A 411,915-nucleotide genomic window follows, 5' to 3' on the forward strand; every position below is an offset into this window, starting at 1 on the left:
ACTGGAAGTTCTGGACTGAGAAGTTCTTCACAGAAATTAAAAATTTGTCTTTTTTCTTAAAGTGTGGTGCAATATTCAAGGAAAACACTTTTTCAGGCATGGCAGCATTCCTGAAGGGACTGAAGGTAAAAGGTTGCCTTGCTGCTTTCTAGGTCTGTGACATTAATATATTGGTCATTGTTTACATTGTATCCATCACCTGCATTTTTCTAAGAACTTGCTCTCTGAATTCAAACAGTGCAGCTGTGTGGTTATGTCTCAACGTATGTTATGAATTTACAGAATGTATGCTTTACTGCCCCTATGTGTATGTCTGCAGCCCATCCCTTGATTTGTGTACAAACACACATCCATCCATCATCTTCTTTTGCTATACACCACTACAGCAGGTGTATGGACTTACATGTGTCACAAGCAGAGAAGATTTATGAATAACATACACAACTCTCTGGGTCTGTATTAAAAAGCTCCTGATATCCCGGTATGCATCTGAGCCTCTTTAAATGTTAAAAAGCAATAGTTTTATTATTAAGCAAAATTGCACCTGCTATGTTTATCTACATATTGTTATGTAAATTTTCAGGGAGCTTCTAAACTTTCTTTGAAATCAAGCAAAGGCTATTCTGATATATAATATCCAGTCTACATATGCATGCTTCCACAAACACTAACATGAATTTCCCACTAACCTCTCTGCTAATAATATAATAGGACCGTTTATTTTCTGAATCAATGATGATTTGTGATGCTCTGAAATAAACACCGAATCCTTTCAGACGGCAGCAATTGATGATAATTGAATGAGTGTAAATCGATTTTTGCTCATCAACATGTCAATCATCTGGTAGAACCTGCTGTCGATACACTGACATGGCTTAAACACTCAAATCTCTGTGATTACGTTTGTTGTGTCTTCTCTCTCTCTCTCTCTTTCTCAGATTCTCTCTTTCAAACGCTCACCAGCACAAAGGCTAGAAAATCGACTATTCTGTTCTCAGTGCAGTCTAAAAGGTCAGCTGCTGCCCTGCACATGAGCTGATAAGGTAAAACAGCCTCATGTAGAAATCCTGTTTGAGAACCAACAATCAGAGGGCATGCTTTACCAAAGCATTTCGTAGTCACTCATAGAAATTACTTCTTAAGTCATACAGAATATATTTGATGTACATCATTAGTAGTGGCCCTTTAATTTGATTTGTTTACAGTCTGTTTTGGTGTGTTGGTTCATTCAATGTCAAAATTTGGATTGTGTGTTGGTTTAAAAGCTCTTTTTTTAACTCCACAATAAAAGCAACCTGTCTTTAATCATGAAATAAACTGCCGTTTATTACATACTTGTTTGTATCTTTCCATGCTATTGTTCATGCAATTCTCATAACGTGAATAACTGGCAGTTTGCATTCTTCACATCTCTTCACTGCAAAAAAAAAAATAAAAAATAATATCTAAAATATCCCTATAAAACAGAAATACACTTTAAAAGGGTACTTATGGATATAATATACTTTAAATATGCTTATAACTATACCTTAATGAATTTGCAATCCAGTAAATTTAAATTATATAAAAATGTAATATCCAAAAACACAGTAATGCTGTAGTAAACTACAGTAAAAATTGTAATCATGTATTTTACATGTGCTTTAGGTTGTTAGCATGAACCCATTTACTTGAAATTGTTTAAACTATCTTGCAAAGTATTGTGCTTAGTTGTGCATGCAAATGTTTAATTTGAACATTTAAAAAAATAAATTCTTGATAAATCCAAAGGGACAAATACTTAACGCAATAGAAAGTGAGACACTTGGTGAATGGCATTCCACAGTTTAGGATGAATTTTAAGATTTTTAGCACTGGAAGAAAATGCACATAATGATAGATCATGCTTAATTATGCTTATTATGCTTAAGTGTCCCACCTTACCCTGTATTCACTGTGAATAGGGATGTGTGAAGGCCGGGGAGGACAGTGGGATTGAATTCAGGTTTGGACCAAGCAATCAAAACAAGTGTGAAAACAGCCTGAATCCTTATATCTCTCATGCTTTCGATAACATGGGACGTTTACATATAAAAAATATTACTCTAAGATAAGACAGTTGAGTATTTTAACAGAAATGCTGGTCAAAATGCATTCGAACACATCAAGCCAGCAGTTCTTTGCGGATGTGGGATCTGCTCCTTATTTTGTTTCACTTTCCTCATTTAATAAAACAAGTTTGAACTGTTTTGTTTTGTCTTTTACGACATAAAGACGACGACGACGAAGCAATGTGTGGCTTGGTTACTTGCTCAGCCTGAGTGGTTGTTTGAGGGATTGTTTTTTTAGAGCATACATAACCACAGTCTGAGCTGGAAGGATTAGCTTAGCTTAGCCCAGTCACCGAGCAGTAGGGCTGGAGCGCAGGAGAGCAGGGAGTGGCTTGAGCGCCGAACACACACATAAACACACGCTGTGGCCCAGGCCCTCAAATCTCTCCTCTCCCGCTGCGTGTCATGTGATCCGGGCTTAGGGAGCCAACCAGCTAAAGAAATGTGGTCTCTCGCGGCCAGCCAGGAAACCTTTGTGACCATACAAGGCACTTCCTTCCCCAACTCTTGTCTTCCTGTTGGCTATGTATGGAGTTTCCTGCCCTTTCACTCCCTCCCTTTTCACAGTATTGGCTGCCTGCCCTGGTAAACTGGCTGGGTGAAATCTTTTTTTCTCTCTCTCTGGCAGTTGCCTTTTTTCTGTGTGTGGAAAGCAGGCCAGAGGTTTCTGATTACTGATTGCTGCTGTGTGAAGGAATGGCGGCCGTGTGTGTGTGTGTGTGTGTGTACATGCATGTTATCTTAAGCCATGTGAGATCAGGGTGTGGGGGTTTAGGCTAGGGAGACATATGTAGATATATTACTAAATAAAACCAGAACAGTCTTAAAAGTTGAAGAAAATGTAAATTATTATTACTCTTCATAGATATATGAAGAGTTTATTTCCAAAAAAAGATAACACCATTTTTTTTTTAAATCATGTTTTTTATTATGGTATCATGCTTTTATTGTGTTTTATTGTGTTAGGTAGCTGTATTTTTTTTACCGAAACAAAATAACCCAACTGCAGTTTGATTGAGATTTTTTTTTTTTTTTTTTTTTTTTTTGAGTATCATATTTTATATGATTTCATACTTGAGGAAAAATTACTTTTTGTCATGCAATTTGGTGTCATTGCTGATATTTATATGACCAAAAAGTAAGATTAAATTCTGGTATCTCTTAATGTATATATGAGATCCCTATAACTACAGTAGCCACATAAAATGCATAAAATAAAACATATAATGGCTATAAATATCAGTTATCACCTTATATCACCCAGTAATATGTCTTATTAATATATTATTTACATTTTTATGATCAAAACCTCTAGTTTTTACTGTGGAGGGCAAAATGCAATGCAATACAAATATTTCCTCAAAAGACTGATAGATTTTATTTGATACATTTCCACAATTTTTCCAAAAAAATAAATGAATTTAAAATAAAAAATAAAAAACAACACAAAATTAAATAAAATGTTTTGAGGATAATCAGGTAAACGTAGTTGCTTTAGCTCATCTTGAAATATTACTAACAATAAAAGTTATTCTTACATTGTTAATTTATTGATTTATTCATTCATTCATTTTTCACAGCATAAAAAATTATGTCCCTCTGACAGAAAACCAAATACATTCCTCGTGTAGGCCTAGTAGACACACAATTACATCACACGTCCTAACGTGCACTTTCCTGCACCAATAGCCGTACTAATCCATTACTACCACAACCCCCATCTGAGCTACTGACATCATGGCCTGCTGAGCTCTGGACCAATAGCGTCCCGCGATCCAATACTGACATCACAAACCGGATGAAACTGATTCCTCTGGCCTTGTGTGAAGAACTTCAGTGCTTAAGCGCAACAAAATACAATTCTTTAGTTACTTATCCATGTATTATGGAGTTATTGATTTCATTTAAGTCTTGAAACCTGTCTTAATAGCAAAAAATCTAATTGCTGACATACAGAATTATGATAATATTAGTAAATTTAATTTGACCCAATTTCAGCTAAATTCTTCTTGTGATCATCAATTAATCACAGTGTTGTCTAGGAAAATCAACTGAGATATTAAAGAGACCAGATATCTATTCAGATAATATAAATATAACTCTATATATTAATTCAACCATAATGCACGTAATACTCAAAATGCTGTGACTTCAAATCATGTTCAGAAAATAAACTGAAATCTGAACGCATGGTTGAGTGACACACTATTATCAAAATAAAGACTATATCTTTTTTTTTTTTTTTTTTAAGGTTTCCTGATGTATGCCTTCACTTAAAGTTCTCTGCGGTGCTCAAAATGTGACAGACGCAGTGCGATTGCATACCTGGCATAACTGCAAATGTGGAGTTTGCCTCAAGGTTGTTTTTTGTTTATTTGGCTCATATCAAAGCTTTATCTGCAGAGTAGCTAAACACATCGAGGCCATCAAGGAAAACAGCAACCAACTCTAGTTTCAGCTTTAACGTTTTGAGTCTACCAATAAGCTTTACCGCTATTATTTCAGATTTCAAATACATTTCATTTAAAATAAATTTTAATAATAAATAATATCTAAAAAAAGATTCCCCCTGGAGTTTAGGAAGTAAAACACCAAAATTTAAAGTATGATTGGTAAAATAAATATTCAGTCATCATTTGCTCACCAAGTTGTTATATGGCTTCAAAAGACTTTAAATACAGCATACTGATTGTATGACCCACTTTTTATGGCCCATTTATGGAATTTTTCTACTCACTTTGATCACTATATACAGCACCACACTGTAAAACTGTGTGTAAATGTAAAAGTGTGTAAAAATGGTTAAGAAACATTTATTTACATTAAACCTTTTAAAAACCCTTCAAGGGGATATGGTAACGGTAAATAAAATATATTTCAATGCTTTTGCATTCTCTCACAAAAGTATTGCGCTCCTCCAAGAAACTTTACAATCGTTCACAAAACATCTGTGATATGAAGTGTGTGTGGGGGGGGGGGGGGGGGGGGGGGGTATTTCAGTGCTTTTGCGTGTGAGTAAGGTGCGAGAAAGTTTTTCAGGGGAACTGAAAACCTTTGCAATAGAATGTGAATGATTTGCAAGAAAATGCTATGCAATACCTTTGCAAAAAATACGCAAAAGCATTATTTTTCTCCCATCTAATTTTTTTTTTTCAATCCCTTTCTGGCTTCGTAAAAATTTAATGCATTCAGAATTTTAGGTTCTCTTAACTATTGCCTTAAAAACTGTCCTAAATTAGGGTGTAACTAACTCTAATAACTAACAATAATGACAAAACAGCAGATAGTGAAACAACAGTAATATTAGTAATATTCGTAATATATTCAATCTGCAATGCATCCTGCGAAACTCACAAAACTTTTCAGCAGTATTGTCAATTTGACATTCTTAGTTCAGATTACTGCGTTTGACAAGTTGGGACAACATTTGGGGGATTCTGTTGGTCTAACATGAGTTATTTTGAGAGCGCTCTTGTGAAAATGCCTATAAATAGTACGCCAAATAAAAACTCATGGTATTGATACGCAAAAATGGACTTTGGTGTTCATATGATACACATGTGTTTGGCGTGCATATAATATGCAGTTTTCGCGTGCATATGATATGAAATTTGTTTGTGTACATATAATACGTATCTACCCCACAACCCTAATCCTACCCATCGGGTAGCATATACACGCCAAAGTCCATTTTTACGCATCAATACCACAAGTTTTTGTTTTTATTTGGTGTACTATTTATATGCACTTTCATGAGACCAGGTTGGTTATTTTGTGTCGTTAATTCACATTTCGGTAACACTTTATTTTGATGGTCCCTTTTGAGCAATTTTTTGACAATAAGTAACTTTTCACCTACACGTCAACCTACTTTAATTAGAGTATTAGTAGACTGTCTGATTACTATATGCTAACTCTTTATTGTGATAGTCTCCCAAAAGATATTCTACTGACTTTGCATGGACATGTCATCTTATTCTAACCACTAACCCTACCAGTCAACTAATACTCTACTAACACTCTAATGAGAGTTAGTAGTAATGTAGGTGCAATGTTGCTTATAGTCAACAGAATGTGTTAAAGGGACCATCAAAATAAAGTGAAACCCAAACCCACATTTCTTCAGCCGATGCACAAAGTGTGATTTTGGCCATAATTTAGCCGAAGATTCCTCTGATCCTAGACAAAAATCTGTTTTACATGGCAATTAATGACCATTGCGATCAAACTTATGTCTATATTTTTGTTTGCTTGCCACCATTTCCGTTCCAGTTCTGATCGATGATGTAAAACTCCAGACGAGTCCGTTAATGTCATAGAGTCTGACATCAATGACAACTGAGATCCCCCAGAGTGACATGGCTCATAGCTGGGAACATGCTCATACGGTCTGAGAAGCAACAATCATATAAATGTGCCCCCAGCCTTAGTATCTGTGACTCAAAACATCCCTTAATCTGGAAAAAAAAAATGTAGGTGCAGAGATACCCAATCCTGATCTTGGAGAGCTATCTTCACTTCCAACCCTGCTCCAGCACACTTGTCTGTAATTATCAAATGTTCCTAAAGAACTTAATTAGTGGGTTCAGGTGTGTTTGATTAGGGTTGGAGCTGAACTTTGCAGGAAAAGTCTCTAGGAGCAGGATTATGCACCTGCACTATATACTAAAAATATATTTGAGATATAATAATATAATATAAAAGAGAAGCAATAAAACTCACTTCTGTTGATCTTGTTAAAATATATTTATAAATTGAATTAGGTTTATGCTGGTTACTGCGCACTGAGTTCAGTCTTATATGTGATTTTCAGTGTCTGTTTGGGATGAGATGTGCTCAGGGTTACTGCTGATATGCAGTGTGACCTTCAGGTAAACACCACGGCTGTCCATGCCAGCACTTCCATAGGAGTCTGGCAGTCATCCACACTGCTCTCTCTGCCTTTCCCTCCCTCTCGCTCTCTAAAGCACACACACATGCAAATCCACATACAAGCACAGAGCAGATGTGGCCACATCAATTATATATATAATGTGCACTTTGTGGTGTGAACCTTTCCAGGTCTGATTAAATGCACATCAAGAATTCTGAGATGCATCCAAACCAGAGAAAAGATCTGGATTTTTTCTTTATTTCTTAATTATCAGTTCACCCATACATAAAAATACTTCCATTTTTGTAAATTACAGAATAAAGGTCAGTGGTAACCTGTTACAACTTATATTTTACAACTTGTAATGCATGGTATATGACGCTACATGTAACGTGTTACAACTTGTAACATATTTTACAACTTATAATACCCCCAACATTGAAAGTAAAGTGTTTAAGTAAGCAATTTAGCAATTTATGTTTATACAACAATGAAAAATGAAAGTGTTTTTCCTTTGCGTATAGTATTTATAAAAGTTTTGTGTACAGATGTCAACATTGTTAAAACAATCCGTGACTAAAAATGTTGTATTACACATGCCAGGCCAGTAGTTGGCGATATTTTTACGTTGCATGTCTGTGCACAAACAGTAACACCATGCGTCGGCACACATAATTATAGATTGAACACGTAATACGCATGTGCATGATGCCCCCGTGTTCACAAATTCGCAAAACAATAACAGTATCTTTTTCCAAAACTTTTCAAAAAGTTGTTTTTAGCCCCCCAAAATGCCATTTTCATGTAAATGAATGTGTAAATGTGCTAAAACACAAAACGTTTTCCATTGTTGTGTAAACACTCATTTACTTGTAATGCATGTTACGTATGTTACAAGTAACACATACAACACAAATGCTCATAGATGTTACATTTACTTTTATTTTTTATGCACTGCATATTTTTCACGTAATAATCAGGGGTGTAATATATTCATACCAAAAATGTCCTGTATGGGTCTTTTGGGGTCGACACGCATGTGTACCAAACAAATTTAGCATTGTTTTGTTTTAATTAAAGATTACAAAGGCACATGAATTTTCAAACCATAATGATAAATAATTTATAACACATTAAAAAATAAGAATAGTTCATTTTGATTTCATTGTAACTTTAATGCTGATCAATATCATCAATTAAGTAGACGAAACTTAAAACACACTTTGAATGTAAATGAGATTAACTTTATGTAACCAAAATTAAGAATTAGTTAAGCTATTTTATTAAACTATGTACAAATCGCGCATTAAGCTCTGGTGCTCGGCTTCCAATCCCTTTGATTTGATGTTTTCTTACACAGATATTGTGAAGTATTACTCCATTAATTCAAGAAAGTGTACATACACACACACACTCGATCTCTCAGAGAAAGCAGTGAGTTTTCTCATTTGGCTGCCTGTCTCACAGCAATTACATGATGTGCGGTAATTGCCGGTCTTTCATGCATCCTCTTCAGACATACTTCAAAGAGATCTGAACACATCCAGAGCCGCAATTAGCAAGCACAGCGCAAGCCCCAGAGAAGCAGCACGGCCGCCGCAACGATCCCATTGTTCTCCATCTCCCCTCTCAATACGCACTCACGGTCTGCAGGAGGACACCTGCGCTCCTGCAGTGCCACTGACAAACATCCTGGTCAGGCACAGCTCAAATCATCTCAGCTTTCTCTTTTTTGAACATTGCATGCAATGTTGGGGGGGAAACGTTACATGTAACGTGTTACAACTTATAATGTATGTTATGTGTAACACTTTACACCCAACACCAGAAGAATGCGTCAAAGTAAACACTTTACTCATAACGCAAGTGAGTAACAAGTAACATGCATTATAAGTAACACATCCTATAAATGCAGTTACAGTTTATTTTAAGGTGTCCTTGTTACAGTGTAATTATACATTTAAGTACTGAGTAATATTAATTAACTACATGTACTTATTATATGGGTGGCATTAGAATTAGGGTTTGGCTTACTTGCATGTAATTAAGCATAATTTATTGTTATTATAATAGTATGCACATGTACGTATTATGTGTATCAAAACACCTCAAAATAAAGTGTTACCATAAATGCATTTACTTGTACCTGTTACATAACAGTGCGCATATTGGTACCAAAAATACAGTTCAATATAGTACTTTTGCGATCACATGCTTCACAAATGCACAGTTTTAACCAGTGCACATGCAGAACTTCCAAACTGTCCTAAACATAAGACATGCTTTATTTTAAGTGCTTCAGACTCAATTATAACATGCCCTCTTGTCAGATGCATGTGCTGTTTTTCTCAATGCATAAATTACATCTTACTATATCCTTTATCTGTAAATATTAGAAATTCATGCAAGTGTTTGCATTTTGCATAAAGGCTCATCCTGACAGCAATAAGGTCTCCGTTGAACTTCACAAACTGAATGAGTGTGCATCTTCGTCAAACAGACAGAGTGCTTTAGAATGGGAGCACAATCAATTCTGACTGTTCTAAATATTCTGAAATATTTTGCATCCAAAAAGTGGAAGCTCTTTATAAAAAAGGGCAAATTAACCCGAGACTGCAATCCAACGGGAGTGGAAAGCTCTGCAGGTGAACTACTGACAATGCACAAATTAATGAACACAGACGCAGCCGGATCCTTTTTATAATGACTAACACAACCTACCAAAAGCAGTGCAAATTAGCAACTATCATAATCATGTCAAGTGCAACATGGGTTAAGACATGCTTTTTTGTTAAATAATGGCGTAAATACCAGTAAATAGACTACCAAATACCTTTGTAAATCACCTAGCATTATTCATTTAAATACTTTCCTTCCATACAGTTTGCCTCTGAAAGGGAAACTTTTATAAATGCATGTGCAATAAGGTCAGCCTTGTCTTGCTAATTTTTCAGTCTTCAGTAAATCCTGATAGTAGATTTTTAATGTCACAAGATGGTTTGTGATGGTATATCTGACCGTAAATCTTTTCTCCCGCTCTACTTTTTCAGACAGCTGTGTGTTACTTTTCTATTACTTCATTTATTTACTGACAAATAAAATAAAAAAAATCTCTCTCTTCACTATTATGGCTGAAACAGGGTCAGGGGACAGTGAGAAAAAGCAATGCAAGCGTAATAGATCAACACGATGAGAAGAACGCTTCAAAAGAACTTCAAGGTTCTTTATAAAAGCCCAAACATTCAAGAAAACCTGTCTGCCTTCATCCATTTGTACGGGTTCAAAATGGCACAGCTGAAGGTTAAACAAAGATGATGCTCTGTGTGTGTATTTGTTGAGCGGTGTTTGTGTATTGCTACGAACACAATGAATCATCACCGACAGAAGCACAAAAGTCTCCACAGCAACTCGCATGAAGCTTTCAGCGGGTGTAAGACTAATAGTTCTGCGTAATAGTTGCACAACATATCATCTCTGCCCCGATATTCTACACTGAGCAAACATACACGGTACATCCACAGATGTCCAAATGACTGACAGCTGATGATGGCCTCAGAAAATGACCCGGCTGTCATGACCGCATCTGGCTCAAAGCATCGCAGCAGCATCCAGACAGACCACATGGTAACACACAGCTCTGCTGACACCTACAGTAAATGTTGGGGTGAACCTTCAGTTCCTCATTCACTGAGATGCTGCAGTCCTGCTGGAAAACAAATGTGCAAGTATGGACTGGTATATGTAACTGAGTGGGCTTGTGAAATTCAGTTGGTCTTACAAAAAAGAACAGTAATTAGTAGTGTTTTCTTATGCATTAGTATTACTGTTGTTTGAACTGAAAATCAGTGATCTGAACAAACCTCTGTCCCTGATCATTAAAAGAATCAGGTTCGGTTACAGCTGAGTTCGGTCCACCACAAAAGGGAAAATGCAAACCAATTTCACTTCACTCCATGGGAATAATTAAATGAATATATTTGAAATTAGCAGAAATTATAAAATAATAATAGTAAATCATTATTAATTATTCAAAATATTATATTTGGATTCAAATTAAATAATAGAAAAAAGTAGACGTTATTTGAAATGTGCAGACATGATAAAATAATATTTTTCATTATTAGTATTATCCAAAATATTTGATAAAACATTTAATTAGTAGAAACTATTATTATTATTATTATTATTATTAAGATTATTATATTTATACTCATTTTGAATCATTTCAATTTTCTACTCATTTTATTAATTAATTAATCATCTAAATATTTCATTAAATATTAAATGAGTAGAAATTAAGTAATAATAGTAATAATAATAATAATAATAATAATACAGTTGGTGTTATTATTATTATTATTATGCAAATTAAATTAGTACAAATCAGTAGAAATAAAATAATTATTGTTATTAAAAATTATGAAATTATGAGTTATGAATTTGTATAAATTATTTAATATAATAATAATTATGACGATAATGATGATGATGATGATGATGATGATGCGACTACTACTGCAAAAATATTTGATTACAAATTTAATCATGACATTTTTGTTTTTTTTAAACAGCTACATAATTTTTTCTGACAGTTTGGAGAAACTCTCAGCGAATTCCAAATGGCTTTTTTGCACCTTTAAAGGCACTTCGGGAAGGAGACGTCATTTGAGCAAGCAAAAGTGGACAACTGAATCCCTTCACGAAGGACCCTTACAGAAGTCTGTTAGCGAAGGGAAAACGTGACGGTCACTTCAGGGAAGGGATGTCCATTTGACATCAAGTGATGTTGAGTTAAGAGTTCTCGTAAAGAATTTTGAAGCAAAGTTGGGGTTGATGTTGACATCGACTTCGTTAATTTAATGCAATACAAAATATTTTTTGTCAGCGATATAAATATGATTTAAGAGGAAAAATGGAATTCCAAGCACTTACAAGAGACAGTAATGCCCTTTACCCTTCAAAGAGGTTTACACAGGAGCACTTACATAATAAAATCTCATTTCATAATAACCTGTCGCTTTGGATAAAAGCGTCAGCTAAATGAATAAATGTAAATGTAAATGAAATGTAGCCTGAAATGAAGTTTGATTATCAGAAAGAGAACAGAATGTGAGCGATTTCAAATGTTCCCACCCTTCATACTCACTAACAACTCCTGCACTCTAATAATAACACACCCAAAGTGCCAAACGTCTCGCTGCCGTTTAAAAGACAAGCTCTGAGCAGAGCGTCTATCCTTATTCAGAGAGAATCTTGATTTTGTCAGAAAACATCACAAACTGTGTGAATTGTTTGTCAGAAAGGAAAGGAATGACTGTGAAGAGCAGATGTTGAGGAACACACATGAAGCAGAGTAGTCAGTGGCTTTGCACTTTGATCCCGCTTGCACTTTGATTCTTCAACTGTAGTGAACAGTTGAAGAAATGGACTTTGAGAAGCCTCTTGAAGTTACACACGCACACACACACACTCAGTACAAAGTACACACTCAATAGCAGCGTGCAGAACAAAACAATGAAGACCACAACTATGATAGCAAGTGTTACGAAGCACTCCATCATCAGAAACAAACGCTTTTAAAACAGGTAACAGCGTCCAAACGCAGCACAGGATGAGTGTGTTATGTGCTATTATAAACCTGTCAATGAGAGCTTGTTATATAAGGCAGTCAGGCAGCGCAACAGCAGCCTTCTGAGAACATCAGAAATGGAGTGTGTAGAGAAACAGACCCTGTCTATCTGACCACAGTCTAAGCCTAGCCTAAACCAGCGGGCTCCAGGGAGAAGTGAGACAGGATGTGTAAAATAACAAGAGGCTCTTGTAAAGACCCCGGTCCAAGGGCTGCATCACAGTTTTGGAATATATATAGATATATTATTTAAATTAAGCCGCTTAACAGAAAAGTGGTGTAGTTTTCTTGTAGAAGAGGCAGCTTGGAAATACTTCACTTTAAACTTGGCAGAGCAGCACGAATTGGTTATAGTATTAGTGTGCGAGTCCCTTGCTAAAAAAAAAGTGTGTTTAATTGTATTGAATGTGCACTTCAAATCTTAAAAAAATTTTTTATTTTTTTTTTTTAACCTATAAAAAGGGGGAAAGGGAAGTGATGTGTGGCCAAGTATGGTGACCCATACTCGGAATTTGCCCAGATGGCCCAGAGCAGTGGGCAGCCAATGCTGCAGCGCCCGGGGAGCAGTTGGGTTCGGTGTCTTGCTCAAGGGTCTCACCTCAGTCGTGGTATTGAGGGTGGAGAGACTCCCCCCACCTACAATCCCTGCCGGACCTGAGACTCAAACCCACGACCTTCAGGTTACAAGTCCAACTCTCTATATAGGCCACAACTGCCCCCTTAATATTAATAATGATATAAAAGGCCATTTAAGTGTACTTAAAGAGAGCACACTTTCCTGAATGCTTTTCTTAAAGTACACTTACTTCAAGTACACTTTTAAAATGTCGAATTAAAAAGTTTTAACGTGCATTTTAAATCATTGTTTTAATACTCTTTTGTCATGCTTTAAAAAAGTACACTTGTTTTGATGTGTTGACTTATAATTTTAACTATAATGTGTTATTTGACATTTAAAGCAAAAAATATTATAAATACACTAAATACAGCTTCACCATTACAAATGTGTAAAATATATTATATATTATATATTTTAGTTTAAAAGCTTGTCATTCACTTTAGCCATATTTAAAAAAAATAATAGAAGTAGTTATAAAGAATTACATATAAATATGCTCTTTAGTCTTAGTTAAGTGGGTCAAAAATAACTCTAAAGTCCAGCTAATTGCATTTAATATATTTAGACCATTTTAATTTAATTGTAAATAACATGTAATTAAGTGTCTGAAAACATTACATTCCGTTCACACTTAAGTACATTCTTTTTAAATATTATTTCCATAATACGTTGTCACACAGGAAGTAGTCCAAAGTGCTCAGTTCAGTGTTATTTTTCCTGTAAGAGCGATTTGGGCCATTTGTAAATTTAATGTGTCTGGCTTCCGGTCTTTTTCGGTTTTAGCTGTAAAAACAGCTCGTTTTGCTGTGGTCTTACTAACGTATTATCTTAATTATGAACTCACTGGTTTGTGGCACAAACAGATTTAATCTTTACTAAACTCTGGTTCATTAGCCGCTGCAGGGAAATAACGAGAAGAATAACAGAGTCATTCACAGAAAACAACTTATTTCTGCATCGAACAATAAAGTGGATAAGAGTCTAGCCAAACATCCAATGACACAAATATTTTGGCAGTGAATTTGTATGATGTTTTCTAACATCATGTTCAAAACTGGCTTGAAATGCAATGCTTGTGGATTCTGTCCTTCCTCCAATATTGTCATCTTTTTGTAAAAGCTGTTGGGTAACAAGCAAACACAGGTGTGTTAAATCAAGGCTCAGATATTATATTATAAAGCTTGTTGTCACAAAAGGTCTAAGTGTTCAATAACTAAGATTTAGTTTTCCTTTTATTTTTAATGTTCCTTTGGGAAGTTTGACATGCTGAATACTTTCTGTGCTCATGAAAACGAAAAAATATATAGCGACAACTCATACAAGCTAATATGTTATTACTCTTGCATAAAAATTACATGCAATACTGAGTTTTACATATACAGTTACCAAAAGCGAGTCGTGCAAAACTTCAGAACTGTATGTTGGATGATTTTTGTCTTTTATGACTAGTCCCACAATGTTCTGGAATGTTCCAGAAATGTCTAGAATGTTCCCATTCTTGCAAAAGCAAAATATCTATAAGAAAAAAAAACTGTACAAAAACTGTACTACACTGTAAAAAAAAAATAGTTGAGCCAACTTAATATTTTAAGGCAACCAGCTTCAGCAGATTTTTGAGTTCTCTCAACTTATTTTTGTAGGAGATTCTGTTTTTGGTTGTATAAGCTTAAAACAACAAGTTGATAAAACTCAAAAATATGCTGAAGCTGGTTACCTTAAAATCTTAAGTTGGCTCAACTTTTTGTTTTACAGGGTATCTGTACTAAACCAATGTTTCATGATTGCTGATAGAAGTTCTAAAATTGAAGAACATCCATAAAAACTAATTGTGAAACCAGAACGGTAATGTGTTGCATCAGTGGTGGAAATGTTTAATAACTTTTCTGTTTGTAAAGACATTTTTTAATATCTCAATGGCAATCTCTCAAGGACAAAAAGGCGAAACTGTGACAAATTGATAATTATATGTTTTGTTTATGAGATTATGATGCAGACATTTCTAAGAAACCAAATTCCAAATGAGTAAAATATAACCAGATGTGTTGTACCAAAAAAAATCTACAACAATTCCACAAATTCTCTTCAAAAATAAAGCCTGCATGTGTTTCCAGACAGATCCTGTGTAGTGTGAGTTACTGGCCATGTGTTTATTTGTCTTCTTTTGTCTCTCTCTGTTTCTCTCTTCACAATCACACACACAATTCATCGCAAAAGTAGGGCAGAAGTTTATATGTAACATTTAGATAGATAGATGTGCTGTAAAACACACACGTCTGTTGTCCAAAAGCAATAAATGAGCGCTAGAATCAAAGAAGTCACTCAGTGCACCATAAATATCCTGAGATAATCAACTCGCAGAAAACCAAAATAAATGGTTCCAGTTCTGGAAATCTTGGCTCTGCAGATCTGACGTCATTAAGTCTGTCTGTCTGAAAAACACGATTTACAAAAAAAGGTTATTGTCTGTAAACTTGTGCAACGGAAAAACAAGTTATTTTTAAAAGAGACGGCATTATGTAACACGTTTTAACAGGTCTTTTATTGTTCTAGACAAGTGTTGTGAAAATGGAGTGAAAAACACAGTTTACATCCTCGATGGCATGTGTTCATGTGTGTGCGGGGCAGCAGGCAGATAGTTTAGCTCAGCCAGAGTTTAAGAGGCTGGTAATTATGGCTAACCGCACTCACCCATCACACTCATATTTATAGAGCGCCATCAGCACGGTCCTGTTTTTCTCCTCAAAGTGAAACAAAAGTTATTTCAGAAGCTGTGTTGGTTGAATTCCATCGCTCTGTATGTAGAGCAGTGCAAAAGTACATTGGTATGGTTTGTGTGTGATCCCTGATAGCAAACATTCAAAATATGTGTGTTTACATACACTATGCAAGATGTTATTTTCAAATGTCAGATCATTCAATGGCATTATATCATTTAAAATGTATTTTTATTGTGCACCTGTGCATCAAATGATTTGAGTCCCAGCTCAAGGTCTCTTTTTTGTGTTTTGTTTTGTTGTTGTTTTCACTAGCAAGCATACGTTAAATTAATCAAAGCTGACAGAGACATTTATAATGTTACAAAAGATTTCTAAAACTTACTTTTCCAAAGAATTCTCACAAAATGCATCACTTTCCACAAAAATATTAAGCAGAACAGCTATTTTTAATACTGATCATTAGAAATGTTTCTCGAGCAGCAAATCAGTATATTAGAATGATTTCTGAAGGATCATGTGACACTGAAGACTGGAGTAATGATGCTGAAAATTCAGCTTTGATCAGGAATACATTATAAAAAAATATTAAAATAATAAACTATAATAATATTTCACAATATTACTGCCTATACTGTATTTTTGATCAAATAAATACCGCTTTGTTAGCATAAGAGACTTGTCTCAAATTTTAAAGCTTTATCCTGTATAAAATATTTATTTTATTTAAAAAAAATAAAATAAAATTCCTGTAATTCTAATGACATATATTGCCCTATATCAAAAATAATGTTGCCATATATGTTACCTGTAAGGTGATAGGCCTTTATAATTCATTCATTATAGACCATCTGAAAGCTGAATAAATAATCGTTCCATTGATGTATGGTTTGTTAGGATCGGACAACATATGGCCGAGATACAATTATTTGAAAATCTGGAATCTGAGGGTGCAAAAAAATCAAAATATTGACAAAATCCTTTAAAACTGTCCAAATTAAGTCCTTAGCTATGCATATATATATATATATATAAATGAAGTGTGGTCACGTGATTCTCAGTAGTTCTGAAAGTGATTTGAGAGAACAGATCACAAAACCTTTAAGACGCTGTTTATGCATATTTTTAGAGCTGACTCCTTGTAATCACCAGTGCAGATGTGTATCAGATGTTTGTAGACAAATATGACACTTAAAATAGAACATAATGCATTCCAGATGATGCTTTTTTCACAGATGTCTTGGCAATGAATGTCTGCTTACTGGGAAAGACTCATTTAAGTCGTAGAACAGCAGTTAGTGGGTCCAAGTCGAAACCTCAACAAGCGACTCAGATCTCCTGCTCCTTCTCTCTCAGCACCATTAAAGATTGTGGTTCACATCCTCATTCTTGCCCCCGGACCGAGAGACCAAGTCAGTTCACAGCGTAAACAGCTGTGTGACTGAAAGCACGTTGAGGACCAGGGATGTGCCCTGAGGACAGGATCGATTGTCAAGAAGAGTTGGCTGGAGCTAAACCGTACCGACAGGCCTCATCAAAGAAACATGGCCGTCAGAGTGGCTCTAAATCAAAGAGTGGGCCAAACTGAAAAGTGCCAAGACTGTCCTGTGTCTGTCTGGCCAATCCTCAACCCGCCCTGGACACATTCACTGGAGTGAAAAACCCTCAAAGTCCCTTTTTGCCTTCTTTCTCATTCCCCGTTTCCAGAAAACAGGTGGAACCGTACAGGAAGTGGAACAACATTTGCTTTTTAATGAGCCTCTGGAGCTTGTAAAGGATTCTTAATGGAAGAAACGTGAATATCAGAAACTGAAACATGTGCAGCACAAATGAGGGAAGTGTAAAACATAACGACAGGATATCCGGGTTTGATTGTCATGAGAGGGTGCGGTCCCCTTAGATGTGGTCCTTCACTGAGCCATTCAAGTGACACATGCTACAACTATAGGCAGCAGATTTTGTGATCACATATGGGGTTAGATACAGTATGGGTCTTTTGTTGGCAATGCGCCCATTCCACCCTAGTAAATCTGGTGGTCTTGGTCCTGAGACTACTAAAATCCACATGAACATGGCCTTGGCTTGGGCCTCAAAGCTTAAAGGGTCCCATTCACTATTTCACACAAATGTTATAACTTACTGTATGTGTGCAGAAAAGTCACAAAAGCAGCGCAGATTTAGAGAATGTGCACAGTTTGCAAGTACGATAATACACGCCCAAACATCTCCATATATGGGTTTTCCTTTTCCTTTTTCTTGAACAGCCAGTCATTACTCTTTTCAAATGCATGCTTTATTTGTTTTCAAACTCGAGTGCAAAGTCAAGTTCCTTCTGACCTCCTGACATCTTCATCTTTTGTTGTTTTTTGTTTACGATGCTATTTTACATCTTCTTCTTCATAGAATTTTTAAAAGCAGTAGCCAAACTTTGAGTGTTGCCACCTAGTGGACCAACTTATCTACTACTACAATAGGATCCATTGTTTGAAAAATGTATTAGTGATTAACCAATCCTGTAGAAACATGGTTGCACCTCTGTCATTTGAACAACGCTGGTTCAAAAATATATAGCTGTCATTAATGTCATCACATGTAGGTGGTGGAGTAACTTCTGCTAATTAATCAACATGAAACAGAACGCCATTCACTAATTTTTAGTTATGTTAACATGCAGTATGTAATTGGTATACTGTATGTTAACATAAAATAAAATATGACTTTATTCAATGATTTCTTCTCTTCCGGGTCCATCTCCGCGGCACGTTCAGGAGAGTACCATGATGCATGTATGCAACACGTGTTGAAGACTGACACAGAAGAGAATTAAATTGTTGAATGAAGTTATTTTAGTTTTCTTTGCGCACAAAAAGTATTCTCATAGCTTCATTAAATTAAGCTTGAACCATTGATGTCGCATAGACTATTTTAACAATGTCCTTACTACCTTTCTGGGCCTTGAACGTGTCGGTTGCATCGCTGTCTATTGAGGGTCAGAAAGCTCTCGGATTTCATCAAACATATCTTAATTTGTGTTGAAGATGAACAAAGGTTTTACGGGTTTGGAACAACATGCGGTTGAGTAATTAATGACAGAATTGTAATTTTTGGCTGAACTAGTAATTGTAGGTTCCCTCTTGCATCATGCTCTGGGGTATAGCCTAAACGTGTACTTTTCAAAAACACTGATTATTTACACGTTGAAATATATAGACTGAAATGTATATATGTTTAAAATGGAATTAAATATATACAGTGTTGTGAAAAAGTGTTGGCCCCTTCCTGATTTTTTTTTTTTTTTTTGCATGTTTGTCACACTTTAATGTTTCAGATCATCAAACAAATTTAAATATTAATCAAAGATAACACAAGTAAACACAACATGCAGTTTTTGATTGAAGTTTTTTATTATGAAGGGAAAACAATATACAAACCCACATGGCCCTGTGTGAAAAAGTGCTTGCCCCCTAAACCTAATAACTGGTTGGGCCACCCTTAGCAGCAACAACTGCAATCAAGCGTTTGCGATAACTTGCAATGAGTCTGTTACAGCGCTGTGGAGGAATTTTGGCCCACTCATCCTGGCAGAATTGTTGTAATTCAGCCACATTGGAGGGTTTTCGAGCATGAACCACCTTTTTAAGGTCATGCCACAGCATCTCAATAGGATTCAGGTCAGGACTTTGACTAGGCCTCTCCAAAGTCTTCATTTTGTTTTTCTTCAGCCATTCAGAGGTGGATTTGCTGGTGTGTTTTGGATCATTGTCCTGCTGCAGAACCCAAGTTCATTTCAGCTTGAGGTCACAAACAGATGGCCGGACATTGTCCTTCAGGATTTTTTGGTAGACAGCTGAATTCATGCTTCCATTTATCACAGCAAGTCTTCCAGGTCCTGAAGCAGCAAAACAGCCACAGACCATCACACTACCACCACCATATTTTACTGTTGGTATGATGATACTTTTCTGAAATGCTGTGTTACTTTTACGCCAGATGTAATGGGACACACACCTTCCAAAAAGTTAAACTTTTGTCTCGTCAGTCCACAGAGTATTTTCCTAAAAGTCTTGGGGATCATCAAGATGTTTTCTGGCAAAACTGAGACGAGCCTTTATGTTGTTTTTGCTCAGCAGCGGTTTTCGTCTTGCTCTGCCATGCAGGCCATTTTTGCCCAGTCTCTTTCTTATGGTGGAGTCATGAACACTGAAAACACTTTTTCACACAGGACCATGTGGGTTTGGATTTTGTTTTTAAAAAAAAAACCTTCATTTAAAAACTGCATGTTGTGTTTACTTGTGTTATCTTTGATTAATATTTAAATTTGTTTGATGATCTGAAACATTAAAGTGTGACAAACATGCAATAAAATAAAAAATCAGGAAGGGGCCCAACACTTTTTCACAACACTGTAGATTGTATTGAAAATTAGCTTGCTTGTTTTGATCTAGAGCATGATCTACTGTTCGTACTAGCAAGAAAATTGACCTATCGGTAAGCCCCTCCCCTCGAATGCAGATTAGCCCATGGCAGTCGAGTATCAGTTGCACAGGGAGCAGAACTCGGACATGTTTAGGTTTCAGCGCCATAGAGAAACATTAGAAGATCTGAAGCTTGCATCAGTTTTATGGGGGTTTTTTGCTTCAAAAATGGAAAAACGATGTGCCTTACTTGTAACACTGATTCCAGGTATTCTGAGAGGATGGGCAATATAATTTATTTTATTACATTTCCTGAATCCAAAGAAAACAGAGCAAAATGTCCCTAAGTATTCAACCCCAATACAAATGAAGACAAAAACGTTCATTTTCTGGTGGTCATGCATTCATTAAGTTACAATTTTCCACGTTAATGTTATCTTGTGCTTTAGCAAGGTATCTCTGGCTACAACTAGCTAAGGTTAAAGTTAGCGAGTCCATGCTAACGTACAAACCTAAATAGCGGACTGTTCTCACGTCTTGTACAGTGTAGGTCAAAAACACATAAACAAAGGTCTACATTTCAGTGTCTCTCCATATTAAACTGGTTAAATGTCCATTAATTTAATCGTAGCCTGCGATGCACAGTGTTGATCCTGCATGTTGTCATCCGCGATCGTGATGACCGACCGTAATATGAGACTTCTCCCGCTTGCGTTGTGATCTGTAAACCCTCGCTTCGAGTTACCCATGTATATATTTTTAAATATTTTATAAATCCCTCCATGGAATATTTAATTCCCATTTAGTGGCCTTCTGTGTCCAAAATTGTGCAAAAACATCGTGGGACCAGGTTTTCACATAGCGACTGCCTTAAAAGTCTCAGAGTTTCAAATCAAATCTCTTTATTGTCACACATCATGTACACAAGTGTACCGATGGTGAAATTCTTAGGTTCAAGACTATGTGCCATGGCAGTACAAGCAACAAGATATGAAAAATGTACAATATACATAAACAACATTTATACAACAATATACACACTTAACACAATATACACATTTGCACAATATACAATAAACAATGGACAATTGTACACAGTATACAATACACATATTTCCATAATATACACAAGAGACTTGTGTATGTATACAGTATATGTATGTATAGCTTTTATATTGGCTTACAGTAATGTATACTGTTTACTGTGAAGTTCAGTGCAGTAGTTGTTATTGCAGACGAAGATGGAGCTGCATGTGTTCTACGCTGTGCAGTGCAAGACAAGCTACAGTGCTGTCAGAGTCAGTGTGGCTGGTGTGTATATGGAATCCAGTGTGAGGTAGGGGTAGGTGGGTGAGTATCGTTGCTATCTGGAGTTCAGCAGTCTGTTGGCCTGCGAGAAGAAGCTGTCTCGTGTTCTGCTGGTTCGGGTCCTGATGCTGCGGTACCGTCTGCCTGATGGTAGCCGCAAGAAGAGTTCATGGCTCGGGTTATCCATTTTGTTACGAGTGCAGTGTGCTTCCAGAGAAGGCCCGCCCACACATGCTTTTGATTGGCTGTGATATTTCATTGATTCTGTCGCGTCGCGTCTGGTGTGTACACCCAAATTGCTTGTCACTGGAATCTTGTCACATCGCGTGTAATTAGGACACGGTGTAAGAAGCCTGGACACGTTAATAATAAAATTGTGCTTATGTACAAGAATGCAGATGAAGAGCCTACTTTGAAAGGACACAAACTTTAGATGTAGTGCCACGATCTTGGCCTCACCTGCACTTGTGTATGTTGGGCCATTTAGTGTAGTGTATATGTGAGATGGACTTTACCCTCTTTAACCATCAGCAGAACCACAAAACCAATCTACAAAGAGCTACTCGCCACTGATGGGAAATTTCCAACAACAAACTTGAAAATGTCAACCAGCTCTAGTTTCCCTGGCCCAGTGCACCTCTGGAACTCCCAGAAGCTTGATTTTGGGTGCTGACCGCCATATGACCACACGACCACCTGTCTCTCATCGACTGCACCAGTGCCCACAGAAAAAGACAAGTTTCTCACTCTTCCTGATACGACTGCAGCTGACAGAGGTTTATAGCACTGTCCAAAGAAATACTTGAGGTTAGAAGAGTAAGCATAGAAACCACTAACAACAAATAGACAAGAGGCAGTCTGTCTGTGTCAATATGGTATACACCACACTTCTGAAACTACAGGAGAGAGAGTTCAAACCATGAAAACTATGAGTAGATGGGAAGAAAAGAAAAACAGAGGGAAAATAGTCATGAGAAGAAGCAATGAAGCAGATTATAAGACTTTAGGTTTTAGGGTAAAACATTGGTTAAAAACTGGCATGTAAATATATATATATATATATATATACTGTATATATACACACACACACACATATATATATATATCTCTCTCTTATTTTATTTTATTGAAACCATTTAATATTTAATTGAATTTAACTGGCCATATTAGAGGCACAGATATAAAATAATATAATATAAAATTTTTTAAAAAAAAACAGGTAATGACAAAAAATAAACTCAGGGAGTGGACTGGTTACTGACGTGAGCAAAACCTGAACTCACATTACCTGTATGAACACCATTTGATTTCACTAACAGTAAATAAATTAAAGTTATTTACTTAAGCTATTTACTGAATTATCAATTTATGTGGTAATAGATAAATAGACAAACTATCATCTCTTGGGTAATAAAAATGTCTGGCTTTTCGTCAGATCAACCCATCCTGAGTTCTCCTTCTTGTGTCCATTTCACAGCTGAGGCAAATATTGACTGAGCTGTCTTCTTGGCTTGCCATAAGTGACTGTGGCTTTTCAATTCTCCTCTTGTTGTTTATTGCAGAAAGCATGAGGTGAAATGGAGCCTGCGGCGGAGCCATGGCTAGCATTCATACGGCAGTCCATACGTGTGATGACGGGCCCCGTGGATAGAGTCTGAGTGGGGGCCAGAGAGGCGGTTCAGCCTGGGTCTCTTGTGTTTGTTCTTCAGGTCTTGGCTCCACGGAGGCTGGTGGTCAGACAGAAACCTGGGTCATACCTGGACTGTTCTCTGCCAGTGACCGGAGCCGTCTGCCCCGGCGCAGAAGTCCCCGAGGGGCTCTTCTTAAGACAGACCTGAAACCACACACATGACTAATAGCTCTGCGCTTTAGGAGGCTTTGTGGAACTTTGGTGTGAAGAGCAGTTGACCTCAGGGAGACGATGAGAGCCGGAGACGCTTTCTCAATCACTTCTTTTCAGAAGAAACAGAAGCAGAAACAGAAGCAAGACCCTGGAGAGGAACCGGCTCCAAAACGGCCCTCTCTCATTATCTGATGAACCTGATGCTGAAATCCTTTTGGATACCACAAGGACACACGAGACTACAGCTTTCGTTTTGTTCAACTCTGTTGGTTTAAAGGGTCTCGATGTTTGACAAAAGAAAAACACGGAAACAAGACAGTTGAAAAGAGCTGTGTTCCTCTTTTGATCCTTCTGCTCTGCGAGAAGGAAAAGAAAGCGACCACCAGTCAGCCTCGTTTCCAATCCTCCCAGATTAGAGTTCCCTGTTTTAAACGTCTTATTATTCCAGTCTCTTTGTCCCAGTCCCCCTTCTCTAATTAGCGCCTGTTCTCTTTCATTCCCAGTCATGTCTTGTTTCCACCTGTGACATAAAGAAAAAGTGTGAAAAAAAGAGAAAAGAATGGTGGAATGAAGATGAGAAAGGCAAAGCGCTTGGCCCCACAATGCTAGAGCGGAGGGGAGGATGAAGGAGCTTGTCATGTCTCATCTGCGCTTGGATACAGAGACACGCAGCATGGAAACACACACAGACTTGCGCTTCTGTGCGACGCGGATGCCTTTGAAAGAAGAAAGCGATGTGGAGAAATGAAACAGGGAGGGAGAGAGAAGCTCAGGTTTTGGCACAGTGTTGGGTATTTCATTGTGACCCATATTTGTCCCGGTGTATGATTCAAACAGAGGAATCCTAATAAGTCTCTAATTTCTGTAAGGGCATCGGAAATGCATAAAATACCTTTTAAAGGCAACAAAATCTAAATAATTTACTCTGTTTATTTCCTCTTGTTACTGTGTACAATCCATTTCTGCATGTTACTCCACAAAAAAAAAATTGAATTTCCCTTTCAATTACTGGCTGACGTCACCAAGCACTTTTATTTTTCTACACCTTCCCTCCAACTACCTGTCGTATAGAAATCACTTTTCACAGTCCAATCATTTAATGAATGAAATCATGTCATCTCCTGTTAAGAGAGAAATATATAATATGTATTACGGCAGTAAAATTGGTTGGTTTTTGGTGCCATATAAGCAGTGTGGGCTACTGAAAAATGTTAACTAACAGACAAATAGCTAGTGACTGTCTTTCTATGAGTGAGTCATTGAATCATTAGTTTATCCAGCTTCATGCCTGAATGACACAGCTAAGAGTCTTTATGAGTGAGTCATTGAATCACTCACTCAACCAATTTTTTTAAAAAATTTACATTTATTCCTGAACGAAACAGCTATAAGTCTTTATGAGTGAGTCGTTGAATTATTCACTCACCAATTCATTTAAAACCGCTGATTAGTTTACGAACTAAACAGCTATAAGTCTTTATGAGTGAGTCGTTGAATCATTCACCCAGCAGTTCATTCAAAAATAAATGCCGATTAGTTCATGAACTAAACAGATGACAGTCCTTATGAGGGAGTCATTGAATCATTAACTCAACCTTTTTTTAAATGGCGATGCATTCCTGAACGAAACAGCTAACAGTCTTTATGAGTGAGTCATTAAATCATTCACTTAATCAGTTTTTTTTTTTATGGAAATTAATTCCTGAACAAAACAGCTAACAGTGTGTATGAGTGAGTCACTGAATCATTTACTCAGCAATTCATTTTAAATTGTCGATCAGTTTATGAACTAAACAGCAGACAGTCTTTATGAGTAAGTCATTGAATCATTCACCTACCATTCATTTACCATTCTACCATTCTAAATTCATTTTAAAAAAAATTTAACGTTTTTAAATTTCTGGTTTTATTGTTGTGATTATTTTTATATGATTATTTTACTTTGTTTTATGTAAAGCACTTTGAATTACCATTGTGTATGAAATGTGCAAACTTGCCTTGCCTCACCTCGCCTCGCCTCACCTCACTGAATCATACACTCAATCAGTTTTAAAAAAAAATGGAAATTAATTCCTGAACGAAACAGCTAACAGTCTTTTAGTGAGTCATCGAATCATTCAGTAAACAGATTTGTTCAAAACCACTGAGTCATTCATGAACGCCACTACTGTGTGTTGCTCTGAGATCCAATTATGCTATGGATTTGTTTGTTTGGAACTATTTTCATTGGCTGAGCAAAACTATTGTGTCTAAAATGTAATTTCTTTTTGATTGAACTGTTGTATAAAAACAATGAAGCATGCCTAGTACTGATAAGGTATCTGATCAAACTGTGCAATATAAATTTAGATGTGACGTAATATATGACCTCCAAGACTGAGTGCTCTCTGAAGCTTTTTGAACATTATAAAAAGCAGAGGGGACAGCCACATTAAATAATAATCTCAACGTCTGTACCTAGTAACAGGTTTGGATGTTACTCTAAAGAGAAAGTAGCATAATGCATTCACATTCTGAGTGCTGCGGTTTCATAAACAGTTATTTCAACTCAAATGTTGCTGACTCACAGCATTTATAAACGTTTGTACTATTCAGAAGCATGTTGAATAAGCAGATCACAACCTTCTTGTGTCATGCCTTTAAATAAAGTGATTCTGTTTAACATTGACCGGTTTGTGAGCCTTGTGGCAGTGGGCCAGTGTAACTGCGTGTAAAAACCCAGAGAGAGGGAGCCGGGGTCGTGGCACTGACATTCCAGGCTGTTTTTGCCAGATGCTGGCCTGGGGCCAGTGCATGCGGTCAGGCCATGTTTACATCTGTCTGGGCTTCAAGCAGCCACAGGTCTCAGAACAGCACAGTGGATTGAGACAGAGCAGAGGACGACACCCAGACTGTAAACATCAACCATACGCTGATGAACGTGTTGAAATCCAGTGGCCATGAACATTGCTCCTCAGCCCTTCTGGTTTATTTTTCCTCAGGTTTATTGATAATTTTTTCTGGTTTGAGCTTGCAAATGGATGCAGAACGAACGGTTAGGATTTGTGTTGATGCATGGCATGCATTAATACCTGGAATTCAGTTGTCTGTGTGTTTGTTAAACAATAGGCGGGGTGAGACCGAAAAAAAGGAAAAAGAGAGAGACAGAAGGAGGTATAATGTGTTATTTAAGTGTTAAAGCAACAGTTCACCCAAAAATGAAAATTCTGCCATTATTTACTCACCCTCATGTCGTTCCAAACCCATATGGAACACAAAAAGAGGAATTTGAAGAATCTTGCCACAGCTCTTTTATATGTTTATATGTTTGTCAAGAGACAAAAAGAATAAAAAAGCTTCAGAAAACAGTCCTCATGAAGCAGATAAAATAAGATGCTTTTTGACGTCAGTGGCACCAATAAACACCGCTGGTTCTTGTGTTTTTGACCAAACATCAGTGTCGTAAAACCTGTCACCTTATTCCATATTTGTTTTTAGAGCTTTTGTGAAAAAAAAAAAAAATTCTCACACAAGCTATTGACTTCAGAGGACTTGGAATATAGCACATGAGTCATATGGACTGCTGTTGTGATTCTTGGCAGATATGGAAAAAGCTGCATGAGGATTCTTCAAAAATTCCCTTTTTGTGTTCTAACAGTGTACGCTTGGCAATGAGACTCTCAGGGCTTAAGATAAAAGGCAAAGGCAGATATACTGTAGAATTATTGGAGGTTGAAAAATGATAAAGAAAAGAGTTTGTTCATCTTATTTCCATAGAGACCTGAGGGAAAGCATAAGAGCAAGCAGAGGGTGGGGGAGGCAGATGACTAAGGCGAGGCGAGGCATCATTTCTTTAGCTTTCTGTGATTCATCTGGGGAAATGATACCAGAGCGGATCAGAAGCTAGAGAATGATGGAAGAGTGGCATAAAAGAAAAAAAATAAACGATTAGAACAAAGCAGCTAAAACAAAATCGAGACCGGCCAAGATTGTGATTCTCTCTCACACCTTTTAACTTTTTATTTCTCACTCCATGTTTTTCATTTCTCACTTCGGTATCACTTGGACTCATTTATTGCACTTTGTTCACCCAATGTTTTTGAAACGAGAAAAAAAACTACATTTTAACACTTGAAGAAAGTGAGTGGTGCTTGCCCATACAAGAGTTGCCAGCATGATGCACGGTTGTTTGCCGTGGCATTCTAGGTGGTTACTTAATATCCCAAATTATATGATGTTCCCCACCTCCATGCTTCATGATATTCTGATTTATAAATTTGATTCAGATCCTTCCTTAAATGTAAATCTTTGGGATTTTTGCCCCATTTTATTGCATGTCATCACTACTTCCAGTGCAGTGCGGTGTGTGGAAATTGTGATGGATAATGTTTATAATATACTATAATTATTTGTGATCAGGAAGCGCTTTCTTACAGCACGTCCACAAACCCGGTATATGAGAAATAGTAATAGTGATGCATGTCTTGCCAGGTATTGAATGCAGTCACTTTCAAAATTAAAACTCAGTAATATGTTTTCAATATTAAAATCTTTATTTTAAGCAGGTTCATCTTTATAGGTCAGCCTAAAACAACTGACATGCATGCAATCTAGCACTAGAGGGCAATATGAGACATCGGAGAAAAGGTACCTAGCAAGCACAACACAATCAGTGTACAGTATTTTCAACATCTTAAACCTTAAATAGCATTTTGTAGCAATGTTTTTGAGGAGAGGTAAAATGCTTGGACGCAGATCCCAAACAGTGCTCATGATGTGTACAAGTAATGTGTTAGTCAACAAACGAAACATTGAGATATCATACAACAAATTGAACTTCCAACACCAGAGAGCAGTCTGTTTCATAGTCCACCGATGCCCAGATAATCAAATCACAAGGTCATAAAACACCACCTTTTCAATGAATGATGAAGGATGAGAAGAAAAAGAAAGGCTCTTCAAATAAAAATAACATCCAACAATTTACACCCAGTATGTTTATTCCCCAGCAATCCACTTCTCTGGATCATAAGTCTCTGTGAGCTCCAAGTCTGCACAGCCTTTATTCCCATCTGCAGCATTAGTGGGTGAAGAACGCCTCCTCTGGTCAGATCACTCCATTGACAGCTGCACACTCTCTGACTGCGACTGCTGCTGCTGATCATATTTACGAGCTGGGACAAACACAAAACAAGGATTTGAAAAGATCCTGATTACAACAAATACAACAAATTACACAAATACTGTAAAAAATTAATAATAATCGTGCCATGATGTTCTCTTCAAGTTCCAAGATCTAGATTATATAACATTAGAGTGGTAGATTATATCTATATTTGGCATAATTGGAATTGTAATATGTTTTTGAAACAAGTCTCTTATGCTCACCAAAGCCGTTTTCTATTGTAATATATTTTAATGTGTAATTTATTCCTCTGACGCAAAGCATCATTCCTCCAGGCTTCAGTGTCACATGATCCTTCAGATATCAGTCTATTTGCTGCTCAGTTATTAATTATGGCTCTTAATACATAAATGCAGTTTTTGCTGATTTGTGGAAACCGTGACCTATCTTTTTCAGAATTCTTCAATGAATAAAGTTCAAAAGAACAGCATTTCTTTAAGATAGTTTTTTTATTTGTTTGTTTTTTGAAACATTATAATGTCTCTACGGTCACGTTTAATCAATTTAACGTGTCCTTGCTGAATAAAAGTGCCTTTCTTTTCTTCTGTTTTAATTGTACTTACCCCACTGCATCATGGTTTCCATAAAAATATTAAGCAGCACATCTGTGCTGAATATTTCTTGAGTAGCAAATCAGTATATTAGTATGATTTCTGAAGACTGGAGTAATGATGCAGGAGTAATAAATAACATGCTAAAAATATAAAAATATTTAATATATATAAATTTCTGATCAAAGGCAACAATTTTATATTTGATGTATTTTAAAAAGGATATTAAATGTGCATTATTAATTAAATAATAGAACCAAATGCATTTACAATAGAAGGCTTTAATATGATATATCCTTCACACAGAAGCTGTCACAATAATCTATCTGGGGTTTTGTTATTATTATTATTATTTAGTCGTATAATTTACAGTTTTTGCCAACAATAAGTGCACAAACTGCGTGGTACTTTGATGGTAAATTTTGGAAAGGACAAAAAAACACATATTTAAACAGAAAATGATCTGAGCCCACCGAGAGAATACATGTCCAGCTGTTGTCTCAGCCGGACCTTCTGCAGACTGTCGTAGAAGCTGGACTCTGAGGAGCTGTCCACTGATGGAGGCAGAGTAAATATACGCATGATCTTCCTCTTATTTCTGGATCACAACAGAAGATTTATAATCATAGACGTGCTGTGTAACACAGATTACAATGGACTGACATCAACAGATTCAACTGATCGTGTGATGAATGATGGACGCTTACTTTCTGGCGTACATAAGCAGGGCGAAACTGACCAGAATAACCAGCAGGTAAACATTAGTGGCCTCATTCCAGGCTTCATGCACGGAATAATCCAAAGACTCTTCATCTGCCATCACCCCGTGCACACCCATAAGGAGATTAGTATGCGTTTATTTAATATACTGAAGAAACTCTGATATCAAATGGATACAATTTTAACAGCAACCCAAAAATGGAAAAAATTCAGTTCCGGATGTGTGCGCTTAAAGATGTAGAGAACTTCAAAATAAAAGTCCCTCTGCGAACTTCGCCTTTTATCACTAGCGATAGTATTATTGTTATTATATTATTATATATCTGAATAATAATTATTATTATTTGTTGTTGTATTATGATCGGCTCTAGCAATTAAGCAACTGAATTCTCCAGCATCCCATATTAACGTGAATATATTTATTATTATATTACATTTATTAATGTTTACATATATTTATGTCAAAGTTTCTATTTACAAACATTTATCAAATAACAACATTGCAATATTTTATAAAGTTTATTTTTATGTTTACAGTTTAATATAAAACAAATTCGATATATTTTGGTTTTTAAAACGGGTTTATTTATTTATTATTTTCCTGTCTGTCTTTCACGCGCTTTTACTTTGACGCTAAACTTCGGTGATTTCTTTTATTATGCTTTGCTTCATGTCCTTCTGCGCCGTAAACAGGAAGTAAAACTCCATAAGATGGTTTCATTGGTCGAATGTTCATGGGGCGTGTCAGAATACGACTCTCTGATTGGCTGCCCTTTAGAGCACATGACTCTGAAAGCTCTGCCAATGTAAACATACGGAATACAGCGACATTACAGGATAAAGTTGAACAATGTGGTTACGAGGCGTTTTGAAGCTTAGTCGCCGCTCAAATTTTGGGTTATTGGTAAGTATTCTGAACTGTGAATTATTCATATATTGCTTTAAAGCAGCAGTAAATCTAATGTCATGCAAGAAAACACCTTTATATCTTTCTGTAAATGCTTAAAATCACTGCATTGTAATCATAAACATGTGTATCACTCAGAACAGTTGTTTATTAGTATGAAATGAATATTAAAACTGTCCTTTGCAGTACTCCCTCACCCCAGCAGCAGCAGCAGCTCCTCACAGCAGGCCCAGCAGCAGCAGCCGGTATCCAGCGCCAAACAAGAAGGACCTGCCATTTGATATTGTGGAGCTGATGGAGGAGGTTGAACAGAAGGTTTGGAAGTTCACCCCAAAATAAAACTGCATATAATTTCTAAAAATATGAAGAAATGTGTCTCGTGTCACTAGTAATAGAAGATGTGCATGTTCATCTACAGGGAGGGTTTCTGCCCAATGTCTTCAAGGTTCTCGCCCATCGCCCTGCTGAATTTCGGGCTTTCTTCTCTTATTATAATGCCCTCATGAACAAGGAAAATGGTATGTCAGTATGATCACAGTAGCATGCTTTATGGTAGTTAGTAGTTCTTTTTTATTATTATTAATCCATCAATACAGCATATCATTTTTAAAATTAGTTTTTAATTAGTTTGCAACTCGAGCAAGATATGGATCAGATTTTTACTTGCGTAATTAGGGTTAGATTTTGGGAAATAATTCCATCAAAAACTATTTTAAACATGATTTTGGTAGTTATTTTATAAATATAATTAGAAACCACCTAAAAACACCTAAAGGGTGATTAAAAAGGGGGTGGAAATGACATATGTTCAAAAAACACATGGTGACTATATAGGAGACCTACGATCTACACCTTATTTCATTCATTTGAATTAGTGCTGTCAAACGTTTAATCGCATCCAAAATAAAAGTTTTTGTATGTGTGCTGTGTATATTTATTGTGTATATGTAAATACACGCACATGTATATATTTAAGAAAAATATGTTGTTTATATATTTGTATATAATATAAATTATGTTGATATGAATTTATTCATGTAAATATTTTCAAAATATATACTGTATGTGTATTTATACAGTGCCCTCCAAAAGTATTGGAACAGTAAAGCCAATTCCTTTATTTTTGCTGTAGACTGTAATCATTTGGGTTTGAGATCAAAAGATGAATATGAGATGAGAGATTAACATTTCAGCTTTTATTTACAGGTATTTTCATCTGGATCTGATACACCACTTAGAAGATAGCACCTTTTGTTTGAACCCACCCATTTTTCATGTTACCAAAAGTATTGGAACATGTGACTGACAGGTGTGTTTTGTTGCCCTGGTGTGTCCAATTAATTAATTATTCAAACAATAAATAGCACTGAATGTCTGCGCTCAGTTTCAGATCCGTGCAGACTGCATTTATAGTTAGACGTGTAACCAACATGAAAACCAGAGAGATGTCTATGGGTGAAAAACAAGCAATTGTGAAGCTGAGAGAAGATGAAAAAGCAATCAAACCATTGCACAAACACTGGCAATAGCAAGTACAACCATTTGGAATCTCCTGAGGAAGAAAGAAACCACTGGTGTACTGAGTAACACACCTCAAACAGGTAGATCAAGGAAAACATCTGCAGTTGATGACAGAAACATTGTGACGGCTGTAAAGAAAGACCCTAAAACAACATCAGCAACAACCTCCAGAGGGCAGGAGTGAAGGAATCACAATCTACTGTTCGCAGAAGACTTCATGAACAAAAGTGCAGAGGCTACACCAGAAGATGCAAACCACTCATTAGCAAGAAGAATAGGAGACGAGCCTCAAAAATTCCGGGACAAGGTTTTATGGACTGATTTTATGGACCAAAGTGATGGAAAGGCTAAAGTTTGGAGAAAGAAAGGATCTGCTCATGATCCCAAACATACAAGCTCATCTGAAACACAGTGTACACAGGTGTACATTATAGTACACATTACACAAGTAATGTAATGGCTTGGGCTTTCATCGCTTCTTCTGGGACAGGCTCATTAATCTTCATTAATGATGTAACTCATGATGGCAGCAGCTAAATTAACTCAGAAGTCTACAGAAATATTTTGTCTGACAATTTACAGAAAGATGCAACCAAACTGATTGGGAGATCCTTCATCATGCAGTAAGATAATGACCCAAAACATAGCGCCAAAACAACAAAGGAGTTCATCAGGGGCAAGAAGTGGACGGTTTTAGACTGGCCAAGTCAATCTCCACACTTAAACCATGTAGAGTGTGCATTTTACCTGCTAAAGAAGAGACTGAAGGGAGTAACCCCCCAAAACTGAAAGAGGCTGTGGTGAAAGACTGGAAAAGCATCACAAAAGAAGAATGCAAAAGTTTGGGGATGTCAATGGGTCACAGGCTTGATGCAGTTATTGAAAGCAAAGGATTTGCAACTAAATATTAAGTCTTTTTCACTTTAATCTGTTAATTCTGTCTGTTCCAATACTTTTGGTAACATGAAAAATGGGTGGGTTAAAACAAAAGGGGCTATCTTCTAAGTTGTGTATCAGATCCAGATGAAAATACCTGTAAATAAAAGCTGAAATGTTAATCTCTCATCTCATATTCTTCTTTTAATGTCCAACCCAAATGTTTACAGTCTACAGCAAAAATAAAGGAATTGGCCGTGCTGTTCCAATACTTTTGGAGGGCACTGTATATACATAATAAATAAACACAGTGCGCACACATATATTATGTAAACAAAAACTTTTATTTTGGATGCGATTAATTGTTTGACAGCACTAATTCAAATGATATTTTTTACATAAATTTGACGTTAAATGTACAATTTTAATGCTTTAAGGATCCAAGGTTTATTTGACTTTTGTAACAGGTGGTCTGTCAAAAGCGGACCGGGAACTGATTGTGGTCGCGACCAGTGCTCACAATCACTGCTTGTATTGTGTGGTATCCCACAGTGCATTGCACCAAAAAACCCATGCTGGCTGATCAGGTACCTAAAAATTTCACAAAACATGACGTGAAACTGTTCAACAACCTCTCAGACTCAATATTCCAAGACTGTTATAAATAATATGAGTGGGCTTCTAATTGATTTTACTGGTACCGTCTCGTCGCACAGGTTGCAGTTAATTACAGGGTTGCGGAGCTGAGCGCACGTGAGAAGGCCATGCTGGACTTTGCTCATACAGTCTGCAGGAGCGAACCCGTAACTGAAGAACATCTCAGCACCCTGGAGGCTCATGGTTTTGACCGAGAGGATATTTGGGACATTGCTGCCATTGCTGCCTTCTTTGCTCTGTCCAACCGCATGGCCCATCTGACTGACATGAGACCTAACGCAGAGTTTTACAATATGGGGAGAGTGCCGAGAGACAAAGCAAAAGCCTCTGATGGACAGGTCAAGGACGAATAGACTCATATCAGACTTTTTTTTATAACACCAAATCCTTCCAAACTGTGAAATAATCATGAAGATGATTGCTAAAACACTGTTTTGCTAAATATCCCCCAAAGTTCCTTCTCTAACCCTTTCACTAATGTTTAGTCTTTCCCCGGGTTTCACAGACAAGGCTTAAGCCTAGTCCCAGACTTAAACTTAATTCTGAGCTGTTTCAACTGAAAGAAACTTGCACTGATGATCTTAAAATATATCAGTGCCTTTGTTTTGTCTCAAGATGAACACCAGTAGTGTTTTTTTCTAAGGCACGTTTATAAAAATCACTTAAATGTCCTAATTGAACTATGACCTAATCCTGGTTTAGTCTAAGCCCTGTCTGTGAAACCAGGCCTTAGTTTATTTATTAAAAGAGAGAGATCTGAATATCCACTTGCACAAATACATTCACAAATCACTATAACATACAGCTGTGAGCAGGGTTATTGTTATCTAAAAACTAAAACCATAACAAAACATTTTAATTATTTGACATGAACCTGAAATAAAATTATATATAAACTTTAACTTATTTTATTTTCATTTAGTTTAACTTGAAGTACTGAAGTATCTAAATTACCTAAAATGTGTACGCTATACATATTTAAAAACAACAAAATCTAATAAAAATGACAGAAACAAAAACGAAACTTAACTAAAGCTAAAAATTTTAATTAAAACATAAATTAAAAATATTAACAATAACTCAGTGATAGTAAAATAACACTGGTTGTAAAGACAAAGCTTGGATACATTTTTCTTTTGCAATCAGATAATCACCTAATTTATAAGTTATGTGAACATTTGTTACTGATATTATTAGCTGCATTTAAGTTTATTAGCTTAACTGAATAATAGAGCTGCTGATCAGGCCAACAAACGTTTTGAGAATTTATTGTTACCATCTAAACCCATTTGCTTCAGAGCATGTGTTAAAACCTGGAAACATCACATTTGCATTAGAGGTTAATAAATAATCAATTTATAATTTGTGCAAGCTATTTGTTTGAGTGATACAGACATTAGTGTATTCTCTGAAAGTGCACATTAGGATTTTAAATGTTAGTCTGTAAATACTTGGCTGAATCTATCCAGTGAAATTTCCATGATGTCTACTGAGGGTTTGTTGACTTGGAAAGAAGAAAAATTACATTGTTAATATGTGCATGTGTTAAAATTACCATTAAACATTTTGAGAGAGAAAAAAATCATGACAAAATTCCTTTACAACATGCATTCACAGATTTGGTTTTCAAAAATAATGTATTTGTTTATTGTAATATTAAAACTATTTACATATTTATAAAAAATATATTTTGGTTTTCCATATGCCATAATCCAATGTGTAAACGCCAACTGAGATCTGGTTCATCTTCTGGTCTGTAAATCTTCATACTGCAATAACAAAACACAGTGTATCAGAGCTGCGCAGTACACAAATTACAGCATGTTAGCATGTAATTATGATTGAAGATGGAGATTATTTATACAGTGGCATGCGAAAGTTTGGGAACCCCTTGCAGAATCTGTGAAAATGTGGATAATTTTAACAAAATAAGAGAGATCATATACAATGCATGTTATTTTTTATTTAGTACTGTCCTGAGTAAGATATTTTCCATAAAAGATGTTTACATATAGTCCACAAGACTTTGGGGAAGTCGTGGCCTAATGGTTAGAGAGTCGGACTCGTAATCCAAAGGTTGCGGGTTCGAGTCTCGGGCCGGCAGGGATTGTAGGTGGGGGGAGTGAATGTCCAGCGCTCTCTCCACCCTCAATACCACGACTGAGGTGCCCTTGAGCAAGGCACCGAACCCCCAACTGCTCCCCGGGCGCCACAGCATAAATGGCTGCCCACTGCTCCGGGTGTGTGTTCACGGTGTGTGTGTGTTCACTGCTGTGTGTGTGCACGTTGGATGGGTTAAATGCAGAGCACGAATTCCGAGTATGGGTCACCATACTTGGCCGTATGTCACTTCACTTTTTCACTTTTTTTCACTTTTTAAGACAAAAAAATAGCTGAAATTATTAAAATAACCACATTCAAAAGTTTGGGAACCCTTGGTTCTTAATACTGTGTGTGGTTACCTGGATGATCTACGACTGTTTTTTTGTTTTGTGATGGTTGTTCATGAGTCCCTTGTTTGTTCTGAACAGTTAATCTGAGCACTGTTCTTCAGAAAAATCCTCCAGGTCCTGCAGAATCTTCAGTTTTCCAGCATCTTTTGCATATTTTAACCCTTTCCAGCAGTAACTGTATGATTTTGAGATCATACCTTTTCACGCTGAGGATGATTGAGGGACTCAAACACAACTATTAAAAAAGGTTCAAACATTCACTGATGCTCCAGAAGGAAACACGATGCATTAAGAGCCGGGGGGTGAAAACTTTTGAACAGGATGAAGATGTCCAAATTTTTCTTATTTTGTTGAAATATCATATTTTTCCATTTAGTACTGCCCTTCTGATGCGACAGAAGATACTTGCATGTTTCCTGGAAGACAAATTACAAAGTACAATTTACCTTGAGCTTCAAATTCAAAAAGTTTTCACCCCCGGCTCTTAATGCATCGTGTTTCCTTCTGGAGCATCAGTGAATGTTTGAACCTTTTTTAATAGTTGTGTTTGAGTCCCTCAATCATCCTCAGTGTGAAAATGTGGATCTCAAAATCATACAGTCACTGCTGGAAAGGGTTCAAATATGCAAAAGATGCTGGAAAACTGAAGAATCTGCAGGACCTGGAGGATTTTTCTGAAGAACAGTGCTCAGTTTAACTGTTCAGAACAAACAAGGGACTCATGAACAACCATCACAAAACAAAAAAACAGTTGTAGATCATCCAGGTAACCACACACAGTATTAAGAACCAAGGGTTCACAAACTTTTGAATGGGGTTATTTTAATAATTTCAGCTATTTTTATGTCTTGTGGACTATATGTAAACATCTTTTATGGAAAACATCTTACTCAGGACAGCACTAAATAAAAAATAACATGCATTGTATATGATCTCTCTTATTTTGTTAAAATTATCCACATTTTCACAGATTCTGCAAGGGGTGCCCAAACTTTCGATCCCCACTGTAGAATTTTCATTTGTATGAGCCATTATAAATAGATTTCCTACAGTTACTCAAAAATGCTCATAATTACCTCATATGCTGGTGGAGGGGCACTTGGAACTGGACCGTAGTTTCGTGGAGGTGCAGCTGAGACCTGGTCGTAGGCTGGTGGAGGTGTATTTGGTACTGGACTATAATTTGGCAGAGGCACAGGTGGGACTGAGCCGTGTGCTGCTGGCAGCATGTACATTACTGAACTAATGGACTGTACCACTCCAAAGGGATCCGGCTGGCCCACAAGCACAATATGGTTGACAGGCAAATCTGCGTTCATATAACTGATCTCGACATGTCTTGACTGTGAGAGAACCAACATTATATTTGTTACACATCTATGTGATTCATTTTTTCAAGATGAGAAAATGTTAAGTTCTTGATGGTGCTTACATTTGGTCTGCAGCAACAGGAACAGGAGGTTAAAGCAACAGTGACAGAGAAGATGAAGATGAGAGTATCAAAGGACATAAGGAGAAAGCAGGGCACACCCTGATAAAATAATAGACACACAGTGATTATGAACTAAAATATGAATCAAAAACCGGTTGCCAGATCTAAACAGTATAGAGGATGGGCTATGTCAAATTGTTGTAGACAAACTGCGTCACAGTATATAAGCACTTTCATCAAAGTCTTGTAAAACAAGAAATTATTTTAATCTAGACATATATTTTGTACATGTGTGAGTTTCAAAGCAACCACTTACCCAAGTGTTATAAAAGTGAAAAGGGAGAGACAGAGCAGCTGCTGCCGCATTGAAATAGCTCAGCATTTGTGAGGATTTGACCTATAGTTCAGAAGATCCGGTTTAAAATAAAACCCAAAAGTTCTCCTTAAGCAAAATTATTACACTTTTTTTTTTAACTGACACTAACCAGACATGGTTTACATGTGCTTGCTGCCGAGACTGTTAATACTCCAGTTAAAATGAACTGTAGAACAGAAACGGAACAGAATTCAGTATTTGTTCAGTGTAATATTGTTCAAATATTAAAATGATGGACTTACGCTGATTGGTGACCAGAGAAGAGAAAATCGAACATTCCAGATTGTCAAACAGAGTCCCAATAAGCCAAGCAATAATTCCAAAATCTGTGAGACAAAAACATAACATATAGTGCCTGTTTCTTCACACACACTGAATACTTCTCTTGATGTGGAACAGTGTGTTTTTACCCCCAAAGCCAGTGGCTTGATCTTCAGGAACCTGGAGACGTCATACTGCTGTTGCTGGTATACTGGCACGGTTGGCATCACATCAGCGGGTTTTGGCATCTTTGAAAATAAAGAGAGTATCTTGTCTTTGCACATCTTCTCTTTCTTGTCAGCCAAAGCTTACTGAATGCAGAGAAACCAGGTTTCACAGATCATTCTTTCATTCTCAAAGCTGAGAATCAAGATTTACCTGAAGAGTTGCTTAACAACAAAGAGAAAGCGTTCCTACGGAGTTGAAGAATGTCGAGGGCTGCAACATTATCCTGCCAATCACAATCATATCCTATATGCTTACCCAGCGTCACATGACCAAAGAATGCTGAATATCAGCATGGCTGTAATATGACCATGAAGCCACAGGTTGTCACAGATGTGTATATATATACACAGAACAGCATGATTGCTGTTAACTGAATATGTGAGACTGCTTCTATAACAAGTGACCTAATGGTTAGAGAGTCAGACTTGTAATCCAAAGGTTGCGGGTTCGAGTCTCGGGCCGGCAGGGATTGTAGGTGGGGGGAGTGAATGTCCAGCGCTCTCTCCACCCTCAATACCACGACTGAGATGCCCTTGAGCAAGGCACCGAACCCCCAACTGCTCCCCTGGCGCCGCAGCATAAATGGCTACCCACTGCTCCGGGTGTGTGTTCACGGTGTGTGTGTGTTCACTGCTGTGTGTGTGTGTGTGTGTGTGTGTGTGTTCACTGCTGTGTGTGTGTGTTCACTGCTGTGTGTGTGTGTTCACTGCTGTGTGTGTGTGTGTTCACGGTGTGTGTGTGTTAACTGCTGTGTGTGTGCACGTTGGATGGGTTAAATGCAGAGCACATATTCTGAGTATGGGTCACCATACTTGGCAGTATGTCACTTCACTTCACTTCTTCAGCTATGGACACTCTATGTCCCAGCCGGGGTTAATTAGTATTAAATCACTTATAAATTTGTTTCATATTAGAAAATGTGCCAAATGTGAACACAGTCAAACCAGGGGCAAGGACAGTCCAGGCTGGTGCTGGTCCATCCAGTCGACATTACCACAATACACTAATATGGTCTGAGGGAAAGTGGCAAAATAGGTGTGTTTACATAGTTTATAAAGTGAATTTTCATAGATTGATATAACATAATGTTTATTTATCCACACATGTAACAGATCCGCTTTAACCATAGTCTTATGATCTATGCTTAAACAGTGTGTGCAAAATAAATGGATGACTAGGAAATCACACCTAAACTTTACCAGTGCTAGTTACTTTTGTAGTCAATTTTCCATCTGTTTCCAATCAGCAAGACATTGTAAAACGTGAAATGTGAAAAACACCTATACTGCCTTAATGTATTAAAACAGTGATATTAAAAGATCAAATTCAGTATGCACCTTGATGATGCATACTTAATTTAGGCAAGTAGATTAGCCTCGAATATGAATGCAAAACTTTATGTGAAACGCATTGCGTTTATATTCTGGGTTCATCTGCTTGCTATACAATAAAAACTATATTAAATTGTTGGCGTGCATATGATACGCATCTACCCCACAACCCTAACCCTACCCATCGCGTAGCATATACACGCCAAAGTATATTTGTGCGTGTCAATACCACGAGTTTTTGTTTTTATTTGTTGTACTATTTATACATACTTTCATGAGATCAGGTTGTCATCTGACGCTACGAAAAGATGTTATATAAGGAGAATGTGGAGCTCAAATATAATTCTAGAGCCCTGAATGTAAAGGTAACATTAATTATGATATCGAGCGATTGCTTTACCTGATATCAGTGTTGCTATTGGATCTTGCTGTTTTCGTTTTCACTTTCATTTAGTGGGTCCATCTGTGTAAAAAAAAAAACTCCTCCCCTCCAGTCATTGTAAGAGGAACTCAAAGCACGTCTGAAACATTATTACAATAAACAGATTTAACATGGGGTTTTTTTTCAGCTTATTTTCTAACATCACCAGTTGCAGAATATCTGTATACCATCTGACACCACAGCACTACATCTACAGTCATTATGAAACATTACAGAATGTTGCAAAAGATCCAAATAAAAGCAGTATTTACTGCTATCTGTGCAGACCAGGAAGTGAATTCAACAACACCTGATGTGTTTTATTCCCAAAGCCAGACCTCATCAGCAGCTGAAATACAATTCAAGCAGTCTTCATTTTTTTCAGGATATGAAATGATTCATATCAACTGCTTAATATCAGCAGAGCTGGAATCTATAAAGAAGTAGCTCATTTTAATTAAAACATAATTTCCATATTTCTGTTTGTTATTTCATATGATGACTTTCCCATTATTTGCAAATGTGGTAATTAGTTATGAGAAAAACTGAAGGTGGCAGTAAATGAATATACACATGAACCATCTTGAACAGTAAATGCTGAAAATCACTGCATTGTAAATATAAACACATGTATTTATTCCTCTGTAACTGTTAAACTTGGAAAATGACTTCAAGTTTATTAATATGAAAAATCAGCCAGTATCGAGTGCCACATAAGAAGAGCCTGTGATTTGATATTGTGGATATATCCTGATATTGCAGGAGGTTGAAGTCAAGTCACCTGTATTTATATAGCGCTTTTAATAATACAAATTGTGTCAAAGCAGCTTTACAGTATCAAATAGGAAAATAGTGTGTCGGTAATGCAAAAGGACAATATTAAACACTCAATTTTCCTTTCAACAAAAGGTTTGGCATAACATCTATGTTAGTTAAACCCTAAAATCTGTCATCATTTACTCATTTCAAACCCATATGGCTCAAAAATACACTGTATGGGTCAAAATTATCAATTTTTCTTTTATGCCAAAACTCATTAGGATATTAAGTAAAAATCATGTTCCATGAATTTCCTACCGTAAATATTTTAAAACTTAATTTTTGATCAGTAATATGTATACCTAAGAACTTCATTTAGATTTTTTTGCACCCTCAGATTCAAAAAAGCATACATCAATGGAAAGCTTATTTATTCAGCGTTCAGATTATGTAGAAATCTCAATTTCCAAAAATTGACATTTATGACTGGTTTTGTGGTCCAGGGTCACAAATTTGAATATAAAATTGTTAGTCTATTTTCAGACCATAATTCTAGAAGTTAATGAACAGTCAATTTATAACTTGACTGTGCAAACCACTTGTTTGAGTGATACAAATTTCAACATGACTTTGTTTTTTAAAATACACACTGAACACTTTGATAGGATTTTATATATTAAGGCTCAGTCTGTAAATGCTGAGCTGAAACAATCATGTGGACTTTCCATTGTGCTGTTTACTGTGTTGAATTAAAAAAAAACTGCACATAACTTAAGAAAACAACAAAAAACTATCAATTTATTATGTGAAATCAAATCAAGCAACAATCGTTTGGGGAAAAACATAATGAATGAAACAATGAAAACGTAAGATTCGTAATCTGATGCATGTTTCTCATCCATTCGATTTACAAACAAATAAGTATAATTTTTGGTTTTCCATATACCGTAACACCATAAATTGTGTAAACGTCAAACATTCCAATTTTTGTCTGAGATATTATTCATCTTCTGGTCTGAAAATCTTCATGCTGCAATAAAAAAACACAGTGTTTCAGAGCTGTGCAGTACAGCAATTACAGCAGGTCAGCAAATATAATTGAAGGTTGAGATTATTTATAGGATTTAGATGTGTATTAACAGTTTTTAAATATATTTTCTGATTTAGTAGGCCTACACTTACTCAAAAATGTACATAATTACCTCATATGCTGGTGGAGGTGTACTTGGGACTGGACTGTACATTGGTGGAGATGCATTGGGGACGTGACTGTAATTTGGCAGAGGCGCAGGTGGGACAGAGCCGTGTGCTGCTGGCAGCACAAACATGACCGAACTAGCAGGCTGGCCCATCTGCATGATGTGATTGACAGGCAAATCTGTGGTCACATAACTGACCGTGACAGGGGTTGACTAAGAGAGAACCAACATGATGTCTGTTATACAAATGATTTCATCTGATTTTTTTTTTTTTTTTTTTTTGAGAAGAATGTTTTAATCTTTTGATAATGTTTACCTTTTGTCTGCAGCAGCAGCAACAGGAACAGGAGGTTACGGCAACAGCAAGAGAGAAGATGAAGATCAGAATATCACAGGTGACAAGGACATAGAAGGACACATCCGGAGTAGCCTAATTAACAGACATACAGTGATATGAACTAAAACATAAATATGAATCAAAAACCAGTTGCCAGTTTAAAGACAGATTAGACACTGTTAAACTTTTGTAGACCATCAGTGTCACGATATACAGTGTATATACACACACATACATACATATATACAATATACACTCCTGAACAAAATCTTAAGACTGGGGGAAACATTACAAGTATTTGCATTTCGCGCTGGTGGATCGTAACCAGGCTGAAAGTACTGCTTCAAAATGCCAAAAGAAGAAAGAGGAGCAAGAGACAAAAAGTAGAGAATAAATAGGCAATTTATTGAAAACTTCATTTAAACTCAAACAGGCTGTTTATCAGCTGATCAAAAGTTTAAGACCATAAAAAGTTCAAATCTGCACCAAAATATGGCTTTTATGTCATTGTCCTTCAGGCAGTCACACTGTCATGACCTCCTGTCCTGATGGCAAAGGCAAGAAAGCTTTCTGTCTTTGAACGTGGCAGGATTGTTGAGCTGCACAACGCACCATCGCTGCCGAGGTTGGACGCAGTAAGATCCTGAGAGTTATGGGACAAAAAAGTCAAGTGGTAGAAAAATTCACCTGCACTGCGCCAGAGGATCCGACGGGCTGTCTGTGAAGACACAGGCCGATCCTTGACCCAGATTAAGGCCCTTACTGATGCTGACTGCAGCCCAATAACCATAAGATGCAATCTAAGAGAGAAGGGCTTCAACAACAGAAACCATCTTCAAAGGCCACATCTCCTCCCACGCCACAAACTTGCCCGTTTGGAATTTGCAAGGGAGCACCAAACATGGGACATTGAAAGGTGGAAGAAGGTTTTATTATCTGACGAGAAAAAATTAACCTGATGGCTTCCAACATTACTGGCATGACAAGGAGATCCCACTGGAGATGTTTTCTACACGGCACAGTGGAGGAGGCTCCATCATGATCTGGGGTACTTTTCCTTCAATGGGAAAATGGATCTTCAGGTTGAGCAGGGGCATCAAACGGCGGCTGGCTATGTGGACATGTTGCAGCGGGCATCCCTCTTGACTGAGGGCCCTCGTCTGTGTGGCAATGACTGGGTTTTTCAACAGGACAACGCTGCAGTTCACAACGCCTGCCCAACGAAGGACTTCTTCAAGGAGAATAATGTTGCTCTTTTGGACCATCCCGCATGTTCCCCTGATAATTTTTGGGTCTACCACTTGACTTTTTTGTCCCATAACTCTCAGGATCTTTTAAGAAATGTAAAATGACTGCCTTACTGCGTCCAACCTCGGCAGCGATGGTGTGTCCTTGCTTGTGCAGCTCAACAATCCTGCCACGTTCAAAGACAGAAAGCTTTCTTGCCTTTGTCCTTCAGGCAGTCACACTGTCATGACCTCCTGTCCTGATGGTAATGACATGAAAGCCATATTTTGGCGCAGATTTTAACTTTTTAAGGCTATGGTCTTAAACGTTTGATCAGCTGATGAGCAGCCTGTTTGAATTTAAATGCAATTTTCAATAAATTACCTATTGTATTCTTTTTGTCTCTTTTGTGTCTCTCGTTTCTTCTTTTGGCATTTTGAAGCAGTATTTTCAACCTGGTTACAATCCACCAGCGCGAAATGCGAATACTTGTAATGTTTCCCCCGGTCTTAAGATTTTGTTCAGGAGTGTATATGTACTGTATACACACACACACACACACATATATATATATATACACCTGCACAGCCCTACGCTCAATCAGTGTTTCAATTGCAGAACAAAATAAATAAACAGCTTGTAAACAATATATCACAATGAACCTCAGAAAAGCCAATGGCCATAAACTAGTTACTCAGCTGGAAAAAATAGACTACTCTGGAGACGAGCATTTTTATAAACATATGAACTATATTCTACTGTAGTTCAATATGTTTGAATAAATCCATCAGGTTTTTTTTTTTTTTTAAATGACAGCCACCATTTAAATATTTGCACTTTCTAAAATGAATTGGAGTAGAAACATAATATTGTAATTATAAAGTAAGTATTATACCTTTATTATTAGAAAAGCTAATTTAATTGTTTGTTTACAAATCAGTTCCCTTTAGCCTTCTATATTATAGTAGTATATTTTTTATAATATATAGTAGTATATTTATCTGAGCAAATTTGAAATGAGCTCATTTTGTGCATAAAATTTTCAGTTTAAACATTAGTTATGTTATCTATGTTCTATTGTAAATAAAATATTGGCTCATGTGATTTGAAATTCTTTTAGTTTTAATTTTATTCAAATTTAAAGGGGTGGTTGACTGGTTTTTCTCTAGGCTTGATTGTGTTTATGGGGTGCAGTCAAGCATGTGTTCATACTTAGTTTTTTTTTTAAAAACGCATTATTTTTTACATAATTTACCTTTATTCCACACCTCTCTGTCCCTTCTCTGATAAACGCCCCGATTATTTCCTGATTTTATGAAGCCCCTCCCTCAGAAATACGTGACTGGCTCTGATTGGTTAGCTGGTCCAGTGTGTTGTGACTCACTAAACCGCCTATACAGCACGTCTAAACATCCCACCCAGCAGCTCAGCGGCATGTGCTCCGGTTGTATTGTAAACAATGGCGTACTACACTCACCAGTCACTTTATTAGGTGCACCTGTTCAATTGCTTGGTAACACAAATTGCTAATCAGCCAATCACATGGCAGCAACTCAATGCATTTAGGCATCTAGATGTGGTGAAGACGACTTGCTGAAGTTCAAACCGAGCATCAGAATGGGGAAGAAAGGGGATTAAAGTGACTTTGAACGTGGAATGGTTGTTGGTGCCAGACGGGCTGGTCCGAGTATTTCAAAAACTGCTGATCTACTGGGATTTTCACGCACAACCATCTCTAGGGTTTACAGAGAATGGTCCGAAAAAGAGAAAATATCCAGTGAGCGGCAGTTGTGTGGACGAAAATGCTTTGTTGATATCAGAGGTCAGAGGAGAATGGGCAGACTGGTTAGAGATGATAGAAAGACAACAGTAACTCAAATAACCACTCGTTACAACCAAGGTATGCAGAATACCATCTCTGTACGCACAACACGTCGAACCCTGAAGCAGATGGGCTCCAGCAGCAGAAGACCACACCGGGTGCCGCTCCTGTCAGCTAAGAACAGGAAACAGAGGCTACAATTCACACAGGCTCACCAAAATTGGAAAAACGTTGCCTGGTCTGATGAGTCTCAATTTCTGCTGCGACATTCAGATGGTAGGGTCAGAATTTGGCGTAAAGAACATGAAAGCATGGATCCATCCTGCCTTGTCTCAACGGTTCAGGCTGGTGGTGGTGGTGAAATGGTGTGGAGGATATTTTCTTGGCACACTTTGGGCCCCTTAGTACCAATTGAGCATTGTTTAAACGCCACAGCCTACCTGAGTATTGTTGCTGACCATGTCCATCCCTTTATGACTACAGTGTAATCATCTTCTGATGGCTACTTCCAGCAGGATAATGTCACAAAGCTCAAATCATCTCAGACTGGTTTCTTGAACATGACAATGAGTTCGCTTTACTCAGAGTAGGGTCAAAAATCAAATCGCAAGCTTTTGAATTAAAACTGAATTGAAATTTGTGTCAATACCCAGCCCTACTAGACATTCTCACACATACTGTAGGCAGTGTAAACACTTACCAGAACGTAAATAAGGTGACAGCGGAAGGAGAAAGTAACTACTGCAAGATTTACATAGCTGAGCATTTGTGAAGTTTTGACCTACAAATACAAAAAACAAACAAACAAACGAATGAATTAATAAAATTCCCCTATAATGTTTGTATTCTTAAACATATTGCTTCTTCTCAAGATAGTAAAGTTGACACTGACCAGACGCGGCTTACATGTGTGTGCAGCCGAGACTGTTATAGCTCCAATTATGATGAACTGCAGAATAGAAAAGAGCAGAAATCAGTATTTGTTCACTGTATAATGTAGCACTGATACTGAAATGAATAACTTACAATGATTGATGACCAGATAACGTAAAAACTCTCATTCCAGATTGTCAAACCGAGTCCCAGTAAGGCTATCAATATTTCCAAAATCTGCAATGCAAAAACATAAGATTTAGTGCCTGTTAATTCATACACACTGAACACAGGTGAGACAAGAAGAAGAGATGTATATCTAAACGCAGCTTAGTTTATTTTCCAGCTTTCCACACAAATATAAACTCAATACTTGACAGACAACTGAGAAAACGAGGAGCGTCTCGCTGCAGCCCACAAGATCCAACTCCTCCCACCTAACATATACCTAAACCTACCCATCTCCACCCCCTGATCCCTAAACCTACCCATCTCCACCCCCTGATCCCTAAACCTACCCATCTCCACCCCCTGATCCCTAAACCTACCCATCTCCACCCCTAGATGTGGATCCAACCACGCCCCCTGGGTCTTGTGGACTGCAGCGAGCCCTACTTGGTAGGGATGGGCGATAACTCTTATTTTATTTTCGATCCGATACCGATATTTTCAAGCCCAGTATCATCGATACCGATACCGGTACCTCTAAACTAAACTAAACTGATATTTTAAATTATTCAAAGAATATAATCAGTAATTATACTCACTTAATATTAGATTTTAAAGCCTTGTTTGTTTGGGTTTTTTTTTTTTTACATTTCATAGGCCTTTTTTTGTTTGTTTTGTTTACACTGTCAGAAATAAAATATACTAAAATTGTATTTTAGCCCTTTACTGGGGCAGTAACCTCAAAGGTGCACCTATACCCCTAAAAGGGAGCATATTAGTACCATACAAGTATGCATGCTATAAGGGTAGATAAGTTACAAAGGTGCACTTTGAGGGTACCTCATGTTGTTACATAAGTACTAAAATGTATTATTATTATTATTACCATGGTAAATTTGTGGTTACTGCAGTTTTACTACAAATACTGTAATAAAATCATGGTTAATTTTTGTAAAAGGCTGCCAGGCTGCTGTACTCCTAAATGTGAAACTTTAGCATATTTTTTTCTGACAGATTTATTAACAGCAATTACAGAACCTAACACAATCCATTTGAACTTTTAACAACCAGTTTAAATAAATTTACTTGCACAAACCAGCCTATTTAAAATAAATAATACATAAATAAACCAAGTTTGGTGTTAGTAAGATTTTGTAATATTTTTTAAATAAGCCTCTTGCTCACCAAGGCTGCTCTTATTTGAACAAAAATACAGTAAAAACAGCAATATTGTGAATTATAACCATTAAAATAGCTATTTTCTATTTTAATATATTTTAAAATGTAATTTAAAATGCATCTGTGATAAAAGCTGAATTTTCAGCATCATTACTCCAGTCTTTAGTGTCACATGATCCTTCAGAAATCATCTAATATCATTTGCTGCTCAAGAAACATTTCTGATTATTATTGCTGCTTCATATTTGTATAGAAACCATGATGCATTTTTCAGAATTAAGTTTATACATTGTAACAATGATGCAATGTAATAATGTGGCAATGGTTTCTTAAGATCTACTTATGCTTCTGATGCTTTTGGGAAACAGCTTGGGAACCGTGTTTTCACGGTGTGTGTGTGTTCACTGCTGTGTGTGTGTGTTCACTGCTGTGTGTGTGTGTTCACTGCTGTGTGTGTGTGTTCACTGCTGTGTGTGTGTTCACAGTGTGTGTGTTCACAGTGTGTGTGTGTTCACTGCTGTGTGTGTGTTCACTGCTGTGTGTGTGTGTGTGTTCACGGTGTGTGTGTGTGTGTGTGTGTGTGTGTTCACTGCTGTGTGTGTGTTCACTATATTTTAAGATCATCAGTGCAAGTTTCGTTCAGTTTAAACAGCTCAGACTTACATTTTAGTCTAGGACTAGGCTTAAGACTTGTCTGTGAAACCCGGGGGTGAGTGTTTTTAATACAAAGATAAACGAGGACTTTAATGATAGATGATAATGGAAACAGGAACAAAACACAGGGAAATAAGAACGTACAAACAGGAAAAGACACCAACACAGGACGTGACAAGTTTGTTTTACCCCCAAAGCCAGTGGCTTGATCTTCAGGAACCTGGAGATCTCATACTGCTGGTGCTGGTAAAATGGTGTGGTTATCATCACATCAGTGGGTTCTGGCATCTTTAAGCACATGGAGATGATCTTCTTCTTATCAGCCAAGGCTTAGTGCGTGCTTCATTGATCACACTTTGAACATAAAGTGTATATTTACAAATAGATACAGATATAATGTATGGCTACTAATGCAAGCCTATGACACATATTCATATTTCGTCTACATGTGGTTTTGACTGAACAAAATGCTCACTTTGTTCTTGTAAATGAAGAGATTACAAAAAGACTCGAATCTCTACGTGACATTTAAGGTCTGCTTTGGCCAACAATTAGTATTCAGTTACAATAATTAAGCAATATTTTATTTTTGCAAATATTTGTAAATATTTATTTTATATTTTGTGTATCTGTTCAGTCCCGAAAGTGGATATTTGCAACTTATTTTGCTTATATTTTGCTATAAACAGTTCAAATCGAATCTGATTCAAAGATTGTCTCGCAAAATTGACCAAACGACACATAAATCAGTTTTGCTCAACTCGAGTGAATGATTCAGAAACTCATTTACAGGGACTGCTGTTTGATATTATAAAAGATACATGGGCTAGAAGAGTGTTGTGCCTCATGTGTAGTTACTCTCGCAACACACAACCTTTACAACTAATCTTAAAGGAGAATAGTTCTCAAACATCATTCTACATCTGTAGGTAAAGAAATCTGGGCACATGAATATAATATTGAGAAACGGCGTACTTTACCTAACGTTGAAGTTGCTCTTGTCTCGGATCTTCTTATTTTCACTTTAATCCAGAAAGTGTATCTGCGTGAGAAGAGACTCCTCCCCTCCAGCTAGTGAGTGTAAATGAAACATGGCAGAAACTCCAAAATATGGCACAGCAGTTTCAAATAATTAAAATTATTTCAGTGTTTGCAATTAAACATTCGTTTTGTATTTTTATTTCTGTAGGCTATTAAAAGAAAAATGTGACAGGCAGTACTTTTAACTGCAATTATCAATCATTTAAATGGCTGCTTTTATTTTTTATTATTATTTTTATTTTTTTCCTTTTTTTCTGTTCAATGAATATACTTTCTTTTTTGAGGATTTTCAATATCCAATTAAAATAGTCACAGATTTTGATATTTTACTCTCTAAAATTATGCATTGAATGCTTGAAAAAACAATAACAATAACAATGGTAACACTTTCTATGAAGCCCCTATTTATAATACATTATAAAGGTATTCTTAAGGCATAATAATGAATGCATAATGCATTGTAAATAATCTAATGAATATTCATAAGAACAGTTTTAATGTGTTATTATAGTTATAGTTATTATAGTTATAATGTATTATAAGTCTCATATCTTGCCACGTTACTTATGTTACTTTACTTAAAGCAGACAAAGACCACTTATAAGTAATAATAATAACAATAATATATTTTTTTTTCTCAAAAAGCCATAAGATCAGATATCAGATCAGATGAATGTGTAATATGACACATGCTTTGAACATTTTTTTATATATATATAATACCAGTTTGATTATTTTAATGAGACCCTTTAGACAGCTATTGATAAGTAACTCTGCAACTACATGTCAACTAGCAGTCATGAGAGTATTAGTAGTGTGTCTGCTGAATATACTGTATGCTAACACTTTATTTTGATGGTTCCTCAACAGACAAACTGAGTATAGGATACTTTGCAAGTTTGTGAACATTCTACCGACCCTACCTAAGTCTACTAATACAAATAGTTATATATATATATACAGTTGGGCAAAAAAGTATTTAGTCAGCCACCAATTGTGTAAGTTGGAAAAACCCCCAACTGCTCCCCGGGCGACGCAGCATAAATGGCTGCCCACTGCTCCGTGTGTGTGTGTGTGTGTGTGTGTGTGTGTGTGTACGTGCACGTTGGATGGGTTAAATGCAGAGCACGAATTCCGAGTATGGGTCACCATACTTGGCAGTATGTCACTTCACTTAAAAAGATGAGAGAGAGGCCTGTAATTTTCATCATAGGTACACTTCAACTATGAGAGACAGAATGGGGGAAAGAATCCAGGAAATCACATTGTCTGATTTTTAAAGAATTTATTTACAAATTATGGTGGAAAATAAGTATTTGGTCAATAACAAGAGTTCATCTCAATACTTTGTTATATACCCTTTGTTGGCAATGACAGAGGTCAAACGTTTTCTGTAAGTCTTCACAAGGTTTTCACACACTGTTGCTGGTATTTTGGCCCATTCCTCCATGCAGATCTCCTCTAGAGCAGTGATGTTTTGGGGCTGTCGCTGGGCAACACGGACTTTCAACTCCCTCCAAAGATTTTCTATGGGGTTGAGATCTGGAGACTGGCTAGGCCACTCCAGGACCTTGAAATGCTTCTTACGAAGCCACTCCTTTGTTGCCCGGGCAGTGTGTTTGGGATCATTGTCATGCTGAAAGACCCAGCCACGTTTCATCTTCAATGCCCTTGCTGATGGAAGGAGGTTTTCACTCAAAATCGCACGATACATGGCCCCATTCATTCTTTCCTTTACACGGATCAGTCGTCCTGGTCCCTTTTCAGAAAAACAGCCCCAAAGCATGAGGTTTCCACCCCCATGCTTCACAGTAGGTATGGTGTTCTTTGGATGCAACTCGGCATTCTTTCTCCTCCAAACACGACGAGTTGAGTTTTTACCAAAAAGTTATATTTTGGTTTCATCTGACCATATGACATTCTCCCAATCCTCTTCTGGATCATCCAAATGCTCTCTAGCAAACTTCAGACGGGCCCAGACATGTACTGGCTTAAGCAGGGGGACACGTCTGGCACTGCAGGATTTGAGTCCCTGGCGGCGTAGTGTGTTACTGATGGTAACCTTTGTTACTTTGGTCCCAGCTGACTAAATACACAATTGGTGGCTGACTAAATACTTTTTTGCCCAACTGTATTTATAGAGAGAGAGGGGGAAGTCGTGGCTTAATGGTTAGAGAGTCTGACTCATAATCCGCGAGTTTGAGTCTCGGGCCGGCAGGGATTGTAGGTGGGGGGAGGGAATGTCCAGCGCTCTCTTCATCCTAAATACCACGACTGAGGTGCCCTTGAGCAAGGCACCGAACCCCCAACTACTCCCCGGGTGCCGCAGCATTGGCTGCCCACTGCTCCGGCTGTGTGTTCAAGGTGTGTGTGTGTTCACTACTGTGTGTACTTGGATGGGTTAAATGCAGAGCACAAATTCCGAGTATGGGTCACCATACTTGGCCGTATGTCACGTCACTTTCACTTTCATATATATATATATATAAACATTGCACTCAAAAGATGTAGGAAGGTACTGTGCAGATCTTAAATAAACAATGTCAAGCTATGATATAGCAAATGAAGTAGATTTAATATGGTGTTCATTGTGTGTTATAAATAATCATACTCTTAAAAGTTATAACCACAAATACGTAAGTACTATAATGTGTTATAATTGTTGTTATGATTATTCATGAGATTGTAAATCACATTATAAGGTTTTTTTAAAATGCCTTATGCATTCATTATAATGCTTTAAGAATACCCCTATAATGTATTATAAATACGGGCTTCATAGAAAGTACTTTAGCAAAGCCATTGTTCTTTTCTTATTGCTGTTAAATTTGTAGAGAATTCAACTGATTCACATTTTCATTTCAAGTTTGAATCTCAAAAAAGAGGTTTGCATTTAGAAAATTTACATTTAAGAATATGATATTTAGTAACAGGAAAATAAGATTTATGAAGTGAAGTGAAGTGACATTCATCCAAGTATGGTGACCCATACTCGGAATTCGTGCTCTGCATTTAACCCATCCAACGTGCGCACACACAGCAGTGAACACACACACACACACACACACACACACACAGCAGTGAACACACACACACCGTGAACACACACCCGGAGCAGTGGGCAGCCATTTTATGCTGCAGCGCCCGGGGAGCAGTTGGGGGTTCGGTGCCTTGCTCAAGGGCACCTCAGTCGTGGTATTGAGGGTGGAAGAGCGCTAGACATTCACTCCCCCCACCTACAATCCCTGCCGGCCCGAGACTCGAACCCACAACCTTTGGATTACGAGTCCGACTCTCTAACCATTAGGCCACGACTTCCTACAATTATTTATTTATGAAATAAGTATCACATTCATGAAACCTATAAGTAAACTCAAAATTAGGATTCGCATACCATTTGATAAAATCAAGAATATCACACCAAAATAATGTTGTGTAACAACAATTCCATAATAAATATAAAGAGGTTTCAGAGCTTTTAAACAGAAAGAACAGTTAATATTAATATCATTCTTAAGTCTTTAAAGAGAGCACTTATGCGGATCAAATCTATGAATCAACTTAAATGTAAGTTCTCTCATTTTGTTAGTAATAAATTATTTGTGAAGTAATGACCAAACTTTTTTTTCCAGGGAATATCGCTTACAAAACCATTCCAATATGCGAATGAGGCCCAGAACTAGACTCCATCTGAAACAAAAACTCTAATTTTCTTATTGTTTTTCTTTATTTAGATGACGAAAGGCACTGTTTAACAGCAAATGTTTTACAAAGATCCACTGAGTGAAAGGGAGATTGGAAAAGAAAGGCCTCTAAAAAGCATGAGAACTTCATGTGGCACTGCATCAGCAACAATTGCAAACAGCGTTTGGCTGCTGATGTGATCATCAAATCACAAGTGGATTCACAGTATTCCACATAGTTTATTATTATTGTTATTTTTTTAAATATAGTTACATGTATTGGGTTAAAAACAAAGGGAATATGGCCCATGAAAACTGTTTCCTTTACTCTCTCCACTTGGTTACTGAAAGAATGGTGCAGTCTCATGGTGACAAGAAGATAATACAAAAAAAGAAGTTTCAATGTTTAGTCATTAAAAAAATGAATTATTATTATTATTAAAGTGGTCACGAATCTCTGTGTCTGGACCTCTGTGTATGGACCTTTATTTTGATATTCTTTGTTTATATTCTGCTTAATAAACTACTTGATTGAAACTTTGCCTGTCTTCATCTTCACTGGACTTTAAATGTGACCAAATACTAGACCTAGAAAAGATATGGAAATTGCAGCTATTAATGTTGTCCCAGTGGGGAGTATTAGTGGGTCTGGATGAAGACGATTGGTTGACTGGAAAGCAGAGGAACAGCTTCCCCCCGATTCCCACCCACAAACATCTTCCGCCTCTGGTGATCCCTCCCTGCTCAGATTTTTCTTCATCGTTGTTGATCCCATCCAGCACAAAGTTTTCTTCTTTGCCACTGGGTCCAATCCAGCACCAAGTGTTTTCACCCGGCACCTGCTCAGTGACATTAGCCTCTTTCACACATACAGACTTTACTGTAAAATTACCAGATCATGTGTGAACACACCCAGCCTTCCTTCAGCCGCTTCTTCGGCCCCACCTCCTCTGGCTCCTTTCAGTCTTTCGGCTTCTCTATTGGCTCTGCCATGCAACCTGGATCTGTCTTTGGGCTTCCAGTCTCCAATTCCGCTTTGAAGTGTAGATCCCCTGGCTTTGCTTGGGGCCACCATTCCCATAACTCCACCTCAGCCCTTTTGACCATTCGGCTCCACCTTGGCTCCTTCCCTGGCTCCAACTGGGATAGTCATCCTCACAGCTGGCTGGTACCATGGCTCCACCTCAGGTGCTATTAGCTGGAGAAGCCACTGGATCATGTGGTGTCGTCCGGTCCTGTCCTCGCCTCAGCTTTACCTGGGTCTCCAAGATCTCTGTGCTCCAACGCTGGCAGTCGGACCTCTAACTCCACCCTGGTTCCTCCCAACATCAATTCCACCATGGGCCTTTGTACTACCTGTGCTCTGGGCTTCCACCTGCTTCATCCTGCCATCTCCTCCTCCGTGGTTCCTCCCGCCATCAAGTTCTTTCCTCCATCTGCTCTGCTGTGGTGGTTTGCTTCTCAGGCTTCTCCGCCATTGGTAGTTTCCAACCCTTACTGCTCCACCTTGGTACCCTGCTCCAGTCCTGTCCCCTTCTCCTTTTCCTCCTCGTGGATCTGGCTCTACATCCCTCCTTCCCTTTCAGTCTGCCTCTGCTCCACCAACCTCCTGAACCTCCTGTGTTTGTGTCCATGGACCTTCATTTTGATATTCTCTTGTCCTGTTTTGCCTGTGTTCAGTTCAAGTGTGTTTAGTTTCTGCTTCCTTGATTACCTTAGTCATTCATTGTCTCAATGTTTAATCGATTAGAGTCTCACCTCTCCCTCTTTACCCCTGTGTATTTACTTCAGTTCAGTGTCCGGTATTGGTTGTGTGTATAGCATGCTGTTTCACTTGCATTTTATCTTTTTGGATTACATGAGTTTGCTTTGTTAAATAAACCATGCTACTAATTTGAAACTTCACCTACCTTCATCGTCAATGGACATTAAATGTGACAGTATTTTTATTAAGAAATTAAATTAAATTATTCCATTTAAGTTGATTTTGCTAAAAATTTGTCAAACAAAAGAACCCTAAAAGCAGTTATTTTAAGTCCATTCTGTCTGTCTTACAGAACAGGTTTCTCACATCTTTATGTAAGCATTGCAATGCCTCATGTTTCCTCCTTGACTTGTGCTCTGCTCTCACAGACAGATGCGGTTACCAGGCAACCGCTCTTGTAGCTGTATCAATATGAGGCTGGAGTGGGGGGTTGCTGCTCAATGTGATGCTGAGCCGCTCTCCCATTGGCCACAACTCGCTGACCAGTGACATGATTGGACGAGAGCGTGTCAATCAGCATCTCTGTGTCTCCCTCTCTCTGATATGCTTGGGAGGAGGAGTCTATGCAGCAGAACAGACAGAATTTTACCCCTCCCTCATTCTTTTGCACAAACATCAGTATGCCTACGCACAAGTCAAGCTGTCATGTGTTTACCTCTGATTTCAGGAAAACCCAACAGGAATGAATTGACAGGAAGAGTGTAGATACATCCCAGCTGAGCCAAGAGAGTTTTCTGAGGATTTTATATCATCAGCCTCTTCGTGTGGACTTACTGCTCATAAACCCCATGACGCTTTGCAGCAGACCTTCATGCTGATGGCTGAAAAATGGATGGTGTGTTGCTCATCCAACAAACAATCACGCACCTTCACAGACACCTTTTGTACAAACCAACACAGCAATGGAAATGAATGAATATATCAGCAACTGAACTAGGATTGTTAGCACAGCAATGTGACAGAAGGTAAAAGAGTGTTTTTCTAAGTATGTCTTGTTTTTCATTTGAATTGTCCTTTTCGTTCAAGCTGTCTGAATGTTTACATGCATAAATGTGCTTTGTGATCCTCTTTATTGGCTTGTTGACCAGATAGAGATGTTTATATGCATATGTGGCAGATCTGGGATTTTTTCCCCCCTGATAGTCTGATATAGAACAGGATTAGATCCACTAATCTCACATCTAGGCCCATTTCAACACATCAGGACTATACTGTAGATCTGGATGATTGTGGTTTATCTCTGCTGGCGCTCATGTGACCTGCATGTTTGAATATCAGCGTCTGGAATCGTTCTAGCAGAGAGTCTGTTTGGCATACATCAAAACACCGGTGGCATGTTGTAACCCATCCACTTAGATTTTAAGGCTCATCATGGGACTCTGCCTCTTTGCAGGATTGGTAGAGCTGCAGCCCCGCCCTTGGTTCCATCCCAGAATGCTGAGCCCGGTTCTCTGTTCCGATCTCGCAGCCTTGGAGCCAGAGTACACAGAGGGTAACACACACACACACACACACACACTCTACAAACGCTCACAGTAGCTACAATGCCAGTCAAAAGTTTGGACACACTTGACTGAATTTTTTTCTTGTAAGGCTTTGCTGAAATGCTTGAAATTACTTATACAATGATAAGCATCTTTATATGAAGCAGTCAACAAGTGGGAACTAGTTCAATACTGATTACAACCATCCCAAGATGCACCTCATGACATTTTGTGAGAGAGCAAGCAGTGTTATTTTATTATCAGAGACTATTAAAGTTTTTAACAATTTTAATAATTTGTATATTTTCCTTTTCATTTAATTTCGTTTTTTGTCATTTTGTTATTTTTATTTCAGTTTTGTTATTCGTAATTTTAGTGCATAAAGTTAAACTATATGAAAATGAGAAATGCTTCAGCAACATATATATTACTTATGAATTTTTTGCTGTTAGTTAGTTTGATGTTCAAATACAAATATTGCGTTAGTTTACTTTGACAAAGCAGTATAAAGCACATCTGATCTTAAACAATAAATAGAGAAATGTGCAGGATTTTACCAAAACAAAGTCCCATTTTTTTCTTTTTCATTCTTGTCTGTGATCCAGCGGATGTCATCTCTACGGTGGAGTTCAACCAGACCGGAGAGTTCTTGGCCACGGGTGATAAGGGTGGGAGAGTCGTCATCTTTCAGAGAGAACCACAGGTCAGACAAATCTCTGACTAACACATTTTTTATGTTCCCTTTTTCACAAACTTCCTACAGGAAACTGGAATAGAACACTGGAGTTTAATGTTTGTTTTGTTTTCTTTCTTTTCTTTTTTGGAGAGCCATAGAAATGCTATTGTGATTTTCATTTTCTTTCTCTTTTCTTCTTTTGCTATTGGAGCAAATGGGAATGCAAAAATAATATCTGTTGTAGTTTCCATTCACCACTATAGCAGTTTAGTTATCTATGATGCTGTAACTTCCACTTCTCTGGAAATGTGAAAAGTCCATTAATTCATTCATGCAAACAATGTCACTATTTTCTGTTTTCTTGTTCCGTTACCTCTTTCTTTTAGGGCGAATATAATGTTTATAGTACATTTCAGAGTCATGAGCCTGAGTTTGATTATCTGAAAAGTTTGGAGATTGAGGAGAAAATCAATAAGATTCGCTGGCTGCCTCCGCATAACCCCGCCCACTTCCTCCTCGCCACCAATGGTAAGAGCTGAAACCCTTGCTAACATAACCTAATATCGCTCAAAGCCAAAACACAGTACTGTTTCTTTTAGAATAACATACTTTTTGTATTTCTTTCCAGACAAGACCATAAAGCTGTGGAAGGTGAGTGAGAGAGATAAGCGAGCAGAAGGCTACAATCTGAGAGATGAGGAGGGCAGACTGAAGGACCTCTCTACAATCACCACTCTACAGGTGTGTAGCGTTTCTCCTTCTGTTTTCTTCTTTCAAGTTTATACTTGTGGGCGAAGTCTTGGCCTAACGGATAGAGAGTCGGACTTGTAATCCAAAGGTTGCGGGTTCGAGTCTCGGGCCGGCAGGGATTGTAGGTGGGGGGAGTGAATGTCCAGCGCTCTCTCCACCCTCAATACCACGACTGAGGTGCCCTTGAGCAAGGCACCGAACCCCCATCTGCTCCCCGGGCGACGCAACATAAATGGCTGCCCACTGCTCCGGGTGTGTGTTCACGGTGTGTGTGTGTTCACTGCTGTGTGTGTGCACGTTGGATGGGTTAAATGCAGAGCACGAATTCTGAGTATGGGTCACTATACTTGGCTGTATATCACGTCACTTTCACTTTTTCCTGATGTGAGTTACTGCATTGTCCAGGTCCCTGTCCTGCGGCCGATGGATCTCCTGGTGGAGGCGTCCCCACGGCGTGTTTTTGCTAACGCACATGCATATCACATCAACTCCATCAGTGTCAACAGCGACTGTGAGACATACCTGTCCGCCGATGACCTGAGAATTAACCTGTGGCATCTCAACATCACTGACCGCAGCTTCAGTATCCTCATGCATCGTACTGTAAGACAGAAGTACACCAAGAGATATGGGGTTTTATAATTGTTTATTAAGCGAAAATGCAGTTTCCAACGTTGTTGGGCACCAAACATGTTTTTAGATAAAATATAGAAGAAAGAATTTTACTAAGATGACCACAGATGTAAATATACATAGATTTCTCATTAGCAGCTGTTTCTATAGGCCGCTGTATGTAAGCTGTCTGCCATATTGAAACGGTCAAAGACGTAAACACTCGAGAGCAAGTTGTCTGTGCATCTGCAACCGTAGCTTTACGCATGTATGAATATCTATATCTGCAATAGACTTTAGTGGATGATTTTGCTACACTAACACAATACAAGACAAAGCTGTTAGCTAACACAACATTAAAATGTTACCTATTAATATTGAGTTAATGCATATAAAAACATAAACCAATGCATTCTCACCTGAGAAATGTTATCCCATTTCTTTTGAATTGAAATCCAGAGGTTGCAACATGTTGAGTCCTCTTGGAAAACTCATTGATTTTAACTATGAGTGACGACATGTTGACCGCTCCAAGATGGCAGATGCATCAACATGTCTGGAGCGGTCGATTGTGGTATCTATGTATATATATCTGTATTCCACGGCAGATGATGGTAGCGTTGTTATTTTAAGCACACACTACAGTTTTTCATCTGTTGCTTTAAATGCTTGAGCTCTTTAAAGTCAAGTGAATTCTGATTGGCTTTGAATGTTTTTTAGCGTTCATCAGCTGGAAAAAAAAAAAACATTCTGATACTAATTCTAACAATATTGTTGCTTTGTGTCGTAATTTACAACTTTTGTGAGTTTGTATCTCGCAATTCTGAGACGTAAACTCGCAATTGCGAGAAAAAAGTCTGAATTGTGAGATAAAGTCACAATTACCTTGTTTTATTTTTTATTCAGTGTCTACAAAAGGCTTCCATACTTAACAGTAAAGGCCCTTAAAAGTAGATTCTGATTGCCTGTTGATGTTTTTATCATTCATCAACTAGAAAAAATCATTCTGAAAAACGATATACGATATCGACATAACATATATTTTCTCTGTTATTGTTATAGTTGTGGTGTGGACTTCCCTGTTGTTGTTTGATCATTAAAAATGTATTGTTATAGTTATCGTCCTTGCTGTGAACTGGCCTTTAAAAATGTTATGAATAAGTGGTGATCTAAAACCTCAGAGTGTTGGGTTTCCTCAGTGAATTTCTCTCAGATATTGTGGATTTGAAGCCAGAAAACATGGAGGACCTCAGTGAGGTGATCACGGTGGCCGAGTTTCACCCTCATCACTGTCACCTGCTGGCCTTCAGCAGCAGCACAGGAACCACACGCCTCTGTGACATGAGAGCCCAAGCACTCTGTGACCAACATGCCAAACGTGAGCCATGCATACAAGATACCTCCAAGCAGGACATTTTCCTGGATGAACATACTTTGTTGGTCTTGCAACAACATTCCTGTCAACCATAACCATTATCTACTCAGAGTGCTGTTCCAAGACTTACAAGGATGTTGATCCAGGGACATATCCACTAAAACACCCACATTACAAGCCTTCTCAACAAAAAATTAAATGTCAGTTAAACTTTCAGATTTGAAACCCAATTTGCCATTGTCAGTATTTAATGTAAGGTGGTTTACTTGTTATAGTATTAATGTTCTAATAGTTTATATTTTGATATTGTAATGCCGTGTGTATATGTGCAAACTCCATTAGTGTTTGAAGAAGCAGTGGATCCATCCCACCGATCGTTCTTCTCAGAGATCGTTTCCTCAGTGTCAGATGTGAAGTTCAGTCATAGCGGCCGCTACCTGCTCACTAGAGATTACCTCACCGTTAAAGTCTGGGACCTCAACATGGAAAATAAACCCGTGGAAACATACCAGGTCTCTCACCTACTCACTCATTCACAGATATACACAAACTCACACAGTGTTTCAGTGAGGAAATATGCAAGCTTCTCTGGTTTGGCTTCACTAACACAAAATGAGAGAAAGTACCATTGCAATACTGTGTTTATTGTACATCCACAATGGTGTTACCAGTGAGACTCGTTCCTGTAAAAATAGAAATAGGAGTGATATTATGAAAATAAAATGTTGTTTGCAACATTAAATGGATTTTGATATATTTATTGCACTGAAGCTAAAATAAATTATTAAAATATGTGGAAAATATTTACGTTTTTGCCTTCTATTAAGAATACATATTTATTTAAAAATATATGTAATTAAAATAAATAATTATTATCAATTATTAAACTATACCAGTGTTGCTATTGTTAAATAAAACTAAAACTGTTATCAAAAATAATTGTTGTTAATTAAAATGAATTAAAAATACAAATAAATCTAAATATTAAATGAAAAGCTAACATCAAAATAAGTACTAAAATGATAACTAAAATTAAAATAAATTAAAGCTAAATAGGAATAATTATAACAATACAAATACTCATAAATATATAAAAATGACTTAAAATAAAATGAAAAAATAACAGCTAGTAAAAATATTAAATACTATAATATTATATAAATTATACTCAAATACATATACACAGCGATATGCACATTATATAATGTAAAATTAAGTAGATTTACCATACAATTTCTTAAATATTATATATTTCTATTATTATTGCTATTATTGTTCTTTTTTATTAATTTATTTTTCTAGTGATTTTTTATATATATATATATATATATATATATATAGTAATATAATGAATCATTTTCTTGGGCCCCTGGAGGACTGTACAATATAAATAAATCTAAACAAATCTTCAGGCAACAGTGAGGGCAGCCAAAGTACATTTCTTTGATGAAATGTAACCGACTCTTGATGTGGTTAGACAAAAAGTAAGGTCAAATCTTTATAAATGCCATTCATTCTCTATTGGAAAGCAGGAAAAGTACAGTTTTTACATCTACAACAAGCAACATTCCTGTTATACGGTTATATATAAAGAAGCTCGTTTGCATGTATCATGAGCTAAACATGACTAACCTTAACTCTAATGGTTTTGTTCAGAATTCTCTTGCTCTTTCTGTCTCATGTTTGCTTGTGTTTTTAGGTCCACGACTACTTGCGAACCAAATTGTGTTCTTTGTATGAAAGCGATTGTATTTTTGACAAGTTTGAATGTGCCTGGAACGGAACAGACAGGTGAGGCCAGTCTCCCTCAAAACATCACCTTTGACCTTTGAAACATAACCTGAGCGGATCCAGCTACCCTGCATCTGTTCCCTCTCAATCCCTCTCTTCCTCTGCAGCGTGATCATGACAGGCGCTTACAACAACTACTTCCGAATGTTTGACCGGGCGAGTCTGCGCGACGTGACTCTGGAGGCCAGTCGGGAGATGTGCAAGCGGCGGGCGGTCCTGCAGCCGCGCCGGGTGTGCGTGGGCAAGAAACGGAAAGAGACGGACGTCAGCGTGGACAGTCTTGACTTCAGGAAGAAAATCCTCCATACCGCCTGGCATCCCAAAGAAAACATCATCGCCATCGCAGCCAGCAACAACCTGTACATTTTTCAGGACAGACTGACGCCCAACGGATATCACAACACGCCGGAAATACAGAGCGCGCCTCCCAAATAGCAGACGCAGCCAAACCCTCCCACACACTAAATTCAGTGCATTTCTTGCCCTTTATGATCACATTTCCCATCTGGATTCAGTGTCGCCAGTATCACAACAATCTCATGAACTATTATGAACACATATAACCCTCAAAATTGAATAATGCAGACTATAACTGTGGTCCTGAATATGAATGTATCGCTCAGATTCTATAGCATGGCATGCAATATGAACACTGGGGTTAGATAATGTTAAGCTACCCTGACACATTCAGATCGCACATGCATGTTTACAAAGCTGTTGGACAGGGCTTATTTAACAATGATGATTGTAAACTAATCAGATGCTTTATAACGCTCTGCAGTGCTTGTGTAGAATTAAGTGTCTGTTCTTCTCAGGCTCGAGTTTTCTTCAGATTTCTTTGGTTTGGCAAACCGCTCAGGGACTCTCTAAGGCCTCTTCTTATGTTCAATGGCAAAACGCCCCAAAACAAAATCCAGAACAAGCGGAGGACAAGATTTATGGAGGTCTGCTGAGAGACATTGCTGGAAGGAAAACAGCATGTGCAGGGATCAGTTTCAATGCTGAGTCATCACCACCCCCACCTCAGTGTGTAATTGCTTCCCAATTCAACGCTTCTGACCACGTACTTTAAGGTGCTTGCTAGCTAGTGCACTGGTTTGATGATGTTATCTTGTGTGTTACAGAAGTAGATCAACCAAAAATGACAAAATAATTCCCCACCCTCATGTCGGGACGAATCTATTGTGGAACACAAAAAGAGAAATTTAGCAGAATGTTCATGCTGCTCTTTTCCACACAATGTAAACACACAGTATCTTCAGTATGAGACAGGCAAGGTGTAATATAGTTTGTCGTTGATGTCAAACCTAATATGTGCGAGTATTAATGAGATTTTAATGCTATTGTGGAAGCAGAACATTTTCCTTAAATTTGCGTTGGAAGTTGCGACAGATCCTACTTCCATATCGTGATGTACGTTGGTGTGAAACGGATTATTGGACAATCGAATAAAATACTCAAAGTGATTCAAATTTAGTCCAAAATTTGAAGTCGGCATGAAAATTCTACTTTCTAAATCCTAAATCGAAATTATTAAATTACAAATAAATACACACACATGCATGCATGTATATATTTAAGAAAAATATGTTAAGTTTATATATTAAATATATTTATATATAATATAAAATAAATTAATATAAATATATTCATATAAATCCATGTAAATATTTTCAAACTATATACTGCATATGTGTGTATGTGTGTGTGTGTGTGTGTATACACACACATAATAAATATACACAGTACACTTTAAGTACAAAAAACTTTTATTTTGGATGCGATTAATCACGATTAATCGTTTGATTGCACTAATATATATATATATATGTATGTGTGCAGTTTGTTTACATATGTCTGTACTGTGTATATTTATCTTTATACAGGTGCTGGTCATAAAATTAGAATATCATGAAAAAGTTGATTTATTTCATTACATTGCACACAGACTGATATATTTCAAATGTTTATTTCCTTTAATTTTGATGATTATAACTGACAACTAATGAAAGTCCCAAATTCAGTATCTCAGAAAATTAGAATATTGTGAAAATGTTCAATATTGAAGACACCTGGTGCCACACTCTAATCAGCTAATTAACTCAAAGCACCTGGAAAAGCCTTTAAATGGTCTCTGTCTAGTTCTGTAGGCTACACAATCATGGGGAAGACTGCTGACTTGACAGTTGTCCAAAAGACGACCATTGACACCTTGCACAAGGAGGGCAAGACACAAAAGGTCATTGCTAAAGAGGCTGGCTGTTCACAGAGCTCTGTGTCCAAGCACATTAATAGAGAGGCGAAGGGAAGGACAAGATGTGGTAGAAAAAAGTGTACAAGCAATAGGGATAACCGCATTCTGGAGAGGATTGTTCCTATTTAAAAATGTGGGGGAGATTCACAAAGAGTGGACTGCAGCTGGAGTCAGTGCTTCAAGAACCACCACGCACAGACGTATGCAAGACATGGGTTTCAGCTGTTGCATTCCTTGTGTCAAGCCACTCTTGAACAAGAGACCGCGTCAGAAGCGTCTTGACTGGACTGCTGCTGAGTGGTCCAAAGTTATGTTCTTTGATGAAAGTAAATTTTGCATTTCCTTTGGAAATCCAGGTCCCAGAGTCTGGAGGAAGAGAGGAGAGGCACATAATCCACGTTGCTTGAGGTCCAGTGTAAAGTTTCCACAGTCATTGATGGTTTGGGCTGCCATGTCATCTGCTGGTGTTGGTCCATTGTGTTTTCTGAGGTCCAAGGTCAACGCAGCCGTCTACCAGGAAGTTTTAGAGCACTTCATGCTTCCTGCTGCTGACCAACTTTATGGAGATGCAGATTTCATTTTCCAACAGGACTTGGCACCTGCACACACTGCCAAAGCTACCAGTACCTGGTTTAAGGACCATGGTATCCCTGTTCTTGATTGGCCAGCAAACTCGCCTGACCTTAACCCCATAGAAAACCTATGGGTTATTATAAAGAGGAAGATGCAATGCGCCAGACCCAACAATTCAGAAGAGCTGAAGGCCACTATCAGAGCAACATGGGCTCTCATAACACCTGAGCAGTGCCACAGACTGATCGACTCCATGCCACGCCGCATTGCTGCAGTAATCCAGGCCAAAGGAGCCCCAACTAAATACTGAGTGCTGTACATGCTCATACTTTTCAGTTGGCCAACATTTCTAAAAATCATTTTTTTTTTTTGCATTGGTCTTAATTGATATTCTAATTTTCTGAGATACTGAATTTGGGACTTTCATTAGTTGTCAGTTATAATCATCAAAATGAAAGGAAATAAACATTTGAAATATATCAGTCTGTGTGTAATGAATGAATCTAATATACAAGTTTCACGTTTTGAATGGTATTACTGAAACAAATCAACTTTTTCATGATATTCTAATTTTATGACCAGCACCTGTACATGTATATATTTAAGAAATAATGTAATATACATTTATATTTATGAATATATATGCACATACATATTTCTTAAATATATGCGTGTATTTATATACATATAAATATACACAGTACACACTTATATATATTATGTAAACAAACTTTTATTTTGGATGCGATTAATCACAATGAATCGATTTGTCAGCACTATGTATACAGTACATTTGTTTTATTAAATAAAACGTTTTTGTAGTTGTATAACCCCAGATGAACATTCTTCAAAATTTCTCCCATTTTCACATGGGTTTTGAACAACATGAGGGTGAGGAAATGACATTTGTGTGAATGAATCTTTAATACAAATTCTTCAGCGCGCGCTCGATCACAGCTTTGAGGTAAAATCCCAATTCCCCTGTATGTATGAAGTATTTTCAGCATGTTGCCTTGTTGGTACCTTTTGATCTGCATATTACAGAAGTAACGTCCTGTTTATATCCTGAAATGGGTTCAAATACAAAGGAAACCTGAACCTGCACTATTTCTGTTGTCCTGGCATGAGAGCAACTCACAGAAACGCTGCCGTGTCGTTTAACTTGGACTTTTATTTCATTTAAAATAATTCATACAAATGCATACAGTCACAAACATTTCTTTTTGGATTCTGTTTAACAAAAAATATTAATATCTCATAGTATATATAGTATGTATATTGCTAGCCTACCACTTTACCAGGAAGGAAACTATGTAGGCGATGGAGAGCTGCAACTATCCCGGCATCCTTGAAAAACACGGTACAATCAAGTCACACAAACAGGCAAGCATTACGCCAGCTTTGCACAAGACAAATTGTTTTTTTTTCTCTTTGTTCAAAAACTGAACTTTTCTGTTTTCTTTTTAACCTTTGACACATAAAGTAATACATGCTCCAAAAATAAAAACATACTGAGTGTAGTTCTTTAAAGTACTGTACTGAATTTGGACTACAAAAGACAAATGGGTACAAAAAACAATGCACTATGTGGTTTAATTTAAAAGGAAGTGAGGGGGGGGGGGGATACATTTTCCTGAGAGGGTGTGCAAATCCCGCCTCTTTCGGGGCTTTTAAAATCAAACGAGCGAAACTAATATGCTTTTATTTTTATTTTTTTATTGTATCTATAATCAGGTGGTAAGATGCCTCCCTTAATGCTGTTTCAGTTTTTTTTTCTCATCTACAAACCATTGATCATGTCCTAAAAACTGTACACAAACAGGTTACATTCATGTAATAGCTACTTTTGTTTTAACAATGAAACCCATTCGACAGATAAAAAAACGGATAAATGTTCGCCCACTGCACTTGGACAGACTACAATCTAAAACAGCAGGATTTTGCATCAGGGAGAAGTTTGAAATCCACAAAATTTTCTCTTTTTTGTAGTTGTTTTTTCCCACTAGATACTTCAAAGAGCGCAGTCCACCACCTTCAGTCAAAGAGTTGGCTGCTTCGGAGTCGTGGTTGTTTTCAGTGGCTGGTTCTGAGCCCGGGAGCCTGTTTCCGCTCCTCTTCTTTGGGGTAAAGAAGGACCAGGAGAGTTCTATAGTGGTACGGAGAGCCTTTGAAGAGGGGGCTACAACTGTTCGTTGGGGTGCTGCTCTCTATCGGGTTCGGCTTTGCCGGTTTGGCCGGGTGATGGGGCATGTGGAGGGTGGACTGCGGTGGGTAGGCTGTGGGTGATGGGCACGGTGCTTGGCATGATGCCCTCCACTGGCGGAGGTAGACCCCCTGAAGCCAGACTCACTACGCTTTGGGGGTACCTGAGGAAGAGGAAAAATATTAACGGTGGCGTCAGCAACACCTGCAGCACAGCGACGGCCCCAACAGTACAGCCATCCAAGCCTCTGTTAAAATCTCTATTAAATTGTGGATTGCAATAAGGTTGGATTATAAATGGAGCGTTACTTCCAGCTCTACAATCTGATTGGATGAGCCACGCTTAAATATGCATCATATTCTACAATCTTGATTTAAAATTTTTGGGGTCAGTACGTTTTTTTTATTAATACTTTTATTCAGCAAGGTTGCATTAAATTGATCAACAGTGACAGTAAAGACATGAATAATTTTCAAACAATTCCAATTTCACTCATATAAATGCTTTTGAAATCTCTATTCAGTAAAGAACCCTAAAAATTATCTTTGCCATCGCAGGAATAAATTGTATTTTAAAATATATTTAAAAAGACCACAGTTATTCAAAAGTGTAATAATATTTCACAATTTTAATGTTTTTACGGTATTTTGGATTAAATAACTGCAGACGTGGTTGAGCCTAAGAGACGTCTTTCAAAAACATAAATATTAAAAAACTTTACCGCAAACTTCTGAACGTGAATATTAATACAGCAACTTGCACACCAACCGTAAACACCCAACACTTAAGCTAATGAACCATATAACTAAACATTTCTGTATTACTGTAAGAATTTATTATTATTATTTTTAATTATAAATAATAAGTATATTATATATGTTTATTTTATTTGAATATGAACATTTTATTATTAAAGTGTGTGTGTGTGTGTGTGTGTGTGTGTGTGTGTGTGTGTGTGTGTGTGTGTGTGTGTGTGTGTGTGTGTGTGTGTGTGTCTTTTATAAGCCATGTGTCAGTGATTTTACCGTGGCATGGAAAAAAATGTTTCTATAAAACCAGGTAAAAGTAATGAACATTTCAAACATTTCAATCGTGAATATGCATTATAGTTATACACTAGACTCTATAATAGTTATATAGTCATATCGATTCATGAGCAAATTGTTCACTTGAATAGGTTCTTTTCAATTAATCAGTCGAACAGATTCACATACTGGTCTGAATGATTCATTAGTCTGAATCAAAACTATTTCAAACATTCTTATCCAGTAATCATAATTGAATCAAATTTCGAAAAAAGGGGAACCCTTTAAATATCCTGTGTGTCTGTTTTAGAAATGAATTACTTTGTCAGTAGATATGAATTTCTGTTTTTAATTTCTAGATTATTATTATTCTATTATTATTTATTATATACAGTAGGGGTGTAACGGTACACAAATACGACGGTTCGGTACGTACCTCGGTTTTGACGTCACTGTTCGGTATGATTTCAGTACAGCAGGGGGAAAAAACTAAACATAAAATTGCTTTTTTTATTAAACAGTGGTTTACTGAACAAATTGCTCTTTCTTTAAATAAATTCAATTATAATTGAAATTTTCCTAGGGATAAAAATCTACCTCAGCTTATGCTCTAAACTATAGGGAGCTCTTTTACATTACTACAAGGGTACAATTAACAACAGAGCCCAAGCTTAAATTTAATTACTTTTTTTAATATATATATATATATATATATATATAACAATACGCTCAAATTGTATAAAAACATAAATTTCACATAATGCAATTTTTAAATTAACTTCTAAATTATAAAATTTCTATTTGCTGCTGAAATATATTCAATTACACAGTGGCTGTCTTAACTTGTTTCATAACAGATTTATTTAAACACACAATAATTAAGACATCACTAACAGGTAAAGTAAATATAATGAATATATTCTTGAATTAAGTAATATAGATATTTCTCTAATTAACTAACAAGCTGTGGACACTGAAGACTTGCCTGAAGTAAATGAAATGCTTGTGCGATTACATGAGGCGTGAGATGTTCATTCATGTTTATTTCACGTTAAAACTAGTAGTAAAGAGGAAGGGATGATCGCGCTCTGCGCTGCCGTTTGAGGCTTAATATAGCGATCTGTCACGCCACAGGAAAGAGTGTCAATTTATTGTTTAAATATCCTGAAAAAATGGACGTAATTTGAAAGGTGAGATTTCAAAAGTAACAATACTAAAAAGTATGTGTACCGTTACACCCCTAATATACAGTACAGCACATATAATTAATACTGGCTACTGTCCACTCTGGATATTGTAATGGGCAATGAACCCTTATCGGTAAATTAACTCATTATTTTCCCAACACGCACGGCATAGGCATTTCAGAGGCTTTACAAGTTACGACATTTATTTAAGAAAGATTAGAAGAATTTTCTAATAACATGCAATAAGACCAGGAACATGTATTGAGAAATCCAAAGTATTGATTTTAACCATAGTAAAAGTAATCTTACATGGCCATGTGTGGATTATTCTTTTACTTAGAAGTCCTGGTAAAAAAAAATTCTGTGCAAATACAAAACAACAGCACCACCTGTATCCTTCATTCAGTTACGAATGTAGGATACAGTTATGAATATGAATTCAGCTACGTTGAATGAATTATTCAGTAGTTTGTTGTACCTGTAGGCGCCGTTGAGTTCTGGATGAACCACGGCCGGGTCCATGCCGGCCCAGTGCGTGGTCTGTGTGAGGAACTCTTTGTTGACGCAGTTCTTGAGGCTGTCTGGAATGCGACCTGGAGGAGGAAAACAGCTTTATTACAGCAACCCCTGAGTCATTGATCACAGCACATCAAGCCTGTTAAATTAAAGAACAGTTAAAGAACAAGGATTTCACTCGGCTGATGAAAGAGGTCAAACACCCAGCGCTCTTGAATGATTTGACACATGCAGTACAGAGTGATACTCTGTGTGTCGTGTGCTGACGTACCGGTAATAGCCCGACGGATCTCCCGTGCCGCCTCCTCGCGCATCTCAATGGAGGCCTGCTCGCTGTACCAGGCCGCGTGAGGGGTGCAGATCAGGTTGGGCGCGTCTTTAAGAGGACCTTGGCTGAAACTGACACAAACATACAGCTGTGTAAGAGTCTGACACGCTCATTGGGTGAGAGTGACCTCAGTGGAAGGACATTATACACCATTATACCATTCAAAAGTTTGTAGTCTGTATAATTGTTTTTTTTTTTTTTTGAGAAAGAAATTATAAAAAAAAGTAATACTTTTATTTAGCAAGGATGCTTTAAATTGATCAAAAGTGATGATAAAGACATTTCTAATGTTACAAAAGATTTCCGGATAAATGCTGTTCTTCTGAACTTTCTATTCATCAAAGAAACCTGAAAAAATTCTACTCAAATTCTACACACAAACGGCTGCATTCAGTCTTCAAGGCATTTTAGGACAACATAGTCAAATAAGTAACTTTAACAAATGTTACAGTATTCACTGTAGTTGTCCGCTACTAAAAACATAGTTTTATCAGTCATTATCCGTGTAGGCCATTGTTTTACATTTACTACGGTTCAGTGTGACTGAGTGGAGGCGGGGCTAATTTGCATATTCATAGCTCAGTGTATAGTAAATGAGGCAAGGGTGTAGAGTTACATTCAAGCTATTTTAAGGCATGAGAAAATTATTTTCACAAGAAAAAACATTTAAATGTGTAATTTTGATGATCAAAGATGAGTTTTGAGGGATAAAATATTTGACTACAGAGGGGCTTAAAGCTACTGTAATTGTAATGCCTATTCCAAGCTTTTCTTAACACAATAAAGACTTTTGGTGGTCATTTCTAAGCCCAAATTGATGTGCGATTAATTTGTGAATAATTTAGGAATTATTGCAAACTTTTGAGCAATAAGGTCTACAGCAGCAACAACAACAACAGCCTCTCCCAGGTCCTAATGCCCATCCGGTTAGGTGTTTATTTACTTAGGGGGCGCTGTTGGCCTTTTGTAAATAAAATAAAGGTAAAATACACAAATAAATTTAAGATTGTTTATGATTAAATAAAGCAGTAATTGATATCATAAAATTAGGTCAGAAGCTATAGCTTACATGATTAAAAATTACAAACATGGCACTTGTAAAAAAAAAATTATTAAATAATTTTATTATATATATACAGATTTATTAATTAGTGTAATATGTTTTTTTTTTAAACTGATTATGAAAACTTGAATACAAGCTTTCTTCAACTGTTTTGCTGTAGACCATCTACAAATGTTAAATCTTCAAACAAAAATATTAAGGTTACCACTGCATCTGTCTGAAAAATAAATAAATAAATAGTTGATAAATAAAAAAAGCTTTCAATGTACTCTCATTATAAAATAACTTCATTATTGTTTATTTAATTCGTTGTTAAAAACTAACCAAAATTTAAAAAATAACTATTATTTATAATCTCTGCACAGGAAGAGACTTGGTGTTGTTTCTCAACAAAAGGAAATATATCGGTATCGGCAAAAATGAGCTGAAAAATAGTGAATATCGGCAAAATCCAATATCGTGCATTCCTAGAATAATTCAGATTTAATTAATCGGCAAATATTGTCATTTTAATTGCATTAAAGACCTAATTGTTAACTGAATCTAAAGCTACTAAAAACATTTTTGGTTATTTTAAATAAATCTGAAATAAAATAAAATATTAATATTAAATATAAACATTATTACTAAAATAAGCTGAAGCACTGAAATTACTAACTGGAAATTAATAAAACATGAAACTAAAACTGAAATTGAAAATAAATTAAAGCTAAATAGTAATATAAAAAAAAAAACATTAATAAAAATGACAAAAGCGCATAAAGTACTAAAAATTAAACTGAAATTAAAATATATAGAAAATATTAATAAACAATTGTAATAGTATATACATACTAAATAAATATATATACATACTACAATACTAAAATAACACTGGCTTTCACAATTGGTATGAAAGCAATTTAACCTCATTTTTAAAAGCAAACAACTATTTATGGCGTAATTTCTTATTACTGCTCGTCTCCTTTGAAACTGCATTTGGGAAACAGCTTACATTCTTTGCAAATATTTGTAGCAAACAGACGCATGTTTTGTAGGGTTTGAAGCCAAATAACAACGCAAAAAAAAAATGGTAGAGGCAGGGTGTGGAATAAAAAAGGGGCTTGGAGCAAGCAATCCATCCAAATGTCAAAACAACATGATTCTTAAACATCACATGTTGCTGTTATTCACCTGAAGGGCTCTGTCTCATGGACATCTAGTGCTGCTCCCCGTATTCTGCCCTCTTTCAGAGCCTGGGCCAGAGCCTTCTCATCCACCAGACCGCCACGCGCCGTGTTCACGAGGAAGGCGCCCTGACGCATCTGCGATCAACACACAGTAATGATGATACACAGTTGTGGCTCCAGCACATGCATGCTCTTGAGCTTGTGAGTGGCTGCAGGCGGCACCTGTTTGATGGTGAAGTCGTTGATGAGATGGTGGTTGTGCTCGTTGAGGCTGCAGTGTAAGCTGACGCAGTCACTGTGGAAGAGCAGGTCCTGTAGGGTGTTGACTCTCTGCAGCCCCAGGGCTCGCTCCATCCCGTCAGACAGGTACGGGTCGTAGAAGATCACGTTGAAGCCGAATGCTTTGGCCCTCAGCGCCACCGCCTGTCCAACACGCCCTGAGAGCAGACATATCACTTCAGCCATGAATTAAAGGACTTTTTTAGTATTACATTAGTTCAGTGCAAAGCCTCTCACTGTCATGCCATGACAAAATGACAACTCTACAAAAAAACAAAAACAGGTTTCATTAAAATGAGTGTAGTTATGTTACTTTTCCTACAGCCTGGGGGAAGAAAATGTATTTAAAAGGTCCCAATATTACACTATGAGTCCTTACGAGCCTCTGTGAGCTTTGTTTTATTGTTTTGTTTTGAATTTCAAGCACAAGGGTGTTTAGGAATTAATTGAGTTATATTATAGCTGTATTATTTATACAGTTTATTTTATGTATTATTTCTTCTGTGTAATAGTTTGAGCTCAGGAAGACTTTTTTAATGTTTTTGAAAGAAGACTCTTCTGCTCAACAAGACTGCATTTGTTTCATTATGAAATACAGTAACAACAATAATATTATGAAATGTTATTAAAATTTAAAATAACTGTTTTCTATTTGTATATATTTTAAATTTATTTCTGTGATACAAAGCTGAATTTTCAGCATCATTACTCCAGTTTTCAGTGTCACAAGATCCTTCAGAAATCAGTCTAATATGTTGATTTGCTGCTCAAAAAACATTTATTATTATAACAAATGTTGAAATTATTATTATCAGTTGTACTGCTTAATATTTTAATGAACCTGTGAGATATACATATATATATATTCAATAGATATTCAAATAGATATATTCGTTAAAGAATAGAATTAGAATTGTTTGACATATTCTTTAATGAATATATCTATTTGAATTATTTTACTTTTGTTTAATTGAAGTATTTGTTTCTTTAAAAAATCTTACTGATATATTTTTTTTCTTTGTATATATATATATTTTTTTTTTCATTGTGAAGATATATACATCGATATATACACATACGGAAAAAAATACATTGCTAAAGATTAATTCTTCATAAATAAATAAATATAAATAAATGAATACAATTTCAGTGACTGCAGAAGTCCACAGACCAGCAGAAAAATAATCCTTATTGCTGAGCGATGAATTCTGTAATGATTACAGAAATGCAGATCACATAGTCTACACACATTAACAATAGTTTCCTCTCTGTTCTCTTCATAGCCACCGGTGGCTCCATAAATAGAATTTCAAATGTTCTGGGGTTTTTTCTGTCTGAACCAGTGTATTCAGATTCACAAAACAAACAGCAGCTGGTTACATTATATCTCGTTCCGAGGATCTCTAGGTCTAAGTGGGCGGTTCTTGGCCAGAATATGGATCAGACTTCATGTCGAGAGTCAAACATCTGGCTATGCGAGACAACACACCTAGGCCAATGATCCCCAGCGTCTCTCCTCTGATCCGGGCTGCCCCAGACGCGACCTCCCGGATCTGTTCCACGCTCTGGACCCGCGTGCCCTCCCGGAGAGCCTGGTGCAGCCAGGTGGTGCGTCGGTACAGGTTTAGGATGTGACACATGGTGGAATCTGCGGTCTCCTCTACTGAAGCTGCTGGCATGTTGCAGACTGCTATTCCTGAGGAGGAGGACAGGTTACGGTCAGACTCTTTATTCAACAAACACACACACACACACACACACTGTTGTGCAATGTGTAGGATGTAATAGAAAACCTTCTTAACCATTACCTAAGTCTCCAGCAGACTTTATGTCGATATTATCAAAGCCACTCCCAATACGGACAATTATACGAAGTGCTTTGAACTTTTCCAGGTCCTCCCTCATCAGGGTGATGGTGTGGTACATGAGAGCACCCACTGCTTCATTTAACACCTGAGAGATTGGACACAAACTACAGTCAGTCTGTGCAAAGAAGACAGTCACAAGTAGAACTACTACTATGTTGTTCCCCCAACATAGTAATTAGTTCCCTCGTTTAAGTAAATCATGAAAATGTTGTACTTATCCAATCCCTGGTTTTGATTTAACTAAAATGAGAGAACAAAGTAGCACAATATGCCCACAATTGACTAAATCAAGGGAATGGATTTTTAATTTGGGGCAACAATTTAACTTAAATGAGGGAACATGAGTCATGGTAATGAATTCCTAATTCATGGCCATAACATAAATAAATGTATGTCACGTGCAATGCTCCTTAAAATAAGGTTTTTCTCTATTATATATATTTATTAAAATATTCAAATGCTCACAATGTGTGTTATTTCATTATTATTATTTCATAATATAGTTTTAATATGCATAGCATCACAGGCCTGAGCCAATTCCACCCTAGTCAAGAAGCTTCAATTAAATTAATAAAACTGGCTGCATTGATATGGGCTCAATCCCAGAAGATCATTCAGCTGCAACAAAGATCTGATCACACATTTAATGGGCGGCTCTCACCCCGTCAAACATGCCCAGGCTATATTTGACCCCAAAATTAAAGTGAGGGGGGGGCATATATATTATATTGTATTATAGTATTGTTTGCATTTTTATTTGCACACATATTGGAAAGTTCAGAAACAATTTATGATTTAATTAATTTAATTTTTATCATTTTTATATTAATTTAGTTTTTTTGCCATATGTATTAGTTTTTGTTTTTTTAAAGAAGCATGTCTCTATATACTGTATTTATTAATATTTACCTTTTAGTTTTAGTTATTTTACTTCAACTGTAAGCTAACTGAGAAATATTACTTTGACAACTAGCTGAAATGACGATAATAAAAACGATAATAACCCTGGCAATGAGAATGTGGGGATGTGTTTTATTGTCATGAGCTAATTATGCACTCCAGGATCATGTTTTTGCATTGTTAATCTGATTAGAAAATCCTGAGGTAGAGGAAAACTCTTTAGAGGAAAGTATTATGCCAAACACTTCAGTCTTCAACATGATTTGCTGTTAATATGACTCAACATATTTAGTTTTCTGCTGATGACCAAAAACAATAACTTCACTTGGCATAATCTAATAAACCAAGATCTGGAGTAACACAACATAAAACAGATTTATCACATTATAACTGTGGTTGATGATGAAAAACATCATTTGGTTTGACACCCATCAAGAAAAACCACCGCATTAAGCAATCAGTGTTGTTTATGAGAATGAAACAGAGATTTTTACAGCCATTTTTTAGTAGACAGTTTTCACGTCACTTTATCATCCGCTAATAATTTCTCTCCCAGACAGACGATTGATTTTCTATCTTATCTGAAGCTAGTTTCTGTCCATTCAACAGCGGTTAAAGCAGTCAAATGCGGAGGCTCTTTGTAGGTTTGTGGGAAGGGGCAGAAAGGGAGTGCCATCTGTCTGTGCAGGCCTGGGGAGTGTTCTTTGAGAATCAACCTGGCAGCCACCCAGAACCACACAAAACATGCCAACAGCAATCCACAAATCAGCAGAAAAAATGCCACGGTCTGAATGAGCACGAGTGCATCAAGAGGGAGCAAATGTTTATATGACATGGAATTAAGCGAATTGTGTTGAGACTGAGAGTGAATGATTTATGGTGGCCTGCGATGGCTGGTCTTTCGTGTGTAGCCAGATGAATGAATGGAGCAAATGAGCTTAATTTCGGTTCATGGGTAGAGTGAAAAACAAAACAGTTACTCTTGATAATACCGACAGCAGAAAATCGACTTTCCTCTGTGTATGAACTAGGGATGGGCAGATTCCCAGATTCACTTCGGCATAAAAAGTTAACGATGCGATGCATCGGTTTAATAAGTGTGCATCGGCTACAAGTTAGCATTTATATCGCGATGCATCTTTTCTAACATATTTGCATCTGTAAAAAAAAAAAACGATTTATTTATATATAATTACTAGTGGATGTGCTATAGGCCTACTTTTATTATTTAGAAATTGACCAATAATCTGTGACCAATATTTATGTAGATTGATTTCTCCTCTCTAAACTGTGTCTCGAGCGCGTTCTCTCTCGTGAATATGACGAATCACAACAACACTAGGAGACCTGAGGAAAAGCGGGGATTAAAACCTGACTTGAAATAACCTAACAAATCAATCGGGGCTAAAGCGGCTCCATAAACGACAAATTAAGTTCACACAATCTCACTAATTTGTACACGCTTAAGCAGCCCTTAATGCCGATCATGGATCAGATCAATCTAGAATGGCCAACAGCAAATGTATTTGTGCTGTTTAATGCATTTGTCACAGATATGTTTTTCATCTGTAAATGTTAGAAATTCATGCAAATATATCCATTTTGCTGTCAGGAGTGGGCGAGGCATGCGATAATAGAATAATATCGCAATAATTAATAATTAATTAATTAATAAAATAATTTAACCGAGTCAAATATGCATTTTGCATTAAATGTGTCTTTTGTAGAATTTTAAACCTACATATAAGTGTATTTTTATGATAGCAGTAACTGTAAAGGGACTATTGTAATAGGTAGATCAAATAGTACAGTCCTAACTACTAAGCTCAAATGAGTTAATGTGTGTTTCTTATAGCAGTTAAAATATAGTCATTTTATGTATTATTTATTTTTAATTCAGTGATTTTAGCTTTTAATTTAGCTATTTCAATGCTTTAAAGAGCCATTTTAGATTGTAATGTTCTAATGTTCTGCTATCTGTTCTATAAACTATAAAAGGTACAGCTTTCATAAAACCAGAGAAAAAGGCTGCATGGCTAGTAACTGTAAAATAAAAATCAAATAATAGTATGTGAGCAAGGCAGTGATAATATCATTGTGCTCCTATTGGTCAGTGTTAGAGGAACTCTGCTTAGTCTGACAGTTAGCCTGCTTTAGACCAGATTAGTTTCCCAGCATAAGTTGCCACAGTGACTAAGCTTGATCTAGGCCTATGTTAAATTTGCTTTATGGAACCAAATCATTTGACAATGAGTCAGACTAACTGAAATAAGCCTGGCTTATTTGGTAAACTTGTTTTATGAAACAGGCATCGAGGCATTAAAATTGATCATATTTTCTCCATTGCATCGTATTGCATCGTATTGCATCGAATCGCATTGTGAGTAGGGGTGAATCGTATCGCAATGCATCGGTAGCTGCTTCATACGTATCTTTAATGTATCGTATCATTGGCTATGCATGAGATGCACATCCCTAGTATGAACACACTATCAAACGGTGCACTTGCTCTTTTTCCAGCCAGTTCTATTTGATCCACATACACTTGTATGGAGTGCTTTTTTCTCACTACTGGCCAAAATTTGCGTTTTCTTATTTTTTTTATTTATTTTATTGTATCCTTCAGATTTGGCATATTGCAAGCAAATAATACCGGATGTATTTTTTCTAACTGAAATTGTAGTTACAGTAAACTGTTAACTACATTTTATATTACATATAATTTGCATATAGAAATTTCTGTTTTTATAAATTTACAATGAGGTCCTATACATTACCATTTCTTGATGCAACTGTGAAAATGAAATAAATATGAACTAAATTTTACAGCATTTATTAATCTCGCTTAATGTTAATTTCTACATAAACTCATACATTTTAACATCCGAAGTTGTATAAATTAACATTAACTAATATCTTATGAACAAACATGAATTAACAATGAACAATAGTATAATTATAAATATTAAATATATTCTAAATATAAAGAAAAATGTACTAGCATGCATTACTGTTTACAAGTTTGGAGTTGATCAAATTTGTAAATGTTTTTGAAAGTCTCTTATTCTCACCAAGCTGCATTTACTTAAATCAAATAAATAAATAATCTGTAAAATTATATATATATATGTGTGTGTGTTTCAAGATTCAAGATTTTTATTCGTCACATACACAATTATACAGAGTATAACCAGCAGTGAAATGTAAGTACGTGTGTGTGTGTGTGTGTGTGTGTGTGTGTGTGTGTGTGTGAAATATGAAATCTATCTCTATCTGTCTATCCATCGATCTAAAAAAAACTGTAATTTTGTGAAATACTCTTAAAATTAAAATAACTTTTCTATCTGAAGATATTAGATTTGATAGATTATAAATGCCATTGTAAATTGCATTCTAAAAGTCTTTAGTTTATGGTTTATTTTTGACCATATGACACTAGAGTCAGATAAAGTTCATTGCTGAGAAACATGTCAAACATTATTCTTAACAACTGACAAAGAAAAATGTGATCCTCAGAAAATGACAGATCTGATTCCGCCCATCTAGCTTTAACAAATGCTAAAGAAAATGATTGATCAATAGCTGCGAGCAAGTGAGATTGAGAAAGAAAGAAAGAAATCACATGAAGTACAGCGGGAAGGATGGCTGTGAGATTTCATCATGCTACCCAGTGAATTCATCTAATGAATCATTCTACTCATTTCTGGCAAAAACGTTCACAGCCTCATAAATATTACCCCATTGTGCAATCTACTTTTTTAGACTGTGAGATGAAGTGCTTTTTCCATGTAACAAAGCCAAAGAGGCTCCATCACGTCGAGCCAATGGGATCGATGATGTATTGCAGAATCATACTCCAACATATATTACATGATATATTAATCTGTACGAACCAGTGGTGAAAAAACACCACTCCACACAGTCGTAATAAATCTTAAACACATGAACAGCACTCGCAATGCATTTTACTTCTGTGGCAGGACATATTCCTTAGTGAAATAGTGGGAATTAATGAGCAGGAATTTGTTTTATTCATCTAGATTGGATTGGTGAAAAAGTAGGCTGAGATATTATCGGTTTATGTTACTTTTCTCTGCCCACACGGTCTTGGTTCAGCCAACAGAAAATAAAAGATATTTCAAAGGTGGAGAAAGTTACATTTGAACATTTCTGGCTTCATTTTGAACTGTGAAATTTACATTTATTTAGCCCATGCTTTATCCAAAGCAATTTAAAACAAGAATAAAACAACAACGAAAATGAAAAGTGCTACCGTAGCAAAACAGCAAGTGACATTAAGTGCTAGATACCTTCTCGTGGATCTCCTGGGTGGACTGGGCATCACAGAAGGCCACAGTGGCCACGTCCTTCAGGATGGGCATCTCCACCGTACAGTCCCGGCCATCCAGCAGCGCCACCAGAGGACGAGGGTGCATGGGGCCATTCATTATGGGAGGCCTGATGCCTACAGAGAGACAGAAATCACATTACACATCTTGATCTTGTGAGCACTGACAGTAAACCTCATTTTGTCTGCACAGGTAAAGGCAATTCACTTTTATTGTAAAGGTACTTGCACACTGAGTCCGAAATTTTCCCATGCGTTTTTTTCCGTATTCATCATCATTTCCTATCAAAATGCTTGCTACGGATGCGAAAACACAGAAAATCGAACCTAATCCATATTTTTTTACGACAGACGAAAGTTTCGGAGGCTGTGTGTAAAGGTGATTGACACAACGTGAAGTCGTATTTATTTTTTAACGTGCGAAAAAATCGGTGTGCAATGGCCTTAAGACTGCTTCCAAATGATGAAACACAATACTAGATTTGGCTCAAGGTAGGGATGTAACGATTACTGGTTTGACGATAAATCATGATAAAATTTCCCATGGTTAGTATTACCGTTTCATATTTTAATTATCATTAAAACCATCTTCGATTAACGCAATCTGAACAACTCATGATAAATAGATTCTGTACAGCATAAAGCACCGTTTAAGTAACAATCTTGTCAATTACTAGTCAGTAACATTTTGCCAAATAGTTATATGATATATATATAATCAGCCAGACTCTTGATATCAGTCCCTTTATAAGAGGACTGATGGCATCATGATGAAATACACAGATAATCGGTTTAAAGGAGAAAACAATGAATGAATGATCTTAACGTAACCGCAGCTGATGTAACACAGATGATGTGCAATAATAAAGTCACGAACACCTGGGGCTTCTTCTGCGGGTCTGATTTTGTCAGTACCTCAAACTGTGCTGTTTAAAGGGGTCATCGGATGCTAAATTCACTTTTCAAGTTGTTTGAACATAAATGTGTGTTGGAAGTGTATGTACACATCCATCCTATAATGATAAAAATCCACCCAGTGGTTTTTTTTAAAACCCCTATTTTAAAATCCCCTTTCTCAAATCAGGCTGTTATGAAGTTCCTGTCAGAATGATGTAGTTCTGTACAGACCGCTCCCACGAGAGTTGATTGACAAGACCGTCTTACCTAAGACCCGCCCTGAGTGAGCTGAGAGCTGTCTGCCATTGTGTCAGGTCCGGTGCAGGGGAAGACAAGAATGTCTCCGACTAAGCGATTGAAGTGTTTAGTTGTTGGATGTAATAATGAATAAAGCAGTCGTCATTTACTCCTGACATCTGAGCCTCTGAAGACGCAGAGGATTAATGTTACTTTCGCTTTGAAGTGAATGCGCCGATCCCCGATCTGCCTAAATGCGTCTAAGTTCGCGCGAAGTGAGTATAACATTTTTTTATGAATCTTTGTAAATCGCCTTTCCTAATATGTGCTAGTTAGCCAGCCAGTTTCGCGGCTAAAGTAAACAGTACTGCTCGTCGCCCCACAGAAGAGAGGGGCGGGGTCAGAAGAGTCATGAGCATTTAAAGGAACATGGACTAAAAAACGGCTTGATGAAAACAGAGCTGATTTTTCAGGGTAAAGAAGGTGTTTTTTACACTACATTGAGAATTTTTAACCAAAGTATGTTATAGACTTTTCATTAAGACCCTAAAGAATCATATCAACTTATATCAAAGGGGCATCCGATGACCCCTTTAAGCTCCTCGACATTTACTGATCTAAGACTACCAACATTTTCAGACTTAAATTATCAATTCATAGGGATTACCCAATATATGCTGGTCAAGCTAATCAACTTCAAGCCAAACGCCCACTGAAGACCAAAATATGTTGATGCTACCATAAAAAAAACACTTCCAAAGGGCTTATCAGCAGCAGCCCACTTCCATGAATCACTGCAAATACTGCAATCGACTGCACTCTCAAACTACTTATATATTGGTATATTTAAATATTTCAGAATAAATCTCAAATTAAACATATTGTATTGTATATTATCAATGATAATGAACTAGTTGTATAATAAACAAATTATAAGATTTGTTTTTAAATAATAAAAAATAATAGATTTAAAAAAAAAAAAAAAAAATTCAATTCAATTACAGCATTTTCAGTGTTTCGTGAGACTGCAGTTCATTCACGTACAAAACCGTTCAGTACACAGTCTTGCCTTTGTCTCTATTTTTTGCTTTCAGTCAGTGTTTGTAATGTTGATTCATCCCAGAGCTGGTTGGTTTAAGTCCCTATGGAGAAAATGAATGGGAAAAACACTTCCGGAACCAAGGCTGCAGAAAAGGTGGGCAGTGACTGTTGCACTGTATTGACATTGGAGATAAGTGCGCTGCTTGGCTGAGTAGCAGAAGTTGGCATTCTGCCTAGTGTCAGTTAAAAAGCATCTACCAACGGACTTGTCAATGGAAAGTCCAAGTATATGTGTAAACTACCGTTCACAAGTTCAGTATGATCATATGTCTCTGAAAGAAGTTTCTTATGTTCACTGGAGCTACACTTATTTGATCAATAATACAGTAAAAACAGTAATATTGTGAAATATTATGACAATGTAAAATAAACATTTTATATTTTGATATTTTAAATGTAATTTATTCTTGTGATGCAAATCTTCAGCATTTTTAACATTATATTATAACATTGTCCTTACTGTGACTTTAATCAATTTAATGCAACCTTGCTGAAGAAAAGTATTAATTTATTTAAAAAATCTTACTAACCCCATATATATATATATATATATATATATATATATATATAGTAGTCAACATTTGAAGTGGATCAAAAAAATGCATTTTGGTTTTAGGTTTTAGGAGAACTTTAATGAAAGGCTTTGTTGACTAGAGTATATATTACATTTGAGAAATCTTTTAATTTGGTTACATTTTATATACCCCATTTTATGTAAAAAAAATAAATAAACATCTACACACCTCTTAGATAATTCAAACTTAATCAGTATGTTTCAGGTGCAAACATTTAGGTAAAAATACGTAGCTATTTGTTAATGATATAATTACAAAAGTACAATATGTGCACCTGCGACCTCTCCCAAGTTTACCCTATACAGCCTGGCAAGTGCAGACATGGAGTAATCATGCCCATAAGACACAGACACACCCACCTCTATCAGCACCACCCACCCTGCTCTCAGGAAAGTCTTTCACACACACACACACACAAAATACACACGTTTATGCACAAACAAGAGCTCTTTACCTCTGTGAAGAGATCCCTGGCTTTCACATATCCGTTCCCACACAGAACCAGCTGTTTTCTCCATTTGTAATGAAGGTGAACTTCTACAACCGTAAATTATGTGTTAGTGACATCTAAACCATCCCAGCAGGATCCGGTTATCTTGTAACAAAGCCACTGTTATCTCTTTTTTTCTGATTGGGACAAACTGCCAACAACATGAACTAGATGCATCCAAGCATGCAGCTCTGGGATCAAATGCTACAATCAAGAAAAAGCACTGTTTTGCTCCGTCTTTGCATGTAAGACCATAGGTGGGTAAATCAAGATGCCTGCGTTGGGAAAAAACACACGGTAGTTTCTCACACCACACCGTTCTGTCAAAATCCCTCGGCGCTCTCTGTTCATATTGCCCTGCCCCGAGGGTGAGCTGGATCTGTCTGAATTAGCTAGTTCATAGCAACACGAACCAACAGGGTCAGTCACACACGGCGTCTAAAGACCTCGACTGCCCACGGGCGATAATTCAAGCTGACATCCCCCCTTTGTTGCCTTCTGGTGAAAATGAAAGCCAATTTCAAATCCCAGCTTCACGTTCACCGTGCGACAAGAACAAAACCTGTTTTTTAATGACATGCTTTTGCTCGTCACAGAGTGGGGTGAATCTTGTTTTTTGTAATTCGTGGAAAGCCACAATGCATTGTTCTCAACCCAGATTTCCTGGAAATGTGCACTTGGGATTTTTCAAAAAGGTGGAAAGGGAGTCACTTGAACACTGTAATGACATTAATAGGGATTTTGACTTTCACTAGTCGATCTCCTCCTAAAAATATGACAATGAAAATGTACTTTTTGGGTCCATCAGATCAGAAATATCTTACGAATACATGTTTATTTTACAATATTAAATAGTTGCCCATTAGCCGTAACTATTTCCACGAAATCCTGAAACACCCTGTTCTTCCTACGGCTAAGTATTCCCTCTTTTGGACTCTTCTAGAATGAGAATTTCCTTCGAAGAGACTGAAATTAGGAAGCAAGTCAAGGCCGGAACTGGAAGCCACATTTCCACTGCACAATGTGAGGGAGGGCCATAGCAGAGAGAGAGTCATGTCCTTGCCAACCCCTCAAATTTTCCAGAGTGGATAGTGTGTGGTTTTTTTTTTAATCTTTGGAGCTCGGAAAGATTAATGCAGTTAATAAAGCGAGCCATCAGAGGTCCCGGCTCTCGGACGAATGCTGTCTTTGCACGGGAAAGAGAGAGCAGAAAGCAAGCAATTGTGCGTGGATGAATGGTTCAGATGAAAGATAATAGGAAAGAGGGAAAAGCAGAGCAGAGAGGAGGGGAGGAGGAAAGGAAGAGGGGGAGGGGAAGCCAGAATACTGTACGACAGCCGAGCGAACGCTCAAATATCCGCAGATTTCCGTACAACACTTTCACATGTGGCCCCATGCAGAAGGAAAGGTAAACGTTTACCTAATGGCAAGCCTTTGTTCAGCAAATGTGAGCTTCCCATCTCTTAGTATCCGCCGGAAAAAAGAGCGTGTCTCCTCAGCAAGGCATTCACCAAAATCCTCAGCATATGGCGGCTACTTCAATTTTCTTATTCCTTCTTTTCTGTGAGTAGCTAGCTTAAGCACACACAGGCTCCCACCCCTCCTTGTCTTTCTCTTTCTCTCTAACTCCCTCTCTCCCCCCCCAGCTCCCTCACTTTCTATTTCGACTCTCACTCGGACAAACACGCATGCACACACAGAATGCAAGTGTCACTGCATTTAGGGGAGTGGGAGAGCGAACCAGCTAGAGAGAGAGAAACGAGTGCGAGGTGGCTACAAGAAAGACTGAAGAGGAATGGGGTGGAGCCTAAGAGGGGGCAAAAAGAAAAAAGATAATGGAAAATTGCGAAAGAAAAAAAGAGATCGGGGGAAGGAAGTCTGGCTGTGTGTTTCCTGTTATTAAAAATGCATGATAGTCTTTTAGAATGAAAAAAAAAAAAAAAAAAGACAGCAAATTATTAAGCAACAAACAAACCGGGTGTTTTTTTGGTCACTTCCCACTGTAGATAATTAAACGCCTCTGACAGTGATGGTTCTGGGTTATTTAGCTCTCAGAAAACCAATTACTGAATCCTACAGTTCTGACGGGCAGCTCAGAGACGTCTCCAAAAATAAGTACAAACAGGGTCGGGGGCCGCACACACAGGCCACTCTCTGTTAAAATAGACGAAACGTTTATTCAAAATCAGCACAAATGTGTGAACATTTCAATTCGAAACCATTTCACTACTTTTCTCACGTTTTCAAAAGACATTTTGACCTTTTGCTAAATGAGTCATTTGCTTTAAGTGGTAGAACAGAAACTGTTTAGTGTCTTTTACCGCTGCAGCATTCATCAGTGACTGGCAAATTCAGCTGATTCATTTAGATAGATGCACAATCAAAAGCATCTGTTAACACAGGCCACGTAAACCGTGATCCAATCTTGTGCAAATGTGCTCAAATACAATTTGTCAAACCATGTTATGGTATCAATACAGCTTAAGAGCTATTCACACCATCTACATGCTGCTGATTACCACATGCCGCAGTATGTAAAACAAACAAAAACTAGGCTACGTTTACTACAGTGAACTTGCCATGAAAGTCAAGACATTTTGGAGGCTTAAAAGCAGAAGTGAGGTGCTTGAATCTTTGTTAATATCACTTAAAGTTCAGGGTAAATTGTTTTTGGTTGTTGTTTTTTTTTTAAGAAATCAATGCTTTTATTCAACAAGGACACATTAATTGTTCAAGCATGACAGCATTATAATTTAATTTGGCACAAACGATTTCCATTTCAAATAAACTTTCTATTTATCAAAGAATCCTGAAAAAAGAATCATGTTTTCCACAAATATTGAGCCGCACAATTGTGTTCAACACTGCAAATCAGCATATTAGAATGATTTCTGAATTAACATTAGTCTCATTTTACACATATAAAGCTTAAGTCTTTAGGAGTGGTCAGGATAACTATTTACTGGAAATTCAATCCCAAAATGTACAGTATTCATGTAGAATTACCATGTAGTAATAACTATATTAAAAATATTCACATTTCAGATACTATTATTCAGAACAACTCAAGGATAATCCTGGCATTGTGCAAAAAAAACAGCTTTACATTATGAAACACTTTAGTCAACCCCAAAACAGTAACACATGATGACTGAATGAGTGGTGTTGGAGGCTGTTGTAAATATATGCACTCATATTCATCTGCTGAATTCTGAACTAATGCAACAAGTCATGGAGCTGCTCGGCAACTGTAACCAACCATTACATCATCATTACTCTGGAAATGTGTGGCACAGTTCCTCAAAACTACACCACTCCCATTAAAACCAACAAAGCTGTCTACACTGGAAATAACCGCCTATTTTGCAGAATAGTTTTCTGCTCAGTGTGGGAATTAATTATTAATTACATCACACATAAATCGCAGTATAAACAATACAGCTGCATCTCTACTGGTTGTTACCTGTATATACAACCACATATTAGATGTGTTTCAAACCATTTTTATTTTAACATGTATCCTAGAATAAGATCTTGCCCCAAAGACTTCAACTGCAAGAGATTTTGAATTTGATTTTAAAAATAAGTTAAAATTATCTTCTGTGGCAATTAGAGATGCTGCCGATCAAACTGATCAATTACTCTATATTTGCTATGTTCTGAAGCTATATTTAATTATTCAATAATACTCAAAGGGATAATTCACCCTAAATAAATTAATTAATTCATTTAAATATTATGGGAAAATGCTATGGAGGTAGTGCTGTCAAACGATTAATTGCATGCAAAATAAATGTTTTTGTTTACATAATATATGTATGTGTACTGTGTTTATTTATTATGTATATATAAGCACACACATACAGTATATATATTGTTTCAATTTATTATTAATTTGTAATTATTTTAAAGTGGACTCAAAAAGTCAGTAAACTCATTAATTAACAAGAAAAAAATCAAAAATAGATCAAGAATCAGATCTTTGGGTGCCTAAAGATTCCCATCACTGACATAAACATACTATTTAAATCCTATTCTCATATATTTAATGAATTGCTGAGTTTTCACAAAGCATTTGTAGGTTAACTCACATTACATCTAAAGGCTGAAGGCTACATACTGTATGTTGAGTGACGTACTGTACTACATTTCTGCTATCTGCCAGGCCTCTACTACAGTATGTGAATAACAAGCCAGGCTGGGAACACAGACATACTGTATCTTGCGTGTGTGCGCTCCAGTGGAGAAGTCAGATGGATTGGCACTCAAGCAGAAGAGCCCCATTCTTTGTGAATTCATTAGCGCTGGTCAGGACCTCAGGGGAGCGCTGGTTTTGGCAAGTGAAGCACACAGTATGCGTCACGTATGTGATCCGAGCGCTTTGGCCACATTGAATAAGCTGGCTAATCACGCCTGTGCCATAAAAGTGCATTGATCCAAAAGGAAGATTAATGGAAAATCTATGATGTGTTCAGGAAAAGTCAGGTTTGACTAGCTTCTACCTAATCATTAAACCTAAAGTAACTAGTTTTATTACTCAATATAACATTCCAGACACCAGACGACAGAAAATGCTATCTAACGAGTTATAACACACCCTCAAATCAGTAATAACAATAATCGCCACACCACACAAACTTGCGGTACAACTTGTTCCCTAAAGCATTCTTTCATGTGATTAAGCAAGTCAAATCGACTTGAACTAACTTACATAAAGAGCTGCTCAATTTTTCTAACGCAAAATCCTAATAGGAATATATCTTAAAACCAACCGGGCATATTTCCTCCTTGTAAAACGGCGCAAGGACAAAACAAGGTGAAAACCATCTCGACACCAGACCACACATCCACCACAGGCAAATCAATTCTGAGCTACAGTAAGAGGACAGCTGGGAAAAGAGCCTGTCAGAGGACACAATCTATGATGAATGAGGAATATCGCAACTAGCACCAGTGAAAACCTCAAAAACCCTTTGAAAAAGACAATGAAAGAGGGAAAAATAGAAGTGGGGAGAGGCAAAGAGCATAAGAAAGATGCCCCTGAGAAAGATTGCGCTGCCTCAGACACACACTGCTGCTGCCGCCTCCCTGCCAGCACACACACACACACACACACACTGCAGCGTGGCGAATGGGTGAACTCCCTCACATCGCCTATCTTGAAGGGAAGAGGGTGCACGGATAACATTTTCCTAAATAAATTCAGTGTGGCTGAACGCATCCTATTAAACTTGGCTGCAAATGGGGACTGCAGAAGCAAGAAAATGTCATTAAAACACCCTCTGAGACCTAACAGTCCATCATTAGATCAAAGTCCATTAACAGATTGTATCTAAGGAATATCTAGATGGTGGATGCCAGAGAACAGGCAGTGATTCGATCAAGATTATTCTCAGAGTCTTGGCGCAGGTCGCGCTGTGATTCCAGTCGACCATGTTCTCAACAACAGACAACATTCTACAGGATCCTATGAAAGCACTCCACGTTCTGCTCAAATACAAACCAAACAGACACTACAAATATGAACAAAGTAAACTGCACAGAGTAAATAAACATGAATATAAGACAGCTGACTAAGCATGAAGGTAGACTAGAGTAACTAGACACCTACTATATTAGGTGACAATACCTTGAGGAAGTTGACGTGTGTTGTAACATGCCAGATTTCCTCATTTTTTTAACTCATTAGACTACATGGAATATTTGAAATGCATAAAGCAGGAATTGTGTGCGCTCAGAACAAACAAAATAAAGGTTCTCCAGGTATCAAAATGCAATGGGATAAATTGGTGCATCCACTCCTGGGACCCTCTCTGATGCCCATGGAAATTTTCAGTGTAAAGATTGTGTTGCCTGTTCGCATTATTTAAAATGCAATTCATTTACACATCCACAAATGGGTAAAACTTATCAAATTAAACAAGTGATCACATGTAAAACAACACATGTGATATACATAATTTTGCGTTCTTGCCCTTTACTGCATGTTGGAAAAACAAAATGTGCATTGCACACTAGAATTGTTGAACATATGAGCGCTATCAGGAGACAGGATCATACTTCTCGGTTTTTTCGTCATTTTGAGTTTGCAAAACATTATTTTTCTGATTTCAAATTCCTGGGCATTGAGAGGGTTCTTTTACACAGGAGAGGTGGTAAGGGGTGGTGATGGCGCAGTGGATAAGACACATGCCTTTGGTGTGAGAGACCCGGGTTCGAATCCACTGTGAGACACCAATGTGTCCCTGAGCAAGACACTTAACCCCTAGTTGCTCCAGAGGCGTGCGACCTCTGACATATATAGCAATTGTAAGTCGCTTTGGATAAAAGCGTCAGCTCAATGAATAAATGTAAAATGTAACCGTGATAGAAAATTGGTACAAAGAGAGGCTTTTTGGATTTTTTTGTTAAAATCATTAACCCCAACAGGATTAAATGAAGAGATGTGATTTGTGAAGGGAAATTGTTGGCATGACAATTATCCCTCATTGATTAAGATCAGCTGTCTACAATTTGCAATTGTGTCTATATATAAGTGTGGTGCTGCTTTTTGCCTCATAAGCACTGAAGAAAGCATGGGCTGAAACGTCTGCTCTCTGGTCTGTTTTTAATACGTTTTGCACTTTTGCATATGAAAAATAAATAATGGGATTTTTGCTAGATCTTTTTTGGTCAGTTTTGTTTTTTTTTTTGCAATATGCAGACAAATTCAGCTACCTATTGAATATTTGAAATGTAAAAATAATAATAATACTCATTTGTCACACCACAGGACTTCAAGCGATTAATCGCATCCAAAACAAATGTTTTTGTTTACATAATATATGTGTGTATACTGTGTATATTTATTATGAATATATAAATACAAACACATGCATGTATATATTTAAGAAAAATATATTTATATATTAAATATTGTATATATAATATAAAATAATGTATAAACTTGTAATTATTTTCAACATATATTTCTGTATGTGTGAGTATTTATATATTATATACATAATAAATATACACAGCACACATATATTATGTAAACAAAAACATGGATGCGATTAATCGTTTGGCAGCACTAGAATAGAATGGTATATATGATAAATAGAATTATTAAAGCACTTAATTTTATTCGCACACTTCCTATTATTATACATTAATATTTCGTATAATTTTGACAAACTCTTGATGTTCAATTAAAAATTAAGTACTAAACTTCAGATTGCCCATGAATACTGATTATTTTTTTCATAACCAAATATTTGAGAAATAATATATTTATGAATTTATTAAAAGTGTTACTTTGTAGGTATAAAATACAGGTAATATATAATAAATAAGCCGCAGTTTGACATTCAGTGACTATATAGCCTATACAATATAATATTTTATATATTATTCTTCAATCCTTTAAGTTAATAACGATATATACAGATACACACACACACATATATATATATATATATATATATATATATATATATATATATATGTATATATATATATATATATATTATGCACGTATGTAATGCATGACTGGATTCCTGCATATGTTGCATCTCCACCAATAAATCCCTAAAAAAAATCCCTAAACTTTTAAAGCTATTGTCGGGATTTTATTTGTTACCATGTGCTCTGGAAACGCATTCCAGCTATTATCTCACCGCTAATTAAGCAATACTAATAAATTTACAATATGAAGTGACTGTGACTTACTCATAGTAACCCGAATTCTGCCACAGTGTTGACAACTAAGTGCCCTTAAATGCAAGTGTGTTAGCTAAGAAAGCCAGCCCCTCTGAAGCCCTCCACAGGCGCCTTCATCTGCCTGACAGAAATAAAAAGAGCAAGTTAAAACAGCGCGGTTTGGCCTCTACTGACAAGCATACACCAAGCTCAAAGAGAAGAGCAAAACAATCACAAACCTTGCATCACCCGCTTTGAAGGCTGAAGAATGTGCCAGGGATTCGGGTAAAACATGCAACGAAAATGTGACCAATCAGAGCCGTGTGACCGGTGAGGCAGCCAATCAGCGCAGGCTACGCTTGTTAGAGAGCCAATCATATCAAAACTCATTGCTCCTGCGGACGCAGAGGGGTGGGGGAGGGTCCAGGAAGCAGAAATGTGAGCGTGATGTGGGGTGAGAGTGTGGGGGGATGGTTAGGGAGGGAAAAATAACTTTTTATAGCCTAAAATAACGAATCGCCCTGAAATCTGTGATTCTTGAGACAGGCAAAACACGACCCACACCCTCCATTAGTTTATAAAATAGCAATATTTCTATTTTGAAATAATTTACTGAAGATCACTAGAATATTCTATTGATAATGACATTATTAATGGGATAGTGTACGGTGGCCGAGAAGTGCAAAACTAATCACGATTCTGAAAACAAAATTACAAACGCAAATGCAAATCTAAAAAACAAAATAACAATTCAGAAAACACAACAACAATTCTGAAAACATAATAACAATCAGAAAACACAATGACAATTCAGACAAACCGGAAGAGGTAGGTATAGTTTGAGACAGCGCCATTGGACGAGACATCTATCAATCAAGGTGTACAGGAAGAACGAGAAGAAGAACAGCAGAGTCAACTATTAGAAGCATTGGTTCCAGTGGTACAGATAATAGGTCATGTCATTATGTTTTTAGACGCGACCGACCTGGGTTCGTGTTCACCTTTTGCCGAACTTTTTTTTCTCCCTTTTCAAATCTCGTATCGCATCGGAAAGGCATTTATTTTCAATAAAAATTAAGGAAATAATCCAAAAGTTGAAAATAAAGTATCGGGTAGGGTTAGGGTGGGTGTAGAGAGAGCTTTATTGTACCAATAAGGTGGCATCCATTTGAATTAAAATTATAATTTACACTCAATACGGTATTATTGCATACTGTTTTTTTTACTACAATACTGAGGTGCAGATAATTGCCACTATTTGCAACAAGTAGTATACACAGCCCAAAATCCTGCTATTTTCACTCAGTGTAAATACGTTAGCTGCTATCGCTATTTGACAGAACTACGTCAAATTTACCATAATTCCCATAGACACTGTATTAGAAACACCCTCACATTAGCGTTAACAAGTTTTTTTTGTATTCTGATTCAAAGGTAATATAATACAGAGTACAGTGTTGTAAATGTACATGCATGTATATTTTTATGCAGCAGCTATTTGCACTGTGTAAACAGCGATAGAGGCTATTTAACCAATACCTATTTACACAAATTATCTGCACCTCAGTATTGTAGTAAAAAAAACAGTATGCAATAACATACCGAGTGTAAATTATAATTTTAATTCAAATTATTAAATAGATGCCACCTTATTGGTACAATAAAGCTCTCCCTACACCCACCCTAACCCTACCCGATACTTTATTTTCAATTTTTGGATTATTTCCTTAATTTTTATTGAAAATAAATGCCTTTCCGATGCGATACGAGATTTGAAAAGGGAGAAAAAAAGTTCGGCAAAAGGTGGACTCGAACCCGGTTCGGTCGCGTCTAAAAACATAATGACACATGACCTATTATCTGTGCCACTGGAACCAATGCTTCTAATAGTTGACTCTGCTGTTCTTCTATTGCCAAACCAATGGCGCTGTCTCAAACTATACCTACCTCTTCCGGTTTGTCTGAATTGTCGTTGTGTTTTCTGATTTGTTATAATGTTTTCTGAATTGTTATTTTGTTTTTTAGATTTGCATTTGTGATTTGTTTTGCACTTCTCGGCCACCGTAATAGTGCACTCAAGAAGATATCTTTCAGAAATGGGTCATCAAACAGTTGCTGGTCCCCATTGACTTCTATAGTCTGTAAAAACGACACAAAAAAATAGATATCAATAGAAACCAGACACTATTTGATTACATTGTACACATTTTTCATATTCTTTTGTGTTCAACAGAAGAAAAAAACTCAAAATACAGGTTTGGATCAGCTTGGGGACGAGTAGGCCTAAATAAATTTACATTACATTTACATTTAGTCGATTTTAACCAAAGCAATTTACAAATGAGGACAATGGAAGCAATTAAAATCAACAAAAGAGCAATAATATGCAAGTCTCATTTAGCCTCAGTGTATGCAGTACACGTAGCAAGGATTTGTTTCTAATTATATCATAAATAAAAAGAAAACAAATAGATAGAATAGAAAAAGATAAGAGAAAGCTAGTATTAGAGTAAAATTTTACTTATAGTTGATACTTTATATATAATGAAATAAAATGTAAATACACCTGTTTATAATACTGCATGTGCTTCTTGTCAGCACTGTCAAATGTTTAAAAGTCTGCAAAATCACAGCCATGCTTTATCTTGAAATGCTTTAGGTCTTGAAAGCTGCTATGAGGTCAGGTTCATACACACACTCCTGGTGAGTTTTGTCGTTTTTTAATAATTTTGAATGCATTTATTTGCACATATACATGCTTATATTTTCTGTTTCAGAAAAAAAAATTCTGTATATTCTTATGTGACATGTTTTGTCGTTTGTTTTGAATTTAGGAATAGAATCTATGAGGTGTTTCAGCTTGATATGTTTGTTCTCACACCAACATAACATTCAAATATTTAGCTGAATATTTAAAAGATGTAAACTTCAAAGTGAATTTGCAGTTTGGTTGTGCGACAAACCATAATATTTTATAGAATTGTAATACAGAGCCCATGGTAATCATTTGCTGCCATCACATACTTGGTCATCTGAGACTACAATCTTAAACTAGAAGGAATTTTTAAAGAGAGTTGCACCCAAAAAAGTGCTAAGATGGATATTTAAAGGGATACCAAGATATATATGACCTTCTTTCTTCAGATGAACACAAATGTTTTTAGAAAAATAATCCATCTCTGCGAGTGCATATAATGCAAGTGAACATTAACCTTAAGCACATTAGTATTTGTTTCAAACACACCTAGTTTTGCTTCAGAAGACCTTGATTCATCCACTTGAAGCATCAACTTTTAAAGTTATTATCCCCTTGCATTATATGCACTCACAGAGATGGAGTAAATGAGGAGAAAATTCCCATTTTTGGTGGAGTATCCAATTGTATTACAATCTTAAAAGTGATGAAGGATTTTGAAAGTCTGACAGTAATAAGTGTTGAGCACTACTGTAATGTTAACCCTGCCTGGTTTACAGGTTTCAAGTGAAGTGAAGTGACATTCAGCCAAGTATGGTGACCCATACTCGGAATTCGTGCTCTGCATTTAACCCATCCAACGTGCACACACACAGCAGTGAACACACACACACACACAGCAGTGAACACACACACACACACACAGCAGTGAACACACACACACCGTGAACATACACCCGGAGCAGTGGGCAGCCATTTTATGCTGCGGCGCCCGGGGAGCAGTTGGGGGTTCGGTGCCTTGCTCAAGGGCACCTCAGTCGTGGTATTGAGGGTGGAGAGGGCGCTGGACATTCACTCCCCCCACCTACAATTCCTGCCGGCCGGAGACTCGAACCTGCAACCTTTGGATTACAAGGCCGACTCTCTAACCATTAGGCCACGACTTCCCCACAAAATGATTCAAAATGATTAACAGTTGAAAACATTCAAATTTCAAATTTAAATTTCAAATTTCAAAATGATCCAGTGGCACAGATCATGTGTCATTATGTTTTCAGTACACGTAAAAAATGTATCAAATGTAATCAATTAAAAGTAATTCAATTACTTTAATAAAGTAATTGAAAAGTTACACTACATTTTAAGTAGGGTAACTTGTAATATGTAACCTATTACATTTCCAAAGTAACCTTCCCAACACTGGTTATTTGTAAATGTTAACTTTAACGGACGAAACCAGATTGGCCGATGGACGATTTGACAGGATTGTATAATAACGTGTATAGTAAAGACAAAGTCACCGTGTCTATCTAGTCATGAAGATGTGTATATATATATATATATATATATATTTCAATTTCAGCAGGCAACTATTTTTACAGCTACATTATTATTCCAGCCACAATTAATCACAATTAATTGTGGTTAAACACAATTAATCACAATTAATCACAGTTTGTATATACAATTACAAATGATTAAGCATATAATTCGTCAGTTTGTTGTTTTACACACATGTACACAGACATTATTTCATACACAACATAGCATAAGAAATCTTTAGATGCGCGCTAAGTGTGCGCTGCAAAGGCGAGCATTTTTGACGATCGTTTCTGTCCAGTTTTATCATGTTTAACCACAGCTGTTGTCAGTTTTTTTGTCTGGCAGTGGCAGCAGGTATGCCTTAAAATGTCAAATTGAAGCCTCTACTATATCGATTCGGGTACCCAACATCACAACAAGATGATATTTTAAGCTCCTTATGTAGCCGAATCTGTGCTGGTTTGAATTGGCCGCCTCCAGTTTTCCCTTTGTTTTGCCTCCAGCTAGCGCTGTGACGTAATTGTGACGTCGGCCCTAAAAGGGTCTATAACATGCTAAGAACTGTGGTACATTTTCATAAGAGCAAGTCCAAGTCAGAATGGCGAGCCGTGTGTAAAATGGGTTCTAAAACTCTTCAAGAGATCTTCAAGAGTGTTACAAGTCAGTCAGGTTCACCCCCCCAACCAATCACAGCGCACCTCCTCTCCTGAGTACTGATCACCTGCACCTGTTCCTCATCACCTCACCCATCAAGCACAGTTTATAAGCACACACCTCAGCTACATTCAGTGTCCGATCTCATTTATACGAAGTGGACTCTACCGTTGGTTCTATCACCTTGTACATTCGAAGTGACTTACCTGTGGTACTTACCTGAATTCTCTTCCTCCAGTTGTGCATTCCATCTGCAGCTCCAACCCCCACGCTGAGGTGTGTGCTTCCAGTCCTCCAGTCCTCCTGTTCTCCTGGTCCCCATCTCCTCAAGTTCCTGTAAGCCAAATAGTTCCTGTTACTCCCAGTATTAACCTCCTTGGACAACTCTGTGTTGGATTACTCACCCGAAGTTCCCTGTCTTCATTCCTGAGCTCCCCTGTTCAATAAACTACTCATTGTTTGATACTTACCTCTGTGTCCTGTTCAATACACGTAACAGAAGATCGGACCTACACTGAAGTGGCAGGATGAGCGTGCAAGATCCCTTCCAGGAACTTGTAGATTCCCTTAGACGGGTATTGCTCAACCCACCAGCACCTCCGGCACCCTCCGCTCCAGTTCCACCACCTTCTGTCAACATCACTAGCTCTCCTTCACCCACCGTGTTCGCCAGTCCCATGGCCCGACCAGCGCCCTTCTCTGGCAGGGCGGAGGAGTGCAATGGCTTCCTATTGCAGTGTTCGCTCACTATTGAGTTACAGCAGATGTTCTCTACTCTACAGTCTAAATTTGCTTTCATAATCTCCTCTCTGACAGGCCCCGCTCTTCAATGGGCAGAGACGATCTGGAACCAGGCTGGTCCTGCTACTCAAACACTCACGAACTTCACAGCCCATTTTCGACAAGTTTTTGGCAGAGTCCCTGGAGATTCGTCTATTGGTGAGCAACTTTATCGATTAAGACAAGGCTCTATGTCTATTAACCAGCATTCGCTCAAGTTCAGGACTCTAGCGGCTGCTAGTGGTTGGAATGAGCAGTCTCTCCTAACGGCCTATCGACAAGGATTGGATCCGAAACTTCGACTGCACTTAGCAGCTTATGACGACTCCATGGGACTCGAACGATTTATTCAACTTGCCACTCGCTGTTCCAACCTCATAGCATCATGTACACAAGACCTTCCCATAGCCATTGCTACTCCTCCCAATCGCCGGCAAGAGAACAGTAGCCCTCCAGAACCCATGCAAACAGACTCCTCCCGTTTATCCCCAGCTGAGCGGTGGAGACGGCTTATGCAGAGGCTATGTTTGTACTGTGGCGCTAATGGACACATGATCCTGGCATATCCCCTTCGTCCTCCACGGCCCATGGAGAGCGCTATACAACCTTCTCTAAGGGAGATGAATCCACTCTCCACATGCGCTCAACTTACTGCCTCTAATGTCACCCTTTCAGTATCTGTCCTCCTTGACTCCGGCTCAGCGGGCAATTTCATTGCCGGAAGTCTCTGCCGCCAGCTCCGACTCCCGACCTCGGCCACCGAAACCACCTATCAGATCCAATCCATAACTGGTAGACCGCTCACTCGACGTCACGTCAAGAACAGTGTGGGACCCATTCAACTCCGGATAGGGCAACTTCATCTTGAGACGTTGCATTTGCTGGTTCTGGAGGGCTCCACTGTGGATATCATTCTCGGACATCCTTGGCTGGTGCAGCATAACCCCATACTCTCATGGAGCATGGGTGAAGTCCTAAAGTGGGGTGACAGCTGCTTCTCACAATGTTTCCCGGATCTCCCTCAGCCCTCACCATCGGTTCCTGTTCCATTAGCCATTCACTCCACCTCCATCAAGAGCCCCGTTGAGAAGCAGTCTGTCGAAGTTACACCCCCTTTAGCGACGTCTTCTGCCCTAAGAGAGCTGCACAGCTTCCACCACATCGGCCATGGGACTGTGCCATCAACCTCATTCCGGGTGAGTCTGTGCCCCGCGGCAAGATCTATCCTTTGTCACTCCCTGAACAGAAGGCCATGGAGGAGTACATTGAGGAGGCCTTGAAGCAAGGATATATCGTTCCATCGACATCCCCTGCTGCTTCCAGCTTCTTCTTTGTGGCAAAAAAGGACGGAGGCTTGTGCCCATGCATTGATTACAGAAAACTCAACGACATCACAGTTAAGTTCCGGTATCCTCTCCCCCTCATCCCAGCAGCCCTGGAACATCTATGCGGTGCCACCATCTTCACAAAGTTGGACCTCCGCAGCGCATATAACCTCATTCGCATTCGTCAGGGAGATGAATGGAAGACTGCCTTCGTGACCCCTACTGGCCACTATGAGTACAGGGTAATGCCGTATGGACTAGCCAACGCTCCCTTAATCTTCCAAGATTTCATGCATGAGGTGCTCCGGGAGTTTCTCCACCGCTTCGTCATCGTGTATATAGATGACATCCTTATCTACTCCCGGAGCCTGGCCGAACATCGCCACCACGTTGTGGAGGTCCTCAAACAGTTAAGGAAATTCCACCTGTACCTCAAAGCTGAGAAATGCCTTTTCCACCAACCCACAGTTCAATTCCTCGGATACATCATCGACAGTGGTGGCATTCGCATGGACGAGGAGAAGGTGGAGGCTATCACATCCTGGCCCATTCCCAGCACCATTAAAGAATTACAACGCTTCCTTGGTTTCTCCAATTTCTATCGCCGTTTTATTATGAATTACAGTGCCATCACCAGTCCACTCACCGATCTCCTCAGGGGGAAGGCTAAGTCTCTGTCCTGGAGCCCCGCTGCCACTGAAGCTTTCCATACCCTCAAGAAGGCATTCACCAGCGCACCGCACCTTGTCCATCCCAATCCGGAACTCCCTTTCGTCGTGGAAGTTGACGCTTCAACCACGGGAGTAGGAGCGGTGCTTTCACAGCAGCAGGGGACTCCTCCCAAACTCCATCCATGCGCCGCCTTCCCCCGGAAACTCAGCCCGGCGGAGAGAAACTACGACATCGGCAATTGCGAACTTCTAGCCATCAAGTTAGCTCTAGAGGAGTGGAGGCACTGGTTGAAGGGAGCAACACATCCCTTTCTGCTGCTAACCGACCATAAAAATCTGTAATATCTCCGTGATGCAAAGCGACTCAATCCACGTCAGGCCTGTTGGGCTTTATTCTTCACCCAATTCCATTTTAAAATTTCCTATCGCCCAGGCCCACGTAATGTCAAGGCCGATGCTCTGTCATTCATGCACCCGAGGAGGCACAGGAGCAGACAGAGGGGATCATCCCCACAGAGCTCATCACCAGCCCGATCCAATGGACTTCTCCACCAGTTGCCATGGTCACACCTAGGAGTAGATTTCATTACGGATCTACCCGCCTCTGATGGTAACACTTGCATCCTTGTCATCATTGATCGCTTCTCAAAGTTATGTTGACTGATCCCCCTCAAAGGTCTTCCCACAGCACACCAGACAGCAGAACTTCTCTTTAATCGAGTCTTTCGATATTACGGCCTCCCAGAAGACATAGTATCCGACAGAGGCCCACAGTTCATTTCAAGAGTTTGGACGGCCTTCTTTACACTCCTAGGTGTGACCTTAAGCCTCACCTCGGGCTATCACCCACAGTCTAATGGGCAAGCCGAACGTAAAATCCAGGAAGTTGGGCGCTTCCTGAGAACCTTCTGCCACGGCCACCAGGACTCTTGGAACCAGTTCCTAGGCTGGGCCAAGTACGCCCAGAACTCTCTGCGACAGGCCTCCACTGGACTCACTCCCTTCCAGTGCGTGCTCGGTTTCCAGCCTCCTCTATTCCCTTGGTCGGGGGAACCATCTGATGTCCCCGTGGTAGATCACTGGTTCCGAGAGAGCGAGAGCGTCTGGGACGCAGCCCACCATCAGCTGCAGCAGGCAGTGCGCAGACAGAGTCTGAAGATCAGCCACACCCTTATATCAGCCGGGACAGAAGGTATGGCTGTCTACCCTGGACATCCGACTGCGCCTGCCTTGCCGGAAACTCAGTCCCAGATTTATTGGCCCCTTCACCATCCTGGAACAGATAAACCCCGTCACCTATAAGCTCAAGTTACCTCCAAAATAAAAAATTCACCCCACATTCCACGTGTCACTACTCAAACCTTTCTCTCCTCCTGTTTCCCTAGAGCCTAACCGGACAGAAGAACCCCCTCTCCCACTTATCGTGGAGGAAGGCACGGTCTACAGGGTTAAGGAAATCCTGGAATCCTGACGTTGTGGTGGTATCTTGGAATATCTGGTGGACTGGGACGGTTATGTCCTGAAGAACGCTCATGGGTTCCTAGGGCTGATATTCTTGATCCTGCCCTACTCGTAGAATTCCACACAGCTCACCCTAATCGTCCAGCACCCCGGGCCTGGGTAGACCACCACAACGCCGGGGTCTGCCCTCAGGAGCGGGCCGTGGAGAGGGGGGTACTGTTACATGTCGGTCAGGTTCACCCCCCAACCAATCACAGCGCACCTCCTCTCCTGAGTACTGATCACCTGCACCTGTTCCTCATCACCTCACCCATCAAGCACAGTTTATAAGCACACACCTCCGCTACATTCAGTGTCCGATCTCATTTATACGAAGTGGACACTACCGTTGGTTCTATCGCCTTGTACATTCGAAGTGACTTACCTGTGGTACTTACCTGAATTCTCATCCTCCAGTTGTGCATTCCATCTGCAGCTCCAACCCCCACGCTGATGTGTGTGCTTCCAGTTCTCCTGGTCCCCTTCTCCGCAAGTTCCTGTAATTAAAATAGTTCCTGTTACTCCCAGTATTCACCTCCTTGGGCAACTCTGTGTTGGGTTACTCACCCGAAGTTCCCCGTCTTCATTCCTGAGCTCCCCTGTTCAATAAACTACTCATTTTTTAATACTTACCTCTGTGTCCTGTTCAGTACACGTAACAAAGAGATGGCATAGTTTCTTAATTAAGAGCCTGATGAACTGTTAAGGAGGAAGAAATAAATAATATCAATATAAGAAAACGTTAAGTTAGTTTGACTTCCTGTGGCGTGTTGAATTAGAACATTCTGTCACAACTATAGCCTAAGTGTCTAAATAATCTAAAATACATTGATTATACATCCTATGTAAACAAGTGATTGTTAACTAAGCTGTTACATTATTGCACTTATGTTATCAACCAACTTTGCATGTGGATGATAGCACAAAAGACCATTTTACAAAAATAAATATATAAACAAACAAAGCTTCACACTTCAACCCCAAACCAAAACTAGTAAATACGCAAAAAATATCTGTAGAAATTTGAAATTAAAGGCATTTTAATCACGAAAATGCTTCATGCATGTTGCATTAGCTCTAACTCTACAAATCTCTATTCTAATTTTATTTGATCTATATGTCTTTTTATTTAAAAAAAAATAATTTGTAATAGCACTTGCACGTTGTTGCTCTTTTGTTGGTTTTGATTTGGATAAAAGCGTCTGCTAAATGACTAAATAAATAAATAAAATTAGCAGTGGTTTTTAATTTAACGATTGTTTATTTTCAAGCAAAAACAAAAACCGGTTTTGTGGCGATTCTGAACCGCACCGTTACACTAGGAGGCAGTATCGAGCGCTCGAGCCTCACTGCCGCACGAGGACCAAAGCCGAGAAGAAGACGAACAAACGCTCCACAGTTTCCCAAAGTAAGATGGCGGTGCAGGAGACAGCAGCTCAACTCTCTATGGCCCTAAAGGTGCAAGAATACCCAACTTTAAAGGTCTGTCAAGCCGTTCTTCACCATGCTCTAAACGTGCAGTCGAACAGATCCCGTCTGCGTTATATAACCGTCTAACAGAAGCGATCGATCAGATGGATAGTATGTGACTGTATTTAGACAGTTAACTGGTTAGCTCTAGGAGCTAGCTAACTTAGCAAAACAAGTCCCACACTTACAGATCTTACCGAGGTGATCGCAAACTGTCGACATCGGCTGTACAGTTATATATGGACGGGTTTATAAACGAGAGTCAGTCTGATGCCTGTCACCACAGTATTATTTTATTAGGCGCAGTTTTATCCCATCACAGGTTTGTCCACTAGTGTAACCAGCGAGTAATGCAGATTAACGAATAGTAACACGAATCGTGTCGGATTTACAGCTAACGTTACTGTATAATCGAGTATGCGTTTGATTGCGCCGCTGTCGTCTGAGGCTATGATCCAGACAGCATGATTTTCGTGTGTCTGGATAAACACATGTCAATGAAGACCAGAGCTCGGTATGCATGCGGTTTATGCACCATATTAGGATCATATTGCATCATGTTGTGTTGATCAGTGGCAGCTGTTAGCACGTTTATAGCTCAGATGAGCGCTTATTATTTAATGGTTGGCATACAGCACCTTTGTTCTCTGCGTCACTGGTTTCTCTCGATTGATAGCGTCGATTTGGATGAATGCTCACGTGAATCGATTGCTTTGACTGTATGGTGATGAGTTGAATGCTTTGTAACCCGATTAGCTCATGCATCTGTAAAACGACGCCTGTTTATGTACACGCACTCTGAATGTCAATAATATATGGTCTTCGCTGCTGTGTCAAGGGCATGTTGCGTCTGAGCATTGGGAATGATTTCCAGTACCTGCTTGATCATTATCTAAACATATATGAACTAGCCACTATATTCTTTTCGTGCAAAATCTTAAGTGATTATGGAATTATGAATAAAATGTATGGGCCAATGTATTTTGGAAGGTACTGATTCTTGTCATATTTTAGAGAGTCAGAAATCATTAAAATTGGCATTTGTTTATACAAGCAAATTGTGCAGCAATACATTTTTCGTTTAATTGATGTGTATAGGCTGTAGTTTATCTTCTATTATTTGATATTGAAAGAAATCAATATTTTAAAACTGGAAAGAAATATTTGTTACGGTATGATTTTGCTCGTTTATGCATCAGTGCTTTTTTCAATCATTTGCATATATTCTGGCTTGCATTGAGGACCTTTCACTTCTCGCTGCCAAATTAGGTTGCACCTTGTAATCCAACAAAGGTTAAAGCTGCAATAATAGCATTGACTGATGCAGGGTGTTTATCTACTCTAAAACATCTGTACATGAATAGAGCATTGCAAATGTTGATGCTACTTATCTGCCCTGGTTGCAAGGTAACAGATGGCCTGATCAAAATAAACTGGCGGATGCTGAGAGATAAGATTGAAGGTTTATGCATCTCTGCCTCTTCCACAGCTGCTCATCCTGGCCTAATGGCTTTCCTGTTTTCCAGCTTTCCTGTAGCTCAAATACTAGAGCATGGCGCTTGCAACGCCAAGATAATGGGTTCGATTCCCAGGGAAAGCAAGAGCTGATAAAATGTAGAAACTGTAACTTAAATGCAATGTAAGTCGCTTTGGATAAAAGCGTCTGCTAAATGCATAAATGTAAATGTCTAATGCTCATGTCCACCTTTATGACCTTTTCTCTCAAACGGACAGCTGAAAGAACAAGTGCACCATTGTTAGACATCTGAAACTAACTACTTACTGTACTAATGTCATACTTTATTTACTTGTGCCATGTGGAAGATAAAACCTAATTGGGGAATTTTCAAAATTGAGCTTTTTTTGATAATGAATCAAATTCAGCATATGAATCAAGCTGTTTAATCCAAGTCTTCTGAAGAGTCACAATTACTTCACATGATTAACCGATTTAATTTAGGCTTGTATTCACATATAAACATTGATTAATGCACATATATGGAGCAAATCAAATATGATCATTGGCGGCTCAGCTGTACTCGCTTGACACACAAGAACAAACCTCATTGGTTCTCATGCATCAAGCAAGTACATTTCCATGTTTACCATATTTGATGAGCTCTATGTATTGCTATTGATCACTGTTTATACGTGAATAATCTGTTTATCATTTAACACGATCATGTCTCTTCAGAAAACTTGACTGAAACTGCTCAATTCACTTTTTAAAAGTTTTGGATGAATGCACTGTTTGTGAAGGGACGGAAATCTCAAGTTTCATTAAAAAATATTTCCATTCGTGTTTCGAAGATGAACAAAAGCCTTAGGAGTTTGGAAATGGCGTGAGAGGGAGTAAATGACAGAATTTGTATTTTTGGGTGAACTATTAGTAACGATTCCCTGATGAGACAAAGTGCTTTGTGAACCCACGCCATGAAGAATGATATTACTGAGCTTACCAAATCTGTGCCTGCTAATGAAATGCAGTTGTTTATCTCAACAGGTTCCTTATGAAACCTTGAACAAGCGCTTCCGAGCAGCTCAAAAGAATATAGACCGGGAGACCAGTCACGTGACGATGGTGGTGGCGGAGCTGGAGAAAACGCTCAGTAGCTTTCCAGTGGTGGATACCGTAGTCTCTCTCCTGGATGGAGTGGTTGAGAAGCTCAGCGCCCTCAAGAGAAAGGTATGCCGAGGCGTCATGTTGAATAGATTCAATTTTACCACATTTGTACAATTTACGCTAAAGAGTGAAATGGTTTCGTATCTGATAGGCAGCTGAGTCTATCCAAGCAGAAGATGAGAGCGCCAAGTTATGCAAGCGGCGCATAGAGCACCTGAAGGAACATAGCAGTGATCAGCCAGCCAGTGTTAATGTTTGGAAGAAGAAGCGCATGGACCGCATGATGGTGGAGCACTTACTACGCTGTGGCTACTACAACACCGCAGTCAAGCTGGCCAGACAAAGCGGGATTGAGGTGCGTCTCCAATTTTTCTGTGCGGCAAGTAAGATGCTTGCGCTGTTTCTCATCTGATGTTTTGTCTTTGTAGGATTTGGTCAACATAGAAATGTTTCTTACTGCAAAAGAAGTTGAAGAATCTCTCGAGCGTCAGGAAACGGCAACCTGTCTGGCTTGGTGCCACGATAACAAGTCTCGCTTACGGAAAATGAAAGTAAGAAACTGGGCTCAGCTGGGTTTGTTGTTCTCTCACTTGCTGTTTTCAAATATGTACTTGTGTTTTAACTGTCATTATGGAGCCACATTGTGGTTATATTTCTTGCAGTCTGGGTTTTCATTGGCTTTCATTTTTCATTTTGTCATTTCCTGAAAACCATGCAATTTAAAAGGTAAAGTTTATTCAGTTATGTTGAAATATGTCCCTGTTTCCAGAGCTGTTTGGAGTTCAGTTTAAGGATCCAGGAATTTATTGAACTCATTCGACAAAACAAACGGATGGACGCAGTAAGGTATGAGATGTTTTTTTTTTTTTAATGCATGACATGACTGTCATACCAAGTTTCTCTGAATTACTTGAATTTATTGTTAAACAATTCATAGTTGGTGTTATTAAATCAAAATGAATGTGCTTTAGACATGCACGCAAACACTTCAGCCAAGCAGAAGGAGGGCAGTTGGACGAGGTACGGCAAGTGATGGGCATGCTGGCGTTTCCCTCAGACACGCACATTTCACCGTACAAGGTAATTTGCATTTCTGTTTGTATATTATCTGAAATGTGTCTACCACTCCAAGGAACTGTTTTGATATTGATTATTAATTGTTTCTGAATATGCCATCGTAGCAGGTACGAGTTCAGTGGTCCGTAACATTTCGTGTCTTTCCTCCCAGGATCTTTTGGATCCAGCTCGCTGGAAAATGCTGATCCAGCAGTTCAGATATGACAACTACAGATTACACCAGCTGGGGAACAACTCCGTGTTTACCATTACCCTGCAGGCAGGGCTGTCTGCCATCAAAACCCCGTATCCTCTCTGCAGAAGAACATTCACCATCCTTAGGGTTTTCAGATTGCATGTCCAGCAGATCATTTATGAAACTCGGGATTTTGAGTAATATTGGGCGATTTCAACATACAGTGACAAGGGTCATTATTTTAAATGACTGTTAATGGTTCTCAAGTTGTTGAGTAGTTGTTACCCTTAATTCCAAGTTTACAGGCAGTGTTACAAAGAAGATGGCACTTCCAAAAACCCAGACTGCCCTGTCTGCAGTAAGGCACTGAACAAATTGGCTCAACCTCTTCCCATGGCCCATTGTGCAAACTCAAGGCTGGTGTGCAAAATCTCTGGCGAGGTCATGAATGAGAACAACCCACCCATGATGCTGCCTAATGGCTATGTTTATGGATACAATGTGAGTTTTGAAGCTAGTTTTGTGTTCTGCTCTTCAGTTGTCTGTAAATATGCTACCAGTGTATTCTGTATATTTTCTATGTATATATAGTGATTAACATTCCCTTGCGTCTGGTTTTCAGTCTCTCTTGTCCATTCGTCAAGATGACAAGGTGGTATGCCCCAGGACCAAAGAGGTTTTCAACTTTTCCCAGGCTGAGAAGGTTTACATAATGTGATGGGAGCTCCACCTAAGCTTTGGGACATTGTAGGCTGGGCGAATTTCACATTGACACCATTTGTCAAAGGGCGTCAATCCTTCAGCCCTTGTTCCATGCAAGTGAATCTCATTGACAGTATGTCCTCGCCCTCAACTGGCCTGCAAGACCTTCACTGAAGTGATTGTTCCAAATCACAATGGAGTCGCTAAACGGACTATTGTGATGAGGGATTTCTTTTTGTTGATGTTTTTAAAAGGGTTGATAGTTTGGCATTTATTTAACTGGTTTCTTTTCAGTAGTCTAAAACAAACCAACACGACTCCATATCAATCTCAAAGGAGCTTCTGCCTTGTAGTATATTATTCATTGCTGTTTTTTTAACAAGGGCACCCATTTAGGTCATTATTTTTTAGATAGATTGTGTGTAGGTAGTAGTAGAGAACACTCTCCGATGCCTTGCTTTTGCGCCTGTGAAATCTGTGACAACTTGCATTTATGTTAATGTGATCTTTTTTTGACTGACATCCTCCGTTCGAGGCAACAAAAAGTTGTAGCATTTATAGCAATACTGCTCTTTATCCGAAGTCTGTGGATGTACAGACTTAGAAAGACATGGCGGTGTTCTTTGGTGTCAGGCTGGTGTTAAAAAATCACATTAGTTTACACTTCAACAGTAAATATACTGACTTACTACAGACTTCAGCATCATTCATCAAATAAAACATTCTGTGTATGACCAAAGTCCTTTAGGACAAATATGCAAGATTGAATTTTGATGGATATGCCTAAATTTGGAGCATTTTTTTAAACTAATGGTATGTTGTGTTATATAAACAATATCATATATTGTAATTAATAAGGTCATGCTACATTTAGTGCTGTTTTGTGACTAAAGGTTAAATAGCAAACTTAAAGCAGTTTTTGTTTTGGATCTCTGGGTAGATTCAAATCTCGCACAGGAGGGTTTGTTTGTTTTTTCCTGTCCTCCATTTGTTAAAATCTGTAATTTTCCAGCCTTGATACCCTCATTTTGTGATGTAAATGTCTTGTGTGCGTTTTCTGCTGCAAAATGGGTTAATATGGATCTTTCCTATATATATATATATATATATATATATATATATATATATATATATATATATATATATATATATATATATAGACTAGTTTTACATAAGTCTTACATTATTAGAATTTCCAAATTCATTGTAAGTAATCTGTAGAGTCGTTTTGAGCACAATTTTCAAAGCAGGAAATTGTTAAAAGTACGTTTTGTTAATGTTCCCCATGTACACATCCCTAGAATGTCTCAGGTTTCACAGGATCCAACAGCAGGTATGAGTGGGATCTTTGAGAGGCCCTCTGGTCTTATAGGTTCACTTTAAAGTACACCAACATCCGTTCCTGTTGGAAGTGATTCTCCAAGTATGTGTTTAATTGTAATTGTGGAAAGACTTGCTTAGAAACTACGCATGCATGTGTATTTTGGTAGGGTAGATGGGTTGTTCATGTCCAATTGCCAATAAAGATTGATTTGATTATGTATTGTCATTGTCTGCCTAAAGCACACAGGTGAACATACACTGGAGAAAAACAAATTTCTTACAAAATATTTAAGTGAAATACTACTATTACTTATTACATATAAGAAATTGTAATGAGTATAGCAGTAGTGTGCAACATATATATATTTTACCTCCTAGATTGGGAGCTTTGTGGTTTTGCAGGTATATTGTAAGATAACTTGTCTGATCATTAAAATAATTGATTCGGAAAAATTACTATATGCAAAAAAATAATTATTGCAGAAAAGGGTAACATTCAAATAATGCTCAGTCTTGGCTGGCTCAAATACAAGACCTTTGAAGTGAGCTTACAAGTTTAGCATCCTCTATTCTCTTTATTATTTTATTGAGTTGATTCAAGTGATGTAACGTCAAATGTGACCTTTTTTACCCAGGATGTCAATGCAATTGCGGCCTTGTTGCAGATGCATAGACAACAACGACTTGCTGTCTTTGCAAGAGATTATTGTCACAGTATGAACGATCATGCATATTAGATGTAGAGTGCATTTGACAATTTTTCTACACTTTCATGTGACCTTTCCTAATCCATGCTTTAAATTCCTCATCTTTTATTCAGATGGAAATAAATGCTGGAGATTATGATCAAGCTTTTGATAGTGGAAGGAGCCACAGTGAGTCTAAATCCTGTGCGAGTTGGCATGGAACTCATCAAGTCAGTGTTTCTAACTAAAAATGAACTTGTCAGTCTGTTGTAGACATTTCTCTCATTTAGGGCGGTTCTGACTAAAGACTGTCAGCTTTTGCAAGCATGGTACTTAGCTGGTGCAAACATGAACCAGGGTGATTATAATGGATAGACCGCTTTGCATGCAGCAGTGGAGAAGAGGGACAAGAACATGGTGTCCAAACTTCTTGAATATGGCGCCACCCCAGAGGTATAATAAAAGCAGATTTTTGTCATCATATTGTTCATTATGAAAACATATTGTGCTTTTTATTGTTCTGATGGATTGCATTAACAAGCTGAATGTTTAATAACCCATAACTGGCAACGTGTAACATGTATGGTTTGTCTTTTCTCTATCAGAATAGGAATATGTGGGGAAGGACAGCAGAAGATGAAGCAAGACAGAAAAATCTTCATGACATTTTGGTGCTCTTCAATCAACTTTACTCTTTGTAACTCACCCTTTAGCACCTTGCTGTGTAGGACCTAGTCAAGCGGACCAGCATATATCAGATACAAATGCATATCACTTTCAAGTTGTATACCTTGACAACCAAGTTAATTCTTAGTAAAGAAATCTAAGTGCTAGTCTAAGCACTATAAATGGCTGACAAATCTCAACTCTCCTCCTAATGTTTACACAAGAAATCGACTCAAATAAAGCTTGCATTTTATCCTTTATTTCAAAATGAAAAGCATAAACTGGTGCAAATGCATGAAAAGTTAAACTAATCCAGGGTTAAAAGAGTCTAGTTGAGTGCATGAACATATTTAATTTGTACAATTAACACATGTACATGTTGTCATGTCATCTTGAATATCCTTTGCATGTAAATTTTGTACTGTCCAGCACAAGTTGCTGTCGTTTGTTGTTGAGTTTAGTAGACATAGCTGGCGGTAAAGAGGGACTGTGTAGATGCTTGGTCAGCCTGACCTGAGGGTTTGTATTCACCTTTTGATGCAAGACTATTGATCTGAAGGGGGAAAAACAAAAATGATCAATATATGCAGCTTCAGCTGATATAGTAGCCCTATAAACTGACAACACAGTAAAGCACAATATAATTTAGAAGTTTTGAAAAGTTGCACTATAGTGACTTGATTGCCCACATGCAGTATTTTTAGCTTGAATCATAACATCATTGATTACCTTGGCACGTGAGACAAAGGCGTCCTGTGCAGCCTTCTTGTTTGCTGCTTGTCCCTTCCATGCAGCAAGAGCCGAGGCCTGGAGTGCACGGCCATAAGAGAAGCTCAGCTTCCAGGGTCTGTGCAGAGGAAGCTGGTTCATGGCGTTCAGATTCAGAGAGGCCTCCTCCTCACTTTGACCACCAGAGAGGAAGCAGATGCCTGAGAACCAGAAGAGAGATGTTGAACGCTTGAAGAGCACTCAAATGGACACCATCCTCTGAGGACCAGTGGAGGACTGCCTTACCCGGTACAGCAGCTGGCACGGTGCGTCTGAGAGCAGTAACTGTTGCCATGGCAACCTCCTGAGGGGTAAACTTCTTGGCACAGGAGTGTCCAGCGGTGACCATGTTTGGTTTGAGCAAAGTTCCCTCCAGATACACATGGTGGTCAGAGAGAGCCTTGTACACAGCCGCCAGGACCTTTGGATGCAATTTTTTGGAAATTAGTTTTGATGGATAATTTGGCTTTGCTCTGCTTTTATTAGTTATTCTGGGAGGAAGCTTACCTTCTCAGTGGCATACTGGCACCGTTGCAGATCATGATCTCCGTCTGGGAGGATCTCAGGCTCTACAATAGGCACCAGGCCATTCTACAGGAAAAAGGAAGAGTTCATGAGAAAAAAGGATCTTGTGGACAGTGAAGAAGACTAAACAAATTACTGGCATGCTATAAATTGTTTATGGACAATAAATAGGATCCAATAAACCAAGCACATTCTAATAGACATACCTGTTGGCAAATGCTGGCATATCTGGCAAGAACATTAGCATTTTCAGCAATTGCAAGAGCAGAGGGGCAGCTTTCAGAGATCTTAAGTACACAACGCCACTTGGCGAAGTCACAACCATCCTTCTTGTATTGGGCACAGCGTTCAGACAGACCATCCAATCCTGAGTGAAATGGATCAAGCAAAAATAGCTTTCTTTAAAATGGATACAAGTCAGGACTGATTACTGTCATGTTAGGATGCATTTAAAGAGATTCACCCCAAAATGAAAATTCTGTCATCAATTACTCGCCCTCATGTCGTTCCAAACCCGTAAGACCGCTGTTCATCTTCAGAACACAAATTAAGATATTTTTGATCAAATCTGAGAGCTCTCTGCGCTTTTTCCAGAACATAAACAATGCTGATTACATTCAGGGGAAAGCATGTACATGCATACTCTCCAAAATGGTGGAAGACGGTAGCTCGTGGGAGAAGAACTGTTGAATAAATTGTTATTTTTTTGTTTTCTTTGCGCACAAAAAGTATTCTCATAGCTTCGCAAAATTGAAGTTGAACCACTGATGTCACATGGACAGTTTTAACGATGTCCTTGCTACATTTCTGGGTCTGGGAACATTTAGGTTACATTGCTGTCTATGCAGGGTCAGAGAGCTCTCAGATTTTATAAAAAATATCTTAATTTGTGTTCCGAAGATTAACGAAGATCTTACGGGTTTGGAATGACATAAGGGTGAGTAATTAATGACAGAATTTTCATTTTTGGACGAATTAACCCTTTAAGTAAAAATGTACCCTGTGTGGTTGTCTCTCCATCTGTACCACCCAGTCCTGCTGTGCCTTTGTCCACCTTCAGGCACAAAGCACAATTAATACTTTTATTTATAACATTACATGGCAAAACTAGTGAAAAGACCATGTGTTTGTATGCAGAAAGAAAGAAGGCTTCAAGCAGTGCTTTGGTTATCTATAGGGCAATATCAAGCATTTACATTAAGTCTTCAAGAGTGCACCTAAACCTCACCTTGATACCAACTACGATGCCCTTGTCCTTGATGACTTTTGGAAATGGAACTCCCTGGGCTGATTTCTGGTACAGTGTTTCATGGAAAAAGATGACACCACCAATACATTCAGAGATTGAATTGTCTACAGAGAAGAGGGTGTCGCGAAAGCTGCGACGGTTCTCTTCACTGTTCTCCACGTTTATCTTCTGAAAACGTTTTGCCATGGTGCCTAAAACATGAAACACACATCTAAGAACATCTGGAATGCAAGCTTACCATGACAATACAATCATAAAGCTGTTAGAGGACAACACTGTTAAAAAAACAATTATAGTACCTATTCAGCAACATCTTAAGTATTTGTATTGCTTACTGTTGATCACTTAATATATGATATAGTTGGTAATCTATTCCATGCAAAACACCACACATTCTTACCTGTGGACTCATCTGCAGCCAAAATGCCTTTTCCAGTAGCCACAATGCGCTGGGCAATGGTGGCAAGCTCCTTCTTCTGCTCCGTAGAGAGAGCTGGAAACTGATGTGTCATGCTGGGAAGAGAGCAGAAGACCAAAATTGACCAAAATCTGTCATTTACAGAACTCTTGTTATTTGCATCACTGGGTTATTCACTGCTGTAAATATTTGCCCTGACTGTTGAACTTTAGTCCAGAGAAACACACTGGCTCCTCCCACTGAACAAACAAGTCCAGGGTTCAGTCATCTGCTAAACTTGCAGTTTTCGTTGCAACTATGTGTAAAACGTTTCACACATTTGTGCAATATCGTTAAGAACTGTACAAAAGTGTCTCTGTATTTATGAAAGAACATTTCGCAGTAAACGAAAATGCAAACGTATATAAAAACTGCAAAATGCAGTGCCTGCATTCATAATTTGCCAAATTGCAACATACAACCAAAACAGTTCTGTAATTTTAAAGAAATCTTTGGAATATTTTTACAGTGATTTATAACTTGCATTAAAGAGTAGAGTCTGAATATTTACGGAAATCATTGCATTGACACATCTGCAGTTTGTGAATTCAGTTCTACGTGTTCACGTTTTACTCTACCCTTCTAAATAAATAATAATACTTATGTGGTAGATGCGATGATAATGACAAAAACAAAGATTTAAAACTTTAAAAACCATACTTACTTGACTGGTCTGAAGGCGAGTAGCACTATAAACTACAGCTGAAGTGGCCTCGGTGGGTTTTAGTGAGTCGGGACCGAGGAATTCGAGGGGGTCGGTATTTATCCGCGCGCAGAGGCTGGACTAAAGTGATGCGACCGGGCGTGCTCTGCCTCCAGGAACGCCATTGGCTGGGATATTGGACGGGTGTGGGAGAATATCTGCGTATGTGGACTTTGGAAGAGGGGTTTTAACTCCAAAAGTCCATCCCTGGCCTTAGTGTTACACATATTTAAAATGAGTTATCAAAATCTTTGGAAAGCATTGAATCAAGTGTGAAGAACAGGGCTGGAAACGTGAGATCTGTGACAAGAGTTGATTTTCAGGTTTCTTCAGTTTCCACTTTATCAAACACAAGTATGTTCAGTTTGCAACCTTCCTGTGAAAGCCACACTTCTGGCAGAGAAAGTGTAATGTCCAGTGGGCAGTAACTAGTTACTAGTAACTTAATTACTGTAATAATATTACTTTTTTGCAGTAACTAGTATATATAATAAGATTCCAGTAATACAGTTACCATCCATAAAACAGCTTAGTTTTGATGCCTCACTGATTTAAAATCCAACAATCAAATAATTCCTAGATTTATTTTCATAATTTTCAGGACTCGCACATGCATGTGATGTCCCCGGTGCAGCAGGCAAGCTTGGACTATGGAAAGGCTTACATTGAGCAGATGTTCGAGCAGAAATATTACATTATATTGATTTGTTGTCAGGAAAAAAGATGATCTGACACTGTGTAAGTTGTGGCTTTACTTTACTCTGGCATTACATCCCACATCCCTCTGATCAGCATGTGCTACATTATATTACTCTAATTAAAAATATTTTTGGAAAATTAAACAGTTTCTTACAAACTTATGTGATTTGATATGAAATATAATAGTATATGGGTAACAGAGAAATTACAATTAGCTTCAAGCAACACATGACAATCAATGAGATGAATACAACACTTCTACTTGAATGTCACTATCAATCACTATTGAGTGTTTGTAATAACTTCTGACTGCGATCCGTGTGGATTTTGGTCAAATGATGAGGCAGAAATATGTTGTTAGCATGTGGAAGATACTCAACTTCTGTGGTGCGTGAAGAAAAAGTAATGTAACTAGTAGTGTAAGTAAAGTAACAATATTGCTTTTGAAAGGAGTAACTAGTAATGAATAATATGTTACATTCTTTGAGATGCCCCACTGCAATATGATTTTACACAGGCTACAATACATAGACTAGTGAATGTGAAAGAAAACACTGTGACAATTCTCTTTATGAACAAAAACCCCTGTTATTATAGATCCTGGCGACAGAGATATGACATCATACAAGGCCAACAGATGTGTTAGGTTGACACAGGGTGTACTATTAACTGTGTTAGGATGTGCAGAGGTAGTGGGGAATCATTCAATTGATGCTTTTAAACTATAAAATGCATGCTGTGTTTTTTAAACTCCGACACATACCCTCACAAACCTTTTCAGTAGGAGAACACCCTCAGATGTGCACTTTATATAAATTATGCACTAAAGGTAAAACACCATACCCAAATAATTACTCGCTCTCTACGCTCTCTGCACTGTGTGTGTGTGTGTGTGTGTGTGTGTTCTGGATGAGACTGTGTGGTTAACAAACGTGTCTGATTGAAAGTGAGTGCTGGAGGGGGGGAATTACATCAACAGCAGTTGATGAAATCATTTTGGCAGACAGAGAAGATGAGGTCTGATGAAAGGGTTTGAGCAGTCCGGCCATTGATAAACTTGCTGCATGATGTAGACAAAGACGTGCACTGATGCACAGCAACTTTGAACCAAGAGAACAAAAATCAGGGGATTTCACAACATGAACTCTGTATTCAAAAGCAAGAGTGTCAAATGCATGCTCAAGGACAGAGTCCAAATAGTAGTTCGTGCACAGAGCGTGACACATAATTATAACTGCAATGAAGTAAGTCTTTGAGTCAAAACACACACACACACAAACAAATGATGCTACCCGCACATTACCAGGAGTTTCCATTAACTTTATGGTTTTTATACTGAGCTAACAATATTGTCTCCTCCAGTGCTCACAGAAACCTTTCTGCTATAGTTTACATTTTCAGTAAATGTTTCGAATTTCATTTAGTCGTTTGAATTACAGGGACAGTCTCAATGTAGGTGAAGTCAGATTTTCTTACATTGTGAAGCCATTTTTGGTTTCATAATGTAGATCAAACCACACACACACACACACACACACACACACACACACACACACACACACACACACACAGATGAACACATAAAGAAAAGGCTGCTGTAGTAAATACAGCAACACATTTAATCTGGAAACATCACTACTTCACTCAGTTATTTACAATAACAAATACATTTGTTGATTTATTTATAATATTTTAGACTTTAACTAGTGTTACGTACTTAACTAGTTAAACATACTTACGTTTATTCCATAATATATACAGGCCTACATTTTCAGCATCATTACTCCAGTTTTCAGTGTCACATGATCCTTCAGAAATCATTCTAATATGTTGTTTTGATATTGAACATACTTAATGCTTAATATTTTTTGTGGAAACTGAGATTAGATTCAGATTATTTGATGGGTAGAAAGGTGATGAATATAATAGCAGAAAATACAGCATTTATTTAGGCTACAAAATTAACTGATTTGCTTGAATATCTCATGCTAAATTAATCAAAACCAAGTCTCCTCTAAACTACAGGGTTAAGTTGTGTTGTAATTTGTAGTTTTTCCGAGTTTTAGCGCTGTAATCAAGTAGGGCTTGCTGCAGCCTGCGGTGGACATCCAACCCCGCCCACATCCAAGTGTGACGCCACCAAGCCACGCCCATACAAATACAGCCACGCCCACATCAAAACGTTACGTCGGAAACCACGCCCCTGTCATATATGTCACCTCTTGTGATTCCGGAAGTAATGTAATGTTAAAGCAATTTACAGCCGTTTCAGGGATCTAAATAAAATAATGTTGCCTTTCGTTTTACTAATACACGTTTTCTTATTTCTTTAAAGGATGTCTAGGCTAAAATGGCACAACTTAAATCTAATATATTTAATATGTCTAATGTACAGAGCTGATTTCTCATCACAACAGCCTGTAAAACACTTGCATTGGTTGATTACATTAGGCTAATTGTAATAAAAAAAAAACTCCAAACCTTACCTTATTCAACCTTATTGTAATGAGATAAATTCTCATTTATTACTATCGATTTTAAACTAACTAAGACACCTTTTAGATTGATCAAATTTAAAGAGGACAATTAGATTGTTATTGTAAAAGTCACAACACATTTTTATAATTTATAATCGTCATTTAATTTTCTAAAGATGTGTTCCACTTATCATAAATTGATTGACAGTTCTCCATATGCAGTAGGCCACACATAATAGAGATTGCTTGCTCTGATAGATTATACAAGTAACATGGCATTGACATTCAGGCCTTGTTCATCAACAAAACTTCATATGAAGTGTGTCCAGGTCCTCCACGTATTTAAAGATGAATAACCAGACATCCCTTGCTTCATTAGGTATTTTTGTATTTATTATTTTATAAAACTTTTACAAAAAATATATGTTCTATAAGAGATATGTTCCAACTATCATAAATGAACAGCTCAATGATCAAATAAACAGTTCTTGAAATGCAGTACACATACACACATAAGCTACATGGAGAGATTCCTTGCCTTGTTAGATTATTCACAGAAACATGGCATGGACTTTCAAGCCTTGTTCAGCAACACAATTTGAGGATGGATTCGATGATGGCAGAGTAGAACTGTTCCAGTAAGTCCTGTGGCAGGTTGAACTTCCTCAGCTGGCGAAGAAAGTATAACCTCTGCTGGGCCTGTCTGACAATGGAGTCTATGTGAATATCCCACTTCAGGTCCTGAGAGATGAATAACAAGACATCTCTTGCTTCATCTGATTCGACCCCAGGTAGTCTTTGATGACATTTGTTGATTTTTACTGTCCATCTGGAGTAAGGCAGGCCCTTTCACCTCCTCACAGAATAACTCACGGTGACTCTGTATCCAGCACAACACTGGGACAATGTCTCTTACAAACTTCCACTTTATGTCCTCTTGGCACTCCTGTTAAAAATTCAGAATACGTGTGTGTTGGTCCACTAAATATTTGTCATACTAAATAGTATTTACCTCATCATTTTGCATACAATAATATTTATGATTTATGATATCACTACAGTATACCTTTCTTTACTGTTGAAACAGCAGCAGGAACCCCTCATCCCGCAGAACTGCTCCACATCAGGCTAGGACCAAAAATGCGTAGAATGCTGTAAAACATGACAAACAAGATAATTTGTCACAAACACAGAGTTATCCAGCAATTCATAGTGAAATGATATGGTTGCTCAACCAAGTTACTTTGCAAGGGTACTGTGATCAGTGTATATCATTAAAAATATCATATGAAGTGAAGTGACATACTGCCAAGTATGGTGACCCATACTCGGAATTCATGCTCTGCATTTAACCCATCCATAGTGCACACACACATAGCAGTGAACACAAACACACACACCTTGAACACACACACAGCAGTGAACACACACCCGGAGCAGTGGGCAGCCAATGCTACGGCGGGGGGTTCGGTGCCTTGCTCAAGGGCACCTCAGTCGTGGTATTGAGGGTGGAGAGAGCGCTGTACATTCACTCCCCCCACCTACAATTCCTGCCGTCCCGAGACTCGAACCCGCAACCTTTGGATTACGAGTCCGACTCTCTAACCATTAGGCCACGATGTATGTGTGTGTGTGTGTGTGTGTGTGTGTGTGTGTGTGTGTGTGTGTGTGTGTGTGTGTGTGTGTGTGTGTGTGTGTGTGTGTGCGCGCGCGCGCGCGTGTGTGTGTGTGTGTGTGTGTGTGTGTGTGTGTGTGCGCGTGCGTGTGTGTGTGTGTGCGTGTGTGTGTGTGCGCGTGTGTGTGTGTGTGTGTGTGGGGTGGTACGTACATATGTGTGAGTTGGTGACATGACTGTTATAAAAAAATTGCACATTCAGTCAACACTCATTATATATTGTAAGAATCAGTGCACTAATAAATATATAGTGCACTGATTTTTATGACATAAAATGAACTCTAACTGAATGTGCAATTTTTTTAATAACCCTTTTTTTTTTTATAATAGCTACATAACACTCTTACCTACTCATATACACACTCTATCCCTCTCACATATGTATTTACCTCTTCCCACACACATGCTATTTTTAATGACACTGATCACAGAACCCTTGCACAGTATCTTGGATGAGGAACCACATCATTTTACGTGACTGTCTTGCTGGATAATACTCACACACACACACACACAAACAAACATGCATACATATTTTTATGTTAGTGATATCTAAGTAATAACGCGCTTGGATGTGGGCGGGGTTCGATTGTGCATATGGGAGGTGTTTAGAGAAACGACTATAGGGAGTGAACATTATACTATAGCAGTTGAAGTAAATTTCAGTAGAAGAATATTATACGGTATGAGTAGATAAATGTTTTTTTGAAAATGCAGATTGGGAGGCATTAGTGAACAAGAAATGGAAAAAATTAAAGTTAAAGGAGGGTTTGATAAGGTTAATAATGATATTTGTAATGCAATATTGTTAGCAGCAAGTCAGACTATTCCAAAGAAGGGAGGTAAGAAAAAGAAGAAGATTGTACCATGGTGGACAAAAGAATGTGATAAAGCAATTAAATCTCGAAATAAGCTTTTAAAATGTTAAAAAATCATCTCAGTGAATGATCTAAGGATGTTTTATTAAAAATGTACAATAAAATCTGTGAGGAAGGAAAATTACCACAAAGTTGGAAGGAGGCGGTTATAGTTCCAATACGTAAACCTGGGAAAGATTGGACAAATCCAGGAAATTATAGACCTATTGCTTTGACATCTAATATTGGTAAATTAATGGAAAAAATGGTGAATAAAAGGTTAATCTATCATGTGGAAAATAATAAATTTTTCTCCAAATATCAGAGTGGTTTTAGGAGAGGGAGAAATACAATGGATCCGAAAATAAGAAATAAGAAAAATAAGAAAAGCACAAATAAATAGAGAGAGTGTAGTGGCTGTCTTCTTTGACATAGAGAAAGCATACGACATGATGTGGAGAATCAATGATGTTGTTAATCAAATTATGCATTAAAGGTATTAAAGGTCAAATGTATAGATGGATCAAGAATGTTTTATCAGGGAGAGCAGTAAAAGTGAGAATAGGAAACAGTTATTCAAGAAAAGTTTGTGATCGAAAATGGAACTCCACAAGGAAGTATAGTAAGCCCTTTATTGTTTTATATAATGATAAATGATGTATTTGAAGATTTGGATAATGGGCTATAGGGTTATCACTCTTTGCTGATGATGGGGCAATCTGGAAAAGGGCAAGGAATATTGGTTTTATTGTTAAAAAATGACAGGAGGCTATAGTTGAAGTATAAATGAGGTTTTAAATTCTCAGTTGACAAAACAAAGATAATGTTTTTTACAAGGAAAAAATTGGAAGTGAGGTAAAACTAATATTATATAATCAAGAACTGGAAAGAGTTAAACATTTTAAGTTTTTAGGGATACGGTTTGATGAAAGAGTTACATGGGCGGTGCATATTCAGAATATAGTGAATAAATGTAAGAAAATAATAAATACAATGAGGTGTTTAGTTGGTAGTGAATGGGGAGCAGATAGGATGGCATTAAAGGCCATGTATAATGGATTGGTTAGATCCATGTTAGATTATGGTTGCGTGGTGTAAACGTCTTTTAGGAAGTTGGATTATATACAACATCAGGTGTTGAGATTATGTACAGGACCTATAAAAACTACACCAATTACAGCACTACAGGTTGAAATGGGGGAAATGTCATTAGAAATGAGAAGGCTACAGTTGTAAGTGAATTATTGGGTTAATTTACAAGGCCATAGTCAAGAGCATCCAACACTAGATACTTTAAAGCCCTGCTGGGGAAAAGAGAGGAGGAAAATTAAAAGTTTTGGATGGACAGTGTTACAGAAAGCAACAGAACTTAAAGTTAATCAGTTCAATGTTAGTCCAACTGTACCGCTACCAGTAACAAAACCTTGGTTACTTTTAGATGCTACAGTGGATTTTACATTAAAAACAAGGGTAAGGAGTGTAATTTATATAATGTGCAGAAATATATTAACCAGTACTGCAGCTATGTTCAGATCTACACAGATGCAAGAGTTTAGACAATGAGTAGCGTTTACTGTTCCAGAATTTAACTTATCACTAAGGAAAAGGACCAGTTATCTGTTTATACAGGGGAAATGATTGCACTATTATTACCAATACAGTAGATAGAAGAGATAAGACCTTTGAAATCAGTTATTTGTTCAGATTCATGTACATCATTGGCTAGTTTACTCTTTACATTTACATTTAGTCATTTGGCAGACGCTTTTATCCAAAGCGACTTACAATTGGGGAATACAAGAAGCGATTCATCTTGAAGAGGCAATCAGACAGAGGAAGAGCTCGTAACACCAAGTCTCCGTCATTGTTCAAATAAGTACAAGCTAGCAAGGGAAGGAGAAAAAGATAGAGGGAAAGATTAAGTTTAGGATGAAGTCATGTAGTGCCGAAAGAGATGAGTTTTCAGTTGTTGCTTGAAGATTGACAGGGATCCGGCGTTCCGGATAGGGGTGGGAAGATTATTCCACCAGCCAGGAATGGTGAATGAGAATGTTCTGGAGAGTGATTTTGAGCCTCTCTGTGATGGTACCACAAGGCGTCGCTCACTAGCAGATCTCAGACATCTGGAGGGGATGTAGGTTCGTAATAGTGAGTGGAAGTATAGTGTGCTGAGCCTGTGGTAGTTCTGTATGCAAGCATCAGTGTCTTGAACTAGATGCGAGCTTCCACTGGTAGCCAGTGCAAGGAGATGAAGAGAGGTGTAACATGGGCTCTTTTGGGCTCGTTGAAGACCAGTCGTGCCGCTGCATTCTGAATCATTTGTAGAGGTTTGATTGTGTTTGATGGCAGACCAGCCAGAAGAGCATTGCAGTAGTCCAGTCTAGAAACAACAAGGGCCTGGACACGAAGTTGCGCAACATGCTCTGTCAGAAAGGGCCTGATCTTTCTGATGTTGTGTAGTGCAAACCTGCAGGATCGAGCAGTCTTTGCAATGTGCTCTTTGAAGGTCAGCTGGTCATCAAAGATTACACCAAGATTTCTGACCGAAGTTGATGGGGTAATCATTGATGAGCCTAACTGAATCGTGAAGTCATGCTGTAGAGTCGGAGGGGCAGGGAAGACAAGAAGCTCCGTCTTTGCCAGGTTGAGCTGTAGGTGATGTTCTTTCATCCATGCCGAGATGTCCGCCAGGCAGCCTGAGATCCGTGCAGCTACTGTTGGGTCATCTGGTTGAAAAGAGAGATAGAGCTGTGTGTCATTGGCATAGCAGTGATAGGAGAAGCCATGTGCATGTATGATGGGACCCAGTGATGTAGTGTATGTGGAGAAGAGGAGGGGTCCAAGAACCGATCCCTGAGGAACTCCAGTGACCAGTTGATGTGGTTTGGATACCTCCCCTCCCCAGGCCACCCTGAAAGATCTACCGGTGAGATAGGATTCAAACCAGCGAAGTGGAATCCCAGTGATGACTATACAGTCACTCAGAAAGTAGACCAGACATTTTAATAGAAATAATGCAAACTTTATACAGAATTCAAATGATGGGTATTACAGTGGTATTTTTATGGGTGCCTGCACATACTGGTATCCAAGGAAATGAAACGCAGATAAAGAAGCAGTTAAAAACAACGACATTAACTTAATTGTTCATCTAAGTAAGAGTGAAATCAAGAGTATTATTAAGAAAAGACTGAAGGAAAGGTGGCAAAAACAATAGGACAAGGAGAAAAAAGGTAGATGGTTTTACAGAATTGAAAGGAAAAACAGGAGAGATGAGAAGGATGAGATTTGGACAGACAAGATTAAATAGTACACTTTATCAAATGGGTAAACATGATACGGGAAAGTGTGAATTTTGTGGGCTAGAAGAATCAGTGGAACATGTTATTTTGTACTGTCAGAAATACTAATGCAAAATTGAGAAAAAATACAAATGCAATTTAAACTGAGAGATATATTACAAAATAACTCGAGACATTAATGCTATAGTTTTATTTTTCAGTACCTTAAAATAACAAAATTATGGGAGAGAATATAAAAAGAAAAAGTTAGTCAGTTTGAGCCACACTCCATACCAGCTGCTGGCGAAAATACACCATTTTGTTGTTTGTCAACCGCCAGTAAATTTGAAGAAGAAGAAGAGACGCTCCTCCTTCCGCCGAGAGGCGGCGCTGCACTTCCGGTGACAGCAGCAGCAGCAGGAGAGAAGCAGCGCTGTGTTTCCGGTGGAGGCTCGCGACAGATACATCCTCAAAACCATTTCACAGTCAATAGAAATCAAAATTAGGTAAGAAATGAACACAAGTGCATAGTTCGAGTTATTAAACAATGCACCGCGCGGAGAGGCGTCAGTGTTTTCGTAGATCGGTGTTGTGCTCGGGTTACACCGGCTCGCCTACAAATGATATATTTTCTTACATTTGCGTGACTGTATAATATATGAATGAAACTATAATTAATAATTAATAAATAAAGGAAAATCTGAAATGTTTAGATCCCTCTGCCATCATATTTAAATGTAAATATTAGTATAACGTAAGGGTTTCAAATATTTCTGTGTTCTGTTTCTATTCTATCTGTTTGTTTTCCATTTATTCATTATAAAATTCACAAAAAAAACTTGTAAGTGTTGATTTTGATTGCTTCTCATTTGTAAGTCGCTTTGGATAAAAGCACAGTGATTCTCTTAATCGAGGGAGCTTCTCTGTGTAAAGGCCATTTATTGGTACACAGTTGAGATGCTCAGCACTTTATAATCATTCAGTGCCTTTGTGATGATTTCTGATGGTGTCTGTTCCACAGTGATGTCAGGTCAGAAGCGCCCCAGTGACCCCAGCTGCTCTGCCACCCTCGGCGCTCCTCCAGAGAAGAAGAAGGGCGGTGAGGATGGAGAGGGTATGAGCACTGGATCTGGAGGAAGCACTGCTGTAGAAACCGTCATCAAACTGGGGGGAGGGTCCAACCAGGTGAGATGCTTTCTGGGGTCTCAGTCTGTTTCTTTATGTTGCCCCAATGCTTTTTGTCCTGAGCCTGTCTGTGTCAGTCGTTTGAATTTCTCTGTTATATGAATGTGTGGCATTGTGACGGAAAAATAAATTCTAAATCATTTATGAATTGTGGATCTCAAAACTGATTTCTGAATCTGGTCCCTTATCACTGTATTTCGTTCTTGCAGGAAGAACAAGATATTAAAGCTCTGCAGATCAAAAACAGGAAGTTGGGAGAGTCCCTCGATCAAAGACAGGTAGATACACACCTTTATATTTATGTATAGTGTTACAAAAGATTTCTATTATAAATAAATGCTTTTGAAATTTATATTAATCAAAGAACCCTGAAATGACTTTTTTTCTTTTCTTTTTTTTCAACATTGATAATAATAATAAGAAATCTTTCTTTAGCAGCAAATCAGTATATTAGAATGATTTCTGAAGGATCTTGTGACACTGAAGACTGGAGTAATGATGCTGAAAATTCAGCTTTAGCATCACAGGAATTAATTGTTTTAAAAAAGTGATTTTTAAATGTAATAATATTTCACAGGATTACTGTTTTTACTGTATTTTGATCAAATAAATATAGTCTTCGTGAGTTTTCAAAAATCTGATCAACCTCATGGACCATATAATGTTTTATTAAACAATTATTGTTATACATTGTGATTTTCCACTGAAAAATGTTGCAGGAATCGGTGATACAGGCACATTAATACACGTATAGATGCAAACTGTTGTTGTTGTGTTGCTGTAGGTGATTGAGGATGAACTGAGAGAGAGAGTTGAGAGGTTGGAGACTCGTCAGGCGACAGATGATGCGAGTTTGTTGATTCTAAACAGATACTGGAACCAGGTAATATTTTAGTTTTTATTTACAGTCTATATAATTTGAAGCTACATTTCTCTCAAATGCAACCATATTTAATCTTGATTTTTATTCCACCTTTCTCTTCCAGTTCGATGAAAATGTGCGGTTAATTGTGCGTCGCTATGACCAATCAGGGAGCGAGCCTGTGGAAAGCCAACCTCCTGAAGGGCGGAGCTTAAAACCTGGAACACCAGAACCGGATGGAGACTCAAACCCGGAGAGAGCAAAAGACAGAGGTACCAAAAACCATTGTAGATGGAAATCAACGGATTGCACAAATCTGTCAAATTCTTCTTACCATTTTGGAAAAAAAATAGCTTGTCTCAAACCTAAAGTCTTGATCTGAGTTTTGGCTCGGGGCCTCAGACAAACAGCAGTCCATTTAAATAATATTAAAGGTCATAATTACCTCAATGACAGATTAGTACAGTGTCTGCTTATAACAGAAGTGTTAATTACCATTTTAAGAGGTCTGACATTTTGGGATGTAAAAACATTAATCATGATACAGATTAATGTGTTAAATTTTACAAGGCTGTGATTTAATAAAATAAATGTCAGGGTTGCATTTATGGTTTCAGAGCTGTTTGCAATCACTAAATACTGCAGATTTATGACAAGTGATTGCATATGAACTACTAGCTGTGTTTCCATCACCTTGTTTTTAAAGCATCGCATCAGAAACGAGTAATGGAAATGCCAAATTTCGAGAGAAAAAAAATCCCTTGATGTGCAAAAAAGTTTATACGGTCGCTTGACGTGGTTTTGACTAGAGTTAATGTGAATAATAGGAGATTTAAACACATTTGCCGAATAAATTCCTACATGCGCATCAAAAAAAGTCTTTTTTTTTTGCGCGATGAGATGGCATAACTTGACTGACCAGTGGTCCGATCTTGTGGCACAGCATCTGAAATGTTGTTATGAAATTAAAAATTAAAAAAATAAAATAACACACACACACACACACACACACACACACACACACACACATATATATATATATATATATATATATATATATATATATATATATATATATATATATATATATATATATATATACACACACACAAACATAAAATGTAAAATAAAATTATGCAGCAGAATAGAAATATAAACTATGTATAGATATAGAAAGTTTAAACTATGTACATCTGTATGTGCAAGTGTACAATAATAACGTATGTGCAAAATAACAGTACTGTGATATGTGCAAATTGAGATGCAGCTACTTGATAATAATAGTAATGTTTGATACAGGTCAACAGGGGGAGGGAGTAAGCTCTTTTCTGGCCATGTTGGCCAGCAGCAGCAGTGAGGAGATAGACGCAGAGCTGCAGGAGCGATTGGAGTCCAGCTGCAAACAGGCCAGACGTGTGGTAGAAGTCTACGAGAACCTGAAGAACACAGTAGATCAACTAAAGAAAGATGTGGAGTCTGGTGAGACAAACAATCCATCAAATAAACTGAAAAACGAATCACGTTTTAACTTGCTGTTCATTCAGCGTCTAATATGCATATTCTTGTGACTTCCTCCAGATGGCAGTCTCTGGGATGTCGCTGTCCGCCTCAACACCCTCCTGACCAATGAGAATGAACGTCTCTGCCAGCTGACCGACAGCCTCCAGCAGAAGCATAGTCACATGACCAGCGAGGTTGGTGGTTGATTCGTTGACATGTTTATCTGGTACCGTGTCATATTGAGTGCTCACTATGTATGTGTGTTTAGTCTCGTCCTCTGGGCCGTGCTGCGAACCGCGCTGATAACAGGATCAGTGAGCTGCAGGTTCTTATTGAGGAGCTGCAGTGGGACATGGAGAAAATCAGACGGCGAGAGAATCGGCTCAACGCACACCTTGTAGAGGTGCTGGAAAGGGTAAGTGCTTTTTGCCCAACAAAGTCAACATGAAATCATAATAGACCCTTAATAGAAGGTTATTTTCTGTCCTGCTTTTATCTCCTTTCATCAGTTTTAATAGCCATCTTTATCATTTTGTTTCTGCGTAGACCTGCACGTTCGCCTCACTGGTTAACACTATGCATGAATCGTTGGGCGGGGCTAAACAGGCAGTGATGTTGATCATCTGCATAGGCGGGGTTTATCCACACTATTACATCATAGATAGGAATATTAAAAAAGCTGTTGTTTTAGCAGACTGCCTTCAATATAAGCTGTTTTAGACTAATGACAAAGTTTTGAGCTCTGAAACTTACAGGATGTTTTTATAGTACACTGACCTTCAAAAGGGAATTTTGGTTTATACAGACTTTATTTTAATGAATTTAACGTCAGTTATCAGTAATCTAGATTACTGCAATAATAGCAAATGACAATGGGTTTTAGAAAAAGCCACTGCGATATATCAAGATGCTCTTGAGGGGGAACTTATTTGTAATAGTAAACCCAAGATATAGTATACAGTATTTATTGTTTTACAATGTGTCATAACTGAAATTGTGCTGTTCCATCATAACCAGGTAACCAGTAAAGGTTATAAGGTGTATGGCGAAGCAAGCAGTGTATGTGGAACCATCACAATTAACAAAAGAAAGGTAAATGTCATATGAACATTTAGTGTTAATATTTGCACTTGGTGTGAATGAACATCACTGTAAACATGAAGCAAGCAGCTATTTGCACACTGTAGAGTTGAGCACTGGGGTTGTTTAGTTTTCAAGCAGGTGCATCATATATTTTTTTATATATATGTTTTCAGCTCTAGCAAATGTACTCTATCATTCAAAAGTTTTAAGATTTTTAAATATTTCTGAAGAAAGTCTCTTAAGCTCACCAAAGCTTCATTTATTTGATTAAAAATGCAATAAAACATTGTAAGTGTCTGTCCTGTCTCTTCCAAGCAATTTAGTGCGTCCTTCTTGAACAAAAATGTTAATTTCTGTCAATAAATAAAAACTTTTTCACGATATTCTAATTTTGAGATGCACCTGTATATTGTTGACATTGGTAGAGTCTTGACAAAATGATTTTGTTATAGAATGTTTTGTTGTTTAAAGTGTTTTGCGTGTCATATAAGGGTACCTGTACAATGTCTTAACATTGATGCATAGTTCACCATTAAATCCTTTCTCGTCTCTTGTTAGTTTGACGAGATGAACAGTGAGTTGGAGGAGAACAGGGAGCTGGCGGAGAATCGGCACAGTGAGCTCCAGAAGCTCCAGCAGGACCTGCAGTCGGTTTACCAAGAGAACAATAACATGAAGGTAAAGCCCTCGAGACCACATACACCATTAACTTGTTAGATCCATCTTATGTTTATCGTGATTATTGCTTCCTGTTCAGGCAATACCAGATTAAATTTGATGTTCAGAGCAGGGCCGGTGCCAAGGGGGGGCATTCGCGGGCCGTGCCCCCCCCAAACGAATTGCCCCCCCACTTTCCATCCTCTCTCCTCCTCGCTGAACGTGATCGATTTTGGAAGCGAAAGTACCGATAAAGCAGCGCACATAAGAAAGCGATTGTACTTTAGCAAGTGTCAGCAACTGCACGCGATCACAGATTGCACAAAAGTTGATGTTTGGGGTCAGTAAGATTTAGGGCTGCCCTCGACTAAGGATTTTTCTGGTTGACTTGTAGTCGTTCATTTTAAGCATTCGTCGACTAATTGCACATTTATTAATAAACCACTTATTCATCATTATTAATGAGCCTTTAATTGCCTACATAGCCTAATAAGCACTCAAGCACATGCATAAAGAATTGCCACAACGCACCGGCAGAAGTAATAATTATGAATGTGTCAGGGAAAAACTGCATTAACATTTTAATAATTTGTTGATAAACTCGTGCTTGCTTTGTTTCGGTTTAAGAGATGAAGTCAGCAACACTGACTCGTCATCTCCGCAGTAGTTATGCGCCTGTATGCATGTTTCATACGGATTACATAATCTGAGAATATTTGTTTTCCATTTGAATTGGTTCATTTGAAAGTAGGCATTTCACTCTCTATAGATATATTTTTAATGTCTGTAAGGCAAAGGTTTACAGGGAGTTTCACGCTGAAGTTCACAGAGACGGCAGAAAGCGCATCCTGTTGCTTTCATTATTTTACAAAAGCACCATGTTTTGTTTTTATTGTGAGTGCACACAAATAAATGTAGAAGAGTCTAGTGTTGTCACGGTACCAACATTTTTGTATATTGTAGGGGTGGGGATGGGTAGGTTTATGGGTGGGGATGGGTGGGTTTAGGGGTGGAGACAGGTAGGTTTATGGGTGGGGATGGATGGGTTTAGGGGTGGAGACGGGTGTTTTAAGAGATCAGGGAGTGGAGACGGGTAGGTTTAGGGGTGGGGGTGGGTGGATTTAGGGATCAGGGGGTGAAGACGGGTAGGTTTAGGGGTGGGGATGGGTAGGTTTAGGGGTGGGGATGGGTGGAGATGGGTAGGTTTAGGGGTGGGGATGGGTAGGTTTAGGGGTGGGGATGGGTGGATTTAGGGATCAGGGGGTGGAGACGGGTAGGTTTAGGGGTGGGGATGGGTAGGTTTAGGGGTGGGGATGGGTGGATTTAGGGATCAGGGGGTGGAGACGGGTAGGTTTAGGGGTGGGGATGGGTAGGTTTAGGGGTGGGGATGGGTGGATTTAGGGATCAGGGAGTGGAGACGGGTAGGTTTAGGGGTGGGGATGGGTGGATTTAGGGATCAGGGAGTGGAGACGGGTAGGTTTAGGGGTGGGGATGGGTGGATTTAGGGATCAGGGGGTGGAGACGGGTAGGTTTAGGGGTGGGGATGGGTGGATTTAGGGATCAGGGGGTGGAGACGGGTAGGTGTAGGGGTGGGGACGGGTGGGTTTAGGTAAATGTAAGGTGGGATGTGTTGGATCTAGATCCAACCACATCCCCTGGATCTTGTGTTCTGCAGTGATAAGAAATGTTTCTTCAAATCAGCATATTAGAATGATTTCTGAAGCATCATGTGACACTGAAGACTGGAGTAATTATGCTGAAAGTATAGCTTTGCATCACAGGAATAAATTACATTTTAAAAATGTATTCAGATAGAAAACAGTTATTTTAAAATGTAATAATATTTCATTATTACTGTATTTTTGCTCAAATAAATGTAGTTATAAAAGATTTCTTATTGAGAGAAATCATACTGACCCCAAACTTTTGAACATTAGTGCACTTTATATGAATAATGCTGTTAGAATCATTCAGATTCACTAATAAGAAATGCATTGTTGTCTCTGTCAGGTGGAGCTGTTGTCCAGGGCTGAGGAGGTGGCCAGAGAGAGCGCAGAGTATCGCTGTCTTCAGTCTCAGTTCTCTGTGCTCTATAATGAATCACTGGTGCTGAAATCTCAGCTGGACGAGACCAAATCTCGACTCAACACGACCAGGACCGCCCGTCTGCGCCAGCTGGACCACATGGAGGTACATGGAGTGATAATGTGAATAAATAGTGAATTCAATGATGTTAGATGATGCAGGCTCATATACAGAGGTTGGTTGGTTGTACACCTTAAGTGATGGGTCACAATTTGTGGATGTTATTGTCATTAAAGCATGAGTCAGATGATAATTTATGTGTGTTTATTTCAGAATGACGAGGTGTCCTTGCAGCGTAAGGTCCGTACTGAAGTGATTCAGTTGGAAGACACGTTAGCACAGGTGCGCAAGGAGTATGAGATGCTCCGGATCGAATTTGAGCAGACATTAGCTGCTAATGAACAAGCAGGTAAACATCATCTGCTTTCTTTTATAATTGTTTTGGTCTCTTTTTGCTCAGATCAGCTGTTGGAGTGACTCTGTAGTACTCTCTGGTTTTTTCTCAGGCCCAATAAACCGTGAGATGAGACATTTGATTAGTACACTGCAGAATCATAACCAGCAGCTGAAGGGAGAGGTGGTTAAATATAAACTCAGACTGAGAGAGGCTCAGCAAGAGCTCAACCAGGTTAGAGCACAAACTTACTGACTCTAATATGTTTTGTTAAAAAATAAGTAGTTGCTGAAGTTTCTGTCCTCTCTTATAGCTGCGTGCTGCCAAAGGTAATGCTGCTGTCCAATCACAGTCCAGCACAGAGATAGATGTGAAGGAAGAGACCGCCTCCCCACACACACCTGCCCCGACGGGTGACGTTACTATGAAGACCGAGTCAGATAGCGGCTCTACCACATCCAGCACCACTGGTACACACTGTTATCTTTACCTGATGGTGTATGCTAAGTTATTAACACTGTTAATTTTGTACTGCACCATTTGTGTTACGGATATGGGTAATTCAAATAGTGCAGCTTGGTCAGAAGTAGGGCTGTGACGGTTGCCGTGGTGGTCGGTTGCCATCGCAGTTGCACGTCACTGCTCCGGATGTGTGTTCACGGTGTGTGTGCGCACTTGGATGGGTTACAGAGCACAAATTCCGAGTATGGGTCACCATACTTGGCCACACACCACTTCACTTTTTCCATTTTCATACTGCCAAAATAAAAGATTGATGGTTTCAATGTTTGAAAATAAAGAAATTAAGATGATAATATTAGTGTTGTGATTTTACAGTGTAAAATCACACAAAATTTGTTACTTTCTATTAAGAATAATTCTATTGCAATATATTCCTCATTTACTGGAGTGTCTATTTGTTGGCAGAGGCTATTTACACTAACTCCGCCCACCAACATGTGATTGGGGTAGTCAACACTACAAAAGAAGATCGAGTAACAACAGCTCCAGTGGCGTAGATGGTAAAACTCGTGCCGTAGTCTTTTTTTTTTTGGAGTCACGCCTTTTGCCGAACTTTTTTCCTCTCTTTTCAAATCTCATGTCACATCAGAAAGGCATTTATTTTCGAAAAAAATTAAGGAAATAATCTAAAAGGTGAAAAAATTTGTTGGGTAGTGTTAGGGTAGGTGTAGGCATCCATTTAAATTTTTTTTATTAAAATTATAATTTTCACTCATTATTATTGCATAGTATTTTTAATGTACTACAATACTGAGGTGCAGATAATTGCCACTATTTGCATGAAGTAGTATAAATAGCAGAATTTATTCTATCCTGCTATTTCAACATGGTGAAAAAAGTATCTATAGCTATTTGCACTTCGTGTATATAGCATATCGCTAAGAAAATACAGCTATTTTCACTTGGTGTAAATAGAATCCATTGCTTTCCACTGATCCATTGATTTTTCTTTTGTTAATGAAAGTGATTTGAGTTTTTCTAAAGAGTAAATCCCAAATCGTTCGACCCCAAAAGGATTGTTCACGCTCAAAAAAGACTTGAGACATTTTTTTATGATTTTTATTTTCTGTGCAAATGCACTTCTCAGCAAAATTGCCCTAATCATTCTCAAGACATCTTTAGAAAATTGCTGAATATTTTTATATCTGTAAAAATATCCTCCTGTATGTCTTCAAAAAATAAGCAATGTCCGTTTTTTTTCCCCCTGTGTGGTGCTGCTTTAATGACATGCGCTATATTGTTTTACATTGTAGAGATGTTATAGTTGGAAATATATTTTTCTTCTATTTTAAGAATTTACATCATAATTTTCTCTTCAGCTGTAACAGTAAAGACTGAACCAGGTACAGACACAGAGACCGTAGTGAAAGAGGAGGAGAAAGAGAAGGACCAGAGAGAAAGAGAGAGGGTGACTCGTGGAGGCGTAGCAGTGAAAGAAGAGCGAGAGAAAGCCAGCACCAGCAGCAGCCAATCGGAAGACCTAGCAGCTGAACGCTGCGCTGTGATTGGAGGACCCAAACGCAAGGAGATGGATCAGCTGAAAATAGTGCGGGTGGACCTAAAGTAAGTCATTCTGCTTGACATGTTAGGGTTAGGTTAGGAAAATGACTCAAGGAAGTGCTAATAATGATAATAAGAAAGCTGATAGTAATGGTGTGATCATGATACAGGAAAGCCCAAGAGTCCCAGAGGGAGATGAAGCTGTTGTTGGATATGTACCGCTCAGCACCGAAAGAACAGAGAGATAAAGTACAACTGATGGCTGCGGAGAAGAAGGCAAAGTCAGAGGTAGAAACCATATAGAGCTCAATTTGTACACTGTTGGAAGCACAACATTTTAGAATATCAGATTAATTGAAGAAATTATCAACAGATTAATCATTTATCAAAGTAGTTCAGCCATGAACTGTTTATTCTCATATTGTGTGTGTTTGTGGAGGCCGAGGAGCTCCGTCAGCGGGTGCGAGAGCTGGAGGAGAGGGAGAGGAGGGAAGGGAAGAAGATGGCTGATGAAGAGGCCCTGAGAAAGATCCGCTCGGTGGAGGAGCAGATCGATATACTCAATAAGAAAGTCTCTCTTGCTAAGCAGGTAGAGCTGTGATTTACAGAGTAATGAATGACAAACATTCTGCTGGAAAATTCTCAATCGGTCTCTCTCTCTCAGGAGGAAGATGCTTTGCTGAGCGAGATGGATGTTACTGGCCAGGCGTTTGAGGACATGCAGGAGCAGAACATTCGTCTGATGCAGCAGCTCAGAGAGAAAGATGACGCCAACTTCAAACTCATGAGCGAACGCATCAAATCCAACCAGATCCATAAACTCCTCAAGGAAGAGAAAGAGGAGCTCGCTGACCAGTTGCTCACGCTCAAAACACAGGTGGGTGGACTCTGAGTTTTGTGGTGTTTTCATCTTTGAGTGAATCGTTTGGATTACGGTGATTTGTTTTTATGATCTTCAGATGGCACAATTGTTCTGGGAAGTTGGATAGGGTTTTTTTTTTTTACCTTTAATGGTAAGGTTTTTTTAACATTATTAAATGTATGCATATTTTTTATGTGGACATTTCTTTAGGGCAGTGTTTCTCAAACCTGTCCTGGGGACCCCCAGCCACCACAAGTTTTGTATGTCTCTCTCTCATAGGCCACACCCTTTTCAAGTCTTGCTACTCTACTAATGAGCTGATGAGTTGAACCAGGTGTGTTAAATGAGGGAGACATCCAAAATATGCTGTGGTTGGGGGTCCCCAGGACAGGTTTGAGAACCACTGCTTTAGGGAATATACATTTCTCAAAGAGATTTAATTTATTGTAAATTACCCCTCATGAGTGTAGTTACCATTTCCTCCATATAGTTTCCATCAGCACTTTGTCATTTGTCAAGCTCTGCTAATGAATATCAATGTCTGATTTTCATCCAGGAGGGAAATGTGATGTTTACATCCACGGTTGTCTTTTTGCTATATGACTTTGCAGGTCCGAATTGACCAAACTTAAACTTTAGTATACAGCATGAGACTGAAATCCTCCACATATGTTCTCCACATTTGCAACTGAACAGTACATAAGATGTTATTTTTCTCTTTCTCTTAGGTGGATGCGCAGCTGCAGGTGGTTCGGAAGCTAGAGGAGAAAGAGCGCCTCCTGCAGGGCACCATCAGCGCTGCAGAGAGGGAGCTGGGCCTCCGCACACAGGCTTTAGAGATGAATAAACGCAAGGTACAACCACATACCAGTTGCAGATGAACTCAAATATATGCAATTTGTGTACTTGAAATAACAAATACTATGTGGGGAAAGTAGCAAACTCTTAATTCTGTTGTAGGCGCAGGAGTCGGTGCTGCTGTCGGAGGAGGTGCGCACTCAGCTGGAGGGGGTGCAGCAGAGGTTGAGTGCGGTCAGAGAGGAGGTGATCGAGAACAGCATTTCTCGAGAAAAGGAGTCTTTCAATGGCCGACGTGCACAGGTGCGTTCATGATGGTGAACCGCTGATCAGTGTTCAATACACGTCATGTGTAACAGCCCAGCATTTTGAAGGAAAAAAGATGCTGATTTGACCTAATATTGCATAGTTTGAGGATACTAGGTTCAAAGATACCAATAAATATCTAATATCTATCTATATGAATGTATGTTTGTAACGGCTTTAATGCACTTATCAAAAAAAAGTAGTCAAATGTTGAATGTTTTGGTTTTAATGATAAATATGTATTCCAATTGTATCATTACATATGCTTACAATATGCAAAGGAATGGGAAAAAGTCCAAATCGGGATTAGGCTTAAAAATCATGTCTTCACCTTACAAATGACAAAAATGCTACAAAATGTATCGTATTTTGTAATAAAAATGACAGCACCCCAAAATTAAGAAGCAAATATTGGATTTGATTCTGCAAATATGAAGGCAGTTTAATCAGGGGTTTAATGATGTTGAATTACATACTGTTGGTCATCTATCGATAGAAAGTGATAGACTTTGTGAATAGGGAGTAAAAATGGCAATTTTTGTTAAACCTGATGTTTATTTTACCTCATAGGAGGACATATCCAAACTACGCAGGAAGATAGAGAAGGCCAAGAAGCCTGCGGAGAACATCCGAAATGGAGATGAGATCCTGAATGAAGAAATAAATGACTACAAGGTCATTTATGTTGTCCAGTTGTATGGTGTTCAGAAAGAGTTTTGTGTTCATGTCTTTGAAGGATCTTTTTTTTTCTGTTTCACAGGCCCGGTTGACGTGTCCATGCTGTAATTCACGTGTAAAGGACGCTGTTTTGACAAAGTGCTTCCACGTTTTCTGTTTTGAGTGCGTGAAGACGCGCTACGACACCCGTCAGAGAAAGTGCCCAAAGTGCAATGCCGCATTTGGTGCCAACGATTTCCATCGCATCTACATCGGATGAGACTTGTGATTCATGGCATCTGCATCTGTTTGGTCCAGTTGCTCAACATTGTTCAGATGGTGGAGTTTGTCCTGTAACGTTGGGTGAACATCAACAGTTTAACATTCCACTTGTTTTTCTCTTCAAAAACATCCAAAGTGTTCAGTCGATGTTCCAGCAGAACTAACCTGGTCACATTCCACAGGGTTGTCCTAGCCAATATTTCTCACAACAAATGCTGCTGCTTGCTTCCAGGAGTGTCCTGAATGTTCGCTGACATCATTTAAGTTAATACTGCCTTGACCACCTCAACTTTATATTTACAACCCAGAGCCAATGTGAACCCACCAACATAAGCAAGACCTGTCGTTGAAAACAAACCGCCTAGTCAACCAGGCAGTAGCTCATTTGTGTTCAGTTTGCTGAACAGCTGGTATTGTATTTTTTGTACTGTCTACTTTTTTTGACTGCCTGTAGTGATGGTTGTGCAACTGCTTTATTGAAATCAATTAAAATATTGAAATGTATTGTTTCTTTATGCTTTATTTAAGTTGTCACTAATGTGATTTAGCTTACTTTTATAGTATATTCTTCTGGATTTATGTTAGATTAAGCATTTTATGCAATGGTGATAGTTCATAAATCAAAACGTGGAGTTTAAACCTGCAACCATGTTTCGTTCCACAGTTTTTAAATCGAAAATGGTATGATTATAATTGGCAAAATGTATGAAGTAATTTAACGTAAAACAACAACTCATTTGACTAGTAAATTTTAAGTTGCACTGTAATTTAAGGTGTCCTTGTTACAGTGTAATTATACATTAATACAAGTAATAATGAACAAATTTAGGGTTTGAATTGGTATTAGTTGCATGCAAATAATGCATAGTTTACTGTTATTATTACCAATGCATTATCAAGTAATTACTGTAAAGTAATTAGTTTTCCCTTGAAAAAGTAAGGGATTACAATTCTTTTTTGTAATTTGTTACTTCTGATGTAATTGCATTAAATTCTGTATAAAACAATAGTGTGTTTAACAAAATCTAACCTCTAAATTTAAAATGCATGTTTTTAGTCTTTCCCTTTAAATATTTGGTCAATTCAACTTTTCAAATTTAAAATGTTATTTATTTGAATTAAAAGAGCAATTACATGTCAATCCTTGTATTGTTCAAATAGCTAAGGTTGATGTCGAATTTAGAAAGTAAAGTTACACTATTTTAAGGTGCCCTTTTTACAGTGCAATTATATATTTAAGTACATGTACTTACTCTATGGTTAGGCTTAGGTTGCATGTAATTATGCATAATTTATTGTTAGACTATTTATAAATTAAACTGTATCTTATTTTATCTTTATCGACTTGATGCTGTGTTGTATGATACCATATACAGTATAGGCGCTATTTTTAAGTGCCCTTGGCAAGAGCTCGTGCTTGAAGCGACTGTCTTTGAGAGCTCAGTTTTAGTCTGTTTATGAGGAGCTCAGTGTATAATATCTAATTGTTTGTTCAGTTGGGTTTTCGTTTGCTTATTGTTTTTTGACAAGCCTGAACTTGTACATTTGTTCAGCCATAGGTTTAGTTTTCTCATAAAGAACCTATTCATAAATTTTTTTTTTTTTTTTAAGGTTAATGAATCGCAAAGACACATCGATTATTGAGTTGTTTAACATGACGCTCGGGTTTTTAAGGATGTCTGTTCACAACGTTGCCTCGAGAAGTTCAGAAAAGCTGCTTTTCTTTGGGGTTCTGGTTGTGGTTCGGTCAGTCTTGTGTCATGGGTTTGCTGAAGAGTTCACCTCAGGCTCTTATGATTTGGGCTCTTTTATTCTTGAGCCTCTGGACGGGTTGAGAAAATACGTGGAGTCCATTGTTGGCACCCACGTGATTGAGATTTGCGTTGAGGTAACTTTTTTTATTTGTAAAATGATCTAATGACTCATTTTTCACTTCCCACAGGAATATAGGCCTATTGCTCATATGTGTTCACAAATATCCCATAGAGGTTGCTCTTCCATAGTTTAGGCTACTTATTTAACAGAGGTCTTGATTATTTTTCATTCATGTTTCCTGCACTTACCGTGAAAATATGACTCTTAAAACTCTTACATTGATTGTTCCATACTATAATGTGTTATTTGAGCTATAAAGTTGTGCACATTGTTGTCTCAAGTTGTTCTAAACTGTTTTGCTTCAGGACCCATATTTTATATTAAAAATCAAGAGATGAACAATGAAGTAGCTACCACATTAAAACTGACTATTATTACCAGGAAATGCAACAATATTCAAAATGATTCATTTGAAATTGGCTAAACTGAAGTGCAACTACTTTAAATGTAAAAGTTACAGTGGAAATGATTTACCAGCCTAACATGTAGCTATAATAAACTAGGAGCCAAATATTGTATTCGAGTCAGTAACATGACGGTCACCTATTTAATTATTTCAAACATACATTAAAAGCGCAATTTGTACACAATGACTTATATACATTTTAATTAAATTATTCATTTTATCATTATTAGGAGTATAAAGGAAAAAAATGTCAGGATGGTACAAATGTCCTAATATTAGCAGAAATTTTTTTCTCAGAAAAATATCAATTGTGAAGCAGTTTTGTTAAAATATCAGAAATATCTTGAAAAAACGTTTGACCTTTTCTTCGGTCAAAAGACAAAGGAAATGTTTATTCCATCCTTTTAAAAACTGATATACCTATTATTTTTTTATTTTTTTGCTATGTATGATATAGTTATTTGCATTTATAATTTGCTGTGTTTTCCTTGCTGTCTCTGAGTCCACTTACTAAATACCTTACTGTAGGGTTGCACGATACACCGGTACTACGGTAGTATCACGATACTAAAGCTTAAAAATACCCGCAGTGCTATTGCATTTTTTAAACGGTAGTATCGTCCATTCGGTAGTACCGTAAGATACACTATATTGCCAAAAGTATTGGGACACCACCTCCTAATGAACAGGTTTGACTACTTTAGTCATTTCCATGATTACAAATCTTAATGTTTAAGCATATAATGGTATTCTAGGGAACTGTGTGCTTATAATTTTATAGCAACATTTTGGACAGGACCCTTTTCTATTCTAACATGACAGTGCCTGTGTGTATAAATCAAGAGCTGATAAAATGTAAAAACTGTAACTTGAATGCAATATAAGTCGCTTTGGATAAAAGCATCTGCTAAATGCATAAATGTAAGGCAAGGTTCAAAAAGACATGATTGATTGAGTCAGTGTGGAAGAACTTGACTGGTCTGCAGAAAGCCAAGTCCTGATCCCAGACCTTGAGCCGAAAACTCATCACCAAACACCAATGATTTATACATACACTATATGGACAAAAGTATTGGGACACCCCCTTCTTTAGAACAGAAGGCGGCACTAACAAAACTGTGGCAACAAAGATGGAAGCATAATTCACGTATTTAAACACTGTATTTCCATCTCTGCTGCAACAGTTTTGGACGTGTCTAAAATGACTGTACCCATATACAAGTCACTGGTGTTTGGTGATGAGTTTTCGGCTCAAGGTCTGCATATAAAGTCACACCAGAGGAGTTCAGCTGGGATCAGGACTTGGCTTTCTGCAGACCAGTCAAGTTCTTCCACACTGACTCAATCAATCATGTCTTTTTGAACCGTACCTTATACACAGAGGCATTGTTATGTTAGAATAGAAAAGGGTCCTGTCCAAACTTGCAATAAAATTAGAAGCACACAATTCCCTAGAATACCATTATATGCTTAAACATTAAGATTTGTACTCATGGAAATGACTAAAGTAGTCAAACCTGTTCATTAGGAGGTGGTGTCCCAATACTTTTGGCAATATAGTGTATGTTGTATGCATGGCAGTAACACTGTATTAAAACGTTCATTTGAACATGCATGCCAGCAGAAACATTACAAGTTGATTGCCAAATGTCTTTCTGCTGTGCTCTACGTATACGCTTTATATGGTATTGAGTGTTTCCCGACACTTCAGTTCAGTTTGCAATGAGAAGTTGCACTTGCAGGTCGTTGTTCATGCTGCAGTTTATCAGAAGAAAGAGTCCGATTCAAACCGTCTGATGTCATTTTAAAAAATTCTATTTATGAAGTTTTGATTCATTTTGTAGAATTTTAAATGAACACAATACTGCATGGTATCGTGATACTTCAGCTGGTATAGTATCGTAAGACATTTTTATGGTATCGTGACAACCCTACCTTACTGTCATGTTACAGTGTTGTGCCCCGTAGATATACATTGTTAGTGAATTAATGCAAACATGATTTTTGCAACCAACAGCATGTCATTTACGCTGTCTATAGAATTCGCATTGAACCCTGAAACATTGCTTAAATTAAATCGGATGTGCATTGTGTCACACTGTCAGTCAGTTAATGATCAGCTGTGGCCAGTGATCTATGAGCCGAGTTCAGATAAAGACCACGCTCTGGAAGAAAAACAATGTGCTCTACATAGACAGGTTCTGGAATCTAATCACTTTTCTTTTTCTTCATTTTTTTCTTTAGTTTGTCGAAATGTTGCTGCAGTTTATTGCTGAAGGAGCTGCCAGTGGACTGAATGTCATTGCTGTGTATGTATCGGAGATTCTCAGAGCTACAGGAGTGAACGGTGAGTAAAGGACGTCTCTAGGTGTCTAGATCTAAATCTAAAAACTTAAATATGCATATATATTCTCAAAGATTAATGCAGTGTAAAGCCACATGAAGGGTTCCCATTTTTTGGCAAGATCAAGCTGTAACTCTGTTGAGTACTAACCTCTGAATGCTGATATAAATGCCTGTGTGGCTTAGTATGTGTGGAATGTCCAAACAACAGTATTAGGAGAAAATGGGGAGAAAGAAGGTAGTATTTCATCTCAGAAACATATGGGCCCATATACAGAACACGCAGTTGTCCCACTCTTCAGTATATTAGTGGATCCTAAACCCCTACTCTAAAGGCCTCTTCACACCAGTGACAACAATAAATATAATTATAACGTTTTAATAATAGTTTTAATCTATGAGATTAGGGAAGTTCACAGCTATAACGATAACAACACATAAATTATATCGTTGTAGTAACATTTACAAAAATTAGCCATGGTTTTTTTTTTTGGTTGATTATCATTTGTATAACCACAGTTTTACTCGAAATACCATGGTTAAACTATTGTTAGTGTAGCAAAACCATGGTTAATTTGTGGTTAACATGGTTTAACTACATCAACCATGGTATTTTCTATAGTAAAACCATGGTTAATTTTCATAAGGGAATTTTACTGTACTATTTTTAAAGTGATGTTCAACTGTCTTGGTTAACAACCTGTCTAAATATGTTTACTTTGGTCCATTTATGTACATAATAAAAAGCATAAACTATGTATAAAATGGCATCTTTTTTTTTTTTTGGAACATTATCGTTAAGTATTCAAGTAAGTTGAAACCCAATACTTACATTTTAAAGTGAAATTTTCTGTCAAAAAAATCCTGCCATCAGCAGCGTGCAGTGAATCTTGGGATAGTTTGGGGCGTGAAGGATCCATCAGTTGTAGGACGCATTTCAAGGCTGTATTTGAACGAGCCCCTGTGACATCAGGTCTGTCGAATCCACCCTTCAAAGGATGCAGCCTCTGAATTGAGACACAGCAAATCAGAATCCATTTGACTTTAAAGAGCTTGAGCATTTAAAGCTTATCATAAACATAACATTACCTTTTGTTGGTGTGGATGTTGATGTAGTTATTCTGTTCAGAGGGTTAGATCAAAGTCATATACACCTAAGATGCCTCGAGGGTGAGTAAATCATGAGCTAATTTACATTTTTGGGTGAACTAACTTAAATTTTTACACAGCAGATGATAAAATGGGGCAAAAAATGCAATAGACTGACACCCTAGCCTAGCACCACCCAAAACATCAACCAACCCCTCCCTTTAGCAACCACTTTAAACACCTTAGAAACTGCTACACCCAATTAACATCTGTTCTTTTTTCTTTCTGTCTGTGTCCTATTCAAAGAGTCGATATCAGTGCCTCATTTCACCGCCGAGGGCGTGTCTGCTGTGACCAAGTGGGCTTTGCTGGCTCTGATTGGATACTGGCTCCTGTCCTTGCTGCTGCGAGTCACCGTGGGGCTTGTAAGGCGAGCGTTTTGGTTGATTAAAGCGGTCGTAGTGCTGTGGCTGTTTGTGCGGATCGTCGGTGACCCCGCCGCCCCCACTGAAGTCACTACAATGAGACTGACTCTACTAGTGCTCATCTGTGCTGTGTTTGGGGTCGCTATGAGCAGCGGTGGTGGGACAGGGGGCAGTTTGGAAAGCCGAATCAGCAGACTGGAGGGACAAGTCAAAGGCCTGGAAAAGAAGAAAACACAGCAACGAGCAGCTCAAAACAAGCATACGGACTCATGATAACTGGGAGATGAGGACTCAGGGATGACATCTGAAGTGTTTTATGCAACTCACAACAGCCTTAGGAGTATTTATATCTGATTAAAAAATAAATCTCCAAAATTGTTTAATTATGACAGACACAGCAATGCATCATGTTTGAGGTGTGTTCAAGGGGATTAAAACGTACAATATATATTTCAGACCTAACGTTACTGGAGGAGTAAATATGGGAAGTTGCATATGCTCATCATAATTATAGTGTCATATCCATATAGGCTAAATCATTATTATGGTTTCTATGGCTATAGGACCAGCAGTTCCTAAAAGGATTTAAGTTCACTATTAGGTTAAAGACAGTGCTACATCCCACTTCAAAACACAATATACACTTGTGTGTAGGGTCTTTGGGAAAACGATAAAAGGCCAGATTTTTACTGTCACACTGATAGTTTTTGCAGTGTATTTCCCAACATTGAGTTCTTTTATTCCACTTTGACTTGTTATTCTGTATTGACCGGTTGAAATTTTCAACCCCAAAATGGCGGCCACTCTTCTACACACTTTGCTGTGAGCTTTGACACTGCGCGTGAAGGAAAAACTGTGCAAGTTAACAAACAGAAATGGCGAGGAGGTGCGTTTTAGGTTGTGGTTCTCCCGAAACCCTTTTCCCAATCCCCAAAATACCCTGTTCGAAGCACTTCACACGCGAATGCTTCAAGAATTGGACAACACGAAATGGGTTTTGTGAAATATCTGTCATTAACAGATACGGCTGTCCCATCAGTCTACACCAGGGCTGTCCAAACTCGGTCCTGGAGGGCCGGTGTCCTGCAGAGTTTAGCTCCAACCCTAATTAAACACACCTGAAGCAGCTAATCAAGCTCTTACTAGGCATGCTAGAAGCTTCTATGCAGGTGTGTTGAGGCAAGTTGGAGCTAAACTTTGCAGGCCACCGGCCCTCCAGGACCGAGTTTGGACAGCCCTGGTTCCTCACAATTTAGTTTGAAGGTAAGTGAAACTATCTTGCAACCAAGCTTCTTCAGACGCTAAAACATAACACAGTTCTGCCAGCAGGCATTCTCGTCATAGTACGCACAATAAATTAAACCTTTCTTCCATAAATTATTAAATCACAAAGTAATATTTTTTACATGTTTGTTTTTACTTTTAAACAAGGGAAAATCATGCCACTTTTGTCCATATATTTTATTTTGAGAGAGTTACATATCTGTCCATTGTAGTAGCATGCATAAAAGGTAGGCTATAAAAAGTGAATCAAATGTTTTAAAACATTTACTATGAGAAAATGGTATGAATATACATAAGTACATTAAATAAAAACAAGCAATGTCATGAGAGCAAAGAAAAGTGAAGTGTAACAAACAAAAGGTAAGAGTGTGTGTGAATGGGTCAGGGGTGTTTGGGTGGTGGGCTATTCATACATGAGAGCACAAATACAAACACACACACTCGAACGCAATCATGCACTCACATATCTGCACTTATACAGTGTACATGTAAACATGCCTGCACTTTTATATGACCTAATAAATAAATATAGACTGTAATCATTTAAATAAATGATCAAATCTGAAGATTATTTCATATTTCTGTTCAACAAAACCATTCAAGTGTAAATTATATTGTAATTTTAATAAAACATACAAAACAGTCCAGAAACGTCCCGCCCCTCACCTCAGTGGCGCTCGGGTAAGGCTAGAAGGGATACATATGGCGCTACAGGGCATGTGCACATCAATACAGCGTAATTTTTGTCACGCTGTACAACAATAATTACTATTTCTTCATTACTGTAAGGGGTAGGTTTAGGGTTGGGGTAGGTGTAGACATTAATGTAACACAATCTAATAGGTAGAAAATGAATTTCATTGTTCATTTCCGGTCGGAGCTGTATCCCTTCTAGTCACAACCGTGGCACTCCGGCGTTATATTGTAAACAATGGCGTCGTCAATATTGCTTATCAATTTGAGCAGAAAGCGAAACACACCAAGCCAACGGAGAGCGACGGTCGGGCTAGTTTTTTTTGGTGTGTTCTACTCGTCGGCGGTCGGCCTGATTCAACATGATTCAGCACGAGAGAGAGAACTCTGATTGGATGTTCAGTATTGCGAACGAGTAGTTAAATGAAGACAAAAGGCTGTTTTTTGATGTTACATGATCTTGCCCAAGCATTCCAATATGAGCTGCTTAAAATAATGAAAGTTATCAACGTTACTGATATTCAAAATGGTAAGCAAGTGCTGCTTCGTTTACGTTTTGTATATCTGCATTTATCTCGTATATATTTGTTTTGGTTTCTCCTTTTGAATAACGAATATTTATTATTGATAGCTGCTGATATAGACAGCTAACTCCTCATGCAGGCGCAGAACGCACGCGCTCAGTTTGCATGACAAAAATCATAATCACGGTTATTTTGGTCAATATTGTAATCACGATTATTTAAAACGATTCTTAGTGGGCCATGTGACCAAAACTTTATATGAAAGATGTATTTAAAGACAGTGATATCAAATATATATTTTCTCTAAATAAGGTTGCTATGACAAATACATTTTAGAGACCAGCGAAATGTCACAATTCTCAGTACCACAGTAACTAATATTAGTTAAAAACAACATCAACGGTCCTTAAAATTATTGAAAATAATTAAACTGCCAGTAATAAAAAAGCAAAATAATACAATAGAATAAAAAAGACAAAAGAAACAAACTGTGCTTTAATGTTTTTAAAGTAGCTATTCAGTTAACAGCCCACTAGAGAAATTGAATAACCTAATGTAAAATAAAACAGCATAGTCTTCACGTTCTTTTATCACATAACAGACGAGGGTTTACATGAATAATCATTAAACGCCGCATTGACACATTTTTGCGAGTATTTGAGGTGCTTAAAAGATGACTTTACATGTCCGTGTTGTGTTCTCTGAGCGCATGTTCTCTGTCACGCGTTTAAAAACAAAAATAAATCTAATCAACTTAAATCAAGCACGTCCCAGTCTCGTTACATGATTTTGAAATTGTGAAGTTGGCCTTTTATGGAGGAACAAAAGGGCACCGCTGGAAAGGGGGCGCAATAATAGTTTTATCTCGATTATAGGCTACTATATTTTCATAATCGTTGGAGGCTGAAATCAAAATTGAAACACATTTTCAAGAAGCTTTTTTGTCGTCTTGTCCTCTTTCACCTAATATATTTAGCTACTTGAAGTACACCTGAGATTTTAAAATAAATATTTTAGTAACACATTTGCATGTTCACGGTTGTCTCACATTGGTTATGGTCACATGACATGCAGGTAAACAAATATAACAATTTCATTTTCTTAGTAGGTTTTTTGATTGATTTTAAAATGATTTATTTTTATTTAACATTTTATGATTTAAATAATAATTAGCTTTTTATTAAACTCAAACCCCCTGCAGCTCCTTCACAAACCCAGTTTGGGAAACCTTGACGTAATATAATGTTTAAAGCACATTGTGGTAATAACAAATGGAATATATTTTCTTACTCTTTATATTTTTATATCAATATGGTACAAGCTTATCCTATTTAAATCAATATGATAAAGTTGGGACAAAAGTAATCTAAATGTAATCTGATTATATTACTTAGTAACTTAATCCATTACGTTACACATTTTAACTACCATTTTTGTCATGTAATTTGGAATCAGTGACGAATTACAATTAGTAAGTAATATACCCAGCTCTTTCTGCCAGAAATACAGTATATTTAGACAGTTCTAGGCTACCATTATATTTTAAATCAACATAATATATAATATAGTGTTACCATTGGGAGACATCCAGAAGCACTCGGGGGTGAACCTGCTTCACGTCCAGGTGGCCGTTGGTACTCCATGTTGCCAGATTGGATGGACGAGCCCAAAAGCTCACAAAAACCCGCCCAAAACCTTAACTGTCAAAATAATGTGATGAATGTAAATCAAGGTTGTGAAGAACCATTTTTAACTCCTTATAACAAAATAATGACGACAAAATAATATAAATATAATGCTAGCTAAATTTCCCATGGATCAAATCAGGGCAAATGCATTGAAGAGAACTACCAAATGATTAAAATATGCAAGCAAGCACTGTCAAAATGTCAATCAAGAAATTAACCGATACCCTCAAAAAACACATGCATCATTTTCAACGTCAAGAGTCAGAATTTAAATGCAAAAAAGTGCCCAATGTACAGTATCTCACAGAAGTGAGTACACCCCTCACATTTTTGTAAATATTATATCTTTTCATGTGACAACACTGAAGAAATGACACTTTGCTACAATGTAAAGTAGTGAGTGTACAGCTTGTATAACAGAGTACATTTGCTGTCCCCTCAAAATAACTCAACACACAGCCATTAATGTCTAAACCGCTGGCCACAAAAGTGAGTACACCCCTAAGTGAAAATGTCCAAATTGGGCCCAATTAGCCATTTTCTCTCCCCGGTGTCATGTGACTTGTTAGTTTTACAAGGTCTCGGGTGTGAATGGGGAGCAGGTGTGTTAAAGGGGTCCTATTATGCTTTTTCACTTTTTGAATTTTAGTCAGTGTGTAGTGTGTGTGTTTGGGCATAAAACGATCTACAAAGTTACAAATCTCCAAAGTCCACTCCAAAGGGAGATATTTCGTTTTTAAAAAATCCCTTTTCAAGAACTACAGCGAACGGCTCGTTTGGACTACAAAGTTGTTTTCCTGTATTTGTGATATCACAAATTTAACATTTAATCGTGCATATAATGTCTGATAAAGCAGCGTTTGTGAGCGGAGCTCTGTTTTGTGTACAGCGTTATCTCTCCTGCTCCAACAGCGCCTCCTGCTGGCAGAGAATTAATTTGCATATATATGCAGCCACAAATAGTGTAAGTCTGTAAGACTATGGTATAAATAAATTCAACTGTATAACAGTTTCAGTGCAATTCATGTTATAATGTTAGAATTAAAGAACAATAAGCAATACATATTACCGTTGCACTTATCTGTACATACTCAATGCAGTTATTTTTAAGCTGTTGTTGACATCCCATCTAAAACGTGATTTAGCCAAAAAAAAAAAAAAATACAACAACTATAACATATCACTTTAATATGTCTTGCAATATCCGTGCATGCAAAGGTTCTGCACGATCCTCTTGTTCAATATTCTCGGGGTCTGAACTGATATGGCAATATTGACGAACTTGCTGTTCTGGCAAGGGTCGGGGCAATATTGAAACGCAGTCTAAGCTGTTCGCCAATCACAACGCACTGGGAGAGCTAACCAATCACAACACATTTCGTTTTTCAGAAGGCGGGCCTTCATCAAACCCGGAACTAATCGAGTCGTTTGTGTCAGGCTGGGGAGAAAGGTATTGTAATAATGTAAATTATGTGAAAAATAATGTGATTTTCAAACCACCAAGAATGAGAGCATGTTCTAGTACACCCCAAAACAAAATCAAGACTTTGTAAAAGAGCATAATAGGACCCCTTTAAATTTGGTGTTATCGTTCTCACTCTCTCATACTGCTCACTGGAACATGGCACCTCATGGCAAAGAACTCTCTGAGGATCTGAAAAAAATAATTGTTGCTCTACATAAATATGGCGTAGGCTATAAGAAGATTGCCAAGACCCTGAAACTGAGCTGCAGCACGGTGGCCAAGACCATACAGCAATTTAACAGGACAGGTTCCACTCAGAACAGGTCGACCAAAGAAGTTGAGTGCATGTGCTCAGCGTCATATCCAGAGGTTGTGTTTGGGAAATAGATGTAGATAAACTTATTTGGTTCAGATGGTGTCAAGCGTGTGTGGTGGCAACCAGGTGAGGAGTACAAAGATAAGTGTGTCTTACCTACAGTCAAGCATGGTGGTGGGAGTGTCATGGTCTTGGGCTGCATCAGTGCTGCCGGCACTGGGGAGCTACAGTTCACTGAGGGAACCATGAATGCCAACATGTACTGTGACATACTGAAGCAGAGACTGGGCCGCAGGGCAGTATTCCAACATGATAACGACCCCAAACACACCTCCAAGATGACCACTGCCTTGCTAAAGAAGCTGAGAGTAAAGGTGATGGACTGGCCAAGCATGTCTCCAGACCTAAACCCTATTGAGCATCTGTGGGGCATTTTTGTAACATCCACCAGCTCCGTGATGTCGTCATGGAGGAGTGGAAGAGGACTCCAGTGGCAACCTGTGAAGCTCTGGTGAACTCCATGCCCAAGAAGGTTAAGGTAGTGCTGGAAAATAATAGTGGCCACACAAAATATTGAAACTTTGGGCCCAATTTGGACATTTTCACATGGGGTGTACTCACTTTTGTGGTCAGCGGTTTAGACATTAATGGCTGTGTGTTGAGTTATTTTGAGGGAACAGCAAATGTACACTGTTATACAAGCTGTACACTCACTACTTCACATTGTAGCAAAGTGTAATTTCTTCAGTGTTGTCACATGAAAAGATATAAAATATTTACAAAAATGTGAGTGGTGTACTCACTTCTGTGAGATACTGTAAGTGATCAGAATAAGCAACGTAATTATAGGTATTTCACACTCGTTCATGCACACTCCTTGACAGTCAAAACTGTGTCATTATGTATGATAATTCGACAATAAAAAAAAATAAAAAACAATAATGTTTTTACTTTTGTGTCACTCTATAATTTCACACAGAAATAATGCTGAGTCCCAATTCGCCTACTTATACTACGCCCTAAAAGTATGTACTCTTTTTGTGAAGAAAAAGTACATACTTTTGAGTATGTAGCAGAATAGTAGGCAAGCTTTGGGACATACTACTTCGTCATAATGCTCTGTTGCTAAGTTACATGCATCCTGGAACTGTTTAAACTGCCCTGTCAATCATCTTGTCACAGTTAACATCATCCACATTTCGTTTAATTTGATTTCCTGCCGTATTGGAGAGAAATAAAGAAACACAATGCGTGTCTTTCATGCCGAGAACTCTACTCATGTGTTTTCATAATGATGCATTTAAAAGCTAATGACCAAATGTATCATATATATTTCATCTGAGTGTTGCTGCAGATGAAATATAACCTAGATAACATCAAATAAATATTTTTCATCAGGTTAGACATTGATTATTTATCACTCAAATCCCTTTCTCTACCTGTCTGTCGGTCGCGCATATCCGCCATGTTTGTAGTTTTTTTAAACACTTTTTATGCGTGTTTGTAGTTCTAATCGAATCCTCGTCCACAGCGCAATGTGTTGTGGGCAATATTAGCCATTAGAGTGTGCATCAATCTGCACTTCAAATTCTTACCGGAAGTAGTAGACCGGTGGTCGGCAACAGGCGGCCCACGGGCCAAAACTGGCCCGCTAGCAATAATATCTGGCCCGCATCCAGATTATTTTGATAGCGGCTGGTTCTGAAATAGATCTTTCATGACAGCAACAGTTACTCACAATCAGAGTATGTGAGCGGAGTGAATTTGACTGGAGCGAGGAGCGGATTTTTTAAAAGTCGGAGTGTCGTGGTTTTCACTCGCTCCATCACGAGTACAATTCATGCCAACAAATATAACTGCATATTTAGCAAGAATTCACATGTTAAACATATTTAGCTCGCTAGATAGAAAAGGATCACTCAAATCAGAAAGAATGTGAAGGCTGTGATGACTGCAGTGGACATGAGTGGGAAGTTATAGTTCAAGGAATTTATTTGTGCCGAATATTTTCAGCTGACAGCTGACTTTATTTTTTCTCAGAATTGCGTGATATAAACTTGCACTTGCGAGTTAAAAAGTCATAATTCTGAGATATAAACTCGCAATTCTAAGAACATATCAGTCTCAGAGTATCATACTCTTAATTTGGTTTGGATGTTTTCTGTATTTTCTAGTTCGGGGAACAGAAACAGTCTCTATAGTGTGATATCTAGGTGAAGGAGTCTCTATGTGCTGAGAATTAACTGATTCTGTGACACGAGGCGGCTAGCAGACGGTCGGTTTAATCAGTCTATCTGCTTCCTGACCTGGGCCCCAGGTAGTCAAGTACGAACTCTAAGACTATGTGGCATATTTCTAGAGAGAAGAGCGGCACCACCCCAGGAGGGATGAAGACCATCTCTTTTCAACAGGTCAGGTCTGCTCCAAAAATTCTTCCAATTGTCTATGAAACCTATGTTATTCTGCAGGCACCACTTAGACATCCAGCCATTGAGTGACGACAGTCTGCTATGAATCTCATCACCACGGTAAGCAGGGAGCAGACCAGAGCATATTACAGTGTCTGACATAGTACTTGCAAGTTCACACACCTCTTTAACATTATATTTAGTGATCTCCGACTGGCGAAGTCAAACATCATTAGCGCCGACGTGAATAACAATCTTACTGAAGTTACGTTTAGCAGTAGCCAGCACTTTTAAATTTGCCAAGATGCCAGGCACTCTGGTCAGAATCAGCTTTATTCGCCAAGTGTGCGCAAACACACAAGGAATTTGTTGTGGTTTTTAAGAAGCTCTTGGTACATACATGCATGGTGGCTGGTGTCTCTATTTTCACGTTCCGTACAATAGAATCGCCAATAACTAGAGCACTTTCATCAGGGTTCTCAGTGGGTGCGTCACTGAGTGGGGAGAACCTGTTTGATGTTTTGATCGGAAGAGCGGTGTTTTGACCCGCAACTAGGCCGCCTCACAGTCACCCAGTTGCCCTGCTGCACGGACTCTACCGAAACCGAACAATGTACAGGACTTCCTGAGCTAGTCAAGATTCAAGATTTTTATTTGTCACATACACAATTATACAGGGTATAACCAGCAGTGAAATGTAGTCGCATCCAAAGCAGTATCTACAGCCCTCACATTCTTACTGTCCTCAACTAAAGTTTGGATCTGCGTCTCTAATTCTGAAATCTTCTCTGTCAGCCTAACTATTTCCCTGCATTTATCACATGTGAATCCCTTGCCACCGACAGAGAGAGAGAAACTGTGCATGTGGTGCAGGTGACAATTCAAGGAGAAGCCATTTCTTACCATGATTGTAGAGTAATTCTGACTCACCACAGTTGATTGATGGACTCATTAAAAAAATAAAAAAAACCCCAGCAGTTTCATGCTTTCGTTTGATAGTACAGATGAACATAACACACACTGGCAATTCAATGCCACCCGTGTCCTTATAAGTAAAATCCAAGCTTTTGATATGTTTCTAAATACTTTCTGGACTTAACTCGATTGTGTTTGGCCGGGGCTTCTGCAGCGGGTTTATTGTATCCACATCTGGATTTGCACCAGCTGTTTCTGAATAGGCAGAAGAGTCACTTACTCGGGGTGTAGATATTACAAAGCGATCCATTTTGTAGAGTTAAATTGTATATAAATTATTAGCATTTTCAAATAAGTGCGCTCCAGTTTGTTTGTTTGTTTGTTTTTTGGCATGCTCAGTCTACTTTTATGTAGGCTATCGTACATCCATGTGACTGCGTGACAAGGGTTTTATTAAAGCTGTTAATGTAGTAATTATAATATTTTTTAAATTAAATATTTTATCTTTGATGTTTTTACCCGTTTTTTTTTTTTTTTTTACAAAAAAGGACTTCCAACATTATTCCAACATTAATTAGTGCAGTACTGTCGCGGACCCCCCGGTTGAAGCATTTATTCTCCTTTATAGATACACCTAAAATAATAAATTATAAGAGGTTATGTGTTATATTTTGGGTTATGACAGTAAACTCACCCTCGCTCCTCGTGATCTCGTCACAGTCCAGATGTACTCATATAATTTTTTCATTAAGGGAAAGTTCTTTTTTAATCTTGAATTTTTTTTTCAAACTATGTTAAAGCTGCAGTTCGTAACTTTTTGCCCCTTCGTCGCCATCTCTGTTTGAAAACCTGGAATTGCAGCTTTTTGCGGAATTATCTTGCTTGCGTGGGTTGTGGGATGAATCTAATGTTTTGAGGTGAATGTGTGGCTGTCAGTCACCACACCGGTGTGGATATTTACTGTACTTTGCAATCACAAGATCCACAAGAAGACGTCCTGTAGAGAAGTCTGATCTAAAGACAGCAATATCAACCAAACGCTTGCTTTAATAAACTAATATCAATAAAATATTACATACTCATATTAATTCTTCAATAAGGGGAAGTTCTGGTTACTTGAAATAGTTTTGAAACCAAACTATTTTAAAACATTTATCACATGTAGTGGAAAAAACATGCTCATTTGCATTTGCATGGTGGTGTGTGTAAACAATAGGCCTTTATCAAGTTCTTTTACCCTACTATTTGAATCTTCCGCTTTTTGAATGCGTAAGTGTTATAAAAGGCCTATTAATAGACTTTTTGAAGTTCAGAGCTCATTATTTACCATCAGTACAGCTCCTGGATGGAGACGCATCAGTGTCCTGCTCCTCCTCACTCTGCTCCACCTGCTCACTCTGAGCTTTGGTGGATTTGTGGGGAGAGAGTCCAAAATCTGCTCTTTTTCTGCCTCTTCTTGGTTTTGTCTCCTCTCTCCTCCTCACTGATATCCACAGGCGTCTCGTCAGGAGAAGATGGAGCTCCTCTATGTGGTCGGTGGGTGTCAGTGTTGTCCCTCCACGAGATTTGTCCTCGAGACATCTGGGGCTTTGCCAGGTATTTCAAATCATATTCAGGTTTAAATTTCCGTATTGTTTATTCTCTCTCTATTGGCCCATTAAGATTATTTCATTCATCTGTGTGTTTTCTCACAGCCACACGAAGGCGCAAGACATCGCTTTCATCATGAAAATTTATGTGTTTCATCATACCAGACTACACTTCAGAAAATACTACTTTACAGGCTGGTTCTTTGGCCCAAAACATACTGCGAAATGTACTTGAATCTCATTTTACCCCTAACATTAAAATAATAATACAAAATATTAAATTCAGTCTGGATTTTGAGGGGGCATTTCCTGCTGTTCCTCATAATCTTAGGCCTAAATGGTCATCTGCATCACAGAAAAGGCCTAAATAATTACAAGGGCAATTCTGGCTTAAAGTTTACACCATATAGCACCATTTACATCATTTAGACAGTTTATTTACTGTATTGAACCAAACCATTTCAGCAGATTAATTTGTATTTTTAAGCAGAACTGAACTGGAAGTGAACAGCTGGGCACTGGTTTATAAGGTGCCTTCATTCATGGTTAAGGTTTCTGTTTCTTGAAACTATGGCCACTCTGGCAAAGTTCAGGAAACCTGGAAAAATATGAAAAGCGTTAAAAATCACTGTTTTCTTTGTTTGTGTTAATATTTTGCTGTGAATGATAAGTTAAGGTTTTTCATATTTGCTAATACAGCATCTCCAGACACTGTAAAATCTGTTTCCTCCAATAGATGGTAGCATTTCAAAACACAATCAAGCTGGTTTAATAGGATAATGTTGTTACATGATTATTCCTAAATAATTAAATGACGTGATGATAATAAACACCAAAACCTTGATTCATCTGTCCATCTAATTCCACTTTGTTCAGAGGAAGGAGATAAGGACATTTGCAAGTGAAACTCACCATAAATTAATGTTCGTTCATCAACTGTAATCGTGTTTATAACAGCAGCTAATGTTTTTAAATGAGTTTGTGTTTTCATACGCACCAGCTGTGAGTTGTCTCTGAATAATACTGAATAATGTCTGTGCCATGTGATATTATTATAACCCTTTTTATTTAGTACATCACCTGAAGGGAAAATCAACCACACATAATCATGCCATTAACGTGGGATATAGATCTAATTATAGAATCTGAATTAGAGTTCAAATAGCGAAAACGCTCCTGTTTGCCATTCTTTTCTAATTTAATACCACATTATATGATCAGTACAACAGTGAAAAGTTTCGCTGTATGAACTTCACAAAACCAGATGATTCATGTTATCAGCAGGATGTTTCAGGTCATTGATTACTGCTGATAATGCTAATACTATTAAGGAAAATTATATATATTAAAAAAAAGGAGGAGATGATTTAATAGAGAATTTCATTGTTTATTATTAGAAGAAACATAAAATACAACAATCACTACCGGTCAAAAGTCTGGAATTATTTTTAAATGTTCTGATAAGAAGTATTTTGCTCTCACCAAGGATGCATTTATTAGACATTTAAAGCAGTAATATTGTGAAATATTATAAAATGTCAATTATTCCTGTCACGGAAAAGCTGAATTTTCAGCATCACTACTGAAAACGGTTGTGTTGCTTAATATTTTGGTGGAAAGCATTATAATTAAAAGGTCGGGGTAAATAAGATTAAAAATAAAAGAAATTAATACTTTGAGCAAGGATGCATTACAAGTGACAGAGACATTTATAATGTTACAATACATTTCTATTTAAAATGAATGCTAGAGAATCAAAAACATTAAAGCAGCACAATTCTTATTATCCGATATTGATAATAAGAAATGTTTCTTGAGCAGCAAATCAGCATATTAGAATAATTTCTGAAGGATCATGTGACACTAATGATGCTGAAAATATAGGAATAAATTACATTTCAAAATATAGGCTATTCAAATAACACATTAAATTAATATTTCACAATATTAGTGTTTTTACTGTTCAAATTGATCAAATTGCCCAGCATAACTGACCCTTTCAAAAAAATTATTACAAACTCTTCACCGGCAACATCTAAACGGTCCCTTATTTGATAAATGACATATGACAGCTAGTTTTGTGCGATTCCTCACAAGATAATATTGTAAACTGTATGTATACTGCATTTTGGACATAGTTAAGCCTGTAAGAGAGGAGCTGGGGTGTCTTCAAGTGTTACTTTACTACTAATGGACTACTAGTTGACCTCTACAGCCAACTACCGCACCATGTGTCAAATCACTCAACTCAAAAACGGTTGCTATTGTTGTGAGATCAAGAGGAAGGCTTATGTTAATTCATGTAGTTATGTTAAAATCAGTGGTCGGGCAACTGCAAGTCTTCTATTCCACAAATCTATATTGGCAAAATAGTGTGCGATTACGCAAAGATACACTGAGATTACTGCGAATACAGCACCCATAATCAAAGTCTCTATTAACAGAATACAAGCCGTTCTTTTCCAGCGAGGAGAGGAGCCAATGCAGCTCACTGGACGTCCAGCCAGGCGGCTCTCCCACATTCTGCGGCAGTGACTCAGCATTGGCATGAGGTTAAACTCGGCTCTCCACTTGGACAGCGTCAAAGTGTCTATGCCAGCGGTGTGACCGGCATCACTGATATGCCAGGCAGTTGTGCGGCGTGCACTCTTCCTGCTCCTCCAGCTCGGGGCACGGCGTGCCGCTGTTGGCGGGTTTGAGCAGGATGTAACGGGTGCGATGGCGCAGGCCGCCCCGAGAGCACGGCCTCAGACACAGGCCCCAGGACGACCACATCGACACCTCGCAGTCCAGCGGCGTTTCTGCAAGACATGCAGGAGTCATGAAGGGATCGCTAGCCAAAAAAGCTGTCTGGAAGCAATCCGTCAAGAGATTATGTTTATGTGCATGTTTATGCATGGTCAATTAACAAAAAACAGACCACTGGAGTACTTGGGCTGTAGGGCCGAGTGGCTCAGATAACAAATGTGCATTTTTTAGTAGGTTAGTGGGTCATTTTATAATTTAGGGTATACAGTTCATGTCCATTGATGACAATTATATATTTTTTCTTAAGATATATATAATATTTTATCCATTAAGAGAATTTCTACTACAGTCTCACTCATATATTTTGCACCCTGTTTTACAGTTCGGCTTAAATTTCAGTTTTTGCAATGTCCGCTTTTTAAAATAAAAATGTTAAAGTCTGTATTATCTGTTTTACATTCATTTCTACAGTCTAAACCTTAGAAAAAATAGATTGAGTTGAGATTTCGTTTTCTTTTAAATATTTAATTTACTCATGTTGAAATATTTATGGGGAATGTCGTTTTAATTTTTTTCTACATTTTATCTCTAATGACATTGTCAAGGAGTATATTAATTGCCTGTCAACTATATTGAGTACATAGTTATGGTTTGCAATATTTTTTATGATTGTAATTTAAATAAATATTAAAGGGGTCATATGATGCGATTTCAAGTTTTCCTTTCTCTTTGGAGTGTTACAAGCTTGTGTGTAGATAAGATCCCTGAAGTTGCAAAGACTAAAGTCTCAAAACCAAAGAGATAGTCTTTATAAAAGTTAAGGCTCGTCCACACCCTCCTAAAATGGCTCAATTAAACATGCCCCCAAATGTCTACGTCACGATGTGGGGAGATTTGCAAAACACCGCTCAAATGTTTACGCAAAGAAAGGGGGCGTGATTTTTATTTTCGCTGTAATATTGTTGCTGCCAAATGAGGACACAGCTAGAAATCAGTGGTTAAGTTGTATTTACAACACTGTTCCAGAGCAGTACAACGCAAATATTAGAGTGTGTGCAGCGCAATTTGCGGAGGACTATTTCCTGAACCTGGCAGGAGAGTAGCCTACAATGCAGGCGTGCACAAAGGCTGTTTCTATAAAGTGGGGCAATTCCAACTTTGCAAGGAGAGTCTGGCTCTTCTGATTCACAGCCTGTAAGTATGTTTCTGCTACTGACTATTCAAACGCTAGTTTTGAGCAGTGTAGAGTAGTGCTTGTTGTTTGTTTCTCCGATCACAAATGCAGACGCGCTGCTTGAAAAGACAGTATAAGTCATTATAATCAGTAATTATATCCACACTGGATGCAACAAATGCCTCGTTTGTAATGGGTTTTATTGTTTTGGTCTCGTCGGCGTTAGGAAATGTCATCACAATACGGTGAGGGGTGTAACATTTCCATCACACGCTTGAGATATTCGGCCAATCACAAGGCACTGGATAGCTGGCCAATCAGAGCACACCTCGCTTCTCAGAACGATGAGCTTTGTAAAAATCGATGCGTTTCAGAAAGTACAACAATAAATGTACAGTATGTGGAAAATAGTGTTTTTTTTACTTTAAACCACATAAACACATTTCATTACACCAAATACTTAGAATATTGTTCTTTTTAGCAATGTCATATGACCCCTTTAAAAAAATTTTATAATGTCATAATGTTTTTGTAATTTTTAAAATGTATCTATAATTAATGTACTCTAAATCGTAGAATGACTCCTATGTATTCAGTTTGAAATCCCAATTTAGGTGTGATACTAGCAACGTGTCCTGGAAATTGTAGTAATAAACGCAAAGAAATGCAAGTTAGTGGAACAACACATGCTTAAATTTTTGTGGAAGCAAATAAAAAGTGTTTACCACATGTGGTGCATTAGGGTTCATCAAGTTTCAACTGTTTACTTCCCCGCAAAAAAACACTGCAACGTGTGAAATCGTGCACAATGCTGCAGTAAACCAAAAAGCACATAGCGCTTCTTTTTTGGATTTACCAGCCAAATGAAAATTGAGGATTATGATCAAGAGACCGAATGCTCTGCGATTGAATGAGTAAAACGTGTATGCAGATCTACCTGAGAATCTGTTGGGTTTGGTTGTGTCAGGCAGGATGTGATTGGACACTCGGTTCTGTTGCCGGACAGGTGTTCGGCCCTGCCGCTTCACCCAAATGGTGGCCAGAGGCGGGAGTTCGGTTAGCCGAGGGTAATAGAAGGAATTTACCGGGTGGTTTGGCTTCTGAGAGGTGATCTGAATGAGAATAAAACAGATATTGATGCAGTAGAGCGGTGATGTGCATCTGCCAAAATGTAAGACATTGATTTCTAAATGTAAACTTTTAAAAATAAAATCTATAACACAAAATATATGAAATTCATATGTAAACCATTTCCTGAATCAACTTAGAATCAGGACTCAGCTGGAAAACCTGGAGTCTGTAAGTTTTAATGTTTTTGAAAGGCATTTCTTAGTCTCAAAGCATGCAATCAGAAATACAGTAAAATATTTTTAATTGTTCAACTAACACTTTTCTATTTTAATATATTTTAAAATGTAATTTATTCCTGTGATCAAAGCTGAATTTTCAGTGTCACATGATCCTTCAGAAATCATTATAATATGCTAAACACAAAAAATGTCTTTACTATCACTTGTGATCAATTTAATGTGTCCTTGCTGAATAAAAGCATTCATTTTTTTTTAAATCTTACAAACTCCAAACTTTTAAACGGTAGTGTATAGCTGAATCATGGGAAGCGTATCTTACCATGGTGATATTTTCTGGAGGTGTTGTTGGAAAGTTTGGGGAGGAGAAAGTAAAGCCGCTATCTGTGCCAGCATCAAATGGGTGCAAGTCAACAGTCACTTCCTGTTTCCATTGCCCACCCTCACACAGGTTCAGACTGTCCACCCCCACAAACCAGTCAGGACTAGGGATCACTTTCACTATCAGAGACAGCTGTGAGAGAAAACACAACATGATCAGTCACTCTCGTGCTGAAAACATACACACAGACCTTATCAGCGCTGATTTACCCAATGGCAATGTACTTGCTTTCTCCAGCATGCTCTGCTAACATAATTGGCTTCATAAGTCACATCTGTAACTTTTCTTTGTTGCCATTTCCAGTATTTTCCACTCCTTCCTGTGTATGTTAGGTTAGACCATCTGTTTTTTTTTCTCTAAATGGTGATGAATGTTTCCTTTTTGACTATGAGCTCATTCAGGAAGAGCCCTTGGGTCAGAGCAGGATGAGGGAACAGCCACACCACGCAGTCGCAGAGAGAAACGAGCCATGGAGCGACATCACCTATTTTAGGACCAGCACAAGCCTGATGCTAAAGATGATTCATCAGACATATAATAAATCCTAACAGATCCTGTCTGCTTGAGTTCACACAGGGTATATCAGTCAAACCTCCCCACAAAAAAAGAAATCACAAGGTAGCAAAACTACTGCTAACCCTGCTCTGGAGGAGGATAACCCCGCTTACCCCGTTTCTAAAGTACAAGTGTGAAACTTACCTTTATCTGGGTTTAAAAGCAGGGTTTACAGCAATAATAACCCTCAGTCTAATGGTGTCAAAAGCCCTTTAAAATCTCTTTAATACCTAAACTGTTTTTCTCAGACAGCATTCAGATTAAATGTAGAGAAAATGAGATTTTATGAAATGTCCTGCTAATTAGCTGTTTCTCTCTCCAGAGTTTCAGAAGAAATCTTAAAAATGTCTCAAAAGGAAGAATTGCAATCCAAATACTGTATCTGTAATAAAATATTAACAAACACGTCCACAATTTTATTGTTCTATAATCTGTTAAGTGTTTTTATGTCTCATTGGAAATTGTAAGAGAATCATTTGAGGCAAAGTCATTAAGTCTGTGATTCTAAACCAGGAGCTCAAAATTTGTTTAAGGGGGTTGCAATTAATCAAATATTTTAAATAACAAATAAATTAAAATGTTAAAACTCCCCAAAATCAATTTCTTCAGAAACTATTTTTCTTCTTAATTTGTCCCCTCAACAGCTGTTGTTTTTCCTTGAACACAACATAACAGTTTTATACTATGAGGGCTCTGGAGTCAACATGTTTGAGCACCACTACATTAAGCCTGTTGAGCTATGGAAGAGCAGACAGAGCCATTAAGCAATACTGAATCACTTTCTTAAAATAAAGGCCACTTTGGTTCCTCAAAGAACCTTCCATTGAACAGTTCTTAAAAGAACCATTTTTTCTTAAGGTCACTGCACACCGAGTCTGAAATTTCCATCAATGCCAATAAAGAACCTTTATTTTTAGGAGATTATTTTAGTGTGAATTACAATAGGTCATTCCTAAAGCAAACATTAAAAGCCGAACAGATATATTTGTAGTCTGCACTTTGCCTCCATATTTGGGCCACAATTTTGGTACCTTCTGACAACATCCAGTCTACAGCGGACTTTTCTCCAGACTGGATTTACTCTCGTCTCTCCCTCACATCTCTTCTCATTCGGTGGCTTTTCCAGGAATACCTCCTGCTATATCAATTTCTCTGGCGTGAGAGGCAAGCGGTGCCTGTCTGTTCCGGCCCTGCACTAATAGAGCTCAATCTCTCTTCAGAGCACAAAGTCACACTAACACATAATTGCCAAACCAATGCCCTGATTTGCCAGAATAGTGTGTCAGGAAAAATAACACACAACTCATCTATTCCTCTGTCTGTTTGCATGCACAGCTGGAACGTGCTGTGGTTTCTTGCATGGCTCACTCTTTGTAGAAATCCACATCGCTGCTGCTGTCTAGATCTTATTAAATGCAAAAGAACCTTGATTTTGGGCAGCGTTTTGCTTTTTCTGATTTACTTATTTTCCTGTTGTTTTGAGGGTGTTGGTCATGCATTTGCAGGAATCTGAAATTTGATAGTGTCTGTTTTTTAGAGATCTTAATTAAACACACTGCAATGTCAGCTGTGGCCCAACGGTATATTTAGGTAGTTTCTTGGAAAATGACACAGAAGGATGATAAATGCTGCTTTCACAGGCAGTATACAGAGGTAAGAAGGCATCAAGGCGCGTTTAATCCAGTGTTTGTGTAACTTCTTGTCTACCGAGACGCCTATAAACCCACAATCCTGTGGTAAAAATGTTATTTAGTAGATAAACAAGAAATAGACTGAAACAGAGTTTTGCATTTTCTAAAGAACACACGAGTTGTGCAGTTCTGAGTGTTTTTATTGCATTGCTAATGCAGTTTCTATGGTTTTCTGACTTTAAACTGCATGTCAAAAAAGCATTTTCAGTTGCTGTCGAGTCCCTCACTGTAAAGAAAATGCTGTGATTAGTTATCAAAACTTCAAATTCAGCATTAGAATAAGTAATGATGCATCGTTTCAACTTAAAAAGTAAGTGTTAATGCTTTACTTAAAATGATAAGTTTAGTTAACTTAGTTAAATTGGATCGCATTACAAGCAATGCAAGTTATGTAATCAGATTAAGTTACTAGTAAAGTAATATTACTTTTAAACAAACAAGCAAGCCCTGCATAGATTTAAAAAGTAACTCAACATCACCGTAACACATTACTTTCCATGAAAAATAACATAATTAGTTACTTTTTTTAGGGAGTAACGCAATATTGTAATGCATTTCATTTAAAAGTAACTTTCCCCAACACTGGTAATAAACTGCAGCAGCATTTTTTTATTTTGCTTCTTCAATGTACGTTTATGGGATTTTTAAATCTGATCATTTAAAGTTCATCTCTTCTCAATAAACCACATAACTTGAGACATAATTCATGTCTGTGGCACAAATGTGCCGAACAAATGACTCACCACTGTTTAATGTAATAAATATGCCCAAGCAATCAGACCATCAATAATAAGTGAACAGACGCTCACACACATACACAGCCAAATTAGACCTCACAGTCTCATCCCAAGGCCACATTCATACTCAGATCCATACTGCCATGCGGATCTAAAAACAGCAGCGCCACAGCAGACATCCCGCCATGCTGTGGTTAAGTACCAGCAGGAGTGAATGCCAGGCGCATCTGAGGGTAGTTGCCGTTTTTAATAGGTCTCCTTTGTATTCCAGACTTTGGCAAAAAAATATATGTAGGTCACCAGCAGCACCAGCGCTGCCTTTAGACCCTATAACCAACTGACTCATGGCTAACAGGAAAATAAATATTCCAGAAACTGAGAAGGAAAGGTTCCAGCCTCTCCCTATCTGCAGATCTGGCGGGTGCAGGAAACGCAGCACAGGAGCCGGAAGGGAGGGAGTGAGGGTTGTGGTCTGGAGGTCCTGGGACTCTGGATGTGGTTTTGGAGACCTGCGCTCTGGTGAAGTCTGTCTTTGTGCAATATATCAGTATATTGTATCATTAAAGTAAGTTTGAAGTGAATTTTCATCCCACGTACTTTCTGAATGCATGTTATAATTCATCTGTGCGCATATGCTTCATTTTTTTAAACAAATTTTGACCTCATGGGGTGAAACATCCCACATCACTCATACTTTATTTGAAGGTCCAATTCTCACTTCTTAATGGTGAGTAAGGTAGTTAAGTTTAGGTATGCGGTAGGATTTAAGGATCTAAAATATGGTCATAAAACATGCAGAATAAGTTGTGCTTTATACGTACTAAAAATCAGCCAATATGCTAGTAATCTACATGCTAGTTAAAAGAGAGAGTACCTCCATTACTTTCTGCTGTACGTCACAATACATAAGAAAAGATTAATCGCTACTTCCATTTTGTCGCGACTTTAAGGATGTCTTCTAGGGAATGCACCCTTCTGAGGATAAAGCTTACCATAGTCTTTATTCAGGTTGTTTTATGCTCTATTAATTTGATGACTTTACCTTTGTGCAATGAAAATGTCTGAAACTAAACAGTCCAAACCGTGGGATGGGAAATGTCTTTGGGGAAGTTCCCTTCTTGCCATCCAGAAAATCATTATTTCTAAAGAAGTTTTCATTTCAATTCCAATGTAAAGTCAGCATATCATTGACAAGCAGGTTTACCTCCTCCTCTACTGGATAAATGAAACCAATCTTCAGTTATACTGATACGGTTGTACTCTATCATCGAAGCTCTTTCATTAATGCATGAACTGGCATACCCAATGGTTTAAAAAACAACAACAACAACAACAACTAGAAGCGAGTAAGCATTTTAGTGCACCTGGTTCAATCATCCTGAAATCACTAGGTTTTTTTTAATGAGTTTTTGGTTAAATGTCTGAAATAAGGTCTGTGGTTAACACAAGCTCAAGTTATTTTCATGCTTTATTCTATTCTATTCCTTGCCTTGAAAAAGTCTGTTGCTAACCCTAGAGAACAAATATACTTAAATGTATATGAAATACATTTATTTCATGCTAAGTATACTACAAATGCATTTACATATTTATGTACTTAATAAAAACACCCTGCAATTGTATTTTTGGTATAGTAAACTACTTGAAGTCTGCTAAATTGGAACAATTACTTTTGTACTTAATGCACTTTAATTGTGCAGAAATAGTGCTGGGGTCCAACTAAAGATATACTGGAGTATATTTGATTGTGCTAAAGTGGGACTGTTGCAAGTATACCTCAGGTACACTTGAAATATCTCGAATTTAAAGACCAATATTATTCAAAGATCATACAAACCTCATCGATAGTGACATTAAAACACATTTTAGGTTTAATATTAAGAAATGTGCATTATGCACAAGTAGTACTCTAAATTATTCATTATATTTTTATACCAATAAGTCTAAAGTGATGTGTCAGTAAATATGTTAGATTTGAACTAGACTTAGTATGAAATAAATGTAGGTTGTTGGGGTTATTAAATGTCTTTTTTCGTCAATTTCACAGCCTCATTGTGTTTATAATCATGCTCTTGCATACTATTCTAACTCAAACCAAAAAAAGTTTTTGGGAAGTTTAATTGTGGTGCTTTTGAAGTCTTGAGACCGTGGTGTACTTGATCGTGTTTAGGCTTCAAAATTCATAAAAGTTGTGTTTATTTGTGAAGATTATCTTAATGAAAACAAACTTTTGCTCGTCACAGAGCTTATTTTCTGCAATAATTCAACGGCCAGTAGAAAAATCCTATTGGGTTTTTCTAAAGGTGATGCTGACTTCTGGGTTTGCCTACAAAAATATGTCATCACTGCAGCAGTCTACTTAGGAATAAAACAATGGGCCGTTTTGAGCAGTAACTATGTTCATCTTACCAGCGGGGTCCTGGGCGTCAGGAGCAGCTCTGTGGAGCTGTGGCCGATGCCTGAGGGGATCCCGGCTGTGCGGTACATGGACCCCACCTCTCGCCTCTTCCTCGCCTCCTTCGCATCCTTCACCAGATCCACTGTGAGTCCCTGCTCAGCAAAGCTCTTCATGCCATCGCTCGCCAGTGCACCCTCCTGCCACAGCCGGTACTGCTCATTATGGGTCACGGCTGCACAGAAGTAAAAGCAGCCCATTAGTGAAGGGTAAACTCAGAGAAAACATTTAAACTGCTCATGTTTTCATCACTTTTCAGTCAAAAAGAAATGACTTTTTTTGAGGAAAACAGTCCAGGATTTTGCTTCATATAGTGGACTTCAATGGGTGCCAACGAGTTGAAGGTCCAAACTGCAGTTTCTATGTTGCTTAAATGGGCTCTACACAATACCCACGGAGGAATAAGGGTCTTATCTAGCAAAACAATTGGTAACCCCCCCCCAAAAAAATCTATACTTTTTAACCACAACTGCTCGTCTTGCACTAGCTCAAAATCACACAATAACGTAGTCACGTTGTAAAGGTCATGTGTGACGTAGGCAGAAGTACCAACCCAGTGTTTACAAAGCGAACGTGCAAAGAAAGTCAAAGGCCCTTTACAACAAAAGGTAAAACAACGAAGTCGGGCGAACCTTTTACTCTACCTTTTTGAACTGAAGTACACAGATGAAAACTAACGCGGGTGACTCTTCCACCGTTATTAAACGCAATGCTTGAAGACAGAGCTATTGCAAGATGAGTATTTGTGTGAGTATATACATTTTTATTTTTTAGTAAATGACCAATCATTTGGCTAGATCCTTATTGCTCCGCTGGGATCGTATAGAGCCATTTGAAGCTACACTGAAACTGCAATTCAACACGTTGATCTCCATTGAACTCCACTATATGGAGAAAAATCCTGGGCTGTTTTCCCCAAAAACCTTAATTTCGTTTTGACTAAAGAAAAAAAAAAAAAAGACATGAAAATCTTGGATGACATGGGGGTTGAGTAAATTATCAGGAAATATGTAATCCTTTAAATACAGATAGAATTTTTGTTTCAAGACAAAACGTGCCTAGTTTGATAATTCACCTATTAGCTCTTGATATCACAACAGCCTCTCTTTAACGTCCCACTGTGTTCTTCATAACTACAAACCACTTTGGTCTGGCAGACCCGGAGAAAAAATGAGAGAAAAATGAGAGAAAAAGATACAAGTAAGAATGACAGGACAGCAGGCAGCACATTTGGCACGCTGACACGTCTAGTCTCTCCCTGCTACACGTCCGGCCCATATGTGGACAGAAAAATTTAAGAGACCTGACCTCAATCAGCTAAACCACAAACCGCAACCATCACCAGCGCTTTTATCTCTCTATCTCCGTCTTTCCCCTAATAGTCTCATCCTTCATATGTGGAGTTCATATATACAGCGCAACCTTTTGATTACATACAAAAATGTGTGGTTTCTGAACATAATTGCGATACAACAGTGATAAATGGATAAAGAGAGGGCCGGAAAGCCATCCAGGAGGCAGGAGAAACCGCACAGACATCATCTCAGCGCTCCAAATCCATAGCCTGAACTTTGAGGATCTCTGGGTTGTAAATGTTTTGGCTGAGGCAGTCCACATCTGCTGCTCGCGTGCGGTGGCGTGTGACGGCCGGCATACCGGCGACACCCAAAGAGCTCGTCCTCAGAAAAAGCCAGCACACAGTGATCAGTGATTAACAGGACGAATCTGAGCCCGTGTCATCTGGCGACGGCTATTACTCCTCGACCTCGCTCTCGTTCTGCTTTCCTCATTACACTGTCCCGCTCCTGTGGTGTGGCAGGTAATGCGTGTATGTTTGGAGGGTCATCGGGGCAAATCTCACGGTTAACAGGCCAGCTGTGAGTACTTAGCGTCCTGACATATGGTGAGGTGAAAAACTTTAAACATTCTCATCTCTAACACACGTGGAGCCATCGCCGGCGGCCAGTGTTGGGAAGTAACTAGTCACATGTAACTAAATTTCGTAATTTAATTACAAAATAAATGTGATTGTTACAGTTACTGAGAAAAAACTTGTAATTAAATTACAGTTACTTATGAAAATGGTAACAATTACAAAGGGGGTTACATCTGAATTATTTTCACACACACACCCAAATACAGACTTCATTGATTTCTTTCATAAATTGCAGTGATTGCTCTAAAATATGAGACACCAATGTTTCAGGAGTTTAAGAGACAGAATAGGACACATGCTTATTCAATAACGGTTTTATTTCCTATTTGGATTTCTGTACTTTATTTTTTAAGATGAACTATTGGTTATACTTTATTTTAAGGTGTCCTTGTTACAGTGTAATTTTATATTTAAGTACTGAGTAATATTAATTAACTACATGTACTTACTATATGGTTAGGGTTACATGCATGTAATTATGCATAATCTATTGTTATTATAATAGTAAGTACATGTAACATGTAAAAGGACACCTTATAAAGTGTTACCTAACTATGCCAGTGTTTTCTGTCATAGCTATGCAAAAGTTTGATTTCATAATCAATATCATAGCTACTAAACTATTTCTTGTTATGGTTTTAAATCTGTATTTAAGCTCAGAATGATCTCAAAGTAAAACGAGGTGCTAAAGTCTGATTTTGGTGGTGGCTGTGCATTAAAATTAATCTTAATTCAAGTGAAGAAGAATTTTGAAAGTCTGACAGGGATCAGTGTTGATACTGTAAGGTGAACCCTTCCTGGTTTTAAATGATTAACAGTTGAAAATATTAGAAATTTAGAAAAGTAATCAAAAGTAATCTATTAAAGTAATTGAAATAGGTTACAGATTACAAATGACCCTATCAAAATGTAATAAGTAAAATAACTATTACAGTTCCAAAGTAACCTTCCCACAACCCTGCCGGTGGTCAACCTCAGAGAACAAGATGTTTAGCTTCTAGCAATCTACGTTTGGCTCATCAGCCCGACACCTCGTATTATCAGGAGTCTTACCCATGAGTTTGGACCACTGCGCAGGTGGTCGGAATAAGGGATACTGTTTGGGGAAGGTCTGTGGGCTCCAGTGGCCGGTGAACACCAGGATGTAAGAGGCGGGTCCTCGAGCGCTGCACTCGGTCCCATTGGTCAGATTCACCGGGGCTGTGCAGGACAGGACAAACCTGAGCAGCACGACCAGCAGCTGCTGCAGCCAACCAGGAACAAAGACCTCTGATGGCATCATCTGCGTCAGGGGAAAAAGAGCAGGAAAAGTCATTAGCCAAGTTGAGGGAAAACAGTTTGTTTCCTTTTTTATTTTTTTTTTTTTATTTTTTTTTTTTTTTTATTGTTAATATTAGTAAAACGGTTATGTAGATATTATATAAATTGCCATTTCAGTTTCTTGTCCTACAGTAACTCTGATCCAATCATGCAGCAAATATGTATTGCAAGAGGAAATTACATAACTTTGGTTCCTGACACCTTAATCCTCTGTCAAGGGAAGCATCTGAGATTTGCAGCTTGCTCCGACAAGAGTGCATTCAAAGACACTCACCAGCTGATATTACAAAGAAACCCTTATGGTGGCTTGGTTTTAGCTAATTATTTACATCTGTAATGCATAGTTTATCAAATTGATTCTTAAGTTTGCTTATCCTGGATGACTGTACTTTGGCATTGGTTTGCAGCCGCGTGTAGCGAGTGAGCGTGCAGGACCGTTTGCCTGAGGCTAGATAGATTAAGGTAATAATGCTGTAAATAAAGTTCAGTGTCTTACACAGTTTTCGTTAGGTTCATAAGATCTGAATAGCCTATATCATCAGGAGCCTCTGGTATTAATTATGTTATTGTCTCTGCTTTTTTCACTCTCAAAGTGACTTTAGCCATTGACATGCATTTCATGAATCACCAAGGACCACGGATTCAGCTAAAAATCTTCTTTACTGTTCTACAGAAGAAAAAAAGTCGCCTACATCTTGAATGGCCTAAGCATGAGTAAATTAATAGCAAATTTTCATTTTCACTTTTAATGGACAGGTCATCCAAAAATGAAAAGTCAATCATCATTTACTCTGGTCATTTTGTTTGAAACATGTATGAACCGTATGCTTCTGCTAAAAAAACTAAAAAAAGCATGTTTGACCACTTCTTTGTATACAGTGAATGTGTTAATCACAAAACTACCAATATGGAGGAGGAGCAAGACGTGCCGCACCAGGTTTGGCCAACTTGTGACATGCATAAACCAGTTGACAACGGATGTCATTAACATTAAACCTGGTGTGACATGTCTTGATGTGGCATGTCTTAACGGGCACCCATTAGGTCGAGGACGTTTAATTTTTTATTTTTTTCGCTGTGAGGGAGAATTTTTCCTACCTAAGCCATAGTTACCATAGATATAATACTGTATACAGACGCTCATGAAGACTCAGGAGCATCTGATTGTGTTAAAATTGTTACATCATAACATACTGGGCCTGCTGACCAATCAGAGCAGAATTGGCTTTTCAGAAAGCTGAGCTTTTCAGGCAAAGGGTAAAAAAAGTGTATAGTATGAGAAAAATAATGTTTTTTTTTTTACTTTTAATCATGTAAATGTATTCTAGCAGACCCCAAAGGTAAAATGATGAAATTTGGAAACTTTAAAATTCATGGACATACATGAGATTTTATGGATCTTTTTTTTGTGATTTTGGAAACCTGACAGCCTCCATCCCGCTTTTACCGAATCAAAATTAGTAAACATTAAAGATTTCTTGTGTGTTTCATAGAAGTTATTTTTATATTAAGTAAATTTTTGTGTGAACTATATCCCTTCAAAGCCAGACAGTCGAACAGTCTGCAAAGCCAGTTTAATAAAACTTTAGATGCTTTAAATAAAACATAATTAACAGCTGCTGAAGGGATATATGATGAACTCAACATCACCACGGCACAGATTTACCTAGAACCCCACAGTCCCATCCCAGCCGACCCCTTTATCACAACATCCATAGGGCTTGCCGTTTATTCCCAACTAAATTAAAATAACACAACAGCAGGGTTGTGTGACTAAGTTATTTTCATCCCTCATAGCCTGTGATTGAATGTTGAGCATGTTACGCAAGACCAGTTTAGACCCCGGCAGAAGGTCTAGAGCGTGACTGCATGAGATACTGGGATCTGCACCGTCTGCCATGGTCTCTTAATAAAGAGGCGAAGTGACAAAGGGCAGAAGTTCATCACCGCAGGCTCAGACTATTGCTCTGGCCCCGTCCACTGGGTCCCCATAGTTTATAACGAGCCACGATCATATGACAGACCAGCAGATCAAAGACACAGGCTCACTGCGTCCCGCGCTGGAGTCATTAATGTAGGTTTAGGTTGGACCGGTAGCTCATATATATATATATATATATGCATCTGAGATATTTATATATATATATATGAGAGGGTGTCTCTGATGTTATTGAGGAAAAGCAGTGGACTTGGTTATAATAGTGCTCATGATGAACAGATATATTAGGATCCATGAGGAGAGAGGTCTTGAGTCACCAGAAATGACCTCATGTCTAATAGACATACTTCTGGAGTGAGAAAGCAGCTAAACGCTCCTTGCTTTAAAGCCGGCTAGACCGCAGGTTCAATGGGACATGGATAAAATCTTACGAGCAAGGACTGAACGTACACTCCTTTTGTGGTTTCCTTTCTTTTTCTTCAGAACTCACAGTCTCTTTCTCCTTTATTTGACAGATCAAGTTTCCGCATCTTTTGGAAATTCTGAAGTGTCACAGCACTTTCACACATGCAGCCCTTTCCAACTGCATTTTTCCCTTTGGAGGGGAATGATGTGTGACTAGAAATGCCGGCAAATGAGTCTTGGCATTTTGCCAGCGTAACCTTGCTTGAAAAGTTCCATATTGATGCTATTTGTTAACAAAACCCATGGTTTGAGGAGCTCTGACATGTAAAAAAAAGCATGTATTTCTTTGCATATATGTCTTTATGTTGGTTTCCGATGGTTTTAGAAACTTATTTTCAAGAAAATGTAAAATTTAAGTCAAGACACTTCAAATAAAATATTTTTCATGCAGGATTTTTGGGCTTTTTTCCCCATTACTTGACTTCTTTCAGGCTTGTGGGAAGAATACATCCAAAATAAACAGTTTTAAAGTTCTCTCAAAATTACTATTTTTCTCCTGCACTGAGCCAGGAATCTCCACTTCAGCAGAAGTTACATACACCAAACTATAAAACATGAAATGTATATATAACATAACTTTTTTTTAAAAATTAAACGATGTAAATTTTCTTTCTGGCTGTTGACAGTATTTTCAGACTTCTCAACATCTCTAATACATCAACAAAATGAAATGAAAAATTTGAACCTCTATCCAATGTTGCGATTTATGTTCTGGAAATGTATGCAAATATGTGCATATTTAATTAGATAATGCCTCAATTCCATATTTAAACATAACATTAAAGAAAACTTGGACAAAACAACTGTCCAAATGTACTGTGATAAATCAAATGGGGAAGTATGTTGATTATAACCACATTCACCTGGTGTCTTGCCTTAACGACTCTACAAATGTCATGTGGTGTAACCATCAGGTACAAAGTAATATTAATAAAAGTAATAAGCAATTAACTGAATGTACACATTTTAATCTTTATTTTCTTTTTAATCTAAAATGCTTTCTTTTAAATGAATTATTCATAAATATCAAGTCTTTTGGGGAGATGCACCACATGACATTTACAGCCTGAACTAATCTTTCCCTCTCATAAAAAAAGGTTAAGTAATCAGATATTTTAAGAGACTTGTTGACCTTGTCTCACTCACAAGGGTCAGCTGGGGTCGTCTCCATGACATCATTTCCTGTTTTAGGTTTTGTTTTTTCATGCATGTTGGTCGCACCACATGAAAATCATTATCTACATTTACAAACGTCAAATTGTACAAACGTTGAAAGAAAAGAGCTTTTCTCCATCTGGGTAGATGAAGGAATTGATCAACAGATCCTGGAACAGTTTGCGATTCTAGATTTGTGGCGTAGCCGTTTAAAAGCCATTTCCACCAAATGACATCAGAGTTTTAACAGCACTGATGGTGCTGATGTGTGAACGGGACCCAAAAAAGCAGTTGGACGTGTGAACAGCAGATAGGTAATCTGGCTGTTTTACTGCAGTTTACTGGGTTTCGTGTTTGAAAGTGACTGAAACATAAGCATCAGGCACACATGCTACAATTGCTCAATAATGTTTGTCCTCAACACAAACAGATCTGTTTGTTCGTGGGAGACTCTGTAAAGCATTGAAGAAACAATGCTTCATCTATCCAGTGGAGTCATCATTCCCAAACATCATCCGCTGACTATTAAAACTTAATAAATATTTTGATCTCCCATCTGGGCTGACATTTTGCACGCGTGCAGATGCAAATTCCCACGTTTTCCACATTATCTCTGTCTTGGACTGTGAAATTAAATCAAACCTTGTACAAAGTTATGGCAGATTGTGGGATGCATTTCTGCTGCCCTGCACTTGCCAGTGGTTGCAGATGCTGACCTAAAGCAAACCTCCCTATGTTTGCCCTCTTCAGCGCAGTCAAGACACACACATTTCTCAAACATCCAACAGACACAGCAAATCTCTGCTCCTAGCACGAACGAGACACATTAAAACCAGGGGAGACAGAAAAGTGCCAAAGAAAAGAGCTTGCGGCTTTTTGCCACTTAAGCTTAAACTTACAGGGAGAGCAATTATAAAGCCGCAGTGAGCTTGTCCTGCAGGAAAAAGGTCAGGAGTCTTGCATTTCAGTTGCATGCAAACGCAAAAACCACGCGGGCAGAGTTCAGAGTAAGAAATGAATGAGAAGAGGGGGGAAAATAGTTAAATAACTCTTAAGAGTAGCACATGTGTTAAAATACTTGAGCACGGCAGCATTGTTCATCAAAGAGACATCAAACCTGCAGAAGATGAGTGTGGGAAGGTTGTGGTATAGAGGCATAGCGGGAAAGTGGAGAAGCAGAAAAGCAACCCTTGTCTTAACCTTTGCCACAGCAGCCAGCATGAGCGCAGGACACACACACACACACACACACACACACACAGACAGTGGATCACATGCTAGCGAACAGCTCACTCTTACCTGGCTGTGATGGTAGACAGCAGGACAGGGTTTGTGGAGATGTGCACTAGAGATCAAGATACCTCACTTTCATGCTCTCTTTCCCCTCCTCTCTTTTTTTCTTTCCTCTCTCTCCTCCCATTCTTCACCCCCACCTCTTCATGTATGGGTACACACACGCACACACGCACACACACACACACACACACAGTCTTGCTCTTTTTCCTGTCCTCTCCTTTTATCTCTTTTCTTCTCCTGTGAGATCACAGACTGTGTAACTGGAAGTTGATGTGCTCATATATGAATAACTCAAACCATAAGAATGAACTCATAATAGTTTGTGAGCCGTGGGTTTCTGTTTGTAGCTTGGAACTTCATTCTCAGCCAATGGTGTGAGTTTAGGGCGGGGCTCTCTGTTTGTTCACCCAATGGTATAGGAGGGGAAGTGCTTGGGAAACCTGTCTGAAAACAGTCATCAGATGCATTCAAATATGCTTCTCTACTTGAAAAACGTTTGGTGAAAAGAGCATGTCCAAATTCGCAGTATTTATAAAGTATCTGAAAAGTATCTGTATGACCTAATTCTTCCAGTGAGATTCTGAAAACGTAATATTACACAAATTTATACTATATATAACTGTGTCCATATTACACACAAAATCTTCAGAGCTTTGCATAATGTGAAAATAAATTATTCATATACAGGCTGCATCTAAAAGGTGAAAAATGCCTCCTTTGTAGGCAGCATTGGGATGGGGGGGGGGGGGGGGGGGGGGCAACAAGGCACATCCGAATCCAGTGATCGTGTCACATCCAAGAAAGCTGATCATCAGCAAATTTGTTTTTCACCCCATTTTCCCACTTTAAATGTAATTTCTAACCAGATCAATTAAATTACTCTGTCCAAATTAAATTACTTAGTCTTTCTGAAATCAGTTTCAGGAGGCAACTTCATGTAAAAGCTGCCTGCAAAGTCATTGACAGAGCAACGAAGCAACAAGTCAGCTGCCTAAGCTTTCGAACACAGCCCTAATTTTATTAAATATAACAAAATGATACATTTGATCTGACATATGCTTTTAAGATCTATACAGTAGTCTTTCTCTTCCTTTAAAAAGCCTCAAAAATTGATGAGTCAGCTCAGAAGTATAACCAAATTTGTCCAATTATTCAAATTTTCTTAAAAATGAGAATGTCCCTCCCTCTAATACCACTTAAAGCTGACTAAAAATAGCAAGCAAATCATGATTCAGGATGTGTGCTTTTATCCATCAAACAACTGTTTCCAAACAGTGCAACACGTTTTTTAAACTGAACACCCTGTTCTGATGACGCAAGAGGTGCAACTATGGCAGCTGAGAAGACCATTCTTTGTGTTCTTTTTGAAGAATTCTCGGAGCCTGATGAAATCGGTATAAATACGTGTTTAATACTGCAAAATACGCTCGATGTTACAGTCACTGCCCTTGCCGCCCAGAATAAAAGAGAACATCCCAATCGAGTGAAAGGATTTGTGGAAACTGTGGTTCCTAATTATTGTGATCCAACATTTGCCTCGCAATTCAGGACGAAAAGACAAACATTTCAGGTGAAGGATGATCCACTTCTTACCTCCAATCTATATGACCTTATATTTATTGTGAGTATTAGGCTTATCATTATTGCTGATCACTGTTGTTGTGCTATGATATTGTAATATTTACCAGTATATAATCAGACGAGCATAGAAATGTTTATGAAAGTGTCACTCCACAATACAATAGCAAAATATATAAATATGTAATCTTATTATTTCAGTAATTTTGCCTTTAATGTAAATAAACATGTGCAAACAATTTACTTGCTCTTGTGAATTTATTTTGATGTTAATTACATTTACTTACAAATTCATCATCATGTTGATATCATGCTATGTTACTATAAAACTCTTACAACAAACATGTCTTCAAATATCTTCAATTGTTGCGTATACCGAGCTAGAGCGGAATGCAAAACCGTAGCAAAATGTTGGACACCAGCAGTGTGAGCCTGAACGTGCCCCAGGTTTCCCTAATACTTCCTCCATTCGTCATTGATCAGACAAATAGAAAGCTACGCCCAAAACTACGCCATTGGTTAAGCAATTATTGCCATGTCAGGCTGCACATATAAACCGAGCCATGTTTCAATAGCACCAGAGTGTGGAAATAAGCCTAAAAATAACAATTAACTTCATATTTTAATGCATTGCTTTGACTTGCATTGGATCAAAATATGAAAGCTGACAAATATAAAATCCTAACCTTTTACACACAGAAATGATAAAATGGCATGGACATTACTGGTACCCTGGATTTAGAATTTGGCAGGACAACCGTTGGACAGAAGTACCGTATCTAACACCTTCCACTACTTCAGTTTATAGGTCAGCCCATACAGCACCATGCAAAACTTACCAACACAATGCCAGAGCGCCGCTGTGGATTTGAGTGTTTTCTGTAGCTTGTTGCCATGTGGTTCCCAAGGGATTCAAATGAGCCACAAAATTCATTCCATATATCATATCAATAGGATAAACAGTCTGGGACATGACATTCAATACTTAGGGTTAGATATTCAAACAATAACAATAGTTGTTTTAGCAATACTGCACAGATATTGCTGATCTACAGCAGCTCACACACTTGCACAAGAGGCCTTAGCACAGGAAGAATGGATTTCATAACACTCATAGAAGTGAATGACTTCTGGGAATTATCTGGTTAGAAAGCAGTCAGTCCCTGTGAGAGTTCACGTCGGTCCAATATAAGAGACATTTGTCATTGATTTGCCCATCAAGAAAAGACACTAACAGTAATACAGCTGAAAGCCAAGAGGTTTTACCAGTCACTATAAATCAAGGTTGGCATTTACAGGAAAAGTCCCATGTAAAAGCATCTATTCATCAAATTTGGTAATGTTTACTGCGTCAGGCGAAGGAAGTCATCACTTCATCAGAGGCCAGATTCAACGGCGATTCGTTTGCATTGACGCAGATGGGATCGGACTCCAGAAAGTGATCGGTGTCTGTCTCAATGAGTGTTATGTACACTCTTGAGCACACTGACCCTAACATGAACCTCTCTTGGACAAAAGCCTTTAAGAAATCTTCCAATGGACAGGCTGATGAAAAAGAGCTGATGAGACCAAGAATGTACTAGAAACTTAACAGGGTGTATAGGTTCGTGTAGCATTTCCACAATTGTTGCAAAGTGCTTCCCAATGCAGCTAAAACTTGATCTGTTTGCCAATATTTCACTAGTACACTAAGATTTCTCAGTAGGTCTATTTGTATTTATTGACTTGTTTACTCGTTTTGAATAATTGAGGTTACGAAACAGCCAATATAAAGTTTTGTAATCCAACAATTTGATCGATTTTGGGGCATTTTGGGTAAGAGTGACGTAAGGTAAATGAGTCATCTAAGCACAACAAAAATTTAGTATCCAAAAAGGTCGTTTCTGCTCAGTATTTCAAGCGCAGCTGTCTACTTCAACAGCTCACTTTTTCCCTGCCAACTTGTCAGTGGGACGCGGGACGCATGACGTCATTTTGTGGGATTAAGTGGAGATGCGTTGAAGCCATGTCAAATAAACTGGCAATGACTCTGAAACGATCATCTGTAGAAAAACATTTACATGGGGACAGAGTGCAGCATAAACAGCCATTCTCTGCTGAGCGACTCCCATAAACAGTGGAACCTACTTTTACATCTTGTCTGAGGGAAACGGTTTTAGACATAATACATGGTCACCTTCTCATCTTGAGGTGCAGAGCAGACATACGATACAGCATCTCGTCTGTAATCGGCCTCTGGGTCACTGACGCTCAAACACACACTGCATCACAGAATAGAAGTTTCCACTAAAATTCCACTGAAATTAAGGTTAATGTGGGGGGGAAACATGGGTAACTTGACATTATGTAACCCATTAAAATGTAATTGTGATGAATGAGGACATGCAAATTTGCTTATGAAATGAAAAACAAACAAAGTTAAAATGGTCAGTATAGCAACAGATTTAAATGTCTAGCTCAGGGATTTGTTTCTTACAAACATGCAACTTTTCAATTCACAAGGCGAAAAAATGATGGACTGGAGTCGTTAGGATTACTTGTGGATTATATCAGAGATTGTTTTACTATTGGGAGATGAGAGGGTCTGTATTATGAACTATTGGAGAAAGTGTAAGTTGGATCACATGCGCCTTGATAACCAATCATATTAAAGCCTTGACGTCAATCAGAGTTGTGCGACACTCAATCGTCATTTAATGATACCATAGGAATGAGTGAGAAGTGCCGTAAACTGAATCCCACCTGTCGCAAAAAGCTTGTGACTTCTTATAAAACAGCATTTTTTGGTGTAAATTAAAAATAGTTGGATCCAAAACTATTGTTTAATGTAAAACATGTTGAAGATGATTGTTGATTATTGTACATGTCGAGTCATTAAATGATAGGCTGTTTCCTCAAAAAAGCTGTATATTCAGCATAGTGAAGCCTCTTCTCCATTGACATCCAAAAAAGTTGTCTGGACTCCTTCCCTGCACTGCAGCGTTAGCCGTTATGCTTTTTTAGGCTAAAGGTTGTAGGGCTTGCCTTCCAGTGGCTTTGATTATACTACAGCTGTTGCATTCTTGAATCTGATTGGTTGACGAACATTCCAATGCGTGCAGTTATTTTCAGTAGTAGTTCTGAATATAACAAAATAGTTCCAGGCAGGTCTTGACTGCATTATGTCTATTTCACTTCGCCAAATGATTTCAGTTATTTCAAAAGGCCTGCAACATCAAACCACACAAAGACACTGACCAAGCTAATAAATATAGTAAACAACAAGATAAAATGTCCATCGATTTCCATGTTTTTTTTATTTTGTAAGGAAAGTAATATTCTCTTTGTCCTGCACTCTCTGTCCCTTACAGATGCACACAAATACAATACAGACACAGAAGCATGCACGCACACAGCACTGCTCTGACAATTTGATCAATTAGTTCAACTTAAAAGCTACATGTTATTTCTCACTAGCAAGGTAATAACGCTGTTGTTCTTGAAACAAATAAACTTACAGTGTCGCTATTTGTAGAGATGCTGCTGCCAAACACTGTTGAGAGAAACGCACACTCAGGTAATTCACACAAGCTTAATCGGCCTCTCATAACTGCATTAAGTCTGCTATTAACAGCTCAAGCCTCCGTTATTAGGTCTAAAATGACATTTTGGATTTAGCAACGGAGGCGTTGGATGAGATGCAGAAGAAATTAATCCAAGAGCGTTTTCAACGGCTCGTCATAAATTATTCCTTACCTATTGTGATGCTTTTATCAGCTGTTTGGACTTGATTCTCATGGCACCCATTCACAACAGAGTGAGCAAGTGACGTAATGCTACATTTCTCCAAATCTGTTTAGATGAAGAAACAAATTTAACTCGATCTAGGATGGCCTGAGGTGAGTATAATATCAGCAAATTTTATTTTGGGGTGAACTATTCCTTCAACTTAATTAGCAAATGTGTGCAATAACTGGACATTTTCAAAGCATGCAATTAAATCCATTTTATTATTGAAACTGTTACATCATGGAAAAATATGAAGAGGTAAGACACTTTGAAACTATATGGTGTCTGTTATGTAGAGTTGGAAAGTAACGAATTACATTTTAAAACACATTAATTACGGAATAATAATAAAAATAAAAATAAAAAAAAACAATCGCTCCCTGGAAACTACTGCAGTGAATAATCGGCAGGAGAACAAACTGGTGCTAAAATCACAAGAAAGACGTAGACCGATAAGACGGGTGTTATGGTGCAGACCCAGTTGAAAAGCAAACCCAGTCGTATTCTGCTGAAGTTGAACTTGAAGGAAATAAAGTGAACCCCTGGCCATATTTATACTCTATAATGCAGTGTAAGCGGTGTTTGCTTAGGGAGACCAAACTAGCAGCTGCAGCTTACAAAATCTCAACATTACCCCTTCGCAAGCATGTAGAGGTACGCTAAATACTTGCATTGGTGGTTAAAATGAAACAAAAGGTTTTGCACAAATTAGCCAAAAACCAAACAAAACACTCCTACGGTGTGTGAAGGGTTAGGGTTTCCTCTGCATTGCAAAGATGAATTTTGTTGATATTGATTTAATTTGCCTGGTAACAGCCCAAATGTCTTATTCTAAATAACTGACTCCTTTAATTAAAAACAACTAGTTTGAGATTTATAGGCCTATCCCAGGGGTGTTGAACTCAGTTCCTGGAGGGCTGCAGCCCTGCTGAGTTCAGTTCCAACCCTGCTCCAACACACATACATAGTATAGATATAACCCTAATTGATTAGACCTAAATGATTAGTATAGCTAGATCAGATGTGTTTAATTAGGGTTATATCTATACTGTTGTAGGGCTGTGGCCCTCCAGGATCGGAGTTTGTCCCCCTTGGTCTATCCCATTGTTGTGTCCCTCCCATTGTTAAAAATCAAGCTATTTTGACGTTGAGTAAATTTTAAATGAGCTACTTTTTACTTTAACTTGAGTAGATTTTTAGACTTTTACTTGTACTTAAGAAAAATTTAATTAAGGTAATGGTACTTTTACTTGAGTAAAATATTGTTGTACTCTTTCCACCTCTGTTGTTATGCATATACTGTAAAATAGGGCGTCTTAAAATTGAAAGACTGTTTCAGGTTAATAAACAGAAAAAACAAAGGAACTTGCTAAATTAAATCAACAGCCTTTAAAGGTTCAACAAGTTCGTAAACATCATTGTGTTGCGCAATCCTTATGGGACTTCAGAAAAAAAAATGGTGAATCACTGCAATGAAATTCAATTTCTTGGTTTCTTCACTTTTCTGACTATCATCCAAACGTCATAAAACATCAATAAACGTACACCATTCCACTCAACTATACAGAGAAAGCTATATATATATATATATATATATATATATATATATATATATATATAGTGCATAAGTATTGGGACAGTTGAACATAAGGCAGATATAAAAGATTAAAAGCTATTATTTAGTTGAAGATCCCTTGCGCACAATCACAGCAGTGAGTCTGTGACCCATAGACATCACCAGACTCTTGGTCTCATCCTTTGAATTACTTTTCCCAGCCTTTAATGCAGCCAATTCCAATTGTTGCTTGTTTTGGGGAGTTTCTGCCTTTACTCTCCTCTCCAGCTGGTGAAATTCATTCTGCTACTGCCATCATACATTAAGTCATCAGTAAAGTTGAGAGGGCCTGTTCCAGAGACAGCCATGCATGCCCATGCTATGACACCACCTCCACCATGCTTTACAGATGAGGCTGTATGCTTGGGATCATTGCAGTTCCCTTTTTTCTCCACATTTTTGCTTTCCCATCACTTAGATAAAGGTTCATCTTTGTCTCATCGGTCCATAAACACAGTTCCAAAACTCTTCTGGCTCACCTTTGTGCTTTTTTGCAAACTCTAATCTTGCCTTTCTATTTTTGGTGCTGGTCAGAGGTTTGCATCTTGCTGTATAGCATCTGTAATTCTGTGTCAAAGTCTCCTGAGGACAGTAGATTGTCAGAGCATCACCCCAGCTTTCTGGAAGTTGTTGGTGATTTTACAGACACGTCTTTTAGGGTTCATTTTCACAACTTTTATGATTTGTCTGTCATCAACTACTGTTGTTTTCTCAGCCGATCAGGTCATTGTTGGTTGCTGGTGTCGCTGGTGGTTTCCAAACTCTTGATTTCTCCAAGCCCTTTGTTTTTGCTAGAGCTATAATTGACTTCCTCTTTTCTTTTAGCATCCAAATTGCTTGCTTTTCTCTCAAAGTCAGCTCCATCATCTTCATCCTGGTTTGTGTGTGTCATCATCGAATGCAAGATTCAGAATACAGAAGTAATGGATATAACTGATACGACACATTCCCTGCTTTTAATATCTGAAGAATTAATGCAACAGGACACAGCTGATCACTTAGAAAGACCTGTGAGGCAACTGATCCAATAATTATGCTCACATCAGATAGAGGGATGAAACTCTAAAAGTTCTGAACTTCTTAGCTGGTAAAACATCTATGTGTTGAATCACCCAATAATAAAATGTGGCATTCTGTAGTTTTGTCTCATTCATCTTTTAATCATATTTGTAAATATCTTGACTCCACAGCCAACAGAGCAATTTTGTCTTTACTGTTCCAATACTTATGGAGGGGACTGTATGTGTGTGAGTGAGAGTATGTGTGCATGTATATGTATATACGGTTGAAGTCAAAACTTTACATACACCTTTCAGAATCTGCAAAATGTTAATTATTTTCCCAAAATAAGAGGGATCATACAAAATGCATGTTATTGTTTATTTAGTACTGACCTTAATAAGATATTTCACACACAAGATGTTTACATATAGTCCACAAGAGAAAATAGTTGAATTTATAAAAATAAAGTTTACATACACTTCATTCTTAATACTGTGTTACCTGAACGATCCAAAGCTGTTTTTTTGTTTAGTGATGGTTGTTCACGAGTCCCTTGTTTGTCCTGAACAGTTAAACTGCCTGCTGTTATTCAGAAAAATCCTTCAGGTCCCACAAATTCTTTGGTTTTCCAGCATTTTTGTGTATTTGAACCCTTTCCAGCAATGACTATGATTTTAAGATTCATCTTTCCACACTGAGGACAACTGAGGGACTCATATGCAACTATTACAGAAAGTTCAAATGCTCACTGATGCTCATGAAGGAAAAACCATAGTAAAATAATTAGCATTTTGCAGATTCTGAAAGGTGTATGTAAAGTTTTGACTTCAACTAAGTGTATGTGTATGTATATACACACATACATTTTTTTATATATATACAAATATACAGAAAAACAATATACATTGTTTTTCCAAGACAGCCCATTTAAACAAGTTTCCTTTATTTACAAGACAAAGAATGTTTACTGCCAAACCTTTATGGATAACCTACACTCCTAAACTTCAGTTTTCAACAAACTGAAATGGCACGAACATCAGGCGCCACACTAAAAAAAACACTAACACTACAAAACTCATTTATGCACAAGTGTTTTCCTGTCCTTAACGGATGACAACAGGACTTAATGTGTGGCAGGAGGAGTTCCTCAGAGACATTTGGTAACAATTTCAGCTAGCAGAGGTAGGGGGTATATGCCCTGAACACCTCATTAACCAGATTGGCAACATCAGCACCTGGGGCCATTAGCTGATAAACCACCATCAGGACACATTCTGAGGGAGAACCCTGCTAAAAATACACTACTAAATACTTTCCTCCCTTTAATCACCTCAAACTGTGCTTTCTTTTCCCTACAGCCAAAGATGTTGTATGAACAAAACTGCTAACACCTGAAGAGCAAGTCTGGAAAACTCGTGTTATGAGCGCTTGGCTAAACTCACACCAACATTTAAAATAAACTAAATATTAAAGAGAAATGACATTGTTAGAGTTCAACTCAAACTGACATGACTCAATTCATGTTTCTGGTATTACGGTGTACGATGTTACTACACAGAAAACCACCCATCTTTGTAATATTTCATCAAAAATATTATTTACATAAAGTCTCTACAGGTTTACACACTGTTTTAGCAAACTCACACACATTATTCTGGAATAGAAAATCACTTTCACCATCCAAACAATTCCTGATGGATAAATTGGTTTAATTTTCCTACTTGAAAGTACAAAGTTCTTGCTGCTCATTTAAAATAAACTACCATTCAAAAGTTTTTTATATACAAGCATTTTAGAAGTATCTTCAGTGTCACATGATCCTTCAGAAATCAGTCTAATATGCTGAGAACTTTTTATTAATCAAACAATCCTGAAGAAAATGTTTTTTTAGGAATCTTTTGAAACATTAAAAATATATTTACTGCATATTGACTTAATTTCTCGAACTTTTGAATGGTCGTGTATGTCTTGACTTCATGGTTCAACTTTAATTCAGGTTATAAAAGAGTGAGCGACCAAGGGTTTAATCTTTAGGATTTTATTAAAATACCTTGTGGAATTTCCCATCAGAGGTTACCATCACAAACATGATTGTTTTCTAATAAAAAAGTAAACAAAAACAAAAGTAAAGCTTAAGAGCCTAGTTACAGGATTTTTTTTTTTTTTTTTTTTGTGGCTTTTACTTTTTTGCAGTCTGGTGATGGGGAGAAAAAAAATAAATCAATTCACAACAAAAAGAAGATAAAAGAAAGGAATAAAAAGTTCACATGTTGTAAAAATACATTTCCCAACTTCAACGTTACACGCAGTTCTATTAAAACATTCATTCTTGTTGTTGTTAGGTGTCAGTGCGACAAATACGCAAAAAGTAAGGAGAAAAGAGCGATAGAAAGGAAAAATATCACAGGACACTCACTGTTGAAAGATGGACTGTGTAGGAGAGCTCTGGAGACCTACAACACGACCTTCGTTGGGATGGAGGAAGAGTGTAACTGGCGGCTGTAGGATGTGTGTGTATTAGAACCCTGAGAGAGAACCCGACTGCTGCGAGTCCATATCTGTCCTCTCCAGCCTCCCTTCACAGACTAGATTTAACCACATCGGCGGCTCCTGAAAGGGTCTTTCATAGTGCCTGAGCATTTCACACCTCAAAGTGAAAGCCATTTGTGTTCTCCACAAATATGCATCAAGCACACAGAGCAACATATGGCTAAAGAAACAGCCTCCTCTCTCTTGCATGTGTGTTTGCGGGGGGGAAAGAGGTTTTGTCAAGGAAAACGATTCACCGCAATCTACGACATTAAGGCAGCGAGGGGACCGCAGGACGACGAGGGTGCTGAGGGCGAAAGGATAGAACGAGACTCGTCTTGAAATGTTTCAATACAACATGTTGAACACTGAATGACACAAATTAGATCGAAACATCTCATTTCTTTGTTAACACAGTGCACATCTCATATCAAAGCTGGATAATGCTGACGGCAAAGAAACACCACGATAATGCTAGAAGAAACTCGAAAAATTCAAAAACGCTGTAGTACGGAGAAACTTTACAGAGCAGCTATAAAGTCTTGATGAGAATAAAGGGCATCACTTCAGTCTAGGAAAAGCTGCACGTCACTCAAAATTTAACATCAAAAACGTGGCCAATGGGAAGCGAGGGGGAGGGGCCTGATAGGTACGACCATCTCGTTATCATGCATGAATCCATGAGGATCTGGGACACTTACGACAACATCGGCTATCACGAAAGCATCCTCAATCGCGTAGTTTCAAACCTCCTCCGTTTATTAGCAGACATCTCGACGAAGACGTCAAACTGCTCCTTTATACAGAAAATTACAAAAATCACAGATCAAGAACTTCCTAAAGCAAAAGCCTGAGATTCAAACTACGTCTAATGAAACAATATAATAGACATCCTATGCAGTTGGAGGAATAATGAAAAAAAAAAAAAGCTTTATTTTGTCATTTGCGAATAACTGATGCACTGGATAAGCAGCCACACACGGTCACACATGCAAACGCATACACACCCCCTCAGAAATAGGAACCTAAGATCTAAAAAAGCTGTACAAAGCGAGAAAGTTGAGCATACATTCAATATCTGTTACTGAGGTACTAGAAAGGCCTTTCTCTTCAGACAGAACGCTATCCCGAGACACTCTCCTACCTTCTTTGGAAAGCAACCAGCGTTCCAGTGACCTAGCTTTTACATTCTTTCCACCTTATCTTCTGTGCTCTAAATGCTGAAAACAGAGAAAACGAAGGCTGGTATCATAGAAGACGCCCATGAAAATGTCAAGCTCAGGGTATATGACCTGCATTAATTCGCCCATCCTGAGTATCTGGAAGTGTCGACAGATGGTGCGGCCCACAACAGGTCTGATTTTCCACTAAACCTTCACTAGAGGCTCTCTGTGCAAGCGTCAGCTGAGCGGGGATGAATTCATCAGCAATGAACCTGGGGGCTAGCGAGTCGGCGCCACCTGCTGGCCTTCAACGCTACTGCAGCCTCCAGAGCACCAGGACCTCCTCACAAAAAGGTGGTTGAAGCGCAGTTTGTCAGGCCTGTATGAAAATGTGTTTGAGTGGGTGTTAAGAGTTTAAGTGCCTTGTGGGAAGGAGGAAGGGCAGGGCAGACGGGCGGATGCGCTACACAGTGATTTCATGGGAATCGACGGAGGACGAGCGTGCCTCGCCGCGACACAAAGAGAAGGCCTAATCGGAAAAAAGGAGGCACAAGGAGGAAGTACAGCAAGAGATAATCAAGGACAGAGAGAACATATGGAAAACAAGGCAAATATTCTTCAAACGGATACGAATAAAAAAAAGGTGCCAATGTTATCAGCTTAGCTATGGTGGATCTCAGTATGAGTCAAGCGGAGGTCAATGTTGTACGCACACATTGTAAAAATAACTTTTTTTTTTTTTGAGTGTAGGTTTAGGTCAAATCTTGCAGATATGTCTTAAGTTAGAGATGCTATACACTATGAATATGGCTTTGTTTGAAATTTCTCATTTATGAAGCTGGCTGCCTATGAGCAAACTCCCATCATCATTCGCAAGCAGCAAACAAAATCTCACGTATGCGATTTCAATGACACTGTTATGCAGACCTCAGGCAATACGGACGCTGTAAATCTTGTGACTAAAGTGGAGCACATGATCACACCCCCAACAGCTCTGGGGGTGAAGATCTCTTGTTTCTCTGCAAAAAGAAAGGGAGAGAGAGGATGGACAAATCTAGAAGATGCCTTCCACATGAAGAGAGAGTGAGAGGAACGCGAAACATCTGAGCTCTTCCCATGGACTGTTACTCTTAGCCACGGGCCACAACCATTAGCCTTGATCTCAGTTATTGAACACCAGCTGTGAAATAATTGCTGATGGCTGCTGAATTTAATCAAAGACGTTAGCCAGCTGTTGCTTTGTTTTGATGATCAAACGTTTGCTAAGATAGGACAGGTTGAGAAGGTTTTACAAATGTATGCTAGGAGAATGATGGGCAGGGGACGAAGGAAAGAAAACAAGGTCCATGCGTTTATTTCCACGCTGTTAAAACAGGTAAGAAAAGAACAGAAATGTAAGAAACACTACTCGGAAAAACAAACTCCAACTAGTCCAGAGCAGATACAAAGCAAAGGAACTGGGATTTCGTTGCTTAGAAATAGTGTGTGTATCAACCCAATTATTGAATCCTTGAGAGAAGTTATTGCTTTCTGCCAAAGTGAACCACAGAGGAGACAGCGAGTGGAAATGAGGGGCACGCTCGGGGTATAGGGTTTCACTCCTGGGTTTGTACACGTGTTCTGTTGGACTGGGGTGACCCGAGGTCACGTCGAAAGCGGGGGCGTCAGTCCCCCCCCGGGTGAGGTGAAAGGGCATCGATCAGGGCAAAGATGGAATGTGCTGGGATGCTATTGGTCGGAAGGGATGTCTCTGTCCGCCTCGGCCTTGGAGGGCTGCCCGGGCGAGGGGGTATGAGGCGGGTGTGAAACCGGGGCGATGCCATGGGCCAGGGGCAGAGATCCAGCCACAATGCCCTCCACTCCTGCCCCGGCTCCAGGCAGCCCGCCCGCTGCTACGCCAATCAGCCCTGCAGGGAACCTACGACAGAGACATGTTTTCACTCTCTCAAATATGCTGACATACAGTAAAAGTGAAGGCTGCGAGGATAAATTGATGCAGAATCGATTCGTGGATCGTTTCTGACATCATCTGAATGCATCGCGATTCTCTCTGGAATCGATTCTAAGAGCAGATGGCGCTCTAATCTACTTTTTATCTGTACACTCAAATGCTCATGAAGAAGACCGCTTCGGCTGAGTCCTGTATTTCACCTTGACTCCGAATGCTTATGACGCGAGATCAGAGTTTGGTTAGTAGTCATTAATTACTATTTACATCATCAATATTGTATTTAAATTACTAATTACTCTGTCTGAAAAGTCATTTAGTTCCTCAATAAGTAACTTAATTCAAATCGCTTATTAGGCTACATCTTAAAATCCCTATAAACCTTAATAGAAATTAAACTCTTTATTCTTCCAATTTGAGTCAAACAGAATAGTTTAGCCTTTTAGCTTTAAAACAACTGTAACTCAAACATTTTTATAAAAAAAAATAAATTAAATAAAAAAAAAAAAGTAACCTTCTTTGGATAACAAATAGAAATGCTCAAGATGTTCAGGAAAAGCCCAACTAGTAAAATCCACACAGGTTTTTGTAAAAATAACTAATTAGTTAACACGTTAACTAATGTAGGTAAGAATAAATTACAGAAATGATCTTCTCTGCTGAATAAAGCAGTGTCAGATTGCACTGTTCTTCTAAGGTAAATTATTGCCAGTGTACACAAATAAAAGTAAGCCCTTTTTTAGATTCGTATGATTTTAGTCTTATCTGTATCTGAGTATTTCAGGTTTCTCTGTGAATCAAGAAAAACTGAAAGTGAACACGCAGGGTTAAAGACGCTGCATTCAATTTTATCTTTAGACGGTAAATTTAGATTTCAAATTCAATATTGATTTTAGAACTGTTGAAATTATTTACATTATGTAACGCAAGAACTTTATAAGTAACTAATTAAATTACCAAAAAATTAACAGTAATCCCTTACCTTTTCAGTGGATAAGTAATTACAGTAACGAGTTACACCCAACACTGCGCAAGATTAATGGAAACAGAGCCCACTGTGAACACCCCTGTAACTCGCTTTAACCTTTTCGAATTTTATGAATGATTATTTTAGGTTCAAGTGTGTGTAAGGATTTGGAAACAAGCAGAGTACAGCTGTTTCCAAAGCATGCAGTGTCATCTGCTCTTCAAAACTAAGCTCAGAATCGACTCGAGAAAATTGATTCGCGATGCATCAATTTATTTTCACAGCCCTAGTAAATGCACTAATGGCAGTCAGGATGGAGGTGTAGTTACCTATAGGCTGCAGCTCCGTTGAGTTCAGAGTGAACGGTGGTGGCCTCCATAGACGGCCACTGAGAGGCTGCCATCAAATACTCCTTATTCACACAGTTTTTAAGACTGTCTGGGATACGACCTGCATGGACACAAGAGAACAGTGTCATTCGTACCCATGCAAAAACTTGCTGGAGTTTAATTAGAACTGCACATGAATACTTCAATGTTTTGTATTACTCTAGCATGCGTTGCAACACTTACATGGAATGAATAATACACAAAACAAATTATTCACAGCAGGCACAGGTTGATAACAAACACCTAGTGTTTTCTGACCTGTGATGGCCCTGCGCACCTCCCGCGCCGCCTCCTCTCTGGCCTCAATGGAAGCCTGTTCACTGTACCAGGATGTGTGTGGGGTACAGATAAGATTTGGGGCATCCTTCAGTGGGCCCTGAGAGAAACTGGTGAAGAAAATGGAGTTAGTGTCATGATAGAAAAAAAAAAAACCTCCAGCTTTGACAGGTCAACGGTTGAATGTGGATTAGAAAATTATTTCATCGTAGTTTAGTGAAACTGAAAATGACTGTACCAGTAACATGTCAGAATAATAATGAAAGCAAACAGGAAACTTGTGTCCCTCACCTGAAGGGCTCTGTCTCATGGACGTCCAGGGCTGCTCCCCGTATTCTGCCCTCTTTCAGAGCCTGGGCCAGAGCCTTCTCATCCACCAGACCGCCACGCGCCGTGTTCACGAGGAAGGCGCCCTGACGCATCTACAAATAAAAGCATTGATAGAAACTAAAAGGAAGCCAAATTCAACTTGCTATAAGAGTTCACACTTGGTTCATTTCCACATCAATCTCCCAGGGTTCCTAAACACTTTCCATTTCAAATATCCAAACTTTTCACTAGATTTTCAGACAATATGTAACAAATGGTTCTCACAGCATTATTTTCAGCTTTATATTTTGTATATAGTAGTCATCTGTAAATATTTTAATCTCAGGATTTTTTTTTTTATTGATTCTCAAAGTGACAACATAGAGCCCCTAAAACAAACAAACACACACACACACACACACACATATATATAGTCAAACCAAAATGTATTCAGACACCTTCAACATCTCACAATATCCCAGTTTAGAACAAATTCATCTTGATAATGCCTGATAACTTTGATAGAAAGGTATGTAATGAATTAAATTTAACAGCTGACAGCTATTCAGCCCAAGTACACAATTAGATAATACCAATTTAGGCCTACCAATTACCAAGCAATGCTTAATTTTGTTCAGTTTGTGGTCTAAAAAGGTTGCATTAGCAATTAAAGAAAAAACACTTAAGCAAAACATGGTCAGGTCAAAGTGTCTGCATATTTGGTCCCAATTTGTTTGTTTTTTTAACTTTACTGGTAGTCCACTGTATGAAGAATTGTTGGTATAATGCGTCACAGTTTACTTTATTTTGCCATCCTCACTTACATAAATGAACTATAGTGTCCTGCACCAACAGGTAAAAAAAATATGCTGAAACTCTGATCTCCTGAAAACACAGGCCTCTTTTTTACAGCAAGCTATTTTGCACTCAAATACAGTGGGTTTCCTAGTTGTGCAAAATAAACTTTTCCCCATTTATCTTGAAAATAAATGTGTAATGCACATGGCATTGACAGTTTACTTCTGAAAATCAGGCCGGATTGTCGTCATACCAACTGCGAGTCCACATGAACCATAATCCAACAATGGGTGCGGTTCCGTTGCGTAAACCCAAGTTCAAAAAACAGCTTTCACATGAAGCAAATGAATCAAACTCTGATGTTCATACCAAAAGCAGTCAGAACACCTTACGGCTCCAACAGTGCTGTTTTATGAGAAGAGAGTTGTGTTTGTACCTGTTTGATGGTGAAGTCGTTGATGAGGTGGTGGTTGTGCTCGTTTAGGCTGCAGTGTAGCGAGACACAGTCCGAGTGGATGAGCAGGTCCTGTAGTGTCGCCATGCGCTGGAGCCCTAGTGATCGCTCCACCCCATCCGGCAGGTAAGGGTCATAGAAAATCACTCCAAACCCAAAGGCCTTTGCCCTCAGAGCAACTGCTTGACCAATACGTCCTAAAAACAGCCATCATAAATGATTTTAGTCTCAGTTTGGACCACATTACTAACCTCAAATCAGTGATTAAACCTGAGATTAGATTGAGGTTCAGAAAAGAAGACTCACTGGTGATTCATTTTAAAACAAAACACCCCAGGTGAACAGGGCTTTAAAAATAAATAAATAGATAACACCATACTTCCTCAAGTTGATTACAATAAAAATAGCAACCCTTTTTTGTATTACAGGTTTTATGGAATGTTATGTTTAAATATGAAAATTACATATTATCTACTTAAATATGCACTAATTCTCACACATTTCCAGAACAGAAATATGAACATTGGATTAAGCCAGGTTCTAAATTCACGTTTCATTTTATTTAAATACAGTAATTATAAAATACTGCCACATAATACTGTGAATAAAAATTTACAATGATTTTAGGAATAAAATGTGTAAAATCAGGCATATGTATGAACAATATATGAACAAATTGTGCTGTAGAATCAATTAATTGCATCTAAAATCGAGTGTTTACATAATATAATTGTGTGTACTGTGTATATTTATATGTATATGAATACATTATATATGCATACATTAAAGACAAATATGCAATATACATTTATAATTATGTATAATAGAAATCATACACACACTTAAATATATACATGTATGTGTGTATTTACATATAAATACACACGGTACTAGGGATGGGAAGATTCCCCGATTCGCTCGGTGCATCAGCAAAAAAAAAAAAAAAAGTTAACGATGCATCGATTTAAAAAGTGTGCATCGGATACAAGTTGGCATTTGTATCGCGATGCATCGTTTCGAACACATTTGCATCAGTAAAAAATTATTTATATTTAATTACTAGTGGATGCGCTACACTTTTGTTTAGAAAGTGACCAATAATCTGTGACCAATATTTCATAGGTAGATTGATTTTTCCTCTCTAAACTGTGTGCTGTTTAATGCATTTGAGACGTTTTGTTTTCCTCAGTGCATAACTGACATCTGTAAATGTTAGAAAGTCATGCAAATGTATCCATTTTGCTGTCAGGAGTGGGCTTACGCGAGTGGACCGCTGCTGCGCGCTAAAATAGGAGCGCAATGATTCGGAGTCAAATATGCATTTTATGATAGCAGTAACTGTAAAGGGACTATTGTAATGGGTAAATAAAATGTAAGCTAATACAGTCGTAACTACTAAGCTCAGATGAGTTAATGTGTGTTTCTTATAGCAGTTAAAATGTAGTTTTAATTTAGTAATTTTAACTGAGTTTAGTGATTGTTAATGCTTGAAAGAGCAATGTTAGATTGTAATGTTCTAATGCTATCTGTTTTCTAACTATAAAAGGTACAGCTGTTATAAAACCAGAGAGAAAGGCTGCATGGCTATGATAGTATGTGAGAGAGTCAGTGGAAATATTATTGCATTCCTATTGGTCAGTGTTAAATTTGCTTTATGGAACCAAATCATTTGACTGCGAGTCAGACTAACTGAAATAAGCTTGGCCTATTTGGTAAACTTGTTTTATGAAACAGGCCGAGGCATTAAAAGTCAGAAGACACAACAAATTTATGATTTGCTGTCTGTCTGAACCAAAGAAATAAAAGCGATCATATTTTTTCCATTGGATCGTATTGCATCGAATCGCATTGTGTTGAATCGAAATCGAATCGCACTGCATCGTAATAGGGGTGAATCGTATCGCATCTCTAGCTGCTGCATATGCATCTTCAATGTATCGTATCGTTGGCTATGCATCGAGATGCGCATCGCATCGGCCTCAGTTATGGAGATGCACATCCCTACACGGTACAAACATAGATTATGTAAACAAACTTATTTTTGATGCGATTAATCAATTTGACAGCACAAGAACAAACCCTTTGTAAAAATATAAAACTTTAAACTTTGGTGTAAGTGCTACTAAAGTGGAGCTTTACAGGAGAAAATGTCTTCTAAATATATGTTTTGAAACAGTCTATAGATGCAACTAGACAAAGTGCATCGAAATAAAAATTTAAGTGTGTATTTTGGGTATTTTATTACAACTAGTCTAAAACCACACATTATGAAAAGCCAAAAAGCTCACAATTTCAAAATGGACCAGTGCATGAAAAAAACAACACCATTTTGCCTGTAGTGTCTTGCTTGCTCAAGTCTTTTTTTTTTTTTAAATAAATATTTTGTTAATTTTAATATTTAGTTAAAATTAAGCTGCAGTGTGTCATGTTTTATATTTAGTAGTACAACTTGTATTCTAGTTATTTTATAGGTATAAAAGTTACATTTGCTGTCAGCTGTCGCCTTAAGTGAGCTGATTTTTTAAGCCCACACATAAGTAAAACACATCAGGACGCACCCAGTCCAATGATGCCCAACGTTTCCCCTCGAATACGTGCCGCGCCTCCGGCCACCTCCCGGATCTGTTCCACGCTGGATGCACGGGTGCCCTCGCGCAGAGCCTGATGCATCCAGGTGACGCGGCGGTATAGATTCAGAATTAGACACATGGCGGTGTCTGCCGTCTCCTCCACAGACGCAGCTGGCACATTACACACTGCTATACCTGTTTAACACAAAGAACCAGTATAAACGGTCAGTTTGACAAACTCACGCACTCAAACACAATCATTTCACAACACAGGAATAAAACTCACCCAGCTCTGCTGCAGCTTTTATATCAACATTGTCAAAACCACTGCCAATCCTCACAATGACCCGAAGACCTTTGAACTTGTCCAGGTCGTCTCGCGAGAGCGTGATGGTGTGGTAGAGCAAAGCTGCAACAGCCTCATTTAAGACCTGCAGCAGCAAGAAATGCTCAGAGTAAAAACCTATGAAACATTATATAAAGCCCTGAGATATGGCCACAACCTGTGACATTACCTTCTCGTGGATCTCCTGGGTGGACTGGGCATCACAGAAGGCCACGGTGGCCACGTCCTTCAGGATGGGCATCTCCACCGTACAGTCCCGGCCATCCAGCAGCGCCACCAGAGGACGAGGGTGCATGGGGCCATTGAGGATGGGTGGTCGAATGCCTGCAGGACACCCAAAATAACCGTATTAGTCATTTCTTACATGTAGCGGGGACTCAAATGTGACCCTGGACCACAAAACCAGTCATAAAGGACAATTTTTCAAAATTGAGATTTATACATCATCTGAATAAATAAGCTTTCCATTGATGTATGGAGTGTTAGGATAGGACAATATTTGGTCAAGATACAACTATTTGAAAATCTTGAATCTGACAGTGCGTTCATACCAGACGTGACTTGCGCGGATAAATCGTGCTACTCGCGCGTAGTTGGACGCTTGAACATTTTGCCAACTATATTTCAGCCGAGAATGTAGTTGTTTAAAACTCAAATCTGCAGTTTATTTATAAAAACAGCAAAAATTATAAAAAATGTGCTTGGCCGATTTCGGAGCCATGAGCTCCAGGTGATCACGGGCGCTCGTGCTCATGTATCCCGAAGAGAGGAGCATAACCTCGGCTAGTCCTTCTGACATTTGCCGCTGGCTCTGAGGTCTCTGTAGTGGATAAACATAAGATGTAAATAGTTTTGGGTAAATCTAACAGGTAATCTTTGGTCTATGGTACAGCTCCGGGTATCCACATACAGCGACAATGATTTTGTTCTACATTTACATTTATTAATTTAGCTGACGCTTTTATCCAAAGCGACTTACAATTGCTATATATGTCAGAGGTCGCACGCCTCTGGAGCAACTAGGGGGTTAAGTGTCTTGCTCAGGGACACATTGGTGTCTCACAGTGGATTCGAACCCGGGTCTCTCACACCAAAGGCATGTGTCTTATCCACTGCGCCATCAACACCATCTCTATTGTCGTTTCGGATTTCTGCCTCTGCTCGTAAATCACGTCACTACTAGAGCAAGCTCCTGATTGGTTAACGCGGCGCAAATATCCGCCAAAGTTCAGATTTTTCAACTTGCACGATCGCGCCGCAGGATGTCTTTTCGCATCTTTGCATTGACTTAACATGTAGATCACTCGCGCTTAACGCTTCATTCGAGTCTGGTGTGAATGCAGCATGAGGGCGCTAAAAAAAACAATAAATAAAAATATTGAGAAAATCGCCTTTAAAAAGTTGTCAAATGAAGTTCTTAGCAATGCACATTGCTAATCAAAAATGAAGTTGATATTTAGAGTAGGAAATTTACAAAATAACTTCATGGAACAATCTTTACTTAATGTCCAAAAGATTTTTGGCATAAAAAATTATTTTGATCCATACAGTGTATTTTTGGCTATTGCTACAAATATACCCATGGTACTTAAGACTGGTTTTGTGGTCCAGGGTCACAAATTGTTCAAATGCCTACAATTCTGGGCACTCTACATTGTTCTCATTACAGATAACTATAGCTATGTTTGCATCACCCTGTTTTTATGCGCATTTTGAAGTACCGTATCAGAAACAAATGATGAAAACGCCAAATATCGAACAAAAATCGAATAATGGGAGATGGAAATACATTTGCCGAGTAAATTCCTCCATGCACATAAACAAAGCCATGTAACTTTGCGGTATGGGATGGCATAACTTGATCCACAGCATCCGAAATGGTATGGTCATTTTAAAATGCCAGAGCAAAGTCTGTCAAATAATTTCTGTATAATTGCCTTCCATAACTATTACACAAGTGCATTCCCAAAGAGCAGGCATCCACCTCCGAAAGCAATGACCGCATTAATTTAGTTTCGTCTGCTCGCTGCGAGGCGCAAGTAATTACATATGAAAATCATTATGTTCAGTGGCTTCTCCTACTTTTCTTAGTGATATCTAGTGCCAGTTTACCAGGAAGTGACGATTTTGTTCTCTGACTCGTTGGATGCAAAAGGTGCAAATGTATTTCAATTTTGCACAACAAAGTTAAATTCGCAACTTTGGATGAAAACACAGCGTATAAGCAGACATTTTAAACCCGCTTGGCTTTTGGATGCTAGTCATGTTAATAAACAACAGCAGCATCTGCCATCATCTGCAACCAAGATTCACTTCAAGGTTCATTAAACCAGATTAGGTGGTACGTATGATCGGTTGACTGATTTTACATTCCTTTCAGTTTCCTCTAAGCAATGCTGGCCAACAGTTAAACTGCATTCTATAACCATCCTGTAAAAACATCCTCATAACTCATTATGAGGCTACCAAGACTACCAGCATTGCTACCAAATTGATGATTTACATCAACAAAAGGCCATATAAATTGATGCCAAACTATTGCAAAGCCATAGAGAATTTCATAATATTTTGAATGTTAGTGGCCTCAAATTCCAGGAAACTGTTTTATGATCATTACTTATGAGGCAAAACAACAGCTAATAACTCCAGGGTCCACCCCAACCCCCCCCAACCTGACAAACGAAAGTGTGAGCAGGGGACAGAGGGAGGGAAGGAGATGAGGAAAGGGGGCAGGGAGTCTTCACATGACTCATAATGACCTACATTCAGCAGACTGCAGGTCTTCATCCTACTACTAAACCATCACTACCCACTTCTGGTCTAATACATCAGATATAGAAAGATTTAAATAAACATAGAAACAAGGGATAATAAAAATTCTCTCATTTACTCACTCTTATGACGTTGCATTTATTTTGAAGTATGTTTGTGACCAAAAAGTTTTGGGGTCTGTCCATTGACTTTCATTGAAATTGAAAAAAAAAAAAAGTTGTATAACACTTGAGACGTTTCTCAAAATATCTGCTTTTGTCAGTCACTCAGGTTTGGAATGATATGAGGACAAGTAAATGACAATTATTTAAATTTCAACATTTGTGAGCCCTGCATTCTATTCTACTCGATTACATTATATCTTGTGGTAAAAATATTGTGCACATCTCTATTCATAGAGATACAACAAAACACCATCAAGGTCTGAAAGCTACTTAATCAACAAATTCAGAATAACTATTACATATTGTAATAATATTAATATCCAATTTAAAGCACAACTGCTTGAAATGTGTTTTGAGGCAACTTTAATTTTAGTGTGATAATCTGCAGATATCGGTTTTCTGTAATGTAGTTATTTGGCCTATTTACCTGACGATCTATCAATAACCCTACTAAAGGTCTGCACTTACCTTCCATACACTCCTAAGAAACATGTTTGATAAAGAAACTAGTGGTCCATTTTGAGTACATGGCGATTTGAACATGCCTACTAAGAACCCGTGACTTTCAAAAGCATCTCTGCACATTGAAGCACTGTTGTCTATTGTAAACACTTGTTTTAGATCGAATTGTGAGATGCAGACAGGCTACAGAACATAACAGTTGGCAACATAGTATAGAAGACACTCTGGCAATGCAATACAGCATCATTACAAAACAGAATGCCAAATTAAAGAGAACTGGTACTACAAGCCACAAAATATTTTTAACAAACATCCTTCTCACAAAGCAGCACTTTATTCACTGCATATATGGCACGTGGCAGGGACTTCACAGAAACGGTGTGTATGTGAAAGCAAGTATTTTAGTACAGTCACAACTGACTCAGCAGTGATGGCTTTTTTTTTGTTAATAGTTGCACATTCCTTTTAAATCAGCAGGGTAAAAAGCTGACATGTCAGACAAAGAGGAACTTCTGCCTGTCACAGCTAAACACAGAACAACTACAGGAAGGACATTTCTGAGTAAATGCAAAAACAAATCCAGCCTGGGAGAAATTTCCCAAACCTTGCGCAAGAAAACAGGATTCCCAGGACGAGACACGAAAGGATGCAATAGGAGAACTTAATTGATCAGTGCCATCAGACTCCCATCATGTTCTGTGCACCACGATCATTAAACTGCATTACATAAACAGTGCAACAAACGACGAAATTCATCACGGCATCACTGAAACTGCCCATTTTAAGAGATGCAATGAGGCGGCATGTACCAGAAATATAGCACAACGAGGTGTGAGATTTTGCTCATCATATAATTATGATCTCATCACACTCGACTAAGAATAGCAGTGTGGAAATGGGTGTTGAACCATTCATCCAAGAACTCACAAATCCCAAAACCTATTTCCGCTAAACGATGCTGGAGTAAAACAGAAGGGGATGATGACACGAACAGCAACCTCTACATTGTGAGTAAATCACGTCAAGCGATCTGTGCCATCTTTCAGTTCATCTGCATGGATGCGCAGCGCACCTGTATTTGATGTACCGTAAACTGCAGTGTGAAGGTGCATGACTCGCCGTCGCTTTGTCTCACACACGCAAAGACAGAGACAGAGAGAGTCTTACATAACATGCAGAATTGACGCGCTACATGCAAACGATATTCTTTGTATTTTCCCGTCAAAATAATGCAGTTCCTTTGGAATTCTTCAGTTTTTAAGAACTGACAGGTTCTCCGGTAGTAGGCGGAACTCATGCACAAAAGACAATCTCATTGGCTGGCACTCACCTAATACTGTCCCAGTTTTGATTTCAGCAAAATCAGTTTGAGCGAATGCACACAACCCCATTAATATACATGAATCCAGCAGCTTGTTAATCCTTAGTGCGTTTTATATTGCTCTTATTAGTAGAATTCATTATTATCATCATCATCATCTCAGTATTATTGTTAGTTTTTCCCCCCATTTTTTACAGAAACACTGAATGACCAAAAAGGCACCACCACCAAGCACTAAGTTCAGTTAAAATGACTAATATGCATCATTCTATCATTAAATAATACTTGATTATCATAGAATGCTTGATTGACTGGTGTCACATTTAAAAAGCTGTGCCACTTAAACATTTTATATAATATACTGATACACTGTGTGTGTGTGTGTGTGATATATACACTCACCTAAAGGATTATTAGGAACACCGGTTCAATTTCTCATTAATGCAGTTATCTAATCAACCAATCACATGGCAGTTGCTTCAATGCATTTAGGGGTGTGGTCCTGGTCAAGACAATCTCCTGAACTCCAAACTGAATGTCAGAATGGGAAAGAAAGGTGATTTAAGCAATTTTGAGCGTGGCATGGTTGTTGGTGCCAGACGGGCCGGTCTGAGTATTTCACAATCTGCTCAGTTACTGGGATTTTCACGCACAACCATTTCTAGGGTTTACAAAGAATGGTGTGAAAAGGGAAAAACATCCAGTATGCGGCAGTCCTGTGGGCGAAAATGCCTTGTTGATGCTAGAGGTCAGAGGAGAATGGGTCGACTGATTCAAGCTGATAGAAGAGCAACTTTGACTGAAATAACCACTCGTTACAACCGAGGTATGCAGCAAAGCAGTTGTGAAGCCACAACACGCACAACCTTGAGGCGGATGGGCTACAACAGCAGAAGACCCCACCGGGTACCACTCATCTCCACTACAAATAGGAAAAAGAGGCTACAATTTGCACGAGCTCACCAAAATTGGACGGTTGAAGTAGGGCTGGGCGATATGGCTGAAAACTGTATCATGATATCAGTGTTTCATATCGGTCGATATCGATAATTATTGATATTTTTTTTTAAGGTGGTACATCAAGTTCGTGGTATTACCAGTCTTGGCGGGGACGACGGTCTTGCATAATTTGCAGACGACATTTGGTCTGACTACGGTCAGACTTATAATATCCAAAAAACTGCCATACTGGGAGGAGCTGACTTTCTTTTATTTACAATTTCCTCGCTCACTGCGGCACTCATTTTCTGCTTATGAAGAGGAATCCAGCAGACCAGCCAATAGGGTCTGGCTGCAGACGTGCACTCTCAGCCGCGCGTGCGCACTTAGACACAAGACAACGATATGGCACAACCAAACTTGATACCGTTACATGATTGGCTGTTAGCGTGTCACTCCCTACGTTGCTAGGTTACCAGAGAGCGAGTGCCTTTGTTAATGCAACCAAACTTGCTTCGCAGCCTTTGTTTTCTTCCGACGAAGAATAAAAAATATCGAACGTTTTATCGATACATTATACATTTTTTATTGATATCGTTCACGTGTCTATCGCGATACATATCGTTATCGTTTTATCGCCCAGCCCTAGGTTGAAGACTGGAAAAATGTTGCCTGGTCTGATGAGTCTCGATTTCTGTTGAGACATTCAGATGGTAGAGTCAGAATTTGGCGTAAACAGAATGAGAACATGGCTCCATCATGCCTTGTTACCACTGTGCAGGCTGGTGGTGGTGGTGTAATGGTGTGGGGGATGTTTTCTTGGCACACTTTAGGCCCCTTAGTGCCAATTGGGCATCGTTTAAATGCCACGGCCTACCTGAGCATTGTTTCTGACCATGTCCATCCCTTTATGACCACCATGTACCCATCCTCTGATGGCTACTTCCAGCAGGATAATGCACCATGTCACAAAGCTCGAATCATTTCAAATTGGTTTCTTGAACATGACAATGAGTTCACTGTACTAAAATGGCCCCCACAGTCACCAGATCTCAACCCAATAGAGCATCTTTGGGATGTGGTGGAACGGGAGCTTCGTGCCCTGGATGTGCATCCCTCAAATCTCCATCAACTGCAAGATGCTATCCTATCAATATGGGCCAACATTTCTAAAGAATGCTTTCAGCACCTTGTTGAATCAATGCCACGTAGAATTAAGGCAGTTCTGAAGGCGAAAGGGGGTCAAACACAGTATTAGTATGGTGTTCCTAATAATCCTTTAGGTGAGTGTATATACACATATATACTTACACACACACATACATAGTATATTAGTGTGGCGAGTAAACAAAAAAATATATATAACTAGCCAATGGGGATTCAATTGCTAAGGTGTCCATAGAGGGTTGAACAGCCATGTTACATTCTACGATTTTGAGACTCAACGCCCCCCTTCCATCACTGACAGGTGTTGCTGCACTGGCGGCTGAGATGGGGGTGGGGTAAGACGCCTCCGTGACGTTCACTAAAACGCACACTCGTGTTATCACACTCCCGTGCACGGCGAACGATTAAGGAGTCTTAAAACACAAATATTTGCACTCTTTCCCGGCAAATCAGTGCTGTGTGGAAAAGCGCACACTGTGATGGCGGAAAAAAAACACGTAATATATAAAACAGGCAAGAGGGGGAGGAATAAAACAGCTGAGCGGCAAAATTCAGTCGCAAGGAACAATGCAAACACTTATTGCTGTAGGGTCATGGCGAGAGCGGCGCTGAGAGCACAGATGCCGTGTGTTGAGTCCGCGCCAGGCTGCATGAGAAAGAGAGAGGGCCGCAGCACAAGCATGGCCATGCAAACAATGCCATTCATTCAGCGCTCGTTTCTCCTCAGCTTCACCCCCCTCCCAAACCTTCTCTCGCTCTCCCTCCCTTGCCATTTCACCCCCCACATGGTCCTCACACGGTCTCAAGGAGAGGGGGGGAAGGGTGGGTGGATGATAATACAGCTGCACCACACCCTGCCTCCTGCTTGGCCAACACACACACACATACACTCTTACTCAAGCTCCAAGGACACGCACCAGACGCGGCAAAAAAGAAAATTACGCCTGCTTCTGACACCACACCCATGTGATTTACTGCATCTCCGAGGCGACACACACACACACACGTAACATCAAACAGGTACATGTAGGTCCAAACCTTGCATCATGAAATCCACGCGCCTGTCTTCTCTCCCCTCCTCTCCTTCTACCGCTCTCTCCCTCCACCCTTTACAATCAGTGTCAGGCTGTTTCTGCCTGGCAGACTCCCATCTCCCATGTCATCCACACTGGCCCCTCCCCCACACTGACGGGCCAATCAGAGATCTGGGCTTTGAGCGCCGGCCAATCAGCACGAACCTCCACGGCATTGACAAGCAGCACTAGAGGCAGTTAGACAGTTGTTGTTTTTTAAAGAGACAGAGCCTCGTTCCGCTCACATCTACATGACCCCGCTCTTCTGAAGAAACTCCGCGGTTATCCTCGTCACCCGCCCCCTCCGCTCTCTCTTTTGCTGTCACTTGGATAAATATCACTGCCATGCATTTAAATATCAGGAAAATTATCAGCAAGATTAAAAAACAAAACAAAAAAAAAAAAGGCTTTTTGCAATGCAAAAATCATACTCCGTGCAAGTGACACTAAATATTCTCACAGGATGTTATCTGCATACAAAACGACTCGCTTTGCTTAATAGAAAGGTTTGACCCGAGGCTACTGCTGATGAGACTTGCAACAGAGTGAAGCTGCCGCTTACAATCTCTATGTAAATTGCTTAACGGCTCAAGACACTCTCCCTATTTGAATTAGCATTTAAAATGCCACAATTAAGCAATAACATACAATAGGCTGTGCCATATGGTTAACAATGCCATTTGCAAAGGGCCCAACATGAGCTAAGGTTGCAAGCCGTGAACCATTTCCATTTGGTCTTCTGCTCTTGAACGACTGCCTTCAGCCAATGTGGAACTCTGTATTCTTGCATTCAGTAAAGGCTTATCTCTCAACTTTAAATACAGCACAACCTTATTACTTTAATAAGCACCATCATCCCACTGCCAGAACAGTGTAGCAACTTATAAAATAGCAATGTAACTGAAGCAACACATCTTTTCTTCTGCATTTTGACATATCAGATTATCGAAAAGAAGAAAAAATTATATGGGAGGAAATTGGTTCTTGGTTTTTAGATGTGGGCATTACACTCAAAAGTGGAGGCAAGATTGTAAGAGCAAGGGTTTTTGCAGACTACAAATGATTGGGAGACCCGGTCATTTTGATTAAAATTTAAAGTTAAACATGCATAGATGCATTAGATTATTGATGTTATTGTGAACAAGATATTTAGAAAATTATTTCATTCCATGCAGACTTTAAGTATTCATACGATCTGCAAAAAGGTTTGTCCCATAATTTTTAATGCCATTTATATCAACTGCAAAGTTACAGGGCATGCAAATGCCTGAAATCAAAACACGCAGTTCCGAAGTTTCCCAAAGTGCAAAGATGCAGAATTACACTCAGTGTTCATCTAAAAGTCTTGATGTAATGCCAAATATATACCGCACATTTCACAAATCTGATCATACAACAACTACCCATCAAACACTGGGGCCACAACTAAGGATCTATTTAAATTTTAGCAAGCGAGTCTAACATCAACATCATCTACATCAGTACGTCTTTGATGAGGAGTAGTTGCACCTGCCAAACAACACAAAAGGAACTGAGCATCTTTATGAGATAAGACTACATTTGCCAAATCTAAAGAACTAGCTTTCCCCAGATCGTATTAAAGTGTCAGATGGACAGGAGCTCTATTCATTCAGTAGTAATGAGCTATTTAACACAGTGCACACAGGCACTGGTTAACAGCAGTTTGAGCCGCTTGTCGCTGCAGACAGACAGATAAGCTAAGAAAACAAAGCTCAAACTGTTTCGCATGTCCTGTACCTGCCAGACAAACATACCAAACATTCGAGAAACAACCCTATCACCCATCCATCACTCAGTTCACAGAAGACACTGACAGCATTGACCGTGCCAGATGATTCACTCAAGGTTTACAAACATAAAATAATGAATCACTTCTCAATAAACATTTGAATAAGAATGCATTTAGGGCAATACATACGTGTTCAATAACTAAAGTACATCTGATTGACTACAGTGGAAAATTCAAAGACTAAAGACTACTAAGATAATGCTTCTCAGGCCTGTGCATCTGAAAGCCAAGATTACATCGTCAACAGAGCACATCAAACCAAAGATATAAATGATTCTATCAAAACAAAATATCTCGACTTAAATTAGCCAACAGGTGTCTTCGGTTAACTATGTAACACCCACTTTCCACAACCCAATCAATTTCCAAATAAAATCAAGTCCCATCCTGAGTTTCTCTTTTCACATTATGAGTGTAAAGTGGTGCAAATGATGACTTTAAAGAGACCTGGGTTGCTGATAGTCATTAAGATCTATTTTTATCCATCTCATCTGATTGCAGAAGTCTTATCTTCTCACCCTCACAGATGCGGTCCAGTCTCTGCCGCTTGACTTTGTGTTTGTCCATCAGAGCCATAGACTGGCAGTTCTTCAGTAAGACCAGCTACGGCCACAACACCACGAAAGAGGGGGCACAGCACCGAGTTCAGTCCAGAAACCACCCAAATCCACCTGCAAAGATCAATTTCACATTCAGACCAAAAGCGTGTTCTGAACTACTAATCATCCGGTTATCATGCCCAATGCATTTCATCTAGTGTAAAATACTACTTATAATGGGAAAGGTTATCCATCACCCACATAAATGAGTGATACTGAGAAACAGTGCTGGGAAAATGTCAAGTAAGGAAACTACCCACCTGATGACGTCAAAGCCAATCAACTACTCCGCTGACGTCACTTTATAATGGCAGCTGATGAGAGAGAAAAATAGTCCACAAAGACAGGTTTCTTAATTATGAAAATCCAAAGCTATTATCTGCTGAACATGTTGGTAATTTTCTTATATTAAATGCAAAATTGCAAAAAAGTGGCACTTTTCTTGTTGAACTGGACTCTCTCGTATCTCTCAGACTTACAAATAACAAAAAGAGTGACATTTTTGAATGCATTATGACAACTTTTCTAAAAGGATGTAATTTTTCTACTTGTATGCATAGATAATACCCTCATTTGAGGTTCACAAATCCAGAATATGCGTCTTATTTTTAGGATTGCTCTGTTGAAATACATTAATGTCTCGCTTCCCTGTTTTATGTATGCTTCTACAAGTTTTGCAATAAAATAAATAAATAAAATAGTTAAACAAGCATTAGTTATAAACAAGAGCAGAGCATAAAATAGTGTTTTTACGTTATTTATAATAATAATAATAAACCTAGACACGTCAGAGAGGGAAATAACGCCCATTTCTTCAGTAGCACCTTATTTAGGACCAACTCACTGAAATTTGATACTTAAAGTCTAAATAACTTTGTAAAACGAATGAATAAATAAACGAACGAAACATCATTTACCCTGTGTTTTGAGGAGAGCCACATCACTTGGTGATTGTTAACTTTAGTCTCTTGTTGCTCATTAAGTGAGTGTGTAAAGTAGCTCAGGACTGAAGAGACTAACTGAACTTACAGAAGAGCGCATAAATGCTGTGAAATATTTATACATCCTGGAAGCGTCGTATCGCCGCAGTCAACAAGTTAACGGTTTAAACACTTGAGTAAACAGATTAAACTAGCACTTTAGCGGATTTCAACTTAGCTTAGTTTTGTCGCAGTTCTTCAGTTAGCGCTGTGCTAGCTAATTAGCACATGCAGCAAGACACAATGCAACTGACTACACGATTAACCCCTAAAAGCATTATACGAGCTTATTTGTGGTTTTTAATCGCTATTCGTCTCTTGTAGCGTTGCTCATGTGAATGAACACACCGAGAAAGGCGCTCAGACTGGTTGCTAACTGAGCTACCAAACATTAAACACAGAGTGTGAGAGAGACGTACACAGTCATAATAACACACACACACACTAACTCGAGAGAGAGTCTGGTGCGAGTATTGCGTCAAAGATGAGCCAGAAGCAGGGAAACGCACCGCACTCACCTGGAGAAAGCGGCTCGGTGTGGTCACGGTAGGCGAATCAACTCTTCCCCGCTATCACTCGCCATGAAACCCGCACAGAAAGGAAGTCGAGGCCGCACAGACAACGTGCTGAGGAAAGAGCGAGCGTTCAGAGCGGAGACATGAGCGCTGCACAGGCGAGCGCCTCCTACAGGCCAGAGTGTGACAGTGCGGGGCCCTGAGCCATCTCATTTATTCCCACACTGCTTTGTAGGGGATGGAGGGGCTAGATAGGCAAGCCTTCTCATCCCCTAAATTTGCATTATGTGTCACATGATCATATACAGTCAAACCAAAAATTATTCACACACCAGATATAATTTTTACTATCTTTTTACTAGTGCTGTCAAATGATTAATCGCATCCAAAATAAAGGTTTTTGTTTACATAATATATGTGATATATTTATTATGTATAGCCTATATAAATATACACACATGCATGTATATATTTAATAAAAATATGTAACGTTTATATAATAAATATTTATGATATGAATATAAATGTATACATGTAAATGTTTTCAAAATATTTGCTGTATGTGTGTGTATTATAAATAACTTTTTGTCCTCATAAGTCACCTTCTTCTTGTAATACCTATGTCATACCTATGTCATTATACAAATTTATGTCCTCATTTGTCACACACGCACGCACGCACACACACACACACACACACACACACACACGCACACACACACGCACACACACGCACACACACACACGCACACGCACACGCACACACGCACACGCACACGCACACGCACACACACACACGCACACGCACACGCACGCACACACACACACGCGCACACGCGCACACACACACACACACACATTCCATAAGCGTAATGATTTTTCTACTGTACAAACTGTATTTTCTACCCCCTTACCCTAAACCTACCCCTCACAGGAAACTTTCTGCATTTTAGATTTTCAAAACACTTCATTCTGTAAGATTTATAAGCTGTTTTCCTCATAGGTAACAAAACAATAAAAATATTACTGTTATTACAATCCTTGTGGGAGATTTGGTCCCCAAAATCAGTGTTGGGAAGAAACTAGTTTCATGTAACTAAATTACGTAATTTAATTACAAAATAAATGTAATTGCAATCAGTTACACTGAGAAAAAAATGCGTAATTAAATTACAATTAATTATGAAAATGTTAACGATTACAGAGGGAGTTACAGCTGATGTTTTTTTTTCTTTCATGCAGTGACTGTCCTAAAATAAGAGACTCCACAACAAAGAATAGGACACATGCTTATTCGATAACGGTTTTATTTCCTATTTGAGTTTATGTATATGCTTTATTTCTTTAAGATGAACTATTTTTGCCATTGTTAGATGCCACTGTCATAGCTATGCAAAAGTTTGATTTCAAAAACAGCATCATAGCTACTACACTTATTCTTGATATGGTTTTAAATCTGTATTTAACCTCTAAGTGATCTCAAAGTAAGTCTGAATTTACGGTGGCTGTGCTGTAAAATTAAATTATTATAATCTTAATTCAAGTGAAGAAGGATTTTGAAAGTCTGACAGTGATCAGTGTTGATACTGTAAGTTGCCTGGTTTACAAGTTTGAAAATAACAGTTAAAAACAGAAATTATGAAATAATAGTTGCACTAATTACATTTTAGATCATTTGTAATCTGTAACCTATTACATTTACAAAGTAAGCTTCTCAACACTGCCCATAATATAGGCTTTTCCAGTACACACATACATAGGTAGGTGGATTAAATTTATAGCATTTTAATAAATTCCTTAAAAATGTAAACAATGTTTTAATTAAATAAGAAAATAAATTAATAATTCCAACCACCCTGTGGCCCCTTGAAAGTTATCCCACTGACCTACTGGAGAACACCTTTTGATTTGTTGCAGATGTAATGGATGATTCAGTTGTCTTATATAACAAAATGACAGTGGTATAGAAGAAGAAGAATAGAAACTGTATTACGGAGGAACTCTGCAGCTAAATCACATTACACATGCATAGACTGCGTGAAGAGCAGTGATACTAACTGAGGTGTTTCTGTCAGTTTCTTTGTCTGCTGTCTATGTGTGTTAGATGGTTGCTTCCCCATGCACACAAAAACTTCATAACGGAGATCATTGTTGTGAAAGTGTTTGAGCAACATTTAATACTTATACTTTCATGTAATTATCATCCACCATAAGTAAACTATGCAATAGTATTTTCAGTACTTTACCTTTATGCATTATCATAGTCATCAATATTCATAATTTATATTCACATTTTCATCTGCATCATTATACGATGAAGTTAAAGTTGACCTTTTATCACTCAAAAAACAGTGGAACTGAGAGGATATCATTTACATTTTCATGCCGTGCTCTTTGATTTATCTTCTGTTATGAATTGTTTCAGTCCTGGCACACACACTCTCTCCGGTTCCTCTTTCTATGCCATCTTTATTATTTTGGAAAAGAAATAAAGAGCGATGAATCTAGAAGAATAATAATTTAACATTGCAGAAAAAAACCACAACCAATAAATTAAACCCACATCAAGCATTGCTACAGTTACTTCTCTGTGAGAGACAGCTGTAGTATCCTCTCCAGCTCTTCCTCCTCTTCCCTCCTCTTCCTTTAGGGAACAAAAAGAGGAGTGTGATTGGCTGATACAAATGAGGAAATACATAAACTCTGTTCCACGGTTTCTATATGAATTTAAGATTTCCTCTACTGAACCCATGCGATGACACATGAGGAAAATTCATTGAAAATATAAGAACAAAATAATAGTAGGTGTTAATGTTTTTGTGAGTAGAAAAGGCAAGAGAAAAAAGCAAAACAAATTATTAGGATGAAAAATATGTCATATGTGCTCACGGTGCACACACGCAGAGAATACAGGAACACGAAGACGATTTAATGAAGACGTCAAGGCAAGGCAGACCGGGGAGTAATGAGTAGACCAGACGAAATCAAACTGAACAGACAGGACTATAAATACACAGGTTAATCATAGATAATGAGACGAACACAGCTGGACAAGAATTAACTAATAATCACACTAGACGAGGACAGGAAACAAACCAAATATGGACACAAGGGGCAGGAACACATGACACACACGACAGAGGACTTACACTTGTCATGTTTTATATAGTACAAAAGAACAACAAAAACCCAAAATAAAAATCTTGGATGACAAAATGTACATTTGCTTGTCAGTTTGTAATATAGTGTAACAAAGCAAAACAGAAACTGAAACAAAAACAAAAAACAAAAAACAAAACAATTTTGTCTTGGATGAAAAATGTGCAGTAAATGTCAAGTTGTATAGAGTGCAACAAAACAAAACAAAACATAAATTGAAACAAAATACAATAAACTATTTTTTTGTTGTTGATAAAAATGTAAAGTAAATGTGCTTGTCATGTTGTTTATAGCATAACAAAACAAAAATGAAATGAATTTCACTTGGATGAAAAATGTGTAGTTAATGTGCTTATCAGGTTGTATATAATGCAACAAAAAAACAAACATAAAACAAAGAAAAAACAACAACAAACAAAACAACATTTTCTCTTTGATAAATTTTTTTTGCCTCTCAGGTAGTTTATAAAACAACAAAATGAAACAAATGAAAAAAACAAAAATAAAGATAAAGAAAAAAAAACTCCTCTTGGATGGAAAAATGTGTAATAAATGTGCAACAAAACAAAAAAATAAAACGAAAAACAAATTCTAATTTTCTCTTGAATAAAAAATGTGTAGTAAATATTCTTGCCAGTTTGTGTCTAGTGCAACGAAGGATGAACAAATGTGCAGTAAATGGGTTTGTCAGGTTGTATATAGTGCAACCAAACAAAACTATTTGGTCTTGGATGAAAAATGTCTAGTAAATGTGCTTGTCATGTTGTTTATAGCTAGCGTAAACATACGTCCTCTTTTCCCCAGACAAGTCCTGTTTTTGGACCTAAAAAATGCGTCTGGCCGGGATTTCTATACTGCCCAAAATGTTCGGGATTCGGCTTTTACTTTCTACAGTTGCCATTCATTGTTTGCTTTTTTGTATTAAAGCCCTGCGCAGGACTGTTTTCTTAATCCCCCTCCTTCTGAATTTCTGAACATTACTGCCTGCTCATGAAAACATTCTTAATATTCATAATATTGCATTTAATTTTCTGGCATCAATATGCAGAGTATTTAAATCTCTTCGCTCGCTGTTCACTTTCACACTTCAGACTGAAGGTCTGGAATCAATGGTAGCTTTAATTGCCCAACCAATCACAGTTCGTTTCGTTCAGAGTCACGTTTCGGGGCTTTGAAATGTCGCCACAATAACAGACCGGTGTGTGAAACTCTCGGACGTATTTTAAAGATTCTCTGCCGCAAACTTTAAATATTTCACATACTTTTGAAAATCCAGCGTTTATTTGATCCTGATAAGCTTTTATCGGCACATTTGTAAACACGACGGCTTTCTTCTTTCGTTGTGCTTATCAGATTGTATAAAGTGCAACAAAAATAAAACAAAGAAAAAACAACAAACAAAACAAAATGTTCTCTTAGATAAAAATGTGCTTCTCAGGTTGTTTATAGAACAACAAAATGAAACAAATGAAAACAAAACAAAGGGAAAGAAAACAAAAAATAATTATCTTGGATGAAAAATGTGTAATAAATGTGCTTGTCAGGTTGGATATAGAGACAAAACAAAAACATAACAAAATATGAAAAAAAAAGTACTCTTGGATCCATGTAACACTGTCTTAGAAGCTAGTTTAATAAGTATAAATTTGCAGCCAGCTGTTTGCCACAGGCTTCGTGTCAGGAGCCAATGATGCCCCTGAAATCCTGTCTAGATTTTAGCTCAGTAGGTTTGGGAACAGAGCTTATGTTTTTGGATCCTGTCGTTTTTTGCTCCTCCGTCATTCGTACCTGTCTAACTCCTGCTGTTCTCTGCAGGAAAGCTCCATCGCGATGCGTAGCTGTTCATCAAAACTGGTGGCCACAGCAAACGCTCCCGGCGCCCGAGGCTCGGTCAGTGAGCTGTAACACGGAGGTGAGATGGGTGCGGGATCAGACGGGGATAACTGCGGGCCAGCATCGGACTCGCCACTCTCCCCTCCAGCCAGTGACAAAGACAGAGATTCCTGAATCGCCCTGTCAGAGACACAATCACATATCAAACAGCTGAACAATTGATATGCACATCCTCACTCTCAACACTCAATCCACACACACACACACACACACACCTCTCAAGCTGAGAGTCCTCCTCATAAAGCGGAGGCTGAGAAACTGGACGAGTGTTAGTGAGAGCCTCCCATATGGTCACCTACAGAAACGCACAGGAAAAGAAAGAGAAATGAGGGAGTGGGTGGAAAGCTGCGGAGGGTATGATAAAAAGTTGATGTCTGCTAACTGTTTAGTATTGACTAGAGCTTCACAATTACTCATGATAATTATAAAGACTATGAAAAAGAAAAGAAGTAAAGCATCTGTTTAGATCTGGGGCCAGATGTCTAAACATAGCCATGATGTTAAGAAATTAATAACTAGTTTAACCAGCTACAAATTTAGATGATTAACTAGCTGCATTGGAACTAATCACAGAAATGTCTGCTGTGCATATTAATGATTTTTAAAATTAAATTAAAGTAGTAAATATTTAGACAGGTTGATTATGTGATAGCATTCTTGGTTTATATCACAAAAAAAGCAGATGGTGGTTGAATAAATGATTCACAAATGTATTATATAATGTTTTAGTGGTTAGTAAGTTTAGCTGGCTGGTTTATGGTAACAGCTTATTCTGGTTAAAAATGACTTCAGAGATAAACCACTGTCAGAATATCTAAAGTTAATGAAAATTTTATTTTGCATGAAAGTAAAATAAAATAAAATAAAACAAAAAAAACAACAGTCAGATATTTCCAAATTTATTGGGACAAAAATCTACACGTCAAAATAAAATAAAATAAAAATAAAATACAAACAAAACAACAAACTAAATAAAAACACAGTCACATATTTCCTGGGAACCGAGCTTATGTCTTTGGATTCTGCTATTTTTATGCAATATATTTTAATAATGTAATAATCACAGTATCAGTTTATGAGTGGCTTAACAGAAAACAAACCCAAATCTGACTTTCTGTTCACCCTAAAATAATGTCTAGATTATTTCACAGTCATAAAGGGGAGAATACAGTTCTAATAGCAGGAATCTAGTTTACTTGCTAGTTAATGTCTGAATATGAACTTTGAATATCATTCTTCTAAAATAAACTCTGGATATCCTTGAAAAAATACAATAATAAAATAAAATAAAATAAAACAATCAAGTGATTCGCTCTCTCTCAAATCATATAAACCCAGCACCTTGGAAAACATCTGTTTCTAGGCAGCCTGATAAAAACATGCAGCGACTCTCAGAAGTTGTGTACAGCCAGCCAATCAGAACAGAGCTTGCCAGATCGAGAAAGTGCATGGAATATTTTGTGTGTAATGCATTAGAATGACGATCCATGGATATACCATGTGATGTGATGCCATTACCTGATCACTCTCTGTTCCTGCGTCCAGCAGGCTCTGCTGTATGGCAAACTGGAGTAAATTATCATCCTCATCCCTCATCGGTTCACTGCGGCCTGGTCCGAGTGTGGTGTATTCTGGGGGAGGCTCAAACACAGACGGGTCGACTTCACACTGCAGAGGGGGAGGCGTCTGACCTGAAAGCAGTGAGGTGAGACTTATTACCCGGCAGAGTCACAGTCAGAGCAACTTTAGACCTGAAGAGATGCTTACCGGCCTCTGTGGCTCCTTGAGGAGATTGTACAGTAACAGAACTGACGGGTTCATCGCAGCCACACAGATTGCTGAATGTCACTCGAGCATTCAACACATGGAAGAGAGGAATTTCTAAGAGTCAGGACAATGATTAAAGTCAGTTTAAACTGCCCTTTACAACAGTTTTTGGTGTAAAACAGGACATTTCTTGAGGAAATAATTTAAATAAGACAACAAATAAATGTAATGTGCATAGATTAATGGAAAATTAAAATTCTGTCATCATTTACTCACCATCAAGTAGGGGTGGGCGATATGACCAAAATCTTAAATCATGATAAGAGTCATTTTATTTCCAAGTAACGATATATCACAATATAGTTTTTTTTTTTTTATTAGTTGCTTTAAGCTTTAAATAAGGTCTTTATGATATAAAAAAATTTTATACTATAGAAATTTCGGTAACACTTTATTTTACGGTTACATCAATTAGTTTCTTATTAGCATGCATATTACTAGAATATTAGCCATTTATTAGTAGTAATTAAGCACATATTAATGCCTTATTCTACATGACCTTATTCTACATCCCTAATCCTGCCCAGTACCTAAACTTAACAACTACCTTACTAACTATTAATAAGCAGCAAATTAGGAATTTATTGAGGGAAAAGTCGTAGTTAATAGTGAAGAAGTATTGCCTATTCTAAAGTGTGACCGAATTTCATAATTATTGTCAACTAATAATAGCCTAAATAAAAAAATAAAAAAACTCAAGTTCACCGAAGACAAGTAAACAGTCAGCGATTAAATAAGAATAAGAAACTCATTACAAGCAATAGGACAAAAAAACTACAGTATAACAAATAAATAAGAATACATTGTATATACTGTACAGTAATCAAATGTATAAAACTCTGCATATTCTTCACTGTGTAAATTTTATATATTTTTCTTCTAACTAAAGTTAAAAAAGTGATTTAGTTAAGAGCAGTGAGAGATTTTCTGCCTTTTGTTGTTTGATTAACATGAATAATAGACAGCAGGAATATTAGACTGCTGTCACTTTAAGAGCTGTCCCGGATCCAATATACTGTTACATGTGTGTTTTTCTTTCTCAGCTGTTTGCTTTCACTTAAGACCTGAATTACTGTGTTTACGAGGGTACTTGCAAAGACGTGAATTGTGACACATACAAGTGTGTGCATTTAACACAGTCAAGGCCTATAAAGCAGTAAAAATAACTTAATGGAAGTCAATGGGACCCGAAACTGTTTGCTTACCAACATTCTTCCAAATATCTTCTTTTGTGTTCCATAGAATAAAGAAATGAGTAAATGATGACTGAATATTTGGGTGGACTGTCCCTTTAAGAAAGTAAATAGCAAAAGATTTTGATTGTATGTTGACTTTAAGGATATAAAATGATCAGTCAACTCGATGTGACACTTCTTCTCACCAATCTTTACAGGAAAGCCAGGTGGTAGGCGTAGGGTGATGAAGTCACGCAGCTTGGCAAAGTGGGCGTTAGAAATGGCCATGAGGTCAATGATGGGCGTCACCTGCTCAGCCAGCGAGAGAGGATGAACTTCACTCAACCACAGTGTGGCCTTAAATCTGAGCGAGACAAACAGAGGTAAAGAGACAAAGCAAATATTCTTAATTCAGATGCAAACACGGTTCAAATCATGGCACTTTGGAGTTGCCATAGAGACGGTACCTCTGCACTTTGCTGGTGAGCTCAATGGGCCGCCCAATATCTCTGCCATTCAGATTAAACTCTGCATCGAAGTACTCCTCCGCTGTGATAGCTGTTGGGTTATGAGGACTAGCGCACTGAGAAACCTGACTCTAGAAACACAGTGAACAAATGAATCAGTGTTTTCTCCAATCAGCACATTCACAAATAGACTCTGTAAACAATATATTTAGTTTTTATGCTCACCAAGGCTGCATTTATTTGATCAAAAATACTGCAAAAACAGTAATGTTGTGAATTATTATTTTCAATTTTAAATAACTGTTTTCTATTTTAACATATTTTATCATGTAATTTCTTCCTGTGATCAAAGCTGAATTTTCAGCATCATTACTCCAGTCTCCAGTGTCACATGATCCTTCAGAAATCATTCTAATATGCTGATTTCAAGAAACATTTCCTATTATTATCAATGTTGAAAACAGTTGCGCTGCTTCATATTTTTGTGGAAACCATGATAGATTTTTTTAAGGTTTCTCTGATGAAAGTTCAAAACAACAACATTTTAAATGTCTTTACTTTAAATCATCAACCATTCTCAATAAAAAATACATTTCATTCAATAACAACAAAAAAATCTTACTGACCCCAAACTTTTGAATGGTGGCGTATGTTCATTTTTATTTACAGTCATGGCCAAAAATATCGGCACCCTTGGTAAATATGATCAAAGAAGGCTGTGAAAATGAATCTGCATTGTTAATCCTTTTGATCTTTTATTTAAAATTTTTTAAAAAGTCTAACCTTTCATTGGATAATAAGAATTTAAAATGGGGGGAAATATCATTATGAAATAAATGTTTTTCTCAAACACACGTTGGACACAATTATTGGCACCCCTAGAAATTCTTATGACTAAAATATCTCTGAAGTATACTCCATTCATATTCACAATTTTGAGCACTCCAGGGTGATTATGAACATGAAATTATCCAGCCATGGCTTCCTGTTTCACAGAAATATAAATAGGAGGGAAAACAAAGCCCAAATTCCCTAATCATCCATCACAATGAGAAAAACCAAAGAATATATTTCTGATGTGCAGCAAAAGATAATTGAGCTTCACAAATTAGTGAAGTGGCTTTAAGAAAAGAGCTAGAGCAGTGAAAATTCCCATTTCCACCATCAGGGCAATAATTAAGAATTTCCCATCAACATAAAATGTTACGAAACTGCCTGGAAGAGGACGTGTGTCTATATCGTCCTAATGCATGGTGAACAGGAGAGTTTGAGTGGCTAAAGACTCTCCAAGGACCACAGCTGGAGAAATGCAGAAAATAGTTGAGTCTCGGGGTCAGAAAACCTTACAAAAAAAAAGTCAAACACCCCCTACATCACCACATGTTGTTTGGGAGGATTTCAAGAAAAATTATTCTAGCTCATCCAAAAACAATCTCCAGCATATTCAGTTATCAGCTTACACAACTTCAAATGGGACTGGCTTCTATGGTCAGATGAAACTAAAAAATTAGCTTTTTAGCAGCAAACACTCAAGATGGGTTTGGTGAACACAGGGATAAAAACATGTGTACAATGAAATGTTGTGGGCCTATATTTCTGCTGGAGGTCCTGGACATCTTGTTTAGACACATGGCATGATGGATTCTATCAAATACCAACAGATAAAAAAAATCAACATTTATTTCATAATGATATTTCCCCCCCATTTTAAATGCTTATTATCCAATGAAAGGTTAGATTTTTGTGAATTTTTCAAATAAAAGATCAAAAGGATTAACAATGCAGATTACTTTTCACAGCCTTCTTTGATCATATTTACCAAGGGTGCCGATATTTTTGGCCATTACTGTTTCAGGCTATTTTTTTAATGATTATATTAATCATTAACATTTTCAAATCATTTTTATCTTTACATATTGTATTAATTAATTTTTTATATATTTATAATTTTGTGAGGTAATTTTAACATTTGTTTAGTAAATGTAAAAAAAAAACTAAATATATTGAAATTCTAAATTAAAAATAAAATCATATGCAACTGAACTGAAATGATCACACTCACCCCAGTACTAGAGATGTGCTGCTCAGCAATTCCAAGAAACGACTGTAGAGGAGTTCTAGATCCTGAAAGAAGAGAGAGGCCAGGAGTGAGTAGAAGGTGACAGCACAGAAAGGGAAATGCATTTGAGAAAATATATGTATATGTACATGTATATGTGTATTTTTTAGTTAAATTGACTGTCAGCATAATTTTTCTGTTTGTATGGGTTTAAGTACCTTTACTCCTACACTTGTCCTGATCAGAAAGGTGTTCAGTCCGAGAACGTGTCACTAATTCCACATTACAGGCACTGTAAACCTACAATTATATAATTATAAAAAACAACCAGGGAGGTAATTTTGTCCTCTGCACAGGTGTTTTCAGCAAGACTCAGAGCTGAACGCCTCTTAAAGTGGACCCACCTTTGCTTCATATCCACTGACAACCTCTGTCTTCTCAGAGCGCCATCCCCAAATCCCAGACTTATTTCTAGAGTCAGACAGAACAGGGAATTAGATGTGCAACAGTTGTTTCCAGAGGGAAAAACTATAAAACTCACTACCTAAAGAAAATGATTTTTAATGCTAAATTATAAAGCTTGAAAGACAGACCTACTATGAGCTTTAAAGGGGTCACAAATTGAGAAATCAAAATTCCCTTGATCTTTTGACATTTAAAACTTTCTTGTTAGTAAGTAAGTAAGTAGCTTATATTGAAGCCAGTCTGCCAAAACAACAGCTTGTGGAATCAATGTGCCACTCTATGATGCAATAGTGTGGCTAAACACCGCCTCCGCAGAAGAAGATCAACACCTGCTTCTAAATCACTGCCTGTTTAGCCCCGCCCACCGATTCTACATCGCTGCCTGTTTAGCCCCGCCCACCTATACTATATCAGTGCCTGTTTAACCCGCCCACTGATTCTACATCACTGCCTGTTTAGCCCCGCCCACCGATTCTACATCACTGCCTGTTTAGCCCCGCCCACCGATTCTATATCACTGCCTGTTTAGCCCTGCCCACCGATTCTACATCACTGCCTGTTTAGCCCCGCCTACCGATTCTATATCACTGCCTGTTTAGCCCTGCCCACCGATTCTACATCACTGCCTGTTTAGCCCCGCCTGCCGATTCTATATCACTGCCTGTTTAGCCCCGCCTACCGATTCTATATCACTGCCTGTTTAGCCCTGCCCACCGATTCTATATCACTGCCTGTTTAGCCCCGCCTACCGATTCTATATCACTGCCTGTTTAGCCCTGCCCACCGATTCTATATCACTGCCTGTTTAGCCCCGCCTACCGATTCTATATCACTGCCTGTTTAGCCCCGCCTACCGATTCTATATCACTGCCTGTTTAGCCCCGCCTACCGATTCTATATCACTGCCTGTTTAGCCCTGCCCACCGATTCGCGCATATAGTAGGCAAATGACAAGAGCGGCAAATGCATGTCTACACAGAAACCAATTGATAAACTTAATTTGATGAACTTAATTTTTAATAAAGATTCAGACCACTTCAGTAAGAACTCGGTCCTTTGTTCACTTCATTTGACTGTGGACTCATTTATAAACAAGGCACAATTCGACCCAAAGCTTGAAACTAAAAGATGATGCTGTGTCGACTATATTGGATCCGACAGTGATGCGGCAATAAAAGTGTGAGGAACTGTTTTTATTATGTGATCACTATTGCTCTGTCTCTTCTTACAGATCGCTTGATATGTATTGAGTTATTTATGCATTCTTAACCTAAATCACAGCAGCGTCCACGATGAATGTACGCTGCCAAACATACACAACTGTTACCAATACCAATCATAGCAGTGGGCATAAATACACAACTGTTACCAATACCAATCATAGCAGTGAGTCTACAATCTGCCACACCTACTCAAACACAGCGTTCTGATGAGGGGGTCAAAACAGGACAGAAAATAGCCTATTACTTCTAAATTCGGATGTTTTTTAAAGTAAAAATCTTGATAACATTATAAGTGGACCTCAGAGAACAGTACAAAATAATAAAAAAGGCAGTTCATGACCCCGTAAGGTTGTTAAATCGATGATATATGCTTCTGCTGAAGCCATCCTTTGTCATTATTTCAGTTTATTTGTGAAACAATCATGTTTAACAGTTGAATCAATGGTGATGGGTAACTACATTAACCATGATGCCAAACAGAAAATTCCTCCAATCAGAGAGTCATGCCAAACAAATAAAGCCAAATAAGCTTGCAGGAATGGCAACTCCCATGAAGCACCAAAAATTATGTACTCGAGTCGTTGCTGCTATACTGTCACAATGCTGTTGTAATTTTTTGCGTATATGCGCATATTTTACAATAAACTTAAAAAAAAAAAAGTATATATATACATATATATATATATTACATACACACCTTAAATGAATAGTTGCATATTTCTCCATCGGTTTTTATTTATGTTATTTGCAATCCTTCATTAAAGTCATTAAGTACACAGTCTTGTATGTGTCTTTTTGCCTGATTCCAAGTTTGTTTGTTTTTTTGCTTCAAATAAACCTTTGTAATGTTGTGATTCTCCTCGTAGCTGGCTGGTTTGGTTCATGGTTTATAAGACTTTAACAAATGCTTTTTTTAAATCCCTATGGGAAAAATGAATGGAAAAAACCTCCGGAACCAGCGCCACTGAAAAACTGGCCATGCCCTAATGCACGCCATATAGACTCAGACTAATTAAATCTGTGGTAAAGCCTCTTCCTGTACCTCTCGAAGGCAATGTTGCGTGTGTTGAGATGAGTGGACACTATAGGAGAGGTGAGTCTCTGGGCCGTGTTCTCCTGCGAGGGCAGCATGGCGGCGAGCAGAGAGGGAGCGTCTCGCGGAGACAGAGACAGCGGTTCTGTATACACCACCTGCTTCTCATGGTCCACCTCCATCACCATTGCCCCGCTCTCTGCAAAACACACAAACCACCTCAAAGCAATGAACTCAAGTGTGAATCCTGCATGAATGCGTGCTGAAGACTCACCTCCACCTTTAAAGATGTAGCTGCGTCGACCCTTAAGCCAAGTCATGTGCTCAAAGCCCAATAAAGTGGTGTCGACCCTCAAACACGAACCACTTTTCCATACACGATACACATCGCTCGGACAAACTTTTGATACTATAGGAACTGAGTAATTGAGACAGAATGACAGCTGACTGTCAGAAACAACGGATCACAGGAGCTGTCCACATCTATGGTGCTGAAACAGTTAAAGCTGCCATATAGGTTGCCAATGGTGGGTTGGTTTGTTTGGTTTTATTTAAATGTATTGCCCATATCAGGTTCTCAGGGTATAAAATGGCAGATACAGATTCAACATTTAATAATCAATAAATAAATATGATCAAATTTGCCAACGGTGAGACAGAAGTGAAAGCGAAAGAGTTTGTGGATCTTTCCAAACTCTTTAGTTTTCAAACTCACCCCAGCTAGTAAATTCCCATTTCATCTCCACGTAGAAATCACGTGCCTGCAAAAAATACGACATGTTAGAATGTCTTCTGAAAGAGACATTCAATACTGTACCTGATAAGTTTATGAAAAAGACATTTGGGATTTACCCAATGAATGCACATCAAATGCATCTTCAGTCAAGGTATATGTATGCATGTGGATCACCTGTCTCAGTTTGCTCAGCAGCTCAGGAATACCAGCCAGTCTCTCTGTGGCTCTTTTGAAGTCTCTGTACTGAAGAATCAGCTGCACCAGCTCAGGGTCTCCAGTGCTCACTGCCTCCTGCAAAACTGCACACACAGTTCAGCACAGCCATCACTGCCATGCACCGCACCAATGAGATTTACTGAAGATGCATATGTTGGAAGACAAGGAAAAGTTCTTAAAGGACAATGAAAATTAGGCACTAATGACCTTTTTGTGTGATTCCAGACCTGTGTGATTTTCTCTTTTTTTTCCCCCTGAGGAATATACACAGAGATATTCTCCAGAATCCCATAGCAACTCTTTTCAATATAATGAAAGAGAAAGGGGACTGGGGCTGTCAATCTCCGAAAAAGAAAACATCAACAACATAGAAGTATCAGCTTGTGTGGTATATTCCAAGATACACCACAGTAGCTGTGTTTACATGCACCCTAATACTCCATAATTGGACTGATGTCTCAAATGGGCTAAAAGGCCTTGATGTAAGTGTCACAATTGAGCTCTTATTGAGCTAGATTTAAATAGAATTTTGATTGGATTGAAAGAGGTGTAGCCCTGACAGAATATGATCAAGCGAAAAAAAAAAAAGCATTTAAATGCTTGAATCCATCTATTTTCTCAGTCGGATTCAAAAATGCCATGCACATGGTGCAGTGTTGAAATGTGTATGAGCCTTTTTATAAGTAGCTATTGACTGAAATCTTGTATTCTACTGTACTTTCAGTGAATAACTTGCATCTCAGTCTGCACCTCACACAAAGTTATAGTATGGCTTTACAAGACATATGGACTATTTTTATGGTGCTTTTGTCATTTTTGAAGCATTTACATTTTACATTTACATTTAGTCATTTGGCAGACGCTTTTATCCAAAGCGACTTACAATTGGGGAATACAAAAAGCGATTCATCTTGAAGAGGCAGTCAGACAGAGGAAGTGCTCGTAACACCAAGTCTCAGGTTTGAAGCTTAAACCTTATATTATGTTGCAGATCACTTTGATACATTTCAGTTTTTTGAGTTGTTGGAAATACTGGTTAACTAACCTATCATGTTTTTCTTGAAAATGTGCAACTTTTTATCATTTAAGGTCATGAAAACGCCTGCAAATATGTATAGTGGAATGTGTGTACAAAATTTCTATTAGTATTTGTGGGTTAAGCTGCACAAACCGAAATAAAATACATATACACATCACCGTTCAAAAGTTTGGGTTGATCAGTAATTTAGTTTTTTGAAGAAGTCGCTTAGGCTTATCAAGACTTCATTTATTTGACCAAAAATACAGTAAAAACAGTAATATTGTGAAATATTATTGCAATTTAAAATAACAGTTTTCTATTTTAATATACTTTAAAATATAATTTATTCCTATGGTGGCAAAGCTGAATTTTCATCAGTCATTACAGTCTTCGGTGTCGCATGATCCTTCAGAAATGTGACCCTGGAGCACAAAAGCAGTCATAAAAAAAACTGAGTTTCATACATCATCTGAAAGCTGAATAAATACGCTTTCCATTGATGTATGGTTTGCTTGTTTGCACATGTATGGACAATATTTGGTCGAGATACAACTATTTGAAATCTGCAATCTGAGGGTGCAAAAAAAAAAAAAAAAAAAATACTGAGAAAATTGCCTTTAAAGTTGTCCAAATGAAGTTCTTAGCCATGCATAACACTAATCAAAAATCAAGTTTTGATATATTTACAGTAAGAAATTTACAAAATATCTTCACGGAACATGATCTTTACTTAATATCCTAATGATTTTTGGCATAAAAGAAAACATGATAATTTTGACCCATACAGTGTATTTTTGGCTATTGCTACAAATATATCTGTGCTAGGACTGGTTTTGTGCTCCAGGGTCACAAATCATTATAATATGCTGATTTGTAATCAATGTTGGAAAAAGTTACAATGTTGTTTATAATATTTATTTAAAATAGTTAAATAGTTTTAATAAAATAGTTAATTTTTTTGTTTTTCATAGTGTGATTTTTGGTGAAATGAATGGAATCCAGCAAGCTTTTGAACACAATAAGAGCCCATCTCTTCTCTTGTTTTCCACGGAGTAAGTTAGTCACACAGGTTTGGTAAATGCACGGGTAAAGGCTGGAGGTCATTGGGCTCTGCACTGAGCAGTACTTGGGCTGCTGCTGTACCTGTCCAGCCCTGTGTGTTGCTGTGTGTGGGGTTCGCGCTGTGTCTCAGAAGCACGCGCGTGGACTCCAGGTGTCCGAGACACACTGACAGCTCGAGCGGCGCGCGCCCGCGCGGATCCAGCCGCTCCATGTCATGCTGGAACACACAACACACGGCTTTACAGAGGAAAACACCCATGATTTAAGACACTAAACAGCTTAAACAACTCCATGTACCTGCTTTTTCTGAAGCTCTCGGTCCAGTTCTTGAAACTGGTTGTTCCACACCAGATAATGTAAAGGAAACGCCTCTTCAGCCATTTCAACGATGCTTGATTTAAGTTGTTTTTATTTCACGTTTTATTTGTTGTATACGTTGTCACTCATTACCAGTCGGATTCGCGTGTTATTCTGCTGTAAATCCTCCCGTTTGCTGAAAATATCCACTGACAGTCAAGCCAACAGCTGCTTAGCTAGCGAAGCTAAGTCCAAATGTATGCAAGTCTTTATAAAATATCCTCTTCGAGGCTAAAAGGATTGAAAATTGATCGGTAAAAATGAGCGGGGTTCCGTTAAACGAGGTAAAACCGAGAGCATGGATGAGATAGAGGTTTATTTGCAGTAAAGCATCCTTGCGTTAGCAGATAGCTTCCCAGCATCCTCCTCAAGCTAGTGCTGCTGAACACTGACACATGATGTTAACACTATCCTCTGAAAGGGAAAAAGACAGCTTTCCATTATATTCCACCCCGGCTGAGCTGAACCACTGGGAAAATGCAGATAACCCACCGCGGAAAGCGAGCAGAGGCCTAATTTCCTTCCATGTTCATGTGAAAAATGCATCGCATGCAGGCTTGGCTGTGCTGGTGAATGAGTGTAACTCAACTGAGATCAGACACAGAGTATATAAACTCAACTGAGATCAGACACAGAATATATAAACTCAACTGAGATCAGACACAGAGTATATAAACTCAACTGAGATCAGACACAGAGTATATAAACTCAACTGAGATCAGACACAGAATATATAAACTCAACTGAGATCAGACACAGAATATATAAACTCAACTGAGATCAGACACATAATATATAAACTCAACTGAGATCAGACACAGAATATATAAACTCAACTGAGATCAGACACAGAGTATATAAACTCAACTGAGATCAGACACAGAATATATAAACTCAACTGAGATCAGACACAATATATAAACTCAACTGAGATCAGACACAGAATATATAAACTCAACTGAGATCAGATAACATAACTTCAGTTTATGAACGCAGCTGAGATGAGCTAGTCTGAGCTCAGACCACATTAAAAATAATGGTTAAAGATCAAATAATGTCAGATGTATGTGGTAAACTCAACTGAGATCAGACACAGAATATATAAACTCAACTGAGATCAGACACAGAATATATAAACTCAACAGATCAGCATCACGTTGCATCTAGTTCTGAAATTTAGAGTGCCATGACTTCAGTTTATAAACTCATTTGAGATGAGACAGCATCATGCTGAATTTAACAGAAACATCTGCTATTTAATAACATCAGACTGGGATGTGAATTCATAAACCTTTGAGATCAGACAGGATCGCGTGAAGATGTGGAGATCAGACAACATTGTATTCTAGACAGCATCTCGAGCTGAATTTATAAACTCGTCTGAGATGAACCAGCATTATGCACTAGCATTTGTAAATTGAGCTGAGATCAAGTAACATTAAGACAGGTTTATGAGATCAGATGGGATCATGTGCTAAATTTCTAAACTCATCTGAGATTAGATGGCACTGTGTCGCTGGACATTTGAGATCAGACCTGCAGCAGACCAGAATGTTTTGAATTTATAAAACCACCTTAAAATAGACCGGTTGTACTAATGAACTCCACATTTGACCAGAATGAGCGGAGTTTATAAATCAGGTCTGATCTGAAATCAGACGGCATCACGAAGCAGATATTTATCCCAGACCAAATAACATCAGACAGGATCATGTGCTGAATTTATACACTCATCTGAGATCAGACAACATCGTGTCCTGAATGTACAAACTCATTTAAAACCAGACAGAATCTGAATAGCATATTGCTAAATTTATAAACCACTTTGAGATCAGACTACATCAGGATATACTGAGTTTAGAAACCCCCCTGAGCAGAGTCTTCTGAAATCTGATTTTTACACTAGGCGGGAATAACGAAAACCATCATCTTTTTACTTGTTGATGGTTGAATGAAGACATTCGTTCGCTAAAGGACTGGCTGCAAACATTCAATAATGAATAAATTATCATGTGCAGCTAGGCCAATGCACACACATTCATTTCTATCCAGTGTTGCAAGTCATCTAAACCAGTCGCACAGCATTTAGCTAATACCAAGTAATAACAACATATTGTAAACGTATTCAATAAAACAACTTCTGATTTCAGCATCTCCAATTAATTAAAATCAATTCAAGCTCACATTTGTATCATTATTTTTATTTTCTTGAAAAAGAAAAAAAAAAAAGTGAAAAAGCTTCTGAAAATAATTATAATGCTACAGATTTCTTTCTGTCGTACTACAGGAGAGGAATACATTTACACAAGGGTGTTTATATATATCTCTCTATACTCTCAGGTATTAAGGAGGGAGAGCAATTAAGAACAAAAAGGTATTCCTCAAGCAAAATTACATTTAAGTGGATGAGTGGGAGAAAAAAAAATAAATGCAATGCAAAACCTCCACACTACTGAGGATAAATGCGTCAAGATGACAGGATCTGGACAATGGATTAGAGTATCGTTCAACAGTAGAAGCGAAGGTTTCTAAAGGCAGACTGAAAGCTGCTCTGAAATAGAATTCAAATAGCACCTGTTTATCTCTTTAATAGAAGAGCCCATGGCATGACAGGCCTGAGAACCGATCTGATTGCCAATTGCAGTGTTTGTGTACACAAAACAAAGGGAAATAGTTAACTAGAAAAGGATACTCATCACCCAGACCTTTTATACATAAGCCCCACCCTGAATGCTTTGAGCTCCTCCCTCCTAAGCCAGTATACATGAAACCCGGTTCTCTGTGAAACAGAGAGCCTCCCTACAGACCTACAGAAGCCATCACACACACACACATACATACAGACAGACAGACAGACAGACTGTGTTCCTTCCAAGTCACACAAATATTCACAAAGTCTCTCTCTCCCTGAGGAGGGCGGGTTTTACGATATCCTCTGGATGAGCTTGTCATCTGATAGGCAGTAGAGGGCGTTGACAGACAGCTCGGAGATAAAGCTTTCGCACGCCTGCCGAGAGACCCCTTTGCAGCCGCGCAGGTCCAGTACGGAGAGACAGGACAAGCGCCGCAGGTACACCAGACACCGGTCTGTCAGACGGCTGCAACCTGATAACATCAAGCAGGGAAGTTTTTTCATTCATGTTTAGCATTTGACTCCTTAGTTAGGAGCTGTAAATGGGTTGGTGTGTGTTTGCGTACCTGCTAAGTTGAGGTGTGTGAGCGTGTTGCGTGTGGAGGAGCCCACGGCGCTGAGGAGGTTGAGAGCACCATCTGTGATGGGACAATGCGAGAGCTCCAGACGAGTGAGCAGAGGCATGTGTCTGATGATCAGCCTCAGCGTGGCTTCGGTTACCTCCAGACCGCACAGCCACAAGCACTGCATGTTTTTCATCTGGGAACGGTTGTCACTGCCTATGGACACACAGACACATGGGTTTCAAGCAGGGGTGTGCGATATGCATCGCTTACAATAATTTCAGTTTTCACATCATAAAAAAAAAAAAATTACGATATTAGCCATGCAATGTGTCACTTGTGAGCTTGTCTGTCTTGTTTTGCATCTCCAAGTTTGTTTGTTTATGTTTAACGCCATTCCAGCTTCTGTGGCTATTTTCATGGCGAAAAATATTATGGCTGAATTATATCATGTTTTTATCATTTATTTTTGCTAAAAACTCCAAAACCGCATTTGGCTTCACTCTGTTAAAATCTCTTCAAAACATGCTTGAATTATTGAATAAAGGGAATTGGCAGAGAGAACATGTTGGAGGATCTTCCCCAATTATTAAAAACGTTTGTCATCCTGGAATGACCTATTCTACAGCGGGTATTTGCATCTCCAAGAAACATAGGGTGCTCCATTAGTGAACGAATCTGAACAAATCAGTTTAACAAATGATTCAATGACCAAACGACTCGTTAAAAACTAATTGCTGAAATTTACTCACCCTCAGTCCATTCCAGATGAGTTTCTTTCTTCATTGGAACAGATTTTGAGAAATTTCACAAAACATTTAGCTTTTCACTACACGAGACATTAATTGATGGACTGGAGTCCAGTGGATTATTGTGATGTTTTTATCAGCTGTTTGGACTCTCATTCTGACGGCACCCATTCACTGCAGATGATCCATTGGTGAGATAGTGGTGTAGTGCTAAATTTCTCCAGTTCTGTTCCGATGAAGAAAAACTCATCTACATCTTGGATGGCCTGAGCAAATTTTTTTTTTTGGGTGAACTATTCCTTTAAGATAGTGACTTGCCACCACCCACTAGCGATTTGTGTTTCATTCTTAAAGTATTCATTTTCTTAAAACAAATTCATAATTAAATATAAAATAAAAAACAGTTGTAAATGCATGCAACCCACTTTTGAGCTGCATTAAACAGTCTGTGTAAATAAATGCTTTTTCAGATGCACCTTCAATGTCACCTCTGCAGTGCAAAGATGGATTTTATGATTTCATTTTATTTGTACTTACTACTTAGTCCTCTTCGTCCCATGAGAGACATAAGGCTTTGTTTTTATTTGTAACAGTGTCTTATTCTAACTGAAATTGTTAAAAGTAACAATTTGGCAAAAGATGATACATGCATGTAATAAAGTATTTTAAAAAAGCCCATAAAAAAATATAAAAATGTCCTTTGAAATTAGTTTAGGGGACAAAATAGTGCAAAACACTGCTTTGAACTGACCACTGCACATAATGGCAAGCTTTAGCAGTCAGCTGTTCATGACAGGCCTAAACCAGCCATGGCACCAGCACAAAAACAAACTCAGCTAAATACTGTCTAATTATCATTATGACCAAAATACTGAAATATTTTTGTCAATATAGCACACCCCTAGTTTCATGTAATATAGGAAATAGCAATAAATAAGTTTAACAGCTGTCTTAAGGCCCATTCACAGCAAGAATGATAACTATAAAGATAACGATATTAGCGTCCACACCAGCGAACGATATCAACTGTTAATTCTAAGTGCACGGTCGTCTGCCGCTTTAAATTCTCAAGCTCGGCTGGATTTTGATTGGGTGTCAAATGTTTGTATCGTTCATCAGCCGGAAAAAATGGTTCTGAAAGTGATTCCAACGATATTGTTTCTCTGTGCTTTTATCGTTATACCTGTGGTGTGAATTTTGATAATTTTGAGAACGATTTTTAGAACTACATCTTTATCGTTATCGTCCTTGGTGTGAAGGGGCCTTTGGGATTACCTGGTGGGTTCAGCAGCTCCCTGATTTGTGCATCTTTGATGCCATCGGCCCAGCTCAGGTCTAAAGAGCGTAGTAAAGGACAGCTTGGAGAGCTCAGTGCTGACACTGACACCCAATTACACCCTGATAGCACCAGATCTTTAAGGCCTGTGAGAGAGCTGCCTGTGAGTCATAGATCATAAAATATACAGTGTATAAAAACAGATGCAGTGGTGATGTGAGAGTAGGCACCTGGCAGGCGGTTGATGAGCCAGCTGAGCTGCTTCTTGGAGATGTTGGCCCAGGAGAGGTCCAGTGTGACAGGCTGCCGTTTGATGATGCCCGTGAGGGCCAGAGGACTTATAGAGCGGCAGCGGCTCAGACTGATCCGGGTCCATAAACGCTTGTCACAGCCCCTATAATCACACCACTGTATTAGAACACACACACAACTTTGCTCTGTTCCAAAGTCTAGTGAGCTGCCTTCACAGGCAACATTCAAAGGCATCATGGGCAAGATATCTTGTTTGGGTAAAATTCTGATGCAGCATCAAGTGTATACTTCATGATGAAAGTAATTCCAGAATGCATTGCATCAAAAGTCCAAGATGGCCAACAAAGAGAGGGAAATGCTGATTATAAATAAACATTTTATGCAATGCTGAATTATTTTAATGACTAATTTACACAATGTGCATGCAGTATGTTTATGATTAGAGTGGCATGCTGTTATCTTGGTAACATGTTAAGACCAGATTTTTTGCAGAGAAGTATTTGTAGGGCTGCACAATTAATAAGAAAAAGATCAAACCACCTAATTGCTACAGTTGTGATTTAATAAAATAATATTCACTGCATGTTTCAGAGTGATGCGTGGCACTATTTATTTAAACGTGAGCAGATCATAAGCCGGTGTTTTAAGTATCTCAGAGTGGCTTGGTTCACTGTAATGGTTGCTCTACACATACTCCATCAGTTTATGTGCACTTGAAAATGCAGCAACCATTTTCCCCAAATTTTAATAAGATTAACATAAAAAAACTGCCCATTATCAATGTAAAGAGAAGGTTTAAGGATTCCCTGCATTTTTCCGCCAAAATAAAAGATTCTTGGCTTTGTGTAAAAAAAAAGACAGCCATATTTATTAGTACTTTCATTTTACAGTTGTACTGGAAAAATGTTTAAATAGTATTTTTTTTTTGTATTGGAGAAATATATGCAATAAAGATAGTCTTGGCAAAAATCAAAAGATCCTCCATTAAATATCCTTTTGTAACAGTGAAATTATAGCTATTATTTATTTGTATGCATGGATATACAAATAAATACAGCATACACTATACACTTATTTAAAAAAAAAATAATTATAATTAAAAACAACAACAAGAAGATTTACTATAATTAATAACACACAATAAGTTTTTTTTTTTCCCCCAAGTTTGTACTCACCATTTGTACCAACTCTTGCAAACAGCCATGCAAACGCACAGCTCTGCACGAGTCAAGTAGCGGAACACGGACACCCAAACCTCTCTCTCCCAGCCTGGCTCATTCCCTCCGTTCTGCTCCGCTGAGGGCCGCAAGGTGGAACTGGGGCAAGTGTCTGAGGATTTCGTCTTTTCCGATCGAGTCTTTTTCCCAATTCTCTCTCGAGTCAGCCGGTGAGGGGAATCTTTAAAGTTTGATCTCAGACTCCGCACCATGTGTGAGTGTTTGGATGCGCTTCTGGTCAGAGTGTGTGGTGATGATGAAAGAGTATGTGATTTGTTTACGTGCAATCTATCCGCAGGCGAATGAGGACTGTCTGAGCGAGAGGCACCGTTTCGCAGTGGGGGACGGAGCAGAGCTTTGTGGTTTTGCGGAAGGCTTCTAGAAGACAAGTTGGCTTCCAGTTTGGGAACAATGGCGCTAGGGTCGCGCCGACCCCTCGATGGCTGTAACGTCACTGTGACGCAGGACCCCTGGCCTCTGACATCATCATTTAGCACCACAGAAGTGTCAGATGGAGTCGCCTCTCCTCCCTCACTGCTCCCCTCGCTCTCTCCGTTTCGATGACTTTCTCCGTTCTCGTCTTCACCAGCTTTACCCCCTCGTCTCTGAGGACGGTTCTCTTTACCATTATACTGTCCGTTCTCTTTCCTCTCCTCCGGTTCTTCTTCCACAGAGTCATCTCTTTCAACCTCCATCTCCATTCTTTCTCTCAGGCCTCCCCCTCGGCCACCGCCTCGGAGTCGTACCCCTCTTCCACGACAGGAGGACATCCCTCGGCCACGGGAAACGCTCCGTCCGGGTCCCGCTCTGACTACGCCCCCTCTCTCCAGACTCCGCTGACGCAGGAGCTTTGGAGAAAGAGAGACAGACGAACGGGTCTGAGAGACAGACAGAAATAGAGAGAACGAAAGCACAGCCGAGAGCGACAGAGAGAGATTGTGAGAATGGTAAAAGCAGGATTACAGATGCGCTGCGATGAGGGATGCAAATGTTATAGGCTCAAAACACTCACCGACTGGAGGATTTTGTTCCTTTCTAATTTTATCTGCAAAAGACAATAAGAAATCAAACATGCATTACATGAGAGTTTGACAATCACCATAAAGCAAGTTTCACATTGCAACTTAATTTGGCACTGGCCACTTGAGACAAAAAGGGAACATCAGGCCAACCAGAGTCATTTATGTTTTATGTGAAATTAATGGGCAAGTAAATCTGAAATCAGATTTAAGTAAGAAGAGGTGAAAACCCTTAAATATACAGGTGTACTTGATATCTTGTTTTTTTTGCCTTTTTATATTTAGTGCTGTCAAACGATTAATCACATCCAAAATAAAAGTTTTTGTTTACATAATATATGCGTGTATATTTATTGTGTGTGTGTATATATTTACATTTATGCATTTTATTATGCGCGCATATATATATATATATATATATATATATATATATATATATATATATATATATATATATATATACACACATACATACACACACATATACATACACACGCATGTATATATTTAACAAAAATTTTATGTTTATACATTAAAAATATTTGTATATAATATCAATTATATGAATATAAATGTATACATGGAAATATTTTCAAAATATATACTCTGTGTGTGTGAGTATATTAGGGGTGGCACGTACGCGTACCGAACCGTACGGTTCACGGGGCAAATTCCAAATGGAAGTGATCATCCCTATCCCCTTGGAGTGGGGAGTTTGGAGTGAACAGGGCATAATCTCCAATTGGGATGTTCCCGTGACAATGCAGCACATTGTCCGTCAGTGCCACCCCTATTACATATATTACTTAACTACTTAAATTGAATATAATATACAATAAATTCCCAGACCAACTATGTGAAGTAGGGGTGGGCGATATGGAAAAAAAAAATATCATCGCAATTTCTTTTTTTTTTTTTTTTATATCACGATTCACAACTTTATCACGATTCTTTGTCATGTTGGTTTTACAAGTTGTCTGAGCATTACAGCCAAACTAGAAAGACAAAGCCTTTCAAGGAAAATATTTAGGCCAAAGTTAGCGAAGATAAAAATCTACGTCATTATTTTGTCTTTCTTATTAAAAAATAAAAACAAAGATGCACATTACAAATACATATACTATACAAATAAAACAAACAGTGCTTTATTTTCAGGTACAATAGGTGTATTTAGCAGAGCATTCAATGAAATTGAATGAACAAATATAAAAATAAAACACTAGATAGACTGATTCCTAAAGCAACTGTATTAAAGTTTTTGAGTCAAGAATAGAGTGATTTTTCTCTTTGCGTTTTGTTGTTTTGTTAACGTTAAATGAATAGTTCCCCCAAAAATAAGTATTCTGTCATCTGTCTGTCAATTTTGTCATAATGTTTTATTTTTATACCATCATTTACTCAAAAGTTGTTTTAAACCTGAATGAGTTTCTTTCTTCTGCTGAACATAAATGCTATTTTGAAGAAGGTGGAAAACCAAACAGTTGCTGGTCGACTTCCACAGGATTTTTCTTTCCTGCTATCAAAGTCAATGTAGACCAGCAACTGTTTGGTTACCCTCATTCTTCAAAATATCTTATTTTGGGTTCAGCACAAGAAATTAATAGAGGTTTGGGACGACATGTGAGTGAGTAAATAATGACAGAAATAAAATTTTAGGGTGAACTATCCCTTTAATGACAGTCGACAGCATGTTTAGTGTCCTGTCCCTTTAAGAGCTGCACGCATCTAATATACAGGCACGCATCCGTTTCTCTCTTAACTATTTACTTTCCAGATAGAGATAACCAACTCAGTCTGTATGTAAACCTTGTGTGTTTTGACAGTATTAGCGCAAAATATAAGTTAGTTGAGTAATCAGGCGCTGTTAGACAGGCTTTTTAGTGCGCGTGCTTCAAGTGTATTAAACATTTAACCAGCAAGGCTTGTATGCAAATATGTACTTTTGCGATTGTGAATAAGTGCAGTGTCCTGTCAGAGTAACTCTACTGCTGTATGTCGTGTTGTACAGTATATAGAGACGGAGGCGCCAGAACTGTATTTGACATGATGTGTGCTTTAGCACGATACTTCTTCAAAAGCAGATCGTGGAGACATTTTTATCGTCCACGATCAAAAATCGTCATATCGCACACCTCTAATGTGAAGTAAGCTTCAAACTATTGAAAAAGTGCCTTTCATTTTTGACTGTCTACAATAATGCTATCGGTTCTCATACTGTGTTCTAGTATGTTTTCTTTTTAATTTTTAAATTAATATTTTGATTCAGCAAGGATGCATTAAATCAAAATTAACAGTAAACATCTATAATCGTACAAATGTTTTAAACTTAAAAATAAATGATCTTCATCCAAACAATCCTGAAAAATATGCATTAAAATTTCCACAAAATATGCAGCACAACGGTTTTAACATTTATAATAACTGGAATTGTTCATTGAGCAGCAAATCAGCATATTAGAATGATTTCTGAAGAATCCTTGATCACATGAATAAATTATATTTTAAAATATATTTAAATAGAAAAGTTATTTTCTATTGTAATATTTAATTGATTTACAGTATTTTTGATCAAATAAATGCAGACTCGATGTGCATAAGAGACTTCTTTCTAACACATTTAAAAAAACCTTACATAACCATTCAAAGGTGTGGGGTCGGTATCTTCAACTTTTGATTATAAGGTTGTCAAACATGTTGTGCAACAAATGTAAGTGTAATGAATGGAAAGAAACATTATATCAGTAAAACACATGTACTGTATGTGCACCTGTTCGCATTCTTACCCTTTTCCTGAGCTGTAACTCAAGCGCACCTGCTCTCCTCCTGTTCTGCTGGTGCTGCAGCAGGAGTCTCTGGGAAGGGGGCGGCTGTCGTCTGGAGCGGGTCAGAGGCAGGGATGGGGGGGAGAGGGTCGGGCGACCTCTGCGCCCTATACGCAGACCCCCCACCCCAATCCCCTCTCTGTATGCCCGCTTAGCTGGAGGACCAGACAAGCGACTGCTGTTAGACATGCTGCTGTCTGTCTCCTCCTCACTACTACTGGAAGACTTCAGGGGGAAAAAATAAATTACACAATCATCATCAAATTAGTCTTCAGATCCAATCATCATATGAAGAGTGTGTCAAGCAAAGGCCTGTTTAAACGGGATAAAAAAAAACAAAAAAACAAAAGGACAGCTGGCAAAAGCAGAAAGCATACCTCTGTTTTCTTGCCCTGGACACATTTTGGACATTCCCAACAACTGGGAAGGTCCTTATTAATAATACCCTCACAGGGCACCTGCAATATACAAGTGGCATTAACATAGTACATATAACAGCTAATTCCATACAGACAAGATGTGGGACAGACATGTACCTTTATACATTCTGGATGAGTGATCTGAGCACATTCGGAGCATTCCATGAGCGTTTGGACGGACTCAGAGTCTTCAGACTCCTGATAGCCTTCCTTACATATGGCACATACTGCAGTAAGAGGTAGAGCCGGCTAGAAACATAACACGAGTGTGAGATACAAAACTCCTTAACATAGTACATAGAGTTCATTTTAACACAATTTATATTTTTGTCTTTAGTTTTTCTTGACAATGCTTTCCTTTAGACAACATTCTCAAACTGTATTCATTCATTCATTAATAAATCAATTTTTTTATATACACTACTATTCAACATGTTGGGGTTGACATTTGTTTTTGAAATAAGGTCTCTTATGCTCAATTCAGGCTGCATTTATTTGATAAAAAAAAAAAACACAGTAAAAATAGTAATGTTATGAAATATTATTACAATTTAAAATAACAGTTTTCCATTTTAATATGCTATATTTTAATATTATTTCTAGTTGTAAGTCTTCAGTGCCACATGATTTCCTTCAGAAATTATTCATATACGCTGATTTGCTGCTGATTTTTTATCAAAGCTAAAAACAATTGTGCGGCTTAATATTTGTGGAACAGTGACATTTTTTCAGGATTCTTTGATAAATAATTTCAAAAGAACAGCATTTATTTGAAATAGTAATCTTTAACAATAAATGCCATTGCTGATACTTTTCAATAATCATTGTGTTCCTGCTAAATAAATGTATTAAATTTCTTTAAATTAAAAAAATAAATAAAAATAAATTTCTAACAGACCCCAAACTTTTGAAAGGTAGCATATATGTAATGGACAAAACTAAAAGCCTTTCTATCAGTAATTTCACTGATGACATAAACACTGAACACAGATACTCACTGCAAGACACTGACGGAGAACACAGCTCTTCTTGAGTCTGCCTGGTCCCCCAAACTTCCTCATGTCCCTACAGTAGTTGCAGTCGCCACACTCAGTGCGCAGACAGGCCTCGCAGCGTTTGCAGCGCACACGTCTGCGTCTCAGAGCCGAGATGGAAGAAGACGGCTTCACGGGTCGAGGAACCGGCGGCAAGACGGGGGATGAGCCGGGAGCGCGCGGGCGGTACAGCAGAGACAGAGGCACCGGCTCATACCACGAGGGCTAGACAGAAGCAGACACATTTTTACTTCAACTCACTGCATCTGTACATGCTGTATGAACAGTGGTCATAGTGTATAACCTACCCTTTTGGGCCATTTGACGATTGGCTTTCCAGTGTAAGACAGTTTGGGGTTATCATTGGCATGTTCCTCCAGTAGCTTCTGTTGGGACAGAAAGAAAAACAGAGAAATGAGCTTATGTTCCCCCCCCCAAAAAAACAACAACAACTGTATTTATGTGGCCACATGGTGTTATGTTCGCACCCGTATGTCACTGAGCAGTGCTGGGGCGTTTCTGATGCCTGCTGGAACACATTTCTTGTGTGCTGGCAATTCCTCTAACTTGTGCAGTAATTCCCAAAGCCCTTCCAGCTCAAAGGGCGTCAGGTGAACTTTCACCCCTGGACGAGCAGGAGATGCTGCCTCTTCCTCAGGCTCCTCCTTCACCATCTCTTCCTCCTCCTCTTTCACTACATTTTCTTCTTGACCATTAACGCCTCCTTGTTTAATCACATCCTCCTTTTTTAGCCCTGTGAAGCACAGAACAGATGTGCCAATGTGATTACGGTTGTATTGATATGTTATTGGACGCATTTATGGTTTGTGCACTGACCAATGCCCAGTGAGTGCTTCTGGAACTCAGGTGTGAGGTGAGATGTGTTGGTCAGACAGTACAAGTAACGCTCCAACACATACCAGCACATCTCAAAGTAGAAAGGGTAGCGGAACTTAGCAGGGACCTGCATGGATAAACCACAGAGACAGTCAGAAAAAGTTCACAAATGGGCATCGACGGAATAATCGAGAACTTGTTTGAGTGCTCACCCGAGTGCGGTCCTCAATGTTGAAAATGTTGAGCTGCATGGGAATATTAAAGCTGTGCAGAAAGTTTCCCCCAAACACCAGAGTATCCATTGGAGTGTAAACTGCATGGATCCACCCTATACACACACAGACAGTGGTTTGGTCCTAGAAAACCTGGGAGATTCTTACCTGAAGCATTTAATGCGTGATAAGCATGTGTACCTGAGGGTATCATGAATGTGTAGCCTTGCTTCAGTTCAATACGTTGGCACATCGAGGCTTTATCGCCGAGAAAGATGTCACCCTGTTTCCCTGACAACACCCAGTTCTCATAGAGCTCCAGGTTCTGAGGTGTGGGCGGGATCAGCCAGAACACCTGAGATCATTCAGAACAAAGTCAGTAAGGACAGGCAATTATGAAACACCAGACGGGCTGACTGACACATAGGGTTGAAAAGTTTATAAATGCCAATGCGCAATTATGGAGAACAAGAGGATTTGAGAAGGAGAGGCTGATCCAAAAGGATCAAACAACCCGACAGCAATTAGAGCTAAGAAAGAAGATTCTCACACATTTAATGGTTTAAAGTACTAAGAAAGCACAAATCTCTAACTATGCTACTGGTCAAAAGTTTGAGGTCTATCTTTTTTGCAAGAAATGAACACTTATTCAGCAAGGACACTTTAAATTGACACAAGAAAAAGTGACAAAAGACAAAAAAAGTGTTTCTAAAAAAATATGGAGCAGCCCAACTGTTTTCAACATTGATAATCATAAATGTTTTTTGAACAGCGAATCAGCATACTAGAATGATTTTGTGACACTGAAGACTGGAGTAATGATGCTGAAAATTCAGCTTTGATCACAGAAATACATTAATATATACTCAAATTGAAAGTTTTTTTTAAACTGTAATAATATTTCACAATATTAATGTTTCTAAAGCCTTGCTGGGCAGAAGAGACATACACATTTATTTTTTTTAAACATTCCCCAAAACAAAACTTCTTAAGAGTAGTGTATGTTCGGAATAGGTTGCTACCATACTACCATTATTATTTCTGCAGTATATAGCATTTCAGCTGCACATAGTATTGTCTGTAAGCAGCAATACCTGGATGGCCCATTATATTGCCAAAATATGCAGTATACAACAGAAAACACTGCATGCAATACCATATCCCACAGTGCAATGTGGCTGACCTGACCTTTTATTTCCAGCATGACCTCTGAACTCAAAGTAGTTACAGTCATGACAGCTTTCATAACTCATTTTATTAGACTAGACAAATGTTAAGACACTTTTAGACTAAATTGGATTCATTTTGATAAATATTTCCCATGACAATTAGACAACACTCCATGAATTAGCACCAAATTAAACATGCAACATGTTGAAATCACATAGAAGAATAACACTATTTGAAATGTTTAGTACTGCATTATGCTTCAAATACTATTTCTGTTGAAGTTGGAAGTACAGAGTATATATAGTATTCAGTCAGAGTAAGCGAGTATTTAATTCTGAACTCAGCCTCTTTGTCAGCACACTACACAGTGTTGTACCTTTAAGAAAGCACTCACCTTCCTTCCCCTGAGGATGTGATACCAGACCGATGTGCCACCAAAGTCTATGTGGAAATCTGTGAAGCATCCCTCGACACTCATCAGACAATACCTGAAAAACACATGGCTGGTATGATCAACCTTCATAAACCAAGTTTATGTTGCCCTAGCGTTCAGGTTTAAATTAAATTGTATGAATGAACAAAACAACTTACTTCTGTACTTTAGGGTACTGCATGTCTATAATGGCATTGGTGGAGTCTCTCTGACTTTCTTTAAGATGCCGTGGCCACATGTTGTCCACCCAGTCAATCATATCAACCTAATGAAAACACAAGCCAAGACATAAACTGTTTTGCACACAAAAAAGGTATGAATGCTTTTGTTGAGCTCAACTGAAAATGTATTTTCCTGGCAAGACAACTAACAACAACAATCATAAAATTTGCTTCAATAATGCCAATGCTTCATCTGTTTTTATTGCATCCTATATTAGGCTTCTTTGATATTTTAATCATTTATTATTATTTTTAATCATTTAATTGTATTATTATATTAGTATTATTATTAATTGATATAACATTCTTTTTTTCTCCAATATTCAATAGTGCCATTAGCACATTTGTTTTTTTGCGAAATACCTATCAGTTGACAATAATTGCGAGTGCACATACCGAGGTGGGTCTCTTGACTAGATTTTCTAGTTTTGTGTGACTGAACTCCAGGCTGATCACATTGTAGAGTTTTTCACGTTCAGACGGCGGCGTCTCATAGTATCTCCTCCACTGCCCCATTGACATCTCAATGCCTTTTTGAGTGGTCACATCCATCACGTCAACCATCCTGCGACTGCCTATCAGAGTAAAGGAAGGGGGGGTTGGCAGGTATCACTGATAATGGAGATGTTGAAGGCATGAGAGAGTGATAGAGGAACAAAAACTTCTGTTCTTACCCACAAACAATTTCACATCACTGACACTAAAGTCTGGGTCAGGCATCCTACAAAAGACAGATAATATAAAGCGCTGATGAGTTTCAAATGAGTTCAGTGACTACAAACACAGGCATGAAGAAATAAACCATACTTTATGCCAAGACCATCTGCTTTCTTGAAGATAATGGGGTCCCGGAGTCCCTCCCGTTGGATGTATTCCAAGGTGAAGTCTGCAAAGAACACCATACACGGTTAACATGGATCTCCAAATATGCAAGTTTTTACAATGCTACATATTTCAAAGCAGCTTAACAGATCATGCTGCTTCATAACCAAATCATAGGTGGCAGTGGCAAAGAAAACTCTCAATATGGTTTAGCTAGGATAAGAGGAACTGAAACTCAGCACATGGAGCTCACCATACGTCAGTGCAGGAACTAAACAACATACAAAGTTTAGCACACACCTTTCCCATCCATAATTTTGACAAGATCCGAGTTGAATCGGTCACATTGGAGTTTCTCTTCAAGGTCAAAGGACCTCTTCCCTTCGATTTCATCATCTGAAATGCCATCATCTTGGTAACGCCGTCGCGTGCCAGTCCGCTGAAAACAGAATGCCAAATAAAACGATGAAGAAACAATACTCAGATTAACATAGAAATCTTGATTCGCATTAATACAATATCATTTTTTACTACAACATACTTTGACTTAAACATTTACAGACCAATGGCAAACTCACCAGCATTTTCCCACAAAAAAATAAAAATAAATGTTTTAGGAAACTTAGAAATCCCAGCCAGGACATGTGCAGGAAAAAGAGGATGTATGTTCATCCAAACTTTCCTTATCTTTAGTTTCAAATGCTCTACCATAGCTTTCTGGCCCAAGTGAACATCAGAAAGGGTGGATCCCCATTTAAAGTAAATATTAAAGAAGCCCATGTATTATTATACTGCTGCTGTGGCACAGTCTATGTGATAAGGCAGTGTAAACGCATGAGAAAGAGGTTTTGACAGTCTCTTCCCTCAGGCGTGTGTTCACTGTAACATCAACAAACCCCTCGGGTGTGAAGCCAGGCCTAGAGCGCCAGCTGTCGACGGTATAACGCCGTTACAGCTCGGTTAAAACTACAAACAAACGTTCCCCAGCCCAGACAGCAATTTAGTGCACATAATAGCTGTTGAGTAAATGAGAAACTTACCAGGCGTTTGCTATAACGGGAACTCCCCTCTTCCATGCTCTGAAAAAAATGAAAGGATAAATTGCAAACGTTTCTTGCAGACGCTGTAATAAATTACATCAGGTGCAGCGAGCATAACTGCATTAATGCATCAACAGAGCTGAAACCAACTTGAATCACAGGAATAATACCAAACAAATCACCAACCTTCATGAAAAACGACTTAACTTTAAAGTACCAGCTGATTACCTACCTAGCATACGCTAAATATAATGCGTTAAACAATGCTCCACATAAAATGTAATTATGAAGACACTAAATTTCATGAAAAATCAAAAACGATATTAACTGCAGCTGCAGACTGAAATCGGGTGCAACCGGTTTATGTGTCACAACCCCCCTTGAGCTGCCTTGCTAACAGCAGTCTGTGCATTAAGGGGGAGTTAAATGCTGTCTTGGTAGGAGGCTCACTAGGCTTTGAGACACACTCATTATATAAACCAGCAGTACGATCAGACAACAGAGCCCGTTTAAATGCTCCCATTCCCCAGGTAATAAACCAAAACAACACATTTTAAAAGCAAAGCTATCGAATATTTTTATCTGCAACTAGTGAAGTAAATAAACAGCGAAGAGCTGTGACAGATAACTGACATTTATTGCAGTTGAAGCTGCTCTAGTTCTGAAGCGGTTAGCTTGAGTGAACGCTCCGCTACTTCTGACCGAGAACCAGTAATGTTAATATAATTCAACCTAAAAATGGGCTTATTTTCATCACAAGGCTCAGTAGTAACTGCTCTATTACTGAAAAGCATATGGTGGGTTTAAAATAGCAAAGTCAAGCAGCTGACAGTGGAGGCTAACCAGCTAATTCACTAGCATTGCCATTGACAAGCCGCGCTAGCCCGTTAGCCTGCTAGAAACAAAACAAAAAAGACCTTTAAACAATACCTAGCCTTCTACTTTCGCTTTCTGCCGATAGCGTCGAGTCGCTCTGTGGAAATAGCCTTAAAACTTCCCGTTCGACTGCAAATTCATTCTGTGTAATTGTGTCGTTCTTTACTTGATATTCTTATTTTTGTACGATAAAGTTAAATCAATCCGCTTTCATCCGCCATTTTCAGATTGTCATGATACTCACACTCCACGACTATCTACTCATACGACACGCCCCTTAAATGAACAGCCAATGAGATAGCGGGAATGCGAACTAGACGAAAGATGATTGGGTCAAACGGATGCCAATCATACGGGAGCTTCTGATTGTTAACGCCCCTTGTTCGTTCATTATATTTCGCTAGCCAATAAATGTTGGTATTGTTGCTCATAACGAGCAGTTTATTGGCTATGGAGTGAAAATCGGGTCATAATGGCAGCCTATTGCTGGCAAGAATATTTTTATTAAAATATAAACCTATAAACGAAAGGATACAATCTCTGAAAACTCATTGGTTGATTTTTGGTCACCAGAAGAGGATTAAAACGAAGCTCTGGTTTCACAGACTAGTCCCAGACTAAAATGCACGCGAAAATATCTTGCTCTGCCATCTCTTAAAATATGCCAGTGTCATTGTTCTGTGCCAAGATGCACACCTTTATGTTTTCTTCGAAGGCATTTTTATAAAAGTTGCTTAAATATCTTAATTTAACTAAGGCTTAGTCCTGGCTTAAGTTGCATTGTCTTGTAAAACAGCCAAGTCAAAAGCCATCAAAAACATCCAAGGGTGTCTGTCCTCTGATTGGTCGCTGCTAGAGATTAAATCCACATCAAACTAAATTTAAAAACCTTTCAAAGATTAGTATATGAATTAAGTACGTTAAAACAAAAGCACGTTCCTTAAGTCTCATTTTAATAGATAGTTAACAGAACACATGAAATACAGCCATCCCTGATTGAAGTATTCAAAAGACGTGTGGTTTACTACAGTTAAAAACAAACAGCAACACCAAAACACAGAACCAAACGATATAGACCAAATTTATGAGACGTATGACTATGAGGAACGAACCAGAAACAAATATCTCTCTCTCTCTCAGGCTGCTTTCTTTAATAATTGTTCATGTTGTAGAGCAGTGTTCCTCAAATCTTTCCCTGGAGGGCCAATCTGCTGCAGAGTTTAGCTCTTATCCTGATCAAACTCACCCACCTGTGATTTTCTAATGATCTTGAAGACTCTGATTGTGTTTGATTAGGGTTAGAGCTAAACTCTGCAGGAGTGGGCCAGATTTGAGGATGCCTGTTGTAGACCGCTCCACACAGATGTGTGTGTGTGCAGCAGGAGGCGCTGGGCTCCAGTCCCTCATGTGCTCTGTGTGTGAGGGGTTTGTCTGCATTAAACACTGCACAGAACATGCATCTCTGAAACACCGAGAAGCAGCAAGGGCAGGAGATAAGGGGAGCCGGCTAAGCTGTGGTCTTGATGTCACGTCAGCCTGAAAGATAGTACAAGTGAAATGAGATGAGTGAGATTAAGACTGGGGTCAGATGGTGTTAGGGTTTTTTTTGTTAATAAATTAATGCTTCTATTCAGCAAAGACACATTAAACTGATCAAAATTGAAATACGATTAACAAATTCTGTATAAATTCATCAAAGAAAAAAGTAGGCCTTTGATGGTTTCAAAAAAATGATGCAGCACAACTGTTTTCAACATTTCAACATTCATAATGAATAAATTCATAATCAGAAATGTTTCTTGAGCAGCAAATCAGCATATTAGACGGATTTCTGAAGGATCACGTGACACTGGATTAATGATGCTGAAAATTCAGCGGTGCATCGCCGTAATAAATTACATTTTAAAATATATTTAAAAAGAAAATAGTTATTTATAATTATAATAATAAATCACTGTGCTTTTGATCAAATAAATGCAGCCTTCAGTAATAAGACATTTGTGAAAACCAGTCATAAGGGTCAGTTTGTTTTTATTTAGATTTATACATCTGAAAGCAGAATTAATAAGCTTTCCATTGATGTATGGTTTGTTAGGATATGACAATATTTGGCCGAGATGCAACTATTTGAATATCTGGAATCTGAGGGTGCAAAAAAATCTAAATGTTGGGAATATCGCCTTTAAAGTTGTCCAAATGAAGCATAGTTTAGTTCTCGCCTTCGCCAGCCTGACAATGCGGGTCCGACCGGCGCCGCAAATGGCTGCAGGACCCGGATGGCTGCTTGCCAGAACTGGATTACTACCCTGTTGCAGTCGTGTGACTATGTTGTTGATTGACTATGTGCTTTTTGTTTCTGGGGTGTTTTTTCTGTTCTCACTCTCATAAGAATATAGTCTGTGAATTATTTTTTTTCTCCCCCCCTCTCCTCATGTCATGCTGTATATTTCCTCACTTCAAAACAAATTCCTCGTATGTGTAAACATACTTGGCGAATAAAGCTCATTCTGATTCTTCTGATTCTGATATTACAAATCAAAAATGAAGTTTTGATATATTTACGGTAGGAAATTTACAAAATATCTTCATGGAACATGATCTTTACTTAATATCCTTATAATGTTTAGCATAAAAGAAAAACTGATAATTGTGACCCATACAATGTATTTTTGGCTATTGCTACAAATATACCCCAGCGACTTAAGACTGGTTTTGTGGTCCAGGGTCACATTAAAAAAAATAAAAAACCCACTATAAAGAAGCTTTTGTGGAATGATACGATTCCATGGATAATAAAGAACCATTTTAAAAGTGTTGATGAATACAAGAGACTTCTTGTTAGTATATGAAGAAAACTTGCCCAATATGTGATGCACACTTGACCTTGGTTATATAGTTGTGAACGCATGTCACTGTGGTTTTAATGGGTTCATTTGTTTACCTAAAGGATTTTATGATGACTACAGTCTCATTCCATGGAGCTTTAGTTTGGAGGACAGTATATTCAAAATAATTATAAAATTTAACACCACTGCTGGAGACAAACACACATTCATAACTGGGCTGTTGACTCAACATCTTCTAGTTTCATGTGACAACTTGCCCCAGTCTCCCTTATAAATGTGAATGCTAATTGGAATGCTTACCATTAAGAAAAGAAGCTGTAAAGGTAAGAAAAGACAACAATCCCCAGAATCACACAGCAAAGCATGATCATCATTTTCTTCTACAGAGAGAAAGACATGTGTATGAGACACTAAAGACAAATAATAGAGAGAACAAAAGGAGTAAGTTAGTAAAAGCACATAAAAAAGGGAAATAAATTCATGCCACTAAATCTAAGTTCTCACAGCAGATCACGTCTATTAAAAAGTTTATAAAAAAAAAAAAAAAAATCATGCACAATTCTTTAAAATTGACAGAAGGGAGAAAGAGGAATAAAACAAAGGAAAGGTTTAGGTTTAAGGCTTGTGTGTCTTGTGTGTTTAAGTAAGCAAGCAATCACTTACCATCAGGTGTAGAGCACATTCATAACACAAACCAAACAAGTTCTTCGGTGCTTCCTAATAACATGATTCTGCTTTTTGCGCAAAGAATATACGTACAGATCAGAAACCTGCTGATATTACCTCAGTCACTCAGCTGAGCCTAAACCTGCCCAGCCAGCTTCTTACTGAGGCTTTGGTCAACTTTTTTTTGGTTAACTTCCTCTGTGTCAGTCAGTAAAGGATAGTTCAAGGCCAAACAAATTATTAAAGCAACAATATAACAGACCTATACTGTCATGAAATGACTTGTCATCAAACAGTGTGTAGAATATTACTGATAATGCAGATACTGATACAGTATGTCTTCCAGGAGAATTGCACTGGCAAAAAAAAAAAACTTTTCACATGACATCACAAATATCGTAAGTTAGAGAATGCATATAGAATAAAATTAGTGTCTTAAATTCAGAGGCTGCATTTTAAGACCGGATGCATCACAGCGGTGCGATGAAAGCTGTACCAATTCAACGTATCCGTCAAATGCTGCCTCGAAATGCATCCTTCGTTTCCCGGTCAATGAAGGACACAAATAACGAATCCCTCATGGCCCAGACTATCCCAAGGTTCATTGTGCGCTGGTGATGACAGGATTTGTAAAATTTGAGAGAGAAAATGCCAGATTACACTTTCAACTTCAATCTAATGTTACAAAAAACTTAAATTTGTTTAAATATTGACATATCTTTCTAAGATATGATTTTATAGTTAGTTGGTACTTTTTATTGTCTAATTAAATGGACCAAGGTAAACATATTTAGACAGGTTGTGAACCATACAATACAAATATTGTTCTTGGCACATGATGTGCTGTGGTGCAATGATATTTGCTAGCTACAAACATTTTAAACATTTGAACGTAAAAAAAAAATCCCACAAAATTAACATATTTTGTTTTCATTTATAATAATTTATTACAAGGCACAATGAAACTAAGCGATACTTATAATTTGAATAGATAACTATCTAGTAAATTTAAGTACATAAATTTAGAAACTTAAGGTCATTGCACATTGCCGAAATCTTCGCATGCGTTTTTTCGTATTCCCCATCCTTTCAAAATGCATGCTACGGATGCAAAAACGCAGAAAATCGAACATGATCTGTATTTTTTTTGACGGACGAAAGTTTCGGAGGCAGTGTGTAAACATAATTGACACTATATTAAGTCGTATTTATTTTTTTAAAGTGCGAAAATTTCGGACTCAGTGTGCAGTGACCTTTACTGTGAGATTTAGGTTTGGGTTTTTAATATTTTCTTTGCTGGTCTGTAACCACATATTTATGATTGGGAATAACAGTTTAAGTAATTGTGTAACTATTGAACCCATACTCACATATAAACCCATATTCGTTGACTGCTAAATATTAATTTATATATTACTATATTAAACTAATGACAGTTTTCTGATAATGATTCCCATAAATCCATCCATTAATTTCTCAAATAGTAACAAAATACTTAGAAAATATATAATGTAATTTATTCCTTTGGTTAATTCCCATACAGACGTTCATCATATTAAAAACATACACATGTGGATTTCTTCCATTCTGGATGACCCATCAAAGCTTAGCTTATTATGTTCATTTCACAGGGATCCAAAATAGAAGCTGAAATCATTTATCAGTCTCCAAGCCCTTTTGATCAAGAACAGTTCAGTAACTCAACCAGCAGATGTAGCCATTGATGTGTCTTATAAAAACATTAGGGCATAAAACAGAGGTTAGCTTTCCCCTGTAAGTCTCATAAAAATCCCTTATTTTGTGCTCATGGATTTGTCCATATATTTAGAAGGTGCTTCCTTCAAACGCCATTCCTGGCAAGTAGCAGAGGTTCCTTAAACATTTCCCATCACATCCTTAAAAAAAAAAACCTTGTTTCCTTGACCATCACTACGGTTTCAGCAGAGTAGATTCCCATTGGTTTGTGCTGAAGAAGGGAGGGGCCACAGGTGCAGGGGGCGGAGCTTTCATCTCGACGTACTTCCAAGGAAAAACAGGGAGGATGGAAAGGAGAGGAAATGATCATCTGTAATTATGAAGAGTTCATGAGAAGCCACAGAGGTTATCGTAGAACCTGTGTGAGGATGATGATGATGATGATGATGATGAGCACCACAGCACCAATCACACCCAGTATGATCATCTTCTACAAGAGATGAAACAAAACATGATCCATTAATCCAACAGCAAACATCTAAAGTCTTCAACCCTTCACCACCATATCAAACAACGGAGCCTAACAGAACCAAAACGCACAGATAACATAGAAATGAACTCCGCAACCAAACCAAAGGATGCTCAGGAGATCCCAAAGCCCAGAGAAAGCATGCTTTACATCCATAAGGAAGACTAGAGAAGATAAGCTAAAATCCCAGTCACCAGCTCCATGTCTGCATAACATCAAACACCCACACCATTCCCATTTCCCAAACCTTACGTTCCTGTGAAATGTACTCACCAGAGCCTTTATTTCAGACCTACGGATAAACCCACTATCAAAGCAATAACTGCCAAAACCGCCAAAACCACAGACACTATAATAATTATTTTCTGTGAAGAAACACATACAAACACATCTGTTAGCAGCTACTTTAACATATGAGTAACAAATAAACAGCTCACTCAGATATAAAGACATGATCTTTGATGGAAAGATATTCATGATGATATGATATTCATTTCTAGGCTTTGCATTTATGGAAGAGACATAAAGGGTTAGTTCACCTCAAAATGAAAATTCTGTCATTAATTACTCACCCTCATGTCGGTCCAAACCTGTAAGACCTTTGTTCATCTTCAGAACACAAATGAAGATATTTTTGATGAAATCCGAGAGCTTTCAAACCCTCTATAGACAACAATGCAACTGACACGTTCAAGGCCCAGAAAGGTAGTAAGGAGAAGGTTAAAATAGTCCATGTGACATCAATGGTTCAAGCTTAATTTTATGAAGCTATGAGAATGCTTTTTGTGCACAAAAATACTGACTTTATTCACCAATTTCTTCTTCCATGTCAGTATTCGACGCGCGTTCACGAGAGTACCACGACACATGCGTGTGCATTTCTTTGCTTGCGAACAAGGCGCCATGCATCCGGGTTCTACGTCAGAATGCTGGCTCCTGTGTCTGTGCACTGTTGTAAATGCATGTTGAAGAATGAGATGGAATAGAAGAAACTTGAAAAAAGACGTTATTTTTGTTTTCTTTGCACACAAAAAAGTATTCTCGTAGCTTCATAAAATTACAGTCGAACCACTGATGTCACATGGACTATTTTAACAATGTCTTTACTACATTTCTGGGTCTTGCACATGTCAGTTGTGTTGCTGTCTATTTAGGGTCAGAAAGCTCTCGTATTTCATCACAAATATCTTAATTTGTGTTCTGAACATGAACGAAGGTCTTACTGGTTTGGAATGACATGAGGGTGAGTAATTAATGACAGAATTTGAATTTTTTTACAATACATTTAATTTCTAGAAAACTATCATTGAAGATTCCAAAAATATATTCACATTTAAGAAGAAAGAAAGAAAGAAAGAAAGAAAGAAAGAAAGAAAGAAAGAAAGAAAGAAAGAAAGAAAGAAAGAAAGCTTGTGCGCCACTATGGTATGCTCATCATATTCATCTTTTTCAACCCAAATTACTTTCTTAATATGATGTTTTTCCAGATGAACCTCAGGGAATCTCAGAATTTGTCTCTTCATCTTTAAACATCTGTATTTTGTAAATCGTGATATCTGTCTTGGTTTACATTCCACGCAAAATGTGTCCTTTTCAGCTGTGTGTGTGAATGTTTAGTTGCTGTTATTACGTCATGAAAAGTGAACACGTGTGGCTTAACATTGTTTTTTCATCACCTGAGATACTCTGAAATGCTGTAATGGGAAGTTTCAGGGCGTATCAGGATTAGTAATAATCACTGGGTTTGTTTGTGTGTGTGTGACATCAGCGGGTTCGGACACAATAAGGACAGGCAGGGCGGGACGGAGGGGTGGGGCCTGATATTCATCATGAACTCACACGTCGAGCCTCCTGCTGATATTTAGCGGCTTTTTTAGTGTCAGCAACCGCCCGCTCCACAAAACCCACTGATTGGTCCATGTTGCTCTCAATCCTGTCAATTATACCGCCCTACAATGGATTTTGGGTGAAGAAGAAAGAAGGAAAAAGAAAGAGAAAAGGAAATAGAGAAGAGAGAGAAAGAGAGAGAGGCAGGGGGCAAAAACAGAAGAGAAAATAAAGCAGAAGCTACATTGACTGTTACAGTGAGGTCCGTACCTTCCGGGCTTTACTCTGATACTTGACTGCTTTCTTGGTCTCAGTCTTTGCCGCTTCAACGTGATCGACTGCTTTACCTACATTCACCTCAATGTTATCAACCATGTTGCCCTGGAACATTATAAAAAATATGGGAAAAAAAGAGAAACGTATGAAAAACACATACAGAGTACCTTTATCCCTAAAAAAATACATATCTATAAATACATATACCCAAGTGCACCATGCAGACACACAGAGGGGGAGGCCGGGGCTAGTTGTCACACAGGAAAGTAATTTTGAAATTGGTCTTAAAGTGGTAGTTCACCCCAAAATGAAAATTTGTTTCAACCTCAAGTTGTTCAAAACCTGTATGAATTTTGTTTTCTGTGAAACATTTTGAAGAATGTTTGTAACCAACAGTTAATGGTAAGGAAAAAATTACAATGGAAGTCAATAGGCACTAGAAAATGTATGGTTACTCACATGTTCAACAGAAGAAAGAAAGATACACAAGTTTGAAAAAACTTGAGGGTGACTAAATGATGATAGAATTTTCATTTTGGAAAGTCAATGTGTTTAAAAGGCCTTTTTTTTTTGTAAACATGTTCAATATATCTTTCTAGTCAGTACTTTGGCTATATAAAAATTGGCTTTTAAAACCAAACCCGCCCTGATTCACTGGAGTAAAAAGAGTGACAACTAGCTCCGGTCTGCCTTATTCAATGTTGACGTTCTGTAGAACAAGGACTTGAATAAATTAATTTACAAGAGAAATACCAGAAGCTTACCTTTCAGTTTTTCTCCATAGCAAGCAGTTAATGAGCAAAATAACGATGGATTGGTCAATAATGTATCATAACTCTTTAGATTGTGTTGAATTAGCTCTGCTCCAAAACCTACTGAACTGCATCACTGCTTACGGTCTACACAGACAGAAACCAAACTGAAATGAACTAATAAATGATTGATTTGCAGCCCAGTTAAATGCTGTTTATGCACAAAATATACACCACTATTCAAAAGTCTGGGGCCAGTAAACACTTTTTTTTTTTTAAATAAAGAAGTGATGCATTAAATTGATCAAAAGTGATTTACAAACAATTCATGTGTCAAATAAATGCTGTTATTTTGAACTTTATATTAATCAAAGAATCATGAAGCAGCACAACTGAGCAGCAAATCAGCCTATTAGAATGATTTCTGAAGGATCATGTGACTCTGAAGACTGGAGATTCATCTTTGCATCACATGAATAAATTACATTTTAAAATATATACAGTTCTTTATTTAAACCTTAAGTTATTTTAATTGTAATAATATTTTACAATACTACTGTTTTTGATAAAATCGAGGTATCTTATATAAAGAAGTATCATTTTGCCTATTTAAAACATCATCTAGTTGTGCAGCTCACTAAGTTTTTGGAAAAGAGCAACTGACTTTCATTTCTTCTAATCAAGGTGAAGTTGTACGGGCTGTATAAAGTTTGTGACCAAATAATGTAAGTGAATGAAAGGAAAACAGTCAGTGAGGGAAATAAATAGGTCATGCGAACAAAGAGGACAGTTAGAGAGCACTCACATGTGAGAGAAAGGGCTGATGGGAAGTCAGTCCGACCAGCTCCATACGGCTTAGCAACCAACAGAACGAGTTTGAATAAAGAGGAAGAGAGACAAGGATGCTACACACAACAGAGAGAGAGAGAGGCAGAGAAAGACAAGGAAATGAGGGGGAAGTCAGAAAACACTGACAGTATGAAAAGATGGAGAAAATGATGGACAAACAGATGCGTGATGAACGGAGGAGTGTACCTGGCTCTCCACCAGCATGGCGATGTCCACAAACATGTCATGCAGCTCCTTTATGCTGCTCTCCAGACGCACAATGTCTTTGTGACGCGCTTCAATCTCATTCAGCGCTTGTTTGGAGATCCCTGAATCCACAATCTACAACACAAACAGCAGATTTATCACGGTGTAGCATGAATACTCAACTAAGATTTTGAAAGTGTGGGGAGTTTTGCTCAGTTTAGAGAGAATTATCACAGGAAACAGTCACAGGATCCAGTAGAGATAGAGTCTAGATCTTGTGGTCTTGGTTTTGAGACGTTAATGTGGCCTGAGTCTCATCAATATGGTCTAAGACGAAGCTCTCAGATTCAAATTACCGCTAGCCAAGTGGTGTTATGACCAGTTAAACGGTTACAACAAATACCTCAGAGGGAACATTACGTTAAAAGCAACATGCTGCATCGTTACAATGTTATTTCTAATATAAAGTAAGCATTTGCACTACATTTTACTTCATATGAAAAGTAATGTGTTATTTGCATGACATTTGCATTATAAAGTGTGTAGGTGGGCTACTTCTCTACTGCTGTGACGTCGCCACAAAAGCTGCTTCGAAGTAGCATTTATGCTATAAGATAAGGGTGTATTTACACAGCAAGCACAATCACAGGAAACATTGAATCATTCAAATGTTGCCTTCAATACAATATTGCTTTCTGTGATGATTAATGTGATTAATGCAGCTAATATGTTGCTTTAGAGGTGGACATTAAGACCAAAATCTTATTTTGTGCCACTTTAAATCCACAATGTCAAGATTTTTTTTTTCAATTAATTACAAAACATAATTACAGTTAAATTACATATTTAATCCTAACTATAATTTTTTAACTTTAATTATAATTCAATTATATTGATATCAAAATAATAAATTTTACTAATTAATAAACTTAATTAATACATTTCAGAATTCCAGAAACTTTAAGAGCTGAATTTTATTCAGGAATCCCGTTCTTTTAAAAAATAAATTTCCATGACTTTTCCAGTCATTTGTGATTTACTAGATAGAGATTTAAAAATATATATTTTTACTCACAGTTTCTACCCAATAAAATATTTTAAATCTTGGTACAATTTAAACGAAAAGTGTATTTGATATTTTTTAAAAAATTATTCTGTTTTCAGATTCTCTTCATTTACCTGACTTTTCAGTTCTAATAATCACACTTTTTATTTATTTATTTATATATATATATATATATATATATATATATATATATATATATATATATATATATATATATATATATATATATATATATTTTTTTTTTTTTTTTTTTAAGGAACTCTGGTGGTTCTATTGAGAAAACAAACGGTTGTTGAAGTAGTTACATAAAATAATACATTTTTATCTTATTTTTAAATCATTTTAAGTTATCTTGAGGCTTCCTTTTTTGATAACCAAAAAAAAAAAAAAAAGGTACAAAGCTGTCACTGGGATGGGACCCTTAGGTACAAAAGCTAAAGGGTACATCTGATCTTGTATATTATTTAACCCTAGTACATATTAATACTTCAAAAGTGTATATTAGCACCTAAAGTGTACATACTAATACCTTTTGAAAGGCTACGGCCACACTGACAGCTTTGTACCTCGGTTTCCGAGTGCTGATTTAGATTATGGATCTCTTGCACTACCTATGAGAGCACATTATGAGGAAGGGAAAGGTTGTGAATTGACCCCAGCTCTGCCACACACACACACACACACACGCATGCTTTACCCCCGCTGTGAAAACGGCTGCATTTCCTCCCTCCAGCATCTCCTCCAGCTCCTCATCAGTTGTGGCTTTACCAGCTAGAGCGAGAAGCAGAACAAAAGCACGCCAGAGACAGAAAAGGGGAATAGCACAGTGTCAGTTTGACTCGGTTAAACCACAAGTTTGAGAAAGAAACGTGTTGTGCGCAGTACACTGTTTTATAAGAGCTGTCTCATGCACTGCTGTTTAGTGAGGAGTGAGTGTGCGGGTCACACTTACTGATCTCTAATTGTCTCTGAATGCGACCTTTGCTTTTCTCTCTGAAGTCCACCTGAGCTTCATTGTATTTGGTCATTACATCAACAAACTTCCTGGAAAGTACAGCATGCTGGCAGGAAAACATGAGGGCAGAGTTAATAGAGCGTGTGTATTTGTGTGTGTTACGTGAGAGGGATGTTGACTCACCTGTGATTTGCGTATTCTTATGTCAGCCGATACTCTTTCCACTTCTTCCGTCTCGAGATTCCTTTCAATGGCTGTACAGACAGACAGAAACACACACAGGGTAGGGCTATTATAGTTACAGTAACTAAAACAAAAAGGTAAACTATATACAGTCATGGTCAAAAATATTGGCACCCTTGGTAAATATGATCAAAGAAGGCTGTGAAAATGAATCTGCATTGTTAATCCTTTTGATCTTTTATTTAAAAAAATTCACAAAAGTCTAACCTTTCATTGGATAATAAGAATTTAAAATGGGGAGAAATATCATTATGAATTAATGTTTTTCTCAAATACACGTTGGACACAATTATTGGCACCCCTAGAAATTCTTATGAGTAAAATATCTCTGAAGTATATTCCCATTCATATTCACAATTTTGAGCACTCCAGGGTGATTATGAACATGAAATTATCCAGCCATGGCTTCCTGTTTCACAGAAATATAAACAGGAGGGAAAACAAAGCCCAAATTCCCTTAATCATCCATCACAATGAGAAAAACCAAAGAATATATTTCTGATGTGCAGCAAAAGATAATTGAGCTTCACAAATTAGTGAAGTGGCTTTAAGAAAAGAGCTAGAACAGTGAAAATTCCCAAATTCCCATTTTTCCAGAAACTGCCTGGAAGAGGACGTGTGTCTATATCGTCCTAATGCACGGTGAGAAGGAGAGTTTGAGTGGCTAAAGACTCTCCAAGGACCACAGCTGGAGAATTGTAGAAAATAGTCTCTGGGTCACAAAACCTTAAAAAAAAAAAAGAAGTCAAACAGCCCCTACATCACCACATGTTGTTTGGGAGGATTTCAAGAAAAATGATCCTAGCTCATCCCAAAACAAACTCCAGCATATTCAGTTATCAGACACGACTGGAACTTCAAATGGGACTGGCTTCTATGGTCAGATGAAACAAAAAAAATGACCCAAGAATGAGCTTTTTAGCAGCAAACACTCAAGATGGGTTTGGTGAACACAGGGATAAAAAGTACCCCATGTGTACAATGAAAGATACTGCTGTATAGGTCCTGGACATCTTGTTTAGACACATGGCATGATGGATTCTATCAAATACCAACAGATAAAAAAATCAATAAGTGACTGATTCTGTTAGAAATCTTATAATGGGCCATGTTTGGATCTTCCAACCGTACAATAATCCAAACACGAACCTCGAAAACAACACAAAAATGGGTCACTGAGCACAAAACCAAGCTTCTGCTGGCCATTCCAGTCCTCTGACCTGAACCCTGTAGAAAATGAGTGAGGTGAACTGAAGAGAAGAAGCACCAACATGGAGCTGTGAATCTGAAGGATCTGGAGTGATCATATTTACCAAGGGTGCCGATATTTTTGGCCATGACTGTATATATACACATTTTCGATGCTAAAATAACACTGACAGAGAGTAAACATTGTTTTCTAAAGGTTGATAAATGGCTCACATTATTCTGGGTCAGAAGTGTTTGAGAAGCCAAACCTATTTCTTTGCGGCTTAATTTTATTACCTAACAAGAAAACCACAAAGCAGGGCAGTATATGCATAAAGACACTAGCAGGCCTGTATGCATGTAAATACACTTACTCTTCAGTTTGTTACGAGCATTGTTGGCCATTTTCTTAATATCGTTAGTGCGTGCCTCCAAATCATCCTGTGTTTCTGTTCACGGAGAAGAAAACAGAAGTTAAGCAGAAATGAGACATGAAAATGAGACTGATTGCCGGTTTGTGTTTGTTTTGTCATTGTTAAACACTCCCAGAGGAATATTTTATAGCTCAGAAGTTGTTCTTTCAAGCTTCGGAGACTAAATGGAGTTAGGTTTCATGTACACTACCGTTCCAAAAGTTTGGGTTTGTAATTTTTCTTTGAAAGAAAAAAAGAAAAAAGAAAGTCTCTTATGAAAGAAACAATACAACTTACTGCACTCTATCACATCTCATGTAATTGACGCCAATAAAAATATAAACAATACGTCCTGTAACATTTACCTCAGGAAAGTCAAGCAATGTTGATAACTTATTAGTCAACTAGAGAGGAGCATTTGGCTAAATATATGCACTGTATAACATATTCATTATATCTTTACCTGTTAGCAATGTCTGCCATGAGTTTAATATGAACATTTATATAAAAACCGCTTTGTGTGCAACTCAAACAACTCAAATCTGTGTCAATACCCAGCCCTAGGTCTCTTGATTTGTTTTTTTTTACATTAAAATTCAACTTGACAAGATTTGATAAATGATTTAAAACATTTTTACAACATTAATCAATTGTTCACTGTTAATACATATTTCTTTGTAATTTATCTAATGTTAACTTATACAGCTTGATATGTTAAAAAATTATTAGCACATGTACACTGTAAAAAATATAATTTATATATTAGATCTTGGCAATGTTTTAGGAAACGTGACAATGTTTCAGGGATAACATATGGGTTCCTGTGTATTTTATAATGAACATTAAGTAAATAACAGAAAATGTATCTCAAAACAGCCTAATGTACATTAATGATAAAAAATGAGAAGAAACTAAATCATGTAAAAAAAAAAATAATAATAATGTGTGAAGTGTCATGCAGGGACATGTCCTTTTATTGATTTATATAAGATGTATTTTTTGGCATTATGCCTTTATTTAGATGACAGGAAGCGAATTGAGAGAGAGGGGGGGGGGGGGGCAGGATCAGGAAAGGTCCATGAGGCAGGATTTGAACTCGGGACGCCAGTAGCGCAACTGTATGGTATGTCAGCTCACTGCCCACAAGGCTATCAGCCAAAAAAAGCTGAGAACTGTCCGCCTCCGGTGCAGGGGAACACAAGATTAAGCGATTGAGGCGTTTTGTTGTTGGATGTAATAATGAATAAAGCAGTCGTCATGTACTCCTGACATCTGAGCCTCTGAAGACGCAGAGGATTAACGTTACTTTCGCTTTGAAGGGAATGCGCCGATCCCCGATCTGCCTAAATGCGTCTATGTTCGCGAGAATCATTCGTGATCCAGCTTCATCTACAGAAGAAGTGAGTATAAGGGTTTTTTATGAATCTTTGTAAATCGCCTTTCCTAACATGTGCTAGTTAGCCAGCCAGTTTCGCGGCTAAAGTAAACAGTACTGCTCGTCGCCCCACAGAAGAGAGGGGCGGGGTCAGAAGAGTCATGAGCATTTAAAGGAACATGGACTAAAAAACGGCTTGATGAAAACAGAGCTGATATTTCAGGGTAAAGAAGGTGTTTTTTACACTACCATTGAGAAATTTTAACCAAAGTATGTTATAGATTTTTCATTAAGACCCTAAAGAATCATATAAATTTGTAGAAAATGGGCATCCGATGACTAAAAATGTGCTATTCACTGCGCCTAAAATGTATAATTGCAGAAAAAAAATTATACATTTGTATTGAACATTAATGGAGCAGCAGATTTTGTGTGAAAATAAACCATACAAGTCGTCTATTTTGTTTAGAAATCTTATAAATGTATACGGTGGCAAGGGGGGCCAGCAAGGGGTAAAAGGCTCACAGTTTTGATACAAGTACTTCAGCTAAAATATTTTTTTTTTATAATGTTAATAATGTAGGTTAATACTTGTTCAAAACAATCACTTTAGCAAAGTTTGTACTATTTTCTGCTAATTTTGAAAAATAAAAGAATGAATTTTTGTTCAATAAATATACTGTCATTAAAATGTTAATATAAAAAATATATTTAAAAAAAACGAAACAAAATCATTTTAAAAAGTAAAGATTCTGAAAGCATTGAAGGAGATCCATTAATAATTGAATATCGATTTACAGTATAGTTACAACAAATTATATTTTATTATATGATGTGATTAATATCATGTTTTTAAATATGATGGTTTCATTCTAAACATGGTGATTATCTCTAATATGGACACCCAACATAATATATAATATTCACCATCTGAATCTAACCATGGCATGTCAACAAATGGAGAAGTCAGCCATCTATTAATTATCAAGTTAATAACTGTGTGTCTTTAGCCCCGACAGCGGGGGTGCTTTTTACCCCAAATACCATACTTTTACATATTATTTCGTTATTTAAAAACTGCTGCTTTAATTATCTTAAACAAAACTGAAAATCAGTCTCAAATTGTATGCATTAATTTGAGAGATTCTCATTTGCTACTTAAATCTACAACATTTTAAAAAACATCAAATATTAGATCAAGTAAGCTGCTGTGCGCGACCGCGTCAAAGATCAGCCAAATATGCACATGCATCTTGAAAAGTAGATGTTTTGGAAAGTGCTACGCCACATTTTTGTGTCATCTAGTGGTTTAGAGGAAAATAATATCAAAGGTGCCTTTTACCCCGGGGCGCCTTTAGCCCTGTTGTAATCTGTGTTTAGTTAGTTTCATCACCTTCCTGTTTCCTGTTTCCTTTTTCTAGCTTCATGCCATTCATCACATTCCTTAATCATCACAGCTGTTTGCAATTTTTGTTTCATCATTACTGTGCATTTAAGTTCCTCTTAGTTTTCTGTTCATTGTCGCTTATTATTTTGTACACCGTTACACGTTTGGACTTCGCTCATTAAAATGACCTTCGTTTTGTAACTTTTGCCTCTTCTTCATCTTTGGAACTTGCTAAAACGTGACAATTTTACAGTAAAATGACATATAATGCCATGTTAAACCAATGACAATTTTTCACTGTATGGTAAGGTAACAGTTAACCAATTAACAGGTTTTTCATGTAAAAATATTTACAGTTTTTTTAGGAGATGTGCTGTTCTAAGCATTTTTACAGTTAAAATTAACATTGTTGATTGTTAGTTCCTGTTAACTATTGCATGAACTAATACTAATGAACAGAACTTTATTGTGAAGTGGTACACTAATGCATTACCGCTACACACTAGTTGTTATATAACAACATTACTACAGTATATGACTCATGTTCAATAGACCTCAGAGTCTATTTCACCGGTTACTACCAGACAGTGGAAAACAATGCTGAACAGGGTCAAAAAGCCCACAATGAGTGCACGTGTGAACATCTCTTACTCTGGTCAGATGTTGGTGCAGAAAGAATAACTGAGTAAAGTTTCTTCACTTCGGCCACATTCTCGTCGATCTTATCAATGCTGTGCCTGATGTCTTCAATCTGAAACAAGCAATAAAGGTCACTTAAAATGCAGTGGCACACATTCAGAATAAAGCACATCAAAACACACAGAAGGACATGCCTGGGAGAAGAACTCATCCATAAAGGCAGGGTTGTCCAAGGCGATCTCAACATCTTCATCATCATGATCGCATGTCTGAAACATAAAACATAAGAAGTCAAATTCAAATTCAAATTCAAATTTTATTTGTCACATACATATACATACGTAGTACGACATGTAGTGAAATGTATTGTACGACTGTCCAACAAACTGTCCAACAAAATTAAGAAAAACCTCAAAAATACAAATAGAAAAAGTACAGTAAACATATACAGAAATAAACTAGCAATAAAATAAAATAAATAGATATGAGAATAAAAATAGATATGAGAAATAAAAAATAGAATATGATTCTATATAGATTCTATAAAAGTAAAGTGTATGTCAGTGATAAAGTGTCCGTGTGCTGTGCAGTGCAGTAAAGTGTATAAGTGAGTAAAAGGAATACTAAAGACAAAGACAAATGGTATGTAAGTCCCACTCATTTATCCTTACGTAACCTTCTACAAATTAGTGCAGATTGTACTTGAAAAATGTGCAAAGTGGAAGTGTGGGGTGATGTGCTTAGAGTGGAGAGAGGTTAAGACTCCGAATGGCCTGCGGGAAGAAGCTCCTCCTCATTCTCTCTGTGTTCGCCTTCATGGAGCGGAAGCAGAGAAAAGAGTCCATTGTTGGGATGGCTGAGGTCCTTCACTATCTTCCTGGCCCTGGTCAGGCACCGCTTGCTGTAGATGTCCTGCAGGTCAGGGAGCTCGGTGTGAATGGTACGTTCCGCTGAACGCACCACCCTCTGGAGGGCTCGTCTGTCCTGCATAGTGCAGTTCCCGAACCAGGAAGTGATGCTGCCCGTCAGGACGCTCTCGATGGTGCAGGTGTAAAAAGTCTTAAGCACCCGAGAGGGAAGTCTAAAGTCCCTTAAGCGTCTCAGATGGTACAGACGCTGCCTGGCCTTCTTCACCAGGGTGCTGGTATGACAGGACCAAGTCAAGTCCTGCGTGATGTGAACACCCAGGTATCTGAAGCTGTCCACTCTCTCCACTGGAGTCCCGTTGATCGTGATCGGCTGGTATGACCGCTCCTGCTTCGTACTGAAGTCCACTATCAGCTCCTTAGTTTTGCTGATGTTCAGGTGTAGACTATTCACCTGGCACCAACTCTCCAGGTTCTTAATCTCCTGTATGTAGGCCGTCTCGTCGTTGTCTGAGATCAGGCCCAACACAACAGTGTCATCAGCAAACTTGATGATGGTGGTGGAGTTGGAAGTGGCCACGCAGTCATAAGTGTACAGTGAGTACAGCAGGGGGCTCAGAACACAACCTTGAGGGGCTCCAGTGCTTAGGGTGATGGAGGATGAGGTGTGTTTACCCATCCGTACGGCTTGCTGTCTGTCCTTCAGGAAGCTGGAGATCCATTGGCACAAGTATGTGCTGAGACCAAGGGCCTCCAACTTGGAGGTGAGTGTGGAGGGAATTATGGTGTTAAACGCTGAACTGTAGTCCACAAACAGCATTTTTACATAATTCCCTTTTCTGCAGTCCAGGTGACTTGTTGTGGTGTGGAGGAGGTGTGAGATGGCATCCTCCGTGGAGCGGTTATGTCTGTATGCAAACTGTAGTGGATCCAGTGTGTCTGGTAGTGATGCAATGATGAAGTCTCTGACCAGTCTCTCAAAGCACTTCATCACCACTGATGTGAGGGCTACAGGGCGATAGTCGTTTAGGCAGGTGGGCTGCGGTTTCTTGGGGACAGGAACAATGGTGGACTGCTTAAAGCATGAGGGGACTATGGACTGTTCTAGGGAGAGGTTGAAGATCTCAGTGAACACCGGTGCTAGCTGGTCAGCGCAGGCCTTCAAAACCCGACCTGTGATGCCATCTGGTCCTGCTGCCTTCCTGATGTTCACTCTCCTGAATGCCCTCCTCACGTCATGCTCCGTGATGGTGAATACGTTGTCCTCACCGGCTTCCTCAGCGTGCATGCAGTTAGCACTGCTAGCGCCGTTAGCGTGATTAGCTGCAGCCTCGAAGCGAGCATAAAAAGTGTTCAGCTCGTCAGCCAGAGAAGCGTCCGCATTCCCCGATCTGGAGGGTGGTGTTTTATAGTCCGTGATGGTTCTAAGTCCCTGCCACAGACTCCTAGAGCCGCCATGTTGGAATTGCGACTCTAGTTTCCTCCCGTAGCGCTGCTTCGCCGCCTTCACCGATCTGCGCACGCTGTAAGATGCAGCCTTGTAATCATCCATTTAAAAATAGAAGGAATGTAAAGCACTTCAGAAGTGCTTTACATTTTATGTATAATTTGTTTTATTATTACCATAAATGCATTGAGCAGAGTTGGCCTAAGTAGGATGGGAACAGGCCACAAACAGAGGCTGTGACGTGTGATGTTGACGTATGTTGACGATACTTGTAAGGAGATAAGAAAATGTAATGTAAAGAAATACGGAAATATGATTTGTGTTTTTAATGATCTCCTGCTGTCTTTCTATACACCCTTATATTGTTATGACTGGTAAGTGATTCACTAATTCACTGTCTATGCACAATGCACACTAAATTACAATTTAATACACATTTAGAATGATATTTAAAGGGGTAGTTCACCCAAAAATAAATATTCTCTCATCATTTACACATATTTAAGTTGTTCCAAACCTGTATGAGTTTCTTTCCTCTGTTGAACACAATAGAAGATATGTGACCCTGGACCTCAAAACCAGTCATAAGTAGCACGGGTGTATTTGTAGAAAAATACATTGTATGGGTCAAAGTTATTGATAATTTTCTTTTATGCCAAAAATCATTAGGATATTAAGTAAAGATCATGTTGCATGAATATATTTAGTAAATTTGCTACCATAAGTATATTAAAACTTAATTTTTGATTAGTTATATGCATTGCTAAGGACTGGCCTAATGGTTAGAGAGTCGGACTCGTAATCTAAAGGTTGTGGGTTCGAGTCTCGGGCCGGCAGGGATTGTAGGTGGGGGGGAGTGAATGTCCAGCGCTCTCTCCACCCTCAATACCACGACTGAGATGCCCTTGAGCAAGGCACCGAACCCCCAACTGCTCCCCGGGCGACGCAGCATAAATGGCTGCCCACTGCTCCGGGTGTGTGTTCACGGTGTGTGTGTGTTCACTGCTGTGTGTGTGTGTGTGTGTGTGTGTTCACTGCTGTGTGTGTGCACGTTGCATGGGTTAAATGCAGAGCACGAATTCCGAGTATGGGTCACCATACTTGGCAGTATGTCACTTCACTTCACTCATTTGGACAACTTTAAAAGCGATGTTCTCAATGTTTTGATTTTTTTGCACCCTCAGATTCCAGATTTTATATATGGATATGCATAAGTATCTATCATACTATTTTAAAAATATTTTTACCATAAAAGTCAATGGGGACCAACAATCTAAGAATAAGATTGGATTCCTTCTATTTTTAAATTATGTCAAAATTGTCTTTTTTCCCCCTTTAAATTAGTGCTAATATTGAGTAACTCCTAAAATATTACAGGTAATTTCCAGGCAAGGGTATTTGTAAGCCAATAATAATAACTGACAATCAAGAACTTGTTGTGGTAGATAACCCTAATTTTACTTCTAGCATTTTAACCCTTTCAAACCCCTTTTCAGCTAGTTAATAAGCTAATTTATACAAAACCACAGATAGCAAACTCTTAAATTGTGCTTTGTAATTTGCTAACAAATCAAAAGTGACCCATTTCATATTTATGAAATATGACCATAATAACCATGACATGAACAAGTAAACCACATCATAGCAATCACACAGCCATGTCATCTTGTTGGAAAGGGCCCAACTGATAGAATACAAGAAGCATATTTATTTCACGCACAAGTGTTTATATATAGTGTTTATGGCCAAAAATTTCGGCACCCTTGGTAAATATGATCAAAGAAGGCTGGGAAAATTAATCTGCATTGTTAATCCTTTTGATCTTTTATTTAAAAAATTCACAAAAAATCTAACATTTCATTGGAGAATAAAAATTTAAAATGGGGGGAAATATCATTATGAAATAAATGTTTTTCTCTAATACACATTGGCCACAATTAACGCCCCCTTTTATTCAATACTTTTTGAAACCTCCATTTGCCAGTTTAACAGCTCTAAATTTTCTCCTATACTGCCTGATGAGGTTAGAGACCACCTGACAAGAGATCAGAGACCATTCCTTCATCCAGAATCACTCCAGATCCTTCAGATTCACAGCTCCATGATGGTGCTTCTTCTCTTCAGTTCACCTCACTCATTTTCTACAGGGTTCAGGTCAGAGGACTGGAATGGCCAGCAGAAGCTTGGTTTTGTGCTCAGTGACTTAAGTCAGTCACTTATTTTTTTTATCTTATTTTACACTTATTTTTTATCTGTTAGTATTTGATAGAATCCATAATGCCATGTGTCTAAACAAGATGTCCAGGACCTCCAGCAGAAATATACAGTAGGCCCACATCATTAAAAAATACAGCAGTATCTGTATTTTGTACACATTGTACACATGGGGTACTTTTTATCCCTGTGTTCACCAAACCCATCTTGAGTGTTTGCTGCTAAAAAGCTCATTTTTTAGTTTCATCTGACCATAGAAGCCAGTCCCATTTGAAGTTCCAGTCGTGTCTGATAACTGAATATGCTGGAGTTTGTTTTTGGATGAGTGAGGAGAATTTTTCTTGAAACCCTCCCAAACAACATGTGGTGATGTAGGTGCTGTTTTTTTTTTTTTTTTTTTAAGGTTTTCTGACCCCGAGACTCAACTATTTTCTGCAATTCTCCAGCTGTGGTCCTTGGAGAGTCTTTATCCACTCAAACTCTCCTTCTCACCGTGCATTAGGACGATATAGACACACGTCCTCTTCCAGGCAGATTCTTAACATTTATGTTGATTGGAAATTCTTAATTATTGCCCTGATGGTGGAAATGGGAATTTTCACTGCTCTAGCTCTTTTATTAAAGCCACTTCACTAATTTGTGAAGCTCAATTATCTTTTGCTGCACATCAGAAATATATTTTTTGGTTTTTCTCATTGTGATGGATGATTAAGGGAATTTGGGCTTTGTTTACCCTCCTATTTATATTTCTGTGAAACAGGAAGCCATGGCTGGATAATTTCATGTTCATAATCACCCTGGAGTACTCAAAATTGTGAATATGAATGGGAATATACTTCAGAGATATTTTACTCATAAGAATTTCTAGGGGTGCCAATAATTGTGTCCAATGTGTATTTGAGAAAAACATTTGTTTCATAATAATATTTCCCCCCATTTTAAATTCTTATTATCCAATGAAAGGTTAGATTTTTGTGATTTATTTTTTATAAAAGATCAAAAGGATTAACAATGCAGATTAACTTTCACAGACTTCTTCGATCATATTTACCAAGGGTGCCGATATTTGTGGCCATAACTGTATATATATGTATATATATATATATATATATATATATATATATATATATATATATATATATATGTATATATATATATATATATATATATATATATATATATATATATATATTAATAAATAAATTGGTAAATAATAAATATTTAGATTTTTTTTTCTATTTTCAGTTTTAACTTTTTTTCATGTTTTAGTAATCCTGCGAGGTGCATTGATCATTTTTATAAATCTAGTGTTTTTTAATACTTCTACACTTATAGTAATTTAAGTACTAAAATTTATTTTAGGCAACATTCTATTTTAAAGCTTTTAAGATGCAAGGTTTTTGCTTAATATATATATTTTAAAAAAATTGAGCTTTATTTCAATCAACACAAAGTTTTAGTTAATATTAACAAGGCTGATGCACACATTCAACTACAGCAACATCCATGTGTAAAAACGCAAAAGGGTGTTCACACAGGACATGTGCTTGTGTTCAATAACTACTGAATGAAACAGAATGGACAGGTCTGGTGTTCTCTATTTTCCAACTTAAAACGTGAAATGTTCCCCAGTAGTCAATAAAGACAAAATTTTAAAAAGTAACTCAGATGGAATGCAAAAAGAATGGCTTTAAGCCAGTTTTATTATTTTGCGTATTACTTCCTAAAACATTAACCGAATATGGCATAAAAAGCCATATTTTTACTAACATCAGATGATCTGATTAAAACAACCCGAAACACAACACAACATGGGCGGGGCATAGAGGAGCAACAATAATGTACAGTATGTGGAAAATAACGTGTTTTTTTAACCACGTAAACACATTGCATTACACCAAATACACAAAATAATGTTCTTTTTAGCAACGTCATATGACCCCTTTAAAACACACTTCTTACATTAATTGTTAAATGAACATCCGGTGTTACAGGCCTCTGCTGACGAGGCACATTGTAAGCTGTCGTGAAACAGCAGAAGGACTGCTGGATTAGCAAATCTACATTTTATTGCATGTAAAGTCTGCTTAAATATAAAACTTGGCTGAAGTAGAATGAAGTAGATTCATGAAGTAGGGTAAATAGTGATTTCGTGTGGACTTTAGAAATGGTAGAACTGCCAATGTGTCTTGCACTGCACTTTTATGCCAAGCACACAAATGTGTGTCTTGTGATGATTTACGAAGAGCATGTGGAGACCTGTACTGTTTTGCACTTAATAATAGATTTACTGTCATATAATATAACAGCAAATTAACGCACTGATGCTGTCAGAGAACAGAGATTGGCGCGTGATAACATTATAACTCAAATGCGAGTCAGAAGACACGAGTCTTGAAGTCAGAGTGAAATCACACCTTTATGATACCACTCAAGGATTTCTCTGCAGTCATCAAACTTGTGGCTCCGTCTCTCTACCACAGAGGAGCCAAACACACACACACACACACACACGCACGCACACACACACGCACGCACACGCACGCACACGCACACACACACAGTGAAACCCTGAACACCAAGCACTTTGACTCATTCAGCATTCCTGACAGCTCAAATGACGCTTTCAAAAACATCCCATGGTAACCTCGGTTTCTGACAAATTACCAGTTATATTTAGCTACTGTTATATATGCGTCTTATAAATTAATTTGAGATTTTTATATATATATATCTGTCATTTGATTTAATTTTTAAAAAAAGACATGAACTTCTATTCCAAAGCTTAACTGGCATCAGTAGGTTTTTCTTTTTTAACAGGCTAAACATTTATATAATAAAATAAATTTTTAAAGCAAGGATGCATTCAATTTATCAAAAGTGACAACAAAGATAAATGTTATAAAAGATTTCAATTTTAAATAAATGCTGTTTTTTTTTTTTGTACTTTCCATCAAAGAAAAATGTATCACAGTTTGAAAATGTATCACAGTATGAAGCAGCACAACTGTTTTCAACTCAGAAATAATCAGAAATGTTTCTTGAGCAGCAAATCAGCATATGATAATGATTTCTGAAGAATCATGTGACGCTGAAAACTGGAGAAATGATGCTGAAAATTCAGCCTTAGCATCACAGAAATTACATTTTACAATATTACAAAATTACATTTTAAAACATATATAATAATTTCATTTTAAAGCACAGCCACCACAAAATCAGACTTTAGCACCTCTTTTTACTTTGAGATCATTCTGAGCTTAAATACAGATTTAAAACCATAACAAGAAATAGTTTAGTAGCTATGATGCTGTTTTTGAAATCAAACTTTTGCATAGCTATGAGAGGAAACACTGGCATCTAACAATGGCTTGGAAAAAAACAGTTAACCTTAAAGAAATAAAGCATATACATAAACCCAAATAGGAAATAAAACAGTTATTGAATAAGCATGTGTCCTATTCTGTGTACAAAACTCCTGAAGCATTGGTGTCTCATATTTTAGAGCAACGTTTGGTCTCGTTCTGTCTCGCGTATCTTGTCAGTGTCTGCACTTGCTTGGCCATTTGTTGTCAGTAACTGTAACTGATTACAGTTACATTTTTATTTTGTAATTAAATTTCGTAAATCCGTTACATGGAACTAGTTACTCCCTAACACTGTAGATGGTTAAAACCAAGTACCACAGTTTTATTGTAAAAGCTAGATTTTTTACATTTTCTGAGGAAAATGCTGATCATCTATCACAAGAGTGATACTGCTGTTAGGTAAAAACAAAGGTCTCACAGCAAACATGCCCCTTCCTATCACAGGGCTGAAATCAGGGTAGAAAATTACCATTAACATCTAAATATGACGGTTTTTGATGAAAATATATTATAAACAAACCTCAAGGAAACATTATGGAATCATTTCATGAGCCCTTTACTACTGGCATTAACATTCATTTAATTGATTATTAATGCTGATAACATGAATATTGCAGGGTGACGTATGAATCCGACCCAAGCAAGAGCCCGTAGGACAAAAGTATATTTATTGCGGCCACAAATTATGAATCTGTTCCCTCGTTTTACGAATTAGTTCCCTTCATTTTAGTCCAATTGTGGCCACAAATCAATAGCCTAATTAACTTCCTTGTTTTGATTACATTAAATATATCTTTTTAATGTATTTTTTCCCATGCATGTCAGGTGTAGGGCTCTGTAAATCCCTGTACTAATGAGGATAATGTGGTGGAAACTGGTTACTTACCTTAGTACATTTTTGTAAAAGACCATCAAATAAGGTCTAACAAAGAAATATTATGAAAACAAGCACTTACTGAGATTGTACTGGAGAATTTCAGCTGAACTATTCCTGTGACAAAATGTGATTTTACCCATCCTGCTGACAAAGACATCGTCCAAGTTTATTTGTAGTATTAACAATGTGTTGCCAACCCAACAGGTTTTTGTGAAGGTCAAAGACACACACACAAATGCAGTGTGCTAGAAAAGCTGTGAACTGAGGTAAAGAGATAAGCCTACAAGAGACTTCCTGCTGAGGGAAAATGAGAGAGAGAAAGCGTCTTACTAGGTTAAAGTATAGTGAGTTCAAGTTAACAGTGTGCCTTAAGAGTAAAGTCTATAATATGTGTGTGTTTCACTCATCATCCTGCTAACCCTACAGAAGAAGGCCTATTGGAGTTCACAGAAGGACACAAAAACAAATTCCCTCTCACACAGTGTTCAGCTGTTTAATGTCCCACAGTTCCTTTAGTGCTCCAAGAAGAGCATTAAGTGTGTGTGTGTATACTGAGCTTATAGCACTCTTATATACACACAAAGAAGAGGAGAACAGTGCTGCCACACCAAGTTAAACATTACAGACAGACACAGACAGAAAAACCCATGTTTAGAGGTTAGAGCGGAAAGATCTTTTACTCTCAGCAGGATTTCCTACAGCAGAGGGTCACACGCAGACGTGCCCCAAGCAACTGATTTTAGTGCTGTTTGCTAAGACAAGTATCGCTAATACTATTGCTCATAGTTAAGGTTAAAGATTTGAACAAACACCTAAACCTACAAAATGCAGTTTACTGTGTAATTAGTATTAAGTAACTCTTCCAGGCCTGCTAAATGATCGCTTAAATCACACAACTTGTGCTATTAAAGTGACTGGACTCAGGTTTGGCCCTGGTGGACTATAAAACTGGTAAAAAAAAAAAAATTATATATATATATATAGTATCTCACAGAAGCAAGTAAACCCCTCACATTTTTGTAAATATTTTATTATATCTTTTCATGTGACAACACTGAAGAAATGACACTTTGCTACAATGTAAAGTATATATATATATAGTCTAGTTTTCATTGTTTTTGCTCTATCATTGTTCTTTTTTGATTAGGGTTAGTTTTTTTTTAGCAAACACCAGAAAGTGTAAAAATCTTATTTCTGATGTTATCGTACCTTAACAAAGAAGCATTTAAAGATTGAGCGAGATTTTCTGTATGCAAAACAACACGGAAACACAACTATGACTAAATGTAAATAAGGTTCAGCCATAACCACACACACACAAGTTCCTCTTGCCTGCTCGGCAGCTTCAGGCAACAAAATCAACAATGGAAATATTTGACTGGGGCAGAGTCGCCACAGAAACAAATCCTCACCTCTGACCCTGCCCATGAGATCTGACACCCTCTCCAAAACATCCGAATAAACTCAGCCCTACCAATCCCTGCCAACAGTACATACACTCTACAGTACTGTTACCAGGCTTGATATACCATTTTCATGCATCACAAAATTAATTGCACATTTCAATTTGCCTGAAAAAAATACCATCATACTGCCAATACATACATGCCCAAAAACTTAGTTGTTTCATGGATCATGTCTAAAAAAACAAAAAAAAGAAAGATACATGTCCAATAAAACATGGTACATGTCTGACAATATGATCCACCATGACAGGATTCAGTGTGCAGGTTAAAAGCAAGTTAGCACCATTGTAAATATCTAAAAACAAGATGTCAAAAAACATGGCAATACTATGATACATGCCAAGGTAATATTGAGTTACATGTCTAAAAACACTATGTCTCACAAACCATGGAAGCAGCATGATGATACATGTAGTATTGGATTATAAATCTGCAAAACATGGTACATAATAATAAAACAAAACATGGTGGTACCATGATACATGCCTCAAATGTGGTAGTTTAGGAATATAAACAAAAAAAAACACAGTAATACCATCACAATGGCCAAAAACGTGGAATGTGTGCAAAAAATCATGATAAATGTCCAAAAATCAGGTTGGTTGGTTTTATATTTTAATATTATTTTGTTTGTTTTTACATTGTTTTGGCTAGTGTGGCAACAGAATGGATGGCAAACTCTGTCTATTGACATTTGTTTATTTTTCAATAAGCATTTTAAGATGATCCTCATCTCTCTCAGCCCCATCCCCCATCTCTCCATGAGTCAGGTGACCACATCAGCTGTCCAGCACATCTAACATGACTTATGCTGCCTTTAGTGAGCACTTATTAGGCATGCATCCACACAGACCCCATTTAAGACGCTTTTCAACTTTTATATCATTTCTCTTTGGAGCAACAGCCACAAAAAGTCCAATATGTTCCTTCTTCATACTATAACCACAGTCTAACAGCACTGAATCTGAAGAGGAGGTTTATACTGAACAAGAAACAGAAGCTTACCGCCTTTAGTTGCTCCAGTCGGTCCTTCATCTTGCAATGTATTGGTTAACACTATCTAAAAAATAAAATAAATATATAATAAATAGGAGAAAGTCAGAAGTGTGCGGTAAAAGTGAACTGCTGTCTTGTTATTCCACCAAAGGTGCATGCAATATGGCTGCTCTTCTCCAAACCAGTAGTTTTTTTCCTCTAAATCTATCCGCTCAGAGGATTAAAACAACAGTTGTGTTCAGTCTGCTTAATCTGTCTTCCTCCCTCTCCCTCTTTTCTCGTTCTGATCGGTCTGAAAGAGCTGTTCTCTCACGCATGCTCTCTCTCTCTCTCTCTCTCTCTCTCTCTCTCTCTCTCTCTCTCTCTCTCTCTCTCTCTCTAGGTCTCTCTCTCTCTCTCTGTTCCCACGGTCACGCGCTGCGCGGACACCTGTGTGTGCCACACTGTAGTGAAGTACTTTTCAAGTGTCTGCACTTTATCAGTGTTTTTCTTCAGTTTTTCTTTCTACATTTCTTTGTCTGATTCATTTTGAAGTTTCATTGAATATTTATTGCATTTCCAAGAAAGTTGACACTGCTTTTCATTGACCATTCACTGTAAGTGTAAAATAAATCAATCAATAATAAAATACATATATCTTTTTTATACCCAATTTGTACATAATAGCTAAGACCTTTACAATAATGACTATAGTAATCTTTTAAATAACAGAAACTATATTGCATTGACTTCTATTCATTATATATTAGCACTTATTCTTTAGTTTCTATTAATTATTATTTTCTTTAAAAAACACAATGTTAATTCAACGTGATTTTTCTGACATGGAATAGGCCTATACCATGTTATTCCAGTTATACTCGCAACTATTTATTACACAGGCTACTAGTAGCTACTTATTGTAAGGGCTTTTCATGCCAAGACGTGATTATATATATTTTTTTCACACACACACACACACACACACACACACACACACACACACACTACAGCGGATGGAGTTAAAGATCAATGAATATAGGCCACTTCACCACACATGAGGCACGAGAGCTGACATTCATTAACCCTCGCTGCTCTATCAACACTAAGCGGATAAGGAAGCACAGTCAAACCCATCATCATGGCTGTCTGTGATCACTAAACCCTTCTTTCTGAAAGTTTGTGAACCCACGGGCTCTCACATTCTGCCCTCTGCTGGTACCATTGTATTATCACGCATCATTATTAAGAAAACAGCTACTGATTGTTTTGCTACACCATTGCCATCAAAAACCAAACGACAAACTTTTACATTTGAAGGAGAATCTCATATTACTTTACAGTAGTAACTGATTATTGGACTACTGTATTTTGATAAACTATGGTTGCAATGCCAGGTGGGTCACATTTTGTAAAGTCAGCCAATAGAGATTAAGGCAGCTTTTGAACATAAATATAATACATAAATATAAAATTGCTTATAACTGATATTGAAGTCTTGGCTCTATGTTAAATGTTCATCTTGAGATACACAAATACCATGATAAATAACATTTAAATCACTTAAAAATACATCGTATTTTCCCTTATAATGTGACAATTAAGTATTTTTAAACATGTCTAAATGAATTTTGGCCTGTGGCATCGCCGAGGACTTATTAACTGTAGGCTATGCAACCACTTCAATTCAACTTCATAATTTTAACGTTATTATTATTATTATGCAAGTATAGAATGTGGAAAGAAATGAGGCCTACAAAGAAAAGAACAGTCCCTACAGTCAAACACGGTGGAGGTTCAAAGATGTTTTGGGGTTGCTTTGCTGCTTCTGGCACTGGATGCCTTTTGGGGCACAACGTAGTGGCCAGTGTCAGAAAGCTGCGTCTCCACCAGAGGTCATGGGTCTTCCAGCAGGACAATGACCCAAAACACACTTCAAAAAGCACTCAGAAATGGTTACAAACAATGCGCTGGAGAGTTCTGAAATGGCCAGCAATGACTACAGATCTGAATCCCGTAGAACACCTGTGGAGAGATCTTAAAACAGCAGTTGGGAGAAGGCATCCTTCAAATCTGAATGACCTGGAGCAGTTTGCAAAAGAAGAGTGGTCCAAAATTCCAGTAGAGAGGTGTAAGAAACTCATTCATGGTTACAGGAAGCGACTGATTTCAGTCATTTTTTCCAAAGGGGGTGCTACCAAATATTAAGTTAAGGGTGCCAATAATTTTGTCCAGTGCATTTTTGGGTTCTGTGTGGAATTGTATCAGATTTGACCTTTTCTTCTGTTTTTGTGTTGTTCCAATGCAAACAAACAAAAAAATAAACTCACAAATACCAAAACATTTGCAACTGCAACAATGGTCTAAGAGAAGGGTTGCATTTTCTGACAGAATTGCAAGGGTGCGGATATTTTTGGCCATGACTGTATATATACTAACCACCAACATTACAAGTCAATATCTGATATTACATTTTTACATTACTAAATGCAGTGCAAATATTTAAATATTGTATTAATTTTACAAAAAATATGTAATAACTTTTCCCCATGTAAGTGCTGTTGCCCTTTTTTTCTTGTTTAATTGTGATGCTTTATTTAATATTTATTGCATTTTCACAATGTTAAGCACTTCTTTATATCGAATCAAGTATACTATAAAATAGATTTTAAAAAGTGACGTTTACTAGCTTTCCCAATACTGATTAGTGGCCATTTCATGTTTACTGGGATAGTATTTATTTACATTCTAGCAACTATTCCAACATATAAAGAAAAAGGTTGACGTAAAAAGATTTGACTCTTCAGTATAAACACAAAATCAGATTTTGCCTTGCACTGAACGTGAAGTCAGTTTATGTAACACCTCACTCACATTCCTATAAAACCACATCCTGTGTTAAACTAGGTACATGCTGTTCTATTCTCATGGACACAATGGATTGTTGTTAAACTCGACATCAATTTGCTCTACAAAAAAAAAATATATATACCCACAGTATTTACATATAATCAATGACAAGCAAACTTCACATTTTAGATCAGAGCATTACTATGCTTGTCCGAGCAAATGCAAAAAAGAAACTTCCAGTTTACATATAAAAAAACTGAATGGAAAAGGGGAAATCATCAGTCCTTTGTTTCACAAGTAGCCCGCCACAATTTAAAATTTTCACTCCAGCAGTTATTTTGCTCAAAAAAAGACCAAGCAAGGATTATTATATTGAGAATGTTTTTATTCCAAGAATTCCTCCAAGTGCTTAGAGCCTTACATAGAGAAGCACTGGGACACTCAACCTGCTCTCACACCTTCAAGTGAGTGAGTGTGTCAAAGTGTAGGCATGTCTGCATGTGTGTCTGGTGGCAACAGTTAGCATGTCTACAATGAAATGAACCACACAATTTACTCAAATTCAAAACACAAAACAAACCAAAAATTGAAAAATAAAAATATTCTGCGCTGGGGTTTTACAGTAAAAGGGGCAGGGGGAGGAACTGTCACCAGGAAATCCCAGTGACATTGCCATAAGGAGGTAAGAGGCTAACAGGTTAAAGGTCGTCATCTTCATCTGGGAGAGCTGTTTCTGATGCCACCTAGAAGAGAAACGACAATTACGGATCAGCACGGATGAAACGGGAACACTTTTGGGAGCAGCAGCAGGTATATTCGAGATGATGCACTTACTTTCAAGTCATGCTCATACTGTGCAGCAAGTGATGGATCCATAGCAATCTCCGGTGGCGCAAGGGCAGGCATCTCAACAAACTCCAGATTAGGGTCGCCAATCAGCTTCCGTGCGAGCCACAGGAAGGGCTTCTCAAAGTTATAGTTACTCTTGGCAGAGATGTCATAGTACTGAGAAAGAGAGAGGAGGATACTTTGATTTAGCCTTACATTTGCAGTCAATAACAGCCTGACATTCAGCCTTTACTAATGCACTTATTTTCTACAAGCTGATAACTTGGAAGTTGTATTGAATTGGAAGTATTGACTGATCATTTCCATATTGTACCATACTCATGTTTTGTGTTTTTGCCATTTTGTATATTATGCGTGTTATCAGTTTCATTCTGTTGCACTGTTGAGCTTCAGTCACTAAAACAAATTCCACGCGTTTATAAACATACCTGACAATAAAGCTCATTCTGACTGTTTATGGATTATTAAAAAATAGGACAATTTACCGGAAGATCCAGTTATGACGATTAAACATTACGAGCTCAAAGCATTTTGGGAAATTAAACGTGCAAGAATTATTCACAATAAGACCTAAAACAAGCACTTCGAAAACGTTTCAAATTTCAATTTCTTGATTGAGTTGAAGAGATGCTCCGTACCTGTAGATTCTTCTTACGATGGAACACAATGCTCTTTGCTTTGACCTTCCTGTCCTTGATGTCCACTTTGTTACCGCACAGCACTATGGGAATGTTCTCGCACACACGCACCAAGTCACGATGCCAGTTGGGTACATTTTTATAGGTCACCCGAGAAGTTACATCAAACATGATGATTGCACACTGAGCTGTAATGAGACCGAGATGCACATGTTAAACCACTGCTGGAGAGTAAAGGTGTATAGTGTATATGAAAAAAGCTGCATACCCTGGATATAATATCCATCTCTCAGGCCTCCGAACTTCTCTTGTCCGGCTGTGTCCCATACATTATATTTGATGGCTCCTCTGTTAGTGTGGAAGACCAGGGGATGTACCTCAACTCCAAGTGTGGCTAAGAGGAGAGAGAGAAATTTAAAAGCCGCCCATTGCTGTGACTGTCGCACCAAAGCCACACATTCCTCCAGAAGAGTTGCATCGAGATGCCAAGTGAAGCAAAAGACTTACCGACATATTTCTTTTCAAACTCCCCAGTCAAGTGTCTCTTCACAAAGGTGGTTTTCCCCGTACCTCCATCTCCTACCAGAACCAGCTGTGGACGTGAAAGACAGTTTCACAGAGTGACCAACACTCTTCCCAAATAACTGGTTTTACAGTAGTTAGTCATATAAAGACACAGCAGTAAGGAGATACTCTACTGTATCCAAATTTAATAATTAAATTAGCGAGATTCATTGTAAAACTACACAGAATACTGGTAATTAAATAATACACCATGCACAAATATTAAGGCCATAAGGTACCCCATATAATCCCATCTGTTATGACCAGAATTTGAAGGGTTGATGTATTTTATGCAACGTTGATTGATTAATTCAGTCTTGATTTCATCTAAACATTATTAAACGGCTGGTGTGAACAGTCACAAACACATTTATATTATAACTGGGTTTGTTAATGTTATATTATCTTAGAGATGTGATAATGTATTATTGGCAGATAACTAGGCAAAAAATAGTGCTAATAGCAGGTTTTCTATCAAATTTATTATCTGTGATAATTACGGTCTTATTTCGCATAATCCATCATAATAATAATAATAATAGTTTTGCTTGTTTTAATCGGAATCACCTTCCATAAAGAACAATATTTGTTTAACAGTTTCATTAAACTAACACTTGGGTTGTGTTATCAATACTCTGTTGCATATATAATTTGCACATTAATTATATCTGTGGGGGCATTTGAGGAAACTAACAGACCCATCTTGAATTAACACCAGATTCATTTTCGTTAGAAAATATTAGGTTTCAAAAGGTATTCTTTGTTTATAATTCCTCTCAGCACCACAACTGCCTTACAGTAAAATCAATTAAACGGACTTTGGCAAGCTTGAGTTTCAGCTAATTTATTTGCCAAGTTTTTTTTAGAGAGAGAAAGTACTCAATTTGTTGCAAAGGACTACTTAAGTGTGTAAAACACAGTAAATTACAACCGAAATGAGACGAAAAGCTAATTCTGGCGTTGGTTGTCGCGTACAAACCTGCTAAACCGTTTAGCATTTCATAGCGCTAGCAAGCAAACATGTAAACAGACTCTTTAAATCATTGCTCCAGCCTGTCGTCGCTTTAAAATATGAAGTTTGGTTACCTTGAACTGAACTTGTGGCTCGTTTTCTGCCATTGCTGTGTGTTTGTTGGTCTTTGTGCTGCAGTCACTCTGCGGGAGAGATGGCGGGACACGGTTAGCTAGTCACTACAGGCCGCACCAATCACACAATACAGCCACAATTACACAAAACTACTCAACAACACTGCTTTCTCGCTCGTATTAAGTGTCAAACAACATATGAAATTAAAACAAACGACTGTGTTCACCAACGAACAGCTAACGTTACCGCGTCTAAATTAAAGGATGCGCGCGTCGCACGAGGCCGCTGCTTAAATAAAGGCCTCAAACAGGCCATCAATACATGACGCATTTAAGAGAAATGAAGCGAAAATGAAGGAAAACGAGCGAAATAATCAAAGAGGCGAACAAAGCGAGCGTTGTTCCCGCCAGCATCGCGCGCTGCGACAGATACGAGCCGCGATCAAACACTCATAACTCCACATCAGCGGCGAATAAAAGCGATCCGAGCGACTTAAGGCGACTTTAGCAATTATCAAAGGTTTTCGGGAGGGTTTTGTGGTCGGTGGAAAACAAAGCAGCTTTGTGAAAGGCGCTCGCGGTGCGCGGAGCGGCGGGGTCCCGTACTCACCGGTGCTGAAGCGATCGAGGAAGAGAGCAAATGGCTGCGTCCGCGCGGGATTCAGCATGGCTCACATAAACGCTTCCGCCCCACCACGTGACGCCTCTGCTGTCACAGCGCGCGATGCACTCAATCAACTCCACCCAGAGGGGGCCATTTGCTTCCAAAACTCTTCAGATTAGTGTTTTCTATCTTTTTTAAAGACTGAATCTAGTAATACACATATTCAACTATTCAAAATCTGTATTGATCCATCTCAGGTAACTTTATTAATTTTTTACACATTTTTTAAGTGGAACATGGATGCATTTTCCTCAGTCCTGTTACCAAAAAAAAAAAAAAAAAGTCAACAAATTCCTTCATTTTCCCCTCACGCAGGTGTTTATTTTCAATAAATTGTTAAAAAAATATTTTTATCATAAAAATCACTATTTATCTACACAAGGTGTATTTTTCTAAAGTACGCAAACCCATTTTTTTTTTATTTGAAAGGCGACTCAAACCTCAAACCTTATCAATTTTCTATGATGCAGTTTATTAAACAATGGGATAAATTAGGGACCAAACTTAATTAAAAAAAAATTGTGGTTTAACATTATTTTTAAAAGAAAAAACTAGTAAAAAATAACAAATATTACATTATAATTGATATTAAAAATAACAAACTGCATATTGTTTTCTTATAGCGCAGCTCACACTCAAACGCCATTCTATATACGAGTCTAATACATAATTGCCACAGGACAGAAATTTCAACTACATATTGAGAAAAAGATGCATTTTCAAATGTATCTAGATTAATATGGATGTAGCCTAATATTTACATGAATAACTCTGATTACACTACTCACTCCTGTTACTTTTACTCAGTTATTATATATAAGTATAGGATATATGAGTATATGAGTAACAGGATTGAGATTTTAGGATAAAATGAGCAAATGCATAAAATCTAGCCACATGGACTACATGCTAATATTATGAGAATAAATTATAGTGATTCACCACAGATTTGTATTTTTAAAAGTAACATCTAAGAAATAATTTAGGTAACAGGACAGATTTATAATGACGCACCCAGCCACCCTTACAATCATCAAATATACAGAAAAGAAAATAAGACCACATGCTTCCGATCATTTCCTTGCCTTCAGAAGATCCAGATGTTGCAATATCATATTGAAAATGTGTCTTGTGGAATTTCCCCAGTTTTTTAGAAGGGGGGGTTAGGGTAACAGGACTGAGTGAAAACCTGGGGACATGACTAAAATGTGTATTTTATCCAAAATATTTTACATTTATTTTGAAATAAATGTATTTAAAGCACAGATGGGATATGGAGGTACACAAAAATGCAATATATATGCATTATTATAACTTGGAATCAGTAATGGATTACAATTTGTAAGTAATCTACCCAGCTCTAATGCACTGAAACAAATAGACCATTATGATAATTGATTTAATACACTTCAATTACTGGGGAAACAAATATATGACACTCACATGTAAATGTGCTTAATAAATACTTAATCTCTGGAATGCACTATTGTGTTGGGAACAAACAGGAACTGCGAGACAAAAGATACAAGGACATATGGTGGACTGTAGCATGAGAATTGATACGAATAATAAGATACGAAATACAGAAGGTGCTGTTATGCACAATAAAATATATTATGGAATATACAATGTGCATTGTCATTATGTTAAGCCAAGAAATACACCATCATTCGTTTATTTTTTTTTATTTATAAATCACTTTTTCATCAGAGAATAAACAAATATGTGAATTTTAATATTCACATACAACTGTGTATAATATGTGCTCCTGGGAATAACCTATTATGTTTGAATGCACTGCTTTAAATAACATTTATTGTGCATTGTTGTGTTTTGCTTGTTATATTATACTACATAAAATTATATATAATGAACAATTAAATATAATATATAGGCCTAGAAAATATTACAAATATTATTGGATGTATACAGTCTTTGAAGTTTACACAATAATGTAGGTCAAACACGATATAAGTAAACATAACCAGCATCTAAGCAGTTAAGTTCTTATCATTATGTTAAGAAATGAAGTGCGCCATATTTTATTACTTGAACATTCACAATTGTGCGTAATATGTGCTCCTGAGAATAGTTTGAATGCTTACAGATATATAATAGATAGATAAACATTCATTGCACATTAGGTTGCTTTGTGCGTTTAGACAGCAAATATATTAATACTTCTTATGGTTCTATACAAAGTGCCATTTTTTGTTTCAGTATATGATTCAGGCAGCTTCTGAAAGGATGTTTTCTGTTGTTTGTTTTGCTGTTGTTTATCAGGATGTTATCTGAGCTTTAATAGTTCATCTGTACAGGTAATCTGCCTGAATGTTAGCAGCAATCTCAGCCTCCCATCGATCTCCATTATTCAACAGTTTCTCCTTATTATACAGCAGCTCTTCATGAGTCTCAGTGGCGTATTCAAAATTAGGGCCCTGGCACAGAGAGAGGGGAAAATGATTACATTATCAATGGAACCAGTGTATAACTTCAGCTGTTTTGGACTAAATGTCTTCTCTGTGATGTGTTGCGTCAGCTATATCTACTGAATCTACAGTATATATGTATACTATATGTCTCAGTGTAATGCATGTGTGCACCTCCACGATTGCATCCACAGGACAGGCCTCCTGGCAGAATCCACAGTAGATGCATTTGGTCATGTCAATGTCATAACGGGTTGTTCTTCTGCTGCCATCTGCACGGGTCTCTGCTTCTATAGTGATGGCCTACAGGAGACAAAAGCACTGCTGACACACATCCTGCAGAGCTAATCGCTAAACTAACTAAAACTGAAACCACCGTTACTTGAGACTGTAAATAAAATAAAATATGAAACTAATAAACTATTAGTTTGAACTGATGTAAAATAACTAAAACTGAAACAAACAAAATGTAAAATGTTGAATATAAAAACTATAATAGTATCTCATTAATACCACAATAACACTGTTATATATACCTGAGCAGGACACACAGCCTCACACAGTTTGCATGCAATGCAGCGCTCCTCTCCGTTTGGATACCTGCGCAGTGCATGTTCACCACGGAAACGAGGAGAGAGAGGACCTTTCTCAAATGGATAATTAATAGTAGCTGGCTCTCTAAACAAATAACTCATGGTCATGCCCAAACCTGCAATACAGACAAAGAATATAATCATAATAATGAATTAGTATTGTTATTTTTTGTTTGCATTATTATTATCTTAATATCATTAGTTTCATAATTATTATTATTCATGGCTAAACCTGCAACAGACAGAATATAATAATAATAGAAAAACAACAATATTTATTATTATTATTATTGTTATTATTAATGCCTAAACATGCAATAGACACAGAATAATAATCATAATAATTACATAATAATAACAATTATACAATAAAATAATAATAATAACAACAAAATAGCTATTTATTATGATTGTTATTATGTATTCAGCAACACAAATTTATATTTTGCAAAGCCTCAGCATGTTGGTCCGAATGCAAAACAAGTATCATAAATACAGGCAGACACCTCTGAACAGTTCGGTCCACAGCAGTGTTTGTGCTGCGCGGTCTGTGATGGACTTCATGTCCATAGCCAACTCCTCCGCATTCACATTTTCTATAGAGACAGAGAGAAGGACATTGTGTACGGCAGCAGTTTAGGGGGTGAGAATGCAGGTCTGTGTGTGTATGATCTTACTGTATCCTCCCCGGTGGACAGTAAGGCTGAAGGGACGGACAGGTCCAAGTCTGGCTGCAAAAGTGCCTTAATGAAACAAAACAATTTTGCATCAAGATCAACTTTTCCTTTATGGCAACTCCAGTAATCTCACTGCACAGAATAAACTCACCTGTGCGGCATGAGGAATACAGTATGCGCAATGACACCTCCATCCTAATCAGCTAAAGAGAGACAAATATTTATGTTCATTATTAATATAGTTTTATGTCAGTGGTGCAAATATACCACTTTGAAGCAGCCAGGCTTCGTGCCAAATAAACAGATCTGTGCCATAAGCCTGCTGCAGCTAATCTCCTCCTCTCCCAATCTGTCAGACCTTATGAAACAACTTGTGTCATACAAGTACATTAATGTTTTACAAATGCCTTCTGTAAACATAACACACTGTTTTGAGGTAGAATAATAATTGTCTGTGTGGTTTATTCTAATTATTTAATATGATAAAATTTTCTTTAGGCAAAGATGCCAACTAAAGCATGCAGTTATATATTTATCATTTTTATTCATTTTTATTTACCATTCCTTACGCTTTTAAACCCCTAAAAGTAACCCTATAGCCCAAGTCACATATTGTCCAGCTGTCCTTAGTCGCCTAGTTAGGTTAAACTGCATTAAAAACAATGTAACATTCTGTTGATTACCTATTCAGATTAGTCCAAAGCAAACATATTCACTGTATTGAACTCACCGGGATGCTTCAGCGGTTGATAATGAAGTGATTACAGGATCTAGCTCTTTATAGAGCCCATAGGTCACGTGGTGTCGCTCAACCTGCTGCCTGACAGACAAGAGAGATTATTGTTTATATTGTTGAAATATTGTTTATTTTACTTTATTATTCTATATTTAATTTCATTTTGCCGCTGATTAGTTGCACATCCGGTGTAGGCTATATAAAAAATAGGCCTAAATAAGTAAATAAATAAATAAGGTTAAAGAAAAGAAAGAATAATATTTAAATATGTTACCTAAATATTTTACACACAAAACATCATTCATTGTTTTAATGTCTGTTTTAATCTCCGGGTCTCTTTCATGTATTTTTGCTATAATGCACGTCTTATGTGATTGCATTTTTTTTTTTTTTTTTTTTTTTTTAAGTGTAGCTACAAATGATCCTCTGGTAAAACTCAGAATAAGATCATTTTAACATAGAGTCTCAGTTCTGACACCCACCGACCACATGGAGGAGCTCCATGTTCTTCTGTGGATATCAGTGAGCAGGAGAGAGGAGACAAGACCAAGAAGAGGCCAAGTAGAGGTAACTGCAGGCTGGAGCAATGGGCGTGCCGTAAGGTCGGAAAGGAATGGGGCGTGCCGTAAGGTCTTTACAATTGGACGCATAAAAGCATCCTGATCCGCACAAAAGCGAGCCATAAACTTAATCACTATTGGCCAACAAATAATTATACAAGACCAAATACATTTCTTTCACTGTAAAAATAGCAATAATGATATTGAGAATACATTCAAAAGTACGTTACCTTAGAAACCTTCTGTATGGCGCGGATTACATGACGTCATCACCACCGCGACTTTTTTAGGATCAATCATTAAAAAACATTCATACTGTTTGTGATAAATGCACTTTTTGTAACACAACATTTGAAGATATTGAACATTTATTTTTGTTTTGCCCTTTTTCTATTTCTTTTTGGACTGACTTTAAAATAGATATGACATACAAATGTGTCTTAATTTAGAACCTCATGACATTTTACTTTGTTTCCAAAACCCATATTTTTCTGAAAAACAAAATTACATAATTAAATTATTTTGGCAAAGTTTTTTATTCATAAGACAAAAATAACTCAAAAGAAACCCTCCTATATTACCTTTTATAACACTGATCTCACAGTACACTTTGAAACCATTTCAAACATGAGATCACAAAACAAAAAGTTTTTGAAAATATCTATAACTCTTGATATGAACTTTTATTTTTGTATTTATTTGTATTATGTTCATTTTATACTTCAGTTGTTATTGTTATTCTCTGGTTTACACATTTTGAGCTGTATTTACAATGTATTCATCTTGTTTTTTTATTGCATTATACTTGAAATGTCTGTACATGAACTAAATAAAATAAAATCATTAAAAACAAATTATTTTAAAGATAAAAATGTCTCCTGACACTATTAAAGTCATACTAGTTTTGTACTTTCATTTTAAGTACATACAAACTAAAAGTAAATGTTATTTTTATAATAATGGTACAGCAAATGTTGCTGTATAAAGGCATACATATACATACGTTTGATCAAACACTCACCATATAATTATAAAATGAAGTAAAAATGAACACCATTTTATCCAAAAAACATTTATTTTGTTGTCATCTTTACAATACATTTTTTGAAACGTCAATTGAATTTGTCATCAAAGGCTTGTGTTCCAAGTCAAAACTCATTCCTTCACTGATTCATACTGTAGTAGCAGTCCATAGAACAGAAGCCATCAAACTCTTTGTCTGAATAGAACGCAGTGAAGACCCCCTTCTTTCCACTGACGCAATATCCAGTGGTGTTTTTGTAGAGGAACCCACAGGCATCACACCTGGTGAGCTTAAACGCCACCCTATATTCCTCCCTCACATCTGGATTGACTGACTTCCAGTCAACGATACCTACAAGATAAAATAAAAAATATATTTTTAATGCAAAAAATTAATTTAAGATATTAGCTTAACTTGTTCATTTCATAAAGTAATACTTATACATACTGTCCAGCCAGGCAAAGTGAGCTTTTTTAAGAAAACCTGGATGGTGGACTGTTTCATTAAACTTTTTGCACACTAGTGACAGAGTGTGAAAGGCTTTGTCTCCTTCTTCATAAACAACATCAAGAAGAATGTGACTGAGGATTTTTATTAAATATTTTTAAGTTATATTTCAAACTGTTTAACATACCAGTTTTGACTTCACATGGGCCTTCAACCTCAGCATCTTTCCTGTCCCTTTTCCAATCTGTAGGAGACCTAGAGAGAGAGAGAGAGAGAGAGAAAGAAAGAGAGAGAGAGAGAGAAAGAAAGAGAGAGAGAGAAAGAAAGAGAGAGAAAGAAAGAGAGAGAGAGAGAGAGAGAGAGAGAGAGAGAGAGAGAGAGAGAGAGAGAGAGAGAGAGAGAAGAGAAAGAGAAAGAGAAAGAGAAAAAAGAAAGAAAGAAAGAAAGAAAGAGAAAAAGAGAGAGAGAGAGAGAGAGAGAGAAAGAAAGAAAGAAAGAAAGAAAGAAATTACAAAATGCTAAAATGTCATTACTTTAAATTTATATTAGAATTTCTTCAAGTCTTCAAGTAGCAGTACACACCACCATTTCTTTATTCTTGACATGTTAGTCTTGAAAAAAAAAATACTACAATGTTTAAAATTATGTTTTTATACTGGCTTGCAAAACAAATGTGTCGAACAACGATCTGAAGACTCACCTCTGAAAAGTCAAAAGCCACCCCCAGAGAAATGTACAGGCCATACTGAAATTCAAAGGCTACTTGTTTAGGCCTTTTTTTTTTTATTTGGTTTCTAAATTAAACTGATGTTACTGTCCAAACTCACCATGAGCACAAAGACTCCAAAATTATTGGAGAAATGCTGCATTGGAATCTCCTGGATTAGGTTTGCAAGCAAATCAAGAAATGGAAAAAAGTAAGCAAGCAGTGGAAGCAAAAGTGCTTGCTTTTTCTGCATTCCAAGTGGCAGTCAAAGATGATCAAATCTATAAGAATAATAAACAAACAAAAAAAAACAATTTAAAATAGGAAAATTCATATATAAAGCAAAACATGTTTGACATAAGTTTCCAATTATGATATGTAACATCACCGTTCACATTATTATCTATAACCTTAAGTTATCTGTAAGGTAACAGGCATGCATATATCACAACTGAACTTATACTGACGTTCATGACGAACCGCGCGAAGTCTGTGGCTTTGCAAATGACTATGTATCTTGTGTATTTCAGGTCTAAAAACTCTGATTGCACAAAACGGACATCGATATAAATTGCCGACTCTGAAGTCTTCAATGCAAACGCAGTCATTGCTTCGTCTCACTGTAATATGTGTCTGTCAATAAAAATTAAATAATTACCAAAGCTGAAAGATCTAACGCAAAGAAAACAACAAATTATGATATGGTATACATGCATTACCTCCGCCATCTTCTTTCAGTCTAAATGATTTTTTTTTAGCAAAAGGAAAGGACGTATATAAGTATGGTTACTACTGATTGGCCATCGCAGTAGCCGGGAGGAAACTCCTTTCACCAATGAGAAACCTTTCGACACGCCCCTTACCTTTCGACACGCCCCTACCTTTCGACACGCCCATTACTCCAAGCTGCAGCTACCCCTGAAAAAGAGCAGGTTTCGGACTCTCTCCCCACAAATCCACCAAAGCTCAGGGTGAGCAGGAGGAGCAGGACACTGATGTGTCTCCATTAGTGGGTGACATGGGAGCAGGGGTGTGACGTAATGAATTACAAATACTCACGTTACAGTAATTAAGTAGTTTTTATCAGTAATTGTACTTTTTTGAGTAGTTTAATAATTGTGTACTTTTACTTGAGTACATTTTAAGTGATGTATCGGTACTTTTACTCCGCTATTTTCCTCCGTTTGCGGTCGTTACATGCTTATTATAATTTCATTTTTATCCATTAATGTGATTGGATATAGACATAGTAATCGGTCGCGTGACTTTCGTCAAATCAAATTGTGCATAGAAAACTTTAACCGCCTACAGCTGTTTATCATGCCTGCTGTTAGTGCTTTCTTCACGCATCAATTCAGTCGCATCTTCCTCTAATATGTTAAGATACATTTTGGATTTCTGCTTACTAAATGTTTTGTATGTATGCTTGCCTATCTACACGGCATGACATTTGGTGTGAGGTTTCGGGTATTGTATTCAGTGTTAACTCCCGCAAGTGCCACGTTTGGTAAATTCCCGCTCACTGCGCTGCCTCGTCGCTCTCGCGTGCGTTCTGCTGCAGTCACTTGGATAAGTCGTTGTTGCTTTATTGAACTTGTTGACTTTTAATGAGTTTGAGCGCGTGATGCTGTGAAAAGTGTGTTGGAAACCCTGTAAAACTATTTGAAATAATGTTCTCAAATTGAGGACCAATCTGCTCCTTACTGATGACCCGTGGCGTTAATACACTGCATCTGTGTCAGCACGTGATGTAATAAAACTGCAGCTCATTAATAAAGTTTAAAAAAAAAATCAATTTTATAGCCTACAATCCGCCTTAATTTAGCAAGTGCACTGACGCATAAACAATTTTGAAGGTCAACACTTTTTGTTGTGGATGCAACTGATTCACCGACACCGCCGCGGCTCAGCAAAGAGACGTGCGTTTGTGTTTTCTTTTGAAAAAGTTTCCCCAGAAATACTTTGCTATTTAATGCATTTTTCCTTACAAATTGTTTTATCAACATAACAATTCGAGTAAATGTATAAAAGGTATGGCATGACGCCATCCTTCTAGAACAATGTGCATTTATGTTAAAATTGTAACATAAATTATCAATCTTATTTCTTTATTGCAAAACAAAACTGGCACCGTTTTGGAGAGAAATGGGCTCTCATTTTAACCCATATCATGCTGTGTGATGCTGAACTATGACTTTCTAATAGTGTTTCTATTTGCACTATTCTAAACATTAATATTTTATGTGCAACAACAGCATGCTCTCAGTGGCCTTACACATGATTTTAAATCTATTTTTCAAACTTTATGATTTAAATGGGGATGATTGTACTGAGAATTTGAAAGAGTTGGCAGTAAAAATTTAAAATGCTGGATGATAGATATTCTTCATTCTTTTTGACAAACAATATAATGTGAATTACAGAATGTACAACATTTCTTAAATGTATAAATTGCAGTGTACAGCGTTTATTATGACGGGGTAGAATCCACAGCTCAGTACTCAGTACTCAATACTCATGAGTACTTTTAAATAGGCTACTCTTTTACTCTTACTCAAGTAGTTTTTTTGGATAAGTACTTTTACTCTACTCACACTACATTTTTTGAAAGGTAATGGTACTTTTACTTGAGTCTTAAACAATGCACAGTGTGCATTGCACACATATTCAATTTCATGCAAATCATCCATGCTAACACACATTTTCTATTTGAATTTTTTTTCATTTGAAAGTAGACATTTCCCTCTATAGATATTTTCATACACAGCGCTTCGAAGTTTCTGGCTCAAGTTCACAGAGACCTAGACGCAGAAAGCGCATCCTGTTTGCTTTAATTACTTTACAGAAGTGTAACGTTTTCGTTGTTATTCTGAGTGCACACAAATAAACTTAGAGTCCTTACAGACCCGAAAGATGTATTAGGCTACTTTTATCTGTATGACCAAAAATGACGGAGTATTTTAAGAGCAAGTGAGGGCACCGGCGCCTCCATCTGTCCTGCAGTGAGCTACTGTTCAGCTCCACACATACACTTCAATAGCGCACATTTCTCTGGGTTAACATCATATTGAGCGGCCATGTAAAGTTGCTACTACATGCATCTTTCAGATGAAAAGCCATATTTGAGGTCAATAGCCCCTTTCACACAGTAATACCAGTTAATTGCCGTAAAATTACCGGAACGACTTTACTGGTATTTTTGAAAAGGTCCTGTGCACACATGATCTCTTTACGGCAATTTACTGGTAATTTTCTGGAAAAGTCTGTATGTGTGAAAGGGCGAGTGGTGAGTGTTTGGATATTTCTACATAGACCAGCCGCGATCTGTCCGTCAATGCGCCATTCACTTAACATACTATTTAAATACCAATAAAGTGGGAGTATGCTTGCTTTTATCAGTGTTTTTTATTAAATGTGACTCAATATAACATCGAGACTATACAGTAAAAAGGCTTTTACTGTTCTAAAAACAGATTTGTGAGCAGTATTTGTTATTATTATTATGCAAAAATTATACAAGGGTTTGTCCAAGCATCTCTTTTATAAAATGTTCAAAGTTTGGCTTAGCTTTAGTCCATTTATTCACATGAATGTGATATTTTCCAAGTAAAATAAGATTTGTGAGCAGTATTGGATTTGAAGATGTTAGAAACACACGTCATTGTTGTCATGTGGTGAATTTGGCCAATCTGAAACATCTGTGTCTTCATCAGCGTTGCTCTGGAGAAACTGCGCCACAGTGACGTGGCGTCGGCGCCGGTTCAAGTAGGACAAATTTTCTAACTGGCATGCACTGCTTCAAGTCAGTTGCCGATCGGTCTGCGAAATGCTGCATGAAGTCGAACACACCTATCAGGATCCGTCTGCTCTCTAATATCTCTCGCAGCACTTTGATGTCATACACTGATCATTCTGCGCAGCGCCGCCTCAAGTCGAACCTCTTATGTTTCCCAAAAAATGTCAACCTTGAGTCTCCATCCAGGAGCTGTACTCATGGTAAATCAACATGAACTTCAAAAAGTCTTAATCATTTACACACATCACCATCACATTATACAAATGCAAATAAATGAGTTTTTTACATGTGATAAATGTTTTAAAGCTGCTTTCCATAACTTTTTTTTGGTTAAAAATTATCCAAAATCAATATTTGAGAAAGTACATAACCAGTCAGTGTTCAAAACTATCGCCTTACTTTAGCCCGATTAACAGTTATCTTATAATAATGTTTTCTAATTTGAGTGGTATGGGTAGGTTTTTGCAGGAGATTCGAGCATGGCACTGCGTCATTACGTCATGTCTGTAAACATAAAGAAGTTGTCCCAGCTAACAGACTGGCCATCTGGACGCTCTGGAGAAATCCAGCGGCCTTCGGTCTGGCTGGTTCATCATCAAAGAAAACAGGTGTGTTCGATGAAACGGCGCAGCGCAGAATGATCAGTGTATGACATCAAAGTATCGCGAGAGTGATTCGAAAGCTTAAGGATCCGTCTGCTCTCTTATCTCTCTCGTGGTACTCTGATCCCAGACAGCAACATAGTTTTGGCCCAGATCCAGCCCGCATGGATTGCACACGGGCCAGATGTGGGCCGGATCTGGGCCGACACTGCTTGCTGTCTGGGATGTCATTCTGCGCAGCGCCGTATGGCAAACTTTTTTTTTCTCCCTTTTCAAATTTCAAATCACATCAGAAAAGCATTTAATCAAAAAGTTGAAAATAAAGTATCGGGTAGGGTTAGGGTAGGGGGTAGGGAGGGCTTTATTGTCCCAATAAGGTGGCATCCATTTAATAATTTGAATTAAAATTAAAATTTACACTCACTCAATAAGTTATTATTGCATACTGTTTTATAATGTATTGCAATACTGAGGTGCAGATAATTGCCACTATTTCTATGAAGTACTATAAATAGCAGAAAATCCTGTGAATCCTTCTGAATCTATAGCTATTTGCACTTAGTGTATATAGCATCTATCGCTAAGAAAATTTTATTTTCACTTAGTGCTAATAGCCGCTGCCTTAAGTGATTCTACAACGGGCTATGTGGGAGAAAATCCAGGGCCGTTTTTTACTCCCAGTCCATCCCTGCAGGCTAGTAGGCTATAGCATGTGAGGATCAGGTGATCGTGATCAGGTATCGTTTTTAGCCTATCACAGCAGCTAGAATAATTAAATATATCATTTAGATGGTGGATTGTGATCCAGAAAGGATTATGTGTTTATGAAACACATGTGAATGAAATTAAATTATATTCATAAATGTGCTTCTGATTACAGATAGCCTGGGATTACACAAGATTTGTATTTTAAAGAAAACCACTTCGAAGGGAGCATAATTTGCTGTTTGGGTTAAAATAATTTCTTAATATGAAATTTGAATGGTATGACAATTAGATTAGACTGTACAGAAATTGAAATCTGCACACTAATACACACTGTACTCATAGTCACGCAATGCTGATGTTTTTAATATTAATATTTTGAGAATAAAGTAAAACAATAATAATAATTTGCACGGTTTGATGTGATATGAGCTAACCGATTGTTAGATTTAATCACCATTGGTAGCGCGATTTATGTAATGCTTTTTTCCTCAGTTGGTCAGAACAAACGTGGCAGACTTATTACTTGTTCAGATGACAATATACCGTGGAAATTATTATTTGGATCATATATTCCAAGACGTAGGCTAGAATCTGTGATTGCGAAGTACCAAATATCCACTGACTGCCACACATACTCTTCAAAACATTAGATTCATCCGCGCTGGAGCCGTGCCGACTCACAACCCCACGCAAGCAAGTTAATTCGGCAAAAAGCTGCAATTCCAGGTTTTCAAACAGAGATGGGGACAAAGAGGCAAAAGTTACGGACTGCAGCTTTAACATAGTTTGAAAAAAAAATTCAAGATTAAAAAAGAACTTTCCCTTAATGAAAAAAATTATATGAGTACACAATATTTTATTGATATTAGTTGATTAAAACAAGCTTTTGGTTGATATTGCTGTCTTTAGATCAGACTTCTCTACAGGACGTCTTCTGTACTGTAAAGGACATGATCATCAGGGGTCTCCTTCCAGTGCTCCTGAAGACCCATCACTGCCGAGGAGCAGCAAATGCAGGACGTCCAGCCTCGAGATCAGGTCCAGTCAGTCCGTCAGCAGACGAGAGTCCTTCACATCTGAGACATCTGGACTGTGACGAGATCACGAGGAGCGAGGGTGAGTTTACTTTCATAACCCAAAATACAACACACAACCTCTAAAGGAAGGTTTGTTTTAAATAATATAGCTGCAACTGTTGTAATATTTCTTTACTTTTTTAGTTTTACACCATTTAGCTTTTTTGCAGTTCACTTAAATCGACAGCGGAATTTCAAAAATATACTTATCAATGTATTTCTCAATTAAAATGAATTAAAAGTAGAATTATAATAATTATATGAGAATTAGAAACAATTAGAAGCAATGTTAAAATAGTTTTAGAAAAATTATGGCATGCCATACTGCAGGACACTGCTTTATTAAATAATAATATAACTATAAAATAAAAATAAAACTTGGGGGAAAGAGGATCCTCCATCTTTGAAGGGACCCGCTGTGAGGACGGCCTTCAGGTGGCTGTGAAATTCACAGCAAAGACAACCTGGAGAGCGACCCGGAGCAGAGGGTTCATCTGGAGGAGATGCTCTCCCATGACTGGTTGCAGGTCTAAGACAAGCTAAAATTATTTCTTTGTTTAATTTTTTGTCTTTTTATTGGTTTGATTTGATCAGAATACCAGCTGCGATGCAGTCAATATACACTACACAGATGACAAGATGTATTTTTATACCTGTTATGAAGAATGTTTGTGTAATTTGTATAATTTCTAATTGTGTTTCAGGTCCTGTAGGTCGTGGTGAAGAGGGTCAGTCTTGTGTGGCTGGCAGGCCTCGGTTGCGTCTGGCGTCTTGAGGCAGTAGTTTTAGTGTCTTGAGGAACTACTCGCCTAGAGATGTGAGTTGTATATGGTTGGTTTAATTGTAGTTTAAAGGCCACTTCAGAAATCACTGTGAATGCCACCCTAAACGCTGCTGCTCCAGAACCTGCTGAGGTCAGAGAGGTCAGAGATACAGGCGCCACAGAGGATTCTGTCACAGCTGCATCAGAGGATCCTCTCAGGGCCCCAGTGTTTCCTGTCACTGCTGTGATTCCTCCATAAATATATTACACCTATGTGTCACATTAAAACAACTTTGATTTTGAAATACACAAAAATGTGTTGCTTTAACAGGAAAACGGGACAATCTGGAAATATTAACCACTCCTTCAGTTCTAGAGAGGTTAAGCCTCTCGTTTTAGCAGTTTATATTAATCACTTTGAATGTTGTTTTGAATAAAAACTCACCAGGTAAGTAACAATAACTGAATTTACAATTGAATGTTGTTTTTTAAAATAACTAGCTGTCCCACAATAAAGATGCGGTCACATTTACCACCATTCAGCAAATTTTCATGGACAAAATCCATCCAAAATTTCAACGAGGAAGCATTTGAAGTTTTGTATGAAACACTTCCTTTTTGATCTGCATGGTGTAGCTCAGGTATTTCTAAAATAGTATTGTGATATGAGCCATATGGAATATATTTTAAAACAAAGCCAATGACAAATTCTCCGAAAGTTTCCCACTTCATCCTCCTTCACTCTAGTCCTGCAGAGTGACAAATGAAGTACAAATATTCAATGTAGTCTCTTGATTAATGTGACGCTACCTGATGTGTCATCACCAGGGCAATGGTGAAACTGCACTTTCAGTTCCTTATAACGGTTAACGCAAGAAATCACTGGGCTATTTGATTTTCATAGTAAAAGAGGCGCTTTCTTCCTACCATCAGTTATTCAACCACACACACACACACACACTCTAGCTGACTTTACAGCGGAAGTCTTTGTCTTAGTTGTCTTCCCTCCCATCAGAGGACAACGGCTCCTTTGAGTTTGGCAGAAGCGTGAAGGTAGCTTTTGCTTTATTGACTTTTATCACACAATTGACTACATTTTTCAGTTGTTCTACTGTATTAATGATGACTCTGTGCTTAATGTGCATTAATAATTCTGGTTTAGTTCCAAATCGATGCATACTACTGGTTAAACATCAGTACATAATACAATGCCATGTATATTGTGTCATGCAACTGAATTTGCTTTTAAAATGGCGCTTGTTTGGTAACAGATTGGCATAGAAATCCATTCGTTATCAAACATGGCATCAAGTTTCTGAATACATTTCTCTCTCGTACACACATAGATGTCTGTTAAACCAGACGATAGCAAGGATGAGGAGGGGAATCATGGGCCGGAGGTCACGGTTATGGAGACGAACCGCTTTGGCTTCATTCTAGGGAATGGAGAAACTGACAGGTCAGTCTGTTCATCACGGCTCAGAGTTGAAGTGTTTGTGACTGTATTTGTATGCTGTAAGCCCTAGTTGAGCACAGTGTGTGTGATTAAAGTATATAATCTGTGGTCAAATCATTTTTGTAAGGTGCTACTAATCCTGTTTTATTAGTTTTGATAATTCATAATTTATGATTACACATTACCGTTACCTTCCGCACCTCTTACTCTCATTTTCTCCTTCTCAACATCCTGTCATGTTGCCATGGTGATTTCTAGCCTGTCAGAGTGTGGTTTCCTGTTTTCTGCGTGTTTGCCTCTTGTGACACTCATGCTTTGCTCTGGTATGGGGACGCACTTTAGTGAGAGTGAGTTAGGAAGCAGGGTAAAGGTGTGTTATTTCTGCTTCAGTGGAAAGCATTTTTCACACTGATTGTACAGTGATGGTGACAGTGAAGTATGCTGCTGTACTGTGAGTGTAGTGTTGCTGATTGTGTGTGTTGCTGACAGGGATGGTCCATGTCCTGAGTTAGTGAGACATCGAGAGTCCAAGTGGCTCAGCCTCATGACTCAATGGGAGCAAGTGATGGAGAAAAAGAGCAACAAGGTGTGTCTGTCTTGCTGTTGTATACTTGTGTGTAAAATTGTATGTAATAAGAAAGGTCAAAGGTCATCTGGCACATTTAAAATATTAACTCGAGGAGGGCCCCATCCATATCGAGGGTCCAGAATATCATTCAGACATTTATAAAAAATGTATTCAAACACAGGGTCCCAGTATCTAAGCACTGTGACAGAAAATATAAAGACTAAACAAATTCATAACAAGATTTTGCAAGATTTGCATGGCCATGCACCACCTTTCTTCAAAAAAAAAAAAAAAAAAAATAAACAAAAAAAGTTTAATCAAGTGCACATTATTTTAGTCGTTCAAAGATAAAATTAGAAATGTTGTGCCAACCTCTTGTGGAAAAGCAAGTACACTTTAGCATACTTTAAAGAAAAAAAGTGCTACTACTAATACTACTATTACTAATAATAATATATTTTTATGCAAACTGAATGTAATGTTTTCAACACTTTGCATCATTAATTGTATGTTAAGTGAAATTAAATTCAAATGTATTATAGTTTAAATATATATTAAATCAAGTAGCTGAACTTTACAGTCCTTTTTTGACCCACTTAAATAGGGTTTAAGTACATATTTATATGTAATTTCATAATGTACTGAAAAGCATTTATGGTAAATCTAAAATATATTTTAATATCATTTCTATTGAAACTTGTAAGTCATGTAATTTAAATATATTTGTAATTACACATTTGTAAAGAAAAAGTTGCATTTTAATACATTAGCCCCCGGTTTCACAGACGAGGCTTAATCCTAGTCCTAGACTAAAATGTAAATCTGAGCTGTTTCAAATGAAAGAAACTTGCACTGATGATCTTAAAACATGTCAGTGCCTTTGTTTTGTCTTAAGATGAACACCAGTAATGCTTTTTTCTAAGGCATGTTTATAAAAATTACTTAAATGTCCTAATTGAACTATGACCTAATCCTGGTTTAGTCTAAGCCCTGTCTGTGAAACCAGGCCTAAACGTATTATCAAATAACTCTACAGTTAAAATTGTAATCAAGTGCTTTACATGAGTGTTATGTCAAAACATCAAAGATAAATGTAGGCTACTTCTGTCAAGCATGACAAATATCGTTATTTATAATGTATTTTAAAGTAAAACTGTTTTTATTTGACAATAATTGGACATTTACTTGTGTTTCTTAAGTGTGTTAAGAAACTATTATGAAAGTGTAGTTTTTTCAAGTACACTTAAGTGCCCTTTTATATCGTTAATATTATATAATATATCTGCTAGTAGGTTTTCTAAAATAATATACTTTTAAGATTTGAAGTACACATTTATTTTTCACAAGGGACTAAGAGAAAGAATAATAACATTCGGATTATTTCTACATTTAACAGCTGTAAACTGTAGACACCTATTTATGGAACTAGACATTTATAAATCAATAATCGGTTATTGAATTAGGGATGTGTCAGTTGCTCAGTCTTTTCACAAGCTGTCATTGGTTCAAGCTGGCCATAAAGAAAAAAGTCTCCTGTTTAAATTAGATGAGGTGACTTACCAAACCATCAAACTAGTTTTAAAAATAAATGTATTCTGCTGATTATGATCTTGGTTGATTCTCTGAGCATTGATTCATCTGTTGATTATAGTGGGAGACCTCATGTGTTAGTCGGCCTACATATGATACAGGATGTTGAATGTCAAACACTGCAGGCTGCAAATGAGTGCCAAATTCCTCTGTATGTACCTTGACCAATCATTAAAAAAAGATCTGGGATCATTGTATTTAATGCTATTATAGGTGATTACTAGAAACAAATGTTTTTTATCCAATATTTTTGACTTTTTTGCTAACATATCCAAAAATCTGGATGAGTTCTGGAGTTATTTTCAGTCGAAACAGCTTTCATTGCACGAGTCTTACAATAGCCGACTGCATGGCTCAGCTCACTTCCTTTGTCTCAGGTCAAAGGTCAGTGCCAGAAGGGCATCCCAGCATCCGTCAGGGCAAAGGGCTGGCCACTGCTCTGTGGAGCTAAGGATAGAAAAGAAAAAAATGACAAAGTCTACGAAGTAAGTGACTGGTCATATTTGTATCATATTTTTTATACTCTTATATAAGCCCTGTGTTTCCTCTGCGACTCGTCTAGCGTCTAGTTAAAGCTCCAGATCATCAGGGATGGACCGATATCATCAAAAGAGACACAGACAGACAGTTTCCCTTCCATGAGATGTTCCAGTCCAAAGACGGCCATGGGTACTGTACTGCCCTTCCCTTCCCTTGCAATGTGCTCTATAGCATTATAATCCACAAAGCTTCTTTTCTCATTCATGTCTTCTTCTGTCTGGTGTCTGTATGAGCAGTCAGAAGGACTTGCTGGAGGTCCTGAAAGCATACACTCAGTATCGTCCAGACGAGGGCTACTGTCAGGCGCAGGGTCCAGTGGCTGCTGTCCTTCTGATGAACATGCCTGCTGAGGTACTGCTTCTGTCATAATTATAAACCTGGCTATACAGTAAATGACACAGAGCTATAACAGAATAAATAACCAATAATATGCTAAATTTGATACATTTATAAGGTACACTACCAGCTAGGATTGTTTATAATGTTTTTTAGAAGTCTCTTATGCTCACCAAGGGTGCATTTATCTGATCAAAAATTAATTTTTGAAGGGGCCACAAAGATGTTTTGCCTTAATTAAGGCAAAATTGCCTTAATATGGGGACTTTTTGTACTCTTATGTCTGTTTTTTCTGTCATTTTATCTGGCCAACATTATAAAACGAAAGTTTTGACAGAGGACGTCTCTTACACAGATATTCAACTGCAGCTAGATCTGCCACTTAACATCATACTGAGCAAAACCCAACACAACGGTAGATCTACAATAGCCTAATATCAGTTCACAGTATTAAACAAGTAAACAACCAAAATACATTGGTTATCATCACTTCTTTTATTATGACTAATTAATTAATGACTCAGCATCATCTCTATTAGAGAGAAAATAATCACTTCGTCCAATGTTTAAAGTGAATAAAATAGCCTTGACTGCCTATATTATAAATGATATTATTTACAATACACAGTGTGGTTTTTAATGCTATTTTAGGAAGGGACACCCCTCAGATGGTCCCTTCAATGTTTAATTTCATGAGTGGTGTCCAGCTATTATCCCAGAAACTGTACTGTATGTATAGGCTACTACAGAATTAGTTTGTTTGCTTGCAAGCTTGATGCTTAACATGGCCTAATTGTTTGCTTTGTTTTAGGAGGCGTTCTGGTGTCTAGTTCAGATTAGTGAGCTCTACCTCCCTGGATACTACAGCCCTCTGCTGGTAGGGCATCTTTACAGTAACCATAAAAACAATGGTTAAATGTGCGTTAAAATTTATAAATAGGCTTTTGTTTTTCTTTCTCTTCAGGAAGGTGTTTTATTCGATGCTGCTGTTCTCTCAAGCATTTTAAAAAAACTTTGTCCAGCTGCACACAAACACCTGCAGAATCAGGGGGTGGAGCCTCTGATGTTTGCCACTGATTGGCTGATGTGTCTGTACAGCCGTCACCTGCCCTTCGACACTCTGCTCAGAGTCTGGGATCTCTTTTTCTGCTATGGTTTGTTTTCAACTATATTGTCTTGTCCAAATACCCACACTTGCGGTCTTGCCCACTTGAGAGTGCGTGCGCAAGACTGTAGCAGGTCTTAAAAACAGCAAAGCACAGTGCCCTTAACGCACACTAAAACCCACACTCGCACACTAAACCCACAGTCGCGCACTAAACCCACAGTCACGCACTAAACCCACGCTCGCGCACTAAACCCACACTCGCGCACTAAACCCACAGTCGCGCACTAAACCCACGCTCGCACACTAAACCCACGCTCGCACACTAAACCCACGCTCGCACACTAAACCCACGCTCGCACACTAAACCCACGGTCGCACACTAAACCCACGGTCGCACACTAAACCCACGCTCGCACACTAAACCCACGCTCGCACACTAAACCCACGCTCGCACACTAAACCCACGCTCGCACACTAAACCCACGCTCGCAACACTAAACCCACGCTCGCACACTAAACCCACGCTCGCACACTAAACCCACGCTGCACACTAAACCCACGCTCGCACACTAAACCCACAGTCGCACACTAAACCCACAGTCGCACACTAAACCCACGCTCGCACACTAAACCCACGCTCGCACACTAAACCCACGCTCGCACACTAAACCCACAGTCGCACACTAAACCCACACTCGCACACTAAACCCACGCTCGCACACTAAACCCACGCTCGCACACTAAACCCACGCTCGCACACTAAACCCACAGTCGCACACTAAACCCACGCTCGCACACTAAACCCACGCTCGCACACTAAACCCACAGTCGCACACTAAACCCACAGTCGCACACTAAACCCACAGTCGCACACTAAACCCACACTCGCACACTAAACCCACACTCGCACACTAAACCCATCTCGAGGCTTAGTGTATCCCATCATGCATCATGTTCTGGAAATAAATCATGAAACGTTTTGCCGAGATCTTGCGAGAGGTCACGGAAACCTTTCCAATGTAAGTTAAATATTAATATAATAATTAGATATTACATATAATTTGGTAGAAAAACAGTGTTTTTACGTTTTATTGGTGCAAAGATGAATAGTGGTGATATTTATTTTGCACAACATTTGCAACTGCTTTTTATCACTTAATTAGAAGCACCACAAATTAAAATTATGTCATGTTATAGGGACTACTGAACAGAGATTTAGAAGTAAAATTAAAATAAAGCTATGTAAACACTTGCATTTTTTACAACACTATAAGTGTGTCGCATCAGGTAATGAAAAGTTCGACACACACTTGTGGTCTTCATCCTCACTTGAACCTTGGGCCAAACACAGGAAATACGTCTTACAAGTTGTCAAGTGGTCACGTGTAAAGACCGCAAGTGTGGTTATTTAGACAAGGCAACTTTCTGCATGATTTAAAGGTGCACTTAGTAATTGTTGTTTGACTTTGGTCAGACGTTATACTGACATCTTTTGGCTTGGATGGTGAATCATGCAAATATTTTTGAATACAAGATGCCAATGTTGGAATATTTTTTCCTATTTATACAATTTATTCTGCAACAAAAAAAAAGCGTCTGTACACGGAAATATTTTCCTTTTCAAAAAAGTCTGTTAAAGCGTTATGACATGAATCAAACCAGAAAAACCATGGAGAAAATGGAGAGGATTTTTACTTCCAGTACTCCTGCTTGATTTATGTGTCTTTACTGTGATCTTTATTTGTGACCCTGGACCACAAAACCAGTCATAAGTGTCAATTATTCGAAATTGAGATTTATAAATCATCTGACAGCTGAATCAATCTTTCCATTGATGTATGGTTTGTTAGGATCGGACAATATTTGGCTGAGATACAACTATTTGAAAATCTGGAATCTGAGGGTGCATCTAAATATTGAGAAAATCACCTTTAAAGTTCTCAAATGAAGTTCTTAGCAATGCATATTACTAATCAAACATTAAGTTTTGATATATTTACAGTAAGAAATTTACAAAATATCTTCATGGAACATGATCTTTACTTAAAATCCTAATGATTTTTGGCATAAAAGAAAAATCGATAATTTTGACCCATACAGTGTATTTTTGGCTATTGCTACTTAAGACTGGTTTTGTGATCCAGGGTCACATTTAATATAATGCATCCTAGCTGAATAAAATTTTAATTGCCTAACAGAGATGATAGATATAGATAGATAATCAAAGCAGGGCGTCAAAACAGCACAACCTGCATTATGCACAATATAAAAAGTTTGCTAGCCCACTAATACTACTAGAGTTCATCATTTAAAACATGTCAGAAGTCACATCCATTCTTTGGTTGTATTTTGTTTTATGAACACCTTTATTACACCTCTTGCCATGTTGATCTGTTGTCGAAGGCCATGCATTGACCACAGCTTGTGTGTGTTGCAGGTGTGCGGGTTTTGTTTCAGGTCGCTGTGGTGCTGGTGCGCCGATGTCTGGGAGAAGGACGGATGCGAAAGGAGTGTGACGGACAGATGGAAACGCTGGAGAAACTGCGGTGTGTTAAACAGCGTGTCCAAAATGAGCAGGCTGATGCCTTTATCCATGAGGTATTATTACGGATTATTTCAGATCATCTGAATAAAGGCCTGTTCACAGCACACCATAATGAATAGTCTCTGCAGAATTGCGTGCGATTTTAATTTTAATGACACATACATTCACATGCCATCGTTGCTACAGATTTTGGCTAATCTCTTTTCCACGGCACTACAAAGAAAAATGGCCAACCAATAAGAACTGGTGTTGTGAGAATTGGTTTCTCCTTGAACTCGTGTCTCCATTAAGACCCTAAGTGTTCGCTTCGACGCAAAGAATGTGGATACAAAATCACAATATGATAAATACGTTATAACGACCATCAACGTCTGTTTTAGTTAGCAGATACCCGGATAGCCTGATAGCTTAGCTTATACAACACTCATCTGCTAAACACCAAAGTGAATTCAAAAATTTTAAAACATTTAAACACGGTTTGACTTCTTTGTTGTACTGTGAACTGGGTTAACTGGTGTACTTCTGTTTTTCTAAAACTGCTACCTACGGTCAGAGAGTGAATGTGCATTTTCATTTAGACCGTCTGCTGTTTTTACGCATTACAGGGTTAGTTCACACAAAAATGAAAATTACCCCATGATTTACTCAAACTCAAGCCATCTTAGGTGTATATGGCTTTCTTTTCTCAGATGAATACAATCGGAGTTATATTAAAAAATGTCCTGGCCCTTCCAAGCTTTATAATGGCAGTGAATGGTTGTTGAGATTTTGAAGCGTGCATCATAAAAAGTGCTACACACGGCTCCAGGGAGTTAATTAAGGCCTTCTGAAGTGAATCACTTATGTCGTCCGTTGGAACGTCACTCTCTCATGAACACTTGTACGACAGTTAGCAGAAGCTGGAGGTTACAGTTGATAAAGTTTTAAATATGGATATTTTCGCTTTAGGAGGCCTTTATTAACCCCCCGGAGGCGTGTGTAGCACTTTTTATGATGGTTGGACGCACTTTTTCGGGCTTTAAAATCTCAAAACCTATTCACTGCCATTATGAAGCTTGGAAGACCTAGGCCATTTTTCATGTAACTCTGATTGGATTTGAAATAAGAAAGTCATATACATCCAGGATGCCTTGAGGGTGAGTAAAACATGGGCTAATTTTCATTTTTGGGTGAACTAACCCTTTAACTATATCAGATTATATAAAAGACAAAAAAGTCATACGGGGGCATGTTTGCGATGTACTCAATAATGGCTAACTGCATATAATTTAAACAACAATTATATTATTATCAACAATTATACAATTATATATTATCGTAGACGATATATATCGCACACCCCTAATGTGACTACGGAAAAATTTCATTCCGAACATTTGTTAGTCCTGACAGACCTATTTACTCAAAACCACTGTTACATCCTCAGGTATGTTCGGTGTCCCTGTCCTTGGCGGACCTGCAAAAACAAACTGAGAAAGAGATGGAGAAATGGAAAAAAGAGAGACCAAACTCGACCTTTGACCCGCGAGGACGATGTCATGGATACCGGACGGTTTGGGAGAGAGCGCAGGATAAACCAAAGGAACAAGAAAAGAAGGAGCGATCGAAGGGGAGCCTTTCTCTTCCTCTCATGCGTTCAGTCTCTTCTCTTTCTCCTTCGGTTCTGCGTAAGAAATGGAGGAAGAGGAGCAGTAAGACTGACACAGAGGAGTGGGACGGAGGGGGAAGAAACTTCTCACAAAGCGTGATGGAGGAGAGTGACGATGAGGAGGTGAGGAGGAGGAGTGTGTGCGGTATCGTTGGGGAGCAAAGGGCCAAACGGGACAGGCTAGCAGACGAGCTCTGCTCAAACAAAGATCACAACACACATCCCAAAATCTCAGTAGTGGTATCCTCCAGCATTGACTGCGATGTTTTTGAGAAAGAGCATACAGAAACATCTTTGAACCAACAGAAGGATAATTTAGAAACAACACGAGGCGATGAGAAAGAAAGGACCGCTGGTTGTGTGGTTGAGGAGAGCATACAGACACATGACCATATACAGGACACAAATCAAGATGCTCAGAGTACAGAAATGCAAGGACATCAGGTTGAACAGAATATAGAAAAAGACAAAAATCAAGATGATCAGAACACAGAAACACCAACAAATCAAAATGAACAGAATACAGACAACCAGACATGTCAAGATGAACAGACTGTGGAGACTCAGAGAATTTTAGAGCCATGTGAAGCAAGTACATCACAGGAAGAAGACATACAGACCGACTCCAGTAAACAGGAAGAGGAAATGCAACCAGACAGCAACATCCAGGAAGAAGAAATACGAACGGCACACTGCAAACAAGAAGAACAAACAGAAGATAGGTTGCCAAACACCATAATGACTGAAGAAAATGAGGAAAATATCCCAGAGAAAGAGGTACAGATGCATGTTGTTCAGGAGGAAGAGAGATCTCAAACATCTAGTGATCAACATGAAGAACAAGAACATTCAGAAAGGCAGAGAGAAGATGTGTTCATAAACACAGCTATAGAGGAAGATGAGGAGACTCAGCTTATTGGTGAAAACCATACTGATGCAGACAAGGAGGAAGGGATTCAGCAAGAGTTTGATCTTCTCCCTGAGGAGACCACAGAGATATCAGACTCTTCAAACATGTGTGAGGGGAAAGATGAGACACTGGAGGATGACAGACAAGATACAAGCTTAGATGAGAGCGATAGTCACTCTCATAGTGGTAAAGAGACATTGCAACCACCTGAAATAGTGCTAACATCATTCTGTTTAAAAACAGAACAAGAAACTGAAACTGAGCATCCGGACGGACCAGCAGATCTCGAACAGCAATCCCAATCAGGCGACCAAGAGCACAGTGACGTGGATGCTACTGTTATTTCCACAGAGTTGGAGCATTGTCCAATAGATTCCACTGTGGAAGATGCAGAAGGATCTGGCAACCCAGAGAAGAGTGAAGTGGATTCGGCTGATGACAGCAACATCCATGAACCTCAGAAGGAGGGTGCAACAGGAGCATGCACACACTCTGTTGGCACATGTGATAAAGAAATCAGTGAGATCAATCCCCAAAACAGTGAAGTAAATAAATCACCCGAATCTGAAAACATAGTATGTTGTGAACTCAATAATGACAAATCAAGCAACCTCACAAACAATGTAGAGGATGATACTTGTAGATCTGTCCATGCAGAAAGCAATGAAATACATGCTGCACCCGGATCAGAAAACCTTGAATGCAACACAATGGATATTACTGCTGATTCTGGCAAACCAGAGAGCAACAGTGTCCCTGTTACAAGTGAATCTGGAAACCCAGAGCAGAGTGAAGTGGATTCTGCTGATGGCAACTTTGAAAACAATGATGTGCATGTTACAACTGAATCTGGCAAACTTGAATGCAACATGACCGATCTTACCACTGAAACTGAAAACACAGAAAGCGATGGCATGGATGTTGCTGTAGGATCTGACAAATCAGAGAGCAATATAGTTGGTTCTGCTGTTGAAAACCCAGAATGTAATGATGTGCAAGTTACAACTGGATCTGGCAACACAGAGAACAATTTGGTGGATTCTGCAATTGCAATTGGCAATCCAGATCACAAAGTAGTGCAGGTCGCAACTGAATCTGACAACTCAGAGACCAATAGAGAGCATGTGACCACTGGATCTGACAACCCAGAATGCAATGATGTGCCATCTATAAGTGAATCTGGCAACCCGGAGAGCAATATAGTGGATTCTGCAGTTGGATCTGGCAACCCAGATCACAAAGTAGTGCAGGTCGCAACTGAATCTGACAACTCAGAGACCAATAGAGAGCATGTGACCACTGGATCTGACAACCCAGAATGCAATGATGTGCCATCTATAAGTGAATCTGGCAACCCGGAGAGCAATATAGTGGATTCTGCAGTTGGATCTGGCAACCCAGATCACAAAGTAGTGCAGGTCGCAACTGAATCTGACAACTCAGAGACCAATAGAGAGCATGTGACCACTGGATCTGACAACCCAGAATGCAATGATGTGCCATCTATAAGTGAATCTGGCAACCCGGAGAGCAATATAGTGGATTCTGCAGTTGGATCTGGCAACCCAGATCACAAAGTAGTACATGTCGCAACTGAATCTGCCAACTCAGAGACCAATAGAGAGCATGTGACCACTGGATCTGACAACCCAGAATGCAATGATGTGCCATCTATAAGTGAATCTGGCAACACGGAGAGCAATATAGTGGATTCTGCGGTTCGATCTGGCAACCCAGATCACAAAAAGGATATCACAACCAGATCTGAAAACTCAGAGACCAGCAAAGAGCATGTAAGCGCTGGATCAGGCAACCCTGACTGTAAAACTGAGGATTGTGCTGCTGAATCTGGCAACCCTCATAACACTGAATGTGCAATGCCAGGAAACAGCGAGGTGTTAGAGTCCCCCTCTTCAAAATCCTCAAACCCAAACGTCCCAGCTCACCTCCGTGTGCGCAGGACTTCCAGCTCGCGGGTTTCCTATCCCACAATCCTCTGTGAGGACACCTTCAAAGAGCCACAGCAGCAAGAACACACACATTCAGAACAGACAGCACCCTCCCCGACAGAGGATACACTCGCTCAGCCCAACTCACCGACAAAGTCAGATCCTCCAAAACGTCTGGGTCTGTTTCGCCGTCTCCGAGGGGAGACCAATAAAGATCCCGTCCCCAAAATCCTCATCCAGGACTTCCGCGAGAAAGAGGAGAGAATGACGGCAAAAGAGAGGAGGCGGCGGAAGAGAGAGAAAGAGCGAAAAGAAAGAGAAGAGAAAGACAGAAAGAAACGAGAGGAAAAGGACAAACAAAAAGAAAGGAAAAAGCCTCAGACAAGAGGAAAGAGCTTCCAGGTGCTCAGCAGGAAGGGTGCTGATAATGCCGTGACCTCCGAGAAAAGTGACTCTCAGACGTCTCACGCCAGGAGAAACTCTGCCCCTTTTTCTGATGGATATTTTTAAATAATCAGAGACTCGATCACATATTTTGTATTCCGCAGTGGGAGTGAGATGTTTTAATGTGACTTGTGCAATGATTTGATGTGGTTTGTTATATTCACTGCTTCATCTCTTGGTTTAAAACCATAATTATTTTCATAGAAAAATAAAATCAGGAGGAGACATTTGTGTAAATGTTATTCAGCAGTCTTTGTGAGGTTGGATGTGGGAGTGTTTTTTCCACATCGTTTACATTTGAGTTCAATTGATGGGCGGTTATGATGTTTCTGTCTGATTTTCGTCTTCACTGTCACTTGCGAGCACTTCCTGGCTCTGCATCGTCTGATTGGGCAACTGAGAGGGAGTGGGCAGAACTGAACCGAAGAAAAGTGAACAAAACTGAAAGACATGAAAGCAGGGTCTGAATATTAGTGGGATCTGGGCATTAGGTGTTATATTTTTAAATTATTAATTTAAATGATTATTGTACTTTTTTGTTGGGAGGTCCTTCTGCAAGTGCTTCCTCCTCCTGCTCCTCCTCACTGTATGAGTGCTTTCTGTTATTGGTGGGTTGTGGTGGGGATGTGGGGACATGTGACGGTCCAGGAAGTTCGCTGGTCTCCATGGCAATGAGAAACGAGTCCATGTCGTCGCTCATGAAGTCGTCTGGTGGTTGTTCTGTGTCAGGGCTGAGGGGAATACCAAATATAACTCTTTATAAAGCATTTAAGATTATGTTCCATATTTTATGATTTTACTTACCGTTTTGTGTTGGAGTTGACGTGGTTCTTTGGATGCGAGTCTTCTGACAGTGTAGCGAGGACAAAATTAGCCTCCAGAACACTGTCTGTTACACTCAGGATAACTGGACTTAAATACAACCACAAACACACACAGGTGAGAATACACAAATACACTGCTATTTTAAAAGTTTGGAGTAAGATTATTTTTAAATAATAAATACATATTTCTATTTAGAAAGGACCAATTAAATTGATCTAAAGTGACTGTAAAGATATTTGTCACAAAATATTAATATTTCAAATAAATACAGTTCTTTTGAAATTTCTATTTATTAAAGAATCCTAAAACATTATTAAGCAGCACGACTGAGTTCAACATGGAAAATAAAAAATATTTCTCAAGCAGCAAATTAGCATATTAGACTGATTTCTGAAGGATCATGTGGCACTGAGGACTGGAGTAATGATGCTGAAAATTCAGCTTTAACATCACAGGAATAAATTACATTTTAAAATATATTCAAATAAAAAATATTTAAACAATTTACATATTCAAACTTTTGATTGGTAGCATACATATCAATTTTAAATATTTTAAAATAAACAAAGTGAATAAAAAGGTGAACTTGGGCTATAGGTCAGAAGCAAATAGAAACTAACCTGCCTGGCTCACCAAAATACATAGAAACTGGAAGACCAGACGACTCGGCAAATACAAGCAAACCCTGATGGAAAACCAGAGAGATAAAAAAAATGTTTTTATACTATAGCATTCTATAGCTATTTTTTAATAGCAAAATCAAGGTTAAAATATATTCATATATTCATAAATAAAATAGCTTTAATCCTTTGTTTAAGATCCATTATTGACTTTAGATTTACTTCAAGAAAAAAAAAAAAAGTAAAAAATTTAATTTGACCCCATTTATGTCTTTGTTCCTTATCTTCTTGTGCACAATTAATCATGCTATTTAAAAACAACAACAACAAAATATTTCATCAAAATATTATTTTTTTGGCTCCAAAATAACTTTTTAAAATATATTTATACATAATATATATATATATATATATATATATATATAGGGAGGGAGGGAGGGAGAGAGAGCGATCCAATCAAACTACTTGCACTAAAAACCAGTGTGTTTATAATTATGACAATACATTAAAGTAATAATATGATAAGAAATACCAGTTTGCAATATCAAGCAGCATTGCAAGCTGTTTTGTACAGATAAAAGTAACTGGAAGCGGATGAAACCGGAAAAGTAAGGTGGATAATATTGGGTCCTTAAATATTGTTTCACTCAGAAACTTGTGACATTGTGCTAGATGTATTGTCTTCACAGCAGTCTTTGGGACTGAATATATGAATGTTTGTGGTTTGTGAGAGAACACACTCACCCTAAGCTCTTTGAGGCAGAAGGTGATGCTGGTCTGACTGCCGACGGCAAAATGATCAAACTCCTCCGAGCTCAAACACAGCTCAGTCATCATTGCTCGTGATGAGTCTGAGAGAGGAAAAACTTAGTTTGACTTGATTCGTTTCATGCGGATCAGCAGAATATAGACTGACATGGCTGATACCTGCATCATCCTCCACGTGGTTCCTGAGCCACACGCGATCACTGCTCACCGACAGATTCACCTCCTCCAGAGACGGAGGGAAATGCAGAACCGTGTCCACCATCAACCTACAGTGGACAACAGAAAATGATTAAACGGACTCTGAATGGAAATGCAAATGGATCGATATTACTTTAGTCAACATCTGAAGTGGATCAAAACCTTTCAGCAAAGTTGTCCTAAAACCAAAATGTGTTCTTGTCTTAGGGACAACTTTGATGAACTTCTTTTTTTTGGATCCACTTCAGATGTTGACTACTGTAATACTGAGGTATTAAAATGAATGTAAACCTGGGTTGAGCCTGTAGCACGTTTGCACAGCTCTCTTTATCAAACACGGCCTGCAAACTCTCACAGTCCTGATAGGACAAATTGTGTGTTTTCAAGAGCCCTGTAATAAACACACACAGTTTAGGTGATCATTCAGTAAAACATGCCATTTCTATGCAATATTTGACTCACGTTTACTTACTGATTACTAGGCCATAACAAAGGTTAATCAAGTTAATTTTATTTGTATAACACTTTTTAAAATACTCACTTTAAAGCAGCTTTACAAAAAATCATGTTTGTTAAAGGGATCATATGATGGTCATGTTTCAAGTTTTCCTTTCTCTTTTGAGTGTTACAAGCTGATTGTGCATAGATAAGATCCCTGAAGTTGCAAAGACTAAAGTCTCAAAACCAAAGAGATATTCTTATAAAAGTTAAGACTTGTCCACGCCCCCCTAAAACGCATTGCTAAGAACTTAATTTGGACAACTTTAAAAGATTTTTTTGCACCCTCAGATTCCAGATTTTCAAATAGTTGTATCTCAGTCAAATATCGTCCGGTCCTAACAAACCATACATCAATGGAAAGCTTATTTATTCAGATGATGTATAAATCTCAATTTTTAAAAATTGACCTTTATGACTGGTTTTGTGGTCCAGGGTCACATATGACCCCTTTAATATTTATACCATCTTAATATGTTCATTCCTCATAGTCGCATAGATTAGAGCTGGGCGATAATCTATAGTTACATTTTGTCACAATATAAACAATCAAGCATTTGAGATTTTCTCGTTTTATGTGAGTATACTGTATGCATGCAGGTAAAGTTTAATACTTGCATATATAACTTTATATATAGGTGTGCGATTATATATTTTACATTTAATTCTACTATCAAAAATGCGTTTTACCATGTTTACAGTGCAGAGTTATGGTCAACCGACTCTTTTCACTGTTCAACTGAATACGGCATTTTTCTACAGAGCGGTCCAGAGACGCCAGGGACTTGAACACAGCCTGAACGCTCTGAAGAACACAAGATAAAGACAGACAAGCAGCAAAACATTTACATTAAGAAGATTTTGCAGTACATTTTGAATTTACTTTGATGCCACATTACATTCCAGCATGACTGAAAAGTTTGTATTTAGCTCATAAAGAGGAACTGAGGGGATGGAATGAGCAGGAACAGGAAATGTTACCTTGATGGGCATCTTGCAGCGAAAGCTCTGGTCTGAAGGAGCCTGATATCTCTGGAAGAAGAGAGGAGACAGCAGGAAGCAGGCGAAGGCTGACCGGGAAGAGTTGACTGACCGCAGGGCCAACTAAAAACACCAGTCACAGACCTCACACATGGTTTTAAGACATCACATCTGACTAAACAAACATAAACAGTCATAAACACTGGAAACAAACGCATACCCCATCCTCCAAAGGCTCCAAGTACAGCTCCTCTCCGATTCTTGACAGGGAATGTATGGCTTTTGCTAAAACTACAACAAGAGTGGATCAGTATACTTCCGTTCATAAAGCCTTTTTATGTAGCGTTGCGTTTTTAGTTTATTTCATGCAACTTTAAACATGTCTGAACAACTCTCTCGAGCTACTTTAGTTATTACCTTTCACGTTTCCTCCGGTTGCAACACAATCCATTATATTTTGCTTGTCAACAATATTGTTTCTAAACTAAGTCTACATGAAGTATTCTCCGGCTCGAGAAACCGGCCACATGATGCCAGTGGCCAATATAACGCATGAAATTGATCGTAAAGAAACGTTAAGAGCGTTATCTGTTATCGGTACATCATTCAAAAAACACAAAACTTGTTATAAGCGGATAATTGAAGAATCTGGCAGAAGTGCGCCACTGTTTACTTCGAATCCGACATGTGGCGCGTATTTTCTGCTCTGGCCAATCAGCGCGAGGGATCAGAGTTTGCGTCATAACAAAGCGCCCATATACAAAAGGCTACGAATATGAAATGAACAGCATAAAAAATATGGTTAAATATGAGCTTAATTATAGTTTAAATCAAAATAAGAGCAGAAATGCACAGCTGTTTGATAGAATAAAAGTAATTTACAATTCCTGTGACAGCAGCACCATGTTAAACCATAAAACAGGTGCATTCTCACTTTCACAATATAGTTTAGTAAAAATGCAATATTGTGTATTTTAGTGGAAATTAATGTTGTTTGACGTGAATCTGTTAATTTGTCTTTAAACTAGGCTATTTAAAGTATTTAACTCAATACATAATTTTACATCATTTATTTGATTTCACATTACCATAATTATTTCATTGTAACTATATATTCCATTGTATTTTACTTTATATTTATGTAAAATAGAGCAGTTGACCTAAATACCACAATTACTACAATTAGTGACATGATAAAACAAGTTATTTCACATTGGAGAATTGCTGTTTGTTGGCTGCTTAAAAGAAAATGGTTGACCGATAAAATCGGTCATATTTGGATGTCATGTCAGCATGTTCTCTAGAGTTTTGAAGACACTGTGCATTCAGCGGCTGGTCAGAGGGAGTGACAAAAATACAAAATGTTTCATCCTGACACACTTGTCTTACCTGTCCATCTGGGTGTTGGGCACACCTTTTTCTGGCTTTTGCACTATTCTTTATGTCACTCCTTCCTTCTGCAACAGTCAGAAATCGTGAAAAGATTAAACAGTTTTGAGAGCTCGGGTGGAAAACAAGAGGATCTGAATAACTGATGGACATAAATACTTGTGTGGACTAACACGATGATATAAATAAAGGATCTGTGGAACTGTACAGCTTTACCAGTTACTATCATGGGTGAAAGTTGAGCATCTAGAGTGAGTCAGCTTGTATACGTACACATACCCAATGTACCTGTGAGTTGTCTCTACTCATGTGTGCGCATGTGGTGCCATTGAGTCCAATGGCGGAGTTGAACCCTGTCTCAGACACTCATGCACTACTGGAATCTATGCTTCAGAAATTACGACTGAACGCTCAGACTAATAGTAGCTCAGCCACTGATATGCAAACATGCAGTCCGTCTGGAGAATGCAATGCTGGACAAGTGGAAGATTCATCTAAAACAACAGTTTATCAGTTTGGGGTTTCTTCCTACAGTAAAGAGCCGGATGGACGCACATCAGTCTGGAATAAGTGTGAGAACACTTGGACTCAACAATCGTCTCATTTTGAGAATGCATTGACTCCTGATGCTAAACGACAGGTCGGAAGGATCAGTAAAAACAACTCAGGATTCTCTGGTAAACCTAAGCGTCCACCATTGATTTGGAGGGAACACAAGAACTTTACATCAGGGAGGACTAGTGATGTCACTTCCTGGGTCGGAGATGATCAGATGCCCGAGCCGGAGAAGAAGCAACAGTTTTCTCTGGACAGGGAAGCCAGCTCAAATGTGCCATCTTTATACAAAACACAAGCCTTCCAAAACCCTCCTGACCTTTTAGCTCCAACGCTAACAACATCATCTACAGTGCTGGAAAAACCAGAGGTCAGAGGTCAAAGTGGCACATGGAGCTGGGCTGCTGGAATTGAGAGAAATGAAAGCACCAGATTTAAGGATCAATCAGGAAAAACGACAAGTAGGAGGAAGTGGGGGGAGGCTAAAAGGTGGGCTCAGAATGTGAAAGAGAGATGGAGAGAGAGACACAGAAGCACGCTGACCAGACAAAGACATGATGGAGAAAGACAAGTGCAGAATGAAGTACAAGTGAGTATTTGTGTTTGATATAATACAGTCAAAGACGGTTTGAAATTAAACTGTATCGTGTAGGCTATTGCACAAATGAAAATGATCACATAGGACCTCCTTTCACTTGTGAAAATTTACAGCACCACTTAGCAATGCCTTGGCAAATGCAAAACAATAGTTGTGCCCTGACTGACAGGGTCCCTACACAGTGCACACTGCTCCCTATACCCTGAGCATGAGATACCAGTTCAAGTTCACTTAATTTGACAAAATGTGTTCATTGATGCAACATCATTCCACACAGACGACATTTGAGTCATTCATATTAGAGGAGTTAATGGTGTGATGTTAGAAATATAAAGTAAATTACCTTATGTTCGTGTAATATCCTTATTTATATAATACATCCATGAGTATTTTTGGAAAAATATGATAATTATAAATTTAATCAATATAATTCATATATTTAAAAGCTTTTGATGAATGATGCCGGTTGCAGTGTTTAATATAAAAATCAGTGTGTGTTTTATTAGATGTCTTTTATTTGACTTTAATCATGATATTAGCATTTTAACGGTCATGTCTCGCACACTTCATACAGCCACTTGCAAATCCCACCTGGGACTAATTAAACTCAATAATAATGCCAGAACCTCAGTGCCTTTGTTTTAAACTTCAAACGTCTTTACTGGACTGATTATCAATGACTGGTTGGTAAATTTCCTTCTCCACTTCCTGTGACACGATGTATCAATATACCCTTATTCTCTATGCCATATGCAGTGCCCTTTAACCTGAACATGCTTGCTCCCTTGAGACTGGAATCTCTTCACATGGTGCATACTCTGTTAAATCCACTTAGAAGTCCACTTACATTTGAATGCACCTAATGTGCTAAAAACATCCTTAGCAACCTTATAGCAGTGTGCTAGCATTCAATCACCCAAACTATTCAGCATCATGGCTGACTTTTTATGGGCAAAATCTAGAATTATTAAAAGCGAAATATCTTTTATGTTTATATTCAGAGTAATCGCTCTTCGTTATCGGTGCCCATCGATGTGAATGAAACTCCTACAGCACTCACTGAGACTATTGATACCCATCATGAAGAGATCAGCACAGCTCTGGATGAAGATGGCCCTGGTTCACTCAGCTACATGAGGTAAACACATCAACCAATGACATTAGAAATATGCATTAGACATAGTTATCATTCCACATGTGTGATCCATTAATCACTGTCTATTTCATGTGAAACTGTCTCATCGAGAAAGAATGTGTGACCCCTTAGGGCTAAAACAGTAAAATGAACTATTGTAACTTTTAAAGCCACATCCTGGTTGAAGTTGTTTTCATTGGCTGTTTTTGGCTTTCTCTTTACGTGATCTTTCATCCTTCTTGTCAGTGACAGTCTGTTCTCATTTGGCACTACTTCAAATTTAATGGAGGAGATCTTCAGCGAGACGGAGTGGGCTCAGTTTCTCTCAGCTAACATGCACCAATCTAAAGAGTTACCAAATACTAATAACCAATCACGTGAAGAAGAATTTCAAAGTAAATGGACTCATGAAGACACAACCAATTCCCATTTAGATTCGACTCAACCGTCGCTCCCAGAGAGCTTTGCACAAGACATGGCCTCTTATAAACCAATGAGTGTTACTGATCTCCCCACAAATCCATTACAAACTGACCCGTTTACAAACCAGTCTGAGTATAGCTATCCACAGCCGATGTCTAGTCAAGTGTCCGACCCCAGCCATAACCAGCCACAAGACGGGACAGAGGACTTTATACCCCTCCTTGACCTTTCATATGCTAAGGTGAGAGTATATAAGCATTATAAGCAGAAGCGATAATGATTTATTGTGTTATTAGTATTAAAAATGTTCTTTCTTATTTCCTTTCCTTCTTTTTCTCAGCCAATAAAAAGATCATCTGTAACATCCCATGGATCTCTGAGCCGAAAAAGAGAGCACTGGACGAAAAGGGGGGAATTGTTTGAACACACAACACAAGAGATGGAGCACGAGGAGAATGGCGGCTCTTTCACAGCTGCACAGCTGTCTTCAAACTCTTCACCCGCATCTTCCCTCGACTCACTGAACTCAATCTCTCAAGACTCTGAGTCCTCTGAAACTTTGGAGACTACGGTCAAAAAGGTAGGATATGTCAGAAGCTAATTTGCATTCAAATAAGCCAGGTTTGACTGATATCAACTGACTTTAAGATCAGAAACTTTGATTCACACCACAGAAGAATGATTTAGAACTGATTGTTTTGGGTTTGAATATAAAGGGAGTTTGTTACAGACTACAGAGACACATAGTTGTGGTTTTAGTGCCATTGTTGCATTAATTGTCGGGTGGTGCTGAATTTTCAGCTTGTTGTGCAGAAACCAACTAGAAACTAACTATATAAATTTCAGTAAGCTTATACACTACCATTCAAAGGTTTGGGGTCAGTAAAACCTTTTTTTTTTTTTAAAGAAATCAGTGTTTTTACTCTGAAAGAATGCATTAAATTCATCAAAATTGACTGTAAAGGTATTTCTAATATTACAAAGGAGTTCTTTCAAATAAATGCTGTTCTTTTGAACTTTATGTTAATCAAAAAAATCCTTAAAATGTATTAGTTTCCACAAAAAATATTAACTGCTGTTTTTAACATTGATGATAAGAAATATTTCTTGAGCAGGAAATCGGAATATTAGAATGATTTCTGAAGGATCATGTGACACTGATGCTGAAAATGTAGCTTTGCATCACAGGAATAAATTACGAATTTCGAATTTGATCAATTTATTTGTTATTTTGGAGCTTGACAGCCCTAGTTTATTATATCATCTGAAAAGAGTGGCTGAGAGAATATATTCTTGAGAAATTCACCTTTGCGTTTCACAATAAAAGTCAAACAGGTTTACATGAGGGTGAGAAAAGGATGACAGGATCTTGATTTATGAGTCAACTATGGCTTTTAGTTGGGTTAGCCTGCTGGACATTTCACAAGGCAGTTATTTTCAGTTGATGAATCTATTGTAAGCACATATTATAAGTTGTGAATCAATTGCAATCACATTAGTGTCCACATTTACATCCTGCCTTTTTTTCTCTTCTTCTCCCAGAGGAGGATGGAAGACACTCGACGCGTTCGATTCTCTGAGGAGGTTATCATCTTACCGCCCACCTACTTGCCAGAGTCTGATGATGATGATGATGATGATGAAGAAGAAAATGATGATAATGATTGTCAAGAAGTACCTTCTCCCCGTCATTCTTTTCCTAAGTGGATGGTATCTTTAAAACCCAAAAGCGGAAAATACAAATTTTAACTCTCTTCACATCTGACTCCACCTCTGAAATTTTGCAGCTTGCATTAACTGAGACTGTATTTCTGAGGCAAGAGTGACACAAATAATCAACAATTATCATTATTACATTCTGAATTTTTATTTTTTTTAACGAGACTGTAATATGCCAGAATAAATTTGATATTCCATTACATTAAGTGATTTTTTAAAAATAAAATGAAGTAAAATGTAATAAGAATAACAATAGAAATATTTAACTTAATGTGCAAGGATGTTGTGCAGTTTATTTTCTGAAGTAACAATACTTGCAATCTCAAGGGCATAGTTCAGGAAAATAAAGTCAGCAGTATGAAAATCTAGATGATTTAGATAAATAATTGACATTGAATACACAAAACAACCATGTATACTTTAGCTTCTGAAAGGAATAGTGTATATCACATCATCATTTTCTTTCTTCGTTCATTTTACATGCTGATCTATTACTTAAAGAAAAATGTTCTGTTCTTTGTAAATTGAATGTACTGCTGCTTATTTACTGTTTGTATATATTCACTATCGGTCAGTGGTTTGACATGCTTTTATCTAAGTAAGCTTAAATAAAAATTTTGCATACAAATATATACAGTAAATTTGTGAATTTCTTGAGAAAATTAGATGTATCTTAGACCAGATGTAAAGCAGTGTCCAGCATGGAAACTCCTTTAATATTTTTAAGCTCAAATATGAGATGAGATATATGATGTTTTGTTTAATATGTTTTTTCTATGTTTCATACGTACATTTGTGTTATTTCAAAGTCGTGTTAATTCTAAAATAATAATGATCAGGTGTGTACAGACTTTTGACTGGTAGTGTATGCATAGATGTGTGTTTTCTCAGGGTTTGTGGTTGACTAAAAACCAAGCCCTAAAGGTTCACAGACTTAAAACAAACTACGATTTGTATACTGTTACTTGAAGAAAGTGCATAAAATCACAAATTTAGAAGTCTCATTGGTTTGACGGGCTGTGTAACTCCTGTCGTCCGTTAGAAAAGGTCCCGGAGTCATTTGAGCTCTTCTCCAATGCTTTGATTGACATCTGGCTTCCCTCATAGAGTCTGTTGTTTGCTGACTCGGACACAACACCTGAGACCTGTTCATGAAGACGACAGAAAGATAAGACATCGCTCTATTTTATCTACATACTTGCATGACTAAATTCAACTCTGGCACCTCTTCAAATTTCTTTGCTTTGTACTCATCCGCCCCTTTATGAAAGTTGAGAAGGATGATGTCACAGAACACAGTAGCCTGCAAAATTACACATCAGTCAGATATTATATGCCTAACATGTTTTGCCAGCATTAATGTGTGTCACAATTGTCTTACCAGTCCCACCGAAGTGAAAGCTGCCACCAAATTAATCAGAAACGGCACAGTGTTAAACTTCCCTGCCTGCAAATAAGCAAAGTTAGACACGCACAAGACACGCTATAAACTGCTTTATAGCATTTAAGTCTATACAATCTACCCACATTGCCAGACACGATTATTTCAAAGCGAATTGCTTTAGCTTTATGAAGCGTTCGACGCTCAACCCCATCTTCAGACTGATAGTATTTAGCAAACCTGGAAGAGACAACAAAAAGATGCAGTTGCAGAAAAGACAGAATGATGCATGAGTATATGTTCATGTGCTACCTGAAGTTATAGCCTTTAGAGGCAGCACTGTTCTCAAAAGCAGCATCCAAGCGTGTGAAGAAGTATTTGGGATTGCAGTGCATCACATTATAGTCCAGATTACACTTCCAGTTGATGTTAATACCAATCTCTCCTCCCTGACACAAAAACAAACATCAAACAACACAAAACATTGTTTACTTCATATGCAGCCTACATGCCCATCATTTGACCCAGGCTGTGAAAACCCAGCCAAAGTCATTTTTTGCTGATTTACTGCTTTCTACATAAAATCTTCATACGGTAAAGGACATTCTGTGGAAATGTAACATTGATACATTTGAGTATGACCATGTCAAAGATTGATATCATAGTGAAATTAATGGATGAAATCAAACTTTGATGCTTGTTATCTCATAATTAGTTTCTCAGCCACAGAGAGGGTCACACATGTATCATTTTCACCTTTGAAAACACACCTGGGCATTTAAAGGGAGTTTTTTTTTTTAAATCGGATTGAACTCACTTTGGGGGACAGCCTTGTTCTTTTCTTTTGTTTAAGAAAAGGACAGGTTTTTGTATTCTTTGTTAGTATTACAGCATAATGCAAATGCTGTGGGCTGAACTGTATTTTTAAAAAATAAATCTATGCTCCTCACATTTTCTGCTTTTAAATCCTCAAAAAGATTTGTTGCCGTTATTGGGACGAGTTTACTTTTTTTCCTTAACTTTTTCACACGAATGCTGTGGACTGAACTGAATTTTGTCTGAAGTTGGAATATTTCGTGAAAAAAGTTGTAAATGTAATGAGCGCTCGAGGGGGAAGGGGTCTGCGGCCGGTGTGCGAGTCGCTGCTTTCGGGGTGTCTTCTTTAAATCGCTCGCTCTTGGCTCCAGCTCTCGCTTACGGCCACACCACCCTGAGCAAGCCCGATCTCGCCCGATCTCGGAAGCTAAGCAGGGTTGGGCCTGGTTAGTAGGCTACTTGGATGGGAGACCGCCTGGGAATACCAGGTGCTGTAAGCTTTTGTTTTCCCTACACTAGTCAGATAATACACTTCCTCATGACTCAGAACTGTAGCTTGTTCCCTTCATCATTTTAAACAAATCGCTTTGCTTATTTTCTTTCATTTTGGCTTCTCTGTGCCTTCTGAGGGCATCTCAGCCTCCTCATTCTTCCTTTGTCCTCTAGGAGGCGATTGAGAGACCTTTTCTCTACAATAAATCTCTAAGCACTACTTGTTTTTTTGGTTCTCTGTTTTTAAAATAATATTTCAATAATTTAACGACACATTTGCATATTTGCGGTCACATGACATTCAAGATCAATATTTAATATTTTTTGTAAGTATTTTATTGTAATCAATTACATTATCATTAATTTTATTATTTAGCTTATCATATGCGATTTGAACTGTGACATTTAAATGTAAATTCAAACATTCAAATAGGTTAAGTCCAGTATAGCATTTATTTTGGTGGAATATTGTTGAATTACTGTTAACTTCTTTACACAAAAAGTGTTGGAAATTATGCAGATGTGAATGTAAAGAAACTGAACCCTGCACACACTGCGTCCCCAAAACCCACTGCAACTCTCTCATGATGAACCCCCAAGGCTTTCCAAACCGGTTAAGGCTAGAAGGGATACAGCTCTGACCGGAAATGAACAATGAAATACATTTTCTACCTATTAGATTGTGTTTTATTAACGTCTACACCTACCCCAACCCTAAACCTACCCCTTACAGGAATGAAAAAATAGTAACTTTTGTTGTACAGTGTGACAAAAATTACGCTGTATTGATGTGCGCATGCCCTGTAGCGCCATACGTATCCCATATTGTGTTTTGAAGCTGATCTCGATGGCTCTGCAATAACTACACATTCTGGTTACAGAACAGACTGTTGTTGTTGTGTGACACACCATGCCAATCAACACCAGACACATGAGCTTTTGCTCTAACAATACAGCAGCAGTCAACTGAGAGATTTAATGGATTGTTTATCAAAATAATGAAATAAATAGATCTCTTAATAAAATGAAAATATGAGCGGTCAAATGAGAGGTAAAGCTAAGTGGACCTACTTTGTCAATAATGCTTTCCAAACTTTGATTGATGTGTCTCAGGATATCTCCCACTTTAAAGACCGGACAGAACGGATGGTTCACTGGGTCGTAATGACATCTCTGAATGTAAGACTGGTTTAGGCTTGAAGGGAAACTGCCTCTGTGAAGGTAAGATAGTGAGAAACAGGATGAAGCAATGATATAATAACAATAATATTATTATTGTTTTTTATTATTCTGTCCATTTGAATTTCCTTTAGGGGGAATATAAATTAAACTAAAATAGGAATTTTCACATTTATCACATTTCATCTCAATAATTGCCAAATTAATCACATTTATCACATCTCATAAAAAAATTAAGATCATTGCAAGAGATTAAATTAATGTGGCAGATGAACACCAGCTCTATTTGAACATTTATTGCATAATTAATTGTGGTAAATTCTTAGATTGCATTGACAGGCCTAATTTAAATTTGATTAATTTCAGAAAGAAATGGCTTCTCACAATAGTTTTTTGATTATTGTAGACGAAACTCACCTAGTGACGTTAAACAGAGGGAAGCGAATGCTGTTCTTGATGAAGATGGTGAAGTTTTCCACCTCTTTCATTGGCTTTCTAAGAAGGAGCAGATTAATTAATGCATTTCACATTAAAACATGTTTAGTCCAATCAATTTTGGATTACAAGATAACTCCCCTGTGTACAATATCGAAATTACAATGTATTGCACGGGTTTCTTACTCTGAAACTTTGTCATTCTCTGCAGGGCACCAGCCTTTAATTTCACACCATCCTGTTGTGCCATTATTATTGTTCAAGCACGTGCCCGTTATAATACCTGTGATATAGGAAACATGCATCTGAAGCAATCTAGAAAGTTTTAGCAGGCTTCAATCACTACTATATAATTATGCATTGTATAATGAGTATTAGTAGACCTAATAATAATGTCAGCCTAGAAGACTGAACTCAGAAGATATAATGAACTCACCATTTCCTAGATTTGAGCCCAGATTTGCCATGCAGTCATCATCAGTAGTGCAATTAAACTTATCATCAGTCTGACAGACAAGAGAAGAGTAGAAAGAGTGCATGTGTTAAAAGTACACAAGAGAGCATATTAAAAGTATATAAAGTCAGCTGAGGTTTGTGTGTCACCTCAGGGCATCGTCCTTGCGTCTGATTGGCTGTGATGACCATGCTGGTGATGACAGAGAAGGAGGAACCACCCTGAAAAATGTGCAGAAACGTTGACCTCGGACCAAGACTTCACAGAGAGCGGAATATGAACTGCATAGTTTCATGTTTCAGCATTAAAATGGATATTTGCTGACCTGAGAGGGAACTACATAGTCTGCCACGTCCATCACTCGGATGTTAAATTTGCCCAGGCCCTTCACTTTGGTCATGACCGCAGACTCGATTCCCGTGTCCCGCAGCTGATGTCCTTTTTCATGCATAAACACCCAGCTGAAAATACAAACACGCACACAACAACAAATTAATGATCAAACATGTTCCTTATTAAGGTCATTAATTAATTAATTAAAAAATACTTTTACTATTATTTGATCAGCTAAAAAGATCCTCTAAATGGATAATTTGCAGGCTAATAGCAATGATTTTTAATTAGTTTTTCCCTTAATAAATAAATAAATACTTAAAACAACTCAGATAATACATCGGAATATTATAAATGTATCATTTACACACACACACACACAAGTATGCGCATGCAAATCAGTAAGTAATTTATGTAATAATATATAAAATACATGTAAATCATCAAACAATTTATCATGATTATCATTTTATAGATAGATAGATCTATTATTGCATGATTGCCATGATTTACATTTATTCATATTCATATATTTAGCATTTTGTGTTTATCCAAAGTGACTTACAAATGAATATGATATAATGTACATACTTTTTTCTTAATTTTTTCTTAATCATTAGCTACTTGTGCACTTACACCCATTTGACACTCAATAAACACATTTAATCAGTTACATTAATTAATAAGTCCCAAATCTTTATTTTATATCATTATTTAAAACATTTACATTCATCATCACGGTTTAATAACATTTTCAGCTCTCAAACACCATCAAGTACAAGCTCTTCAATGAGTTAAATTAAAAATGAGTTCAAATTAATATTAACAACAATAATCAACACTTACCCGATAAAATACAGAATAATTAACAGCTGAACGACACGGTTGATGATTCCAACAGACCAGCTCTTCACCACAACCGATTTGGCTGTTTCATAGACGAAGAAGTCAGAGATGAAGTGCAGGACTCTTTGAGCCATAGTAGAAGTGTGTGTTGTGTAATATTAACAAGTGTAAGCTAGAGAAACTCTTGAGCTGAGATCAGGATAAACCAGTGTGTTCCTCACTATTATTCGTCTGCTGAATGAGAGATCTTATTTTACTTGACGTATAAAAAAAATATTGACCACATTTTCCCTCCCCTTTTTCTGTTCATGCCTCTCCTCTTTGTGGCCCCCAAGTTCATTGACTGTCCATTTCCCTAATAGCCTGCTCATTTGCTCATCTCTTTCCAGCTTTATTTTAGGGAAATGTCTCTGTTTGTTTACAAACCAAACCTTTTATAAATATAAACACATTACTATGTCTAATTATAACAGCTGATTTGTGAAAGCGCCTTAAATGCGCAAAAGGGCATGCATATTTTCTTTTACTGTAAATAAAGCATGAATTTAATGTATTCTTTATTGTAACTCTGCCTTTTGTTACATTTTGTCTTTTGTTTGACGTTTTCATCACACATACAATGTCACAATATGCATTGGCATTGTTGTTTTCATTAGAATTGCAATCATGTTGGCACTTTTTTCACACGTAAGTGTTTCAAATGGTACATTTTTACAAACTTCAAACTGTTCAGCCTTGTGGCATTGCTATCTAGTCAATCATTCAAATCAAACCTGCTATTGTTTAGGATTGTATGTGTTTCCTTTTAATTAGAAATAGACATAATAACTATGTTTCCGACCCAAGTTACGAATTAAACTTATGTGCAAAATTGGAATATCGCATAAAGCATTTGCGAATAAAGAACATTTTCCATCCAGTGAGTTGAAGAGAACAAAATCGTCACTTCCTGATTAACTTCTGCTAAATATAACGAAGAAAAACTAGCATTTCAGATGCTGTGCAATGAGATCGGTCTGTTGGTTGGTCCAGTTTTTTGTTGTCCCATTGCAACGTCACATGACTTTTTGGATACGCATTAAGGAGTTTATTCGGTAAAAGTGTTTCCATCGTAGTTTATGCGCATGCTTTCTTACCAGATAAGAAATTTATCCTACTTAGTTGAGCGCATAAGTTTTTTATGTGTATTTTCAGAATTTATGCACACCTTGGTGTTTGTTCATGAAAGTGCTAGGGTTGAGACTGAACGCCAAGAAAAGTGTGCTTTCTCCAGTACAGAGAACCACTTATTTAGGCATGGTGTGGGATTCGACCACAATGCAGGCACGTATGTCTCCTGCTCGGATTGAGTCGATCCTCACCTCAGTCAAGAGAGTGAAAGAGGGCCGGTCACTCACTGTCAAGCAGTTTCAGAAACTGCTGGGGCTCATGGCAGCTGCGTCCAACGTGATAACTTTTGGCCTGCTGTACATGAGACCCCTACAGTGGTGGCTCAAGACCAAGGGGTTCTCCCCGAGGGGAAACCCGCTTCGCATGATCAAGGTCACGTGGCGATGCCTACGTGCCTTAGACATGTGGAGACAACCTTGGTTCTTGTCTCAGGGCACAGTGTTGGGAGCTCCTTGTCGCCGCGTAATGCTAGTGACGGACACATCCCTCACCGGTTGGGGAGCGGTCATGAGTGGCCACCCTGCCCGCGGTCTGTGGAGTGGTCGCCATCTCACTTGGCATATCAATTATCTGGCCGTGCTTCGTGCACTCAAGCACTTTCTCCCAGACCTAAGAGATCACCATGTTTTGGTGCGCACCGACAGTACAGCGGTGGTCTCTTACATCAACCACCAGGGAGGTCTGCGTTCGCGCCCCTTATACAGCTGGTGCACCAGATCCTTGTGTGGTCCCAGGGTAAACTTTGCTCGCTGAGAGCCGTCTATATCCCTGGGTATTTCAATGTGGGAGCAGACATCCTGTCGAGGCAGGGGCCGAGGCCCGGGGAATGGATGCTTCACCTCGAGGTGGTGAAACAGATATGGAAAGTTTTTGGCTTTGCGACTCAAGAGTCAGCGCTATGGCCCCTCTGGTTCTCTCTTCCTCCAGCTCCTCTGGGACTGGACACTATGGTACAGACCACGCCGAGGCTTTGTCTGTACGCTTTTCCCTCGATCGCTCTGCTCCCGGGAGCTCTGGCGAGAGTGCGCTGGGATGAGATCAGCCTACTTTTGGTAGCACCGTTCTGGCCGGGCCGAGTATGGTAGTCTCGGACCTGATTTCTCTCCTCGACGGCTCTTCATGGGAGATTCCTGTCAGGAGAGATCTCCTCTCACAGGTGGGGGGACATTATCGTCACCCTGGCCCGGAGCTGTGGAAGCTGTGGGTGTGGCCTCTGAGGAGGCACAGCTCATAGCTTCCGGTCTATCAACCGAGGTTGTTGAGACCATCCTCTAATCCAGAGCTCCTTCTACGAGGAAACTGTATGCCCTGAAGTGGAAATTTTTCACTTCTTGGTGCGGAGACCGCCAGCTTGACCCAGTTAACTGCCCGATTGGTACAGTGCTGGAGGTCCTGCAGGCCCGTTTCTCCGCAGGGGTAACCCACTCCACCCTGAAGGTTTACGTGGCGGCTTTATCGGCCTACCACGCCCTTCTCGGTGGTCAGTCAGTGGGTAGACACCCCCTGGTTACATGTTTCTTCCGCGGTACGCTGAGGCTGAGGCCTCCAGTACGATCCCATGTTCCTATGTGGGACCTGGCTGTGGTTTTAGAAGCTCTCTGTAAACCTCCATTCGAGCCTATTGAAGAGATTTCTGATCGCCTTTTCACTATTGAGACTACCTTCCTTTTGGCGATATCTTCTCTTAAGAGAGTTGGGGATTTGCAGGCCCTGTCAGTGGCCCCTTCTTATCTCGTCTTTGCGGGTTATGTTCCTAAGGTCCCCTCTTCTATACCATGGCTTGTCGTGCTGCAGGCCTTCAGTCCTCCTCCCTTTGGGGAGCCTGACCAGCGGAAGCTTAATTGTATGTGCCAAGCGGGGTCACCTTAGTCGGTGGATTGTGGATGCTATTTCTCTTGCTTATGAATCTTCTCTCCCCTCGCCTATGGGGGTCAAGGCTCACTCTACCCGAGGTATGGCGGCCTCCAAGGCCTTTCTGGCAGGTGTTCCTATGCAGGACATTTACTGCATGAGAACATGTGTAACGTGAGAGAGGAATGGCTTGTCAGACGTTGCAACAGTAACTAATGGGGCAGGTCTTTATGAATGGTCAATAACTGAACAAAATACATAAAACATGAACTGACAACTACATGAACACATAACAGTCCTATTTTGTTCAATGTTTTTGGGTCCCATAGAAATACATATGTAGTTTTTTTAACGTTACTATTCATTCATGTTGAACAAATACAAAATTGCCACCTCATAAAATAAATAAATAAATAAATTCTTGTGTACAGTAATGCCATTTTCCATTTGCTATTGTATTTTATAGTCTTAAGACAAGTTTTCTTGACATACATGCTGTTTCACTGTGACTAAATAGTTGATATTTTCTGAGGTGTTACAGTAATTTGGCAGTCGTGGCTCACATCTGACTCTTTCTGTAATGTCCACTTCTCTAATCTGACTTGAGTACACAAAGATAGTTCATTAATTTTGCAGAGCATCTTGCTCTGTATTGACAAAGAAAATCTAGAAATATATACACCCAATATTTGTCAATTAAAATGTACCACTGAAAGTAAAAATAGGATCAAAATGATTTTAAAAATCCCAATTTGCCATCATACTGTCTGACCCATATTTACTGATTCCCTGGTCTACTGGGAAATTTCTGGAGTCGTTTGCAAATTGTGTACGCTTAAAGTGAAGATCATATTTCCTCATTACTAAAGTGAGCCCATTATGTTTGTGGTCAATTACGATGTCATGTCATCTCCAACTGGAAAGCTTTCAGAGAAGCGTCTTTGAGTGGGCACAACTTCCCATAAATTACAGATGCCAGAGTCATGAACATCCTCAAGAACTGGCATTATCCACTCTCATACATGGCACAAAATTGATTATCCCTCAAAGAGGACATACAACGGCACCCAGGAGACAAAACAAGAGTTTGACAGAGAGAGCGAGGATGGGATGAAATGGATTATTTGAATAATTTTTATCTATTTTAAGTGAAGTGAAGTGACATTCAGCCAAGTATGGTGACCCATACTCAGAATTCGTGCTCTGCATTTAACCCATCCAACGTGCACACACACAGCAGTGAACACACACACACAGCAGTGAACACACACACACACACACACACACAGCAGTGAACACACACACACACCGTGAACACACACCCGGAGCAGTGGGCAGCCATTTATGCTGCAGCGCCCGGGGAGCAGTTGGGGGTTCGGTGCCTTGCTCAAGGGCACCTCAGTCGTGGTATTGAGGGTGGAGAGAGCGCTGGACATTCACTCCCTCCACCTACAATCCCTGCCGGCCCGAGACTCGAACCCGCAACCTTCAAATTACAAGTCCGACTCTCTAACCATTAGGCCACGACTTCCCCTATTATTTAATATTTAAATATATTTACTGATAGAACAGACAATTTTTGTAAATTTGATATTTTAATTTCATTCTAAACCAATTTATAAAGGCAGCACTGAGATTACAGTGAATGTAATGAAACTTGCACTATTCGGTTTCACCTTACATCTTCACATACAGACCATCCAGTACAGCTATAAGGCTCCATCCATCTCTCTTACCCCTCTATCATATTAAAAACCACAACTTCTTTTCAACTTCCCTTTGCTTTGAACAGACCACATATCTTCACCATGAAAGTCTCATGCTGTATTAAAAGCCGCAGGCTCTCACTGTAGGCCATTACTGGTACTTTATACCCCTGATGGGGTTTATTTACTTGCCTTTCACCAGAAATGAGTTGCATTTTAGCAGTTCTGGTTCCATCATAATCATGAAGTCAGTGGGTATTTAGTTAAGACATTATGCTGAACAGGTAAACTCATCTCTCTAGTGTGTTTATAACCACACTCTCGCAAACTATTATAACTCAAACTTTCGAGGAAAATGTTTTGTAGATAAAGACTACGTAAGTTTAGTAATGGTGACGTTGAAGTCATGTGACTGTGGTGTAGTTTGTTTATACTGAAGGAGTGGATGGCAGATCTACAATGGCCCTCATAATAATGTTAATTATAATATTTCTTGAATAATCATTTATCAAAGTTACATTTATGCATGTTAGAAAATAAGTTGAATATGGCTTTAGTCTGCCTTTTTTCTCTCTAAGAAGCTGATCTCATTGTGTGTGCGAAGTTAACCATATTTGATAAGATTCAGGGCAGAGCCCGGCAACCTTGAAGTACAGATAAGCGTTCTCTGCGTATGTGTGTGAATGTCTATCTTTGCTGGATGACTTATATCCAAGTTCTCAATAGGAGTGGGAAAATGCATAAAAAATGTGTTTGCAGCTCAAACATGGCATGGATGTAGAAAGTCTTGGTCCGAGTAACCATCAGTTATTCATAGTGAAACCTGAAATTTAGCAATGTCTCTGTGTTTGAGTGTGACATTATAGTCAGATCCTGGCTAGTGTTCCTCTTCTTCCTCCTCCTCATCATCAGACGCCTGCGATAAATAAGAAAGGTTAAATGATTCAAATCTAAATAAGTCCAATAAACCCAAGAGGAAAGGCATCAGTCACAGGTTGCGTTTGCTGCCTCTGTTGTGGTCAGATTCATATGGAGATGAACTCTTTACTCTTAAAGTTGTTATTGTTAAAGGCCTTTTTTCTTTCTCTCCTTTTCTCCTCCACTCATCTTCTTTGCTTGCACCTTCCCTCCTTTCTTTTTCTTAACTCTAAAAGCACAAGCAATGACTGAGTCAACATTAAGCAGAGCTGCAAGTATGAACAGGCATTGTACTCAAATGTTTGAGGGCTAAAAATATTTAGCAAGGATGCATTAAATTGATCAAATGTGACAGTAAAGACATTCATAATGTTACAAAAAACTTCTATTTCAAATATAGTAAATGCTGTTGTTTTGAATTTGTTTAGTTTTTTTGTTAATTAATCAAAGAATCTTAAATGTCATGGTTTCCACAAAAATATGAAGCAGCACTGTTTTCTACACTGATAATATTCACTGATAATATTCAGAAATGTTTCTTAAGCAGCAAATCAGCACAGAGTGATTTCTGAAGGATCATGTGACACTGAAGAACGCAGTAGTGATGCTGAAAATTCAGCTTTGATCATTTGAATAAATTACAATTTACAATATATATATTCACATTTTAAATTGTAATACAGTAATAGTTCAAAATATTACTGTTTTTTCTTTTTGTTTTTGAGCAAACAACCCTGGATAAGTTTATGAGACTTGGCATTATCAATTATATAAATAGCATTGTATGATTATTTTGTGATTATTTATTGCAAATGCTTGCTTTCAAACAATGTATAAATGTACACATTGTGTGCAAATATGCTTTCAAATATAAGTCAATTGTAGAGTTGTTGCGCTCCGGGCATCCTGAGTTTGAGTCTTGGCTCGTGGACCTTTCCTCATCCCACATAAGACGTTTGTACCATGATGTGTTTGATAGATCTGTTTGCTCACTTAGTAACAAATACCACTCTCTGTAATTTGTAAGGCTTTCTCATATTGTTTCTTGGCCTCTTCCGCTTTTCTGTCCCACTCATGTGCACAACAAGAGACATTTGAACATACTGATGAATCAAATAAACAAATCTGTTGACTCAATAACAGCACAGCATCAGGAGTTTATGATTCAATCATCTATCTGAGGCACAATAAAACAAACCACAGACAAATAATTCAGTAAGTGGCTAATAATGTAGTCAGTGGTGCAGCAAACACTATGCATTTGCAGGATAGAAAGCAATCTTCCTGAAAACTAGACTCCATACATAAAATATTACATTTGCCACAGAACTAAAATCCATAAACAATGTGTTTTTGATTGATAAAAGAGTCAAGATGATGTAAATTATGATACGGGCATTACTGATTGAGCATGCATTTTCCTGCAATGAATTCAGTTCAAACAGCTCAGCATTCAGACTTAGTTTCAGCTCTGGATGTGCTGTATTACTTTTTTTCTTTTTTTTTTCTTTTTTACTTTAAGAAATGTATGTTTAATATGTCTTATGGCCACCAGTGATGTCACTGCAGTATTTGCATACTGAATTGTTATTGGCTTTTATGAAATCTGAATCATAGGTGACTGACGGAAAGTAACTTAAAAAGTCTAATAAAATAAAAACAAATAAAGCAAAAATAGTAATGAAATGACCAATGGTAATCAGAGATTTTCAAATATGTTTCTTTTTTTTCTTAATAGGGGATGTGAAGACACTGGTGTGTGTGTGTGTGATTTTAATGCAGCTGACCACTTTCCGATCTTTGCCCTGCTGTTTCCATATTTTTCCGGCCTTCTTGAAGATTTCAGTGACTGATATCCCAGGATTCTCACTCTTGATTCACTGTCTCACAGCAGGTATAAGCGCTCATCACCCTCTTAGGAGCACCTGCTTCCTTCCCCTTTTTCTGTTCGCCACAGAGAGAGGAAGAGACTTTTAATAAAGTGTTTCGTTTCAGGTTTCACTTTCTGAACTGTTCAACAGATGCCAGAGAACTTAGGTATTGTATAAAGCACTGGTGCATCTCTCTAATGCCTTAAATCCAAGAGATATTGATATAATGCTGAGATATTGACAAAAAAGTACAACCTCTTTCTGTGTTTTTCTCTTTCTTCTTCTTCACCACTTTTTTAGGCATCTTTTCAGCTTTTTTCTTCTTGCCTTCATCCTCACTGTCTCTATCATCTGCCTCACTATCACTCTCTGAAGCGTTACTGTAATAACTGCACAGAGACAGCATTATATTATCAGAGTGAAAAACTGACAAACCATCTAAAAATAAAAAAGGAAAAGGAAAAAAAAAGGGTTAAAATCACTTAATCTTCTGGGATGTCGTCATCCTCTTCTCCAGGGTTGAAAGACTCATCTACTGAAAGAAAATAGATATTAACTATCAAACATTAAATATTAACTACAGTATCTACAGAATTCAGCATAATACACTAACAAAACTCATTTTAAGGTACCATTATTATAAAGCATCAGAGGCATGAATCCTAAGTTTTTAGGCTTTCTGTAAATTTTAAATTATAACATAAAGCTTTTAATCAATATTTATAGAAAAAGCACGATTTAGGCATGTTCCTGTAACTGTACAAATTTAAATTGTACAGCAATGTAATAACTGACAACTATTCAAACTTGATATTCAGTAATAAATTATTTTAAATTGACAAAATTACAAAAAACAAAGACACTTTCATTTGGACTTTCTACAGAATGATGGGAAGATAAGTAAATCTTCAAATGTCAAGCTTTATAATGTTTTAATAAGAATATTTCTTTATATATTTGTTTGAATTTATTAGAAATAAGCTGATAACTGCAGACCAACATTTGCATCCAAGATTGGGGTCCTCCTTGTCATGAATCTGGTCCATGCATTTCCGGTTAATCACCACCAGAGGTCACCCACTCACCGCATGGACTCTTGCACTTCACTACAATCCCCATCATTCATTGCACTGACGACACACACAGCTGTTTTCACTGATTACACAGCTGATCACACTAATCACTAAGGCTTTATAAACCATGGACTTCCGCTTGCTAGATGTCGAGTATTGTTTGCGTATATCCTAGCAATAGCTACTCTACGGAGCCTTCCCAGTGATTATAGCCTTGCCTTGCCTTATGGAGTGAATTTTGTGCCAATATTTATCAAACAAATCCAGTGTTTTGCAAATAAACAATCTACTTTGCAAAGAAAAACTGTAGAAGAAATACAATAAATCTTACTTAAATAATGTAAAAATAAAATTCAAAATGCTTTCATTTTTGGTACACAATATTGTCGCTATCCACTATACATTTGCATTTTAGTATTACAGTATATTGTGACACGATACATTGTTATACCCCTGCATTGTTTTGAATGTTGAACAATTGTATCAATATATATGTATATTCTATATCCCACGATCCAACAGAGGATAAGAGGTACGGATCAGTTTTTATAGGGAAAGACAGCCTAGTTAAATGTTTATCCATGTCACCTCTGATTTTTTAACTAATCAATCATGTTAACAACTTTACAGCACTTGTTGTGAATTTCACTGACACTGTAGTAGAGTTGCTTTGTGAAAACATCTAAATGGTTAATTATAGATCTAGTAAGACAGAAACTCACCTGTTCCCCACTCATATTGGTCTGAAAAGGTTAAGAGGTGTTTCAGGTCTCAGGAGACTAGCGTAAATTGACCAACAGCGCCATCTGCTGTTTTGGAAAAGAAAGTTGCTCAATTGCACACGTGAGAAAATCAGCCTGCATGCATTTGTGAGAAAATCAAGCCAAGTTTCCTCATAAAAAGGCAAATGAGTCTCACAATTGTAACACACAATACATATATTTGCCCATACCTCTGCATTTTCTCTCAAAGAGTTTTGTATTTGAAAATCACTTTGCGTTTGTTTGAAAGTTGAGTTTTTCTTTGCAAAGCAGATTGTGTTTATTCGCAAAACACTGGATTTGTTTGATGAATATTGGTACAAAATTCGCTCCATACACGTAGGATTTAAATCAAACTTCGTTTATCAATACATACATAACACACGTGCATAGACACATAAATTACTCGCATATACATGTATACTATTGGATGTTCAAAATACATATGAAATACACGTGCACACTAATATGAAATCCATACCAATACATATTATGTTAGTAATGAATGCATATACACTTGTGAATAACTTGCATATACATATAAACTTCCATGCATATACACCTATAAACACTCGCACATACATATAAACTTCCATGCATATACACTATAAACACTCGCACATACATATAAACTTCCATGCATATACACTATAAACACTCGCACATACATATAAGCTTCCATGCATATACACTATAAACACTCGCACATACATATAAGCTTCCATTCATATACACCTATAAACACTCGCACATACATATAAGCTTCCATGCATATACACTATAAACACTCGCACATACATATAAGCTTCCATGCATATACACCTATAAACACTCGCACATACATATAAGCTTCCATGCATATACACTATAAACACTCGCACATACATATAAGCTTCCATGCATATACACCTATAAACACTCGCACATACATATAAGCTTCCATGCATATACACTATAAACACTCGCACATACATATAAGCTTCCATGCATATACACTATAAACACTCGCACATACATATAAGCTTCCATGCATATACACCTATAAACACTCGCACATACATATAAGCTTCCATGCATATACACTATAAACACTCGCACATACATATAAGCTTCCATGCATATACACTATAAACACTCGCACATACATATAAGCTTCCATGCATATACACTATAAACACTCGCACATACATATAAACTTCCATGCATATACACTATAAACACTCGCACATACATATAAGCTTCCATGCATATACACCTATAAACACTCGCACATACATATAAGCTTCCATGCATATACACCTATAAACACTCGCACATACATATAAGCTTCCATGCATATACACCTATAAACACTCGCACATACATATAAGCTTCCATGCATATACACCTATAAACACTCGCACATACATATAAGCTTCCATGCATATACACTATAAACACTCGCACATACATATAAGCTTCCATGCATATACACCTATAAACACTCGCACATACATATAAGCTTCCATGCATATACACCTATAAACACTCGCACATACATATAAGCTTCCATGCATATACACTATAAACACTCGCACATACATATAAGCTTCCATGCATATACACTATAAACACTCGCACATACATATAAGCTTCCATGCATATACACCTATAAACACTCGCACATACATATAAGCTTCCATGCATATACACTATAAACACTCGCACATACATATAAGCTTCCATGCATATACACTATAAACACTCGCACATACATATAAGCTTCCATGCATATACACTATAAACACTCGCACATACATATAAGCTTCCATGCATATACACCTATAAACACTCGCACATACATATAAGCTTCCATGCATATACACTATAAACACTCGCACATACATATAAGCTTCCATGCATATACACTATAAACACTCGCACATACATATAAGCTTCCATGCATATACACTATAAACACTCGCACATACATATAAGCTTCCATGCATATACACCTATAAACACTCGCACATACATATAAGCTTCCATGCATATACACTATAAACACTCGCACATACATATAAGCTTCCATGCATATACACCTATAAACACTCGCACATACATATAAGCTTCCATGCATATACACTATAAACACTCGCACATACATATAAGCTTCCATGCATATACACTATAAACACTCGCACATACATATAAACTTCCATGCATATACACCTATAAACACTCGCACATACATATAAGCTTCCATGCATATACACTATAAACACTCGCACATACATATAAGCTTCCATGCATATACACTATAAACACTCGCACATACATATAAGCTTCCATGCATATACACCTATAAACACTCGCACATACATATAAGCTTCCATGCATATACACTATAAACACTCGCACATACATATAAGCTTCCATGCATATACACTATAAACACTCGCACATACATATAAGCTTCCATGCATATACACTATAAACACTCGCACATACATATAAACTTCCATGCATATACACCTATAAACACACGTGTATATGTATGTGCGAGTGTTTATAGGTGTATTTGCATGGAAGTTTATATGTATATGCAAGTTATTCACAAGTGTATATGCATTCATTACTAACATAATATGTATTGGTATGGATTTCATATTAGTGTGCACGTGTATTTCATATGTATTTTGAACATCCAATAGTACATGTATATGCGAGTAATTTATAGGTGTATATGCACGTGTGTTATGTATGTATTGATAAGCGAAGTTTGATTTAAATCCTACGTGGTGCCTCATAGCGCCTCATATCCTAGCGTAATCTATTCAATTATAACTCAGACAACATTTGGAAGAAAACATGATCACTAATAGTCATCTGTCAGAACCAGTAAGAGAAAGGATACAAGGGAAAGAAAGGAAATGGATACTGCACATGTGATATAATGTGACTTTATGGTGTTATTATCCAACATTGCGAATGATCATTTTTATGTATGAGAGAGAAAATATTATAAGAGTACTCACATAGTTATGATTACTGTCATTTAATTGCACTCAACAGGCATGCAAATTCTTTAATTGCTTTTCCGTTTTGACCAAAGTGCCAAAGAGTTACTGCTGCGAGATATGATGATCTGCACTCATGCGCATGTTTTAACAACATGGAGAAGCAGAAGAAACCTGAATTTGTTCAATAGTTTGGTTATGTAAGATTTTTTAAATATTGTTGTCTCCTATGCTCATAAATGCAGGATTTATTTGATTAAAAAACAGTAAAAAACTGTAATTGTAAAATATTATAAATTAACACACGATCCTTCAGAAATCATTATATGCTGATTTGCTGCTCAAGAAACATTTCTGATTATTATCAAAGTTACAGCTTTTTTTCAACTGCTTGCACACAAAATCTTTACTTGTCACATAATTTCTGAAACCTGACACTCAAACACCAGAACAACACTCAAAATCTGCAAAACCATACACTAATTCTTGGCCTTTTTGCAAAACACAACACACAGTTTTCTATGTAACATACAAAAATCTAACAGTAATTAATATTATGGCATAGGTGCTTGCAAATGTTTGTTTTGAGATGTGTTTGTGATGCAGAGCTTCATTTTGCAAGAGATGTGAGGCATTTTGCATTTTGTGTGTGCAATTCTTGGATTTGTGTGTAAAGTTTGGAAAAAAAGAGGCAAAGTTTGGAAAATGTGTGTAAGCAGTTGAAAAAAACTGTAATATTTAATTTAATATAACTTTTTTGTGGAAATCATATTTCTTTTCAGGATTTTTTGATAAACAGGAAAAAGAACAGCATGTAACATCATTTTGTAACATCAAAAAAGTATTTACTGTCACCTTTGATCAATTTAATCCTTGATTAAAGACAAAAAACTTTGACATTGAACATTTAAATGGCTAGTAACTGTATTATTAGCTAAATTGTTTATAGATTTATAAAGTATTGATAGACTTTTCCCCACAGCAAATACATTAATAGAAATGTATCATTTCTAACTATAATGAATTATAACAATAAATTTGGATTATATTGCCCAGCCCTACTGTGCATTTTACTTTTGTGAATTTTGGCTTGAACCAAATAAATGTTTTGAAAGTCAAGTTTTGAAGTCAAAGAGTTTTCTATATTCTTTCCTACATAAGACAGAGGAGAAGTGATGTTTTAAAGAAGAGTCTGAAGAAGAGAAGCTGTCTGTGTTTTCTTGATGATGAGGTTTACCTCTCAGTGTCTGAAGGTGTACTGGTTATTCTGCTTGCTTGGTCTCTATTTCAAAGTCAAAAGAGCGAGTGGTGGTGGTTCCTCTGGCGAAGTTAATGCATGAGATCTCCTCGAAGCGCAGGTGAACCAGCGGCTTGTGCACATAGATGAAGTCACGCTCCAGAGGATACAGCAGCCATGAGCTCATCTTATACACACACATTATACACTGAAACCTTGAGAGACTTCACACACAGATAAAGACTGACATCAGTAAAAGCTCCAAAACGAGTCCAACTTCTCATCTTAACATACTACTATAAATAAGAGAAGGGCAATAGGCTATATGCGATTTAGATGCACAATATTTTTTATTAAAAGAAAAATGAAGGAAAATAAAAGGATCAAGACTGGGTCAAGAATCAAGAAAAAAAAAACTCTAAATAACCACGAAGCAGTATTTTTTTATAAAGCATCTCTAAAGATTTACTCAGTCAGCTCATAATGAAGAAAACCTGTTACTCTATATTTATCCAGCAGGTGGCAGCAGAACCAATTTGTTTACATGAACCCTAAATATTGCAATTCATATCACATATTTGCTTAAATGTTCATTACATGTAATCTGGACAAAACCCAGTTGACACATTCAGAACTGGAGAAAGCAACCATCATGGAGTTTGCCATGATGACATATCCAAAAAGAAAGCTAGAATTTATACCAGAAGAATTTTTTAAGCAAAGATTTAGTATATCAGAATCTGCAGTGTCCTCCACTGACCAGTTTTTTAAGACATGAGACGTAAATAAATATATTATTATATATATATTAAATATAAGTATTTTTTAACAGAAATCATGTTTTTTTCATTGTGCATTCCAATTAATCTCAATCCAACTGCAGTCGGGTTATTTTGACTAGGATAAAAAACTTAAAAAACAGCTAACTACCACAATAAAAATATGATAACATAATAAAAACATGATTTAAAAAAAAATCTGTTTTTACAAATAAACTCGTCATATACTTGACATTAAACATATGTAAACATTTGCATCACAGTACTGTGCATCTGTGCAAGGTATTTTTGGATCTGATTAAGAGGAGAGTTGGATTCAAGCATTTACATGCTTCATTTTTTCCTCTTAATCTGATTATTTCAGGTCTACACCATGCCTACCAATTCAGCTGACATTTAATTTGAGTCAGAGGTATTTAGATGAAGGTTTTCAGTCTGATTGAGCCATCAATTCAATTATAAACTGATTATTTGGGTGCGTTTAAACACAGCTATTAAGTTTAGTTCATCTTTGGTGGGGGGAATCACGCAAAACTCACCACAAAGAACATCTGCCTCTGGCCCTTGTGTGGCAGCAGCAAGAGACGCAGTAAGGTGATGTAGGGCAGGGGCCACTTACCAAGGACCCCCTCATAATTTTAACAGTAATTAAGTATATGCTTACTTCAATTTGTAGTCTTAGATGTCATTAGAACTTCAATTTTTCTGGAATTTTTCATTTTCTGGACTCTGTTTTAATAATTTAAATCAATTGCATTTACAAAACTTTATTTTTAAAATACTTTAGACGTTAACATTTTCAACTTAATATTTTACAATAATATAGCCATATGAAATGTTTTAGAATTTTATTCTGGATTTGTTAAAATTCATAAAAAATGTATAGAATTATGTAATGAATTTTTATGAATTAATATAAATGTCTTGTTATTATTATTGCTTTGAGAAGAACATTCTACCGGGCAATCGTAATATATTTCTGTCGCAATTTCTTCAAATGAACCAACGCTGTAATCCGATTTCAAAATCTTAAACAACATATTTTCAATATTTTCTCAAATCCAATCAAAATTGAACCATATAGGATTTAGGCCAGACTTGATGCTGAAAAAGTCGGCTGTTACTATAGCAACACATTGATAGCGCTGTGCTGATGGAGACCTCGTGTGATGAACTTGAGTAACGACAGAGATCTCAGTGTCATCATTTCAGTACAAACTGAGATTCTTTATCAGGAAAAATGTTTTTACAAATTGCAGTGATCACTGAGACCTTTGTTAATGCATTTTAAAATGACACATGCAGGGCTTAAATTTGACATTATAAAAATCCTTATGACATCTGGTTTATTTAGCTGTTTTTCTTGTATATTTGATTCACAACGCAGGTCATTTTATCCCTCATATTTTGTTTTAGTGGTTTGATGTACTTATGATGGTCAAATTCACATTGAAGTTAACATTATGATTTTGTGCCAGACCTCGTGGATTCAAATTTGGATAAAAATCGATAAAGATGTGAAAATCATGACAGATATTTTCTTTAGTAGATTTCAGCAACGGTTTTTATTCTCAGTCTCACCACAGCCAGTTTTTCCCTGTGGCCGCACAATGACAGAAAAACTAATTTATGTTCTAGTTATTTTTGTAACTTGGCTTGTGCAAGACGCTAAACCCCAAACTGCATCAGCATATGATCTCAACTTCCTCTTCTCTCACAGAAACTGCAGTAGGTGTATTATATATATATTGTGAGTACACAGATGAGTGTCAGTCGGGCTCTTCTGTCAGAGAAAGAAGTGACTGAGTGACTGAAGCAGCATCACACTCTTCTGCTGGGATCGGGCTCTTCTGGAAACTGGACTTTGGAGAAATGATGCTGATGTTTGGACTGATGCTGCTTCTGCAAACTGTTGCATGTGAGTCTCTTTCACATCACACTCATGCTGCTGATGATCCTCTCAAATATTAAAAAAGTCAGTCTGCAGTGATGTAGTAATATTGCTTTCTTTTTTAAGTGTTTAAGTTTTGTTTAGTGTTTCAATAGTATTTTAAACAGTGTAACGTTAGTGGAGTAATTAATTTGTGAGATGAAAGAGTTTAAGTCACAGTAATAGAATACAGCATCTGTGTTACAGACTCGTGAAGTCAAAATTTGAAGTTTGTGGCTTCATTTCATTAGTTCATTATGTGAAGGAGTCTAAATTCATCACCCCCTCCTTCATCTGAATAAACTCTTCTGAGAAATCTCTTTTTGAAAAGTATAACAGTAAACATATTACTTTACCTTGCAAACTTAGCTAACATTTTATTAAAAATGGTTCAGATTCTTTTCCTCTGTTTCTTACTTTCTTACAGCTCTCTGTCTAATTTCCTCGTTCACTCCTTCAAATCCACTGTTCTTCTCTCTTTCTTTATAAACACATTTCTCTCTCTCTCTCTCTCTCTGTGTGTGTGTGTGTGTGTTCTGTTCTTCAGGTCTGGATCGGTCCTGCAGGTTTAATCAGTCTGATATCTGTTATGCAGCTCTGGGACACAAACTCTGTCTGCTGAACCCTAGTAATAATGACGTCAAGATACAAAAGATAATAAACTACGACACAGCATCTGATCCAGTTTGTAGAGTAAAGAATGGCAAAAAGAAAGAGACTGAATGTGGTCTTTATAGGAACAGATCTGAAGTTACAGTCATTAATGGGACTCTGATAATAAACCCCGTGATCAGAGCAGATTCAGGGAATTACACAGTAACACTCAGTTATCCTTCAGACAGCTCAGACACATCTACAGTTCTTCAAGTGAATGTTGAAGGTACAGAAACTCTCTCTTCAGACTCATTACAATCTCATGTTCTCCAAAGATCTCACTCTCATGAAAATGAATCAGCTGAAAATCTGTGCAGGTTTTTATTCCTGCAGCGCATTATTGAATATTTAAAAGTATTTAGTCAAATTCATCTGCACTTTCATGTACTTTACTGCACTTTCAAAACTATATTGAAATACTAGCATGTTGCTTACTGTACACTGCCTACTGTTTTAAAAACTATCATTAAATATCATGATTAAATATCATGTGAAAGCATTTCAGACAGTTTTTCTACATTGTTGTCACATAATATCTTATGCGGCATGTTTAATTCAGTCCAGCTTTCACCTCAGCAATACATTTTATTTAATAATGTCTTGACTCAAGAGTTGTGTGACTGTCACGTGTCCCTCCCTCCAGCTCCTATTGGCTCAGTGAAAGTATCAATCAGCTGCTCCTCTAGTGGGGCGATGAGGGTGTCCTGCTCCTCTGAGGGGGATCAGCTCCTCTACAGCTGGACTCTGAATGGAGATCCACTGATTGATGGAAACTCCAGCATTGATCTGGATAAGGGAACTAATGGAAGCATCAGCTGTGGTGTGAAGAACCACGTCAGTCACGGACAGAAGACCGTTAGTGTCAAACCTTGTCTTGGTGAGCTTCTAATACATGAATGCCCACGTATTTATAAAAACCACAGGAACAGCAACAAGAGTGATGAAGATGAACAAATCTCACAAAACCTGTCAAGAACATGTCCAAGTCACATGTCACCACAAAATCCCCTTATGCCAGAGTGTAATATCTCTGATGCGTATTTTAGTGAACTGTGATGGTTTTACCTCCTGACTCTTTACATTTTAGTTGATTCTTAAGAGTTTTTTTCTTTTTTCTCATCAGCTGGTATGAATCTCACCCATAGAGTGGGTTAATACATGAATGTCCAAGTATAAAAAACACATCAACAACAATAACGTAAAACAGGCAGTTCTCCTAATTGGGCTCTTTGGTGAATTGTGTTGATTTGGTTCAGAGAGAGAAAGCAGCTTATTTTGCGCTGATGTTTTATTACAGAACCAACTACTGCATGTGTGACTCTAGTTTGTCCTCTGCAGTGACCAGTAGCACACAGACATCAGAATGTGACATGAGTTTAACTAAACACGCTTCTGGAAACATGAAGGATGAGTTCTGATTTCTGTCTGATTGTTGTTTTCAGTGTCTTCAGCGTCTGTGTTTGTGCTGGTCTGGTGTTTTCAGCTGATGGTTCTGTTGGGTTTGTTAGGAGGGTTTCACATCTACATGAGACACACGTCAGGTGAGAGACATTATTATCATCTTCATGAATTTGACATGCACATATTAAGAGTGTGAAGGTGATGATAATGTGATGATTTTAGGAAAGAAACAGGAAGATCATAAACTGAGAATGAGAAGATTTAGAGAAGGACATGAACACACAGCAGAAGATCCATGAGACCAGCAGCAGATCATCACATCTATGAGAAATGATCCTTAATGTCACATATTCTCACATGAATCCTGCTTCCACCTGTCAACAGCAGAACATGCTTTCTACAGTTTTAGTTAGGAAGCTCTTCTTTAATTAGATTAAAAAATATATTATGTAAAAGTTTCATATTTTTTTTACAGTTGCTTTGTTGCTTATTTATTCATTTGTCTTTATGCTTTGCATGAACTATCAGTATGTTATACCATTACTTGAAACCTCTTCTGTTCATCCATGATATTTATTTCTCTAAATCAGATCTGGCAGATTGTGAAGTCATTCTGTGTGTTTATTTTCCATATCTTCTAGAAATGGGTTTATTTCACATTCCTGCTCTTGCTCTTTTTTAACGTTATTCTGTTGGTTTTGGTTGATTTCTTTTATATACAGTGTCTCTTGTTTTATGTTTTATCTGTGTGCAGCTCTTCATCCGTGTCTCAGTTTTGGGTCGTCTTGTGTTTTCTTACAGGGTTTTTAAACTTTTGTTTGCATGTGCAGTTTTTTAACCTGTTCAACCACATTTGTGCATTTTTTTCTCAGAATATTGATAAACATGTCATTCTTTAAGAATTATAAATGGAGTCAATGCTGTATTTGTTATGCTTTTTGAGTTAAATTAAAATAAAACTTTGAAATTAAACCTTTATTTTTGCAGTCACAAGCTCATTCATATTGTTAAATAGTCAGTTAATATTAACAGAGAAAGCACATATCAATGAATTTAAACAGACGTAAAACAATGACATGAAAAAATAAATCTAGACAAATTAACTTAATTTTAGGACATGGGTTCAGAACTCTTGTTTCCTCCTGCGGATGTCACTAATAGATTTTAGTGAAATGATGCTGGTCTCTGGACTGATGCTGCTGCTGCAAACTGCTGCATTTGAGTCTCTTTCTCATCACACTCTCTTATGATGCTGTTCAGTCAGGTGAACCAATAAGAAGCATTTGTGCTGTAATATTACATGAAAATAAAGATTCTAAATTGGCATCTGATTAAGAGTCTACCATGTAACCATTTTTGATTACCTTAATCCGGCTAAAGTCATAATCGAAGTAAACAAATCGTATTAAGACATGTGGAGTAGTCCTATTTTAGTCGCATTATTGAAGTGCAGTACAGACATGTAATAATAATAAGTTACATTTATATAGCGCTTTACATAGTAAGGGGGGGTCTCTCCTCAACCACCACCAGTGTTCAGCATCCACCTGGATGATGCGACGGCAGCCATAGTGCGCCAGAACGCCCACCACACACAAGCTTATTGGTGGAGAGGAGACAGTGATGAAGCCACTCAGTGTATGGGGATGATTAGGAAGCCATGATGGTCAGAGGCCAATGGGCAAATTTGGGTTTTTTATGACCACAGAGAGTCAGGACTTCGGTTTAACATCTCTTCCGAAGGACGGTGCTTTTTACAGTATAGTGTCCTCATTACGCTACTGGGACGCTAGGACCCACCCAGACCGCAGGGCGAGCACCCCCTGCTGGCCTCTCTAGCACCTCTTCCAGCAGCAACCTAGTTTTCCCAGTAGGTCTCCCATCCAGGTACTGACCAGGCTCAGCCCTGCTTAGCTTCAGTGGGCAACCAGTCTTGGGCTACAGGGTGATATGGCTGCTAACTTTTCGCCGCATTTTGCGACTGGATACACACACGGCAGTGGTCAACCATTTGACGGCAAATAAAAGAGCTTCAACACCGCCGCCGTCTGTATGCATGTACAAATAATTAACTGCACTTGAAGCTTTCTTAAAATTAAAAATTAAACACCCAAAACTGTATATGGCATCATCACGAAGACGGACTATAGGTTTATATGTGAAATTCTGGAAGGGACGTCGGATGGCGTCGCGTGGGGACGTAATGACGTGTGCCATTAATCAATCTATGTACTATAACATGTAAAACCCCCCAAGTAGGGCTCGCAGCATCCTGTGGTGGACATCCAACCCCGCCCACATCCAAGTGTGACATCATACACCGCGCCCATACTCAATATAGCCACGCACACATCAAAGAGTTACGTCAGAAACCACGCTGACATTAATGTTCAAAAAACACATTATTTTTCAAATACTGTACATTATTGCAGGTCCTCTATGCCCCGCCTCTCTCAAACACTCCGTTTTCTACAAATTCTCTCCTTCAGACAAGTGCAGTCTGCTCTGATTGGCCAACTAGCACAGTGCATTGTGATTGGCCGAACACCACAAGCACTCGTCGGAAATGTAAGGCCCCTTTCAATAATCGCGAGCTTCAGCTTTCAAAATAAATGTAAAGACAGTCAATAATGTCCTTAGTTTTACCATCAGTTCAAGCCTGAGAGGGGAACAGAGTCGCATGACAGACACAGTGATGAAGCTCGTATGTGTTTGCACACAAGCCGCAGTTAAGACTGCTGACTCCACTGTGATGTGTGACCCTGTCTCTCTCTCTCTGTCTCTCTCTCTCTCACACGCACACACACGATGCGCAAAACTCCACATTTGAACAGTCAATTTATAGTTTTCAGTCACATGACCGGCTCAAAGACTTGGAGGGCAAAACATCCACAGAACTGCTGCACAAGCGTGTCAATTTTTCATCTGTTTCCCAGCCGCAATTATTTTGATCACCTCTCAAAAGAATAAAACAAAGGTATTTCTGAACAAAATGCAAGTTTTGGCCATTTCCAAATTAAGCACCTGTGGCAATATTTAAATCATAAACAGTGTGACAAAACGTTGTAAAAACCCTTAAAGTGCCTTAATATATTTAAAACAGTAATATTAAAAGATCAAATTCAGTAATCACCACATTAATGCTGTCTGGGTGGGTGGTCTCAGGCGATCTTGGAGGTGAAGATGCTGGATGTGGAGGTCCTGGACTGGTGTGGTTACACGTGGTCTGTGGTTGTGAGGCCGGTTGGATGTACTGCCAAATTCTCTGAAATGCCTTTGGAGACGGCTTATGGTAGAGAAATTAACATTCAATTCACGGGCAACAGCTCTGGTGGACATTCCTGCAGTCAGCATGCTAATTGCACACTCCCTCAAAACTTGTGACATCTGTGGCATTGTGCTGTGTGATAAAACTGCACATTTTAGAGTGGCCTTTTATTGTGGCCAGCCTAAGGCACACCTGTGCAATAATCATGCTGTCTAATCAGCATCTTGATATGCCACACCTGTGAGGTGGATGGATTATCTCATCAAATGAGAAGTGCTCAGTAACAGATTAAGACAGATTTGTGAACAATATTTGAGAGAAATAGGTTGTGTACATAGAAAAAGTCTTAGATCTTTGAGTTCAGCTCATGAAAAATGGGAGCAAAAACAAAAGTGTTGCGTTTATAATTTTGTTCAGTGTATTAATTAATGCGTTTATGATCTCAAGGTTAGATTATAGTAATGCTTTATTGGGTGGTTGCTCTGCACGTTTAATAAACAAACTCCAGTTGGTTCAAAATGCAGCAGCTAGAGTTCTTACTAGAACCAAGAAGTAGGACCATATTAGTCCGATTCTGTCAACACTGCACTAGCTCCCTATTAAACATCGTATACATTTTAAGATCTTGCTAATTACCTATAAGGCCCTGAACAGTTTGGCACCTCAGTATTTGAGTGAGCTCTTATCACACTATAGTCCTTCACGTCTGCTGCGATCTCAAAACTCTGGCCATTTGATAATATCTAGAATATCAAAATCAACTGCGGGCGGGAGATCGTTTTCCTATTTAGAGCCCAAACTCTGGAACAATCTACCTAACACTGTTCAGGAAGCAGACACACTCTGCCAGTTTAAATCTAGATTAAAGACCCATCTCTTTAACCTTGCTCACACATAATACACTAGAGCATTTCTATAATTCAAATACGTTAAAGGATTGTTAGGCTGCAGTAATTAGGTCAACCGGAACCGGGAACACTTCCCAAAACACCTGATGTACTTGTTACATCGTTAGAAGAATGGCATATGGCTTTCTTTCTTATTCCGAGGTCACTGTTGCCACCCAGATCCAGACTGTATCCAGATCGAACGGTCACTGCAGCCACCTGGATCCAGTTCGTAACCAGATCAGATGGTGGATCAGCACCTAGAGATAACCTCTACAGCCCTGAACGTCAGCGGAGACCAGGACAACTAGATGAGTCCCAGAGATTGATCCCCAGTGAAGACCCTGTCTCCTAGACGGGCCACCGGGACAAGACCACAGGAACCAGATGAGTCCTTTCCACAATCTGACTCTGCTGCAGCCTAGATTTAAACTGCTGATTTTGTCTGACAAGCGGAGAATGGCACTATTTCGACAGACTATTTCCCCGTCTAAATACTGTAAAGCTGATATAAAGCCACCCAGCTTTATATCAAGATGATGTAAAGCTGCTTTGACACAATTTGCATTCTTAAAAGCGCTATACAAATAATAGTGACTTGACATGTGGGGGTGTGTTTGAATGAGCCGTTTTAGGGGGGCATGGACAAGTCTTAACGTTGATAAAGAATATCTCTTTGGTTTTGAGACTTTAGTCTTTGCAACTTCAGGGATCTCATCCATGCACAATCAGCTTGTAACACTCCAAAGAGAAAGGAAAACTTGAAATCGCATCATATGACCCCTTTAAATCTAATATATTTAATATGTCTGATGTACGGAGCTGATTTTGTCATCACAACAGCCTGTAAAACACTTGCATTGGTTGATTAAATTAGGCTAATTGTAATAAAAAACCTCTTAACCTTACCTTGCTCAACCAAGTGACTGTGCAAGGGTACTGTGATCGGTGTATATCATTAAAAATATCATATGTATGTGAGTGAGTGTTTTGTGTGAGGGCGAGGTAAGTACATATGTGTGAGAGGGATGAAGTATGTGTATGAGTCAGTGAGATGAGTGCAAAAAAAAATGGCACATTTAGTCAGCATTCATTATATATTGTAAGAATCACTGAAATGAACAATGAACTCTGACTGAATGTGCAATTTTTTAAAATAATACATAACACACTTACCTACTCATATACACACTTTATCCCTCTGACATATGTATTTACCTCTCCCCACACACAATATTTTTAATGACACTGATCACAGAACCCTTGCACAGTATCTTGGTTGAGGAACCGCATCATTTCACTGTCTTGCTGGATAATACTCACACACACACACACACACACACACACACACAGACAAACACAAACTCACTCACACATACATATTTACAGTATGGTACTGATATCTAAGTAATAACGTGCCTGTGTGCAGTTCAAAACTCAAACTAAGTATGCCGAACTGCGCACAGACAACGCACGCATTCAAGTTGTCAACATTTTAAGTCTTCGTAAAGACCAAAGATTTTGTTTTTACTTACCAACACAGCAAACTTCTTATTTTTAGCGGTTTGCAAACAAGGCAAACAATTCGACTTCTTCTTATCGATGCTTCTTCCTGTTTCAAAATAATAAGAATGTGACGTTTTGGACAGGGGTGTGGCTTGTGACATCACGTTTGGATGTGAGCAGGGTTGGATGTCCTCCGCAGGCTGCAGCGAACATGCTTCATGCTTCAAACGCTCCACCATAATCCCCATCACAAAGAAACCCAAGATTACAGGACTTTACGACTACAGACCTGTGGCTCTAACATCTGTGGTCATGAAGTCATTTGAAAAACTGGTTTTGGCTTATCTGTAGGACATCACTGGACCCTAACTGGACCCCCCTGCAGTTTGCCTACAGAGCAAACAGGTCTGTGGATGATGCAGTCAACATGGGACTGCATTACACACTGCAACACCTAGACAGAGACCATGAACTTATGTGAGGATCCTGTTTGTGGACTTCAGCTCGGCCTTTAAAACTATCATTCCAGACCTCCTCCTGCCCAAACTAACATCAGCTTTCCATCCCCACCTCCGTCTGTCAGTGGATCAACAGCTTCCTGACAGACAGGCAGCAGCTAGTGAGGCTGGGAAAATACACATCCAGCACCCGCACCATCAGCACTGGAGCTCCTCAGGGCTGTGTTCTCTCCCCACTGCTCTTCTCCCTGTACACCAACGACTGCACATCTAAATACCCCTCTGTCAAGCTCCTGAAATTTGCAGACAACACCACACTGATTGGCCTCATCCAGGACGGTGACGAGTCTGCTTACAGACAGGAGGTTACCTGGGCACCACAATTTCTCAGGACCTGAAGTGGGACACTCACGTTGACTCTATTGTGAAAAAGGCCCAGCAGAGGTTGTACTTTCTTCGCCAGCTGAGGAAGTTCAACCTACCACATGACTTGCTGAAACAGTTCTACTCCGCCATCATTGAATCCATCCTCTGCACTTCAATAACTGTCTGGTTCAGCTACCAAATCTGACCTCAGAAGACTATGGAGGGTAGTCCGGACTGCTGAGCAAATCATTGGTACAACCCTCCCCACTCTCCAAGAACTGTACTTATCCAGAGTGAGCAAAAGGGCTGGTAAAATCACTCTGGACCCCTCACACCCAGCACACTCCCTCTTTGAACTGTTACCGTCTGGTCGACACTACAGAGCTCTGAGCACCAGAACGACCAGACACAGGAACAGGTTCTTCCCTCAGTCAATCCATCTCATGAACACTTGAACTCTTAACAATAAACATGAAACACACAACACTATCATACTTATTTTTATTTTACACACATACTTATTACATTTCAAATTTGCACCTAACATACCTGTACATACTGAAATGTCTATTTTGTATATTGTGTTTGTGCTATTTGGCACATTGTCCATTTTTGTATATTTGTGCATTATTTAATTTTTATTTAAATTTTTTATTTAAATTTTTTATTATCTGTTTGTCCTGTCGCTGTCATTCTGTCGCACTGTGGAGCTACTGTCACTAAAACAAATTCCTTGTATGTGCAAACATACCTGGCAATAAAGCTCATTCTGATTCTGAAAGGATTATTCTAAAAGCAACTCACATAAACACCTTAATCATAATATTGTCTTATTCAGAATAAGGTACATAATTAGATTACTGATGTCCATGTAAACGTAGTCAGGGTGTAGTTTATTACGTTTATAAGTTTAAGTCAGAGTTTATTTTTAAAGGTGACCTATTACAGTTTTTCTTGACTGCTAAAACACTATAACCAGGCTTTTGAACTAAAATTTCAAAACCATAACGGCAGTTTTCAAAAAGCACACCCATTTTTCTGAACTATAAACACTATTCCCTGCTTTAACACATGAGTCAGATTTGGTGAACTGTTACTGCAAAACTCTACACACAAATCCCTACATTTCTCAGTGCTTACACCATTGGTCATTTAGAAAGCACTAGCATTCAATATTGTTCACTCAAGTCTGCACAGTTTGAGCTCAATTAGCACACAATTACCCAAGTGGAAACACTAGGAGTCAAAATGAATCACACACCAATCAGAACCTTCGATGGATAGATAAAAGGGCTAAAGTCAGCTTACAGTTCCTCTTCAGGAACTCGAGCTGCGTCGACGACGCTTTGGGGAACGCCAACAGCGTAACCGGCTCTGAATACCAATCAAATCTGTCCAGAAATGGGAAGGGACGTCACGGGCGAGGTGACGTAATGACCAGCTGGTATAAAAGCACGTGCGGGGAAACCGGCATCAGCTTTCTGTCATTCAGCTAAGCGCTCTGTGTCTTGTGAGTCATATTTACCGTTGTCTGTCTGTGAATGATGTCCAAACGTGGTTGCTTAACCAAGTATGGGAGAGAGAGTGAGGCGCAATACAGGCTGTGTGTTCCTCCGTGCAAACGCTATTTGTGTGCGGAGGACACACACAGCCTGTGTGTGCTTTGCTTGGGAGCGAGGCACGCGGCGGCAGCCCTCGAGGGGGCTGACTGTCCGCACTGCGAGGGTTTTCCTCCACTTTCCAAGATGGCTGCATGTCTTTCTGTCTGCTCTTTGTTTGTTTATTCTCAATTTTTTTAAAAGGTTTTTAGTGCACTTTTCACTGAAATAATCCAGACAGTGTTTTTATTTAATTTTAACGAAGTTTTGTAGTTATGGATATCTTATTTTGTTATTTTTGTGAGCTCTTGGCCTATTATTTGGTCTGAGGCCTATCTTCATGCTACTTTATGCTACAGTCCAGGGATCTGCTGCAGTGTGGCTTGTCTTCAGTCTAGATCTGCGACGGGTTCTTGAAACAGGATTTACAGCAAGATAACATCTATCTCCAGCTGCATTGTGGTTCGCTTCCAGCACACAAAGCCTACGCTATCTGGCTACAGCTATTCTGAGAGGTTCTCGGCCTACTCCATCCGGTCTGAGGCCTACCTGTTTGTTTTTGAGAGGATCTCGGCCTATTCCACCTGGTCTGAGGCCTACATGGACCTGCTGCCATGTGGCTTGCCTTCAGCCTAGATCCGTGGCAGGGGTCTTCGGATCAGGATTTACATCAAGATACATCAAGGCTTGTTTTCAGCATACATTGAAGTCTGTGCTACACTACTATAGCTCTGAATCATGCTTTTCTTTATAAAAATATTACTGGTTCTCTGGATTTTGTCATTTACCTTTTTGCTGCATGTTCAGTATCAGGACCCCGGGCCTGCTGGTAAACGCACTCTAGGGCCTGCCACAGCATTTCATTGTCGGGGAACATTAGACTTCATTCTTCAATCCAGAGATGTCCTATCCTATTGGATTACTAAATCTGTTGGACTTTCTGTCACCCAGGTATCTCGAATTCTTCCATATTTTTCAATTATGCTATTGCAGGAACTGTTTGACTCTAACTTGTTACTGGCTTTGCCCTCTGTAAAAGACAAACAATCGACTTGTTCTGGTGTTGCTCTTAGACGCATGTTAATTATTCTCATGTTATTGATCTCTGGTAATGTTCATCCAAATCCTGGGCCAGCTAACTCAGTTACTGCCCAGTTGTCATTTGGTGAATTTTGTGACCGTAATCATTGGGTTTTTTACATGTAAATATTTGCAGTCTGTTGAATTCTAAGCATTTTGACACTTTAAAAACATTGGTGCATACAGCTAATCCTGATGTTCTCGCTATCTCTGAATCTTGGCTTAAAAAAGGGAATACTGATCTTGATATCTTTATACCAGGCTATAATGTGTTTCGTCAGGATAGAGCTACCAGGGGTGGTGGTGTAGCTATGTATGTTAAAGATCATCTACAATGTACTGTTGTTCTTTCTAAGTCAGTTCCTAAACAACTTGAATTATTGGTACTAAATCTTAGGCTTTCAATTACTTTCTCTATCTCTGTTGCTGTTTGCTATAGAGCACCTTCAGCTCCAGTTTCTGCACTTACAGCCTTTAGTCAATTCCTAGCTCCATATATATCCTCTGAGTTTGTCCTTATGGGTGATCTGAACTGGGATATGATTAATCCCCCAGATACAGTTTTGCAACAGTTTGATGCTCTAAACCTTACTCGGATGATATTTGAGGCCACCAGACTTAATCCTAAATCTTCCTCATCTACTCTGATTGACCTCCTTTTGACTAACAATCCATCTAATTATCAAGCCGGAGTTTTCAGTCAAATAACTGATCATTGCGCTATTGCATGTGTACGTTCTGGCCATTCATTCAAAAGGCCCCCAGTAATTGTAACCAAGCGCTCTTTGAAAAAACTAGACATGCAAGCTTTTCTCCAAGATGTTGCGGCCGTGTCCTGGGACAGAATTAATTCTTTCCATCTCTTGGAAGAGGCATGGTCTTTTTTTAAAAACACCTTCAGTTTGATTATGAGTAAGCATGCCCCTCTGAAAAAAATTAGAATAAAAAATCGATATAGTCCCTGGTTTTCAAATGACTTGGCTGAGATTATTCATCATAAAAATGCTCTTTGGCGAAAAGCTCGCTCTACCCAAACTCCAGTTGACTGGCTGGCCTTCCGCCAATGCAGAAATAAAGCAACACAGGCCATCAGAAATGCCAAAATCTCGCATTTTAAAGAAAAATTCACCACATGTGGCACTAACACTAGGGCATTCTGGAAAACAGTTAAGGTAATGGAAAATAAAGTTATTTCACCTAATTTACCAGTTTCTATGCCATTTAATGACATCATTATTACCGAGAAGTCTCGGATGGCTTCACTTCTAAATCATCACTTTATTAATGCAACCCATACAGTTTCAATGTCAAACCTTAATCCAGTTTCAATGGATACTTCAGTTACAACCTTAGCAGATGCCCAACTTTCTTCATCATGCAACAATGGTTTTTCTTTTATGCCTTTTTCCACCTCTGAAGTCCAGGATGAACTCTCCAAGCTGAACACAAACAAATCTGCTGGCCTTGATGGTCTTGATCCCATGTTCTTAAAAGCAGCATCCCGCATTATTGCTGCTCCCGTCACAAGACTCTTTAACATGTCCCTACAGCTTTCTGAGTTCCCTATTGATTGGAAATCAGCCATAATTTTTCCCCTCTTCAAAGGGGGTTCTGAATCTGATCCAAATTGTTATCGCCCAATTTCCATTCTACCATGTCTTGCCAAAGTTCTGGAGAAGCTTGTCCTAAAACAGTTAAATGATTTTCTGGATAAAAATCATATATTATTTGACATGCAATCTGGTTTTCGGGTAGGACATGGGTGTATAACAGCTATCACAAAGGTCCTTGACGAGATAATTACAGCATTAGACAGCAAACAGGTCTGTATTGCCACCTTTATAGACCTCGCCAAGGCCTTTGACTCTGTAGACCATAGGATCCTTTTACATAAGCTTTCCAGTATTGGTCTGTCCTCTTCTAGCTGTGTTTGGTTTGCCAATTATCTTACCAACCGTGTCCAGCAATTGAAGGTGGAAAATATTATGTCAGACCCACTTAATATCTCTAAAGGAGTGCCTCAAGGCTCCATCCTGGGCCCAACCCTTTTTTCTATTTATGTCAATGACATAGCCAAAGCTGCTGGCACCTCTAGGATACATCTTTATGCAGATGATACCATTCTGTATTCAGTTGGTTCCTCTCCCAATTCTGCGGCTTCCAGTCTTAAACTCAGCTTCACCTCTATAGAGCAGTTTTTTGATAATCTCCACCTTCAAATTAACACCAGTAAGACTAAATGTATCCTTTTTAGCCGAAAACCAGTTATCGAGACTCCACTTATAATCACCTGCATGAACGGTATGGCTCTGGAGTATGTCAAAAAATATAAATATCTAGGTATATGGTTGGATTCATCTTTGTCATTCATCACACACATCATTAACCTTCAAACAAAAGTCAAAGCTAGACTAGCTTTTCTTTTCCGCAATAAAGCTTCCTTTACTCATGCTACCAAACGCACCCTCGTTAAGATGACAGTACTGCCAATTTTGGACTATGGTGATATTATCTATAGAATGGCACCAAATACAACTCTAAAAAAACTTGACACACTTTATCATTCAGCCATCCGTTTTGTCACTAATGTACCCTTTCACACTCATCATTGTGACTTGTGACTTCATACTCGGCGGCTCCATCACTGGTTTCTCTTCATATATAAAACAATCCTGGGCAAGACACCTCTCTATTTGTCATCTCTTCTTCATGCTGCTCATAACGTCTATCATACAAGATCAAGTAATTTGATTAAATTTAGTACCCCTCCTACTTCTACTATCTTTGGACGTAATGCCTTCTGCTTTGCAGCAGTACACGACTGGAATATACTACAAAACACACTGAAACTTACATCTCTGAATTTCAATTTCCACCTTTAAACAAAACCTCCAAAATTACATAGTTGACTCTTGTTCCTGCTGACAATTATGAACTATATTTACACACACTTATTTAAGCACCTTTTCTTTTTTCTTTTTCTTTTTTTACTGTTACCTTTTTTAATTCAATTGCTTGTTCTATGTGTGTTATGTGTTTGACTATGTACAGTTGTATAGTATGTCCTTATTGATTTTTGTAGCCTCTTGGCCAGGTCATGTTTGTAAATGAGAAGTGGTTCTCAAACAGTTTACCTGGATAAATAAAGGTTAAATAAATAAATAAAATACATGTGCTTCGCTCCCGAAAGGCTCTTTTCTCGGGAGAAGGGTCTTTCACTAGCGCTCCCCGCGGCGCTGGCCCCGCTTCCGCTGAGGCGGAGCGTAGGTGGGGTTCGCAACGGGATCTGGCAGAGGGATCGGAGACGAGCGAGTCTTTTTCTCCGTCCTCACCTGCCGGATCCCGCGACCGCTCGCCGAGTTCGGAAGCCCGCCTGGCGGTTTCTTCCCCTCGGGCAGCGGCCGCGGCGCTTCTCTTGTCTTCCTCTGAGGAGGTTGACATGGGAGGCGCCGAACGTGTCGCACCCCCTCTTTCACCCCAGTATGAGGAGCTTGTGGAGGTGATCACTCGTGCTGTAGCCAAGCTCTGTATTGACTGGCCGGCCGAGCGTTCGGTTGAACCGCAGAGAGGCAAACTAGAGGAGCGTTTCCTGCGGTTCCAGATCTCACCTCCACACCGGAGCCTGCCGTTTTTTCCCGACCTCCACACTGAGGTGTCGAGGTCGTGGGGAAAACCCTTCTCGGCCCGCCTCTTCGCCCCCTCACCTGGTTATTACGGCAGTGTGATGGGGACGAGGGAGCGTGGCTCCTCTCATGAGAGCTGTTTACATCCCTGGGCATCTCAATGTGGGAACAGACACCCTGTTGAGGCAGGGGCTGTTATCCGGGGAATGGATGCTTCACACCGAGGTGGTGGAGCAGATCTGGGAGTATTTGGCCAGGCTCAGGTGGACCTCTTCGCTACTGACAGCGCAATGTCCCCTCTGGTACTCTCTACGTCGTCCAGCTCCCCTGGGGCTGGATGCCATGGTACAGACGTGGCCGAGGCTGCGTCTGTACGCCTTTCCCCCGATCGCTCTGCTCCCTGGAGTTCTGGAGAGAGTGCGTCGGGACGGACACCGGCTGCTATTGGTAGCCCCGTTCTGGCCGGGCCGAGTATGGTTCTCGGACCTGATTTTCCTCCTCGACGGCTCCCCTTGGGAGATTTCAGTCAGGAGGGATCTCCTCTCACAGGCAGGAGGCACCCTTGTGCACCCCTGCCCGGAGTTGTGGAAGCTGTGGGTATGGCCCCTGAGGGGGCACAGCTGATAGCTTCCGGTCTCTCAACCGAGGTTGTGGAGACCATTCTCCAGTCCAGAGCTCCCTCTACGAGGAAACTGTACGCCCTGAAGTGGAGACTCTCTTCACTTCATAGTGCTGAGATCACCAGCTCGACCCAGTTAACTGCCCAGTAGGTACAGTGCTGGAGTTCCTGCAGGCTCGACTCTCCGCAGGGTTAGCCCACTCCACCTTGAAGGTCTATGTGGCGGCAATTTCTGCTTACCACACCCCTCTGGGTGGATCGACAGTAGGCGCACAACCCCTAGTTACACGTTTCCTCCGTGGTGCACTGAGGCTAAGGCCTCCGGTACGGTCCCGGGTCCCACCTTTGGACTTGGCTGTCACACCACAGCCTGTCGTACTGCAGGCCCTTAGTCCTCCTCCCTTTCGGGAGCCTGACCAGCTGAAGCTAAACCGTATGTGTCCAGTGCGAGCACTGGACGCGTAAGTCCACAGAGCTGCCATGTGGAGAAGGACGGACCAGTTGCTAGTGTGCTACGGTCCTCCTAAGAGGGGTCTGCCTGCTTCCAAGCAGACCCTCAGTCGGTGGATTGTGGATGCCATTCACATGGCTTATGAGTCCTCTGACCTCCCCTCGCCGATGGGAGTCAGGGCTCATTCCACTAGGAGTGTGGCGGCCTCCAAGGCCGTTCTCGCAGGTGTCCCTATCCAGGACATCTGCAACGCTGCGGGTTGGTCCACGCCTCTGACCTTCGTCAGGTTCTATGGCCTGGACATGCGAGCCACTCCAGGTTCTTCTGTTCTCTTGCCCTAGCTGTGCGCCTTTGACACACAGGGCAGCGGTGCGGAAGTCTGGAGCCGTTGGTATCTCGTTCCCCAAAGCGTCGTCGACGCAGCTCGAGTTCCTGAAGAGGAACGTCTTAGGTTACTTGTGTAACCCTAGTTCCTCGAGGGAACGAGACGCTGCGTCACGGAGCCACACTTCCGGCATCCCTGCCAGCGCTTGCTTCATTCTAGAAGCTGATGCCGGTTTCCCCGCACGTGCTTTTATACCAGCTGGTCATTACATCACCTCGCCCGTGACGTCCCTTCCCATTTCTGGACAGATTTGATTGGTATTCAGAGCCGGTTACGCTGTTGGCGTTCCCCAAAGCGTCGTCGACGCAGCGTCTCGTTCCCTCGAGGAACTAGGGTTACACAAGTAACCTAAGACGTTTTTCTCAGTCGCTTTGGTGCATTTCTCGAATCAGAAATTAAATTCTCAAAACTACTTGTTCAATCTCCACATCATCGAGTAACTTGTGCACATTATAAAAGCGGTTTCTCATTCTTTTGAACAAGTTGCGATTACTTTGGTACATTCATGCAACTGATTATGTACATTTGTCTGCTCTTTCCTACATTATCAGTTGCTAATATCATGTTGCTCAAAATGTATTATATAGTTCTCAGTGCAATAGTGTTACCCCTCAAAACCTCAAGTCATCGTATAAGTCATTAAATGCAAAATGGTTGATCTAGTTGTCATAAACTGTCAAGCATATTTTCTACACATTTCTATTAGACTTTTTATAAATTTGCCATGAATTGTTCAAGTGAATCTAGACTTTCACTAATGAAGAGAATATAGATCAACCAATTATACGTAAACCAGTTCTCTGAAATGGCTCAAAGGTACATCTCATGAACCTTCAATTGGAAAGCATATATAGACAGAGGACAACACAAGAGTTACAAATTCTGATAGTGGACTTTTTGTCTTTTATTTCCTTTGTGCACATATTTCTTTTTCTTTTCTATTTCACAATGACGTTTTAATGTGTTTTTTTTTTCTTTTTTTTTTTTGGTCAGACCACTAGTAAAAGTGTAACTGTGAATCATATCCAGTCTTTTTCAATCAATATCCCACCTACAGTAATGTGCACATTTGTACTTTTGAAATGTATATATGGCATACATAAGAAGTGCAGCCATCTGCATTTCAGTACAGTAACTATCATCCAAATTGTTGCCATAATTTGCATCAGGTAATACTAACAGAGTGCATTATTATATTGACAACATGACTAAGCATTTTGCCTATCTTGTTTGTGACCAATGACACAAGGACATCAGGCATGCGAGAGGATTTTACCCCCGGTGCCTGGCCAGGGCCAGTATAGCCTGTGATGTTGAAGAGGTTCTTTGGCCTGTCCCAGACCAAAGACGGGATACTGGGGCAGAATAATTATTTTTGTTGTTTTCTGTATTGTACTGTACTCTACAGTACATTAAACTGAGAAATAAAACATTTGGGGAGTACCACAAGCAACACTTATTACCGTTTTTTGTAGTATTGATCTCATCAGTGTGTAAAACTGTGTTGTAGTGTGTGTATTTTTGACTGTTTGTGTGTCATGTCTGAGAGCAACGTTTGGTTTTTCAGCAAGATTGAGTTGTTTTGATTGGAGAGCTTCATTTTGACCTGAATATAGGAAGTTTGGGGAATTGAGTTAGAAGTTATGGATTCGTGTTTACTGTTTTGAGAATACGAGGCATAGTTTCAAGAAATGTGTTTAAGCAATCGAGAAAAAGTGTATGACCCTTTTTACAAGATGTAAAATAAGTCTCTGATGTCCCCAGAGCGTATATGTGAAGTTTTAGCTCAATATACCCCACAGATAAATTTTTATAGCTTGTTAAAATTGCCACTTTTAAGGCATGAGCCCAAACACGCTGTTTTGAGTATGTTGCTTTAAATGTGAGTGAGCTGTTGCTCCCAGAGAAGATGGCGGAGCTTCAAGAGCTTAAGCTCTGGTATTAGCAGTGCTAGCCTTTGAATGAATGAATGAATGATGCATTTATATAGCGCTTTATTGTGTATTGCTGTACACCCAAAGCGCTTTACAATCATGAGGGGGGGGGTCCACCACCAGTGTGTAGCATCCACTTGGATGATGCGACGGCAGCCACACTACAACAGCGCCAGTGCACTCACCAAACACCAGCTACAGGTGGAGAGGAGAGAGAGAGAGAGATCCAATCAAGTGGATGGGGATTATTAGGAGGCCATGATAGACAAGGGCCAGTGGAGGGAATTTGGCCAGGACACCGGGGTTATACCCCTACTCTTTACGAGAAGTGCCATGGGATTTTTAATGACCACAGAGTGTCAGGACCTCGGTTTAACGTCTCATCCGAAAGACGGTGCTCTTTTTGACAGCATAGCATCCCCGTCACTATACCGTGGCGTTAGGACCCACACAGACCACAGGGTGAGAACCCCCTGCTGGCCTCACTAACACCTCTTCCAACAGCAACCTAGTTTTCACCGGAGGTCTCCCATCCAGGTACTGACCAGGCTCAACCCTGCTTAGCTTCAGTGGGCAACCGGTCTTGGGCTTGGGCTCTTTGCAAATAAACATTCCACTATTAATACAAGCCTGTTATCTTTACAGAAAACTACTCGGTTTCAAAGTCAGTCATCTGATGATACTGTGCACATAATAAATTTGCGTTTATGAATTACACAGACAGGGAGCACGGGATAAAAATAACAACATAGCTGGTCTCATGCATCACAAACTTTTTAAGTCTCACTTCTGATTATGAGCTCGACAACTTCAAGCGAACGACTCACATTGCATCAACTTTTAACTACCACATTCCTGTTCCTGATCATTCTGATAGCACTTGAAGACAGCATCAGTGAAAACAGACAGAGACAATGATAGCTTTAGCAATTAGTCTTATAGAGTGCCAAGAAGCTCTTTCGGAAAGGCAATTTGGAAATCAAAAGCGTGATACTTACTTTGTCTGGAGCTGACGTTCGTGCACGAAGCATTGGTATTGATTCCTAAACATTTAGGGGACGTTACTGATTTTTTCCGGGATATTTCCTTCGAAAATGAAATTTAACCACAGTGCCCTCGACTCAGATGAGGGGAGATAATGGCGACTTCTACGCTCTATTAGTGCATCTCAAAACACAACACTTGTAAAAGCCTCTTTGGCGCTGACATTGTATATATCTCCAGTAATGGCGGACCGCAGCTTCTCACTCAGGGCTGTGTTTATGCTAATATGGCAGAGAGCTTCACAAATGGGCAGGACTTTTTCCCCTCGGTGACGTACACAGAGGGAGAATCTGAAACAGCTCGTTTGGAGAGACTGTTTATGATTTATTGGTTTTATACAAAAATGAGTTGGTGGATTTTTTACATAATAGGCTGGTTGTTTTCACACACTGCGGCCACACAACTGTGTTCAAACAGCTTATAAAAGTGATTTATAACAGCTCCCCTTTAAGAGTGTAGTGTTTTCTGATCTCCAGTATTTAGAGTGTTTCTCTCTCTGTATTCATTGTGCTGGAAGATTTTTAGTAGTTTTGTAAACATATTTATTCTTTTTAAAATATTATTGTATTATAGGGAGGACTCATCAAATAATGGTCTTCCATTAAATATAATGTCAGAAAGATTGAGACATTATTAATAAAGAGAGATGTCACAGGTTAACGGGATTGAACAGAAACTGCAGGACAAAGACAAACAATTCTGCATTATCAGAATATCAGTATCACATTAACTTACGTAAAGTGTTTGTAGAATGAGAAAGCACGATAGTTTATTTGAATAAAATCATAGATGGAACAGTAAGATCATGAACTGAGAATGAGAAGATTTAGAGAAGGACATGAACACACAGCAGAAGATCCATGAGACCAGCAGCAGATCATCACATCTATGAGAAATGATCCTTAAAGTCACATATTCTCACATGAATCCTGCTTCCACCCGTTAACAGCAGAACATGCTTTCTACAGTTTTAGTAGGAAGCTCTTCTTTAATTAGATTTTTTAAATTTATTTTTTAAACAAGTTTTTTTGTTACAGTTTTGTTGCTTATTTATTCATTTGTCTTTATGCTTTGCATGAACTATCAGTATTTTATACCTCTTCTGTTCATCCATGATATTTATTTCTCTAAATCAGATCTGGCAGATTGTGAAGTCATTCTGTGTGTTTATTGTCCATATCTTCAAGAAATGGGTTTATTTCACATTCCTGCTCTTGCTCTTTTTTTTAACGTTATTCTGTTGGTTTTGGTTGATTTCTTTTATATACAGTGTCTCTTGTTTTATGTTTTATCTGTGTGCAGCTCTTCATCCGTGTCTCAGTTTTGGGTCGTCTTGTGTTTTCTTACAGGGTTTTTAAACTTTTGTTTGCATGTGCAGTTTTTTAACCTGTTCAACCACATTTGTGCATTTTTGTCAATATATTAATGCACATATCAATGAATTTAAACAGACGTAAAACAATGACATGAAAAAATAAATCTAGACAAATTAATTTAATTTTAGGACATGGGTTCAGAACTCTGGTTTCCTCCTGCGGATGTCACTAATAAGAAAGAGAGTGCGTTTGTCTTTGAAAGTCAATCATTAGGCCTAAATCATAGATTTATGGTGCTGCTTTAATAGCTATTTATAACGTTGATTTGCTCTTTGTCACAATAAACCTTGTTTGAAACATAAAACTGCATGTCACGTGCTTAGTAGTTTGTTGTACTTCATCACTGATGAATCTGTAAACAGGGGTCCAGACATTTCTTTTGTTCATGAACATGAGCTAGGTAAACGTTGTATTTTCTGCCAAATCCAACCTGACAGCTGAAAATATCGATTTGTTTTCTTAGACTTACTGTAGTGAATCTTGATAAAGCAAGAACGTGAACACTGATGTTTTTATGTAGGCCTACTCTTTCATTTATTCATGAAATGATGAATAGTCTGTTAATTATTCGGTAGTTATTGATTAATAATTTGTTTAACTAAAATCATTTGTAATGTAGCTTATAAATAAGTTCAAATAAATAAGTTTAAGTTTATTTGAAAGCATGAGGCTTTGAATGAAATTGGAGTGCAGCTGTAGTTGTCGTCTCTTCCTGCAGGTGTCGCTCTCTACATGAGCAGCTCTGAGCAGATACAAACACACGAGTCTCAGCTCCAGTAAACACAAGAGTGAGTCCAGAATCCTGTCTTCATTCACACTGGATCTGAGTCAAACGCTACAAATACCATCACACACTCAATGAGAGGAAGATATTAAACAGCCTGCTGTTACACTCACATGTAGACCAGATTCTGGTTTACACTCAATAAAACTGTCAAGAGCATTTCATCAGTAAAGATACTGTTTTATTTGATTTGCAGGAGAATCTTTTAAGTAATTTACATAATTAGCTATTTTACAACTCCTTCCCACTTGTTCCTTCTAAAACAAGATTTTTATGCCTGAAAATGTTGCTTCTTTTTCCATCTTTCTTTTAGTTTCACTCTCTTGTTTTAGATGCCACCTCATCTGCCTTCCCCCATCAGAGGAAACTTCCTCATTCCTCAGTGAAGTGGTCAGATGTTTCCTCGTGTCAGTCCAGTCTGAGTCTCACTGTGAAGACGCTTCATGAGAGCCAGAACAGAGACGGACAGAAGTCCAGACACTCGTGTCACGATCTGAAGCTGCATCACACTCTTCTGCTGGGATCGGGCTCTTCTGGAAACTGGGCTTCAGAGAAATGATGCTGGTCTTTGGACTGATGCTGCTGCTGAAAACTGCTGCATGTGAGTCTTTCACATCAAACTCTGTTATGATGCTGTTCAGTCAGGTGAACCGCTGATATAAAAGCATTTGTGTTGTAATATTACATGAGTCTGCAGTGATCTAGTGTTTTCTGATCATCTTGAAAGTTTTTATTAGTCGGAGTATTTAGAGTGTTTCTCTCTCTGTATTCACTGTGCTGGAAGATTCCAGTAATTTTGTAAACATATATTTATTTATTTTTTACATTATGGTATTATATGGAAGATTCATCAAATAATGTTTGTCCATTAAATATAATGTCAGAAAGATTGAGACATTATTAATAAAATGAGAGATGTCATAGGTTAACGGGATTGAACAGAAACTGCAGGACAAAGACAAACAATTCTGCATTATCAGAATATCACGTTAGCGTATGTAAAGTGTTTGTAGAATGTGAAAGCATGATAGATTTTAATAATATCAACATTTAGATTTACTTTTTGACTGTTGGCATACAGACTAGCTAATATTATATTTTTTAATCAAACTGAATGTTTTATTTTAACAGTTTTTTTTTACTACACATTAAATTTATCCAAGTAATATGATTTTGTTCAGTAAGTCAGAAGGAGAGACACAAATGGCACTTTCCTTACAGAAAAGATTCTGACCTGTGATCAGAAGAGTGAAATCTATGGAAGCCCGTTCCCACCACCTTAAGAACAAATATAATTCTGTAAGTCATAATAATGAGATTTTCTCATAATAATGACTTAGTTTCTCATAATAATTACTTATTTTCTCGAAATAACGAGAAACTTTCTCGTAATAATGACTTACTCCTAAAAAAAAAAAAAAACTTACTCCACGCATGCGCAATGCTTGAGCACGCTAGCGACATCTGCTGGGCAAAGCCATGCAGGAACCCCGCAAACATTGCTTGTTCTGTAATCTAAAACTGTATAATCTATCATTAAATAACGATTTCAGATCAATTATCTGCATGCAGTCTTGTTAATTTGTAGCACGTACCAGCAAGTTACTCTGCCAGATGGTTACGGCTTCAAACATTCCAGACTAATATTTCAGTTAAGAAATACAGGCATTTTATGTAGAAATGAAAGCCATTACGCATATAAACTTAATTTATGGATGTCTATTTCATTGATCTATTAGTTTTATTAGCTGTCCCTTTCATGCATCACATGCTTCATACCAGTGGCGGCTGGTGAAAAATATTTTAGGTGGGGCTGTTTGTGCGGGGGTCTGGGAGCTCCTCCCCCAGAAAATTTTTAATTTCATAGATGTGATTTCCTGCATTCTGGTGCATTTTAGGCCACCCATGTCCCTTGCTTATACCAATAAAATAACTCAAACCAGTCAATACCAATGGTCTAAAAAGACAATATTATTTGAACTGCCATGTAGAAATCAACAGTTTCTGGGAAAGAAAGGTGATTTAAGCAATTTTGAGCGTGGCATGGTTGTTGGTGCCAGACGGGCCGGTCTGAGTATTTCACAATCTGCTCAGTTACTGGGATTTTCACACACAACCATTTCTAGGTTTTACAAAGAATGGTTTGAAAAGGGAAAAACATCCAGTATGCGGCAGTCCTGTGGGCGAAAATGCCTTGTTGATGCTAGAGGTCAGAGGAGAATGGGCTGACTGATTCAAGCTGATAGAAGAGCAACTTTGACTGAAATAACCACTCGTTACAACCGAGGTATGCAGCAAAGCATTTGTGAAGCCACAACACGCACAGCCTTGAGGCGGATGGGCTACAACAGCAGAAGACCCCACCGGGTACCACTCATCTCCACTACAAATAGGAAAAAGAGGCTACAATTTGCACGAACTCACCAAAATTGGACGGTTGAAGACTGGAAAAATGTTGCCTGGTCTGATGAGTCTCGATTTCTGTTGAGACATTCAGATGGTAGAGTCAGAATTTGGCGTAAACAGAATGAGAACATGGATCCATCATGCCTTGTTACCACTGTGCAGGCTGGTGGTGGTGGTGTAATGGTGTGGGGCATGTTTTCTTGGCACACTTTAGGCCCCTTAGTGCCAATTGGGCATCGTTTAAATGCCACGGCCTACCTGAGCATTGTTTCTGACCATGTCCATCCCTTTATGACCACCATGTACCCATCCTCTGATGGCTACTTCCAGCAGGATAATGCACCGTCACAAAGCTCGAATCATTTCAAATTGGTTTCTTGAACATGAGTCACCAGATCTCAACCCAATAGAGCATCTTTGGGATGTGGTGGAACGGGAGCTTCGTGCCCTGGATGTGCATCCCACAAATCTCCATCAACTGCAGGATGCTATCCTATCAATATGGGCCAACATGTCTAAAGAATGCTTTCAGCACCTTGTTGAATCAATACCACATAGAATTAAGGCAGTTCTGAAGGCGAAAGGGGGTCAAACACAGTATTAGTATGGTGTTCCTAATAATCCTTTAGGTGAGTGTACAACAATCTAGTTCTTTAATCAATCCCCAGCTGTAGACTACATATCTTTAAAGTTCACTGTAGACAAATTGGATAATGGATAACAGTCTGTGTTGATACTAGAGAAAGAGAGAAGGCTCTCAAAGAAAGGGTGGGACAACATTCTTGAAGAACACCAAGTATGAGAAGAAAAATTATTTTAACATTTTAACTAGTATGAAACACAGTAATCCAGCTCAGAACTTCGAAACAAAAAAAGCAAAGCAAACATACAGTTACATTCCTATTGAGATCACTATTTTAATGGCAAATGTGTGTGAAACGTGGTGTGTGACTGTGAGTGAGAGAGAGAGACTAAGTGAGTAAGAGAATGACAGCATAAAAATTAATACGCTATATATTCACTCAAAATTGTGGCAACAGATTACAAGCAATATTATTAAATACATTTAACAAATTAGAATTGAGTAATAATTAATCTAATTAATTCCTTAAAAGTTAACCATTTAAAAAAAAAAGTTAACCAAAAAAAAAAAAAAAAGTTAACCATTTAAAATGAGTAAAATTTACAAAAAATGTTTTTAAACAAAAATATCTGAATTAAGAATTCTTTCTTTTTTTTATTTACATTAATGCTACTCGACGTCGCCGGCGCTGCCATACTGCACTCGCACTCCTCTGAGGTAAATGTCCCGCGCAGCAGGTGCACTGCTCTAATCTTGGTACTACGGGCGATATTTTCAGAGCCCCCAAACCATAAAATTCGACGACGAGGATTGGCAAAATATAAACTTTTTTGCGTAGCAACAGGGGAACCATTGGCTTAAATTCCAGCACTGTAGGGCTGAGCGAACTGGAGCCCAGGGAAGACAGCCTATTGGCTACTACTACACCAACATGAAGTGAATGCAAATATCATTCTGGAGAGTTCTAAACACATTCTAAAGTAAAACCATTAATAGCATGTCATTAACACAGATCATTTTTCAAAATGAGAGATTATTAAAAACTTCTTATTATTAAATAAAAAAATAAATAAAAATAAAAAACTGGCAGGGAGGTCGGCGCCCCAGCGCCCTCTATGGGCGAGCCGCTGCTGCTTCATACAGTAAGCCATCTCATTTCAAAAGCACAAAGCATCATTGTTCGTTACCACGGCAACCGCTTGGTCTTCAGCATCCCACACCGCTTCTTGCAGGACAAATGCTTAGCGAGAAATATGCTTAACGTGGCTTGAAGTACAAAGACAGATTGAACCAAATTCAGTAAATAACTTAATGATCATGCATACTGTATATACAGGCATTCAGGTGGACCCAAAATATGAATGCAACACAAAACAGCAACTCTTATGCAGTATTTTCTATAACGGTTTTCTATAGGAAAATGCTTAACATGCAACTTTGGGTGTTGTTCAAATTCTGGGTTCTTATGCTTGCCTGTATGCATGATCAATAATACTGTATCCTGAATTAGTCATTGTACTTTAAGCCACGTTAAGCATTTTTCACGTTCGCATGTCCTGCAAGAAGCGGTGTGAGATGCTGAATACCAAGCGGTTGCCATGGTAACGAACAATGAAACTTTGTGCTAGCGAGAGGAGATTGGGCTGCTGTATAAACATTGTGGGCTTATGCATGTGATGCATGAAAGTGACTGCTAATAAAAACTAACAAATCATTGATATCATCAAATCATCAAAAAAAAAAAAGCAAAACGGTCATCTGCTCAAAAAAATCAACAATCACTTCACAGACAGCAGAGACACACGGAGCCTGTGGCAAGCCATTCAGACCATCACTGACTACAAGCCCCCGCCACAGGCCTGTGATGAGGACACATCACTCCCCGATGCACTCAACCACTTTTATTCATGGTTTGAAAAGCAGAATGACACACCTGCACAAAAACTGCCCACACCCCCCAATGACCGGGCGTTCTGTCTGTCTCCAGCCGACGTAAGGAAGACCCTATCTAGGAATAACCCACGCAAGGCTGCGGGTCCTGACAACATACCTGGCCGTGTTCTGAGAGACTGTGCTGCACAGCTGACAGATGTCCAAACAGATATCTTCAACACCTCGCTGAGCCAGGCAGTCGTCCCCACATGTCTCAAATCTACAACAATCATACCGGTACCAAAGAAATCACCTGTGTCCTTACTGTGTCCTGTGTCTAAATGACTACCGTCCCATAGCACTGACTCCAATCATGATGAAGTGCTTTGAGAGGCTAGTCATGCACAACATCAAAACCAGCCTCCCCAACACACTCAACCCGCTCCAGTTTGCATACCGTCCAAACTGCTCTACGGACGATGCAATTTCCTCCACCCTCCACCTGGCTCTTACCCACCTAGAAAATAAAGACTCCTATGTTAGAATTCTGTTCATTGACTTCAGCTCGGCTTTCAACACAATAATCCCACAACAGCTCATAAATAAACTAAACCTGCTGGGCCTTAACAATTCCCTGTGTAACTGGATCCTGGACTTTCTAACCGGAAGACCTCAGTCAGTCCGTGTCGGCCACAACACCTCGAGCACTACCACACTGAGCACAGGTGCCCCACAAGGCTGTGTGCTCAGGCTGCTGCTCTTCACACTGCTGACCCACGACTGCACTGCCAAGTTCAGCTCCAACCACATCATCAAGTTTGCTGATGACACAACAGTGGTAGGTCTCATCAGCAACAACGATGAAAAGCACTACAGAGAGGAAGTGGCACAGCTGGCTGAATGGTGTGGCACCAACAATCTGTCCCTCAATGTGGAGAAGACAAAGGAGGTTATGATGGACTTCAGAAGAAACTTTCGTTGACCACCCCCCACTGACCATCGACAGGTCAACTGTGGAGAGAGTCAGCAGCACTAAATTCCTGGGGGTGCACATCACAGAGGATCTCATCTGGACCACCAACACCATGTCACTCTCCAAAAAGGCCCAACAGCGCCTACACTTTCTCCGCCGGCTGAAAAGAGCAAGTCTCCCTCCACCCATCTTCACCACATTCTACAGAGGCACCATTGAGAGTGTGCTGACCAGCTGCATCACTGTCTGGTACGGGAACTGCAGTGCTGCTGACCGCAAGACCCTCCAGCGGACAGTGAACACAGCTGCAAAGATCATCGGTGCCCCTCTCCCATCCATACTGGACATTTTCCTTACATGATGCTCCAGCAAAACCAACAGCATCGTGAAGGACTCCACCCATCCCTCCCACAGTCTCTTCCAGCTCCTACCATCAGGAAGACGTTACCGGAGCATCAGAGCCCGCTCCGCCAGACTGCTCAACAGCTTTTTCCCCCAGGCTGTGAGAGCCCTGAACTCAAATCACCCCTCCCCCCTCTGAAACCCCATGCAAACCCCTACCTCCTGAAACATGGATGTGTGAGAGAGGAGGGGCGCTGAACACCCAGGGCTGGCGGCGTGTGATGAGGCGCACCTGATGTGAATAGAGCCTCATCACCGCCGCTGTTTAAACGCCGAGCGCGCCTCTGCTCGGGAGACCGGTCTCTACCCCGTGCATGCACGCTGGTGTCTTCGTGGGTCCAGGAAGGGAGCGTCGAGGAGGACTGCCGCACCCGTTAGGCGGCTGACGGGCCAGGATGCTGGGCCGTCGAGTCCCCCAGAGACGCCGGGACCATAGCAGATGGAAGGAGCCGCGCAAGAGACGCCGCCGCCACTAGCTCGCCCGGCCCCAGGAGGGGAGCGCGTGCGGCCACCGGACTCCGCCCCTTCTCTGGACCCTTCCCTGATGAACACTACCCTCCTTCACTAGCCCCGCGGCACAGCGAGGACACCAGGTTCCCCATTCCTTTGGACACTTTATTTTCCCTGGACACTTTATTTTTCCCCTTTATTTGTTTAATAAAAACCTCTCCGAGGCTTGACGCCACACCCACTGTGTCTGTCGTTTGCTCCTCCCGCCACAGTGCCCTAGACACTTTACACACACTGCTGCATGTACACAATCCCACAAAAGACTCAGCAATATATGCATGTTTACATGCTCATGCACTACAAATCATCCTGCACTGTTGCCCAACCAGCTGCTTGACTCAAAATGTCTCTCTTTGCACATGTACAGTATTTGTGAAGCATTCATATAGTTTGTATTTTTTATCTTCAATTTTTTTAGTTTGTATAGGGTAAATACTTATATATAGTATACTTATAGTTAAATCTGTCAGTAGGTTAGTTGTGTATAGGTTTATAGTGTATTTTACTTCATCAAATCAAATCAAATCACTTTTATTGTCACATCACCACAGCACATGTGCCTTCGTGAGTGAAATTCTTGAGAGCGTGCTCCAGACAGTGCAGAAACAATTTACATATAGACATTACCATACATACGTACAGACTTATACAGATGACAATGTGTAATATACACATACATATACTCAGTACACACAGTGTACTATTAGACAGACATACAGTTACCGATACACATTATACACAGTATGTAGTACACATTCTACGTTATATACACAGTACAGTAATATGCGAAGATGCAGCAGATTATATATAAACCGGATGTGCAAATGTCATGGATGTGCATTGGATGGTATCCAGTGCTGGCAAAAAGATTGTTGTATTTGTGCAGTAGTGTACTGGTAGTCCAGTTTGAACTGTATGGAATTAAAGTGCAGTGCATGGTATATTGTAAAGTGGGAGTGTGCTGTAGGGTGTATTAGTTTTGACTGTTCATTAGCCTGATAGCCTGAGGAAAAAAGCTATCCCTCAGTCGGCTGGTGCGGGATCGGATGCTGCGGAGACGTCTTCCTGAGGGCAGCAGAGAGAGCAGTCTGTGGGACGGGTGGCTGGAGTCATTGATGATCCTCCGGGCTTTCTTTATACACCGCCTGGTGTAGATGTCCTGGAGGGAGGGAAGCTCACCTCCAACAATGTGACGGGCAGTTCACACGACCCTTTGCAGAGCTTTGCGGTTGCCAGCAGTGCTGTTTCCAAACCAGGCGGTGATGCAGCCTGTCAGGATGCTCTCCACAGTGCAGGTGTAGAATGATCTGAGGATGCTGGGGCTCATTCCAAACTTCCTCAGCTGTCTCAGGAAGAAGAGGCGTTGGTGTGTCTTCTTCAGCACTGCATCTGTGTGAGCGGACCATGTGAGATCCTCAGTGATGTGAACACCGAGGAATTTGAATCTGTTTACTCGCTCCACAGGTGTCATGTCGATGGTGATGGGTGTGTGTTCTCTGCTCTGTCTCCTGAAATCCACCACCAGCTCCTTGGTCTTGTCGATGTTGAGTGAGAGGTGGTTCTCTTGACACCATTTAGTCAGGGTTCTCACCTCCTCTCTGTAGGCCGTCTCATCGTTGTCAGTGATCAGGCCTATCACCGTTGTGTCGTCAGCAAATTTGACGATGACGTTGGAGCTGTGTGTTGCTGTACAGTCATGTGTGTACAGGGAGTACAGGAGTGGGCTGAGGACGCAGCCCTGAGGAGCACCAGTGTTGAGGGTCAGCGGGGATGAAGTGTTGTTGCCCAGTCTGACCACCTGACATCTGCCTGTCAGGAAGTCCAGGATCCAGCTGCACAGAGATCCGTTTAGTCCCAGAGTCTGGAGCTTCTCAACCAGTGTGGCAGGCACTATGGTATTAAATGCTGAGCTGTAGTCCACAAACAGCATTCTCACATAGGTGTTCTTATTTTCCAGGTGGGAGAGAGCAGTGTGCAGGGTGAAGGCAATAGCATCGTCTGTGGAACGGTTTCTGCGATATGCAAATTGTAGGGGATCCAGTGAGTCAGGCAGCCCAGAGCAGATGTAGTCTCTGATGAGTTTCTCAAAGCACTTGCTGAAGATGGGTGTCAGAGCAATGGGCCTCCAGTCATTCAAGCATGTGATTTTATTTTTCTTTGGTATGGGCACAATGGTGGATTTTTTGAAGCATGCGGGAACCACAGACAGAGAGAGGGAAAGGTTAAAAATGTCTGTGAAAACCCCGGCCAGTTGGAATGCGCATGCTCGGAGCACACGGCCTGGGATGCCATCGGGACCCACAGCCTTGCGGATGTTCACCCGTCGGAAGGATCGGGTTACATCTGCGACAGAAAAGGAAAGTGCGCTCGCCTCTTCTGCTACAGCCGCGGGAGCGCGCTCTGTGTGGGCGGTGTTGTGAGCCTCGAAACAAGCATAAAAGTGATTAAGTTCATCCGGTACAGAGGCGGCAATGTTCACAGTAGCTGGTTTATTCCCTCTGAAATCTGTGATGTTATTGATACCCTGCCACATGCTTCTTGCGTTGTTGGTTTTGAATTGTTCTTCAACTTTGTTTTTATATTGTCGTTTGGCAGCTTTGATTGATTTCCTGAGATCGTAACTGGCTTGTTTGTGATCGTCAGAGTTTCCGGATTTAAAGGCAGATGTCCGCGCTGACAAGGCTGCTCGAACATCGCTGTTAATCCACGGTTTTTGGTTGGGGTAGATGCGGATTGTTTTTTTCGGTACTACATCCTCTACACACTTCCTGATGAAACACGTTACAGTATCTGAGTACGCCTCTATGTCGTCATCAGACGCTGCCCGGAACATGTCCCAGCGTCTGATTGGTCCGACCAGCATTGAATTGTTCTGAGGGCGGGTGCTTCTCGTTTCAGTTTCTGCCTATAAGCAGGCAGGAGCAGAACGGAAGTGTGATCCGATTTGCCGAAAGGTGGGCGGGGGAGCGATTTGTAGGCGTCCCGGAATGGAGAGTAGCAGTGGTCAAGTACACGATCACCACGCGTGTTGATGGTGATGTGTTGAAAGTATTTTGGAGCTATTGTTCTGAAGTTGGCTTTGTTGAAGTCCCCCGTAACAATAAACGCCGCGTCTGGGTACACGGTTTCCTGTTCGCTTATATTCCCATGCAGTTCCTTGAGTGCCTGGTCTGTGTTGGCTTGAGGGGGAATGTAAACAGCTGTGATTATGATCGCTATAAATTCCCTCGGTAGCCAGAATGGTCGACACAGAAGCATATGAAATTCCAGATCAGGGGAGCAGGAGGATTTAATAGAGTGTAGGTTCCTTTCATCACACCACGAGTTGTTGATAAAGAAACAGACGCCCCCACCTCTGCTTTTCCCCGTAAGCTCGATGGCTGAGTCTGGAACCATTGCAGACATCCAGGTTTCTGTGAGGCAAATAATGCAGCAGTCCCTTGTTTCCCGTTGGTATGAGATGCGTGCCCGCAGTTCACAGAGTTTGTTGTCCAGTGACTGAACGTTAGCCAGCAAAATAGTTGGGAGAGGAGGTCGGAGGGGACGGCGTCTGAGTCTGACAAAGACGCCGGCTCTCTTCCCCCTTTTCCGGCGGCGTTTCCTCGGTCGCGATCGTGCAGCCCAGACAAAGGGCTCTGATGCGGTGTCTGTAAACAAGGCGCCGGCGTTCAGGAACTCAAAGTCCGGTTTGCGTTGCGCGACGAAGGAACCGATGTTTAAAAGCGTGTGTCTATCGTAGACAGTTATACTGACAACATCTAACACGTGAAACAACAAAATAACAAATAAAACATAAGAAACATAAGAAAAACTGCAGAGTTTTCTTGGAGCTCGCAACACGGCTGCCATGCTCGGCGCCATCTTGGTCAGTATCATCTTCATTGTTGTATGTCTGTATTTATGTAGCACCGTGGTCCTGCGAGGCACGACATTTCGTTCCACTGTATGTCCCCACATGTAGCGGAATGACAATAAAGCTCAACTTGAACTTGAAATGAACATCTATTCGTTAAGTTTATATGTGTAATGGCTTTCATTTCTTCATAAAATGCATGTGATTTTTGTTGGAATATATTCCTCTATATCTGAAGCCATGAACTTCATTGTCTGGCAGAGTAACAAAAGACTACATGCAGATAATTGATCTGAAATCGTTATTTAATGATAGATTATACAGTTTTAGATTACAGAACAAGCAATGTTTGCGGTTTTCCTGCATGGCTTTGACCAGCAGATGTCGCTAGCGTGCTCATGCATTGCGCATGCGCGCAGTAAGTCTTTTTATATATATATATATATATATATATATATATATATATATATATATATATATATATATATATATATATATATATATATATATATATATATATATATATATATATATATATACTGTATATATATATATATATATATTTTTTTAGGAGTAAGTCATTATTATGAGAACGTTTCTCATTATTATGACTTACATAATTATATATATTTCTTAAGGTGGAGGGAACGGGCTTCCATAGTAATCAGATCAAGAGTCTGTTAGATGTTTCTTCTGTTGAACTTTAATTCTGTAAATGTTTGTGTCATTTGTGTCCGAATTTGTTTTAGGATTCGAGAGATACCCTATTTATCTCTCTCTCTCTCTCTCTCTCTCTCTCTCTCTCTCTCTCTCTCTCTCTCTGTGTGTGTGTGTTCTGTTCTTCAGGTCTGGATCGGTCCTGCAGGTTTAATCAGTCTGATATCTGTTATGCAGCTCTGGGTCACAAACTCACTTTGCTGAACCCTAGTAATAATGACGTCAAGATACAAAAGATAATAAACTACGACACAGCATCTGATCCAGTTTGTAGAGTAAAGAATGGCAAAAAGAAAGAGACTGAATGTGGTCTTTATAGTAACAGATCTGAAGTTACAGTCATTAATGGGACTCTGATAATAAACCCCGTGATCAGAGCAGATTCAGGGAGTTACACAGTAACACTCAGTAATCCTTCAGACGGCTCAGACACATCTACAGATCTTCAAGTGAATGTTGAAGGTACAGAAACTCTCTCTTCAGACTCATTACAATCTCATGTTCTCCAAAGATCTCACTCTCTCAAATGAATCAGCTGAACATCTGTGAAGGGTTTTATTCCTGCAGCATATTATTAAATATCTAGAATTTAGTCTAATTCATCTGCACTTTCCATGTACAGTGCTTTCTACTAATATTGGCACCCTTGGTAAATGAGCAAAGGTGGCTGTGAAAATAAATCTGCATTGTTTATACTTTTGGTCTTTCATTAAAAAAATAAAAATAAAAAAATAAATAAAAATCACAAAATGTTAACCTATCATTGAAGTAAAGCAATTGAAAGTGGGGGAAAATCTCACTGTGAAATAAATGCTTTTTCTAGTTCATGTTGGCCACAATTATTGGCACCCAATTATTGCAACGTCCTTTTCCCAGGGTAACAGCTCTGAGTTTTCTCCTATAATGCCTAAAGAGTTTGGAGAACACCTGATAAGAGATCAGAGACCATTCAATCATCCAGAATCTCTCCAGATCCTTCAGATTCACAGCTCCATGTTAGTACTTCTTCTCTTCAGTTCACCTCTCTCATTTTCTACAGGGTTCAGGTCAGAGGACTGGGACAGCCATGCACTGTAAAAAAAAAAAGAAAGTTGAACCAATTTAAAATTAAGGCAACCAGCTTCAGCAGATTTTTGAGATTTCTCAACTTGTTGTTTTAAATTTACACAACAAAAAGTTGAGAATCTCCTACAAAAATAAGTTGAGAGAACTCAAAAATCTTCTGAAGCTGGTTGCCTTAAAATTTTAAGTCTTTTTTTCTTTTACAGTGTGGCAGATGCTTAATTTTATGCTCAGTGACACATTTTTGTGTTGATTTTGATGTTTGTTTTGGATTATTGTCCTGATAGAAGATCCAACCAAAGCCCATTATAAGATTTCAAGCAGAGGCAGACAGGTTTAGATTTTTTATCTGTTGGTATTTGATAGAATCCATGATGCATCTGAACAAGATGTTCAGGACCTCCGGCAGAAAAATAGGCCCTCAACATTATATTTAAGTATATTTAAAGTATAGAAAGTATATTTAACCGGTCTGCATGGGGTACTTTTTATCCCTGTTTGCACCAAACCTGATGGTGGAAATGGGGATTTTCAATGCTTTAGCTATTTTCTTACAGCCACTTTCTATTTTGTGAAGCTCAACAATCTTGTTCTGCACATCAGAAATATATTCTTATGTTTTACTCCTTGTGATGGATGATTAAGGGAATTTGGTCTTTGTGTTCCTCCTATTTATAATCCTGTGGAACAGGAAGTCATGGCTGGACAATTTCATGCTCCTATTCAACCTGGTGTGCTAAAAAATTTAAATATGAATGGGAATATACTTCCGAGATATTTTACTTATAAGAATTTCTAGGGGTGCCAATAATTGTGGCCAACATGCATTGGGGAAAGACATTTATTTCATCATGAGATTTTCTCCCCACTTTCAATCGTTTTACTTCAATGATAGGTAATTTTTTTTGTGTGTATTATTTGAATGAAAGATCAAAAAGATCAACAACGCAGATGAATTTTTTTTTACAGCCGCCTTTGCTCATATTTACCAAGGGTGTCAATATTAGTAGAGGGCACTGTACTAAAACAATTTTCAGATTAAAATACCAGCATGTTGCTTACTGTAAAGTACAGTACTGTCTGTTGTTTTAAAAATGTGAAAGCATTCCAAACAGTAATTTGATGCATTGTTGTCACATGACTAGTCTACTGTACGCAGCATGTTTAATTCAGTCCAGCTTTCACCTCAGCAATGCATTTTATTTAGAAATGTCTTGACATTGACTCAGTTGAGAAAGAGTTGTGTGACTGTCACGTGTCCCTCCCTCCAGCTCCTATTGGCTCAGTGGAAGTGATAATCAGCTGCTCCTTCAGTGGGGCGATGAGGGTGTCCTGCTCCTCTGAGGGGGATCAGCTCCTCTACAGCTGGACTCTGAATGGAGATCCACAGATGGATGGAAACTCCAGCATTGATCTGAATGAGGGAACTAATGGAAACATCAGCTGCGGTGTGAAGAACCACGTCAGTCACGGACAGAAGACCGTTAGTGTCGGACCTTGTCCTGGTGAGCTTCTAATACATGAATGCCCACGTATTTATAAAAACCACAGGAACAGCAACAAGAGTGATGAAGATGAACAAATCTCACAAAACCTGTCAAGAACATGTCCAAGTCACATTTGACCACAAAATCCCCTTATGCCAGAGTGTAATATCTCTGATGCGTATTTTAGTGAACTGTGATGGTTTTACCTCCTGACTCTTTACATTTTAGTTGATTAGATTTTTTTAGTTAAGTGAGACCAGATTTAGACCAGATTTAGATAAACCCTTTTATTAACCGTTTATTAACTTACTTAATTTTTATATTCTTCACTTGCTAAATTATAAACAAACATTTAATAAAAAAAAAAAAAAAAAAAAATGCTGTAGAAAATGGGAACTACTGTACAACCATTACATTTACAACCAATCATTTCTTTACCTTTAAGGTCTAGAATGTAATTATTTATGTATTTATTTGCTATTTATTTACTATTTGTAATTCAATTATTTTCTACATATTAATTACAGTGGTGGCCAAAATTATTAGAGCACTAGTATTTTCACCAGCTAAATGGTCATTTAATTGTTTTCATAAAATAATAGTTTTTTATTAAATAAAAAAATATTTTTGCATTAATATATTGAGAATGTATAATTTCATCCCCCCCTCCCTTATTTGAATTTTCTTCATATGTCAGATATTTGAAGCATGTTACAGTTCAAAATGATTCAATGCCCCTAAAAACATTCACTGAAACTGCAAAATATTAATTAATTTGACTTGGATGTGTCCTAGACAGGTTTCATGAGATTCAAACAAATCGATTCTCTTAACTGGCCACTTAATTCTTCAAAATGATTAATTATCTCTGCAGCAATTTATATTAAGAGAAAAAACAGGTGATTCTGCAAAACTGTTTTATTACAGGACCAACTACTGTATCTGTGACCTCACCAGTGACAAACAATTCAGATTATGGTATGATTGTCACCCATATTAGTATTTCCTTCATCGATGCATGTGCGTATTGAGCAACAGTAAATACTGAAAATTACAAGTATAGCTGATAATAATGTCTTTGAAGGATCTACAGGCTCTTCTGTAGTTAAATTATTCATGAACTAATGTACAGCGCTATTAATTGCATGTAGTTGTTATTCTTGTTGCGGTTTCAGTTGGTATGAATGAACTTTTCGAAACAGTTTTGAAGTTTGAGTTTGATCGTGTTTCATTCTTCCATAGTTTTACAAGTCTCTCTGATTGCTTTGGGCTGTGTTGCGCTGATCCTGATTCTGCTGTTCATCACCGTATATTACATTTATAAGAAAAAACAGGTCAAGTCGACACCAGGTCAGTTCATTTCGACTCTGTATTCCATATGCTAACTAAAAAGGTTCAAATCTAGTACTTCTCAATGCAATCAGCAATTACAGGGCCAAAACATTGGTTAATATGCCTTTAAATCTTGAGAAGATTTGTGGCTTTTATGTTATATGTGCTGGATAGATGTTTTGGTCATTGCACTCTTACAGACGGTTTTAAAGACAAATGCACCAAAAGCAGAAACATTATAGGCCTACACGTGGTGAAGATGATACAATCCAATTTTGGTGGAAGTTCAACAAACTTGTGATTAACCAGTGCAAACTGGCAGAAAGGCTTTGAAACAGTACTGTTCTTCAAACCTCATGAATATATAGAAATTTTTTTTGACCATTAATGTTTTGGCCAAGTACTATAATCATGGTATTTATAGCAAACGTAAAGTCATTGGGCATTTTTTAGGGTGCTATGAAATCCATTTTATTTTTTCCCCCAAATACCATTTTTTTTTTCATCAAAAAGCATGTCTAATTAATTGAAATAATAAAACCTACAATATTAAGCAGCAATTTATTAAAAGATTTACAAAAGTTAAATTAAGGCCCTATGATACTTATTAAATTCAGTTTTTTATTTTTTACCAAATTCTGGTTTCCATTAATTTTCTGGATTCCATTTTAATAGTTTCTTTAAATATTAATAATCAAAAGCATCTCTAATTAATTGATTTTAGGGAAAAAACCCCCCACTTTTTTCAGGACTACACAACTGAACCGCTTTAGAGTGGGCAGGATTATTCACATGTCGTTATAGCAGCGCCGCCTCTACTGCCGTGACTCCTGAAAAACTTTAATTCTGCATCGCTCCATCAAGCTCTCGCTGGATCCGCTCCTCGGCAATCAACGAGAGGACAGTCTGTATTCCTCAGTCAACGAAACAGTCATTTTTTAGTTGTTAAAAGAAAGGTGCGTTCATTCAAAACAGGTCTGCTGTGTCTCGTGCCGCAAGTTGAAATGATGCAGGCAGTGATGATTTTCTCCGGCCAATCAGTGATCAGCAGAGTTTACATGTCACGTTTTAGTAACGGTACGGCTCACTTGGAACCTCGGCGGTACTAAAAAAAAGTACCAGGCACCGTACCCAGTGGAAAATCCCCCCAAAAGTGAGCTGTACTGAACCGTACCGTGCCGTACCATGCAGTGGAAAAGCGCCATTAGCCTCCCAGCTAACTCACGTGCAAACTAGCGCAATCCTGTGCCAGTGCTTCAAACAAACAAAATAACAGAATGGACCCAGGTGAGTTCCAGACAAAACGGTTGAAACTAACAAAGACAAAACAGACCAGCAGTGCAGTCAGTCACTATCACAGATGATAGCTAGGCTTCAATTAAGATCATTGGAAACCCCTGGACGTGCAATCAAACCTGCCAGACATGGAACAGAAAGTGTTACTCAAATTCTTATTAAAAACGAACAATAAACTCCCCATACATACCAAGGAAACGGTAGAATGCTGCAATACACATGGTCGCTCACCACACAGGATTACAGCTACTTGCAGGCCCATGACTAAAAACAAACAAGGTAGTAAGCCTCACCATTGAACAGGCAAAAGGCATTTTTAAAATAGGGACTGAAGCCAATACTTCAGTGACTCAAATATTAGATTGTACTTTATCTGTTGCTAATGTCAGTGTTTTCCCATCAGCTGCTGCTGGCAATGTGGATGTCATATATGCTGATATCTCTTATAAGAAAAAGAGTGAAATGAAGAAAACCGGTAAGAAAAGATCTACTTTACTCTTTAAAACAGTCTCAGTCACTGAATTAGTGATGATACTTCCTAGTCATTTCATACAAGAAGAAAAGATAATGTAGAAAGTAGTTTAACTAGAGTTCTTGGTTGAGCCTGTCTACTGAAATCACATAGTTTAAAGTTTGAACGCTGTTTTATGGTTTAAGATGATGTTTGCAAACTAAATTTGCTCGTTTATAGGTTGATTCTTTTGCTTATAGAATCAGTCAGGCAACACCCATCCCATGCTCAATGCAAACTAGATACTAATGCAAACTGTATTTTCCCTTCTACAAAAATAGAGAACTGACTCAGAGAAAGTGTCGTCATTAAACTTTTTCTACAAGTCTTTCGGTCAAGCTCAAACATTCAGTGCTAATAAACTTGTTTTATTTATTTTTATTACATTTATTGTTCAATTGTAGTATATACATTACATTTTATTATTATATTTATTGGAAGAAGAGTTTTGTTTTCCATCAGCCTGATGTGTTCAAAGAACATCAGTAAAGTTTTTAGTCTTGGGTCATAAATGAAGAAAGTTTATGACTTCACATATCCATTTATAACATCTTCTGTGAAAATGCTAACATTAGAAACGAAGGTTTAGTGGTTTAGAGCAGCGGTTTTCAATTCTAGTCCTCGCGACCCTTCGCTCTGCATATTTTACATGTCTTTCTTCACACCTGATGATTCAGATAACCAGCCAGAAGAGAGCTCGATGCATGAACTGTGTTCCGATTGACATGCTCCCTACACAGTGTTCACTGCTCTCTACTCCCTGAGCATGGAAATCTGTTGAAGTTTATTTCACTTCGTAACATTCATTCATGCCTGCAGTGTCTTCACACACAGACGAAACTTACTAGAGATCAAGTCAAGTCAAGTCTGCTTTATTGTCAATTCTTCCACATGTACAGCACATACATACAGAGAATTGAAATTGCGTTACCCTCAGACCCTTGGTGTAAACAGTTAACATTAAACATGTTCAAATACAGATAATACGGTTTAAACATATGTACATACAACTCTATAGCTATACAAGTAAGGACATTGTAGAAAAAAAAAATAAAGAAATAGATAAAGTGGCATAAGGCGCACGGCAGATAGTGCAAACCAGTTAAATAAAAACAAAACTGTGCAGATATATGTGTAGTGCAAAAAGAGCTTGTCAGTCTGAGGACATTGTAGAAAAATAAAAAAGAGAGATAAAGTGACCGAGTGCAAACCAGTTAAATAAAACAAAAACTGTGCAGATATGTGTGTAGTGCAAAAAGAGCTTGTCAGTCTGTTAAATTGACAGGAGAACAGTCTTTTTATGAGACTATCCGAGGAGGTAGTTTGCAGTCAATGCTGGATGAGGTAGTGATCAGTCCAATGCTGCACAAGTGAGAGGTGCTGGTCACAGTTTGTAAGTAGGTGGGGGTGGCTGGTCGTGGGGGGGGGGGGGGGGGGGGGGTCTCATAGTGTCAGAGTTCAGTGTTGTATGGGGTAAAAAGAGGGGAGGGGGGTCAGGGACGGGAGGGAGTTCAGCTTCCTGACAGCCTGATGTATGAAGCTGTCCTTCAGTCTGCTGGTCCTCGCCTGGAGACTCCGCAGTCTCCTCCCTGATGGCAGCAGACTGAAGAAGCTGTGTGTCGGGTGGGTGGGATCACCTGCAATGCAGAGGGCTTTGCGGGTGAGACGGGTGCTGTAGATGTCCTGGAGGGAGGGGAGAGAGACACCAATGATCTTCTCAGCTGCTCTCACTATTCGTTGAAGTGACTTGTGGCAGGATGTGTTGCAAGCGCCATACCACACAGTGATGCAGCTAGTCAGGATGCTCTCGATGGTGCCTCTGTAGAAGGTGCACATGATGGGGGTCGGGGCTCTGGCTCTTCTGAGTTTGCGGAGGAAGTAGAGACGCTGCTGTGCTTTCTTGGCCAGTGCTACAGTGTTGTTAGTCCAGGAGAGGTCCTCTGTGATGTGCACACCCAGGAACTTGGTGCTGCTCACTCTCTCCACAGTCGCACCGTTGATGGTCAGAGGGGCATGCTGAGTGTGTACTCTCCTGAAGTCAACAACAATCTCCTTCGTCTTCTCCACATTCAGAGAGAGATTGTTGTCACTGCACCACCCGGCCAGGCGGCTCACCTCGCTCCTGTAGTTTGTCTCATCTCTGTTGCTAATGAGACCCACCACAGTTGTGTCATCCGCAAACTTAATGATCAGGTTAGAGTTGTGTGACGGTGTGCAGTCGTGGGTCAGCAGAGTGAAGAGGAGGGGGCTCAGCACACATCCTTGGGGGGCCCTTGGGGGAGATGTGTGAAGTGTGACATAATATACCATAAATACAATTAAATTAATGTCTCGCACAATTTAATGCCCTTTAAATGGAACATGCCTTCGAACTGGAAAAAAACGGCTGAAGTGATAAGAGATACACACAAAATGTGCAGAGCGGTGGTATATGCGAGGACTGGAATATAGAACCACTGGTTTAGAAGATTAATCTCATTCGACTAAGCTAATAATTCTGGAGAGTAGATTGTAGTTTAATAGTGATGGGTTAATTAGTGAATGATTCCATCTGTCATGGGACAAATGAACAAAAGATGTGAGAGGTGAACTAATAATCTATGTTTTCTATCCTCTACTGTATTATAATAACTTTTTAATTTGGAAAATTATCAAAGATGGAATTTACATGGAATTTGGGTATTAAAATATAATATTTTAACTAAAATATCTTGACCAGAGTTCATGAATGAACTAGAGATCCGATCTTCCCATCACTAGTTTAACTTGCACTGAATTCAATCTTTCCTTCACTATTGTTTGCTACTTAAATAGTTTCACTCTTGAAAGCTCAATTTGTCAGTTATCAGTTTGCAGACTAGTAGTAATGAACAGCTATTCAGTGGGTGTTGAGATGCCCGCTAATGTCTCGCCATGTCATCATTTCTTCTTTCCGAGAAGAATCACCCCCAGTTGCTGATGTGGAATATGTTGAGATCCAACCACAGAAGAAGAGGAAGGAGAGAAAAGCGAAGGAGGAGGAGGTTCAGTACGGCGAAGTGACGTTCAATCTAAACCGCTCAAGCGCTCACACACGGCCTCAGGAGGAGTGTATTTATTCTCAGGTGCACGGTTGCTAGTTTCACAACAACAGCTGTGTAAAATCACACTTTCCCTGGAAAATTAATGCTTACGTTCACTTATGTTTCACTTTGGGAGTTGTACAGTTTACATAAAGCACATACATCTTTGCATATACACTGTAAATAGTTTTGTCTGACATGGTACTGTATGTTGATATGCTGTTATGCCTGTAGAGTGAGCATTAAAATGATTGTTCACCCAAAAAGGAAATTTACCCCATGATTTACTCATCCTCAAGCCATCCTAGCTGTATATGACTTTCTTCCTTCAATTGAAGTAAAAAAATGTCCTGGTTCTTCCAAGTTTTATAATGGCAGTGAATGGGTGTTGAGATTTTGAAGGCCAAAAAAGGGCTTCCATCCATCATGAAAAGTACTCCACGCGGCTCTGGGGTTAATAAGGCTTCTGAAGCGAATCAATGTGTTTGTGTAAGAAAAATATCCATATTCAAAACTTCATGAATCATAATCTCTTGAGAGAGTGGCACTCCAGCGGATGATGTAGGACGTAGGCGTAGCGTAAGCATCGGTGAGAAGTGACAGACGCAAAATACAAAACAAGGATTTGTAAAGAAAAATGTTGGAGGATTTCGATATAAGGCAAGAGGAGACTGGTGTAAACAAAACTTGGGTCTCGTGAGACTAGCATATTCTCACCGGAGCTTACGCTACGCCTACGTCATCCGCTGGAGCACCCTTCTCTCGTGAACGTGTGTACGATAGTTAGCGGAAGCTAGAGATTACAGTTTATCAAGTTTTAAACATGGGTATGTTTCTTACACAAATGCATCAGTTCACTTTAGGAGGCCTTTATTAAAGGAACACTCCACTTTTTTGGAAATAGGCTTATTTTGCAACTCCTCTAGAGTTAAACAGTTGAGTTTTACCGTTTTTGAATCCATTCAGCCGATCTCCGGGTCTGGCGGTAGCTGCCGTACCATGGGTGCAGCAGGCACAATGATATTACGCAGCGCATGAAAGTAGTCCCCAGCTATATCATAACTAGTTTCCTAGTCGGGAACTATTTTTAAGCGCTGCGTAATATCACTGCACCTGCTGCACCCATGGTACGGCAGCAAAGTTCCTTGATTATTACGCCGGAAGGAGAGTATAGTTCCTAACCATATCGGCCTAGAAAATCGCAACTTTTCATTTTCCGTCAGTCTTAGTACACGATGTAACTACAGAAGAGTCAAGCTTTAAATAGGAAAATTATTGAAACGCTTTGGTCATTTTTGATGACCAAATGCTAATGGTCTAAAAACGGTAAAACTCAACTGTTTAACTCTAGGGGAGTTGTAAAATGAGCCTATTTCCAGAAAAAGTGTAGTGTTCCCTTAACACCCTGGAGCCATGTAGAGTACTTTTCATGATGGATGGATGCACTTTTTTGGGCTTCAAAATCTCAACACTCATTCACTGCTATTTTAAAGCTTGGAAGAGCCAGGACATTTTCTAACTCCAATTGTATTTGTCTGAAAGAAGAAAGTCATATACACTGGCTTGAGGGTGAGCAAATCATGAGGTAATTTTCATTTTTGGGTGAACTATACCTTTAAAATACTGTATGTGTCTGGGCTGATCCGTGAAATGTTGAGTACGCAACACAATGGAAAAAAAGGAAACCAAATGCATGTTATTTTCCTGTTTTTAGTGCTTCTCAATTTGTTCTGCTGGCAGCTATGATGATATGATTTGAGAAAAAGGCTTAAAAGTCATATAAACACAGCAATCGGGTGATTTTAAATTATTAAAACATTTCAAGGCATTTGAAATGTGGAAAATCGAAGCTTTGCTAGATTGAGTTCGATCAGAATTTAACAGCGATATGAGAGTTTATGGGTTAAAACATGTCAAACACCTGCATTTGGCTGTTTGGAGTCAGTTGAATAAATTTAAATAAATAAAACGTTTACAGAATGTTTCTGTTTACAGAAAAATATTGCTGTAATAATATCTTCAGTTTCTGAAGTTCCTCAAGTACAGGAAATGGCCTGATGATATGTAGAGTTTTGCTCACACTGACGAGTTAAACTGCTTGTAAAGTCCTTACTAGTACTGCTAGTAAACGATGTTGATCCTTCCCGCTAAACTAGTTCAGTGTTCAGTTTCCAGATAAAAATCTATAGCTTGAATTCACAGTAAAATCATTTAAAAGCGTTTGACAATGGCATAAATATAAATGCGCTTAATTTTTGTTGCATCTTAAAAATTTAGTTAATTATCGGCAGCTCTATATATATTGTTTGATGTATATAAGTTGAAGTATATTCAACTTTATTTGCATACACGCTGAACACTCACATAAAGCGATATATACCATATAAATGTATATTATTGGCCAGGTCTTTAAATACAGTTGGATATATATATCAAACTTTATTCGCATACATACTGTACAGTACATACAGTGATTTATACTATATAGAAAATCTCTTCTGTTTTATTGTTTATATCGTCACAAAATGTAGTGGCTCTAATCTGATTAATTGCGACATGAAGATATTAAACTATTATAAACATTAACATCATTAATTTGTGTAAAGCTGCCTTGAAACAATGTACATGGTCAAAAGCGTTATGTAAATAAAATTGACTTAATAATTTAGGGTATTAATGTGAATATTAATATCTCGTTTGATCCTCATTTACTGTTTACTGCCGATTGAGAGTGTGTTTTTCATTGTGCATGATGTTTATTAATGTAAGTTTGATTAAACCATTGTTTTGGCCAAAACCATGTTGTAGATTAATGCTTTTTTTAATCACTTTTTAAACTTTTGAAATGGTGGATTGGGAAATCTTAGTCTGTGGTCCGAGGCGGTTTCCTGATTATGTCATGTGACTTCCTGCGTGTGAAAGGAAACATCTCATGCCTTCTCAGTGCAAAAGGTGAATGCTGCGAGCATGTATGTCTCTCTCATGCATCACAGTGTTTAAATAAGTAATCATTTTTAAACATATTCAGTTTTGTTGTTAATTTATTTACATTATGTATCCATTTTGGTGGCCGCATTTCATATACGTAAAGCATATTAAATGCAATTGAAATGATCTGATTTAATATTTTAAACAACTTTTGTGAAAATAAAATGTTCCATCATTAATCAGCGTCTAATGATTCTGGTTCTATGCAAACTATTGTTAATCTGAATGACATTTTTAAAATGAGAAATTTTGCCTTTAGGAAACTAGCTGTATATTTATTTTTTTAAATTAAATTTAATTGAATTTACATTTTTTAATGGTTTTAGTTTCGGTTTTCTAATAACCCCCTGCACCCAAGCACAGGTAGAAAAGAGTAATATCTGTTGCATGGAGTCATAAATAATTATTGCTGCTGTTGCATCTTCATCATCTTCCTCCTTCAGTGTGACTTTACCACATCCAGATGGCTAATGATTAACACACACAGAATAACGTCCTGCTGTTATCTGCACGGCTGTAAACGGACTTTCATGAGAAAATGGGAAAGGAAATAAAGTCCTGTCGGGATATTTAGAGGAATTCATTCACTTGACCAGATGAGCATTTTATTTTCTGAAACTCTTTTTTTATTCTCCTGTTTTCAGTGTGCTTTTTCACGCTCATCGAGAAAAGTGTGAAACAAGATAGTAATCTGTGTATTTGATGGACGAGATGCTACACTAATAAGCTGAATATGCTAACAGCAGGAAACGAAAGTGCTGATCTATTTTTAAAGCGTGAGCCGTACAGAAGCAGTTATGTGGATGTCCTGCACACTGACTGTTTTTTTTTCTCTGTTTTATTTAAAAACCCAGACATCTGTTTGCACGTCTGTCAGCTGTGTCAGCTTAAAGGGATGGTTCACCTAAAAATAAACAATCTGTCATAAGTTTCTTACCATTTGCAGTATTATTTTGGTAAATATCTTACTCAAATGCTCTTGAAACTGAATACTTTCACATTACTCGATTATGGTTCTGTGGCAAAATTACTTTTATTCCTTAATATATTAACTTTTTTGAACTCCCCCCAAATTTTACTTTCACTTAAAACAGCCAATGAAATGTATTTCTGTGTAAAATATAACATTATTGATTGCATGACCAAAACAGTTGAAACACTCTTCAAAATATCTAGTTTGTATTTCACAGAAGAATAATATAATTATTTTGTGTTGTCGGAGGCAAAAATCCCACTTTTACGCTGGCCGAGAAAGCTCAGCGTGCTGGAACTTCAGAAAACACATGCAAAAAGCACCAGCAAATTAAGAAAATCTCTTGATCGGTTTAATGGCACATGTGCTGCAAAAGCTCACAACACAAACAAATAAAGAAACGTGCAAGTAGCACAGACCACAACAAAATTACACCAGCAAAAACATTTTTTTTTATTTTTTTATTTTATTTTTGGTGTATTGATTGCAATTTGTATAACCACAGTGGTACAATTACCATGGTTAAACTATGGTTAGTGTAGTAAATCCATGGTTAATTTGTGCATACCATGGTTTAACTATAGTACAATTTTAATACCATTTTTTTACCATTTTTATTTATTTTCTATATAATAAATGTATTTATTAATTAAATACTTTTAGTAGTAAAACCATAGGCTATGGTTAATTTTTGTAAGGAAGTTATAAAAGTTATCCAGCTTATAACCTTTCACAGTTACAGAATTGTGTATTTCTTCAGCTTATTTAGGCTAATAATAATTATTTAGGCTAAAGAAACAAACAAAAAAGCTGTAAGGAATCGTATGAGCAGGATGTTAAAATAAAAATCTCACCCTATCAAACACTGATAAATATGTCCCAGCCATGTTCGTCACTTTGCGGTTCCCTTTAACATTTTTGAGGTGGTCTTTGCAGAGCTTTTCATTTGCAGGTGTTTTCTTCATTTGCAGGTGTTTTCTTCATTTGCAGGTGTTTTTTCATTTGCAGCACATTGAGCTCTCTCGGCCACTTTTATTATCCCATATTATTTCCTTTAAAAACTTCAACAAATTTTAATTTTAATTAAAACAAATATAATAGGACAATATTGAATTTGTTTTTACATCACATCAGCTTTTGACCAAAAACAGCTTTTTTGTTCCAAACCTGTAGAACTTTTTTTTCTGTGAAAATTTACATTCGTATTGTAGATCATTTAGACCCATTGACTTTCATTGTATGAAAAAATATATGGTTTTTATATATATCATATCTCATTTGTGTTCCACAGAAGAACAATAATATTATTTTGTATTATTTTGTTGAATATCTTACTTAAACACAACTGAAGACTAAGTACCTGAATATGATTGTCCAAAGCAAAATCACACTTGTATTATTCCATATTCCAATTATACTTTTGTGAGCTCCTCAAAATTTTACTTTCACTTAAAACTGCCTGTAAACTTTGTATAAAATATAACTGGACATTATTGAATTAAAGTAATTTATCCTTACATCACAACAGTTTTTGACCTCTCAGTGCTTTTTTTTTCTTTGTATGAACAAAAACAACTGAAATATTCTTATTTGTATTCCACGGAAGGAAAAATAATACTATTATTTTGTTTTTGAATATCTTACCTAAAACTGAAGGCTAACTTAGTACTCAATTATGTTTCGGAGGCAAAATCACACTTTTATTATTCCTTATTTCTTTAAATTTTCTGAGCTTCCTCAAATTTTACTTTGACTTAAAACAGCCAATGAAATACATTTCAGTGTAAAATATAATAGGATGTAATTAAATTACAGTAAAGCGGTTTTGTTTATACTGTAAGTATTGCTGAAGATTGAACTATATTTGACTGAAGTGTGATTTTTGACACACATTTTGACCCGGTCCTCAAACTCAAAACGCCTCAAATGCGTTCCTTCAGATGAGGGTCAATGGTGACATTGTGAAACCGATCAAACATTAACAGTTCAAACGCGTGATCTTGAAGGCCATGAGATGAATGTTACTGGCATCAGGTCTTTATTGGCTCTTTAATTGGCATGAATCATCTGACCGAACTGCACAAACAGGCTCCACCTGTCCCATGCGATGACGTCCATGCGGCCCACAGCTTCTGCTCGAACTCTGGTTTCTCTGTCAATGATTGACCGTGCTGAACTCACCACTTCAGCTTCTGTTTTTATCAATAAGCTGTGTTTGTTTCCTTGTGTTATCAAGACTTATGATCCACACGGCTCATTGTGATCGGTAAACACTCACACGCCAACTGGTTTCCACCCTCTCAAAGTACAGCGTGATTTAGAGATGGTCGTTGTGTGATTTAGTTAAATCTGATCAACATGTCAAGGTCTTTTTTTTTGTTTTAAATTTGAAAAATAGGAACAATGAGGGTTTTTTCCAAATAATAATAAAAAAACAAGGTAACACTTTTATTAAAGCCTTTAAATGTAATACATTATAAAATTATTTTAATGCATTAATTATGGCTTGTAATGCAGCTTGTAATGCATTGTATGATCCTATGAAAAATTGTAAACACCATAGTAATGCATTATAACGCTAATCTAATCATAGCTAGATCTTTAGAAAGTATAATGCATAAAACACATGATAAACAAGGAGTCTGCAAATATTATAATGCGTTTCAATTTTGGTTATAATTACTTGTGAAATGATATAATGCATTAAATTGTAAAATATATATACCCTTATAATGCATTATATATGAAAGCTTCAGGTGTTGCCAAATTCTGTAGTATGCAAAAATATTTTAATATAAATATATAAACTGTGAACTAAGTATTCATACACCATTATTATAACATTTATGCTGACAAAAAAAGGCATTTAAAATATTTTATTAAAAAAAATTCCTACAATAATGAGAATCGTCACTGAGAATAATGGCAATTACAAAAAAAACTCAAAAGTAATAATTCTCATTACAATAAAGGGAATTTAGAGGAAAATGTACTTAATTGTTGTGAAAATGAGGAATGAAAAAAACATGTTTTTTTGTTTGTTTTTTGAGATTCTGAATGTCAGCAATTTTACATTCTCCTCAAATATTATCTTTGTTTTAAAATGATGCTCTTTTTTACAAATGAACGATTACGCAGAGGCACCAGTTGACTCCATTTAAAAATAGAAGTAATTTTTCCATTATCCAGTAGGTGTAAAATATTTTACATAGTAAAGCAAAGCAGTAGTGATACAAATATAGTCATCAAATCATCATCAGTAGTTTGTGAGGTCATATCAAAAGCAGTATAGAAATTTAGAAAGCATTATTCAACATACTCTGAGATCATCATTTTTTACAAAAACTGAAATACTGTGCGCGTTATTCACAATAAAACGTGTTTGCATGCCATTCGTGTAGTGCAATATGAACGCTCCAGTGTCACTGAAACCGTGTAAACATGTACTGTTTATCCTTCTGTTTGGAAGAGTTTTCAGTATTCCTCTTTGATGCTGGTCGATATATCGTCTGTCATCAAGCCGTTATTGGTGCTGCTGACCATGGCGGTGTTTGCACTGATCGGTGTGCACGTGGAGCTCTGCTGAGCCTGCTGGAGTCGTTTCTTGTTAATTTTCCTTTCTTTGGCTCGTCTGTTTTGAAACCAGATCTTCACCTGTGAACCACAGAGTCAAAATGATTTGTCTGATTGAACAAACGCTTCTAGCTGTACCACATCCTGAAGTGAAGAAGTGAAGTGAAGTGACATACTGCCAAGTATGGTGACCCATACTCGGAATTCGTGCTCTGCATTTAACCCATCCAACGTGCACACACACACAGCAGTGAACACACACACACACAGCAGTGAACACACACACACACAGCAGTGAACAAACACACACCGTGAACACACACCCGGAGCAGTGGGCAGCCATTTATGTTGCGGTGCCCGGGGAGCAGTTGGGGGTTCGGTGCCTTGCTCAAGGGCACCTCAGTCGTGGTATTGAGGGCGAAGAGAGCGCTGGACATTCACTCCCCCCACCTACAATCCCTGCCGGCCCGAGACTCGAACCCACAACCCTTGGATTACGAGTCCGACTCTCTAACCATTAGGCCACGACTTCCCCATCCTGTGTCTCATACATAAAATTTACATATGCGAATGAATGTGCCAGTGAATTTTAATGATGCTGAAATTTCAGCTTTGCATTCTGAGCTATTTTTGCAATAATTTGTTGCAACTGGTTGCAATTGTGTGTGTATAGTATATATTGTATATATATACTGTATATTTATATAGATAGTAAATTATTTTTTTCCACTTTTTTTGCATTACAGTTATGAGAATTTGGATGAAGCACTTAATTGGCAAACAATCTAAACAATCTTTATTATCCTAAAAAAAATTAATTTTCTTTAGGTGTTGTGGTTTGTAATATATTGCATCTAATTCTGTATAGGGACATCACGTCCTTTTACAAGAAACTCAGTTATAATTAGACTAACCTCACAGCATGAACTCACAGGTTAGTTTAACTTTCTCTTTCCATGCTCCGTCGACCTACCTGGCGTTCTGATAGGCTCAGGGCCATCGCGAGCTCCGCCTTCCGTCTGATGGTGATGTAGCGGCTGAAATGAAATTCCTTCTCCAGCTCCAGGCGCTGGACGTCACTGTAAACCACTCTGTATTTGTCCTTCGTCCGGGTCTTTCCTCCTGCTATCAAAACAGGGATATTTTCCATTTCCATATTGGTTACTGAAGAAGGCTTTATAAAATCTTCTTTTTTTTTTTTTTTTAGATATTACTGGGCCTGATTTCAATTTGTGTGTCAGATTCCAGTCACTGAATTTAGTGTAAGGCAAAACAACATAGGCCATTAGGGTAAAAGAATTGAATACAATAAGAATTGCAAGCATTTTTGTTGTGTTATGTTTAAATGTGCAAATTAGACATTATCTAAATAAATATGCAAAATGTCCAAACATTTGCAGAAAAGAAATGGATAAAGCCAAAACTGTTGCTTTACTTTGTGGACATATTAGAGTTAGGTTATAGGTTTTTGTAGATGGAATTCTGCCTTTTATCAATCCATTAATAAGAAAATACTGTCAGAGTGAAAAACTACATATTTACCATGTTTTTAGGAATAAAATGTTACAACCCGAATTCCGGAAATGTTGGGACATTTTTAAAATTTTAATAAACTGAAAACTAAAAGACTTTCAAGCCACATGAGCCAACATTTTATTCACAATAGAACATAGAGAACATAACAAATGTTTAAAATTAGAAACTTTACAATTTTATGCACAAAATTAGCTCATTTCAAATTTGATGCCTGCTACAGGTCTCAAAATAGTTGGGATGGGGGCATGTTTACCATGGTGTAGCATCTCCTCTTCTTTTCAAAACAGTTTGAAGAGGTTATGAGTTTTGGTGTTGGAATTTGGTCCCATTCTTGCCTATAGGTTTCCAGCTGCTGGAGAGTTCGTGGTCGTCTTTGACGTATTTTTCATTTAATGATGCGCCAAATGTTCTCTATAGGTAAAAGATCTGGACTGCAGGCAGGGCAATTCAGCACCCGGACTCTTCTACTATGAAGCCATGCTGTTGTAATAGCTGCAGTATGTGGTTTTGCATTGTCCTGCTGAAATACCCGTCATCTGGAGGGGAGCATATGTTGCTCTAAAAACTTTATATACCTTTCAGCATTCACAGTGCCTTTCAAAACATGTAAGCTGCCCATACTGTATGAATTTATGCACCCCCATACCATCAGAGATGCTGGCTTTTGAACTGAACGCTGATAACACGCTGGAAGGTCTCCCTCCTCTTTAGCCCAGAGGACACAGTGTCTGTGATTTCCAACAAGAATGTCAAATTTGGACTGATGAGATTTGGAAAGTCTTTGCAATTTGACGTTGAGGAATGTTGTTTTTAAAGCATTCCACAATCTTTTAACGCACTCTTTCACAGATTGGAGAGTCTCTGCCCATCTTTACTTCTGAGAGACTCTGACTCTCTAAGACATCCCTTTTATAGCTAGACCTGATGTCAATTAATTTAATTAGTCGCTAGATGTTCTCCCAGCTGAATCTTTTCAAAAAATGTCTTGCTTTTTCAGCCCTTTGTTGCCCCTGTGCCAACTTTTTTGAGACCTGTAGCAGGCATCAAATTTGAAATGAGCTCATTTAGTGGATAAAAGTGTAAAATTTCTCCGTTTAAACATTTGTTATATTCTCTATGTTCTATTGTGAATAAAATATTGGCTCATGTGATTTGAAAGTCTTTTATTTTTCATTTTATTAAAATTTAAAAAAAGTCCCAGCGTTTCCAGAATTCGGGTTGTATATAAACCAGGGTGACTGATATATCAATAAACCCCTCAGTAAAAATCTTTAGAATATAGATATTAATAAAACTGTTAAGTTCGGTCTATGTAAGTACTGCTGAAGTGGAGAAAAAAACTCTTTAAAAATATGTATTGTAATTTAAATTTACAGATGCAAATACATAAAGTGCAATAATAAAATCGGGCAAATTAACAAACCCCTCAGTAAAAATATTCAGAATGTAGACAGGAATAAAACTGTTAAGTTTGGTTTTGGTAAGTGCTGCTGAAGTGGAGAAAGAAACTCATTTTGAGAAAACAGCCTTAAAAATATGTATTGTAATTTAAATATACAGATGCAAATAGATAAAGTGCAATAATAAAATCAAGCGAATTATATATTATCAAACCCCTCAGTAAAAACCTTCAGAATATAGATAGGAAAACTGTTTATTTTGTCAATGTAAGTGCTGCTGAAGTGGAGAAAAAACTCTTTAAAAATATGTATTGTAATTTAAATTTACAGATGCAAATACATAAAGTGCTATAACAAAATCATGCAAATTAACAAACCCTTCAGTAAAAATGTTCAGAATATAGATAGGAATAAACCTGCTAAGTTTGGTGTGTGCAAGTTCTGCTGAAGTGGAGAAAATACTACGGTGGCCGAGAGAGCTCAGCGAGCTGCAACTTCAGAAAACACATGCGAATAGAAAAAGCACCAGCAAATCAAGAAAACATCATCAATTTGACAGCAGATGCTGCAAATGCTCACAACACAAACAAATAAAGAATTTTATTTGCAGCACATTTCTTTTTTTGGTTGTGTTGTGAGCATTTCCAGCGCGAGTGTTGTAAAATTTTCGAAGTTGTTTTCTTAATTTGCAGGTGTTTTTTCTATTTGCAGTGCGCTTCTTTATTTGGTTGTGTTGTGAGCATTTGCAGCGCGAGTGTTGTAAAATTTACGAAGTTGTTTTCTTAATTTGTAGGTGTTTTTTTTCTATTTGCAGCGCGCTGAGCTCTCTTGGCCACCGTAAAATACTCACAGATGATACATATTGTAATTGAAATCTACAGACGCAAATAGATAATGTATAATAAAATAAACACTTAAATGTGTATTTTGGATTTTATTTTTACTGGTCTGAAGCAACACTTTATGAAAAGCCAAACATCCCAAAATCTGCCATGAAAAAAAAAAACTTTTCCCTGTAGTGTCTTGCATTTAAAGATTACGCTATTTATTTGTGTATGAATGTCTCCAATAAGACAAAAACTTCAATGTGCACAAAGAGCAATATTTAAATGTTCAAAAATGCTTAAAACAATTCCCATGACCTTTAATAAGCTGCAGTCCCCTGATATTTTCAGCTTTTGCACAACATTTGAGTTCTTGGATTTTAGTTAGTTAAGGTTTGTGCAGCTTGGACTTCAAATCCCATCTAAATCATCAATCCACTGATCAAAGACGTGATGATTCATTGATTTTTTCAGTAAAAAAGGGCACTTACACACTTGAGCAAAGAGAAAAGAAATAGTAATATGTTTTTGAAGTGTTTGGCTGTCAGAAAGGAAGGGCAGCACCTAAGATCTGATCTCATTTCCTGTTTTGATAATATGACACCATCCAGAACAGGTGTCGTGCTAAAATTAACATGACTATTCCTCTACAGAGGCTGATGGAGAATATCGGTGAGGTAAACTACGTTCATATCCCTCTCACACTTTTAGTTTGTCTTGAGATGTTCTCTTTGTCTGATGTTAGCATTAACCATGTTAAGCACACAGTCTTATCTTAACCCCGCTGAATGAAACTCAGAATCTTAAATCAATTAAAATGTGATGATTGCATTACATTAGAAAGTAAGAAAGCAATTCGTCGTGGCCTAATGGAGGCAGACAGCGCTCTCTCTCCATCCTCAATACCACGACTGAGGTTCCCTTGAGCAAGGCACCGAACCCCCAACTGCTCCCCGGGCGCCGCAGCATAAATGGCTGCCCACTGCTCCGGGTGTATGTTCACGGTGTGTGTGTGTTTACTGCTGTGTGTGTGTGTTCACTGCTGTGTGTGTGCACTTTGGATGGGTTAAATGCAGAGCACGAATTCCGAGTATGGGTCACCATACTTGGCCGTATTTCACGTCACTTTCACTTTCAATTGTCTGAATCTGCTCAGCCACTGCAGGAGCTTTTCTTAGATTTCACTTCACTATCACTTTACTTTTCCAAGCCTTTCTTTGCGATGACGTTTAAGCTAAAGCAGACATTTAGTGAGTGAATTAAGTGTTCAAATATGATATTCCGATATTCCAAATATGATAAAAATATTCTGTCTTTTTACTTTTAAAACATATTTAATGTTGTGGCACAGACACATAATATTCACTTGTTCAAAATAATTTTTCAATATATATATATATATATAGAGTAAATTCTTGCATTTTAATTTCACATCAATAATCAAACAGAAAAAATAAACTCTAAAAATGTATGTAAAAGTATAAGAATATGGAGAAAAATGTCAAACAGTAAAACAATGCAAATAATAATAATGGTCCCTAAATTTAGTTTAGGGTCAACTAACTCCTTGCACATGTACCGTATTTGTGAAGCATTCGTATAGGTTTTATTTTTTATCTTCTATTTTTTTAGTTTGTATAGGGTAAATATATATATAATATATATATATAGTATACTTATAGTTAAATCTGTCAGTAGGTTAGTTGTGTATAGGTTTATAGTGTTTTTTACTTCATTGTTGTATGTCTGTATTTATGTAGCACCGTGGTCCTGCGAGGCACGACATTTCGTCCAACTGTATATCCCCACATGTAGCGGAATGACAATAAAGCTCAACTTGAACTTGATCTATCTATCTATCTATCTATCTATCTATCTATCTATCTATCTATCTATCTATCTATCTATCTATCTATCTATCTATCTGTCTATCTGTCTGTCTGTCTGTCTGTCTGTCTGTCTGTCTGTCTGTCTGTCTGTCTGTCTGTCTATCTGTCTGTCTGTCGCAATATTTCACTTTGATTTTTAACTAAATTAATGCACTAAAATCAAGTATCTACCATGGAATAAAAAAGTAAAATTAATCCTGACTTTCTATCTCACAATTCAGATTTTTATTCTCAAAATTGTGTTTATATCTTGCATTTTTTTATTTTATTTTGTGGCTTTTTGTTTTATTCTTTATCTAATAATTAATATTTATATAGATATTAGATTAAAAATAGTAACTAATAAAAAGGTCAAAACTGCACAATAAAATGAACTAAAACTAACTGATATTGAAATGAAAATGGAAAATTCAAAAATAAAAACTTTTACCATGTAAATAATACAAAAACTATAATAGTGTTACTAAAACTTTAACTGAAATTAAAATGAAAAATACAAAAATATTAATAAAAAAATTGAAATGAAAAAAAAAATTCAAATGAAAAAAAAAGCCTATAACAGCATCTCAGTGATACTAAAATAACTCTGAAGCACAGACATTGTCTAGACTATCTGTCTTGAAGACCCTAGAATGCAATATTCATAGACTGAAACTCTTTCTCAACAGTTCTCTTCCCTTTTCTTCAGCAGCTTTGGCTGACGTGTGTAAACACACACACTCTCTCACACACACACACACACACACACACGCACACACACACGCACACACACACACACACACACACACACACACACACACACACACACACACACACACACACAGAGTCTCTTCCCCTTATCAGTGCGCTCCAGTCCACACAGCAGGGTGTGGCGCTGGCTCAGACTCGCTGGCCTCTACTACTATTAGCTTTTCACAAAATCTTTCACTTGGTTCGACTCTCAAGACGCCTTGTGTTTAGACATGAGGATTAATAATCGAGCGGCTAACATTAGGTAACACCTTCATACACTGTTTCATCCGGTGTCACACACGGCTGACTCACTGTGTCTCTGTGTGATGGCGCCCTCGTTTATCTCTTTCCTCAAACGAACATATACGTCTGTGACATTACTAATGCATAATGAGTGGTAAAAGTTCAGCGATTGCAGAACCGCCTTCTTGAACTAACAGAAGTTTGTGTTAAGTGGGCGTCAAAAGTGTAGTTAGTTGAGTAGTTCGGTTTTAAATGGGTTTTAAATGGATAACTGATTTTTACTGTAGGTTTATCTCTTCAAACCGGTTCTGAGAAGGCCAAAAATTAAACTTGGATATGTGTGCACTCAGTAAATCAAGGTTTACAGTGTTTAACCTCATTATACGCACACACAAATCATCGCCATCATATGATGGGCTGTAATAAACACAGCATAAAGAGATAAAGACAGAAGCATGTATCAGCAGAAGCCAGTCCAAACCTTAGTGTACTGCCTAACTAGACTGCATTTTACAGCATCACAGCTCAGTGTTATTTTGAGATATTGTGGTTTTTATTAATATTTTGAATTAGTTTTTAATTATATTTTTATTTTTTATTCGTCGGTTACTCCAATATCCAGAAACATAGAGATACAGTCTCAAACATACATTAGGAGGAAAAGGGAGGAAATAAAATACACATTCCAAACATGACAAGCAGGAAAGTAATTACATTCAGTAGAATAAGGAATCAGCTGAGGTTATTAACATAATGCCAAAGAGGTGACCAAATCTTCCAAAAGTCATTAGACTTTTGATGCATGTCATAAGTAAACTTCTCGAGTGGAAGTAATACAGATATTTGAGACATCCACATTTTGAAAGAAGGTACCTGAGAGGATGACCACAGTAACTATATGCATTTCTTTGCCAAATAGACCAAAATAAAAAACAAGTGTTTAGCATGAGAATCAAATATTGTGAATTAGTTTTTATTTTAATATTTTTTACAAGTTCTTTAGTTTCTGTTTTTATAATGTGTATATAGTTTACATATTAGAAATGCCTTTGCATCTAACATAAATAAAATACATTCAAGTTTTCTTTAAGATTTTATTTTTATTTTAATATTTTAAATGAGTTTTTTTCTGTTGTCATTTTAATTTTCATTAAATCTTTTGCAAATGTGTTGCTCTTTTAGTTAGTTTTTAATGTGCATATAGTTTTTATTATTTTTATCTCCATTTTAGTTTTTGTTATTTTAGTTTGTCAAATTAAAATAAATGAAAACCAGAAAAGTAGCTGATATAAAATAAGTTTAATATTTTATTTAATTTATTCATTATTTATTTTATTTTTTTATTTAACATTTATTCTAATTCAAGTAACAAACATTTTTAAGGTTTTAACTTTAGTTAAAATTAAAAAAGCTTAGAATTTTTAAATTAAATATATATATATGTATATATTTCAGTTAATGATTATTTTATTACTAATGAAAAAGTTTGTATGATTTTATTTTTAGTAAACATAACAGTAAACACATAATAACCCAGTCATAGCCTATTCCAAATCTGTGTGTGTTTATAATCATAAATGCATTCATAAGTATTTAATTTTAATTACAATTAAGTATTTTACTTATATCTGTTATGTATTTTATACTTTTTAGAGTAATGCATAATTTAATTATCAACATCAAACTCTAATCATATTCATTTTTTCCAGATCAGTCACTTATGGGGTTCTAATTCAGTTGCTCACTCAGAAGACAGCTAACTGTTTAGACAGTATGCAGCTCACTACATTTTGGAAATTACAGTGCAGAGAGAGAGAGCTGAAGTAAATGTGCTCATTTTTAATTGTCTCCAGTGGTACATGTGGCTGTTATTAACTAATGGATCAAAATAAAGTCAAAATAAAGTGTAAATGTCTCTATTATCATTAACTAATGGATCAAAATAAAGTTAAATATAAAACATTCATCACAAACATTGGTTGTATGTCACTGTTCTCCAGTAGGGGGCAGCAGTGGATTGCATTTAGAAGAGTGAAAATGACTCATTTATAGAATAAAGCTAATAATGTAAATAAATCATGTATTTTCTCATGCATGCATTCTTTCAGGGTAAGGTTTGGATCTGGGTTAGTCTGTTGTCATTATAATTATCTCTATATAAAAACAAAAGATATGTTACTAGAGATAAGTAGGCCATTCAGATAAGTTAGGTGAGCCAGGAACATGTGTGTTTCTAAAGCGTTTCATATTTTCAGCAGCATTTCCTGAACATTCTCATCTATATTTGTTTTAGTCACATGATCCATATTCGCTGCTCATGTGATGATATCAGAACGTTTGAACAGTCAAACACGATGACCGCATTTGCATCTTGACCAACTTTGTTAGACAACAGTCCTTTGAGAGCTGAAGACTAAACTAATGAGCTACAGTTCCTCCTTTTGTACTGTTTAAGAAATATGACCAGTTATTTTTGAAGAAATATAAATCTGATAAGTTTGAATTGAATCGAATCAAATTGCTCAATGTCAACTATACAATAGTAACAAATCCAGAGCATTAAAAAGATCAAACGACAAATTTACCGGACACTAAAAAGCTTTTGAAACTAAATCTCCACGTTTTCCAAAGGTCTGTTTCTGTCTGAGCTTTATAACTTCACCGCCCTGACTGTGTGTGACATATTTACACAAATATTCCCCGAAGAGATTAGTTTATCACTCTGTAAACTATTAGCCATAATGCACTTCCGATAAGGCCGCAAGCATCCATTATTGGCTGTTGAGCTACATGCTCCTTCAGATCTCCAGATGGTGGAGATCATCAAAGATCAAACAGATGAATTCTGCTGGTATTTTGATCTTTCTGCTGTAACGACTAATTCATAAAAGGATCTGTGTGTAGATCAGATGTGACTGTAGCTCACAAAAAGCAGAATACTTCCTCAATAGAAACAGTTACAATACCTAGAAATGTTTTTCAAGCAAAACTTTCACTTTCTGCACTCTTGAAAAGGTTTTTGAATGCTATCAGGTGATTTACACTGGGCAGATATATACCATGGTACTGTATGATTTCCGTATTGATACACCACGGCCTTTAGGTGGTAAATCAATGGTTTTGCATCTTCAAAAGCCAATTGGTATATTGTAACACTGTATTCTTTAACAAATCATATAATCGTATGGTACAAGTTGAAAAAACATGATACATGTCCAAAATTGTATTTACAATAGCACTGTGCACAAAAACGATGCACTGCTATTGTATATTTCCATGACATCACATGGAATATGTCCAAAAAACATGGTGTTATCAATGGTATTGTCTTAAAACACTGTACTACTATGGTATATTGGATAAAAGCATCAAGTGCATGGTGCAGGTCTAAAAAAAACCCCTCAATGTTATTACCATGATGCGTGTCCAAATAATATGGCATTACCATAGTACTTTTTGATCGTGTGGAGTGAACGAGTGTGCTGTGAGTTAACAGAGGCTCAGGAGAGGTGCTGATGTCTCACCCATGTTCGCGGGAGGCGCGGCGCGTCTCATCCAGTCCGGCGGCTCCTCTCTCTCCACCGGCGCGCTCTGAGCGCTGCTCAGCAGCCCCTGCTCCACCGGCGGAATGCCGCTGACCTCCGCGCCATTCACTGGGAGCGGGTGACCCGTCCCGTAGCTGTAGAGCGGCGGCCAGTCGTCGCGAGAGCCGGGGGCGAAGCCGGGACTCCATGCGCCGCCGGCGTGGTGCAGGTCGCCCCCGAGCGCCGGAGCCGCGGGGTACCCGCTGTAGTCCGCGTACGGCCCGGGCGGGTACATGTTCAGGTGCGGCTGGCTGAGGTTCAGGTGTCTCGCGGGGTTGCCGTACATGGCCGCGTCCAGCAGGAAGCTCACGGACATTTTCCTCGCGAGTTGAAAGTTTTACTTTAACTGAACTTCACCTTACCTGAGCGCTTACGGGCGCGCGTTTGTTTGCCCAACGTTGACGTCACGCCCGGGACACCCACCTGAGCTGATTTATGACACGCGCACAGGTGCGCGATCAGCCATCTTCATCTTAGGCGACGCGACATTATAATAAAGAACGAAAGTTACAACAAAACATTGAATAAAAGGTCAAAATTTGAGTTTCGTATGATGAAGACCACGATGAAGATGCTAGGTGATGAAGATCATTATAATGACAATGGTAGGTTAGAGAGGGGGAGACAATTGTCACTGTCACTAAAACTATGATAGCTTTTCTGAACACATTTAACTTTTGTTTCACAGAAGAAGAAGAAAAGCACAGTCCTTTAGGGGGGCGTTTTCCCCATTCTACCTTCTGTCAGGGTTTAAAATGATGATGTGGTGTTGGTTGTTGTTGTTTTTCTGGAGCCAGGGCGGTGCTCGTGGCTCTTTACATCAGAAAGCGCTCGTGCATTTCAAAGAGTCTCGCGCGCCGCACATCAAAGAGCCGCAATAAAAGCGACAAATGAGCGCCACTGTAAATCAAGACCTCTGTATTCAAATGATGCCACGCGGCTTCTGCTTCCTCTGACAGACGTGTCCCGCGCTTCACACTAACACTTACATCCACTGCCTTGTGTCAGTCAGCACGATTTATTATCATGCTCTTGTTATCTGCACTCTCTATTGATTTTATTGGTTATATTACAATAGCTATCATTATTTACAGTATTGCATTGATTATATACTATACACATTTATTATACCTGGATTATTATATATAGCCTAAAATTAGTGATGGTGTTAAATCTAATTAGGCTACTGTTCTGTTTAATGCTGTTCTTCTTGTCACACTAAATATAAAGCATAATGATTATTAAATAATTCATATAGTTTTGAGTTTTTAATTGTAACCTACTCTTATTAGGATGTGAAGATGAGCTCACACGTACATGCATTACATACACACGTTTTGTTCATTTCAGTGTAAAAACAGTCAATTATACTGCATGTACTAATGGACACGCTGGTATTCATATTATGGGGGCATTCCACAGACGTAATGGTTTTTATACAGTACAAACTGCATTTTCTGTCTCCTAACCCTAAACCTACATCTAAATTTTCAGCATTTTTAGATTTTCCAAAAAAAAATATATATATTCTGAATTATTATTAAATGATTTCCTCACGGGGACCAAAAATAAATAAAAAAAATGTACTGGTATTACTATCCTTGGGGGGACATTTAGTCCCCATAATATAGGAAATGCAAGGTAAACACGCACACACACACACACACACGTTTTATGGGGACCCTCCATAGGCCTGGTTTCTGTACTGTACAAACTGTATTTTCTATCCTGCTACATTAAACCTACCCCTCACACAAAACTTTCTGCATTTTTACATTTTTAATAAAACATTGTTTAGTATGTTCTAAAGCTACTTAAATGATAAGGACTATACCAGTGTAATACCCATGTCATTATACATGTATGTGTCCTTTATTTACTTTTTTCTACTGTCTTTAACACTTGAATCAGATGCTAATTTTAACAATTATTTATTTATATTTTTATGATATAAGCTGAGATGTAACCATAACTGTTTAAATATCTAAAGTTTGTCCTCTAGGGAGCAGTAATCAACTGTCAGACATTCACTTAAGGAATTTGCCATTTTTGCTCATTACCACAGACAGTCACTTCCCAGTTATTCTCAGGACAGAAGCGTTATCATAAAATGACACTAAAATATGACTGACCCTCGACAGAGCCTGATGATGAGCAGGAACTTTTCCCAGTTTAATTATAAAATTATTATATATTGTTATTTAAAATTCCATGAATACTATGTGATTTGTGACATTCATTAATGATAGGCTACATAAAATACTTTTACACTGACGTGAACAAATAATACTAACAAAAATAGTGCATATATCATGAGCTCTGTATTTCAGAGAAAACGCTCAATATTTGTATCTTTTCAAAAAAAAAATTTTTTTATACTACAGCACAATTAAATTTAGCCAGAATGTTATTCTAAAGTGGTTACAAGAATTTATTAATATGTTTTTATCCTAAAATCTTAATGTTAAATAAAAAATGTGTGTATATAATACATACTGTGTGTATATATTAGTGCTGTCAATCGATTTAAAAATAACTAATTAATCACACATTTTTTTCTAAAATGTATTATTACTTTTTATCTTTTTCGCACATAAATGGTCAAATGAAATGCAATAAAATAAATGTAAATTTAACATTATATCACTTGCTCGCCAATGGATACTGGAAAAAGCTATATTATGGATTTTGGACTCATATTTTAGCCAGATGCAATGACTTGAATTTAAAAACTTCTTAATTAAGGCGTTGTTCTTACAAGCATGCAGCTTTTGGCTTAACAAGATGTTAACTGATGGACTGGAGTGGTGTGAACTACTTGTGGCTTAATGTGATGTTTTATCAGCTGTTTGGACTCTCATTCTGATGGCACCCATTCACTGCAGAATGAAGAAGCAAACTCATCTACATCTTGGATGGCCTGAGGGTGAGGACATTTTCATCAAATGTTCGTTTTTAGGTGAACTATTCGTTTAAGCTGTGTCAAACGCTCTCCCATGCATATCATTTGTCATTCTCTCTCTCACACACATACAGAGATGCACACATATTCTTCCTCTCAACCACTTAAAAAAAGCATTCTCAAGTGTACAAACTCACACAAAAGTTGATCATTGCGTAGTGTTTGGGATCTCTGGTCATCTCTCCTCCTCCATTTCCTGTCTCAGATGAGAGTCTGAGCTCATTAGTCATATTTGAAACGGTCCAGCCTTTCATCCTCAGAGCGACCCAAACCTCTGACCTCCAACTGCAAAGACTCAAACTAACTAATGGAGAAACGATTAAATGAAATGACTTTATTAACAATGTAATAACAATGTTTTATTCTAGATCATGTTTATTCTAGATATCTTTCAGTTGCATGCATGTCCTATGTAAATATGTATGCAAAATTACTAATTCCTAATTCTACCATAATTTAGTTTATGCAATATTTATGCAACAAAGACACACAATATACAGTATGTTAACTTACAGTGTTGCACAGAAATGCTTGTCTCATTTCCTAAACAAAAACAGCTTGTAACACCAAACCAGCAGAGGGAGCTCTCACCAGAGTACTGACTGCTTGCCACTCCCTCTGCTTCCTCTACTGCCACTTCCTGTTTGTTGCTTTATAAGCCAGAGACTGAGCACGTCAAACTGTGAAGTATTGCCAGTTTACCTGCCTTACCAAGCGTTTACCATTGTCTTTCTCATTGCCTTGCTGTGTATAACTCTGCCTGTTGACCTCGACTCTGATTTCCTGGATTTGCCCCTCTGCCTTGTTTGCTCGTTTGGACTGATGTTTGTGTACGAACTCTTTGCCTGCCTACTGATTTCCGCCTTCTGGATTGCCCCTGTGTGTATCAACGGACTCAACTGTGATACTGGTATCGACTTCTTACCTGACTTCACGTTTCTGTTTGTTGAAACCCCTTTTAATAAACTTCTGCGAATGGATTCTAACTCTGCCTCAGCGCCATCATTACAGAATACTTCGCCAACCATGAACCCAGCAGAAGTTTCAAATCTGCAGACGGCATTCGCTTACATGTGAATTAACTATTCAAGGGCTACCAGGAACAACTCGCTAACCTACAGACAGTCAATGAACACCTGACGCACTACATCAGAGCACGTACCTCACCCACGCCGAAAACGGTAAGCTTTGCTCTTCCCAATAAATTTAATGGATCCGCTGAGCAATGCAAAGGCTTTCTTCGTCAAGTGGAAATTTATCTCAATCACCAAAGAGAGAAGTTTACTTCTGATGGGGACAAATGTGCTTTTATCATGACCTTGCTGACTGGTAAAGCAATCGATTGGGCAGCTGCAGTCTGGGACTCTGATCCACGTCTAAGAACCTCCGTCGATTACTTCATCCAACAACTAAGAGAAGTTTTTGAATATCCAGCTGGAGGAAAGAGTGTAACGACGCAGATCCTGCATACTACTCAAGGTAACCGCACTGCTGCTGATTATGCTATTGAGTTCCGTACTCTTGCCGCACAAAGTGGATTTAACAATGTATCTCTTAAAGCTATTATTCAACAAGGCCTCACTCATGAACTCCAGACCGAACTGGCTTGCAAAGGGGAAAATCTTTCATTCTCTGACTTTGTAACACTCACCATCAAAATCGATAACCTAATAAGGCAAGCTCCTAAACGTAAGCACAACAGAGGATCTTGAGGTGAACTACTGCTTTCAGGCCAAACAATTCAGTATGCTGAACCCACACCCTGTCATGAACCCATGCAACTTGGTAACACCAAAGTATCTGAAGAAGAAAGGATCCGGCGTCGACAACTTCAACTCTGCTTCTACTGTGGTGAAACAGGTCACTGTTGCTCCGGCTGTCCCCTCAAGCGCCAATCTACACCCACGGTAAACATTGACCATTACTTTCTTCTTACAAATATGTCGCTTCTGCTCCCTATCACCCTCAAGACTGATGCTGCTTCTATTGAACTTACAGCTATGATCGACTCTGGTGCAGCACTCAACCTCATTAGTAGCCGCCTCATCAAGCAACATGATCTCCTCACTCAACCCTGCATTCCCCCTATAAGAATCGAGGCCATTGATCACACCCTCATAGGAGAGGGCATCACCCACAGAAGTAGAACTCTCACAATGACTGTAGGCCTCCTCCATCAGGAATCCATAACCCTGTACGTGGTTGACTCATCACATCATGATGTCATTCTGGGACATCCCTGGCTCTCTATCCATGACCCTGACATCTCATGGCATAGTGGTGAGCTTCATCGCTGGTCACCTTTCTGCTTTCATCACTGCTTAACTACTCTACCTGTATCCTGTTTCACTGCCAGTATTGAAAGCCCCCAGACCAGTAAAACAATAGACATCCCTTCCTGCTATAATGATCTATCAGAAGTATTCAGCAAATCCAAAGCTACACAGCTACCACCTCACCGTCCATGGGATTGTGCCATCGATCTACTTCCAAATGCCATGCCACCCAAGAGCAAAGTCTACCCATTGTCAAGAACCGAGAATCAAGCCATGGAAGATTACATCGACGAAGCCATGAATTCAGGGTTCATCCGACCATCCACATTACCAGCTGCTGCAGGCTTCTTCTTTGTGGAAAAGAAGGATGGTGGACTGAGGCCTTGCATTGACTACAGAGGGCTGAATCAGGTAACCCTAAAATTCCGCTACCCACTTCCCTTAGTCCCCTCTGCCCTAGAACAGCTATGTGAGGCCCATATTTACACCAATCTAGACTTAAGAAGCGCATATAACCCAATCAGGATCAAGAAAGGAGATGAATGGAAGACCGCCTTCCTCACCACTAGGGGGCACTATGAATATCAGGTCATGCCCTATGGACTTGCCAACTCACCAGCAGTGTTTCAATCCTTCATTAATGAGATTTTCAGGGATTTGCTGAACCAGTTCGTAATCGCTTACATTGATGACATCTTGATATACTCCAAGACAGAAAAGGAACATATCACCCACGTGAGAACTGTCCTCAAACGACTCCTGGATAACCAGCTATACGTCAAAGCAGAGAAGTGTGAGTTTCATGTAAAACAAACCATTTTCTTGGGATATCACATCAGCCACGCAGGAGTAAGAATGGATGAGACCAAGGTCAAGGCAGTCACCGAATGGCCACAATCAAGGAACTCCAACGTTTCCTTGGCTTTGCAAACTTTTATCGACGTTTAATTCAATTTAAGTGTGGAGAGCGTTCTGCAAACACCTCAATATCAATGTGAGTCTCACGTCAGGGTACCACCCGCAATCCAACGGTCAGGTAGAACGCCTCAACCAGGAAATTGGCCGTACTTACGCACCTACTGCAGCCGCGAACAACATCGATGGTCAAAATTCCTACCATGGGCAGAATATGCTCAAAACTCCATAACCCACTCATCTACAGGTCTCACCAACCTTTCAGTGCGTCCTGGGGTTCCAACCCCCTTTGTTCCCATGGTCTGGCGAACCTTCTTCAGTCCCTGCTGTGGACCAATGGATGCAGCGTAGTGAGAGGGTGTGGGACAGCGCTCACGTCCGCCTCCAGCGAGCTGTACGAACACAGGAGTTCCAGGCTAACAGGCGACGGCGCCCACACCCTCCCTACCAACCAGGACAACGGGTCTGGCTCTCCACGAGGGACATCAAGTTGCAGCTGCCCTGTAAGAAGCTCAGCCCCAGGTATGTTGGCCCTTTCAAGATTCTTAAACGTATTAATGAAATAACTTACCAGCTCGAGCTTCCTACTAACTATCGGATCTCCCCTACCTTTCATGTTTCCCTCCTCAAACCGGTCCACCCGGAGGCTGACCCCAGAGCCACAATCCTAGAGCAACCACCCCTCTGGACATTGACGGGAACCCGTCTTACAGGGTGAACATATTGCTGGATTCAAGGCGGAGAAGGGGTCAGCTCCAATGTCTGGTGGACTGGGAGGGCTACGGACCTGAGGAGAGATCCTGGGTAGCTGCCCGGGACATCCTAGATCCCTCTCTCATCGAGGAGTTTCACAGAGCCAGACCCGACCGACCAGCACCTAGACCACGGGGACGACCACGTAGAGCCCCAGGAGTTGCTCCTGGGGGGGGGGGGGGATTCTGTAACACCAAACCAGCAGAGGGAGCTCTCACCAGAGTACTGAATGCTTGCCACTCCCTCTGCTTCCTCTACTGCGACTTCCTGTTTGTTGCTTTATAAGCCAGAGACTGAGCACATGTCAAACTGCGAGGTATTGCCAGTTTACCTGCCTTACCAAGCGTTTACCATTGTCTTTCTCATTGCCTTGCTGTGTATAACTCTGCCTGTTGACCTCGACTCTGATTTCCTGGATTTGCCCCACTGCCTTGTTTGCTCGTTTGGACTGATGTTTGTGTACAAACTCTTTGCCTGCCTACTGATTTCCGCCTTCTGGATTGCCCCTGTGTGTATCAACGGACTCAACTGTGATACTGGTATCGACCTCTTACCTGACTTCACGTTTCTGTTTGTTGAAACCCCTTTTAATAAACTTCTGCGAATGGATTCTAACTCTGCATCAGAGCCATCATTACACAGCTCTTGAGATGTATTTACTGGAAAAGTGAAATTCCACCCACAGTAAAAACTTCCCCATAGTTCACCAGATGTTCATCTTAAAATAGATAAAAATAAGATTATAAAAGCAGGAGAGAGGTTTTATTGTTAGTTTTGCTCTTTTTGGGCCAGATATAGAGATTTAGTTTCACACTCAGCATTTTTCAGACGTCTGTTAGTGCGATCCAAACCACAGCGCTTAAAGCAGGGCGTGTGGCGCTGCAGTTATCCGTTATATAACTGGATATTTCCCTCTCTAAAATCATATTTAACAGTTTATTAATCTCAATAGGGAATGATGTCTGTTCAAATCAAATAAACATCAGCGCTCATGAGGAAATCTTCTGTCTTTTTTATAGTGGAGAAATGTCTACTGCAGTTTGAGAGCTGTACTTCTCTTGGTTGTCAAAACATTGGATTTAATATTATATTAAACTTTAAATATGCACATATATCTAAGCAGTATTTGTTACTTTACCAATATACATCATTTAAATACTGTATTCTAAAATTGTTTTAATATAACTAATGCAATTTTTACACATTAATAATAATAATTATACTTTCATATTTTTTAAATTGAGCAGTGTTTGGCATGCAAAAATCTTGCCACAATGCTTGAAAGTTATGAATAGTTGCCATGACGTTTCGGTTGCATTTTAAAGCATCAATGTCATTGTAAAATTAATTTTATATGCATTTGTTTGAAAATGCATGCAAAAACTCTGTATGTCACTGTATAAGATGATTTATCCACTTTAGAGGTATAATAAAAAATAATAATAAATTAAATATGTACTGTATAAATATGATATATAATCGAATTAAAATAAAACAAAATAAAAAATATTATTAAAAGGAAATAATAGATCAAATTATATATTTGCATGCATTGATGAGCTTAGCAACATTTTGATGTTAAACTCTATTGGAATCAATAATTTGTGACTTTTCCTTTACATGAGTAATTCTATTTTGTGTTGTATGTATTCTACATGGAGTCGCTCCCTATATAGAGTGCAGTGTTGGGGATAGTTACGTAACCAGGTAAATTTTTTCAAGTAACTTGTAAAGTAACACATTGCTTTATAATTTACAAGGAAATATACTTTGTTTTCCCATTTATTGACTGTAAGTGGAATAAGTGCAAAGGGGTTGTGTGTGCTGTGTAAACGTAATGTTACTTACATAATGTTAGTTTAGACTAAATGTAAGCATGCATTTACTAATCTTACTTTCAGAATTCCTCAGAATGAATAAAAACTGTGGAAAGCAAACATATTCAATCCAGAATGGCGACACTGCTGAAAGGTTTGCTTGAGCTTTTTGAATTTACATTTCCTGCAGCCTGAGGCTTATTCATTTCACTATTGGTGTGAAAGGGGTTTTACATCTGCCAAAAACATAACTTTATATTAATATTAAAAACAAACAATCAAGCCAAGGCCAGGTGAGAAAATGTAACACAAAAGTAACGTAACACATTACTTACAATACAATATTGTATTGCATTACTTTTAATAGAAACTTTCCCCAACACTGGTAAAGTGTTCCAAATCTGACGGTCAACTGCCTTAGAAGACAGCTGCCTATGTAGAGAGCAAGGCTAGTTTGTGTGTGTTTATGAACTCTTTTTGAGTTCCCACCGCTGAGTGTGTTATGGGGACATTCCAAGTTTTAGAGACTTTGAAAGAAAGCACCTCCTCCTTCCAAATCCCAAAGAACTCCCTCACACACACACACACACACACACTAACAGACAGAAGCCTGACCAATTAGTTCCTTCAGTGACTCTTTATGAGATGCGCCACAGATAAAGCGAGCTGTGAGAGAATACAAAACTCTGAGAGCCACATGCTCCGCTGCTTCTGTTTACTGTCCTCAACTCACTCTGACTAATGAGAGCGATTACTGATGACGAACCACAGAATCTGACATGAGACCAGCTCACAGATGCTTAACTGAGCCAACAAAATGAGTCAGAGCCACAGGAGAGCTGATCCTGAGTCAGTGTTTATGTGAGACGGATGTAAGAATCACTGTTTTGGACAGAACTGCTGTCAGACACTCATTTTACGCTCATATTATGGACATCATACCTTGTTTTATGTTAAAATCATCATTTTTTTCACAGATGAAAACAAGATGATAACTAAATAAAAACTGGTTCTGAATGACAAAAAAAACTGTTACTAAAATGTTAATTCGGTCTTAAAGTGACAGCAGCGTAATAAACCTGCTGCTGTTTGTATCATTAATGTTATTCAAACAGCAAAAGAAAAGGAGAGGGTCACTCAGTACTTTTGACTAAATCACTTTAGTGGCTATAATAAGGATTAATCTATGTACTGTATCTATATAAATGTCTGCTTGAAAGAATGAACAATGTTGTAAGAAAGATGTAATAAAAATGAATAACCACTGGTCACTGGTTCATTTTATTTTAAGATAATAAAGAGATGTTAAATGTCCTTGAAATATATTTCCTGTCTGGTGTTTTTTGTCTCTTACTCAAATGTTTGTTACTGTGGAAAAATGTCAAATAAATGTCCAGGGGGTCAGTGGGTCACAAACATCATAAACACAGACAGTATGTTTGTATGCTGTGAACCGCTGCATGTGTGTTGCACATGTTTGTGTGTAGTTTCTGATGTATATGCATATGTGTGTGTGGGACGTGCTGTCAGACACACGAGGATGAATCGCTAATGTTACCGTATCTGGGTCTATCTGCTTTCTGGGCTTGTGTGTGGTCAGAGAGTTTAATCAAACTGATCTCATAACAGTCTCGTTCTCATTGTTTGTAATTAGAGGATGTTTGCTGAGCGGGGCAGATGAGATTTTCAGGCCCTTCACAGATGAAAATGCACAGTTCAGCAAATGTTTCACAGAAGATCCCGTGCTGTGTTGACATCTCTCTGAAATGGTTATTTTTTGATTCAGCAAATAAAGTAACAGACAGATTTGAATAAGAGCACTTTGTGTATTTGAACAGTTTGTTCCTTCCTGAAACAAAACAATATTTATGAGCATGACAAACTTGTTAAATAAAAACATGAGTCACTTTTATTAGTTTTATTCCAATTTATTGCGTTTCAGACTCGGCCGCAGAACCAAATTAGGGTACGTCTTTGATGCATCTGGATTTTCAGTTTCTTCCAAATTAATGCTGCATATGAAGCATGGGGACAGCTGAATAACCTCTTTGTTTTAAGGAGAGTTGTATTTGCTGTAATGGAGAAAATTAATGTTTTTAAACGAGGTTAGCCAGTTGAAGCGAAGAGAGAAGGCACTTCACCTAGAATCTAGCATCTGTCAGTTGTTAGATTAATTATAACAGTTCATCTGTCTACATGCCATGTGCGAAAATGATCGAAACATGTCATCGTCGAAAATCCACATCAGCGTTATGCAAATGCAGACAGTTTATGTGAATATAAGCGTGGACTTTCTTGATTTCATAAATGCAAATGAAAGAAATCACAAAACTGGTTGGATGCAAGCCATATAGGCCAATAATATCTGCAGAACTGAGCTGCCGTGAATAAATCTGCATTTGGATTTGAGATGTCAGACAGAAGATTTGGGACAGTGACAGTGGATATTTTCCATCCAGATGTGAAGATGAGCAACACAGGAAACTGACTTTTTAAAGCAAAACCAGATGTTTAGAGACCATTTAAAGAGAGAGCAAGCTTTCCAATTAGAAATGGGACCAGCTGTCATTATATATATATATATATATATATATATATATATATATATATATATATATATATATATATATATATATATATATATATAAAAATGTATACACACACACACACACATATACATAGAGTGGTGTGAAAAAGTGTTGGCCCCCCTTTTTTTGCATGTTTGTCACACTTTAATGTTTCAGATCATCAAACAAATTTAAATATTAATCAAAGATAACACAAGTAAACACAACATGCAGCTTTTGAATGAAGTTTTTTATTATGAAGGGAAAACAAAATCCAAGCCCACATGGCCCTGTGTGAAAAAGTGCTTGCCCCCTAAACCTAATAACTGGTTGGGCCACCCTTAGCAGCAACAACTGCAATCAAGCGTTTGCGATAACTTGCAATGAGTCTGTTACAGCGCTGTGGAGGAATTTTGGCCCACTCATCTTGGCAGAATTGTTGTAATTCAGCCACATTGGAGGGTTTTCGAGCATGAACTGCCTTTTTAAGGTCATGCCACAGCATCTCAATAGGATTCAGGTCAGGACTTTGACTAGGCCACTCCAAAGTCTTCATTTTGTTTTTCTTCAGCCATTCAGAGGTCGATTTACTGGTGTGTTTTGGATCATTGTCCTGCTGCAGAACCCAAGTTCGCTTCAGCTTGAGGTCACGAACAGACAGAGGTGGGTAGTAACGAGTTACATTTACTTCGTTACATTTACTTGAGTAAATTTGAGTAACTAATACTTTTAGAGTATATTTAAAATTGGGTACTTTTACTCTTACTCAAGTACATTTTTAGTGAAAAAACGGTACTTTTACTTAGTTACTGTGGGCGACGCTCCTCTCGTTACTTTATCTTAATGCAATACGTAATAATAAAGATAAAAATGCTTAAATTTATTCCAAACGCGCCGTCTACTTTTCTCTGGGCAATGAGCGATGTCCGTTCGGGAATGATTCATTCTTTTGAGTCAATTCTGTTCGAAGGCTTGATCAAACCAGTTGGCAAACCAGTGAATCGGTTCACGAATCAATTTGAATGATTCGTTCAGTTCCCTGCCGTACGCTGAAGCGGTTCTCACTCAGATAACAGAAAGTTTATGAACATTAAGAGCGTTGAAGACGTGGCTTTGGATCTACAGTCAGTTGAAAGCAAATCTGCAAAGGCTATGGTTTGCTAGCTATGAAGATCTTTATTAGATGAACACCGCGTGTGCTGTCGGTTCCACAGGTATAGATTCGATTACAGTAGATGATACCACTGTGACATTACCAGTTTTTTGTAAATGTACCTTATACATTAAATACAATCTAGAATTAATTCATTAAATAAGCTGTCACAGAGTATAAAATGAACACCCGCCAAACCCCCGTTAGTTCCAGGAGGAAGGCCTTTGCTTAGACACAATTAATATTGATATTTTCACAATATTTACGCTTGCAGAAATAAAAGCTACATTTGTTTACATTTTGCGGAACAGAGGGAAGAAGATCTGTCATATGCATTTATTTCGTTATGTTCAGATGTTCTGTAGCGGTCTTGTGAGGAGATTTCTCTCTTCTCCGTGTCAGAGGTTATATACATACAAAATACATAATTAATAATGAATTAATATACTTTAAAATATAATTTAATTCAGTGATGCAAATCTGAATTTTTATCAGCTGTTACTCCAGTTTTCAGAGTCATATGATCCTTCAGCAATCATTCTAATATATTGATTTATTATCAGTGTTGTTGAAAAAACAGCATATGCTAGTTTGGTATGTTTTGAAGCTGTGATGCTGGTTTATGCTGGTCTTTTGCTGGTCCTTAGCTGGTCATGTGCTGGTCTTAAGCTGGTCAGAGCATTTTAGGACCAGCTTAAACCAGCCCAAACCAGCATCCCGTGCTTCTAAACATACCTATACCAGCATATGCAGTTTTTTTTCAACAGGGTTTTGTTGATTTTTTTTGGAACCTGTGACATTTTGTTCACAATTATTTTATGAATAGAAAGCTGAAAAAACAGCATTGATAATAAATCAAGATATTGGAATGATTTCTGAAGGATTATGTCACACTGAAGACTGGCTTAAAGGCTGATAAAAATTCATTTGCATCACTGAAATAAATTACATTAAAAAAACATCTTTTGAATGGCAGTGTGTGTGTGTGTGTGTGTATATATAAATTTTATCTAAATATCTATACATCTAAATAAAAATATATTGGACCAGTATATGATCCAAAGTAGCGAGTAACTAACTACTTGAGTAGTTTTTTTATCCAATACTTTTTTACTCTTACTCAAGTAACTATTCAGACTATTACTTTTACTTGAGTAAATATTTCTACAAGTACTTTTACTTTTACTTGAGTACAGTTTTTGGGTACTCTACCCACCTCTGCGAAGAGATGGCCGGACATTGTCCTTCAGGATTTTTTAGTAGACAGCTGAATTCATGCTTCCATTTATCACAGCAAGTCTTCCAGGTCCTGAAGCAGCAAAACAGCCCCAGACCATCACACTACCACCACCATATTTTACTGTTGGTATGATGCTCTTTTTCTGAAATGCTGTGTTACTTTTACGCCAGATGTAATGGGACACACACCTTCCAAAAAGTTCAACTTTTGTCTCGTCAGTCCACAGAGTATTTTCCCAAAAGTCTTGGGGATCATCACAATGTTTTCTGGCAAAACTGAGACAAGCCTTTATGCTCTTTTTGCTCAGCAGCGGTTTTCGTCTCGGAACTCTGCCACGCAGGCCATTTTTGCCCAGTCTCTTTCTTATCAGAATGAGCTTTATTGGCCAAGTAGGTTTACACATACAAGGAATTTGTTGTAGTGACAGAAGCTCCACAGTGCAACAGAAAGACAGTAACAGGACAGGACACAGGTAATAAAAACAAAATAACAAGAAATAGCCAATAACCAATGTACAAAGCAGCAAAAAAAAAAAAAAAAAAACACAATATATAATATAGGCAACTATGTATGTACAGGTCAGGTATGTGCAAATTAGAAATTAGAAAAATAAAATAAGTGAGTGTGGTGAATGGATAATGTATTAGTTGTGTGTTCCACGTTTATTATTGAGTGTTCATGAGATGTATTGACTGAGGCAAGAAACTGTTCCTGTGTCTGGTCGTTCTGGTGCTCAGAGCTCTGTAGCGTCGACCAGACGGTAACAGTTCAAAGAGGTTGTGTGCTGGATGTGAGTGATTTTGCCAGCCCTTTTGCTCACTCTGGATAAGTACAGCTCTTGGAGAGTGGGGAGGGTTGTACCAATGATTCGCTCAGCAGTCCGGACTACCCTCCGTAGTCTTCTGAGGTCAGATTTGGTAGCTGAGCTGAACCAGACAGTTATTGAGGTGCAGAGGATGGATTCGATGATGGCGGAGTAGAACTGTTTCAGTAAGTCCTGTGACAGGTTGAACTTCCTCAGCTGGCGAAGAAAGTACAACCTCTGCTGGGCCTTCCTGCCAATGGAGTCAATGTGAATGTCCCACTTCAGGTCCTGAGAGATGGTGGTGCCCAGGAATCTGAATCCACTGCAGTCACAGTGCCGTTCATGATGGTGAGTGGGGGGAGAGCAGGGGGGTTTCTCCTGAAGTCCACAATCATCTCCACAGTTTTGAGCGTGTTAAGCTCCAGGTTGTTGAGACTGCACCAGACAGCCAGCTCCTTAACCTCCTGTCTGTAAGCAGACTCGTCACCGTCCTGGATGAGGCCGATCAGTGTGGTGTCGTCTGCAAACTTCAGGAGCTTGACAGAGGGGTCTTTAGATGTGCAGTCGTTGGTGTAGAGGGAGAAGAGCAGTGGGGAGAGAACGCAGCCCTGAGGAGCTCCAGTGCTGATGGTTCGAGTGCTGGATGTGAATTTGCCAAGCTTTAATAACTGCTGTCTGTTTGTCTGGAAGCTGTTGATCCACTGGCAGACGGATGTGGGGACGGAGAGCTGAGTTAGTTTATTTTGAAGGGTTTCCGTGATAATGGTGTTAAAAGCAGAGCTGAAGTCCACAAACAGGATCCTCACATAAGTCCCTGGCCTGTCCAGATGCTGCAGGATGAAGTGCAGTCCCATGTTGACTGCATCATCCACAGACCTGTTTGCTCTGTAGGCAAACTGCAGGGGGTCCAGTAAGGGTCCAGTGATGTCCTTCAGATAAGCCAAAACCAGTCTTTCAAATGATTTCATGGCTACAGACATTAGGGCCACAGGTCTGTAGTCGTTAAGTCCAGTAATTTGGGGTTTCTTTGGGACGGGGATGATGGTGGAGAGTTTGAAGCATGAGGGGACTTCACACAGCTCCAGTGATCTATTGAAGATCTGTGTGAAGATGGGGGCCAGCTGATCAGCACAGATTTTTAGGCAGGCTGGTGACACACCATCTGGACCAGGTGCTTTCCTTCTTTTGTTCTTCCTGAAGACCTGGCACACATCTTCTTCACTGATTTGAATTGTAGGTGTGGGGGTAGAGAGGGGTTGCTGGAGGTGTGAGTGGTTGTGTGGAGGGGTGTTCTGGGCGGGTGTGGGGTGATCGTTCAAAACGACAAAAGAACTCGTTTAAGTCGTCTGCCAGGTGTTGATTCTCCAGAGTGCTGGGGGGTGGTGTTTTGTAGCTGGTGATGTCCTTCATTCCTAACCACACTGAAGCAGGATCACTGGAAGAGAATTTGTTCCTGAGCTTGTCAGAATAATTCCTCTTTGCCACTCTGATCTCCTTTTCCAGTGTGTATTTGGCCTGTTTGTACAAGACTTTATCCCCCTTTCTGTGAGCATCTTCTTTGGCCTGACGGAGCTGTCTGAGTTTGGCAGTGAACCATGGTTTGTCATTGTTGTAGAATAGATGAGTCCTGGTAGGAATGCACATGTCCTCACAGAAACTGATATAAGATGTTACAGTCTCTGTGAGCTCGTCCAGATCATTTGCAGCAGCTTCAAAAACAGTCCAATCAGTCAGGTCGAAACAGGCTTGTAGATCCCGCTCTGTTTCGTTAGTCCATCTTTTAACAGATCTTAATACAGGCTTTGCAGACTTAAGTTTCTGCCTGTAGGATGGAATAAGATGAACCAAACAGTGATCAGAGAGTCCTAAAGCTGCTCGTGGAACCGAGTGATATGCATCCTTTATTGTTGTATAACAGTGATCCAATATATTACTGTCTCTGGTGGGACATGTGATGTGCTGTCTGTATTTTGGCAGTTCACGGTAGGGGTGTGCGATATGACGATTTTTGATCGTGGACGATAAAAATGTCTCCACGATCTGCTTTTGAAGAAATATCGTAGTATCGCGCTACCGCGCACATTGTCAAATACAGTTCTGGCGCCGCCGTCTCTATGTACTGTACAACACGACATACAGCAGTAGAGTTACTCAGACAGGACACTGCACTTATTCGCGATCGCAAAAGTACATTGTTTGCATACACGCCTTGCTGGTTAAATGTTTAATTCGCGCGCTGGTCTGACGTGCGCTTGTTCTGAGCGCATACACCTGAAGCACGCGCACTAAAACGCCTGTCTAACAGCGCCTGATTACTCAACTAAGTTATATTTTGCGCTAATACTGTCAAAACACACAAGGTTTACATACAGACTGAGTTGGTTATCTCTAAAATGAAAGTAAATAGTTAAGAGAGAAACGGATGCGTGCCTGTACTGTATATTAGATGCGTGCAGCTCTTAAAGGGACAGGACACTAAACATGCTGTCGACTGTCATTAAAGGGATAGTTCACCCTAAAATGGAATTTCTGTCATTATTTACTCAGTGGAAAACCAAACAGTTGCTGGTCTACATTGACTTTGATAGTAGGAAAGAAAAATCCTATGGAAGTCACTGAGGACCAGCAACTGTTTGGTTTTCCACCTTCTTCAAAATGGCATTTATGTTCAGCAGAAGAAAGAAACTCATTCAGGTTTAAAACAACTTTTGAGTAAATGATGATATAAAAATACAACATTATGACAGAATTGACAGACAGATGACAGAATATTAATTTGTGGGGGAACTATTCATTTAACGTTAACAAAACAACAAAACACAAAGAGAAAAATCACTCACTATTCTTGACTGAAAAACTTTAATACAGTTGCTTTAGGAATCAGTCTATCTAGTGTTTTATTTTTATATTTGTTCATTCAATTTCATTGAATGCTCTGCTAAATACACCTATTGTACCTGGAAATAAAGCACTGTTTGTTTTATTTGTATATTATGTGTATTTGTAATGTGTATCTTTGTTCTTATTTTTTAATAAGAAAAATAAAATAATGACAAAGATTTTTTATCTTCACCCACTTTGGCCTAAATATCTGCCATGCATCTTTGTCTTTCTAGTTTGGCTGTAATGCTCAGACAACTTGTAAAACCAAAATAGTAAAACTAACAAAGAATCGGGATAAAAATCGTGAATCGTGATATTTCTATAAAAAATCGTGATATTATATTTTTCCCATAACGCCCACCCCTAGTTCACGGGAGAGATTTGCTTTATTAAAGTCCCCGAGAATGATTAAAACAGAGTCCGGGTGTTGTTGCTCACTCTCTGTGATCAGATCAGCGAGTTTCTGTAAAGCTGTGCTCACGTGCGCTTGCGGTGGAATGTAGACACTCACGAGAGAGAATGAACGAGCAGAACTCCCGCGGCGAATAGAACGGCTTGCAGTTAATGAAGAGCATTTCTAGATCTGAGCAGCACATTATGGTGGAGTCATGAACACTGACCTTAACTGAGGCAAGTGAGGCCTGCATTTCTTTAGATGTTGTTGTGGGGTCTTTTGTGACCTCTTGGATGAGTCGTCGCTGCGCTCTTGGGGTAATTTTGGTCGGCCGGCCACTCCTGGGAAGGTTCACCACTGTTCCATGTTTTCTCCATTTGTGGATAATGGCTCTCACTGTGGTTCGCTGGAGTCCCAAAGCTTTAGAAATGGCTTTATAACCTTTTCCAGACTGATAGAGCTCAATTACTTTCTTTCTTATTTGTTCCTGAATTTCTTTGGATCTCAACATGATGTGTAGCTTTTGAGAATCTTTTGGTCTACTTCATTTCTTCTTCTTCTTTGGTGTTTATTGGCGGCTGGCAACCTAGCTTATTGGTGCATTACCGCCACCAACTGGAATGGAGTATGGATCAAGATATTTGCTTGTATACAACATATAAATAAATATAAAAACCAAGCAAAACAAATAAACAAACTAGAAAATAAGCATAATAAATAAACTAAAAACCAATCAAACCCCTATATTCTGTTATACAATTTACTTTCTTTCACAAATTTAATAATATCATCATACACCTTACTACCTGTTTCCCTTAATAGACCTGATAAAGTCATGATGTTTTACTTTCTTCAATGATTGAATAAGGTGACATCTCTCATTGTTATATTTCCTACAATGAAGTAGTACATGCTCAACTGTTTCTTGTTGGCTACAGTGTATGCATTCCCCAGTTGGGTGTTTTCCAATTTTATATAGTGTACTGTTAAGTCCAGTATGACCTATTCTCATCCGAGTTATGATACTTCCTTCTCTTCAATTCCTGCTCTCCCTTCTCCCTGCACCAACTTGTTTTTGTATGTTGTATAAATGTCTACCCGTTTCATTATCATCCCAATATACCTGCCATATTGATTGTGCATATGTTCTTATGAGTAAATTAGCTTCTGCTTTACTTAATGGGACCTGAAAATCTACTTGCTTTATTCGTAGAGTTTGTTTAGCCAGAATATCCACCTTCTCATTTCCTTCCACTCCAACATGAGCAGGAACCCAAATGAAACATGTAGAAATACCCATAACTTTCATATTATACATCTTACAGAATATCTCATTGATAATATCCATCCTAACTAATGACCTACCAGATCGTATCCTTTCAAGTGATGAGTAGCTATCTGATGCAATGACAGTATTCTTTATTTTCTTCTTCTCTATCCACTGCAGGGCCAGTAATATTGCCAATAATTCTGTTGAATATACTGACAAATGATTGGTTACTCTTTTCTTAATAAAACAATCTCTCGTTGGAATATATACTGCTGCACCTACAAATCCTGTTTCAGGATCTTTGGATCCATCTGTAAATAAAAACACTGATTCTGGAAAATGTTCCTTAAAATAATTCTGGACTATAAACCATGTTGGAAGATGTGCCGAATTATCTTTCAATTCCTGCTGTATATTGAGGTCAACATTTGGCAAAGGGAATAACCAAGTAGGAATGGAAGAAATTGAAACTGTATTACTGTACTGTAATTGGTGTAATCCTATATTTCTTACCTTTGCATTACCTATCCATCCAAAACTGGTATAATTTGTTTCATTATGTTCCCAACATTCTGTTAATACACTTTTAACAGGATGCAACTCATTATGTCCCTGGAGATTAACCCAGTATGCCATCATTAATTTCACCCTTCTGATTCTTAAAGGCATTTCTCGCATTTCCACCTGTATCGATGATACCGGAGATGTTTTAAATGATCCACTGCAGATTCTCAGAGCCTGAGCTTGCATAACAACTAATCTCTTGAGGTTTGATTCTGCTGCTGACATGTAAGCTATACTTCCATAATCAAAAACAGATCTCACGAGTGCCCAGTATATCTTTTGCAGAGATGATCTACTTGCTCCCGATTCCCGTCCTGATAAACAACGAAGTATGTTGATGACCTTTTTACTTTTGTCGTTAATTTTATCCAGATGAACTTTCCATGTCAGTTTTTCATCAAACCAAACCCCAAGAAACCTAACAGCTTTTACCTGCTCCAGAGGTTGCCCATAAAGTTTTAAAGAGAGGGGTATGATTTTATGCCGCCTTGAGAAGCAAATGACTTGTGTTTTTGTCACAGATCATTTAAATCCCCATTTATTTGTCCATTTTTCCACCTCTACTATTGCAGCTTGTATTTTTTTTTTCTATAACTACTTCTTTATTGGTCTGTGCTTTTCTGATGTCTGACTCTAGACATAATACAGAGTCCATTGTGTTACGACCCCTACGAAAACCACTCTGATATGCAGTGTTAATTTCGTTGACTAAGACGACGACGAAAAATATTCGTCAACGAACCTTTTTTTCTGTGACTAAGACGAGACGTTGACGAGCTAAAACTAATATCTGATGATAAAAACTATGACGAAATTTATGCGCGTCTTCGTTAACAAGACGAGACGGGACTAAAATGTTATTTGAGGACTACCGGACATTCAAAATACATCCTATAGGCTAAGTTAACTGACTTGTCTTTCAAAATGTGCGTCTCTGTCATTGGATAAGGGGCGTTTGCATATCTAGTCTCAGTATGGCAGCCGCGGTGGACGGATAGGCTACCAAAACGCGAACTATAGCGATCTGAAACAATGGCCTCAGCAACCGAAGGGTTAGGGAGTGGGTGAACAGACGTCCCGTTTTTCCCGGGAGTCACAATTCATTGTCGATTATCTTAAAGTCAGTGAAGGTGCGATAGGCGGAAACGCGCTGATAGAAGTGCTCTCTCTCGCGCGCGCTCCACTTCTTCAGTTCTCATACAGCGTGCGATCAGTTCTCAGCGCTCAAATACACACACAGCAGTCCAAATGTCTCTCATGTAGAGTATATCACGGAAATACAGTCCGTTATGGTTTAAGTGCGCTTAAACAGGTGGGTGAAAACTGAATGTATGTCAGTAGGCTATTGCATACATACCTTCCGTCTTAAATGGACAGCATTCCTAATTATCTGTCATAAATGTTAACCACCAAAAGATGTTAAATAAATGTATACAGTATACTTGTTAAGTAAACCTACTGTATCTGAAAAATGAGTTTAATTTATATTTCTACCAAAAAATGAAAATTTATTCCAGTTTTTCTAAATTCAATCCTTGATTCAAATTTCTCATAACTAAGCTTAATTGATTTGGTCTAAAGAGAGAAGAATTGATGACTATTTTTGTTTGAATACTACATATAAAATAGCTTCCAAAATAAATGTTGGTAACTGCAGTTTGACTAAAAGTTGACAAAAATGCAATGACTTTTCGTCGACTAAAACTAGACTAAAACTATGAAAGACTCAAATGACTAAAATGTGACTAAGACTATTAAGCATTTTCGTCTCAAGATAAAGACTAAGACTAAATCAAAAATGCCTGCCAAAATTAACACTGCTGATATGGAGATAAAAGAGCTTTACTTTCTAGGAAATACGTTATTCTCTCTGTGATCATTCGTTCCATGATTTTACATAAATGGGAGGTCAATGGGTCTGTAACTAGAAGGATCTGATGGGTCTTTCCCTGGTTTAAGAACTGGTACTATTATTGCTTGTTTCCATACCAAAGGGAGTTGTCCAGTATCCCAAATTTGGTTAAACAGTTTTAACACTATTTCCAGCGTTTTAGCTGTCATTTGTGCCGACATTTTATAACACACTCCATCTTTCCCCGGAGTAGTCCGTCTCGCACTAATGATTGCTCTTCTCAACTCAAACATGTTTAAAGGTAAGTCTAAAGGATTTTCTGACATCTTATTTTTCTTTAAAATATTAGGGAATTCCATTAAGGTTTTATTCCTACACTGCCTGGCCACTTCAGAAAGATTATCTGAGCTATGAACCCTCTTGAATATTTGAACCAGGAGTTCAGCCTTTTCTAAATTGTTGACAGCTATTTTATCCCCACTGTTCAACACTGGCAATTCATAATTCCTTCTGATCCCCCCATTCTTCTAATCATGCCCCATACATCTGATATTTGTACTTCTCTTCCAATACTATTGCAATATTACCTCCAAAATGTAGGTTTTTGTGCTTTTATTGTTTTCCTTACTTTTGCCTGGGTCCTTTTATACAAGATCAAAGTATCCTGAGAATGATGTTTCTTGAGTCGCCTAAATGCCTTATTTCTTGCTCTTATAGCTTCTTTACAGTCATTATTCCACCAGAGTACATTTTTGGTACATCTTACTCCTGTACTTTTAGGTATTATTTCCTCAGCCGACTGAATTATTTCATTAACTAGCTTATTATTAAATATATTTACATCCATCTGATTCTTTACTTGAAGTGTAAAACATCTCTTTTCACAAATTTCTGGAAAAACTTCCCAATTTACTTTCTCCGGTTTCCATCTTGGAATTCTCTTTTGCTTTTCATAGCATATCTTTATGCCTATTTTAGTCATTACCGGGTAATGGTCACTCCTGTGGTATGTTTGATCACACTCCATGTGCTAACCCCTTCTATTGAACTAGATACAAATGTCAGGTCAAGTGCTGTTTCTGAGTTGTTTATACTATTATATCGTGTTCCTTCTCCATTATTAATACACACCAAATAGTTAATATCAATTAATTCTTCAATAAGTAGGCCATTTGCATCAGTAAACTTCAAATGTTGACTACTGTATATATATATATATATATATATAAATGACATCTGGTCTCATTTTAATAACTACTATGTACCTCTTTTATAAGGTTTTACAACTGCTTGTGGTGAACATTGAACATTTACATTGTCAAATATTTATGAATCCTGATGGTCCTTGTTCCATATTTCACCTGCTATGATTCAACAACGCTACGCAGACTTTGGTGAGATTGTTATTATTATTAATATTATTCATTATTGTTAATACTAATAATTAATATTTGTATTATTATTAATTATTATTATCATACTCATTTTATTAATTATTATGATCATAATCATTAAAAGTGATTATGCATCTGTTAACTTTGTCTCACAAATTGTAAAGAATTTATTTGGCATTTTTAAGTAATT

The 411,915-nt window shown here is 38.2% G+C and overlaps 24 protein-coding genes and 1 pseudogene across 50 annotated transcripts; 9 read left to right on the plus strand and 16 right to left on the minus strand.

Moving 5' to 3' along the window:
• Positions 1-28,000: 28,000 nt before the first annotated feature.
• On the minus strand, positions 28,001-30,165 carry LOC306883356 (small integral membrane protein 19-like). The gene is made up of 3 exons (XM_079438546.1): positions 29,914-30,165; positions 29,680-29,804; positions 28,001-28,644 (listed from the first exon to the last, which is right to left on the minus strand). The coding sequence occupies exons 1-3, from the start codon at positions 30,042-30,044 to the stop codon at positions 28,583-28,585; spliced, it is 318 nt and encodes a 105-aa protein (XP_079294672.1). The 5' UTR covers positions 30,045-30,165; the 3' UTR covers positions 28,001-28,582.
• A 611-nt stretch (positions 30,166-30,776) lies between these two features.
• On the plus strand, positions 30,777-34,861 carry LOC306883205 (annotated as a pseudogene). The gene is made up of 5 exons (XR_013785918.1): positions 30,777-30,830; positions 31,020-31,148; positions 31,252-31,351; positions 33,698-33,817; positions 33,947-34,861. The product of XR_013785918.1 is annotated as an uncharacterized misc_RNA (transcript).
• A 647-nt stretch (positions 34,862-35,508) lies between these two features.
• On the minus strand, positions 35,509-40,454 carry LOC306883720 (uncharacterized protein). Of its 2 annotated transcripts, XM_079439140.1 has the most exons (8): positions 40,369-40,454; positions 38,559-38,657; positions 38,391-38,474; positions 38,258-38,314; positions 38,089-38,169; positions 37,773-37,871; positions 37,417-37,683; positions 35,509-35,656 (listed from the first exon to the last, which is right to left on the minus strand). In XM_079439140.1, the coding sequence occupies exons 2-8, from the start codon at positions 38,655-38,657 to the stop codon at positions 35,630-35,632; spliced, it is 714 nt and encodes a 237-aa protein (XP_079295266.1). In that variant the 5' UTR covers positions 40,369-40,454; the 3' UTR covers positions 35,509-35,629. The 2 variants fall into 2 exon arrangements, with proteins under 2 accessions (XP_079295266.1, XP_079295265.1); XM_079439139.1 differs by lacking the exon at positions 40,369-40,454 and having other exon boundaries at positions 38,559-38,814.
• Positions 40,455-41,009: 555 nt separating this feature from the next.
• On the minus strand, positions 41,010-49,700 carry LOC306883087 (uncharacterized protein). 2 transcript variants are annotated; one of them, XM_079438178.1, is made up of 8 exons: positions 49,588-49,700; positions 48,797-48,961; positions 46,760-46,843; positions 46,626-46,682; positions 46,434-46,514; positions 42,664-42,777; positions 42,351-42,560; positions 41,010-42,178 (listed from the first exon to the last, which is right to left on the minus strand). In XM_079438178.1, exons 2-8 carry the CDS (start codon positions 48,905-48,907, stop codon positions 42,152-42,154), a joined length of 684 nt encoding a protein of 227 aa, XP_079294304.1. In that variant the 5' UTR covers positions 48,908-48,961; positions 49,588-49,700; the 3' UTR covers positions 41,010-42,151. The 2 variants fall into 2 exon arrangements, with proteins under 2 accessions (XP_079294304.1, XP_079294305.1); XM_079438179.1 differs by having other exon boundaries at positions 41,922-42,178; positions 42,351-42,526; positions 49,588-49,659.
• A 6,002-nt stretch (positions 49,701-55,702) lies between these two features.
• Positions 55,703-63,252, plus strand: ppp2r2cb (protein phosphatase 2, regulatory subunit B, gamma b). The gene is made up of 10 exons (XM_079439266.1): positions 55,703-56,061; positions 56,490-56,588; positions 57,186-57,283; positions 57,643-57,784; positions 57,885-57,997; positions 58,412-58,589; positions 59,832-59,996; positions 60,336-60,505; positions 61,693-61,784; positions 61,892-63,252. Exons 2-10 carry the CDS (start codon positions 56,531-56,533, stop codon positions 62,217-62,219), a joined length of 1,344 nt encoding a protein of 447 aa, XP_079295392.1. The 5' UTR covers positions 55,703-56,061; positions 56,490-56,530; the 3' UTR covers positions 62,220-63,252.
• A 2,510-nt stretch (positions 63,253-65,762) lies between these two features.
• Positions 65,763-90,784, minus strand: LOC306883280 (C-terminal-binding protein 1). 7 transcript variants are annotated; one of them, XM_079438432.1, is made up of 11 exons: positions 90,717-90,764; positions 90,508-90,619; positions 79,460-79,614; positions 74,190-74,334; positions 73,871-74,077; positions 72,325-72,539; positions 72,107-72,237; positions 69,814-69,941; positions 69,505-69,619; positions 68,276-68,328; positions 65,763-66,977 (listed from the first exon to the last, which is right to left on the minus strand). In XM_079438432.1, exons 2-10 carry the CDS (start codon positions 90,509-90,511, stop codon positions 68,307-68,309), a joined length of 1,122 nt encoding a protein of 373 aa, XP_079294558.1. In that variant the 5' UTR covers positions 90,512-90,619; positions 90,717-90,764; the 3' UTR covers positions 65,763-66,977; positions 68,276-68,306. The 7 variants fall into 7 exon arrangements, with proteins under 7 accessions (XP_079294558.1, XP_079294556.1, XP_079294555.1 ...); XM_079438430.1 differs by lacking the exons at positions 90,508-90,619; positions 90,717-90,764 and adding exons at positions 82,762-82,844; positions 84,218-84,597; XM_079438429.1 differs by lacking the exon at positions 68,276-68,328 and having other exon boundaries at positions 90,508-90,615; positions 90,717-90,784.
• Positions 90,785-101,054: 10,270 nt separating this feature from the next.
• Positions 101,055-105,831, plus strand: LOC306883283 (E3 ubiquitin-protein transferase MAEA). The gene is made up of 9 exons (XM_079438439.1): positions 101,055-101,126; positions 103,618-103,800; positions 103,889-104,092; positions 104,166-104,288; positions 104,507-104,583; positions 104,709-104,817; positions 104,966-105,099; positions 105,295-105,490; positions 105,612-105,831. Exons 1-9 carry the CDS (start codon positions 101,058-101,060, stop codon positions 105,705-105,707), a joined length of 1,191 nt encoding a protein of 396 aa, XP_079294565.1. The 5' UTR covers positions 101,055-101,057; the 3' UTR covers positions 105,708-105,831.
• A 2,772-nt stretch (positions 105,832-108,603) lies between these two features.
• LOC306883281 (fructose-bisphosphate aldolase B-like) lies at positions 108,604-112,304 on the minus strand. The gene is made up of 9 exons (XM_079438433.1): positions 112,030-112,304; positions 111,309-111,421; positions 110,888-111,099; positions 110,659-110,713; positions 109,866-110,026; positions 109,642-109,725; positions 109,381-109,555; positions 109,096-109,295; positions 108,604-108,919 (listed from the first exon to the last, which is right to left on the minus strand). The coding sequence occupies exons 2-9, from the start codon at positions 111,418-111,420 to the stop codon at positions 108,824-108,826; spliced, it is 1,095 nt and encodes a 364-aa protein (XP_079294559.1). The 5' UTR covers position 111,421; positions 112,030-112,304; the 3' UTR covers positions 108,604-108,823.
• A 9,145-nt stretch (positions 112,305-121,449) lies between these two features.
• On the plus strand, positions 121,450-135,961 carry LOC306883278 (E3 ubiquitin-protein ligase BRE1A-like). Of its 2 annotated transcripts, none has more exons than XM_079438423.1 (22): positions 121,450-121,563; positions 122,079-122,242; positions 122,452-122,520; positions 123,027-123,125; positions 123,229-123,376; positions 124,404-124,583; positions 124,683-124,798; positions 124,873-125,019; positions 125,622-125,696; positions 126,246-126,365; positions 128,355-128,534; positions 128,703-128,838; positions 128,936-129,057; positions 129,137-129,293; positions 130,665-130,908; positions 131,016-131,133; positions 131,285-131,434; positions 131,510-131,722; positions 132,436-132,561; positions 132,668-132,808; positions 133,382-133,486; positions 133,572-135,903. In XM_079438423.1, exons 2-22 carry the CDS (start codon positions 122,081-122,083, stop codon positions 133,746-133,748), a joined length of 2,985 nt encoding a protein of 994 aa, XP_079294549.1. In that variant the 5' UTR covers positions 121,450-121,563; positions 122,079-122,080; the 3' UTR covers positions 133,749-135,903. The 2 variants fall into 2 exon arrangements, with proteins under 2 accessions (XP_079294549.1, XP_079294548.1); XM_079438422.1 differs by having other exon boundaries at positions 121,452-121,563; positions 128,915-129,057; positions 133,572-135,961.
• Positions 135,426-140,161, plus strand: LOC306883206 (uncharacterized protein; the record flags this gene model as incomplete). Its single annotated transcript, XM_079438325.1, has 3 exons — positions 135,426-135,638; positions 138,276-138,378; positions 139,770-140,161. 3 exons carry the CDS (start codon positions 135,426-135,428, stop codon positions 140,159-140,161), a joined length of 708 nt encoding a protein of 235 aa, XP_079294451.1.
• An 11,977-nt stretch (positions 140,162-152,138) lies between these two features.
• LOC306883282 (spondin-2-like) lies at positions 152,139-181,791 on the minus strand. 5 transcript variants are annotated; one of them, XM_079438438.1, is made up of 8 exons: positions 181,715-181,791; positions 181,567-181,642; positions 181,124-181,218; positions 164,809-165,037; positions 161,774-161,994; positions 156,322-156,513; positions 155,630-155,804; positions 152,139-153,571 (listed from the first exon to the last, which is right to left on the minus strand). In XM_079438438.1, exons 4-8 carry the CDS (start codon positions 165,035-165,037, stop codon positions 153,384-153,386), a joined length of 1,005 nt encoding a protein of 334 aa, XP_079294564.1. In that variant the 5' UTR covers positions 181,124-181,218; positions 181,567-181,642; positions 181,715-181,791; the 3' UTR covers positions 152,139-153,383. The 5 variants fall into 5 exon arrangements, with proteins under 5 accessions (XP_079294564.1, XP_079294563.1, XP_079294560.1 ...); XM_079438437.1 differs by having other exon boundaries at positions 181,567-181,791; XM_079438434.1 differs by having other exon boundaries at positions 180,310-181,791.
• On the minus strand, positions 179,919-201,630 carry LOC306883279 (C-terminal-binding protein 1-like). Of its 2 annotated transcripts, none has more exons than XM_079438424.1 (11): positions 201,448-201,630; positions 200,210-200,263; positions 199,869-200,021; positions 189,812-189,966; positions 189,583-189,727; positions 189,285-189,491; positions 186,709-186,923; positions 185,457-185,587; positions 185,148-185,275; positions 184,830-184,950; positions 179,919-183,503 (listed from the first exon to the last, which is right to left on the minus strand). In XM_079438424.1, the coding sequence occupies exons 3-11, from the start codon at positions 199,924-199,926 to the stop codon at positions 183,314-183,316; spliced, it is 1,350 nt and encodes a 449-aa protein (XP_079294550.1). In that variant the 5' UTR covers positions 199,927-200,021; positions 200,210-200,263; positions 201,448-201,630; the 3' UTR covers positions 179,919-183,313. The 2 variants fall into 2 exon arrangements, with proteins under 2 accessions (XP_079294550.1, XP_079294551.1); XM_079438425.1 differs by having other exon boundaries at positions 201,439-201,529.
• Positions 201,631-203,596: 1,966 nt separating this feature from the next.
• On the minus strand, positions 203,597-218,785 carry LOC306883140 (ankyrin repeat domain-containing protein 13D-like). Of its 4 annotated transcripts, none has more exons than XM_079438249.1 (17): positions 218,078-218,785; positions 217,862-217,997; positions 215,656-215,780; positions 215,461-215,506; positions 215,020-215,163; positions 214,755-214,944; positions 212,429-212,495; positions 212,243-212,324; positions 212,028-212,089; positions 209,966-210,096; positions 209,705-209,862; positions 208,264-208,377; positions 208,015-208,187; positions 206,712-206,791; positions 206,392-206,616; positions 204,008-204,088; positions 203,598-203,911 (listed from the first exon to the last, which is right to left on the minus strand). In XM_079438249.1, the coding sequence occupies exons 1-16, from the start codon at positions 218,159-218,161 to the stop codon at positions 204,025-204,027; spliced, it is 1,881 nt and encodes a 626-aa protein (XP_079294375.1). In that variant the 5' UTR covers positions 218,162-218,785; the 3' UTR covers positions 203,598-203,911; positions 204,008-204,024. The 4 variants fall into 4 exon arrangements, with proteins under 4 accessions (XP_079294374.1, XP_079294375.1, XP_079294376.1 ...); XM_079438250.1 differs by having other exon boundaries at positions 215,026-215,163; positions 218,078-218,553; XM_079438248.1 differs by having other exon boundaries at positions 203,597-204,088; positions 218,078-218,768.
• A 1,527-nt stretch (positions 218,786-220,312) lies between these two features.
• Positions 220,313-235,989, minus strand: LOC306883371 (lysine-specific demethylase 2A-like). Of its 2 annotated transcripts, none has more exons than XM_079438572.1 (23): positions 235,786-235,989; positions 234,856-234,894; positions 234,116-234,254; positions 233,801-233,879; positions 233,668-233,714; positions 233,390-233,568; positions 232,931-233,037; positions 232,734-232,827; positions 231,371-231,524; positions 231,170-231,285; positions 230,958-231,084; positions 230,609-230,874; positions 230,429-230,506; positions 230,085-230,345; positions 229,204-229,335; positions 229,045-229,125; positions 228,629-228,892; positions 225,839-225,871; positions 224,785-225,704; positions 223,588-223,751; positions 223,357-223,503; positions 221,336-221,548; positions 220,313-221,242 (listed from the first exon to the last, which is right to left on the minus strand). In XM_079438572.1, the coding sequence occupies exons 2-23, from the start codon at positions 234,889-234,891 to the stop codon at positions 221,061-221,063; spliced, it is 3,819 nt and encodes a 1,272-aa protein (XP_079294698.1). In that variant the 5' UTR covers positions 234,892-234,894; positions 235,786-235,989; the 3' UTR covers positions 220,313-221,060. The 2 variants fall into 2 exon arrangements, with proteins under 2 accessions (XP_079294698.1, XP_079294699.1); XM_079438573.1 differs by having other exon boundaries at positions 224,785-225,674; positions 235,786-235,971.
• A 4,185-nt stretch (positions 235,990-240,174) lies between these two features.
• On the minus strand, positions 240,175-264,196 carry LOC306883327 (syntaxin-3-like). 5 transcript variants are annotated; one of them, XR_013785349.1, is made up of 11 exons: positions 263,867-264,151; positions 252,818-252,892; positions 252,636-252,735; positions 249,184-249,258; positions 247,562-247,632; positions 247,376-247,484; positions 247,121-247,194; positions 245,358-245,492; positions 245,128-245,227; positions 243,307-243,417; positions 240,175-241,428 (listed from the first exon to the last, which is right to left on the minus strand). XR_013785349.1 is itself a non-coding variant. In XM_079438506.1 (11 exons), the coding sequence occupies exons 1-10, from the start codon at positions 263,894-263,896 to the stop codon at positions 241,749-241,751; spliced, it is 864 nt and encodes a 287-aa protein (XP_079294632.1). In that variant the 5' UTR covers positions 263,897-264,151; the 3' UTR covers positions 240,175-241,428; positions 241,741-241,748. The 5 variants fall into 5 exon arrangements, 4 of the variants coding, with proteins under 4 accessions (XP_079294632.1, XP_079294633.1, XP_079294634.1 ...); XM_079438506.1 differs by lacking the exons at positions 243,307-243,417; positions 245,128-245,227 and adding exons at positions 241,741-241,832; positions 243,565-243,675; XM_079438507.1 differs by lacking the exons at positions 243,307-243,417; positions 245,128-245,227 and adding an exon at positions 243,565-243,675 and having other exon boundaries at positions 263,867-264,196.
• Positions 264,197-267,050: 2,854 nt separating this feature from the next.
• Positions 267,051-270,537, minus strand: LOC306883480 (GTP-binding nuclear protein Ran). 2 transcript variants are annotated; one of them, XM_079438768.1, is made up of 7 exons: positions 270,434-270,537; positions 269,824-269,892; positions 268,681-268,765; positions 268,442-268,567; positions 268,174-268,361; positions 267,521-267,691; positions 267,051-267,429 (listed from the first exon to the last, which is right to left on the minus strand). In XM_079438768.1, the coding sequence occupies exons 2-7, from the start codon at positions 269,854-269,856 to the stop codon at positions 267,385-267,387; spliced, it is 648 nt and encodes a 215-aa protein (XP_079294894.1). In that variant the 5' UTR covers positions 269,857-269,892; positions 270,434-270,537; the 3' UTR covers positions 267,051-267,384. The 2 variants fall into 2 exon arrangements, with proteins under 2 accessions (XP_079294894.1, XP_079294895.1); XM_079438769.1 differs by having other exon boundaries at positions 269,824-269,921; positions 270,430-270,500.
• A 1,544-nt stretch (positions 270,538-272,081) lies between these two features.
• On the minus strand, positions 272,082-275,006 carry LOC306883146 (NADH-ubiquinone oxidoreductase subunit 8-like). Its single transcript, XM_079438258.1, has 7 exons — positions 274,917-275,006; positions 274,338-274,389; positions 274,187-274,252; positions 274,016-274,105; positions 273,453-273,625; positions 273,091-273,219; positions 272,082-272,925 (listed from the first exon to the last, which is right to left on the minus strand). The coding sequence occupies exons 2-7, from the start codon at positions 274,378-274,380 to the stop codon at positions 272,794-272,796; spliced, it is 633 nt and encodes a 210-aa protein (XP_079294384.1). The 5' UTR covers positions 274,381-274,389; positions 274,917-275,006; the 3' UTR covers positions 272,082-272,793.
• Positions 275,007-276,542: 1,536 nt separating this feature from the next.
• LOC306883106 (uncharacterized protein) lies at positions 276,543-278,408 on the minus strand. Of its 3 annotated transcripts, XM_079438203.1 has the most exons (6): positions 278,379-278,408; positions 278,127-278,292; positions 277,781-277,940; positions 277,654-277,698; positions 277,141-277,208; positions 276,543-276,857 (listed from the first exon to the last, which is right to left on the minus strand). In XM_079438203.1, exons 4-6 carry the CDS (start codon positions 277,695-277,697, stop codon positions 276,646-276,648), a joined length of 324 nt encoding a protein of 107 aa, XP_079294329.1. In that variant the 5' UTR covers position 277,698; positions 277,781-277,940; positions 278,127-278,292; positions 278,379-278,408; the 3' UTR covers positions 276,543-276,645. The 3 variants fall into 3 exon arrangements, with proteins under 3 accessions (XP_079294329.1, XP_079294328.1, XP_079294330.1); XM_079438202.1 differs by lacking the exon at positions 278,127-278,292 and having other exon boundaries at positions 278,379-278,405; XM_079438204.1 differs by lacking the exon at positions 278,127-278,292 and having other exon boundaries at positions 277,654-277,940; positions 278,379-278,400.
• A 7,131-nt stretch (positions 278,409-285,539) lies between these two features.
• On the plus strand, positions 285,540-297,933 carry LOC306883665 (uncharacterized protein). The gene is made up of 10 exons (XM_079439040.1): positions 285,540-285,657; positions 285,951-286,063; positions 286,550-286,646; positions 288,596-288,703; positions 288,781-288,887; positions 288,995-289,109; positions 289,906-289,971; positions 290,059-290,248; positions 292,640-292,800; positions 294,174-297,933. The coding sequence occupies exons 2-10, from the start codon at positions 285,951-285,953 to the stop codon at positions 297,762-297,764; spliced, it is 4,548 nt and encodes a 1,515-aa protein (XP_079295166.1). The 5' UTR covers positions 285,540-285,657; the 3' UTR covers positions 297,765-297,933.
• Positions 297,791-302,297, minus strand: LOC306883666 (cell cycle checkpoint control protein RAD9A-like). Its single transcript, XM_079439041.1, has 11 exons — positions 302,006-302,297; positions 301,809-301,879; positions 301,589-301,711; positions 301,298-301,412; positions 300,401-300,500; positions 300,071-300,177; positions 299,888-299,994; positions 299,144-299,208; positions 298,503-298,610; positions 298,231-298,429; positions 297,791-298,139 (listed from the first exon to the last, which is right to left on the minus strand). Exons 1-11 carry the CDS (start codon positions 302,037-302,039, stop codon positions 298,017-298,019), a joined length of 1,152 nt encoding a protein of 383 aa, XP_079295167.1. The 5' UTR covers positions 302,040-302,297; the 3' UTR covers positions 297,791-298,016.
• A 32-nt stretch (positions 302,298-302,329) lies between these two features.
• Positions 302,330-308,430, plus strand: LOC306883321 (uncharacterized protein). Its single transcript, XM_079438499.1, has 5 exons — positions 302,330-304,121; positions 305,132-305,268; positions 305,512-305,929; positions 306,029-306,268; positions 307,231-308,430. Exons 1-5 carry the CDS (start codon positions 303,285-303,287, stop codon positions 307,435-307,437), a joined length of 1,839 nt encoding a protein of 612 aa, XP_079294625.1. The 5' UTR covers positions 302,330-303,284; the 3' UTR covers positions 307,438-308,430.
• On the minus strand, positions 307,237-313,584 carry LOC306883322 (P2X purinoceptor 3-like). Its single transcript, XM_079438500.1, has 12 exons — positions 313,344-313,584; positions 312,490-312,625; positions 312,314-312,385; positions 312,147-312,216; positions 311,897-311,993; positions 311,693-311,770; positions 311,168-311,309; positions 309,101-309,237; positions 308,935-309,028; positions 308,789-308,854; positions 308,633-308,710; positions 307,237-308,552 (listed from the first exon to the last, which is right to left on the minus strand). The coding sequence occupies exons 1-12, from the start codon at positions 313,475-313,477 to the stop codon at positions 308,409-308,411; spliced, it is 1,248 nt and encodes a 415-aa protein (XP_079294626.1). The 5' UTR covers positions 313,478-313,584; the 3' UTR covers positions 307,237-308,408.
• A 15,895-nt stretch (positions 313,585-329,479) lies between these two features.
• On the plus strand, positions 329,480-332,670 carry LOC306883699 (uncharacterized protein). The gene is made up of 5 exons (XM_079439108.1): positions 329,480-329,626; positions 330,186-330,518; positions 330,936-331,169; positions 331,735-331,833; positions 331,916-332,670. The coding sequence occupies exons 1-5, from the start codon at positions 329,581-329,583 to the stop codon at positions 331,990-331,992; spliced, it is 789 nt and encodes a 262-aa protein (XP_079295234.1). The 5' UTR covers positions 329,480-329,580; the 3' UTR covers positions 331,993-332,670.
• An 18,786-nt stretch (positions 332,671-351,456) lies between these two features.
• Positions 351,457-371,291, plus strand: LOC306883698 (uncharacterized protein). Its single transcript, XM_079439107.1, has 6 exons — positions 351,457-351,673; positions 362,518-362,850; positions 364,722-364,955; positions 366,180-366,287; positions 367,969-368,040; positions 371,017-371,291. Exons 1-6 carry the CDS (start codon positions 351,628-351,630, stop codon positions 371,193-371,195), a joined length of 972 nt encoding a protein of 323 aa, XP_079295233.1. The 5' UTR covers positions 351,457-351,627; the 3' UTR covers positions 371,196-371,291.
• A 7,282-nt stretch (positions 371,292-378,573) lies between these two features.
• Positions 378,574-389,196, minus strand: cdx1a (caudal type homeobox 1a; the record flags this gene model as incomplete). Its single annotated transcript, XM_079438457.1, has 3 exons — positions 378,574-378,753; positions 379,646-379,794; positions 388,821-389,196. The coding sequence occupies 3 exons, from the start codon at positions 389,194-389,196 to the stop codon at positions 378,574-378,576; spliced, it is 705 nt and encodes a 234-aa protein (XP_079294583.1).
• Positions 389,197-411,915: the final 22,719 nt, after the last annotated feature.

Source organism: Barbus barbus (genome assembly GCF_936440315.1).
Source record: "Barbus barbus genome assembly, chromosome: 17".
Taxonomy (NCBI): domain Eukaryota; kingdom Metazoa; phylum Chordata; class Actinopteri; order Cypriniformes; family Cyprinidae; genus Barbus; species Barbus barbus.

What these genes read in the sequence shown, in the direction of transcription:
- LOC306883356 (XM_079438546.1), bottom strand. Translation starts at nt 30,044, where the DNA reads ATGGGTGTGCACGGGGTGATGGCAGATGAAGAGTCTTTGGATTATTCC. An exon ending in CTGCTTATGTACGCCAGAAA is followed by an intron (nt 29,805 to 29,913) that starts GTAAGCGTCCAT and finishes GTTGTGATCCAG; the next exon opens with AAATAAGAGGAAGATCATGC. An exon ending in GCTGGACATGTATTCTCTCG is followed by an intron (nt 28,645 to 29,679) that starts GTGGGCTCAGAT and finishes TGTTTGTCCCAG; the next exon opens with CTCGTAAATATGATCAGCAG.
- LOC306883720 (XM_079439139.1), bottom strand. Translation starts at nt 38,693, where the DNA reads ATGTGCAAAGACAAGATACTCTCTTTATTTTCAAAGATGCCAAAACCC. An exon ending in TTCTCTGGTCACCAATCAGC is followed by an intron (nt 38,315 to 38,390) that starts GTAAGTCCATCA and finishes TCTGTTCTACAG; the next exon opens with TTCATTTTAACTGGAGTATT. An exon ending in CCCCTCCACCAGCATATGAG is followed by an intron (nt 35,657 to 37,416) that starts GTAATTATGAGC and finishes TTGTTATTGCAG; the next exon opens with TATGAAGATTTACAGACCAG.
- LOC306883087 (XM_079438178.1), bottom strand. Translation starts at nt 48,907, where the DNA reads ATGTGCTTAAAGATGCCAGAACCCACTGATGTGATGATAACCACACCA. An exon ending in TTATCTGGTCATCAATCATT is followed by an intron (nt 46,683 to 46,759) that starts GTAAGTTATTCA and finishes TCTATTCTGCAG; the next exon opens with TTCATCATAATTGGAGCTAT. An exon ending in GTCACCTTATTTACGTTCTG is followed by an intron (nt 42,778 to 46,433) that starts GTAAGTGTTTAC and finishes TCTGTTAATTAG; the next exon opens with GCTACTCCGGATGTGTCCTT.
- ppp2r2cb (XM_079439266.1), top strand. Translation starts at nt 56,531, where the DNA reads ATGCTGAGCCCGGTTCTCTGTTCCGATCTCGCAGCCTTGGAGCCAGAG. An exon ending in CATCACTGACCGCAGCTTCA is followed by an intron (nt 58,590 to 59,831) that starts GTATCCTCATGC and finishes AATTTCTCTCAG; the next exon opens with ATATTGTGGATTTGAAGCCA. An exon ending in AACCCGTGGAAACATACCAG is followed by an intron (nt 60,506 to 61,692) that starts GTCTCTCACCTA and finishes TTGTGTTTTTAG; the next exon opens with GTCCACGACTACTTGCGAAC.
- LOC306883280 (XM_079438426.1), bottom strand. Translation starts at nt 82,825, where the DNA reads ATGGAGAAAACAGCTGGTTCTGTGTGGGAACGGATATGTGAAAGCCAG. An exon ending in GCTGGGGATCATTGGCCTAG is followed by an intron (nt 72,540 to 73,870) that starts GTGTGTTGTCTC and finishes GTCTGCTCTCAG; the next exon opens with GGCGTGTTGGACAGGCGGTG. An exon ending in CATGAGACAGAGCCCTTCAG is followed by an intron (nt 69,942 to 72,106) that starts GTGAATAACAGC and finishes TGTTTGTGTCAG; the next exon opens with TTTCAGCCAAGGTCCTCTTA.
- LOC306883283 (XM_079438439.1), top strand. Translation starts at nt 101,058, where the DNA reads ATGGCGGTGCAGGAGACAGCAGCTCAACTCTCTATGGCCCTAAAGGTG. An exon ending in AAGAATACCCAACTTTAAAG is followed by an intron (nt 101,127 to 103,617) that starts GTCTGTCAAGCC and finishes TTATCTCAACAG; the next exon opens with GTTCCTTATGAAACCTTGAA. An exon ending in CTCGCTTACGGAAAATGAAA is followed by an intron (nt 104,289 to 104,506) that starts GTAAGAAACTGG and finishes CCCTGTTTCCAG; the next exon opens with AGCTGTTTGGAGTTCAGTTT.
- LOC306883281 (XM_079438433.1), bottom strand. Translation starts at nt 111,420, where the DNA reads ATGACACATCAGTTTCCAGCTCTCTCTACGGAGCAGAAGAAGGAGCTT. An exon ending in GCATCGTAGTTGGTATCAAG is followed by an intron (nt 110,714 to 110,887) that starts GTGAGGTTTAGG and finishes TTGTGCCTGAAG; the next exon opens with GTGGACAAAGGCACAGCAGG. An exon ending in CCTTTGTCTCACGTGCCAAG is followed by an intron (nt 108,920 to 109,095) that starts GTAATCAATGAT and finishes TTCCCCCTTCAG; the next exon opens with ATCAATAGTCTTGCATCAAA.
- LOC306883278 (XM_079438422.1), top strand. Translation starts at nt 122,081, where the DNA reads ATGTCAGGTCAGAAGCGCCCCAGTGACCCCAGCTGCTCTGCCACCCTC. An exon ending in TTGTAGAGGTGCTGGAAAGG is followed by an intron (nt 125,020 to 125,621) that starts GTAAGTGCTTTT and finishes CATCATAACCAG; the next exon opens with GTAACCAGTAAAGGTTATAA. An exon ending in AAGTCTCTCTTGCTAAGCAG is followed by an intron (nt 131,435 to 131,509) that starts GTAGAGCTGTGA and finishes TCTCTCTCTCAG; the next exon opens with GAGGAAGATGCTTTGCTGAG.
- LOC306883282 (XM_079438438.1), bottom strand. Translation starts at nt 165,037, where the DNA reads ATGATGCCATCAGAGGTCTTTGTTCCTGGTTGGCTGCAGCAGCTGCTG. An exon ending in GCAGTGGTCCAAACTCATGG is followed by an intron (nt 161,995 to 164,808) that starts GTAAGACTCCTG and finishes ACTTCTGTGCAG; the next exon opens with CCGTGACCCATAATGAGCAG. An exon ending in CAAACCCAACAGATTCTCAG is followed by an intron (nt 153,572 to 155,629) that starts GTAGATCTGCAT and finishes CATGTCTTGCAG; the next exon opens with AAACGCCGCTGGACTGCGAG.
- LOC306883279 (XM_079438424.1), bottom strand. Translation starts at nt 199,926, where the DNA reads ATGGCTCTGATGGACAAACACAAAGTCAAGCGGCAGAGACTGGACCGC. An exon ending in CATGAGACAGAGCCCTTCAG is followed by an intron (nt 185,276 to 185,456) that starts GTGAGGGACACA and finishes TTTCTTCACCAG; the next exon opens with TTTCTCTCAGGGCCCACTGA. An exon ending in GGTGCGCAGGGCCATCACAG is followed by an intron (nt 184,951 to 185,147) that starts GTCAGAAAACAC and finishes GTGTCCATGCAG; the next exon opens with GTCGTATCCCAGACAGTCTT.
- LOC306883140 (XM_079438248.1), bottom strand. Translation starts at nt 218,161, where the DNA reads ATGGCTGAAGAGGCGTTTCCTTTACATTATCTGGTGTGGAACAACCAG. An exon ending in GAGAGCTTCAGAAAAAGCAG is followed by an intron (nt 217,998 to 218,077) that starts GTACATGGAGTT and finishes TGTGTGTTCCAG; the next exon opens with CATGACATGGAGCGGCTGGA. An exon ending in CAGGAACAGAGAGTGATCAG is followed by an intron (nt 206,792 to 208,014) that starts GTAATGGCATCA and finishes GCGTTTCTGTAG; the next exon opens with GTGACCATATGGGAGGCTCT.
- LOC306883371 (XM_079438572.1), bottom strand. Translation starts at nt 234,891, where the DNA reads ATGGAAGAGGGGAGTTCCCGTTATAGCAAACGCCTG. An exon ending in TGCAAGAGTTGGTACAAATG is followed by an intron (nt 223,752 to 224,784) that starts GTGAGTACAAAC and finishes GTGTGATTATAG; the next exon opens with GGGCTGTGACAAGCGTTTAT. An exon ending in GCTCATCAACCGCCTGCCAG is followed by an intron (nt 223,504 to 223,587) that starts GTGCCTACTCTC and finishes GCTCTCTCACAG; the next exon opens with GCCTTAAAGATCTGGTGCTA.
- LOC306883327 (XM_079438505.1), bottom strand. Translation starts at nt 263,896, where the DNA reads ATGAAGGACCGACTGGAGCAACTAAAGGCG. An exon ending in GACTGGAGCAACTAAAGGCG is followed by an intron (nt 252,893 to 263,866) that starts GTAAGCTTCTGT and finishes TTTATGTTTCAG; the next exon opens with ACATGCGATCATGATGATGA. An exon ending in TGCTCGTAACAAACTGAAGA is followed by an intron (nt 247,633 to 249,183) that starts GTAAGTGTATTT and finishes CTGTCTGTACAG; the next exon opens with CCATTGAAAGGAATCTCGAG.
- LOC306883480 (XM_079438768.1), bottom strand. Translation starts at nt 269,856, where the DNA reads ATGGCAGAAAACGAGCCACAAGTTCAGTTCAAG. An exon ending in AGCCACAAGTTCAGTTCAAG is followed by an intron (nt 268,766 to 269,823) that starts GTAACCAAACTT and finishes TCACGTCCACAG; the next exon opens with CTGGTTCTGGTAGGAGATGG. An exon ending in AGTATGAGCATGACTTGAAA is followed by an intron (nt 267,430 to 267,520) that starts GTAAGTGCATCA and finishes TTTCTCTTCTAG; the next exon opens with GTGGCATCAGAAACAGCTCT.
- LOC306883146 (XM_079438258.1), bottom strand. Translation starts at nt 274,380, where the DNA reads ATGGAGGTGTCATTGCGCATACTGTATTCCTCATGCCGCACAG. An exon ending in GTGGACCGAACTGTTCAGAG is followed by an intron (nt 273,626 to 274,015) that starts GTGTCTGCCTGT and finishes TCTGTATTGCAG; the next exon opens with GTTTGGGCATGACCATGAGT. An exon ending in CTGTGGATGCAATCGTGGAG is followed by an intron (nt 272,926 to 273,090) that starts GTGCACACATGC and finishes TCTCTGTGCCAG; the next exon opens with GGCCCTAATTTTGAATACGC.
- LOC306883106 (XM_079438203.1), bottom strand. Translation starts at nt 277,697, where the DNA reads ATGGCCTGTACATTTCTCTGGGGGTGGCTTTTGACTTTTCAGAG. An exon ending in TGGCTTTTGACTTTTCAGAG is followed by an intron (nt 277,209 to 277,653) that starts GTGAGTCTTCAG and finishes CTCTCTCTCTAG; the next exon opens with GTCTCCTACAGATTGGAAAA. An exon ending in CCCATGTGAAGTCAAAACTG is followed by an intron (nt 276,858 to 277,140) that starts GTATGTTAAACA and finishes TTTATCTTGTAG; the next exon opens with GTATCGTTGACTGGAAGTCA.
- LOC306883665 (XM_079439040.1), top strand. Translation starts at nt 285,951, where the DNA reads ATGTCTGTTAAACCAGACGATAGCAAGGATGAGGAGGGGAATCATGGG. An exon ending in AAAATGACAAAGTCTACGAA is followed by an intron (nt 288,704 to 288,780) that starts GTAAGTGACTGG and finishes CGACTCGTCTAG; the next exon opens with CGTCTAGTTAAAGCTCCAGA. An exon ending in GATACTACAGCCCTCTGCTG is followed by an intron (nt 289,972 to 290,058) that starts GTAGGGCATCTT and finishes CTTTCTCTTCAG; the next exon opens with GAAGGTGTTTTATTCGATGC.
- LOC306883666 (XM_079439041.1), bottom strand. Translation starts at nt 302,039, where the DNA reads ATGGATTGTGTTGCAACCGGAGGAAACGTGAAAG. An exon ending in TGGAGCCTTTGGAGGATGGG is followed by an intron (nt 301,712 to 301,808) that starts GTATGCGTTTGT and finishes TGGTGTTTTTAG; the next exon opens with TTGGCCCTGCGGTCAGTCAA. An exon ending in GTCAACTCCAACACAAAACG is followed by an intron (nt 298,430 to 298,502) that starts GTAAGTAAAATC and finishes TATTCCCCTCAG; the next exon opens with CCCTGACACAGAACAACCAC.
- LOC306883321 (XM_079438499.1), top strand. Translation starts at nt 303,285, where the DNA reads ATGTGTGCGCATGTGGTGCCATTGAGTCCAATGGCGGAGTTGAACCCT. An exon ending in AAGTGCAGAATGAAGTACAA is followed by an intron (nt 304,122 to 305,131) that starts GTGAGTATTTGT and finishes GTTTATATTCAG; the next exon opens with AGTAATCGCTCTTCGTTATC. An exon ending in TGGAGACTACGGTCAAAAAG is followed by an intron (nt 306,269 to 307,230) that starts GTAGGATATGTC and finishes TTCTTCTCCCAG; the next exon opens with AGGAGGATGGAAGACACTCG.
- LOC306883322 (XM_079438500.1), bottom strand. Translation starts at nt 313,477, where the DNA reads ATGGCTCAAAGAGTCCTGCACTTCATCTCTGACTTCTTCGTCTATGAA. An exon ending in GGGCTCAAATCTAGGAAATG is followed by an intron (nt 311,994 to 312,146) that starts GTGAGTTCATTA and finishes CCTATATCACAG; the next exon opens with GTATTATAACGGGCACGTGC. An exon ending in AAATAATCGTGTCTGGCAAT is followed by an intron (nt 308,855 to 308,934) that starts GTGGGTAGATTG and finishes GCTTATTTGCAG; the next exon opens with GCAGGGAAGTTTAACACTGT.
- LOC306883699 (XM_079439108.1), top strand. Translation starts at nt 329,581, where the DNA reads ATGATGCTGATGTTTGGACTGATGCTGCTTCTGCAAACTGTTGCAT. An exon ending in TAGTGTCAAACCTTGTCTTG is followed by an intron (nt 331,170 to 331,734) that starts GTGAGCTTCTAA and finishes TGTTGTTTTCAG; the next exon opens with TGTCTTCAGCGTCTGTGTTT. An exon ending in CTACATGAGACACACGTCAG is followed by an intron (nt 331,834 to 331,915) that starts GTGAGAGACATT and finishes TGATGATTTTAG; the next exon opens with GAAAGAAACAGGAAGATCAT.
- LOC306883698 (XM_079439107.1), top strand. Translation starts at nt 351,628, where the DNA reads ATGATGCTGGTCTTTGGACTGATGCTGCTGCTGAAAACTGCTGCAT. An exon ending in GCTGCTGAAAACTGCTGCAT is followed by an intron (nt 351,674 to 362,517) that starts GTGAGTCTTTCA and finishes TCTGTTCTTCAG; the next exon opens with GTCTGGATCGGTCCTGCAGG. An exon ending in ACAGGTCAAGTCGACACCAG is followed by an intron (nt 366,288 to 367,968) that starts GTCAGTTCATTT and finishes TTTTCCCATCAG; the next exon opens with CTGCTGCTGGCAATGTGGAT.